Source organism: Mastigoproctus giganteus, chromosome 5 (assembly GCF_048544385.1).
Source record: "Mastigoproctus giganteus isolate SK-2022 chromosome 5, ASM4854438v1, whole genome shotgun sequence".
Taxonomy (NCBI): Eukaryota; Metazoa; Arthropoda; class Arachnida; order Uropygi; family Thelyphonidae; genus Mastigoproctus; species Mastigoproctus giganteus.
The window spans coordinates 200,339,594-200,870,332 of NC_143579.1; the positions used below are offsets into that span (position 1 = coordinate 200,339,594).

The 530,739-nt window shown below is 37.7% G+C and overlaps 3 protein-coding genes across 9 annotated transcripts; 1 reads left to right on the forward strand and 2 right to left on the reverse strand.

Annotated features, from left to right (window-relative positions):
• Nucleotides 1-5,214: 5,214 nt before the first annotated feature.
• LOC150086002 (flotillin-2-like) lies at nucleotides 5,215-258,945 on the reverse strand. Its single transcript, XM_090373646.1, has 10 exons — nucleotides 258,916-258,945; nucleotides 234,296-234,372; nucleotides 184,218-184,299; nucleotides 151,636-151,850; nucleotides 145,146-145,378; nucleotides 126,613-126,732; nucleotides 88,283-88,497; nucleotides 32,399-32,582; nucleotides 11,739-11,885; nucleotides 5,215-5,244 (listed from the first exon to the last, which is right to left on the reverse strand). Exons 2-10 carry the CDS (start codon nucleotides 234,342-234,344, stop codon nucleotides 5,215-5,217), a joined length of 1,275 nt encoding a protein of 424 aa, XP_090229772.1. The 5' UTR covers nucleotides 234,345-234,372; nucleotides 258,916-258,945.
• Nucleotides 258,946-259,586: 641 nt separating this feature from the next.
• LOC150086003 (vacuolar protein sorting-associated protein 37B-like) lies at nucleotides 259,587-458,236 on the forward strand. 7 transcript variants are annotated; one of them, XM_090374320.1, is made up of 7 exons: nucleotides 259,587-259,706; nucleotides 266,793-266,947; nucleotides 286,552-286,610; nucleotides 377,026-377,173; nucleotides 415,308-415,479; nucleotides 430,710-430,792; nucleotides 457,116-458,236. In XM_090374320.1, the coding sequence occupies exons 2-7, from the start codon at nucleotides 266,945-266,947 to the stop codon at nucleotides 457,407-457,409; spliced, it is 759 nt and encodes a 252-aa protein (XP_090230446.1). In that variant the 5' UTR covers nucleotides 259,587-259,706; nucleotides 266,793-266,944; the 3' UTR covers nucleotides 457,410-458,236. The 7 variants fall into 7 exon arrangements, with proteins under 7 accessions (XP_090230446.1, XP_090230448.1, XP_090230447.1 ...); XM_090374322.1 differs by having other exon boundaries at nucleotides 259,619-259,711; XM_090374321.1 differs by having other exon boundaries at nucleotides 259,689-259,858.
• A 35,722-nt stretch (nucleotides 458,237-493,958) lies between these two features.
• Nucleotides 493,959-494,737, reverse strand: LOC150086004 (dnaJ homolog subfamily C member 30, mitochondrial). The gene has a single exon (XM_090373648.1). The coding sequence runs from the start codon at nucleotides 494,609-494,611 to the stop codon at nucleotides 493,994-493,996; it is 618 nt and encodes a 205-aa protein (XP_090229774.1). The 5' UTR covers nucleotides 494,612-494,737; the 3' UTR covers nucleotides 493,959-493,993.
• Nucleotides 494,738-530,739: the final 36,002 nt, after the last annotated feature.

Below are 530,739 nucleotides of genomic sequence, written 5' to 3' on the forward strand. Positions count from 1 at the left end.
GTGTGTGTGTGTGTGTGTGTGTGTGTGTGTGTGTGTGTGTGTGTGTGTGTGTGTGTGTGTGTGTGTGTGAACACATACAATATACATTTGCAAGTGATTGTGATCTTCAAATAGTAACCATATTTCATATATTTTTAGCATATGTATGTACTGTATCATGTATAACTGGCGCTACCCAACAATTTCCAACTGGATTAGGGGGGAATAAATAGTTCTTCTATGATGTTCTCTTGCAAAGTAATACATCTTGCCCAACAATTTTGCCATGCTGAAAGCACTTCTGGAATTCCTGTTTTGTTATCACTTATAGTACTCTTGATTTTTGTTGGATCTCTGATGTGTCACCATAGGAGCTAGATCTGAAATGTACAGAGGGTGGGGATCATGGAAATGTTGTTCTTGTCTGAATTTCATTGCACTGAAAGGACAGTGTGAGCCAGTGTCTTTGCACATTTGATTTGTTATGATGCAGAAACCAATCCCCAGTGCACCATATTTCTAGATGTTTGAGCACGACCGCTTCCTTTAGATATTACAGTATCTAACAGCACATTTATAAAGGAACCTATAGGTCCCTTTATAAATGTGCTGATTAATATTTTGACTCTATAGAATTCTGTGCTTTCAGATCTGTCATCCTAGTAAACAAGAAATCATAAAGGGTAGTACTCAACAAGATCTTACTTAGAGACAAAATAGCATCAAAGCAAGCTAGACAAGTAAAGGTTGGAATTAAACTACTGACAAAGGTATACACTATCCAGCAGTCGAACCACACACGCACGCACGCACTCATGCATGCACACACATGTGCGCACACAGTGTACAACAGCAAGGGGGTTTTTAAAACTTGGGTAGCACCTTGTATAAGTTCAAAGTCATTCAGTGCAACTCAGTTTGCCTTCAAAATAATTTTTTACAAAAAAAAAAAAAGCATAAATTCATTCTGAATATTGCTTTATAAATATTCAGAAATCATACTAACTAGCTAACAGTAATGGGAATAATATCTCATTATCTTCAACTGAAATCTTCAAGTTGAAGATATTTTAAGTTTAACTCTTCAAACAAACAGCAAATATTCAGAAAATACTGTACTTTCCTGCTACTTTTTCTTCTTATGTTAAAGTCAGCAAATAAAATGTTTCACTCAGTTTGACTTAATAAAAATAGCCCAATTATATATAAAAAACAACAGCATTTTTTTCATTTATTTCCAAATTTTGTTCTATCACTATATTTGTGTGGGGGGGGGGACGCATGCATGCACATAAGGAATGTTATGAGTTCCAAGGACTAAAATTGAAATGGTCCTCTCATCTGTTTTTCAATAATGTAGCTTTGATTTTAAACATCAAATTTACATAAATTTTCATTATACTTATTATGTTCCTTTTCTCTAGAATATTAAAAAATAATACATCACAAACATGATAAGACCTATGATTACTTAATTTGTGTACAATCTTCATGTGTTATTACCCTCATTACTTTATAAACATGTATATATATACATATTTCACCATGTATGAAAATAAATTTTTACTACATATAAAGAATTTATTCTAGGTATTATTATTATTACAATAAAAGTAAATAAAAATAATAAAAGCATCCTGCCTGTAAATTTTAACTATGCATCTATTAACTTCATAAATAGTTTTATAGCTCTTTTTAATCCATGAGGATGATAAAAAAAAATTGTTGTTTAATATGTATATATTGGTCTTTTTCCAGTTTTGAAATAACCATATGAAATACAACATAATTATCCCCATCATCATTTCAGTCAATTTCTATAAAAAATTGCATCTGTCATAACCAGTGATAGTCTGTGCACCAAGTTAGCTCAGGCACTTAGTTACTAAAATTTATGAAATTCTGCAAGTATAAAAATGTAGCATCCTAAATATTTAACATACACTGTAAATATATATATACTGCTTTATTAAAAAGTAATAACCATACCCTCCTCATCCTAAGCTAAATAAAGCTAATAGTTCATAAAAAATGTTACAAGTAGACTGACATACATACTTTTCTTAAAATATACAGAGAAATTATTTCAATAAATTCTCTTAATTTTTTATAATTTCTATGACTTAAGCATAAATTTATGTTTCAACATATTATTTTCATTATTATTTCAATATTATGACTACAAAACTGGAGGGCATTTCTAATATTTTTTAGTTATATAATACTAGGTATTATATATATACTTAGTGTGTGAAAATGCAGTGAAAGAGATATATAATATTTAATTGAATATAAGAGTGCCATGACTTAAAAAAAAAAAAAACCCACGTGTATACCCTGTACGCGCGCAAAAATGTTTTATGTGAAAACATCTTTGACAACGATTTAAATGTTGACAACGATTTGACAACCGTTTTAAAATCGAGCTAGAACTGAAGTTATGGATGATGTAACATTTTATGCTCACGCCCACTACTTATTCTACCAAATCAACATTAGTAACTGAGTTAGCATCATTAAGGAAGTAGTGGGCTTGAGCATAAGCTCATGCCCACTACTTCCTAATATTCCTCTCGCATTTTCATTACCAATTGGTTTTACTTCAGTCCGAAAGATTTAGTATGAATGATGTAATTTGTGTCATTTATGCTTCACATTTTCGTGACAAATTGTTTTCCTTCAGTCCGAAATTTAGTAGGTGCCGTCAAAGATGTTTTCACATCAAAAAACTTATCATCAAAATTTACTTTTTTTAAGAATCTCCACTGTTAAAATTTGCTTTAAGTCTCCAAAGCAATGTAAAATGCGATCATGCAGGTAACATATTATAATATACAGCTTCAATATATGCAAATTATTTGTAAAATATTCTACTACTAATATTACAATAGAGAAAAAAAAAAAGGAAGAAAACCACATGGAAAAGATGGTCATCACTTAAATAATAAATTAATATGCATTGTTTAAAATTGTTTTAAATTATTCGTGGCACTACAAACAAGCTGAACAGTATATATATATATATATATATATATTTTTTTTTTTTTTTTTTTGCCAACATAAAATTATATAAAAACAAAGTGCTTGTCCTATATTCCAATATATACAATAGCCAACAATGAATTGCAAAGCAGCAAATCTGCATAGACATATTTTTGACTATAACATGTGACCATAAAAAAATGGTTATTAAAATGTTAGAAATACATTAAAAAAAAAACCCACAAGATCAAGGTTTTTCAGTCATTTAAAGAAAAAAGTCATCTTTTGAAGTGATCTATGGATTACTGCAGTGACATATAAGCACTGTATTAATCTACATCCAGAAAGATGTTAAACAACAAAATTTTAATAGTAAGATGATCTGAGGTATAGAGATTGGTTACTTGCTATTCTAGTTGTATTAAAAAATTCAAACTTGGAATTAAAAAATAAAGGGCTAACAGAATATTTGTACTTTCATATATTTTGAAGTTTTCCAAATATCACAAATTTGTATGATTATAATGTCAGCATTATCATATTAACAGTAAATCATTATTTATACAAGCATTCTTAAGTATGTAAGGATGCTTGTATAGTAGGTTTGATATATTAGGCTTAATACTAGGGTCTGACACACACACACAAAATAAACATAGATACATATTCACAATGCTAATGCAATAACAAAGTAATACAGTGATAAACATCTGTATTTCCTCCTTGCAATATAAAATCAAAAGCTATTTGCAAAATCAACCTTTGACTCTACAAAATTTCTCACTAATCAACTGGCAGCATGATTGTTAACAAAATAAATAATGTACAACACAATACAAATTTTTCATTTGGACATTCTGCAAAAATGGTATCAGTGTTACTTGGTCATTAACGAAAAGAAATATCCATTCAATATTATAATACAATGAGAGCTTTAACTCAAGATTTAATTAAATATACAGTTAATTGTAATTTAAATATACAGTTAAATAGAGCTCTATTTTAGACTAAATCGAGCATTATAACTTCTGACTGATCTGAATGTTTCATTTTTATCATGCTCTAAGTATCACTCTCATTCTTATTTTCCATCTTTATGAAAACTTTTCAATATCAATTAAAAAAAAAAAAAAAAAACAGGACAGAAACAAGACAACTAAAAACTGATTCCAGTTTTCACAGATATATCTAGTAAACTGTATTACTTATTAATACTGCAATGCTATACTTGTTTATAAAATGAGGCTAAATTTTCTACAGTAAGAATGCTATCAAAAATATGAAACTCAACAGAATGACAAATATTTTTCATGTCAAAGTACCATCTTTACTTCTTTATCTATTACAAATAACATAATGGAGAGAGAGAGAGAGAGAGAGAGAGAGAGAGAGAGAGAGAGAGAGAGAGAGAATCAATATAGACTTTAAAAACCCACACATTTTTCATGAAAAGAAAAAAAAAAAAAAAAAAAAACTATAGATATATAAATAAAGAAAATGGAATCACTTGTACTATTTAAAGAGAGCAATATCTCTCTTTTTTTTTTCCAACTTAAAAGTCTAATAAAGCATATTAAGGTACAATATATATACAAAAAATGACTATATAATGTCGCTAATCTCACTTATTAACTGACGGTGGCTCTTATAATTGGAAAGAAATTATTTATTTTGCCTCTAACAACTAAAAAAGACAATCTTAAGAAACGTTAGAAAAAGTAACCTGAAGTATAATTAATTACTTCAAATTGGTAGTTTAAATTTATTACTTTAAAACATTACTAAATATTTAGTAATGCAACTAAATATTTAATAAATGCAAGTTTTTTTAAATAAATTTAAAAATTTATCTTAAATAACAAAATAAACTTTTAACAGAATTTTATATTTTGCTTTTTTTTCATGCAAAATATTCAGTATAAATTTCACTGTTAAAAATTATGTCTATTTTATAAACTTCAACAATACACATTTTAGCATTCCAATATTAATTAACTCAAATTTCATAAACCATATATATTCTGTAATAGCAAGATGCAGTATTTTAAGTATACATGAATCATAATAAACTGAACAATACTGTTGGGCCTGCCATTGGACTGTGGTTATTTTAGTCACTTATGTTTAGTGCTTTCAACACTAAATCAATCCATAAATTGTAGAGCTGAATAGATTTTGTTCAAAATCAATAAACCAAGACTTCTACTTTTACCTTTTGTAATGGAAATGTCAGGTTGACCACAAGGGAACAAACTATTTAGCAACAGTAACTTTTGATAGTACCTAAACACAAGAAAAGGTTAATGAACATATTCAGCAAATAAAAAATTAAATAAACATTTCTATAATCACTATTTTTTAAAAATGCATTCAACTGGAATGTATTAAGTATTGTAATATCAAAGAATATGTAATTTTTAACAGATTTTTCAACTTGTATCTGGAAATACTGCAGTGAGATATAAGCAAATGATATCTTGATTTCATTCATTATATCCATGAAAGAATGGAATTAGAGAATATTAAGATGGTTTTCTGAAACTCAAGGGAGTTTCATATTTACATTTCATATGTCCAAGGAAATTTAAAATAACATAGTAGACCATCTTTCCAGAAATGGAAACAACAAAATGATTGATGATACCTATGAGAATTTTTAAGTGTTTATCCAACAGACATTGATAAGCAGACATGTTTCTTCAACCCTACTCTAAGTGATTAAACTACCATAGAAGAAAGTGTTTCTACAAACTGAGGAAATTCTGGCTGCTCTATGATACAAGAAGATACCTTACATTCCAAACTCCTGATCTAAGTTTTGCTACGAATACAGAAGAAGTTAGCACACAGATTATGTCATCTTCTGTTAATGGGGTTTATTCATAGTGAACCTCTGAGACTTCAACTCAGTTATTATCAGTATTCTCCTCAGTACCTATTGAATGGGAGCACCACCCGGCTAAAATTTAAGCAATTCTCATGGTACCATACAGTCTGCTCACTGCTCTCGAGCATACTATGCGATAGGAGCATATAATGTTATATTAAGCAATTAATTTTCGCTCTGGATCACTTAAGTCACATTTATAAACAACAGAAAATTTTATAATATTATGAAGTAGAAGAACTCTTTATTGAATACAAAAGGCACACGCCGTACACAATACCCTTCACGGCTACAAGCCACAAGTTATTACACTTCCCCACCCAGCTACTTCATAATGCAACCTGGCTGGAAAAATTTTCTGGGGAGAATACTGTATTATGATAAACTTCTATAGGAGGTTACTATTTGAGAAGAGATAGAAAAGAAGACATAATTCCTGTAATATGTGTAGTGAAACCTCCATATTTAGACTCAGTTCTTTCAATGTCAAAAGAGGATAAATTTGTTATGAGAATATAGTCTTTAAATATTATTTAGTTGAAATGTTAATATATCTGCTGACTTAATATTATTGTTGAATTGCATTAACTGAATTTGTTTAGGACAGAAGGACATAAAAATCAATTAAAAAATAATTTAACATTAAATTTTTTTGTATAATATGGGGAGAAATATAGAGTTTGAGCAAATATATCTATACAGATTATTTATACAAGCATAAAACGTATGAGTATTCATTCAATCTTTGTGTAGTTATTTCTATCATTACTATAAAAAAAAGCTTACCTTTTGTTGACATATTAAAATAATTTAAAAGGAAATCAGATAATGTTTATTTACAGTTGTATAACTGTTATAGTTATATAACTGTAATGTTTTCTCACCAAGGCATGCTTAAACTTACATCAAATGATCACACTGCAAGAGGAGCTATAAGAGACTGATGACAGCACCACATATCGATCTTTGAGACAACAATTCCAAAAAGGTTATTGAAATAGTGGAAACAAATTAAAGAAAAACTTTAGAAATTAAACAGTCTAATATGTTAACCCTGCAGCTGTATGTTGAAATCTCTATCTTAAAACTGGAACCTGTATATATAAAACTTTGTGTTTCTGCATGAGAATTTTGTATAATTAGTTAATACGTTTGTCACCTATAGTGGTGGACAAAAAAACTGCATCACCTTAAAAAAAAAGTAACATTTATAGAGAAACGTATAAGATATTGTTTGATTACAGTCATTTTGTTTGTCACAAAGCATTGCATCAGATAACACTTCTATTGCATCAGTCAGTAATTGCAAGGTATTGCATCAGCCATTTTTATAAATGCGGCATTGGAAGGGTATACACACTCATTAGTATCCTGTTTTGCGGAGGTGTAAACATGGCTCCATATGTTCAGTTGACAGCAAGGAAAAAAAAAAAAGTGTAGCTGTTGCTCTGTCTCAGGAAGGGCTTTCTACGTGTGCTATCACTGATAAAATAGGCTGCCACCAGTCAACAGTATCCCGAGTGCTGAAATTAAAGCATGAAACCAGTGATGTGAAGAGAAGACCTGGATCAAGCCTTAAGAGAGTGACTATGCCTTCCGAAGATCGATATTTCAAATGGTTATGCCTTCACAATCACCATGCTAGTGCTCCTAATCTAAAACTGGACTTTGAGATGGCCTCTGGTGTTGAAACAAGTGCGTGAACTATCCAAAGACGGCTTTCAGAATGCGGTCTGCATGCCTATCAGCCCTAGAAGAAGCCTTTGTTGACCCAACAAATGACTTGATGAGCTAAAACACGTTTCATGGACAAAGGAGCAATGGGACACCGTCATCTTTTCTGACGAATCAAAATTCAACCTGCGTGGCTCGGATGAGAAGCGATATGTAAGAAGACGAAAATCGGAGGCATACCATCCTGACTGCATAACACTGATTGTTAAGTTCTCCGCCAGTCAGAAAAGGTGGGGCAAATTAAGTTTATTAATGGAATGGCGAATGCAGAAACCTACTCTGCTTATCTTGGAGGAGTGCCTGAAACCCATTATTAGGGATCACCACACAGACGTCCAAAACTGCATTTTTCAACAGGACTCAGTACCTTGCCACACAGCAAAATTGGTAAGTTTTATGCTATTTAGAGTTAATGATCAGTTTGTGTTCTTGTCTCACAAGGTTTAAAACATACTTACACCAATGTTTTCCCTCATTTTTCTCCCTTAAGGTGCAGTCATACCTCAGAAATGCTGACATTATAGTGTTGGACTGCCCGGCAACAGACCAGATTTAGATCCAATTGAAACTTGCTGGTATGTAATGTCGTCTAAAATTGCTCAGAAGAAGCTAACAAGTAAGATTCAGCTGCAGGAGAGTAAGGGCGTGGTACCACGAAATTGGGCAACTGCATATCCAGAAGTTGATTAACTCTATGCCAGATCGTTGCAAGGCTGTAATTGCAGCTCAAGGAGGAACAACAAAATATTGAGGACTTATTTTGCTGATTTACAGTACATAATTCTATTACGTTAACTTTTCATTTAAGTTTTTACAAGTAAATGCAATAAAATGTATGTCTAGTTGTCATGATTGCCCATTTTCATTTCTCATATTTCCATTAATTACATATTTTACCCTTTGGGAAGATATTTATGGTAATTAGGTATATCAGGTGGAGTCTTTTTATTGGATTTCATTCACAGAGATATATTCCCATCTAACATATGCATTTCGAACAATTCTGCAACCCACAATGTAGCGCAAAACACATTATTTGCAAAATTCACAAGTGATGAAGTTTTTTGTCCACCACTGTATATTTGAGAGAGCGTGTCCAATGTGCTATAATTTTCAGAAAATTGAAACAAACTCAATATTCTGACATCCTCGGTATTCCCAAAATTCATAAATAATTGTTTAAAAGTAAAAGTTTGGAATTCGTAGCTAAAAGCAAACACTTACTCTTGTGGTGAGCTGTAAATCAGAACAAATCTTAAAAATTTTATAAAGTTTATTCATGTACATGAACTAACATCAACACAAGCAACATATCGCTATGTACCAAGTCTATAAACAAAAACCAAGCATTAATGCAAACAGTTCAATCAAGCGTGCCAATATTGAGCAGTTGTTAATTTTTGTGTGCCTTTATTTTTTACGGTACTCATTAATCGACCACTTAAGAATGACCACCCATATGCATTACAGCACAGTGCTTAGATGTCTTTTGAACCCACATATGTATGACCTGTTAAGATGTAAAAGCTGTGAGCAGCACAGTCCCTCACAGTTCAGTGCCAATGCCTTTACTGTTTTCAATATTTATTAACGATATTGATGAAAGCATATCACGCTAAATATTTAAATTTTCAGATGATACAAAGGTTTGCAGTGTTGATAATAACAAGAATCAAGAAATACTGCAACAAGGCCTAGAAAAATCAGGTATAGGGCTGAGATGTGGCAAATGAGGGTTAATGTTGATAAATGCAAAGTGCTGCACTGCATATTTGTAACAGTAATTCCAGAATAACATACCAATTGGATGATATTACAATCAGTATGGTGGAGAACAAAAAAGACCTTGGAGCAATTGTATAGTCTGATAATAAAGATCTCTGAACAATGCAGACCGGCTGCCAGGACAGCTCATAGGACTCTGTCATTAATATACAGGAATTCTATCAGCAGAGTGTGTGTGTGTGTGTGTGTTACGGGGGTTTAGGAGCGCATAAGCTGCCAGGCTATAGTGCGCCTTCTATCAGCAGAGACAAGATGATTATCCTATTGTATAAGGAGTTGGTTAGGCTGCATCCTGAGTACTACATACAAGTCTGGAAGCCTATTTAGGAAAGATGCGGAATTCTGGAACTGGTGTAGAGAAGAGCAACAGGATTAGTTAGGAACACAAAAGGGTATTCTTCTTCCCAAGAAAGACTTCAGTTCTACAAATTGCAGTGTCTTAAAAATAGGCACCTGTGAGAGAGCTGACTGAAGGTGTTTAAAGCTTTCAACAGATTGAGTAAACTGAATGCTGATGGCACCACCCATCCTTTTTCTTGGACTACATATAAGAGAGACATATACAGTCGATTCTGGTTATTTGGGACACATCGGGACTAGCGCATTTTGGCCCGATTAAGCGGCTGCCCCAATTATCCAAAGTTTCATGTAAAAGAAAGTTAAAAACACAATGGGCCTCCGCTTTACAATTGGTTCACTGTACAATCAAATCATGTTACGAGTAAAGTACCGTTTACTATACAACGTGTAGTAAGCGCCGGCCATTGTGATCACATTTGTGAATTGAATTTTAATTGTATTAAACAGCGATTCTAATTAGCGTAAATAGGAGGAGTATTATCCACTGGCTATGAAAGTAAAGATATATTAAGCACAAATTTAGCCTTTATTACCTTACCAATTAAAAAATTAAATGATACATGAAAATCGGAATAATTAATACGTACTGTAATATGTACATACTAACTAGCTGACATTTCTGTTCACTGACATTTGTGGGTGGGGGTTAAAATTTAAAACAGTAAAAAGATAAGCAATCGATAACAAAGAACATGGCACACACGCCGACTGGGCTAGCCGGGTGGGTAAAGTGCCTGCCTGGCAACTCAAAGGTCATGGGTTCGAATCTCGCTTCGGGCTTGGATCAGAGTAGAAAGTGCAAAAACCTCGGGAGGTGCAATATGGCCACAGAAGCTGATGTGCCAACAACAAAAAAAAAAAAAAAAAAAAAAAACACGACACACACAAATTGCAAGTAACACAATACGCGCAAGTGAGAATGGAGTAATAAGTTACGAAACTTTAAAAATAGGAATGAAGAGAAGATTCTGAAAATTAATTTTTTTTATATGATTGAAGATTCCATGGAAGTGTAAACACATTTCACCATAATAACCCACAGAATTCCAGCTGTCGGTATTATCGCAAATTCAGTAAGATCGAGTTTACTATCTGTTTATGATATATTGCACTAACAGAAAAGCCCAATAAACAGGTGACTGCTAATTGTTTTTATTGTTTTATGGTTGTGACCTCCAGAAATCCAACCGAACCACGTGGTACGGTCGGAGACAATCGTAGGGTAATGTCCAGTGCTGCGGTTTCCTGCCCCCATTAAACGGCATGTTGTCCCAATTAAGCAAAGTAAACCCTGGCTCTTTTCTTGATTGGGTTCTGTTTTTTAAGATTTGCCCCAAATAAACATCTGCCCCAATTAACCGGTGGCGCAAATAACCAGAATCCACTGTATTTAAATTGAAAAAGGATGGTTACAGGGCATCTGCCCTGTAACCATCCCTTTTTGAGAAAAATTTGAAAAACATTTGAAAGAAAATTGAGAAAACTTTCTTTCAGCCAGAGAGTAACTGATTGTTGGAACGAATTTCCATCTGGTGTGGAAGCGGTTAGTTTGAATAAATTTACGGAAAAAACTATACAAATTATTAGCAGGGTTGGACAGGAAATGTAGGAAGCATTTTTTTTTTTTTTTTTTCAGGTTAAGCAGAAAACCCTACAAGTTGCTGCCTTGCATTATTTGCCACAATTAAGTAGAACAGACGGTATGAAGAGTATTAATGTCTCTCGTACATTTTGTCCATAACTGACAGATTCCACAGACAAATGCAGATAACCCTATTTACTACCTATCTGGGTCAAGGGAAACTTTATCTAACAAAGAGGACTTTTTTTTTTCCCCTAGATATTAAGCCAAAAAAGAATTAAGTTTTATCTTTTGTTTTGATAAATAGATTTATTAAAAATAACAAATAAAATAAAATTACATAAGAATACAAAAAGCTAAACTAGCATTTTAAGATTCCTCTTCTGAGGTTATAAGATTTTAATTACATTGTAAGAAAAGATTATTTACCTTTGTTAAATCAACACCAGTCAAGGCTTGCACAGCAGGAGGTAGCTGACTAGCTAATCTTGCGACTTCAGTTGTTACTCGATCATCACCTCCTAGGAGAATTATTTCTTCTGTTTTTCCAAGAGGTTGTACAACTTCTGCTGCAATCTGAATGGTGAAAGGAGGCATATAAATGACTAAACTAGTTATTTTGAAATCAAATATGTTATAATATTTAAGATTAATAACTAATTAATAAAGTGAAGCCATACGTTCCAACTTGTTATGGGATATACAAAAATAAATAGATAGTAGCAACAACCCTAAGTGCACACTCATAATTAAGTGTAATGCTGTAGAAGTGTATTGATTTGCAAGTTGTTCAGGTTGAAAAACTCAGAATAACTCACGGGAAAGGGTTGCTCTTACAAATAAAGGCTTAAATTTTGTAAATTACAGTCTGCAGACTAGGCACTTGCGAGGTGATCTGATTGAGCTGTATAAAGCCTTGAATGGTTTGAGCATGCTCTATGCGGATGGAATTCTTCCTCTTGCTCAGAATAATCGCCTGAGAGGGCAAAAATTCAAATTGAGGAAAGACGGTTGTAGGATAGATGTGTGGAAGTTTGCCTTTAGCCAGCGGGTGATTGATTGGTGGAACGAACTTCCATCTGTCGTTGTAGAAGTTGATAGCTTAAATAGATTCAAGCCAGAACTTGACAAACATTGGAGTGAGTGGATAGGTGAAATAAGGGTTTTTTTTTTTTTTTTTTTTTTGGCTGAGGCTATATAAGCTTGCTTTTTTGCATCACGTGCCTTAGCTAATGCTAATGCTGAAACTCTACACCCACTGGCTAATTGTACCCTTGAAGAAGACTTCAGAATTCCTCCATGGAAATTGAACCCAGACCTTTACAGTAACATCTAAAATTTTGTGATAATGAACTCACCAAGAAACATGAATCAGTTTAGTGTGCTAAAATTTAGTTCTAATGAATACTGCCAAAAATTATTTCAAAAAAAACATTATTTGTTCAAATAAGTTCAGCTGAACTTTTATAAGATATGTAAGTAGTAATTTACATTTTACTTTACCTAAACATTCACTGTAATCCTCACAGGATCAAATCTGCTGATTGTGTATGGCCTTAAGCAGTGAGTTTTCTGCTAGCAGGGAAAGTGAAGAGATTTTTTTATGGAATTTTTAAGACTTGTAAAAATGAAAACTTTGTACATAAATATTTTTTAATATTAAATTGTTCTTCTTTTGATTTGACTGCCCAATATTAGAGTGAAATGATTGTCAAAAATCAAATCACAATTACAAATATAATCCTTAATAAAAAATAGACAATTCATTTTTACTTTTTTTAATGCAATATCTTCTACATATATTTATTTATCAATTGATTCACAGAAACTTCCAGATTTAAGAGCTCTTCAAGTTTGAACTAAAATCAGACAACTGAGGTGAACAATTATGAACTTTTTATACATGAATGTAACGTTATTTGAAAATATTTTAAACAAACTTGAAAACGTAAATAGATGCACATATACTCCTCAGAGCCCACAAATGAAAAACTTGAATATCTGTATGTACTGCTGAATGGATTAAGATCAATAATAAATAAATAATATGGCAATATGTGTACTACAAAAGTAGATATATTTGTACAGAGATTGTTTTCAAAGCATCTTTTATTTATATGAAATTAGTCATTAAACTAGTATTAATACTGGTAAATGATGAAACTAGTATTAATACTGGTAAATGATGCAAGGAAGCAGACTTATTACAACATTGGGGAAGGGAGGGGGAAAACATTCCTAAATCACCCTTCCATCCCTTCTAATAGTTTGTCTAGTTCCTCCTTTACTTTATTCAAACTCCGCACTTCAGATGCCATCAAAATTTACTCAATCCATTCAAAGCATTAAATGTTTCAATCAAATCTCCTTAGGTATCTAGTTTCCAGACATTGCAATTTGCAGAAATGAAGTCTTGGAAAGGCGCCTCCATAGCCAGGTGGGCAGGAGCAGCAGTGCGTAGCACATGCTTCTTGACTAGACCAGGGTTCGAGCCTGTTACCACCAAATACGGAGGATGCGGAAAGGTCAGGGAATGACCACCGCATATCCCCGGAGCAATACAGCCTTATGTTGTTGTTATTTGGTTTTTAGGAGCATTAGCAACTAAGTGCATATTGCTCCAGAGATATGCGGTGGTCATTCCCTGATCTTTCCACATCCTCCGTATTTGGCGGTCACGGGCTCGAACCCCGGTCTAACCAAGGAGTGTGTGTGCTATGCACTGCTGCTCCTGTCCACCTGGCTACGGAGGCACCAATATAATAATATGGCCTTAGTTGCTAATGCTCCTAAAAATCAAATAACAACAACAAGAAGTCTTGGTAAGAGTACCCTTCTGTTCTCCCTCACTCAATCTTGCTGCTCTTCTCTGCACCCATTCTGATCTACGTCCTTCCTAAAATGAGGCTTCCAGACCTATATAGAGTACTCAAAAAACATGTGGCCTTATTATTACCTTATACAGCAGAATAATTACCTCCTTATCTTTTCCTGCTGGCAAAATTCCTGCATTTCATTAAAAAAACTCCATGGGCTGTCATAGCAGCCTGTCTGCACTGTTCATAGAACTTCATGTCTGGCTATATAACCTAGGTCTTTTTCATTCTCTACTACCTTGAGTGTGGTTGGTATGTTATTCTTTATTCTGGGATTTAATGCTATCCATATACAGTGCCATGCATTTGTCATATGATAATTTTTGTTTTTAATGTTTAACTTTTCTTTTTTGCATAATTAATAGGAAAATTCAGTTTTAGTAGAACAAAAAATTTGTCATTTCAGATTGAACTAAGTTGAACCACATTACTATTTACTAATTCTTTTTTATTCCATTACTAATTTTCTTTTCTTTTTTGATGTGTATATATCTTTGGCTACTAAATTTCGGACTGTAGTAAAACCGATTTGTCATGATTTTATGAAATGGAAATGACGTCAAATGGCATCAACTCTGGAAATTATGTCAGTTCCAGAAATGGCATCAGTTACTTTCCGGATAGGGTCTCACACTAACTCATTTACTTTCTGTAAGTGACGTCATTTCTGGAAAGTATATATTGACTACCAAGTCTGCAAACTGGGATGCCTTTGATGCTGCCTTCAGATCTCTTCTCCAACAGCAACCCCTGAGCGGTTTTGAGGAGTTGTCTGTAACTGATCAGCACGTCTTAGGGTGTAAAGTCAATGCAGACTTGCATTTAAAAATTCAAATTTTAATCTGGCTCATTTAAAAATTCAAATTTTTAAATGTTTTAAAAATTTTTAAAGGTTCTCTGCGATATTTATTCGCCAGGGTCCAGAGAAGATTTTTGTCGGCTATCGGAAATTGATTGATGAAAAGAGAAAGTTAGTACTGTTCAAATGACTCTGTTCAAATATTTCTGTTATAAAAAAAATCGTTTCTTCACTGTGTAATTTATATCAGAGGTTCCCAAACTTACTCGGTTCATGGCGCCCTTAGTGTCTCAGTAATTTTTTTCACCGCACACCCAGACCAAAAGAAATACCTAACAGTTCCGTTTATTAAGGTCCAAACAACTTAATAAGACCTAATTTGAACCTAACAATGTAGTTAGGTTCAAACAACCTAGTAGTTTGCGCGGTGTCCGACAGATGTCAAGTATCACTGTGTTTCCCTCGAAAATTTAAAATATTCTGCGGCGCACAGTTTGGGAACTGCCGTTTTATGCAATAAACATTTATTTTCATAATTATTTTCATTATCTTTTACATTGTATACAGTTAAAAAGTTATTTTTAAAATTCTTTATGGACATTCCAGAAGGTCAATTACAATTATAATTTTTCCTATTGATTATTATATTCGATTAACGCATTCCCAGGACGAATTAATTGTATTAGCATTAGTAGAGGCATATGTGCAAGAAAGCAAGCTTATTCAGCATCAGCCAAAAAAAAAAAAAAAAAAAAAAAACACACACCACTCCCATTTCACCCCTCCGTTCGCTCGAAACACCTGTCCAGTTGAGCCTTAAATTTGTTTAGGCTATCAACTTCAACAACAAGTGATGGAAGTCGGTTCCACCAACCAACCACCCGCTGGCCAAAGGCAAATTTCCGCACATCTATCCGACATCCGTCCTTCCTCAATTTGAATTTATGCCCTCTGAGCTGATTATTCTGAGCAAGATGAAGAATCCCATTGGCATTGAGCATGCTCAAACCATTCAAAGCCTTATACACCTCTATCAGATCACCTCGCCGGTGCCTAGTCTCCAGACTCTGTAATTTGGAAAACTTAAGCCTTTCTTCGTAAGAGCAACCCTTTGTTCCATTCACTAATCTTGTTGCCCTTCTCTGTACCCGTTCCAGCAGCTCTACATCCTTCTTGAAATGAGGCCTCCAGACCTGTATACAGTACTCAAGATGTGGCCTAACCATTGCCTTATACAAGGGAATAATCACCTCCTTATCCCTGCTAGAAAAATTCCTGTATATCATTGACAAGACACCATGAGCTACTCTTGCAGCTTGTCTGCACTGGTCAGAGAACTTCATATCTGCCTGCACAATTACCCCCAGGTCCTTTTCATTCTCCATCAATGTCAGTGTAGTACCGCAGAGTTGATACAGTAACTCCAGAGCAGTTGCTCTGGAGTTACTGTTTCCCATATGTAGTACTTTACATTTGTCAATGTTAAACTTCATTTGCCATCTCTCAGCCCATCTGTTCAACCTTTCCAGATCCTGTTGCAGCAGCATAGCGTCAGTGGTGTCCTTAACAACCCTGCCAACCTTCGTATCATCTGCAAACTTGGACATTAAACTTGATTAATGTCCAAGTTTGCTGACCTCAATTAATGTGTTAATTGAGGTCAGCCTGTATATTGAGGTAAACTTCTTTTATTATTTTACAAATAATAAAATAATAAATAACTTATGTAATAGAGATTACATAAGTAAAGAAGTCTTTGTTGTTTTTCTTTGCATCCTTTGTCAAGAATTTCTCATAATGTCTTCGCTTGCCTAACCTCCTTTGTGACATGATTACAGACTAGCTTATACTGCCATAGGCTTCTGCTAATTTATATCCCACACATTTTTCTTCTCTGCCACGAGCCTCAGTTCATCTCTATTTCTATGACTTCCATTTAGGCCTAAATCTTGAACAGTATTTCTTAGTTGGTATGAAAAGCCTAGTTGCTTCCAGGATTAATTCCCCGAAGCCCTCCCATTTAGAATTCACTGTTTTTAACATCATCGGTTGATCCCACTGTATAGAATTCAAAAACTCTCTGAGACCAATGTAGTCACCTTTACGAAAACAAAAACCCTTCCCTTTACCCTTGATGGTAGTTACATCTTTAAGTAAATCCCACATCAGTACACTGTGATCACTGTCACCTAGTGGTTCCTTTATCTGCGAATTCCTAATGCATGCGTCATCACTACTGATAATCAGATCAAGAGTATTGCTCCCTCTAGTTGCCCCTCGAACACATTGCTGTAGAAAACAATCCTCCAATAAATCCACAAAAGTCTTGCTAGCGTGTGAGTGACCAATCCACAAGTTCTAGTTAATATCTGGAAAGTTAAAATCCCCCATTATAAGACATTCTGATTTAAGGGCCCACTCTATTTATTTCTCTGCACAATTGTTCATTGTACTCATCAGAGTCATTAGGCCTATAACACACTCCAACTGTCATTTTCCCTTTCCCAGAGTTTGCCACACCAAACTGACTCACCCATGTGAACTGGATGCACTTCTTTACATTTTATGTGTTTCTTACCTAATAGCATAACCCCTCCTCCCTTTCTACCCTGTCCATCGTTTCTGTACACATTTTACTCCCAAATTTCAATTCTGCACTGCTTATATCTGTGTGACACCATGTCTCTGATATCCCAACAATATCTGCCTTTGATGTCTTGATTAGCACATCAAATTTATTTACTATACTTCTAGCATTGGTGTACATGCAAGTGTACATGCACCTGTTCTTACTCTTAGCTTCCCTAACGCAGCCCATGTATTTATTCATTCCATGATGACTCCCAGCAGCTCTTGAAGTCCCCACAACTTGCTCTCTAGGCTGCTGCTCGTTACAATAGAAGCAGTGGAACAATCGTTTTCGCCTCTTCCGGCAGCTACTGTTAATCTTTTAGTCTGCGAATCCTCCCAAGCTAGCAGTTTTCCGACCCATCTAACACTGCCTCGATAGCATCAGCAAATATTCTTGCACCCTTTCTTTTTTTTTTTTTTTTTTTGTAATGTGAACCCCAAACACGAGAGGTATTAGAACCTATAGTACTTAGTACCGTGCTTGGGTTGGAGGTTGAGAAGACGAAAGAAGATATTTGTTGACATTGGACTTGAACTTCTGTAGATTGTAATTTTCAGGAAATACGTATGAAGGAAGGTTGTTCCAGAAAACGGCGGTTGAATGAATAAATGAGGAAGATGAAAAGTTGGTTCTGTGGGTTTGAAGTTGGACAGTAAATGGATGTTGGCTGGTGGTGGCACATGTTCGGACTGTTTTGAAAGAGAGAGCGGGAATTATAGAAGCCAATTCAGAAGAACAGTGCCCATGGAAGTATCTGTAGAAGAAGCATGCAGCAGAAACAGTGCATCTATGAGAAAACGAGTGGAGAGACTCTGTTAGAGATGAATCATTAATTAACCTAACTGCCCTCTTCTGAATGGAATCAAGAAGCCTGAGAGAGGTTTTGGGGGCACCACCCTCAGATGTGGGAACAATATTCCACGGCAGGGCGGATTTGCGATTTATACAGAGTGAGCAGCTGCTTGGAAGAAAAGTAACGCCGAGATCGAAAGAGTTTTTTAGATGCAGAGGAAGTAATATTTGAAATGTGCTTGTGCCAAGAGAGATTAGAAGTCACGGTAATCCCCAAAAGAGATATATGATTTTGCCTAGAAATCGGAGTGTCACTAAAGATAAGCACAGGTGCAGAAGAATCCTTTTTGCGAGATATAAGACAAGACTGAGTTTTAGAAGGGTTGAAATCAACTAAGTTGTCTTTGCCCCACTGGAGAATTACCTGAAGATCGGCATTTAAGGAATTGGCAGCAGATTTTCAAGAACTTGAAGCTGATTGAGCTGGACAAGGTTTCTCAAAATGGAAAGTTGAATGCAATGTGCTATCATCGGCAAAACTATGGATAGGATTTCCAGTCAATGGAAGAAGGTCATTGATATTCAAGAGGAAAAGAGTGGGGGAAAGAACTGAACCTTGGGGGACACCGGCATTAGTGGAGAAGTTAGAAGACAGAGAGCCATCTACCATCACCCTCAGTGAGCGATCAGAGAGAAAACTGGATAACCAATTACTAAAAACAGTTGGCAAACCATAAGATGGAAGCTTGTTTAGAAGACCTTTATGCCAAACACGATAAAAAGCCTTTGAGATGTCAAGAGCAACTACTTGTGTTTCACCGAACCTATCCATTGAATTAGTCCATAAATGGGTAACATAAGCCATTTATGACGGAATCATAAATGGCTTATGTTACCCATTTATGGACACTGACGAAATCCATACTGGCGATCGTTGATCAGACGGAAGGTTTCTAGGTAGTTTAAGAGTTGGCGGTTAATTTATTTCTCCATTACTTTAGAAAGAGTAGAAGTAATTGCAATGGGACGATAATTGGATGGGAGGGATTTGTCACCCTTTTTAGGAACTAGCTGGATATGAGCAAATTTCCAAGCAGAAGGAAAAACACCTTTGGAATAAGAAAGTGAAAAAAGGTGGCAAAGAATAGGAGTAAGTTCAGGAGCACAGGTTTTGAGAACAAGTGGAGAAATACCATCAGGACCTGGAGCTTTCTTAGCATCAAGATTCATCAAAATCCTTCTGATATCCTTTTGACGGAAGACCACAGGAGGCATTGAATGGAGCGTGTTAGGAATGGTGGGAGGTGTTTTACCAAGATCATTAATACATGAGCTGGAAGAAAAATGGGATGCTAGCAGGTCAGCTTTATCCTTGGCTGAAGTGACAACAGAACCATCTGGTTTGGACAGAGGTGGGAGCAGAGATGGGCAAAAGTTGCGGCCAATAGCTTTGGCAAGAGACCAGAATGCTCGGCTACCATTAGGGCAAGAAGCAAGTTTTCTACTCTTAGCCTGTTCAAACTCTAGTTTGGACTGATTAATAACTGCTTTACAATTGTTGTGAGCTTTGGTGTAGGCAGAAAATGAAACTGAAGAATTAGAAACAAGACAATTATGATATGCAACATTCTTCTCTTGGACAGCCTTAGCACATTTATTGGAAAACCAAGGTTTAGATAAAGGACGAGATTTTAAAGTTTTGTTTGTTTGTTTGTTATTTGGTTTTTAGGAGCATTAGCAACTAAGGCCATATTGCTCTGGGATATGCGGTGGTCATTCCTTGACCTTTCCGCATACTCCGTATTTGGTGGTGACGGGCTCGAACCCCGGTCTAATCAAGAAGCATGTGCTACGCACTGCTGCTCCTTCCCACCTGGCTACGGAGGCGCCCGGAGATTTTAAAGTGGAGTGTGAGATAAAGGATTCCATTCCTGCAAGAATAATTTCACTGACACGATCTGAGCAAACGTTGACATCAGAAGTTTTGAAACAGTAATCAGACCAAGGAAAGGAAGAAAAGAAGTCTCGCAGGTCATCCCATTTTGCATTCTTGTAATGCCAAACAATACGAGGTTGGGAATAGCCATGAGATAAAGGTTCCATTGGAGAAGATACAATCACCAAGTTGTGATCTGAAGTGCCTAAAGGCCCTCTCACTTCGACCTTGTACTTAGAAGGGTTGTTTGTGAGAAAAAGATCAAGCGTATTGGCTGTATGATTAGGATTGTCCGGTATTCTTGTAGGTAAATGAACAATCTGTGCTAGGTCATTAGTAATTGCAAAAGCCTCAGCATCTCGACCTGCTGGGTCGGTGTGACTAGAAAACGGAAGCCAGATGGAGTTGTGAACATTAAAATCACCAAGGAAAATTACCTCACTGTTAAGAAAGTTGGACTGGAGAAAGTCAAGTTGCAAAGAGAGGAAGTCAAAGAGCTCCAAGTGATTAGTGGAGTTGGGAGAACGGTAGAGACAATAGATGAATTTGACACAATGAGGTAGAGAGATTTTAAGCCAGAGAAGATCAAAGAGAGGAGATTCCAAATTGCCAAGTCTCTGACAGGGAATATCAGAACGGACATATGCACAAGTATCACCTTTGAGGCGAAAGGAATCATACAGCAAATAATTTGGACATCTGAGATGAGCAGTAGTTGAATCAACTGATAACTGAGATTCAGTCAGAAAAAGTACATGGGGTTTGGAAGACTGCAAGTGGAAATGGACATCGTTGAGATTAGAATTGAGACCACGTATATTTGTGAAATAAATTAGGAAGTCCTTGGGAGGTTTAGATCTTTTCGCAGATAAGCTCGCTCTATTATTTTGACAATTCATGGTGTATTCAATAGTAAGAAAAAGTGGGTGGGACATGCTGTATGAAATTTTTGGATTTGGCGTACATGTGGTAAGAATATACCCAGATCCTTGACATAACGTGGCCTCGACAATGCTCCCCGCATACACACTACTCGAACTCTCTCCAGTCACTATCTGGCAGAGTAGAGGTAGCAAGATTATACACTAGCTGATCAGGAAGCCTCCTAGAGAGTTACCAATAGGTCCGGTCCGGTGTACTAACTAGCGGCCGGCCTGCGAACCCTGTTTTAGAGCTGTACCCTCGAAATGTAAGGAATATTGGATCTCGTCACGACATTCATCATAACCTCAAAAATCATCAATCATACTGCATGATGGAAGAGATAGGGAAGGGTTGGCCAGACCTTAGCTGTAGAGTCTAAACATGGGTTCCACCACTTCAAGCCTCCAATAAGCAAAGTGGTGGTATTTCACCGGTTGATGAGAGTCATCTACCACCTAGTACTACCTGGTAACATAGAGGGGTGGCGTTCCTCCATGTGGTGTGGGCGCCACACCTCGACCCCTGCTTACGTTGGTTCACACCTGGGTGGTCACCCACCATGTACTTGTGCATGGAGGTTATACCCAGGATTACTAACAGTCCCACCATTGTGAAGGTGCAAGCAGAGGATTTGGCTGTCATAGACCGTCCGGACTTCGACGAAATTGGGTCCACTTGACTTGAGTGTCACCCGAATATCAGTTCTATCAGCGTTTTAGACTCCCAGGTAGCAAGTACAGCTTGTCTGGCATATCTGAGAGAATGTCTGTGACAACCTCATTTAAGTGTATCCCATCCCTGTAGAAGCAGTCTCTCCTGTTAGCAAGTGCAGACCATGCTGAAAAAAATTCTACCCCATGAGCCTTGAAAAATCTCTCCAGGGCCAAATTGACTGACAAGGCTCTCATCATATATTCCCTCCTATCGTGTCTGGACAGAATTGCAGACACTTTCAAATTCAACCCTAAGTCACGACTTTTTTCAACATTGACCTGTACTTGTTAAGTAAATCTGCAGATCTCTTATTCCTAAGTTCATTAGTGCCAACAATATCAACTTTTGTGCCCTTAAAATGTGATATCTGCTCTACAACATCATCAACATTTGTCCCCTGGTAGGCACTCTGGTCCTGTTTCACCTATCCTTTTTGCATAATATATTCCTCATGTCCCTCACAATAGAGTCACCAACAATAAGTAGTTCCTGTGACACCAGCATATTTTCAACATACAGTGGGTTTTGTGGAACAAATTACCATTGGATGTTGGGCCCACTGTAGTGTGCTAATAGTAACAGGCATACACAAAAAATACTGGATTTGACCATAAGCCATTCAGGAATACAGAAAATGGTGTGATATAAATTTTTTTTGTTTCATCTTTCAAAATTTCCATCATTTTCTTCAAGTAGATGCTATTTGCATTTCTGACTTGACTGATGAAACATTTTGTGTTTGTTTGTTCTTGCATTAGCCTAATTTGTGATTTTCATGTATAGTTTTTCCTTCTTTGTAAAGGAAAGGAAAAAAAAAAACATTTTATGCACAGGTAAATTTTGAAAATAATTCATTACATTGAATTTCTTGAATAGTCAAATTGATGTCCGTTTCCACTAACAGTTCCCTTTCATGTCGGGAGAAAACTGAGCTGTCTGGATTCATGAAAAGTTCAGGAAGGTATTACCAATAAGATGCTATTGATAGAAGAAATATTCATAAATGGCTTGCAGGTTTAAAAGGAGAGGAAGATCAAAGTCTGTGTGCAAAATTGAAGAAGACACTAATATGCAATGATACAAGCACTAGGATGTTCCAAGAAAGTGTATTAACCATTTTAGACACATTAGATTATATAACAAATATAATCTTTCAGATTATATTTTAAGAGAAAAGTGAAATTCTCCCGTTAAAAGCTTGGATAACAAGAAAAATGAAATTCTTCAGGCAGATCTGCCAAGACCTGCTGCAAGAGTGCAATAACTTTCAAGGAGGTTTTATGGTAAAAATGCATTTACTGGTTCACGGGCGAGTGGACGACTAAACATGAAACTACGTGACTTATCTTTGGTGAAGGTGAGGAGGGGCGTGACACCAACACATTGGCAGAAATAAGCCACACCCTACACACCTCTTTTCTGGTCAAGTCGATCTTTCTAGAGGATGTCACATGACATCACAATATGTCAGAACTAAAATGAAGAAAAAGAAATGGTGAAATGGCAATTTTTTTTAAACAACTAACAAAAATTAACACAACATACAACCACTGATACTTCTCACCCGTACATTCCTAGACGATTTTACGTGCATTAATTATGTGCCCCAAACCCCCACTTCTGTGGTCGTACTTTACTAGATGATTTCATGAGCATTAACAAATGAGAATTGCTTATGCACATCCAAATAAATGACTTTTTTTTTATATATATTTTATAAAAGCAGGGGTCTCGGGCTGCCACCCCGAGACCCCTGCTTTTGTGCTACCCCCACTACTATAAAGACAACCTGATACTAACAACTCATACAATTAATGTGAAAAATGAAATCATGAAGGAACAACTTGAAAAGAAAAAAAAAAAAAAAAAACCTCACCTCATCAGTCCTCGCATGCCAGCTGGTAATGGCATGAAACGTCCATACTAAAAATGCTTGTATTCCGCAGCTATCAAATTCACACTCATACACCATTAAATTAACAGTCTTACATCCATACTTTTTCAAATAAAACATCAACACGGAATAACAATAATACACAATAACTGAGGGCAGTACAACAGCACGATAATTTCGCATTTCCTGCTAAAATCTTATATCCAGCCTTTTGCACTATATAATAGCACAGTAATTTTGCATTTCCTGTTAAAATCTTACATCCATCCTTGTGCAAACCATCAACAAGGAATAACAATAACACACAATAACCGAAGGCAGCAGAGCATGGACATGGACATGTGTTTTTGTAAAGGGTGACTCCTAGAATGTCTGTTCAACTCCGTTTCATATCTCTGTGAAGAACAGTATCACTACAAATAGACCAGATATGTGCGTGACGTAGATTTGTGTGTATTCCGTTTCTGGTTGCTTGGCTACCCAGAAGCATCAGTCACCCAAAGAGATGATTCTGAGTACTCATCCACACCACAGGAAGGTGGGCCAGTCCAGTAAAACACATACCGTCTCAAAAGAGACTCTGACTCACCTGATGTTGTCAAAAGGTGGGCCCGGTTCCTCTGGGAGCCCATTCCAGAGGAAGAGGGAAAAAAAAAAGAGAGAGAGAGAGAGAAGCTACACTAGTGGGGGGGGGGGGGGAGAGAAAAGTATGCTAGTGCAGAGTGCGAAGAGAAAATGAGAAAAATAAAAATAATAATAATAAAATAAAAATATATAAAACTAAATAAAATAAAATTTTTAAGCTGCTGTCTGGGGGATCCCCATTTGTAGCCTGTGTTATTCTGTAGGAGGCTTTCCTGCACGTGAATACTTGCGTCGAGAAGTTCTGGAAGGCAGCCAGGTTCTCTGGCGTCTGTAGCAGAATGTCCAGTTGGATTTCAGTGACGGGAATGGTATTTGCTAGGTCAAGGCAGCAGAGCAAGTGTAAAGTGTGTTAGTTGTCTGAAGCACGAAGGGTTTCCCCCCATCTTCGCATTGTATTCTTTGTAAGTGACACAGAACTCTGTGGAGGCCAGAGATTTAAAAAGTGTGTGGAGAGTGGTCTGTTGTTTCTCTGACCATTTAGCCATTGGGCCCTATTGGGACTCACCGTTGCCCACGAGGAGGCAGGTCAGGCATCCAGTAGATTATTTAAGTACTCTGGCAGGCTCCACCACCTAATTTCCAAAGATTTCAGTGGCAAGGCCTAAAAAAAAAGGGGGGGGGGGGTGAACACTATAATTTGGCAGAAAGAGATTTACATGGAAAGCAGTAGAATTTAGACACTGATTAGAATTTGGCAGCATTGTTAGGGGTGTACTCGGTTGGTTTAGTCAGAAGGGGGAAGAAAGGTAGCAGAATGGGAACAATAAAGTAGGCACCCCCAAGGAGGTCACTGGAGATGAGTCCCACCAGGCAAAGTATGGGGGAGGCAGGGAGAGGAGGAGACAGAGATCTGTCTCCTCCCTCCCCTGCCCTGGGATGGGGTTTTAAAGGGAACCTACTTAGAGTATCCAGTTCACATTGCCAAATGGTATGTCAGCAGCAAAGCTGCAGTATATCTTCGTCGTTGATGGTTGTCATGTCCATGTAGTGTTGAATCCGGTAGGAAGGTCAAACTGCCCATCTTGCTCTGGGAGTGGGATATGTTAGCCGGCAGTGGGGAACCCACCAGGCAAAGGGGTGGGAGAAACCAAAATTAACTTCATTCATAGTCTGCATTCTCAGTCTATTTCAGTCTATTTTTATACATTTTTCTTTTCTTTTTTATTTATTTATTTTTGTTGTTTCCCCGTTATATATATATATATAATTTTATATATAAAATGTATGGGGTTCCACAGAAAACAACCCAAGAGATGCCCCTCTCCTTACCCCCGATCATCAGTGACGTTGAATGCTGTGGTATCAACATGATGGTTGGATACTGGAGGGCTGGAAATGAATGTGCTGGTCAGATGAGTCCAAATAACTGGTGCAATATGCCACTGGATGCCTTCATGTATAGTGCAAGCAACACAAGTCCATGGACCAATTGTGCATGATGCCCACTATTCAGGCAAGAACTAGGACCCCTGGTGCATACAGACCAGGCGACCATGTGCACTCTGCCATGTTACATTTTTTCACTGTGTTCCTCAAATGAGTGGTTTGAGGAACACAGTGAAGATATTACCCACCTTGATTGGCCTCCAAATTCACCTTCATCATCATCAGCCATTTTCAATCCACTGCAGGATGAAGGCCTCTCCAGCAACTTTCCAGTTCCTTCTGTTTTGAGCACTGGCCATCCATTTACTACTCAAAAACTCGTGAATTTCATCTATTCATCTCCGCCTTTGTCTTCCAGGTTTTCTTCTAGCTCCTCTTGGGTACCATTCTGTTATTTTCTTAGTCCATCTGTCATCATGTCTTCGAGCTATGTATCCTGCCCAAGACCATTTTAGTTCTTTAGTTTTGATAAGAATGTCCTTTACTTGAGTTTGCTGCCTAATCCACGTGTTTCTCTTCTTATCTAACAGTCTGATTCCCAATATAATTCGTTCCATTCTTCGCTGTGTAGTTCTTAGCTTCTCTTCCATTCTTTTGGTGAGTGCCCAAGTTTCACTTCCATAAGTCATGGTGGGGAGTATACATTGATTCATTATTTTACGTTTCAGACAAACTTTCAGACAAAATTCACCTTACCTCCATCCAATTGTTTTGGAATGGGACATGAGGCATATGGACATTCATCCTTGAAAGCCTTGCAGGCAACACGGCTGCAGATCCCTATGGATGTCTTTAGACATCTAGTGGAGTCAATGCCTAGGTAAATATTGGCTGCTATCCATGTGAACAGTGGCCTAACACAGTATTAGGTGGGTTATCACTATTCAGTGATCACCGAGTGTATATACAGGGTGATTCACTACCAGTACGACAAACTTGCAGTAGGTTAGGGGGCGCAAAGATGAATCGGAATCACATAGCATTGCAGGGTCCGAAATGCCTTCGTCATGCGGTAGAGGACGTTGAACGGGAGGTCACGTGAACAGCGATCCCGCTGGAAGTCAGCATTTGCGAACCGGTTCCCGAGGCAGTAGGATGGACGAGTATTCAAACGTTGAACTGGATGACATGCACCTCTCGTATGGAGCTGCGGACTGTAATGGGGCGCCGCTCTGCGCTTGTACCAGGAACGTTTCATGCACAGGAGTGCTCCTCATCATACGATTTTTGCACGTGTGTACAGAAGGTTATGTGAGACTGGTTGTTTCATGAGAGGTACCATGAACTGAGAGCGAACGAAGAGGATGCCAGACAATGAGGAGAATGTCCTACGTCTTGTAGAAGGCAATCTGAGTACGAGTACTATCTGCAATGCGTCCAATCATTGGAGCCTGCGGATTATCCACTCCGGAGGACTTTTGCTACTTGGTTTCTTCAACAGAAATGGTTCGCAAATGCTGACTTCCAGCGGGATCGTTGTTCATGCGACCTCCCGTTCAACGTCCTCTACCGAAATGACAAAGGCATTTCGGACCCTGCAATGCTATGTGATTCCAATTCGTCTTTGTGCCCCCTACACCTCCTGCAAGTTTGTCGCACTGGTAGTGAATCACCTGTATAGATAGAACAAGTATAGGAACATACTGTACAACTAAAAAAAAAAAAAAGTTCCTACAAACATATATCTCAAAAATTTATTTCCAAGGTAATAAATATAAATTTGAACAATAAAGAACTTATTGTTCCAATTTATGTATCACAAAAATATAACTGTAAAATAGACTTTAACCAGTACAAAACATATGTACCAAATTGACACAAATAGAATTGTTTTGCTAACATGATATTACACGAATCAAAACAATGAAGTTGATACTTAAATAAATTCAAGGAAGAACTAGACAGTTTTTTTTTTTTTTTTTTGGCTGATGCTGTATAAGCTTGCTTTCTTGAATCATTTGCCACTGCTAATGCTAACTACTCAGTTGTGAGCAACCTGGTATACACCAACAGTGTCAATATGTCTGTTACTTGAGTTTCAGGTTCTACAACAGTTCCCTTGTTGTTTTACAGTAAAGCATTTGTTAAACTGATATTATGGGGGGGGGGAGACTACTTATCTGTTTACTTTTGCTGAGTTAGCTGATATAATTTTAATTTATCACAAGGTTCATAAGAATTTGTCCCTGATGTTTGTCACAGATGTTCTTCCACACATGACAGCTTGAGTTCGTTACCTGTGAATCTAAAACACTAATCGAACTGATATACAGATCCCACTTGTACATCAAGTGGACAGAATTTTGGTGAAGTTGGATCATTCTGTGGCAGTCAAATCCTCTGCTTGTACCTTTTCGATGGTGGGACTGGTAGTAACCCTAGGTATACGCTCTATGTGCAAAGTCCAAAACACTTCACCTAGCAGTGTTGAATCCAGGGGGGGGGGTGAGTTTCACACACGGTGGAATAAAATTCGCCCCCCCACCCCAGTGAAAAATAGTAATATTTATTTTAATATTTGTTCAAAGACCTGGGATGTCGAAATTTTTGCCACATTTTTTGTTTATTTTTAATTGAAATTTTCTTCTTGCTGCACTCTTTAGGGGCCATATTATCAGTTTACACAATGTTGTAATTATAAAATCCAAATTCAATAAATTTATGTCAAATAAACACAAGACAAAAAATCACATCAACTTGAGTGTGGTATTCATTAGGTGGTACAAAGCAAAAATAAATCACTAAAATTCAAAAGACACATAATTTTCAAAATAATTAGATGGGCAATATTTTTTGCTGCACAAATTGTAATTAAAGCCACTATTTCAAGTGTCCGCATTTTCATTTTATGGTTTTTAAGGGTCCCTTTATTTTCACACAAACCATCTCTTAATAGTGTTTCACACAAATGTTCTACTTGTGACTAATTCTTTGTTTTTATATTGAACAAGATCACAGGCCAGGAATAGGCTCACCAGAATTGGTTCCTGACAGATGCTATTGTAATTATAAAGTGCCCCGCAGCTTTCAGGAGGTAGGGTTAAATATCTCGGTGGAGAGGGGAGTCTACTGCAGTCACTAATTCAATTGTCGGCAGTTTCGCTTTATGATTTTCAAATTCCCTTTGTTTTTTTTTTCACAGCAAGAGTCTACTTATGGCTAATTCTTCCTTTGCATACCACAAACAAGACGGTTTGGTCACAGCCTATAAACAATACATTTTATAACCTTTTTATTATATATGCATCTGTAGTGTAATATTGGCGGATTGCATGAAGGTAAGCTTAGAGGGCCCGAATGAATTATTGGAAAAATTAATAAATGAAGTGATTGATACACATGCAAAGAAAAGCAAAGAATAAGATTTATAATTTGTATAATTTTTTTTTGTGAATTTTAATCTGTGATTTTCCTATTATTAAACTGTGATTATTGTCAGTAATGTGATTTTTGTGAACTGACTATTAGTATTTAGATGTTAAATAATAAATATTTCCTTTTGTTTTCTCATATTCTCTTATTATAACATTCATAAATATACAATTTGTTTATAACATATACATATGTTGTAAATATTAAATAATAAAAAATATACACATATACTACATGTACCCCCGAAATTTATATTCTCCCACTCCCTGGTACAAATGCTCTGGATTCAACACTGGCACTTAGCATAGTGGTGTGACCACCCAGATGGGAACCAATGTAAGCAGGGGTTGAGTTGTAACATCCACATCACAAACAGAAATGACACCTCCTCTCTGCATCACCAGGCAATACTAGATGACTACCACCACCAACCAGTGCAATACCATCACTTTGCTTTTTGGAGGGCTGAAGTGGTGAAAACAGTGTTTAGTCTCCAGAGCAAAGTCCCAACAACCTCATCTCTTATATCATGCAATATGAGTGATGTCTTTCGAGTTTATGATGGGCATCACAACAAGAGCTAATATTACTTATATTCATCACAACAAGAGCTAATATTACTTATATTTGCTCTAAAATGGTTTTTTCAGGTCAGCCACTAGTAGTAGCCAGTCCTGAAAAACTCAGGGACCAAATTTATTGGTAACTCTTTAAGAGGCATCCAGATCAACTAAGTGTATAATCTTGCTGCCTCTACTCTGCCATCTGGAGGCATTATTGAGGCCAAATTATGTTAAAGAGTTAGGTATATTCTTAACTCATACTGCCCTCTACTTTTATTCTATCTACTTTTTGATGGTGGGACTGTTAGTAACCCTCCTCACGAATAGTTCAAACTAATAGAACAAACTTATCTGTGAAGTGATCTAAACCTCTCAAAAACTTCATTTATTTCAGAAATATGTGGCCTCACTTCCAGTCTCGATGATGTCCATTTCTACTTACAATCTGCCAAGCTCCATTTATTTTTTCTGACAGAATCTCAATTATTGATTGCCTTGACCACTACTCATCTCATATGCCATAATTTTTTGCCCTGATTCCTTTTATTTCAAAGGTGATACCTGTGAATACATCCATTCTGGTATTCTCTTGACACAGACCTAATTTGGAATCTTCTCTTTTTGATCTCTTTTGGCTTAAAATCTCTTTATCCCATTCTGTCAAATTCATCTGTTGCTTTTATTGTTCCCCCAACTCTATTAACTGCTTGGAACTCCTTTTTTTTGAAACTCAACTTTCTCCATTCTAACTTTCCTAACAGTGAGGTAATTTTCAGTTGTAATTTTAATATTCACAACTTCAGCTGGCTTTTGCAATTTACAAGAATACCATACAACCCCAACCACAGACCCAGCACCAAACCCTTTTGCTCTCCATCAACAGTCCTTCAAAATAAACAGTCAATGTTAATTCAGTGATCACTGTGTATGTCCAAAAAGTGCTAAGATGGGCATTAAATGTAAATAAAAAAATGACCTACCAGAGTGAGATCAATGCCAATTTTAGTATTCCTCAATTACTGCAATTTCTTTCAATCTATCTACATCATTAATTTATCAATGAAACGGTCTGGCCATATACAAATAAAATAAAATGTTTTCATTAAAACCTAATGTATGCAATCATTAAAATTAATCAGGTACAATTCTGGCAGTGCATTATTGTCACATGCTTTAAGAACAGCTTGAATTGGTGATGTGCACTGGCTCACATAAAAATTTGAGTGCCAATAATGAAGAATGCAGGAGTTTTTTTACAAGTGCTGGTATCCACTATTTTTAGTAGCACAAGATTTAGCAACCCTTCCCATAGCAACAAATTATGCCATGCAAAGAATGAAGGTTTGAACAAGAACAAATATGCATGCTCGAATATGTTATTTTAAAGATATATTTAAAAATATACATTTTCAATATAAAAAAAAAAAGGATAGTTCATAGCTGTGTTTATAAAAGATTAATAGATTGAAAACATAGGATAGCATCAAAAAGTGAACGATTTTTAATTATTTTTTGCTAATAAAAAGGTTTTAAAAATGTAGCACTTGGCTGACAATAAGTTCCCTATTATAATGGCAAATGTGTAGCCATTGCAGGGTTAATGGTCCTCGAGGCACCTCAGATCACAATTTGATGATGTTGCTTTTTCCAATACCTCTCTTAAGCTATTTTCAGCTTCGTGTCGTTTGGCATTACAAGAATATGAAATAGGATAACTGTGTGATTTCTATTCTTCCTCTATTTGGTTTGAATAGAGTCTGCTAATCCCAATGTTTGCTCAGAGCATGTGATTGAAATTATTCTTGATGGCATATACCCAGTAATTTTGAAGGAGGCCACCAGGGAGTGTACTGAACCATTCAAGTTAATTATGAGGACATTTCTGGACTCTGTAGAGATTCCTTTGGATTGGAGAAGTGCCAACATATTACCCATACATAAGGGTGGTTCTGAGAGTGAAGTTGTACTTACAAACCAGCTAGTCTGACTTCAGTGTTTGGAAAAATCTTAGAGGCAATGATTACGAGTGCAATCCAGGGACATTTAAATAGATGTGGCGTTCTGAATAACACACAACATGGTTTTATTAAGAGAAAATCATTGATTTCTTAACTAACTTAGTAGGCTATTTTGACAGAGTTTTTCACGAGCTGAATGTAAAGAACAATTTTGACATAGTTTAATTGCATTTTAGCAAGGAAATCTCATGTCTAACTAATTTAGCATGCTATTTTGACAAAGTTACTCACAATCTGGATGAGAACTAGGGGGCATAAATTTGAATTTCAGGGGAGGAGGTTTAGACTAGAGTGTAGGAAGTTTTCTTTTAGCCAGCGAGTCGTTGACTGCTGGAACAGGTTGCCTTCGGAGGTATCGAGGCTGACAGTTTGAATAAATTCAAAGGTCTCTAAATACTGAACATATTTATCTATCCACTTCCAAATATTTTGGTGGTACTAGTTTAAAATGAAACAGTGATGGTGACTGAGCTTAATTAATATGAATGATTTTAATTATATAAAATTTGAAACCAATTATTTTAATTATAATAGTTACTTTTGGTAGTGACTCCAGCACTAAACTCATAACTGCAGCATCTCCATACTGTTTATAGGCTGCAGCTTTCATTCTCATTCGTTCAGCCTCTGCTTTTCCAACAGCTTCAATAGCATAAGCATCTGCACCACCAATCATTTTTATCTTTTCTGCATCTGCCCTTGCTACCTCCACAGTCTGTGTCCTGAAGAATAATTGAAATGATAAATAAATAAATAAATAATATTATAGTATAATATAATTACAATATAGTTTAGGGCTGAAGCCTCAGGTTATGTAAAAAGTATAAATATATAAATAAATAAATCCACAATATGAGAGATGCCTGATGGTGTAGAGTAATTTAGATTATGACATAGTTTAGGGCTGAAGTCTCAGGTTACGTAAATTACTCCACACCATTAGGCATCTCTCATATTGTGGATTTATACTTCACGACTGGGTTGTCATCATTGCAACACCAGGGTATCTGCCCACCCACTGCTGAGGAGCCAATAAGCTCCAAAATGGTGCCGTATGGGTGATGGTATCCACTGAGAATAAGTAACAATAGTCTTCTCGGTGAAGTGTTACTTATTCAAAGTAGTGCAATATCATGGCAACTCATTGTGAAGATATTCACAATATGAGATATACTTAATGATGCCAATTTATAACTATTTAAGTAGTTGGCATTGTACTGAAATGATGCAATTGCACTAACTTGTACATTAATATAATATAATATAATATAATTATATCATTTTTAAAATTACATTGTTAACCTGACAGACATTAGATTAACAAAGCATCACCACAGGCCCTGCAGAAAAATATTTAATCCTGGCAACTCGATTGGGGATTAGTAGATATTACTTTTCTGAACCTTCTTTAATCTTGTATGTGCTGCTTTTTTTTTGTCCATTTACAGTACATCATTCACTTTGTGTAAGCTGAGAGAGAGCCTGTAAAGCTATGCAATATTGTTTGCTATTTCACTGTGTGCAGCTAAGTATGGTTTGTTGTATAGTGAAACACAGCTTTTCATCACAATGGCACATGTTTTCCATTGTCCAAAAGCTTCTCAAAGTTCACCACTTGCCTATGTGGGTATTATCCTAGAAAATAAGAGATATTACGATAGAGTTTGTTACCATGAACAGTAAATCAGCTAACATCAGTATATTTGCATTCCAGGAAGGTGTCACAATAGTATCCTACATTACTCAAAAAGGCCAGAATGTTATCCTGATATGTAGTGAATCATGGCAGTAAAAATTAATACTTCAACAGGAGGGGGGGGGGGGGAAACATTTCACAATTTTTCACATTTCACAACACATTTCACAATTTTTTCTTCCCTAATGAATTTTACAGACAACAATTTGCAGGTGACATTTCTTAATAAGAATACACATGCAGGTTGTAAGATGCTAAGAAGGCTATTCATAAGAAAAATAAAAATGATCAAAATGAAAAATGGGCATACACGGCATCATACAGTAAAATCTCATTAATACAAACTCGGTTTATACAAAGTACTTGTTTATATGAAACACATACCATTTCCCTTCAAAAGGATAGGCTTTTCTACGTAATCCAGGGGCTTACAACTGGTGAGTATGGGCTTGGCACACCCAGGGTCCTGAGCTGGATATCATCATTCTTCTCTTTCTTGGTGATTCCCTTCCCTTCCCTTCTACTTCTCTCTCTCTCTCTCTCTCTCACAGGGTAATTCAGAAATTTTTTTTTTGCCTGGTGCAGCATAAGCCTCAGGCTTCCTTGCACTATATAGCTAATAATAATAATAATAACATTCATTTATTATAAAATTCAGTTAATACGTATTACAAAGTTTGTTTTCACCCCATGAGAAATAAATATTGTTATTTTGTATGTTTAATACAAACTTTGGCAAAGTTGTCTGATTGTTGGCCCCTATTACTGCTTCTGGCCGCCTGGTTCCCTGCTTCCCAAAGGATGGCACTGACTTATTAGAAATTACTTTTGTAAGCAAAACCAGTTTATGGTAGCTACAACTTAAGTGCACTCTGAAAAACATCATGAAGGATGAGATGTTAAATTAACAAAAGAATAAAAACAGTTTTTCTAAGTTGGTTACTCCCTTGCTCTCCACGGGAAAGGGTCAGTTGCAATTGTTACGCCAGTTCAAAGAGTCTTTTACTACAATTTAATCTATTTTTTTTTGTGTCATTTTATCTGAGCTGATGTCTTTTTTTGAAATTTGTCTTTAAATTTATTTAAAGTTTGTTTATATTAAATCTCATCTAGCAGTATTATGGTGAAAAATGTAAGAGGATGGAAATTAAACTGAAAATTATATAAGCGGCTGATAGGGTGGAATGAAGAAAACTGGAACTGCAGAGGAAAAGCTCTATATGCTCTCAAGACAGCATATAGAACCTGCCTGATAAGGTACTTGATCTGCAAAATAGAAGGAGAGAACAATTTTCAGCCAAATGGATGCTATTCATAATCTTGTTATTGCTTGGGATGGTACTGCATCAAGCGTAATAATCAACTGCTTCAGAAAGAGTGGCTTTGGAAAGAATATCATCAAAAAATATGGTCTAGAAGACAAATGTGATAGCAACATTGAGGAATGGGGAATTTGAAGGAGCATATAGATTTTATGTAGGCCTCCGTAGCCGAGTGGTCAGGAGCGGGAGGCAGTAGCACACGCTCTTTGAGTAGACCGGGGTTCAAGCCCCTGACTGCTGAATACGGTCGATCTGCCAACCCGCACTGGACCAGCGTGGCAGATTATGGTCCGTTTCCTTCAACATGAATTGTTGAGGAGGCTTCCATCCTGCAGTGGGTTGATAATGGCTGCACTTTACTTTACTTTTTATAGATTTTATTGGTGAATATGAAGAGTTTGTGAAGGTGGATGATGAAGTTTCTACCACAGCAATGCAACACCAGAAGAGCTGCTGAGCACCAAACAAAACAATGATGTTTTTGTTACCAGCAACAATGAAAAAGCACATGCGCGCACGCAGCCTTCTAAAAAATAAGCCCAAAATGCATTGAGCATAAGAGCGAATGCGTTGGCCTGCAGTAACGTTGATAAAGAAACAACTATTGCATTTGACAGTGTCTGTACTGTAGTTAAAAATGCATATAGGAAAAAACTGTGCAAAGCACATTACATTCTTTTTTTCAATTAGATTAATTTATCAACAAGTTAATGGTTTGTATGTCTCCTTTTATATTAAGATTTTAATTCTTTTTACTTGATACTAAAGTATTGTATATATATCAAAATATATACTGTACAATATTTTCATTTTTGTTAATTGCTTTTCTCTTAGTTTATTGTAGAAATAAAATAAAATCTTTAAAAAGTGTGTTATTCCTATTACTGTATTGTTAGACAAGGCTTTTGTTTTTATTATTATTTATTATTATTCTTAGATATATAGTATGTACCAAAAAAAAAAAAAAAAAAGATAAAAATTTGACACTTTTGGGTTCATAGTTATAACAAAATGTGAAATTTTTGGTCCCTTGAACTTTGTATTAACGAGATTTGACTGTATTGTCATTATTTTTGTGTTTCAGTCATGCAGAATTTTCACGTAGTGAATGTCACCAAGAACTTTGGTAAACAAGGATATGAACGATTTCATGTTGATAATACTTGTTACATACAGAATTAATAGTAATTCATTATTATTATTTGTTTTTATTGAAACATGTTAATTTCAAAGTGCTTCATATAAATACTGATCTAATTTGCTGTGTTAGAGTAAAGCCTCCACAAACTTCATTTTGGCAGAGGTTAATTGTTTCATGTTTCTATTTTATGTTACCAACATTTTTCTTAAAATTTATGTTTAATTAATAAACTTTTTTTTCATTGAAACTAATCAGTATTTTTAGTGGCCAAAAACACAAAAGCAAAGTTAAAAATTATTATTCAAAAAAGAAAAAAAAAAAATTAACAAGCACTACAATTTATTGGTAAAAGGTCTAGCATTAGTATGCTCCAAACACAATTCAAAAAATTTCAAACTTTTTTCAAATATATAAATTAAAGTTTAAATCTGGGACTGGGAACTTAAGGAATGTTTTTTTAAATATTTTATGAAGAAAAGTCACCATTTATCTTTTCTTGCATCCAAAAATGAGAGAAGTTTTTACAATAAAACCTGTAATACTATCCTTCTGCTAGTCTGTTGGGAACACCTTACACTGAGAAATAAAAAGTAAGATATCTCACCAATAAAAATTTAATACTTTATGACTACTAATAATTTTAAAATTAATGTTAGTGAGTATCTGATTAATTAGTGAGTCCTTCTCTGCACCCATTTCCAGCAGATCTACATCCTTCCTAAAGTGAGGCCTCCAGACCTGTACACAGTATCAAGATGAAGCCTAACCATGGTCTTATATAAGGAGATAATCAAATCCTTATCCCTGGTAGCAAAGTTTCTGTATATATATTAAGTTTCTTTAAACAAAGAGTTCTGAGGTATGTTATATGAAAAACATAAATGAGTTTGGAATACAGTATTAAACGTAGGACAAACGTATTACTGGTAATGGGGATAAGCTGATTCTTTAATCTGAGTTCAGGATACAACTTATGCTTTTTTGCAGAAGTGAGCTGCAACACTTCCTCTTTCATTTCACAAATATAGGGGGCCCCAAAAACAATCTCAATAATGTCCATTTCCACTTACAGTCTGCCATACTTTCTCCCACAGAATCCTAATTATTGGCTGATTCAACCACTACTCATTTCAGTTGAACTAATTATTCGTTGTACAATTCCTTTTGCTTCAAGGGTGGTATTTGTGTATGTCCCCTCTGATATTCGCTGTCAGAAACTTAGTTTGGAATTTCCTCTTTTTCGATCTTCTTTGGCTTAAACTCTCTCTACCCTGTTCAATTAAGTTCATCTGTTGCCTCTATCATTCTCCCAACTCCACTAATCACTTGAAACCCTTTGACTTCCTCTCTTTGAAGCTTAGCTTTCTCCAGTCCAACTTTCCTAACAGTGATAATTTTCCTTGTTGATTTTAATGTTCACAACTCCAGCTGGCTTTCATTTTTTAGTCACATGGATCCAACTGGTTGAAATGTTGAGGCTTTTCAATTACTAATGATCTCACAAAGATTGTTCATTTACCTACCAGAATACCTGACAATCCTAATCACAGAGCCAACAACTTGATCTTTTTCTCATAAACAACCCTTCTAAGAACGTGGCCCTCTAGGCATCTCAAATCACAACTTGGTGATGGTCTCTTCTCCAAGAACTTTTATTTTGTGGCCATGCTCAACCTTGTGTTGCTTGGCATTACAAGAATGAAAAATGGGATGATCTGTGTGATTTTTATTCTTCTTTTCCTTGGCTGGATTACTCTTTTAAATCTTCAAATGTCAATGTTTGCTCAAATCATGTCAGTGAAATTATTCTTGTAGAGATGAAATCTTTTATTCCACACCCAACCTTAAAATCTTGTCCTTTATCTAAACCTTGGCTTTCCAATAAATGTGCTAAGGTTGTTCAAGATAAGAATGTTGCATATTAGAATTGGCTTGCATCCAAATCTCCAGGTTAATTCTCTTCCTACACCAAAACTTACAACAAGAACAGAAAATTCTAAAAATATAAAACCTGCTTCTCATCCACATGATAGTTGAGCATTCTGGTCTCTTGCCAAAGCTACTGGCTGCAACTTTTACCCATCTGTATTCCCACCTCTGTAATCAAGATAAGAATGTTGCATATTTAACAGCTAAAAACACTTACTGTAGAGCCATAGTGGCACGTAAACGAGAAACTTGGAGGGTATTCGTCGAGGAATCAGGAAATCGAAACCCATGGGGGTTGTTGTATAAATTTTCCAGGAACAAGTTGCATTCCTCAGACATATTTGGGTCAGTTACAGTTGATTCTCAAGAGATGATAGGCTGGGAAAATACCGTTGACACAATATTGACTAAATTGTTTCCAACAGATGATGTCGAGAAAGATACATATGACCAGCTGCTATTCGGATGGATAATGAAATATATCAAAGTCAAACAGTTATGGCTCAGTTTACCTATGAGGAATTAACAAATGTTTTGAAGAAAGTTAATGTTACTAAATGTCCTGGTATGGATCTCATTGAAAACGCTTTCCTACTCAGGTTTCATAAATTGTTTCCACATTTGCTTCTGGCAATGTATAATAAGTGTTTACTCAAGGGATATTTCCCCGACGAATTGTAAGTTGGCCTATTGAAGTTAACTAGAAAACCAGTGATGAACCCAGGTCATATCGACCAATTGCTCTTTTAGCTAATTTTGGTAAGGTCTTAGAACGGCTTATGGCATCTTGTGTCTCTGAGTTAATCACAGCTTGTGATATGGTTTCTGCACGTCAGTACCGATTTACACCTGGCAGATCGTGTGAGGATGCTCTAGTCGACTTTATAACACATATTAGAGGTTCTACGTCTAAATACGAACTAGCGATTTACGTGGATTTTGAGGGGACCTTTGACTCTCTATGGTGGGAGTCTGCCCTTGAACAATTAAGAGTTGCTGACTGCCCCTTGCAACTATATAAGTTGTTTAGAAGTTATTTCACAAACAGATATGTGGTGGTAAAATTACAATATTATTATGTTAAAAACCAAGTATTGTGAGGGTGTTGCAAGGATCAGTGTTGAGACCCCTTATTTGGAATATGGTATCGCACAATTGGTTAGTTAAATCTTTTCCAAACACAAAAATCATTGCTTTTGCAGATGACTTAACAATAATAATTGCTGGTAGATCAAGAGTTGATTTGGAGAATAAGGCTAATATGGTATAATTTGTACTCCTGGGCAAAAAAAAAAAAATTTTTTTTATGTGAACCCCAAACACGAGATGTATTAGAACCTATAGTACTTAGTATCGTGCTTGGGTTGGAGGTTGAGAAGACGAAAGAAGATATTTGTTGACATTGGACTTGAACTTCTGTAGATTGTAATTTTCAGGAAATACGTATGAAGGAAGGTTGTTCCAGAAAACGGCACTTGAATGAATAAATGAGGAAGATGAAAAGTTGGTTCTGTGGGTTTGAAGTTGGACAGTAAATGGATGTTGGCTGGTGGTGGCACGTGTTCGGACTGTTTTGAAAGAGAGAGCGGGAATTATAGAAGCCAATTCAGAAGAACAGTGCCCATGGAAGTATCTGTAGAAGAGGCATGCAGCAGAAACAGTACGTCTATGAGAAAGCGAGTGGAGAGACTCTGTTAGAGATGAATCATTAATTAACCTAACTGCCCTCTTCTGAATGGAATCAAGAAGCCTGAGAGAGGTTTTGGGGGCACCACCCCAGATGTGGGAACAATATTCCACGGCAGGGCGGATTTGCGATTTATACAGAGTGAGCAGCTGTTTGGAAGAAAAGTAACGGCGAGAGCGAAAGAGAAAACCAAGTTTTTTAGATGCAGAGGAAGCAATATTTGTAATGTGCTTGTGCCAAGAGAGATTAGAAGTCAGGGTAATCCCCAAAAGAGATATATCATTTTGCCTAGAAATCAGAGTGTCACTAAAGATAAGCATAGGAGCAGAAGAATCCTTTTTGCAAGATATAAGACAAGATTGAGTTTTAGAAGGGTTGAAATCAACTAAGTTGTCTTTGCCCCACTGGAGAATTACCTGAAGATTGGAATTTAAGGAATTGGCAGCAGATTTTCGAGAACTTGAAGCTGATTGAGCTGGACAAGGTTTCTCAAAATGGAAAGTTGAATGCAATGTGCTATCATCGGCAAAACTATGGATAGGATTTCCAGTCAATGGAAGAAGGTCATTAATATACAAGAGGAAAAGAGTGGGGGAAAGAAATGAACCTTGGGGAACACCGGCATTAGTGGAGAAGTTAGAAGACAGAGAGCCATCTACCATCACCCTCAGTGAGCGATCAGAGAGAAAACTGGATAACCAATTACTAAAAACAGTTGGCAAACCATAAGATGGAAGCTTGTTTAGAAGACCTTTATGCCAAACACGATCAAAAGCCTTTGAGATGTCAAGAGCAACTACTTGTGTTTCACCGAACCTTTCCATTGAATTAGTCCATAAATGGGTAACATAAGCCAGAATATCACCAGTGGATCGACACTGACGGAATCCATACTGGCGATCGTTGATCAGACGGAAGGTTTCTAGGTAGTTTAAGAGTTGGCGGTTAATTGATTTCTCCATTACTTTAGAAAGAGTAGAAGTAATTGCAATGGGACGATAATTGGATGGGAGGGATTTGTCACCCTTTTTAGGAACTGGCTGGATATGAGCAAATTTCCAAGCAGAAGGAAAAACACCTTTGGAATAAGAAAGTGAAAAAAGGCGGCAAAGAATAGGAGTAAGTTCAGGAGCACAGGTTTTGAGAACAAGTGGAGAAATACCATCAGGACCTGGAGCTTTCTTAGCATCAAGATTCATCAAAATCCTTCTGATATCCTTTTACACTAATTGAATGGAGCATGTTGGGAATGGTGGGAGGTGTTACAAGCTTACAAGCTTACTATAAGTCCTACTAAGACTAATATGATGCTTTTTAAAAATAGTTTGGATTTCAACCAGCCTCTGCAAATTAAGCTTAATGGACAACAAATACCACTTGTGAAGGAAACTAAACATTTGGGCTTGTTAATTGATTATAAATTAACATTTGCTCCACATTTACAATATCTTAGTAATAAAGTAATTAAATTCTCCGGTGCAATTATTAGTGTCTAAAGCAGACTGGGGTTTGTTGCAGAAGACTCTTTTTTTGTACTACACTGCAGTTTTCCTCCCCTTAATGTATGCTGGTTTTACCATTTTTGGTTAATAGACATCTTACGAGTTGGTTTACTCCTGGCTTGGAAGCACTGTTCTTGGTGACGGGCCATGGATCTCTGAATGGGAAGTTGTTTGCACTTGGACTGATTGATACTGATAGGTGTCTGTGTGGCGCTAATGAGGACTGGTATGACATTTTGTATGCTTGTTCTATCTATGAGATCTACACAGGATGGCACTTTGTGGAGTTATTAAATCCTTGATACCTGGACAGGAAGTTTTACTTCTCTCTGGGCAGCTTAAATCTGATGCTTTTCAAGAGTTCTCGAAAGCAGTTGAAATACTGCTTTTGAGAACTCTCTGTATAGATAGTTGATATTTAAGTCTTAGGTCAACATATGCCTGATTGGTTCTGGATGCTTTGAGCAAATGTGAAGGAGTCTTTTTTTTTTTTTTTTTTTTTTTAACTCTGGACTGGGCCTCCAGAGGTTTTTTTTGTTTTTTTTATATACAGGAATACCTCACATAGCATGGTTTACAAATTGAAAAAAAATTAACTGCTTTACACACCAATACATTTGATATGTATGTATGTATTATAATGCCAGCACATAGGCCAATGCGTTATGGATTCAAAGCTATGCTGACTGTTGTCGCAACTCCCATTATACAGGGTGTCTCAAAAATACATGGCATAACTTCAGGAATGAGTTTCTCATATGTAGACAATAAAAATATTTTATATCAACATAGTTCCGGAAATGCTTTGTTCCGGAGTTATTAACCGGAATGTCTTATCTCCCACAGGTGATTTCCTTCATCACAAGGTACTGACAGAATCTGGCGGTTTTCCATTCCAACCATGGTCTCAAATCACGAGCAAGCAGATATGCACTTTATGTAGAGTTTCGCAGACAGCAATGCTCTGGAGGCTCACTCATCGTTTGTACCACGAAAGGTTCCCAGAACGAAGATGTCCAGGCAGGAAAACGTTTGAAGGTATCCATCGCCGCCTTTGTGAACATAGGACCTTTACACCTCGTGCTGCTGACAGAGGACGACCAAGATCTACGACTACTGAAATAGAGGACGAGATTTTGGATGTTGTGCATGCCACTCCTGGAATCAGCACATGCAGAATAGCAATGCAACTGGCTGTTCAATGTTCGATTATTTGGAGAGTGTTGGGAGAACACCAACTGTATCCTTACCATCTGCAACGGGTACAGGCCTTGTCACCAGCAGATTAACCTGAGTACATAAAGTGCATATCCGCTTGCTCCTGATTTCCTGATCTGAAAAAAGCATCTCTTCGCATATTAGCATCACCTTTCAGAGTAATCACTGAGTTAGCATATGGAAGATACCAGTTGAAACTAGTCAAGCTAAAGTGCAATAAAGAAATGAAATTAAAATTTCTTAAACATACCTTGTAACATTTTAGATCACTTGCAAAATAATTTCCCTCAAATCCTAATACACATTATTGTACTTACATCTTTTATTATATGCACTTACACCTATGAACAACAGTTTTCAGAAATGAAGTATTGCAAATCAAAAGAGTAGACATACTAACAAATATGAAATTGAGGATAAGGAAGGGAAAAAGGAGTATTTAAATAAATAAAGGCGAAAAATAGCGACAGAAGGGTAATCCTACACTTTAGTGTTGTGTCGTGAGTCACGGTCCGCCTGCAACTCACCGCCAGCTCCAACCTGGCATGAATCATATTCTGACTTGACTGAGCATGCGCGACACTGACTATGTACTGGAAATGTACTACATATGTGCAGTAATTTTTTTTTTCATTTTCAGAAAGAATAAAAAACAATTTCCTGACTACATAAGAATTTGATTATAAAAATAAAAGCAGATAGTTATAAAAACAATAATGGACAAACCTATAGACTTTTTTTTTGTTTTTAGAAAGAATAAAAAAATTTCCTGATTACATAAGAATTTTGATTATAAAAATAAAAGTAGATAGTTATAAAAATGATAATGGAAACAGGTAATTATTATTAATTTTTAATTATTATTTTCAGGTAATATTTTGAATTGCCTGAAAATAATAATGAGTATATTTTGTGATTATTTGTGTATATTTATAATTTGTTTAGATAGTATGAATCAGAGCTGTAATACTCAATATGTTCTACGTTGATAATAATATTAGTAAATTAATAAGAGGAGTTTACCTCAATATAGTACGTGGAACACTTCCGTATGATACGTACGATTAATTTACTAATTTATAATTTGTGAATTATTACATTTGTGAAAAGGTGAATTAAATAAAAATACAATTACATATAGTACTTAATGCTATAGAATCAATGATTTTATCTATATATATATATATATATATATATATATATATATATTGGGAAAGATATATATATATATATATCTTCCCCAAATGATTCAGTATTGTGTTATTGAAACTTATCGAAACACAGAAATAGTGTTATGAATTTTTCTTACCCTGCCCGTAGTGAAATAAGCAATTAGAAATCCTTAGTTTAAAAATGTTTCCCATAAAATTCTGAAATAGTACTTACCTTTAATTATAAATCTTTAACTTAAGTGCGTGTATCTTTTCATTTTTATTTTTGTAGTTAATATTTCATACCCTTGGGTTGTTTTCCCTTCTAAGAAGTTCTAAACCTCTGGTCCCCTGGAAAACTTCTTATACGGGTTCTACTGTATCTACTTTTATAAATGAAATGCATTTGGAATAGTAGGACTTTGCCGTAATAAAGTCATACAGATTACAAAAATAAACATAGAAAGAAGGAACTATGTGAAGAATCACAAAATGTTCTGAGATAGAGAAAGATTAATAATTTTAATATATAGTCCAAAAAGGTGTAGTAAGAATCCAATTTTGAAAGAATAGTAAAGACATCCAAGGATGAAGAACTAGTTTACGCCCATTGAAAGAATATGACATAATTCCAAGGATATAAATAACTTGGTGACTTTAGATCCAAAGGTGGTGTAGTTAAGAATCCAATTAATAAAGAATAGGAAATAAGTCCATGTATATGAAACTAAATGAATCCAAAGGTAGTTTCAGATGTAAATTCAAAGGTGAAAGGATCGAATATTGACAGAATAGTAAATAAATCCAAGGATAAAGAACTAGTTTATATCCATTGATTAATCCAATTTATTTCACTAAACTCTAAAGGTGGCTATACAATTTTAGTAGAAAATCCACAGGTGGAATTTCAAAGGTATAGTATTCTCTGTTGATGCTATTGAGGTTAGATTTATTTATAGGTCTGTATTTAAATCCTTTGCTCATAGCAGTTTTTAGATCATGGTTCTTTATGATATTAAGATTGCCAGTTATAATATGCCTATGATATTGAACAATATATGGGGCATAAATAGGGTTACTGCAGTAGGTACAGTGGGTAGAATATTTCCTGTGTTGGTAGCTAGTTGTTTGTAGTTACAGATTTTTAAGCCTAATGGAGAATCATAATTGTAATAATGATGTATATCAAATTTGTATAGGCTATTTGAAGGTAGTAGGTTGTTATACTTATTAACTAGGGAGGACCGGGTATATTGTTGAACCATTTATGTGTAAATTCAATATTGCAAAATTCAATGCAGTGGGTAATAATATTTCCAATTCTGTAGATACCAATGTCTTGTATGATGTGTTTAAGTTGGATATTATTGAACCTGAATTTATGACAGAATGAAACTAAAGCTTTAAGTATAGATTTTTCGATGTTAACAAGGAAGTGATTTATTATAGGTAAATTAAGAGTAGTGTAGTCCCAAGAATTAAGTAAATTGTTAAAATCAAATTTTATGTTTTTGTATGGATTATGCTTTTTGTTGCCACGTGAGTGTCTACATTATATGTAGTAACCACCTACTGTTCACCAAAGCTCTACAACTATTTTATAACAAGCTAGTTAATAATAACATCCCTATCTATTTTGTAAAATACTGTTTCAATATACTGTAGTTTCTCATTTTATCAAAAATAAATTCAGTTATAATTTACTATAAACTGGTCAGTTCTAATCTTATCTGTAAAGTTGTAATATAATCTGGTGGAATTCCACTACTTGGTAAGTAATAATAACTATTCATGATTTCCAATGTAATTTTTTTCTTCGGAATGATTACTTTGTCTCTTTAGTCACTAAGTAAATAATGTCTAAAGTAAATGTCTCTTTACTCGCTAAGTGCTATCGAGGCAGTGTTAGGTGGGTCAGAAAACTGCTAGATTGGGGGGATACAAGGACTAATAGATTAACAGTAGCCGCTGGCAGAGGTGAAAGTGATTCTTGCACTGCTTCTATTGGAATGAACCGCAGCCTGGAAAATAAGATGCTGGATATTTCAGACTGCTGGGAATCATTGGGGTACAAGTAAACACATGGGTTGTGTTAGAGTAGCTAAGAAAAAGAACAGGTGCATGTAAACTTGCGTGTACACCAATGCTAGGAGTTTAGTAAATAAATTTGATGAATTTGAGGTATTGCTCAAAACATCAAAGACAGATACTGTGGGGATTTCAGAGACGTGGTGTCACACAGATATAAGGAATACAGAACTGGAATTTGGGGAGTACAATGTCTACAGAAGAGATAGACAGGATAGGAAGGGAGGAGGGGTTATGCTATTAGTTAAGAAATACATAAAATCCAAGGAAGTGAAGCCAGTCGACATTGCTGGACAGTGCAGTGTCGAGTCAGTTTGGTGTGACATAAGCATTGGGAGATCAAAATTGAGAGTAGGAGTGTGCTATAGGCCTAATGACTCTGATGAGTATAATAAGAAATTGTACAGGGAAATAGAGTGGGCCAGTAAATCAGAGAGTCTTATAATGAGGGATTTTAATTTCCCAGATATTGACTGGAATTTGGGGGCTGGTCACTAACACACTAGCAAGGCTTTTGTGGATTTATTGGATGATTGTTTTCTACATCAGCATGTTCGTGAGGCAACTAGAGGGAGTAATACTCTTGATTTGATTATCAGTAGTGATTCTTCATGCATTAAGAATCTGCAGGTAAATGAACCACTAGGTGGCAGTGATCACAGTGTGCTGAAGTGGGATTTACTCAAAGAGGTAACTACCATTAGTGGTAAAGGGAAGGGTTATTGCTTTTGTAAAGGCGACTACGATGGACTGAGACAGTATTTAAATTCTATACAGTGGGACCAACTGATGATGTTACCAACAGCAATTTCAAAATGGGAAGCATTCAAAGAACTTATCTTGGAAGCTACAAGGCTTTGCATACCAACTAAGAAATATTGTTCAAGGTTTAGGCCTAAGTGGATGTCAGATGAACTAATGAGGCATATGGCAGAGAAGAAAAATGCATGGGATACATACAAATTAACATGTGACACAGAAGCCTATGATAGATACAAGTTGATCTGTAACCAAGTTACAAAGGAGGTTAGGCAGGCGAAGGCAGATTACGAGAAATCTTTGGCAAGGGATGCAAAGAAAAACAGCAAAGAGTTCTTTACTTATGTAAACTCTAGAAGGAAGGGGATGAATCAGATTGGTCCACTTGATATCGATGGGTCAACTGTTGATGATCCTGCTCAGGTAGCTAACAAACTAAATGAATATTTTGCATCGACATTCATACATGAGGAGTTATTCAGCGAGGGGAATGCCAGAGGTGTATTCAACTCTGGCAGTAAGCTAGAGAATCTTGTAATAACTGAGAGTAAAGTGGAGGAGAAATTGTTGAAGATAAATACAAGAAAGGCACCTGGGGTGGATGGGATCTATCCAGTTATATTAAAGGAGGCAGCAAAGGAAGTAAGCAAACCCTTAGCTATAATTATGAGAGCTTCCATGGACTCAGGGGAAGTACCCATGGACTGGAGATGTGCAAATGTGACCCCAATTCACAAAGGAGGATCAAAAGGCGACACAAGTAATTATAGACCTGTTAGTTTAACTTCTGTTCCCGGAAAATTAATGGAGGCACTGGTTAAAGAAGCACTGCAGGATCATCTAGACAAGACTTCAGTTATAGCTCAGATGGTTGGTTGGTTGGTTTGGTTTTATTGGCGCATTAGCTACTAAGGCTATAATGCGCCAAGATATAGCTCAGACACAGCATGGTTTTGTTAAGGGGAAGTCTTGCCTGACCAATTTGATTAGATACTATGATGCAGTCACAAAAGAACTGGATGCAGGGAATAACTTTGATATGACATATTTGGATCTTAGAAAGGCTTTTGATACTGCTGCACATGGAAGACCGCTGCACAAATTGGAGCAGTGTGGCATTGGAGGCAAATTGCTGCTATGGATAAAGGGGTGGTTGAGGGAGAGAAGACAGAGAGTGGTAATTAATGGACACTGCTCATCTTGGACTAATGTTATTAGTGGAGTCCCTCAGGGTTCAGTATTAGATCGAAGGGTGACACGAGTAATTACAGACCAGTTAGTTTAACTTCTGTTCAAGGTAAAATAATGGAGTCACTGGTTAAAGATGCATTGCAGGATCATCTAGACAAGACTGCAGCAATAATTCAGACACAGCATGGGTTTGTTAAGGGAAAGTCTTGTCTGACAAATTTGATTGGATACTATGATGTGGTTACAAAGGAACTGGATGCAAAAAAAAATAATTTTGATATCATATACAGGCCAACCGTCACTAATTTGGCAGCGTTTGGACCTGTGGGGGTGCCGGATTAGTGAGTTTGTCGGATCACCAGTGATTATTTTAGCACATTAAAGAGAGTCAGAGAGGCGCTGACTCTAAAAATTACAGCTGTGAATTACAGGCTCCGAAAAAGCGATGTGTTTGCCATTTTATTTACCTAATTGTTATTTTATATTGAACTTTATAAGTAGCCATTTTTTTTTTTTTTTTTTTTGTCCTTGCCTCTTCCCATTATTATATGGGGTCAGCGTTTTTTATTGTTTTGGCATGCAATTTTTACGGCTGGATGCCCTTCCTGACGCCAACCCTCACCCTTTATTCGGGCTGAGGATATGCGGTGGTCATTCCCTGACCTTCCGCATCCTCCGTATTTGGTGGTCACAGGCTCGAACCCCTGTCTAATCAAGAAGCGTGTGCTATGCACTACTGCTCCTGCCCACCTGGCTACGGAGGTGCCCCGAACTTTATAAGTAGCCATATAGTTCTAGATACGCTGGTTATTTTTATTTTTAATTTAGATAAGAATTTTTGTAGATTACTACTTAATATAAGTAAAACCGTTGTTTCGTTCGAATCTTGCAGCCATTGTTTTTGTATAGAGTGGTAGGGAATTCAAATTTTTAATTGTGGTAACTAGGTAGCTCTAACATAAAATTATATAGCATAATTCGCATCCCTGCATTTAGTATTCTATTAGATAGTGTAGTATTAGACAATTGATTAATTAAATTTATTGATCTTATTAATTTAAAATATCATGCCCCAGACTAGAGCAGAAAAGTAACGGGCCAAAAGTGGCAGGAGTGCTGTGACTCGGGGGAGAACTGAGGGGGCGATTCTCCAACACATCACAGCCTAAAAAAATGTGCAACTTGTGAAATGTTTGCTGAACTCTCTGGAACGGAACATGATCTAGCCAAGGAGGATGTCTTTGTGTGTGCCAGGTGCAGAGAGTGTCTAGAAATTAGGCATCAGCTCAGCGTTCTGATGGGCGTCTATGAGAGCTTGAGGTGTAGGGTAGATGTCTTCGAAAAAATTAATATGAGGGGCCCGTCAAGCTCTCAGCTGCCCAACTCAACGCCAGAGCTCACTCCTGGGCATCACGCAACACAGTGGCAACCTCCAAGGCAGAATGCACTGGTCCCACAGGAGTTAGTTATCGTCGGTGACTCTATTGACAGTGACTCTATTGGGGACTATATTGTGTAAAAAGGATAGAAGGAATAGGACCAGGGTATGTCTGCCAGGGGCAAAGGTTGATGACATTGTAAAGCATATATCATCTTTTAAGGGAACAAAGGGTGATATTGTTGTACACATTGGCACCACAAATGACATTAAGAGTACGAGATCTGCAGATTTACTTAACAAGTACAGGTCAATGTTGCAAAAAAGACGTAAATTAGGGTTAAATTTGAAAGTGTCTGGAATTCTGCTCAGACACGATAGGAGGGAGTACATGATGAGAGCCTTTTCAATCAATTCGGCCCTGGAGGAAATGTTCAAGGTTCAAGGGGTAAAAATTTTTTCAGCCTGGTCTGTGCTTGTTAACAGGAGAGACTGCTTCTACAGGGATGGGATACACTTAAATAGAAAGGGTGCAAGAATATCTGCTGATGCTATTGAGGCGGTGTTAGGTGGGTCGGGAACTGCTAGCTTGGGGAGATTCACAGACTAAAAGGTTAAAAGTAGCGGCAGGCAGAGGTGAAGGTGATTCTTGCACTACTTCTATTAGAATAAGCAGTGGCGTAGAGCGAGGGGTGTTGGGGGTTTCAGGGACTGATGGCAGTCATCGTGAAACAGGTGGGTATATGGGATGTGTTAGTGTAACTAGTAATAAGCATAGGTACATGTATATTTGCATGTATACCAATGCTAGAAGCATAGTAAATAAATTTGATGAATTTGAAGTGTTGGTCAAGACATCAAAGGAGGATATTGTTGGGATAGCAGAGACGTGATGTCACACAGATATAAGGAATGCAGAACTGGAATTTGGGGAGTACAATGTGTACAGAAAGGATAGGAGAATAGGAAGGGAGGAGGTGTTATGCTGTTAATTAAGAAAAACATAAAATCACAAGAAGTGCATCCAGTTGATAAAGATGAACGGTGCACTGTTGAGTCAGTTTGGTGTGACATAAGCACTTCGAAAGAAAAAAGAAGAGTAGGAGTATATTATAGGCTTAATGAGACGAATGAGTACAATGAACAATTGTACGGAGAAATAAGAGTGGGCTAGAAAATCAGAATGTCTTATAATGGGGGATTTTAACTTTCCAGATATAAACCGGAACTTATGGATTTGTCACTTGCACACTAGTAAGACTTTTGTTGATTTATTGGATGATTGTTTTCTGCAGCAGCATGTACGAGAGGCTACTACAGAGGGTAATATTCTTGATCTGGTTATCTTGATCATTCGTGTATTAAGAATTTGTAGATAAAGGAACCATTAGGTGGCAGTGATCCCACATCAGTGTACTGATGTGGGATTTACTTAAAGATATAATTACCATCAGAGGTAAAGGAAGGGGTTTTTGCTTCCATAAAGGTGACTATAGTGGTCTCAGACAGTTTTTAAATTGTGTACAGTGGGACAAACTGATGATGTTACCAACAGCAAATTCTAAGTGGGAAGCATTCAAGGAACTAATAGCAGAAGCTACTAAACGTTTCATACCTATTAAGAAATATTATTCAAGGTTTAGGCCTAAATGGTTGTCAAATGAACTAATGAGACTCGTGGAAGAGAAGAAAAATGCATGGGATGCATATAAATTATCAGGCGACACAGAAGACTATGATATATATAAGCTAGTCTGTAATCTAGTATGGTCCTTGAGGTTGTCACAGACATTCTCACAGATATGCCAGACAAGCTGTTCTTGCTACCTGGGAGTCTAAAACGCTGATGGAACTGATATTCGGGTGACACTCAAGTCAAAGTGGACCCAATTTCGGCGAAGTCCGGACGGTCTATGACAGCCAAATCCTCTGCTTGCACCTTCACGATGGTGGGACTGTTAGTAATCCTGGGTATAACCTTCATGCACAAGTACATGGTGGGTGACCACCCAGGTGTGAACCAACGTAAGCAGGGGTCGAGGTGTGGCGCCCACACCACATGGAGGAACGCCGCCTCTCTATGTTACCAGGCAGTACTAGGTGGTAGATGACTCTCATCAACCAGTGAAATACCACCACTTTGCTTATTTGGAGGCGTGAAGTGGTGGAACCCATGTTTAGTCTCTAGAGCTAAGGTCTGGCCAACCCTTCCCTATCTCTTCCATCATGCAGTATGATTGATGATTTTTGAGGTTATGATGAATGTCGTGGCGAGATCCAATATTCCTTACATTTCGAGGGTACAGCTCTAAAACGGTGTTCGCAGGCCGGCCGCTAGTTAGCACACCGGACTGAACCTATTGGTAACTCTCTAGGAAGCTTCCGGATCAGCTAGTGTATAATCTTGCTACCTCTACTCTGCCAGATAGTGACTGGAGGAAGTCCGAGTAGTGTGTATGCGGGGAGCAATGTCGAGGCCACGTTATGTCAAGGATCTGGGTATATTCTTACAACATGTACGCCATATCCAAAAATTTCATTACTTCATACAGCATGTCCCACCCACTTTTTCTTATTATTGAATACAAAATGAATTGTCAAAATAATAGAGCAAGCTTATCTGCGAAAAGATCTAAACCTCCCAAGGACTTCCTAATTCATTTCACAAATATACGTGGTCTCAATTCTAATCTCAACGATGTCCATTTCCACTTGCAGTCTTCCAAACCCCATGTACTTTTTCTGACTGAATCTCAGTTATCAGTTGATTCAACTACTGCTCATCTCAGATGTCCAAATTATTTGCTGTATGATTCCTTTCCCTCAAAGGTGGTACTTGTGCATATGTCCATTCTGATATTCCCTGTCAGAAACTTGGCAATTTGGAATCTCCTCTCTTTGATCTTCTCTGGCTTAAAATCTCTCTACCTCATTGTGTAAAATTCATCTGTTGTCTCTACCGTTCTCCCAACTCCACTAATCACTTGGAGCTCTTTGACTTCCTCTCTTTGCAACTTGACTTTCTCCAGTCCAACTTTCTTAACAGTGAGGTAATTTTCCTTGGTGATTTTAACGTTCACAACTCCAGCTGGCTTCCGTTTTCTAGTCACACCGACCCAGCAGGTCGAGATGCTGAGGCTTTTGCAATTACTAATGACCTAGCACAGATTGTTCATTTACCTACAAGAATACCGGACAATCCTAATCATACAGCCAATACGCTTGATCTTTTTCTCACAGTTTGGTTTAGTTTAGTTTAGTTTTATTGGCGCATCAGCGACTAAGGCTATAATGCGCCAAAACCTTGTCATGAAAGTGATAAAAAGCTTTCAGTGACCTAACGAATTAGGTCACTAAGTCAGGGTATAAAAGCCACGTATATATTTTAAAAGACGAATAGCAGTAAACAAGGTAAAAATAAAAAGATTTTTTAAATATGGTTAAAAAGGTTTACTGATTTCAAGAAACTAAAAATAGCAGACACGTGGTCATTGTCGGATAAAATCTGACTGAGTGTATAAGGCTCAGTCAGATGGTTAAAAGCGATAAAACGAGCATTACTAAAACTGGGACAGTCACATAAAATATGTTTAACGGATAAAATGGTGTCGCATTGCTCGCACATAGGAGGATCATCCGCCCTCAGCAGAAACGAATGTGTCAGATGACTGTGTCCTATGCGGAGTCGGGCAAGAGCAACTTCCTCGCTCCGATTCCTGCGCAGACTGGACTGCCATGTTTGTATTAGAGGCTTTATTTGGTATAATTTATTTGTTCTCTCTCTATGCCATAGTTCTTGCCATTGGGAATATATATTTTCTCGTATTATTTGCCTGTAGTCTGTATAGGGGACTGACAGGCAACGATTGTTAGTGGGAGCTGCTGATTTGGCTGCAGTGTCAGCCAAATCATTTCCCTTTATCCCAATATGGCTAGGAATCCAGCAGAAGCGAATATCAAATTTATATTTATGAAGAGAATATATCTTCTGCTGAACCCGAGAGAGAACTGGATGACAGCTGCGTCTCAAAGATAATAAAGCCTGTAATACACTCAAAGAATCAGAGTATATTATTGACCTTTGGCATTGAGAAATTCGAATGTGATCCAAGGCTAACTCTATAGCATGCAGCTCTGCAGTGTATATGCTGGATTCGGGAAGAATCTGCTGAGATATTATAGTGTCCGGGAACACAACAGCAGATCCAACGAACGATTCAGACTTCGAGCCGTCTGTGTAGACGGGCAGGAAGTCGGAGTTCTCAGCTCGATGTGCAGAAAAGAGCTGCTGGTAGACAGATGATGAGGTCTCAGACTTTACCCATTTCTTAAGGGAAAAGTCGCACGATGGAGTATGAGCATGCCAGGGTGGAAGAGTTTCTTTTGGTGTTTGTGCAACCTTGTCTACCATGATGTTAAACTCTCTGAGTAGCTCTTGGACACGAATGCCAAAAGGTCGGTTGGCAGTCTGACGGGTATTATATAAGTTTTCCCAACGTGGATCAAAAACGGATGTCCACGTAGGATGGTCTGGCAGGGATTTCAGCTTTAGAGCATAGTTTAAAGACAACTGCTTACGTCGAAGCGATAACGGTGGTTCGTTTGCTTCGACGTATAAACTCTGGACAGGAGATGTGCGATATGCTCCAGTAGCGACACGAAGAGCCTGGTGATGGACAGGATCCAGCCATCGAAGGGCACTGTCTCTGGCTGAAGAATATACCTGGGACCCATAATCAAGTTTGGATCGCACAAGCGCACGGTAAAGCCGAAGAAGCGTACAACGGTCTGCTCCCCAAGATGTAGAGGAGAGCGAGCGGAGAATATTAAGCCCGCGTGTGCACTTTGTGCGAAGTTGACGGATGTGGTGCAGAAAGGTCAGCTTTTGATCAAATACGAGTCCCAAGAATTTTGTGTCCGCTGCTACTGGAATAGCATTTTGTCCAAGCCTTAATTCAGGTTCAGGATGAAGATTACGCTTGCGACAAAAGTGTACGCAAACGGTCTTCTCCGGCGAGAACCTGAAGCCATTTGCAAGTGCCCAGGAGTTGAGGCGATCAATGGATTTTTGCAGTTGTCTTTCAATAACCCTCATGTTGCATGACTGACAAAATATGCTAAAGTCATCAACATAGAGGGCACTGTTTACGGTAGGAGGAAGTTGTCCTGTGATGGAATTTATTTTGATGGCGAAAAGCGTGACACTTAAAACTGATCCCTGTGGTACTCCCTCCTCTTGACTAAAGGAACGAGAGAGTGAGGATCCCACACGAACTTGGAAAGATCGGTTGGCCAAAAAGTTTTTAATAAAAATGGGGAGTCGTCCCCTGAGACCCAGGCTATGCAGATCTTTTAAGATGCCAAATCTCCAAGCTGTGTCATACGCTTTCTCCATGTCAAAAAACACTGACACCAAGTGTTCGCGTTTTAGGAAAGCATCCCGGATGGATGTTTCCAGTCTAATAAGATGGTCCAGAGTGGACCGGTTCCTTCGGAAGCCGCACTGGATATTGGAGAGAAGGTCATTTGATTCTAAATACCATATTAAACGAGAATTGACCATTCTCTCCAGGACTTTGCACAGACAGCTAGTCAGAGCAATAGGACGATAATTGGTGGTGATTTTTGGATCCTTTCCTGGCTTAGGAAAGGCAAGAACGATTGCCTTGCACCAGGAATCCGGAAACTGCCCTTCAATAAAGATTCTGTTATATAGAAGGAGCAGATAATCCATAGATTTTGATGAAAGATGTTTAATCATTTCATAATGGATGCCATCTGGTCCAACAGCACTTGCTTTGGAAAGAGTGAGAGCTCTTTTCAGTTCCTCTCTAGTGAATTCCCCGTTGTAGGGATAGAGGCCCTTGGACTTGAAGTCAAGTGTCTGTTTTTGGATTTTATATTTCAGGACCAGGAACTCTGGGGAATAGGAAGATGTTGCGGAGATGTTAGAGAATGTTTCCCCAAGAGCATTGGCTATTGCAGTTGGATCTGCAATAGTGCATCCATTATAATCTAGGATTGAAGAAGGGTGGGATGTATATTTTCCCTTCATTTTCCGGATTTTATCCCAGACTACCTTGGAGTTGGTAGACTGGTTAATAGATGATGTAAAACGGATCCACGATTCCTTTTGACTCTGACGGCGGGTATAGCGTGCTTTAGCTCGTGCGCGTTTAAAGGCCATAAGGTTTGTCGTGGTAGGATATCGGCGGAATATCCCCCACGCTTTGTTTTGGGCCCTTTTTGCTGTTGTGCATTGGGAATTCCACCAAGGTTTGGGAAATGGTGGAAACCGGGCAGATGTTTTTGGAACTGCATTCGCAGCTGCTTGGACGATAGCTTCTGTGATGTACGTTACTGCTTCATTGATAGGCTCTTGGCTGACGGTACTGAGATCAAAATTTGCCTGATTTTGGAAGGCAAACCAGTCAGCCTGATCAATCTTCCACCGTGGTAACCTGAAAGGAAGACATGGTCTCCCACTGTGTAACAAGGTTATCACAGGGAAGTGATCGCTTCCGTATGGATTCTCCTCCACTTCCCAAGTGAGTGAAGGGAGTAGAGAAGGGGAGCAGATAGAGAGATCAATGGCAGAAAAAGTACGGGTAGGCATGTGGAAGAAGGTGTTTTTTCCAGTATTCAGAAGGGAAAGGTCATTGTCATTGAGCATACGCTCTATGACTCGTCCCCTTCCGTTGATGTTAACACTACCCCACAGGGTGTTATGTCCATTAAAATCCCCAAGAAGTAAGAAAGGGGGAGGCAACTGCGTTACAAGATCATCAAGGTCTTCCTGGGAGATGTCAGTCCCAGGTGGCAAATAAATAGAGCAGACCGTTAATAGGAATCCCACTGCAAGGCGAATTGCAACAGCCTCTATGCTGGTTGTAATTAGCAAGGGCTGAACTGCGGTCTGATTATTCACAAGGATAGCCACTCCTCCATGGGCAGGACCATCCGCAATTCTATCCTTACGAAAGATTGTGATGTTATGCATGGTGGGATCATCATTTGCCTTTAAATAAGTCTCCTGCAAGCAAAAGCAAACTGGCTCGTGCTTTTGCAGGAGGGCCTTGATGTCATCTGTATTTCGCCGGAATCCACGACAATTCCATTGTAGGAATTTAGCCATTATTTTGGCTTGGTGGGTCCATCAGGCGGCTTCCGAGGTGCTGAGGGCTTACTTTTATCAGTCTTGGATTTGTCTTTTTTGGGGAAGAATGGACGCTGTCCCGTGTCCATTTCCTCCTCCGCAAAGAGTTCCAAGACTGATTCATCCTGTACCTCCTTGTTCTCTACATCCATTCTTTCTGTTATTACTTGAGGCTCTTTACCACTTGGTTTTGGTAGTGGTGGAGCACTAGGAGGTACGGATATAGGAGTGGCAACTGACTGTGTTTTTTTGGTGGGCTTTTGAGAACTCAATAAATAGCGTGCAATCGGGGTGAATGACTCTCTTGGTGGTATAGTCATCTCAGTTTGTGTCCCGATAGTGCTCTTAGCAGAAACCTTCTGGGCATATGAAGGTTTCCCGCTATTTACTGGTTGGATACGTTTTCTGGCCTCTGGGTAGGAAATATTCAGCTCTGTTTTCAATTTTTGGATTTCTTTTTCGTCCTTCCACCGCTGGCATGCTCTTGAGTAGGCGGGGTGCTCACCTTGGCAGTTGACACAGGTGGGTTTTGGAGCTGTACATTCCTTGCTCTCGTGGTCTTTCACACCACATCGAGCACAGGCAGGGTTACCACGACAAGATGTTTGTGAGTGGCCATATTTTTGGCATCTAAAACACCGCAGTGGGTTTGGGATATAAATCCTCACTGGGCAGTTTAGATAGCCTGCTTTGATGGAACTTGGAGGCCGTGGGGTGTTAAACGTTAGGATGAGAACTCGGGTAGGGACGAGATTCCCATCCTTTCTCATTGATATTCTTTTGACAGCTGTCACTCCTTGTTCTTTTAATTCAGAGCAGTTCTCTTCTTCAGAAACATGAAGAAGGTCCCACTCTGATATGACACCACGTGAAGAATTTAAAGTTTTGTGAGGGGTTACGACGATAGGTATTCCCCCTATGGATGTAGACTTTATGATTTTTTCCGCTTGCTTGGTGGTAGAAGCTTCGACCAAAAGGTCGCCAGAACGCAGTCTCTTTACAGTTTTAGGTGAACCTGCCAACCCTTCTAATCCTTTCTGGATAAAGAAGGGTGACATCTTCCCAATGGACTGCTCTCCGGTGGAATGGAGAATGAGGAAAAGCGGTGTCACTGATGATGGTGTATCCTCAGTCCTGGCTCTTTTTGCAGAGGTGTTTTCTGCGTCATCATTTCGATTAGGTAGGGGCCTTGTTGGGGCCCCAGAAGAAAGATTTAAATTACTCATATGAGTAAAGAGAAAATGTCTGATGCCTAAGTACCTCACCCACCACGGAGCCCTACGAGGGGACGCCCACTCGTGAACTAGCAGGTACTGCGTACACGAATGGGACGCCGAGTTCGCTTAGAGCACCATACCCACGTTACCAATAAGTCTTTATCCCGTCCCAGGACCATAGGGAGGGAGACTTATTGGAACGCAGTTGACCCTAGCAGTATAATACCACCCGCCGATTGATCCCAGTCGAGCCGGTCCGGGACCACCCGTCTCGTCGAAGCAGGGGCCAAAGTGGTGTATTGAAGCTGGGCCCCTCAACCACCAGGATCCCCCTTTCCGCTTCCACGGGTCGCGGCGCACGGCTGCACACGCCGGATTTCAAAGATGTAACCCTGAAACCAAGGTATGGGCGTTAGATCCCAGTGATGCTAATCTGGAAACCCAGCAGCGTCACTGGGAGGTCCCCTCACCACGTACAGGTGCCCACGTTGAGGGGCTTTTTCTCACAAACAACCCTTCTAAGTACAAGGTTGAAGTGAGAGGTCCTTTAGGCACTTCAGATCACAACTTGGTGATTGTCTCTTCTCCAATGGAACCTTTATCTCATGCCTATTCCCAACCTCGTATTGTTTGGCATTACAAGAATGCAAAATGGGATGACCTGCGAGACTTCTTTTCTTCTTTTCCTTGGTCTGATTACTGTTTCAAAACTTCTGATGTCAACGTTTGCTCAGATCGTGTCAGTGAAATTATTCTTGCAGGAATGGAATCCACTCCACTTTAAAATCTCGTCCTTTATCTAAACCTTGGTTTCAAATAAATGTACTAAGGCTATCCATGAGAAGAACGTTGCATATCGTAATTGGCTTGTTTCTAATTCTTCAGTTTCATTTTCTGCCTACAAAAAGCTCGCAACAATTGTAAAGCAGTTATTAATCAGTCCAAACTAGAGTTTGAACAGGCTAAGAGTAGAAAACTTGCTTCTTGCCCTAATGGTAGCCGAGCATTCTGGTCTCTTGCCAAAGCTATTGGCCGCAACTTTTGCCCATCTCTGCTCCCACCTCTGTCCAAACCAGATGGTTCTGTTGTCACTTCAGCCAAGGATAAAGCTGACCTGCTAGCATTCCATTTTTCTTCGAGCTCATGTATTAATGATCTTGGTAAAACACCTCCCACCATTCCTAACACGCTCCATTCAATGCCTCCTGTGGTCTTCCGTCAAAAGGATATCAGAAGGATTTTGATGAATCTTGATGCTAAGAAAGCTCCAGGTCCTGATGGTATTTCTCCACTTGTTCTCAAAACCTGTGCTCCTGAACTTACTCCTATTCTTTGCCGCCTTTTTTCACTTTCTTATTCCAAAGGTGTTTTTCCTTCTGCTTGGAAATTTGCTCATATCCAGCCAGTTCCTAAAAAAGGGTGACAAATCCCTCCCATCCAATTATCGTCCCATTGCAATTACTTCTACTCTTTCTAAAGTAATGGAGAAATCAATTAACCGCCAACTCTTAAACTACCTAGAAACCTTCCGTCTGATCAACGATCGCCAGTATGGATTCCGTCAGTGTCGATCCACTGGTGATATTCTGGCTTATGTTACCCATTTATGGACTAATTCAATGGAAAGGTTCGGTGAAACACAAGTAGTTGCTCTTGACATCTCAAAGGCTTTTGATCGTGTTTGGCATAAAGGTCTTCTAAACAAGCTATCATCTTATGGTTTGCCAACTGTTTTTAGTAATTGGTTATCCAGTTTTCTCTCTGATCGCTCACTGAGGGTGATGGTAGATGGCTCTCTGTCTTCTAACTTCTCCACTAATGCCGGTGTCCCCCAAGATTCAGTTCTTTCCCCCACTCTTTTCCTCTTGTATATTAATGACCTTCTTCCATTGACTGGAAATCCTATCCATAGTTTTGCCGATGATAGCACATTGCATTCAACTTTCCATTTTGAGAAACCTTGTCCAGCTCAATCAGCTTCAAGTTCTCAAAAATCTGCTGCCAATTCCTTAAATTCCAATCTTCAGGTAATTCTCCAGTGGGGCAAAGACAACTTAGTTGATTTCAACCCTTCTAAAACTCAATCTTGTCTTATATCTTGCAAAAAGGATTCTTCTGCTCCTATGCTTATCTTTAGTGACACTCCGATTTCTAGGCAAAATGATATATCTCTTTTGGGGATTACCCTGACTTCTAATCTCTCTTGGCACAAGCACATTACAAATAATGCTTCCTCTGCATCTAAAAAACTTGGCTTTCTCTTTCGCTCTCGCCGTTACTTTTCTTCCAAACAGCTGCTCACTCTGTATAAATCGCAAATCCGCCCTGCCGTGGAATATTGTTCCCACATCTGGGGTGGTGCCCCCAAAACCTCTCTCAGGCTTCTTGATTCCATTCAGAAGAGGGCAGTTAGGTTAATTAATGATTCATCTCTAACAGAGTCTCTCCACTCGTTTTCTCATAGATGCACTGTTTCTGCTGCATGCCTCTTCTACAGATACTTCCATGGACACTGTTCTTCTGAATTGGCTTCTATAATTCCCGCTCTCTCTTTCAAAACAGTCCGAACACGTGCCACCACCAGCCAACATCCATTTACTGTCCAACTTCAAACCCACAGAACCAACTTTTCATCTTCCTCATTTATTCATTCAACTGCCGTTTTCTGGAACAACCTTCCTTCATGCGTATTTCCTGAAAATTACAATCTACAGAAGTTCAAGTCCAATATCAACAAATATCTTCTTTCGTCTTCTCAACCTCCAACCTAAGCACGGTACTAAGTACTATAGGTTATAATACCTCTCGTGTTTCGGGTTCTCATAAAAAAAAAAAAAAAAAAATCAAGTCACAAAGGAGGATAGGCAGGTGAAGGTAGATTACGAGAAATCTTTGGCAAAGGATGCTAAGAAAAACAGCAAGGATTTCTTTACTTATATAAACTCTAAAAAGAAGGGGATAAATCTGATTGGTCCACTTGAAATTGATGGTTTGACTGTTGATGATCCTGCTCAGATAGCAAACAAACTGAATGAATATTTTGCATCTACATTCACATGAGGAGTTATTAAGGTTTGAAAATGCCACAAGGTTATCAAATTGTGACAGGGTACTTAATGATTTTGAGAACAAAGTGGAGAAGAAATTGTTGAAGTTAAACATAAGAAAGGCACCTGGGGTGGATGGGATTAAGTTAGATTCAGTTATATTAAAGGAGCAAAGGAAGTAAGCAAACCCTTAGCCATAATTATGAGAGCATCCTTGGACTCAGGGGAGATCCCCATGGACTGGAGATATACCAGTCCATATACAAATGTGTCCCCAATTCACAAAGGGGGGATCAAAAAGTGACACGAGTAATTACAGACCAGTTAGTTTAACTTCTGTTCCGGGTAAAATAATGGAGTCACTGGTTAAAGATGCATTGCAGGATCATCTAGACAAGACTGCAGCAATAATTCAGACACAACATGGTTTTGTTAAGGGAAAGTCTTGTCTGACAAATTTGATTGGTTATTATGATGTGGTTACAAAGGAACTGGATGCAAAAAATAATTTTGATATCATATACTTGGATTTCAGGAAAGCTTTTGACACTGTTGCGCATTGGAGGCCTACTGTACAAATTGGAGCAGAACGGTATTAAGGGCAAGTGGCTACAATGGATAAAAGTATGGTTGAGTGGGAGAAGACAGAGGGTGGTAATTAATGGGTGCTGCTCTTCGTGGACTAATGTTATTAGTGGAGTCCCACAGGGTTCAGTTTTGGGTCCACTGTTGTTTTGTATATTTATCAATGATATTGATGAAGGTATATCAGGCTTAGTATCAAAGTTTGCACATGATACAAAGGTTGGCAGGGTTGTTAATGACATTAGTGGCAGTGTGTTACTGCAACAGGATCTAGAAAATTTGGGCAGATGCACTGAGAAGTGGCAACTGAAGTTTAACATTGAAAAATGCAAAGTACTGCATATGGGTAGAAGTAACCCCAGAGAAATATACCAACTGTGTGGTACTACACTTAAGGAGGTAGAAAATGAAAAAGACCTGGGAGTAATTGTGCAGTCAGATATGAAGTTTTCTGAGCAATGCAGACAGGCTCCCAGGGCAGGTCATGGGGTGTTGTCAATGATATACAGGAATTTTGCTAGCAGGGAAAAGAAGGTGATTGTCTCTCTGTATAAGGCAATGGTCAGGCCACGCCTTGAGTACTGCGTGTAGGTCTGGAGGCCTCATTTTAGGAAGGATGTAGATTTGCTTGAGCGTGTATAGAGAAGGGCAACAAGATTGGTGAGGGAAATGAAGGGATCCTCTTACCAGGAGAGGCTTAAGTTCTGCAAATTGCAGCAGCTGGAGACTAGACACCTGCAAGGTGATCTGATTGAGGTGTATAAGGCCTTGAATGGGTTGAGTACGCTGAATTCTGATGGGATTCTTCCACTTTTTCAGATTACGAACCTCATCATCATCATCAGCCATTTTCAGGTATGTCGTATGTGTTGCTACTTTGCAATCCATCTTCCCCACTGCTGGCATCATTCTCTCGCTCCTCATATAATTCTCTATAATAGTCTTCTGCTATTTGAATTATGCCTTCTGTGCTGTTTATAAGTACACCATCGCTATTCTTCAGTTTCAGTATCATTTGTCTTTCTGTATTACTGCTGATTTAAATCCTTTGTTTTCCCTTAATGCTTGTTCTACTTTTCTTGTGTTAAATCTTCTTATGTCCTCTCTGAGTCTCTTTCTAATGGCTTTGTATAACTCAGTATACTCAATTTTCTCCCTGTCAGTGTTTTTCTTGCTCTTCATTTGTCGTCTTCGGTTCATCATGACAAGTGTTTCTTGACTAATTTTTTCTTCTTTGGACTCAATTTTCTCCCTGTCAGTGTTTTTCTTGCTCTTCATTTGTCATCTTCGGTTCATCATGACAAGTGTTTCTTGACTAATTTTGTCTTCTTTGGACTTCTTTTTCCCTATAGGTTTCTTGGGCTTTATCACTTTCAGAAAGTGTAATATTCCTCATTGATATCTTGGTCCTGAGTAGTCTGCAGAAGCTCAAATTTGTTCTTAAGTTCCAGTACATACTGCATTTTCTCCTCCTCCGTTATCTCAAAGACCTTTGTATTATTTACTCGAGTCAGTTTTTTCCTTTCCTTTCCTTCATCTATATCAAGTGTACATCTTGCCATTCTGTGATAACTTCCATTTACCTTATTCAGGACGGTAACATCATTCACAATATATCTTCTGTTAGCGAGGATGAAGTCGATTTCATTAGTTGTTAATCTATTTGGACTCTTCCATGTCCACTTTCTGTTCACCCTTTTCTTGAAAAAATGTTCATTACTGACAGTCCTTGAGATTCTGCAAATTCCATAAGTCTTTCACCTCTTTTATTTCTTTCACCAATTCCAAAATTTCATATAGTTCCTCTTTCTGCACTGTTTTGCCTTTTTCCAACATTAGCATTGAAGTCCCCCATAATAATAGTGTAGTGGGTTTTATGCTCATCTAGAAGACTCTCAATTTCGGTGTACATTTCTTCAACCTCTTTATCATCATGACTCGATGTTGGTGCATAAATCATTATTTACCTAAAGGGGCATAAATTGAAATTGAGTAAGGACAGATGTAGAATAGATGTGCAGAAATTTGCCTTTAGCCAGCGGGGCGGTTAATTGCTGGAACAAACTCTTCTATCTGTTGTGGAAGTTGATGGGTTAAATAAATTTAAGGAGGAACTGGGCAAATATTTAGTGGGGGGGGGATTGTTTTGTTTTCTTTTTTTTTTGGCTGATGCTGCATAAGCTCATACACTTGCTTTCCTGCATTACATGCCACTACTGCTACTACTACTACTACTACATACAGTTTACCCAACAGCTAACCACCTCATCCTACCTTTAACATGTTGACTGCCAAGCCAGTTTAAGAAAAAATTCCCCAGGGGCCAAAAAGTATTTAGCAAATAATTTGATTAGTAATTCTAAATTAAATACTGTAATATCAGTGTTGTCATTTTTTCGCTTAAAATATATATATAAAAAAGACTTTTTTTATGTCTCATATATGTGGCCGACGTGGTCCAGTAGGTTACTTTATTTCTTGAGAAGCGGTGTCGGCCACATACATGTGACGCTATTACGGCATATATATGAAGGTCATTTGTGATTAGTTTATTGCACGTGTGGCTAGCGCTGCAATAAACTAATCACAAATATTTATGCTTTACACCACGAAAGGCACTTCCTTTATGCACTGGAACAATGGCTGGGGCTAAATGTGAACAGGTTATAATAATGATAAATGCAGATAACCAAGTGGGAATGACTTGCCAGTGTTTACGAGTTCACGCCAACAGCTGATGTTGCAACCAATGCCACCGAAACAGTAGCGGCAGGTCAGTGCACCGAACCTGGAAATTTGAAATTACGTTCGTGGAAATTATGTCCGAATTAGCGGTGGAACCAGATTACAGGTGGCCGGATTAGTGATGGTTGCCCTGTACTTGGATTTCAAGAAAGCTTTTGACACTGTTGCATATCGAAGACTACTGTACAAATTGGAGCAGAATGGTATTAGGGGTAAGTTGCTACAATGGATAAAAGAGTGGTACAGTGGGAGAAGAGAGAAGGTGGTAATCAATGGACACTGCTCTGAGTGTTAGGCCCACTGTTGTTTTTTTTTTTTTTTTTTGGTAGTTGTTGGCTTCTGTGGCCATAATGCACCTCCCAAGGTTTTTGCAGTACTTTGATCCAAGCCCAAGGCGGGATTCAAACCCGCGACCTTTGGGTTGCCAGGCAGGCACTTTACCCACCCGGCTAGCCCGGTCGGCTTGTTGTTTTGTATATTATCGAAGTTTGCAAATGATACAAAGGTTGGCAGGATTGTTAATGACAGTAATGGCAGTGTGCTACTGCAAAGGATATAGAAATTTTGGGCAGATGGGCTGAGAAGTGGCAACTGAAGTTTGTAACATTGAGAAATGCAAAGTACTGCATATGGGTAGAAGTAACCCCAAAGGAATGTACTAACTGTGTGGTACTACAATTAAGGTGGTAGAAAATGAAAAAGAACTAGGAGTAATTGTGCAGTCAGATATGAAGTTTTCTGAGCAATGCAGACAAGCTGCAAGAGCAGGTCATAGGGTATTGTCAATGATATACAGGAATTTTACTAGCAGGGAAAAGGAGGTGATTATTCCTTTGTATAAGGCAATGGTCAGGTCACACCTTGATTACTGGTAGAGGTCTGGAGGCCTCATTTTAGGAAGGATATAGATTTGCTAGAGCGTGTACGGAGAAGGGCAACAAGATTTGTGAGGGGAATGAAGGGATCCTCTTACCAAGAGAGGCTTAAGTTCTGCAAATTGCAGTGGCTGGAGACTATGCACCTGCGAGGTGATCTGATTGAGGTGTATAAGGACTTGAATGGGTTGAGCATGCTGAATTCTGATGGGATTCTTCCACTTGCTCAGATTACAAACCTAAGGGGGCAAAAATTCAAATTGAGGAAAAACAGTTGTAGAATAGATGTGTGGAAATTTGCCTTTAGCCAGAAGGTGGTTAATTGCTGGAACAAACTTCCATCTGTTGTGGAAGTTGATATCTTAAATAAATTCAAGAAGGAACTGGACAAACGTTTGGCAGGAATGGTTGTGTGAATTTTTTTTTTTTTTTTTTTCGTTATTTATTTTTTTATTTTTTTGCAGATGCTACAGAAGCTCTTTCTCACATCACATGCCTCTATTACTATAATTATGTCATATTCTGTCATCAATGGACTTAAACTAGTTCTTCATCTTTGGATGTCTTTACTATTCTTTAAAAATTGGATTCTTACTATACCTTTTTGACTACAGATTAAAATTATTAATCTTTCTCCATCTCAGAACATTTTGTGATTCATCACATAGTTCCTTTTTTTACATGTTTGTTTTTGTAATCTCTATGACTTTATTACAATAAAATCCTACTATTCCAACCGCATTTCTTTTTTCCAACAATAGAGGTCACTACTTTGCTATTTTTTACATTTCTTCACAGCTCACTCTCCATTACGCTGCTATAAACTACTTCCTAATATAGATATATTACTAACGTGATCAAGGTTCATGTGCATTCATCTACTCTACTAAATTGTGCATTTCATTTTCCTGCTTCTTTCCTTCAGTTACGTATATTTTCCCCGCCAGCTTATTTTTGCTATGCATTACTTGAAAACTCCAGGTATCGTTCAATTTCTTATTATACTTTCGGTTTCATTTTAAGTTTGTTTCTCAGCATGTTTTGATTTACATATTTTTACGGCTGTCTTTTCCTTTCAATACAAGCATTTGGTATTAGCTCCCTTTTATATTAACACTTACAAAGCCAGAGTCCTTACTATAAGGTTGGGCTTCACAACCCCATCTAACTTAGTGTTATTTAATAATTTTTTCTTTGCTTTTTATCTTTCTGCTTTCTATTTCTACCATTCTTCCCATTTGTAAAACTATTAGTGTATACAAGGGTGATACGAATGTTCCTACTACCCTACTTCTATCGCTATTTTTCATCTTTATTTATTTAAATACTCCTTTTACTCTTCCCTATCCTCAATTTAATACCTCACGCTATACCATTTGCGTGTTCCAAATTAGTGAATTCCAATCTCCACAAAATTACAACTTTTAAATCCTACACAAAACTCTACATATTTTTATTAACCATATCTTATTCTAACTTGATCCTTATTTTTATCTTAATAAATGACACTGTGTTGGGACTACCTTATAGATACTGTATTAGAAAGTGCTAATTGCATTTATGTTGCTTTTTGGCCTTTCACCTTTCTTCTACTACTACTATAGACAAGTATAGAAATGCAGTTCCTGATACATGGTCAGGTGTAGTCCCCTGATGAAAGTACCTGATCGTGTATCAGGTAATTTAATCAGGGAATATTTGCTTCAGCTGACATCAGATTCTGCACATTTACCTTACCTATATTCGACCATTATCCAAATATGTTTTCTACCACATCTGATGACAGCTATACCACTTTTTATTTTTATTTTTGTTTTATTTGTATTTTACTGTACTAATTTTACTTTAAAGTTCACCCACCATTTTTTGGCTGTGTAATTCAGCCCATAATTTTCTTAATTCATCATAACTTTTAGGATATTAATATTCTTTCACCTTTCACATATCTACTACACTTCCTTTTCTACTATCCTCACCCTTCTAGTTTCTGGCACTATGAGTAATTTTCACATCCATTTATACATACTTTATTCAATATATTAATACAAACTTAAACAAACTCTTGCATCCTTTAATGCTGCTTTACACTTTTAGGTGCATCTGTCATACCTGACTTATTCACCTTTTTTCATCCACTGTAACATTTAATATATATATATAAGAAATAGAAATAATTGATAAAGGACACAGTAAGATGAGAAAGTTATTAACAACAACGTGCCAGGCCTAATGGAAGAAGATATGGGAAGAAAAGAATGTTAAGAACCTAATAAATTAAGTGGAATTAAGTGGAAATAATGGCTGAATTAATAAGCCAAATCATATTTACAAAAGCTAGAAAGGAAGTGGTAATTAATGCATATTAAAAAATAGTAATAAATGAAAATAAAAATTAGAATAATAATGAAAATAAATAGGTACATAGATCAGGTATTTCATCAGGGAACTACACCCGATCATGTACCAAAACACTGTGTTTCTATACAAACCCATGCTGATGGAGTAGCATTAAAGAATAATATTATTGAATAATAAATGTTAGAAAAAAAAAAATTATTGAAACCTCCAGAAACATGAGTGAGGTAGCCCCAACGCAGTGTGTATATTTTAAGTAAAACTGTTAAATTGTTAAATTGAACAAGTGTAACAGGCAGCAGCACAGAAATGGGAAGTAATACAAGGTATTGTTAAATTGAAAAAGTGTAACAGGCAGCAGCATAGAAATGGGAAGTAATACAAGGTATGGGGGGGGGGAAATAGTAAAAAAAAGAGAGGCGAAGATAGCGAGAATAAGAAAAGAAGGAATGTCCGAATCGCCCTCATATTACACTAATAGTTCAACGGACGGAAAAAGCAGAATAGAAAGTAGAAAGACGTAAAGAGAAGGAAAAGATTTTAAAGATACTAGGCAAGCTAGGTTCGTAAGTACCCAACCTCTTAGAGAGGGCCTTGGCTGTGAAGGTGTTAGTAAAAGAGGAAAATTAATACTGCTAGCCTGTGATATATTTTTTTGTTAATGTCAGATGTAAAAAAAACTAGTATAAAGAAGAATAAGAAGAAAAAGTAAGAAGAAGAATAAAATTAAATACCTTTAAAATTATGTAGCATCAATTAGTAAAATGCATAATAAACACGATTAATAAATAGAATGCAAACAGGGAGAGCTATGACGGAAATAAAAAGGTAATAAAAAGATAACTTAGAAAGTGAAAAGACATGAGCATCGTTCAGAATAGAAGTCATATGATGTGATCACTTTCAAAGTGGTGGGAATACCACCATTTAAATATACAACTATACATCTGTACAAATTATCATGTTAACCCTAATCAAAATGAGACATAGTGAAATCGAATTTATGTTTAATGAAGTTAGAAAGATTTTTAATAATATGATTTATAAAATTAATTGGAATATCACTTAAACATAATTTTGTATACAGGCCATTTAAAGCTTTGATAAAAAGTGTTTGGTTGCTGCTAAGATACGCAAGACGTAAAATTTGTGTATGAATGATATTTTTATGAACTCTAATGGAAATATTAGAATTCCAATTTGTTAAATACATAACGTTGAAATTAAATTGACTTCTTTTATCAAATACTTCCAAGGTATTGTGAAGAGGTGAATTATTTAAAGTAATATTTAAATCGAGAAAGTTTGCGTGTTGGTTACCATTATTTTCTTTGTTTAAGGTAAGTTCAGTAGGATATATCAATTTTGCAATATTTTCAAAATGATTATTTAAAATCAAGATATCATCAACATATCTAAGTGCAAAGAAATTAAGGTTTGGATTATTATGAGTATAAAGATCTTCGTAGTTGTGAAGAAATAAGTTAGAAACTATACTGGAAATTTGTGAGCCCATGGGAACTCCTATAGATTGTCTATAGGTATTAATGCCATCGTAAATATAGTTGTTCAGAATACATAGGTTGATATAATTATTCCAGACAATCTCATCCACGGGTAGAACATGTTTGTATTTAAGATAAAATTGATTAAGTACAGAGATAATTAAATGATGTGGCAAGGAAGTAAATAAGTTAATAAAGTCATAAGTTTCGATACTAAAGATTTTGGCATTAGAATTAAAGATTTTAATGATGTTGTGGTTATTATTAATGATCCAGGTGGATGGAATATTAATGAAGATGGTAGTTAGTAGTTTAAAAAATTGTTTACCTGGAAGATAACAGCTGCTTTTTTTGGCACTGGTGATGAATCTAAAGCCAACGGGATCTTTATGGAACTTGGCAATCACATATAGGAATGGTAATGTAGAATTGCGAATTTTGGTATGTAGATTTTTATGCAAAGCTATAAGTTTTTTGATGGTCGTATTAATGCCAAGATTACAGCGTAAAAATGTGGTACTGTTGTCGACTTCCTTTTTGAGAGTAGTATAGTAATCTTCGCAATCTTTTGTAACTGCTTACAAAAGATTGCGAAGTTGTTAGAGCTTTATCTACAGGGGTGATGATAAAATTTCCTTGTAGATCTGAGATGGCATTTTTGAGATTAGAGTGCTTAATATGTGAATTATTATAACGGTTGTAACATTTTGAAACTGATTTTATAATATCTTGATATACCACATTTATCCAGTTATAGAATGCCTCATGGGGTATCGTATACTTTTGAGCTAATTTGTTGCAGAAATTTAAGATATTAAGATATAAGTCCCTATATATATTATTTAGATAGGCTTTATGGATAGGTCTGAATTTTAATCCTGTTTTTCATGGCCAATTTGAGGGGGATGTTGTTGACAATATCCAAATTGTCAGTGATAATGTGTCCACGGTGCTGGTCTTTGAAAGGAGCATATATAGAGTCATTACAGTGACATGGAAGATCCGAAAGTTTCAAATTGCCTAAATTGGTGGCTAAAGTTTTATAGTTGCAAATTTTGAGTTCAATAGGAGACTCATAACTGAAACGGTGATGGATGTTAAACCTGAAATTATTATAAAATGGGAGGAGATTGTTACGATAATTTAGCAAATGATGCCAAGGAATTTTGTCAAACCATTTATGTGAAAATTTAATAATATAGTATTCATTACTATATGTAGTAATGGAGCCTCATCTAAAAAGAGAGATATCTGAAATGATGTGTTTAAGTTGGATATTTTTGAACGTTTGTGTCTGCATTTATTGTTGAAAAAATGACTAAGATGGAACAGATTGTAAATGCAGTGGCTGGTGTTTAAATGTTGTAAATGCAGTGGCTGGTTTTTCTTTTCTTTTCTTTTCTTTTTTTTTTTTTTTATTTACCTGTTTTATATACTATATATATATATATATATATATATATATATATATATACACACACCTAATTCTGTTTTTACACAATAGATATGTTCCTGAAAAATACATGTAAAAAAAGACATTGTATTTATGGAAGAAAAGATTGGTTCCGGATCTAAAAAAAATCAGTAAAAATAATTTAAAAAAAAAAACACAAAAATATTCGTTTTAAGCTTATTATTTTATTTCAACAAAATACACATGTAATAATATGTAATGAAAATGTATTAAAGTAAATTTGTATGCATATGAAATAAAAAAAATTCTTCATGAACAAAAAAAATCTGTTTTACACATAACAAGATTTTATTCATTTTCACTTTCTGATAATAAACGGTGCATACGTTTGCGTACGACTGGAATATCACTGCTATTACTAGAAATGTTGTGGACATCGTCTTCTTCCTCTATTAATGAAATTCTTTCTGTGATCTCTTGAGCAAAATCAGCACGAGTCTCCTCTGGTGCTGATGTTTCACCGGTTTTACGAACGAATTCAGTTATTAATCGTTGTGTTCGTGTTTTGGTTAGGCCGTTATATAATTCTCTGTAAGAGGCTGTCAACAACTTCAGTTCACGTTGAAACTTCCCAGCGCGTTCCTCAATGATTACCTAATTTTCTGGCCAGTTCCAGACCTTCTTTTATTAAATCTGCATTTAGAACAGGATCATTTTCTTCATTATCACTACGTTCTGTGGGATAAGGAGTCCCAAGGACAACCTCTAATATTTCAACTTCGCTTAGAGCTTTGTCGGTTAACAATTCATCAATATTTTCAAACGATAGATCATCGAATCTTTCTCCACCAATTTTGTGTGCCATTGTAAATGTTGGGAAATTCGGTCGTATTAGGGATGATGGGATCTTTGCTTTTTACACATTGTGGCCAAACCGCTTTCCAACATGCATTTAAATTTGCTGGTTTTAATTCAATTAACGCTAATCCAATTTGATTGATACAATCCATAATTGAGAATTTCTTCCACACATCAATGACTGTTAGTGTTTCATCATTCAGTTTGTCCAAAACATGTTGGAATGTTCGTTTTACGTAGTATATTTTAATTGTCGCAATTATACCTTGGTCTAGCGGTTGTATCAAAGATGTAGCATTAGGTGGCAGAAATAAAATTTGTACGTTTGGGTGTTCCAAGACAGGATGGCCGGGTGCATTGTCAAGAATCAGAAGAACTTTAAATTCGAGACCTTTCAAATTCATATAACGTCTGACTCCTAGGACGAAACATTTGTTGAACCATTCTGTAAAGATAGCAGTGGTCATCTAGACCTTCTTGTTTGCCATCCAGTGAACAGGCAGTTTATTGATATCTACACCTTTCATTGAACGTGGGTTTAGAGCTCGATTTCCCATCAGTGGTTTCAACATACGGTCTCCTGAAGCGTTGGAGAAAAATAATAAGGTCACAAGATCCTTAGCTACCTTAAAACCACCAGCAGTTTTCTGCGATTTGGCTACATACGTTCTGTTCGGCATTTATTTCCAGAAGAAACCAGTTTCATCTGCATTCCACACTTGATCAGGAGTGTATCCTCCATCTTCAATAATTTTTGCAAGTTCCTGCGGGAATACTTTAGCAGCCGATTCATCTGCAGATGTAGTTTCACCTTTAATTTTTATATTATGAAGACCATTCCTTTTAAGAAACCCTGTCATCCAACCTGTACTCGCAGAAAATTCATACTTTCTGTTTAACTGAGATGAAGTGCTTGGGTCCTTTTCTTTAATATGTCTGTAAATTCTTAGTGCTGTTTGCTTAATGGCATTTCCATCTACTGGTACTCTTTTTTGTGACTGATCTTCTATCCATATTACCAGAGCCTTTTCCATTTTTTCCTTGACAATATTTCTTGTATATGATGATGAATTAACACTTACTTTTGTTTCAGAACATACCGACTTCCTAACTGCAGCTTCATTTTTCTTAATAGTTCTTACGGTAGCTTCATGTACACCAAAATGCTTTCCTACAGACGTAGCCTCTTGTCCAGTTGCAAGACGATCTAAAATTTGAATTTTAAGTTCCAAAGAAATTGCTTTCCTTTTCATTTTGGTAATAGGCGAATTATTCAACATTATATAAGGGCTACCGAAAAATATCTGTTATAATTAATAAAAAAAAGGTATGAAAAATTTGTAAACTTACAATTTATTGACTATCAGCAAAATTAATAAATTTATATGTGCACAAATTTCACTAAAGATTCTTTCACTTTGAAATAGAGCTTACTACTAAATGTCTTCCGAAGATACAATGCACGAATACCGTAGATATGCACCAAATTCAATAAAAACGTTGATGATTCATAGATACCTAGACGTATACATTGGTAAACAAAAGCACGCGTTTCAAAACGCACACACTAGCTGTTATCCAATCTATTGGTGCGTGTAATATAGAAATGATACTAATATGCCACAAATAAAAAAAAATTTCTTAGAATTTAGGCAAAAAAAAATTCATAGAAATCGTGTTAAATCAAAATCACTCACGTAAAAAGAGAATCAAATATTTATTTTGAATTCATGTTAAATCAAATTCGTGTAAAAAGAGTTCAATGCACGAATACCATAGATGTGCACTAAATTCAATAAAAACATTGATGATTCAGAGATACCTAGACGTATACATTGGTAAACAAAAGCACGCGTTTCAAAACGCACACACTAGCTGTTATCCAATCTATTGGTGCGTGTAGGCCTGACGTAGCCCAGTGGTCAGGAGCGAGAGTGCATAGCACGCGTTTCTTGAGTGGATCGGGGTTCAAGCCCGTGACTACTAAATACGATAAATATTTGTATTGACGATTTATTGTAAACTCTACTGGCTTGGTTGTCGTGCCGGAGTATAAACAGAAAATTTATTTAATATAGAAATGATACTAATATGCCACAAATAAAAAAAAAATTTCTTAGAATTTAGGCAAAAAAAAATTCATAGAAATTGTGTTAAATCAAAATGACTCACGTAAAAAGAGTTCGTACAAAAACAGAATTAAGTGTATATAAAAAAGTATTTCTTTCATTAATCTTTCATTCACTGAAACCATTTCATTAACTGAATACAGTCGGTCCTTGTATAACACGTGTTTACATTACACGAATTCGATCATACACGATTTATAAATAGGGTAACGTTATCTTATATAACACGAACCGAATTCGCTTATGCACGATTCGCCTTTGTGTTTACAAGAAATGGCAGTCGAACGCGGAATCACCCCAACCGAACGCAACACGATAGGAATGAAGAGAAGATTCTGAAAATGTATTTATGCGTTTTCTATCGGTGAAGGGGAAACACATTTCACCATAATAACGTAAAAACCCACACAATTCCAGATATCGATAATTTGCAATTGCAATTAGATCGAGTTTACGACCAGTTTATAACAGATTCCACTAGCAGAAATGCAACTGGAAATTGTTTTTATTGTTTTATGGTAGTAACCCCTAGAAATGTGCTTTAGTAAAATATGAGGTGTTAATAGTGTATCTCGGCCTTTACGGTGTTGTTTATTCAGTTGCTACACGCGCGCAGCTTTGTTTATGTGTATTAAGCGTACCTCCTCGTTTTGTAATTGTGCTTTAAAAATGAGTAAAATACTTAAAAGGTGTGAAAAGAAAGCGTCCTGGAGAAGACACTGCAGATTCATAGAGAAAAAGAAAACAATATCGATAAACAGAGGCGGACTGGGTCAAACATTCTTACCCGAGAAAATTTATAGTGGCCTCATACTACGGTTTATGGCCAAAATCACACCGGCCTCCGGCCCACCGGGATTTCCCGGATAAGGCTTATGGCCAGTCCGCCTTTGTCGATAGAGAAAAAATATGAAATTGTGAAACGCTTTGAGCGAAATGAAAGACCATGTGGTATTGCACGTGCTACAGACCTAAATGAGGCAACGCCGAGAATTACAAAGAATGCAGAGAAAATAAAAACAACTTTCATAGCGGGAACAACTCAAAGTATAATTAAAATCCATTAGATTAAGACACAAGAATTGGAAGAGATGGAACGGCTGTCTTTTCTATCTGTTTTTCGATTTTCTATCCGTTTGGATAGAAAATCAAACAAAAAACAAGTTTGCTTACGATAGAAGCAAAAGCATTAGCAATATTTTATTACGTAATAGTCGTAATAAAATACGTAAGCATTTTATTACGACTTACGTATTATAATTTTATTACGACTATTTTATTTAATATAATAAATTTTTTAGTATTAAAAATACTAAAAATACTTTATTATAATATAATAAATAATAAAAAAATATTTTTTATTATTTATTATATTATAATAAAAAAATATATTATTTTTATTACGTATTTTAATCGTTATAAAATACGTAAGTATTTTATAACGATTTTACGTATTTTATAACGATTAAAATTAACCGATTATTTATTGTGTTTGGTAATGTTTTGGTTCCAAATGTGTGTTCAATCTTGGGTGGTCGGCACCTAACCCCACTTTTCCCATAGGGCCTGTTGTTTATATTGCACGATTTTGCATTGCACGAGGGTTTCTAGGAACACAACTATCGTGCTATACGAGGACAGACTGTACCTCTTTATCCTATGTAACCTTTTAAACATTTCCTTTAAGGGGTTACATTTAATACATATATATATATATATAAAAATCTTAAAAAACAGAACCCAATCGAGAAAAATAGCCAGGGGTTTACTCTAATGCTTGAGAGCTTGAGGATCTGTTCCTCCGGGAACAGTACTATTAATAGAAACAGGGGAATATGTATTCATCCCCTCTCTGAGGTGATCCTTGCATGTGATGAATGGTTCTGCCTGGAATGCTCCCGAGCCATTTCCGGTTCCAGTACACAAGGAGAATACTGTCCATGCTCCTGTGGAACCACGTGCTGAGAGCAGTGAGTCTGCTCATATTTAAGGATGTGCTGTACGATAAAACCTTACTGTTGAAAAAGGAGGCGGATGCCTTTGAAAGCTACAGTATATTTTAGGGCTTTTATTGTCTAGTATTTTAATTGTTTTATTGTAAATAGTATCTTGCAGTTTAATATTGTATTTTATACATAGTAATTGTTTATTTATTTGATTAAACTTTATTTGTTCTATCTAGTCATTTTAATATATTTTAAACAGTACAAAACTACAATTTTAATACGGTTGGTGTATGACAGCATAATACGAGGATTTCCTCTAATTTCATTACCATTTCTTCTACATTTTCTCAAAGTTCTTACACATTGTTCAGACATTTTTACACTTCTTAAAACTTAGAACAGTTTATTAAAGTTGAAGACAGATAAAATAAACAGTTAAAATAAACATACATCAATAGCTTTCAGGCATAGGTTGCCTTTATTCAGTCGAAAAACAGCAGTACAAAAATTAATAAAGGATGCCCAGTATGATGGTCATGCGAGGTGGTAGTAGTAGTGGCATGTGATGCAAGAAAGCAAGTGTATGAGCTTATGCAGCATCAGCCAAAAAAATCACACCATTCCCTCCAAATGCCTGTCCAGTTCCTCCTTAAATTTATTTAACCTATCAACTTCCACAACAGATGGAAGTTTCTTCCAACTGCTGGAAGAAAATCTATTCTACATCTGTCTTTTCTTAATTTGAATTTATGCCCCCTTAGGTTTGTAATCTGAACAAGTGAAAGGATCCCATCAGAATTCAGCGTGCTCAATCCAATCAAGGCCTTATACACCTCAATCAGATCACCGCGCAGATGCCTAGTCTCCAGCCACTGCAATTTGCAGAACTTCAGCCTGTCTTGGTAAGAGGATCCCTTCATTCTCCTCACCAATCTTGTTGCCCTTCTCTGTACATGCTCAAGCAAATCTACATCCTTCCTAAAATGAGGCCTCCAGACCTACACGCAGTACTCAAGGCATGGCCTGACCATTGCCTTATACAGAGGGACAATCACCGCCTTTTCCCTGCTAGCAAAATTATTATATATTATTGACAAAACCCCATGACCTCCCTGGCAGCCTGTCTGCATTGCTCAGAAAACTTCATATCTGACTGCACAATTACTCCCAGGTGTTTTTCATTTTCTACCTCCTTAAGTGTAGTACCACACAGTTGGTATGTTTCTCTGGGGTTACTTCTACCCATATGCAGTACTTTGCATTTTTCAATGTTAAACTTCAGTTTATGAAACATTGAAATTATCTAGATCTTGTAGCAGTAGCACACTGCCATTACTGTCTTTAACAACCCTGCCAACCTTTGTATCATCTGCAAATTTCGAAACTAAGCCTGATATACCTTCATCAATATCATTGATAAATATACAAAACAGTGGACCTAACACTGAACCCTGTGGGACTCCACTAATAACATTAGTCCACAAAGAGCAGCAACCATTAATTACCACCCTCTGTCTTCTCCAAATCAACCATCCTTTTATCCATTTTAGCAACTTACCCTTAATACCATTCTGCTCCAATTTGTACAGTAGGCCTCCAATGCGCAACAGTGTCAAAAGCTTTCCTGAAATCCAAATATATGATATCAAAATTATTTTTTGCATCCAGTTCCTTTGAAACCACATCATAATATCCTATCAAATTTGTCAGATAAAACTTTCAATTAACAAACCAATGCTGTGTCTTAATTATTGCTGCAGTCTTATCTAGATGATCCTGCAATGCATCTTTAACCAGTGACTCCATTATTTTATCTGGAACAGAAGTTAAACTTACTGGTCTGTAATGACTCGTGTCACCGTTCGATCCCCCTTTGTGAATTGGGGATACATTTGCACATCTCCAGTCCATGAGGACCTCCCCTGAGTCCAAGGATGCTGTCATAATTATGGCTAAGGGCTTGCTTAGTTGCTTTGCTGCCTCCTTTAATATAACTGGATAGATCCCGTCCACCCCAGGTGCCTTTCTTATGTTTAACTTCAACAATTTCTCCTCCACTTTGCTCTCAGTTATTACAAAATCATTAAGCACCCTGCTACAATTTGATAACCTTCTGCCATTTTCACACCTTAATGACTCCTCATGTGTGAATGTAGATGCAAAATACTCATTCAGTTTGTTTGTATCTTCAACAGTCGAACCATTGATATCAAGTGGACCAATCAGATTCATCCCCTTCCTTTTAGAGTTTATATAAGTAAAGAAATCCTTGCTGTGTTTCTTAGCATCTTTCGCCAAAGATTTCTCGTAATCTGCCTTCGCCTGCCTAACCTCCTTTGTGACCTGATTACAGACTAGCTTATATCTGCCATAAGTTTCTGAGTCGCTTGATAATTTATATGCATCCCATGCATTTTCCTTCTCTGTCACAAGTCTCATTAGTTCATTTGATAACCATTTAGGCCTAAACCTTGAACAATATTTCTTAATAGGTATGAAACTTTTAGTAGCATCCACGATTAATTCCTTGAATGCTTCCCACTTAGAATTTACTGTTGGTAACATTGTCAGTTGATCCCACTGTACAAAATTTAGAAACTGTCTGAGACCACTGTACTCACCTTTACGGAAGCAAAAACCCTTTCCTTTACCCCTGATGGTATTTATATCTTTAAGTAAATCTCACATCAGTACATTGTGATCACTGCCACCTGGTGGTTCCTTTATCTGCAAATGCTTAATAAGGGAATGATCACTGTAACCAGATCAAGAGTATTACCCTCTCTGGTTGCCTCTCGAACATGCTGCTGCAGAAAACAATCATCCAATAAATCCACAAAAGTCTTACTAGTGTGTGAGTGACAAATCCACAAGTTTCCAGTCAATATCTGGGAAGTTAAAACCCCCCATTATAAGACATTCTGATTTACTAGCCCACTCTATTTCTCTGTACAATTGTTCATTGTACTCATTCGAGTCATTAGGCCTATAACACACTCCTACTCTTATTTTTGCTTTCGCAGTGCTTATGTCACACCAAACTGACTCAACAGTGCACTGTTCATCTATATCAACTGGATGCACTTCTGGGTGAACCGTGTAAACGAGTGCTGGCAACAATTAGCAGTTGGAAAATTTGGGCAGCGTACCTAAGCGTTTTATATACATAGATAGTCTTCTCTATTGGGGAAGCATTACTTATTTGAGGTATAACGTGAAGGAATTCACAATATGAGATACTAGATAGTATGAATCAGAGCTGTACTACTCAATATGTTCTACGTTGGTAATAATATTAGTAAATTGATAAGAGGAGTTTACCTCAATATAGTACGTGGAACACTTCCGTATGATACCCTCCAGAAATTAAAACGAAAAAATCGACAACTTACCGGTACATTAAAGTAAAATATAAATAATTAAAGTGAAATATAAATAATTAAATAATCAATTTAACACAATTCAAAATCAATTCAAAACAATTAAAATTCAAATTAACGCAATTAAAAGAATCTAACGAAAATATTCAAAACGATTTTCCTTCCTGAAGCTGACAATGCTTTTCGACCGACTGTCGTGATCACAGGAATGAAAATTATCGAATCAGGCTAAACCTGCAACTTAAATAGTGATTATGTGTCTTCGCGCATGCGCGTAAAGGTCCACGCATCGGAGATCAAATATGGCCGCCGAACATTAACAGAATTCTCGTGTAATTTAATTTCAACGGTTTCTGCAATTAATAGTCGCGTATAATTACGTTGAACGTTAAGTATTTTGGCCTCGTTAAATAAAAAAGTATGTTTTTCGTTAATGGCATGAAAGGCTAATTCTGACGCTGCTGAACGAGAAGCACGAACAGAGGCTTCGTGTTGATTTACACGGATATTAAGAGAAAACCGCGTGGAACCCTGATAAGACGAGTCGCAATCACCGCAAGAAATGTTGTATACTAGATCATTAATTTGTGTTGCGAACGCCGAAAGAACCGAGCGATTGTTCAGTATAGTGTGTAACTTCCGTATAGGCCTAGCTATAATTTTAAATTCGGTATCTTTAAAGAATCTGTTAAACTGTTTGTGCCACTGTTCAACATATGGGACAGAAATAAAGTATTTTTTGATATTACTATTGTTGATTGGTGCAGTATTTTGTATCCTATCCTTAGCTTGTACCCTAATTCGATTTATTGTGTTAATGGGATAACCCCTGTTCAAGAATCTGCTAGTTAATATTTGTATTTCTGAGTCTAAAGCAGAATCCGTCGTTGAATATTTATAGGCATTTAGAAATTGATTAAAGATAATCGATCTTTTGTAGGTGAACGGGTGGTAGCTATTATAATGTAGAAGCATACCGGTGTTTGTGGGTTTTCGATAGATGCTAAATTGTATTTTGTTCGAGTCCCGGGTAAGCGTGAAATTTAGAAAGTTTAATGACTTAGTATCCGTATCTTCCCTTTCCAATGTAAATTTGAGTCTAGAATGAATATTGTTAAACGAATGTAAAATATCTTGGATAGTACTACTGTCGGTAATAACTAGAACATCGTCTAAATACCTCCCATAGTATGTGATACGGGGACGAAAAGGTGTCAAATGTATCTGCTCAATCGTTGAGAGATAGATCTCTGACATTAAGCCACTCAGGCTCAAACCCATTGGTAATCCAAAAATTTGTTTGTACACCTTGTCTCGAAAGGTGATGTAGTTAGCCTCAACTAATAGTTTAATTAAGTGAAAAATCTCCTTTATAGGCAGCTTCGTATAATTAATCGGTGTCGAGTTTTTATTTAACATATCCCAAATAATATCTAATGTGTATTCAACGTTTACATTCGTATATAATGATGTAACATCTAATGAGAATAAATTGTCATTGTCGCCGAGTTTACAGTCCTTAAGATTATTAAATAATGTATCGTAATTCTTAATCCCAAATTGTATAACCTGTCTAAAAGGTTTTATAATGTTATATACATGTGTGGCTAAGGCTGAAAATGCCGAGTTCCTGTAGGAAACAATAGGTCGAATCGGAAATCCAGGCTTGTGTAATTTTACCTGACCAAAAAGTGCAGGAATATTGTATGTTCTGGACTTCAATTCCTTCAACTGAACCATAGTAATGTAGTCGTTTTTACGATATGTGGTTAACGTTTTATTGTATTGATTTACCAAATTGGTAAACAGTGTCGGGTCCACTTCACAATAAGTGGAGCTATCAGATACAACTGAATCTAACTTATTAATATAATCATGTTTATCTAGTATTACCACTGTATCTCCTTTATCTGCCCTCTGTATAATAATGTCCTTATTTTCTCGAAGTTCTCGTAAAGCTGAACTGTCATGTGTATTCAATTTAGGAAGTCGTGTTTCTTTTATGTTATTCACTACTTGGTTAACTTGTTGAATAAATACATCTTTTTGTGGAACACTACGAAGTCCAAATTCAAAATCAATTACGCATTGTTTTTTTGGCAGCTTTCGAGGTGGTAAATTATAATTTAATCCTTTGGATAAAAGTGAAATCTGGTCCTGCGATAGTGTACACGAGGAAAGATTTGTAACCTGTTGATATGTCGGTTCGTTGGATACTGGGTGAGGGGGTGTTCGTGAACTAGCCGACATATTCTGTGGTAGTGCGTTATGTGTCTGTGGGGGGGATGTCACCCAACTCGTGTGAACTTGGTCGCAAGCTCGCGACAATGTGTTAGAATTCGTATGAACGTGTCTTGAACTATTCGATAATGTTTGCAACTTATTAACGTGTCTGTTTTTTATTTCTGAGGCTTGTGCTTCCCGTCGCAAATCTATGGAGGTCTTCAATACAGACCAATCGTTCGGATGTAGATAATTTTTTAATTTATCGCGAAGCTTCCTAACCTGGGAAAGGTATTTTTGTTTATCCGAATATCGAGATTTTAAGGCAAGCTTAACAATATTACGTGATGTCGCCAGTGATAGTTGTTTTATGCCTGAAATTTTTTGATTTAAATTCACCCTGGCAAACTTCGGAACGATGTTGTTTTGAAGGCAATATTTTAGGAAAGAAATATGGTAACTTTGGGCCGAGTACCTTAGTGTAGATTTAATGTAATTTTGTACCAAGCCATTCAAAAAATCTCCCATAATTGTGTGTATCGATTGTATACTACTGGAGAGACAGGAAGTGAATGAAATAGTCAATAAGAGTATGAAAATTAATTAGATAGTATGAATCAGAGCTGTACTACTCAATATGTTCTACGTTGGTAATAATATTAGTAAATTGATAAGAGGAGTTTACCTCAATATAGTACGTGGAACACTTCCGTATGATACCCTCCAGAAATTAAAACGAAAAAATCGACAACTTACCGGTACATTAAAGTAAAATATAAATAATTAAAGTGAAATATAAATAATTAAATAATCAATTTAACACAATTCAAAATCAATTCAAAACAATTAAAATTCAAATTAACGCAATTAAAAGAATCTAACGAAAATATTCAAAACGATTTTCCTTCCTGAAGCTGACAATGCTTTTCGACCGACTGTCGTGATCACAGGAATGAAAATTATCGAATCAGGCTAAACCTGCAACTTAAATAGTGATTATGTGTCTTCGCGCATGCGCGTAAAGGTCCACGCATCGGAGATCAAATATGGCCGCCGAACATTAACAGAATTCTGTTAATGTTCGGCGTTCGTGCTTCTCGTTCAGCAGCGTCAGAATTAGCCTTTCATGCCATTAACGAAAAACATACTTTTTTATTTAACGGTATGTTTTTCGTTAATGGCATGAAAGGCTAATTCTGACGCTGCTGAACGAGAAGCACGAACGCCGAACATTAACAGAATTCTGTTAATGTTCGGCGGCCATATTTGATCTCCGATGCGTGGACCTTTACGCGCATGCGCGAAGACACATAATCACTATTTAAGTTGCAGGTTTAGCCTGATTCGATAATTTTCATTCCTGTGATCACGACAGTCGGTCGAAAAGCATTGTCAGCTTCAGGAAGGAAAATCGTTTTGAATATTTTCGTTAGATTCTTTTAATTGCGTTAATTTGAATTTTAATTGTTTTGAATTGATTTTGAATTGTGTTAAATTGATTATTTAATTATTTATATTTCACTTTAATTATTTATATTTTACTTTAATGTACCGGTAAGTTGTCGATTTTTTCGTTTTAATTTCTGGAGGGTATCATACGGAAGTGTTCCACGTACTATATTGAGGTAAACTCCTCTTATCAATTTACTAATATTATTACCAACGTAGAACATATTGAGTAGTACAGCTCTGATTCATACTATCTAATTAATTTTCATACTCTTATTGACTATTTCATTCACTTCCTGTCTCTCCAGTAGTATACAATCGATACACACAATTATGGGAGATTTTTTGAATGGCTTGGTACAAAATTACATTAAATCTACACTAAGGTACTCGGCCCAAAGTTACCATATTTCTTTCCTAAAATATTGCCTTCAAAACAACATCGTTCCGAAGTTTGCCAGGGTGAATTTAAATCAAAAAATTTCAGGCATAAAACAACTATCACTGGCGACATCACGTAATATTGTTAAGCTTGCCTTAAAATCTCGATATTCGGATAAACAAAAATACCTTTCCCAGGTTAGGAAGCTTCGCGATAAATTAAAAAATTATCTACATCCGAACGATTGGTCTGTATTGAAGACCTCCATAGATTTGCGACGGGAAGCACAAGCCTCAGAAATAAAAAACAGACACGTTAATAAGTTGCAAACATTATCGAATAGTTCAAGACACGTTCATACGAATTCTAACACATTGTCGCGAGCTTGCGACCAAGTTCACACGAGTTGGGTGACATCCCCCCCACAGACACATAACGCACTACCACAGAATATGTCGGCTAGTTCACGAACACCCCCTCACCCAGTATCCAACGAACCGACATATCAACAGGTTACAAATCTTTCCTCGTGTACACTATCGCAGGACCAGATTTCACTTTTATCCAAAGGATTAAATTATAATTTACCACCTCGAAAGCTGCCAAAAAAACAATGCGATTGATTTTGAATTTGGACTTCGTAGTGTTCCACAAAAAGATGTATTTATTCAACAAGTTAACCAAGTAGTGAATAACATAAAAGAAACACGACTTCCTAAATTGAATACACATGACAGTTCAGCTTTACGAGAACTTCGAGAAAATAAGGACATTATTATACAGAAGGCAGATAAAGGAGATACAGTGGTAATACTAGATAAACATGATTATATTAATAAGTTAGATTCAGTTGTATCTGATAGCTCCACTTATTGTGAAGTGGACCCGACACTGTTTACCAATTTGGTAAATCAATACAATAAAACGTTAACCACATATCGTAAAAACGACTACATTACTATGGTTCAGTTGAAGGAATTGAAGTCCAGAACATACAATATTCCTGCACTTTTTGGTCAGGTAAAATTACACAAGCCTGGATTTCCGATTCGACCTATTGTTTCCTACAGGAACTCGGCATTTTCAGCCTTAGCCACACATGTATATAACATTATAAAACCTTTTAGACAGGTTATACAATTTGGGATTAAGAATTACGATACATTATTTAATAATCTTAAGGACTGTAAACTCGGCGACAATGACAATTTATTCTCATTAGATGTTACATCATTATATACGAATGTAAACGTTGAATACACATTAGATATTATTTGGGATATGTTAAATAAAAACTCGACACCGATTAATTATACGAAGCTGCCTATAAAGGAGATTTTTTCACTTAATTAAACTATTAGTTGAGGCTAACTACATCACCTTTCGAGACAAGGTGTACAAACAAATTTTTGGATTACCAATGGGTTTGAGCCTGAGTGGCTTAATGTCAGAGATCTATCTCTCAACGATTGAGCAGATACATTTGACACCTTTTCGTCCCCGTATCACATACTATGGGAGGTATTTAGACGATGTTCTAGTTATTACCGATAGTAGTACTATCCAAGATATTTTACATTCGTTTTAACAATATTCATTCTAGACTCAAATTTACATTGGAAAGGGAAGATACGGATACTAAGTCATTAAACTTTCTAAATTTCACGCTTACCCGGGACTCGAACAAAATACAATTTAGCATCTATCGAAAACCCACAAACACCGGTATGCTTCTACATTATAATAGCTACCACCCGTTCACCTACAAAAGATCGATTATCTTTAATCAATTTCTAAATGCCTATAAATATTCAACGACGGATTCTGCTTTAGACTCAGAAATACAAATATTAACTAGCAGATTCTTGAACAGGGGTTATCCCATTAACACAATAAATCGAATTAGGGTACAAGCTAAGGATAGGATACAAAATACTGCACCAATCAACAATAGTAATATCAAAAAATACTTTATTTCTGTCCCATATGTTGAACAGTGGCACAAACAGTTTAACAGATTCTTTAAAGATACCGAATTTAAAATTATAGCTAGGCCTATACGGAAGTTACACACTATACTGAACAATCGCTCGGTTCTTTCGGCGTTCGCAACACAAATTAATGATCTAGTATACAACATTTCTTGCGGTGATTGCGACTCGTCTTATCAGGGTTCCACGCGGTTTTCTCTTAATATCCGTGTAAATCAACACGAAGCCTCTGTTCGTGCTTCTCGTTCAGCAGCGTCAGAATTAGCCTTTCATGCCATTAACGAAAAACATACTTTTTTATTTAACGAGGCCAAAATACTTAACGTTCAACGTAATTATACGCGACTATTAATTGCAGAAACCGTTGAAATTAAATTACACGAGAATTCTGTTAATGTTCGGCGGCCATATTTGATCTCCGATGCGTGGACCTTTACGCGCATGCGCGAAGACACATAATCACTATTTAAGTTGCAGGTTTAGCCTGATTCGATAATTTTCATTCCTGTGATCACGACAGTCGGTCGAAAAGCATTGTCAGCTTCAGGAAGGAAAATCGTTTTGAATATTTTCGTTAGATTCTTTTAATTGCGTTAATTTGAATTTTAATTGTTTTGAATTGATTTTGAATTGTGTTAAATTGATTATTTAATTATTTATATTTCACTTTAATTATTTATATTTTACTTTAATGTACCGGTAAGTTGTCGATTTTTTCGTTTTAATTTCTGGAGGGTATCATACGGAAGTGTTCCACGTACTATATTGAGGTAAACTCCTCTTATCAATTTACTAATATTATTACCAACGTAGAACATATTGAGTAGTACAGCTCTGATTCATACTATCTAATTAATTTTCATACTCTTATTGACTATTTCATTCACTTCCTGTCTCTCCAGTAGTATACAATCGATACACACAATTATGGGAGATTTTTTGAATGGCTTGGTACAAAATTACATTAAATCTACACTAAGGTACTCGGCCCAAAGTTACCATATTTCTTTCCTAAAATATTGCCTTCAAAACAACATCGTTCCGAAGTTTGCCAGGGTGAATTTAAATCAAAAAATTTCAGGCATAAAACAACTATCACTGGCGACATCACGTAATATTGTTAAGCTTGCCTTAAAATCTCGATATTCGGATAAACAAAAATACCTTTCCCAGGTTAGGAAGCTTCGCGATAAATTAAAAAATTATCTACATCCGAACGATTGGTCTGTATTGAAGACCTCCATAGATTTGCGACGGGAAGCACAAGCCTCAGAAATAAAAAACAGACACGTTAATAAGTTGCAAACATTATCGAATAGTTCAAGACACGTTCATACGAATTCTAACACATTGTCGCGAGCTTGCGACCAAGTTCACACGAGTTGGGTGACATCCCCCCCACAGACACATAACGCACTACCACAGAATATGTCGGCTAGTTCACGAACACCCCCTCACCCAGTATCCAACGAACCGACATATCAACAGGTTACAAATCTTTCCTCGTGTACACTATCGCAGGACCAGATTTCACTTTTATCCAAAGGATTAAATTATAATTTACCACCTCGAAAGCTGCCAAAAAAAACAATGCGTAATTGATTTTGAATTTGGACTTCGTAGTGTTCCACAAAAAGATGTATTTATTCAACAAGTTAACCAAGTAGTGAATAACATAAAAGAAACACGACTTCCTAAATTGAATACACATGACAGTTCAGCTTTACGAGAACTTCGAGAAAATAAGGACATTATTATACAGAGGGCAGATAAAGGAGATACAGTGGTAATACTAGATAAACATGATTATATTAATAAGTTAGATTCAGTTGTATCTGATAGCTCCACTTATTGTGAAGTGGACCCGACACTGTTTACCAATTTGGTAAATCAATACAATAAAACGTTAACCACATATCGTAAAAACGACTACATTACTATGGTTCAGTTGAAGGAATTGAAGTCCAGAACATACAATATTCCTGCACTTTTTGGTCAGGTAAAATTACACAAGCCTGGATTTCCGATTCGACCTATTGTTTCCTACAGGAACTCGGCATTTTCAGCCTTAGCCACACATGTATATAACATTATAAAACCTTTTAGACAGGTTATACAATTTGGGATTAAGAATTACGATACATTATTTAATAATCTTAAGGACTGTAAACTCGGCGACAATGACAATTTATTCTCATTAGATGTTACATCATTATATACGAATGTAAACGTTGAATACACATTAGATATTATTTGGGATATGTTAAATAAAAACTCGACACCGATTAATTATACGAAGCTGCCTATAAAGGAGATTTTTCACTTAATTAAACTATTAGTTGAGGCTAACTACATCACCTTTCGAGACAAGGTGTACAAACAAATTTTTGGATTACCAATGGGTTTGAGCCTGAGTGGCTTAATGTCAGAGATCTATCTCTCAACGATTGAGCAGATACATTTGACACCTTTTCGTCCCCGTATCACATACTATGGGAGGTATTTAGACGATGTTCTAGTTATTACCGATAGTAGTACTATCCAAGATATTTTACATTCGTTTAACAATATTCATTCTAGACTCAAATTTACATTGGAAAGGGAAGATACGGATACTAAGTCATTAAACTTTCTAAATTTCACGCTTACCCGGGACTCGAACAAAATACAATTTAGCATCTATCGAAAACCCACAAACACCGGTATACTTCTACATTATAATAGCTACCACCCGTTCACCTACAAAAGATCGATTATCTTTAATCAATTTCTAAATGCCTATAAATATTCAACGACGGATTCTGCTTTAGACTCAGAAATACAAATATTAACTAGCAGATTCTTGAACAGGGGTTATCCCATTAACACAATAAATCGAATTAGGGTACAAGCTAAGGATAGGATACAAAATACTGCACCAATCAACAATAGTAATATCAAAAAATACTTTATTTCTGTCCCATATGTTGAACAGTGGCACAAACAGCTTAACAGATTCTTTAAAGATACCGAATTTAAAATTATAGCTAGGCCTATACGGAAGTTACACACTATACTGAACAATCGCTCGGTTCTTTCGGCGTTCGCAACACAAATTAATGATCTAGTATACAACATTTCTTGCGGTGATTGCGACTCGTCTTATCAGGGTTCCACGCGGTTTTCTCTTAATATCCGTGTAAATCAACACGAAGCCTCTGTTCGTGCTTCTCGTTCAGCAGCGTCAGAATTAGCCTTTCATGCCATTAACGAAAAACATACTTTTTTATTTAACGAGGCCAAAATACTTAACGTTCAACGTAATTATACGCGACTATTAATTGCAGAAACCGTTTAAATTAAATTACACGAGAATTCTGTTAATGTTCGGCGGCCATATTTGATCTCCAATGCGTGGACCTTTACGCGCATGCGCGAAGACACATAATCACTATTTAAGTTGCAGGTTTAGCCTGATTCGATAATTTTCATTCCTGTGATCACGACAGTCGGTCGAAAAGCATTGTCAGCTTCAGGAAGGAAAATCGTTTTGAATATTTTCGTTAGATTCTTTTAATTGCGTTAATTTGAATTTTAATTGTTTTGAATTGATTTTGAATTGTGTTAAATTGATTATTTAATTATTTATATTTCACTTTAATTATTTATATTTTACTTTAATGTACCGGTAAGTTGTCGATTTTTTCGTTTTAATTTCTGGAGGGTATCATACGGAAGTGTTCCACATACTATATTGAGGTAAACTCCTCTTATCAATTTACTAATATGAGATACTACGTAATGATAGAATTGCACAACTTTATTTGGTTTACTTGTATAGAAATGATGTTACTGCACTAACTTTGACCTTTCTTATATTGTTTTACCATGGAGAAAGTGATTACAACACTCAAGCTTTAAGATGTAGAATCTCCAAATAAGAAACAGACTAAATGAAGGAGACTATAGATAATGTACAGTAGAGACACAAAGATAACTGTCCACATTATTTAGAATCAGGGCTCCTACACCTTTGTTAAAAAAAAAAAAAATGAAAAATTACTTCTAAATGCTACACAGAGACAAATATTAAGTGTGATATTATCCTAAATAATATACAGTACCTTTTTCCCTGTGCTATCATTTCCACCTTAAAGGCTTCTGCTTCAGCTGGTAAACGAACTGTAGCAGTTAATTCTTTTTCCTTTCTTTGAATCTCCTTGTCTTGAACTGAAATTTGTTTCCGCCTTTCCACAACATCTATTTCCATTTCTTCATTCCGTATCTTCTGCTTCATTTTAGCAGCCTGAAGCTCATATGCTAACTGTGCTTCAGCTTTCTGTTGAGGAAATAAAAAACTCAATTTTAAACTTTGAATTTCTGCATTTCACTGTATACTCCACCAGCTTTCATTCCTATATTTAATCACCCACTCCCCAATTCAACACCAAAAATGGTTCTATTTCATATATTCAAAATAAGTTAGCAGGTGAAAAAAAAAAATATTATATTTATATCTTTATTATAATCACTAATATGGAATACACCACTGCATCAGAAAATAATAAAGACAATACCTATAGATATTTCTTAATGGAACAGATAAGTGAGTATCAGTGTTTTAATGTCATCCATTTAGCATTAGCAAAGGCGCCTGATGCAACAAAGCAAGCTTACAAAGAATCAGCCAAAAAAAAAAAAAAAAAAAAAAAAATCCTTATTTCACTCATCCACTCGCTCCAAATGTTTGTCAAGTTCTGCCTTGAATCTATTTAAGCTATCAACTTCTACAACGACAGATGGTAGTTTGTGTCAGCAATCAACCACCCGCTGGCTAAAGGCAAACTTCCGCACATCTATCCTACAACCGTCTTTCCTCAATTTGAATTTATGCCCTCTCAGGCGATTATTCTGAGCAATAGGAAGAATCCCATCAGCATTGAGCATGCTCAAACCATTCAAGGCTTTATACACCTTAATCAGATCACCTCGCAGGTGCCTAGTCTCCAGACACTGTAATTTGCAAAATTTAAACCTTTCTTCGTAAGAGCAACCCTTTGTTTCATTCACTAATCTTGTTGCCCTTCTCTGTACTCGTTTCAACATCCTTCTCTACATCCTTCTTAAAATGAGGCCTCCAGACCTGTATACAGTACTCAAGGTGTGGCCTGACCATTGCCTTATACAAGGGGATAATCACCTCCTTATCCCTGCTCGAAAAATTTATGTATATCATTGTAGCTCATGGTGATATATATCAAATTTATGTATATCACCATGAGCTACTCTTGCAGACCGTCTGCACTGCTCAGAAAACTTCATATCTGCCTACACAATTACCCCACATCCTTTTCATTCGCTACCACTGTCAGTGTGATACCACAGAGTTGATACGTTACTCTGGGGAGCCCATCTGCTCAACTTTTCTAGATCCTGTTGCAGCAGTGTACTGTCATTAGTGTCATTAACAACCCTGCCAACCTTCGTATCGTCTGCAAACTTGGACATTAGGCCTGATAATGTCATCATCAATATCATTTATAAATACAGAAAACAACAATGGACCCAACACTGAACCCTGAGGGACTCCACTAATAACATTAGTCCACGAAGAGCAGTGACCATTGATTCCCACTCTCTGTCTTCTCCCACACAACCATCCCTTTATCCATAGCAGCAATTTGCTCCAATGCCACACTGCTCCAATTTGTGCAGCAGTCTTCCATGTGCAACAGTATCAAAGGCTTTTCTAAGATACAAATATATGATACCGAAGTTATTCTTTGCATCCAGTTCCTTTGTAACTACATCATAGTATCCAATCAAATTAGTCAGACAAGACTTCCCCTTAACAAACCCATGCTGTGTCCAAGCTATAACTGAAGTCTTGTCTAGATGATCCTGCAATGCTTCTTTAACCAATGTCTCAATTAATTTCCCTGGAACAGAAGTTAAACTAACAGGTCTCTAATTACCTGTGTCTCCCTTTGATCCTCCTTTGTGAATTGGGGTCACATTTACACATCTCCAGTTCATGGGTACCTCCCCTGAGTCCAGGGAAGCTCTCATAATTGTGGCTAAGGGTTTGCTTACTTCCTTTACTGCCTCCTTTAATATAACTGTATAGATTCCATCCACCCCAGTTGCCTTTCTTGTGTTTATCTTCAACAATTTCTTCTCAACTTTACTCTCAGTTATTACAAGATTATCTAGCTTACTACCAGAGTTGAATACACCTCTGGCATTTCCCTCCCTGAATAACTCCTCATGTGTGAATGTCAATGCAAAATATTCATTCAGTTTGTTAGCTACCTGAGCAGGATCATCACCAGTGGAACCATCAATATCAAGTGGACCAATCTGATTCATCTCCTTCCTTCTAAAGTTTACATAAGTTAAGAACTCTTTGCTGTTTTTCTTTGGATCCTTTTGCCAAAGATTTCTCGTAATCTGCCTTTGCCTGCCTAACCTCCTTTGTAACTTAGTTACAGACCAGCTTATATCTATCATAGGCTTCTGTGTCACATGTTAATTTACATGTATCCCATGCATTTTTCTTCTCTGTCACATGTCTAATTAGTTCATCTGACAAAAATTTAGGCCTAAACCTTGAACAATATTTCTTGTTGGTATGAAAAGCCTAGTAGCTTCCAAGATTAATTCTTTGAATGCTTCCCATTTTGAATTTGCTGTTGGTAACATCATCAGTTGGTTCCACCATATAAAATTTAAACTGTCTCAGACAACCGTAGTTACTTTTACAAAAGCAAAAACCCTTCCCTTTACCCTTGATGGTAGTTACCTCTTTGAGTAAATCCCACTTCAGCACACTGTGATCATTGCCACCTAGTGGTTCCTTTATCTGTAGATTGTTGATGCATGAAGAATCACTACTGATGATCAGATCAAGAGTATTACTCCCTCTAGTTGCCTCCCGAACATACTGCTGTAGAAAACAATCATCCAATAAATCCACAAAAGCCTTGGTAGTGTGTGAGTAACCAACCCACAAATTCCAGTCAATATCTGAGAAATTAAAATCCCCCATTATAAGACAATCTAATTTACTGGCCCACTCTATTTCTCTGCACATCTGCTTTATACTCATCAGATTCATTAGGCCTAAACTCACACCTACATTTTCAAGTAATCAATTCTTTTATTGGCAAAAATATTACTTCATAATGAATTATTACTTTATAGTAAAAAAATAATTAAGGCATAACTGTACCTTTAGACCAGTCAATTTGAATTCTTTTTTTTCTTCGAGATGTGGGAGACTTCCATGCAGAAGAATGAAATTGTAAATAGATTTTAAAAATTACATGATGTTTCATTTCCTGTCACTATTGTTTGTATAAATCCTGGATTATGATCACAAATTTCAACAATTCTTTTGAAAGTTCAACTAATTTCCATCTGATCTGCTATTAAGAACTTAAGAAAAAAAAAAGTTGCCAAATCTTGTCATGTATAAAATAGCAGATATGATTGCTTTGGCGAATATCATATGATATTCCAACTTCAGAGACTATATATATATATATATATCTATAAAATCAAGAATGGTATTGAGAAGCTAATTAATATAGGGGGGGAAATGTGCCTGTACAAAAAGAAGATAACATAACTTATGGATCAGGGACACTGCATTAGCAAAAACATACTCTACAGCCATAATGTGTATGTATATATATATATATATATATATATATATATATATATATAAAATTTTATGTATAAAATATTGTAAGTAGAATATTGAAGGGGATTTTATTTAATTAAATCTAATGAATATACGGCATACACTGGGAGAGATATATGGTATTAAAAAAAAAGAAGAAATGGACCGGAAATTAAAATAAAGATAAGAATTGAAAAAAACGACCAATGACATTGTGGTGTCTTTCACAATTTCAGTGTCATCATCAGAGGTCATCCACAGAAATTATGAAAAAGACAGCAATGTTCTTGCTTCTGTTTCCAACATGATCTGTATGCTATGGTGCACATTTGAGGTTTTCACGCGTTGCGAAGGCAAATTTACATTTTGAATTTTGTAGTAAGATTAGTATGCTATGGTATTATAATCATGTATTATAATCTTACTGCAAAATTCAAAATCTAAATTTGCCTTCGCAACATGTGGAAACCTCACACGTGCACCAGAGGTGAAGTAAACTCTGGCAGTGAGCGTGATGATTTTGTAATAACTGAGAGGAAAGTGGAGGAGAAATTGTTGAGGATAAACATCAAAAAGGCACCTGGGGTGGATGGGATCTATCTAGTTATATTAAAGGAGGAAGCAAAGGAAGTAAGCAAACCCTTAGCCATAATTATGAGAGCTTCTTTGGACACAGGGGAGGTACCCATAGACTGGAGATGTGCAAATGTTACCCCAATTCACAAAGGAGGATCAAAGGCTGACACAAGTAATCATAGATGTGTGAGTTTAACTTCTGTTCCAGGAAAATTAATGGAGGCACTGGTTAAAGAAGCACTGCAGGATCATCTAGAAAAGACTTCAGTTATAGCTCGGACACAGCATGGTTTTGTTAAGGGAAAGAGTCTTGCCTGACCAATTTGATTGGATACTATGATGCACTCACAAAAGAACTGGATGCAGGGTTGTTGTTGTTTTTATTTGGTTTTTAGGAGCATTAGAAACTAAGGCCATCCGGGATATGCGGTGGTCATTCCCTGACCTTTCCGCATCCTTCATATTTGGTGGTCACGGGCTCGAACCCCGGTCTAATCAAGAAGCGTGTGCTACGCACTGCTGCTCCTTCCCACCTCCTATCCACCTCGCCCTGGATGCAGGGAATAACTTTTATATTATTTAATTGGATCTTAGAGAGGCTTTTGATACAGTTGCACATGGAAGACTGCTGCACAAATTGGAGCAGTATGGCATTGGAGGCAAATTGCTGCTATGGATAAAGGGATGGTTGAGTGGGAGAAGACAGACAGTGGTAATCAATGAACACTGCTCTTCGTGGACATGTTATTAGTGGAGTCCGCAAGTGTTTGGTGGTGGGTCCATTGTTGTTTTCTGTATTCATTAATGATATTGATGATGGTATATCAGGCTTAATGTCCAAGTTTGCAGACGATACAAAGGTTGCCAGGATTGTTAATGAAACAAATGACAGTACACTGCTGCAACAGGATCTAGAAAAGTTGAGAAGATGGGCTGAGAGGTGGAAACTGAAGTTTAACATTGACAAATGTAAAGTACTGCATATGGGAAGCAGTAACCCCAGAGTAACGTATCAACTGTGTGGTACTACAATGACAGTGGTAGAGAGTGAAAAGGACCTGGGGGTAATTGTGCAGGCAGATATGAAGTTTTCTGAGCAGTGCAGACGGTCTGCAAGAGTAGCTCATGGTGTCTTGTCTATTATGAAAAGGAATTTTTCTTGAAGGGATAAGGAGGTGATTATCCCCTTATATAAGGCAATGGTCAGGCCACACCTTGAGGTCTGGAGGCCTCATTATAAGAAGGATGTTGTTATGGAAGTTTAAAGGTGCATGAGCTACTATGGCTATAATGCGCCATTTTTTTTATAAGAAGGATCTAGAGCTGTTGGAAAAAGTACAGAGAAGGGCAGCAAGATTTGTGAATAGAACAAAGGGTTGATCTTACGAAGAAAAGCTTAAGTTTTGCAAATTAAAGTTCTGGAGACTAGGCACCCGCAAGGTTTTTTTTTTTTTTTTTTTGTTGTTAGTTGTTGGCATATCAGCTTCTGTGGCCATAATGCACCTCCCAAGGTTTTTGCATTTTACTCTGATCCAAGCCTGAGGCAATTTTTTAACCCGCGACCTTTGGTTTGCCAGGTAGGCACTTTATCCACCTGGCTAGCCCGGTTGGCACCTGCGAGGTGATCTAACTGAGGTGTATAAAATTTTGAATGGTTTGAGCATGCTCAATGCTGATGGGATTCTTTCACTTGCTCAGAATAATTACCTGAGAGTGCATAAATTCAAATTGAGGAAAGACAGTTGTAGGATAGATGTGCGGAAGTTTGACTTTAGCCAGCGGGTGGTTGATTGCTGGAACAAACTTCCATCTATCGTTGTAGAAGTTGATAGCTTAAACAGATTCAAGGCAGAACTAGCAGACAAACATTTGGAGCAAGTGGATGGGTGAAATGAGAAGGGTGTGGGTGTGTGGGGGTGTGTGTGTGTTTTGGTTGATGCTATATAAGCTTACTTTCTTGCATCATGTGCCCTTGCTAATGCTAATGCTAAGACCAGGGGCTGATTGTTCAGTCAGATATGAAGTTTTCTGAGCAGTGCAGACAGGCTGAAAGAGTAGCTCATAGACTCTTGTCAATGATATATAGGAATTTTGCTAGCTGGGATATTTTCAGATATTTTTAATAAGGAGGTGAGGCTTGATGTAGCCAGTGGTCAGGAGCGGGAGTGCAGTAGAATAAGCTCTTTGAGTGGATGGGGGTTCAAACCTGTGACTGCTAAATACGATTAACGACAACCTTCATAGCCGAGTGGTCAAGAGCAGGAGTACAGTGGCACACGCTCTTTGAATAGACCGGGGTTCAAGCCCCTGACTGCTAAATACGGTTGATCTGCCAACCCACACTGGACCAGCATGGCAGATTATGGTCCATTTCCCTCAGCATGAATTGTTGAGGAGCCTTCCATCCTGCAGTGGGTTGATAATGGCTGCAATTTACTTTTTTTTTTTTTTTTTTTACTTATTGCTTGATTTATTTAAAACTCCACTGACCTCTTCTGAACTTCTGATGTCAATGTTTGCTCAGATCGTGTCAGTGAAATTATCCTTGCATGAATGGAATCCTTTATCCCACACTCCACTTTAAAATCTCGTCCTTTATCTAAACCTTGTTTTTCCAATAAATGTGCTAAGGCTGTTCAAGAGAAGAACGTTGCATATCGTAATTGGCTTGTTTCTGATTCTTCAGTTTCATTTTCTGCCTACACCAAAGCTCGCAACAATTGTAAAGCAGTTATTAATCAGTCCAAACTAGAGTTTGAACAGGCTAAGAGTAGAAAACTTGCCCTAATGGTAGCCAAGCATTCTGGTCCCTTGCCAAAGCTATTAGCTGCAATTTTAGCCCATCTCTGCTGCCCCTCTGTCCAAACCAGATGGTTCTGTTGTCACTTCAGCCAATGATAAAGCTGGCCTGCTAGCATCCCATTTTTCTGGAAATCCTATCCATAGTTTTGCCGATGATAGAACATTGCATTCCACTTTCCATTTTGAGAAACCTTGCCCTGCTCAATCAGCTTCAACTTCTCAAAAATCTGCTACCTATTCCTTAAATGCCGTTCTTCAGGTAATTCTCCACTGGGGCAAAGACAACTTAGTTGATTTCAACCCTTCTAAAACTCAGTCTTGTCTTATATCTCGCAAAAAGGATTCTTCTGCTCCTATGCTTATCTTTAGTGACACTCCGATTTCTAGGCAAAACGATATATCTCTTTTGGGGATTACCCTGACTTCTAATCTCTCTTGGCACAAGCCCATTACAAATATTGCTTCCTCTGCATATAAAAAACTTGGTTTTCTCTTTGGCTCTCGCCGTTACTTTTCTTCCAAACAGCTCCTCACTCTGTATAAATCGCAAATCTGCCCTGCCATGGAATATTGTTCCCACATCTGGGGTGGTACCCCCAAACCCTCTCTCAGGCTTCTTGATTCCATTCAGAAGAGGGCAGTTAGGTTAATTAATGATACATCTCTAACAGAGTCTCTCCACTCGCTGTCTCATAGATGTACCGTTTCTGCTGCGTGCCTCTTCTACAGATACTTCCATGGGCACTATTCTTCTGAATTGGCTTCTATAATTCCCACTCTCTCTTTCAAAACAGTCTGAATGTGTGCTGCCACCAGCCAACATCCATTTACTGTCCAACTTAAAACTCACAGAACCAACTTTTCATCTTCCTCGTTTATTCATTCAACTGCCGTTTTCTGGAACAACCTTCTTTCCTACGTATTTCCTGAAAATTACAATCTACAGAAGTTCAAGTCCAATGTCAACAAATATCTTCTTTCGTTTTCTCAACCTCCAACCCAAGCACGGTACTAAGTACTATAGATTCTAATACCTCTCGTGTTTGGGGTTTACATTAAAAAAAAAAAAAAAAAAAGTACAGAGAAGGGCAACAGGATTAATGAGTGGAACAAAGAGTTGCTTTATCAAATTAGACAAGTTTGCAAATTGCAGTGTCTGGAGACTGGGCACCTGAGAGGTGATCTGATTGAAGTGTATAAGGCCTTGATTTTTTGAGCAAGCTTTGATGGGATTCTTTTTCTTGCTCAGATTCTGCACCTGAGGGGGGGCATGAATTCAAATTGAGGAAAGACAGTTGTAGAATAGATGGGCAGAAATTTGCTTTTAGCCAGCGGGTTGTTGATTGCTGGAACAAACTTCCATTTGTCTTGTGAAAGTTAACAGCTTAAATAAATTCAAGGCTGAACTAGACAAATACGTTTGGAGTGGATGGATAAAAAGTTCAAGACAGTGTTTCAAAATAAAAAGAGATGATACATGGTACTCCACAACATGTGATATTAATATAAAATGAAGACACTATTAAACTAGAGGCAAATGCTACGCAAGTTTATTGAGACAATGATGAAGAGATAAAAATAACTACCAACAATAAAGGTACTTTAAAACAAAGTGATGTTTCATTAACTCAACTGAGTAATGACATCAGGCCAGGACAGCATCTAAGCAGCTTTCATGTCTGTCACAACTTTCCGTTATTCAGGCTTGATGACATTATTCAGTTGAGTTAAGAATTGTTGCCTTGTTATTAAATATCTCTACTGTGGTGGTTACCTTGTTCTCTGGTAACTGTACCAACAAACTGTCTGAACATTTACATGTATGTAAAGAAAAACTTTTATTTTTTTTAATTTTTTTTTTAATGTTCAAATATTTTTAATAACAGCCTTGGCACTTTTAGATTCTTTCTTGTATTTTTCCTTTCCAATATAACTGGAAACAAGTATTAATGCACAATTTTTCTGAAATGCAAGACACTGACCTCACTGCTAACAGGTATCATTAAAATACTTAACATTAGCATTAGTAGGGCATATGATGCAAGAAAGCAAGCTTATATAGCATCAGCCAAAAAAAAAAAAAAAAAAAAACACCCTTCCCATTTCACCCATCCATTCACTCCAAAATGTTTGTCTAGTTCTGCCTTGAACTTATTTAAGCTGTCAACTTCTACAACTGATTTGTTCCAGCAATCAACCACCTGGTGGCTAAAGGCAAATTTCCACACATCTATTCGATAGTCCTATTCTGTCTTTCCTCAATTTGAATTCATGTCCCCTCAGGGAATTAATCTGGGCAAGAGGAAGAATCCCATCAGCATTGAGCATGCTCAAACCATTCAAGGCCTTATTCACTTCAATCAGATCACCTCACGTGTGCCTAGTCTCCAGACACTGTAATTTTCAAAACTTGAGCCTTTCTTCATAAGAGCAACTCTTTGTTCCATTCACTAATCTTGTTGCCCTTCTCTGTACTCGTTCCAGCAGCTCTACATCCTTCCTAAAATGTGGCTTCTAGACTTGTATACAGTACTCAAGGTGTGGTCTGACCATTGCCTTATACAAGGGGATAATCACATCCGTTTCCCTGCTAGACAAATTCCTGTATATCATTGACAAGATGCCATGAGCTACTCTTGCAGACCGTCTGCACTACCCAGAAAACTTCATATCTAACTGCACAATTATCCCCCCAGGTCCTTTTCATTCTCTACCATCCTCAGTGCAGTAGTACACAGTTGATATGCTACTCTGGGGGTTACTGGTACCAATATGCAGTACTTTATATTTGTCAATGTTAAACTTCAGCTGCCACCTCTCAGCCCATCTGCTCAACTTTTCCAGAATCTTGTCTAGATGATCCTGTTGCAGAAGTGTACTATCATTACTGTCATAACAGCCCTACCAACTTTAGTATCATCTGCAAACTTAGACATTAACCCTGATATACCTTCACAATATCATTGATAAATACCAAAAACAACAATGGGCAAACACCAAACCCTGGGGGACTCCACTAATAACATTAGTCCATGAAGAGAAGTGTTCACTGATAACCACTCTCTGTCTTCTTCCACTCAACCATCCTTTCGTCCATTGTAGCAACTTGCCCTAAATGACATACTGCTCCAATTTGTACAGTAGTCTACCATGTGTTGGTTAGCAGGCATAAGGGGATGACTGTCCCCTTGTATAAGGCAATGGTCAGGCCACAACTTGAGTATTGTATACAGGTCTGGGGAGGCCTCATTTTAATAGGATGTAGAGCTGCTGGAACGAGTACAGAGAAGAGCAACGAGATTGGTGAGTGGAACAAAAGGTTGGTGTTACCAAGGTAGGCTTAAGTTCTACAAATTACAGCTTCTGGAGACTAGGCACTTGCTAGGTGATCTAATTGAGGTGTATAAGTCCTTGAATATATTGAGCAAGCTCAATGCTAATGGGATTCTTCCTCTTGTTCAGATTACTCACATGAAGGGACATAAATTCAAATTGAGTCGCCCTGCTAATGCACCACAGTATCAAAAATTTTCCTAAAATCCATGTATACGATATCAAAATTATTCTTTGCACCCAATTCCTTTGTGACACACATCACAGTATCCAATAAAATTTGTCAGACAAGGCTTCACCTTAACAAACCCTGCTGTTACTGAACTACAACCGCAGTTATAATTCAGTTATATAACTGCAGTCCAGTGACTCCATTATTTTCCCTGGAACGGAAGTTAGACTAACAGGTTTGTAATTACTGGTGTCACCCTTTGATCCTGCTTTGTGAACTGGGAACACATTTGCACATCTCCAGTCCATGGGGACCTCCCCTGAGTCCAAAGAAGCTTTCATAATTATGGCTAAGGGTTTGCTTACTTCCTTTGCCGCCTCCTTTAATATAACTCGATAGTCCTATCCATCCCAGGAGCCTTCCGTATGCTGAACTTCAACAATTTCTCCTCCACTTTGCTCTCAGTTATTACTAAATCACTTACCTCCATTAGAGTTTCATAAACATCTGGCGCTCTCCTCCTTCAATAACTCCTCATGTATGAATGTAGATACAAAATACTCATTTAGTTTGGCAGCTATCTCAGAATGATCATCTACAGTCAAACCACTGCTATCAAGTGGACCAATTTGATTCATCACCTTCCTTTTAGAGTTTATATAAGTAAAGAAGTCTTTGCATCCTTTGCCAACAATTTCTCGTAATCTGCCTTTGCCTGCCTAACCTCCTTTGTGGCTTGATTACAAACTAGCTTATATCTGCCATAGGCTTCTGTGTCGCCTGATAATTTATATGCATTTTTCTTCTCTGCCATGAACCTTGAACAGTATTTCTTAGTTGTATGAAAAGTCAACCGAAAGAGCAAGCTGGCTTTAGGACAGGATTCTCAACTATGGATCACCTTCACGTAATATCACAGCTAATGGAGAAAGCAAATTAATATAAAACACCATTATGCCTGGCATTTGTGGATTATGAAAAGGCATTTGACTCCATACAGCATAAGGCAATGTTTCGGGCACTGGAAAGACAAGGCATAGATACCCCATATATTATGATTTTGAAGAAAATATATGAGAGTGCTACCTCCTTTATTAGACAAAACAAAGACAGTAGGAAATTTAAAATCGAGAAAGGAGTTCGACAAGGAGACACAATATCTCCAAAGCTGTTTACTGCTGCCCTTGAGGAAGCTTTCAGAAGATTAGACTGGTCGCAGAAAGGAGTCAATGTGAATGGAGAGTACCTAAACCATTTACGATTTGCAGATGACATTGTGGTCCTAAGCCACGATCCCAAAGAATTAGAGGAAAATCTTAATCAGTTATGCACAGTTAGTAAGGATTTTGGACTAAAGATGAATATGGCTAAAACAAAAGTATTGATGAACAAGTATGCCACAGAAAGGGAAATAATGATTGAAGGAGCAGTAATTGAAAAGGTGGAGTCATATACTTATCTGGGACAAGTTATTAGCTGTAATAATGATAAATGGCTGCAAGTCAAGAGAAGAATAAATTTTGGATGGATAGCATTTTTCTGAAACGTAAGTTTCAGTTTGTCTGAAACGTAAAATAATGAATCAATGTATACTCCCCACCATGACTTATGGAAGTGAAACTTGGGCACTCACCAAAAGAATGTAAGAGAAGCTGAGAACTACACAGCGAAGAATGGAACGAATTATATTGGGAATCAGACTGTTAGATAAGAAGAGAAACTCATGGATTAGGCAGCAAACTCAAGTAAAGGACATTCTTATCAAAACTAAAGAACTAAAATGGTCTTGGGCAGGATACATAGCTCGAAGACATGATGACAGATGGACTAAGAAAATAACAGAATGGTACCCAAGAGGAGCTAGAAGAAAACCTGGAAGACAAAGGCGGAGATGGATAGATGAAATTCATGAATTTTTGGGTAGTAAATGGATGGCCAGTGCTCAAAACAGAAGGAACTGGAAAGTTGCTGGAGAGGCCTTCATCCTGCAGTGGATTGAAAATGGCTGATGATGATGATGAAAAGTCTAGTACCCTCCAAGATTAAGTCCCTGAAGGCTTTCCATTTAGAATTCACTTTTGGTATCATCATCAGTTGATACCACTGTATAGAATTTAAAAACTCTCTGAGACCACTGTAGTCACCTTTATGAAAGTAAAAACCTTCCCTTTACCCTTGATAGTAGTTACATCTTTAAGTAAATCCCACATCAGTACACTGCGATCACTGCCAATTAGTAGTTCCTTTATCTGCAGATGCTTAATGCATGAAGAATCACTGCTGATAATCAGATCAAGAGTATTACTCCCTCTGATTGCCCCCAAACACGTTGCTATAGAAAACAGTCATCCGATAAATCCACAAAAATCTTGCTAGTGTGCGAGTGACCAATCCACAAGTTCCAGTCAATATCTAGAAAGTTAAAATCCCCATTATAAGACATTCTGATTTACTGGCCCACTCTATTTCTCTGCACAATTGATCATTATCTCATCAGATTCATTAGGCCTATAACACACAGCTACTCTCGTTTTCCCTTTCCCAGTGCTTATGTCACACCACATTAACTCAACATTGTATTGTCCACCAATGTCAACTGGATGCACTTTCTTAGATTTTATGTGTTTCTTAACTAACAGCATAACCACTACTCCCTTCCTCTCCTGTCTATCCTTTCCATACACATTGTACTCCCCAAATTCCAATTCTGCACTGCTTATATCCGTATGGCACCACATCTCTGATATCCCATCAATATCCACCTTTGATGTCTTGACCAGCACTTCAAATTCATCAAATTCATTTACTATACTCCTAGCATTGGTGTACTTGCAAGTATACATACACATATTCTTACTCTTAGTTACCCTAAACCAGCCCATGTATTTCTCTGTTTCGTTATGACTCCCAGCAACCCTTGAAATCCCCAGTACCTCGCTTTGCAGACTATTGTTCATTCCAATAGAAGCAGTGCAGGAATCGCTTTCACCTGTGCCTGTGGCTACCATTAATCTATTAGTGTGTGAATCCCCCCTCCCACAAGCTAGCAGTTTTCCAACCCACCTAACACTGCCTCGATAGCATCAACAAATATTGCACCCTTTCTATTTAAGTGTATCTCGTCCCTGTAGAAGCATTCTTTCCTGTTAACAAGTACACACCATGCTGAGAAAAATTCTACCCCGTGAGCCTTGCACAATCTCTCCAGGGCCGATCGAAAAATTTCATTACTTCATACAGCATGCCCCTCCCACTTTTTCTTACTATTGAATATACCAAGAATTGTCAAACTAATATAGTAAGCTTATCTGCAAAAAGATCTAAACCTCCCAAAAACTTCCTAGTTCATTTCACAAATATACATGGCCTCAATTCGAATCTCAACCATGTCCATATCCATTTGCAGTCTGTCAAACCCCATGTACTTTTTCTGACAGAATCTCAGTTATTGTTCGATTCAACTACTGCTCATCAATTTTTGCCCAAATTATTCGCTGTAGGATTCCTTTCGCCTCAAAGGTGGTACTTGTGCATATGTCCGTTCTGATATTCCCTGTCAGAGACTTGGCAATTTGGAATCTCCTCTCTTTGATCTTCTCTGGCTTAAAATCTCTCTACCTCATTGTGTAAAATTCATCTGTTGTCTCTACTGTTTTCCCAACTCCATTAATCATTTGGATCTCTTTTACTTCCTCTTTGCAACTTGATTTTCTCTAGTCCAACTTTCCTAAGAGTGAGGTGATTTTGATTGGTGATTTTAATGTTCACAACTCCAGCTGGCTTCTGTTCTCTAGTGACACAGACCCAGCTGGTCGAGATGATGAGGCTTTTGCAACTACTAATGACCCTGCACAGATTGTTCACTTATCTATCAGAATACCGGACAATCCTAACCATACAGTCAGCATGCTTAATCTTTTTCTCACAAAAACCCTTCTAAGTAAACGGTCGAAGTGAGTGGTCTTTTAGGCACTTCAGATCACAACTTGGTGATTGTCTCTTCTCCAATGGGAGCTTTATCTCATGCCTATCTCAGTTACTCAAAGAGGTAACTACCATTAGGGGTAAAGGGAAGGGGTATTGCTTTCGTAAAGGCGACTACAATGGACTGAGACAGTATTTAAATTCTATACAGTGGCATCAACTGATGATATTGCCAACAGCAAATTCAAAATGGGAAGCATTCAAAGAACTTATCGTGGAAGCTACTAGGCTTTACATACCAACTAAGAAATATTGTTCAAGGTTTAGGCCTAAATGGTTGTCAGATGAACTAATGAGGCATATGGCAGAGAAGAAAAATGCATGGGATACATACAAATTAACACGTGACACGGACGCCTATGATAGATACAAGTTGATCTGTAACCAAGTTACAAAGGAGGTTAGGCAGGCGAAGGCAGATTACGAGAGATCCTTGGCAAGGGATGCGAAGAAAAACAGCAAAGAGTTCTTTACTTATGTAAACTCTAGAAGGAAGGGGATGAATCAGATTGGTCCACTTGAGATCGATGGGTCAACTGTTGATGACCCTGCTCGGGTAGCTAACAAACTAAATGAATATTTTGCATCGACATTCACACATGAGGAGTTATTCAGCGAGGGGAATGCCAGAGGTGTATTCAACTCTAGCAGTAAGCTAGAGAATCTTGTAATAACTGAGAGCAAAGTGGAGGAGAAATTGTTGAAGATAAACACAAGAAAGGCACCTGGGGTGGATGGGATCTATCCAGTTATATTAAAGGAGGCAGCAAAGGAAGTAAGCAAACCCTTAGCCATAATTATGAGAGCTTCCTTGGACTCAGGGGAGGTACCCATTGACTGGAGATGAGCAAATGTGACCCCAATTCACAAAGGGGGATCAAAGGCTGACACAAGTAATTATAGACCTGTGAGTTTAACTTCTGTTCCCGGAAAATTAATGGAGGCACTGGTGAAAGAAGCACTGCAGGATCATCTAGACAAGACTTCAGTTATAGCTAGGACACAGCATGGTTTTGTTAAGGGGAAGTCTTGCCTGACCAATTTGATTGGATACTATGATGCAGTCACAAAAGAACTGGATGCAGGGAATAACTTTGATATTATATACTTGGATCTTAGAAAGGCTTTTGATACTGTTGCACATGGAAGACTGCTGCACAAATTGGAGCAGTGTGGCATTGGAGGCAAGTTGCTGCTATGGATAAAGGGGTGGTTGAGGGGGAGAAGACAGAGAGTGGTAATCAATGGACACTGCTCATCGTGGACTAATGTTATTAGTGGAGTCCCTCAGGGTTCAGTATTGGGGCCTTTATTGTTTTCTGTATTTATAAATGATATTGATGATAGTATATCAGGCTTAATGTCCAAGTTTGCAGACGATACGAAGGTTGGCAGGGTTGTCAAGGACACTACTGACACTATGCTGCTGCAACAGGATTTGGAAAGGTTGAGCAGATGGGCTTCGAGGTGGCAAATGAAGTTTAACATTGACAAATGTAAAGTACTACATATGGGAAACAGCAACCCCAGAGCAACGTATCAACTCTGTGGTACTACACTGACAGTGGTAGAGAATGAAAGGGACCTGGGGGTGGTGGTGCAGGCAGATATGAAGTTCTCTGAGCAATGCAGACGAGCTGCAAGAGTAGCTCATGGTGTATTGTCAATGATATATAGGAATTTTTCTAGCAGGGATAAGGAGGTGATTATTCCCTTGTATAAGGCAATGGTCAGGCCACACCTAGAGTACTGTATACAGGCCTGGAGGCCTCATTTCAGGAAGGATGTAGAGCTGCTGGAACGAGTACAGAGAAGGGCAACTAGATTGGTGAATGGGACAAAGGGGTTCTCTTACGAAGAAAGGCTTAAGTTTTGCAAATTACAGTGTCTGGAAACTAGGCACCAGCGGGGTGATCTGATAGAGGTGTACAAAGCCTTGAATGGTTTGAGCATGCTCAATGCTGATGGGATTCTTCCTCTAGCTCAGAAAAATCACCTGAGAGGGCATAAATTCAAATTGAGGAAAGACAGATGTAGGATAGATGTGCGGAAATTTGCCTTTAGCCAGCGGGTGGTTGGTGGGTGGAACAGACTTCCATCCCTTGTCGTGGAAGTTGATAGCCTAAATAAGTTTAAGGCTCAGCTGGACAGGTATTTCGAACGAACAGAGGGGTGAAGTGGAAGTGGTTATTTTTATTTATTTATGTTACTTTTTTTTTTTTTTTTTTTTTTTTTTGCTGATGCTGCATAAGCTTGCTTTCTTGCATCAAATGCCTCTACTAATGCTAATGCTAATGCTAATGCCTATTCCCAACCTCGTATTGTTTGGCATTACAAGAATGCAAAATGGGATGACCTGCGAGACTTCTTTTCTTCTTTTCCTTGGTCTGATTACCGTTTCAAAACTTCTGATGTCAACGTTTGCTCAGATCGTGTCAGTGAAATTATTCTTGTAGGAATGGAACCCTTTATTCCACACTCCACTTTAAAATCTCGTCCTTTATCTAAACCTTGGTTTTCGAATAAATGGGCCCGTTCAAGAGAAGAATGTTGCATATCGTAATTGGCTCATTTCTAATTCTTCAGTTTCATTTTCTGCCTACACCAAAGCTTGCAACAATTGTAAAGAAGTTATTAATCAGTCCAAACTAAATTTTGAAGAGGGTAAGAGTAGAAAACTTGCTTCTTGCCGAGCCTTCTGGTCTCATGCCAAAGTTATTGGCCACAACCTTTGCCCACCTCTGCTCCCACTTCTGTCAAAACCAGATTAATGATCTTGGTAAAACACCTCCCACCATTCCGAACATGCTCCCCATTCAATGCCTCCTGTGGTCTTCCATCAAAAGGATGTCAGAAGGATTTTGATGAATCTTGATGCTAAGAAAGCTTAAGATCCTGATGGTATTTCTCCGCTTGTTCTCAAAACCTGTGCTCCTGAACTTACCAAAGGTGTTTTTTCCAAAGGTGTTTTTCCTTCTGCTTGGAAATTTGCTCATATACAGCCAGTTCCTAAAAAAAGGGTGACAAATCCCTTCCATCCAATTATTGTCCCATTGCAATTACTTCTACTCTTTCTAAAGTACTTTAAATGGAGAAATCAATTAACCGCCAACTCTTAAACTACTTAGAAACCTGCCGTCTGATCAACGATCGGATGGAAGGTTCTGACACTAACGGAATCCATACTGGATTCCGTCAATGTCAATCCACTGGTGATATTCTGGCTTATGTTATCAATTTTATGGAAAAATTCAATGGAAAACTTCGGTGAAACACAAGCAGTTACTCTAGACATCTCAAAGGTTTTCAACCATGTTTAGCATAAAGGTCTTCTAAACAAGCTTCCATCTTATGGTTTGCCAACTGTTTTTTTGTAATTGGCTCCCCAGTTTTCTCTCTGATCGCTCACTGTGGTGATGACAGATGTCGCTCTGTCTTCTAACTTCACTACTTATGCTGGTGTCCCCCAAGGTTCAGTTATTTCCCCCACTCTTTTCCTATTGTATATTAATGACCTTCTTCCATTGACCTATCCAATGCCGATGATAGCACATTGCATCCCACTTTCCAGTTTGAGAAACCTTGCACTGCTCAATCAACTTCAACTTCTCGAATATCCGCTACCAATTCCCTAAATGCCAATCTCCAGGTAATTCTCCAGTGGGGCAAAGACAACTTAGATGATGTTGATCCTTCTAAAACTCAGTCCTGTCTTATATCTCGAAAAAAAGATTCTTCTGCTCCTATGCAAATTTTTGGTGACACTCTGATTTCTAAGCAAGATGATATATCTCTTTTGGGGATTACCCTGAGTTCTAATCTCTCCTGGTACAAGCACATTACAAATATTGCTTCCTCTGCATATAAAAAACTTGGTTTTCTCTTTCGCTCTCAGCATTACTTTTCTTCCAAACAGATGTTCACTCTGTAGAAATTGCAAATCCACCCTACCATGGAATATTGTTCCCACATCTGGGGTGGTGCTCCCAAAACCTCTCTCAGGCTTCTAGATTCCATTCAGAAGAGAGCAGTTAGGTTAATTAATGACTCATCTCTAACAGTCTCTCCACTCGCTGTCTCATAGACATACTGTTTCTGCTGTATGCCTTTTCTACAGATACTTCCATGGGCACTGTTCTTCTGAATTGGCTTCTTTAATTCCCACACTCTTTTTCAAAACAGTTCGAGCACGTGCCGCCACCAGCCAACATCCATTTACTGTCCAACTTAAAACACAGAACCAACTTTTCATCTTCCTCGTTTATTCATTCAACTGTCGTTTTCTGGAACAACCTACCTTCATGCGTATTTCCTGAAAATTAGTCTACAGAAGTTCAAGTCTAATGTCAATGAATATCTTCTCTCATCTTCTTGACCTCCAACCCAAGCTCAGTACTAAGTACTATAGGTTCTAATACCTCTCGTGTTTGGGGTTTTCATAAAAAAAAAAAAAAAAATTCTGTGTATGATAGTTGTAAACCAAATATGCAAACCTCTAATGTGCCATACTATAAAAGTAAATTTTGTGGACATAGTAGAGTTCTTGATACATTTGGTACAGTGGATTTTTATTAGTTTTACAATTCCTATTTTACTTTTTTTATTTAATGGTGATCCCCTAAAATGTAGTGTAAATAGGTTGAAGAGTGAAAAATAAGGGGGAAAAAAAAACTGATCCAGGCTCCATTTTCACTTGTGCTGGATGCAATTTTCAGGAAACATATATGGAACCAGAAGTTGTTGTTATTTGGTTTTTAGGAGCATTAGCAACGGAGGCCATATTGCTCTGGGGATATGCGGTGGTCATTTCCTGACCTTAACGCATCCTCCATATTTGGTGATCACGGGCTCGAACCCCGGTCAAATCAAGAAGCATGTGCTACGCACTGCTGCTCCTACCCACCTGGCTATGGAGGCGCCTGGAACCAGAAGTAGATAGAATGAATGATGAAGAACAAAAATTAGGTTACTGAATTTGTAATTGAACCATGAATGGAAGCCAGCTGATTAAATCACATTTTAGCACTCATTTTTTAACCCATATACTTTTTTTCTAAAGCTATTGGTAAGCTAGGTACCATGGTTGGGAAAAATGTTATATTTTATCGAGGCCTCTTTATGTATATATACAATTTATTGCTTTTTTTCACTTCTTGTTTCTCAACCCATCTGTGGTACCACAGACAGGTTGAGTGAGCTTGGTGACTCTAGTGTACTATGGTACATTGACAAGGCTGTCAAATTTAGGTTTGGAAGTTGGAAAGAATTGTTGACTTAGAGACTAGAAGAAAATGAAAGATGTTAAAATGATTTATCAACATAGGTATAAGAGACATGGGTTCAGAGACAAGAAGAAATATGTTTACACAGAAACAAGGTGCAAGAAAAGTAAATCAAGATGAAGAGTGATTACTGAGTTTTTATGGTGATATTTTGAAACCTATATACACTAGCACTGTACATTGACTTTGAATTGAGAAGCCAGAAGATATTACTTCATGCAAAAGTAGGTGAAGAACAATATTGTATCATTTTTTTTTTAAAATGAAAGGCTGTTCAATCTAATTACAATTCATGGAGTCATAGTTTTGTTGAGGATTTGGAAGTCAAAAGAAACCTGTTGATATACAGACTAGACAAAATGAAGATGAAGGTACATTTTTTTATTTTTTTAATGTCATTGAAGTTCAGTGTTTTGATAGACAAATTTAAGTGCTTGAAAAAAAGGGTTGTTGCCTCTGAATGAATTAAATCAAGGGACTCGTCAAGCACTCGCTTTAATATTAGACCCTATTATGCATCTGGCTGTATGGTGGGATCACTATGAGCAGGATGTGCTGGTCCCGCAGGATCCAGTTATTCTTGGTGACACTACTGTCAAGGAAGCTTGTTATTTTTGTTATTTGGTTTTTTTAGGAGCATTAGCAACTAAGGCCATATTGCTCCGGGATATGCGGTGGTCATTCCCCGACCTTTCCGCATCCTCCGTATTTGGTGGTGATGGGCTCGAACCCCGGTCTAATCAAGAAGCGTGTGCTACGCACTGCTGCTCCTTCCCACCTGGCTACGGAGGCGCCTGTCAAGGAAACTCGGAATATTTACAAAATAAGAATAGGTAGAATAGGAACAGGGTGTGTCTATGAGGAACAAAGGTTAGTGATAATGTAGAATAATTATATTTATTTAAGAGCATTAAATGTGATGTTGTACTAAAGCGTGTTGGTACTAATGATATTAATCAAAGGTATTTTGAGGCTTTACTTAATAAGAGATTATTTTGAGAAAAAGCCAAGAGTTTGAACTGAAATTAAGTGTTTGCAAATTTTACAGAACATGATAGAAGAGAGTTTATGATGACAGCCTTGTCAAAAATCAACATGGAGAGATTATAGAAAGGTTCACAAGTTAAAACATTTCTCAGCAATGGCCAGTTCTTGTTAACAAATGGGGCTGCTCTTTTTACAAGGAGGGGATAAACTTAAACAGAAGGGCTGCAAGCATTTGCTTATGCTATCAAGGCAGGCAGTGTTATGCGAAATGGAAAACTCTTAGTTGGGGACAGGATTATTAATTTGTGTCTGTGAATTATTAGTCATTACATTATTAGTCTGGGTATCACGTAGATTAATAATTTAATGACAGCCATAAGCAGAGGTGGAAATGATTCTTGCATTGTTTTTATTTTGGCATGCAGTAGCTTGAAAAGAAGGAGAGGGAGCCTTACATAACCTGCTGAAAATCCACATGGGATTAGCAATTACTTGTTGCTAGGAGTATAGCAAATAAATTTGATGAATTTGAAGTACTGGTTGCCATCAAATGCTAACATTATGGGTATAACAGAAACATGGTGTCACTTTAATACTGGGGATGCAGGAATGTGAATATGGTGATTATAAAGTGTACAGAAAAGCCAAACATGGCAGGAGAGGTGAGAAGAGAGTTATGCTCTTGGCCAGTGTAGCCAATTGACAGGTGGTCAGGTCAGTGTAATGTTGAGTCAGTCTGGTGTGACACATACACTGGGAAAACCAAAATAGCAGGAGTCTACTATAGGCCGAATGACTGTAATGAGTATAATGAATAATTACATATAGACAAATAGAGTGGATCAACAAATTAGAATATCTCATCATAGGGGATTTTAACTTTCCAATTATTGATTGGAAATTGGGGATTGCCAGCTTACTCTTAAATGGAAGGTATGCAAGTATTTGCTTATGCCATCAAGGCATGTTAGGTGTGTTGGAAAAATGTTTTATTGGGAGGGGGGGGGGATTCATACAGACTAATTATTTAATTACAACCACTCCTCAGCAAAACATTTCTTGATTTACTGGATAATTGCTTTCTACACCAAGATGTTAGAGAGGCAACAAGAGAAAACAATATTGTTAATCTGGTTATCAGTAGTGATTTATCATGTACTAAGAATCATAACATATTGATGTAGGATTTAATCAAAGACAAACTATAGTCAATTGTGAAAGGAAAGGATTATAATGAGCTCAGATTTTTTAAACTCTTTTCAGTGGAACTAACTGATGTTAAAATATGGTAATGCCAAATAGGAAGTGCTCAGAAAGGTAATCATTGAGGTCACCAGGTGTTTTATACCAACTAAGAGATAATTTTCAAGATTTGGACGAAAATGGATGTTAGATGAACTGGTGAGCTTATAGGCAGAGAAGAAAAATAAACTGGATGAATTATAAATTGACACTAGAAGGAAAGGCATGAATCATACTGATCCTGGATAAGAATGGTATAACTACTGATGATCCTGTACATATTACTGATAAAATGAATAAATATTTTGCATCTACAATCTCACATGAAGAAGTTTTCAGAGATGGGGTTAGCAGAGGTGTATCTAATACTGATTCGAAGTTATACGAATTTATAATAATATAAAATACAGTGGAAGAGAAATTTCTGCAGTTAAAAATGAATAAGGCAACTGTGACTGATGGAATCTATCTAGTTATATTAAAAGAATCTGGAAAAGAGGTAGTGAAACCTTTAGTCATAATAATGAGAATGCCCTTAGATTCAGTAGAAGTACCTGCAGATTAGAAATGTGCAAATATATCTCCTCTCTTGGAGGGTGAAATGGGTAACTACAAACCTGCACTTACAGATTAATTTCTGTGTCAGGGAAAATAATGAAATCAATAGTTAAAGAAATAATACAAGATCATCTTGATAAGAGTGGAGCCATAAGGTAATTATAGGGCAAGTTGCTGCAATTGATAAAGGGATGATTGAATGGGAGATGGCAGAGAGTGGTTGTTAGTTAGTTTGTTTTTAGGAGCATTAGCAACTAAGGCCATATTGCTCCGGGATATGCAGTGGTCATTCCCTGACCTTTCCGCATCCTCTGTATTTGGTGGTGACGGGCTCGAACCCCGATCTAATCGAGAAGCGTGTGCTATGCACTGCTGCTCCTTCCCACCTGGCTACGGAGGTGCCGGGCAGAGAGTGGTAATAAATGAACACTGCTCTATGTGGACTAATGTTATTAGTGGAGTCCCCCAAGGTTCGGTGCTGGGCCCATTGTTGTTTTGTGTATTTATTAATGATATCGATGAAGGTATATCAGACTTAATGTCAAAGTTTGCAGATGATACAAAGGTTGGCAGGGTTGTTAATGATAGTAAAGACAATATGCTACTGCACAGGATCTAGAAGAGATAGGTAGATGGCTGAGAAGTGACTACTGAAGTTTACTATTGACAAATGCAAAGTACTGCATATGGGTAGCAGTAACCCAAGAGAAACATACCAACTGTACTACACTCAGGGAGGTGGAGAATGTCTTATAATGGGGGATTTTAACTTCCCAGATATTGACTGGAACTTGTGGGTTGGTCACTCACACACTAGTCAGACTTTTGTGGATTTATTGGATGATTGTTTTCTGCAGCAGCATGTTCGAGAGGCAACCAGAGAAAGTAACACTCTTGATCTGGTTATCAGCAGTGATCATTCGTGTATTAAGAATTTGCAGATAAAGGAACCACTAGGTGGCAGTGATCACAGTGTGCTGAAGTGGGATTTACTCAAAGAGGTAACTACCGTCAGGGGTAAAGGAAAGGGTTTTTGCTTCCGTAAAGGGGAGTACAGTGGTCTCAGACAGTTTTTAAATTCTGTACAGTGGGATCAACTGACGATGTTACAAACAGTAAATTCTAAGTGGGAAGCATTCAAAGAATTAATCGTGGAAGCTACTAGACTTTATATACCGATTAAGAAATATCGTTCAAGGTTTAGGCCTAAATGGTTATCAAATGAACTAATGAGACTCGTGACAGAGAAGAAAAATGCATGGGATGCATATAAATTATCAGGTGACGCAGAAGCCTGTGGCAGATATAAGCTAGTCTGTAATCAGGTCACAAAGGCGGTTCGGCAGGCGAAGGCGGATTACGAGAAATCTTTGGCAAAAGATGCTAAGAAAAACAGCAAGGATTTCTTTACTTATATAAACTCTAAAAGGAAAAGGATGAATATGATTGGTCCACTTGACATCGATGGTTCGACTGTTGATGATCCTGCTCAGATAGCAAACAAACTGAATGAGTATTTTGCATCTACATTCACACGTGAGGAACTATTACAATTTGAAAATGGAAGAAGGTTATCAAATTGTAGGAGTGTGCTTAATGATTTTGTAATAACTGAGAGCAAAGTGGAGGAGAAATTGTTGAAGTTAAACATAAGAAAGGCACCTGGGGTGGATGGGATCTATCCAGTTATTTAAAAGGAGGCGGCAAAGCAACTAAGCAAACCCTTAGCCATAATTATGAGAGCATCCTTGGACTCAGGGGAGGTTCCCACGGACTGGAGATGTGCAAATGTGTCCCCAATTCACAAAGGTGGATCGAAGGGTGACACGAGTAATTACAGACCAGTTAGTTTAACTTCTGTTCCGGGTAAAATAATGGAGTCGCTGGTTAAAGATGCATTGCAGGATCATCTAGACAAGACTGCAGCAATAATTCAAACACAGCATGGGTTTGTTAAGGGAAAGTCTTGTCTGACAAATTTGATCGGTTATTATGATGTGGTCACAAAGGAACTGGATGCAAAAAATAATTTTGATATCATATACTTGGATTTCAGGAAAGCTTTTGACACTGTTGCACATGGAAGACTACTGTACAAATTGGAGCAGAATGGTATTAAGGGTAAGTTGCTACAATGGATAAAAGGATGGTTAAGTGGGAGAAGACAGAGGGTGGTAATCAATGGGTGCTGCTCTTCGTGGACTAATGTTATTAGTGGAGTCCCACAGGGTTCGGTGTTGGGTCCACTGTTGTTTTGTGTATTTATCAATGATATTGATGAAGGTATATCAGGCTTAATGTCGAAGTTTGCAGATGACACAAAGGTTGGCAGGGTTTTGCTAATGACAGTAATGGCAGTATGCTACTGCAACAGGATCTAGATAATTTGGGCAGATGGGCTAAGAAGTGGCAACTGAAGTTCAACCTTGACAAATGCAAAGTACTGCATATGGGTAGAAGTAACCCCAGAGAAACGTACCAACTGTGTGGTACTACACTTAAGGTGGTAGAAAATGAAAAAGACTTGGGAGTAATTGTGCAGTCAGATATGAAGTTTTCTGAGCAGTGCAGACAGGCTCCTAGGGCGGGTCATGGGGTTTTGTCAATGATATATAGGAATTTTGCTAGCAGGGAAAAGGAGGTGATTGTCCCTCTGTATAAGGCAATGGTCAGGCCACGCCTTGAGTACTGCGTACAGGTCTGGAGGCCTCATTTTAGGAAGGATGTAGATTTGCTTGAGCGTGTACAGAGAAGAGCAACATGATTGGTGAGGGGAATGAAGGGATTCTCTTACCAAGAGAGGCTTAAGTTCTGCAAATTGCAGTGGCTGGAGACTAGGCACCTGCGCGGTGATCTGATTGAGGTCTATAAGGCCTTGAATGGGTTGAGCACGCTGAATTCTGATGGGATCCTTCCACTTGTTCAGATTACCAACCTACGGGGACATAAGTTCAAATTAAGAAAGGACAGATGTAGAATAGATGTGCGGAAATTTGCCTTTAGCCAGCGGATGGTTAATTGCTGGAACAAACTTCCATCTGTCGTTGTGGAAGTTGATAGGTTAAACAAATTTAAGGAGGAACTGGACAGGCATTTGGAGGGAATGGTGTGATTTTTTTTTTTTTTTTTTTTTTGGCTGATGCTGCATAAGCTCATACACTTGCTTTCTTGCATCATGTGCCACTACTACTACTACTACTACTACTAATTGTGCAGTCAGATATGAAGTTGTCTGAGCAGTGCAGATGGGCTGCCAGAGCAGGTCATGGAGTTTTGTCAATGATATATAGCAGGAGTGGCCAACTTAATTTGTGATGTGACCTACTTTTTTCCTTCAAAATATGCTGCGATCTACCATCTCAAAATTTTCATTGCACAAAGTGCACAAATCGAGGGATGACTGTATATTTAAAATTCATCGCAATCGACTCGTTGGCCACCCCTGATATATAGGAACTTTGCTAGCAGAGACAAGGAAGTGATTATATCTTTGTATAAGGCAATGGTCAGGCCACACCTTGAGTAATGCGTACAGGCCTGGAGGCCTTATTTTAGGAAAGATGTTGAGTTGCTAGAATGAATACAAAGAAGGGCAGCAAGCTTGGTGAGGGGAACAAAGGGGTCCTCTTACCAAGAAAGGCTTAAGTTCTGCAAATTGCAACTGGAGACTAACCACTTGAGAGGTGATCTGATTGAGTTGTATAAGGCCCTTGAATAGGTTGAGCAAGCTGAATGATGATGGAATTCTTCTCCTTGCTCAGATTAAGAACCTGAGGGGGCACAGTTTCAAATTGAAGAAAGACAGTTGTAGAATAGATGCGTGGAACGTTGCCTTTAGCCAGCAGGTAGTTGATTGGTGGAACAGACTTCCATCTTTTGTTGTGGAAGTTGATAGCCTAAATAAATTTAAGGCTGAGCTGGACAGGCATTTGGAACGAATGGAGGGGTGAAATGGGAGGGTTTTTTTTTTTTTTTTTTTTTTAGCTGATGCTGCATAAACTTACTTCCTTGCATCATATGCCTTTACTAATGCTAATTCTATCTAAAATTTGGCTTTACCCCCTTGATCAGCAATGGCATAGAGAAGCCACAATGTGTTTTGTGCAATATCGTTCTCAGTGCTGAATCTATGAAACCTTTAAAGCTAAAATGTCACTTGCATTCAGAACATACTAAAAAGGATTTGGAGTTCTTTCGAGCCATGAAACTGGTCTCAAGATGTCAGAGACTTGATGCTACGGGAAGTTTTCAGCAACAAAGCACAGCAGCAGTGCAATCATCATATGAAGTCGAATTGGAAATTGCCAAAAAAAACCCCTTACATGATTGGAGAAACGGTCATCAAACCCTGCATGTTGAAGATGAAGTTAATTCTTGAGGAAGCCAGCGAGATAAAGATGCGACAAATATCTCTGTCCAATAACACTATTCAGAGGCGCATTTCAGATATGTCTATAGACGTGAAAGAGCAGGTTTTGAATGAAATCAAAGTTTCTCCATTGTTTTTTTTTTCAAGTTGATGAATCAACAGACGTAAGTTCATGTTCTCAGTTGCTTGTCTTCATGAAATATATTCATTCAGATGACATCAAAGAAGAGTTCCTGTTTTATAGTGCACTTGAAACTACTACAAAAGGTGAAGATATTATGGAGAAGATAAATACCTTTTTTTGAAACTGGAGGACTACAGTGGAAAAACTGTCTATGGGGTTTGTACAGATGGAGCACCAGCTATGCTAAGGTCAAAGTCGGTCTTTCAGACAAAAGTGAAAGAACTTGCTCCCCAAGCAAAGGACATTCACTGCATGATTCACCAATATCCTCTTGCTAGTAAGATTCTTTCAGCTCCTCTGCAAGAGGTACTTGATTCTCTGATCAAAATTGTGAATTACATCAAATCTGGAGCTCTCAACACCCGTCTGTTTAAAGAACTCTGTAAAGACATGAATTCTGATCAAGAGGTTCTTCTTTTCTACACTGCTGTACGCTGGTTGTCGAAAGGAAATGTTGTCAATCGTGTCTTTCAGTTGAAAGATGAAATCAAATTGCTCCTGGAAGTGCAAGGGAAACATGACCTTGTGGCTTACTTTAATGAAGCTTGGAAGAAAAAGAGTTGCTTACTTAGCAGACATTTTAGAACAACTAAATAGACCAGCTGAATCTGAAACTTCAGGGAAAGGAAACACACGTTATCCAATTTCAAGACAATCTTCAGGTATTTGTATCCAAGCTGCAAAACTGGCGTCGGAAAGTAAATCTTGGAAAAATTGCCATGTTTTAAAAACTCTGCAGTGTGGCAGAGGAATCTGAAGGTGAACTGGATGAGAATCTGAAGGAGGAGATTACTGGGCACCTTGAATCCCTTGAAAAAGGAATTTAAGCTGTACTTCCCTGAGCTTACAGAAGAAGCTGCTGCACTGGTATGAAACCCATTCTCTGCTTCCCTGAATGTAGCCAGCATTCCCGATGAAGTACAGGATGAATTCTTGGATCCGCGGAACGATTCCTCAGCATGTAATTTGTTTTATGAAAAATTGCTGACTCAGTTCTAGTGTGCTATGTATCAGTCATATCCAAATGTCATCATGCTTGCCTGTCGAGTTTTACTTCCACTTGCCTCTACATATCTCTGCGAGAGTGGATTTTCAACGCTTCTTCATATCAAAACAAAGACAAGAAACAGACTGAATGTTGAGAATGACATGAGGTTGGCTTTAACAAACACTCAGCTGTGAATTTTGAAGCTGGTTGCCAAGATGCAAGTTCAACCATCACATTAAATATTAGGTTAGAATTATATTCTGAAAAATCTATTTTTAATGTGTTTTCTTTACTCTATTAAAAATGCCTTTTTATGCAATTGTGGCAGGGGTCGCAGGTTACCTGGCTATTATAAAAGGGGGTCGCGACTCGAAAAAGGTTGGGAAACACTGCTCTATAAGCTTGCTTTCTTGCATCATATGCCTCAACTAATACTGTAATACTGAAGCATGGGTTTGTAAAAGAGATCATGCCTCACAGTCTCATTAGCTCCTATAAGGTTGTCAGAAAGGAAATGGATGCAAACAGTAATTCTGACATCATATACAGTCAGTCCTCGTATAACACGTGTTTACACTACACGAATTCGATCATACACGATTTATAAATAGGGGAACGATATCTTATATAACACGAACCGAATTCGCTTATGCACGATTCACCTTCGTGTTTACAAGAAATAGCAGTCCAATGCAGAATCACCCCAACTGAACGGAACACGATAGGAATGAAGAGAAGATTCTGAAAATGTATTTATGTGTTTTCTATCGGTGAAGGGGAAACACATTTCACCATAATAACGTAAAAACCAACACAATTCCAGCTATCAGTATAATCGCAAATGCAATTAGATCAAGTTTACTACCAGTTTATAACAGATTCCACTAGCAGAAATGCAACTGGAAATTGTTTTTATTGTTTTATGGTAGTAACCCCTAGAAATGTGCTTTAGTAAAATGTGAGGTGTTAATAGTGTATCTCTGCCTTTACGGTGTTTATTCAGTTGCTACACGAGCGCAGCTTTGTTTATGTGTAACAAGCGTGCCTCCTCATTTTGTAATTGTGCTTTATTCCCTAAAAATGAGTAAAATACTTAAAATGTGTGAAAAGGAAGTGTCCTGGTGAAGACACTGCAGATTCAGAGAGAAAAAGAAAAGCAATATCGATAAACAGAGGCGGACTGGGTCAAAAATTCTTACCCGGGAAAATTTATAGTGGCCTCATACTACGGTTTATGGCCAAAATCACACCGGCCTCCGGCCCACCGGGATTTCCCGGATAAGGCTTATGGCCAGTCCGCCTTTGTCGATAGAGAAAAAATATGAAATTGTGAAACGCTTTGACCGAAATGAAAGACCATGTGATATTGCACGTGCTACAGGCCTAAATGAAGCAACGCCGAGAATTACAAAGAATGCAGAGAAAATAAAAACTTTCATAGCAGGAACAACTCAAAGTGTAATTAGAATCCATTAGATTAAGACACAAAGAATTGGAAGAGATGGAACGACTGTCATCTGTTTGGATAGAAAATCAAACAAAAAACAAGTTTGCTTACGATAGAAGCAAAAGCATTAGCAATATTTTATTACGTAATAGTCGTAATAAAATACTTACGTATTTTATTACGACTATTACGTAAGTATTTTATTACCATTATTTATCGTGTTTGGTAATGTTTCGGTTACAAATGTGTGTTCAATCTTGGGTGGCTGGCATATAACCCTATTTTTCCCATAGGGCCTGTTGTTTATATTGCACGATTTTGTATTGCACGAGGGTTTCTAGGAACACAACTATCGTGCTATACGAGGACTGACTGTACTTACATTTTAGCAAATCCTTTGATAGTGTACCACATGTACAAATGTTGTGTGAATCGGAGCGATGTGGCAATAGGAGCAAATTATTAGTATGGATAAAGGAAGCATTATGTGGCAGGAGGAAAAGAGGGTTATAGGCCCAATACTCTTCATGGACTCTGTGATGAGTGCATTCCACTGTCAGTGATGTAACCCTCACTGTATTTAATATTTATTAATATTATTGAATACAGTGAGGGTTCCTACAATATTAATAATAATACACTAGGTATTTCAAGTTTGACATCTAAGTTCAATGATAATACAAAGGTAAGCATAGTGGTTATTGATAGTAATCAGTGTATGCTACTTCAAGAGGATTTACATAAGCTAAACAAATGGCTGGAAAATGGCAATTGAGATTTAACAGTAATAAATTCAAAGAACAACTGTAACAACTTAACTGTACTGACTGCATTTAGTGATCTATTTGCCGAATGGGCTAGCCAGGTGGGTAAAGTGCCTGCCTGGCAAACCAAAGGTTGCGGGTTCGAATCCCGCCCCGGGCTTGGATCACAGTAAAATGCAAAAACCTTGGGAGGTGCATTATGGCCACAGAAGCTGATGCACCAACATCTAACAAAAAAAAAAAAAAAAAAAAATGATCTATTTAGAATAACCATTTGGGTACTAAACTCAAGGCAGTGGAGTTTGAAAAATATCTAGGGATAACTGCACAATCAACATGAAATTCTCTGGACAGTGCAAACAAATTGCACTGTCCAGAGCAGTCTAGAACAGCTAGTATAACATTAACATAATTCACGGGGTTCTGTTAATGATATACAGGAACTCTGTCACCATATGAACAAAGAGGTGATTACCCCATTATATAAGACAATGCTTATGCTACATCTGGAATACTGCATACAGGTTTGGAAACCTCATTAGCATTAGTAGAGACATGATGCAAGAAAGCAAGCTTATACAGCATCTGCCAAAAAAAAAAAAAAAAAAACCACCTTCCCATTTTACCCATCCATTCGCTCTAAATGCTTGTCAAGTTCTCGCCTTGAATTTATTTAAGCTGTCAACTTATATAATGACAGATGGAAGTTTGTTCCAGAAATCAATCATCTGCTGGCTAAAGGCAAATTTCCGCACATCTATTCTACAACTGTCTTTCCTCAATTTGAATTTATGTCCCCTCAGGCAATTAATCTAGGCAAGAGGAAGAATCCCATCAGTGTTGAGAATGCTCAAACCATTCAACGCCTTATACACTTCAATCAGATCACCTCGCAGGTGCCTAATCTCCAGACACTGTAATTTGCAAAACTTAAGCCTTTCTTCGTAAGAGCAACTCTTAATTTCATTCACTAATCTGGTTGCCCTTCTCTATACTCGTTCCAGCAGCTCCTACATCCTTCCTAAAATGTGGCCTCTAGAGCTGTATATAGTACTCAAGGTGTGGCCTGACCACTGCCTTATAAGGGGATAATTGCATCCTATTCCCTGCTAAAAAAATTCCTGTTTATCATTGACAAGACACCATGAGCTTTTCTTGAAGAGCTTTATGCCAAATACTATCAAAAGCCTTTGAGATGTCTAGAGCAACTGCTTGTGTTTCACTGAACTTTTCCATTGAATTTGTCCATAAATGGCTATCACAAGCCAGAATATCACCAGTGGATCGACACTGATGGAATCCATAGTGGTAATCGTTGATCAGACAGAAGGTTTCTAGGTAGTTTAAGAGTCGGCTGTTAATTGATTTTTCCATTACTTTAGAAAGAGTAGAAATAATTGCAATGGGACGATAATTTTATGCTCCATTCAATGCCACCTTTGGAATAAGAAAGTGAAAAAAAGGCGGCAAAGAACAGGAGTAAGTCCAGGAGCACAGGTTTTGAGAACAAGCAGAGAAATACCATAAGGACCTGAGCTTTCTTAGCATAAAGATTCGTTAAAATCCTTCTGACATCCTTTTGGGGAAGACCACAGGAGGCACTGAATGGAGCATGTTGGGAATGGTGAGAGGTGTTTTACCAAGATCATTAATACATGAGTTGGAAGAAAAATGGGATGCTAGCAGGTCAGCTTTATCCTTGGCCGAAGTGACAACAGAACCATCTGGTTTTGTGAGAGTGGGGGCAGAGATAGGCAAAAGTTGCCGCCAATAGCTTTGGCAAGAGACCAGAATGCTTGGCTACCATTAGGGCAAGAAGCAAGTTTTATACTCTTAGCGTGTTCAAAATCTAGTTTGGACTGATTAATAACTGCTTTACAATTATTGTGAGCGTTGGTGTAGGCAGAAAATGAAACTGAAGAATTGGAAACAAGCCAATTATGATTGCAACATTCTTCTTTTGAACAGCCTTAACACATTTATTGGAAAACCAAGGTTTAGATAAAGGATGAGATTTTAAAGTGGAGTGTGGGATAAAGGATTCCATTCCTGCAAGAATAATTTCACTGACATGATCTGAGCAAATTGACATCAGAAGTTTTGAAACAGTAGTCCAACCAAGGAAAAGAAATCTTGCAGGTCTTCCCATTTTGCATTCTTGTAATGCCAAACAACATGAGGTTGGGAATAGCCATGAGATAAAGGCTCCATTGGAGAAGAGACAATCACCAAGTTGTGATTTGAAGTGCCTAAAGGACCACTCACTTCAACCGTGTACTTAGAAGTGTTGTTTGTGAGAAATGATCAAGTGTGTTGGCTGTATGGTTAGGATTGTCCAGTATTCTTGTAGGCAAATGAACAACCTGTACAAGGTCATTAGTAATTGCAAAAGCCTCAGCATCTCAACCAGCTGGGTCAGTGTGACAAGGAAACGGAAGCCAGCTAGAGTCGTGAACATTAAAATCACCAAGGAAAATTACCTCACTGTTAAGAAAGTTGGACTGGAGAAAGTCAAGTTGCAAAGAGAGGAAGTCGAAGAGATTCAAGTGATAGTGGAGTTGGGAGAATGGTAGAGACAACAGATGAATTTGACACAATGAGGTAGAGAGATTTTAAGCCAGAGAAGATCGAAAACAGGAGATTCCAAATTACCAAGTCTCTGACAGGGAATATCGGAATGGACATATGCACAAGTACCACTTTGAGGCGAAAGGAATCATACAGCGAATAATATGGGCAACTGAGATGAGCAGTAGTGGAATCAAGTAAGTAGCAGTCATGTGCCTACAAGGTAAATGTTGGAAGTGATCACAGAATGGTAAGATGCACACTTCATATTGATGTAAGAAAAGAAAGGAAAGAACTGACTCTAGTAAATAATACGAAGGTCTTTGAGATAACAGAAGAGGAGAAAAAGCAGTATGTAGTGTAACTTAAGAACAAGTTTGAGCTTCTGCAGACTGCTCAGGACCAAGATATCGACAAGGAATATTACAACTTTGTGAAAGTGATAAAACATTACTAAAACATTACATAGTTCGTACTAAATATTTCGCACTGAAGTAGGACGCTAATGTTACTAACACTTATTCGGTAGAGTAAGTAGCAGGCATGAGCTGTTTGTTTGTTTGTTATTTGATTTTTAGGAGCATTAGTAACCAAGGCCATATTGCTCTGTGAATATGTGGTGGTCATTCCCTGACCTTTCCACATCCTCCGTATTTGGCGGTGATGAGCTCGAACCCTGGTCTAATCAAGAAGCGTGTGCTATGCACTGTTGCTCCTTCCCACCTGGCTACGAAGGCGCCGTGAAATGGATACAAGCCATACTCACGTAATGTTCACCCTACTCTTGTCCGTGGAACACCAATATGCATAGAAATTCTTTGTGTGCTAATAGTAGGACTACATTCTACTGACTGAAGAATGTGTTCTATTTCATCCACATTTTGTATTTGCAAGTTCAGAAGAAATATAGCACTGGGAACTGTACGCAATTTGGTCTCTCGCAATTTGGTGCAAATACTAGTCAATGCTCTTGAATCCAGTATTCTGCAGTTAGGAAACCGTTGATGGTATTCTCTACAAGCAGCAGTAGCACTTCCACCACAAAAACCTTAGACAAACACCATATCGGCATATTCAGAATGTGTAAAAATGTGTGGCATTCTTAACAACACTTTTACACCAAACAGCAGCAGCAGTGCGTAGCACCAGTGTGCTATGCACTGCTGCTCCTTCCCACCTGGCTACAGAGGCGCCTCAGATTAGGGAGAGCCCAACAGCAAGTCCATTTAATTCAATATGGAATCTTACACAATAAAAGAGAAAGTCAAACAGTAGTTGTTATGCAGAACTTTTGCCCCTAGACTGTGGTAAATGAAGCCATTACCATAAATAATTATGGAAAATTGCTTAAGCCCCTCAGATGCTAGATAGGATTTTCTTATCCAAGGTTTCATTTGTACGGGAATATAAAATTTTCAGAATACTCATTTATGGTATTTTCCATGCAGCACTTGTAACTCCTCTACACCCTGTAAAGAACGGAGTGTAGCATGCAATGACCTGCCACAGGATGGTTGGGCCCATCTTTTTCACAGAACAAGCTCTTGGTACTACACTGATGTAGGCAGTCAATGAATTCCTGGAACACACACAGTGAGGAGATTGCTGAAGTGTGTTTTCAGCAAGATAATGTAACAAACCACACTTTTCACTAATCTATGGCCAAACAATCCCTCTTGTTTACAGAGTGTATAATTTAAAAAGGAATATGACAACCACACCCACCAGATTTATCACCATTAGGCTTATTTTTGTGGGCTATAAAGTCAATACCTACAACAATCTATGCACTCTGGACAAACTGAAAGCGACAAACCTAACACCGCTCCCAACGTGCAGCAGGGAGCATTTCAAAACATGCTTCTTTATGCTCATTTATATTATGATCACAAAGGTGTTTTCAACACTCACAATTTTTTGTGATAAATTAAGCAGAGTCAGAGAATAGAATTACAGATGAACATTTTAAATTTCATGTTTCTAGCACTCTTTTAATAAAAGTTATTTCACATTTTCACGGGTTGTCATTTAAAACAATCATTCTATAATTTGCCAATCATTCACGCTTTTCCCATTAGAAAAATGTGACCATCCAATTCTGCCTTGAACTTTGCTGAATTCTCCACCTCAGCCATGCTGGGAGGTAATTTATTCCAATGTTCTACAATATATTGCCCAAAGGTAAACAAGCTTTATGAGATGTCTTCTTTTATTCCCTAAAATTTTAAATTTATATCACTTTTCATGTAACCTGTTTCTTGTTCTTGTCTCTACACCTGAATCAAGTCTTCCCATAAGATACCTAGTTCCCAATTTTTGCAGTCAGCACCTTCCAACATGTTTGCTGCCCAAACATAAACTTTCACAAAAACAAACTGCAATTTTTGTGCCTCAGTGCAAATATGCATCAATTGAATTATGGTCAGTAAATGAGTGCTGTAAAAGGAATAGCACATGAAATGAACAACTGAGTGATATTGGCATTGCAATCAAACTATGGGCTACTGCATTACAGCTGGGACTTTGCTTAGTGCTAATCACACCGTCTAGACAGCACCATAAAAGCTGTACACTTGGTTACAATTTAGTGCTCTTTGCTTATGTTTAAGTTATTTTATCTAATTTAGTACTTTCCACAAGAAGAAAAGGTAAAATTTTTTGAAGATTATGCATGCTGAATTTTAATTCTTTAGTTTGTGAAAAAAGTTTTGATAAAATTTTGTGTAAAAAGTGTTTTCCTATAAAATTTTACCCTAAAGGGTTGTTATAATGGATCCACAGCCTAGGACATCAGGACTGAAATAGAATAATGATGGACAGTATGTTGAAGCTGATGACATTGAATCAGCTCTTTATAATATGTCATCTGATACTGAAATAGAATTCTATTCAAGTGACAGAGTCTGGATTTCATTCAGATGCATCTATTGATGTTAGAAGGCTACAAACAACAGATGCCAGCATTACTTGGAGTGATGTTTCTTCACAAATGAAATCGATTTACTAGAAAGCACTGTCTGCTTGTTCTTGCATCCCAGAGAAGTACCCCACAAAAACACAAATAAAAAACTTTCACAAATATAAGCGGTAGCAATGTGAATTGATATTATTGACAAAAATTAGTGCTTCTTACTAATAAGGTTGTCCTTCTTTGAATCCTCCTCAGAGGTCTAGGCCTGCATACAACACATTCCCAACGCAGTCTCACCATCAACTTATACAGAGGGGGGACAATAACATTTTTCTCCCCACTCGGTCCTAGAAATCATAGGCAGCATATCATGCAGCTTTCCTAGCCACCTCTTTACACTGCATGGTAAATTTCATATTTGATTTTATCATAACCTGGGATTTCTGTTCCCCAGGTGAAAAACTATATATTTAGAAGCATTAGAATTTAGTTGCCAATTTTCAGACTATATCTGCAACTGATCCAAGTCATTTTCGAGCAACATAGCCTGATTTTGATTGTTAACCACCCTTCCTAACCACCCTTTCAAGTCATCAGAAAATTTTGACAGCTTCTCCTTAAAAAAGATTAGAAACAAGGGGATTCCACATGCTATGCTGGTCCACCACAGAGAATATCCATTTATGATCCAACAAAGCATCTATCAAGTAATCACAATTTTTTTCAATTAACGTAACAGCCTTTTGTATGGAATTGTATCCAGTGCTTTACTAAAATAAAGTTATGGCAAATAATGCAGACTTGTTTCTTGCGTCCAACTGTTTTATGTCTTCATAATAATAATAATAATTTACTAGATTAGTTGCTAACCACCCTAAGGATATTATTCTCATCAGAGATGGTGCTGTATTGTATCCTCAACCATGGATATCATGATCATACCTACTACAAAAGTTAAACTTATCAATCTTAATCTACAGTTGCTCCTCACTCGCCTTTGTGGATTAAGGTTTGGGAATGTTAATAATCCTAGAAATCATAGGATTATTAACATTCCAAAGTAGCTGATAGGCACATGCAGCCTGTTTTAAAACAGAATTGTACATACTGTTATATTATATGTTATCCACCCTTTCAGGTCTCAGTAGTTTTTCTGACAGACTCTTCTCAGAGATCGTTATATCACAGCAATCTGACTCCTCGTCACTGATCCACCATGGTTTAAACCTGCTTTAAACTCTAAATATCACTGAAAAGTGCCTGCTTGTCTGTCATTTCTACAGGACTTTCTATGATTCTTTCACTTCAACCAGTAAGGGGCTTATTTAATTCACTTTTTTTAGTGGTCTCTTGTGATTGTAACTGTCCCATAGTATTTTCTTTTGCTCAATTAAACCTTTAAGCTCTCTTGTCATCCATTTTATCATAAATAATGTATTGGAATAACTAACAATCATCTAAATTGTTCAAAAACTTTTTCAGCATGTTTTTGCCATAGTCCTGAGAACTGTTTAGTCTGTAGAACTATCAGCTTCCCTACATCACAAGCTATTTCACATGACACAGGTTCAATGTCAATCTGAAATTGATCTAACTTGGGGAAGAGTCTGGTCACTTTCAGGCAATTATACAAAGTTATAAATTTGTTTAAAATTTGAGGGGAGATATAAAAAAAAAATTCTCTATTTATTTTAATCATCAAATCCCCCACAAAACATTCAGTGAAATTCTAGATCAGTTTGCATTCATCTGGAAGGGAAAATTAGCATTAGTTGAGGCATATGATGCAACAAAGAAAGATTATAAAGCAACAGCAAAAAAAAAAAAAAAACCTTCCCATTTCACCCATCCAGTCACTCCAAATGTTTGTCTAGTTCAGCCTTAAATTTATTTAACATATCAACTTCCACAACAACAGATAAAAGTCTGTTCCAGCAATCCTACCCGCTGGCTAATGACAAACTTACGCACATCTATTCTACAACCTTCTTTCCTCAACTTGAATCTATGCCCCCTCAGGTTCTTAAACTGAGCAAGTGGAAGTAACCAATCAACCAATGTTGATGGGTTACTTCCACTGCTCAAACCATTCAAGGCCTTGTACACCTCAATCAGATCACCTCGCAGGTGCCTATATAAATGATTATCAGAGGAAACTCAATACTTCTTTCTCAAACTGGCTAACCACAACTCAAAACGATAAAAATTGATAAAACTATATTTACAATATAGGCCCAACAAGATATTAGAATATAAAACATAACAAATTACAAATATTTGTAAAACCTTTAAAATGGAAAAAAAAAGTATGTGCATAGTGAAATGAATGTGGAATTGCATATGATAGTTAACCTGAAAAACAAAGCTATCATTTTACTGAAATGGAAATTCCGTACTAAACTAAAAATCATTCAGCAATTTTGAAATTATCAGTTGCCTACATTTTGAACAGAATTCTCACAAGGATGAAAAAAAGACAGCATAATTATCAAATGCATCACTATATATAAGATTAAAGATAGAAATATCAAATTGATCTAAACAGATATTTAGGCAAATTGCTATGGCAGTTTTTAATTGAAAAAAAAGCTGAATAAACTCACTTTCGTATTTACTTCGGCATCAAAATTAGCTTTCTGAAGTTGGTACATACGGCAAGAGTCTTCCACTTTAGTATTAGCCGAGAACTTTACATCCATGGACGATTTCTCACATTCTGCTTCCTATAAAAAGCAAAATTAACACCTTTTCTAATAAGTAATGTAATTAAATACAATGTTTCAGATTTGCAATGATATATGCCTATGTGCTCACGAAAAACCCTCGCTATTTCTGGGATTAAAAGATTATTATTCTAATCCTGAACATGTGTATTCTAATGTAAATTTCATTTTACACAAAAAACACTTAGACGGTAATAGCATTTTCAGAAATTATACATTAACTTTTATAAAATATAAACTGATAATATCAAAGTACATTTAAAAGATAAATGTCATATAAGCATTTTAATCTTTATTTACCTCCATTGCAGTAAGGTTAAGAATACAAGGTTCTTATGATTTGAAATAAATTTTAAAACTTAAAATTATGAATCACAAGCTATAATTTTAATTAATGCTTATGATCCATAAAAAAAGTAGTAAAACTTGAAATATTTAATGCAAATATAGTGGGCAGAGCAAAGAAAACAAATACGGGAGTAGGAATATGGTTTATTTTAGACACCATTTAACATTTTTGGGATAAAATTCATAAAATAGTCGAAAATGGTTGAATCGGGAAGTAAGACGAAGTGCAAGGGCTGGATAGCAATAGCTTTTAGAACTAGTTTGGAAGAAAGTTTGTTTACTAGAGAAAAAGATGGAAAGTTAGATGATGAGATTTGTTTGGGGAAAAGATGGTGCCTAAAAAGAGGAAAAAAGAAAAAAAAAAAGATATCTTTTTTTATATCTTAATATCATAGATAGAGCAGCAGAAACAAATTAGAAAAAATGAATAGTGCTATTTGGAGATTTAAATAGTAGAGAAATCAACAAAGATATTTTAAGAAAATCTGTAGGGAAAGTTAAACCTAAATGGTAAATAATGATAAAAAGCTACTAGAATTTTGTATACACTATGCACTCAAGCATAAAACAGCCACAATTTAATATGGTGGGAGCATAACAGAAACAAGAAAAGCATAACTGACTATATCATTATACAAGAGGATATTAAACAGCTAGCTGATACTACAAGAGCATATACATGATTCCCAAGTGCCTTACTGTTAGCTTTAGCAATTTCTCTTCCACTGCCTTCTTAGTTACAACAAAATCATTTTTAAGGTTAATAGTGACCATCATCTTGTATTGAGCAAATTAAAAATAATAATTACTGCAAAAATAAGAGGTATAGAAAAGTGTCAAAACAGAAATTACACAGAATAAAGAAAAGTGCAAGAGGTCGAAACAGATGAGAAGGAATTTTAGAAGTATGTAAATACCTAATTATTTATTGCCTACTCCAATAGTCTGACTTGCTTAATTTAACTAGGGCGCCTCCGTAGCCAGGTGGGAAGGAGCAGCAGTGCATAGTACACGCTTCTTGATTAGACCGGGGTTCGAGCCCGTCACCACTAAATACGGAGGATGCGGAAAGGTCAAGGGAATGACCACCGCATATTCCCGGAGCAATATGGCCTTAGTTGCTAATGCTCCTAAAAACCAAATAACAAACTAACAACAGCTTAATTTAACTGTCATACATCGATTGAAATTAGTTCTGGCATAGTTATACTGTTTGTTTGTTATTGTTGTTTGTTATTTGGTTTTTAAGAGCATTAGCAACTAAGGGCATATTGCTCCGGGGATATGAGATGGTCATTCCCTGACCATTCCGCATTCTCCGTATTTGGTGGTCATGGGCTCGAACGCTGGTCTAATTAAGACGCGAGTGCTATGCATTGCTGCTCCTGCCCACCTGGCTACGGAGGCGCCATAGTTATAATGTGATGACTTTAATTTACAAGTTTATAACAAGCCATTCAAGAGCTGTGTAAATTTTTTGAATAATTTTATTTACTACCAAAAAATAATCAGTAAATAGTCTTGTAATTAATTTGCTTGTTTAATGTACACCCTCTATCTACAGGGTGTCTCAAAAATATTGAATAAAAAGTTTAGGGGAGGTGGTAACATCTAAAGGAATGTGAATTGCATAGGAACCCATAATCGAAAACGTCAAGGGAAAGTAGTAGTAGGTACAAGAAGCAGAAATGACACAAGACAGTAATTAGTGGCAAACATTTATTTGACATAATATTAACAATGGATGCATTTCACGATGTTACAACAGATGCTCGAAGGTTCCACCACGAGATGCGATGCATGCGTGACACCGACACAGCATGGACTGGCGGAAACGGTCTAACACAACTGGAGTTTCTTTGACAGTAGTAGCAGTGCAGACGAGTCTCGCCACGAGATCATTTCCATCTCCACAGGTGATTCATACATGATACATTTTAGGGCCCCCCCACACAGAAAGAAATCAAGGCTCGATAAATCAGTTGAGCGTGGGGGCCAGGCAACGGGTCCACCGCGGTCAATCCATCGACGCCCAAAACGCCTGTCCAAATGGTCACGAACACACCTTCCATAATGGGCGCCCCATCATGTTGAAACCAAATGTTGCGTCTCACATTTGCTGGAACATCGTAAAGAAACCCTGATAGAACTTGTTCAAGAAAGATCCGATATTTAGTGGAGTTCATGCGGGATGGTAACAGGTATAGGCCGACTAAGCCATCACCGACCATACCTTCCCACACATTTATTGCGAAGCGACGTTGTGCCGCACGGGGGGGCGCACACGGTGTGGGTTGTCGTGAGCCCACACATGAGCATTGTGCTGATTGAATAAGCCTTCCCGAGTGAAATAAGCCTCATCCGTGAACAAAACATTGGTTGTAAAATTCAAGCCTTGAACACTTTCTTGGATAAACTATTGCGCAAAAGCTACACATGCAGGATGATCTTGGGGAAGCAGCAACTGAACCCTTTGGAGATGAAAGGGGTGTAAGGAATCGTCATGCCAGACACGCTGTACACTGCAACGAGACACTCCTATGGCAGGTGCAATGGCACATGTGCTGGTAGTAGGATTATTTTGGACGGCATTCAACACTTTCTTCCACGCTGGAAGTTTGCGTTGAACGTGGTCTGCCCGCACCACTCCTATTACCTCTAAATGACCCATAATCGCACAAATTTTGATGCACACGTGCAAAATGGTGGTCCGGTACATGTCTGTCTGAGAAGCGTTCTCCATAAATTCGTTGAGCAGCTTGTCCATTGCCCTCTGCTAATCCATACACTAGGTGCATGTCTGCCAGCTCACAGTTCGTATATCGATGCATGCTCTTCATGCGCAGACTACTGCTTGAATGAGTAAACTAGAAATTTCCCCCTCGCGAACTGATGAACAGCACCGTCTACCGACTTAAGGGTGACGTTTCCTGTTATGGATTCCTATGCGATTCACATTCCTTTAGATGTTACCTACATCCCCTAAACGTTTGTACCAATATTTTTGAGACACCCTGGAAGTGTCTCAAAAATCGTATTCAGGTGAATCATTAGTGGCTAAATTGATATAAATAAATAAACAATTTGCTAAAATAAGCTGAAGACATCACTGAAGAAGGGAAAAGAGACTGAAATGGGGAAATTTCAGATTCTCTCTTATTCAGGTAGAAAATGTCAAGTGTAGAAAGGCAGCAGGTGTAGATAATGAGAAATTCTGGTACAGCTGGAGGAGAAAACAGTGCCACAGTGGCACATTGTCCAGAATGTCATTTTCTGAAGACCAGTTCCAGAAGATTGGAGCAAGGCATTAATGTACCCATATATATATATAAAAAAAGGACATAGAGATGAATTTTGTAAATTTCAGATAAATTTCACTCTTTCTTGCACTGGATAAAAAAAGTAAAGTAAAGTGCAGCCATTATCAACCCACTGCAGGATGGAAGCCTCCTCAACAATTCATGCTGAGGGAAATGGACCATAATCTGCCACGCTGGTCCAGTGCGGGTTGGCAGATCGACCGTATTCAGCAGTAAGGGGCTTGAACCCCGGTCTACTCAAAGAGCATGTGCTACTGCACTCCCACTCCTGCCCACTCGGCTACGGAGGCCGTCTGCACTGGATACAATCTATGAAAGAATCATAGAGAAGAAAACTATAAGATTTTTATAACTTTGAAAAAGAACAGTCAGGTTTCAGGCAAAAGAAGGGATGCCAGGAACAAATATTTTCACAAAGAAAAATTACAGAAAAGTCATGTGCACATAACAATAACCTCTAATCAGGATCTTCCGATTTAGAAATAGAATGATAAAGTACTTTGAATTGCAAAGTACAAAAAAATATGGCATCAAGAATTATTTTAAGGGGATTAAAAAGTCTGTGCAAAAATAAAAAATCTGCACACTGAATGAACGAATAAGGTTAAACTTTTGTGTGAGGCAGGGCTGCACATTATTATTATTATTATTAGCCATATGGCACAAGAAAGCCTGAGGCTTATGCTGCACCAGCCAAAAAAAAAAAAAAAAAAAAATTTCTGAATTACCCTGAGAGAGAGAGAAAACAAGTCAGAAGTAGAAAGGAATCACCAAAGAAGAGAATGATGATATCCAGCTCAGGACAACGGGTGTGCCAAGCCCATATATTACCACCACTTCTTTTTAAAATTTTCCTGGACCATTTAATAGGATGTAAATTAGCAAAAAATTTAGTGTGGGAGATGTAAAAATGAGGTCATTATTATATATCAAGGATTGCTAACCAGGGAGACTTGCCTCTATTAGGGGAGGCGAGGCAGGGATCCAGGGGGGTTGAAAAAGCAACCCAAAATACACCAAAATTTTAATTTGCTTCAGAAAAAAAATATTTTTGCTTGACCAGTTCCTTCAAGATAACATACTGAAAGAATATGGCTTTAAACAACAAGATCTTTTCAAAATTGAATTTTCTTACCATACAAAGTATGGCCATAAAGTTCCCGGACTGGTCCTGTTGTGGTCATGTTCGATGAGGTTGAAAATGAACAGAAATGGTATATTATAGTTCAAACTTCATCCAACATATGGTAGTACAAAGATTGTCCAGTAGGCTGACAGGTTGCAAGTAACAATCAGTTTCGTTATCAGTTTATAATGTTCGGTGTCACGATTTTGTAATGGAGCAACAAATGAATATAAAATTTTGCTTTAAACTGGGAAAATCTGCAACAACAGAAACATATGGTTAAGAACTGTTTATGGCAATAAAGTATTAAGTCATACAAGTGTTATTATTTTGGATTATTACGTTACACAGAGCGAAACAGAGACAGGATAAGTAATGACAACTTTAATATTAATAAAATTAACAGGAAAAACACACATATATTAAATTAAATACATACAAAAGTTTTCGGTTAGTTTGCTAACCTTCATCAGTCAAACTGACAGTCAAGAGTGTGGAACATGAGGGCATGTACTGCCAATCATGTACTGTGTGATGTGATGGTTAATTGTTGGATGTTGAAGCCTGTGGCTGTGATGAACGTTGCCAACATTTGTCACTCATTAAAATGGTTGCTTCAATGATAGGGTGGACATGACATCCCCTGCTCTTGTTGACTGAGGTATTAGAGCATGTGATGTTCAGCGACTCCAAGCAGGTGCGCTGCCAGCAGTGGCGGGACCCATCTAGGGGACCTCACAACATTGCGGTGTGGGTTAACAAGAAGTGTGTGGCAATGACCAAGTGTTCTATGTCCACTAAGCGGATGACTCTTTCGTGTTCCGAAAGACGTTTCCAAGCCGTCTCCCAGTTTCCCCAATGTAGCAGCCAGTGCAGTCAGGGCAAGAGATGCGGTAGACTAAACCACTTTGTAGTAAGGTGGGAACAGGTTTTTTCACTTTAGAGATGAGGGATTGTAACTTTCTGTCTGGGAGTTTTATGCATTTTATTCCATGTGATTTTAGGACCCTAGAAACCTATTGTGATAGGTTTCGGTAGTATGAGATAAAGGTGCTCGGGGGAGTCATTACCTTGGATGTTCCTGTTGGTCGCTACGTGGTCATGTGTCTGTAGGTCACACCTGTCAAGGGTACTGGTGGGATAGCCACACCTCGCAAGATCCGCCTTGACTTTAGCAATCTTGGTGCACCGCTCATCTACAGAACTAGAGTGGGTCCAGCATGGGTTAACAAGGTTCGTGCAGTTTCAAGCAGATGGCTGCGCACATGTGCTGACCAGAAGTTGGTAAATTGGCCAGCACACACTGGTTTACAATAGACAGTTGTCTTCAAGTGCGTGCCCTCACGTCAGACAAGGGTGTCTAATTATGGTATGGTATTGTCTGATTCTAGCTCGATGGTGAATTTTATGAAAGGCGACAGAGAATTGAGGTGCTCTAAGAGTCGGTGACCAAATTTCTGGGGATAACCACAAACACATCATCCACGTAGCAACATCAAAAGGTAATGCGATCTGGTACATTCGTAAATGCACGACCCTCTAATTCTTCCATTGCGATATTTGCCTTGAGTGAACTAACTGGGGAACCCATGGCTGTGCCGTGAATGGAGTTGTTGGACATACCGTATTTCCCCATGTATAAGACACACCTTTTTTCAAAAAATTTGGGGTCTAAAAACTGGGTGCATCTTATACAGTGGTTGTAGATTTTTTTTTTAATTGCATTTCCCGATTTTTCGCGCTTGTCTTTCCGCTCATTGTTTCGCACTTGTTACCAGTATATTAGGTTACGTTTTGCCATGTTCTGCCCAGGAATGGCTCAGAAAATATTTTTGTACAGTGCTGAATTCAAGTTAAAAGTGATCCAGTTTGCAAAAATGAATGGAAATCGTGCGGCTGAACGTAAGTTTGGTCCTCCTCCAACTGAGAAAACAATCCGAGACTGGCTACGGGAAGAAGAAGAAACCCTACTGAAAACGCCACGGCAGAAGAAGGCCATTAGGGGCAAGTCAGCAAAATGGCCTGATTTAGAGAGGGAATTGAAGATATGGATTGAGGAGCAAAGGACAATTGGAATTCCTGTGTCCACAAAGATGGTTCAGCATGAGGCAAGAAGAATTGCTGATGAAAAAGAAGTTACTGATTTCAAAGGAGAACACAATTGGTGCTTCAGGTTCATGAAACGGAATGGACCAAGCATGCGTACACGCACCAGACTTGCCCAAAAGATGCCTGAAAGCTATGAGCAGAAGGTCCTTAAATTTCATCGTTTTGTCATTCAATGCTGGAAGACACATCAGTTTGAGTTGGGACAGATTGCAAATATGGACAAGTCCCCCCTTCAATTTGATGTCCCAACAGAACGGTTGATAAGAAGGGGGTGAAAACTGTAACTGTGAAGAAAGTGGACATGAAAAGAGCCACTATACAGTGTTCTAGCTTGTTGTGCCGATGGAACCAAGCTGCCTCCTATGCTGATTTTCAAAAGCAAAACAATGCCAAAAGAAGACATTCCTCGAGGAGTGATTGTTCACATTCATGACAAGGGTTGGATGGATCAGGATGGGATGAAGATCTGGTTTGAGAAAGTTTGGAGCAGGAGACCAGGTGGGCTCTTACGCAAACCTGCCCTATTGGTGCTTGATCAGTTCAGGGCACACATAACAAAAAATACAAAGAAGATTGCTGCAGAGCAAACAAACAAAACTTGCCATCATACCTGGAGGCTTGACATCCCAGCTCCAACCACTTGATGTCAGCATTAACAAACCCTTCAAAGCTGCCATGAGAGACGAATGAAACCAATGGATGAAGTCTTCTGGGAACAATTTGACACCAGCAAGAAGAGTGAAGAAACCAACTATAGGAGAAGTTTGTACCTGGATGAAAAGATCCTGGGATAATATCAAGATTGAGATCGTTGTCAAGTCATTTAAGAAGTGTGGCATTTCAAATTCCATAGATGGAACTGAGGATGAGGCAATATATGAAGACAGTGATTCGTCATCAGACACAGATGAGGACAAACTAATGGATGGGAGTTTTGACAGTGATGAGTTGTATGAATTTTATGATGAATAAAACTTGAGTTCAATAACTTTATGTAATACATTTTTTTTTAAATTTCGGGCCCCAAAATTAAGGTGCATCTTATACATGAGGAAATACAGTAATTTCACAACCTGTTAAGCACAGTCTGAGGGTGGTGGAGATTTCGCAAGTTGTTAGTTCGGTTCGGCTGCCAAGGATTTGGTCGTTATCCAAGAGTTTCTTTGCCCATGTGATGGCAAGTTCTACTGGAATGGGGGGGGGGTGAAAAGTGACACTACATCAAATGATGCCATGATTTTATCTTCTGAGATGAATAGGGTTCGGATCTGTTCTATAAATTCACTACTGTTGGAGACGGCGTTGGTGGTCTTGCTTACTAGGGGAGAAAGGAGCCTCGAGACAAACTTCACTAATTCATAACTTGGCGAGCCACGACAGGAGACAATGGGCTTTAACGGTATACCTTCTTTGTGAATCTTCGGTAGTCCACAGAATTGCGGAATCTGGCAGCCAGACACGGAGGCGATTACGTGTGGATTCTGTTATTTTCTTCTGTTTAAACAAATTGTTGACGAGGATGTTCACTTTCGACTCCCATCATTCCAAGGCTTTGATGGGAGGAATGGTTAAGGGTTGGTAAACAGAAGTGTCCTGCAGGAGCAGCAGGGCTTTCGTCTCGTAATCTGTGCAATTTAATACGACTGTCCGACGTCTTTTATTTGCCGGTAGGATAATGATGGATGAGTCTTGTTTCAATGCTTTAAGGGCAGAAATCTGTTTGTGGTTGAGATTGGAGGAAGCAGGGCGGGCATGATGCAAAATTGCTGCAGTTTTTAGGTGGATTGTGTTTGCCACTTCTTCAGAGAAATGTGTTAAACACGCTTCTATGCCTAAAGCAATATTAGTGATTGGTGGGTTTCTTGGGAGAACAGCAAATTTCATACCCAGAGTCAACAGATCTATTTGTTCTGTAGATAACTGTTTGTTGTTTAAGTTCAATACAAATTGCGCACAATTTGTGGAAACGGTACTATATCAATGACGAGATTCACGGGACTCACCAATTAAAACAGGTACACTTACGTTTTTGGTGTGTACAGTAGCGTTCAGATTCTCTGACGGCTTGGGAGCACAAGGTATGGATTATATCGTTTTGCTCTGTGTAATGTAATAATCCAAAATAATAATAATGAATTCAGAGCGCACAGGCCTCTTTAATCATATAAGTGTGTTTCAATGGTAAAAGTGGTTCAAAGATGGGCGTGAGGATGTTCGCGATGACCCAGGACATGGGCATCTGTCAACCTCTTGAAATGAGGATAGAGTTATAAAAGTTCAGGAAACTGGCATTTGACCCTCAGAATGATGGCTGATGAGTTGATTATGAATGAGAAGAGTCACCAAATTTTGCACATGCCAGTGCAAAATTTGCAAAACAAAGGCCAGTGCAAAATTTGCAAAACAAAGGCCAGTGCAAAATTTGTGCTGCAAACCTTCACAGATGAGCAGAAGCAACAAAGAGTGTCAGCTGACTATTTTCAGAAACTTTTAAAATGGTGTTATAAGTGCATTCACTTATCAAGTAATCAGTGGTGATTACTTTGAATAAAAATAAAACCATTTTTGAGCTTCTTTGCTTTTGTGTTCTTTTTATTGCATCAGTCCAGGAAATTTATTGCCATACCTCGTATATTTCATTTAAAAGTACTAAAACTAGAATAGGAAGAAGTGAGAGGTAGAGCAAAACTGGAAAGGTGACTACAGAGAGATTAAGAACCCCTGTTATTTATGAATGCTGTTGTGCTGCTAAATAGTAGCTTAAAGATCCTCAAGAATCTCTGAATAAATCAGGTAAAGATTGTCAAGAATTTGGTATGAAAATGTATAGATTAAGCTAGTGGTGTCCAACCTACGGCTCATGGGCCAGATCCAACTTGCAAATAATTTTTATACGGCCCATGCGGAAAGTGAACTAAAATAGCATTTTAGAGAGTAGCGAGAATGTGTGTAAAGGCATGCAAGCTTCGAGCTCGACTGTATCAAATGTGTGCATGTGATTCAGTGCAGTCATATGTAGGCTAAATACAGTTATTATTATTATTTGCTATATGGGCTGCACCAAAAAACATTTCTGAATTACCCTGTGTGTGTGTGTGTGTGTGTGTGAGAGAGAGAGAGAGAGAGAGAGAGAGAGAGAGAGAGAGAGAGAGAGAGAGAGAGAGAGAGAGAGAGAGAGAGAGAGAGAGAGAGAGTAAGTAGAAGGGAATCACCAAGAAAGAGAAGAATGATGATATCCAGCTCAGGACCCTGGGTGTGCCAAGCCCATACTCACCAGATGCGAGTCCTTGGGGTTATGTATGTATCAATCTTTTCGTATTGTGAAATTCTACTATTTTGATAAAACTTGTTCATTGTATTGAATTATTATTAATTTGTATTGAATTAAAAAAATCATCCTTAAAAATTTTCCAAAAGAGGAAAATTGATTTGGCCTGTTGTGTTTTTGATCAAAGGTGAAGACTATTTCTTCATTGAGTACGACGAAAAAGCGGTGTGTTTGGTGTGTAAGGAGACTATGTGAGTTTTTAAAGAATATAATTTAAAACAACACTATGATTCCAAGCATAAAGTTTATGATCAACATAAGGAGTGTTGCGAAGAGAAGTCTCTGAAGACTTTTCTATTTGCAACACTCAGAAACTTCAGAGACGAATTAAGAAAACAACAAAACACACTAAAAATGTATCAGTTAAGAAATTTTTTTTGAAAGTAAACCATTCAGTGATGATGAATTTGTTAAAAGTTGTTGAAATATGTGTACGGAGAAACGAACAATGATACAAGACATTAGTTTGTCTCGACAAACAATTATGCAAAGAGCAGATGATATTGGAAAGAATTTGATTGAACAACTTTTGGAAAACAAAACAAATGAAATATTTTAGTGTCGCATTGGAAGACAGTACTGATGTAAATGACACAGCCCAACTCCTTATCTTCATACGTGCAATTAATGATAATTTTGTACTAGTTTAAGATTTAGCTGATATACAGAGTATGCACGGAACAACTGCAAGTGAAAATCTTTTTGAAAATTTTTGCCAATGTATTGAAAAGTTAGGATTAAATATTAAAAACCTGGTAGGAGCCACAACTGGCGGTGAAAAAAATATGATTGGTAAAAACATTGGGCTTATGGGTAGAATAACCAAGAAAATAATAGATATTGGAGCTGAAACTCCAATTGGAATTCACTGCATTGTGTATCAAGAAACTGTTTATGGGAAAGTATTGGATCTCCAACACATTATGAATGTGGCTATTTCAACTGTAAATTTTATAAGATCACTGGCCTTAATCACAGAATGTTTCAACAGTTTCTTTCAGAAATTGAAGCTGAATACGAAGATGTAATTTTATATTGTGCAGTGAGATGACTTAGTCGTGCCAAAGTATTAACATTGGTTCTTTAAACTACGTCATGAAATTGATATTTTTTATGACAGAAAAAGGGAAACCAATAAAACAACTATGGAGTGGCTGTTTGATCTTGCAATTCATACAGGCATTTCTAGTCATTTAAATGCTCTTAATATAAAACTACAAGGGAAAGGAAAATTGGTCTCTGATTTGTTTGGTGATATCAAATCATTTCAGAATAAGCTGTTATTATTTTAATCCCAAATTGAGCAAGACAATTTAGTTTACTTTGAATGCCATACCAAGCTAAAGGAGAAACACGTTTCCAAAGAACCACTGCCTCTCATTATTACAATTACTTTTTGGAGAGTTTCAAAATCGATTTTCTGATATAAGATCCCATGAAAAAGGCATAAGCTTGTTTGAGAACCCATTTATTTCCATCACTGAAAAATACAATCCCAGCTTGCAAATTTGAAATTATTGATCTTCAAGCCAAAACATGGTTCAAAGATAAGCACAGGCAACCCCCATATAACATGGTACTTCTACAACACGGTTTTGCTCTAAGACAATTGATAAAGTGCTGCAATCCTTGCGCAACACGGTACTTATATAACATGGTTAGAGAATTGTGGCAAACCTCGCATAACACAATATTTTTAAGCTTTTGTGTAAGGAAAACTCTTCTATTATGTTGGATGTAATTTTTATTTTAAACATTACATTCTATTTTGTGAATCCCCGCGTTTGGCTCACTAATCGTTATGCAAAAAAATAAATAAATAAAAATAAAAATGGGAAATCTCTGTGTTAGGCTCTGTGCTATTAAACTTGTGGAAAAATCTAGATTTCAAAGTTTTATTACTCTTGGATAACGTACCAGGCCACCCGAAATATTTAAATCATCCAAACGTTGAAGTAATGTTCCTACCACCTATTACAACTACCACTTTTTTTCTACCATCTATTACAACTTCTTTAATTCAGCTATTAGATCAAGGCATTATATCTACCTTTGAAACTTGTCACATCAGAAAATTGTTACAATAGACGTTGGAAAAAAATTATTCCAAATTGAAGTGATGGAGGCATGGAAACATTTTTCAATTGTGGACTGTATCGGAATTGTAGCTTTATTGCTCAAATAAGTAAAACCATCAACATTCAATGCGTGTTGGAAAAATGTACGGCCAGAGTCAGTTCATTCAGGAAATGTGATCAAACCGGCAGAAAATAGAATTGGCATAATAGTAAAACTTGCTAAGTCAGTAGGAGGGGAAGGTTTTGATGATATGACTACTGAAGCCCTCATGGGTAGCACAATTGGTAGAATCGCCATCCTCCCCACACCGGGTGGAAAAGACCTCAGTTCGAATCCCACTGATGATGTGAGGAATTTTTATGGACCTTCTTTACAACGGTGGATGAGTTAGTCGGTCTCAGAAGAGGATAGTGGGGTTTTTTCTCCTAGAAACTGTTTTTCGTCCAGCAAAATAGAAGATCGACTGCAGAACACATGCAATTTATAGATAATATATACAGAGTAACATGGCCTTAGTTGCTGATGCTCCTAAAATAAAATTTAAAAAAAAGGTATGATTACTGAAGATGTTCAAGAATTACTGGTAGAAAAGGAGGCTGACGAAGTGGGTTTGGTGGAAACAGTATTTGAGGAAAATCATATCAATTTACAGGATGATAGCGCAGAAGTAAGTTCTGAAGTTACAAATTTTACACTAAAAAGTATATGGGAAGGCATAAAGTTAGCCGAGCAATTAGAATCTTATTTTCTGAATGTAGATTCTTCGACTAAAAGGAACCCAAAGTTCAAAAAGAAGCTTCAAAAATGCTTAGTTCCATATGATGAAATTTACAAAGATCTACCAAGCAAAAACAAATCCAGATTAATGATTTTTTTAAAGATGCACGAAATCTAGAATGATATATTTTTGTTAGCCTTTGGAACATAATCCCCTTTTTTGTACTAGTTCTTAGTTCCGTATGACACCATTTCGCACCACACAAGATTTTATAGGAACCCGACTACTGTGTTATACAAGGATTACCTGTATATTGACTACGAAAATAAACTATTTGAATTCTACAAGGCCCTCCTATCTGAAGATTTTTCCACTAATAATATAAAATGCCACGAAAATGGCTACTTTGTTTGGATCAACGTATGTTTGTGAGCAATTTTTTTCACGTATGGAATCAAATAAATATTTAAAAAGAAACAGAATAAACATATGATCACCTTCATTCCGTATTGAGAATTAGCATCACAAATTTTGAACAATTATCTAAAAACATCTAGCCACAATCATCTCATCTTAATATTGAAAAGCAGTGATCCTTTTGAGGTTGTAAATTTCCTAAAGTGAGAATTTAAAAGCAAAAGTAAGGTATTTTTTTAAAAAATTCAAAAGTAAGCCATATTTTTATAATTTTAATAAAATTATAAAAAATAAATCGCTGACAGATTTTTTCACATAAAAGTGTTGGGAATTCGCATTTTTTATATATATAGCCTGAAAATAAAAAACAATAACATGAAAATAGAAACTTTCTTTTACATGTAACAAGGTATGGAAAATGTAACACACAATTTTTTCTCGAATCACTCAGTGTGGCCCACAAAACAAATCTAACTTTGAATGTGACCCCTGTACATGAAAAGGTGGTTGGATACCACTGGACTAAGTAAGCAAAAACTGTAACAAGTTGTCAATTTTCTATATCTAGAAACAATCATTAATGAAGATGAAAAATTAGACATGGAAATAAAGAACAGAATAAGCAAAGCAAGAAATCTAAAAAGCCAGTTAAACAAATTCATATGTAGCAAAAGAGAAATTAGCCAAAGGACAAAAAAAAATCAGCTATTTATAAGCCTATGTTAACCTATGGAGCAGACAGCTTGGTAAGAAACAAAGTAATTCATTAAAAAATGAGAATCTTCAGAAATGAGACTTAAAAAATATACATGGAACAGATGGCAAAACCATATATAATAAATGTTTGTTTGTTTGTTTGTTATTTGGTTTTTAGGAGCATTAGCAACTAAGGCCATATTGCTCCGGAGATATGCGGTGGTCATTCCCTGACCTTTCCGCATCCTCCATATTCGGTAGTGACGGACTTGAACCCCGGTCGAATCAAGAAGCGTGTGCTACGCACTGCAGCTCCTGCCCACCTGGCTACGGAGGCGCCCATATAATAAATGAGGAAATAAGAAAAAACCTCAGGAAAACAAATATGCAATCAAAGTTAAGATGGTACGGGCATATACTGTAGATAGGCAAGTTGAAATTTAGCCTTATCTATGAATATATTCAAAGAAAAATTATCTTTTTTATTATTATCATTAGCTATATGGTGCAAGGAAGCTTGAGGCTTTTGCTGCACCAGCCAAAAAAAAAAATCCTGAGTTACTCAGAGAGAGAGAGTCAGAAATACAAGGGATGAAGGGTAATAAGCTCATACTAAATGGAAGATTGATTGACAGTGTCAAGCATCACTGGAAAAAACTGATTAGCATGTGATCGTCATGTTTAAGCTTTCATGCCACCAGCTGTTTCTTGCTGAACATAGGCACAGACACCAAATTTAAATAGACCAATATAAAATATTCATAAATATTGACCCTGTAATAAAGTTAAATTAATAACTGCTCAGTAATAACTTAACAGTTATTTATCAATAACTCTTGTGTGGCTAGTGTGTATGAGTGCCTCTTATGATTAAAAGTTTTTAATAATAAATTTTACCAGAATTAAAAAATGTAGACTTATACATATTTTAGAGGTTAAGCATGGATCTTGGTGCAGCTGCACTGCTATCAAGCCACCAACACTGCTACACTTTATATTTTCCAAAGGATTGTTTTGTTATTGACTACAATGGCATTCAGTCATTAGCATTATTTGAGTGTCAGTTAAATGAAAATTTAACTGACACTCAGTTAAATTTTCATTATTATCATTGATCGTGTCAAAGAATAAAAATATTAATGAAATCAGTTTGTGAAGAAACAATGTTGTTAATGATTTAATTATTATTCATTATATTCAAAAACATTGGAGATAAAGTTGAGATGCATGTTCATTCTTAATGCTTTTTCTGGCATTAAAGTTGTAAGTGTAAGCAAGTGTAATGAGGAAAATATTTAAGAATTTGTACTAATAGCTTAAACACTTGCAGTAATTTATTAAGTATAACTTACATTTATTAACTGTTCACTTTCTACTACAGGTCGACCATCACTAATCTGGCCACCGGTAATCCGGTTCCACTGCTAATTCGGCCATAATTTCCGCAAATGTAATTTCAAATTTCCCGGGTTGGCACACCGACCTGCTGCAACTGCTTTGGTTTCATTGGTTGCAGCATCAGCTGTTGGCGTGAACTCGTAAACACTGGCAAGCCATTCCCACTTGTTTTTCTGCATTTATTATTATAACCTGCTCACATTTAGCCCCAGCCATGGTTCCAATGCATAAAGGAAGTGCCTCTCGTGGTGTAAAGTGCAAACACTGTACATTGTCCTTAACAGATAAAGTTGAACTTCTGAAAAACTCGACAGCGGTGTGTCTGTGAGAAGTTTAACTCTGCATAATTGTAAATTCCAGCAATTTCTCTCAGTTCCTCTTATTTTAGTAATTTTCTTTTAGCCATTCCTTTTTAGATTTTTTTTTTTTTTTTTTTTTTTTTAACAACACTTGTACAAACTTGCGGAAAACACAACACAATATGATGGATAATACAGCACGCTAACGAACTTGTTTTCAAAAAATCTCTAACAATACTGACAAACTTATTGTGATGTTTTAGATTTAATTTTATTGCAATTAGTTTTATTGCAGCGCTCGGCACGTGTGCAATAAACTAATCACAAACAACCTTCATATGTATGCCGTAATAGCATCACAAGTATGTGGCCGACACTGCATCTCAAGAAATAAAGTAACCTACTGGGCCACGCTGGCAACATATATGCAACATAAAAAAAAGAGACTTTTTCTTTTTTTTTTTTTGATATTTTAAGTGAAAAAATGACTACACTGACATTACAATATTTATTTTAGAATTATTAATCAAATTATTTGGTAAATATTTTTTGGCCCCTGGCGAATTTTTTTCTTAAACTTGCTAGGCAGTCAACGTGTTAAAGGTAGGATGAGGTGGTTAGCCGTTGGGTAAACTGTATGTGCTAAAATAACCACCGGTGATCTAGCAAACTCACTAATCCGGCACCCCACAGGTCTCAATGCTGCCAGATTAGTGACAGTCAACCTGCATTTATGTTTCTGTATTTTTCAAATTACAGGGAACATAATCACTGCCTTCCACTCAAGTTTCATTACTTTAAGTATTTACTGCTTGCTAGAGCCAGCTAGTTTCTAACCCTCCAATAGGGAGAGAGAGAGAGAGAGAGAGAGAGAGAGAGAGAGAGAGAGAGAGAGAGAGAGAGAGAGAGAGAGAGAGAGAGAGAGAGAGAAAATCTGTTTGTTTTTCTTCCTTCCTTCTTTCCTTCCCTTCCCATTTTGCCTCTTAATATATTGCAACAGTTCTGTTGATGTTTTATTTCCAATATCCATCTGATTTCAACGGAAATTACTTACTTAATTATATATTACCATCCAGGAATAATTTCTATTTTGTTCCAGAATCACCCCTTCTCCTCCTCATAAAAGCCAAAATGTAGACATTACAAGCTGTTTCCTTCAAGTTTTTCAAGCATTCTGTTTTTATCTACATAAAATTGGTGGGTGGACATTGTGTGACCTATCCAATACCAGCTGCTCAACTATAGTCAGTTACAATTATTTCTCTGAGGAAGACAGTAAGCTTACTGCTAGAATGTGAGAAGATTACAACAGTACTTTAAACATCTTTGCACTGTTGTTTGGAGGTTTCTTGGTACATGACTGAAAAATATATATGTATTTTATATTAATTATAAAAATATAAAATATTTAAAAAATAAACAGTGTAGATTATGTATGATAATTTCAGTCATAATGGACAAGGTTACATGGTACACAAGTTTATATAGTTTGCGCAATATGTTTGTACAAATTTGTACTGATGAGTATTTGTATATTGATTGGTCTTAAAAAAAAAAAAATAATTATAAAATAAAATAAAATAAATAACTGATACATGGAATGCTTGCTCTCCATCTAAGATCAAGGCACTGAATGAAAAAAACCTTTAAGAATTCCTCCAGTCACTGATGATATCTGAACCCAGATCTCTACAAATGAGTGACAAGTGGTGAACCCATTATACTTTCACAGAGCACTCCATGTGTTGTAAGCAATCATTCAGATACAGTACTTCTATTAGTATCTGTTTCATTAATTATCTGTTGGAATACTTACTGACAGATTATTTTTAAGTGTACATCATATCTGTAACATAAAATGCATATGTGGTACACATAACATGTCTACCAATAAACTTATTATCAAAACTTTACTGTTATCAAGGTGCAGTAGGAGGTGGATTATTGGATAGATGTTTGTTATTTGGTTTTTTTTTTTTTTTAGGAGCATTAGCAACTAAGGCCATATTGCTCCGGGGGGGGGGGGGGGGTATGTGGTGGTCACGGGCTCAAACCCCAGTCTAATCAAGAAGCGTGTGCTAACGCACTGCCACTCCTGCCCACGTGGCTACGGAGGTGCCTATAGATGTTTGTAAGATTATCTATGGTACTCACAATAATATTTTCTTTCGAGGAGCACATGACATGAAAAAATCACAAATTTGTTTTATAATAGTTCATAACAGTTACAACATTTTAAACCTTTTCATTTGTTACTTAGAGAAAATGTGATCTGTAATCAAATACTTATTGACAAATATATTTTCATAATATATTTCCTTTAAAATTGTGTATAAGATTATAATCCCCCCCAATACATCAAAATATTAAAAAATACATAAAAAAATTAAACATAAAAAAATTATTTCACTTCAGTGGCCAAAATATTTTATTTTTGCCAATGAAAACTAGCTGCTGAAAAATGATTCTGAAGTACAATGCCACATACAAGTGGGATACAAAATTGTACTGCATTTTTGCAAACTATTGGTCTATACTAAAGGAGGGAAATCAATTTAAACTTTTACAAACTCACTCGAATGCCAGCATCTCGCTCTGCTTGGGCTACACCAACATCAGCATCCCTCTTCACTGCAGCAGTGCGAGCTTTTCCAAGAGATGCTAAATAATCGACTTCATCAAATACATCTTTAATGGTGAAACTGAGAATTTCTATACCCATGCGACCAATATCAGGAGCAGCAACTTCTCTAACAAGTGAAGCAAATTGGTCTCGATCTCTGTATACTTCTTCAACAGATAAAGTACCTGGAGGGGAAAAGCATATTTTTCATTAGAAGTTTTCATTGGTTCAAAAGTTACAATGATCAACAGGAATCAGTGGTTTCAATTAGTATCACAGTTCTAAAATTGAAATGTATATTTCAAAAAAAAAAAAAAAAAAAAAAAAAATTGGTATACAGTACGATAGTATATTACATTTAAATATTTCAATAAATTAAATTTTTTTAGCCACAACTATGGCTAAAATAGAGCTAGCATGCTCTGGATAACATTACTCATGATGATGTTAGTGAAGGGGAAGACTGCCACAGCAAATTCTCCTATGGGACAAGGTCTTTAGTGCCTGCCTTTACTACTGCATCCTGGCTATCTCTAGCAGGTAATATTGCTACCCGTGCTTCTTTTTCTTTTTGTGTGTGTGTGTGTGTGTGTGTGTGTGTGTGTGTGTGTGTGTGCGTGTGCGCGCGCGTACATGCTAGATAACAACAAAAAGTGAAGAAAAAATTAAGTGTTCTGATGAATGAAGCCGAGTGTCTGAGGAAGAGACGATACCCTGGAAAGGTTTAGATCAGTGAACCCTAAAGATACCAGAAGTACCACCACAACATGCCAGCCTACGCCCATGCATTTGGCTACAGGGATAGATCAAAGTTAATGATACTAAAAAATAATTATCATCTTTTAAGGATAATATTGTTATATTTTTATAACAATATTGTAATATTTATAATATTATTTATAATTTATAATATATTGGCAGGTATCAATGATCTAAAACTTAGGCAATCTGAAGTCTTACTTCAGATTAATACGGTGATATTGAGAAAAAGCCACACACAGGTGTTTAACAATTCAAACCATGCAAACTGACTACATATATAGTCCAAAAAGTAACAACTAAAGTTTAGTGCTTCTAAATAAATAAATTATGTTCATTGCTGCTAAGTATGGCACACAGTACTAGAAACAATAATACTCATCACAGTGACATGGCCAAGAGTTTTACACTTTGGTAGAATATGACAAATATGATTAAATGAAATTAGGAAAAAGGTAAAAGTTACATAAGAAATTATTAGTTACACAATATGAAAATGCATATAAAATAAATAGGAAAATATAAAGAGAACAAATATGAACATCACTGCATATTAAAACTGAAAACAATGGCAGGGAAGATGGATCAAAATCAAACCAATGATATCACCATATAAATCTGAAGTCTTACTTCAGATTTATATGGTGATATTGAGAAAAGCCACAAACAGGTGTTTAACAATTCACACCATGCATGTTACTTCGATTTCATCATTTGGTAATCTAGCACAGTTTAAACCAAAAGATTAGGAAAAAATTATTCCAGTTGAACAGATGCAATCCACTTTAGGAGAATGCTATAATATTTCTTATCAGTAGCCATCTTCTGAGATGGCTACCGATAAGAAATGTCTGATGGCTACTGAATTTTAAGGTGCACGAGTGCCTGGTCCAGTAAGAAATGATCAAAGTTTCAGATGATTGTATTTCAGGATTAGTGTGCAGTTAGACCTCAAGGATGGCAAAGGGTTGTGCCACTGACAGAAATCCCAGATCTTCGAGGCATTTATCACTACTGTGAAGATTTTTATAGTAGTCATTAAACATCTGATGTCAATTAACTTTGGGAGCCTGGGTACATTTAGTTGTTCAGCATGTCAGTAGTTCTCAACTGAGGAGGTCGGCAATGCTTATTAGCGGACCATATCAGGGCCCAGTATCCACATGTGAATACCAATTTTTGTAGTGAGGGTGAAGCAGATGCCCAAATTTCAGCAACATATAAAATAACCAGATAAACTGTGGTTAAAATGGATAAAATGTAAGGTTAGGCATTTGGGGAACAGAAATCTTGGTTTTACATGTAAGCTAGGGGGAGAGGAGCTAAAAGTGCATCAGGACAAAAAAAAAAAAATAAAATGAAATAAATGGTTATGATTTAGTCAGATACAAAATTTTTCATGCAATGTAAAAAGGCAGATGGCACATGGTGTCCTGTCCATTATTTACAGGACCTTGCCAGTAGGGAGATGGATGTCATTATCTTTCTATACAATGACTATGGTTAGACCACCTTGGGAATTTTACATTTAGGTCCCAAGACCACACCTAAAAAAAAAACAAAAAAAAACAGAGCTTCTGGGGAGGATTCAAAGGTGGGAAACCAGATTACTAACGCATACAAATTGATGCACTTAAGACGATCAGCTTAGAAGGTGTGAACTGCAAAGTTCGACAACCAGACATCTGGGGGGGGAGAGAATACATTACCACCCATTAAGAATAAATTACCACCCAACATGATAAAGCTGTAAGCCTGGCTAAGTTTAGAGTGCACTTGGATAGTTACAATGAGGGAGCAGGAGTAGTATAAATATTTGGATTATTATTATTATTATTATTTATTTTTGGCTGATGCAGAAAGTCTGCTTTCTTGCAACATCTGGTCTTAGTATTATACTACTAAAAGTCACACATAAGAATTCAATGAGAAAATGTTGGAATTCTGGAAAGTTTATGACCCAAGCTTTGCTGATCAGTTTCAGCTTGGAAAGACTGTGAAACACTGCAACATTTGCTGGGTAGAATTTTTCTTAATATGGACTTGACTTCTAAAAGATAGAAAAGAAGCAGTCTCAATAAAAGAGGTACAGGTATGCTTGATAATGCAACTAAGACCATAGTGTTGCAGAAAACTGCTAGCCTCAATGCATACTCAGACCAATAAATTTATCAGTGCTCAAAGCACAGGTAGATTTGATTTTTGCGCTAATTCGATACAATTTGTTTAGACATACAGTAACTGGAAAGGTAGTTGGGGTAATACAGGGCCTACTGTGGGTTCTTATAATTAAAAAAGTGAAAGGTGAACTGGCTGTAAGACTAGGAACCATGGCAAAGGAATAGAAAATTACTGAACAACTGTTCAGAAAGTACTAGAACTAATTTAATTAAAAACATGGAAAATTCCTGAAGAAAGAACTGCTGTAAGCAACTACATGTGATGTGATTTTTTTAAAACTTAAAAAGAGAGAGAGAGAGCTTCATTCACACATTCATGTACTAATTTTGAAAGTATAGTTAATAAATTTGATGAATTTGAATATGGTAAATACAACTAATATAGAAAAGACATATGACAGAAGGAGAGAAAGGTCATGCATCTGATCATAAAGCATAGATTCAAGAAGACAATATCCACAGGAAATATTAGGATAATGTTGAATCAGTCTTGTGTGATATAAAGAGTAGAACAACAAAACTGAAATTAGGGGCATGCAACAGACCTAACATACTGAATATGATTACTTATATGTACTTACAGTAGAAGAAGAAAGAAATAAGAGAGGAAAACAAACTCAGTACACAGCTTGAAACAACAGCAATCAGTAAGTCCATGCATCCTGAAGCAAAAACTAAAGAGTCTCTGTTATGCTCCAGACCAACAACGGCATATTCTGGAATGATGGAAACAATGTGCTCTGAACAGAATGTGACGAAGGACAGTTTACAGCTGAGCAATTCACACAAGTAGGTTTCATGTTCTTATATGAACATTCCTGATATGAGTGTCCATTCCTTGCACAATAAGAACAAACTATTTTCTTTAAATAACAAACAAACTGCCATATGTCCATAGTGAAGACACCTATAGCACATTGTAGTTAAATAATACCTCATTAACTTCTGACTTTTATAACCCAAGTAAATATGCTGAGAATGCTCTAGGAAATCCCTAACTCTAAAACTGCAAGTCAATATCCAATTTCAATTATTATGACATCTACTAACCCTTGAAAAACAAACTTTACATTCTTTAGCAAACTCCTCCTATTCAAGGCCATACTCGTGTAAATTCTATTCATAACTCCTTCATTAAGTCGTGCTCTTTGATATCTCGATTCACATCAAAAATAATAATAAGAGGTGGTGACCTCAAAGGCTTAGTCACAGAATACCCTAAATTTTTTAAACATACATTGGATTCAGGCGACTAAACATCTTTACAAGTACCAACCTCTGTGAATATCTGATTGCCCCTACACTCCTTAATCCCAAGTTACAATGTATGTAGCAATGACCCAGATTCCTCCAACAGAATATGCTTAATTTCAGCACTACAGACAGGTTTCATAGTGAAACCTGTCTGTTGTGTTGAAAAGACTTACTTTCTTTCTTTCTTAGAACTCTTTGTTAAATCGTTTTTTTTGATATCCCTTAGTTTGTGTCACTTCCTGAAAATCCAAATTGCACACTATTTTATACATCCCATATTGAAAAGGTCTCTTGATAATCTACAGATATCCCAAGTTTCCAACTTGTGCAACATCTTAAATGTGTGAAATGTTGCCTAACTAGAATTATTTTCTGGAACATTTCTCATGCTAAATGGAAAATGTTCTAGAACATGTCTTCCAAATCAACCAAGAACTTCCTCCTTCTACCACCTGTCTCTTTCCTGTATACTTGTACTAGTCATATTTAAATTCTGCATCTACTTTCAGAACAGAAATCATATAATTGATATCCAGTGTTAGAGTAAAACCCTCTGGGGCCTCCAGGCACCAAGAATTTATGGTAATGGTAATATCCACTTTTAGTGCTCTATCCACATTACATCATCCCCAATTATGTGGGGATGTTATAATGGAGTGTACCATTGTGGTTACAAAGGAATATCCTGTTCAAAACATCTTTTCAATTCATCGGTTTATTTATATTTTTATAGGTATATTTTATTTTTTCCTCCAAATTTATGAATTATTTCCAATTCTAAGTTTTATTATTAAGTTATTTCAGTGACATCCAGGTTTCAGTCTGTTATTACAGGTTTGCTTGTTTATTTAATCTGTTTCCCCCCCCCCCACAATACTTCCACCTGATGAGTTACTTTTATTCGAACATTTGGATTGTAATTTACATCATGAGGGGGCTAACTAGGGATATTCAATGCTTTGTTTCAAGGCTTTCTTTCAGTTCTTAACTTGGTAAAAAAAAGTAAAAGTAAAGTGCAGCCATTATCAACCCACTGCAGAATGGAAGCCTCCTCAATTCATGCTGAGGGAAATGGACCATAATCTGCCACGCTGGTCCAGTGCGGATTGGCAGATTGACCGTATTCAGCAGTCGGGGGCTTGAACCCCGGTCTACTCAAAGAGCGTGTGCTACTGCACTCCTGCTCCTCACCACTCGGCTACAGAGGCCTACTTCACAAATGAATTACCACAGCATCTCAAACCCAACCCTATGGCAAGATTTAGCAGTTATTGGAATGTTATGTCCTTTAATCTTTTTTTTTTGTTCAGAGGCCTTATGGTTCCTAATGGGATGGGGCTCCCAAAGATAAAATTCTTCTTTGCATAATATATTAATCAAATTTTTTTATTGTATTGTATATTTAAATCTAAATAACTGCATAGAAGACAAGACAGTCTCAGAAAACATTGTGTACTTTCACAAGTGCTTTCTGAAATCCTTCAAATTCAATAGTCTAGTATAAAATATGCATAACTAATTTCTGTATACACCACCTTCCATCTATATATATTCTATATAAAATCAATCAATTCAGACTATACACAGAAACACAACATTTGTTTATTTTAAACTATAACCCAATGTCAATATTTAAACATTAAAGTTATAGGGGTTGACAATGATAGCTTAATTAGTTATAAAAAAAACGTATTTTTTATGCAATATGCGGTTGTTGTTGTTTGTTATTTGGTTTTTAGGAGCATTAGCAACTAAGGCCATATTGCTCCGGGAAATGCGGTGGTCATTCCTTGACCTTTCCGCATCCTCCGTATTTGGTGGTGACGGGCTCGAACCCCGGTCTAATCAAGAAGCGTGTGCTACGCACTGCTGCTCCTTCCCACCTGGCTACGGAGGCGCCACAATATGCGGTAATTGTAATACCTGTTAAATTTACACCATATCAATGTATGTAAGAACAATAGCCTTTCAATGCTGCCATTTAATAGCTTGTGATTAAAACAATTGGCTCCTCTGTTTACAACACTAGGTTAATATAATTATGATTCCACAGAATATGAGAAATACTCATTAGTTTGCCTTTAAAGAACCTTAAAGAAACAAAAGAAAGAAAGAAAGAAAAAAAAAAAAGATACAAATGCTAACTGATAACGGAGCTTTTCCCTTCTATAATAATTTTAAAAAGATTCATCTTGAAATTATAATAATCAGTTTTAACTGAATATAAAAATATAAACACATGCACACACCTAGTATTGCTCTTAAGTGCCCTTCAAGGGTCTGTAAAATAACACATTTCACATGTTCCACATTTTTTCCTAGGAACTGTTCTGCTGCGGTGGACAAAAATTCTCGTTCTGTCATCACTTTACATTGGGCCACACCAGTGACAGTCAGTGGTACTCCCTGGGCAGTCTCTACATGTTCACAGCGAGGTTTCAAGGTCATAACTTCTAGGGATAACCTGATATTAAAAATGAAGTTAAAAATCATTTGAAACTTTTATATGTATAAAATGTAGAAATATTTGCTTAAGCAGCATACATGTTTTCCTGAAATTATAAAGATAAGAGGAGGAAGTATCTAACAAATACAGTTAGATAAACATCAAAAGATGTTTAATATAAAAATGTACCTCATCAAGGAATGTGCTACTGTCTTATTCATTTTAAAGCCCTACAATAGGACTGCCGGTTTCCAGATCACCATGGTGTCACAATCATTACAATAAGTGTATTAATTAGAATTAAGTGTATTAATATACGCTTATACTGCTAAGTACATCATATATATTGTGTAAGTGTATTAATATAAGTATATTAATATATAATATATATAAGTGTATTAATATACACTTACACTGCTAAGTACATTATATATTGTGTAAGTGTATTAATATAAGTGTATTAATATATAATATATATAAGTGTATTACTATACACTTATACTGCTTTACTTATTCCACTGTTTATTCCATCGACTTTCATTAAAGACTAATCCTAGATAAATAAAATTACTGACTTGTTCCAATTTTTGCTTATGCAGTCTATATTCAAAAATTTAATTGTATATTTATATAAATAAAAATTACCTTTACATTTAATCTGATGTTTTTACTATTATTAATAACTAAATAAGTCAAAGTGGAAAAACATATTAAGCCAGCTTAAGTTAAACATCGATAATATTAGTGAAGAATACTTTTTCATTCTAGCACATTTACACATGCACAAAAAGAAATAAATACACTGTATATATCCCAATGAAAGCTTGTATTGTTATATAATTTTCTATAAGTAGTCTTCCTGACATCCAACTATAGGACAACAAATGCCTTCAACTACTATAAAAGTTCAATTTTCAGTAGAAGTTAGATTACTGCAAATTTAATAGCATAGTAGGCTACTCAATGTTACTATGACAACAATTACAAATGTACAATAAACATCAATATAAAAATCAATAGTTCACCTCCTTGAAGCATACTCTCTGTCACATATGTTATAATATCCATTTTAGAAATTATATGAAGTATGTTTATAATTCCAGCATGATCAAAAATTCAATTTTCATAGCTCACAAAATGAATTGTACACATGTGTGTTTGTGTGTAACAAAAATGATGCATCCATTTAAAAACTAAATTGTATTGATTTAAGTAAAAGGACTTTCATCACATAAATAAATAATGGGGGATTTTAACTTCTCAGATATAGACTGGAACTTGTGGTTTAGTCACTTGCACACTAGCAAGACTTGTGGATTTATTGGATGACTGCTTCCTGCAGCAGCATGTCAATAGTTCACCTCCTTGAAGCATACTCTCTGTCACATATGTTATAATATCCATTTTAGAAATTATATGAAGTATGTTTATAATTCCAGCATGATCAAAAATTCAATTTTCATAGCTCACAAAATGAATTGTACACATGTGTGTTTGTGTGTAGAGGCAACCAGAGGGAGTAATACCCTTGATCCGATTATCAGCAGTGATTATTCATGCATTAAGAATTTGCAGATAAAGAAACCACTAGGTGGCAGTGATCACAGTGAACTGATGTAGAATTTACACAAAGCTGTAACTACCATCAGGGGTAAAGGGAAGGGTTTTTGTATTCATAAAGGTGACTACAGTGGTCTCAGACAGTTTTCAAATTCTATACAGTGAGACCAATTGATGATATTGCCAAATGCAAATTCTAAATGGCTATTCATAACCAAGAAATACTGTTCAAGGTGAACTAATGAGACTCAGGGCAGAGGGAAAAAATGCACGGAATGCATATAAATTATCAGGAGACACAGATGCCTACGGTAGATATAAGCTATTCTGTAATGAAGTCACAAAGGAGGTTAGACAAGCAAAGGCGGATAACGAAAAAATCTGGCAAAGGATGCAAAGATTTTTTTAAAAGATAAAAGATTTCTGTACTTACGTAAACTCTAGTTGTTGTTGTTATTTGGTTTTTAGAAGCATTAGCAACTAAGGCCATATTGCTCTGGGGATATGCGGTGGTCATTATCTGACCTTTCCGCATCCTCCATATTTGGTGGTCACGGGCTCAAACCCTGGTCTAATCAAGAAGTGTGTGCTACACACTGCTGCTCCTGCCCACCTGGCTATGGAAGCGCCTGTAAACTCTAGAAGGAAGAGGTTAACTGATTGATCCCCTTGATATCAATGGTTTGATTGTTGATGATTCTGCTCAGGTAGCTGACAAACAATGGGTATTTTGCATCTACATTCACACATGAGCAAATCTGAATGGAAGTGGAGGCAGGAAGCTTAATGAACTCTACAGGGAATTACATGATTTTGTGATAACTGAGAGCAGAGTGGAGGAGAAATTGTTGAAGTTAAACATAAGAAAGGCACCTATGGTGGATGGGATCTATCCAGTTATATTAAACGAGGCAGCAAAGGAAGTAAGCAGGCCCTTAGCCATGATTATGAGAGCATCCTTGGACTCAGGGGAGGTCCCCACGAACTGGAGATGTGCGAATGTAGCCCCAATTCACAAAGGGGATCAAAAGTTGACACAAGTAATTACAGACTTGTCAGTTTAACTTCTTAAAATAATAGAGTCACTGGTTAAAAAAGCACTGCAGGATCACCCAGAGAAGGCAGCAGTTATAGTTCAGACACAGCATGTGTTTATTGCGGGAAAGTCTTGTGTGACCATTTTAATTGGATACTATGATGTGGTCACAAAGAAACTGGATGCAAAAAATAATTCTGATATCATATACTTGTATTTTAGGAATGTTTTTGATACTGTTGTACATGGAAGACTACTGTACAAGTTGGAGCAGTATGGCATTAAGGGCAAGTTGCTGCTAAGGATAAAAGGATGGTTGAGTGGGAGAAGACTGAGAATGGTAATCAATGGACACTGCTCTTTGTGAAATAACGTTATGAGTGTGTCCCCCAAGACCCCATGAGCTACTCTTGTAGCCTGTTTGCACTCTTAGAAAACTTTTAGCATTAGCATGCTAATGCTAATGCTAAAAGTTAGCATTAGCATTAGTAGAGGCATTTGATGCAAGAAAGCAAGCTTATGCAGCATCAGCCAAAAAAAAACCCACTTCCACTTCACCCCTCTGTTCGTTCAAAATACCTGTCCAGCTGAGCCTTAAACTTATTTAGGCTATCAACCTCCACCACAAGGGATGGAAGTCTGTTCCACCAACCAACCACCCGCTGGCTAAAGGCAAATTTCCGCATGTCTATCCTACATCTGTCTTTCCTCAATTTGAATTTATGCCCTCTCAGGTGATTTTTCTGAGCTAGAGGAAGAATCCCATCAGCATTGAGCATGCTTAAACCATTCAAGGCTTTATACACCTCTATCAGATCACCTCGCTGGTGCCTAGTCTCCAGACACTGTAATTTGCAAAACTTAAGCCTTTCTTCGTAAGAGCACCCCTTTGTTCCATTCACTAATCTTGTTGCCCTTCTCTGTACTCGTTCCAGCAGCTCTACATCCTTCTTGAAATGAGGCCTCCAGACCTGTATACAGTACTCTAGGTGTGGCCTGACCATCGCCTTATACAATGGAATAATCACCTCCTTATCCCTGCTGGAAAAATTCCTGTATATCATTGACAATACTCCATGAGCTACTCTTGCAGCCCGTCTGCACTGCTCAGAGAACTTCATATCTGCCTACACAACCATCCCCAAGTCCCTTTCATTCTCTACCACTGTCAGTGTAGTACCACAGAGTTGATACGTTGCTCTGGGATTGCTGTTTCCCATGTGTAGTACTTTACATTTGTCAATGTTAAACTTCATTTGCCACCTCTCAGGCCATCAGCTCAACCTTTCCAGATCCTGTTGCAGCAGCATAGTGTCAGTAGTGTCCTTGACAACCCTGCCAACCTTTGTATCGTCTGCAAACTTGGACATTAAGCCCGATATACCATCATCAATATCATTTATAAATACAGAAAACAATAATGGACCCAACACTGAGCCCTGAGGGACTCCACTAATAACATCAGTCCACGATGAGCAGTGTCCATTGATTACCACTCTCTGTCTTCTCCCCCTCAACCACCCCTTTATCCATAGCAGCAATTTGCCTCCAATGTCACACTGCTCCAATTTGTGTAGCAGTCTTCCATGTGCAACAGTATCAAAAGCCTTTCTGAGATCCAAGTATATAATATCAAAGTTATTCCCTGCATCCAGTTCTTTTGTGACTGCATCATAGTATCCAATCAAGTTGGTCAGGCAAGACTTACCCTTAACAAAACCATGCTGTGTCTGAGCTATAACTGAAGTCTTGTCTGAATGATCCTGCAGTGCTTCTTTAACCAGTGCCTCCATTAATTTTCCTGGAACAGAAGTTAAGCTCACAGGTCTATAATTACTTGTGTCAGCCTTTGATCCTCCTTTGTGAATTGGGGTCACATTTGCACATTTCCAGTCTATGGGTACCTCCCCTGAGTCCAAGGAAGCTCTCATAATTATGGCTAAGGGTTTGCTTACTTCCTTTGCTGCCTCCTTTAATATAACTGGATAGATCCCATCCACCCCGGGTGCCTTTCTTGTGTTTATCTTCAACAGTTTCTCCTCCACTTTACTCCCAGTTATTTCAAGATTCTGTAGCTTACTGCTAGAGTTGAATACACCTCTGGCATTCCCCTCGCTGAATATCTCCTCATGTGTGAATGTCGATGCAAAATATTCATTTAGTTTGTTAGCTACCTGAGCAGGATCATCAACTCTTGACCCATCAATATCAAGTGGACCAATCTGATTCATCCCCTTCCTTCTAGAGTTTACATAAGTAAAGAACTCTTTGCTGTTTTTCTTTGCATCCCTTGCCAAAGATTTCTCGTAATCTGCCTCCGCCTGCCTAACCTCCTTTGTAACTTGGTTGCATATCAACTTGTATCTATCATAGGCTTCTGTGTCATGTGTTAATTTGTATGTATCCCATGCATTTTTCTTCTCTGCCATATGCCTCATTAGTTCATCTGACATCCATTTTGGCCTAAACCTTGAACAATATTTCTTAGTTGGTATGTAAAGCCTAGTGGCTTCCAAGATAAGTTCTTTGAATGCTTCCCATTTTGAATTTGCTGTTGGTAACATCATCAGTTGGTCCCACTGTATAGAATTTAAATACTGTCTCAGTCCATCGTAGTCGCCTTTACGGAAGCAATAACCCTTCCCTTTACCCCTAATGGTAGTTACCTCTTTGAGTAAATCCCACTTCAGCACACTGTGATCACTGCCACCTAGTGGTTCATTTATCTGCAGATTCTTAATGCATGAAGAATCACTGCTGATAATCAAATCAAGAGTATTACTCCCTCTAGTTGCCTCCCGAACATGCTGATGTAGAAAACAATCATCCAATAAATCCACAAAAGCCCTGCTAGTGTGTGAGTAACCAGCCCCCAAATTCCAGTCAATATCTGGGAAATTAAAATCTCCCATTATAAGACGCTCTGATTTACTGGCCCACTCTATTTCCCTGTACAGTTCCTTATTATACTCATCAGAGTCATTAGGCCTATAGCACACTCCTACTCTCAATTTTGATCTCCCAATGTTTATGTCACACCAAACTGACTCCACACTGCACTGTCCAGCGATGTCGACTGGCTTCACTTCCTTGGTTTTTATGTGTTTCTTAACTAATAGCATAACCCCTCCCCCCCCTTCCTATCCTGTCTATCCTTTCTGTAGACGTTGTACTCCCCAAATCGCAGTTCTGCATCCCTTATATCTGTGTGACACCACGTCTCTGATATCCCAACAATATCTGCCTTCGATGTTTTGAGCAATACCTCAAATTCATCAAATTTATTTACTAAACTCCTAGCATTGGTGTACACGCAAGTATACCTGCACCTGTTTCTATTCTTAGCTACCCTAACACAACCCATGTGTTTACTTGTACTGCAATGGCTCCCAGCAGTCTCTGAAATACTATGCATTTTGTTTTTCAGGCTTCTGCTCATTCTAATAGAAGCAGTGCAAGAATCTCTTTCACCTCTGCCAGTGGCTATTGTCAATCTATTGGTCTTTGTCTCCCCCCCAAGCTAGCAGTTTTCCGACCCACCTAACACTACCTCGATAGCATCAGCAAATATTCTTGCACCCTTTCTATTTAAGTGTATCCCATCCCTGTAGAAGCAATCTCTCCTGTTAACAAGTACAGTCCAGGCTGAAAAAAATTCTACCCCTTGAGCCTTGCACAATCTTTCCAGGGCCGAATTGATCGACAAGGCTCTCATCATATACTCCCTCCTATTGTGTCTGGGCAGAATTGCAGACACTTTCAAATTCAACCCTAATTCTCGGCTTTTGTTCAACAGTGACCTGTACTTGTTAAGTAATTCTGCCGGTCTCCTACTCTTAATATTATTAGTGCCAACGTGTACAACTATATCACCTTTTGTGCCCTTAAAAGATGATATTCGGTCTACAACGTCATCAACCTTTGCCCCTGGCAGACATCATATCTGATTGCGCAATTCTCCCCAAGGTCTTTTTCTTTTCCACTACCCTGAGTGCAGTAACCCCAGAGTAACATACCAACTGTGTGGTACTGGATTCAGAGTAGTGGAAAATGAAAAAGACCTTGAGGATAATTGCGCAGTCGGTTATGAAGTTTTCTGAGCAGTGGAAACAGGTTACAAGAGTAGCACATGGGGTATTGTCAATGATATACAGGAATTTTGCTAGCAGGGATAAGGAGGAGATTATCCCCTTGTATAAGGCAATAGTCAGGCCACGCCTTGACTACTGCATACATGTCTATATGCCTCATTTTAGTTATTGAGTGGAATAAAGGGGGTGTGGTTACCAAGAAAGGCTTAAGTTCTGCAAATTGAATCTGGAACCTGCGAGGTGATCTGAATGGGGCATACAAGGCCTTGAATGGTATGGGCAAAGTCAAGGTTGATAGGATTCTTCTTCTTGCTTAGATTATGAACCTGAGGGGACATAGATTCAAATTTGAGAAAGACAGTTGAAGAACAGATGTGCAGAAGTTTGCCTTTTGCCAGCAGGTAGTTGATTGCTGGAACAGAATCCATCTGTTGTTGTGAAAGTTGATAGCTTAAATAAATTTAAGGCTGAAGTAGACAAACATTTGGAACGAATGGATGGGCAAAATGGGAAGGGTTTTTTTTTTTTTTTTTTGTTATTGCTATATAAGCTTGCTTTCTTGTATCATATGCTTCTAGTAATGCTAAATAACCAATCAAAAGAAAATTTTAACTATAATTTTTTGTAAGTGTTATTTTTTCAACACGTGTGGTGTATTAGATGGGTAAAATAAAGTGAAAATACAATACTGTAAATATTCTAACAAAACTGATAGAAAAATTTAAATATGTGCTTCCCATTTTGTTCTAGAAATGTTGTTTCTAATTTCAGGTGATGATGCTAAATTATAATACTGTATGCAGCTTCGTTAGTGCTAAAGCCTAGCATTACTCATGAAGTATGACCAAACATGGCTCGCACACTACTGAAACGAAAAATTGATGATTTTCAACCCTTGTTAAGTTATGTTATAAAGTTATGGAGAATAATGTAAAAAGATTGTTGGTGGAAAAAAGGAGAGCAGATTAAATGCAGACAGCTCATCCCATATTACACAAAAATAAATGTTTGTTGTTGTTGTTATTTTGTTTTAAAGAGCATTAGCAACTAAGGCCATATTGCTCCGGGGATATGCGGTGGTCATTCCCTGACCTTTGCGCATCCTCCGTATTTGGTGGTTATGGGCTCGGACCCCAGTCTAAGAAACTGCTGTCCTCTTGTCCACCTGACAAGAGGACAGCAGTGCTCTTGTCAGGTGGACAAGAGCACTGCTGCTCTTGTCCACCTGACTACGGAGGCACCGATAAATAATAAATGTTTGTACCCACATACATGCACACATATGTGCTACAGGATAACTTTATTATTTCATGAGCATTAACGTCAGGGTAAATTTTATCTCTCTCTCTCTCTCTCTCTCTCTCTCTCTCTCTCTCTCTCTCTCTCTCTCTCTCTCTCTCTCTCTCCCTCCCTTCCTCCCTCCCTCACTCACTCATTGATTATAGGTGAAAACAGAAACTGGCTAAAGAAAACAGAAATGGAATGTATTCCCCAGTTAAATACTTAAAAGCTGAAACCTTAGGTAAAATATCTGAAGCTGTTCTCATACATAACTTAGTTAAACTAGATTAACTACTACTCATGGAACAAATAAATACCTGGGCTGGGTTAGGGTAACTAAGAGTAAGCACGTGCATGTGCTTCTGTATTTATTAATCATATTGATGAAGGTATATATCAGGCTTAATGTCTAAGTTTGCAAACGATATGAAGGTTGGCAGGTTTGTTAATGACACTAATGACAGTACACTACTGCAAGAGGATCTAGAAACGTTGAGCAGATGAGCTGAGAGGTGGCAACTGAAGTTTAACATTGACAAATGTAAGGTACTGCATATGGGCAGCAGTAACCCCAGAGTAACATATCAACTGTGTGGTATTACACTCAAGGTGGTAGAGAATGAAAAGGACCTGGGGGTAACTGTGCAGTCAGATATGAAGTTTTCTGAGCAGTGCAGAGAGCCTGCAAGAGTAGCTCAGGTGTCTTGTCAGTGATACACAGGAATTTTTCTAGCAGAGATAAGGAGGTGATTATCCCCTTGTATGAGGCAATGGTAACCTTGTGTACTGTATACAGGTCTGGAGGCCTCATTTTAGGAAGGATATAGGATGTATTCGCAACAATTGTAAAGCAGTTATTAATCAGTCCAAACTAGAGTTTGAACAGGCTAAGAGTAGAAAACTTGCTTCTTGCCTCAATGGTAGCCGAGCATTCTGGTCTCTAGCCAAAGCTATTGGCCGCAACTTTTGCCCATCTCTGCTCCCACCTCTGTCCAAACCAGATGGTTCTGTTGTCACTTCAGCCAAGGATAAAGCTGACCTGCTAGCATCCCATTTTTCTTCCAACTCATGTATTAATGATCTTGGTAAAACACCTCCCACCATTCCCAACACGCTCCATTCAATGCCTCCTGTGGACTTCCGTCAAAAGGATATCAGAAGGATTTTGATCTTCGACGCTAAGAAAGCTCCAGGTCCTGATGGTGTTTCTCCACTTGTTCTCAAAACCTGCGCTCCTGAACTTACTCCTATACTTTGCCGCCTTTTTTCACTTTCTTATTCCAAAGGTGTTTTTCCTTCTGCTTGGAAATTTGCTCATATCCAGCCAGTTCCTAAAAAAGGGTGACAAATCCCTCCCATCCAATTATCGTCCCATTGCAATTACTTCTACTCTTTCTAAAGTAATGGAGAAATCAATTAACCGCCAACTCTTAAACTACCTAGAAACCTTCCATCTGATCAACGATCGCCAGTATGGATTCCGTCAGTGTCGATCCACTGGTGATATTCTGGCTTATGTTACCCATTTATGGACTAATTCAATGGAAAGGTTCGGTGAAACCCAGGTAGTTGCTCTTGACATCTCAAAGGCTTTTGATCGTGTTTGGCATAAAGGTCTTCTAAACAAGCTTCCATCTTATGGTTTGCCAACTGTTTTTAGTAATTGGTTATCCAGTTTTCTCTCTGATCGCTCGCTGAGGGTGATGGTAGATGGCTCTCTGTCTTCTAACTTCTCCACTAATGCCGGTGTCCCCCAAGGTTCAGTTCTTTCCCCCACTCTTTTCCTCTGGTATATTAATGACCTTCTTCCATTAACTGGAAATCCTATCCATAGTTTTGCCGATGATAGCACATTGCATTCCACTTTCCATTTTGAGAAACCTTATCCTGCTCAATCAGTTTCAACTTCTCGAAAATCTGCTACCAATTCCTTAAATGCCGATCTTCAGGTAATTTTCCAGTGGGGCAAAGACAACTTAGTTGATTTCAACCCTTCTAAAACTTAGTCTTGTCTTATATCTCGCAAAAAGGATTCTTCTGCTCCTATGCTTATCTTTAGTGACACTTCGATTTCTAGGCAAAATGATATATCTCTTTTGGGGATTACCCTGACTTCTAATCTCTCTTGGCACAAGCACATTACAAACATTGCTTCCTCTGCATCTAAAAAAGTTGGTTTTCTCTTTCGCTCTCGGCGCTACTTTTCTTCCAAACAGCCGCTCACTCTGTATAAATCGCAAATCCGCCCTGCCATGGAATATTGTTCCCACATCTGGGATGGTGCCCCCAAAACCTCTCTCGAGCTTCTTGATTCCATTCAGAAGAGGGCAGTTAGATTAATTAATGATACATCTCTAACAGAGTCTCTCCACTCGCTTTCTCATAGACGTACTGTTTCTGCTGCATGCCTCTTCTACAAATACTTCCATGGGCACTGTTCTTCTGAATTGGCTTCTATAATTCCCGCTCTCTCTTTCAAAACAGCCCGAACATGTGCCGCCACCAGCCAACATCCATTTACCGTCCAACTTCAAACCCACAGAACCAACTTTTCATCTTCCTCATTTATTCATTCAATTGCCATTTTCTGGAACAACCTTCCTTCATATGTATTTCCTGAAAATTACAATCTACAGAAGTTCAAGTCCAATGTCAACAAATATCTTCTTTCGTCTTCTCGACCTCCAACCCAAGCACGGTACTAAGTATTATAGGTTCTAATACCTCTCGTGTTTGGGGTTCACATAAAAAATATATATATATAGGATGTAAAGGTGAATGGAGCAAAAAGTTGCTCTTGCAAAGAAAGACTTAAGTTTTGTAAATTACAGTGTCTGGCAACTAGGCACCTGTGAGGTGATCTGATTAAGGTGTATAAGGCCTTGAATGGTTTGAGCAAGCTTAATGCTGATGGGTTTCTGCCTCTTGTCCAGATTAATTGCCTGAGGGGACATAAATTCAAATGAGGAAAGACAGTTGTAGAATAGATGTGCGGAAGTTTGCCTTTAGCCAGCGTGTGGTTGATTGTTGGAACAAACTTCCACCTGCTGTTGTAGAAGTTGACAGCTTAAATAAATTCAAGGCAGAACTAGACGAACATTTAGAAAGAATGGATGGGTGAAATTAGAAAGTTTTTTTTTGGTTTTTTTTGGCTGATGCCGTATAAGCTTGCTTTCTTGCATCACATGCCTCTACTAATGCTAATTTCATGTGCACTAATGCCAGGAGTATTGAAAATAAATTTGATGAATTTTAAGTACTGATTTAGTCATCAAATTCTGACATTGTAGGAAACACAGAAACATGGTGTCACTGAGACAGAAGTAATGCTGAATATGGGGAATTTGTTAGTTTGTTTGTTTGTTATTTGGTTTTCAGGAACATTAGCAACTAAGGCCATATTGCTCCGGGGATATGCGTTGGTCATTCCCTGACCTTTCCGCATTCCTCCGTATTTGGTGGTCATGGGCTTGAACCCCGGTCTAATCAAGAATCGTGTGCTACTCACTGCTGCTCCTGCCCACCTGGCTACGGAGGCACCAATATGGGGAGTACAATATGTATAAGAAGAACAGACAAGACAGAAGAGGTGGAGGGGGTTATGGTTTCAGTTAAGAAGCATATTAAATCTAAGGCAGTGCATCCAGTTGATATGGTTGATGTATGCAGTGTTAAGCCTGTTTGGTGTGATATAAGCACTGGGAAAACAAAATTGAGAGTAGGAGTGTGTTATAGGCCTAATGACTGCAGTGAGTATACCAAACAGCTATATAGAAAAATAGAGTGGGCCAGCAAATCAGAATGTCTCATAATGGAGGATTTTAACTTTCTCTAGATGTTGATTGGAATTTGTGGGTTGTCACTCACACACAAGCAAGACTATTGTAGATTTTTTGGATGACTGTTTTCTAAAGCGGCATGTTAGAGAGGCAACAAGAAGAAGACACTCTCTTGATCTGGTTAGCAGCAGTCATTCTTCATGCATTAAAAATTTGCAGGTAAAAGACCCACTGGGTGGCAGTGATCACAATGTACTAATGTGGAATTTAATTAAACACATAGCTACTGTCAAGGGTAAAGGCCTTTGCTTTTGTAAGGGTGACGGTAGTGGTCTCAGACAGTTTTTAAATTGTGTGCAGTGGGACCAACTGATGATGTTACCAACAGCAAATTCTAAATGGGAAGTAATCAAAGAAGCTATTATGCTTTTCATAACAACAAAGAAATACTGTTCTAGGTTTAGGCCCTTTAAATGGATGTCAGATTAACTACTGAGACACATGGAAGAGAAGAAAAGTGCATGGGATGGATATAAATTATCAGGTGATACAGGCAAGCTAAGGCTGATTAGGAGAAGTCTCTGACAAATAATGCAAAGAAAAACAGCAACAACTTCTATGCTTATATTGATGGACCACAAATTAAATAGGCATTCTGCATCTACATTCACACGAGGAATTCTTAAGGGAAAGGGATTCCAGAGGTTTAACAAACTCTAACGAGGAGCTAAATGACTTTGTGATAACTGAAAGGAAAGTGGAGGAGAAATTATTGAAGATGGACATAAAAAGGGTACCTGGGATGGATGGAACTATCCAATGATAGTTCCATCCACTCCAGGTGCAAACCTGAACAAACCTTTAGCCATAATTGTGAGAGCATCCTTTGATTCAAGGAAGGTCCCTATGGACTGGAGATGTGTGAATGTATCCCAAATTCATAAAGGGAGAAGTGAGTAATTACAGAACTGTTAGCTTAACGTCTGTTCCACGGAAAATAATGGAATCACCGGTTAAAGCAGTACTGCAGGATCATCTGGACAGGCATGCAATTATACTACAATTACAGCATAGATTTGTTAAGGGGCAGTCTTGTCTAACCAATCTGATAGGTTATTATGATGCAGTGACCAAGGAACTGGATGCAAAAAATAATTTTGATACCATATACAATCATTGTTCGATTTGAATGGGGGTTAAGTTGCAGAAAAACACTACACAGTCCAAATCTGTGCAATGCAAAATGTAGTTTATATGACATAATGAGGGTTCTGTACCTGTACACAAAAAAAAGTGCAAAAAAATTAAATTGAAAAAAATTAGCATTAGTAAAGACACATGATGCAAGAAAGCAAGCTTATATAGTATCTTAAATTGTCTTCATTCAGTAAGAAAAAAATTACAAACATGTCCATAAAATTAATCTTGCTAATGCTTACCTCTAGATTTTTAATCTAAATTCATTGCTTTTTCGTCACTGTTTTCCTGTGATAAACTTGCAACAGTATCTGGCACTTTTTGAAAATATTTGTTAAAATTGTTTGCTTAGAAGCAAGCTGTTTTTCTCTATAAATTTCTTCATAAGGAACTAAAGCTAATGATAAAGTTCTGCAAAAATTTAAACTCTCCAAATTAGGATCCATATCCAGAGCTTCTTGGCTAAGCTGATATGCAAGTCTTAAAAACTTAGCTAGTCACTTTGTGGTCAAATTTTTGTGTGCATCTTCTTTGTTTTTATCATTTTTATTATCATCTTCTTCACATTGCAAAATAATATCATCCACTGATAATTGTTCTCTATGAGATTCAAGGTCTTCTGTGATATTAGGTGGTTCCATTCTTTCAAATCCCTCTCCGTTAATCATTTTTCCAATTCTCACAATTGCAACTAGCTCCGGCATTTTGACCGTGGCTTCTTTAGTGCAGCTTTGTGGCTACAGCTTTTTCCACACTGCATTCATTGTTGAGTTCTTAACTTCATCCCCTCATGAACTCAATATTTTTTACAGCATCACGAATGTTATAATTACACCAATATTCTCGAATTGAAAGAGTGCCTATTCCATCAGTAGCATCTACCAATTGTATAAAAGATCTTCTTAGGTAATAAAATTTAAAGGAAGCTATAACCTTGGACCATTGGCTGAATTAACAAACTTGTATTCGCTGGAAGAAAGGAAACCTTCACATTTGGGTGCAGATCAGACAAATGTGCAGGACGACCGGGTGCATTGTCAAGAATAAGCAGGATTTTGAATGCTACATTCTTCTTCTTCAGGCAATATTTTTTTGTTTCGATGCAAAAGCAATTTTAAAACCAATCCTCAAAGATTTTAGCTATCATCCAGGCTTTTTTGCTTAATTTCCAATAGTAGTAGTAGTAGTAGTAGTGGCATGTGATGCAAGAAAGCAAGTGTATGAGCTTATGCAGCAACAGCCAAAAAAAAAAAAATCACACCATTCCCTCCAAATGCCTGTCCAGTTGCTCCTTAAATTTATTCAACCTATCAACTTCCACAACGACATATGGAAGTTTGTTCCAGCAATTAACCACCCGCTGGCTAAAGGAAAATTTCCGCACATCTATTCTACATCTGTCCTTTCTTAATTTGAATTTATGCCCCCTTAGGTTCGTAATCTGAACAAGTGGAAGGATCCAAATCAGGATTCAGTGTGCTCAACCCATTCAAGGCCTAGTCTCCAGCCACTGCAATTTGCAGAACTTAAGACTCTCTCTTGGTAAGAGGATCCCTTCATTCCGCTCACCAATGTTGTTGCCCTTCTCTGTACACACTCAAGCAAATCTACATCCTTCCTAAAATGAGGCCTACAAGACCTGTACGCAGTACTCAAGGCGTGGCCTGACCATTACCTTATACAGAGGGACAATCACCTCCTTTTCCCTGCTAGCAAAATTCCTATATATCATTGACAAAACCCCATGACCTGCCCTGGCAGCCTGTCTGCATTGCTCAGAAAACTTCATATCTGACTGCACAATTATTCCCAGGTCTTTTTTCATTTTCTACCACCTTAAATGTAGTACGACACAATTGGTACGTTTATTTGGGGTTACTTCTACCCATATGCAGTACTTTGCATTTGTCAAGGTTAAACTTCAGTTGCCACTTCTTAGCCCATTTGCCCAAATTATCTATATCCTGATGCAGTAGCACACTGCCATTGCTGTCATTAACAATCCTGCCAACCTTTGTATCATCTGCAAACTTCGACATTAAGCCTGCTATACCTTCATCAATATCATTGATAAATATAAAAAACAACAGTGGACCCAACACTGAACCCTGTGGGACTCCACTAATAACATTAGTCCACGAAGAGCAGCACCCATTGATTACCACCCTCTGTCTTCTGCCACTTAACCATCCTTTTATCCATTGTAGCAACTTACCCTTAATACCATTCTGCTCCAATTTGTACAATAGTCTTCCATGCGCGACAGTGTCAAAAGCTTTCCTAAAATCTAAATATATAATATCAAAATTATTTTTTGCATCCAGTTCCTTTGTAACCACATCATAATATCTTATCAAATTTGTCAGACAAGATTTTCCCTTAACAAACCCATGCTGTGTCTTTATTGCTTTATTATTGCTGCAGTCTTGTCTAGATGATCCTGCAATGCATCTTTAACCAGTGACTCCATTATTTTACCTGGAACATAAGTTAAACTAACTGGTCTGTAATTACTAGTGTCACCCTTCGAACCCCTTTGTGAATTGGGAATACACTTGCACTTCTCCGGTCCGTGGGAACCTCCCCTGAGTCCAAGGATGCTCTCATAATTATGGCTAAGGGTTTGCTTAGTTGCTTTGCCGCCTCCTTTAATATAACTGGATAAATCCCATCCACCCCAGGTGCTTTTCTTATGTTTAACTTCAACAATTTCTCCTCCACTTTGCTCTCAGTTATTACAAAATCATTACATATCCTGCTACAATTTGATAACCTTCTGCCATTTTCAAACATTAATAATTCCTCATGTGTGAATGTAGATGCAAAATACTCATTCAGTTCGTTTGCTATCTGAACAGGATCATCAACAGTCAAACCATCAATGTCAAGTGGACCAATCAGATTCATCTTCTATTACTCAGTTATTATTCTATTACTCGTCTATTACTCAGTTATTACAAAATTCAGTTATTAAGAATCTGCAGATAAATGAACCACTAGGTGGCAGTGATCACAGTGTGTTGAAGTGGGATTTACTCAAGGAGGTAACTACCATCAGAGGTAAAGGGAAGGGATTTTGTTTTCGTAAAGGCGACTATGATGGTCTGAGACAGTATTTAAATTCTATACAGTGGGACCAACTGATGATGTTACCAACAGCAAACTCAAAATGGGAAGCATTCAAGGAACTAATCTTGGAGGCTACCAGGCTTTACATACCAACTAAGAAATATTGTTGAAGGTTTAGGCCTAAATGGTTGTCAGATGAACTAATGAGACATGTGGCAGAGAAGAAAAATGCATGGGATACATACAAATTAATGGGTGACATGGAAGCCTATGATAGATATAAGTTGGTCTGTAACCAAGTCACAAAGGAGATTAGGCAAGCAAAGGCAGACTACGAAAAATCCTTGGCAAAGGATGCAAAGAAAAACAGAAAAGAGTTCTTTACCTATTTAAACTCAAGAAGGAAAGGGATGAATCAGATTGGTCCACTGGATATTGATGGTTCAACAGTTGAGGATCCTGCTCAGGTGGCTGACAATCTAAACGAGTATTTTGCATCTACATTCACGCATGAGTAGTTATTCAGGAAGGAGAATGATGTAGGTAAAGTAAACATTGGCAGTGAGCTGGATGATTTTGTAATAACTGAGAGGAAAGTGGAGGAGAGATTGTTGAGGATAAACATAAAAAAGGCACCTGGGGTGGATGGGATCTATCCAGTTATATTAAAGGAGGCAGCAAAGGAAGTAAGCAAACCCCTAGCCATAATTATGAGAGCTTCTTTGGACTCAGGGGAGGTACCCATAGACTGGAGATGTGCAAATGTAACCCCAATTCACAAAGGAGGATCAAAGGCTGACACAAGTAATTATAGACCTGTTAGTTTAACTTCTGTTCCAGGTAAATTAATGGAGGCACTGGTTAAAGAAGCACTGCAGGATCATTTAGACAAGAATTCAGTTATAGCTCAGACGCAGCATGGTTTTGTTAAGGGCAGGTCTTGCCTGACCAATTTGATTGGATACTATGATGTAGTCACAAAAGAACTGGATGCAGGGAATAACTTTGATATTATATATTTGGATCTTAGAAAGGCTTTTGATACTGTTGCACATGGAAGACTGCTGCACAAACTGGAGCAGTGTGGCATTGGAGGCAAATTGCTGCTATGGATAAGGGGATGGTTGAGTGGCAGAAGACAGAGAGTGGTAATCAATGGACACTGCTCAACGTGGACTAATGTTATTAGTGGAGTTCCTCAGGGTTCAGTGTTGGGTCCGTTGTTGTTTTCGGTGTTTATGAATGATATTGATGATGGGATATCAAGTTTAATGTCCAAGTTTGCAGATGATACAAAGGTTGGCAGGGTTGTTAAGGACACCACTGACGCTATGCTGCTGCAACAGGATCTGGAAAGGTTGATCAGATGGGCTGAGAGGTGGCAAATGAAGTTTAACATTGACAAATGTAAAGTACTACATATGGGAAACAGTAACCCCAGAGCAACGTATCAACTCTGCGGTACTACACTGACAATGGTGGAGAATGAAAAGGACCTGGGGGTAATTGTGCAGGCAGATATGAAGTTCTCTGAGCAGTGCAGAAGAGCTGCAAGAGTAGCTCATGGTGTCTTGTCAATGATATACAGGAATTTTTCTAGCAGGGATAAGGAGGTGATTATTCCCTTGTATAAGGCGATGGTTAGGCCACATCTTGAGTACTGTATACAGGTCTGGAGGCCTCATTTCAAGAAGGATGTAGAGCTGCTGGAACGGGTACAGAGAAGGGCAACAAGATTAGTGAATGGAACAAAGGGTTGCTCTTACGAAGAAAGGCTTAAGTTTTCCAAATTACAGAGTCTGGAGACTAGGCACCGGCGAGGTGATCTGATAGAGGTGTATAAGGCTTTGAATGGTTTGAGCATGCTCAATGCCAATGGGATTCTTCATCTTGCTCAGAATAGGCTCAGAGGGCATAAATTCAAATTGAGGAAGGACGGATGTCGGATAGATGTGCAGAAATTTGCCTTTGGCCAGCGGGTGGTTGGTTGGTGGAACAGACTTCCATCACTTGTTGTTGAAGTTGATAGCCTAAACAAATTTAAGGCTCAACTGGACAGGTATTTCGAGCGAACGGAGGGGTGAAATGGGAGTGGTGTGTTTTTTTTTTTTTTTTTTTTTTTGGCTGATGCTGAATAAGCTTGCTTTCTTGCATCATATGCCTCTACTAATGCTAATGCTATAAATCATGAAGTATCCTGCTACAATTTGATAACCTTCTGCCATTTTCAAACCTTAATGTAGATGCAAAATACTCATTCAGTTTGTTTGCTATCTAAGCAGGATCATCAACAGTCGAACCATCGATGTCAAGTGGACCAATCAGATTCATCCACTTCCTTTTAGAGTTTATATAAGTAAAGAAATCCTTGCTGTTTTTCTTAGCATCTTTTGCCAAGGATTTCTCATAATCTGCCTTCGCCTGCCTAACCTCCTTTGTGACCTGATTACAGACTAGCTTATATCTGCCATAGGCTTCTGAGTCGCTTGATAATTTATATGCATCCCATCCATTTTTCTTCTCTGTTACGAGTCTCATTAGTTCATTTGATAACCATTTAGGCCTAAACCTTGAACAATATTTCTTAATAGGTATGAAACTTTTAGTAGCATCCACAATTAATTCCTTGAATGCTTCCCACTTAGAATTTACTGTTGGTAACATCATCAGTTGATCCCACTGTACAGAATTTAAAAACTTTCTGAGACCACTGTACTCACCTTTACAGAAGCAAAAACCCGTTCCTTTACACCTGATGGTAATTAAATCTTTAAGTAAATCCCACAGCTGAACACTGTGATCACTGCCACCTAGTGATTGCTTTATCTGGAAATTCTTAATACACAAATGATCACTGCTGATAACCAGATCAAGAGTATTACTCTCTCTGGTTGCCTCTCGAACATGCTGCTGCAGAAAACAATCATCTAATAAATCCACAAAAGTCTGACTAGTGTGCGAGTGACAAACCCACAAGTTCCAGTCAATATCTGGGAAGTTAAAATCCCCCATTATAAGACATTCAAATTTACTAGCCCACTCTATATCTCTGTACAACTGTTCATTGTACTCATTCGAGTCATTAGGCCTATAACACACTCCTACTCTTATTTTTGCTTTCGCAGTGCTTATGTCACACCAAACTGACTCAACAGTGCACTGTTCATCTATATCAACTGGGTGCACTTCTTTTGATTTTATGTTTTTCTTAATTAACAGCATAACACCTCCTCCCCCCTTTCTATCCTTTCTGTACACATTGTACTCCCCAAATTCCAGTTCTGCATTCCTTATATCTGTGTGACACCACATCCCTGCTATCCCCAACAATATCCGCCTTTGATGTCTTGATCAACACTTCACATTCATCAAATTTATTTACTATACTTCTATAATTGGTATAGATGCAAGCATACATGCTCCTATTCCTATTCACCCTAACACATCCCATATACCCACCTATTTCACGACGACTGCCATCAGTCCTTGAAACCCCCAACACCCCTCACTCCAGGTTGCTACTTATTCTAACAGAAGTTGTGCAAGAATCCCCTTCACCTCTGCCTGCAGCTACTGTTAAACTATTAGTCCTTGTATCCCCCCAAGCTAGCAGTTTTCCGACCCACCTAACACTGCCTCGATAGCATCAGCAAATATTCTTGCACCCTTTCTATTTAAGTGTATCCCATCCCTGTAGAAGCAGTCTCTCCTGTCAATGAACTGGTAAGGAGCTTTTTGATATTCCTTTAAAAGCACGAGGATTTTCTGACATATAAATTAGAAACAGTTTACACTTAAAGTCACCCTCTGCATTGTCCCATATCAAAAGTGTTAACCTATCTTTTGCAGCTTTGAAACCTGGGGCAGTTTTCTCTTCTTTTGAAATGAATGTTCAGCTTGGCATGCGCTTCCAAAATAAGCTGATCGCATCAACATTAAATATGTTGATGCAGGGTATGTGGTGGTCATTCCCTGACCTTTCTGCATCCTCCATATTTGGCGGTCACAGGCTGGAACGGCTGTCTAATCAAGAAGCATGTGCTACACACTGCAGCTCTTGCCCACCTGACTACAGGGGCACCAGTAAACTCGATCTTATTGCATTTGCGATAATGCCGATAGCTGGAATTCTGTCGGATTTTACGTTATTATAGTGAAATGTGTTTCTCCTTCAATGAAATCTTCACTCATATAAAAAGCATAAATAAATTTTCAAAATCTGCTCTTCATTCCTATTTTTGAAACTTTGTAAACAAAAATCGCACAGGTAGCGAAATTTGTCAAGCAATCTAAAATTTTGGTAATAAATACTTGACCATTCAATAACGAAACCACGCAAATCAAGGGACAAAACACAGGTAGCGAAACTCATCACGCAATCTAAAATTTTGGTAGTAAATACTTGACCGTTCAATAGCGAAACCACGCAAATCGAGGGATGACTGTACTTGGATTTCAGGAAGGCATCTGATACTGTTGCACATAAAAGACTGCTGTACAAACTGGAGCAATGTGGCATTAAGGGCAAGTAACTGCTGTGGATAAAGGGATGATTAAGTGGAAGAAGACAAAGCATGGTTATCAATGGACACTTCTCTTTGTGGATTAATGTTATTAGTGGAGTTTCCCAGGGTTCAGTGCTGGGCCTATTGTTGTTTTCAATATTTATCAATGATACTGATGAAGGTATATCAGGCTTATGTCTAAGTTTGCAGATGATACAAAGTTTGGCATGGTTTTTAATGACAGTCGTCATGGTAAGCTACTGCAAAAAGATGTAGGAAAATTGGGTTGAGGGGCTCAGAAATGGTAGTTGAAGTTTAACATTGACAAATGCAAGGTACTGCATATGCATAGCAGTAACCCCAGAGTAACTTAACAACTATGTGGTGCTACACTCAGTGTAGTGGAGAATGAAAAAGACATGGGGGTAATTGTGCAGTCAGACATGAAATTCTCTGATTAGTGCAGACATGCTGCTAGGCTAGGATAGCTCATGAGGTTTTGTCAATGATATACAGAAACTTTCCTAGCAGGGATAAAAAGGCAATTCGACAGTACACAATGAAGGTGGTAAACCCTACACTTTCTCCAATGTGCATGGGGAGTCCAACAAAATTCAAAATGGGAAGCATTCAAAGAACTTATCTTGGAAGCTACTAGGCTTTACATACCAACTAAGAAATATTGTTCAAGGTTTAGGCCTAAGTGGATGTCAGATGAACTAATGAGACAATATGGCAGAGCAGAAAATTGCATGGAATACATACAAATTAACACGTGACACAGAAGCCTATGATAGATACAAGTTGATCTGTAACCAAGTTACAAAGGAGGTTAGGCAGGCGAAGGCAGATTACGAGAAATCTTTGGCAAGGGATGCAAAGAAAAACAGCAAAGAGTTCTTTACTTATGTAAACTCTAGAAGGAAGGGGATGAATCAGATTGGTCCACTTGATATCGATGGGTCAACTGTTGATGATCCTGCTCAGGTAGCTAACAAACTGAATGAATATTTTGCATCGACATTCACACGAGTTATTCAGCGAGGGGAATGCCAGAGGTGTATTCAACTCTGGCAGTAAGCTAGAGAATCTTGTAATAACTGAGAGTAAAGTGGAGGAGAAATTGTTGAAGATAAATACAAGAAAGGCACCTGGGGTGGATGGGATCTATCCAGTCATATTAAAGGAGGCAGCAAAGGAAGTAAGCAAACCCTTAGCCATAATTATGAGAGCTTCCTTGGACTCAGGGGAGGTACCCATAGACTGGAAATGTGCAAATGTGACCCCAATTCACAAAGGCGGATCAAAGGATGACACAAGTAATTATAGAGCTTAACTTCTGTTCCTGGAAAATTAATGGAGGCACTGGTTAAAGAAGCACTGCAGGATCATCTAGACAAGACTTCAGTTATAGCTCAGACACAGCATAGTTTTGTTAAGGGAAAGTCTTGCCTGACCAATTTGATTGGATACTATGATGCAGTCACAAAAGAACTGGATGCAGGGAATAACTTTGATATTATATACTTGGATCTTAGAAAGGCTTTTGATACTGTTGCACATGGAAGACTGCTGCACAAATTGGAGCAGTGTGGCATTGTAGGCAAATTGCTGCTATGGATAAAGGGGTGGTTGAGGGGGAGAATACAGAGAGTGGTAATCAATGGACACTGCTCATCGTGGACTAATGTTATTAGTGGAGTCCCTCAGGGCTCAGTATTGGGTCCATTATTGTTTTCTGTATTTATAAATGATATTGATGATGGTATATCAAGCTTAATGTCCAAGTTTGCAGATGATACGAAGGTTGGCAGGGTTGTCAAGGACACTACTGACACTATGCTACTGCAACAGGATCTGGAAAGGTTGAGCAGATGGGCTGAGAGGTGGCAAATGAAGTTTAACATTGACAAATGTAAAGTACTACATATGGGAAACAGCAACCCCAGAGCAACGTATCAACTCTGTGGTACTACACTGACAGTGGTAGAGAATAAAAGGGACCTGGGGGTGGTTGTGCAGGCAGATATGAAGTTTTCTGAGCAGTGCAGACGGGCTGCAAGAGTAGCTCATGGTGTATTGTCGATAATATACAGGAATTTTTCTAGCAGGGATAAGGAGGTGATTATTCCCTTGTATAAGGCAATGGTCAGACCGCACCTAGAGTACTGTACACAGGTCTGGAGGTCTCATTTCAAGAAGGGTGTAGAGATGCTGGAACGAGTACAGAGAACAAGATTAGTGAATGGAACAAAGGGGTGCTCTTATGAAGAAAGGCTTAAGTTTTGCAAATTACAGTGTCTGGAGACTAGGCACCGGCGAGGTGATCTGATAGAGATGTATAAAGCCTTGAATGGTTTGAGCATGCTCAATGCTGATGGGATTCTTCCTCTTGCTCAGAATAATCACCTGAGAGGGCATAAATTCAAATTGAGGAAAGACAGATGTAGGATAGACGTGAGGAAATTTGCCTTTAGCCAGCGGGTGGTTGGTTGCTGGAATAGACTTCCATCCCTTGTCGTGGAAGTTGATAGCCTAAATAAGTTTAAGGCTCAGCTGGACAGGTATTTCAAATGAACAGAGGGGTGAAGTGGAAGTGTTTTTATTTTATTATTTTTTTTAATTTATTTATTATTATTTTTTATTTATTTTTTATTTTTTTTTGGTTGATGCTGCATAAGCTTGCTTTCTTGCATCAAATGCCTCTACTAATGCTAATATCAACCTCACTTTAACCTTACCCCCAGTTTCTACTCACAATGCAGAGTGGGATGTTCTTACAGACGTTTCTAAAAGTGACCACCATGCCATCTCCTTCACTATTACAGCTGCAACACCAAAGAACAATGGCAACAATCTGGAGGACCTTAGAAGATTCTCAATCCAAAACATTAATTAGGCTCAATTTTGAGCATATCTGAACCTTGACTTCAAAGCGACAGCTCCAAACCTTAACAACCTCTCTGCCACTGAATATGCTCATTATGTACAGTCATACCTCTTCGGAGCCACTGAATATGCTGCCAAATGAAAGAAAGTCCACACTCCTCATACTCCTTGGTGGACACAGGAACTTACCGATCTCAGAAAACAAATGCATGTGGCAGGGAGAGCCTTTCAACATCGCAAGCACTGGCCTGATACTGACGTTAATGCTCTCAAGCAAGAGTATAAGGCCAAGCGAAAAATCTACCATAAAGCCATCATGGAGAACAAACCAATTGGTTTCCCAAGCAGGGAACATTGACCCCTGGGAGCTCATATACAAGATCTGTAAGAACAAAATTATCTGCCCAAATATATACAACACAGTGCAATATCAAAACAATGAAACATATGACTGGCACTCAACAGTTGAGAAAATCATTGAACACATCTTTCCCAAAGATGATCCCAATCTTGACAATATGCATCAAATTCAGATTCGAGCAGACAATGCCACTTACGAAGGTACCCTGGACGTTGATCTTTTCACTGCTGTTGAACTTGGTGTTGCAGTGGCCAAGTTGAATCCTAAAAAGTGTCCAGGCCCTGACTTGGTAGAAAATGCAGTCATCACCAGATTTCATGAGCTGTACCCTGTTATTTTGTTAAATCTTTACAACAAGTGCCTCTTGGAAGGCATATTCCCCAATTTCTGGAAGCAGGGACTGCTTAAAATTATTCAAAAACCGGGAAAACCTAATCTGTTTGGAAGAATGAGTGTTCCCAGAATCCAAAATGCCCTAGACTCACAAACCTTTCATCCAACTCACAGTATGGCTTCAAGAAAGGATCCTCTGCAAAAGTTGCCATTGCAGCTCTTGTAAAACACTGTACACATTCCACAGCAGTCTAAAAGATGGCCATCTTTGTGGATTTTGAGGGTGCCTTTGATACCCTTTGGTGGGAGAGTACCCTCATTGATCTACGGGAGAGTGCTCTTAGACTGGCAAACTGCAATCAATATCTTTACAAAATCATAAGATCCTACTTCAGTAACAGATCAATTCAGGTCACTGCCGAACACCTGTCATATTCAAAATTTATAAACAGAGGTTGCCCACAGGGTCAGTGCTAAGACCCCTCCTTTGGAACTCCGTACTTGACCAGTGGCTAACAAGAAGCTTTGACAACTGCATCAATTTTGCCTATGCAGACAACTTGATTATTTGCATTGCAGGAAGATCCAAGAGGACCCTTGAGAACCGAGCAAAGATTGTCCTAGATGATCAGGTAAGCTGGACCCTCACAAATAAATTAAAAATATCAAACACACAAAAAAAGCTAATGATCTTTATAAACAGGTTAGATTATCGCAGGCCCCCTAAAGTGCTCATTCATAGGAAGCAAATTCCGTATGTGGCACAAACTAAACACTTTGGCATCATATTGGATGACAGGCTCAGTTTCCAACCACACGTGAACAGTTTAGCAAACAAAACCAAAGCTTTCACTGCAGCCGTCATCAGGATCTCTCTCTCGTTTGGACTGGGGACACCAAAAGAACCCTATCTCTCTACTATAAAGCTGTGTTCTTGCCTCCTATGCTGGTTCCATACAGTCACTAACAACAAAATCTGAGCCAAACTCCTTTCCATGCAAAGAACCATACTGCTTGCGACACACCGAGTACCAAGAACAATCGCAACTAATGCACTGCAGGTTGTATCAGAGGCCCTTCCCATGGACCTATTTATAGCTTATAGAGGCGGCATCTACAAACACAAAAAAGGTCTACCCACCTCACTCCTTGGAATAGACTGCAATCCTGCTACAAATATCAAACAGGAAAAAATAAACCTATGGAATAAACTCCTCTCCCTTTGGCAGGTTAGATGGGATGAAAGTTCCACTGGAGAGGTTACCAGACTTTTCATCCCGGATGTAACCTTTGCCACGAATAAGCCACATTGTAAGTGGTTCTACCCATCCATGAGCATGTCCTACATCCTAACAGGACATGGTGCTCTTAAAGCGAAACTGTTCCAATTCAGACTGGTGACAAATCCTCATTGCTCCTGTGGGGAAGAGGAATCCAGGAACCATATCCTATTGTTCTGCCCCAACTATGAAGAACAACACTTAAAAATAAGGTTCAGAACATCTCAGAAGTCAATCTTAAAGCCTTAATTGAAAATGAGACTACCTTTCAAGCCCTTCAAATCTTCACCAACAATGTCTTCAGCAGAAAAATGCAGTTACTTCACCACACTAGATAATTCAACAAACTCTTGCTGAACTGTTCCCTGTGTCACCTACCAGCCATCCTGGACCTGAATTGTTTTGATCTCTGAGGTTGTTCAGAGATGTCAACTACTGTTTTTATTATTATTATTTCTTTTTTTTTTTCTTATTATTATTAATTTATTAATTTTATTATTTTTTTTATTATCTTTTTGTTTTGTCTTCTTCTTCTTATTTTTTTTTTTACTTATTTATTTATTTTTTCTCTCTACTGGTACTTATGACTGGAAATTCCGAGTATGGGATTGCTGGCATCCATTGGTATTGCACTACTTCCAGTGGGTGCAGGATTTTAGCACACTACTAAGGTGCAGTTAGTTGATTAAGCCCGACTCCACGTGCCTTGGGGCAGGCACCAGGCAGCAGTTGCTCAGGTGTTGGCTGCTCACATTTCAGGTGCTGTTTACACAGATTCTATAGTCAAGACAGAGACATTTGCGGAGATGGACCCAGGTCCTGCAGCCACTACAAACAGGCCACATACATATATACACATACTACTATATTGGATATCTTTTTTGAATACAAAAATCTATATGTGACAAACAGCATTGCCTATGGCCTGTTAGGTTGAAAAGGAGAAATCCAAATTGCAGTTTCTGTAAATTTGATTGTAAACATTTCTTTCATGGAATTTTAACCATAATGCTTTTTATCTATATACTTGTGGTCCTGTTAAATTTAACAAGATATCCAAGTTCATTAAAGTTTTACAAATTTTCATTTTGGATGATGTTATTTTCTCTAGACTGGCCTAAATAGACGTGTGAGGGAATTAAATATGATCCAGTTTGCCAATGTCTTGAATACTACACAACAACTCAAGTGTTAGTTCAGGCACATATATTTAATAATATCACACTGTTCACTGTAATGAGTAATATCAATTATAATTCCAGATGATGTCTTAATGTCTAAGTTTGAAGAAGGATACAGGTTGGCAGGATCACAGCAATCAGAGTATGCTACTGCAACAAGATTTAGACAAATTAGGCAGATGAGCTGAGAAGTGGTAATTGCAGTTCAATATTGACAAATGCAAGGTACTTCATATGGAGAGCAGTAATCTCAGATTAACATAGTGGTACCACACTAAAGACAGTGGAGAATGATAAAGACCTGGGGATAACTGTGCAGTCAGATATGAAGTTCTCTGAGCAGTGTGCACAGGCTGCCAGGACAGCTGATGGGGTTTTTATCAATGATATACAGGAATTTTGCCAGCAAGGATAAGGAAGTGATTATCCCATTGCATGCAAGCCTGATGTAGCTGAGTGGTCAAGAGCGTGAGTGCAGTAGCACACGCTCTTTGAGTGGACCGGGGTGCAGAGGTGTAACAATGTTGGTGAGGGGAGCAAAAGGGTGCTCTTAACCAGGAAAGGCTTAAATTTTGCAAACTACAGCATCTGAAGGCTAGGCATCTACAAGGAGATTTGACTGAGGAGTTTAATGCCTTGAATAGACTGAGTAAACTCAATGCTGATGAAATCCTTTCTCTTGCTGCTACACACATGAGGGGCATAAATTCAAAATTGAGAAGGATGGTTGCAGGTCGGCTGTGTAGAAATATGCCTTCAGCCAGAATGTGGTTGATCACTGGAACAAACTCCCATCTGGTATTGTAGAGGTGGGTAGTTTGAATAAGTTTTGAGAAATAATTAGATAAACTATTAGAGAGTTTAGACAGGTGAAATGGGAAGGGTGGTTTTTTTTTGGCTGATGCTGTATAAGCTTGCTTTCTTGTATCATTTGCCACTACTAATAATAATATTCATTATATCTTATTTTTATATCCAAAAATGGATATACAGTGAAATGTCAGTATAGCAAATTCATGCAGATGAATAAAATATATTTGTTGTAATATTTCATTTTGGTGAAATGGGACAAAAAAAAAAAAAAAAAAGTCAAAATAACAAGTTACATATTATAAAATAATTATAACAAAACTAACTGAAACAAAACTGTTATTAATTCTGCCTGGGGGAAAAAAAAAAAAAAAAAAACATTACAAACATGAAACTAGTCTTTTCCATTTTAAAAATATAAAATGGTAATAAGCACAACTACCAGATGTACAATGGAAAACAAGCATATTTCTTCACACGAAATTGTAAATAAACAGAATTTTAACAACTCAGGCAGATCAAAAGATATTATAATAAAAACAGAATACATACTTAATATGTTTTTGTAGTGGTATGAATTTTTATCGTGTTAAACTGATATTTTTGTTAAAATGATATTCATTAAAATAAAGCCAACACAAGAACCACGGCAAATTGGTTTGCAACTACGACCATTTCTCCCTGCATTCTCGGTAAACAGATAGTGTGTGTTATCAGTAGCTGCAATAGAAGTTGAGAATGATATATTGATTGACACGTAGGTGTGAAGACAACGTAATGATTAGTTTTTTCTCATTATTAAAGGCAGATTATTGGAGTTCATGGGTGTTTTTGCTATTAAAAAAACCATATTACTGATTTCTTTGTACATTTTTAAGGTTAGGTTTCCTAACATAACCTTAAAGGATAGGTTAGGAAAAAAGGAAAAGGTTTCTTTATTTTTCATTACATTTCATAACCTGACCTTAAATGTTAGGTTAGGAAATAACAGGAAAAGGCTTCCTCATTTTTCCTTATATTTCATAACCTGACCTTAAAGGTTAGGTTAAGAAATAATAGGAAAGGAAAGAAAGATTCTTTATATATATACATATCATAACATAACATCAATGAATCACTTAACGCTATGATATTATCATCTGTCACACTTATGTGTCAATCAGTATATCATTCTCGACTTCTACTGCCGACAACAAGCACTATCTGTTTACCAAGAATACAGGGAGAAACTGTGGTAGCAGCAAACCAGTTTGCCAGTAAGTTTCCTGAAGTTTACCATGGTTCTCATGTGGCTTTCTTTACCTTTGCCCATTCTTACATAAAGATACAGAATAAAAGCAAGGATGGGAAGTGATTTCATTACTCTGGCATTTCACATACTAACAATTCACTCTAGAGTATTTTTTTAAAAACGTAAGTATTCTTACCGTTTTAAGGTTGCACTATATCTAAAACATGGTTACTGTCTGAGAGAGAGAATTACAATGAAACTTCAGACATAAGAATTATGAAACATTACTGTATGTGAGTTGGAAGAAATTACATTAATGTTAATTAATAATTAATAATTGGTATCAGAAGGGGGTAACTTTGAATCAGTGCCAAGGCAATTGAGGCATCAGTGACTTGCATTTCTAAATTATGTTTGCTAGTTTGTCTGTAGGATAGAAAATTCAAGAATAACTTTGGGAGACACAACACCTCCACTTGAGAGCCGCTAACTCCCTTGAAAAGACCTCAATAATCTCTTGGTATCAATCATTGGGTTCAAATTGTTTCTTAACTTATGAATTTGCAGAGGGTGCAGCTGTCAACAATTATTCTATCAAGTCCACCCATGTATCTCTAGCCTGTATATTAAAAGAATACATCTTGTCAAACTATAGTGACTGAAAGAGGCTATATGACAAAGTTTATAAATACTCCCATTCCAAATGAACTGAAGAAATTTGACAAGAATCATCTTTTTGGCTCAAATATTGGATCAAATTAATTTTACAGAGTTGTATATCCATGTGTATAGGATTTCACAATATTCCAAGCTTTCCTCAGCATTCCAACAAAAACAGGCTGCTCATCAACGATATAAAATAATCTGCCAACTGATACCTATATCATTTATAAAGTAACATTATTCCCAAAGATTCTACCTCAATCTTCATTTTTCTGATCAATTTCAATCTCTTTCACATGCTTAAATCTAGAAAAATGAATTATCTAAAAGCTATTATCTTAAATATTGTACAAAACAGTGTATATGATATACTATATATACTATGGTTCAATGAAATGTTCTACACCACCAAATTAGATATTAAATCTCAAAAAATTATCAATTTTTGGAATGCTAAATCAAATCTTCATATATAGGGTGTCTCAAAATATTGGTACAAACGTTTAAGGGAGGTAGGTAACATCTAAAGGAAAGTGAATCGCATAGGAACCCATAACCGGAAACGTCAAGGGAAAGTAGTAGCAGAGGCACAAGAAGCAGAAATGACACAAGACAGTAATTAGTGGCAAACATTTATTTGACATAATATTAACAATGGAGTAAGAGATGGATGCATTTCGTGATGTTACAACAGATGCTCAAAGGTTCCACCATGAGATGCGATGCATGCTGGCACCTTCGTAGCCAGGTGGGAAGGAGCAACAGTGCGTAGCACACGCTTCTTGATTAGACTGGGGTTCGGGCCCATCACCACCAAATACGGAGAATGCGGAAAGGTCAGGGAATGACCACCGCATATTCCGGGAGCAATATGGCCTTAGTTGCTAATGCTCCTAAAAACCAAACAACAAACAAACAAACAAGCGATGCATGCGTGACACCGACGCAGCATGGATTGGCGGAAACGGTCGAACACACCTGGAGTTTCTTTGACAGTAGCAGCTGCGCAGACGAGTCTCGCCACGAGATCCATTTCCGTCTCCACAGGCAATTCATACACGATAGATTTTAGGGCCCACCCCCACAGAGAGAAATCAAGGCTCGATAAATCAGGTGAGTGTGGGGGCCAGGCAAAGGATCCACCATGGCCAATCCACGACACCCAAAATGCCTGTTCAAATGGTCACAAACACACCTTCCATAATGGGCAGCTATATTGCAACCAAATGTTGCGTCTCACATTTGCTGGAACATCATCAAGTAACCCTGGTAGAACTTGTTCAAGAAAGATCCAATATTTAGCGGAGTTCATGCAGGATGGTAACAGGTATGGGCCAACTAAGCAGTCACCGACCATACCTGCCCACACATGAGCATTGTGCTGATTGAATAAGCCTTCCCCGTGAACAAAACATAGGCTGGAAAATTCAAGTCTTGAACACTTTCTTGGAGAAACCAAAAGCCGCACGTGCAGAATGATCTTGGGGGAGCAGTAACTGAACCCTTTGGAGATGAAAAAAGGTGTAAGGAATTGTCGTGCCAGACACGCTATACACTGCAACAAAACACTCCTAAGGCAGAGGCAGTGGCACGTGTGCTGGAAGTAGGATTATTCTGGACGGCATTCAACACACTTTCTTCCACGGTGGGAGTTCGCGTTGAACGTGGTCTGCCCACACTACTCCTGTTACCTCTAAATGACCCATAATCGCACAAATTTTGATGCACACGCGCAAACAAAAGGTGGTCCGGTACATGTCTGTCTGGGAAGCGTTCTCCATAAATTCGTTGAGCGGCTCGTCCATTGCCCTCTGCTAATCCATACACTAGGTGCGTGTCTGCCAGCTCACAGTTTGTATATCAATGCATGCTCTTTGTGCGGCGACTACCGCTCTGTCTACCGACTTACGGTGATGTTTCTGGTTATGGGTTCCTATGCGATTCACATTCCTTTAGATGTTACCTACCTCCCCTAAACGTTTGTACCAATATTTTTGAGACACTCTGTATAGTACTTGAGATCATTGTAGCATTCAACTCTTAAAATTTCCATACTTTCTGAACACTATTATTCAGCAGAAGGTTATATTGTTTTTAAAACTGAAATCTAACAATTGAACTCTTTTCTTTAAAATTGAAGGCTATGATACATATGTATATCTAAATTCAAAACTCTGGGAATTCTCCAAAAAAAATTTCTTCTCCCCATTACTGTTTGTCACTATATTTATTCCTTTCTTCTTCAAATAGTATCATCAAAATCCAGTATAATCCTGCCCCCCCCTCCCCAAAATTAACAGAAAATGTTATGGCTGTCTGCTCCGTCATTTTCCAGGTTCCCTATAGAAAATGCTGTACTCCTAGAATCATTCAAAACAAAGTCATTCCAACTCTACCCTTAAAATTTAAGCTCTTACATTTGGACTTAAAACTTACCTTTAAATTCATATAAAACTTTAATCAAAAGATCATTTGGTGCTTCGAACTTGACTTTACATATGTTAAAAATGTAAAACTGATACTAAAATATATTAATATTTATGTTTTATCAATAGTGTTTTATGCCATTCCAATGCCATTTTGCTATGCACAGTGCCCTTCTTCGACTTCTTGCCTCAACAGAAAAAAATGGTTTCTCTAACGGGCATCCGCACATGCCCAGTCCATGCACGGGATGGATGAACTTTCTATAAAACTGCCGCCAAAGAAATTCTACAAAGAACCCATTCTCCCCTGTATGAAAGTGATTTGATTCAAATTTGTTTTGAATTAAATCTCAAGTTTACTGAACCATTTGGCAATTTTGGACTGCACTTTCTGGAGGTTCCTGACACTTAACTATTTACAAAATCCACAGCACAATTCTGAAATATAATTTTAATAAATGAAGAACATGCAAAGTGTACTAATCTGTTATTCTGCATGTATATTTTATATTGTTATTCAACTAGTAAAGCCCACCATGGTTTCTGTTTAATGGTCTACTATATCCTCTGTAAGAGTTATTATTATTAAATACAAACCTTTCCAAATGGATAGAATATACAGCAAATGGAAAAGAGAATAATTTTGCAAGTGATAAAATATGTACACATTGCACCCAATAGGAAAAAACATACCTTTGGACATCTGTAACCAACCACCAAGCCCAGACCCAACCTCCAACCACCATTCTTTTATCCAATGAACCACAACATCCACCTGAAAATGTAAGAAAAATTATTTTAAAAAGCTACAAGGTAATATTAAAAATAAAGTTTTGTTTAAAGAGTATTAAATCTTTCTGTAGAAAAGGAACAAAGCCTACATAAAAATAGTTTTTTTATTTCTAACATAATAAGAAATCAAGGTAGGCATTTTTCTTCAACTCTTGTGTGTCATCACTTTATTTTATACTAGTGTTAATAAAATTATGGAAGAAACAAGCTTAGAGAGCATCAGCTGAAATAAAAAAAAAAAACATTAAATATAATCCATGTCACTCACAATCAAGTTTATTTAACTACAGCAGCTCCTGCTCTAAGACACAGCCTATGTTCTTAAAAATAGCGCAAAATAGAAAAAAAAAAAAAGTGCACTATAGCATAGAGACAACCACACTGAAAAACGCTACTGAAAAAGAGTATAGCATGGTGATGTGAAACTGAATATTCACACACGTAATGGTGAACAAGGTGTCAAATAAATATGCACGGAACTTGACATGCATATAGTAAAATGGTATGTTATACCCCAGAGGAGTATAACATACCATCTAGTGAGTATGGGCTTGGCACACCCAGGGTCTTCAGCTGGATATCATCATTCTTCTTTTTCTTGTTGATTCCCTTCTACTTCTGACACACTCTCTCTCTCTCTCTCTCTCTCTCTCTCTCTCTCTCTCTCTCTCTCTCTCTCTCTCTCTCTCTCTCTCTCTCAGGGTAACTCAGAATTTTTTTTTTTTTTGCTGGTGCAGCATAAGCCTCACGCTTCCTTCCACCATATGGCTAATAATAACAATAGTAGGATGGGTATTTGTAGTATTTGTATTCCTTCTTAACCTATTTGACAAATTTCTCTTTAAATCTAGATAACCTTCACAGGACTAGGTGGATGTCTATTCCAATTCAAATAGTTAATTACTATTTGGCTAAACAACAATTTTTGCACATTTATTCTGAAATTATCATTTCTGGATTTATGTCATCTTGTCAATGCTATTTAAGGGTTTATACAATCCTTTTAAAGTTTTAAATACCTCAATCAAGTCATGTAAATGACTGGTTTCCAAACATTAAGTTAAAGAACTCTCTCTCTTTCTCTTTCCCAAAAAGAATCAGGAAGGCTTTCATGATGAAAACCTTGTGAATTAACTCTATACTTAAGGGATTGTACAGGACTGTACAAGGCTTATGGGGAAAATTGTTTTCAGCACGACTGGCCTTATTTGGCAGATATTGTTTATGTTTTAAAGATAATGATATTCACTTAAACAGAGGAGGTACAAAAGTTTGTTATTGCCATTGAGGAGACAGTAAGGGTTCAGGAAAATAGCTACTTTGGAGTAATAAAGAAGTCAATACACAATCATCTCAAGTAGTGTGCATGGAATAAAATTATACTTATGCCGTCTCTGAGAGCATTTATGTATGTGCAACCATTAATTACCCTAAACACTGAAAGGAAAACTGTAATAGAAGCAAACTCCACCAGCAATCTAAGACCATAATGTAAAAATACTTTAAGTAACACTTTTCAAAAGCCTTAAAGGTCAAACTTAATATGTCTATACAGTAATGCCAAGAGTATTAAAAACAAATTAAACGAATTTCAGCTTTTGATCAAGTCAACTAATGCTGATGTAGCTGGGCTTAGTGAAACATGGTGCCGCTCAGAGATATGTAAAGAATTCATTTTGGTGAACATTTTGTTCTCTCCTGAACACTTGTAAACATTTATCTTTCATGTACACCAATATTAGAAGTATAGTAAATAAATTTTGATGAATTTGAATGTGTTCACCAAAATGAATATCTGCATATCTTTGCTTTTCATCTAAAACTGCCTGAAGCTGATAAGAACATTCTCTGAGTCAGATCAAAATACTGAGGCTGCTTGGTAAGTGTAGTGTGAAATGAGTAGCAATAAAGGGAAAGATGACAGTGAGGTATATTACCTCACTATCATCTTCCTGATACACAAGAACTCGCTCTTTTGTATCAGGCAACACAGCAGCAATCTTTGAGGCAGAATGCACTGGTCCCACAGGAGCTAGTGCATTCTGCCTCAAAGAATGCACTGGTCCCACAGGAGCTAGTTATTGTCTGTGACTGTATTGTCAGGGAGACAGGAAATATATTGTGCAAAAAGGATAGGTGGAATAAAACCAGGCTGTATCTGCCAGGGGCAAAAGTTAATGACATTGTAGAGCAGATATTATATATTAATTGCACAAAAGGTGATATTGTTGCACACATTGGCACTAATAACATTAAGAGAGAAGATTTGCGGACTAACTTACCAAGTAGAGATCAGTGTTAAAAAAAAAAAGTCATGAGTTAGGGTTAAATTTGAAAGTGTCTGCAATTCTGACCAGAAACGATAGAAGGTATATGATGAGAGCCTTGTCAATCAATTCGGCGTGGGAGAGATTGTGCAAGCTCATGGGGTAGAATTTTTCTCAGGATGGTAAATGTTGTTAACAAGAGAGACTACTTCTACAGGGATGGGATACACTTAAATAGAAAGGGTGCAAGAATATTTGCTGATTCTATTGCTATTGGAGGGATTCACAGACTAATGGATTATCAGTAGCTGCAGGCAGAGGTAAAAGTAATTCCTGCACTGCTTCTATCGGAATGAGCAGCGGCCTGCAAAGCAAAGTGCTGGGGATTTCAAGGACTGCTGGGACATGGAACAAGTAAATACATGGGATGTAATAGGGTAACTAAGAGTAAGAACAGGTTCGCGTATACCTGCACTTGTATACATTTATCGTTCATGTACACCAATACTAGGAGCATAGTAAATAAATTTTGATGAATTTGAAGTGCTGGTCAAGACATCAAAAGCAGATATTGTTGGGAAGTACAACGTGTACAGAAAGGACAGATAAGACAGGAAGGGAGTAGGGGTTATGCTGTTAGTTAAGAAACACAAAATCTAAGGAAGTGCATCCAGTTGATATGGGTGGACAGTGCAATGTTGAGTCAGTTTGGTGTGACATAAGCACTGGGAAAGCAAAAATGAGAATAGGAGTATGCTATAGGCCTAATGACTCTGATGAGTACAGCAAATAACTGTACTGAGAAAGAGAGTGGGCCAGTAAATTAGAATGTCTTATAATGGGGGATTTTAACTTCCCAGATACTGACTGGAACTTGTGGGTTGGTCACTATTACACTAGCAAGACTTCTGTGGATTTATTGGACGATTGTTTTTTTACAGCAGCATGTTTGAGAGGTAATTAGATGAAATAATACTGATTATCGGCACAAAATTATTCATGCATTAAGAATTTGCACATATAGGAACTACTAGGTGGCAGTAATCACAGTGTACTGATGAAGGATTTACTTAAAGATGTAATTACCATCAGGAGTAAAGGGAAGAGTTTTTGCTTTTGTAAAGGTGACTACAGTGACCTCGCAGGTTTTTAAATATTATAACAGTTGAACCAACTGATGATGTTTTGTCCTGATGAACCATTTGCTGTTTATCAACAGGAAATTCTAAATGGGAAACTTTCAAGGAATTAATCTTGGAAGCTACTAGGCTTTTCATACAAACTAAGAAATACTGTTAAAGATGAATAGTATTTCTTAGTTGAACTAATGAGACTCGTGGCAGAGAATAAAAATGTATGGGATGTATATAAAGTATCAGGTGACATAGAAGCCTATGGTAGATATAAAGTAGTCTGTAATTAAGTCATAAAGGAGATTAGGCAAGCGAAGGCAGATTATGAGAGGTGACTGGCAAAGAATGCCAAGGAAAGCAGCAAAGAGTTCTTTACTCATGTAAACTCTAGAAGGAAAGGGATGTACCCAGATTGGTCCATTTGATATTGATGATTCGATTGTTGATGATCCTGCTCAGATAGCTGACAAACCAAGTATTTTCCATTTACAGTCACACATGAGGAATTCTGTAGGGAAGTGGAAACCAGCAGCTTATCAAACTCTAAGGAGTTAAATGATTTTGTAATAATTGAAAGGAAAGTGGAGGAGAAATTATTGAAGATGGCCATAAAAAAAGGCACTTGGGGTGAATGGGATCTATCCAGTTATACAGTAAACCCCCGCTATTCGCGGTATCTGTATTCGCGGTCACTGATTTAATAAATATGAAACCTAAAAAAATGTGAATTTTAAAGCGCCGCGAACATTTTCCGCCATAAAAAAACATGGGTGTGGCTAAAATCATCTTTCCCGATCAAAACAGCGCTCAGTGGGTGGGAGCAGAGGGGTGACAAAATCGCGAGCATGGATGTTTCTCGCTAATCCTTGTTCATTATGTGTTATGCGCTTGTCATGGAAGGTTTCGTCGTTTGCTTTTAATTTATATGCTTATAAATTGAATGAATTTATAAATTGATATTTATAAATTGAATATATTTTGTAAGCATATCAATTTATAAATTGATATGCTTACAAAAGTGATAAATCTACCGTTCTGCAGTGTAAAATAGACTTTTTTCGAGTGTGTTAACGGAAGAAAGTGACTTTATTGTGGACAAGTTCTTTCTAACCCGTACAAAAATATGGCTATGAATAACGAGGGAAATGTGAAAATATCAAAGAAGGTGATGACATTAGCAAATAAAATTGAGTTATTAGACAAAATTTCTAATGGTGAAAGTGGCAAAACATAAAATCAATGAGTCAATGGTACAATCCATCAAAAAAACGGAAGAAAAAATCCGCCGTAGTGTCCGTGAAAACGCGCTAATTGCTTCAAAAATTTGATCTATAACTCGTGATGTTAAATTAGAAAAAATGGAAAAAGCTTTAAATCTGTGGATAGAAGACCGAACTCAAAATAAAATTACGTTAAGTTCACTCATCATTCGTGAAAAGGCAAAACTCCTTTATCAACACTTCAGCGAAACTGGTGATAGCACAGGCAGGATAAGTTTTTTAGCTAGCAAAGGCGCTGGTTTGAAAGATTTGTTTGAAATTTCTAATAAATATTACATTTAATGTTAAATTGTTTCTTATTTTCATTTCGATGCCATATGCTTGCATTTCACTACGTACTATGTCTATGTACATAGTCATATTATGAAGGTACATATAATACATACATTGACAAAATTTTAGACTAATTTTTCTTATATATTTCATACTTTGGAACGGAACCCCTTTATTACTATGGGAGCCATAACTCAGTATTTGCGTTTTTGGTATTCGCAGCATTTCTCAGGAACGTAACCCCCGCTATTCGCGGGGGTTTACTGTATTAAAGAGGGCAGCAAAGGAAGTAAGCAAAACCTCAGCCATAATTATGAGAGAATTCTTGGACTCAGGGGAGGTCCCCATGCGCTGGAGATGTGCAAATGTATCCCCAATTCACAAAGGGAGATCAAAGAGTGACGTGAGTAAATATTGACCTGAAGGTTGTTGTTGTTGGTTTGGTTTTATTGGTGCATTAGCTACTAAGGCTATAATGCGCCAAGACCATGTCATTTATAAAAAAGTTTAAATTTTCAGTGACCTAATTAGTTAGGTCACTATGTCCAAAGGTATAACAAATATATAAAGGAAAAATGTAAACTTTATATTCGATTAAAAATATTTATTGATTTTAAAAGGCTAAAAACAGCAGACACATTGTCATTGTCGGATAAAATCTGACTGAGTGTATATGGCTCAGTCAGATGACTAAAAGCGGTAAAACGGATATTTCTAAAATCTGGACAATCAATTAAAATGTGTCTCATGGATAAAACTGTGCCACAGTTCTCGCACATAGGACAGTCATCTGCCCTCAGCAGAAAAGAATGTGTAAGATGACCGTGTCCTATGCGGAGACGAGCTAGAACAACTTCCTCCTTACGATTCCTGCGCAGACTAGACTGCCACGGTTCAATTACAGGGAGTGAATCTTCTCGTGTATTATTTGCCTGTAGTCTGTATAAGGGACTAACAGGCAGCGGTTATTATTGGGAATTGCTGATTTGGCTGCGGCGTCAGCCAAATCATTTCCCCTAATCCCAATGTGGCTGGGAATCCAGCAGAAGCGGATGTCATATTCGCGTTCATGGAGAACGTGAATCTTCTGCTGAATGCTAGACAGAACTGGATGAGGATTATACCTCACAGATATTAAAGCCTGTAACATGCTAAGAGAGTCGGAATATAAAATGAACCGTTGGTATTGGCATTTACTAATATGATCCAAGGCTAACTCTACAGCGTGCAGCTCTGCAATAAATATGCTGCATTCAGAGGGAATCTGCTCTGATATAGTGCTGTCTGTAAAGACAGCAGCAGAGTTTGACCTGAAGGAGTTGTTTATGCATGAGTAGAGTGTGTTTAGTGTCAAACGGCACTAGGGGGTTCCCCCCATCTCCGCATAGTATACTCTGTGGGTGTGAAACAGAACACTGTCAATGGCAGAAAAGGTGTATGGATTTTGTGTATGTGTAGTGTCGTGTACAATTGTTCCTCTGGTCAGTTAGCTGCTGGGCCCCTAATGGGACCCAACATTGCCCCACTCCACCCAGTGGAGGCAGACCAGGTACAAACAACTTCTGTTTTCTTTTTCTTATTATTATAGTTATTTACTCTGGCAGATCCTGTCACCTAGTTTCCTAAGATTTCAGTGGCAAGGACCTAAAAAAAAAAAAAAAAAAAACGTAGGGGAATGCTGAAGTTGGAAAAGCCAAAAACTGGAGATTGCGGTTAATTTGACATGTTTAAATTTAGACGTGTGGAGCATTCGCTTGCATATAGATAGAGTGGGGAGGCAGACTGAAGTATGGGGATGTTAGGGAAGGCGACCCCAATCAGTCAGTGAGGTAGGCCCATGCCTCACCAGAAGAAGTGGGGGGAGAGGGGTTACAGGTACCACACAAGGGAGCGTGATACAAATCGCCAGATGGCGCTGGCAGCAGAGCTGCAGGTTGTCAAGGTCAGTGCAGAGTCCAGATCACGTAAGTGTTATATCCAGCACACAGATCACGTCCAGGTTGTACTATCAGTTTTGTTTCCAGGCTTGGTTTGGTCATGGGTGGATGTATACCTCGGTTGCTACTGGAGGGACATTCGACATCAGAATCATGTCTTAGTTGAGCGGGTAGATTTTTCGTCTCTCAAAGAGATCGTGGGCAAATATCTTGAAGGCATTGTAGTGCATTTCATCACTCAGGATGTGATGTTCCTGGTCTAGCGTTAGGTAATATATTTTTGTTATTAGTTGGCATCTGAGATCTTCATATAGGTCACATCTGTACATTAAGTGCTCCCAACTTTCAAGAAGTCCACAGTGATAGTGGATTGTTAATGATGCCTAGGATGGAAAGTTTCTTCCTAATGGGTCCGTGTCCTGTTAGCAGGAAGGTAGCATTAGACCTGGGAAAAACCAATGTGGCAACTTTGGGTAGGTCCTTTCGACATTGGGTATGAATTTCCTGGTGATGTTTCCCTTGGTGGAATTGGTCCAGCGGTCCTGCCATATCTGTATTAGGTGAGTATCAAGATGTCTTTTCTCCATCGTGAGAGTGTTTGTTGGGTCCGTGGTATAGGCAAGGCAGGTTACTATGCTGCCTTTTGTGAGGTTATACATTAGGCCTGTTTGGACAATTTCCAGGTCAAGGTGGAGGGCACCAGCCAGCACTTGTAGGGCATGGGTGCTGACCATGCTGTACCCCCTAGATATAGTCAGCAGTATGGAGCACTGTATCGTGTCTTTCATCAACCGGTGAAATACCACCACTTTGCTTATTGGAGGCTTGAAATGGTGAAACCCATGTTCAGTCTCTAGAGCAAAGTTTCCCCCCCCCATACTTCTTCAACCCATGCACGGTACTAAGTACTATAGGTTTTGATACCTTTCGTGTTTGGGGTTTTCATAAAAAAAAAAAAAAAAAAAGTTTCTTCCTATTCGTCGCCGTTATTGCTTTGTGGTACTATATGCTAGAGGCATAGCTGATGATTGGCATAAAGGCAGCCTTATAGAGCAAGGACAGTGTGCGGCGTGTAAGGCCCCAGTCTCTTCGGGTGATTCTATTGGTCATGACCATGTAATTTCTGATCTTCGTTTGGATGTATTTTAAGTAAGGAGTGAATGTCAGGTTCCTGTCCAGGACAATCCCCAGGTGCTTCATTTTCTCTGTTAGGCGGATTGTTGTTCCCCTGTATTTTTATGTGTGGGGGCCTCCTAATATTTAGGTTTCCTTTGAGCAGTAAGGAGCTAGTTTTTGTTGATGAAATGTGAAGGAAGTTATGATTTGCCCATTCCTGCAGGTTAGTGAGGGCTCTGTTGGCCATTGCTTCTAGTTGTTGTCAAGAATCCGCTGTGAGGGTGAGTACCAAATCATCTGCATATGTCTGTGAATGTACATTTTGAAGATCATAGTTTAGGAATACATCTAGGATGATATTCCACAGGAGGGGCTCCAGGACAGAGCCCTGTGGACAACCTCTGTGGACCTGTTGTGAGACCTGGCTGTAGGTTGTTCTTACTATGATTTTCCTCTGAGAAAGGTAGCTTCAGATGCAGTCATAAAGGTTCTTTGGAAGGTTGGCGGTGCAGAGTCTGCCGAGGACACTTGACCACCAAAGTGAGTCAAACACCTCAGCAAAGTCAATGTACATGACTAAAAAGTATTTTTTATCTGTGTTTTGTGCAGCTGTGATGATCGCTTGCAGAGCATCCAATGTGGACAAGTTTTTGCAGAATCGATATTGGTTTGGAGATTGAAGTTTGGTTGAGTTATAATGGTTTTCAATACGTTGATGGATGAGGTGTTTCAATAGCCTGCTAAGCACAGTAAGGAGGGCAATAGGCCTGTAGGAGTTTGGCTGGTCTTGTGCTTTGGTCGGGTTTTTGAGGATCAGTCTGACGTTTGCCGTTTTCCAGTCCATCGGGAATTGGACTGTTTGTAGACAGTAGTTAAAGAGGTGCAGGACAGGTTGTGGAATATATTCTATTGTCTTCTTGATGATTTCAGGTTCAAGTAGGTCTAGGTCTGGGGATTTCCTTGTTCTGATTTTGGAAGCAGCAGTGTTGAGCTTCTCCAAAGTGAAGGGTGGTTCCAGTTGCTGGTTGTTATTTGTCACATTTTCTGTTCGTAGTTGCATCTGCCTTTGGGTACCTAGTATTACCTGGGTTTTGAAGATGGTGTCTAGGATGTTATTGACCGAGTTTGTTTGTTTGTTTGTTTGTTGTTTGGTTTTTAGGAGCATTAGCAACTAAGGTCATATTGCTCCGGGATATGCGGTGGTCATTCCCTGACCTTTCCGCATCCTCCGTATTTGGTGGTGACGAGCTCGAACCTCGTTATTGACTGAGCTGTGCCAGGTAATGGTCATATTTCCTTGGGGAGTTTTGGTTGATGACACTACCTCTCCTCTTGGGAGTTTATTTGTTGTAATTCAATATACTATCCCCCATGGATCAGTATTTCCAACTGTGGAGATGAGCTCCTCCCAGGACTTCTGTTTTCTTTTTCTTATGAGCACAGTATATTGATTACGGGCTTCCCTGTACTGTTGCCATAGAACAGCTACCTTCCTCTCCGGCCAATTCCGACGAGCACGTTGAAATCTCCTCCGTTTTTGGTTCACATCCTGTCGCAGATTGCGTAGCTCCTGGTTCCACCAGGGTACTGCCCCTGGCTTGGGATTCTTTTTCCTGATGGCTATGTTGCTGGCAGTTGTTATGGCATTTGTAATTTTCCTTTGGTGGTAGTTCAAGTTGTGTGGATTTGTAATATCTTCTGGGGGGGGCCCTGAAAGAGGGACACCAGAGTTACTCTGAACAACTCCCAATTTTCTTTGTCTATGGCATATCTTTGGGTCATTAGTAGCACCATAGATTGCTGTGCAAGGGATGCCATTATCCTACAGGTCATCACTCTATGGTCGGATGTTATCCAGTCTTCATGCACGTTCCAGTCTGTGATGTAACTAGCGAGGGGTCTTGTATCAAGGGTCACGTCGATCCAGGATTGCCAGAGGGTGCTCGAGAAAGCTGCTGGGTGGTTTGGTTGGATGAATTAAGAAGGAATTCCTCTAGGCATTGGCTGTTGCTTGTTCCATGCTGGTCACACGTCTCACTGTGCCACAGTCCGGAGTGCCAGTTGGCATCTGTGGCAATTAATATTTTCGCTCTTGGAAGCTCCATTAAAAGGTATTGGAGATAGTTTATTGCTGGGAGTATGTCTTGTCCTGGTCTACAGCAGAGCGAAACAACATACAGTTCTCCAAGTGGAGTAACCAGGTGGACACATGCTGCCTAGGGGGGGGAGCAGAGATGCATGGGTAAAGTGTGTTTAGGGTCAAACGGCACCAGGGGTTTCCCCCATCTCTGCGTGGTATACATTGTCTTGTGGTACGGATCACTGTAAAGGCCAGAGATTTAAAAGTATATGGGTATTGTTTATGTGTAGCGTTGTGTATCATTGTTTCTCTGGCCATTTAGCCGCCAGACCCCTACCGAGGCCCGACGCTGCCCATCCTTTGTCCCGTGGAGGCAAACCAAGTACACCAGCACTTTAAGATTACTTTGGCAGGTCCTGCCACCTAATTTCCTGAGATTTCAGTGGCTAAAGGACTTAAAAAAAAAACAAAAAAAAAAAAAAAAACAGCACACATATGGAATGGTGATCGCGGCAGGGATAGCACTAGAATTTGAAGGGCCAAAAGTTTTGTGGGCGAAGCAATTTGGCACCCCAGAGAGTCAGTGAGGCAGGCCCATGCCTCACCAGGTGAAAGGAAGGGCTGCAGGGGGAGAGGATACAGGGTACATCTTCTCTCCCCCTGCCGCCAAGGGAAGGGGAGTTAAAAGGGGAACCAGGCAAGACAGTCCGGTTCAGATCGCCAATATTGGCGTTGGGCAGTGTAGCCACACTGTCATTCATGGTCCGGTCCAGTCCAGTTTTTTTTTTTTTTATCCTTGAGATGCAGGTCTTAGTTTGGGATGTTGTCTTCTAGTACAGTTCTTCTTGTTCTTGATGTAGGCTTCTTCTTTTAGTCCTTTTATAGTAATTAGTGAGTGTGGTTTTGTGCGGTGTTTTCCATCCTGCGAGTTGGTGGTGTTCGAAATTCACTAGTGGATAACCAATGGTTTGTCTTGTGTCTGTTTGCTTTTTTCAGGGTTAAACAGTAGGCTCTAGGGTAGTCACGATAGGGTCCTTAGTCTGGTAAACATCTCTTGGGCAAATTGTGAGAGAGCCCAGTAATGGTCCTCCTCCAGCAGTATGAGGTGCTCCTGATCCTTTGGGTTGAAATGGATATTCGTGATGAGATGGCAATGGAGGTCTTCATAGAGGGGGGCAATCGTGCATTAAATGCTTCCAGGTTTGCTCCTCACTGTAGTAGCATAGTGGTGATTCTACAATACTGAAGGTGGCCAATATTGCATTGAAAGTGAGGGCTCTACACCACTTTTCTGCCCTGTGGGCAGAAAAGTGGTGTAGAGGCCAGGTGAGAACCAGGGTGGTTGACGTGGGTAGACTTACAGAATGTCGGGGATAAATTTCCGGGTCACGGCGCCCTTGGTTGAGTCCGTCTGATTGCCAGATTTGTTCAAGGAAGGTTGTAAGCTTTTTCTTCTCTGTTACAGTGTTGTTGATTGGGTTGGTGGTGAAACCAATACAAGTCACTGTTCTTTCCTTTGAAAGGTGGTAGAGTAGGCCGCAGCGGATGATTTCCAAGTCTAGGGAGAGAGAGCCCACTAGGACCTGGAGTGCGTGCAAGCTCACTCTTACAGCATGCCTTTGAGATGGTTAGTAGGATGGAGTGCTGTATAGTCTCTAATTTTCTCCTATTGACTGCCGTGGTAGCTTTTTTAAACCAGACACCCACAGCATATGAGAGGGCTGGGATAAATATGGCTTTATAAAAGAGGGAGAGTGTCCTCTTCTTTAGGCCCCAATTCTTCCAAATAACTCTGGCAATAAATGCTGAGTACCTCTTAATTTTTTTCTGCAGATGTATAAGATGTGGGGTGAAATATAAGTTCTTGTCAAGGGTAAGAGCCCTCTTGTCAAGAGCCCTGTGGGCATCCTGATGAACAGGTCGGGGTGACTTGACAATAGGGAGTAGTTACAGTGACCATTCTGTTAGAGAGATAGGTTTGTAAGTCTGAGATACTTCAGTTCTGTCGCTAGTTTTATTGTGGTATCCTGTATCTTGATTTATGGTGGCCTGCGTATGTCGAGAGAACCTTTCAGGAGTATCGAGGAAGTTTTGTTTGAGGAAATTCTCAGGTGATTGAGACTGACCCATTTCTGTAGTCTGTCAATGGGCTGGCTTGCAGCAGGGCTCTGCTGCAAACCAGCCCATTCTTCTTCCATCTGGGCTCTGCTGTCCGCCTGTAGCATTAGGACAAGATCATCTGTGTATGCTTGAGTATCTACTCCATCAAGGCCCAGGAAACTGTCCAGGACAAGGTTCCAAAGTTGTGACCCCAGTACAGAGCCCTGTGGGCATCCTGATGAACAGGTCGGGGTGACTTGACAATAGGGAATAGTTACAGTGACCATTCTGTTAGAGAGATAGGTTTGTATGCAGTCATATAGATTGCCCGGGATATTTGCCTCCATGAGTCTGCCGAGGCCACCAAAGTGAGTCAAAACGGCTCGGCAAAGTCAATGGAAATGACCAGAAAATATTTTTTGTTGCAGTTTTGGGCTGCATCTGTTATGTGTTCAAGAGTGTCAACCGCAGAGTGCCCCCCCCTCCCTCCGGAAGTCAAACTGGTTCAGGGAAGAGAGGCCCGCTGCAAGGTAGTGACTTTCAGTTTTATTATAGAGAAGGTTCTCAAAGAGCTTGCTGATTATTGAGAGTAGTGCAATCGGTCTATATGACTCAGGGAAGTCTTGTGGCTTGGTTGGGTTTTTCAGTATAAGTATGACTTTTGTCAATCTCCAGTTACGAGGAAAGTGGCCTGTAGAGAGGCAGTGATTAAATAAATTTAAGATGATGTCTGGGATATATTCTACTACCTTTTTAACAATCTCAGGTTCAAGGTAGTCCGCTCCTGGCATTTTCCTGTTTCGCAATTTGTTCACTGCCATAAGGAGTTCTGTATGAGTGAAAGGGGGTTCCCGGAGAGCGGGTTGTATTTGTTGTTCTCCTCGAAGAGCTGGAACTGTTCTGGGGAGTTAGGAACCATTTGAGGAAGAAAGGTAACATCCAGAATTTCATTTACTGATTCGTGCCAAGTCTTGGTGTAGGTGCCCATGGGTGTTTTGATGGCTGGTATTACCTCTCCTCTGGGTAGTTTATTGGCTGTTATTTTGTATACAACTCCCCAAGGGTCAGTATTTATAACAGTGGAGACTAGGTTCTCCTAAAACTGTTTCTTCTTTTTTCTTATTAGAGCAGTATATTCATTCCTGACCTCATGATAATGCTGTTTTAAGGCTTCCACTTCAGCTGCCGGACAGGAGTGGCACTTATGCTGGAAGTTCTTGCGACATGCATCGACTTCGTGTCTGAGTCTTTGGAGTTCCGGGCACCACCACGGAATGGAAACAGGGGCTGGTCTCTTTCGTCTGATTGCAGTGGTTGCAGCTTCTGTAATAATTGTTGTTATGGCTCTTTGATGTTGGTCTGGTGGGAAACCTGTGTGGTCAAAGGTCCGGGCAGCCCCAGTCAGCTTCTCTCTAAAAAGGTCCCAGCTGGCTGTTTTCACTGAAAATCTGTACAGGGTGAGCCTAGGTTGATGGGTGAGAGCACGATGTAACTGGAAAGTGATAACTCTGTGGTCTGAGGTGGTCCAATCTTCTCTGACCACCTAGGAGTATAGGTGGTTGGCGATGGAGCGAGTGGCCAGACTGACATTGATGGTGGCTTCGCAAAGAGAGCTTGAGAAGGTGGGTGCATTGTTTGTGAGAACTGTGAGGCTGTTGTTGGTAAGGAATTCTTCAAGGCGTTGTCCATTTCTGGATTAGCGTCTTTCGGGAGTTGTGCTGTGCCATGCCGGTGACTTACAATTGACATCGGCACAAATTATGATTTTAGCATTAGGAATTTCATGTAGGACATTCTGCAGGTAGTTTACCGCCGGGAGGATGTCTTCACCTGGTCGACAGTATAATGATATTGCATAAAACTCCCCCAGTGGGAGGTAATATGGGCACAGGCAGCCCATTTGTTGCACAGATGTGAGATCTTAGTCACCGTGAGGTCAGGATTGCGGACGATCAGGGCCGCCCAAGGGGTGTCTCCGTCGTGCTGTACCACTTTGTAGTTGAGTGTGGGTATCCTCTCACCACTCGACTATGCGAGTATGGCTCTTGGAGGAAGAGTATGTCCAGGTTTTCTTCTTCTGCCTTTTTTCTCAGCTGAGCTGCAACTGCGACGGCCCTTTGAGTGTTGTGTTGCACAAATTTCACTATAGTTGAGTTATAGTTTTTAGGTAGAGTCCCCATAATTTATTCTTGTTTGTTGTGCACTCTTGGCTCTAACGTACACCGGGAATTTATTGTCTGTGATCGACTGGTTGACAGGTAGTTTTTGGGCCTTACAATTGGCACAGGTTGGAGCATCTGTTTTGTTGGGGCAGGAGTTGTAGTTGTGGCCTGTGCCTGCACAGTGGCCACAGGTTGGCAAGGCCTGCGCACATGTGTGAGTAATGTGGCCGAAGCGGCAGCATCTGAAACACTTGGGAACAGCCACACGTTCCTTGCAGTGGTGGCTGCCCCAGTTTATAAAGACTATTTTGATGTATTGTTTGCCAGGCTCAGGGGGACAGCTCCACAACCCAGTTTGATGAGCTTCCTGTATGTGATTTTGTTTTAAATTTTGGAATGACATGGTTGGCAGGGTCGTCTTCTGGAGATTTCTCTGGTATAGCTCCTCCCTGATGGTTGCTCGATCAATATCTTTAGCGATGTCAAATATGATTATTGATGGGACTTTCCTCTTTGGGGGTTCAGCCAGAAGGCCTAGAGTTCGGATTGTGGTGTTTTTTTAGGATCTTTGTTGCATCTGCTTCGGTCTCAGTTTCAATAATTACACCAGTGTTCCTGGTCTTTCTGATAGATTTTATTTTTGTCGTCTTAAATTCGCTGGTTAGTTTGGCAATCACAGTCTCCTTAATTTGCTCACTGGTCTGAGGGGCGTTGGGGGTTTCAGGAGAACCAGATGTGGTGTAGGAAAGAGTGTTTTCCTTCTGGTTATGGTTGTGGTTGTTGACGCTGGTTGGTTTTGTTTGCTTGTGTTCCTCAGCGCCTCTGCGAAGGTGGGAGCATGATGCAGCATTTGATTTGCCCCACAGTCAGTTTGGGGTCTTGCTCCACAGTCAGTTTGGGGTCTTGCTCCTCCGTCAAGGTAAGCTTCGAAAATGCTTTCTCGTATTTAAGACTGGTTTCGTATAGCATGTTTCAAGTTTGTTCCATAGTGTAACAATCTGTGCCCGTAGGTTTGTGGTTATCCGGTTAGACTGGTTTTTGAACAGGTCTTCCAGCTCGGTCTTGAGTTTTATTGCTTTCTCAAGGACAGTGCCCTCTGGTACAGTCAGATCCAGTGGAAGGTCCTTTCTGGTCTCATCCAGGTCCTTTTGTATGATGGCTGCGTTCTGGGGGTCTCGCAGGTTAACCTGGCTGCAGGTCTCTTTTTCTGACTTTGGTACTATAAGTTTTGTGTACTTTCTTTTGGCGGTTGACACTAATATCACGCCATCTGGACCTTTCTGGGTATCCAAGATGGCAAGGTCGTCATTCATCACTGTGGTTGGCTCGCCAGGTGCGGTTTCCTTCTGTCCATGTGCCGGTTCTGGCATTTTATGGTTTTGTTTGGATAAACAAGAACGGTCCGGATAATCGGGATATCTCTTGCAGATCAGCACAGAGGCTTGAAAACATTGTTGATTGATGGATCACACAAGTTCATGTGGTAATTAGGGGCAGAGCAGTCTATCTGTGTTAATTTGGGCAAACCCCACAGGTCACGTGGGGGAGGGGAAGCGTCAAAAGGTTAATATGGCCTTAGAGAGACTGGACTACTGTCTTCTGGGGTTTTTGCAGTCGCTGAAGACATATGGTGAAAACAGTTTGTGGGTAAGGTAAGCAGGAGAGAAGGTACTGTCTGTCCATGGTAAGTCTATGGCAGAAGGGGGGGGGGGAATTGCAAAAATCATGACTGCACCAAAATTGTTCACTATAAACTATCCAAAGATATTACAACACTGTCGCAGTCCGAAGTTACACAGATGCATGGGTACTGCACTTACATCATTTCTATATCCAGGTACAATGAATGCATCGTTTAATTATATCCCACATTGTGAATACCTTCACAAAGAGTGGCCGAGGTATTGCACTGCTCTGAATAACTAATGCTTCATCAGTGGAGAAGACTAATCTCCCACAATTAATCTTCTTCACTAGTGAAGTGTTACTTATTCAAAGTAGTGCAATACCTCAGCCACTCGTGAAAGTATTTACAACATAAGATACAGTCAGTCCTCGTATAACATGATAGTTGTGTTCCTAGAAACCCTCGTGCAATAAAAATAACAGGCCCTATGGGAAAAATAGGGTTAGGTGCCGACCATCCAAGATTGAACACACATTTGTAACCAAAACATTACCAAACACAATAAATAATTGTAATAAAATACTTATGTATTTTATTATGACTATTATGTAATAAAATATTGCTAATGCTTTTGCTTCTATCGTAAGCAAACTTGTTCTTCGTTAGATCTTCTATCCAAACAGATGACAGCAGTTCCATCTCTTCCAATTCTTTGTGTCTTGATCTAATGGATTTTGTTACACTTTGAGTTGTTCCAGCTATGAAAGTTGATTTTATTTTCTCTGCATTATTTCTAATTCTCGGCGTTGCCTCATTTAAGCCTATAGAACGTGCAATATCACATGGTCTTATATTTTGCTCAAATTTTTCACAATATCGTATTTTTTCTCTATCTACAGAGGTGGACTGGGCATAAGCCTTACCGGGGAAAGCGCAGTGGGCTGGAGGCCAGAAGACGATAGAGGCCAGTGTGATTTTGGCCATAAACACTAGTATGAGACCGCTACAAATTTTCCCGGGTAAGAATTTTTGACCCAGTCCGCTTCTGTCTATTGATAATGCTTTTCTTTTTCTCTCTGAATCTGTAGTGTCTTCACCAGGGTGCTTCCTTTTCACACCTTTTAAGTATTTTACTCATTTTTTAGGGAATAAAGCACAATTACAAAATGAGGAGGCATGCTTGATACACATAAACAAAGCTGCACAAGTGTAGCAATTGAATAAACAACACCATAAAGGTAGAAACACACTATTAACACCTCACTAGCTCACATTTTACAAAAGCACATTTCCGGGGGGTTACTACCATAAAACAATAACCGTAAAGGTAGAGACACACTATTAACACCTCACTAGCTCACATTTTACAAAAGCACATTTCCGGGGGGTTACTACCATAAAACAATAACCGTAAAGGTAGAGACACACTATTAACACCTCACTAGCTCACATTTTACAAAAGTACATTTCTGGGGGTTACTACCATAAAACAATAAAAACAATTTCTAGTTGCATTTCTGGTAGTGGAATCTGTTATAAACTGGTAATAAACTCGATCTAATTGCATTTGCGATAATACCGATAGCTGAAATTGTCTGGTTTTTTATGTTATTATGGTGAAATTGTGTTTCCCCTTCACTGAATATAAAAAACATAAATACATTTTCAGAATCTTCTCTTCATCCCTATTGTGTTGTGTTCAGTTGGAGTGATTCCGCATTTGACTACCATTTGCTTGTTTGTTTGTTATTTGGTTTTCAGGAGCATTAGCAACTAAGGCCATATGATCCGGGGATATGCGGTGGTCATTCCTCGACCTTTCCGCATCCTCCGTATTTGATGGTCATGGGCTTGAACCCCAGTCTAATCAAGAAGTGTGTTACGCACTGCTCTGCTGCTCCTGCCCACCTGGCTACGGAGGTGCCAACTAGCATTTCTTTTAAACACAAAGGCGAATCGTGCATAAACGATTCAGTTCGTCATATGTACAATATCGTTCCCCTATTTATAAATCATGTATGATTGAATTCGTGTAATGTAAACACTTGTTATATGAGGACTGACTGTATAATTAAATGATGAATTCATACTGGGCAGTAGAAATGATGTTGTAAGTGCAGTACCCATTCATAAACAACTCCTTCATACTCTTAGGCATTTAGCCAAAAAATATGTTTAAATTACCAATCTGTTAGTTTAACTTCTCTTCTGAGGAAAATAATGGAGTCACTGGTTAAAAAAGCACTGAAGGATCATCTAAATAGGACTGCAGTTATAATTCAGACACAGCATGTGTTTGTTAAGAGGAAGTCTTGTCTGACCAATTTTATTGGATACTATAATGTGGTCATGAAGGAACTGGATGCAAAAAATAATTCTGATATCACATACTTGGATCTTAGGAAAGCTTTTGACACTTTTGCACGTGGAAGAATACTGTACAAACTGGAGCAGTATGGCATTAAGGCAAGTTGCTGTTATGGATAAAAAGATGGTTGAGTGGGAGAAAACAGAGTGGTAATCAATGGACACTGCTCTTCTTGGAGTGATGTTATTAGTGGAGTTACCCGGGGTTCGGTGTTGGGTCCTAGTTGTTTTCTTTATTTATTAATGACATTGACGAAGGTATATCAGGCTGAATGTCCAAGTTTGCAGACGATACGAAGATTGGCAGGGCTGTTAATGATAGTATGCTACTGCAACAGGATCTAGAAAAGTTGAGCAGATGGGATGAGAGGTGGCAACTGGAGTTTAACATTGACAAGTGCGAAGTGCTGCATATGGGTAGCAGTAACCCCAGAATAACGTACCAACTGTGCAGTACTATACTCAGGGTAGTGGAGAATGAAAAATACCTGGGGGTAATTGTGCAGTCAGATATAAAGTTTTCTGAGTAGTGCAAATAGGCTGCCAGAGCAGCTCATAGGGTCTTGTTAATGATACACAGGAATTTTGCTAGCAGGGATAAGGAGGTGATTATCCCATTGCATAAGTAAATGGTCAGGACATCTTGAATATTACATACAGGTCTGAAGGCCTCATCTTAAGACGAATGTAGAGCTGCTGGAATGACCACAGAGAGGAGCAATGAGATTAGTGAGGGGAACAGCGGGGTGCTCCTATCAAGAAAGGCTTCTCTTTTGCAGATTGCAACATTTGGAGACTAGGCACCTCTGAGGTGATCTGACTGATCTATTTAAAGCTTTAAGTGGAATGAGCAAGCTCAGTGCTGATGGGTTTCTTCTTCTTGCTTGGACTATGCATGTGAGGGAGGAGCACAAATTCAAATTGAAGAAGAATAGCTGAAGAATGGATTTGCAGAAGTTTGCCTTCAGCCAATGGGTGGTTGATTGCTGGAACAAGCTTCCATCCATTGTTGTGGAAGTGAATAATTTGAATAAATTCCAGGAAGAACTAGACAAAATATTGGAGGAGATTAATGGGCTAAATAGTTTATTATTATTATTTTTTTTGGCTCATGCTGTATAAGCTTGCTTTCTTGCATCATATGCCTCTACTAATGCTAATGCATTAGTAGAGGCGTATTGAATGCTTTAGACATACGTCTAATGCTTTAGACATACTGAATGTAATAGTAAGTAGGACTGCCTCGTCATTGGTGACTTAAACTTATCACTTATAGACTGGAATAAGTGGACTGGAAATACATCATGTGGTAACAGTTTTTTAAACCAACTGAATAATTGCTACTTAACCCAGCATGTCCAAGAGAGTACAGGGGCTCTAATATCCCAGATCTCGTTCTTCCTGAGGAGCCAACCTTCACCAAAATACTTGACAATGGAGAAAACCAACAGCAGCAGTGATTGTAATACCACGAAGTGGGCTGTATCTAAAGAAACCAGTGATCAGAGGTAAATGCAAGAGCTTCAATTTTAATAGAGGTGATATAATGGAATGAGATATTTCTTGGGCTTGATTAATATAAGAGACAACTCTATGCTATATGTAGGAAAAAAATATGTTATGGGAAATCTTCAAGGGACTTATCCCTGATGCTACAACCTTATCTGTGCCAGTGGACAAGTTCTGTCAACTTCAGAGGACAAAATAGATAACAGATGAAGTTAAGAGTTTAACTGAGCAAAACGAACAATGAGACAGTTAATAAAAATCACACGATTCTAACTTGTATGGGCATAATAAGAGAATATATAACAAAACCCACTGGTGAGGAAGATGGCAAAAGCTGATTATGAGAAAGCACTAGCAAAGAGCATAACTCCCTATCCCCATTCTTAGCAAAGAGAGCTAAGAATGGTTATGTTATTATTTGTTTTTTTAGGAGCATTAGCAACTAAGGCCATATTGCTCCGGGAATATGTGGTGGTCATTCCCTGATCTTTCCGCATCCTCCGTATTTGGTAATGATGGGCTCGAACCCTGGTCTAATCAAGAAGCGTGTGCTACGCACTGCTGCTCCTTCCCATCTGGCTACGGAGGTGCCTCTAAGCATGGGGATAGGGAGTTATGCTCACACATGAATATGAAGTGAATAAATAAAATAAGTCCTTTGAATTAAGCTGCAGTGTAAGGCCCAGCAAAAGTTCAAAAGATACTTCTCGATGATATTTATAGTTGAAAGCAAACTTGAATCTTTGGAAATTAAGAAGTCAAATTTCTGTAAAATAAGCATTATATTGATCTCAGAGGAGTGTTTGTTATAAAAGCTTCCAAGGTTAAAAAGCGGAGAAAGAACAGAATATATTCAGTTATAATTAAAAGGCTGCATATGAGTGTATCTATCCTGCGGAAATGTTAACAAGAGCATCATTAGGCTCCAGAAAGATCCCCTTGAACTGGAGAAGTTCTAATATTTCCCTAATCAAAAAGATGTTGCTAAAGAGCAACTGCGTAACTATAGCCCACTAAGTTGGCCTCTGCAGTAGGAAAAATCACAATCACAGGGTCTTTGGTTAAGGATATGATTTAGGACCATCTTGACAAGAATTGTATCTGGAATAGATCCCAGCATGGATATGTTAAGGGGATCAACCATGCCTGATCAACCTGGTAAATTATAATGATATAATCATTAAAACAATTGGTTGCAGGTAACAATTTTGACATTATATATCTAGACTTTAGTAAGGCTTTAGATACTGTTGCTCATGGAAGCTTGCTATATAAACTGGAAGGAGTAGCTGCTGTTAAGATTCTATGCTGGATTGCAAGATGGCTCAAAGGTAGAATGCAGAGGGTTGTCATAAATGTCAACCTTCAGTATGAACTGGTGTAACAAATAAATAAATAAATAAATTTTCTGTTTATACTCCGGGACGACCAAACAGTCAGAGGAGTTAACAAGATAGACAGAATACAAGAAACAGCACCATATTCAGCAGTCACGGTCACTCAAGGCACGTGTACTTATGCACCCGCGCGCCTGACCACTAGGCTACGGCAAGCTTCGACAATAAGTGGAGTCTCTCAGGGCTTGATCCCTTCCTTTTTCCAATTTTTGTATTATAAGGGTATATTCAAGAGAAGCTGTCAAAAGTTTGCTGATGATTTGAAGTGAGAAAGGATGGTTAATAATTCAAGCCATGCCACATTGCATCAAAATAACTTGAATCAGTTGCAAATATGGTCCATAAAAATGGCAACTAAAGTTTAATGCATTTAGGAAACAGAAATCCTGTAGGCACATATAAGTTAGGTGGAAAGAAGCTAAAAGTGGTTCAAGTGAAAAAGAAAGGTGTTAAACAGGTGGCTAGGAATGCAATAATGTCTTGTCAAGGATTCATAGAACCTTTGCAAGAAGGAAGCAGGACAACATTTTTCTTTTATACAAGATGGCAGATCACATTTGGAATAATGCATTCAGGTCAGAAGGATTGCACCTAAAATGAGATATAGAAGTTCCAGAGAGGGTTCAAAGAAGGGCGACCAGATTAGTGATGTATGCAAATCTATGGTGCACATATGAAGAATGGTTTAGAAGGTGTGATAAAAATTAGACAACCAGATATTTAATAGGAGATCTAATTGAGGTGAATAAGGCACTGAAGAGATTCAGTAAAATGAATGCAGAAGGTCTGTTTTCTTCCTTGAAGATGGGACAAGGACCAGGGAGCACAAATATGAAATCTCACAGAATAACAAATGATTGGAGCTCATGATGTTCATCTATCGACAGTGGTTTGTTGAACAGTGGAATAACACACCTCCTACGTGGTAGAAGCAACATGCCACACGCCTGGTTAAGTTCAGAGTGGAATTGGATGATTACCTTGTGGGAATGAGAATTGTACGAATGTTCTGTTTTATTTTTATTATTATCATTAATTTTTTGGATGATCCAGAAAAAGTCTGTTTCCTTGGATCATCATCTGGCCTTACAAATAAAGCCTTAGTACCCATAACTAATCTTATTGTCTTTTTTTTTTAGCCCTTTCCAGCAAGTCTATATCTTTCCTAAAACAAAGATTCCAAACCTGTATACATATTGAAGACATGACCAACTATTACTTTATACAACAAAATAATTGCCTCCGTTTCTACTGGTAAGAATGTTTTTGTTTCAACTGTTTTAAAATTTTGTGTAACAAAAAGTGACGAGGAAATAAGAAAGGCAGAGTGTATTTGTAATAAAATCCACTCACATGAATAAAAGAATATATTAATTTAGGTTTAATGAAAAAATAATTACATATTGAAAGAACTTAAGTTAAAAAATATTTATTTTGGACGACCTAAATACAATTAGCATTAGCATTAGCAGAGGCATATGATGCAAGAAAGCAAGCTTATTCAGCATCAGCCAAAAAAAAAAAAAAAAAAAAATCACTCCCATTTCACCCCTCCGTTCGTTCGAAATACCTGTCCAGTTGAGCTTTAAATTTGTTTAGGCTATCAACTTCAACAACAAGTGATGGAAGTCGGTTCCACCAACCAACCACCCGCTGGCCAAAGGCAAATTTCCGCACATCTATCCGACATCCGTCCTTCCTCAATTTGAATTTATGCCCTCTGAGGTGATTATTCTGAGAAAGATGAAGAATCCCATTGGCATTGAGCATGCTCAAACCATTCAAAGCCTTATACACCTCTATCAGATCACCTCGCCGGTGCCTAGTCTCCAAACTCTGTAATTTGCAAAACTTAAGCCTTTCTTCGTAAGAGCAACCCTTTGTTCCATTTACTAATCTTGTTGCCCTTCTCTGTACCCGTTCCAGCAGCTCTACATCCTTCTTGAAATGAGGCCTCCAGACCTGTATACAGTACTCAAGATGTGGCCTTACCATTGCCTTATACAAGGGAATAATCACCTCCTTATCCCTGCTAGAAAAATTCCTGTATATCATTGACAAGACACCATGAGCTACTCTTGCAGCTCGTCTGCACTGCTCAGAGAACTTCATATCTGCCTGCACAATTACCCCCAGGTCCTTTTCATTCTCCACCATTGTCAGTGTAGTACCGCAGAGTTGATACGTTGCTCTGGGGTTACTGTTTCCCATATGCAGCACTTTACATTTGTCGATGTTAAACCTCATTTGCCACCTCTCAGCCCATCTGTTCAACCTTTCCAGATCCTGTTGCAGCAGCATAGCGTCAGTATTGTCCTTAATGACTCTGCCAACCATTGTATCATCTGCAAACTTGGACATTAAACTTGATATCCCATCATCAATATCATTCATAAACACCGAAAACAACAACGGACCCAACACTGAACCTTGAGGAACTCCACTAATAACATTAGTCCACGTTGAGCAGTGTCCATTGATTACCACTCTCTGTCTTCTGCCACTCAACCATCCCCTTATCCATAGCAGCAATTTGCCTCCAATGCCACACTGCTCCAATTTGTGCAGCAGTCTTCCACGTGCAACAGTATCAAAAGCCTTTCTAAGATCCAAATATATAATATCAAAGTTATTCCCTGCATCCAGTTCTTTTGTGACTACATCATAGTATCCAATCAAATTGGTCAGGCAAGACCTGCCCTTAACAAAACCATGCTGCGTCTGAGCTATAACTGAATTCTTGTCTAGATGATCCTGCAGTGCTTCTTTAACCAGTGCCTCCATTAATTTACCTGGAACAGAAGTTAAACTAACAGGTCTATAATTACTTGTGTCAGCCTTTGATCCTCCTTTGTGAATTGGGGTTACATTTGCACATCTCCAGTCTATGGGTACCTCCCCTGAGTCCAAAGAAGCTCTCATAATTATGGCTAGGGGTTTGCATACTTCCTTTGCTGCCTCCTTTAATATAACTGGATAGATCCCATCCACCCCAGGTGCCTTTTTTATGTTTATCCTCAACAATCTCTCCTCCACTTTCCTCTCAGTTATTACAAAATCATCCAGCTCACTGCCAATGTTTACTTTACCTACATCATTCTCCTTCCTGAATAACTCCTCATGCGTGAATGTAGATGCAAAATACTCGTTTAGATTGTTATTAGATTCATAGACTGGGGTAACTTCAAACTAACAGAATGCATGAAAACAGAATACAAACATAATTTATTTGCATTGATTCATTCATTGAAAAGCCCCTGCTCTTGGAATTTTTGTTTGTCTCCATTTACTGATGATTGCTTTTTGTAGATTTATGCAGTAAATCTACAAAAAGTTGAGAATATAAACAAAAATCCACAACACAATCTTCACCGAAAATGAAGAGATTCATTTTGGATGGCCAAGAATTATATTATGTATGGCTTTAGTGGAAAATAGATTTGTTTACAGCTTTTTTGTTTTTTTTTTTAATTCAGAATGCATTTTACATTGTACAAATGCATTTCTTTATTGTTTTCCATGTCTTGCACAATAAACATAAGCATACACATTTTTCCAATTACACTCAGAGTAGTGGAAAATGAAAAAAAGACCTAGGGTAACTGTGCAGTCAGATATGAAGTTCTTTGAGCAGTGCACAGACAGGATGCCAGGCCAGCTCATGGGGTTTTGCCAATGATATATAGGAATTTTGCTAGCAGGGATAAGGAGGTAATCATCCCATAGTATAAGGTATTGGTTATGCCACATCTTGAGTACTGCATACAGGTCTGAATGCCTCATTTTAGGAAGGATATGGATCTACTGGAATGAGTGTAGCGAAGGGCAACAAGATTGGCAAGGGGAAACAAAAGTGTGCTCTTACCAAGAAAGGCTTCAGTTTTGCAAATTGCAGAACCTGGAGACTAGGCATCTGACTGAGGTGTTTAAAGCTTCGAACTGACACATTTTGGTTTTGACACGGATTGAGTAAGCTTAATGCTGATAGCATCCTTCCTCCTCCTCCTTCTTGCTCTCTCTCTCTCTCTCTCTCTCTCTCTCTCACACACACACACACACACACACACACACACACACACACACACACACACACACACACACACACACACACACACACACGCACGCACAAGGGAGCATAAATTCAAATTGAGGATGGTTGCAGAATAGATGTATGGAAGTTTGCCCTCAGCCAGTGGGTGGTTAATTGTTGGAACAAACTTCCATCTGTTGTTGTGGAAGCAGATAGTTTAAAAGAACTACACAAACTATTGGAGGGAATGGACAGTTGATGTGAGAATTTTTTTTTTTTTTTTTTTGCTGATGCTGTATAAGCTTGCTTTCTTGTATCATTTGCCACTGCTAATAATACAAATGGTTGCAGTGCTACGGATAAGAGCACTAGCACATATCAGCAAGCGACAAACAAAAAGAGAACACCAACAATGTTAAATACAGCAAAATATGCAGTCATACAGGATTTCAGTCAATGTGCTATTTATTTTTTAAAGTAAGAATTTATTTATTAAAGTATTTATTTATTTATTTTATTAAAGTTGAGTTTTTGTGCTTTGAGTTCAGGTGGATGCATCATCACTAAAAAAACTCAGACCATAATACATCAGTATCTTGTGTCAGTAAATTGTGTTCTAAAGCTGATTTCTTTATTTGTGAGATAAAAATAACTTCAAAGAAAATCCTGTGAGTACCTTACACTACAAAAGACTGTTCAACTGAGTCCTACTTGAAAAGTTCTTAATAAATACAACAGCCATCCATTGGTTTTTTTAGTTTCCACTCATTCCAATTGTTTGATGATAGTGGCACAAGTGCCACAAAGAAAACTAGCAAAATTTTTGTGCATATCATTTTTATACAGGGTGTATCATGACATGTGGGACCCACTTCAGGGATGGATTTAGGACCTAAAAATGATTTTAAAAAAGTTCACATAAATATAGGTCTGATTTTGCCTTGTTTCCAATCTACAACCGTTTCTGTGTTCCAGCAATGTTTTTCACAAACTGAATTATCATAGCTGGCTCCATTCAACTGTTTTCAAAAAATGTTCAATATTTCAGAGGGCCTTGCTGTAGTTATGTAAACAAGATCCTCACAGTGTTCTTTGAGTGATTTCAGTTAGTTCTGCTGACAAGGACACTGTATTTTAGTATTAGTAATGTCATGTGGTGCCAGGATGTCCAAGGCATATGATGCACCAGCCAAAAAAAAATAATAATAATAATAACAAAAAATAAATAATAATAATAAAATAAAATAAATATTAATAAATAATCATAAGAGAAAAGGAAATAGACAACCTACGCAGTTCCCTCCTCCCGTAGGTAAAACTATCCAGCTGACCTTTGAATTTCCCTAAACTGTCAGCCTCTACCACCCATTTAGGTAACTTATTCCAGTAATTTATAACTCACTAGCTAAAATAAAACTTCCTGAAATCCAGTCTAAACATCTCTCCTGTAACTAGAATTTATGACTACTAGTTTTAGAATCATTTATAACTGTGAAAATTTCATCCTCATTCATTTTACTATTGCCTCTCAGAGCCTTAAACACCTCAATCAAGTTGCCTCTAAGGTGCCTATTTTGCAAGCTGTGCAACCCACATATTAAAAGTTTTCCCTCGTAAGGATGTCCTTTTGCTGATCTCACCAGGCAAGTTACTCATCTTTAGACCCTTTCAAGAAGCTCGATGTCTTTTTTTAGGTGCAGTCTCCACACTTGAACACAGTATTCCAAGTGTGGCCTAACAATAGCCTTATATAATGGGATTATGATATCCTTATCTCTACTAGCAAATGTTCAATAAATCATCATTAGGACACCATGGGCCTCCCTTGCAACCTGTCTACAATGCTCGGAGAACTTCATGTCTGACCGGATTATAACTCCCAAGTCTCTTTCTTCCACTACTAACTTTAGTTCAACTCCACCAAGTGTATAAGTTATTTTGAGGTAACTGTTGGTGTAAGACCTCGCACTTTCTGACCATCCCTGAAGTCTATCTAGGTCACTCTAAAGAAGCTCGGCATGGCGGTGATCATTGACTACTCTACCAATCTTTACCTCATCTGCAAATTTATACATCATGCCCTCTATCCCTTCACTGATGTTATTTAAGAAAATCAAAACAACAGTGGTCCCAATACTGATCCTTGGGGAACCTCACTTCTTATTGATCTTTGAGGAACTCAGACTGAGGAATAATCATTTATCAAAACCCTCTACCTCCTGCCCTGAAGCCATCCTGCTATCCATCTAAGGATTTTCCCTGTGATTCCAACCTGTCCAGCTTATAAAGTAACTGCTCATGTGAGAATGAGTCAAATGCTTTGCTGAAATCCAAATAAACAATGTCGAAATAATTCCCTAAATCCAGATCACAAATGTCCGTGTCAAAATAGCTAACCAGACTTGTTAAATGTGATTTTCCTTTTACAAAACCATGCTGCGTATCCTTCAGAAGTCCATTTCTATCCAAATGATCCTGAATTCCCGCCTTGATCATTGCCTCCATGATTTTCCCTACTACTAAAATTAGACTCACCAGGGCAGTGCAAAAGTACTTGGGAACCCAGATGAAAAAGGGCTTAAGGGGCCTCGTTCATTCACGTGGAGACTTTGATGGTTCCCTCGACTGGTCCCCCTAGATCAGTGGTCCTGGTATGGCACATCTAATGTACCACCATTTGCACGGTCCTGCCCACTACACTCTTAGAACCGCCCTTATGTACTGGAGACAAATTGGCACTTTTCCAATCCAATGGAACCTCTCCTGAGTCCAGTGATGATCTCATAATTATCCTCAATGGTTTAATGTACTCACTTGCCACCTCCCTTAAAATTATAGGGTATATGCCATCAACCCCAGGAATCTTACTCGCCTGTAGGTTCGAAAGTTTTTTCATTAAATAATCATGTGAAATTTCAATATCATTAATTACATATTTTTCAACTTCACTCCCATAATTTCTCACTGACGTAAAGGGTTTTTCTTCTGTAAATATCAATGCAATGTAACTGTTGATTCATCTGCAACATCAGCTGGGGTATCTAACACTATCCCATGTCCATTACATAAGGGTCCGATCTGGTTTGTCCTGCTCTTCTTTGCATTTACATATATGAAGAATTTCTTATCCCCACTCTTTGCAGCTATTTCTCATAATCTGCCAACTTTATCTTTTCTGTGGCATTATTACAGATCAATTCGTAGCTGTTATGGGCTTCAGTACTTTTTATTGCTCTGTAACTTTTCCATGCCATCTTTTTCTGCCCAAGTAATTTGGCAACTTCATTATTGATCCAACTTGGAATCCTCCTCATGGAGTATTTTTTAATGGTATATACGCATTCAAGACTTCTGTGATTAATGTTTTAAAGGTACACCATAATTCAATCATAATCACACTCTGTGAGATATCTATCCAGCTAATAGAGGCCATGTAGCACCTTAAGATATTGTAATTTCCTTTCCTGAAATTATAACCTATTCCTTTGCCTTTAATTACTGCTACCCCCCCTCTCTCTCTTCGTCGTCCACGTAGAACTCCATGATCACTTCCTGCTACTGGTTCTTGTACTGTCAGCCCTATTATGTCATCTGGTTCATGGGTGACTATCAGGTCTAGAATATTCTTTTCTCTAGTATTTTCCCTAACATGCTGATACAAATAACAATCATCTCGTTTATTTAAAAATTTTGTCCCCCATGTCAAGTTTCCTTCCCATTTGCTCCAATCAACAAGAGGCAAATTAAAATCATCCATAATAAGACATTCATGCTACTTGCCCATTCATTTGCATAATCTTCAGAATCAACTGGTCTGTAGATTACTCCCATTCACGTTATAACTTTACTTCCAACTATCTCACACCATACAGTTTCTATACTTGTATGCGAAACATCTGAATCCGGAAAGCTTTCGTCGCACTCAGGCTGCTTTTGATAAGAAGCATAACCCCATCACTCCCCATCTATTTGCCCTATCCTTCCTAAATACATTGTACATACCATACCGAAAATCACCTATTTCTGGGTGGCATCATGTTTCAGTAAGTCCTATTATGTCAGTGTTACTTGTCCTAACCACCAGTTCGAATTCACTCATTTTATTGACGACACTTCTGACATTACTGTACAAACAATTAAGACTTAGTGATCTTGTATAGTCACTACTCTGACACACCCCTTGAAGTTATTTAAGCTTGCTTCCCTGTCATTGGTTACCCACTCATTTGAAACGTTTCTGCCCTCAGAACATTCTTGCTAATACGATCCGTCGTGGTAACAAACAAGAGCTCTTGAGGAATGTGCAAGCATTACTTTGATCAATATTATCAGATAAATGCATATTTGATACTATGCATTTGCTGTGATAATAGAGGCTTATTCAAATCAAGAGATGGAAGACACAAGTCTCATGTATGAACTTGCTAGAAACATTGCTGCTGCTGAGGCAAGACATTTGTATGCAGAAAACTTCCCTAATTGTCACATGCCAAATAAGAACACTTTTCAGAGAATACACAAATGCCTTGCTGAAACTGGTTTTTAGAAAATGAGTTTCAGATAGTGATAGACACATCAACATTAGAACTGTTGCTTTGGAAGAATGGATTCTTAATCAGTTTAAAGAAATGATGGCAATAGCACCCAAAGAATTGCAACAGCATAAAATGTGGGACATATGACTATGTAGAGCATTTTATGGGATCAACAGTTTTATCCATATCATCTTCAGAAAGTACAAGAACTTACTGAAGCTAACTTCATACCACAAGAAGCTTTTTGTACATGGTTTCTGTAGATGTGTGCTTATGGTCAGCATTTATTTTCCCTCTGTATTGTTTACTGATGAAGTTGGATTTACTATAGATGGTGTGGTCAACTTTCATAGCACTCACTGATGGGTTGAAGAAACTCCCCATGCCACTGTTCAATCAAGACACAAGCAACAATTTAATTGGGCCTACTGTTCTGTCTGGGAGATTAACAGGAGCATCCTACTGCAATTTTTTTAAGAGAACATTTAAATGAATTGTTGGAAGAAGTTATACTTGATGTCATTTGTTGCATGTGGTTTATGCATGACAGTGCTCCACCTCATTTTAGCTGTGTCGCTAGAAACTTTCTTGATGAGTGATTCCCTAATAAATGGATAGGTTATGCAGGACCCATGAGGAGCATGCAGGACCTGGTCTGCATGCTCCTCAGACCTGAATTCACTCAATTTTTACTTGTGGGGCCATCTGAAAGCCATTATTTATTCCACACCAATGGATAACATTGAAATGTTCTGCCAATGCATGGAACATGGATGCCAGCAAATCTGACAAACACCTGGAACTTTTAAGGTATTTACAGGCTGGTATTCAGGTGCACAGCAGTCATTTTGAGCATTTCCTCTAAACGTAAATAAATAGTTACTGGAACACAAAAATGGCTGTAACTCAGAAACAAGGCAAAATCAGACATATGTTTACATTATTTTTAGGTCCTAAATCCATCTCTGAAGTGGGTAACACACATTATGAGAAAAAACTATTGAAAATTTATCACAAATTAATAAGTTCTGAGCTTACAAATAAACATATTGAAAACATTATTTAATTCTTAAGTAAAATACGATGACTCCACAAAGGGCAATAGCAATATAGTACAGTCAATCCTCGTATAACACATGTTTACACGAATTCAATCACACACGATTTATATATAGGAGAACGATATCGTGCATAAAACGAACTGAATTCGCTTATGCACAATTCACCTGTGTTTACAAGAAATGGCAGTCGAATGCGGAATCACCCCAACTAAACGCAACACGATAGGAATGAAGAGAAAATTCTGTAAATGTATTTATGTTTTTTATATCAGTGAAGGGGAAACACATTTCACCATAATAACATAAAAACCCACACAATTTCAGCTATCAGTATTATCGCAAATGCAATTAGATCGAGTTTACTACCTGTTTACAACAGATTCCACTAGCAGGAACGCAACTGGAAATTGTTTTATGGTAGTAACCCCCAGAAATGTGCTTTATTAAATGAGAGCTAGTGAGGTGTCAATAGTGTCTCTGCCTTTATGGTGTTGTTTATTCAGTTGCTACACGTGCGCAGCTTTGTTTATGTGTATCAAACATGCCTCCTCATTTTGTAATTGTGCTTTATTCCCTAAAAATGAGTAAAATACTTAAAAGGTATGAAAAGGAAGCGTCCTGGTGAAGACACTACAGATTCAGAGAAAAAGAAAAGCAATATCGATAGACAGACAGATAGAGATGGACTCGGTCAAAAATTCTTACCTGGGAAAATTTGTAGCAGCCTCATACTAACATTTATGGCCAAAATCACACTGGCCTCCGGCCCACCGGGACTTTCCCGGTAAGGCTTATGGCCAGTCCACCTCTGTCGATAGAGAAAAAATATGAAATTGTGAAACACTTCAATTGAGCGAAATGAAAGACCATGTGATATAGCAAGTGCTACAGGCCTAAATGAGGCAATGCCGAGAATTAGAAAGAATGCAGAGAAAATAAAAACAACTTTCATAGCAGGAATAACTCAAAGTGTAATAAAATCCATTAGTTTGTTTGTTTGTTGTTTGGTTTTTAGGAGCATTAGCAACTAAGGCCATATTGCTCTGGGGATATGCGGTGGTCATTCCCTGACCTTTCCGCATCCTCCGTATTTGGTGGTCGTGGGCTCGAACCCTGATCTAATCAAGAAGCATGTGCTACGCACTGCTGCTCCTGCCCACCTGGTTACAGACGCGCCAAAATCCGTTAGATCAAGACACAAAGAACTGGAAGAGATGGAACCACTGTCATCTGTTTGGATAGAAAATCAAACAAAGAACAAGTTTGCTTACAATAGAAGCAAAAGCATTAGCAATATTTTATTAAGTAATAATTGTAATAAAATACGTAAGTATTTTATTACGAATATTTATTGTGTTTGCTAATGTTTTGGTTAAATATGTATGTTCAATCTTGGGTGGTCGGCATCTTTGGTCCCTGAGGTTGTCACAGACATTCTCTCAGATATGCCAGACAAGCTGTACTTGCTACCTGGGAGTCTAAAACGCTGATGGAACTGATATTCGGGTGACAGTCAAGTTAAGTGGACCCAATTTCGGCGAAGTCCAGACGGTCTGTGACAGCCAAATCCTCTGCTATCACCTTCACGATGGTGGGACTGTTAGTAATCCTGGGTATAACCTCCATGCACAAGTACATGGTGGGTGACCACCCAGGTGTGAACCAACGTAAGCAGGGGGTCGAGTTGTGGCGCCCACACCACATGGAGGAACGCCGTCCCTCTATGTTACCAGGCAGTACTAGGTGGTAGATGACTCTCATCAACCGGTGCAATACTACCATTTTGCTTATTGAAGGCTTGAAGTGGTGGAACCCATGTTTAGTCTCTAGAGCTAAGTTCCGGTCAACTCTTCCCTATCTCTTCCATCATGCAGTATGATTGATGATTTTTGAGGTTATGATGAACATCGTGGCGAGATCCAATATTCCTTACATCTCGAGGGTACAGCTCTAAAATGTGTTTGCAGGCCGGCTGCCAATTATTACACCAGACCGAACCTATTGGTAACTCTCTAGGAGGCTTCCGGATCAGCTAGTGTATAATCTTGCTACCTCTACTCTGCCAGATAGTGACTGGAGGGAGTCCGAGTAGTGTGTATGCGAGGAGCATTGTCGAGGCCACGTTATGTCAAGGATCTGGGTATATTCTTACCATGTGTACGCCATATCGAAAAATTTCATTACTTCATCAGCATGTCCCACCCACTTTTTGTTACTATTGAATACACCATGAATTGTCAAACTAATAGAGCAAGATTATCTGCGAAAAGATCAAAACCTCCCAGGCACTTCCTAATTGATTTCACAAATATACGTGGTCTCAATTCTAATCTCAACGATGTCCATTTCCACTTGCAGTCTGCCAAACCCCATGTACTTTTTCTGACAGAATCTCAGTTATCGGTTGATTGGACTACTGCTCATCTCAGATGCCCAAATTATTCGCTGTATGATTCCTTTCGCCACAAAAGTGGTACTTGTGCATATGTCCATTCTGATATCCCTTCAGAGACTTGGCAATTTGGAATCTCCGTAGCCGAGCAGTCAGGAGCGGGAGTGCAGTAGCACACGCTCTTTGTATACTGGGGTTCAAGCCCCTGACTGCCGAATACGGTCGATCTGCCAACCCGCACTGGACCAGTGTGGCAGATTATGGTCCATTTCCCTCAGCATGAATTGTTGAGGAGGCTTCCATCCTGCAGTGGGTTGATAATGGCTGCACTTTACCTTTTTTATCTCTTTGATTTTCTCTGGCTTAAAATCTCTCTACCTCATTGTGTCAAATTCATCTGTTGTCTCTACCGTTCTCCCAATTCCACTAATTACTTGGAGCTTTTTGACTTCCTCTCTTTGCAACTTGACTTTCTCCAGTCCAACTTTCCTAATAGTGAGGTAATTTTCCTTGGTGATTTTAATGTTCACAACTCCAGCTGGCTTCCATTTTCTAGTCACACCGACCCAGCTGGTAAAGATGCTGAGGCTTTTGCAATTACTAATGATCTTGCACAGATTGTTCATTTGCCTAGGTGGAGTCTGGGTGCGAGGTTGGCCTGTGCAGATTTGCTCCTTAAAGCTCTTCAAACAGAGAAGTTTTTCCTGATTTATTTTCTGCTTTATTAGTTTAAATTGTCATATTAACTTATTTTCTAGAGTAGCTTTATATTCCTAGTTACGAAACTTAGTTTAAAGTTTAACTTAGACAGAGATTTCGTAGATATTACTTAGTATCGGTAACGGTATCAAATCCACGTGTCACAAATTGAACGAGAGGTCTTTTAACCAAATTTAGTCGATTTATTAACCAATTGTTATATCAAATTATCTTCTATAAGTAGATTATAGACCTAGTCAGGATCCTTAGTTTATTCTAAATTGAGATAGCGAGATTTCGAAGCTAATCAATACTTACGAGTCCGTAGAAATACCGTTCGTGAATTCCCGCCATTTTTACACGATAGCATAAGCTTAGTGTAGTATACTGCATAATATAATATTGTCAATTAATCAGTAAATCTATTAATCTTGATAAACTTTATTGTCAATTAAATTGTATTTTTAACTCTATAAATATATATAACGACTTAATCGTAACAAATAATTAATACATAACTATAGTGGTACACGTGATACGGAAGTTGTATAAAGGGAACACTAGATACCGAAAAAAAAAAAAAATATATATATATATATATATATATATATATTATATATATATATAACATAACTGTTTTGGGATATAACTTAAGGATTTAATTTTTGTTTTAAATTTTATTGAATTAAATTGGAATCATGACTCTGACCAGAGCAGCAAAGCAAAAGGCTCAAGCTAATGGGAGTGCTGTGAGGGGAGAACTGAGGGGGGCAATTGCCCTCTGAATCACAGTCTATTAAAATGCACTGTTTGCTTGATGTTTGCGGAGCAGTCGGGTACGGGACATGATACTGCCAAGGGGGATGTCTTTGTGTGTGCACGATGTAAGGAGTGCAAGGAAATCAGGCGACAACTCAGCGTTGTTATGGGCCTTTATGAGACCTTGAAGGACAGGGTGGATGCCCTCGAAGGAAATAAATTGAGGGGCCCATCAAGCTCTCAGCTGCCCACATCAACGCCAGAGCTTGCACTTGGTCATCAGGCAACACAGAGGCAGCCCCCTAGGCAGAATGCGCTGGTCCCAAAGGAACTAGTAGTTGTTGGTGACTCTATTGTCAGGGAAACGGGGAACATGCTTTGTAAAAAGGATAGGTGGAATAGGACCAGGGTATGTCTGCCAGGGGCAAAGGTTGATGACGTTGTAGAGCGGATATCATCTTTTAAGGGCACAAAAGGTGATATAGTTGTACACGTTGGCACTAATGATATTAAGAGTAGGAGACCGGCGGAATTACTTAGCAAGTACAGGTCACTGTTGAAAAAAAGCCGTGAATTAGGGTTGAATTTGAAAGTGTCTGCAATTCTGCCAAGACACGATAGGAGGGAGTATATGATGAGAGCCTTGTCGATCAATTCGGCCCTGGAGGGATTGTGCAAGGCTCAAGGGGTAGAATTTTTTTCAGGCTGGACTGTACTTGTTAACAGGAGAGATTGCTTCTACAGGGATGGGATACACTTAAATAGAAAGGGTGCAAGAATTTTTGCGGATGCTGTCGAGGCAGTGTTAGGTGGGTCGGAAAACTGCTAGTTGGGGGGGGATACAAGGACTAATAGATTAACAGTAGCCACTGGCAGAGGTGGAAGTGATTCTTGCACTGCTTCTATTGAAATGAGCAGAAGCCTGAAAAACAAGATGCAGGATATTTCAGAGACTGCTGGGAGTCATTGCGGTACAAGTAAACACATGGGTTGTGTTAGGGTAGCTAAGAATAGAAACAGGTGCATGTATACCTGCGTGTACACCAATGCTAGGAGTTTGGTAAATAAATTTGATGAATTTGAGGTATTGCTCAAAACATCAAAGGCAGATATTGTTGGGATATCAGAGACGTGGTGTCACACAGATATAAGTAATGCGGAACTGGAATTTGGGGAATACAATGTGTATAGAAAGGATAGACAGGACAGGAGGGGAGGAGGGTTATGCTATTAATTAAGAAACACATAAAGTCCAAGGAAGTGAAGCCAGTTGACATCGATGGACAGGGCAGTGTCGAGTCAGTTTGGTGTGACATAAGCATAGGGAAATCAAAATTGAGAGTAGGAGTGTGCTATAGGCCTAATGACTCTGATGAGTATAATAAGATATTGTACAAGGAAATAGAGTGGGCCAGTAAATCAGAGAGTCTTATAATGGGGGATTTTAATTTCCCAGATATTGACTGGAATTTGTGGGTTGGTCACTCGCACACTAGCAAGGCTTTTGTGGATTTATTGGATGATTGTTTTCTACATCAGCATGTTCGTGAGGCAACAAGAGGGAGCAATACTCTTGATCTGATTATCAGTAGTGATTCTTCATGCATTAAGAATCTGCAGGTAAATGAACCACTAGATGGCAGTGATCACAGTGTGTTGAAGTGGGATTTACTCAAGGAGGTAACTACCATCAGAGGTAAAGGGAAGGGTTTTTGTTTTCGTAAAGGCGACTATGATGGTCTGAGACAGTATTTAAATTCTATACAGTGGGACCAACTGACGATGTTACCAACAGCAAACTTAAAATGGGAGGCATTCAAGGAACTAATCTTGGAGGCTACCAGGCTTTACATACCAACTAAGAAATATTGTTCAAGGTTTAGGCCTAAATGGTTGTCAGATGAACTAATGAGACATGTGGCAGAGAAGAAAAATGCATGGGATACATACAAATTAATGGGTGACATGGAAGCCTATGACAGATATAAGTTGGTCTGTAACCAAGTCACAAAGGAGATTAGGCAGGCAAAGGCAGACTACGTAAAATCCTTGGCAAAGGATGCAAAGAAAAACAGAAAAGAGTTCTTTAAATATTTAAACTCTAGAAGGAAAGGGATGAATCAGATTGGTCCACTGGATATTGATGGTTCAACAGTTGAGGATCCTGCTCAGGTGGCTAACAATTTAAACGAGTATTTTGCATCTACATTCACGCATGAGGAGTTATTCAGGAAGGAGAATGATGTAGGTAAAGTAAACATTGGCAGTGAGCTGGATGATTTTGTAATAACTGAGAGGAAAGTGGAGGAGAGATTGTTTAGGATAAACATAAAAAAGGCACCTGGGGTGGATGGGATCTATCCAGTTATATTAAAGGAGGCAGCAAAGGAAGTAAGCAAGCCCCTAGCCATAATTATGAGAGCTTCTTTGGACTCAGGGGAGGTACCCATAGACTGGAGATGTGCAAATGTAACCCCAATTCACAAAGGAGGATCAAAGGCTGACACAAGTAATTATAGACCTGTTAGTTTAACTTCTGTTCCAGGTAAATTAATGGAGGCACTGGTTAAAGAAGCACTGCAGGATCATCTAGACAAGAATTCAGTTATAGCTCAGACGCAGCATGGTTTTGTTAAGGGCAGGTCTTGCCTGACCAATTTGATTGGATACTATGATGTAGTCACAAAAGAACTGGATGCAGGGAATAACTTTGATATTATATATTTGGATCTTAGAAAGGCTTTTGATACTGTTGCACATGGAAGACTGCTGCACAAATTGGAGCAGTGTGGCATTGGAGGCAAATTGCTGCTATGGATAAGGGGATGGTTGAGTGGCAGAAGACAGAGAGTGGTAATCAATGGACACTGCTCAACGTGGACTAATGTTATTAGTGGAGTTCCTCAGGGTTCAGTGTTGGGTCCGTTGTTGTTTTCGGTGTTTATGAATGATATTGATGATGGGATATCAAGTTTAATGTCCAAGTTTGCAGATGATACAAAGGTTGGCAGGGTTGTTAAGGACACTACTGACGCTATGCTGCTGCAACAGGATCTGGAAAGGTTGATCAGATGGGCTGAGAGGTGGCAAATGAAGTTTAACATTGACAAATGTAAAGTACTACATATGGGAAACAGTAACCCCAGAGCAACGTATCAACTCTGCGGTACTACACTGACAGTGGTGGAGAATGAAAAGGACCTGGGGATAATTGTGCAGGCAGATATGAAGTTCTCTGAGCAGTGCAGACGAGCTGCAAGAGTAGCTCATGGTGTCTTGTCAATGATAAAGAGGAATTTTTCTAGCAGGGATAAGGAGGTGATTATTCCCTTGTATAAGGCAATGGTTAGGCCACATCTTGAGTACTGTATACAGGTCTGGAGGCCTCATTTCAGGAAGGATGTGGAGCTGCTGGAACGGGTACAGAGAAGGGCAACAAGATTAGTGAATGGAACAAAGGGTTGCTCTTACGAAGAAAGGCTTAAGTTTTGCAAATTACAGAGTCTGGAGACTAGGCACCGGAGAGGTGATCTGATAGAGGTGTATAAGGCTTTGAATGGTTTGAGCATGCTCAATGCCAATGGGATTCTTCATCTTGCTCAGAATAATCAGCTCAGAGGGCATAAATTCAAATTGAGGAAGGACGGATGTCGGACAGATGTGCGGAAATTTGCCTTTGGCCAGCGGGTGGTTGGTTGGTGGAACCGATGTCCATCACTTGTTGTTGAAGTTGAAGTTGATAGCCTAAACAAATTTAAAGCTCAACTGGACAGGTATTTCGAATGAACGGAGGGGTGAAATGGGAGTGGTGTGTGTGTTTTTTTTTTTTTTTTTTTGGCTGATGCTGAATAAGCTTGCTTTCTTGCATCATATGCCTCTACTAATGCTAATGCTAATATCATTAATAAATACAGAAAAGAACAATGGACCCAACACCGAACCCTGGGGACTCCACTAATAACATCAGTGCATGGAGAGCAGTGTCCATTGATTAACAATGTTTTTCTTTGCATCCTTTGCCAAAGATTTCTCATAATGTGTCTACGCCTGCCTAACCTCCTTTGTGACTTGATTACAGACCAGCTTATTTCTATCATAGGCTTCTGTGTCACCCACTAATTTATATGCATGCCATGCATTTTTCTTCTCTGCTCAAAGTCTCAATAGTTCATCTGACATCCATTTAGGCCTAAACCATGATTTGTTTGTTTGTTTTGTTATTTGGTTTTTAGGAGCATTAGCAACTAAGGCCATATTGCTCCGGGATATGTGGTGGTCATTTCCTGACCTTTCCGCATCCTCCATATTTGGTAGTGACGGGCTCGGCTAAACCTTGAACAATATTTCTTAGTTGGTATGAAAAGCCTAGTAGCTTCCAAGATTAATTCTTTGAATGCTTCTCATTTAGAATTTGCTGTTGGTCCCACTGTATTGAATTTAAAAACTGTCTCGCACCACCCTAGTTACCTTTACGAAAGCAAAAACCCTTCCTGTTACCCCTGATGGTTGTTACATCTTTGAGTAAATCCCACATCAGCATGCTGTGTTCTCTACCACCTAGTAGTTCTTTTATATGCAGATTCTTAATGCATGAACAATCACTACTGATAATCAGATCAAGAGTTTACTCCCTCTGGTTGCCTCTTGAACATGCTGCTGTAGAAAACAATCATCCAAGAAATTCACAAAAGCCTTGCTAGTTTGCCTTTGTGACTTGATTACAAGTTCCAATCAATATCTGGGAAGTTAAAATCCCCCATAAGATTGCAATGACTTTGCTGTGTACTTGGTGTATTACAGTGCAGTGTAATACACTAGTACACAGCAAAGCCACTGCAATCGGTGTATTACAGTGCAGTGTCAATTCTAGTTTAACAAAGATCCTTCCAAGGCTTGGAGTATAACATTCTAGATGTATGAATCATTTTGGGAAAGATGCCTTGCAATCTTCTGGCAGTTCCACCATACCATATGGATTCTGATAACAGGTAATCCTCCATACTTCACAGACTTTTAAACACTATTTAATTATAATTACATTATAATTATAATTTAATTATAAGTTGTAATCTCTTTCAAGAAATTTCCTTTGTTCAAGTGTTGCTGAACTGTGAATCAATTTTGTTTAAAAATGTTTTTATGGCTTGAAAATAGTGACATAAAACTATCTTCCAGACTTTTTACTATGTGGACTACTTCCCCCACTATTAGTTTGAATTACCAAAGTTTTACTATGGTTATTTTTTTTTTAATTCTTAATTACAGGAATATAAAAAAAAAACTCAAATTTTTAACAAAACTAAAGGAAAAGCACCAAGTGAAAGTTATAAGTTGTTATGTCAAGTTTATGGGGAAGATACTATGTCAAGTGCTCACATGTTTGAATGACAAAAAATTTTTAGAAGGAAGAGAAAATGTGGAAGATGATGAATGATCAAGCCACCAGTATCCATGACAACTGATGAAAATGTGGAATGGGTAAGGACACTGATTACAAGTGACTGTCGTTTAATCATTAGAATGGTTGCATCAGAACTCAATATGAACAAAAGACAAATTTTAACTGAAAATTGAAGCATGAGAAAAGTGCGTGCCAAAATTTTGAATGAAGATTAAAGAATGAGAAGACTCCAAGTTTGTGAAGATGTTTTGAAAAAATTAAAAAAAATCCAGACACTCTGAGCACTGTAATTACTTGCAATGAAAGTTGGCTGTTCCAGTATGACCCAGAAACTAAAAGACAGTTAATGGAGGACAAAACAATTTCTCAGACCAAAAAAAGCAAGAATGTTAAAATTCAAAAATGAAAACTATGTTTCTTGTTTTCTTTAATATTAACGGAATTATTATGGCTGAATATGTTCCAGCATATCAGATTGTCAATCAAATAAACTACAGTGAAGTTCTGACATGGCTGTGTGAAAAAATTCTAAGGAAGAGACCTGAATTGAACTGAACTGAATCAAAACAATGCTCCAGCTAATAACATGCTCATGCTCCTGTTTGCCAGTTTCTGGCCAAAAACCAAATCCCTGGGTGAACATGCAGCCTACTCGCCAGACATAGCCCCTTGTGCCTTTTTTAATCTTACCTAAACTGAAAAGTGTACTGAAGGGAACCTATTTTCAGTCCATTGAAGACATTCATTAAAAAACAACCATAGTGTTAAAAGGGCTAACAGAAGATGACTTTCAGAAACGTATCTGTGCTTGGAAGAAATGGATGGAACAGTGTGCGCGCATACCCAAGGCAATTATTTTGAAGGGGATAACTTGTTAGGTACAAAATATTTCATTATATTTATTTTATTGCAACAGTTTCATTATTTAATAGCCACACTTCGTAATACTATATGTACTGTAAGAGAAAAATATCTCATTCATAAACACAGTAGTAAAAAAAAAAGAAATTAAAAAATAAATAAATACTCTCATAACATAAGTGGCTGCATAAGATATTTACCACCAAAACATTTGGTATCTTACAGCTTGGTAGTATATGAATATTTTACATTGCTTTCTTTTCACCTAGTTACTGATTCTCTCATTGATCTAAATATAAATATTGAATACTTAACTGTAAAATTTATTTAAAAAATAATTTGTAACTGTTTTGTAATTTGGTAAATTTTATTTTATTTTTCAAGCATTAATACAGCAGCTTTAAAGTTTTGAAATTTTATATACTGGTCAATAAGAATAAATGAAATCAATACAAATCAGAACCTATAGTACTTAGTACCATGCATGGGTTGAAAGTTGAGAAGATGAAAGAAGACATTAGACTTGAGTTTCTGTAGATTGTAATTTTTGGGAAATACATATGAATGGAGGTTGTTCCAGAAAACAGAAGTTGAAGGAATAAATGAGGAAGAAGAAAAGTTGGTTCTGTGAGTTTGAAGTTGGACAGTAAAAGGATACTGACTGCTTTAGGCACGTGTTTGAACTGATTTGGAAAAGAGAGAGAGAGAGAGAGAGAGAGAGAGAGAGAGAGAGAGATAAAGAGAGAGAGAGAGAGAGTGCAAGGATTATAGAAGCCAAGTCAGAAGAACAATGCCCATAGAAAAGGCATGTGGCAGAAACAGCAGTGCCCATAGAAAAGACATGCAGCAGAAGACATTGTTAGAGATGGTTCATTAATTAACCTAACTGCTTTCTTGTGAATGGAATCTAGAAGCCTGCGAGAGGTTTGCAAATGGTATTTTACACTTCAACATTTTAGAAGCTTATTACACAACACCTATGAATTTTTTTCGTCATCATCATTTTTCCCTCCTGACAAGTGATGCTATAATCACTCTAAATAAAAAAATATCCTCTATAACACTGATAGCTATTTAGGCACTTATATTGTGGCACCAATAAAGTTCTCACTGAAATTTAATTTTCAGAAAAAACATCCCTATCTAGAGATCATATATTGTAAATGTGATTTGGAACACACTATAAATACCAAAGTTCTGAGTAAGTGGTGCTTATAATTCAAGAGGCAGTCACCTTAACATAGCAGAAAATATTATTCCATCTAAATAGTCTAGGAAATCGTGTACCATGGATTTAGTTTTTGAACGGCTTGTAAACACGAGTTCTTAATTGGGTGATAGTGCTTATAATTCGAGTGGTAGCCACCTTGTTTCAAGAACGCAGGGCAAAATAAAAGCAAATCCAAATCAGATTAGTCAAGACATCCCCACATTACTGTAAATTTGGTTTAAATCTGATTGTAAATACAAACGTTCTAAAGTAGATAGTGCTTACAATTCAAGCAATGGCCATCGTGTTTTAAGATAACAAATCAAAATAAAAACATCTCCATCACCATAGTCTAGTGCCCCTTCCCCCCACACCACCTCTGGTTAGAATAATTTGATTAGGACTGACTTGTAAACACAAAAGTTTCTAAATGGGTGGTGGGGGTAATGGCACTTATAATTTGAGTGATGGCCATCTTGTTTCGATATGGCAGATTTAAATAAACATAAACCATCAAAGTACTTTGGAATATTCCTGCATTTACTAATTCTGGTTTGGATCCAACTGTAAATGTAAACATTCTAAGTGGATGGTGCATATATGACATAAGTAGTAACCACCTTGTTTCAAGATGGAAGAGCAAAATAAAAACATGCCTAAAAGAGTAGCCTGGTATCCATTCACTTGAACTGTGAATATGGTTTGGATTAGCTTGTAAACACAAAAGTTCCATAGAGAGTGGTGGTGCTGTTTATAATTTGTGTGGTGGCTATCTTTTTTTTTTCAAGATAGTGACATGAAATAAAACAGTCCTTATCTGGTTTCTCCAGGAGACCTTTTCAAATGGACTGTCAATTTAGTTTGTATCAAATGATAAATGTCAAAGTTATAGTGTGTAGTGCTTATAACTGGAGTGGCCAGCATGAATGGCAACAAATGAGGAGATTTTGGGTTTGAGTTGCCAGGAAAAATGCATGGCTCATTGTGAACTGTGGCACCAAGGTAAAAAAGATTCTGCTTTTAATTAAATATATGTATACAGGCACAATGACTATATAAACTTTTCTGACTCAGCCATCTAGAAAATAAACTGGAATTAATCCCCCACCCAGACTACTTTTGCACCCCCTCTGGACTTCCTTGAATTTGATAAGGTAAAAAGAAATCCATAACACATCTACTCCACTTCTAACAGCCCCCTTCCCAATTTTTGGGAAGGGGGTGTTAGAAGTGGAGTATGTGTGTTATGAATTTGTGGTGCTGTTTATAAAAGTAGGAAGGGGGGGGGGGGATTCTTGTCAGCTCTGATCCTTTTGACTTTCACTTTGATATACTAACCAGGTAAAAAAGAAGAATTTCCTTTAGATTAAGAAAATAAAACTACTGCCCATTATGTTTTTTTGCCTTTACTCTCTGGAGACACCAGTGTTCCTCTCACTGGAATAATAGTGTCAGCACATGGCTACTATTCACTTCAGAAATGTTATCCACAAGTCAACCCAAAGTTGCTAATATCATTTTAATCATATATTATCATCAAGAAGGCAAATCTGTTATTTGTTAAAAACTCAAGACTGTTGTAACTGGTTTCCGAGCTTTTTGTCTCCATCATCAGACAAGAGGTAGCCCCAATTAGCAACTTTGTATCAGTATCAACTTTGTATCAACATAACACAGTGAATGAATGTATTAAGTCTAAACAGGAAGCATGGAAGAAAGCTTCTAATTGAAAATACAACTTGCATCAAGTGTACGATAAAATCCTTATTACTACACTTCACTGATCCAAAATAGCAATCTATTGAAAAAGAGAGGTACTATTTCAACACAGGTAATGAAAGCTTGGGAAAATAATGCTATTCTGTGTTATGTTTCTCTGTCTTTACTCAGCAGACTCTATTGTTCTCCCCTTGTCATGAGAGAGATGTTGGGCTTATACCCACTTTAGAAATGATTAAATTCTCCACAAGTCAAGATAAATTTACTGTTAAGTCCCCAGACAGTAAAGAGAGAAAAACATAACAAAGAGTAGAAATATTTTCTCAAACTATTTAAATACTGGCATTGAAATAGTACCTCATTTCTTTACTAAAAAAAAAATTCCTTATTATCAACCAAACCTTTATACCACATAAAATAATACAGTAAGTAAAATAATTATATTAATATAATAATACAGTAAGTAATATAAGAGCCTGAAAGATAGAAAAAAATGTTCACATTACTGGCCATTTTTTTTTTTTCAATTGTACGAGTTGCTAAAAGTTACTGAGGCCATTTTTGACTCCATACAGTTTCTGAAGGGATAAGTGAAAAGAAACAATAATAATGAAAGGTGGGCTAGTGATATTTCTGGGCATCTAAAAAATGCATAGCTAGAACGTGGAACATTCATGTTATGCATATTCTTAAAATGTCAATTTTTATATAAAGTGGCTGGTATATGCCAATATTGTTAACAAAATCTAACTACTCCACAAGAATCTGGAATGGGTTTCCAATGCCACCTTGTATAAAAAAACATGAACTACAAAAATTCTTCCTGAATAACAGGAAATTACAATTAAAAAAAAAAAAAAACTCACAGGTAACAACCAAATAGCTAATATTTTTAATAGTTGGAATTTTTAAAGAAATTCAGAGCTTATAATTTTTTTTCACACAAAAGTATATTAAGGCTATGCTTTGAGTTATCAAAATGGCAAAATTCCCAGAAAAATTTGTTATCCTCTCATGCACTATGTGACTATTGGGAATGACACAATTCTGCCTCCGAAACATCTGCTAATCAACTTACTTTTTAAACAGACCCTAGGATATAAAATTAATCATAATAATTCCACTCCAGTATTTTTTGTCAGCATTTCCCCTCATCATTTTACAATGGGTTATAAAATAATATATTTTTTTTTACTTTATTCATTAATGAGCTCATTAAATGTAATTTTAAAAAGAAGCTATTAACTGATTTTGAAATGGCTTGATCTAAAAAGTAAATTTTAACTGTGTACATGTATTTTATTTAATGAAAGTCACCTATACACACATCGAAAGCTGACATATATCAAATCTTTGAAAACTATCTTACGTAGCCCGCAGGGTTATTAAGTTTGGCCATCTCTGATATACAGGGTGTTTCAAAAGTGATGATCAATAATTTAAAGGTGAACTGTACAGACTACAATATGCAAAAAAAGTCTAGTAAACATAGGTCCTTAAGTGAATCGTTTTCGAGATATTGCACATTTCTAGTTGGGATCCACCACTGACTTGTTTGTTTAGGTTATGCTCATTCTCTCCCTTTCCCCTCTCTCAATACTCTGAGACGCAGCAGGCATAGTAGTACTTGTCCAAGGATAGTCAACATGGAAAGAGGTTACAGCAACAAAGTGTATGTGGACATGCACTTTATGTATGGTAAAGCCAATGGCAGTGCACTCGAGGCTGCACGTTTGTACCAAGAAGCATTTCCCCACCGAAGGCAGCCCAACAGGCACATTCATCAGGGTACATCAATGCCTTAGAGAACATGGACTTTGTACATGGAGTATGAGCAGTAGGCCCAGAAGCATAACACTTAATGTTGAGGAAAGGGTGTTAGAAAGAATAGAACAAAATCCAGGAATTTCGACAAGGAGGGTTGCTCTGCAAGAGCGTGTATTGAGTCATAGCAGTGTGTGGCGAATTTTACATTGCCAGTTACTGTACCCCTACCATATCCAGCATGTACAAGGTCTCAGCAATACAGACTACCCTCCCAGAAGGAACTTCTGCCAGTGGATGCAACAACAGTGTGTCCTGAACCCCCAATTTTTAAACAACATTTTGTTCACTGACAAAGCTGGGTTTACTCGTGATGGTATTTTTAATTTTCATAACTGTCACGTTTGGTCTGACGAAAATCATAATGCAATTCATGAGTCATGACCTCAGCAACGTTGAATGTCTGGACAGGACTACTAGGAGACCGTCTAATTGGACCACACTTTCTGCAAAACAGGCTAATAGGAAAGCTGTACCTTCAGTTCCTGCAGAATGTTCTTCCAGACCTCCTTGATGATGATAATAATGATAATGTTCCATTCAGCAACGCCAGAACATGTGGTTTATGCATGATGGTGCACTGGCACATTTTGCTCGAGTTGTGACTTTGTATCTAACTAGAAGGTATGATTAACGGTGGACAGATAGAGGTTTTTTGTATCTGGGGTCATATAAAAAGATTGGTGTACACTTCTGACATTAACACAGTTGAGGAATTGCAGCATCAGGTCGAAGGACTTTTCAGAAAATCAGAAATGACCCAGGAATGCCTGAGAGGATTCACAACTCAATGCAGAAAAGGCTACAAAGCTGCGTACGGATGCAAGGACAGCATTTTGAACACCTTTGGTAACATCCTGTAACATGTAACATCTGTAAAATCCTGTGGTGTTGAAAACAAAAATTAAAAATGTATTATCTTATGTTTAATAAAACCACCTTTAGCTAAGGATTCACAGCTTTTTGCTAAACTAGTGCTCCCATAGTCAGTGGCAGATCTTAACATAAAATGTGCATTATCTCAAAAACGGTTCATTTGCGGCCTGATGTTCACTGGGACTTTTTTGCTTATTTTAGTTTGTACTTTTCACCTTTAAATTATTGACCATCATTTTTGAAACACCCTGTATAAAGTGATACAGCATATCATTTATATCAATAAAAAACTAATTCATTGCATTTTGTGATTAGAATATTTACTTAACTACCTTTAATTGAAGATAAGGTGTGTCACAATACTGAATATGTCACAGTTTTCTTGAAAACTAATCTAGACAGTCTTATGGCATTTTTTGGGAGGTTCTCAGATATGAACTCAACAGACAATAAGTAGAGCCAAAATATAAGTAAAATATTATATATTTTGAATGTTCTCTCTAAACTAAGTAATTTTTATTTCAATAATAATATCTTGCACTATTGCCAAACTAGAGAATTTAAGCCACAGTTCTCTTCGAACTGAGCAACTGATCAAACAATATCTCTTCGTGTCAGGTGAAGGTGTTGGTTCACTGAACACACTTTTTCTGTCACTTTTAATTCTTTCCACCCAGAAAATATTTCTTTGCATACTAAGGTTTTTCCTACATTGAACTAACATTTGTCTGTGAATCTGGGAGGATTCTGCTCTCTCACACCACAAAAATCAAATGATTACATTTCTGAACAACATTACAATACAAATATGGAGCCACTATGCTAAAATTGTTGACAACATAAGACATACTAAGTGTACTGCAACCCATGTTAAAATTTGTATGTGTGTAATACACTTTATGTTCCTCAGAGCACATCCTGATATGTTATTATTATTTAATGCACACAAATTGCTTTTACTTTCTGAATTGTCCTCATAGTACTTCTCATGCAAAGTGAAAATACAATGCTCCATTTTGTTGGAACTGCACAGTTACACATACATTGACTGGGTACATTTTTCAATAGCCCACACAGAATAGTTCTTAAAAATTTGGTGTAAACTTGACTATTTTACCTCTGATCAAAAAATGGGGGTTAAATGACATTGTTTCCAACAATGACATGTCAAAAAGCAATAATCAACAAAGTATGCTGTACTACATTGACTTTCTTCATCTCAGAATTTCTGTAACTTGGCAGTGTTGATTCTCCATGCAAGAAAGTATGACAGGTAGGAACATATCATATGTTCTTACATATATTCAATTAAGACCTCCATAGCCAAGTGGTCAGGAGCAGGAGTGTAAAATACAGACTCTTTGAGCAGACCGAGGTTCAAGCTGCAACTGATAACTACGGTTGATCTACCAACCCACACTGGCCCAGCATGACAGATTATGGTTCATTCCCTTAAAAAGTCTTGTTGAGGAGGTCTCTACTTTGCAGTGGATTAACAATGGCTGCAGATCTATTTATTTATATCCAATTACAAAAACTGCACTCCTTTATTAAAAAACACAAATCCTGATGTAGACACAAAGTGATGGGGAATGGAGGCCTGTTAATTTTCCTGGGAGGATGGGTGGGACAGCTGTGGTATAATGATTATTGTGTGAATCAATAAATTTTTCAAAGCTAATGGTGGTCATTTTGAGCATTCAATACATAAGATCAATAGTAGACAATTAGTGATATGCACACCCCTGGAAATATGGGAGATTCTTTCAAGAGTGGCAGCTCACGACTCTGTTGTTTGTTTGTTATTTGGTTTTTAAGAGCATTAGCAACTAAGGCCATGTTGCTCCGGGATATGCGGTGGTCATTCCCTGACCTTTCCGCATCGTCCGTATTTGGTGGTGATGGGCTCGAACCCCGGTCTAATCAAGAAGCGTGTACTACGCACTGCTGCTCCTTCCCACCTGGCTACGGAGACGCCTGACTCTGTTGTATGGGGGTGCTGCTTCTTAAAGTTACATTAAATTGCCTTGGTTATAAGACATGTAGACATAGACGGTAATAATAATAAGTAAGTTAAAAATACTAAAAAACATTAACTGGACACTTGCCATTAACAGACTTGGGAAATCTCGAAATTTTATTTAAAAATAAAATCCATTTTTCGGTTTTTATTTGTTGAAAACAGATTAATAACTTTTTCATTCAAGTTTGGTTCACTGTTCAAATCGGCACTGCTCGCTCCACAGTTCCTTTGACTAGTTTTATCACCTCTAAATAATGAGTATTGGCAATCTGCCAACTAGGCATTGACTCTGGGGCCAAAATGTGGCCCCAGATCTAGTCAATCTAGGCATTGACTCCAGGCACTGGGGCCAAAATGTGGAACTGTGTAGTGCACAGTTCCACCTACAGTTAAACTTAAAAGTTGAAAACGATTTTGTGTTTTTATTCGTTTATTATTGAAATGATTATTGGAAATAGAGGATGAGTATACTATATGTGGGACCTGTTAATAAAAATATTCATTGCGTTACATTGTTCTTCACAAAATTTCATATAACTCTGTTGACTGTATATTTAGATTTAAAAAGCTGGGGGTGCTGCAGTTCTGGAGTGCCTACCAATGAGCCGCCCCTGCTTTCAAGGTGTAGACAGTAATATTAAAGCAGCTTTTTTTTTTTTTTTCTTTTCTTTTTACTCAGTCAAATTTCTTCTCTTTTCATATAACAAAAAAAAATAAATACAGAGAACTTATAAAATGAATTAAGGAGTGAGTATTTCAGAATGTATTAAGTGATAAATGGGGGGGGGGTGTAGTTGACTACTACTACTGCACTAGGTAAGGTAAAGTTGTCAGTTTACAGACTTTTATGATCCCAACATTTTCTGTCACAGTTTGACTCAAATCACTGACATTACAGTCACTAAGGGTAGAGGCAGTTCAGTGGGCAGTTTAATTGGAAAAGTAGTAACTTTTAATTGATATTATTATAAATTGGCAACTGTGAAATTTAAAAAATAAATAAATAAAAAGGCATAAGCAGCTAAACTCTTTTGTAATATGTAATATAATAAAATTTTATATTTAAAATTTCTGAGTTACCTCTGTACCTTGTTATCTGAAAGAGCCTAAAAGTTGGCATAAAATTAAAGTTCACTTTATATTCAAGAATGTCAAAAACAAAAAAAAATAAATAAATAAATAAAAAATTCAAAAATAAATAAATAAATAAATAAGAGAGAAAAGAGTGTGTCTCTATTAGTTTTCTGAGAAAACTACTTTACTATTAAATAAATTTTGCCTTAAACATAAATCAATGAATTAAGTTATATTGTATGCTTAAAATATTTTTTTTTTCCATACCTGATACAATAAGGGCTTCATTTGGTCCAACAGTATAAATGTTTCCCATTATGTTGTTATTTTAAGGTACCAAAATGCTGAAATACAGAATACCACTTTTAAAGTAGGCTGGTAAATATTTGGCAGAAAAAAATTACTCTGGTGTAAAGATACTAAACAACTTATTATATAAGACTAGTTTGGAGAATAAATTTATACTTATATTTTTATACTAACTGTAATGACCATAAAGGAACCAGAACAAAATTTTTTAAATGAGCACAATACTCTGCATAGTTCAATAGAAAGTTTGTTTTATTTTATTTATTTTTTTATGGTGATGCTATCCCAAACATAAACGGTACTAGAAGCTATAGTATTCTAGTACTCTGGGTTGATGAAAGTTGGGAAGACAGAAGGTATTTAATGATATTAGATGTTAATTTCTGCAAATCTTAATTTTCAGGAAGTACCGGGTGATTATAAAATAAGTTTCCCTATTCAGGAGACCCTAGTCTCAAAACAGTTAGTGTTACCAGTGTGAAAATCGGTGGGTATGTCATTTAGGGTATGGGGAAGCGATTTGTAGAAGAAAAAAAAATTAGTTCAAATTTCCACCATCACATTAAAACCCATATTATAGCATACAACTCAGCTGTATATATGCTGCATTCTTGGGGAATCTTTCCAGATATAGAATGACCTGGAAAGATAGCAGCAGATCCAACAGACAACTCCGCCTTCGAGCCATCAGTGAAGACAGGCAAGAAGTTGGAATATTCAGCAAGGTGGGTAGAGTTGGTGATAGACAAAAGATGGAGTTATGGACTTACCCCAATTTTTAAGGGAGAAGTCACATGATGGTAAGCAAGCATGCCAGGGTGGAAGTAGTTGCCTTGGTGACAGGGCAACATTGTCTACCATGATGTCGAGCTTTCTGAGCAGCACTAGGACATGGATACCAAAAGGCCAGTTGGCAGTCTGACGAGTGTTATACAGGTTTTCCCACTGTGGCTTGAAAATGGATGTCCACGTAGGGTTGTCTGGCAGGGATTTTAATTTAAAGGTATATTTTAAAGACAATTGCTTTCGTCGAAATAACAGTGGTGGTTCAGTTGCTTCAACATATAAACTCTGGACAGGGGATGTTCTATATGCTCCAGTAGCAATACGGATGGCTTGGTGGTGAACTGGGTCCAACCATCTAAGTACACTGTTTCTAGCCGATGCGTACACTGCGGACCCATAGTCTAGTTTAGATCGGACAAGTGCACGATAGAGGCTGAGTAAAGTGGAGCGGTCTGCCCCCCCATTTATTCGAGGAAATAGAGCATAGGAGATTCAACCCTCTTGTGCACTTTGTCCGCAGTTGACGAATATAAGGTAAAAATGTCAACTTCTTGTTGAATATGAGCCCCAAGAATTTTGTCTCGGGTGCTACTAGAATAATGTCTTGTCCGAGTTTAAGTTCTGGTTCAGGGTGAAGGTTCTGTTTGCGACAAAAGTGTACGCAGACAGTTCTGTGGCAAGAACCTAAAACCATTAGTCACTGCCCAAGAGTTGACGTGGTCTATGGCATGCTGCAATTGTCTTTCAATGACTCTCATATTGCATGACTGCAAAAAGCTACTAAATTCATCTACAAAGAGGGCACTGTTTGCGGTTGGAGGAAGTTGTTCAGTTATAGAGTTAACTTTGATAGCAAAAAGCGTAACGCTTAAAACTGATCCTTGTGGAACTCCCTCTTCTTGGCAGAATGGCCGGAAAAAGGTGGATCCTACACGAACTTGGAAAGACTGGTCTGTAAGCAAGTTTTTAATAAAGAGGGAAATGTGTCCTCTAAGACCAAAATTAAAGATGTCTTTTAAAATTCCATATCTCCAAGCTGTGTTGTACGCTTTTTCCATATCAAAGAAAACCGACACCTGGTGCTCACGTTTCAGGAAAGCATCACGTATAGATGTTTCCAAGCGGATTAAATGGTCAAGTGTTGACCTATTCCTTCGGAAGCCACACTGTATCCTGGAAAGGAGGTCGTTAGCTTCTAAATACTACAAAAGATGAGAATTGACCATTCTTTCCAGGATCTTGCACAAGCAGCTCGTCAGAGCGATAGAACGGTAATTTTTTGGTATTTTTGGATCCTTTCCTGGTTTTGGAAAGGGATGGATGGTTGCCATATGCCATGAGTCCAGAAATGTCTCTTCAATATAGATTCTATTATAGATACAGAGCAAAAGATCCATGGATTCCGATGAAAGGTGTTTAATCATCTCATAATGGATGTCGTCTGGCCCAACAGCACTCGCCTTGGATAGTGAGAGTGCTGCTTTCAGTTCCCACTGTTTAAAGGGCTGATTGTATTCCTCACGATTGTTAGAGGACAGCTTCAGGTGATGTTTTTCTGATCTTTGTTTGAGTGCGAGGAACTCTGGGGGGGGGGGTACGATGTTTCTGAAGACACTTTAGCGAATGTCTCCCCGAGAGTATTTGCAATTGCAGTTAGATCAGCAATTGTACATCCATTATGTTCCAGGATCGATGAAGGATGTTAGGTGTATTTGCCCTTCATTTTCCGAACTTTGTCCCAGATGGCTTTGGGATTGGCAGTCCGTGTAAGGGAAGATGAAAATTTGATCCAAGATTCCTTTTGGCTCTGACGTCTAATGTACTGTGCTTTGGCACGTGCATGTTTGAAGGTTATTAAATTATCTGTGGTGGGGTAACAAAAAAATATTCCCCATGCTTTGTTTTGAGCCTTCCTAGCTGCTGTGCATTCTCCATTCCACCATGGTTTTGGAAAATGTGGAAAGCGGAACAATGTCCTTGAAATTGCAACTGCTGCTGGCCTATACTTTCTGTGATGTGTTATACTGACTCATTAATTGGCTCCTGGCCAACTAGGAGAACGAGAGTAGCCTGTGTGGACGTAGCTTATTGCCGCTCCTGGAACAGAGAAGTTTTTTCTGATTTATTTTCTGTTTTATTAGCTTAAATTGGCATATTAACTTATTTTCTAGAGTAGCTTTATATTCCTAGTTATGTTACTTAAAGTTTAACTTAGAGATTTTGTAGGTATTACTTAGTATCGGTAAGGGTATCGAATCCACGTGTTACAAGTTGCAGCTCCGTTGAACAAGAGGTTTTTTTTTAACCATATTTAGCCGATTTATTAACCAATTGTTATACCAAATTATTTTCTGTAAGTAGCTAGTCAGGATCCTTAGTTTATTCTGAATTGAGACAGTGAGATTTGGAAGTTAAATCGATACTTAAGTGTCTGTAGATTTACCGTTTGTAAATTGCCGCCACTGTTACGTGATACAAAATATCCCGAACTAGATAGCATAAAGATGCATTGCAGGATCATCTAGACAAGACTGCAGCAATAATTCAGACACAGCATGGGTTTGTTAAGGGAAAGTTTTGTCTGACAAATTTGATAGGATATTATGATGTGGTTACAAAGGAACTGGATGCAAAAAACAATTTTGATATCATATATTTGGATTTCAGGAAAGCTTTTGACACTGTTGCACATGGAAGACTATTGTACAAAGTGGAGCAGAATGGTATTAAGGGTAAGTTGCTACAATGGATAAAAGGATGGTTAAGTGAGAGAAGACAGAGGGTGGTAATCAATGGGTGCTGCTGTTCTTGGACTAATGTTATTAGTGGAGTCCCACAGGGTTCGGTGTTAGGTCCACTGTTGTTTTGTATATTTATCAATGATATTGATGAAGGTATATCAGGCTTAATGTCGAAGTTTGCAGATAATACAAAGGTTGGCAGGGTTGTTAATGACAGTAATGGCAGTGTGCTACTGCAACAGGATCTAGATAATTTGGGCAGATGGGCTAAGAAGTGGCAACTGAAGTTTAACCTTGACAAATGCAAAGTACTGCATATGGGTAGAAATAAACCCAGAGAAACGTACCAACTGTGTGGTACTACACTTAAGGTGGTAGAAAATGAAAAAGACCTGGGAGTAATTGTGCAGTCAGATATGAAGTTTTCTGAGCAATGCAGACAGGCTGCCAGGGCAGGTCATGGGGTTTTGTCAATGATATATAGGAATTTTGCTAGCAGGGAAAAGGAGGTGATTATCCCTCTGTATAAGGCAATGGTCAGGCCACGCCTTGAGTACTGCGTACAGGTCTGGAGACCTCATTTTAGGAAGGATGTAGATTTACTTGAGCGGGTACAGAGAAGGGCAACAAGATTGGTGAGGGGAATGAAGGGATCCTCTTACCAAGAGAGGCTTAAGTTCTGCAAATTGCAGTGGCTGGAGACTAGGCACCTGCGCGGTGATCTGATTGAGGTATATAAGGCCTTGAATGGATTGAGCACGCTGAATTCTGATGAGATCCTTCCACTTGTTCAGATTACGAACCTAAGGGGGCATAAATTCAAATTAAGAAAAGACAGATGTAGAATAGATGTGCGGAAATTTGCCTTTAGCCAGCAGGTGGTTAATTGCTGGAACAAACTTCCATCTGTCGTTGTGGAAATTGATAGCTTGAATAAATTTAAGGAGGAACTGGACAGGCATTTGGAGGGAATGGTGTGATTTTTTTTTTTTTTTTTTTTTTTGGCTGATGCTGCATAAGCTCATACATTTGCTTTCTTGCATCACATGCCACTACTACTACTACTACTATAAGCTCAGTATAGTATAGTACATAATATAATATTGTCAATTAATCAGTAAATCTATTAATCTTGTTGAACTTCATTGTCAATTAAATTGTACTTAACTATATACATATAACGACTTGGATTACGTAACAAGTAATTAGCAAAAATAAATAATTAATACTTAACTTGATACGAAGTTATATAAAGGGATTTTGTAGATAACACTCGATACTGAAACATAAATATGGCGTTATTACTGTGTTGGGATACAAGTTTAGGGTTTTAATTTTGTACTCAAATTGAAATTTTATAGAAATTAAATCGAAATCATGACTCAGACCAGAGCAGCAAAGCAAAAGGCTCAAGATAATAGAAGTGCTGTGGCTCAGGGGAGAACTGAGGGGGGCAGATGCCCTCTGAATCACAGCCTTTTAAAATGCACTATTTGCTTGATGTTTGTGGAGCATTAGGTACGGGATGAACAAGTATGTCACAGAAAGGGAAATAATGATTGAAGGAGCAGTAATTGAAAAGGTGGAGTCATATACTTATCTGGGACAAGTTATTAGCTGTAATAATGATAAATGGCTGGAAGTCAAGAGAAGAATAAATTTTGGATGGATAGCATTCAGGAAATATAGTCACATACTGAAGAGCAATATCCCAGTTTGTCTGAAACGTAAAATAATGGACCAATGTATACTCCCCACCATGACTTATGGAAGTGAAACTTGGGCACTCACCAAAAGAATGGAAGAGAAGCTGAGAACCACACAGCAAAGAATGGAACGAATCATATTGGGAATAAGACTGTTAGATAAGAAGAGAAACACATGGATTAGGCAACAAACTCAAGTAAAGGACATTCTTATCAAAACTAAAGAACTAAAATGGTCTTGGGCAGGACACATAGCTCGAAGACATGATGACAGATGGACTAAGAAAATAACAGAATGGTATCCAAGAGGAGCTAGAAGAAAACCTGGAAGACAAAGGCGGAGATGGATAGATGAAATTCATGAGTTTGTGGGTAGTAAATGGATGTCCAGTGCTCAAAACAGAAGCAACTGGAAAGTTGCTGGAGAGGCCTTCATCCTGCAGTGGATTGAAAATGGCTGATGATGATGATGATGATGATAGGTACGGGACATGATACTGCCATGGGGGATGTCTTTGTATGTGCGCAATGCAAGGAGTGTAACGAAATCAGGCGACAACTCAGCGTTGTTATGGGGGGCCTATATGAGAGCTTGAAGGACAGGGTGGATGCCCTCGAAGGTTTAAAAGTGAGGGGCCCATCAAGCTTTCAGCTGCCCACACCAATGCCAGAGCTTGCACTTGGGCATCACGCAACACAGCGGCAACCCCCAAGACAGAATGCGCTGGTCCCAAAGGAACTAGTAGTTGTTGGTGACTCTATTGTCAGGGAAACGGGAAACATGCTTTGTAAAAAGGATAGGTGGAACAGGACCAGGGTATGTCTGCCAGGGTCAAAGGTTGATGAGGTGGTAGAGCGGATATCATCTTTTAAGAGCACAAAAGGTGATATAGTTGTACATGTTGGCACTAATGATATTAAGAGTAGGAGACTGGCGGAATTACTTAACAAGTACAGGTTGAAAAAACTGTTGAAAAAAAGTCGTGAATTAGGGTTGAATTTGAACTGCCCAGACATGATAGGAGGGAGTATGTGATGAGAGCCCTGTCGATCAATTTGGCCCTGGAAAGATTGTGCAAGGCTCAAGGGGTAGAATTTTTTTCAGCCTGGTCTGTACTTGTTAATAGGAGAGACTGCTTCTACAGGGATGGGATACACTTAAATAGTGTATCCCATCCCTGTAGAAGCAGGGAACTTAAATAGAAAGGGTGCAAGAATGTTTGCTGATGCTATCGAGGCAGTGTTAGGTGAGTCGGAAAACTGCTAGATTTGGGGGATACAAAAACTAAAAGATTAACAGTAGCCACTGGCAGATGTGAAAGTGATTCTTGCACTGCTTCTATTGCATTAGCATTTAGCATTAGCATTTGTAGAGGCATTTGATGCAAGAAAGCAAGCTTATGCAGCATCAGCCAAAAAAAAAAAAAGAAAGTAACATAAATAAAAATAACCACTTCCACTTCACCCCTCTGTTCGTTCGAAATACCTGTCCAGCTGAGCCTTAAACTTATTTAGGCTATCAACTTCCACGACAAGGGATGGAAGTCTGTTCCACCTACCAACCACCCGCTGGCTAAAGGCAAATTTCCGCACATCTATCCTACATCTGTCTTTCCTCAATTTGAATTTATGCCCTCTCAGGTGATTATTCAGAGCAAGAGGAAGAATCCCATCAGCATTGAGCATGCTCAAACCATTCAAGGCTTTGTACACCTCTATCAGATCACCTCGCTGGTGCCTAGTTTCCAGACACTGTAATTCGCAAAACTTAAGCCTTTCTTCGTAAGAGCACCCCTTTGTCCCATTCACCAATCTAGTTGCCCTTCTCTGTACTCGTTCCAGCAGCTCTACATCCTTCTTGAAATGAGGCGTCCAGGCCTGTATACAGTACTCTAGGTGTGGCCTGACCATTGCTTTATACAAGGGAATAATCACCTCCTTATCCCTGCTAGAAAAATTCCTATATATCATTGACAATACACCATGAGCTACTCTTGCAGCCCGTCTACACTGCTCAGAGAACTTCATATCTGCCTGCACAACCACCCCCAGGTCCCTTTCATTCTCTACCACTGTCAGTGTAGTACCACAGAGTTGATACGTTGCTCTGGGGTTGCTGTTTCCCATATGTAGTATTTTACATTTGTCAACGTTAAACTTCATTTGCCTCCTCGAAGCCCATCTGCTCAACCTTTCCAAATCCTGTTGCAGTAGCATAGTGTCAGTAGTGTCCTTGACAACCCTGCCAACCTTCGTATCGTCTGCAAACTTGGACATTAAGCCTGATATACCATCATCAATATCATTTATAAATACAGAAAACAATAAAGGACCCAATACTGAACCCTGAGGGACTCCACTAATAACATTAGTCCACGATGAGCAGTGTCCATTGATTACCACTCTCTGTGTTCTCCCCCTCACACACCCCTTTATCCATAGCAGCAATTTGCCTCCAATGCCACACTGCTCCAATTTGTGCAGCAGTCTTCCATGTGCAACAGTATCAAAGGCCTTTCTAAGATCCAAGTATATAATATCAAAGTTATTCCCTGCATCCAGTTCTTTTGTGACTGCATTGTAGTATCCAATCAAATTGGTCAGGCAAGACTTACCCTTAACAAAACCATGCTGTGTCCTAGCTATAACTGAAGTCTTGTCTAGATGATCCTGCAGTGCTTCTTTAACCAGTGCCTCCATTAATTTTCCGGGAACAGAAGTTAAACTCACAGGTCTATAATTACTTGTGTCAGCCTTTGATCCCCCTTTGTGAATTGGGGTCACATTTGCACATCTCCAGTCCGTGGGTACCTCCCCTGAGTCCAAGGAAGCTCTCATAATTATGGCTAAGGGTTTGCTTACTTCCTTTGCTGCCTCCTTTAATATAACTGGATAGATCCCATCCACCCCAGGTGCCTTTCTTGTGTTTATCTTCAACAATTTCTCCTCCACTTTGCTCTCAGTTATTACAAGATTCTCTAGCTTACTGCTAGAGTTGAATACACCTCTGGCATTCCCCTCGCTGAATAACTCCTCATGTGTGAATGTCGATGCAAAATATTCATTTAGTTTGTTAGCTACCTCAGCAGGGTCATCAACAGCTGACCCATCGATCTCAAGTGGACCAATCTGATTCATCCCCTTCCTTCTAGAGTTTACATAAGTAAAGAACGCTTTGCTGTTTTTCTTCGCATCAACAGTCGAACCATCGATATCAAGTGGACCAATCAGATTCATCCCCTTCCTTTTAGAGTTTATATAAATAAAGAAATCCTTGCTGTTTTTCTTAGCATCCTTTGCCAAAGATTTCTCGTAATCTGCCTTCGCCTGCCTAACCTCCTTTGTGACTTGATTACAGACTAGCTTATATATATCATAGGCTTCTGTGTTGCCTGATAATTTATATGCATCCCATACATTTTTCTTCTCTGCCATGAGTCTCATTAGTTCATTTGACAACCATTTAGGCCTAAACCTTAAACAATATTTCTTAATAGGTATGAAACGTTTAGTAGCTTCCACTATTAATTCCTTGAATGCTTCCCACTTAGAATCTGCTGTCGGTAACATCATCGGTTGGTCCCACTGTAAAGAATTTAAAAACTGTCTGAGACCACTACAGTCACCTTTACGGAAGCAAAAACCCCTTCCTTTACCCCTAATGGTAATTATATCTTTAAGTAAATCCCACATCAGTACACTGTGATCACTGCCACCTAATGGTTCCTTTATCTGCAAATTCTTAATACACGAATGATCACTGCTGATAACCAGATCAAGAGTATTACCCTCTCTGGTTGCCTCTCAAACATGCTGCTGCAGAAAACAATTATCCAATAAATCCACAAAAGTCTTACTAGTGTGCGAGTGACCAACCCATAAGTTCCAGTCTATATCTGGGAAGTTAAAATCGCCCATTATAAGACATTCTGATTTACTAGCCCACTCTATTTCTCTGTACAATTGTTCATTGTAATCATTCGAGTCATTAAGCCTATAACACACTCCTCTTATTTTTGCTTTCGCAGTGCTTATGTCACACCAAACTGACTCAACAGTGCACTGTTCATCTATATCAACTGGATGCACTTCTTTTGATTTTATGTTTTTCTTAATTAACAGCATAACACCTCCTCCCTTCCTATCCTGTCTATCCTTTCTGTACACATTGTACTCCCCAAATTCCAGTTCTGCATTCCTTATATCTGTGTGACACCAAGTCTCTGCTCTCCCAACAATATCTGCCTTTGATGTCTTGACCAACACTTCAAATTCATCAAATTTATTTACTATACTTCTAGCATTGGTATACATGCAAGTATACATATGCCTATTCCTATCATTAGTTACCCTAACACATCCTATACCCATCTGTTTCACGATGACTGCCATCAGTCGCTGAAACCCCCAACACCCCTTGATCCACGCCATTGCTTATTCTAATAGAAGTAGTGCAAGAATCACCTTCACCTCTGCCTGCAGCTACTTTTAACCTCTTAGTCTGTGAACCCCCCCCCCCCAAAATAGCAGTTTTCCGACAAGAACTACAAATAAGCGACAAGAACCGGCATTATGAGTCGTCATTGGGAGATTATTGTACCTATTATCTTGTAACCTCCGCTGTCTTCACACCTACCACTCAAAACAAAAAAAAAAAAGGAGAGACCAAATGTTTAGTTTGTTTTAGTGCGTCGCATCAATTGTTCTGTTCCGTTGCACCACAAAAGGTGTTCTGTTCCGTTGCACCACAAAAGGACAAATTTTGTTTCGTTATTTATGTCAGGGATGTCGGAATTTTTTTTTTTTTTTTTTGTTTATAAATCACAAAAATGATGGGCAAACGCAAGAGTTATGCTTTCAATTAAACAAAAACTTGAAATTATTCAAAAGTTTGAAAACAGTGCATCCGTTAAATCTCTACAGAACCATTATAATGTTGGTGACCAAACCATACAAGACACTGTAAAAAAAGGGAAGCTTTTCGATTTAAAGTTGACATCATAAAAAATAAAGGGAAGTATTGTATTGGACACGCGAGTAATACGTGTTACGTTTTATCATTTTTTTCCGTGGTTAACCACGGGTAACTGAATCAGCGGATGCGGAGGCACAACTGCATACAGAGCCATTACGCAAAAATTAGCATTTAAGGAATTGGTTCCAGAAGCTGTGGGTGCTTGTGCAGAGCATGATTCTTTGAACTGAAAAGTGAAATGAAGAATACTATCATCAACAAAACTATGGACAGGATTTCCATTCAATGGGAGAAGGCCATTAGTATACTGGATGGATCAAATGGGTGAAAGAACAGAACTTTGGGGAACTGCAGCATTAGTTGAGAAGTTAGAAGCATCTGCCACTATATGCAGAGTTATCACTCATTTGAAAAGGTTCAATATATTGCACTACTCAGGCTGAAGCCTATCTGCACATAAGACATACACAAGAAAATGAACATTAAACAAACTGCAAAATGCAACAAACAAAAAACATTTTTCAAAAAGAAACAACCAAAGTTACTCTATCAGGAGAACTTGGCCCCAACTCTGTGATACACTGTGATTACAGTGTATCACAGAGTTGGATAAAAGGATGGTTAAGTGAGAGAAGACAGACGGTGGTAATCAATGGGTGCTGCTCTTCGTGGACTAATGTTATTAGTGGAGTCCCACAGGGTTCGGTGTTGAGTCCACTGTTGTTTTGTATATTTATCAATGATATTGATGAAGGTATATCAGGCTTAATGTTGAAGTTTGCAGATGATACAAAGGTTCGCAGGGTTGTTAATGACAGCAATGGCAGTGTGCTACTGCAACAGGATCTAGATAATTTGGGCAGATGGGCTAAGAAGTGGCAACTGAAGTTTAACCTTGACAAATGCAAAGTACTGCATATGGGTAGAGGTAACCCCAGAGAAACGTACCAACTGTGTGGTACCACACTTAAGGTGGTAGAAAATTAAAAAGACCTGGGAGTAATTGTGCAGTCAGATATGAAGTTTTCTGAGCAATGCAGACAGGCTGCCAGGGCAGGTCATGGGGTTTTGTCAATGATATATAGGAATTTTGCTAGCAGGGAAAAGGAGGTGATTGTCCCTCTGTATAAGGCAATGGTCAGGCCATGCCTTGAGTACTGCGTACAGGTCTGGAGGCTTCATTTTAGGAAGGATGTAGATTTGCTTGAGCGTGTACAGAGAAGGGCAACAAGATTGGTGAGGGGAATGAAGGGATCCTCTTACCAAGAGAGGCTTAAGTTCTGCGAATTGCAGTGGCTGGGGACTAGGCACCTGCTCGGTGATCTGATTGAGGTGTATAAGGCCTTGAATGGGTTGAGCACACTGAATTCTGATGGGATCCTTCCACTTGTTCAGATTACGAACCTAAGGGGGCATAAATTCAAATTAAGAAAGGACAGATGTAGAATAGATGTGCGGAAATTTGCCTTTAGCCAGCAGGTGGTTAATTGCTGGAACAAACTTCCAGCTGTCCTTGTGGAAGTTGATAGGTTGAATAAATTTAAGGAGGAACTGGACAGGCATTTGGAGGGAATGGTGTGATTTTTTTTTTTTTTTTTTTTTTGGCTGATGCTGCATAAGCTCATACACTTGCTTTCTTGCATCACATGCCACTACTACTACTATTACATCCAGAGAATGCCACTGATACCATCCAGTGCCAGGAATGCCCACCCCTATGATCATGGAGGTGGGCCTCTACTATCTAGTATTCTAACTCTTACAAATGCAGCTTTAACAAAAGTATTTATTTAAAAACTGAAAAATCTATGGTTGTCAAATAATGAAGCCAAATTATCCTCATAGAGTGTCATAAGTCAGTAAACAAACCACAATGGAGCATTACATGGAGAGCAGCCTCGAGGTCTCCACACTCACAAAGTCCAGACTAAGCCAGACCAAGCTGACAACACTTAGATCTCAGACCATGTCCAGTCAATAGGAAGCAAGGTTCCAGTCCAAACTAAAACCGGAGTTTGAGCTTCTGGTCCACAACAATGACAGAGGGAAAAAAAGACAAAAGTTTCTCTAACCTTCTCAGAGTCATTCCAGTGTGTCTGCCAGGTAGAAACCAACTCATCACTGAGGTGCCTAGGCGCCTCCGTAGCCAGTAGTGCGTAGCACACGCTTCTTGATTAGACCAGGATCCGAGCCCGTGACCACCAAATACGGAGGATGCGGAAAGGTCAGGGAATGACCACCGCATATCCCCCGATCAATATGGCCTTAGTTGCTAATGATCCTAAAAACCAAATAACAACTGAGGTGCCTCCTCTCAGCTGGTTTACTCACAGTACAATTAGCCCCCTCCCAACTGGCACAATTGGATATCTAGAATTTCCATTGAAATGCTTTGTCTAACACAATGCATTAGACCTGCCTGAATGACCAGCAGGTCAAAAGGCATCTTTCCAGACATCATAGTGTGTCGGATGAAACAGTCTGACATGATCTGGTGATCATCAGGGAGCAAACTACTGTGCAACTAAAGTGTCTTCTGATAGCAACCTTAGTGGCCTCTGCACACCAAGCCCAGGAGGCATTAGTTAGAATAGAAACAAAAACAGAATTGTACAACAGGTTAAGGAATCTACTCTTAATACTCCATTCAGTACAAACCATGCTTCCGGATCTTAGCATATAGAGACTTTATCTTGTCCTTCAAGTGTCCATTGTGTGATAAAAGACAGCTGCTCCACCATGAACAACCCTATATACATCTTACTTGAGTAACATACTTGAGAGAGACATCTCCATGCCTAACCAAAGGTGGCCTCATCAAACTTTACATGGCCCTTGAGTAGCATCGCTAAAGTCTTAGACTTAGATATGGAGAACTTATGCAGAGCAGACCACTTAAGCAAGCTGCCCAAACAGGCCTCGCAATGTTGCTCAGTCTGTTTCCTTGACTCCCCATACAAGGAGCACGAAGACATCCACATAAGTCACCATATTAACTCTCCAAATGATGCTCCAAAAACTCAGGAAGCACAACTTTCTATGTGGAAGGTTCTAGGATTGATCCCTGAGGATAACCTTGCTCGAATGGACAGACCTGATTGTATCCAGATCTAATAATCACTTCTGTTCCCAAAGTAATCCCTCAAAATTTGATAGAGATTGCGAGGACACAGAGTGCCCTAAAGGATACTTGTGGACTGTTCAATCATCTAATAGTCGGGCATTTCTGGAATTGCTGAATGACTGCTTCTGCATCAGTATGCTTGAGATGCCAAAAGGGAAAATGAATTATTCTTGACGTGGTTATCAGGTGAAGAATATTCATTCCTACAAAGATCGATCAGCTATCAAGAATGTTCAAATAAAGGAACTACTGATCACACTGTACTGAAGTGGGACCTATTTACCAAAGGATTTGTTGTTGTTATTTGGATTTTAGGAGCATTAGCAACTAAGGCCATACTGCTCCAGGAATATGCGGTGGTCATTCCCTGACCTTTCCGCATCCTCCGTATTTGGTGGTGGTTTCGAGCCCCGGTCTTCTTAAGTAGACTGGGGCTCGAACCCCGGTCTACTTAAGGAGCGTGTGCTACGCACTGCTGCTCCTTCTCACCTGGCTACCCTTTTCCAAAGGAAAGGAGAATGGTTCTGTTTTCACAAAGGGGATTGCAATGGTCTCAGAAATCACTTGTTCAGTGGGAAAAAGTGGTAACTTTCAACTGTGTAATAAAAATATTATACAATCACTATTCTTTTTCTAAGATTAAATAAAAAGAAAGTGATTTAAAGCCTAGAAGTCATAATATTAACAGGTATAAATTTTAAATGGGTTAAGTTATTCCAGAAACTATTTAAATTTTAATATCGACAAAAAGGTATTCTTAATTAAAAGTACAGACCAAAATAGATGACAAAATAACTAATGATCTTAGTGGTAAAGAATAAATATGTGTGGGATGATTATACACTATTAGCAGATCATCCTAAATCCTATAGTAAATATATATTAGTTAGTAACAAAGTTACTCAAGGGTTAAGCAAGCTAAGAGTGCAAAGAAGACTAACAAGGATTTCTTTGCCTCTATTAGCAGGAAAAAGAAAGGCATAACCACATTGGTCCATTTCATTATCTGCACTAATGGTATATATGATTCTGAATTGGTTATTGATAGGCTGAATATGTAATTTGTATTCACAATCACATGTGAGGAAGTTTTTAAGGATACCTGTTACCTTAGTTAGTACTAACTGAGAGTTGAATTATTTTATAAGTGAGAAGGAATCTGAAGCAATTAAAAGTGAACAAAGCACCAGGAGCTGACAGAATCTATCCAATTATGCTGAAGGAAGCAGCAAAAGATGTAAGAAAACCTTTAGTTGTTATAACGTGAGCATCCTTTTACCAAAAGATGTAAGTGGACCTTTAGCTGTTATAATAAGAGCTTCCTTGTACTCAGGTCATGTTTCTGTAGACTGGAGATATGCAGTCTCTCCTATTCACAAAGGTGGCTCAATGAGCAACTACAGACCTATCAGTTTGGCTTCTGTGCCAGGGAAGTTATGGAGTCCTTAGGTAAGGATACAATACGAGATCATCACGACAGGTATGGAATTATAATGGAATCACTGGATATTTTTTTCAATATCAGGAATAATGACGAGCATAATAACAATCTGTGATACTTAAGCAACAGTAAAATAAGGAAATTAAAAAAAAAATAAAAAGGTATGTATTTTTACTTTGAAAAATAAAAAGTTTAACAGGTAGATAGCAGTGGTAAAATATGAAAATTAACTCAAAATTTAGACAACTTAATTGCACAAGTAAATAAAGGCAGATGCCCTTGGCATACAAGAGCTATAAAAAAATCATTTTACAGACACGGATGCCTCAGTTTTGTTAATTAATGCATTAATCTAATATTGTAAAGAAATTCACCTTAAGTTGCTCCAGTATTGCACCAGCAATGGAAATAAAAAAATAAAAATAAAAAAAATCACTGTTTCATGGCAGAAATATACTGCTATTTATTTGAAACACAGGCAACTATCTCCACGGCCATTTTGGCCGCTACTGATGCCTCATAAATGGGTGAGTAGGCAGTCATTGAAAGACCTGACAGCTCAGTGACGGGATATGTTCACAATATGTGAGTTGCTTGATGGAATAGAAAGTTAAAACTTCGATAAATTTAGGACAAAAGCCTCAAGCTTAATAGAGCTATTAAACTACACTCACTGGTCAAGAAATTAGAAACCTTTATTCAATATCTAGTAGGACCACCATTTGCCTGAATTACAGCATGTACAATCATGGCAGGGATTCCATTAGGTGAATGTGGGAGTCTAGTGCTAGATTTGATCATTCTTCCATCAGGATATTTGTCAGCTGCTATATTGTGGGCAGCATTAGCAGAGGCATATGATGCAAGAAAGCAAGCTTATATAGCATCATTCTAAAAAAAAAAAAAAAACTTCTCATTTGACCATCCATTCACTCCAAAAGTTTGTCTAGTTCGGCCTTGAATTTATTTAAGCTAACTTCCACAATGACAGATGGAAGTTTGTTCCAACAATCAACTATCCGCTGGATAAAGGCAAATTTCCGCACATCTATTCTACAACTGTCTTTCCTCAATTTGAATTTATACCCCCTCAGGTGTGGAATCTCAGCAAGGAGAAGAATCCCATTAGTACTGTGCTTGCTCAAACCATTCAAGGCCTTATACACTTCAATCAGATCACCTTGCATGTGCCTAGTCTCCAGACACTGTAATTTGCAAAACTTAAGCTTATCTTGGTAACAGCAACCCTTTGTTCCACTCAATAATCTTGTTGTCCTTCTCTATACTTGTTCTAGTAGCTCTACATACTTCCTAAAATGGGGCCTCCAGACCTGGATGCAGTACTCAAGCTGTGGCCTGACCACTGTCTTATTAACCCCAGGGGCTCACATCTGGTGAGTATGGGATTGGCATACCCAGGGTCCTGAGTTGGATATCATCATTCTTATCTTTCTTGGTGATTCCCTTCTATTTCTCTCTCTCTCTCTCTCAGGGTAACTCAGAAATTTTTTTTGGCTGGTGCAGCATAAGCTTCAGGCTTCCTTGCACTATATGTCTAGTAATAATAATAATACAAGGGGATAATCACCTCCTTATCCCTGCTAACAAAATTCCTATATATCATTGACAAGACACCATGAGCTACTCTTGAAGACTTGTCTGCACTGCTCAGAAAACTTCATATCTGACTGCACAATTACCACCAGGTCTTTTTACTTCTCCACTACCTGAGTTTAGTACCACACAGTTGGTATGTTTCTCTGGGGTTACTGCTACCCATATGCAGTACTTTGTATTTGTCAATGTTAAACTTCAATTGCCACCTCTCAGCCCTTCTAGATCCTGTTGCAGTAGCATACCATCCTTACTGTCATTAACAACCCTACCAACCTTCGTATCGTCTGCAAACTTGTACATTAAGCCTGATATACCTTCATCAATATCATTGATAAATACAGAAAACAACCATGGGCCTAACATGGACCCCTGGGGAACTCCACTAATAACATTATTCCACGAAGAGCAATGTCCATTAATTACCACTCTGTCTTTTCCCATTCAACCATCCTTTTATCCATTGTAGCAACTTGCCCTTAATGCCATACTGCTCCAATTTCTACAGTAGTCTTCCATGTGCAACAGTATTAAAAGCTTTCTGAAAATCCAAGTATATATCAAAATTATTTTTTGCATCCAGTTCCTTTGTGACCACATCACAGTATCCAATCAAATTGGTCAGACAAGACTTCCCCTTAACAGACTGCTGTGTCTGAACTATAACTGCAGTCTAGATCAGTGGTTCCCAAACTACTGAGATCTATGGACCCCTTCGAAAATCAAAAAAAAAAAAGTTTGCGGACCCTTGTATATAACATAGCATATATTATATATGGTCGACCATATACAGTAAATCCTTGATTTAACGGATCCCGATATAACGGATTTCGGATTTAATGGACCAGAAAAATAAAAATACAGTAATGTACATATTAATCTTGACCATATTATTTTTTTTAGGTTATACAAAATTTCAGTGTTATTAATTAAAAATTAATAATAATTACCTATTTACAGTATTGTTTTGATAATTACCTACTTTTATTTTTATAATCAAATTCAGGAAATTGTTTTTTATTCTTTCTGAAAACGTGCTCAAATAGCTGTTTTCCCAGATTACATAGAACAGATAAGAGCAGGCGGTGACTTGCGAGCTGAACATGACTCGGGACACTAAATTGCAGGTCTATGGACTCGCTTTGTTTCGGTCTCAGTATGCTTCAAGTTATTGTGCAGTCAGGTTGTATACAAAGTGTTTCTGTGATTTCTGAATTGAGACTTTATTTGTTAAATAATTTTGCAATCCTTACAATTTAAAATGGCATCAAGTCATAGAGGAGTTAAAAAGAAAGCGTATGAACTTAAATGTGGCACAGAAATTAGAGCTAATTGAGAAATTAGAACCAGGGGTCTCGGGAGCATGTGTTTGTGAAATTTATGGCGTAAAAAAACAAACTGTTTCTGATATCGATAAATCAAAGGCCAAATTGCAACATAATTTTATATTGTACAGTACTGTATATTGTATTAAAGCTTTTTTTTTTTTTTTTTTTACATTAAGAACAATAAAAAATGCCTCCCAGGTTACATTCAATTTAACGGACTTTTAGCATTACATTCAATTTAACGGACTTTCAGCATTAATGGACACCCCTTCTCCCCTATTAGTCTGTTAAATCGGGTGTTTATTGTGTGTGTGTGTGTATATATATATATATATATATATATATATACAGTCGACAACCATTTCGCAGACCACCTGGAACTGATACAGACCCCAGTTTGGGAAACCTGCAGTGCTTCTTTAACCAGTAACTCCATTATTTTCCCTAGAACAGAAGTTATATAACAGGTCATTACTCATGTCATCTTTCGATCCCCCCTTTGTGAATTGGGTATATGGCAGGTCCCCCACGGACATCTCCAGTCCGTGAGGACCTCCCCGAGTCCAAGGATGCCCTCATAATCATGACTAAGGCTTGCTTACTTCCTTTGTTGCCTCCTTTAATATAACTGGATAGATCCCATCCACCCCAGGTGCCTTCTTTATATCACAGACATTCTCAATTAGATTCAAATCTGGAGAATTAAGCAGCTAGGGTAAATTCTGAAAAACCTTGGGAATGTTCCTTAAACCACTAAAATACAATTTTCGCATGGTGCATAGTTGCATTGTTGTCTTGAAAGAAGCTACTGAAATCCTGGTAAAAATGAAGCACCACAGCGAAGTTGGTCCAACAAGACAGAAAAAATTCATTGGAGGTAATGTAACCTTCTAACGTTATGGGCAGACCAAGTCTGTACAAACAGAACATATCCCATACTGTGATACCACCTCCGGCAGCCTTGAGTGGTGGATACAAAGACAATCTGGATGCAAACTGAGAATAGTCCAGACCACTTGATTTTTTTCCACTGTTCTACAGTCCAATATTGGTGACTCTCAATTTTTGACAAAAAAAGTTCCTTCTGTGTTAGCACACAGCCACCATATTCCAGATTCTTCAAATCCTGCTGTAGAGTTCAGTTGGAAATGGATCTTTCTTTGCCAAAATTGAATTTTACAGTCATTTTCCGCACAATTTGCTTTAAACTCATGCAGTCTCATTCTTTCTGCCACATTTCTTCTGTTTAAAGCTGCAATCTCCTTTAATCTTCCACTCATTTTATACTTTTGAGATGGTTGCTTTCAATGCTCCAGTGATTTCCTTTGTTTTCTCAATTGTGGCTCCTACTAAGCCAACAAAAACACCTTTCTGAAAATTAGAAAGATCACCTGTCTTCCCCATGACCAGATTGATTAACAAGGCTCAGAAAAGCATACATTATTGATCTGACACCAAGGAATTTGTGATCAAATGTGACAACTTACATTTGCAAACCATTTAATGATCTGCCAATTCCAAAGGGTTTCTAAGCTGATCTCCAGAACATGGTGCCCCCAAGTCAGCACATTGCAGGTGTGGCCAAAGAACAGAGTGATTGTCCGGTCGAGTTCTGTGATTACTGGGAATGCATTATTTACCTCATTTTGCCTTTCTGATTGTTTGATTGGATGCAAATTTACTTCTGATTTTAGTGGGAAATGCGAAATTATCATTTGCTTTGTTTAGTCATTATTGACAGTCATTGTTTAGTCACTGTTTTCATGTTTTTTTTTTTTATTTGTTATTCCGTGTTCAACCCTAATGGAATACAAGTATTTTCAGTGTTTTATGAAATTGGCCATGTGAAAATAGATTATGAATTGTTTTGAGTGGATCTTAGAAAGAAAGGGACCAATTCTGAATGAAGTTCATCAACTGTACCAGCCAGCATGTCATGACTGATGGGTGTCTTTTTTGTATTCAAGTTGTTTTTTGACAATTTGATTGTTTTCGCAGTTATTGTATGAGTTGTTAGTATCAGGTTCTCTTGATATAGCAGTGGGGGTGTGGGGCAGAAGCCCCCCAAGAGCATTTATGTTGATGTGTAGGAGCAATTCTCATTGTTAATGCACGCAAAATCACCTAGTAATGTTCAGCCACAAAAGTGGGGGTTTGGGGGTGGCAAGGGGAAAAAAATGCATTTCTGTTGAGGCACATGAGCAATTCTCATTGTCAATGCACACAAAATCTGTCTAGTAACATTCAGGCAAGAGCTATCAGTGGTTGTGTCTAGTGTTAATTTTTGTTACTTGTTTTAAAAAAAATGCATTTCTATTCACCTATTTTTTGCTACATTCTGTGGGTTTTTTTCCTTCATTTCAACTCCTACATATCATGATGTCACATGACATCCACCAGTACCGTGTGGGCGAGGAGAGGGGGAAACTAGTGAGTGAGAGGTGCCTTCGCCGGCCAATCGCTGCCTTCTTCCTCTCTTTCTCTCCAAAATACGGAGGTGACCCATGTTCTGGAGCAGTGGTGTGCAAAGTATGGGGCCCGACCCCCCAGAGGGGTCGTTGGATAAATTAAAGGGGTCGTGGAAATTTTAAAATAAAATTAGTTTTTGTGTGCATGAAAGCCAAAAAAGCCTGTTGTTAAAATTACTTTTTCAATACTATAGGTGTAGAGACCTTACTACTCAAACAAAGTCTGAGATACGAATGAACCCTATTGCCGCTATTTTTTAGGGCGGTTTCGCATGTGCTGCAGGTGGCTTTCTTACTTATTGTCCTTGTGGATAACACGGCTTAATTTGCTCACTGGCTATGGACACACAGAAGCCATCTGACAAGTGTGACTTCTCAGTGTGTATTAATACTTCTCAGTACTATTCAATTGCTGAACCGTAATTAATCCCTCTAGCTCTTAATTCGTGCTTCCTACATCAAAAATTTCTAAAATTGCCTTAGGGCCAGAGGTGCGAATATGCTGTGGCAGTAAACAGCAAGTCTGTTGCATGCATGCTTTATTCTGCTTTGTAATTCGGTGCTTTCAACACGGATGTGTTTTCATTCTTCTGCTACTTTTTATATTATCGTTGTGTTTTTAAGAAGAAAAAAATATACATTTTACCATGGACAATTGGGTAATCAGAACAAAACAGTCGAGGAGGAACGACAATAATGTTGCTACAGATACACCAGAAGCTGAAAGGGTAAGAAATGTATCATGAGAAAATTTGGACACTAACGTTATTTCAAGTGTAGTACAACCACCAATTTCTGGTAGAGAGTCATCATATCCCAAATTAAAAAAATGAAAAAGAATAGAAAAGATCAAGAAGAATTTATGAAGTACGGCTTTACTTACAGTGTTGTTTATGATGAGCAACATCCTGCATGCATAATACAGGGTGATTCTAAATTACTGTCAGTTTCCATGGCCTATAATTTTTAAACTGGGAACAACAAAATAAAACTGCTTACGGAATATGAAAGTATAACTCAAAAAGTTTTATTACCTATAGAATCAATACTGCAGAATATTAAACAACTTCAACATGCGTGCACCTTTCGTGGCACGTAAGATGTCCAATCGGCATTCAATTCCCCTCCAAATGTTCTCCAGCATTCGCGGTGTAACTGTTTCGATCGCAGCAACAATTCTGAGCAGTTCATCGAGGTAGATCACAGGGGGGGGGGGTCTTGTACACAATGTCCTTCACGTATCCCCACAAGAAGAAATCAAGTGTTGTAAGATAGGGTGACCGCGGAGGCCACAGAATCGGTCCACGCCCAGGAAAATGCATGTCAAGAAATTCTCTAACAATAAGAGCCCAATGTGATGGTGCACCATCTTGCTGGAACACCACATTTGGCTGATGATTTTCCAACTGGAGTAACATATACAGCTGTAACATGTCCAGATAGGTCACCACTGTCACTGTTTTTTCTGCAAAGAAAGAGGGCCCCAAAACTTCCGAACATGACAAAGCACACCAGACATTGACCTTTGGGCTATCTCTTTCGAATTCTCGAATGGCGTGAGGGTTTTCTGATCCCCATATTCTGCAATTATGATGATTTACCCTCCTTGATACATAAAATGTTGCTTTATCACTAAATCTCCATCTCAAAAGGTAATTTTCATCAGCTTCAGCGTTTTACAAAATATCTTGAGCAAATTGGAAACGGTGAGGTTTATCATTCTCTTGAAATTGCTTTAACCAACGTCGGATAGCATTGTCTGAAGGTGGATCTTTTCTATACTATTTTTTAATTATATGAAGGGAAACCTAAGCAATGATCTGAGTTCTGAGTTCTCAGAACTCAGATCATTGCTGAGTTCTGTACCGACGTTATGTTGTGATAACAGACTTTGTTTCGAAAAACCAAAGTACGCACATTGCCTTCTCTTGAACAGTTGCCATTTTGAAGTAATGCCGTCAATATCTCCCAGACATCAATGCGGTGAGTACAGTGTTGTCAAATAAAACTTTTTGAGTTACACTTTCATATACCGTAAGCAGTTTAATTTTGTTGTTTACGATTTGAAAATTATAGGCCACAGAAACCCCGACAATAATTTAGAATCACCTTGTATTACGTAAATCTGGCTAACGAAAGCATGAAACCTATTAAATTAAAAAGACACTTGCATACGAAACATCCAGAGATAATGAAAAAAACTGAATCCTTGTTCAAAAGACACGCCAACACCATACAAAGTCTGAAATCTTTCATGAAGAAACATTGCAGTTCCTTGTAAAGCATCGTTGTAAGTTTCATATTTAATAGGGAAAATTTTGAAATTGCATACTATTGCTGAATCTCTTGTTCTCTCTTCTGCAATAAAAATGATTTCAATTATGCATGGAGAAAAGTACAGCAACGATTTAAATACCAATCCTCTATCCAGAGACAGTTATCATGAACAACATAAAATCCAATTTATTAAATCAATTGAGAAAAAGTCCAATTTTTGCAATACAGTTAGATTAATTCACAGATATTTAAAACCTTGCTCAACTTATTGTATATGTGAGATTCTGCTACGAGGGAGATATTTTGGAGAATTTTCTATTTTGCAAAGCTCTGGAAGGAAGAATGACAGGCGAGAAGATTTTTGATGTTATAAATATTTGTTTGTGGAGCTTTGCGATTTGTACACTGCATTAACAGGATAAAATACAGGTTTAAAAGGCAAAGTAAAGGAAATTGCTCCAAATACAGTTTTGAATCATTGCATTATACAGTACATAGGGAAGCATTAGTAGTAGAGGAAATTCAAACTGATTTGCACGAAGTTTTGAAAGATGCGACAAGTGTGATCAACTTTATTTAAAAAGTAGAAGCTTAAATAGCAGACTTTTCACAATGCTTTGTAATGAAATATGATGAAACGCTTCTTTTATATACGAAAGTGATGTGGTTGTCCAATGGTAAAGTGTTGCGACATCTTTTTGATCTCAAACATGAAGTTTTATTGTTTTTATTGAATAAAAATCAGAATCTTGCTCAATTGCTTACAACTCAAAAATGGTTTGGAAAACTTATTTCTCTTGCTGATATATTTGAAAAACTTATTGATTCAAATTTAAGTCTTCAACAAATATATTAATACTCCGTAATAACATAGAAACTTTTAAAGGGAAACTTAATCTTTGGGAAACTGAATTTGAGCGTAATTTGAAATGTTCCCATGCTTTTCTGATTTTGTTATAATAGTGAAATTTTACAATTTAGGGATATCATTGCCACCCACCTAACAATGCTAATTAAGAATTTTTCCAAATGATTTAATGTATCTCCAGAAAAAAAGTTGTATTGGATTTGTGATCACTTTGCTTTTGATATTTCTTCATGTCCTGAAATTACCATGAAACAAAAGGAAGATCTTATCGACTTGTTGTCTGATGAAGCATTATGTGCTCTTTTCAAGATTACTTGGGAAAAATTTTGGCTTTCTCTTCAAGACGAGTATCCAGAATTATCGAAAATAGCGATACAAAGATTGCTACCTGATGGGTCTACATATTTATGTGAGATTGGTTTCTCAAAATTAACAGCTATAAAAACAAAGCGTTCCGGACATGAGATTAGTAATTTCAAACATTGTGCCAAATATGGACCAAATATTACCGGTTATCCAGGCTCGTCCTTCTAATTAATGGAAAATTGTTCATTTTTTTATTGTTTTGTAATCTTAATTGAAGAATAAGAATTTCATTTGTTGTTTTGGTCGTATTCAATTAAAATACTTAATTATTTTAATGTTTAAATTAAAATGGAAACAATTTTTTTTATTCCTTTCTCTGTACTCGAATAAAATTTTGTACTACATAATTTATAAAATGCCATTTTTCTTTTCTAAAAATCTGGGCATCCTACCTCGTGGTTTACACCGGGGTCGCGATCAAAATAAGTTTGCGCGCCACTGTTCTGGAGCATAACCGGTTTCTAATTTTTTGGCCAGTAAGTGTATATGCGACAAAACAGACCATACATGTAATGATATGCATTGAAAATACATAGCAATCTACTTCACCTGTGGACAGTGCTTTTCATTTGAAGATAAACTCGTGGTAACTCTACCCCCTCGCCGATGCATTCCGTAGAAAACTCTGCTCAATGCTACGAAATAAACTGAGACTATCGCCCTACCTCACATCTGAAATTCTTAAAATTAGGGAAAAAAAAAAGAGCGTTCTACCAAAATGAAATACTTATTTTATTTATTTATTTTGTTACTCACTACAATTAACGATATCGAAACCTTGACACGTTTAGGTTTACTTATTTCAATTAAACACCAATATCGAGATTTAAATGTCAACAGTACATAAACACCCGTACTACTTACAATATTATAAAATTACTTACATTGGGCACGAGTGGCAGTGTTCGTTTTATAATACTTATTAAAGCTGTTTATAATTTACGAAGTGCTTCACATCTAATAATACATGTTTTGTAACTGATGCCACCAACATAAGGTGTAACCAAGCCACAAATGTATGTAGCGTTATCTACACGCATGTCACTAATAATACACCAGAGGATGAAGATAATTCAAATCGTATCTTCTCTATGTCCAGCAGGGACGTAAGCGTTTTGTCGATGACCGCACCCACCTATCGCATCTTTTCCTTTGAAAGGAAGAGTTCAGACCACGCGCCCCTCAAAACTTGCACCCTAACTCTTGTATCCTTTGATGATTTTCTCCCAAGCTACCACCAGGTGTCCGCTATTTCAGTGGCAAAACAATTTTAATTAAAAAATTTAGTACAGTATCTCCCAGTGCAAATAACAAAAATATCTCTGAAAAAAGGAAAATGACTAGAAGCTGATGCGCTAAATAAATTCAACACTGTTTTCGTACAATTGTTTTTTTACTATTCAATGAAAACAAACTCGTATTTCGCATACACTACGATCCTTTCCATTTATCTCTAAATCGCAAGTAAGAAAAAAAAAACTGCAACTATTATCAACCCACTGCAAGATGGAAGCTTCCTCAACAATTTATGCTAAGGGAATGGACCATAATCTACCACGCTAGTCTAAGTTGGAAGATCGACCGTATTTAACAATTCGGGGCTTGAACCGCGACCTACTCAAAAAGCGTGTGTTGTTGCATTCCCGCTCCTGACCACTTGGCTACGAAAGCGCAAGTACGGTGTGTTAGTTCTCTTGCATGTTGAGGGAATTTTAGTTTTGGAAAATGACTTATTTTCTGTTTCCATATTTTGGCTAGTGCTTCATACAGTACAACCGTTTTAATTATAAGCATATATATTTAGTATTTTAATTAATACAATTGTTGGTGAGTCCTATGATTTTTGTCGTCTGGATCAATTCTGTAGTGCACAGAATGGTCTTTGTAAACAATATTGTGGAAATTAAGTGTAGGCATGTCGATAAGTTTTTATGTAATCAGAAGTGTCTGCAGACAAAACATATAATCATTGAACTACGAATTAGTATCACTTTTCTGTTATACAGTCCTGAATCTTATAAATGAAACTATTTTTTTTTTTTTTTTTTTCATTCAGGAAGAATTTTCAAGGTTAATTTCTCTTGAAGAGAGAAATTATAAAGATGGAGAAATTATTAAAGAGATGTTTATAAAGAAAAATTTGCAAATTTTTTTTTATTTTGTCTGGAAAATAATTTTATTTTTGTTGTTGTTTTTTGAAAAATGGTATGAGATATATTATTATCTGGTTTTTGAAGAAATTTTAAATGCTTTTACCTATAGTGAAAAGTTATATAATTAGTATTGTTGGGAAAAAAAGATGCAAGAAAGGGAAGTGTAGAGAGCATCAGCCAAAAAAAAAACAGTTCATTTGCTCATTTCCTAATAATTTTCACAACACTAAATAACACATCACTAAAGGTCAGATTTACCAGGCATGGTTGCAATATGAATCCCAGTGCAGGTGCACATATTTTAGAAACCCTTTTCTAAGGCCTCTAAAATATGTGTGCCAGCACCCCAACTACCTAAAACCTGCATTGACAACACTAGGTGGAAGTTTATTCTGACAGTCAATTCTTTGGCTGAGAAAAAATATTAAACATTCAATGAGAACAGATTAAATGAAAAGATACTGCATTCAGATGACAGCAAAGCAAAGTTATGTTGCTCACTGGCTGCAATAGTGACACAACTAAAAATTCTTAATTTTTGAGTTGATACAACTGATGAAGTTGGGACAGTGGATTCTGCATTTATGCAATAACAGTAGAAAGTGGGTTCAATTTTTCCTTGTTAATTGGTATAAGTGTCATTATGCTATTTTAGTTTTTACTGCATCGAGAAGAGTCAACAGTGGCACGTCTTCGGTATGCCGCAATTTTGGGACTGAATAGAGCGTGGTCTCTGTGCAACAGTGACCCTTTTTGAGTTGTGACAGTATTGCAGTGTAATAAAACATTCTTTGCTGATAATATCAGTTGGCATTATTTTAGTTAAGCCACTACTGTACTCAAAACAGTTTACATTGTTTTGTGCCGCTTAATGTTTTTTTTCTTTCTAATAGTTTATCATTGACTGTTCTGTTATGGAAGGCAAACCTTCAAGCCGTGGTGAATTGATGCTTTAAAAAAAAAATCAGACATTGTAAATTTCTACATATGGCATGAAGGTGAAGATGGAAAAGGTTCCACTGAAATAGGATCTTGCCTACTAAAATATTTAGAAGACAAAGCAGCTTCTTGCCAATCCGACGATCTTGAAATTATCTTTTATTCAGACAACTGTGGGGGACAGCAGAAGAACAAATTTATTATAACAGACTATACGTATGCTGTGACGAACTTTCGAATCAAAACAATTACATCACAAATTTCTTGTTGTAGGTCATATAGATTTAATATTTTAGTGATCTTTTAATATTTTTCTATTAATATAGAAAAATATTAAAAGATCACTAAAGTCTGGTCCTGTATTCATCCCATCACAATATCTTACATTAGCTAGAACTGCCCTTTCAAGGTGACAGAGATGAGTTATGACAATTTTTACAACCTGAAAAATTTGGCCTGACGCACTTCTGTTGTTATTTGGTTTTTAGGAGCATTAGCAACTAAGGCCATATTGCTCCGTGAATATGCGGTGGTCATTTCTGACCTTTCCGCATCCTCCGTATTTGGTGGTGACGGGCTCGAACCCCGGTCTAATCAAGAAGCGTGTGCTACTCACTGCTGCTCCTTCCCACCTGGCTACGGAGGCGCGACGCACTTCTATGAAATTTAATGAAAATATTGATGAAGTGAAGTTCAACTTCAATGACATTGCTACCTTTAAAGTAGAAAAGTAGTATTTAGACTCTTTCTTTTATAAAACATCATACAAACAGAATGATTATAAATCAGTTAATATTAAAGCTACACTGGTGTGCAAAACTTAAGGACCAGTCAGGTTTTCACCTGTAGCTTCTCATAGGATTGGCCTGGATGTGAAAAAAAAGCATATCAAAGGAACCTCGTGAGGTACAGAAATGATGAAGGAAACAACAACGGAAACAATTGGTACAGAGGGACTTTATTCAAAAATGGCAACATAGCACTGGCTGCTATGATACAGATGCATCACTGCCAAAGATGGAACAAAGGGAAGAGGTGGTTCTCAGTAGGAGATATGGCTACCCATAATGTTGATGCAAGCTTTGCACCACCTGTCCATACTTAGAATGTTGTTGATAAGTTCGTGCAGTAACGTCGTCAGTTCCTCTGTCAGCGGCATCTTTATCTGGTGAACATTTTCTGGTGGGTGTTGACGTGCTGCTAGCCGTCTCCCCCAGAGCATCCCATATGTGTTTGATGGGATTTAGATTGGGGAAAACGGGCAGGCCAATCCATACGAACAATGTCCTCACTTTCCAAAAGCATATCAACAGCTGCAGGGGGGGTGTGGCGTTCTCATCCAAAAACACAAACTCAGGGCAAATGGCACCTCAGAACAGATACACATGGGGAAAGAATTACCTCAGTACAGTAGTGTGCACTGGTTACAGTACGCCTTCCAGTATATGGAGTTGTGTAAATCCATCCAAGATAGCGCCTCCCCAGACAAGAACACCTTGACCGCCATATCGATCCCTTTCAGTGATTTTTGCGGGGTGATACCGTGTGCCAACCTCTCGCCAGATTAGCTGACATCCAGAATTGCTGCTGAGACCGAATCTACTCTCATCAGTAAAGAGTACCTTACCCCATTGCATTGCTGTCCAGTCCTTGTGTTCATGCACCACTGTAAATGGTGTCTCTGATGGGCAGATGTTAAAGGGACACAGCGTACTGGCCATCGGGCAAACAGTCCACCTTTGTAGAGTTGCCTGGCCACAGAAACCGCAATATCCTGCATCCTGTGCAGCTGGTTTGCAATGGATTCCGCTGTCTGGTGTCGGTCCCCTCTTGGCCTGTAGGAATATATAGCGGTTACCATTGGGCGTTGTTTTTTGTAGATAACCACCACTGGTCCTTTGAACAGCTGTAATGAACACCTGTCATTCTGAAGGCCGGCAATGCTGTGGGCGATACCGAAGTGCAAGGAGTGTGGCTGGAGCCACACTCCTTGCACTTCGAGCTTCCCAATTATTGTACCCCAGGTAAAGTCATTCAGATGTGTCTACTGGCCATTTCATTGTCTATAGCACTGTATGAAACCAATCGAACATCTGTAACAATCATGCTCACCATTCAGTAATTTGCACATAACTGCTGAACTGCTGCTTTTATCTGTTTATGTGCGCCCTCTCATCACGATTCAAATTTTTGCATGAGTACGAGCTTTCTGTTGAACGGCCACAGTTATGCAAATCACCACAGGCTGTTTCATTTGATTTTGTGGTTGTAACCTTTAAAAATAGTGTTGGTCCTTAAGTTTTGCACACCAGTTTAGTAAAACAAGAAAATCTTTGGAGTCATTTGAACATTTCGAATTGAATAAAGCCTACAAGAATTCCATTCCAATTTCGAAAAAGAAGCACAGTGACCTCCAACCTCCAATGTTTGTTGAATAATAATACAATTCCCAAATGTCAGCCGATTTTTATAACAGTCTAAAAGTTAATTTATGGAAGGATTAAATTTTTCTAAGAATGACTAAATTCTTCCAAATTTTTGCTTGTTTGTACACCAATAATTTCGTACTAACTTCTTGTTCTTATTTAAGCTTTACCACAATTATGTTCTCAAAGATTGAAATGTAGTTCATAAATGTTCCTGAGTTTATAAATATAAAAAATGTTTTTTTTTGTTCTTCATCGTAATTACCTTCGATCTTTAGGGGACTTAAATCACAAATATTATGTGCGATTGTTGGTGCAGTAGTGGCACAACTCGAAAGTGGGGTTAAATTTTCGAAATTCTGATTACCCACAAGGGAATGTTGATCAAGCCAACCTAATTTTGAGTACCACTGGGTGTGATGAGATGAATCACAATATATTCCAACAATCACATAATTTCTAAGCCAAATTTTTCTTATCAATTATCTCAGAATTACGATTTTTAAGTTATGCCACTATTGCAGCCAGTGAGCAACGTAATGAGGCACCACCTTGATATTTGTCTTAGAGTAATGTTAACCCTAGAACTATACCAGGGGGCTACCATGACAAAAACCACACCTTTCAATAAGAAACAACCCTGTACATTCATTATTTCCTCTGAATTCCTTTCTAATGTACTTTTGATTAGATATCATTCATTTGGATTAAATTCTTATATCTTTATGTAGAGAAAGTGTTTTTGCCTAAGTATTAATGTTTATTTGCACTGTTTGGTGAAAACATTCTTAAACATTCTAATTACTACAAATATATCAATTTCCCTTTATTATTATTAGCCATATGGTACAAGGAAGTCCGAGGCTTATGCTACACCAGCCAAAAAAAATTTCTGAGTTACCCTCCTGTGTGAGAGAGAGAGAGTAGAAGGAAATCATCAAGAAAGAGAAGAATGATGATATCCAGCTCAGGACCCTGGGTGTACCAAGCCCATACTCACCAGATGTGAACCTCTGGGGTTTATTCCTGGTCTTTGTATCCTTGTTATCAAATCTTAGACATTTGCTTGAAAATCCAAACTGGCTTTAAATGCTTCCTGAATCCTGATAGGGGGTCTGAAATTTTGTAATTTATAGATTAATCTCCCCATGCAGCATCAATAATAAGCTTGAATTTTGGTTCAACCTTTGATGTGCTTTTGTGCATAAACAGAAATTTTAACTACCTAACTGTATCTGCATATAACATCACTTCTTTCCCACAGATGTTTAGAAGGTAAAAGACATTTACTTCCTATCATGTGCAGCCAATCTAAAATGTAAACAAATAGTTTTTCATGAGAACTTTGTGAGGTTTATATCTATTTTCATTCCCTATTTCCAGTGTTCATAAGTTGATCATTTGCTGTCATTGGTGATACACATTATATATATATATGCTAATGAAATTTAATGTTGTTTAGACACATTATAGAGGCAGTAATAGATATTGCTGTTAATCTTTATTAAGATGCTAATCTAATAATTCATTGGACTTCTCAAATGAAACCTCAAATCTTTAACAAATTAAATTTAAATAATTAAGCAAAGTGAGGGAGGTTATAAATGGAGGGTTGGTGGGAATTTCAGACCCTGTTTTTTTTTTTTTTTTTTCGCAAAAAATAGCACTGCCTTTAACTGCTTATAGGTTTCTGTATTACTTGATAATTTATATACATTCCATGTATTTTTTTTTTCCTGCCACGAGTGTCATCAGTACATCTGACATCCATTTAGTTCTAAGCCTTGAACAGTGTTTCTTAGTTTGTTTCGTTTCTAGGCTGCTACTGCATATCACCTTTATGAAAGCTGTATTCCTTCCCTTTACCCTTGATGGTAGTTACATCTTTAATAAATCCCAATCAATACACTGTGATCACTGTCACATTAGCATTAGTAGAGGCATACAATACAATGCAAGAAAGCAAGCTTATGCAGCATCAGCCAAAAAAAAAAAAAAAAAAAAAAGCACCTCCCATTTTGCACCTCCATTCATTCCAAATGCCTGTCCAGCTCAGAATTGATTGCTGGAAGTCTGTTCCAGTTAAATTTATTCAACTTCCATTTGTGGAAGTTAAATAAATTTAAGGCTGAACTAGACAAACATTTGGTTGGCGCCTCCGTAGCCAGGTGGGAAGAAGCAACAGTGCGTAGCACACGCTTCTTGATTAGACCGGGGTTCGAGCCCGTGACCACCAAATATGGAGGATGCGGAAAGGTCAGGGAATGACCACCGCATATTCCCGGAGCAATATGGCCTTAGTTACTAATGCTCCTAAAAACCAAACAACAAACAAACAAACATTTGGAGTGACCGTGTTAAGAAGCATGGATGAAATGGGAAGGTTTTTTTGGCTGATGCTATATATGCTTTCTTGCATCATATGCCTCAACTAATGCTAATGTGTGTAAATTTGAATTTTTGTGCTCTTAAATAGTTTAAAAATGGAAAATGGTTTTAAAAATGGAAGGAATTTCATCACTGTAATTTTTTTTCAGCAAACAAATAAAAGTTCTGTTTTATTGAAAATAACATCTGAAAAAACAATTTTTTAATTTTTTCTTTAAGAAAATAAGGAAGTCTCATTTCATAATTATTGCAATCCAGTAGTAAAAGATCAAGCATTACTGTACTTCAAGCAGTACTTTAAAAAACTAAAAGCCTCTTTCCAGAAATATAAAAAAAAAAAAAAAAAGTTAGACACATGTCAGGTGGCACATGATTGTGTTTGTTACATTCAGGAGCAAGACTGCTGCTAGGTTAAGATGGGACTGTTTTTACCGAATGACTGTAATTATCCTTTACAGTAATGCAGAGAGAGTATTGCAGATAGTCTTCATTTTTCATTGAGAATGGCAGGTTAAGGTTTATTTTATTTTTAAAATATAAATAGAGTTTAGGGTTGGCAAGAGCTTTATGTTAGGAATGATCAGTGTTAATTATTCTGGACAAACGGTTCTTTAAACAAACCTGTCTGACATCAGAGATTCTGTGTGTTAAGAAGCATGAAATCAGATCTAAGTATCCCTTATATTTCCAAAAATTTTAGATTGCACATACTTTAAGTTTTGGTTCCTCACACAAGGCCCTTGTTTATCCTAAACCTTTTGTAAATTAGTTTTTACTTCATACTCTTGTAACAGTTATCAACTAATATTAAGTATTAATGATGTATTTCATTTCTAAATATTTTCCAAATTTCAGAAATGATGCCATCTTCTACTTATCCATCTGATGGCTCCACCACCTTAAAACATGTTGGATGGTTGGAGAATCCAAGTGTGGCAAACCTAACCACCAACTTTCTGAAATTTGAACTGCACGCTGTTTGTTAGTCCAGTTTGTTACATCTTAGAATGGTACTTTTTGATATTTAGCTACATTTGTATAAAGAATATTTTATCCAGCATAATTAATTAAAAGAAGTTTTAGTTAAAGTATTAGCTATATTATAACTTTGAAACATAATAATGTGTAATGTGGCTTAACATAAGTAGAATAAGATTTTCTCCTCAGGTAACATATGGGAATATTTATTTCTGTGATTTGATCAGAAAGTATGATTTCCTTCCCCCCCATACCCACATCTAATTTTTCTTATGTAGTCAAGCTAATATTTAGTTTCATTACTTCTCTACAGTAACTTGTTATGGTAATGAATATATTTCACTACTACTTTGATACATTACATATTTTTAAATGGATAAGATATCCTTATCATATTACCCTTACATAAGAGGAAATCATGAAAGTAAACAAATAACTCAGGTTTATGGTTTTCATGAAAAATATTTGAAAAGTATGGATCTACAAATATTTGGCACTGTTGTACAGAAATATTTGTCTACCTTAGTTTTTCAGCTATCATCAAAAGCATGGCAAGTTTTTTATTATTATTAGCCATATGATGCAAGGAAGCCTGAGGCTTATGCTGCACAAGCCAAAAAAATTTCTGAGTTACCCTGAGAGAGAGAGAGAGAGAGAGAGAGAGAGTGTGTGTGTGTGTGTGTGTGTGCGCGCGCAACCTCATATTTGTAGATGAATACATATTTTCTTTCCTGATATGGCCTACTACTATTATTACCACATGTAAGTGTTAAAAAGCACCCAAGTGCTGTGCCATGATACATAGGTGGTCATTTTTAAGCAATCAATAACCAAGTGCTGAATGTAAAAACACATGAAATTTACAACTGCTTGATTCTGTCAGCACACTGATTGCAAAGGAATTTTTTAATTCCTTTGTGTGCAGTTTAAGAGTGGGTGCTGCTTATTCTGATCATATTTGGTTTACAAAAATTTATAACATTAAACAGATGAATTTTTTTTATGAAATATAAAATGTCATTTATCTTACCAATCTTTATTTCTTGTCCAGTACAGAATGTATGGTCCTCTACATACAAATTAAAAAAAAACAACATAAGAATTCAAAAAACACATTATAAATATACCAACCTATTTAAAAATTTTCTCCAATGTTTTTGTTTTAAATCCTTAGCAGTTAAATTTTTAATACATTCTTGTAACCTGTAGAATAATTTGTAGTCTTCACTTTTCCCTCTTAAGTTCTGATGCACTCTGTAACACTTCAAAAGATTTCTTAATTTCTTTAGTTGTTGATGTAACTCTCTGGACTTCGATAACTTCATTATCAGAATTTTCATTTTATCCTAGTGTCATCCTTTACCTTTACAGATCACTTTTGAAAAAAATTTCATCACTTTTTACCCACTCATTGAAATTTTGTGTAATATTAAGTCAATTCCTGGCATACTCTGTTGGCACTGCATTGCTTTTCCCAATATTTATTATAACACCTTGCTGAATAAATCTGGTTTTACATGAAGAATTTTTGATTGTTGGTTTAAAAATTAAATCCCAAGCACTAACTATCATATGCGCTGCATTTAATAAGTTACCTGACATGTCCTTAGTTTGGACATTGTCGCTTTCTTCAATTTCTGGAATAATTTTTCATTGCATTGCATTCCTGTACAATGTTTTGAAAACCTTTATGATTCCTTGATCCAAAGTTTGCATAATGGACGTTGTATTCACTGGAAGAAATACTAGTTTTATGTTGTTCAACTGCTTGTTCAGATGAGCTGTACAGTTATCTAAGTCCCATTCCATCAGAAAATCAATAAAAATTTGAGATGTTATCCCTGCATTTGTGTTACTCTTATGTTCAACTGGTAGATGTTTTGTCCCTCTGAAGACACATGGATGCTTACCTTTCTCAATTACAAAAAGAATTTTATATTGTGCTTATCATATTGTATGTAAAAAGTGCAGTCACTCTTTATTTCTGCTGCTTTTTTCCAGATGTTGAATGTTCATTTCTGAATCACAAAGTATGTTCAGGTATTTCTCTAAAATAAACACCGGTTTTATCAGTTTGAAAATACAGTCAGGACCTTTACCTTTACAATAAGACATTTCCACCCATTTTTGTGCTGAACCTGTATCCAAGTTTGATTTTTCTCCATGAAGTTTTTTGTACACAATGCTGTGTCTGTCCTTCCACCTGCTTAGTGGCCCATCTGTAGGCCTAAAATCATTTACACTGAGCTCAATTGCAAAAAATCTTTGCCTTTTTACATAGGATATTTATACTGATAAGAGCATTTTTTAATCTTGCATTTATGAACCATCTCAGAAGCACTTCTGCTGCAAGTTCATTCTTTCCACATCTTTTCCTGTTCAGATTGTTATTCTCAGTCACTCCTAATTCATCACATGAATTAGGAGTGACTGAGAATGACATGAATTAGGAGTGACTGATCCATCCACCTGCTTAGCCACTCATCTGTAGGCATAAAATAGTTTTCACCAAGTTCATTTGCAAATTCCTTTGCCTTTTCTCATAGGATATTTCTACTGATAGGAACATTTTTTAATCTTGCATTTGTGGATGATTTTTACACAAAGGAGGCTCTGAAACAAGTAACAAGTTTACTTAATCCCATCAGGATCTTTTTTTTTTTTAATGGTAATTTCAAATAAATCTCCTACATATACTACACTGGTGTTGAAAGAAAGTGCATCACCCCTTAAGATTGTAATTGTTATCCGAATAGCGTTATCCAAGTTTAATTGCAGCTTTTCTCTTACTACACTTAGGCATCATAAGCACTAAGAATTTTGCTCTTTTCACTCAAACTTAAATCTCTATGTTTCTGCAACATTTCTATTCTAAGAAAAAATAAATCGTGGTTCAATTCTTAATGGACATCAAATGCTTCTTCACTGACTACTTTTTTGTGGACTTGACTTCCTGTCAAGGTCATATCCACAAGGTCATATTTCAGGCACTACCACAAATGGACCAGGTCCAAACCAGTAGCATATGCACTGTGTGTGGCATGCATAGGAAAATATATGGGCATACAGTGGCCCATAAATAATTTATATTATATAAAAAAAGAAGTAATTTTTATGTGCTTTCTGGCTTGTGCCACTGTTCTAGCACACATTTGTTTTACAGTCTGTCAGCCACATCTGGCAGTGATAAGTGTAATTTTATGGAGAATTATACAGTAACAAAGTTCTCATTGGAAAAAACTTTCATGTATCTTACTCTTTTAGAATAACAAAAAAGTCTAATAACTAGTTTTAGTCAGCTTTTTTTTGTTTTGTCTGTAGCATGCAAAACTTATTTTTGTCATGCAGGATGTAAAAGGTTTACCATCTCTGGTCTTGATGATACACTCTGACTGGAAGAACATGCAGTGTATTTCTGTAACATACCATTAGAATAAAACATTTTGTAGCAAGATTCATTGCTGCATTATGGCTTGTGCCACTGTTCTAGCATTCAAATGTTGGGAGTGAATCTACTTCAAATGCCATTTCACATTGATCACCATTATATTAGGCTTATGTGTAGCTGCCCACTGTTGAACCCACATAAGTTGTCTGGAAAGCAACATGCATGAGGTATGAATTTTCCTCTTTATAGTTTATCGAACATTTTTTGCTACTTTGTTGAGACTTTAGACATTTTTTTTTTTTTTTTTTGTTGAGGTAACACCTGTAAGTCTTCCATCTTTGATATCCACCATAGGGAATTTTGGGAGATTCAAACAAGTTGCAGTTGTTCACATCAAAAGGTTATGTCTGTGGCATCCAACCACCATTCCATTGTTGAAAGTCTGTACATTTCAATCTAAGTCCCATACCGGCTTTTAACATACTGTTGCTGCACAGACAGACCTACAAGATTTATACTGGTATCTTAATAAATATGCATTTTTGGGGGACTTCTGGCACAGTATCCAATATGGTGGGCACCCAAATAATTTTGATCATATAGTTTGTGTAAGGTTGTGGGCTTCATTCTGTTTGTCAGGGAGTATTTTTGTATATAGGGCTCTGCTGATACATTTCATATATGTTCAAATAGGTGGAACTGTAAAGGGAAATGTCAAATGATATCCCGTGACTCATATTTTACTATAGTGTTTCAAGATGAATTTTCATACGCTGGATACTGGTGATAACAGTGCATAGTGTGTGTGTGTTCTGTTCATTTCATGATCTGTCTGACATTTGGACAACATGTACATGTACATTACCTATTAACACAGTGATACAATAGAGCAAACTGTTCAGCTTATAGATTTCGGGTATTTTATAAAAGATAGGAAATGTGGACTATAAAGTTTCCTTTGAGGCCTCCTTCTTGACCATTTTATTATCAAGTCTTGACTATCTTATCTTGTAGATTGAGAACTGCCATACGACAGCCTTTGGCTGCTGGTAATGCTGTAATGGTGTGATCCTGCTTGAGTTCCACTAGAGCTTCAGAATGAGAATATTAGTTGTTCTCACTACCTTCCAGTCAATGATGCTTATAAATTTTCCCATGAAACTTAATAATGAAGAAGCCATAGAATTCAAATAGACATAAACTCATCATAGTGTTACCAGCAGACTAAAGCCACAATACTGTAGTCTTTAATTAGATGGACTGTCACAAGAAGGCCACGTCTTAAACAAATAACAGAAATATTTACAATTCAGAAGAAACTTTTTGCAAGGTATGGAAGAGACCATCAGCAAATTTTTCAAGAGATTGTTTGCTATAGATAAGATCCCCTTAAGTTGCACATATCAGGCCCATTTCCTAACTTTTATAGCTTACCCAAAATTCATAAGTTTGAACATTTTGATTTGTCTTATCACTTCATTCATAATGCAATCATCATGCCATAAACAGGACATTCCATTATCAACAGTGCCCAGTTTATAAATTCATTTTGGAGCATGCTATAGAAAAAGATGAGGTCATGGAATAGTGTTTGTCATTTTTCTTTTAATATCCATACCTATTTGAACTGCTGTGGAATGCACCAGCAAACATACAGTGTCCCAGATACATATAGTGCCCGATTTTTGGGATATCAGCTGCAGCCAGAACATGTAAAGGTCAGTCTTTGGCACGATCATGGGATCACCTAGGAATACTACTGTCATCAGTCTCATCGTTGAACACATTTATCTTGATGCAGTAAGTCTTCTTTTTAGGATTTATTCCATTATACAGTAACAAGTTTACTTAATCCCATCAGGATCTTTTTTTTTTAATGGTAATTTCAAATAAATCTCCTACATATACTACACTGGTGTTGAAAGAAAGTGCATCACCCCTTAAGATTGTAATTGTTATCCGAATAGCGTACGTATATGGCAATATTTTTTACAGATTGCATCAGATAAGATTGATACACGTAGGTGATGATGTAATATTGCATCAGCTGTTACTTTCAGCTATATACGCATGCTCTGCAAGAATTGCAGTCTTTCCTTGCTTGTATCAGGATGGCAAGTTATGTGCAGTTGACGCCAGGAAGAAGGAGTGCTATCGTTGCTTTACGTGAGGAAGGATATTCTTCCCATCATATTGCTTATAGAATGTCTTGTAATCAGTCGACAGTGAGTAGATTTCTTTACAAACTCAAGAATACTGGTTCTGCTGGTAGAAAAAAAGGAACCGGATGCAAACAATCTCTACGCGAAAACAGGATCACGTTTTTAAGCACCTTATGCCTTTAAAACTGTAAAGCTTCTTTGTCTGAGCTGAAAAGAGAATGGGAAGAACATACAGGAATGGTAGCAAGTGCAGTAACAGTCAGAAGATGCCTCTTCAAAAATGGATTTGTAGCCCGTCATCCTAAGAAGAAGCCCCTCCACACACAAAAAATGAAAAAGGCCTTATTAATTTGGTATAAGAAGCATGTCAAATGAACCCTCGAGCAGTGGAAGTCAGTTATTTTCTCGGATGAGAAGAAATTCAACCCGCATGGCTCTGATGGAAGACAAACGATTCACTGTAGACACAGTGAAGAATACTATCCAGACTGTATGGTGTCTAAAGTGAAATTCCCTACTAGCCAAATGATATGGGAGTGCATTTTGTATCGCGGAGTAGGTCACCTGCAATTTATAAAATTTATATTGGCATCCGTAAATGCCAATGGATACCTGGCTATATTGGAAGGTAAATTGCTGCCAACCATTAGAGACCATTTCATTCTGCCACGTAACTGCATCTTTCAGGACGACTCTGCTCCTTGTTATCGGGCAAAAAAGTGTAAGTATGCACTTCTGTGGTTACTTTAGCTAAATTTCTGTATTAGAGGTTCGACAGTAATGTGTTTACATTTGTTACAGGTAAAAAAATGGTTGGAAAAAACGGTCCATTACAACTGTTAGCTGACCAGGAAACAGCCCGAACCTGAATCCTATAGAGAACTGTTGGCGTCATGTGGAATCTGTATTTGCCAGAAAGAAACCAAAGACCCTACATGAACTTCAGGAAGCCATAATTCGTGTTTGGAACCATGAACTATCAGTTGATTATCTTCAGAAATTGATCTTGTCAATGCCTCGAGGGTGTGCTGCTGTCATCAGGGCCAGAGGTGGTTCAATTAAATATTAGTTTGCACTTGGTGAACTTTTCATTTTGTTTTCCATTTAAAATAATAAACTGAAGCAAATTGAGGGCTTCTGATAACATTTCAGCCATAATTGTTATGTTTACCAAAACTGTTGTATAAAGGATTCAAATACTCATTTGGGAATATTTTGAGAACACCTGTCAAATATTACTTAGCTTTGCCGTAACTATTAATAAATATCTTTTGTTTATATTTCTATTTATGATCTAGTTATTAATGTAACATACCATCGTGAAAAAGGGTAAGATATGTGAAATTCCTAGGTGATGCACTTTCTTTGAACACCAGTGTATATTGAAACCATACCATACAAATTACAAGAGTATATAATTTAGTATTGTTATTGATTGACATTATTTTATATGTATATTTAAACTTCTGTATTTTATATATACATGGTGATTCAGAAGGAATAGTAAATATTTTGGCAGGTTATAGTATCGATTATTCTGAGTAAAAAAGTTCATATAAATTTGTGTCCAATTCTCAATGGATATGGAGATACAGCTGTTTGAAAACTGGTGCACACAGCTCTCTGAATCAGATGTGATCAAGAAGCAGTTATAACATGACGGCGTTTGGTGTAAAAGTGTTGTTAAGAATGCCGCACATTTTTACACATTCTCAATATGCCGATATGGTGTTTGTCTAAGGTTTTTGTGGTGGAAGTGCTACTGCTGCTTGTAGAGAATACCATCGATGGTTTCCTAACTGCAGAATACTGGATTCAAGAGCATTTACTAGTGTTTGCACCAAATTGCGAGAGACCAAATTGCATACAGTTCCCAGTGCTATATTTCTTCTGAACTTGCAAATACAAAATGTGGATGAAATAGAACACATTCTTCAGTCAGTAGAACGTAGTCCTACTATTAGCACACAAAGAATTTCTATGCATATTGGTGTACCACTGACAAGAGTAGGGTGAACATTATGTGAGCATGGCTTGTATCCATGTCACGGTGCCTCCGTAGCCAGGTGGGAAGGAGCAACAGTGCATAGCACACGCTTCTTGATTAGACCGGGGTTCAAGCCCATCACCACCAAATACGGAGGATGCGGAAAGGTCAAGGAATGAACACCACATATTCCCGGAGCAATATGGCCTTAGTTGCTAATGCTCCTAAAAACCAAACAACAAACAATCCATTTCACATACAGTGGGTGTAACACCTTCAACCAGGAGATGACACCCAGCAATTGGAATTTTGTCGGTGGGTAAATGCCAATTGCCAATTAATTCCATTAATAAAGTTCAGCAATAAAGCTACTTTCACCTGTGATGGTATCACCAACACCTGTAACTCTCATAGCTGGTCAGACAAAAATCCACATGTCACTGTAGAAACAAATTTCCAACATCGCTTCTCTGTAAACATGTGGTGCGGTATCATCGACAATCAGTTCATTGGACCTGTTGCATTACAAAATCATCTTACAGGGCCCATTTCCCTAGAATTTTTGCAAAACAAACTTCTACTACTATTGGAGGATGTTCCCTTGGCTACAAGGATTTGTATGTACTTTCAGCATGATGGAGCTCCTGCACATTATACCCATCTGATGATACAATATCTAAATCAAACTTTCCCTGAATGATGGAGCGGCCATCGTGGTCCTGTTCATTGGCCACCAAGTTCTCCAGACTCACTCCATTAGATTTTTGTTTGTGGGGTTGGATGAAAAGTGAGTATACGAAGAAAAGGTGAATATAAGAGAAATTATTTTTCTATAAGTAGCTTATAGACCTAGTCAGGATCCTTAGTTTATTCTGAATTGAGACAGCGAGATTTGGAACTTAATTAATACTTAAGTGTCCATAGATTTACCGTTCGTAACTTGCCACCATTGTTATACGACACAACATTATATCCCGAACTAAATAGCGTAAGCTTAGTATAGTACAGTATATAATATAATATTGTCAATTAATCAGTAAAATCTATTAATTTTGTTAAACTTCGTTGTCAATTAAATTGTATTCTTAACTAAATACATATAATGACTTAGATTACAGACGTAACATAATTAATTAATACATAACTTGATACGGAAGTTATATAAACGGAACTTGTAGATAATACTCGATACTGAAAAATATATATAACATTATAACTGTGTTGGGATACAAGTTTAGGGTTATAATTTTGTACTGAAATTGAAATTTTATTGAAATTAAATCGAAATCATGACTCAGACCAGAGCAGCAAAGCAAAAGGCTCAAGCTAATGGGAGTGCTGTGGCTCAGGGGAGAACTGAGGGGGACAGTTGCCCTCTGAATCACAGCCTTTTAAAATGCACTGCTTGCATGATGTTTGTGGAGCAATCGGGTACGGGACGTGATATTGCCATGTGGGGTGTCTTTGTGTGTGCACAATGCAAGGAGAGTAACGAAATCAGGCGACAACTCAGAGTTGTTATGGGCCTATATGAGAGCTTGAAGGACAGGGTGGATGCCCACGAAGGATTTAAGCTGAGGGGCCCATCAAGCTTTCAGCTGCCCACATAAATGCCAGAGCTTGCACTTGGTCATCACGCAACACAGCGGCAACCCCCAAGGCAGAATGTGCTGGTCCCACAGGAACTAGTAGTTGTTGGTGACTCTATTGTCAGGGAAACGGGGAACATGCTTTGTAAAAAGGATAGGTGGAACAGGACTAGGGTACGTCTGCCAGGGGCAAAGGTTGATGACGTTGTAGAGCGGATATCATCTTTTAAGGGCACAAAAGGTGATATAGTTGTACACATTGGCACTAATGATATTAAGAGTAGGAGACCGGCAGAATTACTTAACAAGTACAGGTCACTGTTGAAAAAAAGCCGTGAATTAGGGTTGAATTTGAAAGTGTCTGCAATTCTGCCCAGACATGATAGGAGGGAGTATATAATGAGAGCCTTGTCGATCAATTCGGCCCTGGAAAGATTGTGCAAGGCTCAAGGGGTAGAATTTTTTTCAGACTGGTCTGTACTTGTTAATAGGAGAGACTGCTTCCACAGGGATGGGATACACTTAAATAGAAAAGGTGCAAGAATATTTGCTGATGCTATCGAGACAGTGTTAGGTGGGTTGGAAAACTGCTAGCTTGGGGGGATACTAGGACTAATAGATTAACAGTAGCCACTAGCAGAGGTGAAAGTGATTCTTGAACTGCTTCTATTGGAATGAGCAGTAGCCTGGAAAACAAGATGCAGGATATTTCATAGACTGCTGGGAGTCATTGCAGTACAATTAAACACATGGGTTGTGTTAGGGTAGCTAAGAATAGGAACAGGTGCATGTATACTTGCGTGTACACCAATGCTAGGAGTTTGATAAATAAATTTGATGAATTTGAGGTATTGCTCAAAACATCAAAGGCAGATATTGTTGGGATATCAGAGACGTGGTGTCACACAGATATAAGGAATGCAGAATGGGAATTTGGGGAGTACAATGTGTACAGAAAGGATAGGAAGGGAGGAGGGGTTATGCTATTAGTTAAGAAACACATAAAATCCAAGGAAGTGAAGCCAGTCAACATCGCTGGACAGTGCGGTGTCGAGTCAGTTTGGTGTGACATAAGCATTGGGAGGTCAAAATTGAGAGTAGGAGTGTGCTATAGGCCTGATGACTCTGATGAGTATAATAAGAAACTGTACAGGGAAATAGAGTGGGCCAGTAAATCAGAGAGTCTTATAATGGGGGATTTTAATTTCCCAGATATTGACTGGAATTTGTGGGTTGGTCACTCACACACTAGCAAGGCTTTTGTGAATTTTTTGGATGATTGTTTTCTACATCAGCATGTTCGAGAGGCAACTTGAGGGAGTAATACTCTTGATCTGATTATCAGTAGAGATTCTTCATGCATTAAGAATCTGTAGATAAAGGAACTACTAGGTGGCAGTGATCACAGTGTGCTGAGGTGGGATTTACTCAAAGAGGTAACTACCAACAGGGGTAAAGGGAAGGGTTTTTGCTTTCGTAAAGGTGACTACAGTGGTCTGGGTAGGCTCCGTAGCCAGGTGGGAAGGAGCAGCAGTGCGTAGCACACGCTTCTTGATTAGACCGGGGTTTGAGTCCATCACCACCAAATACGGAGGATGCGGACAGGTCAGGGAATGACCACCGCATATCCCGGAGCAATATGGCCTTAGTTGCTAATGCTGCTAAAAAAAACAAATAACAAACAATACAGTGGTCTGAGAGAGTATTTAAATTCTATATGGTGGGACCAACTGATGAAGTTACCAACAGCAAATTCAAAATGGGAAGCATTCAAAGAATTTATCTTGGAAGATACTAGGCTTTACATACCAACTAAGAAATATTGTTCAAGGTTTAGGCCTAAATGGATGTCAGATGAACTAATGAGACATATGGCAGAGAAGAAAAATGCATGGGATACATATAAATTAATGGGTGACATGGGAGCCTATGATAGATATAAGCTGGTCTGTAACAAAGTCACAAAGGAGATTAGGCAGGCAAAGGAAGATTATGAGAAATCTTTGGCAAAGAATGCAAAGAAAAACAGTGAAGAGTTCTTTACTTATGTAAACTCTAGAAGGAAGGGGATGAATCAGATTGGTCCACTTGATATCGATGGTTCAACTGTTGATGATCGTGCTCAGGTAGCTAACAAACTAAGTGAATATTTTGCATCGACTTTCACACATGAGGAGTTATTCAGCAAGGGGAATGCCAGAGGTGTATTCAACTCTAGCAGTAAGCTAGATAATCTTGTAATAACTAAGAGTAAAGTGGAGGAGAAATAATTGAAGATAAACACAAGAAAGACACCTGGGTGGATGGGATCTATCCAGTTATATTAAAGGAGGCAGCAAAGGAAGTAAGCAAACCCTTAGCCATAATTATGAGAGCTTCCTTGGACTCAGGGAAGGTGCCCATAGACTGGAGATGTGCAAATGTAATCCCAATTCACAAAGGAGGATCAAAGGCTGACACAAATAATTATAGACCTGTGAGTTTAACTTCTGTTCCAAAAAAAATTAATGGAGGCACTGTTTAAAGAAGCACTGCAGGATCATCTAGACAAGACTTCAGTTATAGCTCAGACACAGCATGATTTTGTTAAGGGGAAAGTCTTGCCTGACCAATTTGATTGGATACTATGATGCAGTCACAAAAGAACTGGATTCAGGGAATACCTTTGATATTATATATTTGGATCTTAGAAAAGCTTTTGATACTGTTGCACATGAAAGACTGCTACACAAATTGGAGCAGTTTGGCATTGGAGGCAAATTGCTTCTATGGATAAAGGGATGGTTGAGTGGGAGAAGACAGAGAGTGGTAATCAATGGACACTGCTCATTGTGGACTAATATTATTAGTGGAGTCCCTCAGGGTTCGATGTTGGGTCCATTATTGTTTTCTGTATTTATAAATGATATTGATGATGGTATATCAAGCTTAATGACCAAGTTTGCAGACGATACAAAGGTTGGCAGGGTTGTTAAGGACACTTTGTTGCAGCAGCACTAGTGACGCTATGCTGCTGCAACATAATCTGGAAAAGTTGAGCAGATGGGCTGAGAGGTGGCAAATGAAGTTTAACATTGACAAATGTAAAGTACTGCATACGGGAAACAGCAACCCCAGAGCAATGTATCAACTCTGTAGTACTACACTACCTGGGGGTAATTGCTGCACAATTACCCCCAGGGAACCATCAGAGAACTTCAGATATGAAGTTCTCTGATCAGTTCAGACGGGCTGCAAGAGTAGCTCATGGTCTTGTCAATGATATACAGGAATTTTTCTAGCAGGGATAAGGAAGTGATTATCCCTTTGTATAAGGCAATGGTCAGGCCACCTTGAGTACTGTATACAGGTCTGGAGGCCTCATTTCAAGAAAGATGTAAAGCTGCTGGAACGAGTAAGAGAAGGGCAACAAGATTAGTGAATAGAACAAAGGGTTTCTCTTACGAAGAAAGGCTTAAGTTTTGCAAATTACAGTGTCTCGAGACTAGGCACCGGCGAGGTGATCTGATAGAGGTGTATAAAGCCTTGAATGGTTTGAGCATGCTCAGTGCCCATGGGATTCTTCCTCTTGCTCAGAATAATCACCTGAGAGTGCATAAATTCAGATTCAGGAAAGACAGATGTAGGATAGATGTGCAGAAATTTGCCTTTAGCCAGCAGTTAGTTGGTTGGTGGAACAGACTTCCATCCCTTGTTGTGGAATTTGATAGCCTAAATAAATTTAAGGCTCAGCTGGACAGGTATTTCGAATGAACAGAGGGGTGAAATGGAAGTGGTTTTTTTTTTTTTTTTTTTGTTTTGGCTGATGCTGCATAAGCTCGTTTTCTTGCATCATATGCCTCTACTAATGCTAATTACTTGCTTGCATTTTGGATACTGCTGCCCTCCTAAAGGAATGCCAAGACTACCTCAGAAGAACAACACATCATATTACAACAAGAGTTGCAAACTGCATTGAGGTTGGTGGTGGGATTTTCGAACATTTATTGTGAACTGTAAATAATTTGTCAATTATTTGTTTAGTATTATTCAAAAAGCCAATAAATACAAACAATAAGTTTGTATTTATTGGCCTCTCATAATGGCTTTGTGTGCTGCAGTTTCAAACAGTTGTATCTCCGTATCCATAAAAAATTCAACACGTTTATGTGAACTTTTTTAATCAGAATAATCTATGCTATAACCTTCCGAAATATTTACTATTTATTTATTTATTTTATGAAAACCCCAAACACAAGAGGTATTAAAACCTATAGTGCTTAGTACCGTGCTTGCGTTGGAGGTTGAGAAGGCGAAAGAAGATATATGTTGACATTAGACTTGAACTTCTGTAGACTCTAATTTTCAGTAAATACTTTGTATTTCCTGAAAATTACAGTCTACAGAAGTTCAAGTCTAATCTAAAGAAGTTCAAGTAATCTTCAGTCTAAAGAAGTTCAAGTCTTCCTTCATACTAAACATATGAAGGAAGGTTGTTCCAGAAAACGGCAGTTGAATGAAAAAACGAGGAAGATGAAAAGTTGGTTCTGATAGTTTTAAGTTGGACAGTAAATGGATGTTGGCTGGTGGCGGCACGTGTTCGGACTGTTTTGAAAGAGAGGGCGGGAATTATAGAAGCAAATTCAAAAGAACAGTGCCCATGGAAGTATCTGTAGAAAAGGCATGCAGCAGAAACAGTACATCTATGAAACAGCGAGTGGAGACTCTGTTAGAGAGCAGTCATTAATTAGCCTAACTGCCCTCTTCTGAATGGAATCTAGAAGCATGAGTGAGGTTTTGGGGGCACTGCCCCAGATGTGGGAACAATATTCCATGGTAGGTCGGATTTGCAATTTGTACATAGTTTGGAAGAAAAGTAATAATGTGCATGTGCCAAGAGAGATTAGAAGTCAGGGTTATCTCCAAAAGAGATATATCATTTTGCCTAGAAATTGGAGTGTCACCAAAGATAAGGATAGGGGGATAGAAGAATCCTTTTTGCGAGATATAAGACAAGACTGAGTTTTAGAAGGATTGAAATCACTAAGTTTTCTTTGCCCCAATGGAGAATTACCGGGAGATCGGCATTTGAGGAATTGGTAGTGGATATTCAAGAAGTTGAAGCTGATTGAGGAGGGCAAGGTTTCTCAAAATGGAAAGTGGAATGCAATGTGCAATCATCAGCAAAACTATGGAAGAAGGTCATTAATATACAAGAGGAAAAGAGTGGGGGAAAGAAGTGAACCTTGAGAGACAGCAGCATTAGTGGAGAAGTTAAAAGACAGAGAGCCATCTATCACCCTCAGTGAGTGATCAGAGAGAAAACTGGATAACCAGTTACAAAAAACAGTTGGAAAACCATAAGATGGAAGCTTGTTTAAAAGATCTTTATGCCAAACACAATCGAAAGCCTTTGAGATGTCAACAGCAAATGCTTGTGTTTCACCAAACTTTTCCATTGAATTAGTCCATAAATGGGTAACATAAGCCAGAATGTCACTAATGGATCAACATTGATGGAATCCATACTGACGATCGTTGATCAGACTGAAGGTTTCTATTCTAGGTAGTTTAAGAGTTAGCAGTTAATTGATTTCTCCATTACTTTAGAAAGAGTGGAAGTAATTGCAATGGGACGATAAATGGACGATATTTGTAACCCTTTTGAGGAACTGGTAGGATATGAGCAAATTTCCAAGCAGAAGGAAAAACATCTTTGGAATAAGAAAGTGAAAAAAGGCAGCAAAGAACAGGAGTAAGTTCAGAAGCACATGTTTTGAGAACAAGTGGAGAGATACCATCAGGACCTGGAGGTTTCTTAGCATCAAGATTTGTCAAAATCCTTCTGACATCCTTTTGATGGAAGACCACAGGAAGCATTAAATGAAGCGTGTTGGGAATGGTGAGAGGTGTTTTACCAAGTTCATTAATACATGAGTTGGAAGTAAAATGGGATACTAGCAGGTCAGCTTGATCCTTGGCCGAAGTGACAACAGAACCATCTTGTTTGGACAGAGGTGGGAGCAGAGATGGGCAAAAGTTGTGGCCAATAGCTTTGGCAAGAGACCAGAATACTCAGCTACCATTAGGTCAAGAAGCAAGTTTTCTACTCTTAGCCTGTTCAAAATCTAGTTTGGACTGATTAATAACTGCTTTACAATTGTTACGAGCTTTGGTGTAGGCAGAAAATGAAACTGAAGAATTAGAAACAAGACAGTTACGATATGCAGTGTTCTATTTTTGAACAGACTTAGCACATTTATCGGAAAACCAAGGTTTAGATAAAGGAACGAGATTTTAAAGTAGAGTGTGGAATAAAGGATTCCATTCCTACAAAAATAATTTCACTGATATGATCTGAGCAAATGTTGACATCAGAAGTTTTGAAACAGTAATCTGACCAAGGAAAAGAAGAAAAGAAATCTTGCATATCATCCAATTTTGCATTCTTGTAATGCCAAACAATACAAGATTGGGAATAGCCAAGAGATAAAGGCTCCATTGGAGAAGAGACAATCACCAAGTTGTGATCTGAGGTGCCTAAAGGACCTCTCACTTCAACCATGTACCTAAAAGGGTTGTTTGTGAGAAAAAGATCAAGTGTGTTAGCTCTATGGTTAGGATTGTCCGGTATTCTTGTAAGTAAATGAACAATCTGTGCAAGGTCATTAGTAATTGCAAAAGCCTCAGTATCTCAACCAGCTGGATCGGTGTGACTAGAAAACGGAAGCCAGCTGGAGTTGTGAACATTAAAATCACCAAGGAAAATTACCTCTCTGTTAGGAAAGCTGGACTGGAGAAAGTCAAGTTAAAAAGAGAGGAAGTGAAAGAGCTCCAAGTGATTAGTGGAATTGGGAGAACAGTAGAGGCAACAAACGAATTTGACACAATGAGGTAGAGAGATTTTAAGCCAGAGTAGATTGAAAAGAGGAGATTCCAAATTACCAGGTCTCTGACAGGGAATATGAGAACGGACATATGCACCAGTACCAACTTTGAGGCGAAAGAAATCATACAGCGAATAATTTGGGCAACTGAGATGAGCAGTAGTTGAATAAACCAATAACTGAGATTCTGTCAGAAAAAGTACATGGGGTTTGGCAGACTGCAAGTGGAAATGGACATCATCGAGATTAGAATTGTGACCACATATATTTGTGAAATGAATTAGGAAGTGTTTGGGAGGTTGAGATCTTTTTGCAGATAAGCTTACTCTATTAGTTTGACAATTCATGGTGTATTCAATAGTAAGAAAAGGTGGGTGGGACATGCCGTATGAAGTAATGAAATTTTTGGATATGGTGTACACGTGGTAAGAATATACCCAGATCCTTGACATAACGTGGCCTCGACAATGCCCCCTGCATACACGCTACTCAGACTCCTTCCAGTCACTATCTCACAGAGTAGAGGTAGCAAGATTATACACTAGCTGATCCGGAAGCCTCCTAGACCAATAGGTTCGGTCTAGGAGGCTTCCGGATCAATAGTTACCCATAGGTTCGTTCCGGTGTACTAACTGGCGGCCGGCCTGCGAACACCGTTTTAGAGCTGTACCCTCGAAATGTAAGGAATATTGGACCTCACCACGATGTTCATCATAACCTCAAAAGTCATCAATCATACTGCATGATGGAAGATGTAGGGAAGGGTTGACCTGAACTTAGCTCTAGAAACTAAACATGGGTTCCACCACTTCGAGCCTCCAATGAGCAAAGTGGTGGTATTGCACCGGTTGATGAGAGTCATCTACCACCTAGTACTGCCTGGTAACATAGAGGGGGTGGCATTCCTCCATGTGGTGTGGGCACCACACCTCGACCCCTGCTTACGTTGGTTCACACCTGGGTGGTAACCCACCCTGTACTTGTGCATGGAGGTTATACCCAAGATTACTAACAGTCCCACCATCGTGAAGGTGAAAGTAGAGGATTTGGCTGTCACAGACCCTCCGGACTTCACCGAAATTGGGTCCACTTGACTTGAGTGTCACCCGAATATCAGTTCCTTCAGAGTTTTAGACTCCCATGTAGCAAGTACAGCTTGTCTGGCATATCTGAGAGAATGTGTGTGACAGCCTCAAGCATCAAATCACCCTGTATATACACAGAGTTAGTCAAAATGTTGTCTTCAATTTTGACAGTTTATTTTAAAGTAACTACAGATTTTTTCTGTAAAAAAAAAAAAAGCCAAATGAAAGCATAAATATCAGTTTTTAACAGTTACCTTACACTCCAATATTGGGCCCTGTCTGTGACCTTCACATGTCAGTGCAGTAATCAAATTCATGACACTCTTTCTCCAGCATTTTTTTGTTGACTGAGTGATACATCCTCATAACTCTTGCAAAATGACAGGTAAGGGCGAGAAACACCAAATGTTTCACAAAACCCATAGATAAAATTCTAAGGGAGTGAGGTCCACTGATCTCAGTGTCCAATGAAGTAAAGGTTTGTTATCACAGGAAGCATGGCCAATCCAATGACAGGGATAATTGTCATTCAGAAACTTTTGGAACTCCCAATGGAAATGTGGAAGAGCCCCACCCTGCTCCAAAATGATGTTGTTTCCGTCTTGTGTCAGCGGCGGCAGCAATCGTTTTCATAAACATTGCACAGAAACCTTTCACTTTTGGACTGTCCCATTCATGTTCCACAGTTTCGTGTGGAGTCTCGATCCCCCAGACATGAATGTTGTGTTGATTCTCTTTACCACTGGTAACATGGCTTCGTCGGTAAACACTAATCTGTGCGCCTCCGTAGCCAGGTGGGAAGGAGCAGCAGTGCGTAGCACACCCTTCTTGATTAGACCGGGGTTCGATCCCGTCACCACCAAATACGGAACATGCGGAAAGGTCAGGGAATGACCACCGCACCGGAGCAATATGGCCTTAGTTGCTAATGCTCCTAAAAAACCAAATAACAACAACAACAACACTAATCTGTCCATGAAATTTTCAACAGTATCACACAGTTCTTGGATGTGACAACAAAATTTGTACCTAGAAACCATACAAATTACAAGATCTAAAACGACATGGAAAAGTTTATCTTTTGTTATGTGGTTTTAGGTCTTGTAACAAGGATGCATAGAGTATCACCTTCTGAGAGTATGCCAAACACTTTTCTATGGAGTCTTCAGCTCTCTACTGGCCTTGTTAGTCAATTTGCAGACTCCTGAGATACGCCTGCCACACATGTTCTACAGTCTCATCGTCTGTGCTTTTGCACCTGCATATTCATCCACACGCTACGAACTGCCAATACCACTTAATAATGGAATCTCAAGTTGGCGGATTTCTGTGAAATTTAGTTTGGAATGACCACTACACTGAAACACTTCATGATAACAGAGAACACAAAATGATTTTTCCACAGGTGATGTCATTTTGACTGCAGCCCTATCTGGCACAGACGTATGTGATGGCCATGCCATCTCTGTTGCAGCAAACACAACTTTGATATTTACACTTTTATTTGATAACATTTTTTGTCACAGAAAAGTTGTCAATAACATTTTGACTAACCCTGTATATGGGTCTTTCATGTTCATAGAGGACTCTCTCCATCTGTACTGTATTGAAACCAAACTATACAAATTACAATGATTTTGTATTGTTATTGGTTGACATTATTTCATATGTATATTTAAACTTCTATATTTTATATATAGATAGATAGATAGATCTTTTGTGTTCATGGAGGACTCTTTCTCCATCTGGCCAAACTTCAGATAAAATCTGCATAATAGACAGAAAACAAGGGGTCACATCAAATCACACATTGTCCAATGTGTGATTTGATGTGATCTGATCCAGAAGGAAATCACTGAATATTAAATGATCTTCATGTTGTTAAAGAATTTTTTTAGAAGTTTTCTTAAAGAATTTCAGGATGTCATCTTAAGTATATAAAGACCCAAAATTAAATATTGAATACACTTTCAAAACAAAACCTAAAGTTATTGGTTAGTTAAACTACATATGCAGTTCCACTTTTAGACATGGGCTCTAAGCTTTAGCAAGCATATTCAGAATTATAACTGATAATCATAATTAAAAAAAACATCCATTTTTGTTTCAGATGCTGAGGAAAATAAATAAACTAGAAAATCTGTGAATATTGCCATCTCTTGAGTAAAATCATAATGTTTGATTTAGTGTAGAAATTGGAATGAAGTAGGCAAGTTATTGCATAAGTATCTCTAAGGAAGTTAATCTTGAAAATGTTCTTAGTACATCTGCAAAAATTAAAAGAAAATGTATGAATTTATATACTGTAGTCCTCTTATCTACTCTGAGCTAGTTTTTATTTATTTACTTTTGTACTAAGGAGCTAACTTTTGCTTATCAAAGAGTTTTAGTGTATATAGTTGTATTAATTATTATTATTATTATGAGCCATATGATGCAAGGAAGTCTGAGGCTTATGTTGCACCAGCCAAAAAAAAAAGAGTAAAATAATAAAATTAAATGAAATAAATAATAAAAGAAAAGGAAATAGATAACCTATGCATTTGTCTCCTCCTGTAGGTAACTATCCAGCTGACCTATGCATATCTCCAAACTGTCAGCCTCAACCATCCATGTAGGTAACCTATTCCAGTAATTTATAACTCGCTGGCTAAAATAAACTTCTTGCAATCTAGTCTAAACATCTCCCCCATTAACTTGAATTTATGGCCCAAGTTCTAGAATAGCAATATACCTAGTTCTAATGTAACCATAAAACTTTTGTCATCATTCATTTTAATTTTGTACAATCATCGCCTCTAAGGTGCCTTTTTTCCAAGCTGTCCAACTCACATATTCGAATTCTTTCCTTATATGGACACCCTTTTGCCATTCTCAACAGGCAAATTACCTGTCTTGGACTTTTTCAAGAAGCTTGATGTCTTTTTTTAGGCCCAGTCTCCACACTTGAATACAGTATTCCAAGTGTGGTCTAACAATAGCCTTATATACCTTATATAGTGGGATTATGACATCTTTATTTCTACTAGCAAATGCTTGAAAAACCATCAATAGCACGCCATGGGCCTTCCTTGCAACCTATCTACAGTGCTTGGAAAACTTCATGTCTGATCGCATCATAACTCCCAAGTCCCTTTCTTCCACTACTGACTTTGGTTCATCTCCACAAAGTGTATAAGTTATTTTGGGGTTACTGTTTCCCAGGTGTAAGACCTGGTATTTTGCTGAATTAAAGCATAGGTGCCACTTTTCTGACCATCCCTGAAGTCTATCTAGATCACTCCGAAGAAGCTTTGCTTGGCAGGGATCATTAACTACCATTCTTTACATCATCTGCAAATTTAGACATCATGTCCTCTATCTCTTCATCTTTGTCATTTATGAAAATCAAAAACAACAGTCGTCCCAATACTGATTCTTGGGGAATCCCACTTCTTACATTAACCCAATCAGAAGAATAACCATTTATCACAACCCTCTGTCTCCTGCCCTGAAGCCACCCTGCTATCCATTATCCATCTAAGGATTTTCAATGTAATTCCAATCTGTTCCAGCTTATAAAGTAACTGCTTGTGTAGGACTGTCAAATGCTTTGCTGAAATCTAAGTAAACAATGTTGATATTATTCCCGAAATCCAGCTCATGAGTGAGCCTGTCAAAATAGCTAACCATATTTGTTAAACATGATTTTCCCTTTACAAAACTATTCTATGTATCCTTCAGAATTCCACTTCTACCTAAACGATCCTGAATTCCACCCTTGATCATTGCCTCCATGATTTTCCCCACTACTGAAGTTAAAAACTGACCAGTCGGTAATTTCCCATTACTCTTAGAATTGCCTTTATGTATTCAAATTCACTCCCATAATTTCTCATTGTCATAAAGGGTTTTTTCCCTGTAAATATCGATGCAAAGTAACTGTTGAGTTCATCCAGAGCCGGAACTAGGCAACCCTACACTTGGATCAATAGTGTTATAAGTATGCACACATTATATGCAGGTAGTCAATCTTTCAGCAGTGTACCTATGATCATCGACACCTGGAGGCAACATGTCTTCCTAGCGCTCCTGATTGTGATAGATAATTCCTTCAGTTTGGCCCCTGAAGCTCAGCACCTGGAAGAAATTCCCCCCTCTTCACCCCACACTACTTGCTATGCCCCTGCAATCTTTATTGGCGCCTCCATAGACAGGTGGGCAGAAGCAGCAGTGTGTAGCACTCGCTTCTTGATTAGACAGAGGTTCGAGCCCGTGACCACCAAATACGGAGGATGCAGAAAGGTCAGGGAATGACCACTGCATATCCCTGGAGCAATATGGCCTTAGTTGCTAATACTCCTAAAAACCAAATAACAACAATCTTTATTAATTTATAAAAATTACTATTGTAACGGTCTACAATTTGCATATATTTATTAATAAAATAATTTAAATAATACAATGAATAAAACAAAAATATCAAAGAAAAAGAAACTTACAAATATTCATTTATATCTACAGAGAATTTATTTCTGTATAAACTACAAAGAAAGTACATATACAGTAACTACAAAAAAATTAGAAACCAGATAGTTTATGTTTATATATCTAGTATAAAATCATAGAAACAAAAATATTGCAAAATATAGTACTTTTAAACACTTCCTAGTTCATTTCACAAATATACATGGTCTCAGTTCTAATCTCAACGATGTCCATTTTTGTCAACCCACTTTTTGTTACTATTGAATACACCATGAATTGTCAAACTAATAGAGCAAGATTATCTGCGAAAAGATCAAAACCTCCCAAGCACTTCCTAATTGATTTCACAAATATACGTGGTCTCAATTCTAATCTCAACGATGTCCATTTCCACTTGCAGTCTGCCAAACCCCATGTACTTTTTCTGACAGAATCTCAGTTATTGGTTGATTCAACTACTGCTCATCTTAGTTGCCCAAATTATTCGCTGTATGATTTCTTTTGCCTCAAAGGTGGTACTTGTGCATATATCCGTTCCGATATTCCCTGTCAGTGACTTGATAATTTGGAATCTCCTCTTTTCGATCTTCTCTGACTCCGCAAGGTGTGGCCTGACCATTGCCTGACCATACAAAGATATAATCATCTTGTCTCTGCTAGCAAAATTCCTATATATCATTGACAAAACTCCATGACCTGCTCTGGCAGCCTGCCCGCACTGCTCAGAGAATTTCATATCTGACTGCACAATTACCTCCAAGTCTTTTTCATTCTCCACCTCCCTGAGTGTAGTACCACATGGTACATTTCTCTTGGGTTACTGCTACCCATATGCAGTACTTTGCATTTGTCAATATTGAACTTTAGTTGCCACTTCTTAGCCTGTCTACCTAACTTTTGTAGATCCTGTTGCATTAGCATACTGTCTTTACTGTCATTAACAACCGACTTCAGTTGCTTTCTCCTCATCTATCAGTGTGCACATGTTGTGAGCTGTGCCTTAAATTTAATAATTTCCTGTGTTCATTAGTGCCTTATTATTTTAAATAAATTGTGCAACCATGGCTTCTAAGCGTAGGTGGCGAATCTGTGCCTGCACATGTTAAAAAACCGCAAATCTCTAACAATTAAAGTGAAAATGGACATTATTTGTCATATGGAATCTGTGAGCGGTGTTCAGAGGTGTGCAAGACCTTAAACTTAGGACCTTCTCTTACGACTATTATGAATAATGCTGAGATCAAGTTGTCACACAGGAATTGTCAATGTAAGCATATTAGAATCAGAACACTGATTCTCAACCTACATTCAGTATTTTATGATAGACTTGAATGTCTGTACATTGCTGTTTTTGAGAAATACATGTGAAGGAAGGTTATTCCAGAAAAAATAAGTAGAAGGAATAAATGAGGAAGAGGAAATGTTGGTTCTGTGAGTTCAGAGTTGGACAATGAATGGATGTTGACTGGTTGTGGTAATTGTTTAGACTAGTTCGGAAGAGAGTGGTGAATTACAGATGCCCATTCAGAAGAGGAATGTCCATTGAAATATCTATAGAAAAGGCATGCAACAGAAACTCAACATCTATAAGACAGAGAGTGGAGAGTTTGTAAGAGATATAGGTCATGAATTTTCCTGATTGCCCTCTTTTAAATCGGGTCGAGAAGGTTGAGAGAGGCATTGCAGATACTACCCCCAAAAGTGGAAACAAAACTCCATTGTAGAGAAAATTTGAGATTTGTACAGAGTGAGTAGTTGTTTAAAAGAAATGTAATGCTGAGTGCAAAAAATAAAACTCTTTCTTAGTTGCAGAGGAAGCAATATTTGTGATGATTTTATGGCAAAGTTTGAGTTGCTCCTAGTAGAAATATGTGATCGTGTACAGAAATCTGAGCATCATCAAAGATGAGCAAAGAAGTAGACTTTTTCTGCAAGAAATAAGACAGGGCCAAGTTTAGGGATTAAAATTAGCTAAGTTTCCTTTGCCACACTGAGGAATTATCTATAGATTGGCAATTAAGGACTTGATGGAAAATATTTAAGATGTCAAAGCTATTTTTGCAGGGCTAGTTTTCTCAAATCAAAAGGTGGATTGTAGTGTGCTATCATCAGCAGAATTGTGGATAGCATTTTCAGTCAGCAAAAGAAGATCATTAATAGACAAGAGGAAAAGAATGGGAGATAGAACTGAACCTTGGGGAACACCAACATTAGTGCAGAGGTTAGAAGACAGAGAGCCATCTACCATCATTCACAGTAAGTGGTCTGAGAGAAAACTGAACACCCAATTGTGAAAAACAATGGAAATCCACAAGAGGAAAACTTGTTTAGAAGATCATTATGCCAAACCTGCTTTTCTATTCATTTTGTCCAAAGATGAGTAACATAGGCCAATATATCACCAGTTGATCAATGCTATCAGAATCTGTATTGGTTGTCATTGATTAGATGGAAGGTTTCAAGATAGTTTAAGCATTGGCAGTTGATAGATTTCTCCATTATTTCGAAAAGAGTAGAGGTAATTGGCAAATTGCTCGTTTATGAATTAAAATGATGAATTGTCTTGAGAAATGAATCTGTCTTCCAAATTTCACAGGGCCCCTTTCAAGCTCGGCTCCAATGCCGCTGCATTGACATAGTTATGCCACTGGGTTTATGTCGTGTTCCAGCTCCAACTCAATAATTAAATGAAGAATAATATAAATTTTACTTACTTACACAATAAGGAGCACAATTATTCAAATAAAAACACACCCACATTATAATACAACTTTATAGTGATACCATCACTTTGCTTATTGGAGGCTTGAAGTGGTGAAACCCATGTTTAGTCTCTAGAGCAAAGTTTCCGGCACCCCCTCCCCCCCCATACTTCTCCTTCAACCCATGCATGGTACTAAGTACTGTCGGTTTTGATACCTTTCGTGTTTGGGGTTTTCATAAAAAAAACAAAAAAAAAACATACTGCGTTCAGCAGGGCGAGAGGGGTTACTCGGCCATACAGCGGGAGCCAGACGAAAGTATTTAATTTTCATACATGTATACCCCACCTTATGTCTGGCACATACCTTAAGTGGGGTATACATGTGTGAAAATTAATTACTTTTGATATTTCGAGGGATGTGTAAAAACTGGTCTTGAGATAATTACTTAAACAATGGCCAAAATTTCCACACCTTTATAAATTATAGACTTTTGCTGTTCACATATTATTAATTTTAAAAAAATAAAAATAAATAATAATAATAATAAAAACATTATTTTTGTCTGCTTCCTTTGTACTCATTAATAAAATGCTAATCATATTTTCTAAACATATGTAAAAAAAAGTCATTGGAGCCCTTTAACTTAAAAAAAAAACCTTTTTCCTTCTCTTTTTTCTTTTTATTTATCTCTCTTTTTTTTTTTTTGTCATCTATTCTTTTTTTCCTTTTTTCGTCTAATTTTAATTTTTCTGCCAAGCACGGGACCCGATTGGGTGCAGTCAGTCCAATCGGCCTAAGGCCGACCCTGAAGAGAATGTTACATACATATATACAGTAGAATACCAATAAGTTAGGGCTTTATCCTGTTGGGAAAAAAAATAATAATAAATAAACCCTTTGGTTGATATTCCTCCAGTTATGGAAACACATAATTCTCTAAAATGTCAAGATGGCTTGTTCCATTAATTGATTTTCAGAGGAAAAAATGGACCAGTAATCTGATTGTGATGAAGCCTCCACCACACATTGAAATTTTGACTATCACGTTTTTTATACATTGGATGTGGGTTTTCAGATCCTCATATATGAACATTGTGCTGATTTACGAGCAATGGTGAATTCCTTATAGTTTGACTAATTTGAATTGTTCTGTTTTCCCAGAGTTGGATGGATGATGATTTCTGTTTCTTTTTTTTTTTTTTTTTTATTTTCATTTCTTCATTCTTTCACTACTATTACTATTATTATTATTATTATTATTATTTTATTTTATTTTTTTTTTTGCATCTTCTTTCCTCCTCCCCCACCAAAAAAAGTTTATTCACCATTCATGAACTGCAATGATTTGTCACCTATCTTTGTCAGATTCTCTCATGTCACTTGTGTTGTTAGATTATGTATTTATTTTTTTTGTATAATAGACACATGCCATACTGCTCTTCTTAAGATGATTATGGAGTACATCACTTTGAAACTTCTTTATAAGTTTTTGTCACTTTTATTTGATGTACACATTTTTATCGCTTTTAATGCTATTATGCTTTTATTCCTATATGTTTTAGTTATATTTTTCTGTATATTATTTTAATAAAAGTTTTATTCCTCCATAAGTACAAGTTTGTTAAAATTAAAATATCCCTATGTAGAGGGCTCTGAAGTGAGTTCTAAGGCTCATACTAAAGAGAAATTTGGACAACGGGTACAATAAAGAATGTGCTCGCCATTTATTGGGAAAAAAAAAATTAGTTACAAAATTTGTCACTGTATGATGCAGTGGCAATACAAATCACTTGAACAGAGCTACAATTGTTCAATGTGTCCTCCATTTTGGTCAACAACAGTTTCCATTCAAAGAACAGCATTTTCTACAACAGAACATAACGTGTCAACTGGAATAGCCAGCACATGACATCTATGCTGTTCTTCAGATCTGCCAGAGTTTGAGATCCTTCCCAATACACCTGGTTCTTCAAAAAACCCCACAACTAGAAGTCACATGGGGTGAAGTCCGGTGATCAGGGTGGCCAAGATGGCCAAGATGTCTGGAAACAGCGGCTGATGACCCATTCATCTGTAAAGCATTGCCTTAGCAATCTTTGGACACAATGGTGGATGTGGGGTGGCACACCATCTTGCATTAATATGGTATCCTGAAGGCACCCACGTTGTTGCAGCTCTGGTATTGCGAAATTTGCTATCATTTCATAATATCGCTGTCCAGTGACAGAACATGTGCAGGGTCCAGTCGGTGTTACCTGTTCAAAAAAATATGGCCCAATCATTAATGTGGCTGTAAATCCACACCACACTGTCACTTTTGGAGAATGCAATGGGACCTCTTAGATAACTTGAGGGTTTTCTGTTGTCCAAACGCGACAGTTATGTGTATTCACTTGTCTATTAGCATTTAGCATTAGCATTATTTAAGCAGAAGCATTTAGCATTAGCACTATTTAAGCAGAAGTGAGCTTCATCACTCCAAAGGATGTTCCATGGCCAAGTGATATCCACTGCCATTCGCGCCAGAAACTGAAGTGCATATGTGAAACGAATATCTGCATCACCATGCTTTAGCTACTGTAGCATGTGCATCTTGTAAGGATAGTACCGCAACACCTGACACATTACTAGCCTTACAGTGGAACATGGCATGTCCACTTCATGAGAAACAGCTAGCACACTTGCACTACCACATGGAGATTGACTTGATAAATCCATGACAGCCATAGCCACATCTTCAACGAGAGGAGTCCACTCGTTTTCGACCTCTACCTGGTTGAACACCAAGATCTCCTGTTGCTTCAAATTTCGCAATCATTTTGCTGACAGCACAAACAGTCATAGGTCCACGCCTTATGCCCTTCTGACACTGGAATTCTCTGATAGCCACAGCTGCATTGTCACTGTTCTGATAGTACAACTTCACTAATAGTGCCTTGTCCTGCAACGTCGTTGGCATTGCTGCTGTAGTGCAGGCAAACATCTACTGTATGATTTTGAAGAGACTGCTTTGCTTTTATACAGTACAGTAGAGCTGAGTAGTGGCACTGTGGCAATAACTTACAATTATTATGCAAATAACATAAGTTATTTGCATAAATGTAACTAAGATAGTTACGCACCATACAGTGACACAGTGCCATACAGTGACAAATTTTGTAACAAATTTTTTTTTTCGAATAAATTGCGAGCACATTCTTTATTGTACCTATTGTCCAAATTTCTCTTCAGTACGAGCCTTAGAACTCGCTCCAGGACTCTTTACATAGGGATACTTTAATTTTAACAACTCTATATATATGTTCTGAAGAATTTTATATTATGCTTATTCCTGACACAGAAAAACAAAGCCTTTCTTTTCTATAGCAAATAATGGTATGATTCATAGTCCAGGAGGTGGTTATAGGACCAAAGCAGTGCATTCAACACGAATGGTCTAGAAAAAATGGATCATGCAGATAAGTGACTATGTTGAATAAAAGTTATTCATCGCCAATTGCTTCTTTCTTTCTATGTATCTGCCTTTCTAACACACCATTTCCAGCTTGATAAAGAGAATTAGCGATGCTGTAAAAAGAATTCTTTCACCAGCCATTTTGTAATTCATTCTAAATTTGCCTATTCCTTTTCAATGTTTCAGAAAGCAAATTAATTAATATCAAGGTGTGATATAAAGTTTTCATACATAAATAAATCCTTTTTAAGATAACTTTTGAAATTTCAGCATTAACCAAATGTTATGGTTGGCTTAATAAGCTAGAACTCGTTCATTCACTGAAGTTGAATGAAATTTAGCGTATTTGTTATTTAAGAGCTTCACACTAGATGTTAAGTGGACTTTAACTCTCCATCTCATCATTTCAGTTCATGTTCTCACTTTGAGTTTTATTTTTTCAACGCTAGCAGGGTTATGCAGAGTATCTGCATTGCAGTTTGAGGAAATTAAGGTTTTTTTTAGTTGTTGTTTTTGTTTTTTTAAGCAGAAGTAGGTTTAGTAAAAATAACTATAATATGAAAGATCGTTATAACTATAACAAGTCACCATTGCTTAGATAATTCTTTGAGATGGCAGGCAGTTGAACAACTTGAAGTCACACTGTCGCAGGCAAAGATGGCATGTTGGCTTGATGTGTCACGCAGTGTTGACTAGGCACTATGGAAGCAGTTTCAGGAAACAGGAGCCATTACAAGAAGAGCTGGTCCATAATAAATCGATCTATCACCTTACATAGCCACACATTATTGAATTATTCATGCCAGTAAAAACACAGGTTTTTGGCTTTCTCAATGAGATAACCACATTTCAGACTCAGGATGGCAAGTCACCAACATTTAGATAATTCTTTGAGATGGCAGGCAGTTGGACAACTTGAAGTCATACTCTCACAGGCAAAGGTGGCATATTAGCTTGATGTGTCACGCAGTGTCAACTAGGCCAGTGTATCCCAAACTGTGTTCCGTGAGATGTGAAAAAGTGTTCCACGAAAAACCATAATTAATAATTAAAAATAATAATAATAAAATAAATAAATTTTGCATATTTGTAGCATACACCACTTTTGTATCATTATAATATTTAACATAATTTTTTTTTGGTTATTAATATACTGGCATAGACTAATAATCAAATAGACCCCGGAACACTTTATTTTGGCGGGCTTTGCATAGAGAAGTATGCAAATAATGGTATGTAATGACACCTATGAAAAAGTAGCAATGTGGTGATCTGGTATGCCATTCATATGCGATTTAGCCTGGAGTACACGGGCTGAAGGAGAGGGGGAAGTGAACCGATTGAAAAATCGTGAAAAAGTAAAACGATTGAAGTGAACCAATTGTGGTTGAAAAAAGGAACTTTAAAACAAGCAAAGTAATTCTAGTAGTGCAACTGTGGTCGATGAAAATGAACACAATATTGTGACATTTCGAAGTGAGGATGAACAATCACAGCCTTTTGTTTCCCAAAAATCTGAAGTGAAAAAACAGGAACCAACTAATAAAAGACCAAAATGAAAGTATAATGACAGTTATTTGAATTTCAGCTTTATATGTGTTGGAAATAAAGATGCTCCTGATGCACATTGCATCATATGTAATAAAATATTAGCAAACAGTTCTTTGGCTCCCGCTAAACTTGTGTTTCATAAGTGTTCCATGAATATGTTGTGAGATGAAAAGTGTTCCATGACTAAAAAAGTTTGGGAAACACTGGACTAGGTACTATGGAAGCAGTTTCAGGAAACAGGAGCCATTACAAGAAGAGCTGGCCAAGGTTGCGCGAGGGCTATGCAAACAGAACAGACTGCTATCCAGTTCTAACAGCAAGATGTTGTTGTTGGGGATTTCAGTGCGATAATTACTTAGGCCATATTGCACCAATAACAGCAAGAATCAATTGTATGGTGTACTGTCATCAACTGTCTCTTGAAGTTGCTGCGGCCACAGGTGAAAACATTTCCAAACGGACTATGTTAAGAATGCTCAATTCAAGTGGACTCTCTGTAAGGAAGCCAGTGGTTTGCATCCCATTAACCCCAAACCACCGCAGTGCTCACTGAAATTGGTACCATGAACATATAACTTGAAGCCCTGACAAATGGAGTGCAGGGCACAAAAGGTGATATTGTTGTACACGTTGCAACTAATGACCATAAGAGTAAGAGATCTGCAGATTTACTTAGCAAATACAGGTCAATGTTGAAAAAAAGTTATGAGTTAGGGTTAAATTTGAAAGTGCCTGCAATTCTGCCCAGACACAATAGGAGGGAGTATATGAGAGCCTTGTCAATCAATTTGGCCCTGGAGAGATTGTGCAAGTCTCATGGGGTAGAATTTTTCTCAGCATAGTCTGTGCTTGCTAACAAGAGAGCCTGCTTCTACAGAGATGGGATACACTTAAATAGAAAGGGTGCAAGAATATTTGCTGATGCTATCAAAGCAGTGTTAGGTGGGTCAGAAAACTGATAGTTTGGGGGAGGGTAATCACAGATTAAAAGATGAAAAGTAGCTGCAGGCAGAGGTTAAAGTGATTCTTGCACTGCTTCTGTTAGAATGAGCAGCAACCTGGAAGACAAGGTGCTGGGGATTTCAAGGACTGCTGGGGGTCATTGTGGAACAAGTAAATACATGGGCTGTGTTAGGGTAACTAAGAGTAAGAGCAGGCGCATGTATAAGGCAGGTATTGTTGGGATATCAGAGACATGGTGTCACAGATATAAGCAGTGCAGAATTGGAATTTAGGTAGTACAGTGTGTACAGAAAGGATAGACATGGTAGGAGGAATATACCCCATGGAATCTTATTCATTGTAATCTGGTACACGGTGCCCCATGGATCCTGGTTTCCCACCGAGGAGACAAGATTCTTGTTCCGCTGCCTGATCATTGCAGTGTAGGCGTTCCTTGTCTCCCGGTATTGCTGCTTAAATGTTTCAACCTCCTGAGGGGCCCCTGTATGCCTTGCCTGCTGGAAGGCTCCTCCTCCTCCTTTGCACTTGGTTGCGTAGAGCATCTAACTCTCTCGACCACCATGGCACCACTCCTGGTTTCGGGATGAGCCACCAAATACGGAGGATGCGGAAAGGTCAGAGAATGACCACTGCATATCCCCGGAGCAATATGGCCTTAGTTGCTAATGCTCCTAAAAAAAAAACCAAAACCAAAAACCTGGTTTCGGGTTTTTATTTTTTATGGCTTGGTTGGCCACATTTATAATCTCTTTGGTCACTGCACGCTGATGAGTGGGTATTTTTTGCACGCTGATGTCAGGATTTCTTGTCCGAGTACCATCCTGGTGTAGGTTCCACGTATTTAGTATGATTTGCTCTTTGAACTGATCCCATCTGGCATGATCCACTGCAAACCTGTGCTGCTTGAAGTTGGCTATCAGTGGCTACTGCAGGGATACACTTAAATGGAGGCAAAAGTTGGTAAGTTGTTGGGGCGATTCAGGACTATTAGTCCACTGGCAGTGATGTATTCTTCCAAGTGCACTCCGTTCCTGGACCCCCTGCACTCCTGGGTGCAGCTGAACCAAAGGGGAGGGGGAATGACAGTTTACATCAGCTGAGATGAGTATTTTGTCTGTTGGGAGCTCGGTTAGCGCTTGGTTGAGGTACTGGGTTGCTGGTATTATGTCCTCTCCCAGACGACAATAGAGGGAGACGAGGAACGTCTCTCCCAGAGGGCACCTCCCTAGCCAGGTGGAAAGGAGCAGCAGTGTGTAACACACGCTTCTTGATTAGACCGGGGTTCAAGCCCATCACTACCAAATACGAAGGATGCAGAAAGGTCAGGGAATGACCACCACATATTCTCGGAGCAATATGGCCTTAGTTGCTAATGCTCCTAAAAACCAAAACAGCTCTCCCAGAGGCGACATAATGTGGACACAGGCAGCCCAAGGTGAACAGAGGTGAGTGACTTTGGTGATTGTTAGATCCAGGTTCAGATGGCTGCCCAGGGGGTTACACCATCTGCCTGTACAATTTTGTACCTTAAGGAATATCCCCAAACTTTATTTGTAACTGTGTGGTGTTCCTGAATTAGTAGAACATCGCAGTTTTCTTCTTCTGCCTTTTTTGTGATTTGGCCTGCGACTGCATATGCTCTTTGGCCATTTATTTGCATACATTTTAGACTCTTGTTGTTATATCTTTTATTCAGAGTTCCCATAATTGATTCTTTCCTGGTGGATGCTCTTGGCTTTCAGGTAAGTGGGACAGTTTGTATTGCAAAGGGAGTGTATATGAGGCATCTTCGGGTTGCTGTAGTTCACACAAACTGGGTCTTTACCCTTGTTTGGGTAGGAGTTGAAACTGTGTCCCTTTTCCCCACAGTGGCCGCAGGTCACAGTTTGGGAACACGTATATGTCGTATGCCTAAGTCAGCAGCAGCGGAAGCACTTTGGGACCGCTACATGCTCCCTGTATCAATGTGCTCCCCAGTTTATGTATATTCAGGGGTGCCTCGTTATGATTCTCCAGGCATCGGGGGTTAGTTCAATCACCCAATTTATGGTGCTACCATTCCTGCTTTTTGTCTGATATTTTGGCTGTACCGCTGTTGTTGGGTCAACCTCTGGTAGGTCTTGTTGCAGGTTTCGTCTGTAAATCTCTTCTATAATGGTGGTTGATGTTGTGTCCTTTTCCAGGTTATACACCACGATGGACAGGCCCTTCTGCCTTGGTGGTTGAACTACCAATCCAAGGGTGGGTATTTTTTCTAAGATGCATTTAGCGTCATCGCTGGTCACAGTTTCAATTATCACTCCCGTGTTTCGGGTTTTCTTGATGGACTTTATTCTTGTGCTCTTTAGGTCTTCTGTGAGAGAGTCCATCACAGCTTTCTTAACATCTTCACTTGATTTGTGTGTGTCCGGTGTAGTGGGCTTGAGCACTACTAAGTGTGGTTTGGGGAGTAACGTCTTTCCCAGTGGCGGTTTGTCTCTTTTGTCTGGCCTGGAGGCATTTGTCTTCAATGCTTCAGAATAGGTCGGGGAGCATTCTGGCAATTCATTTTTCCCGCCTTGAAGGAACGCTTCCAATTTAGCGTTGGTCTTTTCGGACTCGATATGAGACTTGAGGAGAATAGTTTCCATCATAGGGAAACAATATCTGCTCGTAGCACACTGGGCCCCTAATGGGACTCAACATTGTCCACACTCAGCCCTGTGGAGGCAGGCCAGGTATACCAGATTTATAGTTATTTACTCTGGCAGGGCGTGCCACCTAATTTTCTGAGATTTCAGTGGCTAAAAACTTAAAAAAAAAAAAAAAAAAAAAAAACGCTATAGATAGAGGTCTGCCAAAAGGAGTACAATTATGTGATTTGAGATTATTAAGTTTTTGGGTGTAGGGCTCAAGCAATTTAGAGATTATTCAGATGCCAGTTGTAAGTTAGAGAGGGGGGAGACTGAAAACTGGGGGGAAAGAAGAAATCCAGTTTCCATAAGATGATCAACAAATCAGTGGAGCAGGCCTATGCCCAACCAGAGGGAAAAGAGGGGTAGCGAGGTGGGAGGAGACCAGAGTTCATCTCCCACCCCTGGTCTCCTCCCACCTGCATATTGTCAGAGTTAGTGAAGAGTCTAAATCAGAAAGGTCCAAAATGGTGTTAAGTCATTCATGGAACAGGGGTCTTGTTCAAATAATGATGGTAGTCAGGTTGACTGCCCTGCTTGAATTTGGGCAAAACGAGTTAGTCAGATGTATGTTGTCGTTCCAGTGGTAGGGATCTTCTTGTGAAGAGCCAGTGGTAGCATTGTGAGAAGGCCTTGTACTCTCTGTTGCTGTCCAACAAGTAGTGCTCCTGATGTTTTGGATTGAAGTTAATTCTGGTAATCAGGATGCAGCGAAGGTCCTCATACAAAGGGCAGTCGTACATTAGGTGGCTCCAACTCTCCAGCTCTCTGCAGTGGCGGAGGGGGGGGGGGTCATCAATAATTCCAAGACTTGAGAGCTTGGCTCTGATGGATCCATGTCCTGTAAGCATGAAAGTTGCATGCAGGCTGGGGGAGAACTGTGAAGGAGACTTGGGATATACCTTGGTGATACGTGGAATAAATTTCTTAGCGATGTCGCATTTAGTGTAGTTAGCCCATCTATTTTGCCAGGTCTATTGTAGATGGAGGTTAAGGTGCTTCTTTTCAACCTTCAAGTTGTTAGTGGGATCAATGGTAGATGGAGGTTAAGGTGCTTCTTTTCAGCCTTCAAGTTGTTAGTGGGATCAATGGTATTTTCCATGAAGGTTAACGATGTGTCTTTTGATAGGTGGTAGAGTAGCCCGCATCATATCACCTCCAGGTTCAATGGGAGGACATCTGCCAGCACCTGAAGGACATGGGTGCTGACAGTATGGCAGGCCCAGGTAATAGTAAAGAGGATAAATCTTTGAATAGTTTCGTGCTTCTTTCTGTTTACTGCTGTTTTTGCTCTTGGATACCAAACTATTAGTTTTAGGTCACCCTAATAATTAAATTCTTGTGCTGTGTGTGTGTGTGTGTGTGTGTGTGTGTGTGTGTGTCTTATGTCTGTCTGTTACTTGTATGTGTTTTATGGTCAATTTGTCTGTTTTTCTGGACAAAAAAAAACCCCAGTTTCTCGGGGAGGGGAACCTTACTATCTACGCCTGAGATTGACTAACTCAGCCACAGAATGAAAAAAGTCCATTAAAGTTCCTGTCGTTATCAATGGGATTCAAACTCGCGCCTTTTCCACCCAGTGTGGGGAGGATGGTGACGATACCACTGTGCTACCCACACAGACTGCTCTCGGATACCATATCCCTGCAGTGTATGTAATCACTGGAAGAAATACTGCTCTGTAGAACAGCGAGAGTGTGCGGCAGTTGAGGCCCCAATCCCACTGTATAAATCTGGTGACCAAGGCAGTATACTTCCTTACTTTTGTCTACAAGTATTTCAAATGTGGGAGAAACTTAAGTCCTGAGTCGGGAATTATTCCTAGATATTTCAATTGAGTTCAGAAATTACTAATTAGTATTGTGAAGTTGTAACCTGCATATCGGTAGCCATCTTGAAGTATCACTGCCTAGGATTACGATAATTCCTGCAGGATTTCGTACAGTTGTGAGGTTGATTAAATCATCAGTTTCAGATATTCTGCAAATTAGGGTCTACATTGATTGAATTTTCGGATTATCAGGAATACTGGCGGTAGATTGTTGGTCGAGTAACAATTGAGCTTAACATCTTTTGATGTTTGAGAAATATTGTTACTGTACTTTTCAAGCAATTGGTTTACACAGTTATGGAAAATAAAACTCATGTCAGAAAAACTAATAAAGGTGGTGCTAAAGAATATGAAATTGGGGCCTTTCCCCTCTCCCCTCTTCGGTACCAAAGCTTTATGCAGATTCTGGTAAAAATATTGTTGATAAATCTGTTAAAAGCAAGTCTACCAAAAATGGCACTTCTGAAAGTGTCTTTAATTAGAGAAAATATTACTTCTAGTTCATCCTCTGCCTCATGTTGAGGAGGACACTGGCAGTGTTGTTTAAACAGCTGAACAAGGAGTGTAGATTGAAGAGTTAGAAGTTGATAATATTAACTGCATAACTGAAGGAAGGATTTCTGATATCCCAGTATTGCAGTCTGGAGATATTCCAGATGACTTTGAAAGTTTGTAGCTTGAAACAGAAGAAGTACAGGAATAAATGTTCATGAAAGTGAAATAGTGGTGAGCAGCATACTAGAGTAAAGAAGTAGGTATGATGTCTCTACGATTTATGAACTTGTGAGTAAACTAAAGACATAAGTTGTAGAATACATGACAAGTGACAGCAATAAGGTGACGGTGACCAAGGCTGCTACTAATTTTGTATTAGACTTTTGGGTTGATATGGAAACTATAACCACTGCTTTAATTATTGACAATGAATGTTTGAAATCCAAGGTGGAGGAGATGGATTTGAGATCTAGTTTATTCAATGATATTGTTAGAGGGCAACCATTTATGTCAGATAGTGCGGAGCAGCATATTACATATACTGATAAGATAAGGAAGGGTGTTATTCAGGAGAACTCTGAAGGTTATGTCAATCCCACATATCACTTGAGTGAGTACAATGAAGAATTGTACAGAGAAATACAGTTAGCTAATAAATCAGAATGTAGTAGTAGTAATGGCATGTGATGCAAGAAAGCAAGCGTATGAACTTATGCAGCATCAGCCAAAAAAAAAATTCACACAACCGTTCCCTCTAAATGTGTGTCCAGTTCCTCCCTAAATTAATTTAACCTATCAACTTCCACAACGACAGATGGAAGTTTGTTCCAGCAATTAACCACCAACTGGCTAAAGGCAAATTTCCGTACATCTATTCTACATCTGTCTTTCCTCAATTTTAATTCATGGCCCCCTTAGGTTCGTAATCTGAACAAGTGAAAGAATCCCATCAGAATTCAGCATGCTCAACCCATTCAAGGCCTTATACGCCTCAATCAGATCACCTCGCAGGTGTCTAAGTCTACAGCCGCTGCAATTTGCAGAAATTAAGCCTCTCTTGGTAAGAGGATCCCTTCATTCCCCTCAACAATCTTGTTGCCCTTCTCTGTACAAGCTCAAGCAAATCTATATCCTTCCTAAAATGAGGCCTCCAGACCTGTACGCAGTACTCAAGGCGTACCCTGACCATTGCCTTATACAGAGAGACAATCACCTCCTTTTCCCTGCTAGCAAAATTGCTGTATATCATTGACAAAACCCCCATGACTTTCTCTGGCAGCCTGTCTGCACTGCTCAGAAAACTTCATATCTGATTGCACAATTACTCCCAGGTTTTTGTAATTTTCTACCACCTTAAGTGTAGTACCACACAGTTGGTACGTTCCTCTGGAGTTACTTCTACCCATATGCAGTACTTTGCATTTGTAAATGCTAAATTTCAGTTGCCACTTCTCAGCCCATCTTCCCAAATTTTCTAGATCCGGTTGCAGTAGCACACTGCCATTACTGTCATTAACAACCATGCCAACCTTTGTATCATCTGCAAACTTCGACACTAAGCCTGATATACCTTCATCAATATCATTGATAAATATACAAAACAACATTGGACCCCGTGGGTCTCCACTAATAACATTAGTTCAAGAAGAGTAGTGCCCATTGATTACCACACTTTGTCTTCTCCCACTCAACCATCCTTTTATCCATTGTAGCAACTTACCCTTAATACCATTCTGCTCCAATTTGTACAATAGTCTTCCATGCGCAACAGTGTCAAAAGCTTTCCTATAATCCAAGTATATGATATCAAAATTATTTTGATATCATATACTTTTGATGTCTTATAATGGCGGATTTTCACTTCCCAGATAGTGATTGGAACTTGTGGAACTAGTGAGACTTTTGTGGATTAATTGGACGATTGTTTTCTGCAGTAGCAAGCATGTTCAAGAGGCAACCAGAGAGGGTAATACTCTTGATCTGGTTATCAGCAGTGATCATTCGTGTATTAAGAATTTGCAGATAAAGGAACCACTAGGTGGCAGTGATCACAGTGTACTGATGTGGGATTTACTTAAAGATATAATTACCATCAGGGGTAAAGGTGACTACAGTGGTCTCAGACAGTATTTAAATTCTGTATAGTGGGATCAACTGATGATGTTACCAACAGCAAATTCTAAGTGGGAAGGATTTAAGGAATTAATCATGGAAGCGACCAAACGTTTTATATCTATTAAGAAATGTTGTTCAAGGTTTAGGCCTAAATAGTTGTCAAATGAATTAATGAGGCTCATGGCAGAGAAGAAAAATGCATTGGATGCATATAAATTATTAGGCGATACAGAAGCCTATAGCAGATATACGCTAGTCTGTAATAAAGTCACAAAGAGGTTAGGCAGGCGAAGGCAGATTACGAGAAATCTTTGGCAAAGGATGCTAAGAAAAACAGCAAGGATTTCTTTACTTATATAAACTCTAAAAGGAAGGGGATGAATCAGATTGGTCTACTTGATATCGATGGTTCAACTGTTGATGATAATGAGAGCAAACAAACTGAATGAGTATTTTGCATTTACATTCACACATGAGGAGTTATTAAGGATTGAAAATGCCAGGTTATCAAATTGTAGCAGGGTGCTTAATGATTTTGTAATAACTGAGAGCAAAGTGAAAGAGAAATTGTTGAAGTTAACCATAAGAAAGGCAACTGAGGTGGTTGGGATCTATCCAGTTATATTAAAGGAGGTGGCAAAGGAACTATGCAAACCCTTAGCCATAATTATGAGAGCATCCACGGACTCAAGGGAGGTCCCCACGGACTGAAGATATGCAAATGTATCCCCAGTTCACAAACTGGGATCGAAGGGTGACACGAGTAATTACAGACCAGTTAGTTTAACTTCTATTCCGGGTAAAATAATGGAGTCACTAGTTAAAGATGCATTGCAGGATCATCTAGACATGACTGCAGCAATAATTCAGACACAGCATGTGTTTGTTAAGGGAAAGTCTTGTCTGACAAATTTGATTGGATATTATGATGTGGTTACAAAGGAACTGGATGCAAAAAATAATTTTGATATCATATACTTGGCTTTCAGGGAAGCTTTTGACATTGTTGTGCATTGAAGACTACCGTAAAAATTGAAGCAGAATGGTATTAAATGTAAGTTGCTACAATGGATAAAAGAATGGTTGAGTGGGAGAAGACAGAGGGTGGTAATCAATGAGCACTACTCTTTGTGGACTAATGTTATTAGTGGAGACCCACAGGGTCCACTGTTGTTTTGTATATTTATCAATGATATTGATGAAGGTATATTAGGCTTAATGTCGAAGTTTGCAGATGATATAAAACGGGATCTTGAAAATTTAGGAAGATGGACTGAGAAGTGCAACTGAAATTTAACATTGACAAATGCAAAGTACTGCATATGAGTAGAAGTAACTCCAGAGGAACGTACCAACTGTGTGGTACTAAACTTATGGTGGTAGAAAATGAAAAAGACCTAGGAGTAATTGTGCAGGCAGATTATGAAGTTTTCTGAGCAATGCAGACAGGCTGCCAGGGCAGGTCATGAGGTTTTTTCCAATGATATATAGCAATTTTACTAGCAGGGAGAAGGAGGTGATTGTCCCTCTGTATAAGGCAATGGTCAGGCCACGCCTTGAGTACTGCGTACAGGTCTGGAGGCCTCATTTTAGGAAGGATGTAGATTTCCTTGAGCGTGTACAGAGAAGGGCAACAAAATTGGAGAGCGGAATGAAGGGATCCTCTTACCAAGAGAGGCTTAAGTTCTGCAAATTGCAGTGGCTGGAGACTAGACACCTGCGCAGTGATCTCATTGAGGTGTTAAGGCCTTGAATGGGTTGAGCACGCTGAATTCTGATGGGATCCTTCCACTTGTTCAGATTACGAACCTAAGGGGGCATAAATTCAAATTAAGAAAAGACAGATGAAGAATAGATGTGCGGAAATTTGCCTTTAGCCAGCGGGTGGTTAACTGCTGCAACAAACTTCCATCTGTCGTTGTGGAAGTTGGTAGGTTAAGGAGGAACTGGACGCAATTGGAGGGAATGGTGTGAATTTTTTTTTTTTTTGGCTGATGCTGCATAAGCTCATACACTTGGTTTCTTGCATCACATGCCACTACTACTACGACTACTTATTTTCCTTCTCGTAGAAATAGAGTCCTATTCAGAAAATAATGTATCTAATGAACATATTCTGCAAAATCCATTCCGTTAAGTTCAACCAAAGATGGTTTGGTAAAATCAAGATCCAGGGACATCTTGCATTTCTTCCAACTAACATTTTTAGTCGATAATCTACGAAGTTCAGAAAGAAACTGACAGTCAGAAAAGTTTAGGAATCTTACAAACTGCAAACATAATAGCTCTGTGATCACTGTACACCGATGAGCCAAAGCATTATGACTACCTACCTAATATGATGGTGGTCCTTCACGTGCAGCCAAAATCGCTCACACCCAGCGAGGCATGGACGCTACAATATTTCACAACAGACACCAACACGTAACCAGCAGATCCTTTAAATTTTGTAAGGTCTGTGGTGGAGACCCTGCAGATCGGAGTGGCTATTCCAACTCAAATCACAGATGCTCGATGGGATTGATGTCTCGGCAATTTGAAGGCCAGGGCAATACCTGGAAGTCTTCCTCATGTCCGCGAACCACTCTCGAACAATCCGGGTGGGGTGGCATGATGCATTATCCTGCTGTAAGACATCACCACCAGAGAGGAAGACCGTTGTGTGAAAGGGTGTTCCTGGTCAGCAATGATGTTTAGGTATGTGTATAGGGCGGTACCTAGAACGTCTGTTCAACTCTGCCTCGTGCCTCTGTTAAGAACAGTATCACTACAAATGGGCCGGATATGTGTGTGTGACATAGGTTTGTGTGTATTTTGTGTGATTCTTGTGTCTGTCCGCTTAGCTACCCAGAAGTATCAGTCACCTGGACAGATAATTCTGGGTACTTGTCCCACCACGGGAAAGTGGGCCAGTTCCAGTAGAGCATGCAGTGTCTCAAAACAGACTCTGATCCGCTTAGTGATGCCAAAAGTTCATTCTAGAGTAAAAGAAAGGAGCAAGAGGGAGGCAGCAAAGGAAGCAAGCAAATACTTAGCCATAATTATGACAGCTTCTTTGGACTCAGGGGAGGTACCCATAGACTGGAGAAGTGCAAATGTGACCCCAATTCACAAAGGAGGATCAAAGGCTGGCACAAATAATTATAAACCTATGAGTTTAACTTCTGTTCCAGGAAAATTAATGGAGGCACTGGTTAAAGAAGCAATGCAGGACTTCAGTTATAGCTCGGACACAGCATGGTTTTGTTAAGGGAAGGTCTTGCCTGACCAACTTGATTAAATACTATGATGTAGTCACAAAAGAACTGGATGCAGGGAATAACTTTGATATTATATATTTGGATCTTAGAAAGGCTTTTGATACTGTTGCACATGGAAGGCTGTCGCACAAATTGGAGCAGTGTGGCATTGGAGGCAAATTGCTGCTATGGATAAAGAGATGGTTTAGGGGGAGAAGACAGTGAGTGATAATCAATGGACACTGCTCATCGTGGACTGTTATTAGTGGAGTCCCTTGGATCCATTGTTGTTTTCTGTATTTATAAATGACATTGATGATGGTATATCAAGCTTAATGTCTAAGTTTGCAGAAGATACAAAGGTTGGCAGGGTTGTTAAGGACACTACTGACAGTATGCTGCTGCGATAGGACCTGCAAAGGTTGAACAGCTGGGCTGAGAGGTGGCAAATGAAGTTTAACATTGACAAATGTAAAGTACTACATATGGGAAGCAGTAACCCCAGAGCAACGTATCAACTCTGTGGTACTACACTGACAGTGGTAGAGATGAAAAGGACCTGGGAGTAATTGTGCAGGCAGATATGGAGTTTTCTGAGCAGTGCGGATGGGCTGCAAGAGTAACTCATGGGGTATTGTCAATGATGTACAGAATTTTGCTACTAGGCAAAAGGAGGCGATTATCCCTTTGTATAAGGCAATGGTCAGGGCACGCCTTGAGTACTGTTTACCGGTCTGGAGGCCTCATTCCAAGAAGGATATAGAGCTGTTGGAACGAGTACAGAGAAGGGCAACAAGATTAGTGAATGGAATAAAGGGTTGAGCTTACGAAGAAAGGCTTAATTTTTGCAAATTACAGTGTCTGGAGACTAGGCACCGGCGAGGTGATCTAATAGAGGTGTATAAAGCCTTGAATGGTTTGAGCATGCTCAATGGTGATGGTATTCTTCCTCTTGCTCAGAATAATCATCTGAGAGGGCATAAATTCAAATTGAGGAAAGACATGTTGGATAAATGTGTGGAAATTTGCCTTTAGCCAGCAGGTAGTTGGTTGTTGGAACAGACTTCGATCCCTTGTTGTGGAATTTGATAGCCTAAATAAATTTAAGGCTCAGCTGGACAGGTATTTGGAACGAACGGAGTGGTGAAATGGGAGTGTTTTTTTTTTTTTTTTTTTTTGTCTGATGCTGCATAAGCTTCGTTTCTTGCATCATATGCCTCTACTAATGCTAATGGTAAAGAGAGGGAAGGTAAAAAAAAACCCACCCGTGGTGCTGGTTGAGAAAAAAATAATAAAAAATAAAGACACTGATGATAGTTTGATTAAAAAAAAATAATAAATAAATAATAAGAAAAAACAGTAAATAATAAAATTTTAAAATAAATAAACAAATAATAAAAAAAGTTGGTGTTGGTAAAAAAAAAACCGGTGCTGGTTGACAAAAAAAAAAAAAAAAAATGGAAACGTAGTCTTCAATATGTACTCTTTTATCCAGGATAATTCTGATATGGAATTTGTGACCTTTAGGATCACTGCAATGATAATTCTTGGGTACATGAGCCATAGAAAAAAATATATTGAATTGTGATGCAATTGTACTTAATTCATGAGTAGCCCAGCACTGCACAGAAATTTCTGGGTGTTCCCTGAAAGTACATGTTTTGTCATTCAGGATAGCAGAAATGCAAACTATTGCCCCTCTTATACAGGTGTTTTTGGTGGATTGTTTTGATGCACTACTCCAGCGTTGATTCTCTTATTGCGAGTAAGCATCTCGGAGACAAAGTTCTGAAGAGCTGGGAGATGATTCTTATTCTGCAGAAGCAACTCCTCTCGCCCTAGAAAGAAACCTGGAACTTTAGTTCGGAGCTTCGATTGCACAGTTATAGAACAGGTGACTCCAATCTGAATTCTCGCAGCTGCAGAGATCGGTGTGATGTAAGCGAAACTGAAAGAGTTTTTGATTGAAAGAGAGCCATGTCTAGTTACCAGAAAGGAAGTTTCCATAGTTAAGGAATACCAGGTTTTAACCGAATTAGAGAGTAAGAAGGTCACATCAGGCAGGAATTTTCTTGTGGCCTCTCCAGGTGGGTTATTGTCCCATTTGGTCTGCCAAATTCTAATTAGCTCGTTAAAGCATCTTGAGTTCTCTTTTTTATGATCTTCATTTAAATTTAGCTGGAAACCAAGTAATTCAAAAGGTATTTGTTTTTTTGTGTCTAAAGTAGAGGCTACGATAAATGACAAATAGATCCAACGGAAGGGACCCAGCAATAACTTGCACTGCAGCGGTGGAAACTGTTCTACAGACTGAAAATAGAGAGGAGCATGCTCCACGAGATGAAATTCAGTTTTAACCTCATTTCGAATTTTGTTGCCCGATGAAACCAAGCTCCTGCCGCATAGGTCATTTTCGGAAGGAAAACAGCATTATAGTAGAGAAAGGGTGACTTCTTAGGAGACTCCACTACCCCCTGTAAATTCTAATAATTGACCCTGTGAATTTTTTGATTTTAGTACTTATGTGAATCAGATGAGGATAGAAGAAAAGCTTATGGTCAATAATGACCCAAAGGAATTTTGTCTCGGTGACTATAGCAAGCTGCTTGCCAAAAAGTTCAACTTAGGGAGGCCGCCTGAGATCCAACTTGGATTTATAAAGCATCATTTTTGTTTTCAATGGGTTAATTTTAAGTTAGTTCGGCAATGCTCAGGTGAAAATGTCAGTTAAATCCAGTTTGCATTCACTTCCAACACCGCACAAGAACTGTCTGAGGCTACAATTGTCAGGTAATCTGACAATTGTGTTCAATTCTGGAGAGAGCAGCCCAGCCAGTCTTGAAGCACAATGCTCCAGATAATAGGCCTCAGGACTGAACCTTGGGGGCACCCTCGAAAGACCTTCCTAGAAACTTGGAGAAATTTTGTTTGGACAATTATTGGACGGTCAGATAAATAGCTTTGAAATAATTTGTACATATGAAAGTACAAACATATGAAGAACATATGAAGGTAAATTCTAAATCCAATTTTAACTAACTATTATGGTCGACTTCAAAGGCGCCTTCGAATTTACAATGTGCCAGACAAAGTCAGACAAGGCCTCCTCGCAAGAATGACCTGGGGTGAAGCCATATTGGCAAGCAGAAAAGAGATTTTGTTGTTGAAACAGAGCTGTTAGTCGAAGAGCCATAAGCTGCTCCAAGATCTTCCCAATATTAGCAAGCAGTGTAAGTGGTCTGTAGGCACGTGGATCTGAGGAGGGCTTATCTGGCTTTTTGATAAGGTGTGGGAAAGAAACCTTGCAAACCAGGAGCGGATTAAGGTCGTTTGAGGCCCCCGGGCGCAGAAGAAAATATTGGGCCCCTTAAAAAAAAAAGAGAGAGACAGGGAAAATAAAAATACATGTTAACCAATTTTTTAAATAAATAAAAAATATTATGTACTATTAATGTTTTATTTCCAATAAAATTTGAATATAATATATGTATAATATAATTAATAATAGCATAATAATAATCACAAAGTTTTTAACTAATATGTTCAACTAATTTGTTGGGGTTTTGCGTGGGCCCTTCAGAAGTCGGGGCCCAGTGCGCGCGCCCGGTGCGCCCGCCGTTAAATCCGCCTCTGTTGCAAACAGGAAGAAAGATGCCTTCCATTAGGCATTTATTGAAGAGCACGAGCAAGTCGAGAGGTCTTAAATTGAACAGCCGGAGAATGTACACATTCAAACATATCCATTCCTGTACACTTCTTCACGTTGATCTTCTTGATGACCGAGGTAAATTCCTCTAAACTAAATGGCTCGGTACGTTCTTCTGTGGTGTACTTGTTATTTGCCTCCCGAATTGCCATATGCTCTGGAGAATCTTCAGAAGGGTTGTCCGTAGGAAATATGTTGTCAAGATTTTGGTTGACAGAGTCTGTCCAGCCAGAGGTTTCATGAGTCTGTGGTAACAATGCCAAGAACATCAGTTGTAAGTGTTCTCTCCCAAGCTATCTTGAACATGAGGCCCCGTTGGGTTTTTGCTGTTGGATTCTTTTACAGGTTCAGGTCCAGGTTTCTCTTTTTCTCGTTGCAATTGCTTTACTAAAGGCATTCTTTTTGTCAATGTAGTCATTATATAATCGCATAACGTCGTCAGCAGGCAGTTGCGGTTTCGCTGGTATAACCGTCGAGCGCTGGGAATTGATCTGAGAAGAGTAGTAAGGGCCTGGGACCACCAGGAGTTGACTAGAGCGGATTTTCTTCTTTGCTGATTTATAGGATGCTTTAATAAGAGATTCTGTTGAATAAGTTCGGCTAGGTTTCTGCAAAAGTTAAGCTGAAGCTGTCTGGAGGGTTTGATGGAAAGTCATTAGTGATAGAGGCATCAGAAGAGTCCCTATCAACGGTTTTTGTGCAGAACCGGACGAAGTCTGGTGTTCTGGGTAAGTTGCAGTTGGTAGGTGCATCGATCCAATCGCTGATATGTGAATAACCCTGTCATCGCTGATGCGTGAATTTTTTAAGTCACTGGTGGTTAATGTAACGTCAGTGTTCGACTCACCAGTTGAGCTGCAATGGTGGAGAGTTGGACTGGTCGATTCTGGACTGCAAGGTTGTGACTTAAAATAAAGTCCTCAAGAAAAAGATGTCGGGAGTCAGAAACAGCACTGAACCAGAAATGGTACTTTGCAATGACATCCCAGGTAATGAGGATATTCTTAGAGCAGAGGAAGTTAAGCGCGAATTCCAGGAAGTTTAATGAGTCGTTGAAATCTGCTGAAGGGGAACAGTAGATTTACAGAAGATAGAAAGAGAGAGATGAGAATATTGATTTGCACACAAGTCGCCAGTTGTATGGTTTAGTATTTTGTGGCATAGGTTGTACCACCCGAGCATAAATAGAATAGCCCATAATTTTGGAGATATGCCCAAATTGACGCTTCCAGAAGTAAGGCTCCTGGATAGAGATCATGTCCACAGCGTTTTACTATGCAGCCAGCCGAATCTCATCCGCAACGATTCATGACCTATGTGCATTGATTGAGATTGATTTTGTTGAGTGCAGGAGAAAAGATGAAAGGGAAAACCATCAGAAGACGTTTTATTCTGATTCACCTGAAATGCAGAGTTGTTCGGGTTTCTCTACATCAGCAGTTCTGAGCCGTATCATTTCCAGGGCACGTTGGTATTCAGGGCAGGTTGTATCTCTCACCGAGTGCTGTGAAGCCCTCCTGTGCCTCTTACAGTTAATGCAGACAGTGGACACTCTGCAATGATGGGCACTGTGACTACAGGTTGGAGAACTGTGAATGCAACGTTGTGTGGTGTGCCCTTATTCTAGGCAAAGAAAACATTTGGTTACTATCGTAAATTCTCTAAACTTATGGGAACCATAGCCAAGGAACACCCGTTCTCGAGATAGTACTTCTTTATATATCTTTGGTGGAAAGCTAACAACCGTATGATTAGTCGAGGATGAGTTTGACTTGGTGTTGAACCGGAACGTAGTGCCCTCCTTTATTTCATCGTATGAGAATCCTAAATCAATGATGCTCTTAAAGTAAAGGTCCTCTACGGAGTCATTTGCGTAGTCTTTGGGAACGCCATAGAATATAATTGCAGGATCTGATCTTTTTGGAGCAGAAGTTGCGGACGCGGCAACCGCGTCCACAGCAACTGTGGACGAAGTTGCCGCGATTTCTGATTACTGCGAGAGATTTTACTTTAGCCATCTTGAAGTCGCTTTTGAGCGTTTTGGAAACAAACTCCTTCGCCTAATGGCTAGTTTTCAGTTCGCTGGTTTCATTGGCTCTCAGGAAAAGGAAATTCTGTGATGATTGGGTTTTGAGGCCAACTTGAAGGCCATTTGAGGCCGAGACTGTGCAAGGCTCATTGGTACCAGAAGAAGGTGAGGAGATGCCCTTCCTCAGAGCTTCTGCAAATGATGGAGTGGGATCTGGGATATATGAAGATATAGGTGGGTTTAAAGTGAAAGTGTCTAAATACTTTTTCGAGAATGCTCGGTCTGGATCGTAGCTTCTCGTTGTCATTAGCAGCTCCGTGGCAATTATCTCCAGGTTTGACCACAAATCATGAATGTAGTTCCCTTCTGTTTCTGAAAATCTGTTTGTATTGTAACTAATAAAAGATACAGTTCTTTATGCAGCTTAGAGATGATCTGTGACGGTGGGGAGCATCCTCAAGACTCTTATTTTCTGTATTCCTAGAATCGGAGGGAATCCCCAGCTTGGAGGAAGAATTGAGGCCAGAAGCAAATGCGCGGTCCAAAATAGATGTTGCAACAGGAGTAACTGGAAGGAGATCCTTGGAAGCAACAAGGTTGTTACCAGGGGAGTCAGCAACAGGATATCCAGAAGGACTTTCCACTGCCTCTAAAGACTTTAGCTTAACTTGTTCATCTGCAGAAGCAGCAGTCTCATACCAGGACAAAAGGATATTAAGTTTCTTCTTGCTCTTATTCTTTTTCTTCTTATGTGAAAGATAGGGAGTTTTTCGTGGCGTCTTAGGCGGAAGAGGGGGAAAATTATCTGATTCGTCCTCACTGGATGAAGAGGAGCAGTCATTAGACGTCATTATTTGCACAGTCAATATAAATCGAACTGAATCAATAATAATTCTATAAGTCTAGTCCTGGGCTGCACCCTGTCTAAAAACTACACAAATTTTCCGGAATATCTACTGCTTATTTTGTGTGGAAAAAAAAACACTCAATTATTGGCACACACAAATTTTCCCCTTTTTTAAGTCGAGAAAGACGAGAAAGCAATTATTCATGTTAGCAGCATGATATCGCAGGCCAATCTCGTGCAAATTTAGGTAGGTGGTAGACGTCAGAGTGCCGACACATGGATGACTGGACCCAGGGTATCCCAGCGGAACTCGCCCAAAGAATGCCACCGCCTGTTTTCGTTCCACGGTTTATCCAGGCGCCATCACTTTCCCAGGTAAACGACGCACACGTACCCGGCCGTCCACATGGTGCAACATGAAACCTAATTCATCGGACCAGGCAACTGTCTTCCAATCACTCATGTCCAGTTTCGATGCTCGCGTGCCCATTGTTGGCGCTGTTGCCGGTGAATCATGGTTAGCATGGGCACTCGGAGCGGCCTGAGACTATGCAGTCCGCTCGCCAATTATCGGCGAGTTGCGCGCCACCCTTCTGTTGTCACGTACCATCTCGGAGAGCCTTCGCTCACCTGGAGCATCAATGAGCCGTGGTCGTGCAACACCTCGCCGGCGAATGGGTTCCCCCTCTTCCTACCATTATCGGTAGGTATTAACCATGGCTGACCGTGAGCACTCTACCTGCCGTGCCGTTTCAGATATGCTCTGACCCAGTCGTCTGGCCATTACAATTTGGCCTTTGTCAAACTGGCTGAAGTGCGCTGCCTTTCCCATCTGAAGAACAAGAGTAACACTGATTAACGGCGCTCAGTATCAGGTGTTTTTTATACTGTGTCCCGACCCGCGCACGCGCCGTAGTTCACCTAAGTTGCTTCGATTTGTATGACGACTCGCTGGTCATAATCTTTTGGCTCATCGGTGTATCATCAATATTGTTATACTGTTTTTATATTGATATTTGAATAGTCGATTGACCTTGAGTAGAAGAGAAAGTAAATGTCTTCCTCGCCTTATTAGCTGTAATCCACTCATAGGAAAGAATTAATCCCTCCAGAAGTGATCCTAGTAAATCATTATGACCACTAAGCCATACATTTGATTTTGTATTCTTTGCGCCCCGTGCAGAGAGATTTTTCGCGCCCATTTATTAAGGAAGTATATACAGCAGACTCTCGATTTATCGGGATCGGATTAATCAGGAATCGAATTAACCGGGACACTTCAAAAAAAAAAAAAAAAAAAATATTAACCAGAAATCATAAAATTCAAGTAATAACTAGAACAGGTATAAACAAATATTTTGCAAGTCGTAAATAAGTGAGAAGAAGCGGCGTTATAAGTCGTCATTAGGAGATTAGTGTACCCATTATCTTGCTACCCCCGCTGTCTTCACACCTGCTTCTTAAAAAAAAACCCCGACCAAATGTTACTTTAATTTAGTGAGTCGCGTCGATTGGTGTTCCGTCGCACCGCAAAAGGACAAATTTTGTTTCTTTATTGTCAGAGATGTAGGAATTTTTTTTATAGTAACTTTTTTTTTTTTTTTTGTTTATAAATCGCGAAAATGATGGGCAAACGCAAGAGTTGTGCTTTCAATTAAACAAAAACTTGAAATTATTCAAAATTTTGACGTAAAACATAAATGCGTGTCCAATATGCGAGTAGTGCGTATTGGACATGCATTCATGTGTCCAATACGCACATTTTATGTGCGGATTGGACACACAAGTAGTGCGTGGTAACTTTTTTCATTTTTTATCTATCGCCATACATTTTACGTAGGCTGCTGAACATTTTTCGATACAGTAAGTCCCCAACTTATGTAGATTCGGACTTATATTGCTGAAGATTTCAGTGAAGGAGACACACATTTCACCATAATAACGTAAAAGCCCACAGAATTCCGCTATCTGTACTGTAGCAAATGCAAAACGATCAAGTTTACTACCCGTTTATAATTGGTTACACTACAGACAAGCCCAATAACCCATAAAGTGCAAATTGTTTTTATTGTTTTTTGACAGTGCTTTAGTAAATTGAGCTCGCGTGGGGTGATAACCTTGTGAAGTTCTTTTCATAAAATTTAATTTTGATCGTTATCATGGTGCCGACTAAGAGAATAAGTGACAGCGATACTAGTACATCTACCAACAAAAGGAAAGCGATCAATGTATGAAAATGGTCAAACAATAAACAAGTATCACGCGGAATTCAGATTTGTCATTGGGAACGGTGAACACAATAAATGAGAAGGACATAATACGAGAAGCGGTGAACACAATAAATGAGAAGGACATAATACGAGAAGCGGTGAAGCGATCGGCACCAATGAAGATCAACTATAATAACCAAGGCTACGAAATACATATCAGTTTTTACAGTACAGTAACATGCGTTTTTATTTCCTTTTATGTTTTCTTTTCTTATGTTTGTTATTTGGTTTTTAGGAGCATTAGCAACTAAGGCCATATTGCTCCGGGAATATGCGATGGGCATTCCCTTGACCTTTCCGCATCCTCCGTATTTGGTGGTGACGGGCTCGAACCCCGGTCTAATCAAGAAGCGTGTGCTACGACTGCTAGTCCTTCCCACCTGGCTACGGAGGTGCCTTTTCTTATGTGCCATCCCAGCTACTTCATTGCTGTCCCCAGATAAAGTTTTTAATTGAACTAATTAAAAATATATAACTATTTTCCTTCATTCTTCTGAGGACATTATGTGGTTTTGTAATTTTGGCATATTAGGGATATAGCAGCAATATTTTATTAGTCATTCTAGAGTTACGTAAAATTCGACTTTCGTAAGAAGTCCTGAAACGTATCTATTACGTATGTCGGGGGGATTACTGTATTCTTGGATTACCCGGGAAATCGATTATCCGGGAATTTCTTTTTACCCTCCATCTCGGAAAATCGAGAGTCTACTCTATATATATATATATATATATATATATATATATATGTGTGTATTTTTTTTTTCTTCTTTTTTTGGCGCCACACCCCTTAAAGAATCGCGCCCTGGGCAAGGTTCTTCGACCCCGTACTTTATTCCGTCACTGTTTGATGGAATCGAACCCAGGTGTTTTCACATGAGTATTTTGCATGAGTATTTTGCTTCTACATTCACACATGAGGAATTATTAAGGTTTGAAAATGGCAGAAGGTTACTTCTGATTTTGTAATAACTGAGAGAAGAAGTGGAGGAGAAATTGTTGAAGTTAAACATACGAAAAGCACCTGGAGTGGATGGGATCTATCCAGTTATATTAAAGGAGGCTGCAGAGCAACTAAGCAAACCCTTAGCCATAAGTATGAGAGCATCCTTGGACTCAGGGGAAGTTCCCACGGACTGGAGATGTGCAAATGTATCCCCAATTCACAAAGGGGGACCGAAGGGTGACATGAGTAATTACAGACCGGTTAGTTCCAGGGAAATTAATTGAGACACTGGTTAAAGATGAATTGCAGGATCATCTAGACAAGACTGCAGCAATAATTCAGACACAGCATAGGTTTGTTAAGGGAAAGTCTTATCTGACAAATTTGATAGGATATTATGATGTGGTTACAAAGGAACTGGGTGCAAAAAATAATTTTGATATGGTATATTTGGATTTCAGGAAAGCTTTTGACACTGTTGCGCATGGAAGACTACTGTACAAATTGGAGCAGAATCGTATTAAGGATAAGTTGCTACAATGGATAAAAGGATGGTTAAGTGGGAGAAGACAGAGGGTGGTAATCAATGGGTGCTGCTCTTCGTGGACTAATGTGATTAGTGGAGTCCCACAGGGTTCGGTGTTGAGTCCAGTGTTGTTTTGTATATTTATCAATGATATTGATGAAGGTATATCAGGCTTAATGTCGAAGTTTGCAGATGATACAAAGGTTGGCAGGGTTGTTAATGATAGTAATGGCAGTGTGCTACTGCAACAGTATCTAGATAATTTGGGCAGATGGGCTAAGAAGTGGCAACTGAAATTTAACCTTGACAAATGCAAAGTACTGCATATGGGTCGAAGTAACCCCAGAGAAACGTACCAACTGTGTGGTACTACACTTAAGGTGGTAGAAAATGAAAACGACCTGGGAGTAATTGTGCAGGCAGATATGAAGTTTACTGAGCAATGCAGACAGGCTGCCAGGGCAGGTCATGGGGTTTTGTCAATGATATATAGGAATTTTGCTAGCAGAGAAAAGAAAATGATTCTCCCTCTGTATAAGGCAATGGTCAGGCCACGCCTTGAGTACTGCGTACAGGTCTGGAGGCCTCATTTTAGGAAGGATGTAGATTTCCTTGAGCGTGTACAGAGAAGGGCAACAAAATTGGAGAGCGGAATGAAGGGATCCTCTTACCAAGAGAGGCTTAAGTTCTGCAAATTGCAGTGGCTGGAGACTAGACACCTGCGCAGTGATCTCATTGAGGTGTTAAGGCCTTGAATGGGTTGAGCACGCTGAATTCTGATGGGATCCTTCCACTTGTTCAGATTACGAACCTAAGGGGGCATAAATTCAAATTAAGAAAAGACAGATGAAGAATAGATGTGCGGAAATTTGCCTTTAGCCAGCGGGTGGTTAACTGCTGCAACAAACTTCCATCTGTCGTTGTGGAAGTTGGTAGGTTAAGGAGGAACTGGACGCAATTGGAGGGAATGGTGTGAATTTTTTTTTTTTTTGGCTGATGCTGCATAAGCTCATACACTTGGTTTCTTGCATCACATGCCACTACTACTACGACTACTTATTTTCCTTCTCGTAGAAATAGAGTCCTATTCAGAAAATAATGTATCTAATGAACATATTCTGCAAAATCCATTCCGTTAAGTTCAACCAAAGATGGTTTGGTAAAATCAAGATCCAGGGACATCTTGCATTTCTTCCAACTAACATTTTTAGTCGATAATCTACGAAGTTCAGAAAGAAACTGACAGTCAGAAAAGTTTAGGAATCTTACAAACTGCAAACATAATAGCTCTGTGATCACTGTACACCGATGAGCCAAAGCATTATGACTACCTACCTAATATGATGGTGGTCCTTCACGTGCAGCCAAAATCGCTCACACCCAGCGAGGCATGGACGCTACAATATTTCACAACAGACACCAACACGTAACCAGCAGATCCTTTAAATTTTGTAAGGTCTGTGGTGGAGACCCTGCAGATCGGAGTGGCTATTCCAACTCAAATCACAGATGCTCGATGGGATTGATGTCTCGGCAATTTGAAGGCCAGGGCAATACCTGGAAGTCTTCCTCATGTCCGCGAACCACTCTCGAACAATCCGGGTGGGGTGGCATGATGCATTATCCTGCTGTAAGACATCACCACCAGAGAGGAAGACCGTTGTGTGAAAGGGTGTTCCTGGTCAGCAATGATGTTTAGGTATGTGTATAGGGCGGTACCTAGAACGTCTGTTCAACTCTGCCTCGTGCCTCTGTTAAGAACAGTATCACTACAAATGGGCCGGATATGTGTGTGTGACATAGGTTTGTGTGTATTTTGTGTGATTCTTGTGTCTGTCCGCTTAGCTACCCAGAAGTATCAGTCACCTGGACAGATAATTCTGGGTACTTGTCCCACCACGGGAAAGTGGGCCAGTTCCAGTAGAGCATGCAGTGTCTCAAAACAGACTCTGATCCGCTTAGTGATGCCAAAAGTTCATTCTAGAGTAAAAGAAAGGAGCAAGAGGGAGGCAGCAAAGGAAGCAAGCAAATACTTAGCCATAATTATGACAGCTTCTTTGGACTCAGGGGAGGTACCCATAGACTGGAGAAGTGCAAATGTGACCCCAATTCACAAAGGAGGATCAAAGGCTGGCACAAATAATTATAAACCTATGAGTTTAACTTCTGTTCCAGGAAAATTAATGGAGGCACTGGTTAAAGAAGCAATGCAGGACTTCAGTTATAGCTCGGACACAGCATGGTTTTGTTAAGGGAAGGTCTTGCCTGACCAACTTGATTAAATACTATGATGTAGTCACAAAAGAACTGGATGCAGGGAATAACTTTGATATTATATATTTGGATCTTAGAAAGGCTTTTGATACTGTTGCACATGGAAGGCTGTCGCACAAATTGGAGCAGTGTGGCATTGGAGGCAAATTGCTGCTATGGATAAAGAGATGGTTTAGGGGGAGAAGACAGTGAGTGATAATCAATGGACACTGCTCATCGTGGACTGTTATTAGTGGAGTCCCTTGGATCCATTGTTGTTTTCTGTATTTATAAATGACATTGATGATGGTATATCAAGCTTAATGTCTAAGTTTGCAGAAGATACAAAGGTTGGCAGGGTTGTTAAGGACACTACTGACAGTATGCTGCTGCGATAGGACCTGCAAAGGTTGAACAGCTGGGCTGAGAGGTGGCAAATGAAGTTTAACATTGACAAATGTAAAGTACTACATATGGGAAGCAGTAACCCCAGAGCAACGTATCAACTCTGTGGTACTACACTGACAGTGGTAGAGATGAAAAGGACCTGGGAGTAATTGTGCAGGCAGATATGGAGTTTTCTGAGCAGTGCGGATGGGCTGCAAGAGTAACTCATGGGGTATTGTCAATGATGTACAGAATTTTGCTACTAGGCAAAAGGAGGCGATTATCCCTTTGTATAAGGCAATGGTCAGGGCACGCCTTGAGTACTGTTTACCGGTCTGGAGGCCTCATTCCAAGAAGGATATAGAGCTGTTGGAACGAGTACAGAGAAGGGCAACAAGATTAGTGAATGGAATAAAGGGTTGAGCTTACGAAGAAAGGCTTAATTTTTGCAAATTACAGTGTCTGGAGACTAGGCACCGGCGAGGTGATCTAATAGAGGTGTATAAAGCCTTGAATGGTTTGAGCATGCTCAATGGTGATGGTATTCTTCCTCTTGCTCAGAATAATCATCTGAGAGGGCATAAATTCAAATTGAGGAAAGACATGTTGGATAAATGTGTGGAAATTTGCCTTTAGCCAGCAGGTAGTTGGTTGTTGGAACAGACTTCGATCCCTTGTTGTGGAATTTGATAGCCTAAATAAATTTAAGGCTCAGCTGGACAGGTATTTGGAACGAACGGAGTGGTGAAATGGGAGTGTTTTTTTTTTTTTTTTTTTTTGTCTGATGCTGCATAAGCTTCGTTTCTTGCATCATATGCCTCTACTAATGCTAATGGTAAAGAGAGGGAAGGTAAAAAAAAACCCACCCGTGGTGCTGGTTGAGAAAAAAATAATAAAAAATAAAGACACTGATGATAGTTTGATTAAAAAAAAATAATAAATAAATAATAAGAAAAAACAGTAAATAATAAAATTTTAAAATAAATAAACAAATAATAAAAAAAGTTGGTGTTGGTAAAAAAAAAACCGGTGCTGGTTGACAAAAAAAAAAAAAAAAAATGGAAACGTAGTCTTCAATATGTACTCTTTTATCCAGGATAATTCTGATATGGAATTTGTGACCTTTAGGATCACTGCAATGATAATTCTTGGGTACATGAGCCATAGAAAAAAATATATTGAATTGTGATGCAATTGTACTTAATTCATGAGTAGCCCAGCACTGCACAGAAATTTCTGGGTGTTCCCTGAAAGTACATGTTTTGTCATTCAGGATAGCAGAAATGCAAACTATTGCCCCTCTTATACAGGTGTTTTTGGTGGATTGTTTTGATGCACTACTCCAGCGTTGATTCTCTTATTGCGAGTAAGCATCTCGGAGACAAAGTTCTGAAGAGCTGGGAGATGATTCTTATTCTGCAGAAGCAACTCCTCTCGCCCTAGAAAGAAACCTGGAACTTTAGTTCGGAGCTTCGATTGCACAGTTATAGAACAGGTGACTCCAATCTGAATTCTCGCAGCTGCAGAGATCGGTGTGATGTAAGCGAAACTGAAAGAGTTTTTGATTGAAAGAGAGCCATGTCTAGTTACCAGAAAGGAAGTTTCCATAGTTAAGGAATACCAGGTTTTAACCGAATTAGAGAGTAAGAAGGTCACATCAGGCAGGAATTTTCTTGTGGCCTCTCCAGGTGGGTTATTGTCCCATTTGGTCTGCCAAATTCTAATTAGCTCGTTAAAGCATCTTGAGTTCTCTTTTTTATGATCTTCATTTAAATTTAGCTGGAAACCAAGTAATTCAAAAGGTATTTGTTTTTTTGTGTCTAAAGTAGAGGCTACGATAAATGACAAATAGATCCAACGGAAGGGACCCAGCAATAACTTGCACTGCAGCGGTGGAAACTGTTCTACAGACTGAAAATAGAGAGGAGCATGCTCCACGAGATGAAATTCAGTTTTAACCTCATTTCGAATTTTGTTGCCCGATGAAACCAAGCTCCTGCCGCATAGGTCATTTTCGGAAGGAAAACAGCATTATAGTAGAGAAAGGGTGACTTCTTAGGAGACTCCACTACCCCCTGTAAATTCTAATAATTGACCCTGTGAATTTTTTGATTTTAGTACTTATGTGAATCAGATGAGGATAGAAGAAAAGCTTATGGTCAATAATGACCCAAAGGAATTTTGTCTCGGTGACTATAGCAAGCTGCTTGCCAAAAAGTTCAACTTAGGGAGGCCGCCTGAGATCCAACTTGGATTTATAAAGCATCATTTTTGTTTTCAATGGGTTAATTTTAAGTTAGTTCGGCAATGCTCAGGTGAAAATGTCAGTTAAATCCAGTTTGCATTCACTTCCAACACCGCACAAGAACTGTCTGAGGCTACAATTGTCAGGTAATCTGACAATTGTGTTCAATTCTGGAGAGAGCAGCCCAGCCAGTCTTGAAGCACAATGCTCCAGATAATAGGCCTCAGGACTGAACCTTGGGGGCACCCTCGAAAGACCTTCCTAGAAACTTGGAGAAATTTTGTTTGGACAATTATTGGACGGTCAGATAAATAGCTTTGAAATAATTTGTACATATGAAAGTACAAACATATGAAGAACATATGAAGGTAAATTCTAAATCCAATTTTAACTAACTATTATGGTCGACTTCAAAGGCGCCTTCGAATTTACAATGTGCCAGACAAAGTCAGACAAGGCCTCCTCGCAAGAATGACCTGGGGTGAAGCCATATTGGCAAGCAGAAAAGAGATTTTGTTGTTGAAACAGAGCTGTTAGTCGAAGAGCCATAAGCTGCTCCAAGATCTTCCCAATATTAGCAAGCAGTGTAAGTGGTCTGTAGGCACGTGGATCTGAGGAGGGCTTATCTGGCTTTTTGATAAGGTGTGGGAAAGAAACCTTGCAAACCAGGAGCGGATTAAGGTCGTTTGAGGCCCCCGGGCGCAGAAGAAAATATTGGGCCCCTTAAAAAAAAAAGAGAGAGACAGGGAAAATAAAAATACATGTTAACCAATTTTTTAAATAAATAAAAAATATTATGTACTATTAATGTTTTATTTCCAATAAAATTTGAATATAATATATGTATAATATAATTAATAATAGCATAATAATAATCACAAAGTTTTTAACTAATATGTTCAACTAATTTGTTGGGGTTTTGCGTGGGCCCTTCAGAAGTCGGGGCCCAGTGCGCGCGCCCGGTGCGCCCGCCGTTAAATCCGCCTCTGTTGCAAACAGGAAGAAAGATGCCTTCCATTAGGCATTTATTGAAGAGCACGAGCAAGTCGAGAGGTCTTAAATTGAACAGCCGGAGAATGTACACATTCAAACATATCCATTCCTGTACACTTCTTCACGTTGATCTTCTTGATGACCGAGGTAAATTCCTCTAAACTAAATGGCTCGGTACGTTCTTCTGTGGTGTACTTGTTATTTGCCTCCCGAATTGCCATATGCTCTGGAGAATCTTCAGAAGGGTTGTCCGTAGGAAATATGTTGTCAAGATTTTGGTTGACAGAGTCTGTCCAGCCAGAGGTTTCATGAGTCTGTGGTAACAATGCCAAGAACATCAGTTGTAAGTGTTCTCTCCCAAGCTATCTTGAACATGAGGCCCCGTTGGGTTTTTGCTGTTGGATTCTTTTACAGGTTCAGGTCCAGGTTTCTCTTTTTCTCGTTGCAATTGCTTTACTAAAGGCATTCTTTTTGTCAATGTAGTCATTATATAATCGCATAACGTCGTCAGCAGGCAGTTGCGGTTTCGCTGGTATAACCGTCGAGCGCTGGGAATTGATCTGAGAAGAGTAGTAAGGGCCTGGGACCACCAGGAGTTGACTAGAGCGGATTTTCTTCTTTGCTGATTTATAGGATGCTTTAATAAGAGATTCTGTTGAATAAGTTCGGCTAGGTTTCTGCAAAAGTTAAGCTGAAGCTGTCTGGAGGGTTTGATGGAAAGTCATTAGTGATAGAGGCATCAGAAGAGTCCCTATCAACGGTTTTTGTGCAGAACCGGACGAAGTCTGGTGTTCTGGGTAAGTTGCAGTTGGTAGGTGCATCGATCCAATCGCTGATATGTGAATAACCCTGTCATCGCTGATGCGTGAATTTTTTAAGTCACTGGTGGTTAATGTAACGTCAGTGTTCGACTCACCAGTTGAGCTGCAATGGTGGAGAGTTGGACTGGTCGATTCTGGACTGCAAGGTTGTGACTTAAAATAAAGTCCTCAAGAAAAAGATGTCGGGAGTCAGAAACAGCACTGAACCAGAAATGGTACTTTGCAATGACATCCCAGGTAATGAGGATATTCTTAGAGCAGAGGAAGTTAAGCGCGAATTCCAGGAAGTTTAATGAGTCGTTGAAATCTGCTGAAGGGGAACAGTAGATTTACAGAAGATAGAAAGAGAGAGATGAGAATATTGATTTGCACACAAGTCGCCAGTTGTATGGTTTAGTATTTTGTGGCATAGGTTGTACCACCCGAGCATAAATAGAATAGCCCATAATTTTGGAGATATGCCCAAATTGACGCTTCCAGAAGTAAGGCTCCTGGATAGAGATCATGTCCACAGCGTTTTACTATGCAGCCAGCCGAATCTCATCCGCAACGATTCATGACCTATGTGCATTGATTGAGATTGATTTTGTTGAGTGCAGGAGAAAAGATGAAAGGGAAAACCATCAGAAGACGTTTTATTCTGATTCACCTGAAATGCAGAGTTGTTCGGGTTTCTCTACATCAGCAGTTCTGAGCCGTATCATTTCCAGGGCACGTTGGTATTCAGGGCAGGTTGTATCTCTCACCGAGTGCTGTGAAGCCCTCCTGTGCCTCTTACAGTTAATGCAGACAGTGGACACTCTGCAATGATGGGCACTGTGACTACAGGTTGGAGAACTGTGAATGCAACGTTGTGTGGTGTGCCCTTATTCTAGGCAAAGAAAACATTTGGTTACTATCGTAAATTCTCTAAACTTATGGGAACCATAGCCAAGGAACACCCGTTCTCGAGATAGTACTTCTTTATATATCTTTGGTGGAAAGCTAACAACCGTATGATTAGTCGAGGATGAGTTTGACTTGGTGTTGAACCGGAACGTAGTGCCCTCCTTTATTTCATCGTATGAGAATCCTAAATCAATGATGCTCTTAAAGTAAAGGTCCTCTACGGAGTCATTTGCGTAGTCTTTGGGAACGCCATAGAATATAATTGCAGGATCTGATCTTTTTGGAGCAGAAGTTGCGGACGCGGCAACCGCGTCCACAGCAACTGTGGACGAAGTTGCCGCGATTTCTGATTACTGCGAGAGATTTTACTTTAGCCATCTTGAAGTCGCTTTTGAGCGTTTTGGAAACAAACTCCTTCGCCTAATGGCTAGTTTTCAGTTCGCTGGTTTCATTGGCTCTCAGGAAAAGGAAATTCTGTGATGATTGGGTTTTGAGGCCAACTTGAAGGCCATTTGAGGCCGAGACTGTGCAAGGCTCATTGGTACCAGAAGAAGGTGAGGAGATGCCCTTCCTCAGAGCTTCTGCAAATGATGGAGTGGGATCTGGGATATATGAAGATATAGGTGGGTTTAAAGTGAAAGTGTCTAAATACTTTTTCGAGAATGCTCGGTCTGGATCGTAGCTTCTCGTTGTCATTAGCAGCTCCGTGGCAATTATCTCCAGGTTTGACCACAAATCATGAATGTAGTTCCCTTCTGTTTCTGAAAATCTGTTTGTATTGTAACTAATAAAAGATACAGTTCTTTATGCAGCTTAGAGATGATCTGTGACGGTGGGGAGCATCCTCAAGACTCTTATTTTCTGTATTCCTAGAATCGGAGGGAATCCCCAGCTTGGAGGAAGAATTGAGGCCAGAAGCAAATGCGCGGTCCAAAATAGATGTTGCAACAGGAGTAACTGGAAGGAGATCCTTGGAAGCAACAAGGTTGTTACCAGGGGAGTCAGCAACAGGATATCCAGAAGGACTTTCCACTGCCTCTAAAGACTTTAGCTTAACTTGTTCATCTGCAGAAGCAGCAGTCTCATACCAGGACAAAAGGATATTAAGTTTCTTCTTGCTCTTATTCTTTTTCTTCTTATGTGAAAGATAGGGAGTTTTTCGTGGCGTCTTAGGCGGAAGAGGGGGAAAATTATCTGATTCGTCCTCACTGGATGAAGAGGAGCAGTCATTAGACGTCATTATTTGCACAGTCAATATAAATCGAACTGAATCAATAATAATTCTATAAGTCTAGTCCTGGGCTGCACCCTGTCTAAAAACTACACAAATTTTCCGGAATATCTACTGCTTATTTTGTGTGGAAAAAAAAACACTCAATTATTGGCACACACAAATTTTCCCCTTTTTTAAGTCGAGAAAGACGAGAAAGCAATTATTCATGTTAGCAGCATGATATCGCAGGCCAATCTCGTGCAAATTTAGGTAGGTGGTAGACGTCAGAGTGCCGACACATGGATGACTGGACCCAGGGTATCCCAGCGGAACTCGCCCAAAGAATGCCACCGCCTGTTTTCGTTCCACGGTTTATCCAGGCGCCATCACTTTCCCAGGTAAACGACGCACACGTACCCGGCCGTCCACATGGTGCAACATGAAACCTAATTCATCGGACCAGGCAACTGTCTTCCAATCACTCATGTCCAGTTTCGATGCTCGCGTGCCCATTGTTGGCGCTGTTGCCGGTGAATCATGGTTAGCATGGGCACTCGGAGCGGCCTGAGACTATGCAGTCCGCTCGCCAATTATCGGCGAGTTGCGCGCCACCCTTCTGTTGTCACGTACCATCTCGGAGAGCCTTCGCTCACCTGGAGCATCAATGAGCCGTGGTCGTGCAACACCTCGCCGGCGAATGGGTTCCCCCTCTTCCTACCATTATCGGTAGGTATTAACCATGGCTGACCGTGAGCACTCTACCTGCCGTGCCGTTTCAGATATGCTCTGACCCAGTCGTCTGGCCATTACAATTTGGCCTTTGTCAAACTGGCTGAAGTGCGCTGCCTTTCCCATCTGAAGAACAAGAGTAACACTGATTAACGGCGCTCAGTATCAGGTGTTTTTTATACTGTGTCCCGACCCGCGCACGCGCCGTAGTTCACCTAAGTTGCTTCGATTTGTATGACGACTCGCTGGTCATAATCTTTTGGCTCATCGGTGTATCATCAATATTGTTATACTGTTTTTATATTGATATTTGAATAGTCGATTGACCTTGAGTAGAAGAGAAAGTAAATGTCTTCCTCGCCTTATTAGCTGTAATCCACTCATAGGAAAGAATTAATCCCTCCAGAAGTGATCCTAGTAAATCATTATGACCACTAAGCCATACATTTGATTTTGTATTCTTTGCGCCCCGTGCAGAGAGATTTTTCGCGCCCATTTATTAAGGAAGTATATACAGCAGACTCTCGATTTATCGGGATCGGATTAATCAGGAATCGAATTAACCGGGACACTTCAAAAAAAAAAAAAAAAAAAATATTAACCAGAAATCATAAAATTCAAGTAATAACTAGAACAGGTATAAACAAATATTTTGCAAGTCGTAAATAAGTGAGAAGAAGCGGCGTTATAAGTCGTCATTAGGAGATTAGTGTACCCATTATCTTGCTACCCCCGCTGTCTTCACACCTGCTTCTTAAAAAAAAACCCCGACCAAATGTTACTTTAATTTAGTGAGTCGCGTCGATTGGTGTTCCGTCGCACCGCAAAAGGACAAATTTTGTTTCTTTATTGTCAGAGATGTAGGAATTTTTTTTATAGTAACTTTTTTTTTTTTTTTTGTTTATAAATCGCGAAAATGATGGGCAAACGCAAGAGTTGTGCTTTCAATTAAACAAAAACTTGAAATTATTCAAAATTTTGACGTAAAACATAAATGCGTGTCCAATATGCGAGTAGTGCGTATTGGACATGCATTCATGTGTCCAATACGCACATTTTATGTGCGGATTGGACACACAAGTAGTGCGTGGTAACTTTTTTCATTTTTTATCTATCGCCATACATTTTACGTAGGCTGCTGAACATTTTTCGATACAGTAAGTCCCCAACTTATGTAGATTCGGACTTATATTGCTGAAGATTTCAGTGAAGGAGACACACATTTCACCATAATAACGTAAAAGCCCACAGAATTCCGCTATCTGTACTGTAGCAAATGCAAAACGATCAAGTTTACTACCCGTTTATAATTGGTTACACTACAGACAAGCCCAATAACCCATAAAGTGCAAATTGTTTTTATTGTTTTTTGACAGTGCTTTAGTAAATTGAGCTCGCGTGGGGTGATAACCTTGTGAAGTTCTTTTCATAAAATTTAATTTTGATCGTTATCATGGTGCCGACTAAGAGAATAAGTGACAGCGATACTAGTACATCTACCAACAAAAGGAAAGCGATCAATGTATGAAAATGGTCAAACAATAAACAAGTATCACGCGGAATTCAGATTTGTCATTGGGAACGGTGAACACAATAAATGAGAAGGACATAATACGAGAAGCGGTGAACACAATAAATGAGAAGGACATAATACGAGAAGCGGTGAAGCGATCGGCACCAATGAAGATCAACTATAATAACCAAGGCTACGAAATACATATCAGTTTTTACAGTACAGTAACATGCGTTTTTATTTCCTTTTATGTTTTCTTTTCTTATGTTTGTTATTTGGTTTTTAGGAGCATTAGCAACTAAGGCCATATTGCTCCGGGAATATGCGATGGGCATTCCCTTGACCTTTCCGCATCCTCCGTATTTGGTGGTGACGGGCTCGAACCCCGGTCTAATCAAGAAGCGTGTGCTACGACTGCTAGTCCTTCCCACCTGGCTACGGAGGTGCCTTTTCTTATGTGCCATCCCAGCTACTTCATTGCTGTCCCCAGATAAAGTTTTTAATTGAACTAATTAAAAATATATAACTATTTTCCTTCATTCTTCTGAGGACATTATGTGGTTTTGTAATTTTGGCATATTAGGGATATAGCAGCAATATTTTATTAGTCATTCTAGAGTTACGTAAAATTCGACTTTCGTAAGAAGTCCTGAAACGTATCTATTACGTATGTCGGGGGGATTACTGTATTCTTGGATTACCCGGGAAATCGATTATCCGGGAATTTCTTTTTACCCTCCATCTCGGAAAATCGAGAGTCTACTCTATATATATATATATATATATATATATATATATATATGTGTGTATTTTTTTTTTCTTCTTTTTTTGGCGCCACACCCCTTAAAGAATCGCGCCCTGGGCAAGGTTCTTCGACCCCGTACTTTATTCCGTCACTGTTTGATGGAATCGAACCCAGGTGTTTTCACATGAGTATTTTGCATGAGTATTTTGCTTCTACATTCACACATGAGGAATTATTAAGGTTTGAAAATGGCAGAAGGTTACTTCTGATTTTGTAATAACTGAGAGAAGAAGTGGAGGAGAAATTGTTGAAGTTAAACATACGAAAAGCACCTGGAGTGGATGGGATCTATCCAGTTATATTAAAGGAGGCTGCAGAGCAACTAAGCAAACCCTTAGCCATAAGTATGAGAGCATCCTTGGACTCAGGGGAAGTTCCCACGGACTGGAGATGTGCAAATGTATCCCCAATTCACAAAGGGGGACCGAAGGGTGACATGAGTAATTACAGACCGGTTAGTTCCAGGGAAATTAATTGAGACACTGGTTAAAGATGAATTGCAGGATCATCTAGACAAGACTGCAGCAATAATTCAGACACAGCATAGGTTTGTTAAGGGAAAGTCTTATCTGACAAATTTGATAGGATATTATGATGTGGTTACAAAGGAACTGGGTGCAAAAAATAATTTTGATATGGTATATTTGGATTTCAGGAAAGCTTTTGACACTGTTGCGCATGGAAGACTACTGTACAAATTGGAGCAGAATCGTATTAAGGATAAGTTGCTACAATGGATAAAAGGATGGTTAAGTGGGAGAAGACAGAGGGTGGTAATCAATGGGTGCTGCTCTTCGTGGACTAATGTGATTAGTGGAGTCCCACAGGGTTCGGTGTTGAGTCCAGTGTTGTTTTGTATATTTATCAATGATATTGATGAAGGTATATCAGGCTTAATGTCGAAGTTTGCAGATGATACAAAGGTTGGCAGGGTTGTTAATGATAGTAATGGCAGTGTGCTACTGCAACAGTATCTAGATAATTTGGGCAGATGGGCTAAGAAGTGGCAACTGAAATTTAACCTTGACAAATGCAAAGTACTGCATATGGGTCGAAGTAACCCCAGAGAAACGTACCAACTGTGTGGTACTACACTTAAGGTGGTAGAAAATGAAAACGACCTGGGAGTAATTGTGCAGGCAGATATGAAGTTTACTGAGCAATGCAGACAGGCTGCCAGGGCAGGTCATGGGGTTTTGTCAATGATATATAGGAATTTTGCTAGCAGAGAAAAGAAAATGATTCTCCCTCTGTATAAGGCAATGGTCAGGCCACGCCTTGAGTACTGCGTACAGGTCTGGGGGCCTCATTTTAGGAAGGATGTAGATTTACTTGAGCGTGTACAGAGAAGGGCAATAAGGTTGGTGAGGGGAATGAAGGGACCCTCTTACAAAGAGAGGCTTAAAGTTCTGCAAATTGCAGTGGCTGGGGACTAGGCACCTGCGCGGTGATCTGACTGAGGTGTATAAGGCCTTGAATGGGTTGAGCACGCTGAATTCTGATGGGATCCTTCCACTTGTTCAAATTACGAACCTGAGGGGGCATAAATTCAAATTAAGACAAGACAGATGTAGAATAGATATGCGGAAATTTGCCTTTAGCCAGTGGATGGTTAACTGCTGGAACAAACTTCCATCTGTCGTTGTGGAAGTTGGTAGGTTAAAGAGGAACTAAACAGGCATTTGGAGGGAATGATGTGATTTTTTTTTTTTTTTTTGACTGATGCTGCGTAAGCTCATACACATGCTTTCTGGCATCACATGCCGCCACTACTACTACTACTACTACAACATTCCACTGAAAGGCAACTATTGTAATCATTGTAGAATACTGTACTGATTTAATATATATTTTATTTATTATTATTATTATTATTTTATTATTATTATTTTTTTGTTATTGCGGTATTCAGGTTTGCGATTGATTGCCACCTAGTGTTGTGTGCCTAAATAATTTTGTGTAAGGCTACTTTGGCAAACAACATAGAGTACACTGTTTTTTTTTCGTTTGTGGTATGCGATTTGTAATTAGAACGTTATGGTCAAGAATTAAATGACTACAGTAGCTGTGTACGAGAGGTGTAGCCAGAGGTGTATTCAACTCTAGCAGTAAGCTAGAGAATCTTGTAATAACTGAGAGCAAAGTGGAGGAGAAATTGTTGAAGATAAACACAAGAAAGGCACCTGGGGTGGATGGGATCTATCCAGTTATATTAAAGGAGGCAGCAAAGGAGGTAAGCAAACCCTTAGCCATAATTATGAGAGCTTCCTTGGACTCAGGGGAGGTACCCATTGACTGGAGATGTGCAAATGTGACCCCAATTCACAAAGGGGGATCAAAGGCTGACACAAGTAATTATAGACCTGTGAGTTTAACTTCTATTCCCGGAAAATTAATGGAGGCACTGGTGAAAGAAGCACTGCAGGATCATCTAGACAAGACTTCAGTTATAGCTAGGACACAGCATGGTTTTGTTAAGGGGAAGTCTTGCCTGACCAATTTGATTGGATACTATGATGCAGTCACAAAAGAACTGGATGCAGGGAATAACTTTGATATTATATACTTGGATCTTAGAAAGGCTTTTGATACTGTTGCACATGGAAGACTGCTGCACAAATTGGAGCAGTGTGGCATTGGAGGCAAGTTGCTGCTATGGATAAAGGGGTGGTTGAGGGGGAGAAGACAGAGAGTGGTAATCAATGGACACTGCTCATCGTGGACTAATGTTATTAGTGGAGTCCCTTAGGGTTCAGTATTGGGGCCTTTATTGTTTTCTGTATTTATAAATGATATTGATGATGGTATATCAGGCTTAATGTCCAAGTTTGCAGACGATATGAAGGTTGGCAGGGTTGTCAAGGACACTACTGACACTATGCTGCTGCAACAGGATTTGGAAAGGTTGAGCAGATGGGCTTCGAGGTGGCAAATGAAGTTTAACATTGACAAATGTAAAGTACTACATATGGGAAACAGCAACCCCAGAGCAACGTATCAACTCTGTGGTACTACACTGACAGTGGTAGAGAATGAAAGGGACCTGGGGGTGGTGGTGCAGGCAGATATGAAGTTCTCTGAGCAGTGCAGACGAGCTGCAAGAGTAGCTCATGGTGTATTGTCAATGATATATAGGAATTTTTCTAGCAGGGATAAGGAGGTGATTATTCCCTTGTATAAGGCAATGGTCAGGCCACACCTAGAGTACTGTATACAGGCCTGGAGGCCTCATTTCAGGAAGGATGTAGAGCTGCTGGAACGAGTACAGAGAAGGGCAACTAGATTGGTGAATGGGACAAAGGGGTTCTCTTACGAAGAAAGGCTTAAGTTTTGCAAATTACAGTGTCTGGAAACTAGGCACCAGCGAGGTGATCTGATAGAGGTGTAGAAAGCCTTGAATGGTTTGAGCATGCTCAATGCTGATGGGATTCTTCCTCTAGCTCAGAAAAATCACCTGAGAGGGCATAAATTCAAATTGAGGAAAGACAGATGTAGGATAGATGTGCGGAAATTTGCCTTTAGCCAGCGGGTGGTTGGTGGGTGGAACAGACTTCCATCCCTTGTCGTGGAAGTTGATAGCCTAAATAAGTTTAAGGCTCAGCTGGACAGGTATTTCGAACGAACAGAGGGGTGAAGTGGAAGTGGTTATTTTTATTTATTTATGTTACTTTTTTTTTTTTTTTTTTTTTGGCTGATGCTGCATAAGCTTGCTTTCTTGCATCAAATGCCTCTACTAATGCTAATGCTAATGCTAATAGATATGCGGAAATTTGCCTTTAGCCAGTGGATGGTTAACTGCTGGAACAAACTTCCATCTGTCGTTGTGGAAGTTGGTAGGTTAAAGAGGAACTAAACAGGCATTTGGAGGGAATGATGTGATTTTTTTTTTTTTTTTTTGACTGATGCTGCGTAAGCTCATACACATGCTTTCTGGCATCACATGCCACTACTACTACTACTACTACAACATTCCACTGAAAGGCAACTATTGTAATCATTGTAGAATACTGTACTGATTTAATATATATTTTATTTATTGTTATTATTATTATTTTATTATTATTATTTTTTTGTTATTGCGGTATTCAGGTTTGCGATTGATTGCCACCTAGTGTTGTGTGCCTAAATAATTTTGTGTAAGGCTACTTTGGCAAACAACATAGAGTACACTGTTTTTTTTTCGTTTGTGGTATGCGATTTGTAATTAGAACGTTATGGTCAAGAATTAAATGACTACAGTAGCTGTGTACGTTGTCATGTTTGTGCGACGCTCTAGATGTTTAGTCGTTATTTGTTGATCGTGATCAGCTGGTGACAGCTTAAGCTAGATTTATATTTGTAATGTGTGTTTCACCTATTTCTTTTCCGTAGAAGAATGGCATCATTTGCTTACTGTTACTGTAATTGAAATAAGCCGTCATGAATCTTTGATTTAAAATTATTCAGTTTTCATAATGGATGGACGCACCGCAGATAGAACTGTGACTTTTATAAATATGAATTTCGCATAGGCCTTCTGTTTTTACTTAGTGAAAACAGGTATATCAGGCCTAGAACTTCCCAACGTTTGAAAGGCGAGTGTTACGTTGTTAGTTTTTTGGTTCCCTTGTGATAGTTTATTCTAAGCTGTTTCCGCCTCCCTTTTCTCTCGTTTAGCTGTTCCTGATCGTAATTTATGTGTTTTGTATGGAACTTTGTTCCATACAAAACACATATTGGATAAATGATCGTTTAAGTTCCCCTTTAAAATGAAATATGATGAAAATAGGAACACCGAAAACTGAGTCGCAGTTTTATAATTTTTGTATCGTATAATATCAGTGTAAGTATACCATAGTTAGCTCATAAAAATAAGCTACAGTGTAAAGGCATTGTCTCATTGTGACTACCTTCACAACGAGTTACCATGTATTGCCCTACTTCGAATAAGTAACGCTTCACTAATAGAGAAGACTTGTTACTTATTGTCATTGGGTACCACCACCCATTCGGCACCGTTTCAAAGCTTCTTGGCCTGTCGTTGGTTGTTGGGCAGGTACCTTGGTGTTGCAATCGCGCCAACCCAGTTGTGAAGTCACAATATGAGATACAATTAAATCGATGCCTTCACACTACGATTGTAGTTTATTTATTAGCTAACTATGGTATATTTACACCGATATTATATAGGTATAATAATGGTGTATTTACACCGATATTATACAGGGTGATTCACTACCAGTGCGACAAACTTGCAGGAGGTGTAGGGGGCACAAAGACGAATCGGAATCACATAGCATTGCAGGATCCGAAATGCCTTCGTCATGTGGTAGAGGACGTTAAACGGGAGGTCGCGTGAACAGCGATCCCGCTGGAAGTCAGCATTTGCGAACCGTTTCTGTTGAAGAAACCAAGTAGCAAAAGTCCTCCGGAGTGGATAATCTGCAGGCTCCAATGATTGGACGTGTTGCAGATGGTATGAACTCATTTGGTTTGTTGACAATATCCTCCATACAGTGGATTGGGAATTGGCCTATCGCTCGAGTACTCGTACTCGGATTGCCTTCTGCAAGACGTAGGACATTCTCCTCATTGTCTGGCATCCTCGTCGTTCGCTGTCGATTCATGGTACCTCTCATGAAACAATCAGTCTCACGTAACCTTCTGTGCACATGTGCGAAAATCGTATGATGAGGAGCATGCCTGTGCGGGAAACGTTCCTGGTACAAGCGCAGAGCGGTGCGCCTGTTACAGTACGCAGCTCCATACGCGAAGTGCATGTCGGCCAGTTCAACGTTTGAATACTCGTCCATCCTACTGCCTCGGGAACTGGTTCGCAAATGCTGACTTCCAGCGGTATCACTGTTCACACGACCTCACGTTCAACGTCCTCTACTGCATGACGAAGGCATTTCGGACCCTGCAATGCTATGTGATTCCGATTCGTCTTTGTGTCCCCTATACCTCCTGCAAGTTTGTCGCACTGGTAGTGAATCACCCTGTATAGTTATTGCATGCTCATATCATATTTTTCATTGTGTATTTACATTATTATTCTGTACACCTGTTGGCATCTCTCATATTGTGGAATTAACTTCACAACTGGGTTGCATGATTACAACACTGGGTACCTGCCCACCCGCCAACAGGCCAACAAGCCTTTCCTACTGAGAATAAGTAACAATAGTCTTCCCTATTAGTGAAATACAATTAAATCGATCCTTTGATTGTTCTTTGTAGTTTGCATATACTAATGATAAGCAGAATTTCATTAATTGAGAAAGCTTTGTGTGATTTAGTCATGTTTACAATTGAGAATTATTCTATCTACTGTTACTTGCATCTGAATATTGTTTATGTATGTATAATGAAGCAGGTTCAACTCAGTAAAAAAAGTGTCTTATGCTCCCAGTACACTTTTTTAGAGTTGCTTGTAACCCCTATCAGCATTTGTGAATTTTTGATGACACTGATTTTTATGAAAATTTGGATGCCATACTTATTGATTTTTACATTTTTTTTTTTTTTAAATTAAAACCTCAAACACAAAAGTTATCAAAACCTATAATACTTAGTACCTTGCATGAGTGGAAGGAGATGGGGGGGGATGCCAGAAACTTTGCTCTGGAGACAACCTGGGTATCACCACTTCAAGCCTCCACTAAGGAAAGTGGTGATATTGCACTGATAGGTGGCTCTCATCATCCACCTTGTATATTGAAAAATATTTCTTGACTGAATGTCTAAGAATATGAAAGAGGTCTGAAAGAATGTCTAAGAGTCTGATAAGAGAAGTGACGTTACTTATTCAAAATAGTGTAATACCTAGGCAACTTGTTGTGAAGATGCTCACAATATGAGATATGAATAAACGATAAATTCATACAACCTGGGTAGTAGAAATGATGGAAATGTCGTACCCATGCATAAACAACTTCTTTCATACTCTTAGACATTCAGTCAAGAAATATTTTTCAATTAAACCATGCACACCATCAAGCATCTCTCATATGGTGGAGTTATACTTCATAATTGGGTTGTCACTATTGCAACAGGGTACCTGCCCACCCACCAATGAGAGGCCAACTAGCCTTGAAACAGTCACTGGGGGGGGGGGGTATGCCTGATATTCACTGAGTTTCCGAGAATAGGTAACAACAGTCTTCTCTACTGGGGAGTTTTTCAGTGGTGTATGTTTCAGTATGCCTGATATTCACTGAGTTTCCGAGAATAGGTAACAACAGTCTTCTCTACTGGGGAGTTTTTCAGTGGTGTGAGTTGAAGGAGTTATTGTCCCTTTAATTCTTCTACACCATTTCTTTTCTTCTTCCACTCCTACTATAACTTTCCCTCTACTTTTTGCATTTCTGAGTCTAATAGGGACAAGTGGATAGTAGAGTTATTATCCCACACATATACAAACTAGCTTTGAAATGGTACTGTCTGGGTGGTGGTTCCCATCTGAGAATAAGTAACAGTAGTCTTCTCTACCAGAGAAGTGTTACTTATACAAAGTAGTGCAATACCTAGGCAACTCGTGAAGGTGTTCAAAATATGATTACACCGTTTCTGCTACACCGTTTCTTTTCTTCTTCCACTCCTACTATAACTTTCCCTCTACTTTTTGCATTTCTAAGTCTAATAGGGACAAGTGGATAGTAGAGTTATTATCCCACACATATACAAACTAGCTTTGAAATGGTACTGTCTGGGTGGTGGTTCCCATCTGAGAATAAGTAACAGTAGTCTTCTCTACCAGAGAAGTGTTACTTATTCAAAGTAGTGCAGTACCTAGGCAACTTGTGAAGGTGTTCAAAATATGAGGTATGAATAAACAATGCATTCATGCTACCTGGGTAGTAGAAATGATGGAAGTGCCATACCCATGCATAAACAACCTCTTTCACCTTGTACATTGTTAAAACCAATGATACACTTAAAGTTTGTCTGTTTGACTCAAAAATTATATAACTTAAATTCACGCAATAAATTAATAAAATTATTTTTATTGCAAGGCTGGTGGGTATCTTGCTGTTCTAACCTAGGACACCAAGGCACCCACTAACATCATAAGATACAGCACACACACACTTTAACAAACTCAAAGTTTGAAATATTGCCATTGTTAGAGCAAGATTTTCAGATTAGATGAGTACAGAGCCTACTTCATTCATTAGTCATTAAGTGATAGTAATCCAATAGATCTCGTAATTTCAGCTCAAAACATCTTGTGGAGTGTTGTAATTTTGATTCAGTGATCTAGAATGTCCCAACTATGCCATTTTTCACACAACATAAATGCGCGAATTTCCTAAATAGTACAATGATTACAAAACGAGTTCCTAATAACCAGATAATTTCATTTTTGAGTTCTGCTATAAAGTCTTAAAGTAGCAGGGAGGGATAAAATAACTTTTTTATTACCTAAGGTAGTATGCCACTTTTATTTAAAAAAAAAGAACTTTAATTTTAAATAAGGACTTTATAAACCCATTTTTTAAATATTTTCAACACATCTAAATTATAAAATAAAAGACAATTAGGGATGTTATTTAATATCTTTTTAAACCTTGAAAAATATTTTTAATTTAAAATGCATATTCAAAATATTTAGCTTTCAAGAAGGCCGCCGTAGCCTAGTGGTCAGGCACGTGGGTGCATAAGGACACGTGCCTTGAGTGACCGGGGTTCGAGCCCGTGACTGCTGAATACGGTGCTGTTTCTTATAATCTTTCTATTTTGTGAACTCCTCTGACCATTTGGTCGTCCCAGAGTATAAACAGAAAATTTATTTATTTATTTATAATTTGTTGCCCTGAGACTCTTACTGTAGTAAACAACTAAGAGCTATAGCTTGCAATTTCCTTTTCAGCATTACCACCCAGCATAGTAGTGATATGATAATTTGAGGCTTTAAAGCCTGATGACAGTTTGTTATAAGCAGAGATTTTTTTCTGCTGGAACACTGGAAATGATGTTCCAGTAATTAAAAAGAAATAAAAATAAAAAACACATTTTTAAAACAAAAAAAATTATTTTAAAATAAAAATTATCACCACTAATGTTGCTGGCACTTTGTGTGTTGGCAGAGAATTAAGCTAGTTGCACAGATTGACTTTGTGAATCATCTGTTGAAGCATTTGCCAATCATAGCACTTAATAATTGAAACACTTAATAAAACCATGGCTCATTCAGGGCCATCATATATAGCCATAGACATAAACAGTAAAAAAAGAAATCTTAATAAGAAATATAACATACGTTTACTGTAGAAAACTTTATAAAACCTTTTTGAATAATAAATAAATATCTGCTAAATTAGTTTGTCCAATTTACTATACTTTTTGTAGTTTGAAATGCCAAATTAGTGCATGTGACACCATTATTTAAAAGCATTACTGGGGAATAAGAATGTACTTTTATTATATAACTGCAATATTATTGATATTAGCATTAGCATTAGTAGAGGCATTTGATGCAAGAAAGCAAGCTTATGCAGCATCAGCCAAAAAAAAAAAAAAAAAAAAAACCACTTCCACTTCACCCCTCTGTTCGTTCAAAATACCTGTCCAGCTGAGCCTTAAACTTATTTAGGCTATCAACCTCCACCACAAGGGATGGAAGTCTGTTCCACCAACCAACCACCCGCTGGCTAAAGGCAAATTTCCGCACGTCTATCCTACATCTGTCTTTCCTCAATTTGAATTTATGCCCTCTCAGGTGATTATTCTGAGCTAGAGGAAGAATCCCATCAGCATTGAGCATGCTTAAACCATTCAAGGCTTTATACACCTCTATCAGATCACCTCGCTGGTGCCTAGTCTCCAGACACTGTAATTTGCAAAACTTAAGCCTTTCTTCGTAAGAGCACCCCTTTGTTCCATTCACTAATCTTGTTGCCCTTCTCTGTACTCGTTCCAGCAGCTCTACATCCTTCTTGAAATGAGGCCTCCAGACCTGTATACAGTACTCTAGGTGTGGCCTGACCATCGCCTTATACAATGGAATAATCACCTCCTTATCCCTGCTGGAAAAATTCCTGTATATCATTGACAATACTCCATGAGCTACTCTTGCAGCCCGTCTGCACTGCTCAGAGAACTTCATATCTGCCTGCACAACCACCCCCAAGTCCCTTTCATTCTCTACCACTGTCAGTGTTGTACCATAGAGTTGATACGTTGCTCTGGGGTTGCTGTTTCCCATGTGTAGTACTTTACATTTGTCAATGTTAAACTTCATTTGCCACCTCTCAGCCCATCTGCTCAACCTTTCCAGATCCTGTTGCAGAAGCATAGTGTCAGTAGTGTCCTTGACAACCCTGCCAACCTTTGTATCGTCTGCAAACTTGGACATTAATCCCGATATACCATCATCAATATCATTTATAAATACAGAAAACAATAATGGACCCAACACTGAGCCCTGAGGGACTCCACTAATAACATCAGTCCACGATGAGCAGTGTCCATTGATTACCACTCTCTGTCTTCTCCCCCTCAACCACCCCTTTATCCATAGCAGCAATTTGCCTCCAATGTCACACTGCTCCAATTTGTGTAGCAGTCTTCCATGTGCAACAGTATCAAAAGCCTTTCTAAGATCCAAGTATATAATATCAAAGTTATTCCCTGCATCCAGTTCTTTTGTGACTGCATCATAGTATCCAATCAAGTTGGTCAGGCAAGACTTCCCCTTAACAAAACCATGCTGTGTCTGAGCTATAACTGAAGTCTTGTCTAAATGATCCTGCAGTGCGTCTTTAACCAGTGCATCCATTAATTTTCCTGGAACAGAAGTCAAGCTCACAGGTCTATAATTACTTGTGTCAGCCTTTGATCCTCCTTTGTGAATTGGGGTCACATTTACACATTTCCAGTCTATGGGTACCTCCCCTGAGTCCAAGGAAGCTCTCATAATTATGGCTAAGGGTTTGCTTACTTCCTTTGCTGCCTCCTTTAATATAACTGGATAGATCCCATCCACCCCGGGTGCCTTTCTTGTGTTTATCTTCAACAGTTTCTCCTCCACTTTACTCCCAGTTATTTCAAGATTCTGTAACTTACTGCTAGAGTTGAATACACCTCTGGCATTCCCCTCGCTGAATAACTCATGTGTGAATGTCGATGCAAAATATTCATTTAGTTTGTTAGCCACCTGAGCAGGATCATCAACACTTGACCCATCAATATCAAGTGGACCAATCTGATTCATCCCTTTCCTTCTAGAGTTTACATAAGTAAAGAACTCTTTGCTGTTTTTCTTTGCATCCCTTGCCAAGGATTTCTCGTAATCTGCCTTCGCCTGCCTAACCTCCTTTGTAACTTGGTTGCATATCAACTTGTATCTATCATAGGCTTCTGTGTCATGTGTTAATTTGTAAGTATCCCATGCATTTTTCTTCTCTGCCATATGCCTCATTAGTTCATCTGACATCCATTTTGGCCTAAACCTTGAACAATATTTCTTAGTTGGTATGTAAAGCCTAGTAGCTTCCAAGATAAGTTCTTTGAATGCTTCCCATTTTGAATTTGCTGTTGGTAACATCATCAGTTGGTCCCACTGTATAGAATTTAAATACTGTCTCAGTCCATCGTAGTCGCCTTTACGGAAGCAATAACCCTTCCCTTTACCCCTAATGGTAGTTACCTCTTTGAGTAAATCCCACTTCAGCACACTGTGATCACTGCCACCTAGTGGTTCATTTATCTGCAGATTCTTAATGCATGAAGAATCACTGCTGATAATCAAATCAAGAGTATTACTCCCTCTAGTTGCCTCCCGAACATGCTGATGTAGAAAACAATCATCCAATAAATCCACAAAAGCCCTGCTAGTGTGTGAGTATCCAGCCCCCAAATTCCAGTCAATATCTGGGAAATTAAAATCTCCCATTATAAGACACTCTGATTTACTGGCCCACTCTATTTCCCTGTACAGTTCCTTATTATACTCATCAGAGTCATTAGGCCTATAGCACACTCCTACTCTCAATTTTGATCTCCCAATGCTTAAGTCACACCAAACTGACTCCACACTGCACTGTCCAGCGATGTCGACTGGCTTCACTTCCTTGGTTTTTATGTGTTTCTTAACTAATAGCATAACACCTCCCCCCCTTCCTATCCTGTCTATCCTTTCTGTAGACGTTGTACTCCCCAAATTGCAGTTCCGCATCCCTCATATCTGTGTGACACCACGTCTCTGATATCCCAACAATATCTGCCTTCGATGTTTTGAGCAATACCTCAAATTCATCAAATTTATTTACTAAACTCCTAGCATTGGTGTACACGCAAGTATACCTGCACCTGTTTCTATTCTTAGCTACCCTAACACAACCCATGTGTTTACTTGTACCACAATGGCTCCCAGCAGTCTCTGAAATACCATGCATCTTGTTTTTCAGGCTTCTGCTCATTCTAATAGAAGCAGTGCAAGAATCTCTTTCACCTCTGCCAGTGGCTACTGTCAATCTATTGGTCTTTGTCTCCCCCCAAGCTAGCAGTTTTCCGACCCACCTAACACTGCCTCGATAGCATCAGCAAATATTCTTGCACCCTTTCTATTTAAGTGTATCCCATCCCTGTAGAAGCAATCTCTCCTGTTAACAAGTACAGTCCAGGCTGAAAAAAATTCTACCCCTTGAGCCTTGCACAATCTTTCCAGGGCCGAATTGATCGACAAGGCTCTCATCATATACTCCCTCCTATCGTGTCTGGGCAGAATTGCAGACACTTTCAAATTCAACCCTAATTCTCGGCTTTTGTTCAACAGTGACCTGTACTTGTTAAGTAATTCTGCCGGTCTCCTACTCTTAATATTATTAGTGCCAACGTGTACAACTATATCACCTTTTGTGCCCTTAAAAGATGATATTCGCTCTACAACGTCATCAACCTTTGCCCCTGGCAGACATACCCTGGTCCTGTTCCATATATTAAATAAAGGGAAAAGTTGACTTATTAAAAACACACTGCAACAAAGAAATGAGAGTGCAAGGCTAGCAGCAAAAGTACAAGCGGATAAAATAATTTTTTCTTGAGATCTCTTAAGGATTTGTAACCCCCCCCCCCCCCCAATTCCAAAAGTTGGTGCTATGATTTTCTAAAATGGGAGTTGATATTTTACAAAAAGAGCTCTGGTTATAAGGTATGTTCTCAGTGGCATTTGCTTTCAGTGTGATCCACTTTCATCTGGATTAAAACATTTGTTTATGCACTCTCTGGAATAATGTTTTTCAGTGTATGGATATGGTCTTTGGCTGTCACTTGATCTATACCAGGGCTATTGAAACCCTATGTGCTGCTAGTAGGTGAAATAATATTTGCCACCATATATATTTGGATTAAAAAATCAAATAAGGCTTAAATAATTATTATTAATTTATTATAAAAGTAAAAAATTATATCTGACGTAATATAATGAAACAACAAACAAAAATAACGAAATCATTCTGAAATTCTGGAAATAAACTTTAAATTCTAAATCACAGTAATCGGTAAAACTTTAGTTTGCGGTAACCCTTGTCCATGGCAAACCCAATTACTGGTTTTGGCTTGAATCCCCCCGAAAGTCATGTAAAAACCTAACCTTTTTTCACTAAACAAAAATGAAAGTCGATTAAAAACATGTCTCCTCTTGTGTTTTTTTTTACCTTCTAATTACAACTGTTTTTCTCAGTTAATGTCCTTCATGCAACCTATTTGTCACATAGCGAAACATGAGGGTTATCATAAACTAAATTTCAGCCCAGTAATTATATCCTATTCTATAACAATAATAAGAGCAAATTTAATATTAAAAAAATTATACAAATTTAAGTTTTCTAGTTTTAAGAGATGCAAATTTATTATTTCATTTATATTTATTTGTTCCGCAAGACATTTTCTATTGAAATGATTGCCAAATTAGAGTTGTTGAGTAATCGTTGATTGTAAATAATTTTTAATTAATTTTAATTTCGAAAAACTTGTTCACCCGAGGCAACTGAAACTGGGAAAGCTGAAAAAAATTCTCAATGCATCTGCTACTTTTGGAGAAGTATCTGTAAAATCATTTTTAAAAATATATTGTAACATTTCAAATGGAGTCATTATCTTTAATATAAATTTGAAGTACTCTTTAAGTTCTTTAAATGTTAAACCATTATTATCAGACTCATTATGATCAGTGTCACTTAATTTAATATATGTCTTTGTAATGATTTAATAAATCATTATCTGACCATTTTTTTAATTCAGAAATATTATAAAACATTTTAAATATTTCTACATGTTCTTTCATATTTGTAAACCTTTCAGTTAAAGAAAAATTGTCCCTTTTTTGAAAGAAAAAATTAATTTTGAAATTTTGTTACAGATCCCGAATAGCTTCATCTCTACTTTCATAATTGAAATGACATTTTTTTTCAGTGTCTTCCTTACAGTGCTTACTTCTGGAAACAAAGCTTCAATGCCAATGATAGTAGTGTATTTTTAGCCAAATTGAGAATTTTTAGGAATACTTCATATGTTCTATTTTCTTTAAAATATTCTGTGATATTTTGTAGACATTCAAGATTTGCATTTATATCAAATTTTGTTTTTTGGAACATTTTACTTACTGGATTAATTTTATTTAAAATATCATGCCAAATTATAATTGAACAAAAAAACTCATAAGATGTTATTTTTAAAGCTTTTAATACTTTGTATCCGTGTCTTTATTTTTGTCATCAGTGATTTCAAGTAAAGCATTGTAAATTTCTTCTATTTGGTTTCTCAGTGGCTTAATGACCTCTATTGAAATTTCGACAAAGGTTTAAATGTTAAATTAGTTGTCTTTGAAGAAATATATTTTTTATTTTATATATTTTTGAGAAAAAAAAAATTCCTGAACAGTTCCGAAAAAATCAACTATTTTAAAGGAAGTCTTAGTGGCATACACTATTTACAACATGATTGAGGGTGTGGGTGACACATCAAATGAAAAATGCCCTAGGATTAATCTCAAGCAGTGCTTTTTTTGTAAAAAAATAGGTGCCGGTACTCATTCTTTGTTATCAGGAAAAATTGAAAATTAAAAGGATATGAAAAGTACTCTAAAAAAATTTTTTTTTCCTAACATTGTTACTTTAGTAGTAATGTTTTTGGATTAAGAACAACAACAAATTTAGTATATTAACACAGTTTATTAAGCAAAAATTTATTATTCAAGTATATAAAAAAATAAGTAAATAAATCGGTCAACTACTGAGTGCCAGACGCTAAGGATGAAGGGTCCGTAGTCACGAATGGTCATTAGTGTAGTATCTCAAATAGAGAGCTTTATGGTAACTGAAAAATGTTTCTAGTGCACCAGCTTGGCCTGAAACTGAGGAACTAACAAAAATGTTGTCAATTTGAGTGTTTCCAGTTGTTGTGAATGACAAGAGTGGGAGAAGCAACTCCGACTTCTTCCTGGAGAAGCGATTAAAGTCTTGGGGGAGAAGCAACTGGCAGATGAGGATCGTGCAAGACTCCACGCAGGCGCCTTCCCACCACTGCTGCCTCAACACTGGCTCTCTGGGTTACCTCCTTGCCGGGACGACTCCAGCTTCGAAAATTGTTAAAAAATACTTCTCATCGCAAAATTTATAAATGACATTTATAGAATTATTAACTAACTATTTGGCAACCTTTTTGTCACCAAAAGGTGAGTTACTTAGTACAAAGAAGCGTGCTATTGAAGTGCAATAAATTTTTTTTTTTTTTTTTTTTAACACAAAAAGTAAATGATAGATTTCAATCGGAATAGTTTTCCCTTGATAAGCATAGGATAATGTATAGCTAATGTGATTTTTAAATTTTTAGCTCCATTAGCGACGGAAATAGGGGGGGACACAAAAATTATTCACATTTTCCTGTCTGGTGCCGCCATTTTTAATTTTAAAAATATTTAAAAATTATATTTTAAACCTACTCGTTGAGCTCTTTCCAACAGTGTATATAGGTTGTTGACATTTTTCTCCCCCCACATTTTACCCCTCCATTTCTCAGACAAATTTTTGTCAACAACGATCAATATGGCATTATGTCGGCCCACATGATATACAAACCCATGCAAAATTTCGAGTCAATAGGTTGAGTGGTTCCAGAGATACAATGCTGTGACAGACAAATGGACAAACAACCGAGTGACATTATAAGGGTCCTTCGTTAGACTACGGACCCTAAAAATAATAAGTAAAAATAAATAACATAGTAAAAAATAATTTCATAATAAAGTTTTTGTAGAATATTCCAAATTTTATTAAGTTTTCATCTGACGGACATCCTATGCCAACTTCTTTTCTTCCTCTTTGTGTGTCTTTTGCTGAATGACGTTGCCACGAATCGACATATTTTGCTGGATCAAAGCGGGTCAGCGGTGGGCCTGCCATTTTAAGAAACTATTTTTGTCATCAACGAAGCTCTTGTTGGGGCTGGCGATCAGATTCATTTGTGAAAATCCTCGTTCACATTCACTAGATGAAACTGATATCGTACTCAGAGCGTCCATCAAATGCTACAATTCTTCCAAAAGCATCTTTTCAATTAGGTATTCCTGAAATCCACGAATTGCATCTCTTTCATTTAACTGTAATTTTCTAATTGAATTTTCTAACTTTATTTTCACCAAATGCCAACAGTTCCCTACCTAGGGTAGGCAAATTATAACCTAGGCTGCTCTTGCACCAATAGCTCTTAAACAACAACAACAATTCATGTTTAGAAGGTTTAATGCTTTCATTGTCCTCGTTTTCCTTCTCTCGTCATCGATGTTGTCATTAGTTCTTAAATTTCAATTTTTTCTTTTCTTTCTTTTTTCTTTTTTTTTTTTTTGAAACTGTCCAAAATGTCAGTGTCATTCAGATATTCAGGTACTGTGACCATATAAACAGAGATAGGGAAAATTTTGGAAAAATGTCGATAATGCACTTCCGCGAAACAACAGACGATTATTTTTCGGGGTAAAATAAAATCACTCTCTCTCCTAATTCTCAAACGGGATGCTTACAATTGATTCACAGCAGTGTCCAACCTACGGCCTGCCCGGAAAGTGAACTAAAACAGCATTTTAAACTTTGTTAATTATCAAAAAAATTCTCAGTAAATGTAATTGAGTATTGTACTTAATAAAATTTTTGAATATTTTCAATTTTATTTTTACAAATAACAAGATATGGAAAATGTAACACATTAAAGAAATCTAACTTTGAATTTTTTTTGAATATGGGTCCTGTACGGGAAAAGTTTGGACACCACCGCAGTAGAAGGTGGACCATTGGGAATACCCCTTGATCTGCTTACTGTTGACCAGCGTGATTTCTCCGTATGTGGGACAGGTGGTCGGATAGGTTTTACCAGGTACCACTAAGTTGTAGAATGGTAATCCCTTTAGCTCTCGTAATGCGCGCAGCAGCACAAATTGCCCGAAGGCCAGAAATGCGAACTGTGCGTACTGAGTTAATTCTCTGTTGACTATATGAAAATTTTCTTTGCCCAGTGGAAAGTATTTTAAATGTTACTTCCAAGGGGGAATCAAAATAATTCGCTATAAAAGGACTTCGTTAAACAGAGGTCCGACTGAGTAATTTAGAATTATAAAAATGGTTATACAGTTTTATGTAGAAAATATCTTAATAATAGGCAGTGGAAAATGCAAATTTAGTTAAATAATTTTAAGCTTATTTGAATAGTAGATAAACATGTGAAAAAAATTTACGGAATATTACAAATTTCAAGGTGCACTGCTTCCAAATCTCACTGTTAATAAAGGTGCCGGCATGCCATACCATTGCGTACCGTCCCAAAAAAAGCACTGATCTCAAGTATTCTTTTTTGTAAACCTTTGTGCTTTTCGTGCATATTCAAGCCATTATCGTAGCCTTGGCTACGTAAATTCTGAATATTTAGATTTAGCTCAGTAAGTCGATTTGATGTATATTCAAACAGTCCCTGTCCGGTAGAATCACTCACAGGACAAAATCCAAGAAAATGTTTTCATATTTCAATGTTCATAGTGTTTGTCTCTAAATACAAACCAAAGTGAACATGATTTACATCAAGTGTTGTATCCAAAATCATAGCAAAATATTCTTAGGCATTTCTAGTATTTTATCTGTAATATTTTGTGAAATTATTTCAGCAATTTCATTTTGTATTTTATCACCCAAATAATGCATGATATTTTTCAATTCAGATTTCTGAATAAGGCGAATATGTTGTGCCATAATTAAATCAAATTTAGCAATTGTTTCAATAAGTTTTAAAAAGTTATTATTGTCATTTTCATATAATTTTTTTGAAGATCCTCTGAGTGCTGTACATTGTCTTGCTAAAAATTGTATCATATATATTATTCTTTCAATTACCAAATATCAGTATCTTTTTTCTATATCATATTAATCACTGTTTTATAACAGTGATTGTAGTGTTTGGCTTTAGTAATTATGCAAGATCTCTAACCACTTTTTTTTTTGATTTTTAATATGTACCAAACTTGTTTCGTGCTTACTTAAACAGAAGATAAATTTTTCCAATTATCCAAATTTTTCCTGTTATCCAAATCAATTACTTAGTTATTTTTACAATTACCAAATGTTTTGCAACAAAAGCAAAATACTGTACAGAATTTCATGATAAAGAATAAAGTACTTTATTCTTTATAATGGAGATAAAGTTCAAAAAGGAAAAATGGAGATAAAGCTCAAAGGAAATGGCTACTTAGCCATTTTCTTTGAGCTTTATCTCCATTTTTCAGAATTTTTATATAATAAAAATCAGAAAATTTTCTTCAACTTTCATCTGAAGGATATTCTATATTTTGATTTGAGTAGAATAATTTTGAATCAAATAATTGTATTGTTTTATTGTCAGGTTTTCTAGCCAATTACCTGGATCATTTGTTAGTGATATATTTGAGTCACTATTTATTAATGAGTCTATATTTTCAGTTAATATTTTGATCTTGTTTATATTCTTTAATATTATTAAATTCAAAATCATCATCTTTTTCCACTTTATCCTCTTCATTTGGTGCAGAATGAAGAATTTTCTGCTGTTACTTTTAAATATTTATTGAGTGAACCAACAAGTTTTCGTTGTTGTTCTTCTTCTTGCAAATATTTTCTTTTCCTATAGTAAGATCCTGGTAATTTTTTTCTATCTGAACATCTATAAAGAATTATTAATAAGTTTTATTTTTCATTATAGCAAAATACCTTGAGAAAAAGAGTAAATATATAGCAAACAAATTATTTCGTAACTGTGAAATATAAATATGAAACATAGATCCGGATAATAAACCAATTAACGTAAGTCTACAATTTCATATATTTATTTCAAATAAATTATTGGCCTACCACCTTCCATATTGAATACTGATAAGACGAACATTAACCAATCAGATTTGCTGACTTGCATGGCATGTGTTTGACTAGCATCTAGTGAGAAAATTTATAACTACAATAGAAGTAATTGAAATTTCTATTGTAAACATAGACAATATCATTGCTTATGTTTATGGTATATTTGAAAAATTTTGTGCCTTTATTATTAAGAATTTTTTTCCTATTCCTGTGTTTAAAAATGAATAGTAAAAAAAATATGACAAAAAAGATTTTAGCGTGCTCCTGAACTGCTGTCTGTAGGCAATGCCTACCCACTTACAGCGGCCCTGATCTATACCAGCAACTTTTCACATAAGCTTAATACAATAAACTCTGTAAAATCTGGCACTTCACAATCCAGAATTTTTTTTCAAATTTAGTACATTTTACAAAAAACAAAACAAAACAAAACAAAAAAAAATCATTTATACAATCTGGAAATATTAAGAAAGCAAACTGGCACTCGCATCAGTGATTGCATTTGTCTTTAAGAATCCATGCAAAAAAGGATGTCACAACCCCAGTGCTCACATCTGGTGAGTATGGGCTTTGCACACCCAGATATAATCATTCTTCTCTTTCTTGATGAGATTCCCTTACTTCTCTCTCTCTCTCTCTGTCAGGGTAACTCAGATTTTTTTTTTTTTTTTTGGTTGGTGCAGCATAAGCCTCGGGCTTCCTTATATCATATGGCTAATAATAATAATAATTTATGCAGTCCCAGTGCTAACATACTCCTTCGGGGTCATGTATTGGACTAACACCAAGCTGGAGGATATCATGAGAAAGACAAGGACTATGATGACCAAGAGCTGCCAACACCACCCGGAGAGACTGACACGTGGAGAAACTGACAATTGCCCAGGAAGAAGGAGGAAGGGGCCTGATAGACCTCATTGAGCAACAGAAGACAGTGATAGTTAACCTGAAGCATTACTTCCAGAAACATACAGCAGCACTCCACCAGGCCATAAGGAAGATAGACAAGCGGTATACCCCACTCAACCTAAGTGTGGAGTCACCCCCCCCAACCAGGAGGTATAAACGAAGCTAGAAAGATGGGCAGAAAAGACATTCCATGGCAGACACCACAGTGATCTCCATCAGGGTCACATAGATAAAATTGCTTCCAATGCATGGCTCACGAGCGGGACGCTCTTCCCCTAGGCTGAAGGATTCATGCTTGCCATCCAAGACCAGGTAATCAACACCAGGAACTATAGAAATACATCGCCAAGGAGCTCGGAGCTTTAGATGACACCTGTTGATGATGCTACCTGGCCTCAGAAATGATCCAACACATCACTGCGGGATGCAAGGTGATCACCCAGACTCAGTACACTCAGACCAGGTACCCAGGATAATACATCAGAAACTAGCAAGGAAATACCAGTTGATCGAAGAAAGTGTACCGTACTACAAGTACGAACCCCAGGCAGTACTGGAGACCCCAACACACAAGCTGTACTGGGACCGCGCCATAATAATGGATAGGACAATCCTGCACAACAGACCAGACATAACCCTTGTGGACAAGAAGGAAAAGGCTACCTATCTGATTGACATAGCGGTACCCAACACTGGCAACCTGCAGAAAACCAATGGGGAAAAAATCAGGAAGTACACGAACCTAAGACAGGAGATCAAAAGATGTGACATATGCAACAAGTAACGACCATCGTGTCAAACATCGAACGCCTACATGGAACTCCAGAAAGTCGCAGTCCTGAATACCTGTAGGATAGTCAGAGAGTTCCTTGACCAACAGTTCAGACATAACAACAACCACCCTGTGTACTTGATAGCAATACCTGTCACAAGGTGGAACCCCCAATCAGGGAGAAATAATATAAGAGCAGCAATAATAATAATTTCTCTTATAAGGTTCTTGCTGGACTATCTTTAAACTGCATATGTAATGCAATGGTCTTAAGTTTCACAAGAAAAAGTTTGTCCAGGTATTGACTGTTTTCAAACAGGTGGTGTCACCAAAAGGTTAATTGTAAATTTGTTTAAAAGGTGACCGCTGTGATAGCCAGTTTCAGGATTAACTGATCCATCATCAGATGACAAGTGGTTGTTAGAGAAAATGCAGATAAAATGGTAGTAAAGAAATTGTTAGATGTGAGTATATGAAATAAGAGTTTTCCAAGTTCCAATATAACTAAAGCTATCTGTTTTGTCTAAGTATTGTTATTAGACACCACCTGCTGTCTGATGAGTGATCTGAAGAAGGCTGTCATAACCCCAGATGCTTTGCACACCCAGGGTCCTGAGCTGGATATCATCATTCTTCTCTTTCTTGGTGATTCCCTTCTACTTCTGACTCTTGTTTTCTCTCTCTCTCTCTCTCTCTCTCTCTCTGAATTTTTTTTTTTTTTGTCTGGTGCAGCATAAGCCTCAGGCTTCCTTGCACCATATAGCTAATAATAATAATATCAGTCATATTTTAAATAATTGGCTAGTTAGCTTTTTTGTGAGGCTATCTGTTTGAAAGTTGTGCAGTATCGGGGCAGCTCGTTACAAAAGTAAATTGTTCTGCAAGTTTATTAATGAAAATTAAAACATAACATTATCGCTGCGGTTTAAACCCTTTGGGCTATGAAAACAGATGAAAACACCTTGAAATTCTACAGTTTGAAGTAAAATATGCTCTGGAAGTGGCCAAGTCTGGTAAGGCAGTTGGCCCAGATTAAATCCCAATTGAAATAGTGAAAGTCTAGATGAAGTCTTGAAATAGTGAAAGTCTAGATGAAGAAAATCTAAAAGATCTAACCAAAATGTTCAATATATCTAAATGGAACACTACTATATATCTAAATGGAACACTACCTAATGGTTGGTTTCAGGTCCTCGTTCATCCCTCTTCCAAAGAAGAAGAAGAAGAACACCTCATGTAACAATTTTCGTCCTATTAGTCTGATGAGCCACATGTTGAAGCCTACTGCTACAGATAATTCTAAACAGGATTTACAAAAAATGTGAATTAGTAATCTCTGACACCCAATTTGGATTCTGAAGCGGACTAAGCACAAGGGAGCTCTCCTAGGTATAAACGTGCTGTTACAAAAATGTAGAGAACATCAGAAGACAGTATTCATCTGCTTCGTAGACTTTGAAAAGGCTTTCGATCAGGTACAACATGTAAAGCTTATAGAAGCACTTAAAAAGGTAGATCTTGATCTACCTTTTTAAGTGCAATCCTCTTCTTGCACCTTCACCATTGTGAAGGTGCAAGCAGAGGATTTGGCTGTCACAGACTGTCCTTACTTTGCCGAAATTGGGTCCACTTGACTTGAGTGTCACCCAAATATCAGTTCCATCAGCGTTTTAGACTCCCAGGTATCAAGTACAGCTTGTCTAACATATCTGAGAGAATGTCTGTGACAACCTCAAGGACCAAACTGCACCTAAAACAAGACATTCAACATCTTGTAAGGGTCCAAGCACAGGCAATGGCTTGGTGAGGACAGAAAAAGTATGCCTGTGTGTGGAAAGATTTTGGAGATATGTGCTGTAATAGCTTGGGAACTAGGCATCTTAGAGGAGATCTAATTGAGGTGTATAAGGCTCTGAGAGGAGAAAGTAAAATGAGTGTGAGTGAAATTTTCTGTTAAATGATTCCAGAACTAGGGGCCATAAATTCAAATTATGAGGAAAGAGATTTATGCTGAGTTAGCAAGCAAAGTTGTTAATTACTGGAATAAGTTACCTCTGTGGGTGGTTGAGGCTGACAACTTGAGGTAATTCAAAGGTCAGCTGAATAGGTACCTACGTCAGGAGAGAGTCACATAGATAATTTTACTTTATTATTATTGTCTTTTAATTAATTAAAAAAAATTTTTTTTTGCTAATGCATCAAAGTCTGGTTTCTCACCTAGGTCTAATACTAATTCCTCCTTTAAGCAGGCATGCAAAGAATTGTTACATCTTTGAGTGCAGGGATCAAAGCGACCCCATGTGTGTATGATTTTAAAAATCAAGAAGTGATTCAGAATTATTCATTATTTGATGCCTTTATTTTCAATCTTTTCTGGACAACAAAAAATCCATTTTTTGTATTAAAAGGAAATATTTTAAATTATTTTTTAAAAATAAAGTAATTCAGCAGCACTCTATACATGTTTTTTTATCTTCTCTTATTTGAATGTTATCTCGATTACTATCTTTGACTAACAGTGAGTGATATGTCATTTGAAAAGCTCTTGCAGTTTTACAATTGGATAAAAGCTACTCTTTTGTGATACGAAGCCAAAAACCTAATGAGTGTATTGGCTGCCATAAAGCAATAAGGGCATGTGCTTTAATGATTGGATATCAGAGATTAGCTAATTTTAAATTTATGTTTTTCAGCACTTGCATATAATTGTCATGACTAGGCTTAAGTTTATTCAGAAATTTTTACTTCTTGCAAAAAACTAATAGAAGTTTCTGGAATTTTCAATGGAGAAATCAAGGAAAGCTCTTCTTGACAGCAATTGGCAGTTTCAGTCATCTGGATTGAGTAGCATTAGTAGAGGCATATGATGCAAAAAAGCAAGCTTATGCAGCATCAGCCACAAAAAAAAAAAAAACGCTCCCATTTCACCCCTCCGTTCATTCAAATACCTGTCCAGCTCAGCCTTAAATTTATTTAGATCAACTTCCACAACAAAGGATGGAAGTCTGTTCCACCAACTAGCTACCCACTGGCGAAAGCCAAAATTCCACACATCTATCCTATATCTGTCTTTCCTCAATCTGAATTTATGCCCTCTCAGGTGATTATTCTGAGCAAGAGAAAAAATCCCATCGGCATTGAGCATGCTCAAACCATTCAAGGCTTCATACACCTCAATCAGATCACCTCGCAGGTGCCTAGTCTCTAGACACTGTAATTTGCAAAACTTAAGCCTTTCTTCGTAAGAGCAACCCTTTGTTCCATTCACTAATCTTGTTGCCCTTCTCTGTACTCGTTCAAGCAAAGACAAGGTATTACAGAATTTGCAAAAAAAATGTGTATTTTGTTTATTTTGGATATATAAAGGAATCTACAGAACTCCTTGGTTCTAGATTTAAGTCAAAAAATCTTCTAGCACATGGAACATTTTTCTCATGACACACACACACACACACACACACACACACACACATACACACACAGAGAGAGAGAGAGAGAGAGAGAGAGAGAGAGAGAGAGAGAAACTAGTTCCCTACTTTTCTGAGGACATTCTATGGTTTATTTTTATTATTTTTTTTTGCAGTAATATAAATTACTTAATGAACTATTTAGGAATTAGTTATAATCCTACATAGTGGAGACTTTTTATTGACTTATCAAAGAGGAGTCTGAAAGGTGTGTTGCTCCACAATGGATATAAATATCGGTCAATTCCAGTAGCTGACTAATCATTTGAAAGAAAGATATGAGAACTTGAAGTTGTTGACTAGTATGAAGAAATGGTTGGTTGTTTTTGCTGACTTTAAAGTAATAAGAATGTTATTTGGATGGCAATCTAACTACACAAGAATGGCTTGCTTTTTGTGTGAATGGGAAGGAGTTGGAGAAGGAGTAAGCACTGGGATGTCAAGATCTGCCCAAAGAGGGGCAGTTTGTTGCCTGGATCAAGGAACATAGTTCATAAACCACTGGTAGACCCCAATACTGTCCTACTTTCACCCTTACACATCAAACTGGGTTTGATGAAACAGTTTGTGAAAGCATTGCCTCAGGAAGATTTCTGCTTCAACTACCGTTGTACTGAATTCCCAACAATCACCCAGGAGAAGCTGCAACAAGGTATTTTTGTTGGACCTCAAATTTGCAAACTGATGAAGGACCGAGATTTTGAGGGAACTATGAATAAAAGAGAAAAACTGATACAGATTAGCTTCTTGTCTGTTGTTGAGAACTGCTTAAGGAAATACAAGGATCCAGACTAGCCGAGTGGTCAGGAGTGAGAGTGCAGTAGCATGCTCTTTGAGTGGACAAGGGCCCATGACTGCTAAATATGATTAACATTTGTATTGATCGATTTATTTAAACTCCACTGGCCTGCTGGTTGTGCCGGAGTATAAACAAGAATATAGTTTAAAATATGTTGGCAAAATTCAAGAAGCTGGGCTGAAACATGTGTGTCAAGGTACATTTTTTACACTCCTACATCAACTACTTCCCAGAAAATCTAGGAAATGTTAGTGAAAACAGGGTGAGAGGTTTCACCAAGACATTAAAGACATAGAGATGAGGTACCAAGGGAGGTGAAATGTCATTATAATGGCCAACTATTGTTGGATGCTGAAGAGGGACTGTAAAGCAGAAAGATCTGCAAGAAAATCAAAGAAACAAAGATTTGACCCATCGTAGATTAGTTTTTAAAATGAGAGGTGAGTGTTTAGTGGGCTTTTTACCACACTGGCCTTTTTAATATTGTTTTCAACATCTATTTAAATAGAAAAGTCTAGTAAAAGTAGCATTTTGTTATAATTTCAGTGTACAAATTCTGCCAAAATTAATAAAAATTTGTGAAAAATCAAATTTTTTTTTGATTTTTGAAGAAACTTGATGTGACAGAAACAAACGAAAGTCATTTTTGAAATCAGCATTAGAAAATGATTCAGAAACACTCTTTTCTGAGAAAATATCAGTGATTTTTTTTTTTTTTTTTTTTCAAAATGCAAAATAGTAAAATCTTTGATATTTCTAGATGATGAAAAGTAGGCTTCTCATAAATCATAGATTGTAGTGTAACTTCTTCTGTACAAGGTTACTCGCAAGCGATATATTGAAACAAGCCCACCTCAATGAAAATATGTAGAAGAGAAAGAAAATTTTCATCCTTTTAGATAGTGTAAAAGACAAAAGTTGTGTATAATGTCTGGTGTCCACTTACTCTTGGATGGATAGATGGAGTACCAGTGAAACAGCTATTGGGCTGTCATACATTCTTTTAAATAAATAAATAAATTTAAAATAAATTTATTTTGCTATTTATTTAAAATATTTATTTTAAATTAAATAAATATTTTTAATAAATAGCAAAATGGAAGTGCTATTTATTTGAAAGTAGTTCAGTACAAATAAACAGCACTTTATTTGAAAAGGAGCGAAAAAAGATATAAGATTTATAATTTGAAAATGAGTCACATTAAAAAGATTAAGATTTATAAAATAAAGTTTGTAGGGTTATATTTCATTGCAGGCATTGAAATGAATTGTATACATCCATACTTTAATTTTCCAATCTTTAGTTACAGTAACATCGTCCATTCCTCTGTCAGCAGCATCGTCAGCTGGTGAGCATTTTCTGGTGGGTGTGGATGTGCTGCTAGGCATCTCCCCAGAGCATCCCATATGTGTTCGATGGAATATAGATTGGTGAACGGGCAGGCCAGTCCATGCGAACAATATCCTCACTTTCCAAAAGCATATCAACAGCTGCAGTGTGATGGGGTGTGACTTTATCATCCATAAACACGAACTCGGGGCCAATGGCACCTCGGAACAGAAGCACATGAGAAAGGATTTCCTCAGTACAGTAGTGTGCACCGGTAACAGTACCACCTTCCAGTATCTGGAGTTGTGTATGTCCATCCAAGATAACACCTCCCCAGATGAGAACACCTCGATGTTTGTGGGGTGATACCATGTGCCAACCTCTCTCCAGATTAGCTGATGTCCAGAATCGCTGCTGAGACTGAATCTATTCTCATCAGTAAAGAGTACCTTACCCCATTGCACTGCTGTCCAATCCTTGTGTTCAATGCACCACTGTAAACGGTGGTTCCAATGGGCAGGTGTTAAAGGGACACAGCATACTGGCTGTCGGGCAAACAGTCCACCTTTGTGGAGTCGCCTGGCCACATTAAACCACGATATCCTGTGTCCTGTGCAGCTGGTTTGTCAGTCCCTCTTGGCTTGTAGGAGTATATAGCGGTCATCATTGGGTGTTGTTTTTTGTGGACGACCACCACTGGTCCTTCGAACAGCTGTACCTGTCATTCTGAAGGCCGACCACACATGTGAGGCGATGCTATGAGCAATACCGAACTCTGCAGCCACACTCCTTGCACTTCAAGCTTCCCAATTATTCAACCCTGGGTAAAGTCATCCAGATGTTGTCTACTGGCCATTTTGTTGTCTGTAGCACTGTATGAAACCAATCCAACATCTGTAACAATCGTGCTCACCATTCGATAATTTGCACATAACTGCTGAACTGCTGCTTTTATCTGTTTATGTGAGCCCTCTCTTCACGATTCAGTTTTTTGCATGTGCACCAGCTTTCTACTGAACAGTCACAGATATGCAAATCGCCACAGGCTGTTTCGTTTGATTTTGTGATTGTAACCTTTAGAAAAGTGTTGGTCCTTACCTTTTGCACACCAGTGTATTTTTACTCTAAGTTCCTCTAGACTTCTAGTGAAATTTGGAAAGCATTTACTGTACACATTATGGTTGATGAGAGTGTAATATCATGTTTTTCACCCAGTATTGTTTTCTTATTAATTATTTTTTAATTATTTTCTGTGTACTTTAGTTATCAATTACTAATCTAAGAAACTTTGCCCAGTTAACATGTTTGCTGCTGTTGATATTTGTGAGAGTGTGTTTCTGTTTATTTTTGTGAGGGGTTTGCCTCTGTCTCATTTCCTACCTATGAAGGAAATGAGATAGAGGCAAAAATCTGTTTTTATTTTTAAGTGTAACTCCCCTGAACTTCAATACTTTTGTTCCATTTTGTTGGAACATAATCACTGGGATCCAGAATCCACACTTTTTTTTTTGCAGAAACCCGCGAAGTATCACTGTGAAGAAGCATGAACACTACTAAGTTAGTCGTGAGTGTTACGTAGAGTTTGTGTTTAGCATGGTGGATGGGTAAGTTATGTAGCATCAGTCTCTCAAAGCAACAGCATGTGACCTATGCACTGGTGTGTTGTTGTGAAGAAGCAGCACACCTTTGAAAAGTTTTCCACTGCATTTTTTCTTTATCACCTCCCTTCGGTTGTACAGTACAGATGCATATGATTGTCTGCTTATATTCCAAGTAGTGATTGTACAAAATTCCCTCAGCATCCCAAAAATGGTGGCTATAATCTTTCCAGCTGAAGGTTGTGTCCGAAATTTTTTGGGTGGGAAGAACCCTTGTGCTTCCACAGCATTGATTCTTGCTTGGTCTCAGGATCCCAGTGATAAACCCATGTTTCATCACCCATAACAATTCTGGAGGTGAAAGGATCCCTTCCATAAAGCTCTAAATTCTCACAATACTGTAATCTCTTCTGCACAGGGGTCAGAAATCTGGGAACCCACCTTGCACTTACCTTGTTCATCCACAAATATTCATGGAGAATGGTGTTCCCTCAGATATATATCACATTCCTTAGAGATTTGGGACACCTTTAAATGTCTATCATTTAGTACAAGGGTTTCCACAGTTTGGAAACTTTCTTCTTTGGTGAGAAACTTGAAGACTGAATGATGCTCCAATTTCAGCAAATCCATAATTTGATACAGGTGTATTTCTTCTCTCTGTTACAGCAGCATAACCTAAAAACATAGTGGGATCAAAATTAGTATGATTCAAGTTGAGATATGTAGGAACATGATAAATCATGAATCATTGAAATTCAATTATTTATTGAATGCGCCTTGTAACATAATATTTTTTTATTATTTTATTTATTTATTTTTATATATATTTTTATTTATCTGTGAAGAATCATCACTCCACGTAACACTGGAATCTGTTGTTTGTAGCATTCTAACATCTCTAAAATACTAAACTAGATAAAATAACTTCAACATAATCAAAGAACATATGAAACTGTGAACCAAGTATAGAGTTTTTATAGTGCTCTCTAGACAGTGCAATTGATGCTAAACGAAATCCCAGCCATAATGCAAATAACCCATGGTTCAATCAGTGCCAATATCGATCAGTTGTTCATTTCATATGCCTTTTCTTCTTATGTTCATTTATTGACCACAATTGAATTGATGCATATTTGCTTTAAGGCATGACATTTGCAGTTTTTTTTTTTGACACAAGTTTACATTCTGGCAGCGAATGTGTTAATGGTCAATTTAGAAGACTGCAATGCAGCTAATTCTGTATTACTGTAAATTGTGGAAATTAAACCTTCCCATACTTGTCTATGCTGTAGAAGTGAGTTGAAAGCTAACGAAGTACAAATTATCTTTGTGACTGAGCAGACAGACATCAAAGATGTGGTGAATTGGAGCCTCCCCATTACAGTTAATGCTACAACCCATTTGAGTATGTGAATGTACTCTCTGTACTTTCTGTGCCAATACTTATTCAAGCCATCTGTAAGAATAGCATCTTAGAAAAAAGGAAAATATGGTGATTTCCCCCCTTCACATAAATTTTGAGTATGAGATAGACCATTCCAAATTATTATTAGTAGCAATGATGAAAAAAAAGCAAGCTTATACAGCACCAGACAAAAATCATGTAACTAGATTATGATTACTATCATTAACCAACCTGCTAACCTTTGTATCATAATAAACACAGAAAACAACAGTGGACCCAGCACTGAACTCTTTGGAACTTTATTAACAACCTTATTCATGAAGAGCAGTGCCCATTGATAACTATTCTCTGTCTTCTCCTGCTCAACCATCCATAGCACTGACTTGTCTTTAATGCCAAACTGCTCCAGTTTGATGTTAATACTATTAAAAGCTTTCCTAAAATCCAAGTATGTAACATCAAAATTATTTTTTGCTTCCAGTTCTTTTGTTACTGCATCTTAGTATCCAATCAGATTAGTCAGATATGATTGCCCTTTAACAAATCCATTCCGTGACTGCACTATAACTGTCTTGATAGCCCTGCCTTACTTCTTTAACCAGATACTCCATTCTTTTCCCTAGAACAGAAGTCAAGGTAACAGGTCTGGAATTACTCATAGCACCATTTCATCCTCCTTTATGAACTGGGGATACATTTGTATATCCCAGTCCATTGGGACCTCCCCTGAATCTAAGGATGTACTTACCTTCTGTGTTGCCTCCTTCATTATAATTGAATAGATCCGATCCATCCTCAGTGTTTTATGTTGAGCTTCAATAATTTCTCTTCCACTTCCCTCTCAGTTATCACAAAATAATTTAGTTCCCTGTTAGAATTTGATAAATTTCTGGCATCCCCACGTGCATCTACATTCCATCCACCCTGTCTATATTCTCACAGCAGACAAAAATGCCTCTTGTGTGAATATAGTTGCAAAATATAAATTCAGTCTGTCGGCTACCTGAGCAGAATCATCAACACTTAAACCAATGCGATTTATCCCCTTCCTTCTGGTGTTTACATACATAAAGAAATCTTTGGTACTTTTTTTACATTCTTTGCCAGAGATTAATTTGCCTAACTTCCCTTGTGACTTGATTGCAGACTAGTTTATATCTACTCTTGTTTTCTGTATCACTAATTTATATGCCTCCATGCATTTTTCTTCTCTACCACGAGTACATTTGACATCCATTTAGGCCTAAGCCTTGAACATTATCTCTTGATTGGTATAGTAAGCCTAGTAGCTTTTATGATTACTGACATGAATTCTTGGCATTTAGAATATAATATGCTGTTAGTAACATCAACAGTTGGTCCCATTGCATAGAATTTAAAAACTGTCTGAGACCACTATAGTCTCAGACAGTTATGAAAGCAAAAGCTCTTCCCTTTCCTTTGACAGTGGTTATGTCTTGAAGTAAATCCTACATCAATATGCTGTGATCACTGTCACCCAGCGGGTCTTTTATCTGCCGATTCGTAATACATGAAGAGTTGCTGTTGATAATTGGATCAAAAGTATTGCTTTCTCTCAAATTCCCAAAGTGACAGAAGAGGTGGCAAGGCTTATTCTGTCATTAGCCAGTGGAAACCTTGTAGAAGAATGGTCATTTGAAAAGTAAGAACATTATGACAATGTGGAAAACTAGAAACCCTTAAGATAAAGTGTAGAGACTAAATACAGACATATTGGGAATAAGTGAAATGAGATGGCCCGATTAAGGAGACTTCTGGTGTGGTGAGTTTAGGATAACATATTCTGGAGATCCTACTGGAGAGCAGGAGTAGACATTATTTTAAAGAAAGAATGGGGCCAAAGAATAGAAGGCTATATATATGTCACCCAGCGGGTCTTTTATCTGCCGATTTGTAATACACGAAGAGTTGCTGTTGATAATTGGATCAAGAGTATTGCTTTCTCTCAAATTCCCAAAGTGACAGAAGAGGTGGCAAGGCTTATTCTGTCATTAGCCAGTGGAAACCTTGTAGAAGAATGGTCATTTGAAAAGTAAGAACATTATGACAATGTGGAAAACTAGAAACCCTTAAGATAAAGTGTAGAGACTAAATACAGACATATTGGGAATAAGTGAAACGAGATGGCCCAATTAAGGAGAATTCTGGTGTGGTGAGTTTAGGATAACATATTCTGGAGATCCTACTGGAGAGCAGGAGTAGGCATTATTTTAAAGAAAGAATGGGGCCAAAGAATAGAAGGCTATATACAACACGATGAATCATTCTGGCAAAAGTGAAGGGATATCAAATGATCATAGTAATCATGCAAGTTTATATGCCAACGTCTGAATATAACTATGAACAAACTGAAGAAATGTATGAAAACAGAAAAGTGCTGAAGAGTTAAAGGAGTGAAAATCTAATGATAATGTGAAACTGAAATGTGATGAGTGAAGGTCATGATGGAAAACTGAAGGACAATTGTGGGAAGAAAGAATGAGGGGAGAAAGATTGGTTGAATTTTGTGAACAACATGAACTGAGTATTGCTAAAATAATAGTCAAATAGCATAAAAAAAGATATACTTGGAAAATGCCAGGAGATATAGGAAGATACTGAATATACTATATTCTAGTGAAATATAGATTTAGAAATAAAATAAAGTAAAGTGGTGCAAAAGTTATAACAGTGTATTGATAGTGATCCTAATATGATTATAATGAAACATGTTCTTAAATTAAAAAAAATATATAAGCCACCATGATGGAACTAGAAAAATTGAAGAATCCAAGGTGGGAGGAATAAAAATAGCAGAACCACAAATATTGAAGGCAGAATCAAGTCAGAAATACAAGTCAGTGTGATCAAAAAATTCAACACCTGAACTGATATTTGGGAAATGATGGAGCTTACTGGCTATTTAGATGAATTACCTTCATTGTAATCTCCTTGACACTGTATATGCTAATTCCAGTGCCATTACAACTTCTGCAAGCATTCCTGATAGACGTCTTTTGGAATTGTTAATAGTAGTTGTACTGTATTCTGAATAATTTCCTTAGTCATTGTAAATCTGTGATGACTTTTCAAGGGGACTTTAATCTTGAGAAACAAAAAAAAAAAAAAAAAAAAATCATAGGGAACTAAATCAGTTGAGTATGGCAGATGGGGGACCACAGTGATGGAGTGCTAGTAAGAAATTCTTGAATGGAAAGTGCCAAGTGGCCAGGAGAATTGTCATGATGTACGTGCTAATTCCCTGAAACCCTTCGGGCCATTTTCCCCAAGATAACCATTGTGCAATTGCCATAGAACTGTGCCTCCGTAGCCAGGTGGGAAGGAGCAGCAGCGCGTAGCACACGCTTCTTGATTAGACCGGGGTTCGAGCCCATCGCCACCAAATACGGAGGATGCGGAAAGGTCAGGGAATGACCACCGCATATTCCCGGAGCAATATGGCCTTAGTTGCTAATGCTCCTAAAAACCAAATAACAACAACAGCCATAGAACTGTATTCAAAAATAGCATTTTGTAGTATTCCTGGTTACTGTTTGATCATGCAGTACAAATTCATAATGAACATTGTCCTGTGAGTCAAAAAATGCCACAAGCAAGATCTTCATATTTGATCAAGATTATCCCTCTTTTTCAGGCCTCTGAGGAGACAATTTTTCATTGAGAGTACTGGGCCTTTGTTTCTGGGTCGTAGCCCTATACTCGCCCATCTGATTGAAAATAGAATGGCTGAGGGACGGTATTGCTTTAGGCCTGGCAGATCGATAGTAGATCTAATTTTCTGCATCTGATGGAAAAATGTAATGAACACAAAGAATTATGGGTGGCATTTTTGTCGTAAAGAAAGAATTTGATGCCGTAAAGAGAGAGAAAGTGTGGGAGGTTTTGAGAAACTTGGGGATAGAGGAACATCTTGTGGAGAGAATTGAGAATATGTGCACCAACACAGTGAGCAAAGTAAGAACAGTGATGGGGTTGATGGAGAGCTTTGAAATAACATCAGGTTTGAAGCAAGGAGGTGTCCTGTCACCACTACTGTTCATAGCTTTCATGAATTATGTGTAATGTAGAGTGGCAGAACAATTTTGACAAGACTAGGTGAAAGTCGTGCTCTTTGCAGATGACAATCTGCATATGGGGGGAGAGAGAGCAGGAAAAAAAGTGCAATGGCAAGTTGATATGTGGGCTAGTATGGCCAATGAATTTGGACTGGTTTTCAGTCAGGAGAAGAGTGAAGTAATGGTTCTAAAGAGGAGTGGCGAGCCTGACGAATACATTACAATGGTAGGGATAGAACTAAAAATGGTTAACAACTTGAACTATCTAGGAAGTACCATTACAAAGACTGGAGTGATAGACGAAGAAATAAGTAGAAGAATACAAGCAGGTGGGAATTTCTATAGGCAGACAAGAGATCTTATCTGGAACAGAACATACCACTGAAGTGTAAGGAGGCTATATATCAGACCTATTACATACCAAATGTGATATATGCATCTGAAACTTGGACTATGAGGTAAAAGGGTGAAAGCAGAATGCAGGGGGCAGAAATGAGATTTGTGAGGAGCATATCTGGAAAGACAAGATGCGACAAAATCAGGAATGATGTGATTAGGGAGAGAATTCGGGTTGGAAAACTCCAGAATAGGATTGAAAGATTCCATTTGAAATGGTTTGGGCATGTCAAGATGATTAACCAGAAGCATTTGCCAAGAAAAGAATGTTCGATTTATATTTAAGTGACAAAAGACCAAGGGGGGAGAGCAAGAATGAGTGGCAGCTGGACATGATGAACACCAATGTCATTGAGGGGAGGAAACTGGAGTGAAATCAATAATGGAGAGAAGTACGCAGACAGTGCATTGGTGATGAGGCTTCATATGTTGATCCGTGGAATAGCAGAACTATGACAGATGATGATGAGCCCTATACTCACAATTTATCGCCATTATTGATGAAAGAAACAGTGTGGGTTAGCAGCACCATGTTGACAAAGATCCTGTCATGCCAAACTTGCCATGCTTTGTGATCATCAGTGGAATCGAGGCACAAACATGGCTGAAATGTCCCATTCCCAAATCTTGTCAAAAAATTATTGACATGTCCCATAAGAAATACCAGTTTTACTAGCAGTTTTGCAGATAATTGAACTTCAGTCACTCCTGATCAGATCACAAACATAAGTAATTGAATCATTGGTGTTTGAAGTTGAGGGTGGCCAGAGCAGGGACCATCTTTGACAGATAAGTAGCTCTCTTTAAACTATGCAATCTATGAATGTCTTGAACAGCACATAACATCTTTGAGCATTTCATGGAATTCACTTGCACTTTTTTCTAATTTGAAATAAAATTTTGCTGCTCAGAAAAATCACTCTTTTTAAAATGTGACAAAATACATAAGATACCTGTTCTGTTTGTGCTAATTCAGCTTGACCACAAATAATTGGGTGATTTGTGCATTACTATGTCTAAATGGGTCACTGACCATGCTGATGTCTCAATTTCATGATATAAAGTCAGTCCCTGAACCCTTGTATAATCAGAGAAGGAGCAAGGGAGTGTCTGGGTATAAATGAAAGTCCAAGAAAGAAAACCTTGGATAACAGAACATATCATGGACCTGATAGGTTAGAGATGGTTATATGAGTACACTAACCACAGATGAAGAGGGAACAGAAAAATATAGTAAACTGCAGAATAGAACCAGACCAGCAGAGAAGTTAAAAAGGCAAAGGAGGAATAGCTGAAAGGGATCTGTAAAGAAATGAATAAAAAAAACTAGAGAAAATATGATCAAACTTACAGGCTCATTAAAAAAAATTTTCCAAGGAAGGAAATCAAAGAATTATGCAATAAGAAAAAAAGAAGGTAACATATTCATATAAGACTTTAGTATTGTGCATAGATGGAAAGAATATCTTAAAGAATTATATGATGGACAACAATTGGAGGAGAACACCCTAGAACCAGAGAAGATAGTTAAAAAAGGTGAGATGAGGATGAGCATTCTCAGAGCAGAATTTGACAAAGTTTCAAATGAACTAAGGAATGATGAAGAACTAGGCTGGAACAGTATTCCCTTGGAGATCTTTAAAAACCTGAGTGAAGTAGTCAAATTACAACTAATTAAGATTGTAAACAGTATTCATGAAAGTGACATAACACACTGACTTTGGGAAAAGCTTAATTCCAATTCCAAAAGAGAACAAAACAAATCAATGTGAAGATCATAGAACAGTTAATTTAATTACACATGATTACAAGATATTGTAAGAAGAATTGATGAACATATAATAGAAGAGAATCTCTCTCTGAAAACCAGTTTGGATTTAGAAGAAACAGAGGAAGCAAGAGAAGTATTCTCTTGCTTATGTTTTCGACTACTAAATGAATCCTTAGACTACTAAATGAAATACTTAATGGAAAACAATAATCTGCTTTCCCGGCATTCATTAACATAGAAAAAGCATTCAATAACATTAATTGGAACATGATGTTTCAATCTTAAAAAAAAAAAAAAAATAGGCCTAAATTTTAAGGATAGAAGAATAATACTAAATTTATACAAACATCAAATAGCAGTAATAGGAAATGACATAAGGCAAGGATAGATATGTTCTCCAGTGCTATTTAACATATATGAGGTGTGTTCTTCAGATTTATTTGACATAAAATACACAAAATACAGAAATGAAATGTAAGTCATTTTACAACTTTTTTTTCTCAAGCTATGGATACTTAAGGGAAGGTTTGTTAGGAGGTGTGTTTGACCCCCCCACCCAACCCCTCCTGGTAAATGGTTAAAGCAGCTGATTTCTGGCTAGAAAAATTTCTGTTACAAAGAGCATTATTCACCATTGGAAACAAACAAAAATTACTAGTTGCAAGTTCAAACCAAATGTCAGTCTGCCCAGTGAAAGTTTTCTGAGTCGCTGCTACTCAAAGTTCCATGTTGCCACAAGTGCGGAGAAAATGATGGTTGCTGTTTTATTGGATGTTGTTGGAATAATCATTATACCTCGTGTTCTCAAGGGTACTACAGTGATAGGAAACTTCTGCAAAAGATTCTGAAGAAATAGTTTCTCCTAGCATTTGAGGAGAAATGTCCACATGGACCAAATCACATTTGATTCCATTGGAACAATGATCTGCTGCTACAGTGCAAAATTTTTTTACAGAAAACAAAATTGAGTTTATCCCACATCCTCCAAACTCACCTGACCTTACACCCAATTTATCCCACATCCTCCATACTCACCTGACCTTACACCCAATTTATCCCACATCCTCCATACTCACCTACCTTACTGGAAACAAACAGAAGTCACCTGACTTCTGTTTGTTTCCAGCGATGAAGGATGCCCTCCATGGCAGAACTTTTTCTAGCCAACAAGTAGCTGCTGTGCTATCCACCAATGGACTAAACATACCTCCAAACAAACTTTTGCAGTTGCTTTCACACTTGAAAGAAAAGACAAAAAATGTGTATCACTCCTGGAGGATTGTATTGAAAAATGACTTATGTTTCATTTTTGTATCTTTTGCATTTTACAAGAAAAAATTTGGAAACCCAGTTTTGGACACACCCTGTACGTTGAAGAGAATGAAGCAAGTGAGAGAGAAAAAAGATGGATAGTTATATAAAAATTAATGGAAACCAATTAATAAGCTTCAATTTTAGCTGACATACCCATAGTTAATAATCAAGAATTTCTACAGAGAGTTTTGAGGAAAATGAACATAATTCTAAAAACAAAATACAATCTTGAAACTAAACATGAATAAAACTAAGGTATTGGAATGTAGCAGTGAATATTGTGATACATAATGGGAAAATGGAATAAGTGGAATCCAGGAAATGGAATAATTTAAGAAGCAAGATAATGGCAGAAGGGAAAAAGCAGAGAAGAAATTATCAACAGAATAAACCAAACAAAACTAGCTTTTCTTAGGAAAGAGCAGCTCTTAACTGCTAACATGGTAAGTCTAAGAAAGAAATTTATGAAGAGCTATGTATGGATTATACCCTTATATGGATATGAGATCTGATCTCCAGGAGTTGTGAAGAAGAGAAGGCTAGAGGCATTTGAGATGTAGTACTGTAGGAGATTACTGAAAAACCCCTGGGCTGATAAAGTTAAAAATGAATTACAGTCAGTCCTCGTATAGCACAATGTGTTCCTAGAAACCCTCGTGCAATGCAAAATTGTAGCCGAGTGGGTAAAGTACCTGCCCGGCAACCCAAAGGTCGCGGGTTCGATTCCCGCCTCGGGCTTGGATCAAAGTACTGCAAAAACCTTGGGAGGTGCAATATGGCCACAGAAGCCGATGCGCCAACAACTACCAAATCAAAAAAAAAAAAAAAAAAATGCAAAATTGTGCAATATAAACAACAGGCCCTATATGGGAAAAATAGAGTTAGTTGCCGACCACCCAAGATTGAACACAAATTTGTAACCAGAACATTACCAAACACAATAAATAACCGTAATAAAATACTTACATATTTTTTAATACGACTATTACATAATAAAATATTGCCAATGCTTTTGCTTCTAAAAAATTATTGTTTTTTGTATTGTAAGCAAAAAATTATTGTTTTTTGTTTAATTTTCTATCCAAATAGATGACAACCGTTCCATCTCTTCCAATTCTTTGTGTCTTGATCTAATGGATTTTAATTACACTTTGAGTTGTTCCTGCTATGAATTCTGCATTCTTTCTAATTCTCAGCATTGCCTCATTTAGGCCTGTACACGTGCAGTATCACATGGTCTTTCATTTTGCTCAAAGTGTTTCACAATTTAATATTTTTTCTCTATCGACAGAGGCGGACTGGCCACAAGCCTTACCGGGGAAACCCCAGTGTGTTCCGGGGCCAGTGTGAGTTTGGCCATAAATGCTAGTATGAGGCCACTACAAATTTTCCCGGGTAAGAATTTTTGACTCAGTCCGCCTCTGTTTATCGATATTGCTTTCCTTTTTCTCTCTGAACCTGTAGTGTCTTCAACAGGACGCTTCCTTTTCACACCTTTTAAGTATTTTACTCATTTTTAGGGAATAAAGCGCAATTACAAAATGAGGAGCCACGCTTGATACACATAAACAAAGCAGCACGTGTGAAGCAACCGAATAAACAACACTGTAAAGGCAGAGACATACTATTAACACCCCACTAGCTCACATTTTACTAAAGCACATTGCTGGGGGCAGTGGTGGATTGGTCAGGGTGTCAGCTTGCCCAATGGCAAGTGGGCCCCCTTGCAATAACATTAGACGATATGTTAAAAATGTTAATGACCTTTTAGTAGCTTGAAAATATAATAGAAGTTCCAATATTATTACTGTATGCAACTAAAATTTTCGTTGTATTACTATTTTAATAAAAAAATGTTAATAAAATCATTTTTATTAAAGGGTGGGCCCCCTTTTTACACAAAGGGTGGGCCCCCTTTGTCTCCTGGCAACCAATATTTTTAGACCCAGTTTACCGCTGGCTGGGGGTTACTACCATAAAACAATTTCCAGTTGCATTTCTGCTAGTGGAATCTGTTATAAACTGGTAGTAAACTCGATCTAATTGCATTTGCGATAATACCGATAGCTGGAATTGTGTGGGTTTTTATGTTATTATGGTGAAATGTGTTTCCCCTTCACTGATATAAAAAAACATAAATACATTTTCAGAATCTTCTCTTCATTCCTATATTGTGTTCAGTTGGGGTGATTCCGCGTTCGACTGTCATTTCTTGTAAACACAAAGGCGAATCGTGCATAAGCGAATTCGATTTGTGTTATATACAATATCGTTCCTCTATTTATAAATCGTGTGTGTTTTTATTCATATGGTGTAAACACGTGTTGTACGAGGACTGACTGTATTAGTATGGACTCATGAAGAAAGAATCTTTTGCAAGACAGAAGAGGAAAGATGTGGGTTAATTGGACACATGTTGAGAAGTGAGAGTCTGTTAGGAACTGTTGTGAAGGGAAAGTTGCGGGAAGCAGAGGAAAGCCAAAGCTCTCATATATAAACCAGATCACAAAGGAGGTCAATGCCGACAATTATTCCATAGTGAAGAGTGTGGCAGGTAGACAAAATGAGTAGAGGTGTGCATCAGAACAATCTTCAGATTGTTACTGCAAGAAGAATCAAATTTTTTTTATTATTACTCTAAATATAAATTTTAGGCAAAAAAATTATAATTTTTTTTATTAGTGGAAGCCAAAATATTTGGCAGGAGTTGATTGCCTTACGAGTAAAAAAAAAAAAAAAAAGTAGTTCCCAGTTTATAAAGGTTGGCCACTCCTGTCTAAGGCATCACAAGCATGGCATTCAGACTCTTAACCGAAACATGCTAGGCTGGGTAACATCCAGTATTTTATTGAACACTGTATATATTTGCTACAATGGATAAATTGCGTGGCATATTGAAGGACTGTATAAAGGCTAGCAGTTTTCAGTAACATTTCTGAAATTTGTATGCAATAAATATGCAATAAATAAATGACAGTTTTCTATTTTACAATTAGTAGTAGCAGATGATGCAAGAAAGTAGGCTTATACAGCATCAATCAAAAAAAAAAAAAAAAACCTTCCCATTTCACCTATCCCTCCAATAGTTTGTCTTGTTCTTTCTTGAATTTATTACAGTATCAACTTCCACAACAACAGATGGAAGTTTCTCCCAGCAATCAACCACTCTCTGGCTAAAAGCAAATTTATGCACATATATTCTGCAGCTGTTCTTCCTCAGTTCGAATTTATGCCCTCTCATGAGTATTTTGAGCAAGAGGAAGAAGAATCCCATGAGCATTGCTCAATCCATTCAAAGCCTTAAACCCTCAATCAGATCACCTTGCAGGAACCTAGTCTCCAGACAATGCAATTTGCAGAACTGAAAACCTTTTTTGGCAAGAGGACCCTTTGTTTCCCTCACCAATCACGTTGCTGTTCTCTGTACTTGTTCCAGCAGTTCTACATCCTTGCTAAAATGAAGCTTCCAGACCTGTATACATTCTGACCATTGCCTTATATGAGGGGGTATCAAAAAGTTTATGCCCTGACTTAGAAAAAATATCAGTAGGAAGATGCCATTTTTAATATAAGTTGTACATATTCAATAACTAATATGTGAAATTTCATTCTTGTAGGTGATCGTACACCAGATGTGGAGCCCGCAACTGAGGAAGGACGCTATGGTTGACAAAGTAGAGTATTGAGCAGTGATCAAGTTCCTGCATTTGCAGAGCAAGGATGCTCAGGAAATTGATGGAGAAATGAAAAGCTGTGTATGGGCAGAATTGTTCATCCTATGACACTAAAAAAAAAAAAAAAAAAAAGTGGAAACGAGAGTTCCAATGTGGTTGTACGTGTCTTTGACGAGCCATGAGAAGGAAAGCCACCAACGGATAGTGACAGTTGCAAAGGTTGAACAGCTAGCGCTGAATGACAGACGTGTGACAATTCATTTCATTGCAAATGCAGTGGGAATTAGTTATGGGTCTGTCCACAGCATTTTACATGACCATCTGCTTATGTGTAAGGTCTCCGCATGATGGGTTCCAAGATTGCTAACACCTTTTCATAAGCTGTTGCCACCACCAACTTTGTTGCCCAGTGCGGCTTCGAACTACTGAAGCACCCACCCTATTCTCCTGACCTAGCACCATTAGACTTCTAGTTTCGAGAAATGAAGAAACCACTGCGTGGACCGCTTTGATTCATCTCAGTAAGTCATCAGTGAAGTTGAATTGTGGTTTCAGGCAAAAAGTGCAGACTTCTATGATCAAAGCATTAAACAATTGATCCATAGATGGGACAATGTGTTACTATACATGAGAGTACATAGAAAAGGATTAAAGTCCTGTGAAGTTTCACCTTTCTAGTGCTATTATTTCTAGGTAAGGGTACGAACTTTTGATACTCCCTTGTACAGTGGGATAATCACCTTATCCCCTCTAGAAAAATTCCTGTATATCATTGACAAAACCCCATGAGCTGTCCTGGCAGCCTGTCTGCACTACTCAGAGAACATCATATCTGACAGCATGATCACCTCTGGGTCTTTTTCATTTTTCACTACTCTGAGTGGAGTACCACACAGTATGTTACTCTGCAGCTACTGCAACCATATGCAGTATTTTGCATTTAATACTGTTAAACTTCAGCTGCCATTTCTTAGCCCATCTGCCTAACTTTTCTAGATCCAGTTGCAGTAGCATACTGCAACAGGATCTAGAAATATAGCGTCATTACTGTCATTTACCACCCTGCCAACCTTTCATCTGAAATTTGGACATTAAGCTTGATGTGCCTTCATCAATATCATTGATAAATATAGAAAACAACAATGGGCCCAGCCCCAAACCCTGGGAACTGCACTAATAACATTAATTCACAAAGAGCTTGTCCATTGATTACCTCTGTCTTCCACTACTCAGCCATCCTTTTATCCATAGCAGAAACTTGCCCTTAATGCCACACTGCTGTAGTTTGTACAGCAGTCTTTTATGTGCAACAGTATCAAAAGCTTTACTAAAATCCGAGTATGTGATATCTAACTTATTTTTTGCATCCAGTTCCTTTGTGACCACATAGTAGTATCCATTCAAATTGATCAAACAAGATTTCCCCTTAAACCCATACTGTGTCTGAAGTATAATTGCAGTCTTATGTAGGTTACCCTGCACTAATTCTTTTACCAGTGACTCCATTATTTTCCCTGGAACAGAAGTTAAACTAACAGGCCTGTAATTACTCGTGTCATCCTTTGATTCCCTCTTTGTGAATTGGAGATACATTTGCACAACTCCAGTCCATGAGAATGTTCTCTGAATCCAAAGATGCTCTCATAGTTATGGCTAAGGGTTTGTTTACCTCTTTTGCTGCCTGTCTTAATATAATTGGTTAGATCCCATTCACCCCAGGTGCATTTCTTATGTTTAACTTCAATTTCTCTTCCACTTTCCTCTCGGTTATTACAAAATCAGTTAGCTTCCTGTTAGAGTTTGATAAACTTCCGCCTTCCATTTAAAGAAATCCTCTTGTGAATGTAGATGCAAAATACTTATTCAGTTTGCCAGCAACCTTGACAGGATCATTAACAGTCACACCAGTGATATTAAGTGGACCAGTTTGATTCATCCCCTTTCTTCTAGCATAAGTAAAGAAGTCTTTGCTGTTTTTCTTTGCATCCTTTTTCAAAGTTTTCTTGTAATCTGCCTTCACTTACATAACCTCCTTTGTGAATTGATTACTGACTAGCTTATATCTACCATTGGCTTCTGTGTTGACTGATAGTTTAAATGCATTTGCATGGATTTTTCCCTCTCTGTCATGTCTCATTAGTTTGTCTGACATTCATTTAGGCCTAAATCATTCATACCAACTAAGTGTTTCTTATTTGGTATGAAAAGGCTAGTAGTAGCTTCCATGAATAATTCCTTGAATGCTTCTTATTTGGTATTTGCAGTTGGTAACATCATCAGTTTGTCCCACTGTATAGAATTTAAAAACTCTCTGAGCAATGGCGGATTTAGCACTTGAAAGGCCCAGGCGCAATTCAATTTTGAGGCCCCCCTCTAAATATTTTTGGTACCACTACAGTGTGCATTCTACGTGCATGCTTTTACTATAGCATGCGCTCTAGATTTGGTGTTGCAGTTTTAATCATTTTGATTGTGCAATTCTTTCATACATATTTTATTAATTGGGAATTAATTTTATTCCCAGTTATCACTTGCTATAAATGTCACGCCTTGTCAAACAATTCAGTTTTAATAATTACATAAACAATACATAAGATACAGATACTTACTTGATAACAAAACAAAAATACTCCTACACTAAAACACCAACCACACCAAACTCTAGTAATTTGTAACAGATTTGTGAGTGAAATGTTAGTTCCGAAAGCTATTAAAAAAGACGATGCTCCGTTACATGTGAGCCAATGCAGTAGTGATTTCAGAGGCTTTAAAAGACTACTGTGCTTGCTTATTGGTTCCCAATTAGTTGCGAATAGTTTTGAACTGCCTCCGTGAACAAATTTAATATCGTTTCTTGAGCAATGTCGTCACAGGGTTCTTCACTCGTGGAATTACCTCCACTAGGAAAAAACTGAAAGTGTTTAATTTAAGCATTAATGATAATATGTATTCTATTTCAGATTCACTTAGTTCGCATAGATATTTCATATAATATGTAGGGATATTCACATAAGAGTTTACTAACTTCTTATCTAAAATTATAGTTTTATTCAGTAACGGTAATAAAGATGAGTGTAAAAATTTAAAATGAAACAATTTTTTTTTTTGAGACCTGAAATTTGAGGCCCCCTCGATTTAAGAGGTCCCAGGTGCACGCCTCGTGTGCCTGTGCGGAAATCCGCCACTGTCTCTGAGACTACTGTAGTCACCTTTACGAAAGCAAAAATTCTTCCTTTTACTCCTGATGATAGTTATATCTTTTATTAAATCCTAAATCAATACACTGTGATCACTGCCACCAGTGGTTCCTTTATCTGCAGATTCTTAATGCATGAATAATCATTACTGATAACCAGATCAAGAGTATTACTTCCATCGTCTAACATGCTGTGCAGAAAACAGTCATGTGATAAATTCTCAAAAGTCTGGCTAGTGTTTAAGTAGCTAACCTCCAAGTTCCAGTCATCACCTGGAAAGTTAAAATCCCCATTATAATACATTCTGATTTACTGTTCTGCTATATTTCTCTGAACAGTTTTTCGCTGTACTCATCAGAGTCGTTTGGCCTATAACACACTCCTCTCATTTTTGCTTTTCTAGTGCTTATGCCACACAAAACTGACTCAACATTGCGCTGATTATCAATGTCAACTGGATGCACTGCCGTAGATTTTATGTGCTTCTTAACTAAGAACATAACCTCTCCCCTCTCGTATCTTGTCTATCCTTTATGCACACATCGAAATCCCACATTCCAATTCTGCATCCCTTGTGTCTGAGTGACACCGTGTCTCTGATATCCCCACGAAATCTGCATTTGATGACTTCAAATTCATCAAATTTATTTACAATGCTCCTAGCATTGGTGCACATGCAAGTATACATGCACCTATCCAAACATTACTTGTTTGATAATGATCCACAGCAGGACTTGAAATCCTGACCCCTTGCGTTCCATTCTGCTGCATGTTCCAATGAAAGCTGTGCAAGAATCACTTTCACCTCTGCCTGCATCTATTTTTAATCTATTAATATGTGTATCCCTGAAGCTAGCATTACTGATAACCAGATTTTCCAACCCACCTAATGTTGCCCCTATAGCCCTGCAAATATTCTTGTACCCTTTCAATTTAAGTGTATCCTGTCCTGTAGAAGCAGTCTCTCTTTTGTTAACAAGCAACCCCAGAGGCTCACATCTGGTGAGTATGAGCTTGGTCCCAGGGTCCTGAGCTGGATATCATCATTCTTCTCTTTCTTGGTGATTCCCTTCTACTTCTCTCTCTCTCTCTCTCTCTCTCAGGGTAATTCAGATTTTTTTTTTTGCTTGGTGCAGCATAAGCCTCAGGCTTCCTTCCAATAATAATAAAGCCCAGACCATGCTGAATAAAATTCTACCCCCATGAGCCTTGCACCTTCTCTTCAGGGCTGAATTGATTGACAAGATTCTCATCATATACACCCTCCTATTGTATTTGGACATGAAACCCTAACTCATGACTTTTTTGTAATATTTCTGTTTGGTAAGTAAGTCTGCAGATCTTCTATTCTTAATGTCATTAGTGCCAATGTGTACAATAATATCACCTTTTGTGCCTTTAAAAAATGATATCTGCTGTACAATGTCATCAACTTTTGCCCCTGGCAGACATACTCTAGTCCTATTCCACCTGTCCTTTTTGCACAATATATTTTTCTAACAGTAGAATCACCACCAACAACTAGTAGAATCACTAGCTCCTGTGGGACCAATATATTCTGTCCCCAATTTAAATCCTTTGAGGGCACACACCGTGATCTGTAAGCTCTCATAAAGGCCCGTAAAAATAGAATTGTCTAATACCCCCCCACACTCTTTACATTGAACACACATTAAGACATCCCTCTTGGCAATCTCGTGTTCAATTCCAGTTAACTCCTCAAACATCAAACAAGCAGTACATTTCGTAAGGCTGTGATTCAGAGGATAGCAGTTCCCCTAAGTTCAGTTCTTCCCCCTATCCATTGCACTCTCACTACCTTAAGCCCTTTACTTTGCTGCTCTGGTTTGGATGAAGATTTTTATTCAAATTCAATATAATTAAAAGTACTACACCAAACTTATATACCTAATGCAATAATAACACTATATACTGGTATATGCTATTAAGTTTACATTATTAAATAAATCAATAAATAAATATATATATATACATATATATACATACAATAAACCCTCGATTTAATGGACACTGATATTTCGGATTTAATGGACTGGACAAATAATAATACATTAATGTACATATTAATCTCAACCATATTATTTTTTTTAGGTTATACAAAATTTCAGTGTTATTACTAATTAAAAATTAATAATAATTACCTATTTACATTATTGTTTGATAATTATCTATTTTTATAATCAAATTGTAGTCAGGAAATTGTTTTTTATTCTTTCTGAAAACATGTTCAAATAGCTGTTTTCCCAGATAACAGATAAGAGCAGGCGGTGACTTGCGAGCTGAACATGTGACTCGGGAACTAAACTGCAGGTCTATCAACTCACTTTGTTTCGGTCTCAGTCTACCTCAAGCTATCATGCGGTCAGATTGTATATAGAGTGTTTCTGTGATTTCTGAATTGTGACTTTATTTATTAAATAATTTTGCAATCCTTACAATTTAAAATGGCATCAAGTGATAGAGGAGTTAAAAGAAAGCGTGTGAACTTAAATGTAGCACAGAAATTAGAGCTAATTGAGAAATTAGAACAAGGTGTCTCAGTAGCACGCGTTTGTGAAATTTACGGCGAAAAAAAAAAAAAATTCTGATATCCGTAAATCAAAAGCCAAATTGCAACATAATTTTATATTGTACAGTACTGTATATTGTATTAAAGCTTTTTTTTTACCTTAAGAACAATAAAAAATGCCCCCCCCCCAGATTAAATTCAATTTAACGGACACCCCTTCTCCCCTATTAATCTGTTAAATCGAGGGTTTACTGTGTGTGTGTGTGTGTGTATATATATATACACACACACACACACACATATATATTGCAATATCACGCTTACAGTATATATATTTCATATCTCCTATGAAGTTTATGTTATATGTATTTTGTATCTGCTGTCAGATTTAAATTATATGTATTATGCTATATCGTTATATTTGTACGTTCTAAGTAGTTGTTATAATAGATGATAAATTTATCTAACTAATGTAAATCTACGTGATTCAAACTCTCGAGCACAATTTGCCACAGTTAAAAGTTAAACAATTAAATTCAAAGTAACAAACAAGTTTATTATCTAAACAAAAACAATATGCCAACCTGTGATTAGAGCCTACTAGATAATTGTTTACCAGAATTAAAAACCCGCAGTTCCACTAGTGCACTATACTGCTAGTTATGTGCAAATTATTTCAGAAACTTGTAACATTGTGATTGTATAATATATGTTTTAAAAATATAATGCATTTAATTTTTGAATTAATAATGACTCTGTTATTTGCTGTTTTTGTAGAAAACACAGAATGCCTTACTATATGCATGAGCTAAACCCAGACTATAACCCAGTCGTGGGCCTTGTTCAACATCTTACTGCCGAAGAATTGCAGCAGTTGCTTAATGATGACGAGAAACTGCAAGCAATGATAAGGGATCTTCAACAAGTAAGTTGGCTTATATTAATTGGTTATTTTGAATATTTGATTGAAGGTGTGCGTGCATGCATGTGTGTGTGTGTGTGTTCACGTGTGTGTGTGGTAATACACGACTGTTAAGAAGCAGAAAAAGGAAAATAACAAAAGTTATCGTATGTCTAATGCTCCAAACGTACAGTGCAGCAGTAAAGGAAGCAAAAGGATATAAATAATGTGTGGTTTGTAAAATATATAAAGTATCTGTGAAAATGGAAATGAAAAGTACACAAAGTGCCTGATCTAAGAGAAGTTTAAGGGATAGTAGAAAGTGGAAGTGAAGTAGTGGTTAAACAGGTGAAAGAATTTGAAAAACCTAGTACAAAAATGAACTGGGACTGAGGAAGCAAAAAAAAAAAAAAATTAATAATAATAATAATAAATAAGAAATAAATAACACTATATTCAGATGTGGGAGGGCCATTTTAGCAAGAGGTCAAATCAGGGGATGGCAAATATGCAAAATCTGAATATAGTAGATGAAAAAATGATACATAGTCAGGAAATTTTTAAAAAAGACACTTTATATATTTTACAAACCACACATTATATATATATATATATTGGAATTATGTCTAATGACAGTTAGATTTAAATACAGTTGATTCCAGTTATTTGGGACACGTCAGGACTAGTGCATTTTGGCCCGATTAAGCGGCTGCCTAAATTATCCGAAGTTTCACGTAAATAGTTAAAAATACAATGACCCCCACTTTACAATTGGTTCACTGTACAATCAAATCACATTATGATGGATTCACCATAGTAAAGTACCGTTCACTATACGATGTGTTGTAAGTGCCAGTCATTGTGATCACGTTTGTGAATTGAATTTTAATTCTATTAAACATGATTCTAATTAGCGAAAATAGGACGAATATTATCCATAGGCTATAAAAATAAAGATATATTAAGCACAAATTTACTCTTTATTACCTTACCAATTAAAAAATTAAATAATACGTGAAAATCGAAATAATTAATACGTACTGTAATATGTACATACTAACATTTGTGGGTGGGAGTTAAAATTTAAAACAGTAAAAAGATAAGCAATCAATAACAAAGAACACGGCACACACAGATTGCAAGTAACAGGATACGCGCTAGTGAGAACGGAGTAACAAGTTACAAAGCTTTAAAAATAGAAATGAAGAGAAGATTCTGAAAATTAATTTTTTTATGTGATTGAAGATTCCATGGAAGTGTAAACACATTTCACCATAATAACCCACAGAATTCCAGCTGTCAGTATTACCGCAAATTCAATAAGATCGAGTTTACTATTCGTTTATGATAGATTGCACTAACAGAAAAGCCCAATAAACAGGTGATTGCTAATTGTTTTTATTGTTTTATGGTTGTGACCTCCATAAATCCGACCGAACCACGTGGTACGGTTGGAGATAATCGTAGGGTAATCACCAGTGCTGCAGTCTCCTGCCCCGATTAAATGGCATGTTGTCCCAATTAAGCGAAGGAAACCTTGGGTATTTTCTCTTTTGGTTTCTGTTTTTTAAGATTTGCCCCAAATAAATGGCTGCCCCAATTAACTGGTGGCCCAAATAACCAGAATCCACTGTATTAAAGTTTTAAATAGCGTAAATGAGGGTATTAGTTCCTACGTTAATGCTATTGTACAGTGAAATTAGACATTATATGTGCATTGGATTATATATGTACTTAACTTATTTATACATTATTACTTTTTAAATTATGGTACTATTTGGGAGCATCAGATTTCTAGTGACCCCAACCAACCCGCTAGTTATATATAAATCTAGCCCTGGTCTGGATAGCCTTTTATATATAAATATATAACATAGATACATATAAAAACAACAAAATTAATGTAAATTTAAAGAAGATTAGAGACTTTTAGAGAAAGTTGGAGAATTAGAGAATACTGGAGAAATTGGAGAAAATTAGCGAAAGTTAGTGAAAATTAACATTCTCCCTCATGGCCATACATCTGCTACTTACCCAGGGGCTTTGAGTAGACATATAGCCATACTAGAGTAATGTATTATACATACCCGTTTCTGTAATCTCTATACCAATTTTGCTAGGTTAACTTTAGGTAATTACTTGGTGAATAATTTGGAATAATGCAAGTAATTTTTTTCAATATATGTACTTAATTTTAAATAAAGGTTTACGTATATGACAGAAAACTGTGATAGGAGACTCAAAGCTCTATGGTTATGTATCAGATTACAATATCATTGTACCTCACCTCCATACCCTGTGGTGGTCATTCTGAAAATGTTCAAACCTAAAGAAGGTGGAAAAATTGAACATTTTCAGACTGACCACCACAGGATATGGAGGTGAAGTACAATGATATTTTAAACTGATACATACCCGTAGGGCTTTGAATCTCCTATCAGTTTGCTGTCATATACATAAACCACCCAGTTTATTTAAAATTAAGTACATATATTCAAAATAATCACTCACATTATTCCAAATTATTCACCAATAGCCATACTAGAGGAATGTATTATACATACCCGTTAGAATGCTGTAACGGGTATGTTACAACATTGAAAATGTTCAGACTGACCACCACAGGATATGGAGGTGAGGTTGCCTGCCAAACCACCTTTGTAACTTGGTTACAGATCAACTTATATCTGTCATAGGCTTCTGTGTCACGTGTTAATTTATATATATCCCAAGCACTTTTCTTTTCTGCCATATGTCTCATTAGTTCATCTGATATCCATTTAGGCCTAAACCTTGAACAATAAGATGTCGAGTCAGTTTGGTGTGACATAAGCATTTGGAGATCAAAATTGAGAGTAGGAGTGTGTTATAGGCCTAATGACTGTGATGAGTATAATAAGAAACTGTAGGGAAATAGAAGCGGCCAGTAAATCAGAGAGTCTTATAATGGCGGATTTTAATTTCCCAGATATTGACTGGAATTTGTGGGTTGGTCACTCACACACTAGCAATGCTTTTGTCGATTTATTGGACGATTGCTTTTTACATCAGCATGTTTGGGAGGCAACTAGAGAGAGTAATACTTTTAATCTGATTATCAGTAGTGATTTTTCATGCATTTAGAATCTGCAGATAAAGGAACCACTAGGTGGCAGTGATCACAGTGTGCTGAAGTGAGATTTACTCAAAGAGGTAACTACCATCAGAAGTAAAGGGAAGGGTTTTTGCTTTCATAAAGGTGACTACGGTGGTCTGAGATAGTATTTAAATTCTATATGGTGGGACAAACTGATGATGTTACCAACAGCAAATTCAAAATGGGAAGCATTTAAAGAATTTATCTTGGAATCTACTAGGCTTTACATACCAACTAAGAAATATTGTTCAAGGTTTAGGCCTAAATAGATGTCAGATGAACTAATGAGAAGACATATGGCAGAGAAGAAAAATGCATGGGATAAATATAAATTAATGGGTGACATGGGAGCTTATGATAGATATAGGCTGGTCTGTAACCAAGTCACAAAGGAGATTAGGCAGCAAAGGCAGATTATGAGAAATCTTTGGCAAAGGACGCAAAGAAAAACAGTGAAGAGTTCACCTGTGTGGTACCTCCGTAGCCAGGTGGGCAGGAGCAGCAGTGCGTAGCATATGCTTCTTGATTAGACCAGGGTTTGAGCCCGTGACCACCAAATACAGAGGATGTGGAAAGGTCGGGGAATGACCACCGCATATCCCCGGAGCAATATGGCCTTAGTTGCTAATGCTCCTAAAAACCAAACAACAACAACTTTACCTATGTAAACTCTAGAAGGAAAAGGATGAATCAGATTGGTCCACTGGATATTGATGGTTCAACTGTTGATGATCCTGCTCAGGTGGCTGACAAACTAAATGAGTATTTTGCATCTACATTCACACATGAGGAGTTATTCAGGGAGGGGAATGGAAGACTGCCAGAGGTGAATTAAACTCTGGTAGTGTGGCAGTGGGCTAGATAATAACTGAGAGGAAAGTGGAGGAGAAATTGTTGAAGATAAACAAAAAAAGGCACCTGGGGTGGATGGATTCTATCCAGTTATATTAAAGGAGGCAGCAAAGGAAGTAAGCAAAGCCTTAGCCATAATTATGAGAGCTTCTTTGGACTCAGGGGAGGTACCCATGGACTAGAGATGTGCAAATGGACCCCAATTCACAAAGGAGGATCAAAGGGCGACACAAGTAATTATAGACCTGTTAGTTTAACATCTGTTCCCGGAAAATTAATGGAGGCACTGGTTAAAGAAGCACTGCAGTATCATCTAGACAAGACTTCAGTTATAGCTCGGACACAGCATGGTTTTGTTAAGGGAAAGTCTTGCCTGACCAATTTGATTGGATACTATGATGCAGTGACAAAGGAACTGGATGCAGGGAATAACTTTGATATCATATATTTGGATCTTAGAAAGGCTTTTGATACTGTTGCACATGGAAAATTGCTGAACAAATTGGAGCGGAGCAGTGTGGAATTGGAGGCAAATTGCTGCTATGGATAAAAGGATTTTTTTAATTTTTTTTATTTGATAGTTGTTGGCACATCGGCTTCTGTGGCCATAATGCACCTCCCAAGGTTTCTGCAGTGCTTTGATCCAAGCCTGAGGCGGGATTCGAACCCGCGACCTTTGGGTTGCTAGGTAGGCACTTTACCCACCCGGCTAGCCCGGTCGGTGGATAAAGGGGTGGTTGAGTGGGAGAAGACAGAGAGTGGTAATCAATGGACACTGCTCATTGTGGACTAATGTTATTAGTGGAGTCCCTCAGGGCTCAGTGTTGGGTCCATTGTTGTTTTCCGTATTTATAAATGATATTGATGATGGTATATCAAGCTTAATGTCCAAGTTTGAGATGATATGAAGGTTGGCAAGGTTGCTAAGGACACTAATGACAGTACGCTGTTGCAACAGGATCTAGAAAAGTTGAGCAGATGGGCTGAGAGGTGGTAAATGAAGTGTAACATTGACAAATGTAAAGAACTACATATTGGAAGCAGTAACCCCAGAGTAACGTATCAACTCTGTGGTACTACGCTGACAGTGGTAGAGAATGAAAAGGATCTGGGGGTAATTGTGCCGGCAGATATAAAGTTTTCTGAACAGTGTAGACAGTCTGCAGGAGTAGCTCATGGTGTCTTGTCAATGATATACAGGAATTTTTCTAGCAGGGATAAGGGGGTGATTATCCCCTTGTATAAGGCAGTGGTCAGGCCACACCTTGAGTACTGTATACAGGTCTAGAGGCCTAATTTTAAGAAGGATCTAGAGCTGTTGAAATGAGTACAGAGAAGGGCAACAAGATTAGTGAATGGAACAATGGGTTGCTCTTACGAAGAAAGGCTTAAGTTTTGCAAATTGCAGTGTCTGGATTCTAGGCACCTGCAAGGTGATCTGATTGAGGTATAAAGCCTTGAATGGTTTGAGCATGCTCAATGTTGATGGGATTCTTCCTCTTGCTTAGAATAATCACCTGAGAGGGCATAAATTCAAATTGAGGAAAGACAGTTGTAGGATAGATGTGTGGAAGTTTGCCTTTAGCCAGCGGGTAGTTGGTTGGTGGAACAGATTTCCATCCTTTGTCGTGGAAGTTGATAACCTAAATAAATTTAAGGCTGAGCTGGACAGGTTTTTGGAACGAATGGAAGCGTTTTTTTTTTCTTCTTTTTTTTTTTTTTTTTTTTGGCTGATGCTGCATAAGATTGCTTTCTTGCATCATATGTCTCTACTAATGCTAAAGAGATAAAGCTCCCTCGATAACAAGAGAAGTTCAGAAAGTAATTAGCCAAATGAAGGTGCCTCATTTGGCTAATTTTTCGGTGGGCAGGAGCAGCATTGTGTTGCACACGCTTCTTGATTAGACCGGGGTTCAAGCCTATGACCACCAAATAGGTGGATACAGAAAGGTGAGGGAATGACCACCACATAACCCCGGAGCAATATGGCCTTAGTTGCTAATGCTCCTAAAAACCAAATAACATAACAACAACAGCCAAATTAATGACAAGGCACCCGGAAATGATGATATCCAAGCAGAACTGTGGAAATTTGGAGGTGATGCAATGTTAAAACACCTCGCACAATTGTTTAATTTAATTTTATTTACAGGTGATATACCAGAAGACTGGAAAAGTGGAATAATAGTACCTATACACAAAAAAAGGAGATAAAGAAAATTGTCAGAATTATAGACCCATTACCCTTTTAAACCATATATTTAAAATATTTATAAGGATCCTACAAAATAGGATACTTAAAACATATAAAGAAACAATAGGGGAAGAACAAGCAGGATTTAGAAAAGACAGATCAACAATAGACCAAATATTCACACTAAATATCATTGCAGAAAAATATTGGAATAAGAAGAAACCTCTTTATCTGTGCTTCATCGATATCAAGCAGGCATTTGACTCTGTTGGAGCAATATGGCTTTAGTTGCCAATGCTCCTAAAAAAAACCAAATAACAACAATTTGACTCTGTAAACAAAGAAAATTTAATGAAGCAACTATAAAAAATCCCACTTGATCATGAAATAATCATGTTTGTGAACAATTTCTACAAAAATACAAGAGCAATAGTAAAATTCAACAACCTTAAAACAGAGAAATTTGAAATAGAGAAAGGAGTCATGCAGGGATGCCCTTTATCTCCATATCTATTTAATATCTATCTAGAAGAACTAATGAAATCAGTTGAAGAAAAAAGAGGCACAATAATAAATGGAAAAAACATAAACCACATAAAATATGCAGATAATATTGTGAGTTTAACAGAAACCAAAGAACAACTAAAAGAAATATTAACAAATATCAATAAAGCAAGCAACAATAATGGAATTAATATTAATTCCATAATAGAAGACATAAACATCCAAAATCAATAGAACAAGTACAAAAATTTGTATACCTGGGCTCTCTAATAACTGGAAACCTAAATAATATTGACCAAATTAATCACAGACTGAACATCGAATTGACAAACATGAACAAACTCAAAAACATTTGGAAGAGCAATAAAATCTCAAATAGTCTAAAAATTAAACTATATGAAACTGTCATCCCACAGCAACTTATGGATCAGAGAATTGGAGAATAAATAAGAAAGAAAGACAAAAAATAATGTCATTTGAAATTAGATGTTTAAGGGAAATCAATAAAACAAATTGGAGAGAACATAAAACTAATGAACAAGTAAGGAGAGATCTAAATTTTGAATGCAGAATAATAGAGCAGATCTACAAAAAACGACTTCAGTGGTTTGGACATGTGAAACGAAACAACACACGCTACCTAATGTAGTACTGACATGAAGAATTGGAGATAAGAGACCACCAGGAAGACCAAAAAGAGAATGGCTCCAATGCCTAAAGGAAAACACAGGCTTTCAGAGTTATCAACAAATGATGCAAGATTCAAGAGATCGACAACAGTGGAAGACGATATCTAAATAGGGACTCAAGTTGTGCCAAACGGAAGAGTAGAATGAATGGTGATGATCTGACCTCACCATTGTAATATAAGTGGTGACAGAGAGAGTTACTCCATCTTTTTTTTTTTTTTTTTTCATTTTGCAAATTTCTGCTTCTTTTCATTAATGATTTAATCTCTTTAAACAAGTCTGTTTAAAGAAGTAGTGAGAAATATAATATAAAACTTTCAGAGTTACCAAATTGGAAAGTACAACATGCAGTCGTTAGTGAGTGGCACTGACTCATATTGAAATCCAGGAAAAATAGAACCCGTTGTAAAATAAATTAGCATTAGTACAGGCATATGATGCACAAGAAAGCAAGCTTATATAGCATCAGCCGTATGTGATGTGTATTTTCCCTATATGTAAATGTGATATTTTATCACATGCTTTGCAAAATGATAGCATGTGATGCATAGAAAGATTGCAAAATTAATGTTCCATTTTGGGATGATGTCATATGTGCTGAATGTTTAGTAGTAGTGGTAAATTTTGTAAGCAAGCACTCTGTAAAGCATCAGCAAAAAAATATAAAAATAAACTGACACTTCCCATTTCACCTGCCCACCTCTACAATACCAGATGGAACTTCATCCCAACAATCAACCACTCTCTGGCTGAACACAAATTTCCATAACTACAACCATCCTTCCTCAGTTTGAAATTATGTTCTTTCGTGTGTAGCTGAGCATCAGTATTAAACTTACTCAATCCATTCAAAGCCTTAAACACCTCAATCAGATCTTCTGTCTGGTGTCTCCGGGCACTGTAGTTTGCAGAACTGAAGCCCTACCTGCTAAGAGTACCCTTTTGTTCCTGTACCCAATCTTGTTGCTCTACTCTGCACCCATTCCAACGCATCCATGTCCTTCCTAAAATGAGGCTTCCAGACCTGAATGCAGTACTCAAGTTTGGCCTACCCATTGCCTCATAAAATAGGATAGTCACCTGTTGCCAAAATTCGTGTATATCATTGACAAAACCCCATGAACTGTCCTGGCAACCTGTCGGCACTGCTCAGAGAACTTCATATCTAACTTCACAATTATCTCCAGGTCTTTTTCATTCTCTACTGCACTGAGTGTGGTACAACACAGCTGGTGTATTAATTCCCCACATCAAGTACCTTGCATTTATCAAAATTAAACTTCATTTGCCACTTCACAGCCCATCTGTCTCATTTTAGATCTTTTGCAGTAGAATACTCTGATTAATGTGATTAACTACCCCACTAACTTTTGCATCATCTGCAAACCGACATTAACCCCTTCCTGGAACATTTTTTTCCTGAAAATGTGCCATAACGAATTGACTTTTTTTATTTTACAGATTAAAAGTATGCATCATGCAAATACTCATTGTATAGTTTTTTGTGTTTTTTATAAATTTTTTGGTAGAAAATACATGGGAGTAATTAGCCCATTTGGGCTATCCCGAGTTATCTCGTGTATGCCAAAAAAGTATGCAAATTATACAGATTTTTTTAAAATAAATTTGTGCTTGAGCTAAAAGAAAGGAACAGGAAAACACTCTTCACTATTCATATAAATAAATTTAAAACATGAAGTGGAACACACAAGCAGTATCCTCCCACCACAAGTGATAATCATAAACTAACTACATTCTAACACACGGCCACCGCAGGTGGATAATCGAAGTAAGCGTCGCTTACGGGAGCAGTTCCAGAGGGTGGCAAAATATTTTTCGATATTGTTTTCTAATTGGTTAAAGCTTTTCAGCATTTAGGACTGCAAATTTTATTTTGCTTACTGGCAGCACATAGGAACGTGCGCTACTGTTCTGACATTTCTGTACAATAAGTATATATAAGCAAAACGAAAGCCAGTCATCTGCTGCCAGCTGTAAGAAAATCCTGAGAAATCTCGGGATTTATCTGGCTAATACAAAATTAGCCAGATAAATGTACGAGAAAATACGTTTCATTCGTAAATTTGGAGGTATTATTGTTTGCTTCAGATATTATTGTATCCAGAGATATTTCATGTAGTTCCAAATAACTTTTAAACTAAAAACAAGATATCATTGGATAATCCGTGAAGGGGTTAAACCTGTTAAGCCTTTATCAATATCATTAATAATTATAGAAGACAACAATGAGCCCAACACTGGAGAACTGCACTAATAACATTCATCCAAGAAAAGCAGTGCCCATTGATAATCACTCCGTCTTCTTCCACATAACTATCCCTTTATGAATATCCCTTAAGCAGCAACTTGCCCTTAATGCCACACTGCTCCAATTTATCTAGCAGTTTTTTATGTGCAACAATATTAAAAGCTTTTCTGAAATCTTAGTATATGATGGCAAAAACTTTTTTGCATCCAGTTCTTTTGTTACTTTGTCATGGTATCCAATCAACTTGAGCAGATGAGATCGCTTAACAAATCCATGCTGTGACTTCAATATATTGCATTCCTATCTAGATGGTCCTACGTACTTATCCAGTGACCTCCATTACTTTCTCTGGAACAGAAGTCAAGCTAACAGGTCTGTAATTACTTAAGTCTTTTCTTCTTTGATTCTCATTTATGAATTGAGGATACATTTGCACATCTCCAATTCATAGGGACCTTCCCTGAGAGTTGTTATCAATAGACAATGCTCTTCGTGGACTATTGTTTTTAGTGGAGTCCCACAGAGTTTGATGCTTTACTCGTTGTTTCAGTATTTATTAATGAAGGCAGATCAGGCCTAATGTCTAAGTTTGCTGATAATGTGAAAGTTGGCAGGGTGGTTAATGACAGTAATCAGGGTATTATACTGAACAAGATCTAGTTAAATTAGGCAGATGGGCTGAGAAGTGGCACTTGAAATTTAACATTGACAAATGCAAGTACTTTCTATTGGTAACAGTAATCTCAAATTAATGTACCCGCTGTGTGGTACCACAATGGAGAATGAAAAAAATCTGATGGTAATTGTGCAAATCAGATGTGAAGTGACAGGCTGCTAGGTTGTGAGGTTTTGTCAATGATGTATGGGAATTTTTACAGCAGGAATAAGAAGGTGATTATCCCATTATATAAGATAATGGTTAGGCCACATCTTGAGTACTGCACATAGGCCTGGAAGCCTCATTTTTGGCAGGACTTTCTTCTGTTGCAACAGGCACAGAGAAGAGCAACAACATTGGTTCAGGGGAGCAAAAAAGTGCTCTTACCAGTTCTGCAAATTGCAAAAAGGCCTTCAGTTCTGCAAATTGCAGTTCCTAGAGATTAGGCACCAGTGAGGAGATCTGATTGAGGTGCCAAAGGCTTTGAATGGATTGAGTAAGCTAAATATTGATGGCATCCTTCCTCATGCTCAGACGATACATATGAAAAGGCTGAAAGTCAAATTGAGGAAGGATGGTTGCAGATGGATGTGCAGAAATTTGTCTTAGGTCAGTGGGTAGCTGATTGTTGGGACAAACTTCTGCCTGGTGTTGTAGAAATAGGTAGTTTGAATAAATTGAAGGCAGAACAAAACAAAAGCTGCTGGACAGGTGGTAAGTTTTTTTTTTTTTTTTTTTTATCTCTCTTTTGCTGATGTTCTTTAAGTTTGCTTTCTTGCTTCATTTGCTACTAATATACTAAATATTGATGGCATCCATAGTAATTATTATAACTTCCTCTTAATTGTGCTGATCATCCTAGTGTGTTTTTCAGAAATATTTTTACCAATAGCAAAAAAAAAAAAAATGTGGAAGAACAAAAACAACAGATCTGATTGAGGTGTTTAAAGTTTGAATGAATTAGCAAGCTAAATGCTGCCAGCATCCTTCTACTTGCTCAGACAATACACGAGGGGATGTAAATTTAAATTGATGAAAGTTGGTTGCAGGATAGATGTGCGGGAACTTGTCTTCAGCCAGCTGGTAGTTGATTGCTGGAAAAATTTCCATCTGTTATTGGAGAAGTGGATAGTTTGGTAATTTTAAGGAAGAACTAGATGAAGCTGAAGGGTCAGGAGTGAAAATGTAGTAGCACATGTGCTTTGGGTAGACTGGTTCTGTCCTCTGACCTCATGGTCATATCAGTGTATGAACAAGAACAAATTCTTAGAGGGGTTGGACAGGTGATGTGGGAAGTGGTTTTTTTTTTTTGCATGCTGTATAAGCTTGCTTTTGTGCATCATTTGCCACTACTAATACTAAACAGATTTGTCAGACACTATATCCTCTTAACAAATCCATTCTGTCATTCCCTATACCTGCATTCTTGTCAATGCAGGTATAGGGAATGACAAAGTTGGGTTATCCATGATGACCTCTAGAAAAACCAGACAAATGCACAGTACTGCCATAAATACTGTCACATGTGTTACTGCATGAAGCCAGAAAATAAAAAGACACAGGAACTCAAAACTCTGAGTTTATTCTTGAACATCCCAACAAATGAAGCAACACAACACTCATTCAAAATGCTTCCCCCTTGTTTTTACACAAGACCTCAAACTTTCCGGCCATTCATCAATAGAAGTACGCACAACATCCAGTGGGAAATTGGCCAAAGCATGCTCCAGTGATCTCTTCAGGCTCTCCAATGTGGCATGCCTTTTACCACAGACCATCCCCTGAAAAATAGCTCGCAAACAATAATCAAGTGGATTACGATCTGGGCTGGCAGGAGACCATTCGACATGATTGATGAACTCTAGCACATTCTCAGTCAGCCATGTTTGGGTGATATTTGCCTCGTGGACAGGTGCTGAGTCCTGTTGGAAGATTCAGTGCTGACCATTGAAAAGAGTTTGATTGAGTGGGGGGGGGGGGTCTCATATGCGGCTCCAGAATATCATTCAGGTACACTGTTGCACTGGTTTTCACCCCTGAACACAAAAATGCATCTTTGTTACACCTTCCTAGGAGACTCCCCACCAAACCATCACTGATGCTGGAAGATGACCCTTTTTCAACCCTTGTAATGGCCTGACATGCTTCTGCAGAGCTATGGGCATAGACATTGTCATTTTGACGGTTGTAACTCTCCTCAATAGTAAAAATCTTTTCATCCGTGAAGAGTATCTGTTGATGCTTACCATTTGCATACTGATGCTGCAGTGCCTCTGATCTTTTGAACCTCCGTTCCATCAGAGCTGGAGTTGGGAACTGTTCTCCTGCGGTAGGAACTCATCCCTAGATCATTTTTGATTATTCGTGCCATCGATCTTTTTTAGCTTTTTTTTTTTTTTTTCCCCCTTCTTCTGCTGTGTAAGCTTGCTTTCTTGCATCATTTACAATTATTAATACTGATATATTGGCAAAGGTTTCATGACATTTGGGTCATAGGAATCGTTCAGAAATTCTCTGTATTATTAGCATTAGCATTAGTAGAGGCATATGATGCAAGAAACCAAGCTTATGCAGCATCAGCCAAAAAAAAAAAAAAAACCCTCCCATTTCATTCCTCCATTCGTTCCAAATGCCTGTCCAGCTCAGCCTTAAATTTATTTAGGCTATCAACTTCCACAACAAAAGATGAAAGTCTGTTCCACCAGTCAACTACCCACTGGCTAAAGGCAAATTTCCACACATCTATTCTACAACTATCTTTCCTCAATTTGAAACTGTGCCTCTTCAGGTTCTTAGTCTGAGCAAGACGAAGAATCCCATCAGCATTCAGCTTGCTCAACCCATTCAAGGCCTTATACACCTCAATCAGCTCACTTCGTAGGTGCCTACTCTCCAGGTGCTGCAATTTGCAGAACTTCAGCCTTTCTTCGTAAGAGCAACCTTTTGTTCCATTCACTAATCTTGTTGCCCTACTCTGTACTACATTCACACTCTGTACTTACTCTGTACATGTGTGAATGTAGATGCTGTTTGTTTGTTATTTGGTTTTTTCGAAGCATTAGCAAACTAAGGCCATATTGCTCCGGGATATGCGGTGGTCATTCCCTGACCTTTCCGCATCCTCCGTATTTGGTGGTGACGGGCTCGAACCCCGGTCTAATCAAGAAGCGTGTGCTGCGCACTGCTGCTCCTTCCCACCTGGCTACGGAGGCACAAATGTAGATGCAAAATACTCATTCAGTTTATCAGCTACCTGAGCATGATCATCAAATCAATAGTCAACCCATCTATGTTAAGTGGTCCAATCTGATTCATCCTTTTCCTCGTAGAGTTTACATAAGTAAAGAACTCCTTGCTGTTTTTCTTTGCATCTTTTGCCAAAGAGTTCTCATAATCTGCCTTTGCCTGCCTAACCTTCTTTGTGACTTGATTACAGACTAGTTTATACCTGCCATAGTCTTCTGTGTCGCCTGATACTTTATATGCATCCCATACATTCTTCTTCTCTGCCACTAGCCTCATTAATTCATCTCACATCCATTTAGGCCTAAACTTTGAACAGTATTTCTTAGTTGGAATGAAAAGCCTAGTAGCCTCCAAAATTAAGTCCCTGAAGGCTTCCCATTTAGAATTCACTGTTGGTAACATCATCAGTTGATCCCACTGTACAGAATTTAAAAACTGTCTGAGACCACTGTAGTTACCTTTATGAAAGCAAAAGCCCTTCCCTTTAGCCTTGATGGTAGTTACATCTTTAAATAATTCCCACATCATTACATTGTGATCACTGTCGCCCAGTGGTTCCTTTATCTGCAGATTCTTAATGCATGAAGAATCACTACTGATAATCAGATCAAGAGTATTACTCCCTCTGGTTGCCTCTCGAGTCTTGCTAGTGAGCGAGTGACCAACCCACAAGTTCCAGTCAATATCTGGAAAGTTAAAATCTCCCATTATAAGACATTCTGATTTATTGGCCCACTCTATTTCTCTGCACAATTTCTCATTATATTAATCAGATTCATTAAGCCTATAACACACACCTACTCTCATTTTACCTTTCCCAGTGCTTATTTTACACCAAACAGACTCAACACTGCATTGTCCACCAGCATCAATTGGATGCTCTTCCTTAGATTTTATGTATTTCTAAACTAACAGCATAACTCCTCTCCCCCTTCCTATCCTGTCTATCCTTCCTATACACATTATACTCTCCAAATTCCAACTGTGCCCTGCCTATATCTGTGTGACACCACATCTCTGCTATCCCAACAATATCTGCCTTTGATGTCTTGACCAGCACTTCAAGCTCATCAAATTTATTAACTATACTCCTAGCATTGGTGTACATGCAAGTATACATGAACCTGTTCGTGCTCCCAGCTTCCCTAACATAGCCCCTGTATTTTCTTGTTCCACTATGTCTCCCAGCAGTCTTGGAAATCTCCATTACCTTGCTTTCCAGTCTGCTGCCCATTCTAATAGAAGCAGTGCAAGAATCACTTTTGCCTCTGCCTGCGGCCACTGTTAACCTTTTAGTCTGTGTTTCCCCCCACGCTAGCAGTTTTCCGACCCACCTAACACTCACTTGATAGCATCAGCAAATATTCTTGCACCGTTTCTATTTAAGTGTATCCCATCCCTGTAGAAGCAGTCTCTCCTGTCAACAAGCACAGACCAGGCTGAAAAAAATTCTACCCCTTGAGCCTTGCACAATCTCTCCAGGGCCGAATTGATAGACAAGGTTCTCATCATATACTCCCTCCTATCGTGTCTGGGCAGAATTGCAGACACTTTCACATTCAACCCTAACTCACAACTTTTTTTCAACATTGACCTACTTGTTGAGTAAATCTGCAGATCTCTTACTCTTAATGTCATTAGTTCCAGCATGTATAACAATATAACCTTTTGTGCCCTGAAAAGATGATATCTGCTCTACAACATCATGAACTTTTGCCCCTGGTCCTGTTCCACCTATCCTTCTTACATAGTATATTCCCCGTCTCCCTGACAATAGAGTCACCAACAATAACTGGTTCCTTTGGGACCAGCGCATTCTGCCTTTGAGATTGCCTCTGTGTTGCGTGATGCACGTGAGTGAGCTCTGTCGTTGAGCTGGGTAGCTGAGAACCTGATGGGCCCCTCATATTAATTTCTTCGAGGGCATTTACCCTACACTTCAAGCATTATGTATGTTCCAACAGTAATAAATGCCAATTTTCATTTCTGTGATATATCGAAACTGTCTGCCTCTTTGACACGCACTGTATTGTAAAACTAATGTTAAAATCAAGGATAACATTTCAATGCTTTTATTTCAGAAAAAAAACTTTTTTTTTTTTTTTTAATTATTTATTTACCTGAATGAATGTTAAATTTTAATGGTCTTGTTTCAATATACAGTCTACTCTCATTATAAACAGATAGTTATGTTCCTGGAAGTTTCTGTGTATAACAGAATCGTGTAAAATTAGACATATATAGCATATAATGTAATAGGGGTTATACAGACTTTAAAGATTTGTTATAGTATAATTACATATGCTTTTCATATTTTGATGTTAGAGAAAAGAGCATAAATAAATTAAGTATTCACTTCTGTTCAAATATTTTATTTAACAAATTCAAAGAACTCCAACCTAGGAAAATTTAAGATAATAAATCATGCATATGAATGAACTGGATCCTTTGGTTAAGGTGGCTAGCTGGAGGCAGTAGAAGACATCTTGATTGTCTATGTCAGATAACTCGGGCAATAATGGAGGTGATTGCATTGGAGTTGTGTGTGGTCTGACAGGCTTTTTCAACTGAAGTGGAAGGGTAAAATGAAATGGTGATATGAAGGCCAAAGGTGGCCTTTTTTTTAAAATTACAGTAGAAACTCATAAATGCAGCATTCTTGGGACCCAGCACTTACCAGAATTTTGAAAATTCCATTTTTTTAAGAGTTATGAATATAGCCTAAGGTTAATTCATTATTTTTATTAGGTAATACACTAGCTCTGATCCCTATAATATTCACAAAACAGTAGTTGCCGGCATTAAGCCAAAATGCTACCTGTACTGTTAGATTTGTCTAGTGGGTAACATACTTGCCTAAGGAATAATGGTTGTGGGTTTGAATTCTGCCTCTGATGTGGATGTTGCAATTGTCCATTATTTTTGAATGTGAGGTATAAATAGTGCAGTATAATTTCAGCAATCAAATTGCCTTAAAAAATACAGACTACTATACTGTTAAGTACTATACTGTGAACTAGTATTTAATGTCTCACAAAATGAATGATCATGTATTGCAAATGCATAACAGTGACATGCAGTCTAGGAAATATGTAAAACAGTAACAAATCGGTGTTTAGAAGAGTTATGAATGGCGCCTCCGTAGCCAGGTGAGGAGCAGCAGCAGTGCGTAGCAGATGCTTCTTGATTAGACCGGGGTTTGAGCCCGTCACCACCAAATATGGAGGATGCGGAAAAGTCAGGGAATGACCACTGCATATTCCCGGAGCAATATGGCCTTAGTTGCTAATGCTCCTAAAAAAAAAAGAGTTATGAATAGAACATAATGTATATACCAGCACCTGTAGTGCATCTTTTTTTTTTTTTTTTTTTAATGTGAAAACATCTTTAATAGCATCTACTAAATGTTGGACTGAATTAAGACCAATTGGTCACAAAAATGCAATATGGAAATGACGCTAATGCAATCACTAACATTGATTCAGTAGAGTAAGTAGGGGCAGAGGGGGGCATATGCCCTGTTAACCAAATATTTTAAATTGAAGAAAAAGAATGCAGGAGGTGTTCTTAAAAAAAAAAAAAAAAAAAAACTTAAAAGCCTCATTGCCATGTCCCCCCTCACAGTGATACCCGGATACACTACTGAGTAGGGTTGTGAGCATAAAACATTACATTGTTATTTCGGACTGAAGTAAAACCGACGAACAATGTAAGTTGAACAAAAATTTGTTATTTAGGAAGTAGCAGGTGTTAGCTTATACTCAGGACTGCTACTTCCCAAATGATGCCAGTGATGCTAACTCTGTCACTAACGTTGATTCAGTAGAGTAAGTAGCTGGCGTGAGCATAACACGCCAGCTTCTTACTCTACTCTGATTTTAAAACGGTTCTGATTTTTGTCAAAGATGTTTTCACATAAAATGTCTTTCATGCTTACAGGGCACACAGGCAGTGCATTTTTTTTTTTTTTTTTTTAATTCCAGCCTCTGTTCCCATTCAGTCAACTATCCCCAAAGAAATATTCAGAAAGTGCCAGATTTTTGAGGTTCTTTTGTACTTATTGGATATCTGAACCAAAGGAAATCTATAATCATCTGATATATATAACACTGGTTGGCAAAAAAAAAAACTTTTTCAGTTAAAATTCAGGTTGATTCTTGTAGATTTGACATTGCTGAATTGAAGCATGGCAACCATATTGCTGTAACATCCACCGACTTTAAACGAGAAGGAATTAAAATTCAAAAAGTTTCTGGTATAAAAACATTTCATATATTTTAAGAAAATATTACTTTAGCATTAGTAGAAGTATATGATGCAAGAAAGCAAGCTTTTTTTTTATGTAAACCCCAAACACGAGAGGTATTAGAACCTATAGTACTTAGTACCGTGCTTGGGTTGGAGGTTGAGAAGACGAAAGAAGATATTTGTTGACATTGGACTTTAACTTCTGTAGACTGTAATTTTCAGGAAATACGTATGAAGAACGGTTGTTCCAGAAAACGGCAGTTGAATGAATAAACGAGGAAGATGAAAAGTTGGTTCTGTGAGTTTGGAGTTGGACAGTAAATGGATGTTGGCAGGTGGCGGCACGTGTTCAGACTGTTTTGAAAGAGAGAGCGGGAATTATAGAAGCCAATTCAGAAGAACAGTGCCCATGGAAGTATCTGTAGAAGAGACATGCAGCAGAAACAGTACGTCTATAAGACAGCAAGTGGAGAGACTTTGTTAAAGATGAATCATTAATTAACCTAACTGCCCTCTTCTGAATGGAATCAAGAAGCCTGAGAGAGGTTTACAATGTCTGGAGACTAGGCACCTGATTGAGGTGTATAAAACCTCAAATGGTTTGGGCATGCTCAGTGCTGATGGGATTCTTCCTCTTGCTCAGAATAATCACCTGAGAGGGCATAAATTCAAATTGATAAAAGACGGTTATAGGATAGATGTGCGGAAGTTTGCCTTTAGCCAGCAGGTAGTTGTTTGTTGGAACAAACTTTCATCTGTTGTTGTAAAGTTGATAGCTTAAATAGATTCAAGGCACAACTTTACAAACATTTGGAGCGAGGGGATGGGTGAAATAAGGGTTTTTTTTTTTTTTTTGGCTGATGCTATATAAGCTTGCTTTCTTGCGTCATGTGTCCTTGCTAATGCTACTTCTTAGAATGTTGAATATTCAGCTCTTTAAGGTGGTTGGTGATGACATAATTGCCAAAATTTCTTTCTTTGAGCAGAAGTATTATCTTCAAGTGTTTAATTTGTACAATGTTCACTGGTATGATATGTATGCTGCAAGGTTTATTCTGTATACACTGACACAAAATTTGCATGCCATGTTGATAACTGTGGCATTGGTTTAGCAGTTATAATGAAAACATAAATGCTTCTGTAAATTGGGGGATTGTATTGGAGTACAAAAAAGAAACAAGTAAAATATATCTGATTCGGATTCTTGTAGAGATATTATTATTATAATAACATAATAAGTGTTAAAATAAAAAGTATCTCTTGGCTTTACCTTCAAGGAAGAAGTTTATGATTTTCTGTAAAAGCCACCAAGCACAAAAAAAAAAAAAAGCGCAGGAGAGAAGTGTTATGGATGGGGGGGGGGGGAAACCATGATTTTGCCATTTCATAGACTGCTTTTTGCTTTCAGGGTCAAAATGGTGTATCCAACTTTCATCCTGAGTGATTAGACGAGAGAAAAAGTCTTCCTAATTTCTTTTGGCACAGGGCTAACAACTCATGATTTCCATTGTCAATCAGCGTTCTGGAAACTTCTGGACTTGAACTTCTGTAGACTAATTTTCAGGAAATACGTATGAAGAACGGTTGTTCCAGAAAACGGCAGTTGAATGAATAAACGAGGAAGATGAAAAGTTGGTTCTGTGAGTTTGGAGTTGGACAGTAAATGGATGTTGGCAGGTGGCGGCACGTGTTCGGACTGTTTTGAAAGAGAGAGCGGGAATTATAGAAGCCAATTCAGAAGAACAGTGCCCATGGAAGTATCTGTAGAAGAGACATGCAGCAGAAACAGTACGTCTATGAGACAGCGAGTGGAGAGACTTTGTTAAAGATGAATCATTAATTAACCTAACTGCCCTCTTCTGAATGGAATCAAGAAGCCTGAGAGAGGTTTTGGGGACACCACTCCAGATGTGGGAACAATATTCCATGGCAGGGCGAATTTGCGATTTATACAGAGTGAGCAGCTGCTCGGAAGAAAAGTAACGCTGAGAGCGAAAGAGTTTTTTAGATGCAGAGGAAGTGATATTTGAAATGTGCTTGTGCCAAGAGAGAGAGATTAGAAGTCAGGGTAATTCCCAAAAGAGATATATCATTTTGCCTAGAAATCAGAGTGTCACTAAAGATAAGCATAGGAGCAGAAGAATCCTTTTTGCAAGATATAAGACAAGACTGAGTTTTAGAAGGGTTGAAATCAACTAAGTTGTCTTTGCCCCACTGGAGAATTACCTGAAGATCGGCATTTAAGGAATTGGTAGCAGATTTTCGAGAAGTTGAAGCTGATTGAGCAGGACAAGGTTTCTCAAAATGGAAAGTGGAATGCAATGTGCTATCATCGGCAAAACTATGGATAGGATTTCGAGTCAAGGGAAGAAGGTCATTAATATACAAGAGGAAAAGAGTGGGGGAAAAAACTGAACCTTGGGGGACACCGGCATTAGTGGAGAAGTTAGAAGACATAGAGCCATCTACCATCACCCTCAGTGAGCGATCAGAGAGAAAACTGGATAACCAATTACTAAAAACAGTTGGCAAACCATAAGATGGAAGCTTGTTTAGAGACATTTATGCCAAACACGATCGAAAGCCTTTGAGATGTCAAGAGCAATTACTTGTGTTTCACCAAACCTTTCCATTGAATTAGTCCATAAATGGGTAACATAAGCCAGAATATCACCAGTGGATTGACACTGACGGAATCCATATTGGCGATCGTTGATCAGATGGAAGGTTTCTAGGTAGTTTAAGAGTTGGCGGTTAATTGATTTCTCCATTACTTTAGAAAGAGTAGAAGTAATTGCAATGGGACGATAATTGGATGGGAGGGATTTGTCACCATTTTTAGAAACTGGCTGGATATGAGCAAATTTCCAAGCAGAAGGAAAAACACCTTTGGAATATGAAAGTGAAAAAAGGCGGCAAAGAATAGGAGTAAGTTCAGGAGCACAGGTTTTGAGAATAAGTGGAGAAATACCATCGAGACCTGGAGCTTTCTTAGCATCAAGATTCGTCAAAATCCTTCTGACATCCTTTTCACGGAAGACCACAGGGTGAGGCATTGAATGGAGCATGTTGGGAATGGTGGGAGGTGTTTTACCCAGATCATTAATACATGAGTTGGAAGAAAAATGGGATGCTAGCAGGTCAGCTTTATCCTTGGCTGAAGTGACAACAGAACCATCTTGTTTGGACAGAGGTGGGAGCGGAGATGGGCAAAAGTTGCGGCCAATAGCTTTGGCAAGAGACCAGAATCCTCGGCTACCATTAGGGCAAGAAGCAAGTTTTCTACTCTTAGCCTGTTCAAACCCTAGTTTGGACTGATTAATAACTGCTTTACAATTGTTGTGAGCTTTGGTGTATGCAGAAAATGAAACTGAAGAATTAGAAACAAGCCAGTTATGATATGCAACATTCTTCTCTTGAACAGCCTTAGCACATTTATTAGAAAACCAAGGTTTAGATAAAGGGCGAGATTTTAAAGTGGAGTGTGGGATAAAGGATTCCATTCCTGCAAGAATAATTTCACCGATACAATCTGAGCAAACGACATCAGAAGTTTTGAAACAGTAATCAGACCAAGGAAAAGAAGAAAAGAAGTCTCGCAGGTCATCCCATTTTGCATTCTTGTAATGTCAAACAACACGAGGTTGGAAATAGCCATGAGATAAAGGTTCCATTGGAGAAGAGACAATCACCAAGTTGTGATCTGAAGTGCCTAAAGGACCTCTCACTTCGACCGTGTACTTAGAAGAGTTGTTTGTGAGAAAAAGATCAAGCGTGTTGGCTGTATGATTAGGATTGTCCGGTATTCTTGTAGATAAATGAACAATCTGTGCAAGGTCATTAGCATCACGACCAGCTGGGTCAGTATGACTAGAAAAATGGAAGCCAGCTGGAGTTGAGCACATTACAATCACCAAGGAAAATTACCTCACTGATAGGAAAGTTGAACTGGAGAAAGTTGCAAAGAGAGGAAGTCAAAGAGCTCCAAGTGATTAGTGGAGTTGGGAGAACGGTAGAGGCAACAGATGAATTTGACACAATGAGGTAGAGAGATTTTAAGCCAGAGAAGATCAAAGAGAGGAGATTCCAAATTGCCAAGTTCTCTGGCAGGGAATATCAAAAGGGACATATGCATAAGTACCACCTTTGAAGAGAAGGGAATCATACAGCGAATAATTTGGGCATCTGAGATGAGCAGTAGTTGAATCAACCGATAACTGAGATTCTGTCAGAAAAAGTACATGGGGTTTGGCAGACTGCAAGTGGAAATGGAGATCGTTGAGATTAGAATTGGGACCACATATATTTGTGAAATAAATTAGGAAGTGCTTGGGAGGTTTAGATCTTTTTGCAGATAAGCTTGCTCTATTAGTTTGACAATTCATTGTGTATTCAATAGTAAGAAATAGTGGTTGGGACATGCTGTATGAAGTAATGAAATTTTTGGATATGGCGTACACATGGTAAGAATATACCGAGATCCTTGACATAACGTGGCCTCGACAATGCTCCCCGCATACACACTACTCAGACTCCCTCCAGTCACTATCTGACAGAGTAGAGGTAGCAAGATTATACACTAGCTGATCCGGAAGCCTCCTAGAGAGTTACCAATAGGTTCGGTCTGGTGTACTAATTGGGAGCCGGCCTGCGGACACCATTTTAGAGCTGTACCCTGGAATATTGGATCTCGCCACGATGTTCATCATAACCTCAAAAGTCATCAATCATACTGCATGATGGAAGAGATAGGGAAGGGTTGACCGGAACTTAGCTCTAGAGACTAAACATGGGTTCCGCCACTTCAAGCCTCCAATAAGCAAACTGGTGGTATTTCACCGGTTGATGAGAGTCATCTACCACCTAGTACTGCCTGGTAACATAGAGGGGCGGCGTTCCTCCATGTGGTGTGGGCGCCACACCTCGACCCCTGCTTACGTTGGTTCACACCTGGGTGGTCACCCACCTTTACTTGTGCATGGAGGTTATACCCAGGATTACTAACAGTCCCACCATCGTGAAGGTGTAAGCAGAGGATTTGGCTGTCACAGACCATCCGGACTTCGCCGAAATTGTGTCCACTTGGCTTTAGTGTCACCCAAATATCAGTTCCATCAGCATTTTAGACTCCCAGGTAGCAAGTACAGCTTGTCTGGCATATCTGAGAGAATGTCTGTGACAACTTCAAGGACCAAGGCTTATACAGCATCAGCCAAAAAAAAAAAAAAAAAAAAAAAAAACCTTCCCATTTCACCCACCCATTCACTTCAAAAGTTTGTCTAGTTCTGCCTTGAATTTATTTAAGCTGTCAACTTCCACAACAACAGATAGAAGTTGGCTCCAGCAATCAGCCACTCACTGCCTAAAGGCAAATTTCCTCACATCTATTCCAAAGCCGTCTTTGCCCAATTTGAATTTATGCCTCCTCAAGTGCGTAATCTGACCAAGAGGAAGAATCCCATTAAGATTGAGCTTACTCAAACCATTCAAAGCCTTATACACCTCTATCAGATCACCTCGCCGGTGCCTAGTCTACAGACACCGTAATTTGCAAAACTTAAGCCTTTCTTCATAAGAGAAACTCTTTGTTCCACTCACCAATCTCATTGCCCTTCTCTGTACTCATCCCAGCAGCTCTACATACTTCCTAAAATGGGCGCCTCCGTAGCCAGGTGGGAAGGAGCAGCAGTGTGTAGCACACGCTTCTTGATTAGACCGGGGTTCGACCCCGTCACCACCAAATACGGAGGATGCGGAAAGGTCAGGGAATGACCACCGCATATCCCGGAGCAATATGGCCTTAGTTGCTAATGCTCCTAAAAACCAAATAACAAACAAACTTCCTAAAATGAGGCCTCCAGACCTGTACGCAGTACTCAAGGTGTGGCCTGACCATTGCTTTATATAAGGGTTTAATCACCTCCTTTTCCCTGCTAGCAAAATTCTTGTGTATCATTGACAAGCCCCATGAACTACTCTTGCAGCCTGTTTGCACTGTTCAGAAAACTTCATATCTGACTGCAAGTTACCCCCAAGTTGTTTTCATTCTCCACTTCCCTGAGTGTAGTACTGCCACAGTTGGTATGTTACTCTGGGGTTATTAGTATCCAAATGCAGTAATTTTAATTTGTCAATGTCTAACAACTGTTGTCAATTCTCAGCCCATCTGCTCAACTTTTCTAGATCCTGTTGCAGTAGTGTACTGTCATTAACAACCCTGCCAACCTTTGTATCATCTGCAAATTTGGACAATTAAGCCTGATATACCTTCATCAATTTCATTGATAAATACAGAAAGCAACAAAAATGGGCCTAACACTGAGCACCCAGGGTTCGGTGTTGAGTCCATTATAGATTATAGATTTCCTTGTAACATTTCAGGGAATTTTCAACTTCCCTTCACGCCTTTGAACTTCTACTCAGGCCTGGCCTATCTTCATTAAAGAGATCATCATCATCATCAGCCATTTTCAATCCACTACAGGATGAAGGCCTCTCCAGCAACTTTCCAGTTCCTTCTGTTTTGAACACTGGCCATCCATTTACTACCCATAAACTCATGAATTTCATCTATCCATCTCTGCCTTTGTCTTCCAGGTTTCTTCTAGCTCCTCTTGGGTACCATTCTGTTTTTTTTTTTAGTCCATCTGCATCATGTCTTCGAGCTATGTGTCCCGCCCAAGATCATTTTAGTTCTTTAGTTTTGATAAGAATGTCCTTTACTTGAGTTTGCTGCCTAATCCATATGTTTCTTTTCTTATCTAACAGTCTGATTCCAATTATAATTTTTTCCATTCTTCTCTGTGTAGTTCTCAGCTTCTCTTCCATTCTTTTGGTGAGTGCCCAAGTTTCACTTCCATAAGTCATGGTGGGGAGTATACATTGGTTCATTATTTTACGTTTCAGGCAAACTGGAATATTGCTCTTCAGTATGTGACTATATTTCCTGAATGCTATCCATCCAAAATTTATTCTTCTCTTGACTTCCAGCCATTTAACATTATTACAGCTAATAACTGGTCCCAGATAAGTATATGACTCCACCTTTTCAATTACTGCTCCTTCAATCATTATTTCCCTTTCTGTGGCATACTTGTTCATCATTACTTTTGTTTTAGCCATATTCATCTTTAGTCCAAAATCCTTACTAACTGTGCATAACTGATTAAGATTTTCCTCTAATTCTTTGGGATCGTGGCTTATGACCACAATGTTATCTGCAAATCGTAAATGGTTTAGGTACTCTCCGTTCACATTGACTCCTTTCTGCGACCAGTCTAATCTTCTGAAAGCTTCCTCAAGGGCAGCAGTAAACAGCTTCGGAGATATTGTGTCTCCTTGTTGAATTCCTTTCTCGATTTTAAATTTCCTACTGTCTTTGTCTAGTCTAATAAAGGAGGTAGCACTCATATATTTTCTTCAAAATCATAATATGTGGGATATCTATGCCTTGTCTTTTCAGTGTCCGAAACATTGCCTTATGTCAAATGCCTTTTCATAATCCACAAATGCCAGGCATAATGGTGTTTTTTCATTTGCTTTCTTCATTAGCTGTGATATTACATGAAGGTGACCCATAGTTGAGAATCCTGTCCTAAAGCCAGCTTGCTCTTCCGGTTGATTCTCATCAAGTATTCTTTCTAATCTGTTAGTAATGACCCTTGTGAACAACTTGTAGATGTGGGATAACAAGCTAATTGGTCTATAATTTCCAATTTCTGATTTATCTCCTTTCTTATGCAGCAAAACTGATTGCATTATTCCACTGCTTAGGCATCACACCTTTTCGAATGCACTTTGTGAAGAGCCTTGCCAGTTTTTGTGTTATGTCTCTTCCTCCTAATTTTAACAACTCTACAGTAACTTCATCTTCCCCCGGGCTTTCTGATTCTTCATTTTCTTCAATGCATGTTCTACCTCATCAGGAAGAATATCGGGTATGTCGTATGTGTTGCTACTTTGCAATGCATCTTCCCCACTGCTGGCCTCATTCCCTCACTCCTTGTATAATTCTATATAGTAGTCTTCTGCTATTTGAATTATGCCCTCTCTGCTGTTTATAAGTACACCATTGCTATTCTTCAGTTTCACTATCATTTGTCTTTCTGTATTACTGCTCATGGCTGCTGATTTAAATCCTTTGTTTTCCCTTGATGCTCGTTCTACTTTTCTTGTGTTAAATCTTCTTATGTCCTCTCTGAGTCTCTTTCTAATGGCTTTGCATAACTCAGTATACTCAATTTTCTCCCTGTCAGTGTTTTTCTTGCCCTTCATTTGTCGTCTTCAGTTCATCATGGCAAGTGTTTCTTGACTAATTGTTTCTTCTTTGGATTTCTTTTTCCCTATAGGTTTGTTGGGCTTTATCACTTTCAGAAAGTTGTAATATTCCTCGTCGATATCTTGAACAGTCTGCAGAAGAGATGCTTGGCACCTTCTCTTTTTTGACTTCTCCAGGCCAAGGGATGTTTTGCTGGTTATGATGTTTGAACCAGGTGGTCAGCATTTTATCTATTTTATCAACTTCAAGGTGATATTTCTTTCTTAACACAGATTTCATTTCACTGAGATTTGCAGTTGACTGAGCAGTCTTGGAATTGAATGACCACAACCATGAATTGTTTTCACTGAAGATTCACTCAGTCCCATTGTGCCTCTGAATTTTGATGCTATACTTGCCTCCATCAACTGATTAAGAACTTATAACTTCACTTCTAAAGAAAGAGATATTCATGGCCTTTTTTCACTGTATTGTTTTTCCACTTTCTTATTTCCTCTTAGATTCATTGTAAAAAATTGAGATCTGCAGCAGCTATGATTTTCCATGTGTTCTAGGGTTTGTTTATAAATAAAAACAACTTGAGTGCAAAAACAAGGTCAACAGTAGCATTATATATTATATTACTGAGCCAGAAGAAAGAAATCTGCATTTGCAACCTAGTGGAATCTTCCACAAGTATCTGCAGATACACAAAAATGCAAAAATTGAAAGCACATATGAGAGTCAACTGAGTTCTCATTTCATGTAAAGCATTTATTCCATTGTTGCCATTCTCCAAATATTTTAAAACTTGATTCTTTGTTAAGTCATTATTTGTAAATTCCTTCAAAATTCACTTCTGTATTTGACGATTGCTTCTGAAGAGATCCATTTCTGAAGAGATCCATTTCAGAAATTAGTTGTAAATTGTGTGTTCATGAAAAACTTGGTGAAGTGGCATGTTTCTGATGATATCAAATTGTCTGAAAGACTGTCACTGAAATTGAGATATTAAAAATATAGTTTATCTACATGCACATGGATTTTTTTATGTTAAGGGTTGGTGGGGGGGAGAACCACTATGTCCCTTTGAGTTGTTTTTCACAATTCCCATGTAGAAGCTTATCAGATTTTGACAACAGGCCAAGGGGATCCCCAGATAGGAACATTCAGTTGCCTATTTCTACTTTTAAATTTATAAAATTCTTTTTGGTACCCCATCTTGATTTCTTGAGGGTGCATACACAGGCTAATAGATTATCAGCAGCCTTCTTTGTAAGTAGAAATGAAAGCGATTCTTGAGTTTTTGGGATATGTAGCAGCCTGGAAATTGTGGATTAAAAAGCCTCTTGGGAAAGGCACATACATAATCTCTGTTAGAGTTAATAGAAACACAGATGCATGGATACTTGCTTGTACACCTAATGCTCAGAGCATAGTAAACAAATTTGATGAAGTTGAAGTACTGGTTAAAACATCAGATATGATATTATAGGGATATTGGAAACATGGTGCTACTCAGGCATTAGGGGTGAAGAATTTGAATGTGGTGAGTACACTCAGTGGACAGAAATCATGGGATACCTACCTAGTAGCGGATAGGCCCACCTTTCGCCCAGATAAGGGCAGTCGCTCGTTGAGTCGCTCACATTCAGTCCACTAGTTCACAAAAGAGTTCCACAGGTATTGCCATCTATGCTTGCTGCACCACTGTCCATAATTCCGTCACATTCCTGATTGGACACTCCACAGGGTTCATGTCTGGTGAACGGGGAAGCCGGTGGTAAAATCTGCGGAATGCTCTTCGAACCACATTCTAGTCACCACGGCCCTGTGGGGAGGCATATTTTCCTGCTGGAAGAGTCTATTGTCCTGTGGATGCATGATGACCACGAAGGGATGCAGATGGTCTTCAATGGTTGAACATGTAACCTGGACCTTTCAGAATTTTGTCTAGAAGTACAAGAGGTCCCAATGTGTGTGAGTTAACTAACTTCGAAATCCCTCTTTCAAAGTTAGTTAACTCACAACATTTATCTGTTATGACATCGAATTACCATCTATGTGAGTGCAGGTATACAGGTACATCTATGTACCTGTATACCTGTCAAGTGGTGAGTTTGTCCACTAGCGAGAGGGGTGACAGCGTTCAGTTGCCCAGAAACCAGGTATCCCATGAATTCTGTGAAAATGCATAGGGTGTGTTGCGTACAGAAAGGACAGACAAGAGGAAAGGAAATATGCTTTTGGTTAAAAAGCCAATGGGTGGCCAGTGCAGTGTAGACGAGTTTGATGTGACATAAGCACTACGAAAACAAAAATGAGAGGAGTATGTAATAGGGTAAATGACATGAGTATAACTAACAACCATACAGGCAAATAAAATGGGCCAGTAAATCAGAATATCTTTCTTATGTGTGATTTTATCTTTCTAAATATTGACTGGAATTTGTGGGCTGTTGACTCGCACAGTAGCAGAAATTTTCTGGATTTGCTGGTGACTGATTTCTCCAGCAGCATATTAGAGAAGCAACAAGAGAAAACAATAATATTGATCTGATTAAATTATCAGCAGTGGACTCTTCGTGCATTAAGAATCTCCAGATAAAGGAGTGACTAAGTGGCATCGATCATAAGGTGTTGATGTGGGATTACTTAAAGATATAACTGCTTTCAGGGTGAAAGGGAAGGGATTTTGCTTTTGTAAAGATGACCACAATAGTCTTAGCAGTTAAATTCTTTTCAGGCTGTCCAACTGACAATGTTACCAACCGTATACTCTTATCGAGAAGCGTTCTGGGAACTAATAGGATCTACTAAATTTGTTTATACCAAGAGTTTTTGTTCAAGGATTAGACCAATGTGGATTTCAGTTGAAATGATGAGACCAATGGCAGAGACGAAAAATGCATAGAATGATTATAATTATCAGGGGATATGGAAACCTACAGTGAGTATAATCTAGTCTGCAATTAAATCACTAAGGTGGTTAGGCAGGTGAAGGGACATTGCAAGAAGTCTTTAGCTAAAAATATAAAGAAAAGTCGCAAAGAATTCTTTACGTTAACACAAGTAGGAAAGGGATTAATCACATTAGCCCACCAGGTATGAATGGCATAACTATTGATGGTCCTGCTCAGGCTGCTGACAAACTGAATAAATATTTTGCATCCATTGCCTAAAGATCCTTTTAGGATGGAGAATACCTGGGAAATACCAAATTAGAACTGAGAAGAAAGTAAAAGAGAAAAATTGTCAATGCTAAAAGTAAATAAGGCACCTCGGGCTGATGGAATCTGTCCAATTATATTAACACGTTGAATGGCGACTACGAGTTAATTCGTACTTGGCGATCTGTCTAAGGATGCCGACTACGAGAACTCGAACTGGTATGACTTGCCTTTCAGGTGCAGCTACGAGTATATTTGTAGCAAATATGTGCAACTGATGGATAGTTGACTTCTGGCATAAGAATAAAAAATGAACCACTGCGTCAAAAAACGGAATTTATTCACAAAAAGAAATATTTTCTTCACACAAAGAGCTAGCTTCTCTTAGCACACTGGACAATAATAGCTTGTTCTGTGGCGTTTTTTATTTCACATACATACTCAACACGGCTTAGTCAGCCGTGGATTTTTTTTCAGTTAGTGGTATAGCCAACTGAAGTTCTAAATAATGAATTTTATGTCAGACCTAATCTTCTTTGGAACATTCAGAATTTTTTCTCCAATTAAAGATTGAATGTAACTTTTCCGTCAGGTTACGGGTTCCACCATAAAATGTCTGAAATTCAGAGAAATCCGTAATTTGATGGAAAAGGGTGTATGCGTTATGCATATATATTTTTATAATATGTAATGCAGTTTTTTTCGGACTTCTGGTGGTTTTTATTAGCGCTGAATAATACGAGAGCATTTAATCCGATCGATCTATGAACCAGGACCGTACAACTCGTCAAAAAACTCTTCAAATTCCAAGTCACTCATATTAGCATAGAGCTCAAGCTCTTCTTCGGTCGGTGGTCTCTTCTTATCCACGTTTTTGGTTCTTTTTATAATGTAATAAAGTACTAAATACAACGTACATGGCAAAGTCTGTGTCACTGCAGCGGATTTATGCACAGCACTGATTTATATACAGAGAATTCTGCAAGTTACAACACGTCTGATTTAATCGAGTTAACTCATAGTTGGCTGCCACAAAGAATTTTGTTACATTCACCAACTACGAGATAATTCATGATGCTTTTTTTTACAACTAAGCTTTTTTTATGAGTTTTGGTGATGAATATATATTATAATTTGGGTTTTGAATATTTAACATGCCTAACTCAAATTGGTGTCATGAATATTTAACATGCCTAACTCAAATTGAAATATTGCAGTTTACCCAAATAAGCCTTGGCAGTCAATGTGTTAAAAGAAGTAAGCCTACCTCTGACCATAATTATGAGAGTATTTGTAAATTCCCCCCCCCCTTGGATTTGCGGTGAGGTCTCCCTGTACATTGCGAAGTGCAGATGTCTTTCCTGTTCACAAATGGAATCAAAAGGTGGTAGGAATAATTACAAACTTTTAAACTCACTTCTGTTCCAGGGGAAATAATGGAGTTAGTGGTTAAGAAATACTGCAGGATCATCTTGGCATATTGAAGTTATACTGAAAACAGGGCATGGATTTGTTAAGGGGAGATTTTGTCTGACCAGTCTGATTACCTACTATGACATAGTAATAAAGGAACCAATGCAAAAAATAATCTTGGCATTATATACTTACATTTCAGTAAAGCTTTTGACACTATTCTCTGTAAAAACCTGCTGTAAATATTTAGCATTAGCATTAAGTTGAGGCATATGATGCAAGAAAGCAAGCCTATACAGCATTAGTAAAAAAAAAAAAAAAAAAAAAAACCCCTTCCCATTTCACTGATCCATTCATTCCAAATGTTTGTCTAGTTCTGCCTTGAATTTATTTAAGCTATCAACTTCCACAACAACACATGGAAGTTTGTTCCAGCAATCAACTACCTACTGGCTAAATCTATGCCCCCTCAGGTTTGTAATCTGAGCAAGAGGAAGAATCCCATCAGCACTGAGCCTAATCAAACCATTCAATGCCTTATACACCTCAATCAGATCACCTCACAAGTGCCTAGTCTCCAAATGCTGCAACTTGCAAAACTTTGATTTGATTAGTGTGGCATTAGGGACAAGGTATTTCTATGGATAAAGGGATGAATAGGTGCAGCTCTTCTTGAATTAATGTTATTAGAGAATTGCTTAGGATTGTTTAGTGCTTGGCCCCTTACTGTTTTCAATATTTATTAATGATAATGACGAAGGCATATCAAATGTATTGTCTAAATTTGTAGATTCAAATTTTGGATAGAAAAATGAAGCAGATGGGCTGAGAAATGAAAATCAAGGTTTAACATTGGTAAATGCAAGGTATTGCTTGCTTATGGGCAGCAGTAATTCCAGAATAACATGCCAGTTGGGTGTATGACACTTAAAGTAATAGAGAATGAAAGGGACTTATGGGTAATTGTACAGCTCATGATGTTTTCTCAGCAGTGCAGACCAGCTGCTAGGACAGCACATAGGAGTTTTTTCAATGATATAAGGAAGTGAGTATTTCATTCTGTAAGGCCAATGATTAGGCTGCACCTTAGTTCAATTTAGTTCAGAAGACCATAGAAGCCTTAGTTGGCTAACCAAAAATGATCAGACAGTTACAATGAGATGATCTTTTAATAGAAACCCCACAAAATCCTCAATCAGAGATGCTGTTAAAGACCTTTACAGGATTATCAGTTAAAATTATCCCACATAATATACTGTATACATTTAAAGGTGTAATTACAGACTGGGACTTACTAACTATACATCTCCGAGTTTAAAGAACAACGGTGATACATGTAAGAGTAAGAATGATGAAGAAAGATGCTGTTCTCACTGCGACAGGTTATTTAAATTACAAAATTTGCCTGTATATATCAAATCCAGTAAGATGTCATCACTGTCAGAAAATATGGACACTCTCAGGTGACATGTTGGGTAGATCTGATCTGTCTGCCTTGTTCTGTGGATAGAAAGAGCATGATCAGGCAAATTACACTCCTTCTACATACCTTTGTCTAAACTGATGAGAAAATCACCCCCAGCTTTTTTCAAACATGTGGAACATGGATATTAGAAAAAAACAAATACAAAAACACCACCAGGTTGAAAACACCACCAGGTCCTACCTAGAGGTTAGAATGCAGATCCTTTCAACTAAGCCTTCATGTTCATGTGATTCAGCAGTAAAACAACAGCAAACTGTGCCACACTAATGGAGATAACGATACCACCAATATCAAATCATAGATTGGAATAAAGTACTTTTATCAACAAAAGTAGCACTACAGGAAACACCCTGTGCTCAAGAAGAGCAGAAAAATTCCACACCTGCGGTATGGCAATCAGAACTGACATCTCCAAAAGCAAAGACAGCATCTACGACTCATAAGCAAAAACACCTGAACACAGATGAAATGGATATCAATGTTTAAGGAGAGAATGCACTAGACCCCAGGGGCTCACATCTGGTGAGTATGGGCTTGGCACACCCAGGGTCCTGAGCTGGATATCATTCTTCTCTTTCTTGGTGATTCCCTCTCTGTCTCTCTCTCTCTCTCTCTCTCTCTCTCTCTCTCTCTCTCTCTCTCTCTCTCTCACTCACACTCAGGGTGACTCAATTTTTTTTTTTTTTTTTTGGCTGGTGCAGCATAAACTTCAGGCTTCCTTGCACTATATGGCTCCTAATAATAATAACTTCATCCTGAAGACAATATGGATATACCTTGCCCTGTTTTCCCAAGAAAGAGAGATCTAAATGCAAAAAACATTAAAACTTTAATTCAAAAAAGCATTCAGAAGAAACAAACAGATCAAGATCTAAATAAAGTAATGTATTATGCATCAAAATTGTCATGGGCTACTTGGGGAATCATATGAATTAAAAGTTGCTATACAGCAGTATCAGCCAGTCAGCACGTGCCTTTGAGAGAACCCATCTAATGCCTCAGTATACACCCAAATTTCAAAATTACACATACTTATCAAAAGACAGAAATTAAAGTACAGCTGCCAAGGAAGCAGTAGCATTAATGATTACAAACATACCAGCAAAACAAATAACATTGCAAACTAACCTAGAAGTGGCAGCAGTGAGAATGGCCATTGAGATTTATCACAGTTGCATCCCTGTATCTTCCACTCTCCACATTAGAACTAAACAACTTTGCTATGAAGCTCAAACCTCCTTACTGTCTTATGGGAGATATGAATGTGTGGTCTCACACCTACATCAGTTTGTCTACAGGTATTACTCCTATAGTAGACTTATCATTGTGTTCTCCATATAGAATTCTGTATTAAGTGTCTTCATAACATTGACTGCTTTTCAGTGGTGTTCTCCATACCAATAAAATTGATTTATATACAGAAAACTAAAACAATATGGCCCTTTAAGAAGGATAATTGGAGTGAATATATGCAATTAATCAAGCTGGATAAGCAGTTAGTTTATCCAGCTTGATAAACTAACTGCTTATCCAGCTCACAACATATTCACGGAACACTTATGAAACACAAGTTTAGCAGGAGCCAAAGGACTGTTTGCTACTATTTTATTACTTACGATGCACTGTGCATCAGGAGCATCTTTATTTCCAACACATGTAAAGCCGAAATTCAAATAACTCATTATACTTTTGTTTTGGTCTTTTATTAGTTGGTTCCTGTTTTTTCACATTGTATTTTTGGGGAACAAAAGGCTGCGATTGTTCATTCTCACTTTGAAGTGGGACAATACTGTGTTCATTTTCATCGACCATAGTTGCACTACTAGAAGTATTTTGCTTCTTGTTTTAAAGTTCCTTTTTTCAACCACCAATCCATGGTCACATATTTTAATAATATTTTGAAATACTAACAATTATCAAAAAAAAAAATTTATACAAGGAAGTGAGTTGAGTTGTGATATCGGTTCGCTTCCTCCTCTCCTTCAACCAGGCTAAATTGCATACTAATGGCATACTAGATCACCATTGTTACTTTTTTGTAGAGATAATGTTACTTCATTATCTCTACGCATACTTCTCTATGCAAAGCCCGCCAAAATAAAGTGTTCCATGGTCTATTTGATTATTAGTCTATGCCAGTATATTAATAACTGAAAAAAAATTATGTTAAATATTATAATGCTACAAATATGCAAAATTTATTTATTTTATTATTATTTTTTTTAATTATTAATTACGATTTTTCGTGGAACACTTGTTCACATTTCACGGAACGCAGTTTGAGAAACACTGTACTAATGTATGATACTGTCATGTATATCAATGATCAACTGTTGCAGGCATAATACTTCAATTAAGTAAGGCAAAAGAGACACGTTATAACTCTTGGTGGAATGCAGAATGTGTAACAGTGAAAACAAAACAGAATCATGCATGGAATGAATTCTGAAAATATTTAACTACAAATAAAATTATTGCATTTAAAAAAAAACTAAAGTGAAACAGATTTGACTAGGGACCCAACACTTAGGTTAGTGTGGAAACAAATTTGGATATTGAATGGCAAATATCCTACAGTCTTCAGTGAAATTGAAGATTATATACTAGGAATAGATAAAATCTCCGAAATTCTGGCTGATTCTTTTGCCACTATATCAGCAGTTACAAGCTACAGCAATGATTTTCAATGACTTAAAATGCAAGTTGAACTTTTCAACTATTACTCTTCACTCATGTAATTTACCATTTTAAAAAGAGGCAATGATGCTAGAAAGCAAGCTTATATAGCATCAGCCAAAAAGAATAAAGAAAAATTCTCATTTCACTATCCATCCTCTCCAATAGTTTTTCTAGTACCTACTTGAATTAATTTAAACACTTCCACAACAATGGATGAAACCTTGTTCCAGCAATCAAGCACTTGTTGACTGGAGGCAAATTTCCACACATCTATTTTCCAACATTACTTCCTCAGTTTGAATTTATGCCTCCTCTTGTGTGTAGTCTGAGAAGGAGGAAGAATCCCATCAGCATTGTTGGAATTCTTGCTCGATCCAAACAAAGCCTTGAACACCTCAGTCAGGTCACCTCGCAGGTGCCTAGTCTCCATTATTCTGCTCACTAATTTGTTGCCCTTCTCTATACTCATTCCAGCAGTTCTACATCTTTCCTAAAATGAGGCCTCCAGACCTGTATGCATTACTCAAGATGTGGCCTGACCATTGTCTTATACAATGGGATAATCACCTCCCTATCCTTGCTAGCAAAATTCCTGCATATATCATTGACAAAACCCCATGAGCTGTCGTGGCAACCTATCTGCATTGCTCAGAGAACTTCATATCAAACTGCACAATTACACCCAGGTCCTTTTCATTTTCTAGTACCCTGATGTAGAATCGCACAGTTCGTATGTTACTCTGGGATAACTGCTACCCATTTGCAGCACCTTGCATTTGTCAGTGTTAAACTTCAATTGCCATTTGACAAATGGCAATTGAACCATCTCAAGAATTTCATTGCACCTGGTTAAAAATGTTAATCAACACATATTGAAATTTGTTGTTTATAAATTTTAAAATTAAATACAATTCAGAATTCTTATTTTAAATTCACAAGTATTTAAAAATTTAATTTATGTGAAGTTTGTGTCTTCATGTCATCTGCCAAGCTTTCAAAATTGGGAATACGCTGTGATAAGGCCAACCGTAAAAATCTTCTGTATGCAAGTCCGTAAGAGTAGAGCAATTTTTTGTCTTTGTTTGTTTCAAATAAGAAAAGGCCAATTCACATAGATGTGTGGAACCAAAATGGGAATTTAAAAGTTCACTGCATTTTTTTTACATTTGGGTTCTTTTCTCAGCAAACATATTTTCAAAAGTCTTCTTCTGATGATCTGGCTTTTAGGAAGATATCATTTCGCAATGTAATATAATTTCATTTTCAAGTAATATTTTCTCCATTTGAAAAATCTCAGCGGCTTTTTTGCAATTTGTTTTGTATCTAAGTTGACATTAAATGGACAAGAAATATATTGAATAATGTCTTCAATTGTTTTAAAATCACTGAATCTGGTTTCAAAATCATCCACAACTTTCTCAAAATCATCCACAACTTTTTGGAAACATATTTCTCACTATTAAATTCAAAAACAGGATATTTTTGCAAATGATCTTGCATATTTGCAAAATGATCGGAATTTTTTCCCCTTGAGGTTCTTAGCCATTGCCAAAAATTGATATTTATATGCAAAAATATTACTAATCAGTGCGTCGAAGTGCCTTTCTAAATTTCCTTTTTTTTGGGTAGCCATGGAAGCATTGCAAATCAAACAACAGCATTTTTCTTTTATCATTACAAAAAAAAGTAGTCTAGTTCCCACTCTTGATGAAAATGATATGTTTTGCTCTTTTTCGTAGTATTCATTTTAAATCAAAGGTTATTAAATTAACATATAAGTACTGTCCAGTTATCAATATTAAATAAGCTAAATAAGAATTCAACACATACACTATGCTCTTCACCGCGTAACTGCATGAATTTTCATTAGACAAGCCTAGCGGCTGCACGTCAAAAAGAGTAGTTACGCAGTTCAAAGGATTTGTAATTAGCGTATGCAGTGGAGCGCATAATAATATTTAGATTTTGAGCAATCTATTTTTTTTATATATATTTAAAATTCATCATGATCGACTTATTCGCCACCCCTGTTGCAGATGATTGCAATAACTCACTTGCCAAGGTGAATGGTAATTTGTTGTATTGAAAGTTTGATTAAATTCAAAGTTTAATTGGACGGTCACTTTGTTAATGATGGAGAAAGTTTGGGGGTTTTTTGGCAGATGCAAAAAAAAGTCTACGTCCGTGTATCATTTAGACATTTTAATACTAATATTCCACAGTTTCAACCCTTTCCATCTAGCACTTTGAGATATATTTGGCCTGAAAACCCAGAATTTATTTATAATTACATTGTGTATTATTAGAATTACATACAGTGGTGAAAGGGAGGTCCTCATTATCTGAGTCTGCAGTTTGAGATGTGATTAATTTCCATTAAATGAATATTTCCTGCACCATGCACATTTTTGTGTGATTTCTGTTTTTTTTTTTATGTTATGAATTTTATCTGTATTGCAACCAACAAACCAAGGAGTTGTGTTTTGAAGACATTTTATTTATTCCTCACTTTCAGGAAATTAATTGCCAAAACTGACATATTGAATGAAAACAATATGGAAGATTTTTGGAGCAAATTTAATATTTTTGATTGTTGAAATTATTGGACAAATTTGGAAGGAAGCTTCTATTTGATGAATAGTTGCTGAAAATATTTATATCCTCTGATGCTGTTCATGCCTTTGAAAAATTCAGTGGTAATAAGATGCAAATTGAAATTTTAAACCTTGTAAAAGACACAGAATTCCACGAAATTGATAAAAATGTCAGAGAATTACTGAAATCACATGTAATACCATTAACAAATTACAATGTGGCAGGGTTAGACCAGTTAACTGTTGAAAAAGAGAGAATTGACAGGGATAAAAAGAGTAGACAGGGATAAAAAAGAATATAATAGAAGTCTCCAAAGAAGAAGAATTCAGAATATGAGAAGCATTTGACAAAGCTCTTGAGTATTTTTTCAGTGATGATCCTCCCTATGATTGTGCTCCCAAGCTTAAACTTGAAGTGAAAAATGCCATGTTATACAATTTTATTTGAAAAACTACACAAAAAAAAAACAATGCTCGATTCATTCTTCTTCAAACCTCAAGCGGGTCCTTCTAGAGTAGACGTCCTCCCCCAGTAATTCTACTTCTCCCACCTGCTTCTCCTCTATCTAATAGTCTTATAGCATACATCTGCATTCATATTCAAATATTTTTAGGTAATGTACTTAAATGTTGTTAAAAATTAATGTGCTAAATTTTTATGGTAATAAACACTACATTCTTTATGCACACATGCTTACCCCCATGATTATTACACTGATTTATTTAATTTTATATTTTTTAACTTTAGAAACTGTCATTTCAGGTGAAAACTGCAGAATCAGAACGAGAAATGCTGCTAGCAAGTAACAAAAGTCTAGCTGAGTTTAATTTGTCACTAGAACCTCGTTTCTGCCAGTTCCGTGAACGCCTTATACAGTTATATAGTACTGCAGTCCAGTTAAAGCAAGAAGTTGAAGAAAAGAAACAAAAAATAGGTAGATATTTCATTTTGAAATTTTTATAATAATATTTTTCTATAATATAAGTTATACACTGTTTTAATCAAAATTAATATTAATTTAGATTAAAACAGTAAAGTTACCCCATTCTCTCCCACCCTTTTCTTTCTTGGAATGGGATCATTTGACATTACTTTTTATCTTTCTATAATTTTTGCCCTGTATCTTTGAATACACTGTCCTGTTTTTAATTGTAAGCATGATAGAAGCACTGTTAACAGGAATTCCTTCAAAATTGGTTTAGGTTATATATATGCATACTAATTATTAGGTTTTGAATGGCTATTGTTGCTTTAAGGAGAAAATATAGTTCAGATTATTTGCTATTGCATGGTTCTCAAACAGAACAAATATGTTTGAGAACTATGCAGTTCCTTTGGGTATAAATAGATTGTGAAATAAATTTTCAAGTGAATTTTATTATGCAAATTAGTACATTCCCATTATTGTTCTTCACTAATTATCAGATCAGATCAGTGAAGTTGACAAACAGTGGTTAAAAATTTGTATCACACATGAACTGTAAACCTCACTAATTTGGATGGCCTTGTTTACATTCATATTATTTATGTGGAATGGAGATTTTTCTTAAACAAGAATTTAATGATACATTTTTAACTTTTTTTCAGGATGATTTCACAGTCACTTTGTAAAAGTAAACTATTTAAAGGAAAAATTAATTGCTAATGAAATACAACATGTGATCCAAACGTTTAGGAAGTGAAGCTCACTGGCTATTTGGAATAGATCTTCACAGTAGTCTCCTTCCTTGGCACAGTACATACTGATTCCAGTACTTCTGCAACTTCTGTGACTTTTCAAAGGGACTTTTTGCTTGGGGGAGGAAACAAACACGGAGCTAATTCTGAGTAGTGGGGGGACCACAGTGAAGGAGAACTTCACAAGAAATTGAGTGGGGGGGGGGTACTGAGTGTATAGGGGTGTTGTCTTGAAGCAAATGCAACATTCACTGAATCCCACTTTTCAGCAATTTTTCTCCTGTAAAAATCTCTCAGATATATAAGATATTTAGAACTAAATGTCTGTTAATAAGAATTAACATGAATAAGTTAACAAGCCTTTCTAATCGAATTTAGCTCTAATTATTTAGATATAAACATGCTATTTTTTTTTTTTTTTTTTTTTTATGTGAACCCCAAACACGAGAGGTATTAGAACCTATAGTACTTAGTACCGTGCTTGGGTTGGAGGTCGAGCCTCTGTTCCCATTCAGTCAACTACCCCCAAAGAAATATTCAGAAAGTGCCAGATTTTTGAGGTTCTTTTGTACTTATTGGATATCTGAACCAAAGGAAATCTATAATCATCTGATATATATAACACTGGTTGGCAAAAAAAAAACTTTTTCAGTTAAAATTCAGGGTGATTCTTGTAGATTTGACATTGCTGAATTGAAGCATGGCAACCATATTGCTGTAACATCCACCGACTTTAAAGGAGAAGGAATTAAAATTCAAAAAGTTTCTAGTATAAAAAGATTTCATATATTTTAAGAAAATATTACTTTATCATTAGTAGAAGTATATGATGCAAGAAAGCAAGCTTTTTTTTTTTTTTTTATGTAAACCCCAAACACGAGAGGTATTAGAACCTATAATACTTAGTACCGTGCTTGGGTTGGAGGTTGAGAAGACGAAAGAAGATATTTGTTGACATTGGACTTTAACTTCTGTAGACTGTAATTTTCAGGAAATACGTATGAAGAACGGTTGTTCCAGAAAACGGCAGTTGAATGAATAAACGAGGAAGATGAAAAGTTGGTTCTGTGAGTTTGGAGTTGGACAGTAAATGGATGTTGGCAGGTGGCGGCACGTGTTCAGACTGTTTTGAAAGAGAGAGCGGGAATTATAGAAGCCAATTCAGAAGAACAGTGCCCATGGAAGTATCTGTAGAAGAGACATGCAGCAGAAACAGTACGTCTATAAGACAGCAAGTGGAGAGACTTTCTTAAAGATGAATCATTAATTAACCTAACTGCCCTCTTCTGAATGGAATCAAGAAGCCTGAGAGAGGTTTTGGGGGCACCACCCCAGATGTGGGAACAATATTCCATGGCAGGGCAGATTTGTGATTTATACAGAGTGAGCGGCTGTTTGGAAGAAAAGTAACGCCGAGAGCGAAAGAGAAAACCAAGTTTTTTAGATGCAGAGGAAGCAATATTTGTAATGTGCTTGTGCCAAGAAAGATTAAAAGTCAGGGTAATCCCCAAAAGAGATATATCATTTTGCCTAGAAATCGAAGTGTCACTAAAGATAAGCATAGGAGCAGAAGAATCCTTTTTGCGAGATATAAGACAAGACTGAGTTTTAGAAGGGTTGAAATCAACTAAGTTGTCTTTGCCCCACTGGAGAATTACCTGAAGATCGGCATTTAAGGGATTGGCAGCAGATTTTCAAGAAGTTGAAGCTGATTGAGCAGAACAAGGTTTCTCAGAATGGAAAGTGGAATGCAATGTGCTATCATCGGCAAAACTATGGATAGGATTTCGAGTCAATGGAAGAAGGTCATTGATATACAAGAGGAAAAGAGTGGGGGAAAGAACTGAACCTTCAGGGACACCGGCATTAGTGGAGAAGTTAGAAGACAGAGAGCCATCTACCATCACCCTCAGTGAGCAATCAGACAGAAAACTGGATAACCAATTACTAAAAACAGTTGGCAAACCATAAGATGGAAGCTTGTTTAGAAGACCTTTATGCCAAACACGATCAAAAGCCTTTGAGATGTCAAGAGCAACTACTTGTGTTTCACTGAACCTTTCCATTGAATTAGTCCATAAATGGGTAACATAAACCAGAATATCACCAGTGGATCGACACTGACGGAATACATACTGGCGATCGTTGATCAGACGGAAGGTTTCTAGGTAGTTTAAGAGTTGGCGGTTAATTGATTTTTCCATTACTTTAGAAAGAGTAGAAGTAATTGCAATGGGACGATAATTGGATGTGAGGGATTTGTCACCCTTTTTAGGAACTGGCTGGATATGAGCAAATTTCCAAGCAGAAGGAAAAACACCTTTGGAATAAGAAAGTGAAAAAAGGCGGCAAAGAATAGGAGTAAGTTCAGGAGCACAGGTTTTGAGAACAAGTGGAGAAATACCATCAGGACCTGGAGCTTTCTTAGCATCAAGATTCATCAAAATCCTTCTGATATCCTTTTGACGGAAGACCACAGGAGGCATTGAATGGAGCGTGTTAGGAATGGTGGGAGGTGTTTTACCAAGATCATTAATACATGAGCTGGAAGAAAAATGGGATGCTAGCAGGTCAGCTTTATTCTTGGCTGAAGTGACAACAGAACCATCTTGTTTGGACAGAGGTGGGAGTAGAGATGGGCAAAAGTTGCGGCCAATAGCTTTGGCAAGAGACCAGAATGCTCGGCTACCATTAGGGCAAGAAGCAAGTTTTCTACTCTTAGCCTGTTCAAACTCTAGTTTGAACTGATTAATAACTGCTTTACAATTGTTGCGAGCTTTGGTGTAGGCAGAAAATGAAACTGAAGAATTAGAAACAAGCCAATTACGATATGCAACATTCTTCTCTTGGACAGCCTTAGCACATTTATTGGAAAACTAAGGTTTAGATAAAGGAGGAGATTTTAAAGTGGAGTGTGGGATAAAGGATTCCATTCCTGCAAGAATAATTTCACTGACACGATCTGAGCAAACGTTGACGTCAGAAGTTTTGAAACAGTAATCCAACCAAGGAAAAGAAGAAAAGAAGTCTCGCAGGTCATCCCATTTTGCATTCTTGTAATGCCAAACAACACGAGGTTGGGAATAGCCAAGAGATAAAGGTTCCATTGGAGAAGAGACAATCACCAAGTTGTGATCTGAAGTACCTAAAGGACCTCTCACTTCAACCCTGTACTTAGAAGGGTTGTTTGTGAGAAAAAGATCAAGCGTATTGGCTGTATGATTAGGATTGTCCGGCATTCTTGTAGGTAAATGAACAGTCTGTGCTAGATCATTAGTAATTGCAAAAGCCTCAGCATCTCGACCTGCTGGGTCGGTGTGACTAGAAATGAAAGCCAGCTGGAGTTGGGAACATTAAAATCACCAAGGAAAATTACCTCACTGTTAGGAAAGTTGGACTGGAGAAAGTCAAGTTGCAAAGAGAGGAAGTCAAAGAGCTCCAAGTGATTAGTGGAGTTGAGAGAACTGTAGAGACAACAGATGAATTTGACACAATGAGGTAGAGAGATTTTAAGCCAGAGAAGATCAAAGAGAGGAGATTCCAAATTGCCAAGTCTCTAACAGAGAATATCAGAATGGACATATGCACAAGTACCACCTTTGAGGCGAAAGGAATCATACAGCGAATAATTTGGACATCTGAGATGAGCAGTAGTTGAATCAACCGATAACTGAGATTCTGTCAGAAAAAGTACATGGGGTTTGGCAGACTGCAAGTGGAAGTGGACATCGTTGAGATTAGAATTGAGACCACATATATTTGTGAAATGAATTAGGAAGTCCTTGGGAGGTTTAGATCTTTTTGCAGATAAACTTGCTCTATTGGTTTGACAATTCATGGTGTATTCAATAGTAAGAAAAAGTGGGTGGGACATGCTGTATGAAGTAATGAAATTTTTGGATAGGGCGTACATGTGGTAAGAATATACCCAGATCCTTGACATAACATGGCCTCGACAATGCTCTCCGCATACACACTACTCGGACTCCCTCCAGTCACTATTTGGCAGAGTAGAGGTAGCAAGATTATACATTAGCTGATCCGGAAGCCTCCTAGAGAGTTACCAATAGGTTTGGTCCGGTGTACTAACTAGCAGTCGGCCTGCGAACACCGTTTTAGAGCTGTACCCTCGAAATGTAAGGAATATTGGATCTCACCACGACATTCATCATAACCTCAAAAGTCATCAATCATACTGCATGATGGAAGAGATAGGGAAGGGTTGGCCGGAACTTAGCTCTAGAGACTAAACATGGGTTCCACCACTTCAAGCCTCCAATAAGCAAAGTGGTGGTATTTCAGCGGTTGATGAGAGTCATCTACCACCTAGTACTGCTTGGTAACATAGAGAGGCGGCGTTCCTCCATGTGGTGTGGGCGCCACACCTCGACCCCTGCTTACGTTGGTTCACACCTGGGTGGTCACCCACCATGTACTTGTGCATGGAGGTTATACCCAGGATTACTAACAGTCCCACCATCGTGAAGGTGCAAGCAGAGGATTTGGCTGTCACAGACCGTCCGGACTTCGCCGGAATTGGGTGCACTTGACTTGAGTGTCACCCGAATATCAGTTGCATCAGCGTTTTAGACTCCCAGGTAGCAAGTACTTCTTGTCTGTCATATCTGAGAGAATGTCTGTGACAACCTCAAGGACCAGTATACATTTGTTGTGACATGAAATTGGTGTGTTATTGTTCAGTATCAATACATAAAATAAAATTACAATATAGATAGAGAAAGTTTATCTGTGACATGTTTATCTGAAGTCAAAGGTGCTTATTTGTCACAACTTGCATGATTGCATTCATTCGTTTTATTTGTTATGTAGATAAGGCTTATTTTGTTGTTGCTTCATGATTTGAACTTCAGTTATATGAAGGTGTAATGGCTGTCCTACACTGAAGGGTCTGAATGCATGAGATGTTTTGACATAATGTTCATCATTTATGTGGAAACTTTGAGCTTTGTTATCAACAATTTCTTTTCAGAAATTGTTGGTAACAGAACGTGTTTCGTGTTTGCAGTTCTTTTAAAGAGAGAGAGAAAGAGGAGAGGAATATTTTTTACATTGAAGGGCCATGACGTAAACAGCTGTGAATTATGCTAAAAAGTCCATTGTGAAAGATTAAAGATAGATTAAATGTTATGTTTGAAAACCAACTGTGTGGTACTACACTCAGGGAAATGGAAAGTGAAAAAGACCTGGGGATAATTGTGCCGTCAAACATGAAGTTTGCTGGGCAGTGCAGACGGGCTGCCAGGGCAGGTCATGGAGTCTTGCCAATGATATATAGGAATTTTGCTAGCAGGGACAGGGAGGTGATTATCCCGTTGTACAAGGCAGTGGTCAGGCCACACCTAGAGTACTCTGTACAGGTCTGGAGGCCTCATTTTAGGAAGGATGTAGAGTTGCTAGAACGACTACAAAGAAGGGCAACAAGATTGGTGAGGGGAACGAAGGGGTCCTCTTACCAAGAAAGGCTTAAGTTCTGAAAATTGCAACTGGAGACTAACCATCTGAGAGGTGATCTGATTGAGGTGTATAAGGCCTTGAATGGCTTGAGCAAGCTGAATGCTGATGGGATTCTTCCTCTTGCTCAGATTAAGAACCTGAAGGAGCATAAATTCAAATTGAGGAAAGACGGTTGTAGAACGGATGTGCAGAAGTTTGCCTTTAGACAGCTGGTGGTTGATTGGTGGAACAGACTTCCATCTTTTTTGTGGAATTGATAGCCTAAATAAATTTAAGGCTGAGCTGGACAGGCATTTGGAACGAATGGAGGAATGAAATGGGAGGGTTTTTTTTTTTTTTTTGGCTGATGCTGCATAAGCTTGCTTTCTTGCATTGTATGCCTCTACTAATGCTAACCATTCAGTTCTTTTGGATATAACTAGATATTTTTTTGAAATGAGTTTTAAAGTGAATTTCATTATGCAAGTTAGTGCATTACTAAGTAACTACAAAGTTTAAATAAGCTTTAACTTTAAGGAGTTGATGTTCAAGAGCATAAAGAAATCAGTTTGTTATTCCAAAAGTTTTCCTGATGTTCTGAAGAGACATTACATTTGCACAATTAAATTAAGAAGGTAACACAACTGAATGCACATCTGAAAGCACTAGCTGAAGGTGTTAATAAAACAGAAGATAAGACTAAACTTTCACTTTGGCATTATTGTGGCTTTAAATGGAAGACAAATCTAATTTAATTCTAAAAAAAAAAAAAAATAAGAAAAATGTTATAAGAAACTGTTGCATGTGCTATTACATGGAAACATCATTGAACTCATAATTTGCTATTCTAATGAAAATAAATGTGTTTAAATTGCTTTTTATAAAGATTTCTTATGTCTTATTTGAGTTGCAAGTTTGTGTTAATTAAGCATTAATGAATTAACAAATTTTTGAGCCTGGCAAAATTTATGTGGAAACATCTCATACCTGATCAAAGTATGTTTATCTAAGTTGAGGGCAAACAGAATGACATTCAGAACAACATTATGCAATTGCCACAGAGCTCTTGTAGTGTTTCAATTCGCTATTTGACCATGTGGAGTTAAAATTTGACCATAGCGAGTTAAAAAATATGATAAGCATGATCTTCAGATATTATTGAGATTATCTTGCTTTTTAGGGCCTTGGGGAAGACAGAGTGTTTCTTTGAGAGGTCTGAGTCTGTTTCTGGATTACGGCCATACATCACAAGTCACTGCCAGTGATAATGGAAGAAACAAAGCATGATTCAATAGCAGCACATTGACAAAGATCCTGACGTGTGAGAACTTGCCACTCTCTATGATCATCGGTAATTGCAGGGCACAAACGTAGCTGAAATGTGTTACATTCCCAAATCTTGAGTTTAAATTGATTTTCATGTCCTATAAGAAATACTACTTTTGCTAGCAGTTTCACAGATAGTTAAATGTAGGTGAAGAATATGAGCAATTGGTCAGAAGATCATGAACGATTGAATTATTAGTTTTTGAAGTTGAAGATGGCCAGGGCGAGATCATCTTCAATGGACAAGCAGCCATCTTTAACCTTTGAACCACTGAAAAGTCTTCAATTGATGCATAAAATTTTCTCTGAAAGCTGTTTTTTAGCATAATGTGAGTTTCTGTTGCACTTTTCTCTAATTTGAAACAAATGTGGCAAAACACATAAAATGCCTATTTAATGCATGCTAATTCATACTGACCACAGATAAACAGTGATTCTTGAATTACTGTTTAGACGAGTAACTGAACACTTTGGATAAGTTGCAACGTGCGTGTGATGGCACGGTTTCAAGATACAATATTTCCCTGAACTTTATGATCGCATCTCTTATAATAAGCCCTGTCCAACTGATGGGATATGCTCCTGAAAACTACCATCTTTGTCACAATTACAGTTGACAAGACTAAGGTCCCATGGGAAAAAACAAATATGCCAAATGTGATTAAGAAGCTGGGTACTATTTTGTTGCTGCTGCATAGTTTGTGCTTTGTTACATGAAGCACAAACATTACATATTTACATGTAACACCATATGTCATTACATATTTACATGTAATACTGTATATGCTGTTTTTTTATTCTGTTTTAATATGGTGGATACATAAAATAAAAAAAAAACCCTCTGAGAAGTGTGTTAAAATTAGTAAAACTGAAGGATAATTGAATCATGACCAGAGCGAGTTAGTCTGCAGAATGCAAAGGCCGATTTGTCTCGGAATTCAAGTGTTTTATCTACAGGGAAATTACAGAATGTAAACACATGTAACTGATTCCACTTATATTTTTTTGTTTGTGTTAATCCACAACTTGGATAATCAAGAGTCTGCTCTATGGTACTGACAAGTGTGCCATTAAGATAGCAGAATGTAAACAAATCCCCAGTTTGTTTATATAAAATTTTAATTATTACTTATTTATTGTACTAATCACAAAAATACATTGTTCACTAGATCTACCTAATGATTTACAGGAGGTGGGAACAATAATCATATTCTTTTGTTTAAGGAGACTGGACTGAGCTGCATATACATTTAAAAATTAAAATTTTGATATAAATTACAAAACTGTTATCTCGCATCTGCAATTGTCAAACCCATTGTTAGAAAGGTATTACTGTAAACCACTGTGATTATTACATAATGCACCTATACATCCTTTTGAAATTTTATCAAGTGACAATATCAATGCCATAACCCTAATACAGCCTATGGATTAAGAAGTCGTATTCAGCTTAAACGTTTGTATTGAATATGACCCCTGGTGGTGAATAAAAACTACAAGTGAAATTAGCAATATCAAAGTTTCAGATTATTTATTAGAAAAAACTTTGCAAAGCTAAAGGCAAGTAAGGATCCTGTACTCAGTAATTTTGAGGGAGGCAGCAAGAGAGTGCACTGGACCATTAACCCAGCAGTAGTGGCAGCAAAAATATAGGGGGGAAAATGGTAGTGGGTCACATGACAGGTTACAAATTTTCTCAAATTTTTTAAAAATGTTTTGGGTTTTTTGAATTCTGTTTAAATCATGCCAATGTTTCATCTTTTCTTAATGGATTGTATTATTTATTGCAGGGTCCCCAAACTTTTAGAGAAGCGGGCCACATATGAACTTTTGGAATATTTGGCGGGCCGGATAAAATTCCTAATTACGGAAAACTACATTCTCTGCATAACTTTATGCAGAGAAACAAATTTTATGCCTACCTATATCTACAGATTCAAAAATAAATCGATGGATATAATATAAAATTTAACAGTTTGTTTATATCAAATTTTAATTATTACTTATTTATTGTACTAATACAAAAATACAGTCAGTAATACAACAAAATTAATTATTACTTATTTATTGTACTAATCACAAAAATACAACTAGTAATACAACAGAATTGATTATTACTTATTCACTGTACTAATCACAAAAATACAGTTAGTAATACAACAAAATTATAATTAATGCGATGAATGTGGTTGTAGAGTGCGACTAAGTTTCATAATATTGGGTTTTAAAGTACTAGTTCCAATTCTTAAAAAGTCATGTAATAAATGCGGGTCAGTTAGACATGATCATATTTTTGATTTTACATATTTCATTTTTGAAAAGGTCTGCTCACATATACATGTACTTCCAAAAATTGATGTAACCTTTCTTGCAAAATTTTTAATTTTTGGATAATCTGACTCAAATAATGTTGAATAAAATTGAATTAGATTTTCATTTTTAAATATTGTCTTCAGTGCAGATCTACCAGCTCTCAGATTGAAGATCTACCAACTCTAATTGTAAATTCTCATCAACATCATTGACAGGTACATCAAACAGGTTTTGAAAAAGTTCAAACACCTTTGAATTATTTTTAAAATCATAAAATCTAGCTTCAAAATTTTCCTGCAACAAACTAACATTTTGAACAAAATTTTCAGTGGAAAAATTACAACTAGGCATATTTTTAGATAAATTATCGCAACATGGAAAAAGTGAAAATTTATTCTGAAGTAGTCGACTTTTAAATAACTCTAGTTTTGTTTCAAATGCTTTGACATTATAATACAATTCATTGACAAGTTTGTCTCATCCTTGTAGTTTCATATTAAAAAAATTCAGGTGTTCACATATATCTGTTAAAAAGGCAAGGTTCCACAACCATTTGAGATCTGATAGTTCCGGAACATGTTTCAATTTTTCATTCATAAATAGATTTATTTCGATCCTGAATTTTAAAAAATCACTTCAACACTTTACCGTGACTCAACCATTGTACTTCATTGCGAATACAAATCACTGTATTTCAGTCTCAATAGTTTCAAGAAAATTTTTGATGCCAACGATTCAGACCAGTCTTATAAATAAAATTTACTTTTGATATTAACAGTTGACATGACTGAATCTATGCCTAAAAATTTTCAACACAGAGACTGCTAGTGAATTATATAATGAAATTACATTGGTTTCTTAATAGTTTTACTCTCAGTATGTTTATGAAGCTGACCCATGAACCCAATTTTAGTACTGACCATATTTTTAGTGCCATCCGTCATAACCGCTGATAGCAAATCCCAGTTCAATTTAAGGCCGTCAATTGCTTCTGACACTCAAAAATATATTTTCGCCTGCTGTTGTATCTTTCAAACTTTTTAATGCAATTAGCTCTTCAGTTACTGCAAAATGTTGATTTACACATTGAGCTGTATGGCTCAATGTGCAAATCAACAAGTAATTGAGCTGTATGGCTTGTATCTTCACTCTCATCAATTGCTATTGAAAAATGTGTGAATTCACAAACTTTTTCTGAGATGATTTTGAAAACCGGGTCCTAAATCTTCAGTTCTTCTCATTGCAGTTGATAAAGATAAGCTTACAGATGCAAAATTCTTTACTTTCTCAGGACATACGTCTTCTGCAATTGCCAAACAAATTTGTTTTGCAAATTCTCCATCCATAAAGGCTCTTCCTTCTTTGGCAATGATTTGGGAGGTTTGAAAATTAGCTCTAACTTCAGATAAATTTTGAGGAGTAAAAGTTCTAATCTTCTGTTGTTGACTTTGAAAAGTTTGGGTTAGTTCTTAGAGGTTTTTTTGCCGCAAAGCTCCCTAAAATTTATCGTAATTTGAGGCAAGTTTTGTGGTGTAGTGACATTTCACATTATATTCCTTGAACATCTACAAAGTTTCATTGCAAATAAGATGTGCAAGTATCATTGAGAAGTGGAAAAAAGTAATTAATTGGCCACTGCTTATTAAAAACTTGACACTCAGCATCAACTTTTTGTTTTTCAATATCGACTTCGACATGATTTTTATGAGGTCACTGGAATAAAAAAAAAACTTGTGAATATTGAAGTAAGCAATCGCTGACATGTCTCAAATTTTTATGAAATATTTTAACATTTGTAAAATAATAAGAGAAGTTTACCTCAGTATAATACGTAGAACACTTCCATATACTCTCCAGCAATTAAAACAAAAAAAAATTGAAAATCTTACATTACAGTAAAAAATAATTAAAAATCAATCTAACAATAAAAATTAAATTAATTAAAAGAAATTTATTGTATTAAATTTATTTAATTTTTATTGTGTTAGATTGATTTTTAATTATTTTTTACTATAATGTAAGGTTTTCAATTTTTTAATTTTCAATTTTTTTCAATTTTTAATACAGAAGTGTTCTATATATTGAGGTAAACTTCTCTTATTATTTTAACATAAAGGTTATTATTATTATATTCATATCACTCCTATATCACATGAAATTAATAATATAGTTTAATAAGGTGATGTTTTGAATATCTTACCGATACCCATCATCAGGTCATGCTGTGGGGAGAAGGGCTACAAATTTTAATGTTTTGGGTTATTACAGTTTCATGATTACCAATAATACAATTTCAATTACCAATATTACAATTTGCAAATTATGATTCTAAAGTATTAAGTTTTGAATTGCTGTTGCAGTAGAAAATAGAAAATCTAAGGTAATACTAAGAGATTAAATTCATACTCCTCTTGCCAATGCTACCAGAAACTTTGTGTGCATACAGGCTGCCAGCATAGCAAAGCTGCCAGTTAGCAAAGGGATTAACTCCATTAATCATAGTGTCATGCTTTTATCCTGGATCCGGAGTTCTTGTATAGTAGAAGCCATGTGTGACCTTTACTCCCATACTCTGGACATCGGGGTTCATGTGCAGGATCTTACGAATCATCAGACCATGCTGCTGGTGCCAGGTTTTATCCAGGACTGTTGTGTAGTGGAAGCCTAGGGTGACCTTTGCAACCATACTCTGGACATCAGGGTTGGTGTGCAGGTGCAAGGGATTAGGAAATCCCTAATTACTGTCTCTAATGCTTATTGCTATTTAATGACAGGGCAAGATTAATGGACTATTTTAACAATGTTTCAAAGAATAGCTTTGAGTGAAAATAACAGAATTAATATCTAACAAGACTAAGCTGACGACTCAGAGGTGTCAACACTATTAATCAACCAATGAATCATAAAATAATCTGTAAAATGTATTTTTCATAAATTTTATTGTGATCTAATATAAACATTAATTTTTACTATCTTATTGAAATATCTGCGGGCCGGATAAAATTCTTTCGCAGGCAGGATCCGGCCTGCGAAATTGTATGTACTTTCTGATTTTTAATCAAAAATTAAAAAATTTTAAATATGCTATACATTTTGATTCTTTTATTTTCAAAAAAAAAAAAATTACTTTTGTTGAAACCTTTAAAAAAATACTTCAGACATAAAATAGAAACATCACTTCCGTTTTTCAGTTTAAAAGACTATTAAGTGCATTAAATTTCAAATATGTGCATATTTTTCTGCTTGTTATGTATATAAATATTATTAAAAAATATATATATTTGCTACCATTAGTTATTCCGTTTTTCAGGTTTATTTCAAAATTTAATTCAAATTTGGCACTCTTCACATTGTGTGAAATTTGAAACTATGTATCTTGCTTCCCACAGTGTTAGTGGCCATCTGGAGAGAATATCAGGTTTTGTGTAATTGTCTTTATTCAATAAAAACAATAATAAATCTTTCAGAAACAACTAGGATAAGAATGTAGCTGTTTATTGAACTAATGGAAGAAGAAAAACAAGTAACTTTTTGTAAGTATGCTTGTCAATGCTTGTCTGGTATTATGCTGCTCTATAAACAACAAGCCAGATAATTGGTAAGACGATGGCAAGTAACCTGACAAGTTCTTGCATACATTTTTATATGAAAACCATAACAAAATCATTTCAGAAACTGTTGCAGTAAAAGTTTGACTATATTTAGGAAGGTAGAAAAAATTTCATATTTTTTCTACCTTCCTAAATATAGTCACTTTTACTGCAATGATTAATAGTTAACGTGGGATCTATTTTCAAGGGTCACCTGTCATGTTACCTGCCAATACTGCCAGGTTCAAGTTAATTATGAAAGCATCACTGGACTCTAGGGAGATTCCCTTGTATTGGAGAAGTGCCAGTATATCGCCAGTACATAAAATCAAGTGGGTAATTACAACTACTGACAAGTCAGTCTCACTTCAGTGGCAGGGAAAATCATGAAAGCAATGAACAAAAATTCAGTACAGGATCATATAGATACAACTGGAATTTTGAAAGAAATACTGCACGGTTTTGTAAGGAGATAAATTTAATCATCCTCATTAGCTATTTTGAGAGAGTCACTCAGCTAAATGTTGTTTAGATTTCAGCAGTGCATTTATTGTATACTTGTATAAACTAAACATGTTGGAATCACAGTGAAAATCTTTAGATGGATCAAAGGTAGAATGGCTGTAGGATAGGAAACAGAGGGTTATGATTAATGGTTACACTTAGCTTGGGCTAGCTTATGGGGCTCTCCAAAGATTGGTACTGGGACCACCATTGTTTTGATTTTCTTAAATGACTTTAATGAAAGGGTATAGCATATGATATCAAAATTTTCAGGTGATGTTGCCCAGCAGTGCTTCTTCAGGACAACTTAGGTAGACTTTAGGGATAGTCAAAAAAAGGGACAGCTATGTTTTAATACAGCACAATGCAAGATCTTATATTTGTGGGAAAACAGCCAATAACTTTTATACTTGATGCAGTTGAATTAAAAACAGTAGAGGAAGAAAGGGATTTGGGAGTTATATGATTGGTTATGAAGTTCTCTAAGCAGTGTAGACCCGTGCTGTCCTATCTGTAATATATCAAACATTTGCTTGTCAAGATAGGGTGGTCATAATCCCACTGTATAAGGCAGTTGTAAGGCTGCACTTGGAATACTGTGTTGAAGTGTGAATACTGCACCTAAGAAAGGCATCAAGCTTCTTGAATGGATTCAAAGATGGGTAAAATCAGTTTCCTCCATGGGTAGTTGAGGCTGACAGTTTAGAGAAATTCAAAGGTCAGCTGGATAGTTACCTACACAAGGAGGGACTCAAATAGGTGGTTTATTTTATTTTTTTAATTTTTTTTTGGCTGTTGCAGCAAAAGCCTTGTGCATTCTTGTACCATGTGGCTAAAACTAATTATTGATGCTTTATTTGATTTGAGCTATTTATATTCACTTTTGTTTTCGATATAAACATTTTAATAAAAGCTTCATTTTATTTTCATCATATTTGTGACCTAATACTATCTAAATTAACATACCTTGGTGGATTGTGGATACATTTGCTTATTTTTTATTACATAAAAATATTTACATATAATTATATTCTACAATTAGGACTACCTTCTTTTTTTCCCCTATTGGTCCAAATTATTGCGGTTTACTGTGAAATATTTTATTTAACTGTATTATATTGATTTATGAAATTTGCACTTTTTAATATATGGAAGAAAGTTTTTGATTATTGATAAGACTATCACTATTTTTCTTACATGAGCTTTTGTGCATGTACATCCATGCACACACACACACACACACACAGAAAATGTGTACAAGAGGAATTTTTATGCACAGTATTTATCTTTTAATAATTAGATGAAAAGACCAAACAGACATCTCTAGACACAACATTGGCACTTCTGCAAACAGCTGCAGCCCAGTCAGAAGAGGAGTCTGAGGTTAGCTCTTGATTTTTGTATCTTATCTTCAGGATGATTCAAAAAGAAGTAAATGAATATCTGACTTCAGATATTTATGAAACACTAATCACAAATGATTTGGTATTTGTTTAAAATCCAGTAAGGATTTTAAACAAATTATTATATTTATATTTCCTTACTGGAAATATAATTTCCATCATGTCTGCTAGGGGGTAACATGTTAAAATAGTTTCTCCACAATCCTTTCTCTCTCTCTCTTTCTCGAATCCACCCTGACACTATCCGAACATCACAATGGTTTGACCTTCCAGTTGACCCTAACACCTTACGGCAACAGCATTTTGTATCATCTAGTTTTAAAAGGCAAGCAAGTTCAGCATAAAAAGGCCACTACAAAAATACCCATCACAGTGTAAACCAGTGGCAAAGGTCTGGGGAAAAAAATGGAGTATTGAATCAATATCTGTTGTGTAACTCTTGGGCTTACATCGGGGGTTATAGGAAACTTTCAGAGATTCTGTCTTTCTGTATGTATCACACTGATAATAAATGCCAGTTTTCATTTCTATGACTTTTTTAAACTACTTATTTTTGAATCATCCTGCACTTTGTCAGCATAAAATAAATAAATTTGTTTATACTTGGTATGGCCCCCACCACAACCACCAGAGATGTTTACAGTTAATTCCATACTGGTGATCATTGATCATATGGCCCCAAGTGTCAACTGATTTTCTCTCTGTCACATATCATATAGAGTGCTCTTTCAAAGCAGTATAGTTTTTTTACTTTTCTTTTATGTGATATTTTTTTTTGTTTTTTTTTTTTTTTTTTTGTTTGTTTTTTTTTTTTTTTGTTTGTTTCAAGTGGTTCTGTGTTTGCAAGGTCTAAAGTAAGAAACCAGAATGGGAATTCACCTTTCTTTTTTTAGTCTATATGTTAATTACTAATGAACTCTACTTCAACAACTGCCTAATCACTGGTGGCACCACTCTTGCCTCCACATGGTGGGGCTGGAAACCTGAGGAAAACAGCTCTCAGGGCTAAAAGGAACAGAAATGGAAACCAATGAATTTTTATGTTTATAGGCAAAGAGTTCTCACCATGACACTCATGACACTGACCATGACTTCTCTCTGTCAAAGAGATTGAAAAAGGACCCATGCAACCAGGAATCTCCAGCATTCCTGATATTGCATTCTCTGTCTGTACAACCTACGAGCAAGCTCTCCTGTTTCATCATTCAGAGTTGTCTTGAAAATGCTGCAGGTTCACTGAAAATGGTAAAACATCTCCAGTCAGGAAATGTACTAATAGAGACCTCTCACTAAAGACACCCTAATATTATTGCTCACTTCTTTAAGTGGAATTCTGATTCAAGTCACCCCACATAACACATTGAATTCTTCCAAGGGAGTGATCACTGGTTGAGATCTATTAAATATTTCCGAAGAAGGAATAGTCCAGGAACTAAAAGATCAAAATGTCACTCAAGTGAAAAGAATCATAATCGGAAAGGATGGCAACTTAGTCCCCAACCCAGAACATAATCTTAACTTTCAGTACACCAAATCTACTTCCATCAAAGCAGGTAACTTGAACTGCCACATTTGGCCATTTATACCAGACCTAAGATGTTATAAAATTTGGCCACTCCCAGACAGCATGCCACAGAGAGGCAACTTGTCAAAACTGTGAATGCAAAACTCTCAAGCAAACAGAATGCAACGCACCAACTGTTACCCCCCTGCCTGAATGCACTCTTCTAGCGCTCTTGGGTGTGGCTGCAAAGATATAGCCAGATTAGCTACTTTTTCTTCTCAGTGTAGTTAGGACATTTTGTTTTTTTGTCTATCTTATCTTATCTTAACTTAACATATTCACCTATTGGTGTTGTCCAGTATCAACTTCTATTCTTCTGTTTTTGTCTAGTGGTTTTATAGGACAAAGTCTCGTATACCCTCAGAACAAAGAGGGAGAAGTTTACTGCCCCTCTCCATCCCGCAGTTTGGACTTTAGCGTTGTGATTACCATCGAGCAATTATACAAATAATTAACTCGACGCAGCCATTAACCTTTAACCATACTTTAACACTAACTCTTTTGCTCTATGGTTGAATGAGAGGTTTTGGCAGAGAAAAAGAGAAACATTTATAACACAAAACATAACATGATTTATTACAAGAAAGGACTTACACACTTCACTCTTTCCGTTAATATAGACATAATCTGACAGTTCATGTTTGCCAAAAATATTCAAGCAATCAATAGGCAAGATTAAGTATTTTTTTTACCTTTAAACTATAAGTTATATAAACTAGAAAGAAACCATTTCATCAACATGCTTACAAACTCTTTCATATTTGTATCATTTCGACTTACCAGCCTAAGATATCGCACTGGCTCAATCAGCAAACGGTTCTTCAGTCAATCGGAATGACTCTGGGCGTTGTCTCAACAGAAGTTGGCTTCTTCCTTAGGCTTGGCTCGCTGGTCCTTCTTCCACGATAACGACATCTCGACTCAACTAACGGCAGACTCTTCAACTGCCACGCCAACTCTCTCTGCCCTCCCGAGGATCCGCTTTTATGTCCCAAGTTCTCCCACACTGTTTATTCAACACTTTGCTCTCATTGGGGAGATCCAAGTCTTAAGACATCCGGTTGGCACATGTTGGAAACTTAATCAAAGGGGTAACTAGTCATCCCCTCATCGTGCCATGTAACGAATATCTCTGCAACACATGTAGCCGCTCTTCCATATCTCCTTTTTAGGTAAAGGTAAAGCTGTTGCTTACATCTATGCAGAGTTTACATAGCCTGAGAGGTATCTTAGACCTATCAGTGAACAGTGAACTATCACTGTTTCTTAGCCCTACATTTACATTTCGGACTGAGTGAATCCTTCCGGTGTTTATAGAAATCTATCCCTTTGAACTTGTGAGTGCTGAGCCGAAATAGCTGTTGCTGGCTAACAACTGTAGGCTTTTAAACACATCTCTATTGCACAGTTATAGCGACTAATTTTGCCATCTTCTTTACAAAAAAACACTCTTTTCTTAATGCTATTTAATCTTTTTTTTTTTTTACTCTTTATGTGAAACTCTACGTATTAGTAAACTAGAAATTTTGAAAGATATCTAGGTGGGACGGGTATGGTAATTTCAGTCATTACTTAACCGTAATTAGAAAACAAAGGGAGGGGCGGAATTACTGCTATAACACAACACTGTAGTGCAGTGTCCTATTGCAGGAGCAGCCATCCAGCTTACTCCAACGATTGTGAACTCTGGAAGTTAGGGGAAAAAATACAAAAATATAAAATTGAAAATGAAGTCTCTTTTCAAGAAGTGAGAGAACAGGTTAATTTAAGTATGCCAAAATGCACTTGTGCTTCTACCCACAGTCACCAATCAGTGGCGTCTCAGACAGGCGTGTCCATGATACATTGATCTCAGACTGACTTGATCAGTACTCTCATTTCAGCATCCATCTAAACTGAACTTAGTAGACCAAAGCAATAATACAGCACTCACAATTCCATCCCAACACCTTCCCCACTGTGAAGTAGAAGAAAAATTGAAAAAATTAGATCCTGTGGAGGTGAAGCCATCATACCCAACAAGCATGGATACAGATGACACTATCAGTCAAAAAGAACTGCTTGAAATACATCCAGATGATGATATGAATGATAGCAGTGACTCAAGACATCCCACTTTTTCCCAGAAAATAAAAATTAAAACTTGACTGTTATAAACAATCCACTCACAAAAAGCAGACAGGTTCATCTTCCATTTGCAAAGCCAAATAATGGAACAACATCATACAATAGAATTGCAGTTTTCACAGCAATATCGATGATATCCATGAACTAATTCACCTCTTCAATCCTGTTGCCACGTACTTACAAGAAACCGATTTGCCACCCCAAGTCTCCCCTTCAATCAAAAATTATACTATCTTCAGGCTAGATAGATCAGACATTAATAGTGCTCATGGAGGAGTACTCTTGGACTCAAGTGTCCCCTTCAGATGCATTCCATTGCAGGTCTCCTTAGAAGCTGTTACCGCACATTGTAATTGGTATCACAGTGACTTTGATCTCAATTTATCTTCCACCTAATCATCCATGTACTATTCAGGAAATCAAAGATCTTGTTTGCAGTTACTGCCTCCATTCTGTTTACTAGGTGACTTTAATGCTCATCACTCATTACGGAGTTCCTCCACTGAAGACAGACATGTAAAGCTTATTGAAATGCAGATCGATAGACAGAATTTATGTTACTGAATATTAGCTTTCATATCTTATCCATTTCCCTACCAGATAAACCTCTGCAATAGACCTTTCCATTTGCTCTCCAATCCTCTATCCAAGTACTGATTGAGTAATTCTTAATGATCCTCACAACAGCTACTGTTACCTCCTAATGTTTGTAAAATTCAAACATACTATTCCTTACCAACAGATAATCCAGTAAATTGTAAATTTTCAAAGGTTGACTATATAAAATACAGTGGGCACGTCTTGTTTGACAATATCATCCATTCCTGTTCCATCAACCATGTTACTGAACACATAACAAATCAAATACTAACAGCTGCAACTACTGCCATTTTGCAACGTTAAGTCAGAAATCATCAAAGATTAAATTACTAGTGTAACGAAGATTGCAATAATGCAAAGAAAGAGAAAAATAAAGCATGGAACCTATTCCACAAATGTCAAATCACTTCATCTTATCCCAACTTAGAATAAGAGCTCATTATATCAGACAGTAAGTGAAAAAAGAATCTTGGATTAAATTTGCTTCCTCAGTTAATAAAAATACAGATATCAGACTGATCTGGAATAAAATAAAACAGTTAAAAGGTAAATTTCCTCCGATATCTACTTCTCTGCCTAACTGGAATGGACAGAAGCTCTCGACTCCTACAGAAATCTCAAATGTACTAGAAACCATATTTTCTCCATTGTGGCTCCTCAACTGCTTATCACCAAGCATTTCAACAAATTAACGATCTAATTGAGAAATCTAAACTGAATTTCACTGACGCCTGTGCTTTGCTTTATAATCGACTATTTACCATGTTTGAACTGCATCTATCTCCTATCAACTCAAGGAACAGTTCTGCTGGTCCTAATGGGATATATTATGTAATGCTCCCAAAATTTAGATCAAAAATCACTACCTTCACTACTGATCTTTTTCAATTGAATCTTCACTGAACATTTGGGATTACCAGTGCACATCCCCTGTGAAGCTCCTCTAAATATCAAGAGAAAGATGTTATTACTGAACTACAACCAATTGGTCAATACTTAATGATCACAGTTTATGACTTTTTATAGCAGGGGTGGGGAACCTTTTTAGTACCAGGGGCGAATTGCAAGTGCATAAGAACCTGTGGGGGTGCATTTTTGCTGAGAAAAATAATGCATCTTAAATTTTACAATTTCATAAATATGATGCAATCACACTAAGCAATATTAATTAAAATGTTATAATGTATTAATTAACCAAACAGTTATAATGCTTTAATTACCAAAACACCAAAGACACCAGTTATAATGTTTTAATATTAATGAAACTTCTTACCTTGCACCTTGATGAGAAGGTTGGCCCTGCTTTACTTTGGAAAGCTTAGAGATGTTAGATGGCACTGATGATGCAGCAGTTCTTAATTGGTTTGATAGATTATCATTCATAAGTCTAGTATGCAAGTGGTTCTTGGCTGAATTAAATGTTGAGAAAAACTGTTCACATCAGTATGTGGTAGAAAACTGTGATGCAATTTTCAATGCATGATTCCTCAGAAGTGGATATTTTTCAGTATCTATATAGGATTTATAAAATTCCAAAATATATACACTGTTAAATTTGGATTTAAGAGTATTTGTAAATGAATTAATTCTAGTTGCAAAGAATCAGTAGCTTCATCTGAAGGAGAAGAAGAAGCATCACATGAAAAGGAGATTCGCATATTCTTAGTTTTGAGTTCATGATTTTGTAAATCATGAAACCTTTCTGAAATTGATTCAAAAGATTGGAACACTCTGCAGATACTCCACTATCGATTCTGGTTCAGTTCTTTCAGTGTTGGAAAATGTACCATGTAGTGTTTTTTCAGTTCAATTACGAACAATTGCAGCATTGATTCAAAGCTCTTGATATTGAACTTGAAGAGAGGCAGTAAGCTGATTTAGCCTTTGTAATTTCAAATTTAGATTATTTAAGTGGTTAGTGATATCAACCAAAAACGCCAAATCACATAACCACTTTTGGTCCTCTAATTCCATAATGGGGGAGCCTTTAATATCTATGAAGAGTTTCACTTCATCTTACAGTTCATAGAAGCACTTGAGCATGTGCCCTTTGCTAGCCAGCGAACCTCACAAATCACCATATTCCACTTCAAGGTCCTTTAACATTTCTTTAAATTCTCTGTTCTTTAATCCCTTATTTTTATGAAGTTAATACATTTTGTTACCACTTTCATCACATTGGTTATTCTTAGAGAATGTGCACATGAATTTTGTTGGTGAATAAGACAGTAACACACTATTAACACATTAGATTCCAGTTGATGGCTCTCCAATTCTTTCTTAATTAAAGCAACAAGTCCTTTTTGAGATCCTACCTTCTGTAATTACATCACTCAGTTTTTCGTATGGTAAATTGAAATCATGTATTGCTGATTTGACTTCAGAAAAGAGATCTTCACCTGTGGTGGTCCCATATGTCCATTTTAAAGCAAGTAAATCTTCTTGTATTGTAATTTGCTGTTATCCGACATACAAATATAGCCAAATGTGCCATATTTGCTATATCTGTTGTCTCATCTGCAGCTATGAAATAAAACACCAAATTCTGATGCTGCTTGTTTCACGGGTACTTGGATATTGTTAGCCATGTCTTTTATACTGTCAGAAACTGTCCTCTGTATTAAACAAATATTCTCAAACAATGACTTTTTCTGGAGTTGAAATTCATGCAACAGCAACTATACACTCTTTAACAAACTCACCTTCAGTCTGTGGTTTCAGTTTCTTTACAATTAGCTCACACATTTCATAACTTGCTTGCGTTACAGATGTATTTTCATGAATATGTCTTTTGAAAATAGACTGCTGTTTGCATAAAGATTCTTTTAAAAATGTTAGCTTGTCTAAATGCTGAGTCTCTTTCAGTTTTTCATATTCCTTATGCTTGGTCAAATAGTGGCATTCAATTGTATAGTTTCATTGTATAGTGGCATTCAATTGTATATTTTATAAACTGCAACCGATTCTTTACAAATGCGAGACATACTTTCCATTTATTTCCAGGAAAAAATAATTATTCGTTCATTTTTCATCAAACAAACTTTTGCCTGCAGCTCTTCTTCTTTTATTATTGTTAGTCATTGCATAAAGAGGTTACTTTTATGCACTTTATAATTTTGGCTTAAATAGAACTAAGCAAAAGAACCATAAATGTTGCCAGCATTCAAAATTATTATACTTAGTTTTAAATGCTACAACGGACAACCAACCAAGACAAAACACCTAAATCAACACTGACTATCCATCACCAATAACAAGACCTAATAAGACAGAACCAATGTGTGCAAGCATGATTTTGGGAGAGAAACAAATGCTAAATGCTAATTGGCTGTAATCATGATGCAACACCAATTCGTACATATTCCAACTCATGATTAGTGTCACAAGACAAGCATTACAGCCAGAGGCAGACTTACCATAAGACACTGGGGAAACCCCAGTGGGCCCGAGCCTGATGGAAGTCGGTGTGATTTTCAATATTGCATTTTGACCTCCGGTACATTCTATTTGTTGACTAATATATGAAAACTAAATACACAAAAATCATAATAACAAAAATGTGGATCTTCTTTGTCCACAATAATATGAGTCAAGTCGTTTGGAAATGTTTTTTTTGCCTGTATAGTAGTCACATCAATGCTGTTAGAGTTTGTTTAATAAAAGCAGCAGCACCAGGTTGCCATTGCAGATAGTGACTACCATACATATTGATACAAGGTGGTAGTGCGACTGTAGCCGCTGTAGTGTGGAAATGACAAGCGCGACTTCTCAGTATGATATGTGGGAGAGGCAGTGTATAGGTTTTACGGAAACCACTGAATTGTAGAATGTTAATCCCTTTAGCTCGTAACTTGTGTTAATTGGACCACCCATGAATTAAGAATTAAAGGGATTAACATTCCCCAATTCATTGGAATGTTAATCCTTTCATTCATTCCACAATTCACACTAAAGCTTTATCTTTATGATTGTGAAGCTATCACTATTTATTTATGTTAAGTTTGTTGAATAAATGAAAAAATGTTTTTTTTTTATATAAAATAATTAATTGTGATTTATATTTAAAATTGATTAAAAAAAGTAATGATCAATAATTACTCTAGTTATTTGTATCCCCCCCCCACACACACACATACACACTTCCTCACAATATGTCCATAAACACTAGTATGAGGCAGCGCCACCTTGATAATAGATGTTGTTAAGGTGGCACTGTATGAGGCCACTACAAGTTTTCCCCGGTAAGAATTTTTGACCCAGTTCGCCTCTGATTACAGCTAACAGAAATTTGTTTATGAGTGCTTAAAACAACTTATATTTAATGACTGTTTTCCCTTAAGGCTAATGCTGTTTTTTTCATATGGAATTTTAGAAGACTTCGTCAATGGGTGTTTTTAAATTAGACTGGGCGTGAAATTTTGCCCGCAGGTGAGAGATTCCCCACCCCTGTTTTATAGAAACAAACCACAGGCAACTCAACCTGCTGGTATTAGTTTAAAGGAACTAACAGAAAATTTAAATATACACTTCAGGGAAGTCCTCCAAGATCCTTTAGATCTTGACCTTCCATGGTCACCATCAATACCGTCCTGCCACAATTATTTCCACAAATGGGGAAAACACTGTCTAACAGATTTTTATTGCTTTATTCCCTTACTTCCAGAGAAGGTTTATCCGTTACATAGGTGCCTTTCAACCTACCAACATGAGAGGTCATCGACGGCGGACCGTGGTCACCTGCTGATGAGCTCCCCAGCAGCTCAACGTCCCCTGAAGTGCCCTGACTGCAATTATCTTTAAGTCAGCAGTGGTAATACCCATTGATTGAAGTACTGATGCCAAAGTCTTTCACCAGACATCCTTATACGATAAGGTTATTGTAGAGACAATAGGCCACCTACCAAATTCCTGGTCTATTGCTTCTTTGAGACTTGTTATTGTTATATTTATTTTTCTTCATACAATGATAAATCTCAAGACCTTGCCCCCATGCCTACTATTTGGGCATTGAGAAGGAACAGCGAACCATCTCTTGCACACAAAAGGTCAGGTTTCCGCAACCCTTCCGTAGTTTGATGTTGGGGCTCCTTTCGGACCACCCAACCCTTCTGGCAAAGTCTATTTTCAACTATGCTTATGATTGCATCATGGTGCTTGACATGTAAACCATGTATACGAAAGCACCTATGGGAGATATGGACGAGCAACTCGGCCGCATTGCATCCAACCCTGCATATCCTCTCCGTTCTCTTGATGTTCTAGAGAGGGTAGGAAGAGCGTTAATCCTTGTTCTTATAAGGTCTACATATGCATGGCTGGACAACAACTTGGTTCTGTTGTCCACCCATCGATGCTGAGATCAAACTTTTCCCAACTTGTGTAAGCAAGCGCCATCAAAGGATGCACGCATGCATGCAAGAGACGGACCCACTGCCCCTTCACCGACGCCTTGCTTTCAAATAAGACGTTATCATCACATTGCAGCCTCTTGATGTTATTTAACTCATTTTGTATATAAACAGAGTTAGCTAGCTCTCTATTCAAAGCCGAAGTCTGACAAAAACCCCCATCGCCCACCGTGAAAGCTTGAATCGCCCACTAGTGGGTGGTAGGACCAGGTTGATGACCACTGCTCTAGATTAACATCCAGCAGCTACACATTGCTCATACATAGTGTTATCCCAACTTCATTAAAATATATACTGATGGCATTGAAGTCTGAAAGTAGAATGGGTACTCAGAAATGGTAGTGTCAGTAGTACTCCCTGACACTACCATTTCTGTATCATGTTCCCACATAATGTGGTAGTTACACCACTGAATTACATGCTGTAAAGCTTGCTCTTTGGATTGAGAGATGGAAAACACTACCCATCTACTCATCTATTCCTAAAGCTCATCAGCACAGAGTTGATTCGTCTTGGAGAACATCAGCAAAAGGTTATCTTCTGCTGGATTTCAGGCAAAATAACTTGAGAGTGTGCGATTTCATTCCATACTAGAATATCAGGAAATGAAATCGTGGTTAATGCTGCCAAACATCCATCCAGCACAGCCTTGTTGAATTTTCTTGCACCCTTCATTGATTAAAAAATACATATATAAAATATATGTAAAGGACAATGGACACTTCAGTGGCAAATACATAATAAATTCCTTCAAATTAAACCTCAGGAATATGGTCTAAGTAGCCATTGCACTAGAAAATCCAACAACCACCATCACCACCATGATCAAATGGAAGGTTTCTAGATAGTTTAGGAGTTGGTGGTTAGTCGATTTCTCCATTACATTAGAAAAATTAGAAGTGCAGTGGGACAATAATTGGAATGGACAGATTTGTCACGTAAAAAGTAAAATGTGACACAGAATAGGAGAATATAAGTTGTTCTCAAAATTTCTACTCAGGAGCACAGGTTTTGAGAACAAGTGGAGAAATACCATTGGGACCTGGTGCTTTCTTGGTACCATGACTTCAAAATTCTTCTGACATCCTTTCGAGAAGACCACAGGAGACATTGGATGATAGGAGATAGTTTAACAAGATCATTGATACAAGAGTTAGAAGAAAAGTAGGATGCTAGCAGATTGGCTTTATCTTTAGTTGAGGTGGCAGTAGAACCATTGGGTTTTAGCAGATGTGGGAATAGAGATGGGCAGAAGTTGTGGCCAATAGCTTTGGCTAGAGACCAGAATGCTCAGCTACCATTTGGACAACAAGCAAGTTTTCTATTCTTGCCTGTTAAAAATATAGTTTGGACTGATTAATACTGGTTTACAATTCTTGTGAGTTTTGTAGGCAGAGAACCTGGAGATTTGGACACAAGCTAATTGTGATATGCAACATTCTTAACTTGAACTGTCTTAGTGCATTTATTGGAAAACCAAGGTTTAGATAAAGGACAAGGTTTTAAGGTAGAGTGTGGAATAAAGGATTTCATCCCCACAGAATAATTTCACTGACATGATCTGAGCAAACATTGATATCAGGAGATTTAAAACAGTAATCCAGCCAAGGAAATGAATAATAGAAGTCTTGCAGATCATCTCATTTTGCATTTTTGTAAAGCCAAACAACACGTTGAGAAGGGATGCTCATAAGAAAAAGATCAAGAGGTTGTGTGGTATGATTGTAGGTAAGTCATTAGTAATTGCAAAAGCCTAGCATTTTGTGGCCACGCAAGGCCAGCTGGCTTCGTGTGACCAGAAAAACAGAAGCCAGCTGGAGTTGGGAACATTAAAATCACCAAGGAAAATTACCTCACTGATAAAGTTATATGTAATACAGTAGTGTAGTTATATGTAAGTTATATATTGACATCTACTGATGTTAAAATTGTTTTCCATGTGTTTTATAAACTAATATTAATGTTTGTAAACGTTATCACAACAATATTAACTGAGTACTTTAGGGTTATCATGCACATCCAGAGATGATTTTAAAATGTCAGGAAAAGTTGCTTCAAACACAAATGAAATGGCAGCTGTATTTTCTGGTCATTGCTAAAGCTATTTGCTGCAGTGTCTGTCTATCCTTTTTACTGACATTCTACTTTGGTTCTGATTTTTGTATTGACATTATCAGCAAATAGTCAACTGCTATACCAGAGACATCCTACTTTATGTTGTCTGATTCTTCTACCATAAAATTATTTAATCTTGAAACAGTCTTGATACTAAGAAATCTCTTGTCAATAGCATTTTTCAAGGTGTATTTCAGAACGCTGCTTCTCTTCTGTGCAACTTTTTTAACATTTTTTTTTCTGTAGACGAAAAAAAAATATCTGAAATATTATCAAAACCTAAAATGTTCTTCCGTCAATGAAGGACCTATCTCAGTCCTTTGTGCCGCTGCTACATATGCCTTGACAGTCATGAACTTCACATCAGCAGTTTGTAAAACATTTCTTCAAGAGGAGTAATCTCTGAATGAATCCTGTTTCTTGCCTTAATTCTGCATTTCATTTCAATCCCAAAGATGTTCAATAAGATCAATTTGAGGCTTTTTTTCTGGCCATAGCAATATACCATGTTATTCTGTTCAAACAATGCATTCACAATCATTGCTTTGAGACATTGCATCGGAAAGTGTAAGGGCTGCTTCCACATAATTGCCACTGTGTAGAACACAGAGAATTCAACAAAACAGCAATGTAGAATGTAGCATTGATGGTTCTGTGCACTTTAAACAGTGTTAGCTAATCAATAATTAAGAAGCAGTCCGAGACACAAGACCTCCTCCCAACTTCATAGTTAGAATAACACACTCGGGTAGTAAGCATTCTCCAGGCATACTACATACCCAAATGTGTGCATCATAAAAGCGGAAGAATATGCCATATGACTAAACGTTCCACATTCAAGGTTTAGTGGTGTGGCTTTCACTATGCCAGTCAATAGTGTGCATTTGTTTCTATTATGACGAGCTTGTTGGCTGCAGGTCTTCCATGAAAATTCATGTTGCAACTATCTGCATGTTATGGAAGCACTTATAGGTTTTCTTGTGGCTGCTTACCATTCCAAACTCAAATTCTCTAGGATCTGATGGTAGGATGAGGTAATCAGCTGTCTCAAGATATGTCACATCACTTTCCATCTATATTTCATGCCTACCTGGCATCTCAGTATCCTCTCTGGACTTCCATTTCTTCAGCTGGGAATATTTAATTCCTGACACTGGCACATAAAGAATTTCCCCACCTCGTCCAACTTAAATTCCCCCACCCCTCTGAACTCTGTTATCTCTCTCTCTCTGTGTGCTCATTGTTTGGCATTCATGTTTGAAATGAATTCTGATCAAACATTGATCACTTTTATAGACCAAAATATATCTATTAAAGCATATTGCATAGCTCCCCCCCCACACAGTCAGAGAGGTGCCCCATGACATTAGTGGGATTGTATGCCCAAATTCATTTCATGCATATTCACACATACATGAATGAATTTGGGCAGTAGCCTCAGTTTTATATGTAGATATATGCAAATAAAGTTTTCTATGAAATACATTCATTGTGGAGGATATTTTCTTTTCTTTTAGCTAAGATATTTTACTTTTTCATAAATGATATATTATTTTATATTATATAATTTATTTTACATATACAGTCAGTCCTCATATAACACATGTTTACACTACATGAATTCGATCATACACGATTTATAAATAGGGAAACATCATATATAACACGAACTGAATTCGCTTATGCACGATTTGCCTTTGTGTTTACAAGAAATGGCAGTCGAACACGGAATCACCCCAACTGAACGCAACATAGGAATGAAGAGAAGATTCTGAAAATGTATTTGTTTTTTATATCAGTGAAGGGGAAACACATTTCACCATAATAACATAAAAACCCACACAATTCCAGCCATCGGTGTTATCGCAAATGCAATTAGATTGAGTTTACTACCAGTTTATGGCACCTCCGTAGCCAGGTGGGCAGGAGCAGCAGTGCTGAGCACATGCTTCTTGATTAGACCGGGGCTCGAGCCCGTGACCACCAAATACGGAGGATGTGGAAAGGTCAGGGAATGACCACCGCATATCCCGGAGCAATATGGCCTTAGTTGCTAATGTTCCTAAAAAAAAAAACCAAATAACCAAAAATAACTACCAGTTTATAACAGATTCCACTAGCAGAAACGCAACTGGAAATTGTTTTTATTGTTTTATGGTACTAACCCCAGAAATGTGCTTTAGTAAAATGTGAGCTAGTGAGGTGTTAATAGTGTGTCTCTGCCTTTACATTGTTGTCTTTTCAGTTGCTACACGCACGCAGCTTTGTTTATGTGTATCAAGCTTGCCTCCTCATTTTGTAATTGTTCTTTATTCCTTAAAAATGAGTAATATACTTAAAAAAAAAAAAAAGGTGTGAAAAGGAAGCATCCTGGTGAAGACACTACAGATTCAGAGAGAAAAAGAAAAGCAATATCGATAAACAGAGGTGGACTGAGTCAAAAATTCTTACCCAGGAAAATTTGTAGTGGCCTCATACTAGTGTTTATGGCCAAAATCACACTGGCCTCTAGCCTACCGGGGTTTCCCCGGTAAGGCTTATGGCCAGGCCGCCTCTGTTGATGGAGAAAAAATATAAAATTGTGAAATGCTTTGAGCGAAGTGAAAGACCATGTGATATTGCACGTGCTACAGGCCTAAATGAGGCATAGCTGAGAATTAGAAAGAATGCAAAGAAAATAAAAACAACTTGCATAGCAGGAACAACTCAAAGTGTAATTAAAATCTATTAGATCAAGACATAAAGAATTGGAAGAGATGGAACAACTGTCATCTGTTTGTATAGAAAATCAAACAAAGAACAAATTTGCTTACAATAGAAGCAAAAGCATTAGCAATATTTTATTACAATTATTTATTGTGTTTGGTAATGTTTTGGTTACAAATGTATGTTCAATCTTGGGTGGTCGGCACCTAACCCTATTTTCCCCATAGGGCTTGTTGTTTATATTGCATGATTTCGCATTGCACCAGGGTTTCTAGGAATACAACTATCGTGCTTATACGAGGACTGACATATAATAATATTTTATTTTTTCAATGAATGTATTTCATAGAAAACAGTTTTCTATGAAATACATTCATTGTGTAGGATATTTTCTTTTAGCTAAGATATTTTACTTTTAGTAAGGGTATAATTAATTTAAAACTGCGAACATAATAGTATAGCATAACTTAATTTGAACTTGATAGTGTAATACATATCATTGCATTTTGGGATCTATTAGCTTAGTGTAATATTGTTGATTAATCAATTAAATTGATTAATTTAATTAATTTTCATTGTTAATCAATTAAATTGTATTTAGATGGAAATCATGCCCCACGCTAGAGTAGCAAAGCAATGGGAATGCAGTAGCAGGAGTGCAGTGGCTCAAGGGGGAAATTCTCCTACCAATCATGGCCTATTGTACATTTCATTAGGCCTACGAATCATGGCCTAATGAAATGTACAATTTGTGCAATATTTGAACATTAGTTTCTTCAAGATTGCAATATGCATTAACCTGTTTTTTAATGGCCTGTAATTCTTGTGGCATGAGGCTTTTGCCTGAAATTTACATTAGTTTTCAAAGCTTGTGTCCTTTCCAGTATATATTATGGATATTTCTCTTCACTGGGTCACCAGTTTGTTCACTCATTGTGCTTACTTAGCAAACAATGAGGTAACAATTAATGCATAACTGTGGTATGGATAATGTCATGCATTTTAAATAAATAGCAATATACTTCTTACTTTGTGGAACCCCTTGATGTGGGCACCCGTATGTGGTGAGGGGACCTCCCAGTGATTTTGCTGGGCTTCCAGATTAGCATCACTGGGATCCAACGCCCACAGCCTAGGTTCCAGGCTAACATCAGTGGAATCCGGCGTGTTTGCTGTGCGCTGCAACCCGTAGAAATTCGGAAAGGGGGATCCTGGTGGTTGAGGGGCCCAGCTTCAATACACCACTTTGGCCCCTGCTTCGACAAGATGGGTGGTCCTGGATGGCTCAGCCACGATCAATCGGCTAGTAGGTTTGCCTGCAAGGGTCAACTGTGTCGATGCCATATGCCCCTTCTCTCAAGTTTCGAGAGACAGGACTCCAGCTAGCAGAGATGCGGGTATAGTGTCTGGGTAGCCCTGGCGTTCCACTCCTGAGCGCATTTTTTGCATGCCGGGTAGTGGACTTCCCATTTGGACTCCGTGGTGGGTGGGTGGGGAGCCGGGCACTGAACCATTCCAAAACACTTATGAACCCTGAAACTCCAAACTTTTCTCCTGGAACCTCAACATGGTCCCTACCAGATCAAAATACAGATGAAGAGAATACAACAAATGCAGCCGAACGGCCAAGAAAGGAAGAAAAATCAGGACCAATCCCACGCTTTTTGGTTATCCATTCAACATCTGAAAGATCCATTGGAAAGATGTTGCCTTTCTTTATTCAGAAGGGGCTGGAAGGGATGGCAGGTTCGCTAAAATCAGTCAAACGGCTACGCTCCGGCGATATCTTAATAGAAACAAAAAACGAAAAGCACTCAGAACAGCTTCTTCGAGCCACCTTAATCAGGGGAATTCCGATTATAGTCACCCCTCATAAGACATTAAATTCTTCTCGTGGCGTGATCTCGGAGTGGGATCTTATGGAAGTGTCAGAGGAAGAAATCTATTCTGAACTTAAGACATGAGGAGTGACAGCTGCCACGAGAATATTCATACGTAGGGATGGGAATTTAGTACCTACTAGAAACCTGATCCTTACATTTAATATACCAATATTACCTAATGAGATTAAAGCTGGGTACCTGAATTGTTAAAGTAAGGCCATACGCACCAAACCCTTTAAGATGCTTCAAGTGTCAAAAATATGGACACTCGCAAATGGCCTGCCGTGGTTCTCTTGCATGCACTCAATATGGTGCAAAGGACCACGAAATAACTGATGTTCAGCCACGAAAGCTGCATGTATTAACTGCAACGGAGAACACCCTGCATATTCAAGAGCTTGCCAGCGGTGGAAGGAAGAAAAGGAAATACAACTGAAGGTAGAACTTAACATCTCATACCAAGAGGCCAGGAAAGCAGTTAAACCAGTAAGATAACCACCCTAACTAGCGGTAAAGCAACATATGCCGAAAAGGTATCCAATAAATGCTCGATTGGCACCCAAATGGATATGACTGTACCACCGAAAGAGTCATTCACACCCATCACCCACTATCTATTAAGTTCAGAAAAACCAGCAGAGAAATCTCAGTCAGCTGCCACTCCAATATCGGTACCTCCCAGTACTCCAGCACTATCAAAAGCGAGCACTAAAGTAACATTACAAAAAAATCAACAGCCCGTGTCAGGACAAGAAAAAATGGATGTCGAAACCAAGGTGGTACATGACAATTCAGTCTTGGAACTCTTTACGGAGGAAGAAATGGATACAGGACAGCGCCCATTCTTCCCCAAAAAAGAAAAATTCAAGACTGATAAAAGTAAGCCCTCAGCACCTTGGAAGCCACCTGATAGACCCACCAAGCCAAAATAATGGCTAAAATCCTACAGTGGAACTGTCGTGGATTCTGGTGAAATATTAATGACATCAAGGCACTTCTGCAAAAGTACAAGCCAGCATGCTTTTGTGTACAGGAAACCTATTTAAAGGCAAATGATGACCCCACCATGTGTAACATTACGATCATTCATAAGGACAGACCTGCTCATGGAGGAGTTGCAATCCTCATGAGCAACCAGATTCCCTTTCAGCCTTTGCAACTTACAACCAACGTAGAGGCTGTAGCAATTTGCCTTAAAGTGGGGTTTTTATTAACCCTTTGCTCTCTTTATTTACTGCCTGGTATTGACATCCTCCAGGAAGACCTTGATGATCTTGTCATGCAATTGCCTCCCCCTTTATTACTTCTTGGGGATTTTAATGGACATAACACTCTCTGGGGTAGTGCTAACATCAATGGAAGGGGATGAGTCATAGAGCATATGCTCACTGACAATGACCTCTCCCTCCTAAATGTGGGAACAAACACCTTCTTCCACATGCCTACCCGTACATTCTCTGCCATTGATCTTTCTATCTGCTCCCCTTCTCTCCTTCCTTCACTTATTTGGGAGGTGGAAGAAAACCCATATGGAAGTGATCACTTCCCCATGATAACCACCCTAACTGGTGGTAGATCGTGTCAGCCATTTAGTGTACCACGGTGGAAGACTGATCAGGCTGACTGGAATGCCTTTCAACATCTGGCAAATCTTGACATCGCTACAGTCAGTCGGGAACATATCAATGATGCAGTCGCATACGTCACAGAAAGTATTGCCCAAGCAGCTGCAACTGCAATCCCAAAAACATCCAGCCAATTTCCACTATTTCCTAAACCTTGGTGGAATTCAGCGTGCACAACAGCAAAAAAGGCACAAAACAAAGCCTGGGAGATATTCCGCCAATATCCCACGACTGATAATCTCTAATATCATTTAAACGTGCATGTGCAAAAGCACGTTATATCCAACGTCAGAGCCAAAGGAAATCTTGGTTCCGTTTTACATCATCCATAACCCAGACTGCCAGCTCAAAAGTAGTCTGGGACAACATCCGGAAAAATAAAGGGAAATTACCCACCATGTCCTTCGGTGATCCTTGAGCACAGTGGATGTCCAATTGCAGACCGAACTGCAGTTGTAAATACTTTAGGGGAAACATTTGCCAAAATATCTGCAGTAACGTCATTCCCCCCAAATTTTTTTGGCCCTCAAAGAAAAACATCCATTAAACTTCTCTTCAAAAGGGCTTGAACCATATAACAGGCCCTTTACACAGGAAGAGTTAAATGCAGCACTCTTTCTTACTCCTGTAAGTATTGTGGGGCCTGATGACATCCACTACGAAATGATAAAACATCTGTCACCACATTCTAAAAATCACCTATTAATTTTATTTAATAGAATTTTCCTTAATAAACAATTTCCAGATTGCTGGCGGAAAGCAATCATTTTGCCTTCCCAAAACCAGGAAAGGATCCTAGAAATCCAAGTAACTATCATCCTATTGCTCTGACAAGCTGTTTGTGCAGGGTCCTGGAAAGAATGGTTAATGCCCATCTTGTGTGATATTTGGAAACAAATCTGCTTTCCAGGACACAGTGCGGCTTCTGAAGAGACAGAACCACTTTGGATCATTTAATCCGACTTGAAACATACATTCGTGACACTTTTATTAAATCCGAGCATCTGGTAGCAGTTTTCTTTGATATTGAAAAAGCGTACAACACAGCCTGACCATTTGGAATATTACAAGACCTCTACAACTTTGGTCTTAGGGATAACCTCCCTCTCTTTATTAAAAACTTCCTTTCGAATCGCCATTTTCAAGTTCATTTAGGATCCATTCTCTCGAGAGAGTTTTGTCAGGAGGAGAGTCCTACAAGAGTCCGTTCTAAGTGTCACACTTTTTGCAATCAAAATAAACTCTATTACAGAACAACTTCTGCCCACGGTAAACAATGCCCTCTGTGTAGACAATTTTACTATATTTTGTCATTCATGCAATATGAGAGTCATTGAAAGGCAACTGCAGAAAACCATTGATCACCTTACATCTTAGTCATCGGCTAATGGGTTCAGATTTTCATCACAGAAGACCGTTTGTGTACACTTCTGTCGCAAACGTAATCTTCATCCTGAACCAGATTTAAGGCTTGGACAAAACAACATCCCAGTTGTAGCAGAAGTCAAATTCCTTGGACTTATTTTCGACAAAAAGCTGACTTTTCTTCAACATATTCGTCAGCTTAGGACAAGGTGTGTTGAAGGGCTTAACGTCCTTCGTGCCCTTTCGTCAACTTCATGGGGCACAGATCAGTCTACCCTTCTTCGTCTCTATCGAGCCCTTGTCCGTTCTAAACTCGATATGGGTCCCAGGTATATGGATCTGCTAGAGATAGCGTACTTCGGTGGTTAGAACCAGTCCACCATCAGGCCATTCGGACAGCCACAGGAGTATTTCGCACATCTCCAGTCCAAAGCTTTTACATTGAAGCAAATGAACCATCCCTATCTCTTCAATGAAAGCAGTTGTCTTTACATTACACCTTTAAATTGAAAACCCTGCCTGATCATCCCACGTGGGCATCGTTTTTGAGCCACGTTGGGAAAATCTCTATAACGCCCGTCGGACTGCCAACAGACCTTTTGATCATCATCAGCCATTTTCAATCCACTGCAGGATGAAGGCCTCTCCAGCAACTTTCCAGTTCCTTCTGTTTTGAGCACTGGCCATCCATTTACTACCCAAAAACTCATGAATTTCATCTATCCATCTCCGCCTTTGTCTTCCAGGTTTTCTTCTAGCTCCTCTTGGGTACCATTCTGTTATTTTCTTAGTCCATCCTGCCCAAGACCATTTTAGTTCTTTAGTTTTGATAAGAATGTCCTTTACTTGAGTTTGCTGCCTAATCCATGTGTTTCTCTTCTTATCTAACAGTCTGATTCCCAGTATAATTCGTTCCATTCTTCGCTGTGTAGTTCTCAGCTTCTCTTCCATTCTTTTAGTGAGTGCCCAAGTTTCACTTCCATAAGTCATGGTGGGGAGTATACATTGATTCATTATTTTACATTTCAGACAAACTGGGATATTGCTCTTCAGTATGTGACTATATTTCCTGAATGCTATCCATCCAAAATTTATTCTCTTGACTTGCAGCCATTTATCATTATTACAGCTAATAACTTGTCTCAGATAAGTATATGACTCCACCTTTTCAATTACTGCTCCTTCAATCATTATTTCCCTTTCTGTGGCATACTTGTTCATCGTTACCTTTGTTTTAGCCATATTCATCTTTAATCCAAAATCCTTACTAACTGTGCATAACTGATTAAGATTTTCCTATAATTCTTTGGGATCGTCAGCGCTTCCGTAGCCAGGTGGGAAGGAGCAGCAGTGCGTAGCACACGCTTCTTGATTAGACCGGGGTTCGAGCCTGTCACCACCAAATACGGAGGATGCGGAAAGGTCAAGGAATGACCACCGCATTTCCCGGAGCAATATGGCCTTAGTTGCTAATGCTCCTAAAAACCAAATAACAAACAAACTTTGGGATCGTGGCTTATGACCACAATGTCATCTGCAAATCGTAGATGGTTTAGGTACTCTCCGTTCACATTGACTCCTTTCTGCGACCAGTCTAATCTTCTGAAAGCTTCCTCAAGGGCAGCAGTAAACAGCTTCGGAGATATTGTGTCTCCTTGTCGAACTCCTTTCTCGATTTTAAATTTCCTACTGTCTTTGTCTAGTCTAATAAAGGAGGTAGCATTCTCATATTTTCTTCAAAATCATAATATATGGGGTATGTATGCCTTGTCTTTCCAGTGCCCGAAACATTGCCCTATGCTGTATAGAGTCAAATGCCTTTTCATAATCCACAAATGCCAGGCATAATGGTGTTTTATATTCATTTGCTTTCTCCATTAGCTGTGATATTACATGAAAGTGATCCATAGTTGAGAATCCTGTCCTAAAGCCAACTTGTAGATGTGGGATGACAAGCTAATTGGTCCAATTTCTGATTTATCTCCTTTCTTATACAGCAAAACTATGATTGCATTATTCCACTGCTTAGGCGTCACACCTTTTCTAATGCACTTTGCGAAGAGCCTTGCCAGTTTTTGTGTTATGTCTCTTCCTCCCAATTTTAACAACTCTACAGTAACTTCATCTTCCCCCGGGGCTTTCCGATTCTTCATTTTCTTCTATGCATGTTCTACGTCATCAGGAAGAATATCGGGTATGTCGTATGTGTTGCTACTTTGCAATCCATCTTCCCCACTGCTGGTATCATTCCCTCGCTCCTTGTATAATTCTCTATAGTAGTCTTCTGCTATTTGAATTATGCCTTCTCTGCTGTTTATAAGTACACCATCACTATTCTTCAGTTTCAGTATCATTTGTCTTTCTGTATTACTGCTGATTTAAATCCTTTGTTTTCCCTTAATGCTTGTTCTACTTTTCTTGTGTTAAATCTTCTTATGTCCTCTTTGAGTCTCTTTCTAATGGTTTTGCATAACTCAGTATATTCAATTTTCTCCCTGTCAGTGTTTTTCTTGCCCTTCATTTGTCGTCTTCAGTTCATCATGGCAAGTGTTTCTTGACTAATTGTTTCTTCTTTGGATTTCTTTTTCCCTATAGGTTTCTTGGGCTTTATCACTTTCAGAAAGTTGTAATATTCCTCGTCGATATCTTGGTCCTGAGCAGTTCGCAGACGCTCAAACTTGTTCTTAAGTTCCAGTACATACTGCTTTTTCTCCTCTGTTATCTCAAACACCTTTGTATTATTTACTCAAGTCAGTTTTTTCCTTTTCTTTCCTACATCTATATCAAGTGTACATCTTACCATTCTGTGATCACTTCCAACATTTACCTTATTCAGGACGGTAACATCATTTACAATATATCTTCTGTTAGTGAGGATGAAATCGATTTCATTAGGTGTTAATCCATTTGGACTCTTCCGTGTCCACTTTCTGTTCACCCTTTTCTTGAAAAAAGTGTTCATTACTGACAGTCCTTGAGATTCTGCAAATTCCACAAGTCTTGCACCTCTTTTATTTCTTTCACCAATTCCAGACCCTTTGGTATTCGGATCCAAGGGCTGTTAAGTGAACTAAACATGACGGTAGACAACATTGCCCAGTCACCAAGGCAGCGCCTTCCACCTTGGTAGGGCGCCTCCATAGCCAGGTGGGAAGGAGCACCAGTGTGCAGCACACGCTTCTTGATTAGACTGGGGTTCGAGCCCGTCACCACCAAATACGGAGGATGCAGAAAGGTCAGGGAATGACCACCGCATATCCCGGAGCAATATGGCCGTAGTTGCTAATGCTCCTAAAAACCAAATAACAACAACAACCACCCTGGTATGCACATCTGCCAACTTGTGACTTCTCCCTTAAGATCATGGAGAAGGCTAGTACGCCACCGTCCGTCTACCAACAACTCTTCACATCACATAGGGAGCAATACTCTGACTTTCTGCCAGTCTATACAGATGGCTCAAAGTCGGAATCTTATGTGGGATCTGCTGTCGTATTTCCTCACGAGACATTATCATTTAAGATCCCACAAGAAACTAGCATTTATACTGCAGAGTTGCATGCAATTGAAATAGCCCTTGAGTTCATTATAAATAGTGATTACCAAAGGTACATGATTTACTGTGATTCATTGAGTGTGTTACAGGCTCTAGTATCAATGAGGTACAACTTTCATCCAGTCCTGTCCTGGATCCGGCAGATGCTTTGTTCTGTCGTTGAATCAGAATTTGACATTCACTTCTGGTGGATCCCAAGCCATACTGGGATCCGGAGAAATGAATTAGCTGATGCTGCTGCTAAATCAGCCATTTCCCTGGATAATCATTGCCTGTCAGTCCCCTTTACAGACTACAGGCAAATAATATGCTCTAAACTATATTCCCAAAGGCAAGACTCTTGGCATGGACAGGCTGCAAATAAATTACATCATATTAAGCCTGTAATCATGCAATGGCAGTCTGGTCTATGCAGGGTCCGAAAAGAGGAAGTTGTTCTTGCTCGGCTCCACATAGGTCATAGCCATCTAACACACTCCTTTTTGCTGAGGGCAGATGGCCCACCTATGTGTGAGACGTAACATTATTTTAACTGTTTCTCACATTTTTATCGAATGCCCTGTCTTTAGACAATCATTTTTTAGAACTTTTAATAATCTGGCTGAACCATTTACACTCAGTCAGATTTTAGGTGACAGAGACAACGTCTGACGTTTTTAACTTTTTACACTCGATCAATTTATACACAAAGATTTGTTTATATTTTATACCTTTTATATAACCTTTAACCATAGTATCATATTTACCTTTTTGACATAGTAGTCTGTTTTTAGGCTGACCAATATTTTTGTAATAGTTTTATTTTTGATTTGGCACATTATGGCTACAGCTGCCAATGTGCCATTAAAAACCAAATCAACCAACTTTGAGTGTTTTTTTTTTTTTTTTTTTTTGTTTAAAGTGTGTGGTGCAAAACAGAAGCAACTCATGGTGTGGTGCCGACCGGGCTACCCTGGTGGGTAAAGTGCCTTCCTGGCAACCCAAAGGTCGTGGGTGCGAATCCCACCTCAGGCTTGGATCACAGTACTGCAAAAACCTTGGGAGGTGCATTATGGCCACAGAAGCCGATGCGCCAACAACTAACTAAAACAAAATAAACATGGTGTGGTGCTTCCTTAATATGAGATTGATGTATTTCGTAGCAAACTTATTTTGTGAACAATAAATTTGTTTTGAAACCACAAAATAAGTTAATGCTACAATTAGGGTTATTCTTGAAAAGTTGTGAATACCACATACCAAGATGCTGGTATTTGGTATCACACATTGGTATTTGGGTAACTGAATACTAAGACACCTCATATACTTGCAACTGTTAGCAGTGAAAGTGCACAGTCCCCCATTGAAGGAAATACACCCCAACAATCACTATAAGGTATGAGTGCCACTTCCAGATAAATAAAATTAACTTAAGACGGAACTCACAAGTGCCACCTCTTCAGAACTAGTGAACTAAAAAAAATCACATTTCTGTTGTTGGCTTCTATCTAGCCAAATGTCAGTGAATGTCCCTATGCGACCCAAACACAAAATATGTTTAAATCATAATGTATTCCATGGCTAGTGCTCTCTATAAATAAAGTAAGCAAATGTAACAAGAAAAATTGTAAATTTCAATGTCACCCAGCCATTTGACAGATCTAAACCAAACACAAACATGCAAATAAAATTGAACCAAATCATAATAAACAGATTTAACATAAATAAATAAATTTGAATCAAATATTAATGTTAACCAAATGACAGAATAAATTAAAACATAATGGAGAAAGTGAGAGGTGGTCATGAGCATTTGAACTAAAAAGAATGGAACAGAAGAACATAAAATTTTTAAAAAAAGAGTAAGAAGAAACAGAAGTAAATGTAATAGACTGTGTTACATTGATATCAAAAGTAATTTTTTTATTATAATTAGACAGAAGTGGTTGTGTCTTTGAAACTATTATGAATAAGAAACACCAATTACCACAAAACAAGTTAATGTTAAAATAACCATTGTTGTAATATTAACTTATTTTGTGGTAATTAGTATTACTTTTCCATAATAGTCTTGAAGATAATCTTGTAACAAATTTATTTTGTTCATAGCTATGTATGTACAAAACTGGAGCTGTTCTTACATGTGCAATAATTTTATTAAAACCATAAATTTCATAAGTTATGCATAAAAAGGAAAAAGGTATATAAAACTAAACTTTATTCCTGTTTTGGAATCATATGATGATACATTTTTATATCATCAATATGTAGTGGCTACATAATTCTCTCTTTCTCTCTCTCTCTCTGTGTGTGTGTGGGACATTCGAACTGCTGATTACTTTTTAGGTGCATTCTCAATTGCATAAAAGTACTTAATAGCTTGGTCATGTCAGTCTGACCATCTGTTCACCAGTAACAACTGGTCATATTTTGTTCTTTTAAAAAGTTTTGTCAAGCCATTCGAATAAAAGTATGTTAGGGATGACTTGAAATGTAAAAGTTGAATTGCCGCCAAATTTTTAATGTCATTTTTGTGGTCAGTGGGAAGGTTTTAGGCCCATTTCCAGATTCTGTATCCCAATTCTTGTAGAAATCTGTATAAAAAATGAAAATATATTTTAGATGTTTTGTTGTTACTCAAGAAGGAAAAGTTAGTTTGAGTATAACAACTTTTCTGTCACTGGAAAGGTTTTAGGCCTGGTTACAATTCTAGCACTCCAACAGAAATCTGTATGTAAAATATGTTTTGGATGTTCATCATTTGAAAAGATCTAAACCTCCCAAACACTTCCTCGTTGATTTGTGGTCTCAGTTCTGATCTCAATGATTAGAACCTGGGCACTACCCAGAGTGAAAGGTTGAATTTATAAGAAATTTTCAGTGTGTTTCTGTTTGGCTTAAGGGAAAGTTTTCAGCCCAATTCCAATTAGCCCATATCCCCCCCCCCCACACATCTATATATAAAAATGAAAGTGTTCTAAGTACTCAAAAGGAAAAGTCGGTTCAAACCACATTTTTAGCTTGTTCCTTAGGTTTGATTATCAAATAAAATATTACTGAGGTGTATTATTTGATAATAACATGCCTGAAATATGCAATGCTACAAACTTTTGATTTTATTTCTTGGAGTAGAAAAAAAAAAAAATTCTAATATGTTCATGATACACCAGCCAAAAAAATTGATTGATCAAACTGTATCAAATTTATTTGTTACAGTAACCCCCACAAATGCAACTCCTTTTGTGTCCCATTTTATTTTACTTCCAGTACTGTTAAATTGTGTACTTTGCACTGCTTATAATAATAAAATTTCAAATTTTTGTTTTGGCAAGCTAATAATATTCAAAAGCACTATTTTCTTTTTATTTTCAACAGACCATTGCTGAGAAGTTCCTTGCTGGAGAAACTACAGTTGAAACCTTTTTGGATCATTTTCTTGAAAAAAGGAAATTAGCTCATTTGAGGCGTGTAAAATCAGAAAAGATGGCAGAGATATTAAGTCGTTCGTCAACTCACAATCATTTTAGTGCATCTGCAAACAGAATACCTCTGCACCTGCCCACAAGGCCTCCACCTCAACCTGCACAACCAAGTTTTGGCTATCAAGGCTCCTTTCCTCCATATCCACTTCCATCACAGATGGGAATGCCTATGCCACAGTTTAGATAGTGTGGTTGAAAAACAGCCAAGTTGCTGAATATAACTCATAAGAGATAATTGCAATCCAGTTTACTGATATATGTACACTAATTAAATATATATTAACTTTGATCACCCTTCATGCCCTTATATGCCACTAGAGGCATGTCCATTTAGTACAAACAAGAGTGATCTTATTCCGGTTGTACTGTAACTGCAGTATTTGCCAAGCCATTTACTATTTATGTCACTGTTAAATTAAAAAAAAGAAAAGAAAAAGAAAGTCTGTTATGTAATAAGTTCAGTTGTCTTTAATTATAAAGATATGGTAGTATGAACAGTTTTCATGACACTTACTAGTTTACATTTATGTACACATGTACATGGATGGAGTTTAAAAGTGTAGTCATTACAAAAAAAAAGTGTTTTGCAAGAGTTTGTTTTGAAAACAGATAAAACTAAATACTCCTAAGGAATTTTTTATACCCATAAATGTATATCAGTTGAGTAGAATAGGCTTCCATTTAATATTATATTTGTGATATAAAGGATATACTTGAAAAAGTGTTGTCACTTTTTCAAGCATGAAAAGTATAGAATAATGATATAGCTCACTGAACTTTTTGGTTATCTGATATGTACTTCTTATTATGTATATGTAACCTTGTTCCTTGGTGAAGAACACCATGAGCATTTAATATGGATTAGTTTTTGCGTGCGCACACACACACAGAGTTGATGTTCTTTAATCAAATGCATTAAGTAATTATAAGTTAGGTGACTACTAAGAAAATCAACATAGCATTCATTTTAGTACTACACTGAGATGACTTGGAAGGGAACTTGTCTTAGTTGATATTGAAACATAAAAGTTTTAAATATTAAAAAATAAATACTTAAGTTTTAAATATCTCATATGAAAGTGAATTGTCAGTGTCTGTTCTTATCATGCATTACAGTGGGATTTGTTTCCTATTCATTTTTACCCAGCAATTCATTTTTCACAGCTACCCAAGTGAAAGGTTACATTATCATAAACAGTGGATTAGTGGGCATACAATAGTTATAGATATATAAATAATATAATGAATATATAAACAGTAATATATAAATAACAATTTTCTATAAATTGTTAATGAAATATAGGAACTGTTGATTTTAAAAAATTGATTCCTGAGTCTGTCAAAGCATTAAAATTAAAGGTGCCAATGGCAGTCATTATTAGATGTGTTTAGCACAGAAGAAAGTCTTATTCTGAAATCTGATTATACTCATCCCTCACTATACAAGCTCAGTTCTTTCTAAAATATAAGCTTGTAAATGAAATCTTGTATAGTGAAATTAAATTGACATTATTTTATATGTAAAAGCTATTTGCATGTAAAATAATAATGTACAAGGTATAGATATTTCCAAGGTATAGAAAATCTGATGTTGTCAGTTTAATAGTCATCAGTTTAATAAAACTGATGTTGTCCTATTATTGTACTTAATTATCAAAATAATAACACTTAACACCCCTGATTATTTATGGCAGTTATATTAAAATTATCTATTTTACCTGTTACTTTACCCTTTTGCTCCTTAATTACTGTTTTTTAATTATATAGTAATTAAAAACAGAATATGTAAACATTATAAAATTTGTATGACATTGATGCAGTATTAATGAAAAATACAGAGAATCCTAAGAAAATGAAAACATTTTTTATATTTAATCTGTTTAATCTCTTATTCGAATTAATTTTTAATATTATTAAAACCTTAATTTTAAATTCTTAAATTAAACTTTATTTAAAGGCAAACAGATTCCCATTTCTAAAGTAGAGAATTGTGGCTTAATTAAAGTGAAAGTTGAATTTATCTTGCTTGGGATGGAACATTTCCTGTTTGTATAACAGCTTTCTTTTTCATCTTGCTATTGACTAAAGGACTCTGTGTAAGCTCCAGTGTACCTTGAATCTGAGTATACTTTAAATTGATTTGAAAGCTTATCCTATTTATTTTGAGGTGCTGCACTTATTTAAAACTGAGAATTTACTTAAAATCATTTACAATTTCATGAATTTTGGAGATCTTTCAACAATCCAACGCTCTAAAATATGCTATCCTTTTTTTTAATAACATGACAGAGTATTTGGGAACCCATTCATTCTGAATAGTAAAGGTACAAAGCACGAGATGAATTTTTTGTATTTTAGATTTTATTTTATTAAACTTGTATTAGAAGTGTGTGTTTTATTAGACAGGTAGCAGTAATCCCAGAATAACATACCGACTGTGTAGTACCACACCCAAAGTAGTAGGGAATGAAAAGGACCTGGGGGTAATTGTACACTGAGACAAAGTTCTCTGAACAATATAGATGGGGTGCTAGAACAGCTCATGGGATTTTATCAATGATATACAGGAATTTTTCCAGCATGGATAAGGAGGTAATTATTCTGCTGTATAAGGCGCTATCATGAGTACTATATACAGATCTGGAAGCCTCGTTTTAGGAAGGACGGAGAGCTGTTGGAACAGGTGCATAGAAGAGCAATGAGATTAGTAAGGGAGGAACAAAAGGGTACTTTTACCAAGCAAGACTTTAGGTCTCAAATTGTAGCGTCTGGAATATAGGCACCTATAAGGAGATCTGATTATTTAGGTATTTAAGGTCTTGAATGGATTAATAAGCTAAATGTTGATGACATTCTTACTCTTTCTCAGACAATGCACATAAAGGGGCATAAATTTAAATTGAGGAAGGATGGTTGCAGGATAGATGTGGAAATTTTCTTTTTGTGAGAGTGTAGTTGATTGTTGGAACAAACTTCCATCTAGTGCTGTGAAAGTGAGTACTTTGAATAAATTTAAGAAGGCATTAGACAGATTATTAGAGGGGATGGACAGGTGATGTTGGAAGATTTTTTTTATTTGTATTATTATTACTTTTTTAGCTGATGCTGTATAATCTTTCTTCCTTGCATCATTTGCCACTACTAATACTTTAGCAGGAGTTTCTCATGCTTTGTACTGTTGATGTTCAGAGTAAATGAATTCCTGATCATTTTGTCACATTATTTAAAAAAAAAAAAGAGGATATGTTTTAGAGCATTCAACTTTGTCAAAAGAGCTTTAAAATTCATGATTGTGAGTGATTGGTTATATGGTTTTTCATCTTGTAACTCCTGATAATGCAATAGTATCAAGGCGCCTCCGTAGCCAGGTGGGAAGGAGCAGCAGTGCGTAGCACACGCTTCTTGATTAGACCGGGGTTCGAGCCCGTCACCACCAAATACGGAGGATGCGGAAAGGTTAAGGAATGACCGCCGCATATCCTGGAGCAATATGGCCTTAGTTGCTAATGCTCCTAAAAACCAAACAACAACAGCAATAGTATCATTCACTTTACACTTAAAATCAGAACCTCTTTCCATTTGTGGGTAATTTTCTTCTACAGTTTGGCTGGCTTTTTCACAAATTGTTTCATATGTAAATATGAAACAACTGGATACCAGTTCATGCTTTTTGACATTGATCCCATATGCTGCTACAAAAAGTGCATACACTATTGTTAGCTCTATTGCACTGGTATATCTTTTTCAGTAAAACAGTTATAGTATAGTTTTAGAACCTGTACAGAGTTGAAAACTATACAACAATGGAAATTTAAAATAGTGTTCAGATCCCGGGGGTATGCAGATACAAATACCTCAGATTACTGTTTTAATAGACCTCAGTTTAACAGACTTTAGAAATGATAATGTCCACTGAACCAGGCCTGTTCACCAGTATGTTAAGTGACTGCCTTAGTCTGGTGGCATTTACCATCAGTTATTTTAAATAAAGTTAAATTAACCCATAGTTAATGCAAGTGCTAGCCTTGCTTTCATTTATCAATAAAGTATCAGGGCAAAACACTTAGAGCTGTCTTTATGGCTACAGGTGCATTGACCTGTGGATTGGACACACCTGGTATAATGGTTTTGCTGTTTTTCACTTGTTTGGAGAGGTCTGGGTTTGAGTTCTACAGAAATTAACTTCTTGAGGAATTTCTAAAGGCCTCTGCAATCAGCAATGTAGTTAGTTGATTTCAAGCAGAGGGAGTAGGATTTTCCCCATGAGTTATATATTGTGTTTCAGTCCATACATTGCGCAAATTGGCCCGCAAACATACCCACACTTGTATAGACATAATATACAATGGCACAATAATGCCCGAGTTGCTGACAGCCTTTAAAATGAACAGCAAAAACTCTGAAATGCAATTTCATTAGTATTACCTAAGAACCCTTGGAAATAGTTATTTGGAGACATTATCAGAAACCCACCTGGCTAAAGCTTGCAAGCATCTTAACCTATGCTCTTGACAAGATTTGTATCAGTAGAGAGTGCCAGATAGGCAGTTTTTCTTACCATTGCCCTCCATCAGATGTCAGTTGGGTGTCATCTAACCCTGTTAAGAGGGTACTTAAAGCCCTTTAGACTGTGAATAACTTCAGTCAGAGTTACAACTATGCAATATGGCAAAATTTCTTCTCCAATTGTAAGTACAAACTTTTGTGCTCTTCTTCTCTATTCATTCATTGGCAAGTGTAGTAAAATACAGTATTACAAAATTTTTTAATGCTTTTTTTTATTTAATAGTACTTTTCCATAACACTTTAGTAACTATGGGAACTATATGCATTTCTTTTGAATTTTAATGTAAAATTGGCAAATAGGTTTTATCCCATATAGCCTGTTAAACCAAGGTTTACTGTATGTACATTGTGTGATTGAGCCCATATGCTTCTATAAAAAGTTCACAACCTATCAATAATTGTGGCACAAGTATATTAGCTCCCAAAAACAGTTACAGTGGAGCAGAAACCTATTTTGGGGTCTTGGGTTTGTATCAGAGTATAAAAGAAAATTATATTATCATATTCTTTTCGCCTTTCTTTTTGGATTTGAAAAACAACACAATAAATTCTTTCATTAAAAAATGAAAGAGGAAAGGTGAAGGGCACACTGAAGTCTGTTTATTAATTTTCCCAAATTTCACACAGATACATCCTGAATGTGACCATAGTTATGTTCAGGAGGTATTGTGCCAACAGTTTTATGCTGAATTCTTTCAGTGGTGTTATCAGAATCCCTGGAAATTATGTACACATTCCTCCAGAATTGCCTCCAAGTGCTATTCACACACACTTTTTTTAGTCACTTTGTTCCAGGCTCAAACTGATTAACAGTTGCTTGTTTTCACCATCATATCCTGAGACAAGATACCTTGATGATGAGCAGTAATAGGTCTTGAGGTTGCTATAGTAAGCTGCTTTCAAGGCCACTTCCATTCTCTGCCTGATTCATAGGATGCAGAATAGAGGTGCTGTTGAGAGGCAAAAAAAAAAAAAAAAAAAAAAAAAACAAATATTTTCTGCAGCCTTCAACACTGACAGAGTGCTCATGAGCATTATCATTTATTACAAATTCCTTATTATTGTCAAGGTTGTGTTTGGCACAGTATGATGCAATGAACAGTAACCTGTCACACAGTCAGAAGATACTGCCATTTCTTTCTTCAGTTATTCTTCACTACTTTGTAAATCCTTTCACTGCCTTCATATTCTGTAGTCACTTTTTCATCTAATAGCAATGAAAATTTTCATGATTTTTAAATTTCTCAAACCTGATTGAAGATCCGTCATACCAGTTGCTTTTTATTTCCCAGCCTTCATCTTCAAGTCCTTGAACAATGAGAAAGCTGAGAGTCATGTTTTATTGATTATGGCTGTCAATCCAGTGGGTTAATAATCTCTCCAGTTTCCCTTATTCAATTATATCATCATTATGTTCCAATTTTACTCCACAATTCTGAAACTTCCTTAAGGCTTTTGTAAGTACTGTAAGGGGTTTGTACAGTTGATGAAGTTCATGGTAGTGCAGATGTCTTTTGATTGTTCACTTTTTTTAAGTGTTGCTGGTACATCTAGTTTTTGAGTTACAGTTAATGGCCCTTACTTTCACGAATAACAATCACTTGCAATGTGTTTGGACCCATTAAGCTCGTTATATTAAGATAATGTGAATGCAATGAAAGACATGGACACATCACAGAGCATTCTGGTAAGCCTTGACATCAAGCAATTACTAGTGTTAGCCTTGTAAGTGCAGATCTTATGAAGTGAACAAAACAGATGTGTAAATACATGACTCATGATTGAAAACTAATGAAGCGATTGCTCGTATAGTGAGGGATGAGTATGAAATTTTAGACACTGGTGCAATTTCATTGCACCAGTGTCTAAAATTGTAATAAAACTTAAATGAAATTGTAATTAAACAGAATATTAACAACAGTTAATAATAATCAAAATTTATATGAGCAATTGCTATATATTCCTGAAATATATATTTGATTTATCATTAGTTATTAATGGTTTTATGCATATGTTGGAAAATAAAATTTTAAGTATAATAAAAGTCCAACAGTTGGCTGGTTAATGTTTTCATTGGTTGTGCTCTTTTTTTTTTTTTGCTTTTTTTTCCTGAATCCTCTGTAAACATGTATGCAACTGTGGGGAACATAAAGCTGTGATTTGCTAAATCTTTATTGTTCAGATGCTTAATGAAAACAAATGAACTGCTGTGACATACTTCTTTATTTCTAGGGCTAAAGTCCTGTGATGTTGCAGAAATGGTATTTTCAAAAATATTTGTTAAACATAACTTTCTATAAGAAGAGTATTCCAAAAAAAGATGAAAAATATATTGATCTCACAAGTACATAGTTTCTCAGAGGTATCACAAAGGCATAAGACTCACTAAGTGAAATAAATTGTATGCACTACATTTTAAATTGGTTTTATTAATATTGTTTGTTTTTTGTTTTTTTTTAGGAGCATTAGCAACTAAGGCCATATTGCTCCGGGAATATGCGGTGGTCATTCCCTGACCTTTCCGCATCCTCTGTATTTGGTGGTGCGTAGCACACGTTCATAATCAAGAAGCATGTGCTACGCACTGCTGCTCCTTCCCACCTGGCTACGGAGGCGCCTAGGTTTTATTAATAGTATCAAGGTTTCAATGATGGGTGTGCATAATTGAAATTTGATAAATAGTACCTTGGCTGTCCAAGGTTATAAACTCAGAGTGACTGACTTAGGAATCTCATCTCTTATAACCTTGCCATCACTTGTACATCAGATGACTTTTATGATGCATAAATTTATTTATGGTCTCTCTTCTGTATACTATTGTGATTTTAAATGTTTCTCACCAACCACGTATTAAAATAAGACACGGAAACTGGAATTTTAAAAACTGTGTTTACTACTATATATTTACAATTAAAATAACTTTACAACTAAAAAGGATAAAATACATAAAAAATATATATATATACATTGAATAAAATACAGGGTTAAGAGCGATAAAACCGACTGTAGCTTTCGAAGGCTCCTGCCTTCTTCTTCAGTGGTAGCTTCCTTGTACTGTGGTGCATCTTAAGTACCAGCAGGTTCACGGTCTAAATCATGTGTTTCATCACCACGTGTTCTATTCTCCTGTGTACTGGGACCGGGAGCGTGTCATATGAAATCGTTCATCCCTTCTGAGGACCGTAGCCTCAAAGAGGCAATGAATCCGCAAACCTTTGTCTCTATTGATGTTCCCTGTTGAACTAATCCGCAAACTCTCGAGCCACTTGCGGTCCCAGAACCTATGTGCCCGATCAGTGATGATAGCTTCATCATGGGAGATCTGGTGTTGCTTCTCCCAAAAATGCTCGGCCACGGTGGACTTACCATAATCTGCATTCCTTATTGCCTTAGTGTGCTCCCCCAGCCGTTCTTTGAGACGGCACTTTGTTTCCCCTACATAACATTCCCCACAATCCGGTCATTTAATACTATAAATGACCCCACTAGCATTCTCTTTTTGAATGGGGTCTTTTACTTGTGACACAATTGTGTGCAGCTTCCGGCCTGGAATCTGCACACAACGCGTCTGATAATTTCTTAGTACCCTAGTTATATGCTCAGTTAAGCATGGATAGTAGGGAATGTATGCAGTGGCTATTGGAGTGAAGGGTTCACCTCTCCTCTGATTTTCTCCAATATACTTTTGTATAATCCTCTAGGGATAGCCACACTTTGTAAGATCCGCCATGACACGTTCATATTCTTCTTTCTTATCCTCGGAGGTACTACAGTGCGATTTTGCCCTGTCTATTAACGCTCTGACCACACTGTTCCTATGATGATTGGTCTGAGCAGAATTATAGTGTGAGTACTAGCCTATCGGTTTCCTATAGACTTTAGCTGTTGGCCTTCTCTACAGACCAATACATCTAGGAACAGCAAAATTCCTTCTTCCTCTACCTCCAAGGTAAATTGTATGAATGGGGAGAAGCCATTTAAAAAATTCACCACTTCATTTTCACTCCCCTTTTGAATAATTGAGAATGTATCATCCACATATCTCTTCCATGGGCGCATAGGGAGATCTCGACCATTAAATATTCTAGCCTCGAGCTCCTCCATAGCTATAATTGCACTAATGGGGAGCCCATGGCTGTACCATTAACCTGCTTATACATGATATTACCAAAAATCATGGTGGTGCTTGAGAGGCATAGTGCTATACCTTTACAAATATCTTCTAAGTTTAATTGCATTCTACTACTCAAGGTGGTATCATTCTGTAAGGCCATGTGTGCACAAAGTACCCCACAGTCAATAGGAATTCACGTAAAAAGCGATGTCACATCGAAAGGTATCATAGTTTCATTTTCTTCTATGTGCTGACTTCTTATGAAGCACACAAAATTTTTACTATCTTTGACGCTGAATTCGGAAGTTTCTACTAATGGAGACAGTATTTTGGCCAGGAAACCAGACAAGGCGTATGTGGGACTGCCAATGAATGAAACTATAGGTCTAAGTGGTACACCCACTTTTGTGTATTTTTGGTAAGCCATGAAATCTCGGTATCTGGCTCCCTGTAGCGTGTAATGTCCAATACTGCTGTTTGGAAATTTTGTGGGACTTTAGCCAACTCTGAACCATTCTATTTACCTGATGTTACAAATTCATTAATGGACTTTTTTGAATGACCTTATAAATTATTTGATCATTCAATAGATCTAACGCTTTACTTAGATATGCTTCTTTATCCAGGACCACCATTAGCCTACCTTTGTCCGCCGGTAAGACCACAATACTGTCATCTTGTTTGAGGCTCCTAAGTGCTAATTTCTGTTTCACACTAAGATTAGCGGGGGCTCTCTTGGTTTGACTCAGAATGGCTGCTGTTTTAACTCGAATTTCATTTGCCCTATCTTCGGGCAACTTATTTATCGCTCTTTCCACACCCATCGCCATTTCTGCAATGGGTATTTTAGGTGGAATCATAGCAAATTTTGGTCCTAAATTTAAAATCTGATTTAAAAACATGTGATTTAGACTGTGAACCTGCTGGTACTTAAGATGCACCGCAGTACAAGGAAGCTACCGCTGAAGAAGGTGGTAGGAGCCTTCGAAAGCTACAGTCGGTTTTTATCACTCTTAACCCGGTACTTTAATGTATTTTATTCTATGTATATATATATTTTTTATGTATTTTATCCTTTTTAGTTGTAAAGTTATTTTAATTGTAAATATATAGTAGTAAACACAGTTTTTAAAATTCCAGTTTCCGTGTCTTATTTTAATACGTGGTTGGTGAGAAACATTTAACTTTAAAATCACAATATGAATTTACCCAACCCCAAAGGCCTGTTTGAAGATCTTCTGCATACTATTTGAAGTAAAACAAATTCCTTAGATTTTGGATAGGATTTTGGGTAGGGAACATCATAGCAAGATGTGCATTGTAACACGAGTCCCTCCACTACAAACTTTAACAGTTACGTTGTTAGAGTTTAAAAACAGCGACAGGTCTGTTGTGTATTTTTTGTACATATAACTACTACATGCATTTTATTAGATTGGCTCTTGAGAATAAATGCTCGAGTAACAATTCATGTGACTAATGTATTTTGTCTGTAAACATATATGTTTGGTTTCTGTTCCTTGATTTTCATTCTGTTTTACAGGATTAAAAACTTTCTCGGGTGACGGGGAATTGGGTGAAATTGTTTCATTAACTCCGTAATATAATTAATTTCCATGAACTGTATGTACTTTACTCTCCATTGTCCAGTGAGCTGCAGTATAGAAATGCAGCATTTTTATCCTTTTCTTTTAATATAAATAGGTAAATAATCTTTATACAGTAATTTCTCTGTACAAACTGCCCTTCACAGCTAGAAGCCAGGGCTGCTTTCCCCCCCCCCAATGCTGGTACCTTGGGGGGGACCCAAGTTTGGGTCCCCCCCCCCAAGGTACCAGCATTGATATTGATTATGACAGTATAAAAATTAAATAAAGACATTTAAAAATTGTAATAAATTATAGGAATGGACAATATTCAATAAGTACATGAGCTGTAAAAATGAAATGCTTTTACACATTCATAATGTGGACAGAACATAATATAGTATGGAACAAATTCTATTCTGGTGTTATAAAAAATTTATAGATACATAGTTTATTGTTAGTCCATTAGACAGTCTAATGTCTCATCTGATTTCCATATTGGACCCTGTGCTTGTAGTTTATCTTTCACTAATTTGCAGAGCTCAGCATCTGCTTATAACAATCCAAAATCATAAAATTTCAAGGTCAGATAAGGATCAACTCTCAAGATTGTGAAATTTGGGAGGTTTAACTGTGATATGAAAATGTTAAATATTCCTATGATTGATAATGATAAGAAGATCACAAAAAAAGGAAAATTATGGTAAGAAGTCTGCAGGACTATCTTGTCTTGTTGTTTTTGTGGCCAGTAGGATTTATACTGCTCAGATAATGCAATAGCCTTAATGCTTACAGCAGAATAAACTTTACCTTTATAATGAATTTCCCTGGTGTTCAGAATTTCTGTTTGAAAGCATTGCTTTTATACAGAAATTCTGAACACCAGGGAAATTCACCACAGGGAAACTGATCATCTGTTAGCTTATTATAACTTTGAAGCTTCATATACTGCTTTGCAGCTTGCATTGAATGATTTCTTTACATCAGTTTTATAAAATATTGTCAGCAGAGACCACTTGTATCAATGAGGGACCAGTGAAATATATGGATATCTAACTTATCCATATATTTCACTATTAAAAAATAACCAATTAACATTTCAGCAAGGCCATCTGGTAACTCATAAAGGCAAAGCTTGTTCTGCTATGAAAATTAAGCAATAAGAACATTATTATCTAAGCAGTTTAAATCCTGATGTTAACAAAAACATGAAAGGACAAGTGGTTCTGTGAACATATTGCAATTGTTAAGGCCATATTGTATTAGCTATATTATAACATTGAAGGAAGATAGTTGCTGTTTACATGTACATTGTAATATAAAAATTATGATTAATAGAAACATTGACAAAATTGATTAAAACTGTTTCACAGAAGTGTTTAATTTTTCCTTATTTTTTTGTTTTGTGGAAATTTCAAACTGCCACAACACAGTTGGTAAACTGTGTTGTGGCAGTTCAGCCTGGACCAAGGCTAAAGTTAATCCTTTGTCAATGAAATTTCCACTCCAGCTGGATGTGTCATGTCACAGCTATGCTGTATATTAGTCACAACAAGGGTTAAGGATATAAGGATGCAGGCTGATGCTAGCTGGAGCAAGTCTAATTGAAAGAAGAGTGGAGGTTATTTGGCTCACCCCACAGTTCCAAGTTTCATGTTAAGATGCTGGACTAATCTTTGTCGGTGATATTTACACACTTGCCAGATGTAAGATTTCATGGATATGGTATATGCAGTCAGCATTTATTTTTCATTTATGTGGAATTAGTAGGGCCAAATGATGTAAGAAAGGATTTTTTTTTCTGCATTAGCCCAAAAAAATAAAATGAAATAAAAATAAGGTAAGATCACATTTATACTCTTCCCATTCCCACAAGGCAAACATCCAATTCCACTTTCAGCTTAGCCAGACTCACTGCCTCTGCCAAATTGGAAGCAGCTTATTTGAGTGTTTAACAGCCTGCTGCCCATATATGAACTATTCAAGATCCAGTCTTCTGCTATTCTCTGAGATTTTATGTTTGTGTCCTCTGTCTGGCTCTTGTCTCACCTAATTAAGAGAACACTTTCCTCATTCATTTCACTTAGCCTATTCAGTGCCTTACACACACACATCAATCAGATTTCCCCTTAGATGTCTGGTGGTCAAACCTTGCAGTCTACCTTCTAAGTCATTCTATCTATGTGTGTCAACTTGCACTCATATCTGATTGCCCTTCTTTGAACCCTCCAGAAGTTCTGTTTTTTTTTTTGGATGCAGTATTCCTAACCTGAAAACAATATTCTAAATGCTGTCTAACCATAGTCTTGAATAGAGGGAAGATGACATCCTCCTTACTAGCAAAGGTCCTATAAGTCATGGACAACACACCATGTGTTCTTAGCTGCCTGTTTCCACTGCATTGAAAGTTCCATGTCTTTTAAACAAATTTATTCACCAATATTTTTTTCATCTTGTACCAATTTTAGCTCCTCCACCCCCAAGCTTATCTGTGGCTCCAGGATTTTTGCTCCCTTAATGCATGACCTTACCATTTAGAAGTTTAAACTTTAGTTGCCATTTTTTGAAGCCACAGCCTTGCTTGAATTGTAAATTGCCCTTCCCATGCAAATCATCAGCAAACTTTGACAGCTTTACTTGGATATCTTCATAAATATCATTTATGAAAATTAGAACACTGAGTCCTAATGGACTCCACTTGTTACTCTGGTCTCTTCTGAAAACTGTCTGTTTATATACAGGGTGTCTTGAAAATACACGGCATAACTTCAGGAATGAGTTCCTCATATGTAGACAATAAAAATATTTTATATCAACATAGTTCCGGAAATGCTTGGTTCCCGAGTTATTAACAGGAATGTCTTATCTCCCGCAGGTGATTTCCTTCATCACAAGGTACTGACAGAATCTGATGGTTTTCCATTCTGACCATGTATTCAAATCAGGAGCAAGCGGATATGCACTATATGTACGGTTTTGGCGGACGGCAATGCTCTGGAGGCTCGTCATTTGTACCACAAAAGGTTCCCAGAACGAAGGTGTCCAGACAGGAAAACATTTGAAGGTATCCATCGCCGCCTTTGTGAACATGGGACCTTAACAACTAATGCTGCCGACAGAAGATGACCAAGATCTACAACTCCTGAAGTAGAAGGGTGGACCAACTGCCTGACCTCCACGCTCATCTGATTTAAACCCACTAGATTTCTTCTTGTGGGGCCATAAAAAATCATTGGTGTATTCGACTCCGGTAGCTGATGTGGAAACTCTCCGCAATCGAATTGTGGCAGGTTGTGAGACAATACGAAACATGCCAGGAATTTGGCATCGTCTTCATGAGTTTATGTCGATGTGAGGCCTGTATTCAGGCAGAAAGTGAACATTTTGAACAATTACTATAAGGTGATATGAACAGTTAAGTGTCATAAACAGACCTTCAAAACTCGGAAACCAAGCATTTCTGAAACTGTTGATATAAAATATTTTTATTGTCTACATATGAGGAACTCATTCCTGAAGTTATGCCGTGTATTTTTGAGACACCCTGTATACAGTTAGACCCTTTAACGAACTTCCATATAGCGAATATTTTCGATTTCCCCGTGGTCATTACATTGAAAATAGTTTCTGTGTGATGAAGAAAATTTCCATATAATGAACTGATTTTGAGACCTGAGACCTGGGTATGCACTGTTTGTACCTCTGGCCTTTAGCCCAGCGGTTCCCAAACTGTGGTTCACTGTAGTGAACTCACTGCATATATGAGATAGTTTAAATATTTGAGGGAAACACGGCAATACTCAACATCTGTTGGACACTGCGCAAACTACTAGCTCAAGGTAATTCACGGTTTCAACATTACTTATTAATTTGTTTTGACCTAACTATTTAATAAATGGAACTGTTAGGTATTTCTTTTGGCCCAGGGGTGGCGTGAAAAAATTACTGAGACACTAAGGGTGCCTCAGTTAGGCAATAGTGCTGATGCTGTAGAAAACACAAATTAAGAGCTAAAAGGATTAAGAATTAATCACTTTACCATTTAAGAGCTAAAGGGTTTAATTCTTAAGAGCATTCCACAATTTAGTGCTGCCCATAAAAGCTATACAACTGCCTTTACTGTACCAAGAAGTCGCACTGGTCAACTGCTATGTGTCCATAGCCATTGGCTCTGGTCAACCTGTTTTCTATTGTAAGAATCCTATTAGAGAATTACAAGCAAGTGATTTTCCTTTATCCCAGAAATTCATCTGTTGTTTTGCAGAATTGAGTTGTCCACACTTTTACTAAATTTCATGTCTGTGTTTTACTAAATTTCATGTCTAAATTACATGGTTGGTATAAGTGGTCGTGGTCCCTAAATCAGTTTTGTTTTAGCTGCTGTGCAAATAACCTTACAGTGTCTAAGAGGAAATCCTTGAGTGTAGTGGAAAAATAGAAGTGCTTAATAGGGTAGGTCGAGGTGTGAAAAAAAAAAGAAAAGAAATTGCTTTAAAATTTGGCATCCCTGTCAGTAGTGTGTCAACCAGTCTGAAAATCCGTGTTTCGATTCGCAGACTATTGGAAGAATTGGGACCCACTCGGAAGCGTGCATAAAACATTCCAAGCCAGTTCTGGTTGACTGGACAATTTTAAAAAGCACCATGACTTACTCGAAAAAGTTATTTCTGGTGAAAGTGAGGTTGTAATCAAAGAAGACTACCCATTAGAAAGAAACAGTTTTGAAAAAAAATTATGGAGGACTATGAGCCCAAAGACATTCAACATTGATGAAACAGGTTAACAAGACACTGACTTTTAAAGGTGATAAATGTGTAGGTGGTAAAGAACAGGAGATAATTACAGTCTTGGTTGGTGCAAATATGGCTGGTAATGAAAAACTGAAGCTTTTGGTAATAGGAAAAAGTAAACAACCTCGATGTTTCACAGGAGTAAAGTTGCTAGAGTTGGACTACAACAAAAAAGCTTAGATGACAAGTGAAATTTTTGAACAGTGAATTTTAAATTGCGATAGAAAGATCGACGAAAGAAAACAGAAAAATCACACTGATTGTCGACAACCGCCCTGCCCACCTTCACACTTGTAATTTTGGAACTTACAAATGTGAAGCTTGTTTTGTTCCCTCTGAATACCTCATCTAAACTGCAGCCAGTGGACCAAGTCATCATCAAGAATTTGAAAATGCACTGCTGAAAGCACATACTGAAAAAAATTATACTGAGAACAGAAACCAACCAACCTATACATTTGCGGATGTGCATATCAGAGTTGGCGAAAGTGTGGAGTCAAGGATGTGATGGAAACAATTAAGAATTATGTAAAGGTTTTGGGTAAAATTTCAGATCTTGGGTACTAGTCCATATTTCTACAAATGGACAGGAAAAAAGCAGTGATTGGCAGGTGCCATTCACTGCTTTCCTTGCCCTAGGTTGATATGTCTAGGGTGTTTTCACCCCACTTGCTGCTGATTTTAAATCGGGGACTCTTTCTGATTTTAAAACAGCAGGATGGGAGGATAAATGCCCTACCTAAGATAAGCACCCCCCCCCCCCTCCTCAGCACTAAACAATTAGAAAGAAAATGCCTTCACAATAATCACCCAATCACAGAACTTGACTGTACAATCACTCCATTCTATGCCCACGCCCACTGCGTGCAGAGACAAGTGGTACCAATAATGGATTTAGCCCAGGCTTTGCTAAAATGGCAGTTAACAGCAATGAGAGGGATGAATTACAACAGGACATTGAGCAGTCTTGAGAAGAACTCCAAACGAGAGATTTGATCAGTGGAGAAATTGTTTTTCGCAAATTTTTAGGATTTGATAATGATGTCATAGTAGCTGAATATCCGAGTGACTCCATTTTGGAGAGTATTCAAAGAACTAGTGAAAATATCAGCGATGAGTTGGACGAAAATGAGGGCAATATTAAACCTTCCAAACATGAAATGTTGGCAGCATTTGAAACTTTGGGTTGAGGCCTTCAGTGTGAAGAAAATGTGCCAGAAAATATATTTGACTGTTTAAACAAATGCGAACATTTTTATGAATGGTGTACAGTACAATCCAATGTACAACAAAAACTAACCAAATATTTTACAACATAATTCTTAAGTGTTCTAATATATTGTGCGCATCACGTAAGTAGTCATTTCTTAATATGTATGTATTAATAAATTGATTTTTTTAAAATGTTAGAAAATTTATTCATTCCCACTTATTTCTGATTTATTTTACTATATTTCTAAATGTTGAATTATAGTAATTTTCAAGTGAACGATCGATTTCGTTATATAGAGGTCTGACTGTATATAAATGCATTCTGTTATCTATCTTTTAGCCAGCCTTCAGTGTGAATCCAGCAGGCTGGCTAAAAGTCTAGCATCTTAACAGTAACCCCCTCCTTCCAGTTTATACAGCACCTCCATGAGGGATGGATCGAAACATTGTCTTATATAATGTAGTCAAGGTATCAAAAGTATGGATATATAACGTCAGAATTGTTACCTTCAACTGGCTGTTTAATGACTACATAATTTACCAGGGTGGTCAAGCATGACATTCCCTTAACAAACCCATGCTGGGATCTATTCTTGTTGAGGTCATCCTGCACTGCACCCTTAACTACAGACTCCATGACCTTCCCTACTAAACAAGGTAAATTAGCACTTCTTCAGCCCTGGGAAATCCTCCCAGAGTCTAATGATGCTCTCATTAACATTTCCAATGGTTTGATACGTTCACATTCATCATCATTACTAACCTGCACTACTTGTATAATGCACTACCTGAGCAACAGCTCATCCACACTTAAAATCTTTAATCTATAATTTTTAATTGATTCTTTGCTATGCCCCCCACCACGGACAAGTCAACTTCTGGGGACACATCACCACCCCTGTCTCAGGGAGGCTGATCCCTACTAGCTATTAATAAACTTGTTTAATGGCAAACAAAAGCATTTATCTGCAAATGATTATGATTCTTTTGACAAACTCAACCATTTTTGTATTTTCTAATTTTATAACCCCCCCCCCCCCCTTTTTTTTTCCTTCTTTACAAACTGTAATCTCACATAAAACTTTAAACTTCCAACTTAGCAATTGTTAATATAAATAAAAACTCAGTGCAAAAAAACTCTGGTATAAATAGCTCACAAAAATATAAATAAAACAACTCAAATATAAATAAAAATAAAACAGCTAAAATATATATAAAATAAAAATAGCTTAAAATATAAATAGAAACTCATCAGTGCCAATTAAACTCTTAAAACTCTATTTACATATGTACATATTTACTCTATATACAATCCATTAATTTCTCGATCTTATATTCCTTATTTCATTGATTCCCTTAGCATAATCGAAAAACGCTTCATACCAAATCCCATTCTTAAAATAAGTCACTATGGGTGTATGAGTAAATATTAGAGAAAAATATTTCTCTCTGTTCCATGTTCCAACATATGATCCATATCTTCAGTATGTCCACATACACATCTTGGATCATTTTCTATTCCCAGCTCCACCAACCTTTTCCTCATTCCATGCCCAGTTACTATCATTGTAACTGGGCATGGAATGAGGAAAAGGTTGGTGCCCAGTTACTATCATTGTAGCCATCAGACCCGGCCATCTATCCATTTCTCTTATTACCTTCACTCCAGGCAGGAAGGCATATGTGACATGGCCCTTGTCAGAATGGTTCCACCTTTCTTGCCAAATACGATCAATTTCTTGTTGTAATCGTTTTCTCTCTCTTTTTAAATCCTGCTTCCCATTTACCTTATTTTCCTCAATACAAGATTTAATCCCCAATATTTCTGTCTTCATATTTTTATTGATTGTATATTCCATTGCTCATTTAATCACAACCAAATCAATTGGTTCTTTTCCTGATACTACTTGTAATGCATCATTTGAAACCATTCTACATAATCGCATCACAGTCAAAAGGGCAAATCTCTGAGCAGAAATTAGACTCTTTTTAATGTGACTATTAGTCATCCCATGCCCCACATGCATGTCACAATGGGCACAAAGATACACTTATAGAAGAGATAGTCGACCGGGCTAGCCGGGTGGGTAAAGTGCCTGCCTGGCAACCCAAAGGTCGCGGGTTTGAATCCTGCCTCGGGCTTGGATCAAAGTACTGCAAAAACCTTGGGAGGTGCATTATGGCCACAGAAGCCAATGCACAACAACTACCAAAAAAAAAAATAGAAGAGATACAGGGATTTCCCTTTCACCCCCCCCATTCTACTCTACTAATCTTCCTTATTTTAGAGTATATAACCTGCACTTTTTCTTTCAACTTCTGCACGTGAGGCAAAAGGGACATTTTCTCATCCACGTGTACTCCAAGGTATTTGACTATGGGGGGGGGCATATGCTACAAATGTTCCTAATATCTTCCAAGTGAGCCTTCTTCTTTCACTCAACGTTCCCTTGAGCAGCACCATTTTAGTCTTATCAGTAGAAATCTACATCTTACGCATTATTACCCATCTTTCTAATTGCCCCACAGCTTTCCTCGACCTATCCTCTATTTCTCTTCTTGAATTAACATTCACATTGAGTCTTTTTAAATGTAATTAATTATACACCATTCTTCCATGGTGGCATTTCCCTCCTTTTAACCCTGGCTGCTTTTTTAACAGAAACCTCTCTGCTATCATTATATTACTTAATTTACAGAAATCTGAACTGTCTTAATATTCTCCAGAGTTTTAACTTTCTCTAGACTGTAAATATCATTGAGAAGTATCAGTTCAACTCTTTGCCAGTTCTTCTGGGCTTTTTACAGACCAGTGAGACCTAGCTAATTTACTCTCTTTTTTTGTATTCATATATGAGTATTTTCTATCCTTACTCTGTCTTCTGATAAACAGCTTTTGTCTGTCTTACCTCATCGGCGGTTTTTTACATATTCTCTTATAACATTCATACAAATCGGAATCACTTGATTGTCTGTAACCATCCCATGCTTGTTTCTTTTCCTTAATTAAATTCTTAATCTCACCTGCCATCCATATTGACTCGTTATGTTTATAGAACTTGACCATTGGTATGAATGCATTTGTGGCTTCAAAGGATAAATTCTTTTAATATTTTCCATAACATATCTGTATCTCACAGCATTACAGTAGTCTATCTCCAGTTATCCAAGCCCAAGAAATATCTCATTCCATTATAGTCCCATTCCTTTAAATTGAAATCTTTATATACAACCCATTTTATGGTATTGCATTCACTGCGTGCTCTTGGTCCCCCCCCCCCCCCACCACCGTCAAGATTTTGATACAGTTAAGCTCTTTAGTGAGAACCAGATCTAGAATATTAGAGTTCCTTGAAATCTCTCAGAAATGCTAGGCTAAGTAGCAGTGATCCAGTTTGTTTAAAAAAACTGTTACCATGTGTATTTTCAGTAGACATATTCCAATCTATAAAAGGTAGGTTGAAGCCACCCATAACGAGAGTATTACAGTTACTAGCCCCTTCAATCTGCCTAAAGATATTTTTGTCATACCTCTCAGTTATTTGGCATGCAATATACCCCACTGTCAATGTCCCTTTGCTGCAAGTTACACTAACTTGACACAGACATTCTTGCTACCTTCAGGCAGTTTTTTATTAGGAGCATCACTCTCCCACCACTCCATTCCTCTTGAACGCAGTATTCACTGAAATGAAATTCTTCTTTGTGTATCTCTGTGGGACATCATGTCTCAGTAATCTAACTGCACAGCATTAGTTGACTTTATCAAAAGCTAAAATTCCTTTAATTTGTTTATAATACTCCTGGTATTACTGTATTGACAAATTAAGTTTTGTACTTTGTCTTTGACAAATCTGATAGCCCTTTATAATTATCAGGTTTGCCAAAAGCAAAAATACTTTTGTTTTTCCATGTGGTCTTAGATTGTTGATGAATTTTGCAATGTTAAAGTTTCTCTATCAGTATTTATGGTAATTAATGGTTGCACACAAGTATTCTTGGAGAGGATGCAAGTGTAGTTTTGCCTCAGATCTGAAGCAAATCATGTATTGACTTATTGATCTGAGTCAATCATGTATTGACTTCTCTAACCACCAATACTAGCAGTTTCTCTGAACCCTTAATGCCTTCTCAGTGGCATTAGAAAAAAACCTTTGCTCCTCCTCTGTTTAAGTGAATAACATCTTTACAAAATAAATTCTGTCTATCAACTAAGGTCAGCCATGCTGGGAAAAATTATCTCATAAGCTTTTCAGAGTCCCTCAAGCCTAGAGTTAATCCACAATGCTTTCTTCATGAAATCCATCCAGTCATGTCTTAGTAGAATTGCAGACACAAGAACATTTTGTCCACTCTTGCAATACTTTTTTCAACATGACTATATTTTGCAACAGCCATTAGTTAATTTAAGCTTTAAATCATTAGTTGTCATATGTATTACCATGCATCCACTAGTCATTACAAGCTGATAAATTGTTTGTCATATCATTAGTTTTTGCACCTGGTAGACATCGTTTCTGTGCCATCTGTCCTTCTTACAGAATATGTTCCTTGTCTCCCTTACAATTGGACTTGGCACATCATGGCCTTAGTTGCCCTTGTGCCATAAAAACCTGGCGCCTCCGTAGCCAGGTGGGAAGGAGCAGCAGTGCGTAGCACATGCTTCTTGATTAGACCGGGGTTCGAGCCCGTCGCCACCAAATATGGAGGATGCGGAAAGGTCAGGGAATGACCACCGCATATCCCGGAGCAATATGACCTTAGTTGCTAATGCTCCTAAAAACCAAATAACAAACAAACATTGGGCCATAAAAACCAAAATCAAAACAAATCAAATCAATCCCTTACAATAGAATCCCCCCAATTAAAACTACCTCCAGCAGAACCAAAGCATCTGCACTGGTTAATCCATTTCTGGGCTGGATTTGGAAATGCATCATCTGACATATTTCAGAAAACAACTCTCTTCCTCAGATATTCAATTATGCTTAACAGTATGTTGAGTTTTAAATTCGTTTTGTTGCACTTCTGACATCTTGCACAAAGAAATAACTCTATCTGCTAGCAAAAGCTCAGCATGTATGCAATGAGTGCAAGCAAAAAGGCCTTGACTCGCAGGAAAATCCCACTGACAGTTCTGTCATTGGTCACGATATCATTTGGTATGTTATAACTAATCTTTCTAGGTGAATCCATAATCCCGTTTAAATAAAATTTAAAATGACAAAATACTAACTATAAATTAAGAAGAATTCTTACTTTATGATTTACATATTTACTGCCAAAATTATTGAAAGAAAGGCTCTTCGAATATTAAATGAAACTTTTTAAATACTTAGCTAAATACAAAAATAAGCTACACTACATAAGATTATAATATTATTTGCAGAACTGTTTCTATTCAATTAAATATTATAATTAGACAAATGTTTACTTATGATGCTGGGTTCTGCCTCCAAAAATGACATTAGCAACAGTTGTTATTTTAAACAAATGTATCTTTTGAAATACTTTGTGATTTATGTAATAAACCCAGCGATACAAAATCAGCAAGATACAACCTATAAGTAGAAATAAAATATAGGTCAAAATAAATGAATAATAGAAAATAAATAGTAAAAACTTACCAACTTGAACAGACCTGAAAATTATTATAAATGATTCTAGTTACTGTGGAGCACCCTCTCCAGTTGCATGGACTCAAGGGAATGGCAAAGATCCTGTGTAATCCAATGCCTATACTTGTGTTGCTAATTTTTACAGAAAAAGTTTAATTGGTTATAATAACACCACATTGTGTAAATTAAACTGTATGCTCAGTGGACTAACCTGTTTATCTTTAATCCTATTCTTAGGTAAATGGAAGCTGTTCTCTCAACAGCAAGATTAAAGATATTGTGCTTGTTTTTCTGGAGTTATGCCTCAACCCTAAATCTTAGAAGGTTGTTTCGTATACTCTAAATAGCACATATAACTGCCTCATATAAATTTATGCATCACGGTTTTTATCAAATGTATGGACGTTGTCACGACCCTATGTTGAGGTAATGCTGGTGGAAGACTTATGTTAGTCACTTTGGTGATGTACATTTATTTTGAAATGTGCTACTAATAAACTAGTTTAAAATTTAGTGTATGTTATTTATTTCATTTGGTGAGGTGCTGATAAGTGCACAATAATTACAGTCACCCTAGAAAAATGGTGCAGATTCTTACCCAGACCTTTTCTATATCAAAACTTAAAAACTAGGTTTGAATCCTGTTGAGAAGAGGAATTTTTATGGGCTGCATTAATTAGTCTTAAGTCTACAGATTCTGTAGAGCTATTTAAAACCCAGTGTCAAGATTGTATAAAGGCTATACATTTTCCTCTTCAGGAATTAATGAAAATGTAAAGTAGTGAATTGTAAACTTATCCAAGCTCTTACCTAGTATCTGGTTTAGAAGTCATATCATAACAACCTCCCTTTAATCATCTTGAAATACATTTTTGACTATTACCTATTGTGTAAAATATAAAATAATGTAAAAGTTAATTATGAAGCACTGTACATTTGAAATTATTGACAAATATGTGATATGCAAGAAAAAATTTGAAATAGTGCCAGTTGATGAAAAAAAATCAATGCAGTGGCTGGGCTTGCATTATCAAGCATGGTTTATCAACCTTTAGTTCAGTTGGGTAAATAGCCATCCCAAGCTCTGTTTCCACATTTAATCTTGAGAGAGCTGCCACAGCAAAAATCTTTATTTATTGTGATATGATGTGATAAATAGAAGTATTCTGAGTGCCTGCTTAGTTTCAGGTATTTACAAGAAGTCAAAATTGAGCAGATCGTGAGTAGTGTAGCATCATACCATCACATCAGATGGAAGACTGATCAGCTGACTTTGTTTGCCTATTGAGAATCAATTCCTTGTGCCCCTAGAAAACAGATTTCATCCCACCCAAAGCAGTTAAATTCAGAATCCTTAAAATACTTTTAAAAATAAATCCCAGAGTAAAGTATCAACTCTGTGGTACCACACTGACAGTGGTAGAGAATGAAAAGGACCTGGAGGTAATTGTGCAGGCAGATATTAAGTTTTCTGAGCAGTGCAGAAGGTCTGCAAGAGTAGCTCATGGTGTCTTGTCAATGATATACAGGAATTTTTCTAGCAGGGATAAGGAGGTGATTATCCCCTTGTATAAGGCAATGGTCAGGCCACACCTTGAGTACTGTATACAGGTCTGGAGGCCTCATTTTAAGAAGGATGCAGAGCTGTTGGAATAAGTACAGAGAAGGGCAACAAGATTAGTGAACAGAACAGAACAAAGGGTTGCTCTTACAAAGAGCGAGCTTAAGTTTTGCAAATTACAATGTCTGGAGACTAGGCACCTGATTGAGGTGTATAAAACCTCAAATGGTTTGGGCATGCTCAGTGCTGATGGGATTCTTCCTCTTGCTCAGAATAATCACCTGAGAGGGCATAAATTCAAATTGATAAAAGACGGTTATAGGATAGATGTGCGGAAGTTTGCCTTTAGCCAGCAGGTAGTTGTTTGTTGGAACAAACTTTCATCTGTTGTTGTAAAGTTGATAGCTTAAATAGATTCAAGGCACAACTTTACAAACATTTGGAGCGAGGGGATGGGTGAAATAAGGGTTTTTTTTTTTTTTTTTGGCTGATGCTATATAAGCTTGCTTTCTTGCGTCATGTGTCCTTGCTAATGCTACTTCTTAGAATGTTGAATATTCAGCTCTTTAAGGTGGTTGGTGATGACATAATTGCCAAAATTTCTTTCTTTGAGCAGAAGTATTATCTTCAAGTGTTTAATTTGTACAATGTTCACTGGTATGATATGTATGCTGCAAGGTTTATTCTGTATACACTGACACAAAATTTGCATGCCATGTTGATAACTGTGGCATTGGTATATCAGCCGTCTTTAGCAGTTATAATGAAAACATAAATGCTTCTGTAAATTGGGGGATTGTATTGGAGTACAAAAAAGAAACAAGTAAAATATATCTGATTCGGATTCTTGTAGAGATATTATTATTATAATAACATAATAAGTGTTAAAATAAAAAGTATCTCTTGGCTTTACCTTCAAGGAAGAAGTTTATGATTTTCTGTAAAAGCCACCAAGCACAAAAAAAAAAAAAAGCGCAGGAGAGAAGTGTTATGGATGGGGGGGGAAACCATGATTTTGCCATTTCATAGACTGCTTTTTGCTTTCAGGGTCAAAATGGTGTATCCAACTTTCATCCTGAGTGATTAGACGAGAGAAAAAGTCTTCCTAATTTCTTTTGGCACAGGGCTAACAACTCATGATTTCCATTGTCAATCAGCGTTCTGGAAACTTCTGGACTTGAACTTCTGTAGACTAATTTTCAGAAAATACGTATGAAGGAAGGTTGTTCCAGAAAACGGCAGTTGAATGAATAAATGAGGAAGATGAAAAGTTGGTTCTGTGAGTTTGAAGTTGGACAGTAAATGGATGTTGGCTGGTGGCGGCACGTGTTTGGACTGTTTTGAGAGAGAGGCAGGAATTATAGAAGCCAATTCAGAAGAACAGTGTCCATGGAAATATCTATAGAAGAGGCATGCAGCAGAAACAGTACGTCTATGGGACAGCAAGTGGAGAGACTGTTAGAGATGAATCATTAATTAACCTAACTGCCCTCTTCTGAACGGAATCAAGAAGCCTGATTCCAAAAAAACACCTTTGGAATAAGAAAGTGAAAAAAGGCGGCAAAGAATAGAAGTTCAGGAGCACCACCCCAGATGTGGGAACAATATTCCATGGCAGGGCGGATTTGCAATTTATACAGAGTGAGCAGCTGCAGCTGTTTGGAAGAAAAGTAATGCCGAGAGCAAAACAGAAAACCAAGTTTTTTAGATGCAGAGGAAGCAATATTTGTAATGTGCTTGTGCCAAGAGATTAGAAGTCAGGGTAATCACCAAAAGAGATATATCATTTTGCCTAGAAATCGGAGTGTGACTAAAGATAAGCATAGGAGCAGAAGAATCCTTTTTGCAAGGTATAAAACAAAACTGAGTTTTAGAAGGGTTGAAATCAACTAAATTGTCTTTGCCCCACTGGAGAATTACCTGAATATCGGCATTTAAGGAATTGGTAGCAGATTTTTGAGAAGTTGAAGCCGATTCAGCAGGGCAAGGTTTCTCAAAATGGAAAGTGGAATGCAATGTGCTATCATCGGCAAAAACTATGGATAGGATTTCCAGTCAATGGAAGAAGGTCATTAATATAAAAGAGGAAAAGAGTGGGGGAAAGAATTGAACCTTGGGGGACACCGGCATTAGTGGAGAAGTTAGAAGACAGAGAGCCATCTACCATCACCCTCAGTGAGCGATCAGAGAGAAAACTGGATAACCAATTACTAAAAACAGTTGGCAAACCATAAGACGGAAGCTTGTTTAGAAGACCTTTATGCCAAACACATGCCTTTGAGATGTCAAGAGCAACTACTTTTGTTTCACCGAACCTTTCCGTTGAATTAGTCCATAAATGGGTAACATAAGCCAGAACATCACCAGTGGATTGACACTGACGGAATCCATACTGGCGATCATTGATAAGATGGAAGGTTACTAGGTAGATTAAGAGTTGGCGGTTAATTGATTTCTCCATTACTTTAGAAAGAGTAGAAGTAATTGCAATGGGACCATAATTGGATGGGAAGGATTTGTTACCCTTTTTAGGAACTGGCTGGATATGGGCAAATTTTCAAGCAGAAGGAAAAACACCTTTGGAATAAGAAAGTGAAAAAAGGCGGCAAAGAATAGGAGTAAGTTCAGGAGCACAGGTTTTGAGAACAAGTGGAGAAATACCATCGGGGACCTGGAGCTTTCTTAGCATCAAGATTCATCAAAATCCTTTTGACGGAAGACCATGGGAGGTATTAAATAGAGTGTGTTGGGAATGGTGGGAGGTGTTTTACCAAGATCATTAATATACGAGTAGAAAGAAAAATGGGATGCTAGCAGGTCAGCTTTATCCTTGACTGAAGTGACAATAGAACCACCTGGTCTGGACAGAGGTGGGAGTAGAGATGGGCAAAAGTTGCGGCCAATAGCTTTGGCAACGGACCAGAATGCTTGGCTACCATTAGGACAAGAAGCAAGTTTTCTACTCTTAGCCTGTTCAAACTCTAGTCTGGACTGATTAATAACTGCTTTACAATTGTTGCAATCTTTGGTGTAGGCAGAAAATGAAGAATTAGAAACAAGCCAATTACGATATGCAACATTCTTCTCTTGAACAGCCTTAGCACATTTATTGGAAAACCAAAGTTTAGATAAAGGACAAGATTTTCAAGTGGAGTGTGGGATAAAGGATTCCACTTCCTGCAAGAATAATTTCACTGACACAATCTGAGCAAATGTTGACATCAGAAGTTTTGAAACAGTAATCCGACCAAGGAAAAGAAATCTCGCAGGTCATCCCATTTTGCATTCTTGTAATGCCAAACAACACGAAGTTGGGAATAGCCATGAGATAAAGGCTCCATTGGAGAAGAGACAATTACCAGGTTGTGATCTGAAGTGCCTAAGGGACCTCTCACTTCGACCGTGTACTTAGAAGGGTTGTTTGTGAGAAAAAGATCAAGCGTGTTGGCTGTGTGATTAGGATTGTCCGGTATCCTTGTAGGTAAATGAACAATCTGTGCAAGGTCATTAGTAATTGCAAAAGCCTCAGCATCTCAACCAGCTGGGTTGGTGTGACTAGAAAACGGAAGCCAGCTGGAGTTGAGCACATTAAAATCACCAAGGAAAATTACCTCACTGTTAGGAAAGTTGGATTGGAGAAAGTCAAGTTGCAAAGAGAGGAAGTCAAAAACTCCAAGTGATTAGTGGAGGTGGGAGAACGGTAGAGACAACAGATGAATTTTACACAATGAGGTAAGAGAGATTTTAAGCCAGAGAAGATCAAAGAGAGTAGATTCCAAATTTCCAAGTCTCTGAAAGGGAATATCAGAACGGACATATGCACAAGTACCACCTTTGAGGCAAAAGGAATCATACAGCAAATAATTTGGCTGAATAATTCGACTACTGCGCATCTGAGATGAGCAGTAGTTGAATCAACCGATAACTGAGATTCTGTCAGAAAAAGTACATGGGGTTTGGCAGACTGCAAGTGGAAATGGACATCGTTAAGATTAGAATTGAGACCACGTATATTTGTGAAATGAATTAGGAAGTGCTTGGGAGGTTTAGATCTTTTTGCAGATAAGACTGCTGTATTAGTTTGACAATTCATTGTGTATTCAATAGTAAGCAAAAGGGGTGGGATATGCTGTATGAAGTAATGAAATTTTTGGATATAGCGTACACATGGTAAGAATATACTCAGATCCTTGACATAACGTGGCCTCGACAATGCTCCCCGCATACACACCGACTCCCTCCAGTCACTATCTGGCAGAGTAGAGGTGGCAAGATAATACACTAGCTGATCCGGAAGCCTCCTAGAGAGTTACCAATACGTTCGGTCCAGTGTACTAACTAGCGGCCGGCCTGCGATCAACATTTTAGAGCTGTACCCTCAAAATGTAAGGAATATTGGATCTCGCCACATTCATCATAACCTCAAAAGTCATCAATCATACTGCATGATGGAAGAGATAGGGAAGGGTTGACATGAACCTAGCTCTAGAAACTAAACATGGGTTCCACCACTTCGAGCCTCCAATGAGCAAAGTGGTGGTATTGCACCGGTTGATGAGAGTCATCTACCACCTAGTACTGCCTGGTAACATAGAGGGGGTGGCATTCCTCCATGTGGTGTGGGCACCACACCTCGACACCTGCTTACGTTGGTTCACACCTGGTTTGTCACCCACCATGTATTTGTGCATGGAGGTTATACCCAGGATTACTAACAGTCCCACCATCGTGAAGGTGCAAGCAGAGGATTTGGCTGTCACAGACCGTCTGGACTTTGCCGAAATTGGGTCCACTTGACTTGATTGTCACCCGAATATCAGTTCCATCAGCGTTTTAGACTCCCAGATAGCAAGTGCAGCTTGTCCGGCATATCTGAGAGAATGTGTGTGACAACCTCAAGGACCAAAGTGGCTTCACTTCTGCTTGGAAAATGTTGCATAACTTTTCTTGTAAGTGTTATGAAGATGCATTATCTATAATTTGTATCATTTTTGGAGGAATGTTTGGAACAACTGATTTTTGTAGTACATCAATATTAAAAAAAAAAAGCTTTCATTTCTTAAATTTAATTGATAGGCATTTTTGCTTGAACAAAAATTTGTTCTGCATTGGTATAAGATGGTTACAATATCTTGCATGGATATTGTAATAACCATCTTGTACCAATTTGGAACTTTTCAGTATATAATCTCCATTATACCAGTTGGAACTTTTCAGTGTATAATCTCTTGTATACTAGTTGGAACTTTTCGCATATAATTTTACCGTTGCCTTGCTAATATTTTTCTGTCACATGACTTTAACTTGCTAAAGTTTGTCTAGATAATCACATGATTATGACTTGTCTGTTGGAGGTAGTGTACATAGATAATTCAGTCTAGTAGCAATTATATCATTTAGTTTTTAAAAAACTTTCCTTCAGCTAACTTTACAACATGAAAAGCCAATATTTGAAAGATTTCTCAACACATACAGAAAAATGTGTTCCTCCCCCATCAGCTAAACTATAAGCCAGTCAAGCAATGGAATTTTGCCTGAACAATAAACATTGTGAATTGACAAAGGAGTCTATATAAATAATTGCTGCTACTAGTAATAGTTCCATTTTTCTTCTTTCTGAATGACAAAAATATGATCCAGAATTGCATGAGATCATATTTCATCTTGATCATCTGGTAGTCCTGTACTTTTGTATTCTTAAGCATTTTATATAATTTATGGCAACTTCTTTAGCCTGACAATGGATGATATTACCATGGATTCAAACTTAAGTGAATCTATAAACTGGCATCTTACCAGTGATAAACCCCAGAAGAGAGTAACTAATAGAGAAGCTCTTAAGCAATTGGCTAAAAATCCATGTCATTTCTTTTGCTGGCTTAGTAATGACAAGAATATGTGAATACGTGTATTCACATACTCTGTGTTACAATTAAAATATCACTATCCTTAAGCATATTCAGTTTATTTTTTATATATCTTTATTGCCTTTCAATTAATATAAATATCTTTAATATAACTGTATTCGCTAAATGTAGCTTTTCAAATTGTGCTCTGTATCATAGTTATACTTGCTTACATGATGTCATTAATAATGGAGCAAATAATAAGAAAAATAAAACTCAAGGAAGGGAAAAAAGGCTTAATTATATGTTTCGAAGTTATAATCATATTTTTTGGAAAGCCTATTTTGATTTTTTTTTATTTATGTAATAACAAAACTGCACCAAATCTGTGTCTAGCTATTATTTTCATTCTCCAAACCTGGATATAATGGCCAAGTTTGAGCAGATTTATGTAATGCTAATTCCGGGAATTAAAAAATATGTATATGAAATTAAATTCAGAAAAAAAATGGCAGAGTGACAAGAAATAGATCAACTGGGCACTCGCCAAAGCTGGCTTGAATAAATTTTACTACTTAGAGTAGATGACCTCCACGAATCTAAAGTTAAAATTAAATTTTGAAATAAGATGGCAGATAAAACCACATTGTTACATAAATGATTCCTAGTTCAGTAAGAAGTTTGGTTTAAATTCACTAACCACTAGCATTTTGGTATACTTAACTTGCATGCTTGGAAATTAAGTTAATGGCTAAAAAACTACTTTAAATTCAACTACAAAAAATTAAAATCAGTCATTTATTTTAATCTAAATTAACATTGTAGACATCCCTCAAATTATGCGAATTCAAGATAAACATTTTTGCATATATACATTAGCATTAATAGAGGCATATGATGCACGAAAGCAAGCTTATACAGCATCAGCCAAAAAAAAGAAGAAAAACCTTCCCATTTTACTCATTTTTTCACTAAATACACAGCTATTTGCTATACACAAGGTATTCTTCGAGCATTTGAAATATGTGATGCATTTAGTTAATGCAAAAGTTATCTACCCACCACCACCAGGAATTTTTAGAAATCCACAAACTACTGTACTGTATGTATTCAGCACACTGCTTAGGTTTCCCCATCGTGGATTGCGTATGTAACAACACACACTGCGATTTTTATTTTTTATCCTTAATTTATATTATGTCCTTTATATTCATTAATTTTAAGTGCTAAGTGCTCTACTGATTTTTTTTTAAAGTACTGTTATTAATTTTACATAATGCATTATTTAAATAAATAATCTTTGTTGAATGGACAGTACCTAGAAATAACAAATGAAAGGTACATAATGGCAGGAAACTGGGAGACTTAACACAATCAGTATATCGGGGTTTTTTTTCTATATATAAGTATATATATAGAAAATGATTTTATTTAATTGCAATCATATTCATATTCTAATTAAAAATGCTTATAAATTATATAAGAAGCTTATCTGTAAAGAAAAAAAAAACCTTGCCTTATGACATTTTCTATGGGAAAAATTATTTGCAAGATAGGTGTTTCACTTTATGTAGTGATTTCTGGGAACACATTAATCATGGGCACACATATGTAGGCTCCTTTCATGAATCATTCTGGATATTTCAGCATGCAGAACATTTATACAGATGTAATATATACAAAAAAAATACCATAATCTATTATGGGAATTAGCACACTGTGATCTAAGTAATTGAAGCATCAAGAAAGTCTCTTCACCCAAATAACAGTAATTGAAAGGATACCTGCTAAAATGAAATTGTTGGTAAGCTAAATAACATTAGCCTATGCTGTTAATAGGTAATACTATCTACATATTAATGATAGGATAGAAATAGCATGTAAGGTAAAAGACACTGGTAAACAGGTTGGTTAGAAGGAGGCAATCTTTAGGCAATACACATCTGATAGAATATTTTTCTGAAATATGTTTACTGGATAACAAAGACAGATAATCATACAAGGAATGCCTCTGACAAGTATTATGCTGTCATATTGATGTTAGTCATTGATAAACTATACTTACTGGCTTAGTATAGTTTCTGTTTCTCATTGACTTGTGATTTTTTTTTTTTTTTTTTGTTCAGTGTGATCCGTTTTGTTTCTATTTTCATTAAAAACCCTTGAACGCCGTTTCCTAAATTTTTAAGAATATTTTCTAATTTCAAATAGATCTGTACTGAACAATTTCATAATAACAAGCCTCTGAGATTTGTAACTAATAATACTAAAATTTAGGAGCGATCTCAACTTATAACCAAATCTGTATTGCAAGTTGTGTTTTAGCCTAAATTAAGGGTAAGGAAATGATATTGGAATTAGTAGATGAATTAAATACTATTGTTTCAGTGACTACAGGAAATAATGTTTTGGTTTTTAAATTATATAAAGCACATATTTTACTTTGGAAATCTGAGAAACTTTATATTGGATATTGAAAACTGAAAGTATTATATTTTGGACCAAGATATCTATTTAGTTTTATTATATTAGTATTATATGCTGAAACTTTCATAATTCACTGATTTTCTTAAAATGTTTATAAAATTGTTTAATTTAATAATATAGTTGTCTGTTTAAAACCTTCTGCCACTTGCTTCCTCAAATTAACAGACAACCCTTTTTTGTTTTAATTAAAAAACAATTTTGTGTGGCAGATGCAGAATGACATCTGTATTTTTGTCAGTCATCTGCAAAACCAAAGCTTTATGGCAAGATTAGACACCTGTTGCTGGTGTCTCACAAATGCCACATCTTGTAGTTCACAGTATATTGAAATGAAAACAGAAAATGCTCTACCAATTATAGAATATTGCTGTGCAAAGGTACATGGGAATATAAGATTTCACTTAAAAATTTAAAAAATTAGCAAAAGTTAAAAAAAAAAAAAAAAAAAAGCATTATCTGTCAGATGGTATACTAGCAGTGGCAGGTTAATTTAAGTTCTGTTGATTTTAATTACTTCATGGTGTACAATGACAACTTTATATATGTAAATTGGAGTCTAGGCAAAAATTATTAGTTTCTTCCTATTTCAAATTTTGAATTTGGAAATTTTGAGACAAGATTAAGAGCTTTGGTGGGGAAAGGAAACAAGTTATGAACATGATACAACCCAATTTGTTTGGATGATGATAAATCATGATTGGGGGGGGGTGAGTGATGGGTAATGATGTGAGTTGGTGGGGGGTTATTGAAACACATTCAAGCTAAAATAGAAATGAATAAATAACATCTAAAACTTTATATACTTTGAATATGTAAGATTAAAAAATTTAATTTATTAGATATGCAAAATAATATATATTAATATTAAATTTTAACATTTTCTCTTTCAGTTTTCACCAGAAATATGTTTAAGGGGGAAAATTAGAGTTATTTTGCAGATGATTTTAGAGAAATTTTAATTTAATTTCTGAGCTACCTAATGTGTCAGAAATACTTATTGTAATACCTAAATGCTAAAATAAAAAGAATAAAAGAGTTTACAACAATATTTTGTTTTACCTCTCTGTCAATAAAAAATTGAACAAAACCAAAAGTGTTAATGCCTTAAGACCTGGCTAAAATCTACATGAAATTAAATTATCTATGAATTTAGTTTGTTTCACTAATGAAGGAATTTTAAAATGCCATTTGCCTAGTCTGTTTTCTCATTTCATTTAATATGCACATTCAACTTCTCAAAGTCCCTTTCTTTCAACTTCTCAAAGTCCCTTTCACAACTCTCCTCCAAAGTAAAAAAAAAAAATTTTTTTTTTTTTTTGTGTGTATGAGTTGGACCATGTACTTCACTTCCATTTTCGAACATTTCACTTCAGGTTCATTTTCCTTTTGGTCATCTTTATTGGGAAAAAAGCAGTTACTTCACATTTTGAAGAAGCAGTAAGAAGTTAATAATTTCCAGTTGTATATAAAGTGCTTGGCATCATAATACACAGCCATTTCTGAATAAACAGAAAATTTTTAAGACCTTAAAAATTTTCTGTTTATTCAGAAATGGCTGTGTATTATGATGCCAAGCACTTTATATACATAGTCTAAATTTGTTCGCAGCTTGAGGCTCTAGCCCTAAATGTGCCTTAGTCTAATTTCCAGTTAATTAGTTAATTTCTCAATATCGTCAGCACAAATGGAAATGATAAACCTCTCCTTACTCTCTCTACACTATGTAATAATCCACCTGTGAGGATGTCTGACTGGAATATTTTATAAAAGAAACATGCTGTGTTGACATTAAAGATGCCCTTATAACTGGAACCCAATGCCAAAATTTCCAGTTTTGTGTTCTACTCTTCCTGAACACCATCAACTTTGCTGCTTTTTTCTTATGCTATTTTGAGCTTGGTTAAATTCCACTGACTTGGATAGTTACAATTGATGCTATCCATTTGAAGTCCATTTTTGTAGCATCTTCTGATGCTTGTTGATATAAAATCATAACATGTTAAGACTGCTTCTTGTTTGGTTAGAGCTATCATATTTAAAATCTATCTTAGAAACAGGAAACTCAAAACTCCAGACATTTATGCTTGACATGCACTGTCAAAAATCTAGAGGTGTGCCATACTTTGGTATGGGACACCTCTCACCCATTAGTAATAATTCTATATTGTACTAACCTGACTGACTCATACCAAAACAGAATGAAATAAATTTCTTCATAGTCTGTTTCTGGAAATGAGGGGATTTACAACCAATTGTGACTGTTTTATTACAGCCATTGTAACATTGCAACAGTATATTGTTTTGTCACAGCTTACAGGCTCAATCATGCAGTATATGTACACTACCCCAGGATTACAGCCAGCCTAATAAAACACCAATTGTCCAAAAGCAGTTGATAGTGTTGATGCAGGAACCGAATTCCACTGCTGTGATCTATCCTTGATTTCCTTTTCTCTCCTTGATATAAAACTGAAGCATTTATTGCAAAACATATAAATGATAGAAATTTATTAATGTTCTTTTATATATTTGTTGTTACTAGAAAATAAAGTACAGCATTATAGCTGCAAACTCTTCTAGTTTTCCTGGAATATTTAGAGAAATCAGGAGTATCTTACAGGAGTTTTCTTGGAGGTTTTAGTAGTTTGAGTTATCTTTTTTCAGTTACAGACCTGCCTAATATAACATACAGATCCAATGCTGTCACTAGTTGGTTCTACTCCTCTTTTAGTGTAGAGTATAGCATATTCCATGAATACAATCTTCTGTTGTGCTGTGAGATTTGTTTTAGTATTTGGCAGTAGTGTCTCTGTTTTCTAAGATTTCTGACCTTATCTGCTTACCAAAAATGTTTTAGCTTAATTCTTGTAAAAAATAATGGAAATTTACAGTCTACTGAAGATTAATTTGTTTTCTGTGATTGTTGTTTTCTCCAAATTTATTGGGTGTCAAATACCTACTCTGGAATAAAGAATCCTTCTATTTCACAAATAGTTCAGAAGCAGTTCAACTCTCTGGATGGATATTTCAGTCATTACTACAATAGTGCATGATGTTGATACTGAAATAAACTAGGTTAGACAGTGTTCAGTTTTATCAAAAAAGAAGCAGTTTTCCAGAAAAGAAGGCTATTGCTGTTCTAATAAAACTTTAAAGTGTTTTACATTAGCAAATAAACATATAATAAAGTATGACTGATTGTATTTCATAATGGCGATCATAATTTTCTCATTGGTCTGCCTAATCAAAGTTACTTCGATGGTATTGTGGGGTCTTTTATGACCCATAACCATTTCCCTGATTTTGAACATTTTTTAAATTACCTTTTTAAATGTTAGCTGTCCAGTATAAATAAACAAGTGTGAAGCTTTGACCCACATATCCTTAAACCCAAATATCCTCAAAATGCAATAATACATTCATATATAAGAAAAATAAATAAAATTTTATATCTTACTATATCTTATTGTAATAAAACTTTAAAACAGTTATCTATTGTTACTAAGTGCCTTTTTTATGTTCAGCTTCAACAATTTCTCTTCCAATTTCCTTTCAGTTATCACAGTCATTTAGCTCCCCATTGGAGTTTGATAAACTTCTGACATCCCTTCCCATAAAGAATTCCTCATGTGTGAATGTAGATGTAAAATATCTATTCAATTTTTCAGCAACCTGAGCATGGACATCAATAGTTAATCCCTGACATCAGGGTGGCCCAATATAGTCTTTCCTGCTTTTCTTAGCATTCTTTGCCAGAGACTTCTCATAATCTGCCTTAGCTTGCTTAACCTCCTTTGTGACTTGATTACAGACTAATTTATATCTACCATAGGCTGTATCATCTGATAATTTATATGCATCCCATGCACTTTTCTTCTCTGCCACATGTCTCATTTGTAGATCTGACAACCATTTAGGTCTCAGCCTTGAACAGTATTTCTTTGGTGATACGAAAAGCCTAGTAGCACCTTTGATTACTTCCCTGAATGATTCCAATTTAGAATTTGCTGTTGGTAACATCATCAGTTGGTCCCACTGCACAGAATTTAAAAACTGTCTGAGGCCACTGTAGTCACTCTTATGAAAGCAAAAGCCTTTACCCTTGACAGTAGTTATATCTTTAATTAAATTCCACATTGGTACACTGTAATTGCTGTCATCCAGTGGGTCTTTTACCTGCAGATTCTTAATGCACAATCACTGGTGATAACCAGATCAAGGGTACTGCTTCCTCTTGTCGCCTCTCTGACATGCTGTTGTAGAAAACAGTCATCCAAGAAATCTAGTCCTGCTAGTGTGTGAGTGACCAACCCACAAATTCCAATCAACATGGAGAAAACGAGTACATTCAATTTAAAAAAATGCCCCATAATGTAAAGTTCATCAAAAAAATAAAATAGAAATCATTTTCAAAAGATCATGATACTAATTTTTTCCTTACTAAACATACACTTATAGTCTGTTGCAGTTCCCAATAATTCTTAGTGGTAAGATATTCCTTGCCTCTTTGCAGACAGCCTTCAGGCAAACATAAAACAGTTATGGTTACAGTAACATTACTGTACGGTTACAGTAACATCATACTTTGAGTCTAGAGGTATATGGAAAGCATCTGTAACATTTATATATTAAGCCGATCAACTGTACTTAACAATTAGAACACAATGAATGAGCACACAAAAAAAAAAAGTAAGTTCTTGAATGCTGAAAATTTGTTTATGGGTGAATAAAAACACTAGTGGTAATGCTACCTAAAATTTTTTTTTTTTTTTTTAATTGAAACTCATTAACAGCTTGAACAAGCCCTGTGTGTGCAACATTTTCTAACTCCTGTTTCTCTACGATATTTGAAAAAAACCAAACAGCTCAAAATACTCTTAAACTCTAATCTCCACTTACATCTTAAACTCCAAGGTATATACATTTATTCCTTTAACGCTACTTAGAGGAGACAGAAAAAAAAACTGTATATTTTCATTAGTTGGCAGATACTATTTCCTACTCTCTGATTTAGCTTCTTCAGAAGACTCTTGTGATGATTTTAAGAAAAATGCACAAAATCCAAGAAACAAAAAGAACATTAGGGACAAATAGGGTGCATTCTTTCTTTCCATTTTCTCTCTCTCCTGATAAGCATTTTTCTTAGATTGAGTAATATTTACAAAGTGGCTTCCATAATGCTGTGAATAAAACTCATCAAAATCGTATACAGCTGATTTACCTTTAGGTAAAGGAGGTTTTGCTCTTGCTTCCCGGCTCTCATAAAATTTTGCATATTCATAATCGGCAGTTGCTGCAACAGGGGCCTGAACACCTGAAGATCTTCCTAGTGTAGGTATAAATAGTCCTTTATCATACCTTTTCCTTAAGGCATAATTACCTAAAATTTCATACGCCTCTGTAATTTCACGAAATTTTGCTACAGCGTTCTCGTCGTTCTGATTTCTGTCAGGATGATATTTCATAGAAAGCTTGTAGTATGCTTCTCTGATCTGTAGCTGAGTAGCTTTTGGTTTTACTTCAAGTACTTCATATAAGTTTATCTTCGTTTGAACACAGAATCTAACACAAGTACCAATCATCTTTTTGCTAAAATACTTAGCATTCATGGCGCAAATCGCCGATAAGCATTATGAATTAAATCAACCAATACACACTTGTATTTTACATAACTTTACATAATAATTCAGTAATAAATAATATGCTCATTATACTATAAAGCTCATTATTGATGCTTTTGCATTATATTATGGAATTATTCTACAAAAGAATAGACATCAACATGAATAACTCGCAAAATATTGTTTTCGCTCTTAAGTAACAAAAACTCCTCTAAATATATTTCTAAAGGTGTTCACTAAATGTAGTTTCACTCAGCCTAAACGGATACAAATTAAACTCAATGAGTATTTTCAGTAATGTAGGCGACGTAATGTTTTCCTAATTCGTCGAAACAGCCTAGCTTCTAAAAAGTCAAAAAAAAAAAAAAAAAGGTGTCACAGAAGGTTATAAATACCACAAAAGTAAATAATATTGAACAAACTAGCCAAAGCTCTCGACTCATACAAATGCCTACAGTGTTACCCACAGATTAGTAACATACAGAGTGCACACTGCCATAAACTACAATGGCAATTCCGGCTACTGTTAAAACGCATAGACAGATTATCAGAGCATTGAAACAAGCTGGAATATTGTGAATTTTTTTGAAATGTTCCTGGAGCATTTTCTATAGTTTTGTTATTGCATTGGACAATATATGAATTCGAAGATTATTAGCATATAATTTTCATAATTTATTGTTATTCCAATCCAAAAAAAGAACACTAAAAACAGCGGATGAATAGCAAACCATAGCATAAGTAGAGATTTCGGCAAGTTTATATAAGAGGTTATAATAGCCGCGTGGTAATTTGAAGGGTGGCAGATTTGTCTTTCCGCGGTTCAAATCCCTCGGTTTCATTTCCTGGTATTTTATTTTTTCCCACTTATACTTATTATACTTCCAATTTATTTCTCTGATAAATGATAAATCTCGTTATGGAAATTTACTTGTTTTCACCTAAATAAAATTGTTTAATTAATAAGTCATGCCCAAACATCCATAATATAGCTTAGGAGGAGGTTAAGATGCCATTTACAATAGACATTAATAAATACAGATTTTTTTATTTACACTACTGGGTGTAAATAATCAAGTGGCTAATTATATAGCAGGTTTCAGTATAATTCTGTGAGTACAATGAGGCCAGTACACCAGTCTCACTCTATTGAAGCCTTTTTATTTTCACTCACTTGAATCCAGTAGTGTTTGCATGAAATTCTGTATTTAGTAGTAGTAGTAGTAGTGGCACTTGATGCAAGAAAGCAAGTGTAGGAGCTTATGCAGCATCAGCCAAAAAAAAAAAAAAAAAATCACACCATACCCTCCAATTGCCTGTCCAGTTCCTCCTTAAATTTATTTAACCTATCAACTTCCACAACGACAGATGGAAGTTTGTTCCAGCAATTAACCACCCGCTGGCTAAAGGCAAATTTCCGCACATCTATTCTACATCTATCCTTTCTTAATTTGAACTTATGTCCCCGTAGGTTCGTATTCTGAACAAGTGGGAGGATCCCATCAGAATTCAGCGTGCTCAACCCATTCAAGGCCTTATAGACCTCAATCAGATCACCGCGCAGGTGCCTAGTCTCCAGCCACTGCAATTTGCAGAACTTAAGCCTCTCTTGGTAAGAGGATCCCTTCATTCCCCTCACCAATCGTGTTGCTCTTCTCTGTACACGCTCAAGCAAATCTACATCCTTCCTAAAATGAGGCCTCCAGACCTGTACGCAGTACTCAAGGCGTGGCCTGACCATTGCCTTATACAGAGGGACAATCACCTCCTTTTCCCTGCTAGCAAAATTCCTATATATCATTGACAAAACCCCATGACCTGCCCTAGCAGCCTGTCTACATTGCTCAGAAAACTTCATATCTGACTGCACAATTACTCCCAGGTCTTTTACATTTTCTACCACCTTAAGTGTAGTACCACACAGTTGGTACGTTTCTCTGGGTTTATTTCTACCCATATGCAGTACTTTGCATTTGTCAAGGTTAAACTTCAGTTGCCACTTCTTAGCCCATCTGCCCAAATTATCTAGATCCTGTTGCAGTAGCACACTGCCATTACTGTCATTAACAACCCTGCCAACCTTCGTGTCATCTGCAAACTTTGACATTAAGCCTGATATACCTTCATCAATATCATTGATAAATATACAAAACAACAGTGGACCCAACACCGAACCCTGTGGGACTCCACTAATAACATTAGTCCACGAATTATTGCAAATGGCACCCATCACTCATCTTAATATCCTTGTAGGCTGCATTTTAGGCAATGTCTGGCCGTTATATTTTTAAATATTACTTTTTTGACCTTAACTCCATAAATTTACATCTGTCATTTTGACTGATCTCAACTGTTGTTTTAGGTTTCAATGTAATGAATGAATTGAACTGATTTTAACTTCGGTTCTAATTTTTATTTAATTCTTTTCCTTTATTTATTTATTGTTTTATGTCTGGCATCCTCTGAACACTGCATCATTTCCCTGCTAACCAGAGCCACCAATATTTTTTTTAATTATTATTTTTTTTTTATACACTTCATAGAAACACAAAGAATCTGGAATGAATGAAAAATTTGGAAGACAATTCTCTGTGACTAAATTTTGACTGTTTTTTTGCTGAGTTGGTTATTTTCTTTAACAAAAGGAATTTAGCATTTTTTCATTTAGATCATTATTTGAGTTAGCATTACAATAACAAAAAAAAAAAAAAAAACCACTATATAATTTGCTGGGAGCCATTGTGGTACAAGTAATTACACACATGGGTTGTGTTAGGGTAGCTAAGAATAGAAACAGGTGCAGGTATACTTGCATGTACACCAATGCTAGGAGTTTAGTAAATAAATTTGATGAATTTGAGGTATTGCTCAAAACATCAAAGGCAGATATTGTTGGGATATCAGAGACGTGGTGTCACACAGATATAAGGGATGCAGAACTGCAATTTGGGGAGTACAACGTCTACAGAAAGGATAGACAGGATAGGAAGGGGGGAGGGGTTATGCTATTAGTTAAGAAACACATAAAAACCAAGGAAGTGAAGTCAGTCGACATCGCCGGACAGTGCAGTGTTGAGTCAGTTTGGTGTGACATAAGCATTGGGAGATCAAAATTGAGAGTAGGAGTGTGCTATAGGCCTAATGACTCTGATGAGTATAATAAGGAACTGTACAGGGAAATAGAGTGGGCCAGTAAATCAGAGAGTCTTATAATGGGAGATTTTAATTTCCCAGATATTGACTGGAATTTGGGGGCTGGTTACTCACACACTAGCAGGGCTTTTGTGGATTTATTGGATGATTGTTTTCTACATCAGCATGTTCGGGAGGCAACTAGAGGGAGTAATACTCTTGATTTGATTATCAGCAGTGATTCTTCATGCATTAAGAATCTGCAGATAAATGAACCACTAGGTGGCAGTGATCACAGTGTGCTGAAGTGGGATTTACTCAAAGAGGTAACTACCATTAGGGGTAAAGGGAAGGGTTATTGCTTCCGTAAAGGCGACTACGATGGACTCAGACAGTATTTAAATTCTATACAGTGGGACCAACTGATGATGTTACCAACAGCAAATTCAAAATGGGAAGCATTCAAAGAACTTATCTTGGAAGCTACTAGGCTTTACATACCAACTAAGAAATATTGTTCAAGGTTTAGGCCAAAATGGATGTCAGATGAACTAATGAGGCATATGGCAGAGAAGAAAAATGCATGGGGACTTGGGGGTGGTTGTGCAGGCAGATATGAAGTTCTCTGAGCAGTGCAGACGGGCTGCAAGAGTAGCTCATGGAGTATTGTCAATGATATACAGGAATTTTTCCAGCAGGGATAAGGAGGTGATTATTCCATTGTATAAGGCAATGGTCAGGCCACACCTAGAGTACTGTATACAGGTCTGGAGGCCTCATTTCAAGAAGGATGTAGAGCTGCTGGAACGAGTACAGAGAAGGGCAACAAAATTAGTGAATGGAACAAAGGGGTGCTCTTACGAAGAAAGGCGTAAGTTTTGCAAATTACAGTGTCTGGAGACTAGGCACCAGCGAGGTGATCTGATAGAGGTGTATAAAGCCTTGAATGGTTTAAGCATGCTCAATGCTGATGGGATTCTTCCTCTAGCTCAGAAAAATCACCTGAGAGGGCATAAATTCAAATTGAGGAAAGACAGATGTAGGATAGACGTGCGGAAATTTGCCTTTAGCCAGCGGGTGGTTGGTTGGTGGAACAGACTGCCATCCCTTGTGGTAGAGGTTGATAGCCTAAATAAGTTTAAGGCTCAGCTGGACAGGTATTTTGAACGAACAGAGGGGTGAAGTGGAAGTGGGTTTTTTTTTTTTTTTTTTTGGCTGATGCTGCATAAGCTTGCTTTCTTGCATCAAATGCCTCTACTAATGCTAATGCTAATGCATGGGATACTTACAAATTAACACATGACACAGAAGCCTATGATAGATACAAGTTGATATACAACCAAGTTACAAAGGAGGTTAGGCAGGCAAAGGCAGATTACGAGAAATCCTTGGCAAGGGATGCAAAGAAAAACAGCAAAGAGTTCTTTACTTATGTAAACTCTAGAAGGAAGGGGATGAATCAGATTGGTCCACTTGATATTGATGGGTCAACTGTTGATGATCCTGCTCAGGTGGCTAACAAACTAAATGAATATTTTGCATCGACATTCACACATGAGGAGTTATTCAGAAAGGGGAATGCCAGAGGTGTATTCAACTCTAGCAGTACGCTACAGAATCTTGAAATAACTGGGAGTAAAGTGGAGGAGAAACTGTTGAAGATAAACACAAGAAAGGCACCCGGGGTGGATGGGATCTATCCAGTTATATTAAAGGAGGCAGCAAAGGAAGTAAGCAAACCCTTAGCCATAATTATGAGAGCTTCCTTGGACTCAGGGGAGGTACCCATAAACTGGAAATGTGCAAATGTGACCCCAAATCACAAAGGAGGATCAAAGGCTGACACAAGTAATTATAGACCTGTGAGCTTAACTTCTGTTCCAGGAAAATTAATGGAGGCACTGGTTAAAGAAGCACTGCAGGATCATTTAGACAAGACTTCAGTTATAGCTCAGACACAGCATGGTTTTGTTAAGGGGAAGTCTTGCCTGACCAACTTGATTGGATACTATGATGCAGTCACAAAAGAACTGGATGCAGGGAATAACTTTGATATTATATACTTGGATCTTAGAAAGGCTTTTCATACTGTTGCACATGGAAGACTGCTACACAAATTGGAGCAGTGACATTGGAGGCAAATTGCTGCTATGGATAAAGGGGTGGTTGAGGGGGAGAAGACAGAGAGTGGTAATCAATGGACACTGCTCATCGTGGACTAATGTTATTAGTGGAGTCCCTCAGGGCTGGGTCCATTATTGTTTTCTGTATTTATAAATGATATTGATGATGGTATATCAAGCTTAATGTCCAAGTTTGCAGATGATACAAAGGTTGGCAGGGTTGTCAAGGACACTACTGACACTATGCTGCTGCAACAGGATCTGGAAAGGTTGAGCAGATGGGCTGAGAGGTGGCAAATGAAGTTTAACATTGACAAATGTAAAGTACTACACATGGGAAACAGCAACCCCAGAGCAACGTATCAACTCTGTGGTACTACACTGACAGTGGTAGAGAATGAAAGGGACTTGGGGGTGGTTGTGCAGGCAGATATGAAGTTCTCTGAGCAGTGCAGACGGGCTGCAAGAGTAGCTCATGGAGTATTGTCAATGATATACAGGAATTTTTCCAGCAGGGATAAGGAGGTGATTATTCCATTGTATAAGGCAATGGTCAGGCCACACCTAGAGTACTGTATACAGGTCTGGAGGCCTCATTTCAAGAAGGATGTAGAGCTTCTGGAACGAGTACAGAGAAGGGCAACAAGATTAGTGAATGGAACAAAGGGGTGCTCTTACGAAGAAAGGCTTAAGTTTTGCAAATTACAGTGTCTGGAGACTAGGCACCAGCGAGGTGATCTGATAGAGGTGTATAAAGCCTTGAATGGTTTAAGCATGCTCAATGCTGATGGGATTCTTCCTCTAGCTCAGAAAAATCACCTGAGAGGGCATAAATTCAAATTGAGGAAAGACAGATGTAGGATAGACGTGCGGAAATTTGCCTTTAGCCAGCGGGTGGTTGGTTGGTGGAACAGACTTCCATCCCTTGTGGTGGAGGTTGATAGCCTAAATAAGTTTAAGGCTCAGCTGGACAGGTATTTTGAACGAACAGAGGGGTGAAGTGGAAGTGGGTTTTTTTTTTTTTTTGGCTGATGCTGCATAAGCTTGCTTTCTTGCATCAAATGCCTCTACTAATGCTAATAATTGAAATTCTTTTTTATTTATGAATTTTCTCATTTCATATGAAAGATATTTGAATTATGTGTAGTCCAATGCAAATTGAATTAGTAATATCTTCACATGAAATGTCCTGTAATATATATAAAAAGAGCATGCTGATTTAATTCATAAAATTAAAAGCAAGACTAAAGACTTATATGTCCAGTATAAGAAACAAAATTAATTTAATTAATAATAAAATAATTCTGTTGGGTCTCTGTGGAGACCCAACAGAATCCAGACAGGCCTATCAGTTGTATCCCAACAATATACAAGATTATGCCCAGCTGCATAACCAAGAAGATATCACACTACTTGAAGAGCCAGAACATAATAGCCGAACATAGTGTATAGTGTTAATTGTATGGTGCCAAAGACCCTAGCAGCACTAGGTCTCCCAGAGAAAGTTGCAATCCCGAATACCTGTAGGATAGTCAGAGTTCCTGGATCTACAGTAACACAACACATTACAGCCACCCTGTGCACTTGGTAGTAATACCTGTTGCAGGGTGGATTCACCCAATCAGTAATAATGTAAGAACAACAATACTACTAATAATAAATCACCATGTCCCAGTCCATAATCCAATCATTGATTTCATAATCTGTAGAGATGACATCACATATTTTGTGAAGTTTTGCACTGAGTGGGATAAAAGGTTTAGAAATCACTTGTAGATGATGATACTATGGGAACATTGCATTATATAGCTTCAGCCTCAAGAGCAATATGACTCTACATAACAGCCTAGCAGCAATAAGTACACAGAGAACAGATACATACAAATACACTGAGTTAGATAAATGGTTCAGACTTCACTTGATTGATAATGACACTGTGGTAACGTTGCATTATATGGCTCCTGAGCCACAAGAGCAATGTGACCCTTCGTGACAGCAATAGGGCTCCCAGAGAATACATATATACATATACACTGAGTTGAATAAAAGGTTCAGATTTCACTTGATTGTTAATGACAATGTGGAAATATTGTATTATATAGCTCGTCAGACTCTAGAGAGTAATGTGACCCAACCGAACAGCAATAGGGCTCCTAGAGAACACACACACAAACATATACACTGAGTTGGATAAAAAGTTGACTTCACTTGATTGTTAATGACACTGGGAACATTGCATTATATAGCTTCTCAGACACGAGCAATGTGACCCTACATAACAGCCTAACAGCAATATGTCACAGAAAATACACACACACATATACACACAGTTGGATAAATGGTTTAGGTTTCACTTGGTGGATGATGACACTGTTGGAACATTGTATTATACAGCTCCTTAGCCACAATAACAATGTGACCCTAGATAACAGCAATAGGACTCCCAGAGAAAACTTACATACACATGCTGACTTTCCACAACCAAAGCCATGTTGATTTTGATATATATAAGGCTTGAAAAAATTGAAAAGTTGTTTATGCACTACTGTCAAATAGTTTAGAAAGTTTTTTTTTTTGCTGGGGAATGGTCTGAAATCTTATACAGCACACTTGTCACCTTTTTTGAATACCAGAAGTATGTTAATCTGATTGAAATGCTTTGGGTAAATGCCCAATCTTAGATATAAGTTACAAATATGAAGCATGATAGGATTAAGAGTAGTGACAGACGTTTTCCAAAATACGGTTGGTGAGTCGTCTGGGCCTTTTGTATTGTCATTTTTCATATTCTTCAATGCTGAGTTTTGGTCATCCTCATTGATCAACAGATTTCAACCAGGAAATGAAACCAAAGGCTCCATATCAATAGTCTCAATCCTTGACAAATGTTTGGCAAATACTTCAGCAGTGTGGAATTTTTCAGCAGTGTAGAATTCAAACTGAATTATGGAGCTATATGTTATATATCATTAAGGTATATGTAGTTCAGAATGAACAGTTAATCCAGTATTGATCAATTAATATTGCTCTGATACAAAAAAGTGCAGCCATTATCAACCCACTGCAAGATGGAAGCCTCCTCAAAAATTCATGCTGAGGGAAAATGGACCATAATCTGCCATGCTGGTCCGGTGCAGGTTGGCAGAAGTGATCTCTAAAAAAGAGAAATCATGACACAGTTCTCCCCAGAAAAATCAAATCATGACAATTTTCCCCTCTATCTTTCACAGCACATGCTTAACATTTTCCAGTTATACATGCTTAACATGTTTCAATAGTTTTAAAAGGGAGTTTCATGCTTGACTTGACAGACAAGCCAAATTCATATTTTTCACTTTTTGTTTTTCCATAATTTACAAGAGAGAATGAATAAGCACTTTTTGCACATGTGCTTGGTACTCCTGGTTCCCAAACCACTCTAAGTCATTCAAACTTCTTTTAGCATAAAGTTTTTGTAGAACTTTTTCCTTATGAAATACCAAATAGACTTCAGAAAAGCAAAATATTTGATACATTTAGCATTAGTAGAGGCACCTGATGCAAGAAAGCAAGCTTATGCAGCATCAGCCAAAAAAACCACTTCCACTTCACCCCTCTGTTCGTTCGAAATACCTGTCCAGCTGAGCCTTAAACTTATTTAGGCTATCAACTTCCACAACAAGGGATGGAAGTCTGTTCCACCAACCAACCACCCGCTGGCTAAAGGCAAATTTCCGCACGTCTATCCTACATCTGTCTTTCCTCAGTTTGAATTTATGCCCTCTCAGGTGATTATTCTGAGCGAGAGGAAGAATCCCATCAGCATTGAGCATGCTCAAACCATTCAAGGCTTTATACACCTCTATCAGATCACCTCGCTGGTGCCTAGTCTCCAGACACTGTAATTTGCAAAACTTAAGCCTTTCTTCATAAGAGCACCCCTTTGTTCCATTCACTAATCTTGTTGCCCTTCTCTGTACTCGTTCCAGCAGCTCTACATCCTTCTTGAAATGAGGCCTCCAGACCTGTATACAGTACTCTAGGTGTGGCCTGACCATTGCCTTATACAAGGGAATAATCACCTCCTTATCCCTGCTAGAAAAATTCCTATATATCATTGACAATACACCATGAGCTACTCTTGCAGCCCGTCTGCACTGCTCAGAGAACTTCATATCTGCCTGCACAACAACCCCCCAGGTCCCTTTCATTCTCTACCACTGTCAGTGTAGTAGCACAGAGTTGATACGTTGCTCTGGGGTTGCTGTTTCCCATGTGTAGTACTTTACATTTGTCAATGTTAAACTTCATTTGCCACCTCTCAACCTTTCCAGATCCTGTTGCAGCAACAACAGGATCATTGTATTCAACAATTTTTTTTATGGTCATTTTAATCCATACTCTCTCTCACATTAACATCTTTAATACAACAACAATTTGTCCATATCATGATCTTTTGGGCCTAATAATGAATCTTTACATGTTTCACAATTATTGCTCTTTAAAATATTTCTAGCTAGGTACCTGAGACATATGCCTATACATTTTCATCATAAATATCCATATCCTCACAGTACCTGAGTGATTATAACTCTTTCACTTTGTCAGTAAGACTGACTGCCTTGACTTGATTTCAGAAACAGTAAAGAGCTATGACATATTTCATGAAGTTTTTTTATGGAATAATTTAATTATTTCATAAACTATTACTTTGTTTAATATCAATACATTATTCGTATAAATTAATGTAATAAGTTATGAATTAGTTATTAATTAGCTATTCAGTATTTTTTTTTTAAACATTTCATTAAACATTTCCAGGTTCTATCAATTCTGAGAAATTATCTTAAATGTTCTTTCAGAAATCAGTACAATCAAACTCCAGCTTTATCTCATACGAAACATTTATTTCTGTGCATGATGTCAGCAGATAATTATAATAATAGTTAAAAAAAAAGCACAAATAATTATAATAGTAAAAAAGTGGATAGTAGATAGATATCTAGTAGATAGTTATAATAAAAATAATGGAAATAGGTAATTATTATTAACTTTTAATTAATTATAACACTGACATTTTGTATTACCTAAAAATAATATGACTTTATTTTTGTTATTATTTGTATATATTTGTTTACTTTGCACATTGCAGTGTTATGTCTCGCTGTGTAATTTTTTTTCTCTTATCTATATTCTGGAAAAATTTCCTGACTGTGTAAGAATTTGATTATGACATTAACACCCCTTTGTACTTAAATTTAATAGGTATACAGGCCCATTCTGATTATAGGTTCTTTTTTCCCACAGAAGGACCTAATGACAAAAAGTTGTCCTCCACAGAAGGACAAGGACCATACGATGGAAAGGAAAGCGTGTCTTACATAAAGTGACCAGATCCTTAGTATTCCAATGCGGAACATCTGGGGGGGGGGTAGATTTTTCAACCCCCTAGAAACATTATACACATTTTTTTTTCATATTCACAAACAAAATATAAATTAAATACATATACTTCTTTAAACTAAACTTATAAAATAAAATATCACACTTCTTAAAAAAAACACAAATATAGTCTACATATATATATATTTTTTTTTTTTTGGTTTTTTTTTCGCAGAATGGCTGAAATTCAGTATACAGTACTCCTCGTTTTACGCTACGTTGAGGTTGAGTGAAGAATGTGAACTGAGAAAAATAGTTGTAATATCATCATTCTTCTCTTTCTTGGTGATTCCCTTCTACTTCTCTCTCTCTCTCTCAGGGATAATTCAGAATTTTTTTTTTTTTTTTTTGAGTGGTGCAGCAAAAGCCTCAAAAAAAAAAAAAAAAAAAAAAAAACCAAATTATGATATTAGGGTCCCCTGTAAATGATTACCTCTACCCATGTATTTATTTTGTCTGTAAATTGCGTGTGTTCTCTGGTCAATTTGCCTGTTTGCTGAATGAAAAAAACCCCAGTTTCTGTGGGAAAACCTTGCTATCTACGCCTGAGACCGACTAACTCAGTCACGGAGTGAAAAAAGCCCACTAAAGTTCCTCGCATCATCGATGGGATTCAAACCCGTGCCTTTTCCACCCGGTGTGAGGAGGAAGCAAAAGCCTCAGGCTTCATTGCACCATATCGTTAATACAATACAATTTATTTTTATCAAGAGAATTTGTTTACAACGAATGAACTTGTTAAGAAAAGCAAATTTCTTGACAAGTTGTAATTCTTCATTTCAAGTTTTTGCATACAAATTTATTATCTAACAGAAAATATAATGAAATCACAACACATAGTACATTCCGCACTGCAAACAGAGATAGCAATTTATCCATAGCAATTCTAATTTACTGTATCATTGAGTATCAAAAATTTTCTTATTAAGAATTTGGAGCTAGAATAACTTCTCCTGAGCCCGAAATCTACACTAGCCAACAAGGTGCTTATTGTATTCATTGTATGCCTATCTCCAAATCTATTTAGTACCCCAGGGTGAGGCAAAACAATTGCTTTTGGGTTCCTTAAATTATGTGAGACATTTCTTTGCAGATTCGACTCTTCAAAAATAATGTTAAGATTTTTCAAGATTAAATTTAACTTCAGTTTTTGAACTGGATAAAATATTTTATATTTCAACAAAAATTGCCTTCTCTTATTCAGGTCATTCCAAAAGTCTGTCCCCATTAAAAGTCTCAAAATCCTATTAATTAAGTTGTTTATTACTCTTATTTCAGTTATATTTGCTTGTGCCCATACAATTTACTAAAGAATTGAGTTGGGAGTCCACTAATGCATAATATAAGGTAACTTTTGTTCTAAGATTTAACTTATTCTTAATGTAGTAAAAAAAGTACACATAAAATCTCATTTTTTTGTACAAATTTGTTATATGCATTGCCCAACTTAGACTGTAGTCAATCCATAACCCAAGGTAACAATGATTTGAAATTCTTCCATAGTTAGACATTTGCAATTCTCGAAATTCTGATCATGTAGGCATTCATGTTTATGTAATTTAATAGAGGGATGCATGTCCAAGGTTTGATGAGGAGGTCTAATTACCACAAATTTTGTTTTTTCAAAGCTGAGTGCTAATTTATTATCATGCAACCAAGTTTGTAAATATATTACATCCTGCTGTAAATCTTTAGCCATTTTTGTCAGGTTCTTTCCAATTGTATATAAGATTATATTATCTGCATACATTTTTATAAAGGAGTTCTTTATTACTTCGAATATGTCATTTATATAGATGTTGAACATGATTGGCCCTGCATGAGTGCCCTGAGGTACTCCTCTCTTTACATTATATGATTTTCCCTTTGTATTTTCTACTTCAACTGTTATTTTTCTTTTAGTTAAATAACATGCTAAGAGTTGATTGATTCTTCCTCTTATACCATATTTCAGTAATTTTTGTTGCAATATTGGGATATCAATTAAGTCATATGCTTTGGTCAAATCTATAAATAATATAATAATCTATAAATACAAAAAATCTATAAATAATAATAATTATTATTATTAAAAGGAAAAAAACACTTATTAGAAAGAGGGATTATGTTTTTCGCTGAGTGAATTTTTCTTAATAATTCTTCATTATTTGCTATTTCTTCGTAAAATTCTTCACAAGAATTAGCAAAATTGCACTTAACTTGTAGCATAATTCAGTGTTGCCAACTCTAATACTTCCCGCTAGCAGCATGCTCAAAATCCGCTATTTTTAACACCTAACCCGCCAACTTTTTATTTGGGTTAAATCCTATTAATGGGTGCCATAAAAAATTAAGACCCTACATTATGTCCAGACAAAAACCTCCAAATTGCATATCAAATGCAGTTTATTCTGGGGAAGAAGTCAAAAATAACAACTACCGTTTAACGGAGTTGATGAATTTATGCAGTGGCAATATTAATCACTTGATTTCTTGTTTGGTTGGTGAAAAATCACATCACATTTTGCAAAGTACAGCTTTTGGTGAAGTTTCCAAACTTGAAATGCGGCTAACAAAGTAAATGTAAAACTGATATGTTTAGATGGGGTTGAAAGAAACCTTGCCGTAAAACCAAGAGTATTAGACATAAATCATTTTTTGATGATAATGCATTAGTGTTATCTCAAAATTTATTATTTCTATATTTCTGGTCTCAAGATCGCATTGCTCTTGATTTAAATATCAATAAAAAAAATAAATAAAAAAACTGTTATTGGAAAATGCAAAGATCTGAGGGAGATCTGCATGATATCAATAATAGATTAAGATAGTTAACTAGGGGGATTTCAGAAAATGGAATACTTATCGAAGTTGAAATTTGAGGAATCAGCATTTTTCAAAAGAAAATATATAATAACCCCAGGGATTCACATCTGGTGAGTATGGGCTTGGGATACCCAGGGTCCTGAGCTGGATATCATCATCGTTCTTCTCTTTCTTGGTGATTCCCTTCTACTTCTCTCTCTCTCTCTCTCTCTCTCTCTGTCTTTCTCTCAATAATTCAGGATTTTTTTTTTTTCGGCTGGTGCAGCATAAGCCTCGGGCTTCTTTGCACCGTATAGCTAATAATAATAAAACAATACAGTACGACTAAGAGGAACACAGTGGGTTTTTGGTGCATTCGACAGAATTACCAAACGATGTTTTTTTTAGTTCCGGTAGAAAATAGAGATAAAACAACTCTATTATCAATTATAAGAAAGAGAATATTGTCAGGTACAAGAATCATCAGTGATGGATGGCCTGCAAATAAAGATTTCTACCGAGACATTAATTATACCCATGATGAGGTTATTCATCGCTATAATTTTGTTTCTCCAGATGATTCAATTACGACGAAGAAAAATAATCCAATGGCATTCCTTCGCGGTTTCAAAAAAGGTGGGGCTAACTCATTAGAATTTTTTCCACATTTTTAGATTTGATTCAACAATTTAAAGCTATGAACCAACCGTGATATCGTTTGACCGCGAGTGTAACTACGTATTGAAATTATTGTGGTTCCCCTCAGGGGATCCCTGAATAAAATAAAACCGATTCTTCGCTTTATAAAAAAAAAAAAAAAAAACTATTAAATAAGATATCCATACTATGTTTACGATGTATATCAATAAAACATTTCAATTATGAAATATTTATATTGTTAAATAAATATTTCTTAATTTAAACGTTACAATGCCAAAATATATAAATTGCTAAACATATTTTAAATTTTTACATTTAAACTCATTCCGCTAAAAAAACCGCTATCCGCTATTACATATTTTAATCCGCTAAATCTAGCGGGAAAACCGCTAAATTGGCAACACTGGTAGCATTGCTTTCAGCGTTTCTACAGTCAGCTGTTTTTGTTGACGTGAACAACTTATTTACTATCGAAAAAAACTCCTTCCGTTCTACAATTGGTTCCCGTTAACCACGATTTGCATTATGGGGGCTACATGTCCAATCCGTGACAGTTTGCAATACTGGGCAATACGACTGAAATTCGGGACGTCTGGTCACTTTAGTCTTATACGTTAATTGGTAACGCTGCAATGTGCGGTATATACAAATTATTACAAGTATATACAAATAATCACAAAATATGGTCATATTTATTATTATTATTATTAGGTAATACAGAATGTCAGTGTTATAATTAATTAAAAATTTATAATAATTACCTATTTCCATTATTGTTTTTATAACTATCTAGTTTTATTTTTATAATCAAATTCTTATGTAGTCGGGAAATTGTTTTTTATTCTTTCTGAAAACGCGTTGAAATAGCTATTTTTCCAGAATGCAGATAAGAGAGAAAAAAAAAAAAACGTTATCAGCACAGAGTAATAAGATATCTTACTACTCTGTGGTTACCGGTATACAGGGTGTTTCAAAAATGATGGTCAATAATTTAAAGGTGAAACGTACAAACTAAAATAAGCAAAAAGGTCATAATGAACCGGTTTCGAGATAATTCACATTTTCCTTTAAGATCCGCCACTGACTATGGGAGCACTAGATTAGCAAAAAGCTGTGAATCCTTTGCTAAGGGTGTCTTTATTAAACATAAGATAATACATTTTTAATTTTTGGTTTCAACACCACAGGATTTTACAGACGTTACATGTTACGGGATGTTACAAAAGGTAATAGTAATAGTAATAGCAATAGTAGTAGTGGCATGTGATGCAAGAAAGCAAGTGTATGAGCTTATGCAGCATCAGCCAAAAGAAAAAAAAAAAAAAAAACACAATTCCCTCCAAATGCCTGTCCAGTTCCTCCTTAAATTTATTTAACCTGTCAACTTCCACACTCCAGCCACTGCAATTTGCAGAACTTAAGCCTCTCTTGGTAAGAGGATCCCTTCATTCCCCTCACCAATCTTGTTACCCTTCTCTGTACACGCTCAAGTGAATCTACATCCTTCCTAAAATGAGGCCTCCAGACCTGTACGCAGTACTCAAGGCGTGGCCTGACCATTGCCTTATACAGAGGGCCAATCACCTCCTTTTCCCTGCTAGGAAAATTCCTTTATATCATTTACAAAACCCCATGACCTGCCCTGGCAGCCTGTCTGCATTACTCAGAAAACTTCATATATGACTGCACAATTACTCCCAGGTCTTTTTCATTTTCTAGCACCTTAAGTGTAGTACGACACAGTTGGTACGTTTCTCTGGGGTTACTTCAACCCATATGCAGTACTTTGCATTTGTCAAGGTTAAACTTCAGTTGCCACTTCTTAGCCCATCTGCCCAAATTATCTAGACCCTGTTGCAGTAGCACACTGCCATTACTATCATTAACAACCCTGCCAACCTTTGTATCATCTGCAAACTTCGACATTAAGCCTGATATACCTTCATCAATATCATTGATAAATATACAAAACAACAATGGACCTAACACCGAACCCTATGGGACTCCACTAATAACATTAGTCCACGAAGAGCAGCACCAATTGATTACCACCCTCTGTCTTCTCCCACTTCACCATCCTTTTTTCCATTGTAGAAACTTACCCTTAATACCATTCTGCTCCAATTTGTACAATAGTCTTCCATGCACAACAGTGTCAAAAGCTTTCCTGAAATCCAAATATATGATATCAAAATTATTTTTGCATCCAGTTCCTTTGTAACCACATCATAATATCCTATCAAATTTGTCAGACAAGACTTTCCCTTAACAAACCCATGCTGTGTCTGAATTATTGCTGCAGTCTTGTTTGTCTAGATGATCCTGCAATGCATCTTTAACCAGTGACTCCATTATTTTATCCGGACAAGAAGTTAAACTAACTGGTCTGTAATTACTCGTGTCACCCTTCGATTCCCCTTTGTGAATTGGGGATACATTTGCACATCTCAGTCCGTGGGAACCATTCCTGAGTCCAAGGATGCTCTCATATTATGGCTAAGGGTTTGCTTAGTTGCTTTGCCGCCTCCTTTATTATAACTGGATAGATCTCATCCACCCCAGGTGCTTTTCTTATGTTTAACTTCAACAATTTCTCCTCCACTTTGCTCTCAGTTATTACAAAATCAGTAAGTATCCTGCTACAATTTGATAACCTGCCATTCTGAAACCTTAATAATTCCTCATGTGTGAATGTAGATGCAAAATACTCATTCAGTTTGTTTGCTATCTGAGCAGGATCATCAACAGTCGAACCATCGATGTCAATCAGATGCATCCCCTTCCTTTTAGAGTTTATATAAGTAAAGAAATCCTTGCTGTTTTTCTTAGCATCTTTTGCCAAGGATTTCTCGTAATCTGCCTTCGCCTGCCTCCATATATTTAACAGAATATATGGAGGCAGGCGAAGAATACTTTTCTGTTACGAGTCTCATTAGTTCATTAGATAACCATTTAGGCCTAAACCTTGAACAATATTTCTTTACAGGTATGAAACTTTTAGTAGCATCCACGATTAATTCCTTGAATGCTTCCCACTTAGAATTTACTGTTGGTAACATCGTCAGTTCATCCTACTGTACAGAATTTAAAAACTTCGCCCGTTACCATTAGAATGTCTTTGCTGATTTTCTGTAGCTTCAATTGCAGCAGAATAAAGATCATTTTCAGGACTTTGTGATTTATATTCGGCGCCCACAAAAGTTTGCTGTCCCAAGCAATCGCTTAGTTCGCTTATACTGTGGAGCTGGCCTTGGCTGCCCTTTAAGCTTCTCAACAATAAAATTCCACCTAAGAAGTCTTGGCCTCTGTAAAAACTGTTGATAACCAGGACACTTTGTCGTGGACTTCAATAATTAACAGAATACTTGATGTAATTATTCATCACGATGATGAGTCAGGTATGGCTTCAGAGTGGGTTGACATCAAGAACAAAAACTCTACTTTAGCTGGTGATTTGGACGAGTCTCCCTTTAGCTATGAAGAAATTGATTGTGCCATAAAACCAATCCATTCTGGTAAGTGCCCAGGTTTTGATTGCATAGAAGTGGATGTTGTAAAAATAGTGCGGAGAACTGTTCCTACCTCTATACTTACAGTATGTTGTTCAATTTGTGCCTTCATTATGGTGTTTTCCAAAAGTGTGGAAAAGAGCTTTTCTTAAAATTCTCCTTAAAAACTTGAAGAAACCGGCAGATGATCCGTCTTCATATCGGACCATTGCATTTCTCCCGGTAATGGGTTAGGCGCTTGAGAAAATAATAGCCAGGTGTCTTATTACTGCTTACTCTGCTGAAGGATTGTTTTCCCATGTTCAACATGGATTTACCAGAGGACGAGGGCGGAGGAAGCCATAGCCCTACTTCTTATTATACAGGTCAAGACTAGCACCAAATATTTGGCTTCTTGGTGGACTTCAAAGGGACCTTTGACACCCTGTGGTGGCAAAGCATCCTGAAAAGGTTCCGGGAGGTCCTGGTACATCGATCTATAATATCCTCACTAGTTAATTTTCTGAGTTGCTATCATTGTCAGGTCCGGTGCATAAGACGTTTCAAGATGCATAACCAGATGGTGTCCACAGGGGTAAATTCTTGGCTCCTTTTGTTGGAATTTGGTTTTTAATTATTGGCTGGTTAGGAGATTTCATGCCACTGAAATGATTGCATACGCGGACGATATGACAATTGTTGTCTGTGGAGATTCTAGGAAGAGCTTCTTCACGTATTCTACAACTGTCATTTCTCAGTTTGAATCTATTCCCCCTCAGGTTCTTAGTTTGAGCAAGCGGAAGTATCCCGTCAGCATTGAGCCTGCTCAAACCATACAAGGCCTTGTATATCTCAATCAGATCGCCTCACAGGTGCTTTGTCTCCAGATGCTGCAACTTGCAAAACTTTTATTTGATTAGTGTGGCATTAGGGAAAAGGTATTGCTACGGATAAAGGGATGAATAGGTGCAGCTCTTCTTGAATTAATGTTATCAGCAGCATTTTTTAGGGTTCAAGGCCTTATACACCTCAATCAGATCACCTCGCAGGTGCCTATTCTCCAGGCGCTGCAATTTGCAGAACTTAAGCCTTTAGTGGTAAGAGCACCCCTTTGATACCCTCACAAATCTTGTTGCACTACTTTGTACTCGTTCTAGCAATTCTACATCCTTCCTAAAATGAGGCCTCCAGACCTGTACACAGTACTCTAGATGTGGCCTGACCACTGCCTTGTATAACAGGATTATCACCTCCCTGTCACTGCTAGCAAAATTCCTATATATCATTGACAAGACTCCATGACCTGCCCTGGCAGCCCGTCTGCACTGTCAGCGAACTTCATATTTGACTGCACAATTACCCCCATATCTCTTTTTAACTTTCCACATCCCTGAGTGTAGTACCACAAAGTTGTTACGTTTCTCTTCGGTTATTGATACTGTGAAAAGTATTTTCATTTTTCAGCCATTTCGCTTGCTTTCAAGAAGTATTTTTGGCCTAATAGTGCCTGATATTTTTTTTCACGGTCTGTACAACAAACATAGCGTCACTTGTCGGAGCTTAAGCGTTTACTTTTGTTTTCAATCACCCCAGGGGTGCAGTCGCCGTTATAGGACACCTCAGTGACGTCACATGTTCTCCTATGTAACGGGAGCATCGATCACGCAAGGTCCCAAGAACGGTGTAGAGGGTTATACGAGTAGAAATTACCAGGGCAAGACACAGCACAGCAGTCTTGTGTAACGAGACCTTTATAAACATATTAGCTTCGACACTCCGTGCATGGTACAATATCCATTTAATACCCCCCCATAGTTGACTAGTGAGAACAAAACAATTCTTAGGGAGCGCAGTTGAGGGGATGCGGAGATGTATATATTTGAAAAGGGGAAACATAAGGGACACACACACACACAGTTAACTTTGAGCAAGACATGATGGAAGAAAAGAGTAGTGATAGTTTTGGTCGATTTTGTCATTGTGTGAAGGAGAGGTAAATTAATAATTACTAGGGAAAAGATGAGAAAAGAATCGTATTGATGTCTGGAACAGATCTCCCCCCCCCCCCCGAGGCGGTGCAGAATATTTTCGGGTAAGTCAACCCTTATTGTTTAATAACAAACTGCATTAAATCACCCAAAGGCCGAACCTATTACCTGCATACATTTAATGCATTTATAAGACATCTTTCCTCACATATACATATAAATATACCCCGACAATTGTATTATTTTTCTTAGAACTCAGTTTTAATAGATAATGCAACTTATTAATTTAATTGTCAAATATTAGTTACACTATCAAGTTAATATAATTCCCTGTTCTAGTATTTGAACAAGGTTATGTTATGAAAAACACAAGGAATTTTGTACTTGATAGAGAATTAGTATAAAAGCCACATGAAGAACATTACAAAATTATAATATTGCTAAGGCAAGATACTGCTTGTATCCATTTAGTTTACTTAACAATTACATACCAATTAATCTAACTTATGTACCAATTATATTGTACTCATTGTATACATGTATGTTAAATAAACCTTTGTTTGTTAATATTTATATCAAGACCATTCTTTCTAGATACATACAATTCACTGAACAATCATTTTTTTAAAAGAATCATTAATTGCGGCATCTCGAGTCAGCCCTTAGCCAAGAGGTGTCCCGGGATGAAAAACACAACGCGTCTAGATGTTGCAATTTGCTCTTTACTTCTCGGAGTAAATTTAGAACACTAGATTAATTTGTCCTAACTAAATCGCTAGTCGATCAGATCGAAGCTCAGGCCTCCTGGAATGCCAATGTTAGTGATGAGTTTGTCAGGAAACCATTTTATATACACTTGAATGTTGAGTAATTGTAATAGTTGATTGTCTTAATCGCTAGGTGATAAAGGTTTTCCGGCGAACGCACTATAACAGGAGAGCTTGTTAACTCTGTTGCTAATCGTGAACAGGATGAAATGTGCTTTTGCGGGATGAAAAACCTGTTTTTTTATATAAAAGCTTGTGAGTTATCAGGATTACTGTAAACGGAAGGGCAAAACACAACAGGAGAAGCTAGTGAATAGAAGACAAAATAAAGAGATTACTGTTGTAATAGAAAGAAAAGGAAAACGTCTAACACTAATGATTTCGTGTGTATACAGAGAATGGTTAGAGGCATTTTATTAATTTTCTTTTTCTTTTTCAGCAATACAAACAACACAGTCCTCAAGTACATTCATAGTAGTAACACATAGCAACTAGAAGCATCTAGAAGTAGTTAATTGATTTGTCAAAACAAATAATAATAATAAATTACAAAAAAAAAACAAAAAAACCTCTAGTTGCTATAGGTTAGAAACTCATTTTGTTTTAGCATTGCTCAGTACTAACAGTTTAGTTCTGTTTCAGCTACGTAAAGTTAAGTACACTGTTTTGGAGGGATCTTCCCACCCCAAATTTTACTCAAATATTATTAGTCATCTAATTTAACATAGACACTTATAAATCCAACATGGAAGAACAAATCCCACAAAGTTCAACCAACCTTTCTGCTGCATTGTTTGATACGCAACAAACACAATCCCCTCCCGAATCAGCTAGGCCGCATGTGGCTAATATTGCAGGTTACCTAAGTTTGGTGCCTACCTTTTTTGGTACAGATGAAGGCCCATCTGTCCAGTATTTTTTTGAAACTTTAGAAAGCGTAGGGAAATTAGCGGCTTGGCAAAGCTCAGAAATGATAGCCATTTCAAGATCTAAATTTCGTTCTTTAGCAGCGGAATTTCTAGCACAATCCACTGAATTACATAAGGAAAAAAATTATAACGTGTTCAAAAATGTTTCTTAGATCACTTTGAAAAAACGGAACCCATAGTCACTTGTTTAAGTGAATTCGCTAATACTGTGCAAAAACCTGACGAAAATGTCGCCAGCTTTGGAGCCCGAATTCAAAACCTGGCAAGAAAGGCGTTTAAGATACAAAATGAAACCCTCGAAGCAAATTCGATTTTAGATCAGGCAATGTTAGCCCAATTCCTTAGGTGTGTTTCAAATAAAATTAAAAGGATAGTCTTGTCACAAAACCCCCTCACTTTCCATCAAGCAATTATTATCTCGAAACGAGAGGAGACAAATGAACTTCTTACAAAAACAAAACACAGTCCAATTAATGCCATGTATTGTCAATCTAATAGTGAAGTAGTTGGTAGCCAGCAGGAAAATTATTTTGAAAAAGTTTATTAAACCTTTACAAGATGAAATACTGGACTTGAAACAATCACTTAAAGCATTAGCTGTAAGTAACGCGACTTGTAATAATTTACAAAAGCCAGTTAACGAAATGAAACAACGTCAAAATTATGATACTGCAGCTTATCCATTTTTTCCTCCCTACAATAACAGAGCGCCCAGTTTAAACGTATTCGCGGTCTGACGAACGAAGAGACGCTATGCCCTCAGGTGTCAGTAGCAATGAACTCGCCTGAAGTGAGAGACGCGATTTTACTCCGTGCTATGCTGGGAAGCATGTATACTGTAACCCTACGTACGAAGCAAGACAGGCAGTAAGACGGTATACGACTGGCGGTCGCTGCGGCAGCTCATGCCCGACGCCAAATTGTTCTCCTCCCCGGTGCGCAAGGTACTCCACACGCGAGTACACTGCGTTACCAAAATATCAGATGCCTTATGTTAATACACAAAGTGGTAATTTTAATGGAAATGGGGTTAAAAATGCAAATAAAATGTATTATAATAATCAAAATAGGACAGATATGAACTCTTACACAGGGGCAACAAAAGAAATATCTAGAAATAAGTTTAATCAGGTACAAACTCACCCTAAAGCGATTTTTGGTAGGCAAATTAACCAGGTAGATAATGTAAGTTACAGACAAGATAGAGATAGGTATTTCTGACATAAACGGATGGCTGAAGGAAATAGAAGGGACGATGAGCGTCATAGGAATATTTTACCAAGTCAAAATTATTATAGAGGAGCTAAATCGTATGCCATCCACAAAAATGTACAACATGGAGTTTATATTTTAGATAACGATTCTCAATTGCCGTTGATCATGGGATCAGTTCAAAATGTTGAGGCTAAATTTTTGGTAGATTCAGGTGCTAGCGTAACATTAATAAGTACAGACTTATTTAATAAAATTAAACATGATAAATCTCTAACTCCAAGAGCGCCAAACTTGACTGTAACGGGCGTTTCAGGATATGTAGTACCGATCCATACTGAAGTTACAGTAAACATTAAGCTGGATAATGCGAGTTTTCAAGATAATTTTTTGGTAGCTAATGGAATTTTCACCGGGCAATATGACATTATATTGGGATTAAATGTTTTGAGACGTTTTTCGTTCATAATTGACTTAGTTAAAAAAATGGTTCGCTCAATCCCATTGAATATTTGTTTAAGAGAAGTAGGGGTTAGGGAACAAATTATGAGTTCTAAACCTGTGGTAGCTAAGCTCACATGTAAACATGTGCTACCAGGTTCGTCCAAAAGGGTTGTGACAGCATATTGTAACCAGCTTGCTGTTTCCACAGAACAACTGGTGTTAACAGAGCCTAATTATAACCTCGGTCGTGAGGACTTAGCTGTCCGTTATTCAGTGGACAAAGTACAGGCCGATGGATTAGTATCAGTCCTGGTGGCAAATTTGTCAACTGAGCCTTTATATCTTCCAAAGGGGATGGAAATTGCTAGTTTGGAAAGGGTTGAAATTAATCCAGTTACTTTTGCAGGTAAGAAAGTAGAAGAAAATAAGACATCTCCTGTGACTTTAAAAGATTTTAATCTTAATCATTTGACTGGTGATCAGAAACATAAACTATCAGACTTGTTGTATGAATATAGAGATGTTTTTGCCAAGTGTCCAGCTCAGCTAGGAAATTCAAAAGTATTTAAACATAGAATTAAACTGACGGACAAAATACCGGTTAAGCTGTTGTTGTTGTTATTTGGATTTTAGGAGCATTAGCAACTAAGGCCATATTGCTCCATGATATGCGGTGGTCATTCCCTGACCTTTCCGCATCCTCCGTATTTGGTGGTGACGGGCTCGAACCCCGGTCTAATCAAGAAGCGTGTGCTACGCACTGCTGCTCCTTCCCACCTGGCTACGGAGGCGCCTACCCCGGTTAAGCAGTCAGCTTATAGAGTTCCCTTCTTGTTGAAAGATGAAGTTCGGAGGTAGGTGAATGAACTTTTGGAGGCAAACATCATTCAACCCAGCAACTCCCCATATTCAGCGCCAATTGTTTTGGTGTGCAAAAAGGACCAATCATATAGGCTTTGTATTGATTTTCGGAGATTGAATGCAAAAACGGTTTCAGATGCATATCCTGTCCCAGATTTAAATGAAATTCTTCAACTTTTAGGGAAAGCACGCTACTTCTCTTCGCCCGATTTACAAAGTGGTTTCCACCAAGTTGAGGTGCACCCCGCCGATCGTCACAAAACCGCTTTCACCACTGGTGAATCTTTATTTGAATTTTTATGAATGCCTTTCGGTCTTCGTAATGGAGTCGCATCGTTCGTGAGAACTATGTCATTGGTGCTTTCTGGCCTGGAAAATCAATCGATATTCGCTTACCTCGATGACGTAATCATAGCTTCAGAAACCTGGGATTCCCAGATTGCCAAGTTGCGGATAGTTTTCCTACATCTGAGAGACTATGACCTAAAATTGAAGCCTAAAAAGTGTGAATTTGGTAAACAACAAATTTGTTACCTTGGCCACCTGGTGAGCAGCAAGGGCATTCGTCCAAATCCCGAAAACCTAGTCGCCGTTCGAGACGCTCGTCCCCCACGGAACGTAAAGCAAGTCCGATCGTTTCTTGGAATGGCAGGTTTCTACAGAAAATTCATACCAAATTTTGCTGAGATAGCAAGACCCCTTACTTCCCTAACAAAAAAAAGAAACACCTTTTGTTTGGGACTGTTCCACGCAGCAAGCTTTCGATCAACTGAAAACTGCCTTGACAACTGAACCTCTGTTAGTTTTTCCTGACTTTACAAAACCATTCTCTTATCAACTGATGCCTCAGCGTACTGCGTGGGGGCCTGTCTGGAGCTTCAGGTAGATGAAGATACAAGACAGCCAGTTGCCTATGCTTCTAGGCTATTAAAGAAGTCAGAATTGAATTATAGTACGTCAGAGAAAGAAGCTTTGGCTATTGTTTTCGCAGTCACAAAGTTCAAACCTTTTTTAGTGTCCAATCATTTCACCCTGATAACAGATCACCAACCCTTGAGTTATCTGCTCAATTTGAAGAATCCTTCACCCCGCTTAGCGAGATGGAGCATGCTTTTACAAGAATACGACTTCCAAATTCAGTACCGTCCTGGTAAAGTACATTCAAATGCAGATTTTCTTTCAAGGCCAGTGTTAGAAGAGGATGAAAAGAAAAAAAGGCAAAGGAAGGCTAAAACAACTGAGTTAGTAGCTCCCATATCAGCTGATTTAACCATGGAGTCATTGGTGATGCCCCAGCAACAAACCAGAAATTTAATTAAAACCCTGCAAAGAGAAGATCCAATTTTGCAAAACTTAATTGAACAATTGGAAGGAATACCCCAGGCATCAGCAAAAATCCCAGATTCCTTCTATTTATCTAAAGAGGGAATACTATATCACTACACTTTATCTGATCCTGGAGCGACAAGAGAAGAGCCAACAGAACAATTAGTGGTCCCCGTGGGCTTGAAGACAGAGGTATTGAAAGCATGACACGACAACGGAGGCCATTGGTCTCTACAGAAGACATTAGAGAAGGTAAAAAAGAGTTTTTTTTTGGATTGGGATATTTTCAGAAGTAAAAAACTATATTGAGTCATGTCCATCGTGTATGGAACGTAGAGGGTACAATCCTAAAGCAGCTCTGATGAGAGTTCCCAGTGAAAATTCACCTTGGGTGCCAGTATCATTAGATATCCTAGGACCTCTTCCTATGTCCTTGAGAGGACACAAATATCTATTGTTGGCAGTGGATAATTTCACTCGTTATGTTGAAGCAATTCCACTCCAAACTCAGAAGGCAGACGAAGTAGCCACAGCATTTATAAACAATGTGATTGCGAGACATGGAATTCCTAAATACATACTCACTGATCAAGGTACTGATTTCATGTCCTCATTGTTGCGACAAGTGCGTGAGAAGTTGAACATTCATAAACTCCATACATCTAGCTTCCACGCTCAAGGAAACACAAAAGTTGAACGTTTGAATCGCACTTTAGCTAACATTTTATCGCATGTCGTAAATCAGACCCAGTCAGATTGGGATGAGATGGTTCCATTGGCTGTGGCTGTATATCATGCTGCAACTCACAGTTCTACTCAAGAAACACCCAAATTTTTAATCTATGGCAGAGATTTAGTATTACCTTCAGATTTATGGCATGCAAAATTAAGGCAAAGTACACATCTTTAGAGAACTATTCAGAAGAAATGTGTGCACGACTTAGGAGGGCTTATGAAATTGTTTCTGAACATTTGGAGGAAGCAGTGCAGAAGCAAGAACAACGTAGAGCAGCAGTGGCTGTGGATAACAATATTCGAGTAGGAAGTCTTGTTTACCTTTTCACTCCTAAGGTGAAAGCTGGTACCATGAGGAAACTGGCTCGATTGAGTACAGGACCTTACAGGGTAATCAGTCAACCTTTATTAGTAAACTATGAAATACAGAATATAAATAAGCCTAAGGATAAGCAGATTGTACACGTTGACAGATTGACAAAGGTAGTAAATAGAAAAGTGTTTCCTGAACTTAGAGTAGAAGAGTCAGAAGAATCAGAAGATGGTGAAATACAAGACCAATCTGGTACAGAGACAGTGCCAAAAGAAACATGGATCTTTGATGACCCCATAATATAAGAATGTGATTTAATCCCACCCATAGACCCCCAACCTGTGTATTTGCAGCCAACCAGAACTGGACCTATTCCAGAACCTCTGATGGCATCTGCAAATGAGAACCAAAATAGGCCATCAGTGATAAAACAGTCTGAAGAGACAGTTGAATCTACCCATAGGCCAGCACAGACGCATGACTATAATTTGCGCAGTCATAGTCATGTAACTCACACACCATATGTGGTAACCCTTATCCACCGTCACAAAATGAAGTGAGAATTCCCGAATCAGCTTCTGACAGTAGAGTAGGAACAGAACATGGAAGCTCCTCTCATGAAACAGAGATGCAGAGAGGTGAACCTTCAGATCAAAATACAGAAGAACATGGAAGTGCAGATCAAGCTGATCAACCCAGTGGATTAGATAGGACTATTCAGTGGATGTTGGGAAGTCCACTTACCGCGAGGTTAAATACACCAAATAATGACAAAGGCCTTGATTTGACAGGTCTTATCAGAGATGCATGGAGAGATTAAAACTATAAAGAAGCAAAATTGAAATTTGAGAGAAAGAGAAAACAGTATGAGGAAAAGTTTGTTATTATGTTTCCTCCATCTCTAAAGAAAAGAAGTCAGTTCTTGGAAAGGGAAAGTTATACAAGAATGATGATTCCAGTATCATGATAAATTGATTTGTAGTGTCATGTGACGAATATGGCATTCGGCTGAAGATGATTTGATTATAAACTAAGAGATACATTAAATGAAGCTTCAGATTAATTGGAGTATCAGACCCATGATATTTTTACTTACAAACAAAGGGAAAAGGAAGGTTAGTTTTCATCAAACTCTATCATGGTGTTCATCAGCAGTTTCGTTATGGATGATGCGGTGAGCAAAGCGGATTAAAGGATGAAGGTGAACACATGGAAAGAGAATCTGGATTTCAAATAAAGGCAAGAGTTATTTTAAGGAGTCAAAAAAATGAAGGGTAAAAGAAGAAAAGAAGATAAGTATAAGGACTCCCATTCAAATTTGACCATGGAGGAAATATTTTCTTATGGACCTATATTATCACCCTCTTCCCACAAAATATGTTGCAATTACATAGGCCAATGTAGAGAGGAAGGTTGCAGTTAGGGCTAGGGCCTTATGGGTGCACCCCCTAGTTCTTTTTGTCTTCTCTCTCTCTCTCTCTCATTGCATGGCAAAAATTACAGTATAAGAGAAAAGATTCTGAAAAATATAAATATGTCTATATATATATTTAGGTTTTTTCTTTTGAAGATCGGATGAAATAAGTGGCCTGAGGACTTCTGGTTCCACCCAATCACTGCTTGTTTTGTCGTTCCTCCGAAGAGAAGAGTAGAGTGAAATAAATAGTAACACCTGTGTTTCTAGATGAAGATAAGAGAATCTTTCCTTCTACCATTTTGGAAAAGAATACTCAGCCTCATCCTGAGTTAAAGTTTTGAAACAATATAAATCAGAGTAGTAGTTCCATAAATAATTATTTTTTTGAAAAGGAGTATATCCACTAATTACAGTTGTATCATATATGACATTAGAAGGGTAAGTGATATGGTATTGAAGTAAAAAGGGTTTAGACAGTACCCATATTGAGCTATATCAACTGCAATAATGAAAAGAAAACAGAAATCAAACTGTTGAAATATCGCTCTTGTGCGCTTGCCTTTGATAATCCAAACAGCTGATAATTAAAGCAGTGTGCTTATTGAGCAGATCAGAGCTCATTTTTTCAAGTTTAGAGGATGGTTTCCAATTCCTTTTTTTGGGGAATCTTGTTAATCTGTCATGAGTGACTTGTGTGTTTCTGTTTTGAAAATAAAGAGAAAAATCCATTTTTTGAAAAGAAATGAAAGGAAATAAGGAGGTGACAGTTTTGGAATGTGATCAAGTACAAGAAAAGTGAGTGGAAAGTGTATAGATGAAGGGTAAATGGCATGAGACCTTACCCCCTCTCCTACAAGTCAAAACAAAATGTGAAAAGATGAATAAAGGCTGTGAACATGACATTTGAACGTATTGAACAGAAAAAAACAGGGGAAGATAGAAAGAGAAAATGAGATCCACTTAACATTTTACCCTCTTCTTGCTCAGTTGCTTCGAGGATATCTTTTCAGGATGTCTTACTTTTTATGTGCATGATGGTTGTCTTTCTTCTGAATGCAAAAGTTCTCCCATTCAGAACGGTGGTGAACATTTAGGCTTTCTCATGCTCTGACATGGTGTTCCAGTCAACAGTGAAGTACTATATCCATGAAATCACTCAAGGAATATTATGCTGTCTTCACAACTGACAAGTTTACTCAGTGGCCTTAAACTTTAAGGATTTGTGAAGCCAAGAACTCTCTCTGTCTGGAGAGTTAGTGAGATATCCACCATCAGAAGGTGCTGAACAGTTAAACTATGTAATTGGTCAGTTGATAACTGCCTAAATTTTTACAGTTCAATTTGTAGTCTTATAACATTGCAAGTATAAGTTGGAACTTGCAGCCATATTTATTCAATGTATTCTTTAAATTTTGTCCTTTTTGCAAATAGTATATAGAATTTGCAATTATATTTGAGAATTTATATTATTATATAGTCATTTAGTGTTTAATGCTTACTGTGTTTTCTTTTTTTTTAAAAAAAAAAGTAAATAAATGAGTGAGAACTGTTCATGTCTTAGATAAAATTTTTTTTGTTTGCTGTTTGCTTGATATATTTTTAAATACATTCATTATAAAAGGATGTCCTATGTATTGAATATTTGTGTTGTCTCAGTTGTTAACTGTCATAATGAATAGTATATCTAGTGGCATATTATACTAATTATGTTGAAAAGAATAGATACTGATTCTTTGATTTTTTTGTTGCATGTAATACTATTGTGTTGAGCAATGGTGATATAAGGGAAATGTGACCAAAGAATTCTTGAGAAGAAGTTCCAGTATTTTTCCCTGACCAACAATGAACGATCCTATCAGTATTCCAGTGCTTCAATTGTCCTGCATAGAGAACATTCAGTGCAACGATACTACAATTTGTGTTAATACAAAAGAAAATATATATACTTATACAACATTGTTACACTATACTCAGGACATAACACCATTTAGGTTATATGAAAATTTACTTTCTAATCTCTGATTTTGTTTGAGATCTGTGGAGACCAAGTTGTTGGCCCAACCAAGGTAGGATTGTTGGATGTGAAAATTTACATAAAATTATCGTTGTTTATTATTAGAGGACTCAGAAGATTTCGAAAATTGTTGTTTAGATACATTATTTCCTTTGTTTGGGGTACCATTTATCATAGTTAAGAATAATCCGAATTTTGTAAGAGGAGAGATGTCTGTGACTACATTTTTTCACACCGGTAGATTTCATGTTACATGTATTCTTTAAAGAAACTTGAGAAATTTTGAGCTTGTGAAATTCTCGACGCTCAAGAATTTCTTGCCCGTAGGAGGAAGGTGTGTGAAAAATATTTTCATTTTTCAGCCCTTTCGCTTGCTTTCAAGAAGTATTTTTGGCCTAATAGTGCCTGATATTTTTTTCACGGTCTGTACAACAAACATAGCGTCACTTGACGGAGCTTAAGCTTTTACTTTCGTTTTCAATCACCCCAGGGGTGCAGTCGCCGTTATAGGACACCTCAGTGACGTCACATGTTCTCCTATGTAACGGGAGCATCGATCACGCAAGGTCCCAAGAATGGTGTAGAGGGTTATACGAGTAGAAATTACCAGGGCAAGACACAGCAGTCTTGTGTAACGAGAGCTTTATAAACATATTAGCTTCGACACTCCGTGCATGGTACAATATCCATTTAATACCCCCCCATAGTTGACTAGTGAGAACAAAACAATTCTTAGGGTGCGCAGTTGAGGGGATGCGGAGATGTATATATTTGAAAAGGGGAAACATAAGGGACACACACACACACAGTTAACTTTGAGCAAGACATGACGGAAGAAAAGAGTAGTGATAGTTTTGGTCGATTTTGTCATTGTGTGAAGGAGAGGTAAATTAATAATTACTAGGGAAAAGATGAGAAAAGAATCGTATTGATGTCTGGAACAGATCTTCCCCTCCCCCGAGGTGGTGCAGAATATTTTCGGGTAAGTCAACCCTTATTGTTTAATAACAAACTGCATTAAATCACCCAAAGGCCGAACCTATTACCTGCATACACTTAATGCATTTATAAGACATCTTTCCTCACATATATGTCGGGGTATATATAAATATACCCCGACAATTGTATTATTTTTCTTAGAACTCAGTTTTAATAGATAATGCAACTTATTAATTTAATTGTCAAATATTAGTTACACTATCAAATTAATATAATTCCCTGTTCTAGTATTTGAACAAGGTTATGTTATGAAAAACACAAGGAATTTTGTACTTGATAGAGAATTAGTATAAACGCCACATGAAGAACATTACAAAATTATAATATTGCTAAGGCAAGATACTGCTTGTATCCATTTAGTTTACTTAACAATTACATACCAATTAATCTAACTTATGTACCAATTATATTGTACTCATTGTATACATATATGTTAAATAAACCTTTGTTTGTTAATATTTATGTCAAGACCATTCTTTCTAGATACATACAATTCACTGAACAATCATTTTTTTAAAAGAATCATTAATTGCGGCATCTCGAGTCAGCCCTTAGCCAAGAGGTGTCCCGGGATGAAAAACACAACGCGTCTAGATGTTGCAATTTGCTCTTTACTTCTCGGAGTAAATTTAGAACACTAGATTAATTTGTCCTAACTAAATCGCTAGTCGATCAGATCGAAGCTCAGGCTGGAATGCTAATGTTAGTGATGAGTTTGTCAGGAAACCATTTTATATACACTTGAATGTTGAGTAATTGTAATAGTTGATTGTCTTAATCGATAGGTGATAAAGGTTTCCCGGCGAATGCACTATAACAGGACAGCTTGTTAACATCACCCATATGCAGTACTTTGAATTTGTCAATGTTTAACTTCAGATGCCACTTCTCAGCCCATTTTCCCAACTTATATAGATCCAGTTGGAGTAGCATACTATCTTTACTGTCGTTAACAACTCTACCAACCTTTGTATCATATGCAAACTTGGATGTTGAACTTGATATACCTTCATCAATATCATTGATAAATATACAAAACAACAATAGGCCCAATGCCGAACCCTGGAGAACTCCACTAATGACATTTCTCCACGAAGAGCAGTGTCCATTGATTACCACTCTCTGTTGTCTCTCACTCAACCATCCCTTTATCCTTTGTAGCAACTTACCCTTAATGCAATACAGGCCAAATTTGTACAGCAGTCTTCCATGTGCAACAGTATCAAAAGCTTTCCTGAAATCGAAATATATGATATCAAAATTATTTTTAGCATTCAGTTACTTTGTGACCACATCATAGTATCCAATCAAATTGGTCAGACAAGACCTCCTTTTAACAAAGCCATGCTGTTTTAACTATTACTGCAATCTTGTCTAGATGATCCTGCAATGCTTGTTTAACCAGTGATTCCATTATTTTCCCTGGAAAACAATTTAAACTAACATGTCTATAGTTAGTTGTGTCACCTTTTGAACCCTTCTTTGTGAATTGGTGATACATTTGCACACCTACAGTCCATGGGGAACTACCCTGTGTCCAAGGAAGCTCTCATAATAATGGCTAAGGATTTGCTTACTTTGTTTTCTGCCTCCTTTAATATAACTGGATAGATCCGGTCCACCCCAGGTGCCTTCCTTATGTTTAACTTCAACGATTTCTCCTCGACTTGGCCCTGAGTTATTACAGAATCACTTAGCTACCTGTTAGAGTTAGAGTCAGAGAATAGTCTATTAAATATACATCTCTGACCAAATATTTAGGTATTTATCTAGAAGACCCTCTTAGCTTCTTTCCACATGTTAGATACATTAGGGAAAAATTTAGATGTTTCTAAGCAGGTTGAGACAGGTTACGAGGCAAAAATGGGGACTGAAAGGACATACTTTAAGATTGTATGTCCTTTGTATTACAAGATTGTATTACAACTGCATCTTTTTTGCCCATTGTAGCATATGCACAGGAGCTTGGGGATATAGAGCCAATAAATTGGCTATGATAATGAAATTGTTACAAGCACAGAGGGCTGCCCTCCAGATGATGCCCCTGGCTTGTAGGACCACATCTACTTTGGCCCTACACGTTCTGTTCGGGGAAATTTCTATATGAGAGGTTCTCAAACTGTCTGAGCCCATGCTTCCCTTGACCTGTAAAGTTTTCCCGGCAACTCCATTGAAGTAAAACATCTATAATTGTGCAATTTCTTATTCTTTATATGTTAATACAATAATTATTAATACATCAACTACTAATTGGGATATTATTTTATTTTTAAAAAACAATAATGTGATATTTGTACTTGTTTTTTTGTCGAAATTAAAATTTTTTTTCTGCCATGGTCAACTGTAAAAAAAACAATAAGAAATTGAAAAACACAAAATAACGACGCGGAGTAACAGTATGTTTTTTTTTTTTTTTTTAATATAGTTACTTTTAACATATGGGCAACACTGGTGTAATCTAAACTGCACTACCAGAGTAACTCACCATATACGTAAAACATTAATATTCGTATGTGATTCGAAATACACATACGCTTAGACCAAACGGCTGATTGTACTCTGAATATTCGGTTACCAGAAGCAGATTTCCAGCATCCCCTCGTTCAGACTCAAGCATGGTCAAATAACGTGCAAAAATACCCAAAACAATCGCTTGTAGTAACCGGATTCCACGAATACGGTCAGGGAACACGATGCGATTACGTGAAAAATACACCAAATGTTTTCTTTAATTATTTACATTAATAATACAGATCAAATAGTAGTAGATATCTAATAGTAAACAAAAAAAAAGTATTCTCAATACATATTTAATATTTGCCATTGAAATCTTACATAAACTATTACATGGTCTGCGACTCCCCTGGTAAATTATGGCGCCTTCCCCGGACGTCCCAACGCACAGGTTGAGAACCTCTGTCCTATAAAATATGAGATTCATATCGATTCTTCAAGTACCATCCAAAGAAGAATGTTCCAGTTGCATTGGATGTCCTTCAACTTGATTTAACTGTTCCCGTGGCCGCTGAGAAAAGGAGACTTAGACTTATTTTTGTAGAGAAATGGCAGAGAGACTGGTCGACTTCAGACCTAGGAAGTGTTACAAGAGAATCCATGCAAATAGTTAGGGAAAGAACGAAAAATTCACTACTCTGTTTTTCTCCTAGTTTGTGCGGTACTTTTCTTTTAATGGGTGATGGAAGCGTCAATAGTACGCTTTTCAAATTGGGCCTTTCTCCAACTACGCTATGCCTTTGTGGTTGTGACGAAACTGTTGATCACACACTTTTTGATTGCCATTTTTATCATAACCTTCGACTAGAACTACAACATATTACACTGTTTTAGGATGGGATAATAAATCAATTTTGTTCAATCTCAACCGGTTTTTAATGCATTGCATATATCTGCGACGCATACATTTAAGAGAGGAGAAGAACTTAAGTCTTTTATCCCAGGCCAAACCATGAAGTTTTCTTTTTTTGAAGGGGGGGGGGATTTTCTATTGTTAGATATTTATTTAGTGACTGGACTACTTATGTTATGACAGAACTTCTATTGTGACAGGACATTTAAATTTTGGACATTATTTGCTTTGCTGGACTTTCACCTGAATTGGACTTGACTGAGTTTCAGAACTTCTATTGTGACAACTTCTATTACCACAGTATGGTTAGGACGGCTTGGGCCGCAGGATATACAAATTACTGGACATATTTTTCTGATGGGATTCTCACTTGAATTGGACTTTACTGATTTTCGGCTGTTACGTTGATATACTTAAATAGTGACAAGACCTATATTGTGGCAAGACAAAAATTTTGCACATCTTGCTTGACTAGACTTTCACTTGACTTGGATTTAACTGGCTTTAGAACTTCTATTGTGACAGAAGGGACAGAACGGCAATGGGGACAGGATATACACCGATGAGACAAAACATTATGATCCGCTAGAGATTTTGGAATTCAAAAGTACATCACCAAGGATATCAAGGTTACTACTCAGGATTTCTAAGAGGTACAAACTATAGGTTATAATGGTATACACCGATGAACTAAAAAATTATGACTAGCGAGTGGTTATGCAAATCGAAGCAACTGCAGGTGGACTACGGCGCGTGTGTAGTTAGGGACACGGTATAAAAAAACACCTGATACTGAGCTCCGTTAATCAGGGTTGCTCGTGTTCTTCAGATGGGAAAGGCAGCTGACTTAAGCGAGTTTGACAAAGGCCAAATTGTAATGGCCAGACGACTGGGTCAGAGCATATCCGAAACGGCATGGCTGGTGGGATGCCCACGGTCAGCTGTGGTTAGTACTTACTGAAAGTAGTCTGAGGAGGGAAAACCCACGAACTGTCAGCGATGTGTTGGATGACCACAGCCTATCGATGCTTGAGGTGAGCGAAAGCTCTCTCGGATGATACTTAGCAGCATAAGGGCGACTCGCCAGTAATTGGAATGCTGGTGATGGGAGTAATGTGTCACAAAACACAGTACATCGAACCCTGCTAAAAATGCGGCTCATAGCAGTAGGCTACTCCAAGTGTCCATGCTAACCACTGTTCACTGGCGACAGCGCCTACAATGGGCATCCAAGCATCGAAACTGTACCTTGAGTGATTGGAAGAAGGTCGTTTGGTCCGATGAATCACGTTTCCTATTGCACCATGTGGACGGAAGAGTACATGTGCATCGTTTACCTGGGGAAGTAATGGAGCCTGGATGCACCGTGGGACAAAAACAAGCCGGTGGCAGCTGTCGGCTTTGGGCGATATTCTGCTGGGACAGGACACCCTGGTTCCAGTCAACCATGTGCCATGCACTCTGACATCTACCACCTACCAAACAGGAAGATTGTACCTGACCAGGTGCACTCTTTCATGGCAACGGTCTTCCCCTCTGGCGGTGCTGTTTTTCAGCAGGATAATGAGCTATGCCCACCGCCCGAATTGTTCGAGACTGGTTCGCAGAACATGAGGAAGACTTCCAGTTATTGCCCTGGCCTCCAAATTCCCAGACATTAATTCCATCGAGCATCAGGTGGTAGATGACTTTCATCAACCGGTGAAATACCACAACTTTGCTTATTGGAGGCTTGAAGTGGTGAAATCCATGTTTAGTCTCTAGAGCAAAGTTTCCGGCATCCCCCCTCCTCCCATACTTCTCCTTCAACCCATGCACGGTACTAAGTACTATAGGTTTTGATACCTTTCGTGTTTGGGGTTTTCATAAAAAAAAAAAAAAAAAAAAAATCTGTGGTTTGTGTTGGAACAGCAACTCCGATCTGCTGCCCCTAAACCACGGACCTGACAGGAGTTAAAGGATCTGCTGGTTACGTGTTGGTACCAGTTACCACAAGACACATTTAGAAATCTTGTAGCGTCCATGCCTTGCCGGGTACGAGCTGTTTTGGCTGCATATGGAGGACCAACATCATATTACGTAGGTGGTCATAATGTTTTGGCTCATTGCTGTATAAACCGGACATGTTATCTTGAA

Bases quoted from the DNA above. Each gene is read 5' to 3' on its own strand.
- LOC150086004 (XM_090373648.1), bottom strand. From the start codon at position 494,611: ATGAATGCTAAGTATTTTAGCAAAAAGATGATTGGTACTTGTGTTAGA.
- LOC150086002 (XM_090373646.1), bottom strand. From the start codon at position 234,344: ATGGGAAACATTTATACTGTTGGACCAAATGAAGCCCTTATTGTATCA. The intron at 145,379-151,635 runs GTGTGTGCATGT...TTTCCCCTCCAG, and splicing joins GCACTTAAGAGCAATACTAG to GTACTTTATCTGTTGAAGAA. The intron at 32,583-88,282 runs GTACTGTATATT...ATTATTCTTCAG, and splicing joins ATGATAGCACAGGGAAAAAG to GACACAGACTGTGGAGGTAG.
- LOC150086003 (XM_090374320.1), top strand. The intron at 286,611-377,025 runs GTAACCTATTCC...CTGTTTTTGTAG, and splicing joins AGCCTCAACCATCCATGTAG to AAAACACAGAATGCCTTACT. The intron at 377,174-415,307 runs GTAAGTTGGCTT...CTGTCATTTCAG, and splicing joins TGATAAGGGATCTTCAACAA to GTGAAAACTGCAGAATCAGA.